The 576716-nt window shown below is 43.4% G+C and overlaps 11 protein-coding genes, 2 long non-coding RNA genes, 4 other non-coding genes and 1 pseudogene across 32 annotated transcripts; 6 read left to right on the top strand and 12 right to left on the bottom strand.

The window, feature by feature from the left end:
• Positions 1-53387: 53387 nt before the first annotated feature.
• On the bottom strand, positions 53388-113102 carry OTOA (otoancorin). Its single transcript, XM_068523804.1, has 28 exons — positions 113012-113102; positions 112636-112664; positions 112514-112544; positions 112371-112398; positions 110774-110861; positions 107815-107946; positions 104630-104865; positions 100924-101027; positions 97049-97149; positions 95049-95188; positions 92630-92753; positions 90309-90524; positions 88519-88686; positions 87627-87767; positions 84805-84863; positions 84512-84629; positions 82247-82320; positions 80020-80155; positions 78854-79044; positions 77173-77266; positions 72103-72232; positions 68830-69017; positions 66955-67110; positions 60843-60985; positions 60492-60628; positions 59504-59601; positions 55987-56182; positions 53388-53458 (listed from the first exon to the last, which is right to left on the bottom strand). Exons 1-28 carry the CDS (start codon positions 113100-113102, stop codon positions 53388-53390), a joined length of 3420 nt encoding a protein of 1139 aa, XP_068379905.1.
• Positions 113103-129241: 16139 nt separating this feature from the next.
• On the bottom strand, positions 129242-174285 carry METTL9 (methyltransferase 9, His-X-His N1(pi)-histidine). 2 transcript variants are annotated; one of them, XM_068524812.1, is made up of 5 exons: positions 173740-174285; positions 162619-162809; positions 157145-157354; positions 151540-151724; positions 129242-131496 (listed from the first exon to the last, which is right to left on the bottom strand). In XM_068524812.1, the coding sequence occupies exons 1-5, from the start codon at positions 174283-174285 to the stop codon at positions 131291-131293; spliced, it is 1338 nt and encodes a 445-aa protein (XP_068380913.1). In that variant the 3' UTR covers positions 129242-131290. The 2 variants fall into 2 exon arrangements, with proteins under 2 accessions (XP_068380913.1, XP_068380914.1); XM_068524813.1 differs by having other exon boundaries at positions 129242-131493; positions 173740-173987.
• On the top strand, positions 133528-142582 carry IGSF6 (immunoglobulin superfamily member 6). Its single transcript, XM_068523834.1, has 6 exons — positions 133528-133594; positions 137321-137677; positions 139723-139829; positions 140494-140541; positions 140900-140980; positions 142526-142582. The coding sequence occupies exons 1-6, from the start codon at positions 133528-133530 to the stop codon at positions 142580-142582; spliced, it is 717 nt and encodes a 238-aa protein (XP_068379935.1).
• Positions 174194-209304, top strand: LOC137750474 (uncharacterized). 11 transcript variants are annotated; one of them, XR_011070446.1, is made up of 6 exons: positions 174194-174413; positions 175020-175114; positions 175767-175857; positions 176590-176671; positions 201641-201752; positions 206085-209304. It is a non-coding gene; the product is annotated as an uncharacterized lncRNA (long non-coding RNA). The 11 variants fall into 11 exon arrangements; XR_011070447.1 differs by lacking the exons at positions 201641-201752; positions 206085-209304 and adding an exon at positions 182446-182916 and having other exon boundaries at positions 174197-174413; XR_011070450.1 differs by lacking the exon at positions 175767-175857 and having other exon boundaries at positions 174198-174413; positions 175020-175130.
• Positions 209305-214399: 5095 nt separating this feature from the next.
• Positions 214400-228261, bottom strand: LOC137750476 (uncharacterized). 2 transcript variants are annotated; one of them, XR_011070456.1, is made up of 6 exons: positions 228143-228261; positions 227221-227433; positions 224887-225037; positions 222574-222657; positions 219194-219316; positions 214400-214524 (listed from the first exon to the last, which is right to left on the bottom strand). It is a non-coding gene; the product is annotated as an uncharacterized lncRNA (long non-coding RNA). The 2 variants fall into 2 exon arrangements; XR_011070457.1 differs by lacking the exons at positions 214400-214524; positions 219194-219316 and adding an exon at positions 221685-221882.
• Positions 228262-237420: 9159 nt separating this feature from the next.
• Positions 237421-263029, top strand: CDR2 (cerebellar degeneration related protein 2). Of its 2 annotated transcripts, XM_068524322.1 has the most exons (5): positions 237421-237786; positions 246493-246605; positions 258982-259130; positions 259388-259552; positions 261099-263029. In XM_068524322.1, exons 1-5 carry the CDS (start codon positions 237708-237710, stop codon positions 261955-261957), a joined length of 1365 nt encoding a protein of 454 aa, XP_068380423.1. In that variant the 5' UTR covers positions 237421-237707; the 3' UTR covers positions 261958-263029. The 2 variants fall into 2 exon arrangements, with proteins under 2 accessions (XP_068380423.1, XP_068380422.1); XM_068524321.1 differs by lacking the exon at positions 246493-246605 and having other exon boundaries at positions 237699-237786.
• A 5582-nt stretch (positions 263030-268611) lies between these two features.
• Positions 268612-299968, bottom strand: POLR3E (RNA polymerase III subunit E). 2 transcript variants are annotated; one of them, XM_068566156.1, is made up of 21 exons: positions 299829-299968; positions 292669-292742; positions 291472-291522; positions 288166-288243; positions 287287-287402; positions 286769-286851; positions 284837-284944; positions 284430-284479; positions 283983-284102; positions 282798-282883; positions 282487-282531; positions 282302-282393; positions 281199-281319; positions 278546-278627; positions 277190-277249; positions 276924-277081; positions 276338-276399; positions 275223-275749; positions 272875-272952; positions 270330-270455; positions 268612-269404 (listed from the first exon to the last, which is right to left on the bottom strand). In XM_068566156.1, the coding sequence occupies exons 2-21, from the start codon at positions 292702-292704 to the stop codon at positions 269348-269350; spliced, it is 2136 nt and encodes a 711-aa protein (XP_068422257.1). In that variant the 5' UTR covers positions 292705-292742; positions 299829-299968; the 3' UTR covers positions 268612-269347. The 2 variants fall into 2 exon arrangements, with proteins under 2 accessions (XP_068422257.1, XP_068422258.1); XM_068566157.1 differs by lacking the exons at positions 288166-288243; positions 291472-291522; positions 292669-292742; positions 299829-299968 and having other exon boundaries at positions 284837-284906; positions 287287-287397.
• A 189-nt stretch (positions 299969-300157) lies between these two features.
• Positions 300158-300239, bottom strand: TRNAL-AAG (transfer RNA leucine (anticodon AAG)). The gene has a single exon. It is a non-coding gene; the product is annotated as a tRNA-Leu (tRNA).
• Positions 300240-313328: 13089 nt separating this feature from the next.
• On the bottom strand, positions 313329-371312 carry EEF2K (eukaryotic elongation factor 2 kinase). Its single transcript, XM_068565515.1, has 18 exons — positions 370958-371312; positions 357476-357788; positions 343275-343375; positions 339856-339916; positions 338470-338507; positions 337919-338090; positions 334465-334614; positions 334101-334233; positions 333715-333842; positions 332799-333000; positions 331160-331227; positions 327457-327534; positions 326529-326591; positions 324947-325081; positions 324625-324813; positions 319864-319988; positions 315778-315956; positions 313329-313703 (listed from the first exon to the last, which is right to left on the bottom strand). Exons 2-18 carry the CDS (start codon positions 357710-357712, stop codon positions 313594-313596), a joined length of 2169 nt encoding a protein of 722 aa, XP_068421616.1. The 5' UTR covers positions 357713-357788; positions 370958-371312; the 3' UTR covers positions 313329-313593.
• A 6311-nt stretch (positions 371313-377623) lies between these two features.
• Positions 377624-378002, bottom strand: LOC137749974 (large ribosomal subunit protein eL22 pseudogene; annotated as a pseudogene).
• A 743-nt stretch (positions 378003-378745) lies between these two features.
• On the top strand, positions 378746-378827 carry TRNAL-UAG (transfer RNA leucine (anticodon UAG)). The gene has a single exon. It is a non-coding gene; the product is annotated as a tRNA-Leu (tRNA).
• A 5530-nt stretch (positions 378828-384357) lies between these two features.
• On the bottom strand, positions 384358-401341 carry SDR42E2 (short chain dehydrogenase/reductase family 42E, member 2). Its single transcript, XM_068524784.1, has 12 exons — positions 401287-401341; positions 400496-400680; positions 399922-400017; positions 398597-398654; positions 397799-397917; positions 397025-397100; positions 393000-393082; positions 391319-391456; positions 390740-390805; positions 389054-389117; positions 387386-387459; positions 384358-384597 (listed from the first exon to the last, which is right to left on the bottom strand). Exons 1-12 carry the CDS (start codon positions 401339-401341, stop codon positions 384358-384360), a joined length of 1254 nt encoding a protein of 417 aa, XP_068380885.1.
• A 9381-nt stretch (positions 401342-410722) lies between these two features.
• On the bottom strand, positions 410723-451983 carry VWA3A (von Willebrand factor A domain containing 3A). Its single transcript, XM_068524529.1, has 28 exons — positions 451922-451983; positions 451477-451600; positions 447496-447623; positions 447322-447399; positions 445445-445499; positions 443375-443473; positions 441874-441980; positions 439656-439781; positions 439236-439344; positions 438959-439024; positions 436797-436922; positions 435007-435142; positions 434794-434897; positions 433044-433124; positions 432511-432605; positions 430936-431055; positions 426539-426613; positions 426197-426341; positions 425563-425758; positions 423046-423116; positions 420176-420328; positions 418205-418295; positions 417422-417532; positions 416773-416870; positions 415813-415950; positions 414752-414860; positions 411783-411927; positions 410723-410981 (listed from the first exon to the last, which is right to left on the bottom strand). Exons 1-28 carry the CDS (start codon positions 451981-451983, stop codon positions 410723-410725), a joined length of 3207 nt encoding a protein of 1068 aa, XP_068380630.1.
• Positions 428005-428110, top strand: LOC137750827 (U6 spliceosomal RNA). Its single transcript, XR_011070609.1, has one exon. It is a non-coding gene; the product is annotated as a U6 spliceosomal RNA (small nuclear RNA).
• TRNAG-CCC (transfer RNA glycine (anticodon CCC)) lies at positions 434041-434113 on the bottom strand. Its single transcript has one exon. It is a non-coding gene; the product is annotated as a tRNA-Gly (tRNA).
• A 15669-nt stretch (positions 451984-467652) lies between the features above and the next one.
• On the bottom strand, positions 467653-523446 carry MOSMO (modulator of smoothened). Its single transcript, XM_068523798.1, has 3 exons — positions 523341-523446; positions 473058-473270; positions 467653-468487 (listed from the first exon to the last, which is right to left on the bottom strand). The coding sequence occupies exons 1-3, from the start codon at positions 523444-523446 to the stop codon at positions 468303-468305; spliced, it is 504 nt and encodes a 167-aa protein (XP_068379899.1). The 3' UTR covers positions 467653-468302.
• Positions 523447-529822: 6376 nt separating this feature from the next.
• On the top strand, positions 529823-543346 carry PDZD9 (PDZ domain containing 9). Of its 2 annotated transcripts, XM_068525173.1 has the most exons (4): positions 529823-529853; positions 531747-531926; positions 538307-538496; positions 542950-543346. In XM_068525173.1, exons 1-4 carry the CDS (start codon positions 529823-529825, stop codon positions 543344-543346), a joined length of 798 nt encoding a protein of 265 aa, XP_068381274.1. The 2 variants fall into 2 exon arrangements, with proteins under 2 accessions (XP_068381274.1, XP_068381275.1); XM_068525174.1 differs by lacking the exon at positions 531747-531926.
• A 1174-nt stretch (positions 543347-544520) lies between these two features.
• UQCRC2 (ubiquinol-cytochrome c reductase core protein 2) lies at positions 544521-576388 on the bottom strand. Its single transcript, XM_068524011.1, has 14 exons — positions 576265-576388; positions 573594-573677; positions 573347-573496; positions 572326-572390; positions 570927-570983; positions 570215-570339; positions 568153-568250; positions 557614-557671; positions 553679-553774; positions 553175-553374; positions 550306-550386; positions 548212-548288; positions 545971-546124; positions 544521-544786 (listed from the first exon to the last, which is right to left on the bottom strand). The coding sequence occupies exons 1-14, from the start codon at positions 576295-576297 to the stop codon at positions 544703-544705; spliced, it is 1362 nt and encodes a 453-aa protein (XP_068380112.1). The 5' UTR covers positions 576298-576388; the 3' UTR covers positions 544521-544702.
• Between the last annotated feature and the right edge of the window lie 328 nt (positions 576389-576716).

Raw genomic sequence — 576716 nt, 5'->3', positions numbered from 1 at the left:
AAAAAGGGCACCTCGACTAATCTATATGATTTTATTTTATTTCTTTTTAAATAAAATGATCTGAAAAACAAAAGTCTGTGCATTCTGGCTGAATCTGACTTGGTCATGGTGAATGATTCTATTAATGTATTATTGAATTCTGTTTGCTATTATTTTATTTATAGTTTTTCGTCTAGTTCCTTGGTCTGCTGTTCGCGCCTTTTTTTCTACTATATTCTTCAAGATTGGATTTCAGGGTTGTTTTATCCTCATAAAATGAATTGGAGAGTTTTCCATGCTTTTTTATAATCTGGAACCATTTGTCAAGTATAGGTAAAATCTGTTACTGGAAAATGTGAAAAAAACACATTAGAAAAATTTCTGTTCAAGGAGGTTATTTTAGAGCTACCATTTAGTAACACTTTAACTTTTTAATTTTTATATGGTTATTTTTCTCTTTGGGCTTATTACTTTTTCATGAGTCAATTTTTGTAATTCATATTTCACAAAAGAATCTGCATCACTGAGATTTTTTTCATTTCTTTACAAAGAGTTGTACATAGTAATATCTTGGTTTCTAAATCTCTCACGTGCCTTCTAGAGTTCCTCATCATTTTAAATTTTATTTGTTTTGGTTTTTTCCCCCTCTTCAGTCAGTTTGCCAGAGGTTTATCCATATTATTGGTTTTCTTCCAAGAGTCACCTCTTGGATGCATTTATCATAGCTTGAGCTTGTGTGTTTTCAAATCCATGGATTTCTGCTTTGTTCTTGAAAAGATTTATTTTTCTTTACTTCCTTAAGATTTTTTGCCAATTTTCATATTCTTGATTTTAAAGCTAACTTTATTCATTTTTATTTTCAACAATAAAAGCAAATTAAGGGCTTTGGTTATATCCTATAAGTTTTCATATGTATTATTCATATTCTCATTAATCTCTAAATGGTCTTTGATTGTACATTTTATTTCTCCTTTGACTCAATAATTACTTAGGAGATTGTTCTTTTTTTCCATATTGCCATATAGTAATAGCTGTTCAGTATTAATGTGAAAAACACAGATCACAAGGCCAGTGACGTGCCTGGCGCAGTGCCTGACATGCCGGGAACATTTGCTAGATGGATGTGCTGACTGATCATGACACAAACATAAATCCCAAAAATAATGTCAACTCCCTAGTTATGTCTCAAAATATTGCTGTTATATTATTATTTCAATAGTAACAATGAAGCGAAAGGGAAAATAAGCAGAGTCAAAAGTCCTCTGCCCTTTAGTCCATTACACAGTTTGAATATTAGGCCTCCATGCATGATCTATAGACAACATTAACCAACAATAGGAGGCTTCACACAACCAAAAGAAACCACAAGGCTCAGACCTAATGAACAACAAAGACCTTTTGGCAACCAGGGCCCAACCTCAGGCTCTAGAGCTCTGCAAGAGAACCTACGAATTGCAGGCATGGCATATATCACATTTGCTGAAATGTAAGATGCAGGCCCCCCATGCATCCAATGTGTCCATTCTTCAGATGGAAGGTCCAGCATGACCAAGGTCAATGGATGACACATCCACAGCCAAGACTGGCCAACTTTCCATGAAAAGACCCTTGACAAGACATGCATACGCCCATATGCCCACCCGAAGATTTAATGCCACTCTGTACCTGTCCTTTGTTGTAATGTGTTTCAGGGACATGGGAACACTTTGTCCTTTTTTGTATATACTTTAATGATTTTTTCAAACTACAATAGTAATATATGCTCACAAGACCCTTCCCTTCAAAGTAACTAATGTCAACTATTTGGTATGTATCTTTCCATATTTTTCCTGAGCTCATGCAAATATTCATACGTAAAAAGTCACTGGAATGGATTTTCTTCTTTTTTTTTTTTTTTCTAAAATGGGATCATACTATACCAATTTGCTGTTTTTACTTAAAAAGAGATTATAGGTGTATCTCCATATACTGTTTTTTAATAGCTGCATAAAACTCCAGAATATGAAATAATATAATTTATTCAATAATTCCCTATTTTGGGATATTCAGATTGCTTCCAGATTTTTGCAAGTATCAGATATGTTGTAATAAACATTTTTCTACTGATCTGGTATTTTTATTTCTGTTTACCCAAGTTAAATGGCTGGGTCAAAGAGTATGTATATTTTAAATTTCAGTAGCTACTTCCAGATTTCTTTTTTGAATGGTTAAAGCAATCTTACTCATTCCAGCAAAGTATGAGAGCCCTTATTTACCCCACACAATCACAAGCCATGGATTATGAATCATAAGCCAAACTGATGAATTTCTAACATGATCTTATTGTCATTTTTATTTACATTTTCCTTCCCCCATAAGAATGAGCATAATTTAGTTTGCTTATTAGCCATCTGCATTTCCTCTTCTGAAAATTGCCTAATCCTATCCTTTGCATATTTCCTTATTGGATGTTAAAAATCTTTTCACCCCATCCTTACAGGAGAAAGTCGGCTTGCGTTCCTGCTGTAACCAAAGCACAGTTCTTCCTCTTACACTGCAGGGTTTTAGAAGAAGCTAAGCCCGATAGCATACCTAGAGCGCTCTTTGGGGGAGGCGGTTGGCTACATGCAGAACTCCGTGCCAAATAAACTTTATTCAAGGAAGGGACAAGTGTGTAAATAAATAAATAAATAAATAAATAAATAAAAAATTTTAAAAAAATAAAAAAGTCATCAAAATTGGTGAATTTTTGTGTAGCCATTTTAATATTGAAGATGAAAGAAAAGAAACATTTTTCACGTATTATGCTTTATTATTTCAAGAAAGGTAAAAACACAAAAAAAGATTTGTGCAGAAGGTGCTGTGACTGATTGAACGTGTCAAAAGTGGTTTGCAAAGTTTCATGCTGGAGATTTCTCACTGGACGATGCTCTACCATCAGGTAGATCAGTTGAAGTTGATAGCAATCAAATAAAGACATTAATTGAGAACAGTCAACGTTATACCATGTGGGAGATAGCTGACATACTCAAAATATCCAAATCAAGCGTTGAAAATCATTTGCACCAGCTTGGTTATATTCATCGCTTTGATGTTTGGTTTCCACATAGGTTAAGCGAAAAAAACCTTTTTGACTGTATTTCCACATGCAATTCTCTACTTAAAAGTAATGAAAATGTTCCATTTTTAAAACAAGTTGTGACAGGCAATGAAAAGTGGATACTGTACAATAATGTGGAAAGGAAGAGATTGTGGAGCAAGTGAAATGAACCACCACCAACCGCACCAAAGGCCGGTCTTCATCCAAAGAAGGTGATGTTGTGTATAGGGTGGGATCGGAAGGGAGTCTTCTATGATGAGCTCCTTCCGGAAAACCAAATGATTAATTCCAAATACTGCTCCCAGTTAGACCAACTGAAAGCAGCACTTGATGAAAAGCGTCCAGAATTAGTCAACAGAAAATGCATAATCTTCCATCAGGATAACACAAGACTGCATGTTTCTTTGATGACCAGGCAAAAACTGTTACAGCCTGGCTGGGAAGTTCTGATTCATCTGCCGTATTCACTGGACATTGCACCTTTGGATTTCCATTTATTTAGGTCTTTATAAAATAGTCTTAATGAAAAAAATTTCAATTCCCTGGAAGACTGTAAAAGGCACCTGGAACAGTTCTTTGCTCAAAATGGTAAAAAGTTTTGGAAAGATGGAATTATGAAGTTGCCTGAGAAATGGCAGAAGGTAGTGGAACAAAAGGGTGAATATGTTGTTCAATAAAGTTCTTGGCGAAAATGAAAAAAAAAAAAAAATCTTTTCAATTTGCAGAAGTTCTTTGTAGATTAGAAAAATTAACCCCAGAGCCCTCCTCAGTACTTTTCGTGGAACTATCGAAAAAGAGGCACAGTATTTTTGCTGGGATCATTGGCATGAGAGAAATGCAAGTCTAGAGGTGCTGATGCCATCCATCTTTGTCACTATGTGAAAGAGTGATGAAAAGAAAATAAATACAGAGAAAGTAAGTCAGAGTGGGGCATGAGAAAGAGATAATGACATCATTTGAACACCCAGATACAGCCATACTTGAAGCTGGAGCATTTGGCCATTGCAATTTCTCAGTGAAGAGAGCCAATAACTTTCCTTTTTGGTTTGTGCTGGGTTTCTGTCACTTGCAGCCAAAACGTTCCTGACTGTAGTGAGTTTGCACACACTGGGACCACAGTCTGATTCTGGAACAAGAACTTACCATCCAAAAGAACTGAACATTCTAAATTCTGGGTCCAGGTAATATTTGAACTGGTCTGATCATTGTTCCCGGGTGTCCCTCAGGTTTCCTACTACGTGGCAACCTATAAAGGTTTTCTGGAACAATAGCATACCAAGCCCATGGGAAGAGTTCACAGTGCATACCTGTTTATTGGTCACCAATGGAATTCAAGTCTCTTGGTTTATATCTGTACATAGATTGGACACACTTAAATGAGACCCAGGCCAGAAAAGGTGCAGAAGAAATCACTAGTTACTCTTAGAACTGCTGGATATTTGTGGAAAAGGAGTCCTTGAATCAACAGATGTGTCAGAAGGCCTATGCAGGCTAGGTCTCCAGCTGCTCATTGAAAACACAGTGCCTCCCTAAATGGGCTGTCATCATAAGGTTGATTTTTTTTTGTCCTTTCTTAAACTATATATTGTGGGATTACTAGATAGTGATGTAGGGAGAAGAGGAAGTAAATAGGACCGTGCCTGATAAGGCTTTCTCTACTCTGGAAACCATTTTAACAGAGGGGAATCAAGGGTGTCTGATGTGGGAATTCTGATTAGGTGGGAGGGCAACATACCAAAATGCTAATAGTTTAAATAAACTTTGAACATACTATCACAGTATCACAAATGGGGTCATTTAGGCATAATATATAGGCATCCCCAATTATAACAACAATAATAGCAAGCAGTGGGAAGCAACTGCATAGCACAGGGAGATCAGCTTGGTGCTTTGTGTCCCCCTAGAGGGGTGGGATAGGGAGGGTGGGAGGGAGACACAAGAAGGAGGGGATATGGGGGTATATGTATACATATAGCTGATTCACTTTGTTATATAGCAGAAACTAACACACCATTGTAAAGCAATTATACTCCAATAAAGATGTTAAAAAAAATAATAGCAAGCACTAACATTTTTTAAGTACCTGCTGTGTGCCAGACATTGAGTGAAACACTTTTTGTGAATTACTCCATTTTTTTCCCCATATAACAACCCAATGAGGTAGGCACCAAAGCTTAGAAGAAATCAAAGCTTAGAGAGGGTCTATCGGGCATGTTCGGCTAAAGCAACGAAACTCATTCTCAGTGGTTTAACAAAATGAAAGTTTACTTATTGCTCCTGCTACATAACCAACGCAGGTTGGCAGGGAGGACCCTGCCCATCTTAGGCTGGTGGATGCTCTATCTGAACCATGTTTCCATGATTACTGCAGCAGGAGGCAGAAACCATGGCGAATTGTGTGCTACCTCTTACACGGAACAGATACCCGTCACTTCTCTTGCATTTCATTGACCAAACAAGTCTCACGCCCTTATCCAAGGTGGAGGGAGAGGTGGAGTGCAACGCTACCTGTGCTCAGAAAGAAGAGAACTTGAAACATACTGCTTTGAACTGGTCTCACCGAATGCAACCACAGAGCACAGCTGGTCTGGCCTCTTCCAGGAGCAGAGATGTTTCAATAACTGTGATGCCTTCTCCTTTTTTCTCTCTCTGCGACTGCTCCAGGTTAACACTGTAAAGCTGAAAGTCTCTACCTCGATCACACACACCTGACTACATCTCTATTGCTTTTGTTGTTCTCATAGCTAATGGCCCTTAGATAAATCTACATCCAGCCAGAGTTTCAGAAGGAAAATGTTTTGATGTGTTCCCACCAAGTATAATCATTCTGCCAGTGCAGGTCCTTTGCATCTACTTGGGGAGGGGTTTTGTAGAACTCATGGTTAGGGGTGGGAGAATGGATTATGCTTTAGATTGCCTGGTGTCTGAAGGACCCCTGGAGCTACAGCAAAATGTCTATTAGTAACAAAATGTTGCGATACATGTGGCTATGTGTTCACATATTTTCTAAAAGTGTGAAAATAGAAAATGCAAGTTTCTTGAAACTCCTCCCGGATGTCAGCTTTATTCACAATTTGGGCTACCTCTCTTTCCCCTCACTACTCCCATTTTCTGTCTATAACACCTTTCTACGGGAATTCTCATCCTTTCACTTTATTTTAATAGAACTCTTAGCCTCTTGGGCATAAAACTCTTTAAAGTGCATATTTGATTCAGCAGGGTTGTGGGATTTTTCTTCCAAAGGAAGTTTAAAAACCTTCATTTTGTATTCACGAATAAATGAGAAGTGGTGTTATTTATAATTGGCTCCCTCTAATTCAGACTAAATGTAGATTAATCCTAATTGATAACACATAAAATTTAATTAAACCTTAATAAAGAACCTGGGAAAGAGTTCTCAATAGATGATATCAATGGTAATGTTGCACGTCGCTGCAGTCCTTGAGATAAAAACACAATTTGTAGAAGTATTTTCGGGACTTTGTGCAAGTCCAGATACAGGTCATTATTCAAACATGACATTCATTAAAGCTGTTGATAAATCTGAGAGATGGAGTACTCCCTACAGCTCACTGTTAAGAAATTTGGACCACGAGAGCTCCCAGCGACCTCTTCAACCCTCCTTCCTCTCCCCAGCGTGTTGATCAGATGGCTGCCCAGTTCCCTGACCATGAAGCAACCCCAAGTCATTGCCAGGAGCTGCTGTCACAAGCCCCATTTCATCAGATAGACCCCAACAAACAGAACATCTTACTGTAGAAATCCAATTAACAATGCTACATAAACATCACCCTTTTGATCGATGCTCCCAGCACAGTAACAGTTTTATTTCATGTCCTCACGATATCTTTTTAAAGATTTATTATTTATTTATTTTTGGCTGCGTTGGGTCTTAGCTGCGGCATGCGGGATCTTCATTGAGGCATGCGAGATCATTGGTTGCGGTGCGCAGGCTTCTCTCTAGTTGTGGCGAGCAGGTTTTCTCTTCTCTAGTTATGGTGCACAGGTTCCAGGGCACGTGGGCTCTGTAGTTTGCAGCACGCGGGCTCTAGTTGAGGTGCGCGAGCTCAGTAGTTGTGGCACGCGGGTTTAGTTCCCCCACCGCATGTGGAATCTTAGTTTCCTGACCAGGGATCGAACCCGCATCCCCTGCATTGTAAGGTGGATTCTTTACCACTGGACCACCAGGGAAGTCCCTTCATGAATATTTTATGTGTTCAGGAGTGATTGAGAACTTGATCCAAGTGTTTAACAATTGAGGCTGTTAAGTCTGACCACACATCACTGCGACCGAATGTGGGCTTTTTCAAGGGCGAAGATAGAAGTCTTAACCACAGTGTAACTTACAGTTTCCTTAAAAAAAAAAAAAAAAAGTAAACCTGGCAGCTATGGAATACACTATGTGCATTTATAATAGCTATTTTATATATTGTAGTGTCAACATTTTTAAACTAAATGTTTTACATTCACATGTGGTAGGGAGTCTTGTCATTAAGGTGTGTGTGGTATAGGGTCTGGTTGGTTTTCTCCTAACTAGACTGCACTTGTTTTTCATACGTAGTAAAATGCTTTGTGCATTATACCTTGCATAAATCCTTATTCTACCACATGTTAACTAACCCTCTAGCTGATAATGCAGACACTTAACGGGGGGATTTATTTATAAGGGCTCTAGAATATAATACAAGTTATACACACCAGCATCATCTGTTACGAATATAGTAGTTAGTGCAGCTTTTCTTTGTGTTGTGGTTGGTCTCATAACTAGGTTGAGTTTTTCTCTACCAAGAGGGAACAATACCGAACTTCTTTTCCTTGTGGAGTTTGTATTATAATAACCCTTAGGGTAAATTTGCTATGGGGGAGGGACACACAGCTTCAGCTCATGGAACCTCTGACAGTTAAAATGGTGTCATTTGGTATAAGGTCCTGGGAAAAATCACTTCATAGAGATAGCTTTCCAAGTGGTTTTAAAATTTATCCTTCTATTGAAGTTTTTAGGTCAATTATGTATGTTGACTAAATTTACAAATAAACTTGTTTATCCAACTAAGTGTCAAAAACCTAAAAAAAAAAAAAAAAAAAAAGCATAAGACATAGTCTTTGCACTTAGGGGGTGGGACTCCGCTGGGAAGATGATCGGTTACTCATGGTCAGTTAATGCCATTATGTCTCAGGATGTGCATTCCTTCAGCAGGCAGTCTCCCTTCCTCTACCCACTCCCCCGTGTGCAGGGGGCTCACTCCATGCCACACTCTTACTAGACACTGAGGATAGAAAAATGGACCAGAGGAAGCTCCTACAAAATCATCCATGGGCAATTAAGAATTTTTGAGGTATCTGCATTTCTGTAAATGATTTGCAAGGCTTATTTAAATGCATCATAACTGCCACTGAGCCGACTGTCTATTCCCGGTTCTTTTCCTTAAATGTTAAAGTCGAAAGACAGCACTCACCATCTGCTGTAGCTCGAGATCTCCTCCTTCTCCCAAGGTCTCCTGACATGGCAGGCCCTGCCTGGCAGCCCCATCTGACACAGCCTACCAGCAACATCTAGAAGCAGTCAGAACATCTGCTGGCCTTTCCTTTGCAATATGCAGCTGTTGTAGACTTGTCACTCTCGCCTCTTAGGTCACTTCAGCCTGTGGACAATCAGGATCCTGGGTCCTAAGACATTCAGCTCAGTTTTCATCCAGTCTGGGTCCTTTTCCTCCTGGTTGTTTATTCAGATGTTTACTAAGCATCTGCCATGTGCCAGGTGTGGTTATGGTGATACCATGGAGAACAAGAAAGATGCAGCTTCTTCCCTGTGAAATAAAATCTATAAGGGAAACAAACTTTTAGTAAGTTCACTGGATATTGGGAAGATGTACAGAGTACTCCGGGAACATAAAATAGGTAGAGCCACTCCCTTCACTTACAGCGTGGAACCCAAACAGCGCAATCTTGAATTTAAAGTTTCCTACCCACCATCTGACTCCTGGGTGAGAGGCCACAAAACTGGCTTATGGAGGGAGAGGGGCAGGAGATCCAGAAGGATCTTTCCAACATTGACAGGGTACTGAGGAAAGAACACTAGGACAAGGAAAGTGTGAAGGGAGAGAAAAGTACAAGAAACTGACTAAGAAATTACAACACAAAATGGATCCTTCCAAAGACTAAAGTTCACTTAGGAGGTCAAGATAAGAGTGAGCCCTGCAGGGTATGGAATAAGAGAGACTAGAAAAACAACTGGGGAAGATAATGGGGGGGAAAGTAGCTGCGGGAGGGGACCCTTGCTATGGCTTCCAGCAACAGCGCACAAAGAACAACGCACACATAAAATGCTGCATGAGTGTGAGGCTGCAGCTTGGGAGGGTCTCAAAACACTTCAAGAATGGTATTGATTTAGGTCTGCAACTTCTCATCAGGAGATAAAGAAAAAGCAAGAACATAGGTCATTGTGATTACCTATGTGATCACACAGCATAATGCTCACGATACAGTCTTTTTTTTTTTAGTTTATTTATTTTATTATTTATTTTTATTTTTGGGTGCGTTGGATCTTTGTTGCTGCATGCAGGTTTTTCTCTAGTTGCGGCCAGCAGGGGCTACTCTTCAGTGCGGTGCACGGGCTTCTCATTGTGGCGGCTTCTCTTGTTGTGGAGCACGGGCTCCAGTAGTTGTGGCACACAGGCTCAGTAGTTGTGGCTCGCGGGCGCTAGAGTGCAGGCTCAGTAGTTGTGGCGCACGGGCTCAGCCGCTCCACAGCATGTGGGATCTTCCCGGACCAGGGCTCAAACCCGTGTCCCCTGCATTGGCAGGTGGATTCCCAACCACTGTGCCACCAGGGAAGCCCTATATTCTTTTTTTGAGAGGGGAGAAAAGAACAGCTTGTGGTACAGAATTCATAGTATGATGTTGCTTGTGTGTGCACAGAAAACTTTTTAAGTCTGGAAGGATATACCCTAAATTGTTAGCGGTAGTCATCTCTGAGAGGTGGGAACAGAGTGAGATTCCTTGTCAGCAGTGTTTTCATTTTTTATAATGATTCTATATTGGGTTGATGTTTGTCCAGTATGCATAGGTGCAACTGTGAGGATTGTTAAAACAATAAAATACTTCCATATTGGTTAAAAAAAGCCACTCTCCCAAGCACTCCCTCCCCCAGGAATCTTCCTCAATCTACCAATGATCCAGCAGGTGAAAAGTTAATACCACATATCGTTTGGAGCTTCCAGGTCCCCTCTAAGGCCCATGTCCATTCTGAATGGTCAGTTCGCAAGCTGGGCACATTGTTAATTTTTTAAATATCTAGTTTACCAAAAAATTTATATTCCTTTTTTTTAAAGCATGGCTTTGGCTCCAATCAGAATTGCATAACGACTATCCTGCAGGAAGAATATTAGGACACTGGTTTGCAGTTTTTATTGTGGTCACTACTCACATGTCAAATGACATTTAATAAAGGACTCACTTTTATAGGCTTACCCAAATTCTAAAAATTATTTTTAAAAGTTTAAAGCAAATGGTGCTTCAGAGACCTTGTTCATTCTTATTTGCATTTCACCCAGATGTAAGCTGCCAAAATGAGATTCCCACCCAGGACCCTCTGCCTGATGCTATGTCACACGCCCAAGTGTGGTCACTTCCTCCTGAAGGCCTGTGTCAGCTCCCCTCTTACCACTAATTTTATACTTGGCCTTTGTTCCCTAATATTTCTTATTATTATGTTCTGTCAGCCTAACTGCTTTGTAAGCACTCTGAAGACATAAAATTTGGCAGATTTTTTTTTTTTTTGTCCTCACTCTACCTAACCTACTGCCTAGTTTGCGGAGACTTTCAAGGATATTTATTGCTATTGGTACTGAAACGTGTTATTTGCAAAGTGATCCTCTTCCCTGGTTACTGCCAGAACTGTCTCTGCAGGGTTAGTGCAGTGGAAGATACAAAGCCTATCATCAGAGGTTTAAAACAGGATGAGGGTAGGAAATATTTTTCCATCTTAAGGGGCAAAAATCTTTCATCTGCCTGCCTGTCCCACAGGGTATCACTTTTACAGTCTTCTTTCATCCTTAATATCTTTTTCTATTCATACCATTATCTGGTAACAAATATTCTCTTTTCTCTTAGAATGGTTGTCACAGAATAAAAATTCTTTACTGATCCCAGATGTTCCATGCTGGACATTAGAAGGAGTCATTGCTCTTATCAGCATTCCGGTGTCAGGAGGTCAAAGTGCCTTAAACTAGATGAAGGTCTTCAGCACCCTGCTGATCAGTATAGTTAATGAGCAAACCTCAAACTCCAGTAGTTCAGCATACTGAGAACTTACTTCTCATTCACATAAAAGCCCAGTGATGGTATTTCTAGTCAGCAGGTGACTTTCTTCCATGCAGTGATTCAGGGATCGAGCCTCTTTCCATATTATGATTCCATTTCCCCCCAAGACTTTGGAATTATCTGCACCCTGTTGGTAGAGAAAGAGAAATGGAAAAGGTGCCCACTTCTTTTTAAAAAAAAAAAAGTGACACACATCACTTCTGCTCATATCCATTGGTCAGGACTAAACAGAGGACCGCACACTGATGCACAGGGCACTGCGTCATGTGGTCCCTGGATGGGAAGTTGCCTCCCAGTAAAACTTCATGCTACAGAAAGGGGATCATGAGGTTTAGGTGGATAGCCGGCCATCTGCCATAACAAATGAATTTCAAAGGCTTAGAAGATCATCTAATGAGACTCTTAAAGAAAACCATCTCCAAATGGAGGCAAAGGAAACATTTTCAGGTTTATTTTTCCCAAGACTTTTAATAACACTCCTGCTACTTGTCACAGGATGTGGGTTTTTATAGTAATGGGGAAAGGTTTTGAATTGGGAGGGGATTACACAATGTGACAAGGGTACCAGCCACATAAACCCTCAAATGAGGCTTACAGCATTGCATGGCTACTTCCATAAAGCTTGCGGGTGTCAGGAACTCAATAAAACATCCTGTAATTCTTTGAGCCAAATTGGTCTCCATTCTCTATATTACCACTGCCTGCCAGGGCATCCTGGTGCTGGACCCATCCACACTTCCTGTCCTCGAGGCAAGAATCAAGCTTGTGAGGAAAACCTGAAGTAAACTCACAAAACATGTGTCTAATAAAGCTATTTCTTTTAAAAATATAAGCAACTGCTACTGGTCCATATGAATATTTTTATTTTTAAAGTATTTTCGTTCAGAGGGAAGAAATGTAATTCATTCTTTTCCCCAAAATAATCAAGAAAATTGCTACTGGGAACAGTTTGGCGTTTGAAACCTAGTGGGAGATTTCACCAGCAGATGGTTTAGTGGCAAAAAGCTTTTAAGAATTTCTGACTGCTAGAAAAAAAATATACGAGAGAGACACAGAGAGAGAGATTGACTTAATGTGATAAAGAAAAGGTGCATCCAAAGAAAGCAATCCTTATTCAAGGTCTGATGACTCAAATGATCCATTCGACTAGATCACAGATTCCAGTATCTGGCTGTGCATCAGAATAGCAAGGAAAGCTTGTTTAAAATACCTATGAAATCAGAATATCTGTGGGTGGTGACCAGACATGCTTATTTTTCAGAGCTCCATAGATGATTCTGTTGAAACCCAGCGGCCTGATTATTTTTTCAATTCTGTAGTAGTTATGGAGCTAGGCAGTATTATTAGCTTAGCAAATATTCTGCATTCTTGGCCACTTGGCTATCATTTGCTACACACTCAAGTCTGCCAGCAGCCAGCTTTTCACCAGGCCCCTCATCTCTCCACACAAAGCATTTGGATGATGTCCTTGAGAACCCCACAGGCAAAGCTGCCAGTGCATCTGATTATTTTATTTGGAAGCAAGGCAGGCAGAGTTCACAGCCAAGCCACCCAGCACTATCTGCAGAGAATCAGAGCTATGTCACAGCCAGTGGCTCTGTCGAATACCATTGGCCACATCCTCTGGGAAGGCAGGGTGGTATCCTGAGAGCAGCACATGCTTTGGCAGATGAGCTTTAACTCCCAGCACGGCCACCTGCCAGCTGGGAGCCCAGGACAAGTCCCTCCAACTCAGTTTGCTTTTTTGTAAAATAAGAATTCATAATCCTGACCTCATATTGTTATGCATTGCAAATGGGGACAAGGGGGGGAAAGCATCTGGAAAAGAACCTGCCATAGAAAAGGAGCTTGATTGATGGTACTTTCCTTACCACATTTCTTTTAACCTCCTTCCCCCTGGAAAAATGATCGGAGGCCAGCAGAATGCATTCATGTTTTCCCAGTACTCTGTGAATTGTCTACAGGCGGGTTATCCAAGATAGAATTACAGAGGGTTATCCAGGATAGAATGATAGAGGGTTATTCAGGATAGGATCGTAGAGGATTATTCAGGATAGAATTTGCAGACAGGTGTCCCTCTCTGTTTAAGTGAGGTGGCTACCATTGAACCGGACTCTTACCCCTAGTCGCAGGTGTCACACCAACCAGAAATCATCTCCGAGTACCTGAGGCCAATAGCAGGAAATCCCAGATATGGTTTTTGCAGCTGTAACTTGGGTTATGGGCATGATCTCTGTGAGTCCCACATGGTCAAGTACTAAACTACATGAGATTCAAATTAATCACACTGTCGTAAAACACCAGACTCTAACTATTATTTACCCAGCACCAAGCAGATGTTTGCTTCCAAAGCTACAATCTCCTCTAATTGGCTGACGCTGTGCTGCATAAACTCCAACGCAAGCTTATGTTCTATAATGAATGACAAATGCCTAGAAGAATTCTCTGCGAACTGGCAGCCTCCCCCTCTAGCATGCAAATTACGTCGAAATTCCATCCGCAGACGCAGATAAGCTCATCTGCATGATTGGCAGATGAGTGGATAAACACACCCATGAATTCATTGTCCAAATTCAATTTTGTTGGTTCGTCTCTGTTTTTAGTGATCACTTATCTGTCAATTTATTCATTCAGCCAACTTTTATTGAGCAACTATTCCACAACAGACACTGTCTTAGGCTTCAGGAATAAAAGATGAATGAAGATGTGGTCCCATCTTTCAAGAAGTCCACCACGAAGGAAGGGAGACAAGATTGGGAAAGAAAAAAAAATGAACAATGTGAGAAGTGCAAAAATAGAGATGTGGGCAAGTGTCCAAGAGAGGGAATAATCAACTCTACCACAGGGGTTTATAGCTTCACAGATTTTCAAGTCAAAACTTAGAGGAAGATTTTAGAGTCAGCTAGACTGACAAGGTGTAGAAAGGGAGGTTCCAACAAAGAGAATAGTAAGGACACATGACAAAACATGTCGTGCTCTGGGAACTGCTGGAGCTTAAGGTACAAGCAAGCGTCTGCTCGGTTTTGGCTCCTTAAAAAGGGGCCCAGGTGGACGTGCAAACTGCACAGCCCCTTTAAAGGGCAACATGGCTACATCTATTGACACTTAAAATGTGCATGTCTTGTTGCAGTCACAAAAGAAAGGAAAAAAGTGAGCCTCTATAAGGGACAAGTTAAATAAACTAGGGTACATCAATGGAGAGAAATACTACACAGACCAAATGCTATATTAAAAAGGCATGAGTACACTTTCTATACACTGATATGAGAAGATTTACAGTTATGGGAAGATCTCTAGAATATATTGTCAAGTGAAAAAATAGTGAAATAAAGAAGAATATATATAGTATGCTACCTTTTGGGTAAGAAAGAAGAGAAAATAGAAATACATATTCTTCTTTGCTTTGTTTTCATAAAGAAACCCTAAAAGGATGTATAAGAAACTAATACCTATAAGGGTGGCAGATGGTGAAATAGATTAGGAAAGAGGGAGAGGTGAGGCTTTGCAATGTATATCTTGTATATCATTTTTAATTTTTGAATCACGTAAATACACAGCCTATTCAAAAAGTAGGACTAAATTTAGAAATGTATCTGCATCATGGCCCAGCAATCCCAGTATTAATCACAGAGAATCGCTCAAACACATGTGTAAGGAGGTGTATATAGGTATTTGTTGTAGCATTGTTTATCGTGGAAAAAACTGGAAACAACCAGAATGTCCATTAATAAAATCATGGAATAAATCCTGGTATGTTCATACTTTGGAACATTATGCAGCAGTTAAGATAATGAACTATGTCTACCAACGTGGACAAATCGCCAAGGCTTATTGTTGCCTGAAAAAGAAGGTACAGAAAGAGGTGATACCATGACTGTAACACACACACACACACATACCCCAAATAATACAGTGCTATATAAGCAGAAAGAATTCACACCAACTGGTAATAGAGCTTATTTCTGGACATGGTCTAGAGCAGTGGTCAGCAGTATTGCTTTGTAAAGGCCGGACAGTTAATATTTTAGGCCTAGGAGGTCTTACTAGTCAGCTCTTCTTATGGAGTACAAATGCAGACAATATGTAAATGAATGAGCTGTGTTCCAATAAAACTTTCTTTCAAAAACAGATAGAGAGCCAGATTGGGCCTGTGGGCCATAGTTAGCAACTCCTGGTCTAGGGAATCAAGATGGGAGGTGTTGGTTAAAGACTCTTTAATGTTTAATTTTTTTTACATGGAGAGTGGAAGTATGCCTTACTTATAGAACTAAAATTAATTAAAACAATATGGGTACATTAGTCTGCTGAGCCTCCATAACAAAATACCCTAGACTGTGGGGCTTAAACAACAGACATTTATTTTCTCATGGTTCTGGAGGTTAGAAGTCCAAGACCAAGGTGCCAGCGTCGGTTTCTGGGGAGGACTCTCTTCCTGGCTTGCAGACAGCTGCCTCTTGCTCTGTTCTCACATGGCCCTTCCTCCATGGGCATGGAGAGAGAGAGAGAGAGTTCACTGGTGTCACATTTGAAGGGAAAATGAGGGAAAACTACCATTTATATTTTCTGGTACATGTGTACCTCTAGAAGGAGTCATAAGAGACCAGCAATGATCTCCGATGAAGGAAGGAACTAGGCAGATGCAAGACCAAGAAGGAAGGAAGGATTTATACTGACTGTTTATACTGTCTCGGTTTTAACTACGAAAATGTAGAACCTGGTCATAAAGACTGTAAAGAACTGAGAAGGGAAGAACAAGTGCCGGGCACCTGGGAAGGTACAGTTTGGAATTAATCAGCACGCAACCAGCCACAAGTCAAAGCCACGAAGAAGATGAGGCTGTCCAGGCAGGTGTGGAGAGAAGGAAATGGTGTGGAAGACAGACCCGGGGAACAGGGTGGGCAAAGGGGAGGGGGTGCAGTGCAGTCAGGAAGAGAACAGGCAAGGCCAGTGGCCTCAGAGGGTATATACAGTCTTCCCCACTTGTCTGAAGTTTCACTGTCTGCAGTTTCAGTTACCAGCAATCAACCACAGTCCAAAAATATTAAATGGAAAATTCCAGAAATAAACAATTCATACATTTTAAATTGTGGGCTGAGTAGCATGATGAAATCTCACGCCTTCCGGCTCCATCCCAAGAAACATCCCTTTGCCCAGCGTATCCTGCCCGTTAACCACCTGGAAGCGCTCTTGGTTATCAGATTGCCTGTCTTGGTATCTCAGTGCTTGCGTTCCCGTAACCCTTATTTTACTTAATAATAGCCCCAAAGCACAAGGGTAGTGATGCTGGCAATTCGGATATGCCAAAGGGAACCCGTAAAGTGCTCCCTTTAAGTGAAAAGGTGAAAGTTCTTGACTTAACAAGGAAAAAAAATCATATACTAAGTTAGCTTATGGTAAGAACAAATCTTCTATCCATGAAACTGTGAGAAAGAAAAAGAAATCCACGCTGGTTTTGCTATTGCACCTCAAACTGCAAAAGGTACAGCCACAAATAATGATACGTGCTTAGTTTAAAAAGGCATTAAATTTGTACAGTAAGATATTTTGAGAGAGACCACATTCACATAACTTTTATTATGGTATATTGTTACAATTGTGTTTTATTATTAGTTATTATTGTTAATCTCTTACTGTGCCTAATTTATAAATTAAAATTTATCCTAATACCTATGTATGTATGTATGTACAGGAAAAAACAGTATATAGGGTTGGGTACTATCCACAGTTTCAGGCATCCACGGTGGGTCTTGGAACATATCCCCTGTGGCTAAGGGGGGACCGCTTTAATGATCTCTCAGCAAGAAATACAAAGTGCAGACTTAAGCTTTCGGCAGTTGGATCGTTTCTGGGATGATATATTTAACCAGATAGTCTGTATTGTGTTTGCACTTTCTGTAGGAAATATATCATGTAGTTAACGTTTCTTCCCTGGAATTCCTTTCGCTCCTTGTCAGTGCAACCTGATTTGAGGTGTAAATAAACAGCAGAGATCATGCCCGGATCTCGGAAGTCTCCAGTTCTGCCACCAGCCCCGGATGAGAGCCATGATGGATGGTATGAGGACCGCTGCATAATCGCTTCTGTTTTCATGCTCATTATCGTGCCCCTCATCTTCCCACAACCGAGACTCAACACATTAAAATCTCTTTGTTCCTTCCACAATGCTTGTATCTCCACTGCATCTTCAACCTCCTTTCATATTGTTCATTATTGACAAGAACACAGAAAACCAATTACCCAGGTGGCAGCAGGAGGTCATGTGCCCACCCAGCCACACTGAGAGCCTGATTCCCTGTTGAGATAAACAAGAATCCCCACCAACAGCCAAGCCCCTCACCTGTCCTTGGGCTCCTGGGAGCCACCCGACACAGCCATGGGGCTTTCCACATGTTCAGCTAATTCAGGGTGTGTTTGTTTTCGCCAGATGCTGCAGGTGAGCTGAGTGTCTGAAGTGCCAGGTCGGGCATGTCTGCAGGCAAAGCAGTTGTTGACACAGTGATTCAGGGCACAGCCTCCCAGAATATCTGAGTTCAAATCCTGGCTCCGCTAATGAAGCTGTGTGACCTTGGATAGATTCTTAACCTCTCAGTACCTTGGACCCCCATATTGTGAAATGGAAATAATAATAGTACCTACCTGTTGTGGGTTGAATTGTATCCCCCAAAGTTGAAGTCCTAACCCCCCAGGGTCTGTGAATGTGACCTTTTTTGGAAATAAGGTCTTTTCAGATGAGATTAAGATGAGGCCTTCCCAGATTAGGGTGGCCCTAAACGCAATGACTGCTGTCCTTATGAGGAGAGACAGAGAGAGAGCAAGAGATTTGGAGCCACGGAGACAGACTTGCAGGGAGGAGTGCCGTGTGAGGACACAGGCAGAAATTGGAGTGATGCAGCTACTAGCCAAGGCAACTACCAGAAGATGAAAGAGGCAAGGAGGGATTCTCCCCTAGAGCCTTCGGAGGGAACATGGCCCAGCTGACATCTTGATTTCAGACTTCTGGCCTCCAGAGCTATGAGAGAGTAAATTTCTGTTGTTTTAAGCCCCCTAGTTTGCAGCAATTTGTTACGGCAGCCCCAGGAAACTAACACACGCCCTCAAAGCATCGTTATGGGGATTAATTAGATACACAAGCCATGCAAGGTACTCACGAGAGTGTCTAATGTCTAGCAAGTCATACAGAAGTGTAGCATCATTCTCATTACTAATTATTATTATTACGATTATTATCGCTGTGGTTGCTTTTTCCCATAAGCAGGCAGGCATCCCTCACCATATTTGAGTAACAGCTGACAGATGGACAGCCTGGGTACCGCCCATCTTCACAGAACCTGGAGCTTCCGGTTGGTAAGTCCTATGTCCACCTCTGGGGCAGGTGAAGAGACCCAGCTCTCCCGTCCACGTTGCCTGAGTCCCCTTTGCAGGGGGATTGTGAGCAGGAGGACGTCAAGGGCATTTGTGTAAGTTGCCAACTTTCCAAAGACTGGGCTGGTTTCTGTCACACAGAATCATCCCGAGGGGAGGAACCAATTCTTTCATCTAGGTAATTGGGGCCTGGGTAGCATTGTGGTTAAGCACAAGGGTCTTGGAGTCAGACTGTCTGGTTCAAATCCCACTCCCTCCTCTTACCAGCTCTGTGACCTTCAGCAATTCTATAACCTCTCTGAACCTGTTTCCTCCTCTGTAAAATGGGCACAGCCTGGCATAAATTATTATTTTTTTTAAACTTTTTTTAATTGCTCTTTTTTTTTTTCATATATTTATTTAATTTATTTATTTTTGGCTGCGTTGGGACTTCGTTGCTGCACGTGGGCTTTCTCTAGTTGCGGTGAGTGGGGGCTACTCTTCATTGCGGTGCGTGGGCTTCTCATTGCGGTGGCTTCTCTTGTTGCAGAGCACAGGCTGTAGGCGTGCAGGCTTCAGGAGTTGTGCCACGCCAGCTCTGGAGCACAGGCTCAGTAGTTGTGGCACACGGGCTTAGCTGCTCCGCGGCATGTGGGATCTTCCTGGACTAGGGCTTGAACCCGTGTCTCCTGCATTGGCAGGCAGATTCTTAACCACAGCGCCACCAGGGAAACCCTGGCATAAATTGTTGAATAATGTATGAGGGAATAGTCTGGGGAAGATGAGAAAGGGCAGTTTTTTCGGACCAACACAGCCCCTCTTCTTCCTCCTAAACACACACACACACACACACACACACACGCACACCCCTAGTGGCACTTCTGAGGTCACTCTCACAGCCTACTGTAACTATCTGTCCTTTTGTCTGTCTTTCTGTGTAGATTAAGCTCTTTAAAGAGAGGGGATGTGTGTCCCCAGCATTCTGAATGGACAGAGTAGTTGTGAAAAAGAACACATATTGAACAAAGTGACAGCTTAAACCAAAGTGTCTCAGTCTTAAGGCATTTACATTCCAGCTTTATGATTTCTACTGTATCTACTTACTCCCTGAATTCTTGTTTTCATAAAAATTTTCTTCCAATCAGGGGTCAGCAAACAAAGCCTACAGGCCACACCCATTCGTGTACATAATGTCTGTCAGCGGCTGCTTTCAAGCTACAACAGCAGAAATGAGTAGCTGCAATGGAGATATTTGCCTGCAAAACTGAAAATATTTACTATTTGGCCCTTTACAGAAAAAGTGTGTTGACCTCTGCTTTCAATCAACTCATTTTTAATCTAAATGCATTTTAAAACAGGAAACTTCATATAACTAATGTAACTGGAAACCAATATTCCTTGCCATAGATGGATGCCAACAATCAAATAAATATGTAACTATTAAAACAAACCACATAGTACCTAAAAATATCTACCACGCCTCAGGAAGCCAGGTTGTAATGGAGAGAACAGAAGACTAGGTCCAGGTGGAGGTGAAGGATGGTGGAAACTTGGTAGCCGAATTCTCTACAGTAAAAAATGTAGAGAGATTAAAGCAGAAGGGTTAGTACTGAATCTCGAAGGATACCCATGTAATCCTGTGGAAGGAAGAAGAATACGCCAGTAAATGAGTCAAAGCAGACACACTCTGGGCAGAAGGAGAACTGGGATTTATAAGAGCAGAGACTCAGAGGGAACACGGGCAAAGAGACCACCGAGAAACGTAGGGGAATCTCCTCACGAATGAACAGAATAAATTAAAGGCATAAAGGAAAAAGGACACTGGGAACCAAAAAAATTCTTCTTTTCAACACCTCAAAGTAATGAGCATAACTTATAAACTAGATTAGAAAACATCTTAGCACTTTTATAATGAAAACAGCTGATGTTAATGAGAATGATAGCATTTAAATAGAAATCTGTTTACCTGTGGGAAATTCATGCATAACTTCAATGATGTACTGATTGATATAAGGACCACGGACCCGACTGATTAACCTTCCTGGTTTGTTTTTAAAGGGTAGCTTGGCTGGGGCGCAAAGGCGTGTTGAGAACTCAACAGCCTGACCAATGATTGGGAGTAATTGAAACCAGGTGGAACAGAGGCCAGAGCACACAACCTGGCCGTATGCTACAGTGCTTTCCTTTCTGAGCATCACAGACTTCTTGGAAAAGCTGAAGAAAGCTATGCCCCTCCTTCCCAGAAAAATGCACAGAAATACATACACCAAAACTTTTGCATTTAAATTTTTTCTGCATTGGAAATGTATTCCTGCACGTGAAGAGAAGTTAAAAGCAACCTTTAAAAAAAAAAGTCTTGGTCTCTTTTTTTTATAACTTATTTTAAGATTCAAGGTCTATTTGAGTGGTAGAGGGAATAGATCTAAAATTGCACATAAAACAGAAATTTTCAATTCTTCTCCAAATCACGTGTATGAGATTGCTGTGGTTTCTTGGCTTGAATAACAAGTTGGAATTGTGGAGTGATCTTTGGTATCTATACCAAATCAATTCCAATTTTTCATTTAAGTGGCACCTGAATGATCAAAAATCCTGAAACCAAAAAATCCATAAGAAACGAAAAGATTAGGGACTTCCCTGGTGGTCCAGTGGTAAAGAATCCGCCTTACAATGCAAGGGACTCTGGTTCGATCCCTGGTCAGGGAGCTAAGATTCCACATGCCGCGGGGCAACTAAGCCCACGCCCCACAACTACTGAGCTCGCCCGCCTCAACTAGAGCCCGCGTGCCGCAGATTACAGAGCCCACGCACTCTGGAACCCCTGCGCCACAAGTAGAGAGAGAAAACCCACGCGCCACGACTAAAGAGAAGCCCGCGTGCCTCAACAAAGATCCCGCGTGCCGCAACTAAGACCCAATGTCGCCAAAAATAAAAAATATATATATAAATAAATAAAAAATAAATCTAAAAAAAAAGAAAAGATTAACATTTCTAAATGTTTCTCTGAGTTTTGTGAGCCGCTCCAGCAAATTAATCCAACCCAAGGAGGGGGTCGTGGGAACCTCTGATTTATATCCAGTCAGTTAGAAGCCTGGTGACAACCTGGACTTGCCACTGGCGTCTGCAGTGACTGGGTGGGGAGCAGTCTTGTAGGACCGAGCCCTTACCCGGTGGAATCTGATACTGTCTCCAGGTGGATAGTGTCAGAATTGAGTTAATTGTAGGACACCCAGCTGGTGTCTGGAGAATTGCGTTTTGATGTGGGGAACACCCCCTCCACATTGGAATTGGTACCAGCGTGTATTTAGTTCCTCCACGTCTTCAGGTTTTAACACACCAAGAAATGGATGAGGCTCTATCGTTCTCAACTCCAGTCTGCAGAAGCTCTTTCTTTCAACTTTGTTAAGTTTGGAGAGTTGTCCACCTGCAGGGTAACTGACCAAAGAGCTCAGGGTTTTTCTGCAACATCCATCATGGCAGGACCTTGAATGGAAACATCTGCTTCATTCAGATGGCTAATAAGTTCCTCCAAGCAAGCCCAGTGGTGAAAGACTTTGCTGCCAAATTATTTTGCAAGGGGGCTTTTCCTTCCCTTTTAAAAATGAAAATTCTGTCCAGTGTTCAAGCAAGAGCTTGGGGATTTGTTTTCTGGAAAGGCCACACATTTGTGTTTAAATAAAAACGTAATATTATGCATCCATATTGTGACAAAAACTCCTTCAAAGACCAGCTTCTATGCCACTGGACAAGACTCCTTTAAACATTTTGTTGGAGTCTTTGATGTCCACGTAGACAGCAATGAAGCATGCAGCATGTCCACCCAAGCAAGGAAGCCATGGGTTGTCAAGCATGCCAGATGCTCCCTTCCATGCCCAGATGTTTTTTCCAGTTAAAGTCGTGCCAGAAAAAAATAGTTTTCAGCCATTAATGTTTCCAAAGGGACCCATTAAAAGAAAACCTTTCTTCTGATTACACTGGTATACACATAATGAAAGAAGAATCACAGATCCACACTGAAAAGTACAGGCAGTGTCGATCAATTGCAGGCTGAAGGGAAGAGGCATAATTGTAATGCCTGCTGTAAGACATCAGGAAGTAGTGTTCATCTCTTAGAGTAGGTGAGGTTATTTGATAGAGGCATTTGATTGGCATCTCTGCTCCAAGTCATAATGCAGCCTGGTCATTGCTAGGGCACAGGTCTTCTCTAAGACATCCCTTATTGCACAGATACTCTGTTGTGTGGCAATGTGGGAGATAAAGTTGTGGGGTGTTCCAAGATACAACTTCAGGGCAGAGGCAAAGGCACATACAGGTGAAGTTCCATCCTTTCCAAATCTAACCTTCTCCTCAGGAAACACACCTGTACTGCAGGATGCTATGTGGGGACGCTGGGCTGGAAGGTGCTCCTTCAGCGTTGTGTGTTTTATGGGCCCCTTGACAAGAAATTCACATTCCAAGACACATTGTGGCTTTGGTGACCCGTTATGTTCAGTAATGAAAGTGAAACCGAGGTATGCATAAATTTCTCTGTGCTTTTATTTCTCAAAACTTCCCAAACTAGCTAAGCTGAAGATTTCCTTAAGCATTATAACAAGGTGTACCTTCTTTAATTTCTATCAATGAGAAATTAATCCAGGCATTGACATGTAACAAACATAAACTTTGTATATTGTCTTAGGAAGCAAGCATCCCATTCCACAGCACAATTGTTTGGAATGAAACAGCAACTAAATTCGACAGCAAATTTTTTTTCAGAGGTGTCTTCTATTACTTCAAAGTAACAGAAAGAAAGCTGGGAGAAAAGCATTGTGTGCATATGTGCGTGCGTGCGTGCGTGCGTGTGTGTGTATGCGTGTGTGTCTCATTCATAGAACAATTGACACTCATCCACTGGCCCCATATCTGTCCCCCTTCCCCACACCAAGTTAAGAAGCTCTGCAGTTAACATTGACTAATCCACTTAGGCTTGTACAGTCTATGGGGACATGCCCTTCAAGTGGGGATAATCAAATGGAATTGCGGTGAGCAGTCCTGGGCAACCAGACTGAGGGACGGACATCTACAGTCGACATATACTTCAAGCCCAAATTGGCCCATATTTCCCACCATTTTATACTCTAGTATTGTCCAACTCCCTATTTATAGGTTTCTCCACTGATAACTGAGATTCCCTTTGTGATACTGAGGTTGTTAGAGCTGGGACTCTTCCCTTTCCTCCTAGAGGCAGTGTTGCCTCATGGTCAAGTGAACAGGTTTGGAAGTCAGATGGGCTTGGGTTTGACTCCCATTTCCACTATTTATTTTATTTCTTTAATAGTTATATGGCCTATTTAGTTCTTCTAAGGCTGTTACCTCATCTGTAAAATGGGAATTAAAGGAGACAATATATCTGTAATGAAGAGTCTGACACCATTTTTTATTTTTGACTGCAAACAGCTTTCAAGCCCCACTCCTTCCTCCCTCCCTTCGGGCCCACAGCTGAGCAAGCTGATATGAAAGTCTGGCTGTTCTTTCTTTTGGTGATGGTTATAAGTCGAAACCACGCCAGCCCTGACATATGGACAGGAACACTTAGCCCAGCCCTACCCTCAAACTACCATAAAAGCCAAAGCAGTCTCCTTTCCTCGCTGTCAAGGATCTCTTTGGGAAGGCTGCCCCTCTCCCCAGAAAGCCTCATCATGTGAGTAATAAAACTTGTCAGACCTCTTGGGGTGTGTGTGGCATGTGAACCAAATTTGGGGTGGTGGAGCTCATCCCACTTCTTCAGGGTGACACAGGATGTCTAGGCAATGACCACCATGGCAGACACCACCAAAGCAGGGTCTACCTTCACCTGCTTTGGCTTGCTCACTGGCTTGGCTGCCTGCCGGAAGGCATGCTTTATGAACTGCTCCTGGCTAGCATGCTCCTGAGTTGTGCTGCTGCCTACCGGCTAGCTCGTACTTGGAGCTGAGCTGCTTTGTGCCTCTTTGCTGAGTTCTTTCAAGCCTCTGTTATATTTAACTAACCTACATCAGAAATTTCATTGGCATTTAGGAACAGGAGTATGGGCTTGGGGCCCTTCCTAAAGCAGCCCTGGGTCATGTATCTTGGCCTGGACCCATCTGCGTGTCTCTGAATTGTGTGTCCCAATCCCAGCATAAAACATGACTGCCACTAGGCTGCAAGGAATGGCTCTTACCCTGTGACCGTTGTGTATGTCTCCACCAGGCTTTAGTTCCCATTTAATGGAGGGCTCAGGGGAAAGATTGATACCCTATGCAATGTGTATGCTCGTAGGGTGATCACTCATATGGAGTTACGGTCATACTCCTAAAAGTAAACAGCCCACTAGGACCCTCAAAATGCCTTTGCTGCCGTCTATGCCTTCACCATAACGAAAATTTTTATCCTCATGGTTATAGGAAAAGACACTCATGGCTCCCCATGCCACAGCCAAAGGGTTAATTCAAACATGACTTAAGCCATAGACCCTAAAACCCAATAAAGCAACCATTTCCATGGGGGAGAACCTTAAACCTGATGATACTAATTTGAGATTCTCTTGAGGAAGAAATTTCTAAATATGAGCAGGGTAGAGAGGACCCCCTCCCCAAAGTAGATCTAGTAACCACCACCAAATAGTAATAACAACAACACCTGGAGAGGAGGAAACAAAGAAACTGAAACAGAGATCCACAATTTGGCTCAATTGGAATTCCAAAATTCACTACAAGAATTTGTACAATGAAAAGATAAACATGGGCAGATTGGCTTTTGCAGCCCTACAGCATAGGTTCTGAATTAACTATAACACCTACTGAGATGCGCCGGTCAGCAAACCTTCATGACCTTAATCGATACTGAGACTCAAATTATAGTTATACCTGGGAATCCCACTTAATTTAAACAAGGTACTCCCTATAATCTTAGGGTAGTTACTGAACATAAAATAGAAGACAAAAAGGTGTGCCTCTCCTTAACCATCAGAAACACTGCCTTGCCTAATTTCCTAATAAGCAAAGTGCCATCGCCCTAAAATATCCCATAGTGGACATGGACGCTCTGACTCAGTGTGTGATAAAGTTAAACTAAGTCTTAAGCATACAATCAGCTTAACAAAAATGGGACCCCACGGACCTCTCTGCACCTGGATAAAATATTTAATAAGACCCAATATATATCAAAACAGGACATTTGAGATTGAAACCCATTGTACAAGACCTATTTAGAGAAGAGGGTGATTATCCCCACTACTGCTCCATTTAATAGCTCAGTTTGGCTTTTTCTTAACCCGGGAAGGAATGAGTGGCACCTCACCACGGATGCTGCAATCTTAATGCCATGATCCCACCCATTGAGGCCCCTACACCCAGTATTATTTCAATTACTGACGTCGTCCAATCAGCAGCTGGTAAATACTTTGCAGTCATAGATTTGGCTAAATCTCTTCTATTCAGTGCCTGTTTCAACAGCCTCTCAGTCACAGTTTGTCAGCACCATCAAAGGAACACAATACAGCTTTACCTGTCTACACATGGGGTATCACAAAGCCCTGTCATTGTGCACAATCTTTGCAGGCAAGGTCATAATCACATGTGTGATGGAACATGCTAGAAAGCTGCTGGTCTCCATCCCTAACCGGGATATCCCTGAAAAAGGATGGGACCCAAGGGTCAGTACAACTGGTTGAACTTCAGCACTGGAAGTCCCATCTACACACTTCTACAGACTCGTGGACCACTGCCAATGGTCTGGCCATCTGGTCTTCCCGATGGCAGAAACAACGATTCCTTATCCATATTTGCCCCCTTTGGGGTAAAAAAAATTCCATGAATCTCTTGCCTCACAGATCCCCAAAATATAAGTCCCATATGTCTGTGTACCTACTAAAGCCAGAGTACAAGGCCTCATCAAGAAACTTATTTCCTTCAGAAATTGACCAAAACTCTCATTTCACTTCTCAACATACACAATGCTGGGCTCTTTAATGAGTCATTCAATGGAAGTTTCTCATCTCCCTTACTGATCTCAAGATACAGGCTCATAGACAACCACAATCGCTGAATTAAACAAGTTCAAATTCAATTAAATGAAATTTAACACATTTCAGTCATTAGTCAAACATCAAGGATGAACTGTAATAAAGAATCTGCCTCCATTTTTGATGTTTGATGGCTGACGTCTTCCCAACCCACCCTTCCTTCTTCCCCTTCTGCCCCATATCTGAGCAGTCTGATAAGGAAGCCTAGATGCTCTCTCCTTTGGAGCCAGCACATCGTTCGCAGCCTCAGCCCTCACCCAAGATCCCTCGCTCCAGTCCCACCCCTGAACCACCATAAACACTGTCAGTCTCCTTTCCTCGCTCTCAAGCCATTTTTGAACCTGCTTGGGAGTCTGCCCTGCTCTCCCTAGAAAGCCTCATTCTGTGTGAGCAATAAACCTTTTCCATCAGTCTTGATATCTGAACTAAATTGGGGGGTGGGGGGGAGTCCCTGTCCTCTTTACAGAGTGACCACAATAGTACGTGGCACATTATGTGTTTAGTAAATGGAAATTAGTGTTACTTTTATTCCCCCATTTCAATTGATGAATATATGCAAACCTGATAGTTATCATATTTATGCTTGGATACAAGAGAGGCAGTGTATTAATCTAAGTGTTATCCTTGATGCCAAAGATGTTAGAGACTTCCCGTGCCAATGGCAGACACTTCATGTCACGGGATCCTGAGAACCCACAATAAAAAACACTGAATGAAAACTTAAAGGATAAACATCTCCAGATTGAGGGAAAAGGCTGCACCTATTGGGTGTTCAATAAACATTTGTTGAATGAATGGATGGCCCCAGTATGTGGGATTTGAGAACTGATTAGACATAAGGCAGAGAAAAGGAACAAGTCAAAAATATTTCAGAAATCAGGAATGAGAAAGTTACCCTGATGTGCTTTGTCCCTGCACTTGGCAAACTTTAGTGATTAAGAGAACAATGCTTTTTTAAAAAGTTTTGGTAGTGAGACATTCAGGAAAACCTATCAATAAATAGCAAGCCTGATCCTTTTTAAGACACTGTGTCTTAAAATGTGTAGAAATAATTCCAAAAAGATTAAAAGCAGTGCAGAAACCAAGGAACCATTTTTTTCTGTATCTTATTGATCATTGCAAGTGGAACTCTTAGCTATCTTAGAAAAATTGTGGTTCTGAATTGCTTTAGTCTCTAACTCTGGACCTCTACTCCTAAAGGATTGTTTCCTAAAGGAAAACATTCAACCAGAATATTTTAGCACATCAGAATCTCTCTAAAGATTAAGAAGTCTCTGGAAAGTACTGAATGTCTAAATTGAAAAGTTTTTGCTGTCACATTCGGGTATAAGTGAAATAGTTATTCATATCCCTTTCCTTTTCTGTCTGTAGTTCACCTATGACAACTTTTCTCTCAGAAGTGAAATAAAATTAAAGTCCATGACACTGAGTGTCAGTCATGAAGGGACATGTGCCCAAGTCTGCCTTTGCTGAAGTGTTTCCAGAGACACCTGTCTGACGTCAAGCCTCCACTGCGCTTCTTTTCTACTCACTTTCACATAATCCAAAAGTCACATTTCAGATACACAGTTTCCACTGCGGTGACCTCATTAGGCCTAGCCACCTCCGTAATTCATTGAGAAGTCTCTTATTTAAAGGTTTATTCCCCCTCTCCAGACTGTGTGGGTTGAGTTTCTCCCCATCTGGGTTGCTTGGAACAAAAATAACTACCTCAACTCCTTGTCACTGAAGCAAGAGGAGATGGCATCAATTTCTCGGAACAGGATGTCATTCCCTTGTTAGCTACAGGTAGGACATTGGAGCGGCCCTCCTTCTGCTGACCTTGCTACACAGTGTTTCCACGTCTGGCATTTGACCTCCAGGATGCCAACAGAAAAGGTACTCTGAGTCCAGCAACTCCATGATGCTAGAACACAGGAATCTGAGGCCCCAGCTTAAATGATTCCATTGGTTTGTTTACTGCAGGTCTGCTTCCACATAACCAAGGGACGGCCTTTCAAACTGGCAGCCAAACTTCTCAATCACTGGTTGATCTGAATATGTACACCTCATCCTCTAGATCCAACAAAAAGTCACCTGTTGGCTGTACTTCAAGGGAAAGGTCAGGTTTGGCTGCTACCATTGGAACCCAGCACACATGGGACTGTCAAGAGATGCAGGAAATCTGACTTTATGGCTTTTCTAACCTTCCCTCTATCTTGATTCTTCTTTGGCACCAAGGTAATTTTCCTGCTTAAAGAGTTATTTTATTAGGGCAATGGGCAAGGTGCACATGCCTTGACTCAGTGCTTTCAAACTTCCATTAAACCACCTTCACTATTTTGACTATGTATCATTTATTCTATTATTTTCTTAGCCTTGTTCCTTAAGTCATTTGTAACTTATATTTTTAATCTTAAGCAATAATATCTAAGAGCTAATGAGTTTGGTGTGTTATATATTTCTTTTCCTCATATACAGTATACTAAATACCCATTCAAATATTTTTTGAATGTTCAACTTCGTACCATTTAAGATAATCTTACATACCATATGTAACAGTCAAGATTCAGGCAGGACAACAAAAACTGAACAAGATTATTTTATCAGAATTTTTTAAGCAGAGAACTAAAAATGCAAAAAGGGAACACTTGAGTTAACACAGAAATAGTAACTGCATGAAGCAGCTACCATCCCGAAGGAACAGAGGGAAGTGTATGTGGTTATTAGTACCTAGAAGCTTGAGGGACTTCCCTGGTGGTCCAGTGGCTAAGACTCTGCACTCCCAATGCAGGGAGCCTGGGTTCCATCCCTAGTCAAGGAACTAGATCCCACATGCCACAACTAAGAGTTCTCATGCTGCAACTAAAAGATCCTGCATGCCGCAACTAAGACGTGGCGCAGCCAAATAAATTAATTAATTAAAAAAAAAAAAAAAAAGAAAGAAAGAACCTAGAAGCTTGGGAGCAGAGACCCTGGGAGCTGAGAAGGAGTTGATGCCCAGACAGTGCTGGTGTCTGTGAAGGGCCTCCCGAGGCTGGTTCTGGGAGTGTGGGTGACAAAACTGGAAACTGGAACACCTGCTAGTGTAATCAACTGCCACTGCCAAGGTATAGAATCATTACTGGAGTGATACTGGCAGGAAAAGAAAACAAATAAGAAAGAAGGCATCCCTTCTCCTTCCTCCTTCCTCCTTCTTTCCAGTTTCCCTATTCACAGAGCATCCAGCTGGCAAAGGAGAAATGTGGTTCCCAGATCCCCAGCCCCAGAATCGCTGAGTAGAGTCTAGAAGGAAGGGTTAATTGAGAGACAATAGCTTCACAACGAGCACACCACACTTGGCAAAATAAAATACTTCCATAACAAATGCTCAGAAGATAAATGTCTGTTTGGGCAAATATGCTTGTGTGTTGTGAGAGAGAGAAATTGGAACACGCTTTCCAGACCCCTTCAAGGCCCAACAAACAAATTAAAATTTAGACAAGTCTGGGATTCTTCGCAGCTCAGCTTGTGGTGAGGGAATTAGCTTTGCAACTCCAAACAAGCTAAGCTGTCTCTACAAAACCCCCTCGGCAGCACCTCGCCAGAAAGCCTGGAGGTGCTGAGAACACAAAGCTTTTTATTCCTGTTTCCAGCCACAGGGGTTGAGCTGGCAGATGGGCGCTGTGTCCAGCCCTGGGAAAGGATACCACAGACCTTGCCTCCAAAGAGCCCACCACCAATATGGTGAGGCAAGACAAACTCTCAAAATTTCCACAGTGCAGCACAAATCACCTTGGCCATGTGCCCTGTTATTGCTAGCTCCTGCTTTGAAATCTCCTGTGCCTTCCAATCACACAAATTCCTTACTTGGTTGCAAATATGCCCTTAATTGTGCACCCCACCCTGTATCCCACCCTTTACAGTGTGGCTTTGCAGCTCCTCCCATCAAGAGTTGATTTCCTCAGCCCTTGTTTGGGATGGCTGTGTGACTTGCTTTGGTCAATAGAATGTGGCAGAAATGATGGAGTGCCAGTTCTGAACATGGGTCTCAAGAGGTCTTGCATGCTTCCACTTTCTCTTAGAACCCTGCCACCATGTGAACAAGCCTGCCCAAGCTAGCCTAGTGCAAGATGAGAGACCAGATGGAGGAAAGCCCAGGTGTCCCAGGCAACAGCCAACCTACCCCTAGAAGCAGAGGCACCTACTGATACACAGCTGACCGCAGATGCAAAAGGGGCCTCAGCCTAGATCACAAAAACTACCCAGCTGAGTCCAGCCTAAATTTCCAAGCTGCTGAATCATGAACCACAAATTACTGCCATTTCAAGCCACTATATTTTGGAGTAGTTTGATATGCAGCATACGGCTACACATGGCCAAGAAAGCTGTAGGAGAACTTTCTCTGCTCTCTCTCCAGCCACATATTTCATTTCTCTCCCCCTCATTCACTATTCTAATCCCTCTACCTGATCACTCTTTCCCCTCCCTCATCCACCAGCCAACTCTAACACAACTATTTTTAGATCTCAGCTTAAATACTCCTTCTGCCAAGACCTCCCTCAATCTCTAATATAAATTAGATCCATATCTTATACTCTTGCACAGAATATTCTACTTTTTCCTTCAAGGAATGCATCATAATTTGTAATTATACATCTACCTGTGGGATTCTTTGTTTAATGTCTACATCCTCCAGTCTCCAGGAAGCTCCATGAGGACCTCTCTGTACCCAGCACCTAGGCAATGCCTGGCACATAGCAGGTGCTCCATTAATTATCTGATGAATGACTGACGGCCTCCAAGTTAGACAACTGGGCATCCTTAATACCAGATCCTTAAGGAAAGAAATAAAAGCCTATTTGACGGTTCAAAGAAGAAAGCGGTGCCTCCTCTTCTTCCTTACTATTTTACCCATTCCTGGCACCAGTTCAGGATGCTTGGAATGGATGTGACTGATGACAGATACAGAATTATTGCCTTTCCTGGACCATGATTCTGCCAGGCTCTGAACCCATGTAGCAGAGGAAGCTAATTGTCCACAAACATCTATCCCTCCTTCTTCCTTTTATATTCCCCCATGGGGTTTTAACAGGGTACATGGCCACCCTATTGGAATCTCACTTCTCAGCAACTGGGTATGATCACATGACTAAATTCTCACCAAGGAAATGTGAGTGCAAATGATGTACCAGCATCTTCATCACTTTCCTTAAAAGGAAATTACTGGTCCTCAATTTCCTCTCACATTTCCTATGAGCTGCAACTAGGATGCGGTGCTGGTGAGTCAACTTTAATCACATGGATAAAGGTGAACCCCCAGGGGTTGCAGAGCAATAAGACAGAAGGAACTTGAGACCCTGGATGAGTTCATGGAACCAAGCTGCCTACTCAACCCTGGACCAACCTCGACCTGAACATGGAAAACAAATAAGCTTTAATCATGTTTTTGAGGCATTGTATTTTAGGGCTTCTTTGTTACAGCAGCTCAGCCTGTGGTCTAACCAATACACCTCACCAAGTCTCCTGTTCCTGGGGGAGTCAGGAAAGAGAAATGGATATAGAACATCAACTCCACCAGTCTTGGTCAGTGACCAGAGCACAGAATCTTACAATGTTCCTTCTCCACATCCCCCCGCCTAGTTCCTGTCATCAGACAACAAATTTCCAGTGGTTCTTTTCCCTCGCAGCTTTTACATTAGAATGAGAGCTTAGCCTTTACTGCCCTGGGTCCTCCTAAGACTCACTCAGGAAAGTAGGACACATAATCATTTTTGGTATAACCCTTTATCTTGCTGAGGCTGACAGAGTTTAACAGTGGTAGGAATTAGAACATTCTAATCACCACCTCATGACGACTCATACCAAAAAAATATTTAACTCATTATACATTTTAAATTGAAACATACTTAATGTTGTAACCCAAACAGAGTCTGTACCTGGGAGATTCCTTACACAGGTGGACAGCTGGTCTCCTGAACTTTAAGAAAATCTCTTTTTACACCAACGTGCAGGATTTCTCAAACTTTTCTATCACAGTTTCCTTAACTGGGCAGGAAAGAAAATTTGTACCCAAAGATGTTTAGGGATTTAACACAAAGTAGCCCTCCACAAGCAGGGCATTTCTTTAAAGTGTTATATTTTGTCTGTAAAATTCCAATGCAAATTGTTTACATACTCTGCTTGTTTTAATATGAAATAATGTTTTCATTTGTTTGCCATAATTTTTAAGCCATTAAAATATGTTCGACCTCACTCATAAGAAGAAGAAAAGCAAATTAAAACTACGATGACATAATATTTTTCACCTATAAAATTGGGAACATTTTTAAACGTGATCCTACACTCTGTTGACAAGGGTGTGAGAAAACAATTCTCTCCTCCCCGCCTGGTGGGAGTGTAAGCTGGCACAGCCTGGTGGGAGGAGAGGGTGTTTAGACGATAGGTATCGAAAGTTTAAATGCAAAATTTAAATTCAACCTCTGGGAATTCGTTCTCCAGATATTCCTGGACATGCGTACAAAGACACGTGTGCAAGGATTGCATTCAGTGCTACCTGTAATAGCAAATGACTGGAAGCAGCCTCTGTGTCAATCAATAGAAGACCACATACATGAGATGCAGTGGGTGGGTATGTGGTGGTAGGTTCTGGGTGGGTTCTCTGAGAAGCAGATGCCAGGCAGAGTGTAAAAGGTTTATTGGGGAGTAACAGTTATGAAGCAAAAGGAAAGGAAATAGGACTGAGCGTGTGGGTGAGGGAAGGGTGCCATTAGAGCCCAATTTAGAGCTAACAAGGTCCCCACCAGCCCAGAGGGAAGCCAAGATTGCCTGTTAGAGAAAGAGCCAGGCCCTTATGCCACCACCTTGCTCAGTCCTGGGTAGGAGGCTGCCCCAAGAAGAGTGTGACCCCAACTTAACGCTAAGGGGGGACCCTGAAAAAGGTCCAGCTTAAGGCTGTCAGCTCCCCACTCCTTGCAGCTGGGCAGCCAGCCATTTCTCAAAGGCAGGTCTGGTGCAAGAGTCACCTATATAATAAAGAAGAAAGAGAGAAACTTGCACTTCCTAGTATGGAACAGTCTCCGGGATGTATTGTTAAGTGAGAAAAAATAAAGAGCGAAAGAGAACACAATGTTTTGGAACTAGACAGAGGCCTTGGTTGCACACCAATGTTGTCACTGAATTGTATACTTTAAAATGGTTAATTCTGTTATGTGAATTTCACCTCAATGTTTTTTTTAAAAAGAGAGAGAACACAGTGTGCTACTATTGTGTTAATAAAAAGGGAAATGCATTTATGTGCACAGGTAAGTGTGGACAATCTCTGGAAGGAGCCGCAAAACACTGGTGCTGAGAAGAGAGACTGAATTTTCACTGAACATCCTTGATACTGCTTAAATTTTTTGCCATATGCGTGTAATTACACCCCCTCTAAAAAGAACAGCATTAAAGGGGTTGTTTGATTGTTCTGATGAATGAATAAATTACTTGCCATCAGGAAAAACCAATAAAAAATTCCCCACAAGATTATTATTAGCAAGACACCATTACACTGATCTTTCCATTTCAGAAACTGCAGCCTCTGTCCAGATGCAGGGCCATCACAGGTTCAGTGCTGTCCTTTCTCTCGGGGTCAGAGGACTCCAGGAACACAGACACAGTACATTTCTGAACCACATGGCAAGTATCGATACTTGCTAGAAAAGGAGAAAAATTATATCTTGATGAAAAGTGTTCACCAGCTGCTATCCCACTCAGCCTGAGCAAATTAGCATGTCGTCATGGACTTCATTATTTTAAAGATGGTGAAACGGCCGAGCCACTGACATTTCCCCTTTAATCACCATGTAAAGGACTGGCTGCCCCTGGGTCTCTCCACCAATTGCCCGAGTATGTCTTTTGAACCCATTTGATGGTGTCACTCAATAAGGGCACTTTCTTCATCTTGGCTGCCTCTTTTTGACCCAAAATAATTTCAACCATTTCTACAGCTCCAGGCTCCACTGGGTTTTCTATTATTACATGTACCTTTCACAGCGATTCTAAACTGACCTTGAATGAAGAGACAATTTTTTTATCTGTTTGTTTGATTGTACTCCTCATTGTACTGCTCCAAGCCAAGACTTTTCTTTTCAGTTACAGAAAACACGAGTGCTTGCTTTGCCTCCAAAGTCACACACGTGGTTTTTCAATGTCTCTGCTAGCGTTTTGTTTCATGCAATCAGTTCTCAGACTTTTCCCGATGGAGACATGTGGTTTGGGCCCATTTTAGCAGCTCCACATTATAGCCAATTATAAAAATAAGCATCTAAGAATATCTCATGTTTCTAAGATTGACACCAGCGCTCACTACTCGATTGCTGATTGTGGCTGGCGGTGCACTCAGCGTCTTTGTGGTCAAGTTCACTAGCAAACTCAGAAGCAAAGTCATATCCCAGGTCAGAAACAAACTTTGGGTTGTGTGGACATCCATCCTTCCATGTTACAAGTCACTGATTTTGAGATTTTGCTTCAAATTCTTATACCTTCTAGCTGAAAGTATAACATTAAAATATTGCTGTTTAAGAAAGTAAATTAAAAATGATACTGAAATCCAAAAACTAGAATTGTCAGCAATCCTACCTATCTTTGTTCATTCATTCATTTATTCAACAAATATTTATTGAGTGCCTCTTTACGTGCCAGGCACTGCCTGGGGCCCTGGAAATAAAATCAATGCTGGGCAATAAGAACAAGGCCCTGATCCTATGGAGCTTATGATCTAAGAGGGAGATACAGATGTTAAACAAATCATCACAAAAAAACAAATAATTACATATTGTGAAAAGTGTTCTGAGAAAAATATACCACTCTTACGTGAGAATAGGAGGCCTGCTTTAATTTGGAAAGTTAGAGAAGTGATATTTTAAGATGAGAGTGAGACCATGTCTTAGTCTGTTTGGGTTGATAAAATACCAGACATTGGCTTATAAACAACAGAAATTTATTTCTCATAGTTCTGGAGGCTGGAAATCCAAGATCAGGGTACCAGCACGGTTGAGTTCTCATGAGGGTCCTCTTCTGGGTTATGGATGGCTGACTTCTCGTTGTGTCCTCACACGGCAGAGAGCAGGGAGAGAGAGCAAGCTCTCTTGTGACACTTATAGGGGCACTAGTGCCATTCAAGAGGACTCCACCCTCCTGACCTCATCTAATTCTAGTTACCTCCCAAAGGCCCCACCTCCTTATATCCTCACATTAGAGGGTAAGGTCTCATATGAATTTGGGGGAGACACAGACATTTAGTCCACAACAGACCTGAAAGATAAGTCATTTCACTGGTCCAAAGTGGAAGGAAAAGTGTTGAAGCAGAAGGAAACACTTTTGGAAACACATGGTTGGCAGGGACCAGACCATGCTGGGCTTTACACGCCACAATTAGAGTCTGGGATTTTACGGTAATGTTAAGGGAGCCTTTGATGGTTAAAATGAAGGGAATCACTTTAGCAGATATGTATTTGTTTGAGGTTTCTCTGGCTTTTGTTGAAAGAACAGCCCAGGCAGGAGACAAAATAGAAAGTGGAGGGATCAGGTGAGAGGCTGCTGCCATGGACAGTTGAGACATGATGGTAGCCTGAAGTGATGACAGAGGAGACAGAAAGAAGTGGGTGAATTAAAGGTAGGTTTTGAAGGGACAATAGACAATACTTGGAAAGACAGCATCTGTTCAGAAGCAGAGGAGTGAGAGAGGCAGAGTGTCGTGAACGACAGCAGAGCATATGACGCATCCCCTTTGGAAACCAGTCTTCCCGACCCTCTCCAACAGCATATCCAAGCCTCAGTTTCCTCCTCTGTGAAACGAGGACACCACTACTTACCTCTTCAGGTGGTCATGCTGATTGAAGAGGATAATGCATGGAGAGCATCAATGGGCAATGCTCGAAAATGGTCTTCTTATGATAATCCCCTTTTTGCCCCATATCGTCAACTTTGCCCTTTGTAATATTGTTATTCTTCAAGTGAGCTAGATTTTGTCCTCTCTTTGCCCATCCACTCACCTCCAACCAAACCTCCTCTCTCTATTCCATTTGCGCAATAATGAGGTTACCCCTTCTCGGTCCATAAGTGCCCCCATCATCAACGTCCACATCCAAGGCAATTTCTTCTGGGATGCTGAGCAAAGAGCTGGGTTCTCCTCTACCATCAGCAGGTCCTTTAGGTTCTACGATCTATTTAACAGTCCCTCATCTTTCATTATTTTTTATGGCAAGTGGGTCAGCTAGACTTGTCCCCATCATGGTTGCTAGAGCATTTACTCAAGAAAATGAAGAATAAAATATCCCCCAACAAGGTATTCTGGATATGCTCATGGCCCACACAAAGTTCTCAAGGAAGAGTCCTCTCTGCCTCTTGATGAGGAAAATCATATCGGCTCCCTCACGACAAGGGGATGTCATCACGGAAATTTCTAACATGTAAGTTGTTAGCTGTTCTCATAGAGCTTAATTGCAACTCCTTGGGCCAGGAGTTACAGAGTTTGTGGTAGCTGCTTCTGGATAATACCCCAATTAAGTCAGTTAAGTAATTAATAAATAAATAAAGCTTAAAATCAATTGGAATAGTATTATGCCAACATCAATTTCTTGTTTTTGACAATGTAATCGGATTACATAAGTATCATTGGGGAAGCTGGGTGATGAGTATTCAGAACATCTGTAACTCTTGTACATCTTACATTATTTTAAAAGAAGAGGTTATAATTTTAAAAATCAAATGCAACTTAAAAAATTAATTATGGCAATCTGGTTTTGAAACACTCTGCCATTGTACTTCTGCATGCTCTGAGGAGGAACAAAATGCGTCACAGATCATCAAAGCTGCAAAAGCAGAATGGAAAGTCACATAAAAAATCAGGCAGACACAAGGCAACAAAAATACCTCATTGACAGAGTCTGAGTATCAAGCCGATTATCACAGAAGCCTGAGTGGTAGCAGCGGTCCCCAGGTCTCGTGGCAAAGTTTATCTCCTATCCTGGGGCTCTCAGGACCCCAACACAAGAGCCCTCCACCAAGGCAGCCAGCCCCAGGGCCGTCCCCAGCTTCCTCAGCCTAAATCCTGAGAAGTTCACTGGGCTGAAAGGTCCACCACAAATTCGTTCTCCCATAACCCTTGGTACAAATGTCCCCAAATATGCCCGGTAAACTCACATGCGGGACTGAGAATAACAACAGTAGCTAACGCTGGGCACATCCATCATCTTAATTCCCATAACACAACCAAGAGTTAGATAAAAGAATCCACCGTTAAACCAGCAATCCTAAACCAGTGGCTCTTCCACATGGTTTCCAACTCCCTTGGTAATTAGGGCCTGTCTCCCCACCCCACCTTCATTTCTAACCCTTCTGGAAAACTTTGCCTCCTCCTCTGAGGTCAGAGAACTTATAAGTAAAAAGGCCCCATCTTTTGAGATGTGGAGGGAGGGGAACAATCACTCTTGCCTTAAACCAAGATTATGAAAAATAAATTCGAGAGAAATTTTAAATGCCTTTGAAAAGATCTGTAAATTAAATAGCATTTGTCCATCTCTCTGCTCTTTAACATTATCACGCATGCACCTGAAGTTTAAGCAAAGAAATCCACTAAACAAACAAGCCCAAAATCATACAACACAGATTTAGAGGTGTATCCCTTCACTCTAATGAATGTCCAGTTCAGAAAACCATTTTGTCTTCAAAGAGCCCTGAAGGTTCTTATCTTTGCTATCTTTCTGTATTGTTAGCAGAAATATTACATCTTTGAAAAGAAGAAAAACATTATTCCCAGAGCTAAAACAGAAAAGGCTTTGAACTATTTAGGGATAAATCAACTCATAGTTACCAATAAGCTGAAAAGAATGAAAGAGACTATTTCAAACCAAGTAGGCCCCTCTTACATATACAGTATTCAAGTGTTAATTTCCAAATCAGCCTTAGAATATGCACATATACATTTAAATTCTGCTGAAATGTCACACAAGCCCTGGTTCAATCAGATAAACAATTTTATTCTTTCTCTAAGGAAGGAAAACTCAAGTAAATCTTCTAGACCCTGATTCAGGTAGATATTACCGGTCCCATCTAACCTCGTTCACCATAAGGATGGCATTCCTTACAACTTATACACAAATTTACCTTAACTTCATTTAAATTTTAAAATGCTTCTCTCAGCTGAGTGGCTGAGTTTTGTCATGAGGAGGAATAGAAGGTACCCGCCAGGCCTTCAAGCACAGTTGGACTGTGTGTGCACTTCACAAAGGCACCTGACCAAGGTGATGAATGAGGTCAGAAATCAAGTCCTCCCTCGGATCACTTGTTAAGCCATCTGGCCTGGTCCAAAGAGTTTCAGCCAAAGGAAGGGATGCCTTTTGGTAACTGGTCCACTATACCCAGAGGAGGAACTTCTTTTAATTCACTTGTACAGAAGTGGCACCTCTCTGTAATTCACCTAAAGAACCATAGGTGCCAGCTGTGGCCCTGGACCCCACACACCTGTAGTCTGCCACCCCCAGGGGATGCACATTCTACTGTAGGGAGAACCAGTCTTTTGTCCACAGCCCTCCCCAGATCCAGCCCTTCCCTGCTACTGTCTCTCAGCCTTCACCCTTATTTTAAACTTTGAACTTCCAGGTTCCATGTATTACAAGACCCATTCTTTCTGATTCTTATTTTACCTAGAAATTCAAGTACAGCTTTTTCCTGGAATACTCAGCCCTTGACATGTACAGACACATACAGTAAAGCGCACCATACAATTATTTCAGAGATGAAGAAAATGTCACATTACAGATGAACACACAGAGTAGTCTGGTGCCCAGATGAACACCAAAGAACCTCAGTATCTGGAATTTAAGATTAAGTTTCTGTCTTCTAGGATCATATGAAAATAGCTGGACAGATTGCCAGCAAAGTTAGGGGCTATGTTTGTGATAGGTTCGATTTAAAATGTAGGACACAGGGCACATGGGGAATTCACCTCAGGGGCTGCTGGAGAATCTCAAAGAGATAGATTGTTATGCTCTAGAGTTTTATGACAGGCCTCTCTGATCAGGAGACACATGCATATACATCAAGATGCTGTCAGTACAGAAAATGAGCAGGGTTTCAAATAGAAGCCCCAATCTGTTGACTCGTCAGCCACTCTGTTTTTTTTCCTTTTTTTTTGTAAAACTTTTTTCCAGCTTTATTAGGGTATAAATGGCAAATAAAAATTGTATGTATTTAAGGTGTACAACGCGATGTTTTCATAGATGTATACAGTGTGAAATGGTTACCACGATCAAGCTACTTAACATATCCAGCTCCCCATACAGTCAACTTTTTTGTAGTGAAAACACTCAAGATCTACTCTCAGCAAATTTCAAATATACAATACAGTATTATTAACTGCAGCCACCATGCTGTCCATTAGATCCCCAGGACTTACTCATCGTACATAACTGAAACTTTGAACCCTTTGACTAACATCTCCCCATTTTTCCCAACCCTTAGCCTCTGGAAACCACATTTCTACTCTCTGGTTCTGTGAGTTCAACTTTTTCAGATTCCACAGATGTGAGATCATACAGTATTTGTCTTGCTGTGTTTGGTTTACTTCACTTAGCATAATACCCTCCAGGTTCATCCATGTTGTTGCAAACAGCAGGATTTCCTTAATTTTTTAAATTGAATAATATACCGTTGTATGTATATACCATATTTTCTTTTTCTAAATTTATTTATTTTTGGCTACGTTGGGTCTTCGTTGCGTTGTGCGGGCTTCTCATTGTGGTGGCTTCTCTTGTCGTGGAGGACGGGCTCTAGACACATGGGCTTCAGTAGTCGTGGCGTGCGGGCTCAGTAGTTGTGGCTCTAGAGCGCAGGCTCAGTAGCTGTGGCGCACGGGCTTAGTTGCTCCACGGCATGTGAGATCTTCCCAGACCAGGGCTCGAACCCGTGCCCCCTGCATTGGCAGGCGGATTCTTAACCACTGCGCCACCAGGGAAGCCCTGTATATACCATATTTTCTTTATCCATTCATCCATCAGTGGACACTTAGCTTGTTTCCATATCTTGCCTCTTGCAAATAATGCTGCAATGAACATGGGAGTGCAGATCTCTTCAAGATACTGATTTCATTTCCTTTGGATATATATATACCCAGAAGTGGGATTGTTGGATCATATGGTCGTTCTATTTTTAATCTTTTGAGAAATATCCATACTGTTTTCCGTAGTAGCTGAACCAATTTCCATTCCCACCAACGGTGAACTAGGGTTCCCTTTTCTCCACAGTCTCACCAGCATTTGTTATCTCTTGTCTTTTTGATAATAGCCATTCTGACAGGTGTGAGCTGATATTTCACTGTGGTTTTGATCTGCATTTCCCTGATGATCAGTGATGTTGAGCACCTTTTCATGTACCTGTTGGTCATTTGTGTCTCCTTTTGAGAAATGTCTTTCCAGGTCCTTAGGGTAGCCACTCTTAATTGCAGGTGCTGATTTGGGATTTAGCTGCTTCTCACATGGGCAACTATTCCTGGGAGAAGAACAGCAAAGATTCACTTCTTAAATGATATCTAATGATTCTCCAGGCAATTGCCTGAGAGGTAGAGTGGAAAATAAGGGGACTTGGAAGCAACCTAAATGTCCATCAACAGAGGAATGGATAAAGAAGATGTGGTACATATATACAATGGAATATTAGCCATAAAAAAGAACAAAATAATGCCATTTGCAGCAATATGGATGGACCTAGAGATTGTCATACTGAGTGAAGTAAGTCAGACAGAGGAGGACAAATATCATATGGTATCACTTATATGTGGAATCTAAAAAAAGGGTACAAATGAACTTACCTGCAAAACAGAAATGGAGTTACAGGTGTAGAAAACAAACTTATGGTTACCAAGGGGGAAAGCAGGGGAGGGATAAATTGGGAGATTGGGACTGACATATACACACTACTATATATAAAATAGACAACTAATAAGAACCTACTGTATAACACAGGAAACTATTCAATACTCTGTAATGACCTATATTGGAAAAGAATCTAAAAAAGAGTGGATATATGTAACTGTATAAGTGATTCACTTTGCTGTACAGCAGAAACTAACACAACATGGTAAATCAACTATACTCCAATAAAAATTTTTAAATAACTGAATAAATAATTTTTTTAAAAAAATAAAATACAAAAAGAATTTTTTTAATTTTTTTAAAAAAAGAAAGAAAAATAAGGAGAAATTGTACAAATCAGGGGATGTTTGCCTTTATATGTGTAAGTTACCCTCAAGAGTCTGCAGTTTTAAAAGAACACTTTAACCAATTCAGCAACTTGTGTGGCATCTCCCTGTACTCTTTGTAGGATGCTGGGGTCTCCTTACCAGCTGCTATTTTCCTATGAACATACAATGAGTTCTTGAACACATGGTAGCATTTCATTCCTTCATTCAACAAAATTTATTAAGAACCTACTACATGCCACACTCTGTTTAATGTCCTGAGGATACTGCAGTTAGCAAAACAGACCAAAAAAATCCCTGCCTGGGGGAATTCCCTGGCTGCCTAGTGGTTAGGACTCCGTGCTTCCACTGCATGGGGCACAGGTTTGATTTCTGGTAGGGAACTAAGATTCCGCATGCCACGTGGAGTGGCAAAAAAAAAAAAAAAAAAAAAAAAAAATCCCTGTCCCATAGAGCTTAGATTCTGGAGTAGGCATGGGGAGACAGACAGCAAACCCACACACGAGTAAACGTGTAATAGGTCAGATGTGCTACAGAGAAGAATGAAGCACGGAAGAGACACTGAAAATGTCAGCAGTGTGCTTTTATATGGGCTGGTCACAGAGGTGGCCAAGCGGTGACGTTTAAGCAAGTGAACAAGCATAGAGGCAGTGGTGTAAGCCCCTTGCTGGTAGGAGAACAGCCAGTACAAAGCCTTGAGGCAGGAGCGGGTCTGGGAATTGGAGAGACCAACAGGAAGCTGGAGTGGCAAAAGGAGGGACGGGGAGCTCAGACAAGTCAGGGGTGGGAGACCGCCCTGTGCCTTGTAGACAATATTAAGAACTTTAGTTTTGCCTTACCTGGAAAGACATTGGAAGGTTTTGAGCAGAGGAATGTCTTGATCTGACTTACTTTTTTTTTCATACCTCCCTGAAACAACATCCTTTTGACCCTATTAGGCTCTCTGTCTTTGGAAAGGCTATGATGCATTGCTGGGTGTTGAGAGTTGTTTATTCTTCAATGTACAGTCGCCAAACTGAATTTATTCTTACTCAAGACTGGACAGGGCCAGGCTAATTAAGGGCTCTCCAAAATTCAAGTTTTTCATACATGTCTTCTTTTTTCAACAACTGTCATTGAGATGTAATTCATATACGAGTTCTTTTTTTGTGATATCTTTTTTCTGGTTTTGGTATCAGGATGATGGTGGCTTCGTAGAATGAATTTGGGACTGTTCCTCCCTCTGCAATTTTTTGGAAGAGTTTGAGAAGGACGGGTAAGGATGGGTATATCATCTATAACCCGCACTGCTCCCCAAGAAAGACGGGCTGTGTTGACAGAGAGGACTTTGTTCTGCTGGACACCTGGAGGAGTTTGTCAACGAGTTTGGGAGTAGACATTAGTAAGAACTAAAAGTCTCTACAAAGTGGACAGAGAAAGAATTGAAAACCCTAAGGAAGATAATAGTCAATGAAGCGGGACACTGCCAAGTCGAAGAGTGCTATCAAGAGAGAGCAAGACAGAGGATTCCGCAGCACTGATGGGCCTGAGGATGCAGAGAAATGCCTGCTGGACAGGTTAGTTAGTCATTCATTGCGAGATGTGCAATACAAATCCGACTTTGGTCTCTCCATTGCAATCAGCAGTAAAGTTTAGATTGCTGTATTAGCTACATATCGCTGCATAACAAATCACCCCAAGACTTAATAGCTTAAGACAACACATCTTTATTATCTCAGTTTCTGTGGGTCAGGAATTTGAGCCTGGCTTAACGGGGCCCTCCGCTTCAGGGTCTCTCACATGTTGCAATAAAGGTGTCAGCCAGGTTTCATCTTAAGGCTACACTGGGGGACACGTTGTTGGCTGAATGCAGCTTCTCATGAGCTGTTGGCAGAGGCTGCCCTCAGATCCTTGCCGTGTGGCCTCTCCCTAGGGCCACTTAAAACATGGCGGCTGGATGTATCAGAGTGAGCAAGAGAGAGCATGTCAGAAAGAAGGAAGTCCCAGTCTTTTGTAACTTTATCTCAGGGACAACATCTTGATACATTCTACTGATTAAAAACAAGTCACTGGACCCAGCCCACACTCAGGGAAGGGTGTTACACAAGGGTATGAATACCAGGAGGCAGGGATCATTGAGGGCCACCCTAGAAGCTGCCCACCACATTTACCCACTAGTGCTTTTGTGTGAATGGGTTATTTGAGATGATTCACATCTGGGCCAATGAAGTGCATAAATAGTATACAATTAGGAGGATCCCAGAGGCAGTGATTCACCAGGAATTCACAGAAACCCAGGTGGGGCTTTGGTTTTTCCTTGGTCATGAAATTGGGGGGCTCCTATAGCTGATTCATGTTGTTATAAAGCAGAAACTAACACACCATTGTAAAGCAATTATACTCCAATAAAGATGTTTAAAAAAACAATTTAAACCAAAAAAAAAAAAAGGAACTGGGGGGCTCCTCACAGGCTAGATAGGTTCAGCTGACCCTAGATTAATTTGAGAATTATATCCAGGGTCATTAACTACAGGTGCAGTGCCCAGCTAGCTATTCCTGAGCCAGAAGTAAAAGGAATGCATCTTCATGACATCAATAACAAACTTGATCAGATAAAATAGGGCAGCATTAGTTGACCTGATTCATCCATGCTGGAGGTGGACAACCACCCCAAATCAGAGGGACATTGGAGAAACTTCTTTGGGACTCTCTTTGCAGCCTTTGGAGAGTGCATTCTTTGGCACTGGATGTTCTCAATGGATCAGTCTGGTCCTGGCAGGAAAAGGATGGCACACTCAAATGAGGTATTTGAAGAGAGTTTAATGAAAAGAGTATTGCAGAGGTACAGGCAGGGTTAAGAGAAAATAAGGAATGCAAATTACCCTGGAATGGTCAGCAGTGGCAAGGCCTTACCCCCAGGCTAAAAGAGAAAGGGATAGAGAGGCTTCTGGAACCCAGAGAGCATTGTAGCTGTCAGAAAGAGCCGCCCAAAGGAACTGTGGCCTTCACGGAGGACGTGACCCGCAGGCTGGCAGAAAGGGAGTCAGGACCCTCCAGTCTCCTGCTTGGCCCCATTGCCCAATCCCAGCTGCAAGCCAGAGGCAATGATACGAGTGGAGAGTGGATCTGGAAGTACACACAGAAAAATATCCAAACATAAACAAAACACCTGGCAGCTTGATCTGAGCTTCTAAAAAGTGCAGAAGTCATAGCAATTCTCCTAGGAAAGAGCAGACATCGGTAAGCTCTCCAAAGCTGCCATTCCAACCAGCATGAAGAAACACAAAATAGCTTTTAAAATAAAGCTACGACTGCCCAGGACTAGGGGCTTTATTGGGAAGTGTGATACAGGTTTTTGAGCCTGCCTCGGGGTGCTGTAAGCGTGTCAGTCCTTGGGGAGTGTGGGAAGTGAGGAACCATAATATCGTATTCACAGAGATCCAGGCAGCATTCTATCAAGCTCCGTTCTTTCATTGCTTTAGCCAAGTACTTGACAAGACTGGTATGGGTGTTTGACTATGGGAACAGTCATGAACTATACACAACAAAGAGAAAAGCCTCCCACCCCATCTGTGCAAAGACTAGAGAGGCCTTTACCAGAAGTCATACGACAAGATGCTGCTGGCTGCCGGTTAGAAAATCGGACTTGCTAAGAGCAGGCTGCTGGGCCAGCAGAGCCAGGCTGTACAGGAGAACTAAAGGCCCCCGCCCTGCACCCCAGAATGCGTGCCCTGCATGATGCTAAATCAGGAGGGAAAAAAGCAGGAGATGGTATTGGCTGCCCTGGGGGGACAGGAGGCACCACCCCATTGGACAAGCAGATCCAAACTTGAGTACTTGGAGTCAGCCGGATATGACTCAGCCACCTGAGGCCAAATTCCCAACTAGGAAGGCCCCCGGAGGGTGACAGGAGCAAATCTCCCACCTCCGATGAGTGTCATCTCCAGAATAAGCCTAGGGCTCAAGGCAAAAACCTTGACCATTAAATAGCTATTTCATCATCTATGTAAAGATAGTTTTTAAAACCAGGGTCCCTGTAACCCATCAGGCAAAAACAGTGTTGTTAGGGGCCCTGGGAAGCCAAGATATCCATAAACTATTTGTTATTGAGAAAATGACACTTTGTGATCAGCTGCACCCACAATAAAAAACAATCTGCAGACATCCAAAAATTAAGAAAAAGGAAGGCAAGAGAAGCCATTCCAACCAGTTGTAAGCATCAGAAAATCCAACCCAATTTTGTTCATGAAACTGAATGATCCACAGGCAGGTATGGTTTGATCCAGGCTCCAAAAACTATTACCAGAACCTGGGTTTTCTCATGTCATCCCTTAACTCCATTCTTCTCATTCTATTTCTTAATTCCATTCCTTCATACAACTTCTCACAATTTCAAGATGGCTGAACAGTTCAAGTTCAGAAGGAAAGAGAATCTCTCTCTCTCTCTCTCTCTCTCTGGCTCTCATTGGCCCATCCCTGATCAATCACTGTGGACTGGGGAATGAGAAATGCTGACTGGTTTCAGTGAATCAGAGCCCAGCACTGGAGCTGAAGGTGGGATTGATCCCACCTAATCCACGTGAGCAAAAGTCCCAGAGGAATGTTCCCAAAGGAAATTCACAGTATTGTGGGGAAGGAGGAACTGATGCTAAGTCACTATAAATGACAAATGCAAAAGATAAATAAACATAGAAAGCCTCCCTCCTGCCAAGAAGCAAAAGATCCTAGAGGGAGAGACAGAAAAGGAGTAGGATGCCCACCCAAGGAGACTTTGGTGGGGTGGAGGGAGGCGGCAGGGCATGCTCATGCTCATGGACACGTTTCCAGGCTAAGCTTAAATTCCAGAGCGGGTCTATGTCAACCAAAAATGGCCACCCAGCTCTCAGCTCCTTGTACACCTCAGTCACTGACTCCCCTGCACTTGTTTCCCCTTATTCTGTGTCTTAGTTTTCTATTGCTGCATAACAAATGGACAGAAACGTAGCAGCTTAAATAACACATTTATTATCTCACAGTTCTGTAGGTCAGAAGGCTCAGCATGGCTCAACTGGGTTCTCTGCTCAGAATCTCACTGGGCTGAAATCATGGTGTCACTGGAGCTGGGGGTCTCATCCGGGGCTGGGGTCTTCCTCCAGGATGGCTGGTTGTTTGCAGACTTCAGTTCCTTCTGATTGCATGGCCGAGGTCTCTGTTTTCTTGCTGGCCATCAGCCAGGGACCTTCCTCTCCTCCTAAAGTCCACCCTGGGTCCTTGCCATGTGGTCCCCCCGTAGGCTGTCACATTCTGAACAATTCTGTCATCAGGAAGGTCCTGGCTCCTTTTAAGGGTGCACATGATCAAGTCAGGCCCACCCAGACAATTGCCCTTTTGATTAACTCCAAGTCAACTCATTAGTAACCCATTCATGGCAGTGACATCCCCTCACATGCACAGGTTCTGCCTGCCCGTGGGGGGAAGAGGTTACACGGGCCGTGCACACCAGGGAGTTTGGGGCCAGCTTAGAATTCTGTCTACACGGTTTGGTAATTGAACTCTTCTGGAATCAGCCCTTTCCTGTTCAGTCAGTGTGATTTGGGGTAGGATTTGGGGTAATCTCCTAACCTAGCCTCAGCCAACTGGTGTACTCCACCATCCCAGCCACAGTGGTCAGTTCAGAGATGTCACCTGCCCCCAAGCAGGCCCAATCAAAGTGAATCCAGGGACTTTTGCTGACATGACCAGGAAGGACCAAGTTCTCTCTCTCTCTCAATAATGCTAAAATGTTAGGCTATGAGTCTAAAGCTGATGGTGGCCACCATGAAAGTAGAGTCTGCCTAGGAAAGAAGCCAAATCTAAAGTCAGAGTCAAAAGACAGCAAGAGGGAAGCCAACTCCTGGGGATGTTGTTGGAGCTCCTGGATCCAGCTAGGCCTGAATCCAGACCCTTTCCCAGCTCTCAGCAGGGATATAAGTCAAGAGGTTCCAGATACACCACCTACAGGTGACGTGGAGGGGCTCCTGCTAGGCTGACTGCTCACCCAGCTGTGTGGGGAGGAGGAGATGCCATCAGGAATCAGCAGCATGGAGGTGAGGGTAAGGTCTCCCCCCATGTCTGGGATACAGGGAGGGGCCTGGAAACAAAATCCTAAGTTAAATCTTCTAAGATAATGTTCACCAAACTGAACTGGTACAAAGACCCCTTTTCAAGGAAGCAGCAGGATGGAAACCAAGGGAAGCCCAACAATATGTGGAGGATGCAAGACGGGACCCAGAGGAGTTCTGGGAGCAAGAGCCACTTTTTCAAAGTGGCCCTGGCGTCACGGGAAGAGGGCAAAGGTCCGTGGGGTTCCACCTCCCGCCACTTTCGTTTCATTCAAAGCCACGAGACCAAGCCCTGTGATGCCTGCGAGGCCCTGCCTGCTCTGGCCCATGACCTCTCCAACCTCATCTCCTGCCTCTCCCCAGACGCCACCCCTGCGTCACCTTGCTGGTCCTCAGACAACTGGAGCTTCAGGCCTGCCTCTGGGACTTTGCACTTGCTCAGCCTCGTTATCCTGTCTGGATGTAGATATAGATGTTGATGTAGATGTAGATGTAGACGTAAGTATAGGCATAGGTGTAGGTGTATGCATGCTGCCCCATACCTCCTTCAAGTCTTTGCTCTGTCACCATCTTCCCCATGAGGTTTCCCCTGACCACCCGGTTTCTACCTAAAGCTTGTTCTCTGCCCCCACTCCCACCACCACCCGGAGTTCCCAATTCTTCCTCCAGATTTACTTCTCCCCATAGTATTTATCACTATCTGATTCGTGCGTGTGTGTTTATTATGTGCCTCTCCCAGCTCCCGGCAGAACGTGAGCTGCACAAGAACCGGCTTGTGTGTACTCTGCGCCTGTGGTGCCCAGCATGGGGGCTGGCAAAAAGTGGGTTCTCAATAAGTTTTTGTTAAATGAGTATATTCTTATCATATCTCCCCAGCTCCCCTGGAGCTGAAGTTTCCCAACATTTGCCTGATCAAAGGTACTACTGAGTTCAGTTTGGTGCGAGGAGGAAAATGAAACATTTACTTATTCAACAAATATGTCATGAACACCAGCTATGACCCAGCCCACTGGGGACTGCTGAACAGGAGGAATATGGCAGTTAACAAGACGGTCAAGGTTTCTGCCCACGGGGGCTAAATGCTGGTGAGTTATCATGCCCATTCCTCCAATCCCAAATCCTTCCTGGTGTGAGAGGTCCTGGAGCTGACTGGACACTAATGGGAACCCGCCAGCCCGCCCATCAGTCTCAGCTTCCCTGACCTAAGATGTCATGGTGGAGAGTGGGGTCTCAATGGGCCTGACATGACAAGGAGCAGATGAAGGTGATGGGGGAGATCCGCAAGGGAGGGTAGCTCAAGACCAGACTTGTTGACCTCGGCCACTTCAAAGTGTCTTCCAGCTTCCGGTGTGAATGGAGGAGATGACACACACCTGGGGGAGAGCCAGATGGCTTCTTCAACTGGGGCATTCTCCCCTGAGGATGGGCCAATGCACCTATGCCATGTGCTATTACTTGACCTGAAAATCCTTCTGGGAGACTCCAGCTTACAGAGTCTTGACAGTACCAGGGAGTGTAGCTAAGCTGTAGGTTGGAGGGAATGATGTTGGATCAGTGAGTGCTCAAGGGGAAATAGTTCAATAAGTCATTAGACATGAAAGCTGCATGGCAGAGCAGGTAGAACAACCATGTTATGGGCATAAGCTCTGACCCCTGAGCATCTGGGACCTGATTTCTATGACCCCTGATCTTGAAAATGGGAAATAAGTGGAAGTTAGGGGCCATGACGATGTATCAAGTAGCACAGCACTTGACAAAGAGCTTCACAAATGGGCATGGGTACATGGTAAATGATGGGAATGTGAAGAAAGGGACAGAGTGCATCCCCTTCCTATCCCCAGCATGGGACCAGCACTGTGCAAGGAAGGCATGTTGAAGACATGGAGTATAAGTCAGCTTTGGCTGCAGTAACAAATAACCCCCAAACCTCAATGGCTTCCCTTAACAAATATTTATTTCTTGCATATGAGTATTCAGGTTGGCTGTGGCTCTCCTGGGCTTGGCTGAGCTCACCTGGGTTCTGCTGATCTCAGCTTGGCTCCAAGCTGTGGGTTGGGCTCAGGTCTGCTCCTCATGTCTCCTCACCCACAGGTCTCCTCACATGAGGAAGCAATTGCCAAGAGGTCAAGCCAAATCATGCAAGCACGGGTAAGACTGCTGCTGGTGGACTGTGTCATGTCTGGTCAACGGCCAAAGCCCAAAGTTAGCAGGTAGGGAATTAGACTCTACCTATTGAATTGCATGACAAAGCCACACAGCAAAGGCTTGGATGTTCCCTCCTAACAGAGGGAGTGAGCAGCAGATTTGAGAACAATCGTCCAGTCCTCCCACCCACCCACCCCGCAGCCAACAGGAGTGTTCCGGAGGGTCTCAGAGACTGGAAGGAATTCCTCAGGGCCAGACTTCTCCTGGGAAAGGACAGCCCCTCCCTCCAGATTTCATCAGCATGTATCTGATCTGGCTCATAAAAAGCCAGGATGAAAGTGAAGGCAAACAAGGTAGGTTGCAGATGTCTCCAAGGATCAGACAAGCTATGTCCCTTTCTGAAACAATCAGTACCTGGGGCAGTGGAGGCCGAGAAGTGTAAAATGACCCTCCTGTGGTGGCTGAGAATCCCAAGAATCGCTGCACGTCCTGGATGGATTTGCAGAGAGGACACTCACTTCTAGAAGGCTTCAAGACATGCACTTTGTAGACATCCCACTTAGACACTGTGTGGTCTGGAATTCTGCCGGGCTTAACTGTTTATTACATACATGTTTTATAGGGAGGCAATATAGATGTTTTAAAGGACCTCAGGAGGCATGGGTGGGCAAAGAAACTTTAAGGACAAATAAATACGGAATATTTAATATTAAGTTGTTTACTGTCTCTTCCATGACAGCATTTCTTCAGTAAAGCCAGGTAAACACACACACACACACACACACATTTGCACACGCACTCACACACACAGCCACCTCTCCTTGGCAGTGGAGCCCATCCCAGCAGCTGTGGCTGAAGCCCTGGGTTCCAGGACTAGAGAGAATAGCTTAATTCTAAGCCCCACTGGATGGTAGGCTGAAGTTGCAGAAAGACTCCCACTCCCGTCAAGCCTAAAGGTGGGGTTCTGTAAAAGGATATAGCTGAGAGATATTCAAACATTTTAATAACCAGTATAGCACAGGTCCTGACCGATCAGAGCCATGGCCAGCACACTGTGACCTGCATGCCACTGTCCGTGATCTCTGCAAACAGCTGGGAGAAGTTGCAGAAGGTGGAGGCCGGGAATCCAATGGTACGGCTGACATTGAAAGGTGAACGGGAGTGGCACCTGCGCTGTGACCCGCTGCTTTCCTGTGTGCAGAGGACTGAGCATTTCAACCGCAGACCCCAGGGGTCCTGCAGGGCATAAGCTGGATTTGTCTTCCTGCCTGAGGCAACCACCAATTATATGTGCTGTGAGGCAAGCTGGCCTCCCGCCAGAGGAGGAGAGGACGGGATCTACAGAAGCTCTCTCTGATCTAACTCATTAGAGAAGTTCAAGAATACCCATCCAGGAGGCAGCACAGGGCAAGGTAAAAAGTCAGGATTTAAATCCTCACTACCTGAGAGGCCTCAGACAAGGGTTTCTTACCTCTCTCGGGCTCTGTCCCCTCATCTGGAAAAAGGGAACCAACAGCATCCAACTGGCAGGATCGTGATGACGATGACATGAGCTAACGACACAGCTAAAGCCCTCAGATGCAGACTTAGCCTCCAAAACAGGAGCTGTTATTGACATCCACGATGGGAGGAACAATCCAGGAATTAAACCAAAAACAAATGATCAGAAGGGAAAGTGAGACGCAAAGACTACATGATATTGGCAGTGTGAAGTCTGACTCAAAGGAGATTGTTGTGATTGTTCCTGCCCAGGATAATCCAAGGCTGGAAGAAAGTGGGAATACTGAGCGAGGTCCAAGACCCCTCTGATGGGAATCTGTGCAGACACATATCTCACCCAGCGTCCCTCTCCAAGCAGCTGGTCCAGCCCAGCTAAACTGGGGCTCGAGTTTGTAACAAGACAAACGACCTGTGCTAGAGAAGCAGCATTAGTTGCCACTTCCGTGCCAGGATGAAAGAAAACCAGATGAGACCCCAAGTAACACCCGCAGGGCCACACTCTCCACACCCCAGTCTTTTAATTTTCTGTAATAATCACATGTGACATCTGAAAACACACCAGCCTCTATAACATCTACTTATGATGCTGTTTAAGACCCACCCACCTCTGATGGAACACCAGAGATTTTTGGAAACTCAAGCAGGCTCTTCTTGTCTCCAGATGAGACGTCTACTGTGGATGTGACGGGGAAAAGGGGCCAGAACGTGCTGGTGGCAGCACAGAAGTACTCAGGATGCCTAAATTGCTACCTAAGTGATGTGGTGTGAAACTACTTTGTTGGCTGAATTTGAGAAGGCATAACACCTGGGAGGCAGCAAAGCACCCCTTCCTGAGCTCTGCCTTCCTGAGCCAAAGGCCGAGAGCATCCTGCGAATTTCCAGAGGTAACTCCATCCCAGCCTCCAAAAGGACTGGGCCAGTGGGTGCGTTTGTTTTGCTGTGCCATAACCACAGGAGTGACTGGCTTGCACAGTTTATTTTCTTTTATTTCAACCCATCCCCAAAGCCCAGAGCAACTTAAAACAAGAAGAGCCACCACCTCCATCAAGAAAGGAGTATTTTGAAAGTTTAACTGATAATTCCACAGCCATTCATTCAGCTGCCTCCCAAGGAAATGGAAGGCATCTGGAAAATGTATTTAAAAATTGATTTAACATTGAGCCATGTTAACTGTTTTAATTCCCAAACAATGCAATGCCCACAAAAATATCAATTAGCAATCAGGCAGGAATATTGGCGTCTGCTGCGGGATTCATTTATTTCAGCTCTGCGAAGTATCTAAGAAAGAGAAATCCAATGTGCCCCGTAGCTCCAAGGAAGGGAAATTAAGCCAGAATTGAGGCCGAATCAGGGCCTGGCGAAAACGGCGCCTTTGCCTGCACCCACTCCTCTCCGGCGTCTCCCTCTGGAGGGAGGGCAGTAACTTGTACTAAGGTCTTCATGCTTTGACAGGAAACACCCCTCCCTCCCCAGCTTCTCTGTCTCCAAGCTGGAAAACTAGGGAGACTGAAATGAGGCTGAGAATGCCTCCCTGCTGAGGACACAAGCCAGGTTAAGAACGTGCGAGATCATTTTCAACAATTATTCTTCCTTTTAGCGCCTCTTCAATTCCAAGGCCCCGGGGTCTCCCTGCCCCCACTGAGGCTCTGAGTCGGGTTGCGGGACTCCCACCGTCTGCAGCGCCCTCGGTCTCCACGTGCCCTGGGCAGCTGCCTGGGCCCCAGGGCAATGCGCAAATGCCGCTCACCACACGAGCCTGGGCATCAGGACCAGCAGAGGGCAGCCCAGCCCAAGACTCTGGGAGACCCAGGCTCCTAAAAGGAAACAAGACAAGACAAGAGTGCAGAGGAGGTCTCAGCAGCCCGCGGAGGGTGGACGCACCACGCCAGCTCCCCGCGCCTCTCCCTGAACCACTCACTAGATCTCTCCCAACCTTGGTTTGCTCAACTCCTAAACGGGAATAATGACCCCAAACTGCAAGGGATGGAAAGGCGAATTAAATGAGATTGTGTGAATCAGCGACTACCAGAGCTGCCTTAATCATAAGAGTCACCTGGGGAGAATGCTAAAAATGCAAATTCTGATTCAGCAAGTCTGGTACCAGGCCCAGGAATTTGGATTTTTAAGTATCACTCCCAGATGATTCGGATAATGAAGCAAATTTACGAAACAAGAGATTAAGTGCCTGGCCCACAGGAAGGGTTCACCCAGCTGCCAGCACCAGCTCAGGCCTGTGGGGTGAACGGAAGGAGAAGGAATCTAGGCTTCTCCTGCCTGGCTGAGTATCCATCAAAAATTACAAATGCACAAACCCTCTGACCCAGCAATGCCACTTGGAAGAGTTTACCCTGCAGGTACACTTGAACGGATGCAAAGTATATAAGGTCATCCGCCGCAGCATCGTTCATAACAATATAAAAATAGAAACAACTGAATTGTCGTCTACAGAGACCTAGTTAAATAGTTATGCCGTAGCCAGAAAAACAACAATCGCACGGCTCCTAGGTACGGATATGGAACTACGTCCGAGGTATACTGTCAGGTGAAAAATGCAAGGCACAGAACAAAGTGTATAACAAGTTTTGTAAAAGTGCAGGGATAAACTATGGATATGCATAGAGTATCTCTGGACAGATACACAAGCTGGTGACACTGGCTGCCTCTGGGGAGGGGAATTGGGCGACGAAGGAACGGGGGATGGGGGAGATGGTTCACTGCACACCTTTTCCGACCTTTCGTACTTTAAACCAGGTGCGTTGCCTACTGTGTGCATTATATAACACACAAAACACTGTAACATTTTAAAATAACTTTTAAATGTATGCGTATTATATTTCAATGAAAAGGCTTTAAGATAATAGTAAGTCAAAGGGCGTGGCTCCGGTTTGCAGCTGCCATGTCGGGCCACTTGTGGCTGCAGAAATTGGGAATCCCCCAGTTTGCTATTCCCCAAGGGAGGCTGGGGCGGACCTGGAGACAGCGAAGCACCAAGCTTCGCTCTCTGGGTTTTTGCACTCGCTCTTCCCTCTACCTGGGACACTCTCCACCTGGCTGGGTCCATCTTCTCTTCTCTTGGTCTGCAGCTTAGGAATCACTGTCTTCTGGAGGCTTCCAAGGCCGCTCCCCACTCTCCCAAGCCTAGGTAGCTGCCTCTCCCGAGCATTCCCTGGGGGCCTGTGTCCCCCCTCACAGCACCCCTCGTACTGCCTCATGGTCGCCAGGGTGCAGCAGTTTCCCTCACCCCCATGCTGGACTGGGAATTCAGAGAGGACAGAGGACACGCCTGGCTCGTTCACAGTTGCCTCCGCAGAGCCCAGCACCGGCTTAGTCCAAAGACGGTGCTCACTAAAGACACAAGGAGGCACAAAGAAGTGGGAGAGTGAGGGGAGGGGGAGAGTAAGACAGGCAGGGAGGAAAGACAGGAAGGAAAGCCACACCCATGGCTCCTCTGTCTCAGCTCAGCCCTTAGTCACCACCACCATCCTCTGCTGCTTTCCTCCCCTGGTCTTACCAGATTTGAAATCTTCTTTATTTACGAGAGAGCCTTACCTGCCTTACTCACCTCTGTATTCCCTGCTCCTACCGCAGGCTTGGCACATAGTATTAATAGGTGCCCAGTATACGTCAATTGAATTTATTAATTAATACTGGACGGTGAGGAGGGAGGAGCAAAGGAACCACTGACAGGACTTAAGTCCTAAGAAATTCTGATTCAGTGGGTTCTGGGTGGGGTCCACGGGACTGGCAGTTTTTAAAAGCTCCCCGGCGGGGCTTCCCTGGTGGCACAGTGGTTAAGAATCTGCCTGCCAATGCAGGGGACACGGGTTCGAGCCCTGGTCCAGGAAGATCCCACAGGCAGCGGAGCAACTAAGCCCGAGCGCCACAACTACTGAAGCCCGCGCTGTAGAGCCCTCAAGCCACAACTACTGAGCCCACGTGCCACAACTACTGAAGTCCGCGCGCCTGGAGCCCGTGCCCCGCAACAAGAGAACCCACCGCAATGAGAAGCCCGCGCACTGCAACAAAGAGTAGCCCCGCTCGCCGCAACTAGAGAAAGCCCATGCCCAACAACGAAGACCCAACGCAGCCAAATATAAATAAATTAAAAAAAAAAAAAAGTCCCCCCCACCCCGTGACTTTAAAGTGCTCTGGAGTTGAGAATCATTTACATGTGCTCGGTAGGGACTTCGGATTTTTCTGGGAATGCAGGATCTCCAAGGACTGTCAGAGAGCCCACCCTGAATTTTAGGAACCTTCCCGCTGCCCCAGGTCTGGCAGGGCGGACCAAGAGACTAGGAAAGGGATTAGGAGTGGGGGACCGGGCTGGGTCTGTCCGGCTCACCTGGAGGAGAAACAGAGGAGGGTGTCCGGGTGGGGCTGGCGCTTGGAGGCTCGTCCAGCCAGGAGCGAGTTTTGGCGCCATCTAGCGCCCGCTGGAGGCTCTGCAGCTGCAACATGCTGAGCTGCCGGCGCTGGGCTGGGGTCACGGCCGCGGCGTTTTCCGGGCCCAGGGAGGCGATCTGCTCCGCGGACAGCTCCTGCAGGGGAGAGGGGCCAGCGCCCTCAGAGGCGCCCCTCCGCGGCTTTCCCAAACCTCGGCCATCCGCCCAGGACCCGCACACCTTCGTCGTACCCATGTACCGTTTGTGCTCCTCTTTAGGATTTTTACTTAAAATCAGATCACTCTTTCACTACTAAAATAAACTTATTTTAAAATGAAAAGAATTTAATGGAAATATCCAAAAATGGAAAATTGGAATGACTCGCAATAAGTACTCATTTAAAATATGCCATAATATGGGCTTCCCTGGTGGCACAGTGGTTGAGAATCTCCCTGCCAATGCAGGGGACACAGGTTCGAGCCCTGGTCCGGGAAGGTCCCACATGCCGCGAAGCAACTAGGCCCGTGAGCCACAACTACTGAGCCTGCGCGTCTGGAGCCTGTGCCCCGCAACAAGAGAGGCCACGATAGTGAGAGGCCCGCGCACCGCAATGAAGAGTGGCCCCCGCTTGCCGCAACTAGAGAAAGCCCTAGCACAGAAACGAAGACCCAACATAGCAATCAATCAATAAATCTTTAAAAAAATATATTCCATAATAAATAAAACGACACTGTTGAATTGTAGCTATATGTGTTGGCCAACAATGTCTGAACCTGAAGCCTCTTTAAAAACAGAAAAAGGAGGGGATTTTAAGTGTTATAGAGGTGTTAAATACATTTTAGCTCCAAATCGAGACTTCCTCCTTCAAGTAATCAGTAGTAAAGGAGAGGTGAAAAGGTGACAATGTTGTTTAATGCAGTGCAAGGTACCACCCCACCCCACCCCCAATGCTTCAAGTCCCCCACCTGAGAAACACTGATGTGGAGGAGAAAACACACACCTAAAAGGCAAAGACCTGAATCTGTGTCCCAGCTCTGTCACATAATAGCTGTGTGACCTTGGGCAAGTTTCATAGCCTCTCTGGGCTTTTGGACTAGATGTGGAATGGCACAGATAACTCGTCTCCTAAGTGATTCTCACCCTTGCTGGTGAGTCCTGTGAGGGCTCAGCGAAGGGGAAGTACAGTAATCTATTAGTGATGTCTGCCATGGACACCGGAAATGGGAAATTCTGCCGAGAGCAGAAGTCCTTTGAGGGCCCTGAACAAGATGTTTTCTGAAGTCGCTTCCATCCTAGAGAGGACTTGGTGACTAGTTCCAGTGGGTGTGGAATGAGATGGGATGGCAGGGGCCTCTAAAGTCATCCTGCTTATTTTCTAAGGGCCCCAAAGATTCTGAGAAAGGGGGTTCTGCTCCTTCACCCCATCTTCTTCTCTCCTTCACCTTCTTTCCCATCCAGGTTGATGCTTCTCTGGAATCATGTCATTCCCCTGCTTAGAACCCTTCCCTGCCACCTCTCCAGGCCATAGCTCAAGCTCCTGAACATGGTAATGAGGGCTCTGGGTCCTGCCCACCTCTCCAGCGTCCTCTGCGCTGGCACACTTCACTCCTGGAGAATGGAGGTCCATATCTGCAGCCCCCAGAAGGCAGCACATCCTTCTGCCTGGAACACTGTTCCTCCCTCTCCACCTAGCTAACCTGTCCTGCAAAATTCAGCATCATCTCCCCCCTCTCACCACAAACACACACACACACGCAAACACACACACACACACACACACAGAGGACATGTTCTTCTGGCTTACACCTTACATCTACCATTAATATAGAGTCTGCATTATAAAAATTATCTATTTTTCCAATGTTGCTGCTTGCAACCCACAGGCCAGATTGAATCTCTAGGCCTACTGCACTGTGTTTTAAAATATAGATTCAAAGTGGTTGCCAACGTTTAATTATCAGGAGATTTCATATGAAAATGAGATTTCTGGATTCTTAAAAAAAAAGGAAGATCCAGCAATACTTGGCCCACATTGTCACACTGCATCAATGTGCCAGAGATGAGAAGCAGCTTCCCCAGATTTAGACAGGGCTCTCCAGTTCACTTCAGTCCCTACCCAGGCGACTGCACTCCCTTATGTTACTTTTCAAGCCCCTGAAGGCACTGTGTTATACCCCTCCACCAGCGCATCCCCAGTGCACCAGCCTGGAGCCTACATCCTAGCGCCTAGGCTGGAGTCTACCACAATGTAAGTGGCCACTAGGAATTTTTGGAGTAGGTAAGCTACAGACTGCATTCCAGACAAGACCCGGAGAAAGTGCTCAGCAACATGCCAGCATTAAGAACCAAGCTGCCTACCCCATGCAGAGCCCCCAGAGGAGAAGCTCAATGGTGTTAAGGACTATGACTTACTTATTTCCCCTAAACAGCTACCACACCTCTTCTGTGCTGGGAACTGTCCTGGGTGCTGAAGTGGTTCAAGGTCCGCTCTCTTTCTTAAAATGAACCAATGATGTTGCATCATGGGAGTTTGTCTAGCCTCCTGTGTGTGCCTTATCCAGTTTTTATGGACAGAATGTGTTTCCAAGTTACGCAGCAGGCAAGAACACCAGCGTCACTCCTCATCAGAGCAGACTGTCCCCACCAAACCCTCTCCTAATCTTGTACATGACAGGAAGGAAGGACCTCTCTCACTGGATACCCTGCTTCCCTAACCTCAGTTGATCCAATTCAACCCTCTCAATTTTTTCCATAGCTGTTTGTCACCTGTCCTACTGTGGCTTCCTTAACAGTTTTCTTAAAATCAATTAAAATATTTTACTTAAATTTATTTTAAAAGGAAATGTTATACAGGAAATGTTATCCCTCATCTGCAATTCTGAAGTCCAAAAAAATCAGAAAACAAAGTTTTTTCCAAAGTTTAAGACAAACTTATTTGCCAGCAAAATCTGACCTAAATTGATGTGAGACCATTTATAGTCTCTATTTATTCCAATTAGTGTGATTTGTCACAGATTTCTTCACGGAAATATTAATGCATTTGCTTACAAGGTGCTTCCCCAGACACTGCTGAAGGTATTAAGTTACCATACTATAGATTCACAGAGTGATCTTCCTAAAATCTGGAAAATTCCAAATTCTGAAATATATATATGCCCCCAAGGGTTTTGGATACGGGAATATGCACCTGTCATACCATCATAAATAGAAAATCAGTACCAGTGGCGATGAAGAGAAGGAAACCGTAAAAATAGATACAATTAAAAGATAAATTTAAATTGAAGAAAAAAATACTTAAAAAACAAAAACACCTAAAATTATCCTGTGATCCATCCGCTGTTGGCACACAGCTCTCCTCTGGCCCTATTAGCAGAAGGCTGGTTGCAGGTCCCTATAATCCAAGGCCCACCATCTGCCTCCCTGTGTGATTTGAAATAGGGTCAAGCTCCCATTCTCCTTGAGGAACTGAGTACCTACTTTGAATATCTCATCAGGAAGGCATTTGATTGCTGATGGCTGGAAATATGGCATCAAATCCTTGTCAAGCATTCGGAGCTCTTCCTTACTTAATCCAGCTGGGGTGAAAAAGGAATCATGAGGGTTTAGTTCAAGCCATCAGAACTCCATTTGTTTTATTAATGGTGCTGCATAATGTACAGATCTGCGTGTTCTAGGCAAACATCTTTCCTTACAAAAGTCCCTGAAAATCACACCGGGGAATTAGGTTCCTTAATCAACTCAGGGAAAAAAATGTGGGTCACATTAACCCTGATTGGTCTCCTACAAGGAAATGTATGCCCAGAAGGAGCTTCACTTTATACAAATTTCAAATTGTGTATAAATCTATTTTGGAGCCAATTAAATAACATTCTAAACCACTTTAGCTACACAAAAATTACCAAGAGAGCTTGTTTAAAAAGCAGACTTGCAGACCCCACCCTCTGCAACTTCAAGTCATGAAATCTAGGTTCAACCATAACTCTATAGATAGTAACTACACGTGGTCAAGGATTCTTCTTTTTTTTTCAACACTATATTATTTAACCTTTATTTTTTTAACATCTTTATTAGAGTATAATTGCTTTACAACGGTGTGTTAGTTTCTGCTGTATAACAAAGTGAATCAGCTATACATATACATATATCCCCATATCCCATCCCTCTTGCATCTCCCTCCCACCATCCCCATCCCACTCCTCTAGGTGGTCACAAAGCACCGAGCTGATCTCCCTGTGCTATGCAGCTGCTTCCCACTAGCTATCTATTTTACATTTGGTAGTGTATGTATGTCCATGCCACTCTCTCATTTCGTCCCAGCTTACCCTTCCCCCTTCCCGTGTCCTCAAGTCCATTCTCTACGTCTGCATCTTTATTTCTGTCCTGATTCTTTCATTATTTTGTTTGTTTTTGTCCCCAGATTTAAGGTTGGAAAGGGAGAGAAAGGCATGCTCAAGGTATCTCTTACCTGCAATGGTCCCAAGCTCCTGCAGGACAGAGCTGGACCACTCGGTGGGCCCTCCAAACACAACTTCTGCCTTCCTCTTAAACTCTGCCAAGACGTGGGTGCTGCAGAGCAGGGTCCCAATTCTGGCCACCACCACCCTGGTTATGAGGGAGGATGTAGTGTGAGCCTGGGAGACGCTCCGGCCAAAAAAAGATATGCAGAAGGTTTCAGCACCAAAAAAGGATCCAGCTAATCTCACTCCCTATTTTAGCCCAGAAAGGTTGCAAAGCTCAGCAGAGAACATCTTGCTGAATGAATGAATGAACGAACCAATCAATCATTTGCTACTTTGCACACTAGTGTTTTGGTTACCTGAATTCTGAGATCTTTATAAGTGAGATTTCGGTGATGTTCATGGCACACAGGGTTGCACCAAGTCCTACTAAGTGGAAGCTCTTCAGATCCTGGACACTATAGCCTGAATCCTCCAGGAACCCTTGCAGAATGGATTTAGCCTATAAAAATGCGGGAAGATAGGAAATGAACTATCCAGGGATGATCAAGACCCCAAGGTCTGAGGGGATACTGGAGCCAGCCTCCTGACTGATCGCCCACCCTGCTCCTCTGAACATACTGCCCACCCCAAATCATCCCAGCCACTCATCCAGGTTAACCTCCTGAAGGTGCTGCTTCTACGGAGTATGTCCCCTGATCTATGGAGGCATCTTTAGGCCGTGAAGCTCTTGTATCCTTCACCAATATTAAAGACACCTATGGGCTTCCCTGGTGGCGCAGTGGTTGAGAATCTGCATGCCAGTGCAGGGGACACGGGTTCGAGCCCTGGTCTGGGAAGATCCCACATGCCGCGGAGCAACTCGGCCCGTGCGCCACAACTACTGAGCCTGCGCGTCTGGAGCCTGTGCTCCGCAACAAGAGAGGCCGCGACAGTGAGAGGCCCGCGCACCGCGATTAAGAGTGGCCCCCGTTCGCCACAACTAGAGAAAGCCCTCGCACAGAAACGAAGACCCAACACAGCCAAAAATAAATAAATAAATAAATAAATAAATAAATAAATAAATAAATGAATGAATGAATGAATGAATGAAAAAATAAAAAAGACACCTATACCTTGTGTCTGTGTCTGCTGGCTTATTCCCTTCATCACTCATGACCTTCACATAGTTTGGTCATTTAAGTTCTTCTGCATCAGGATCCAGACTTTTCCAGCAACTGTTTTCACAACTTTCTGACAAAACCTTGTAATTTTCTGCCTTTGCACCTTTACTCAAGTCAGTGCCTCCATCTGAAATGCCCTTCCTGCATTCCCAACTGTTAAAATCCGACCATCCTTTTATTTGGGAGTTCAAGTCAAATGTTACCTTTGTGAAATCTACCCTGAAATAGGTTTGCCTCTCACTCTTCAATTCCAGGGAGTAGTACGTTAAATCCTTTGGCATTAAAAAACCACACAGGAATCTCTTCAATGAGCTTTGATTTAGGGGCTGATGTGTAGTGTAGTGTCCCTGTAATTTTAGTATAGTGACCATTCATTATTCATGACTTTCCCTGGAGAGCCAGACCTCCTACACTCTCACTTCATGTGGTTCAATTGGAGCTAACTGCATTCTGAGTTCCAGAGGTGATGCTATGGCCTAGTCCTGGCCAGTCAGTTTGTCTCTTAGCCTGGCTGCAGTGACTGGTTCTAGATTAGGCATGTGATCCAGTCAAAACCAACCAGGACTTTGGTTGGAGCAATTAGAAGAGAAGAGCTTTCTTTACTGTGGACTGGACCTTGGAAGGACAAACACCTCAATCTGCTAGAACTCAACACGTGGAAAGAAACTGCCTCTGGGGACTTCCCTGGTGGCTCAGTGGTTAAGAATCTGCCTGCCAATGCAGGGGACAGGGGTTCAATCCCTGGTCTGGGAAGATCCCACATGCCGCGGAGCAACTAAGCCTGTGCGCCACAACTACTGAGCCCACGTGCCACAACTACTGAAGCCCGTGCGCCTAGAGCCCGTGCTCCGCAAGAAGAGAAGCCACCACAATGAGAAGCCCGTGCACCACAACAAAGAGCAGCCCCCGCTCAATGCAACTAGAGAAAGCCCACGCGCAGCAACGAAGACCCAACACAGCCAAAAATAAAATAAATAAATAAATTTATTTGAAAGAAAGAAAGAAAGAAACTGCTTCTGAACAAAGCCCACACAAAGGAAAGCAGGGTCAAAAACTGGTGAGAGATGGATTCCTGACAATAGTGTTGAAGCCCCTGGATCCAGCCATACCTTAATTCCACCCTTGACCTTCTCAGTTATGCGAGTCAATTCCATTCTTGTTCAAGCCACTTTGAGTTGGGTTTTCTGTCACTTGTAACTGGATTAACCCTGATTAATTTGATCCAGATATGTTGGACCTGAGGAAGGACCCAAGCCAATCTCTTGAAGATGAGCCGTATAATTGTCTGGCTCCTCAGGGCTCATGGAGGCAGATGCAGAAGATTACAAAAGGGCCAGAGCTCACAAGGCAAAGATAGGGAGGAGACCTCCAAGGACGAACATCTCCTGAATGGAAGTGAGGGTCACAGGGATACAGTGAATCTTCCCATCGCACTTTAATGTCAGTCCATCCCATCACACACTATAGATCACTCCAGTGTTAAGAAAAAGTATTGGCAAAGATTGTGAAACGCTGCAATAGGATTCCACTTTTCACATGGCTGTTGTCTTTCTGTCCCTCAGGTCTGTTTAAATGCTACCTGCTCAGAGAAGACTTCCTGGATTCCCCCGTCCCAAGTAGCTTCCCTCCCCACTATTTCCATGAGCACCTTGTCCATTTTCTGCTTATCACTTATCAAAATTTATTAAACGTTTCACCTTGATCACTCAACTTTTTGTCTGTATCACCCAGTAGAATCTCCAAAGACAAAGACCATATCCAGCTAGTTCACTTCTGCATCCCTATACCTGATAAAATGCCTGGCCCATATTAGGGTACTTTCGGAATAATAAGTACTTTTTGAATGAATGAATGAACATCTGAGTGAGCGAGCTATAGAAGTTGTAGGCAATATATACTCCTTTGAAATGGCATCAGATTATTGCCGTCATGTGATGGATTGGCTTCAGAGAGACTTCCCACGTCTCTGCAAATTGGACTGGTCAGTGTCTTCATGAAGTTTCCCCTCAATGATTACAAAGCTCACAGGTACTGTAAGTGAATTTCAGTAACACAATGTTTAGATTTAAATGTCTCTGAATGGCAATGTGCATCCAAAATAATAATAGCTAATATTTATTGAATGCTTACTGTATGCCAACACTGTTTTGACCATTTACACATACTATCTCATCTAATCGTCACAACAACCCTAGGAAGTAAATATTAATATTATCTCTATTTCACAGATGAGGAAACTGAGGCACAGAGAGGTTAGGTAACTAGGCCAAGGTTACACAGCTAGTAGATAATGGTTCTAGGATTACAACCTGGGCAGTCTGACTTCAGAGCCAGTGAAGATGTTTGGGGATGAAGGAAAGATGGAGATTCAAGTTAGCTTTTGAACTTTTCTTTTTAAGTCTTCATAATCAGGTTTCACTCATTGACTCATAGCAATCTGTGCCCCCCAACCATCAGGCATGCCCATTTTAAAATGAAAGTGCAAAAATACAATTCAAATAAAATTATTTTGAAGATGTGATATTAAATTGTCCTTGCCACTGGAACCTGGAAAATGCAAGCTCAGCCTGCAAGGTGATAAACCAAAATATATTTCCTTGAGTGACTGGAGCACTGTATCTGTAATGATTCCAAGACAATTAATACCAACACTTTTAGGCAATATTAACCACTGGAAAGTGACTAGCTGTAAGATTTCAATCTCTCTGTTCATCCCTCTGGCTTCTATAATAGTTTTTTTTCCTTTATATTGGTTTTTAAGCTGAACTATCTGTTAATGTAGTTTCACCAGGTCTGACTATTAATCTAGAAACATGCATTTAAGCGTTTGATTGGGAGCTAAAGTTGAGGAAATGACTGCAAATGACATATGCAAATGTTGGTTTTCATGTCCTCTTCAAACATATTGATAAATCTCACTGTCATCCATGGGAATTGAAAATTGATAAAAAGGGAAAGAGATACTCTAGTTTCTAAGTTGGATATATTTTTCTGTTTTCTCCCAGACTGCGAATAGAATGATTTTAATATTGAAAGTGTGATGTGGCACTTCTCAAACCAGTCAAAACCAGTTTCAGTGTCACGGAACCCCAGGATTGCAGAATGTCAGAGTGGAAGGAACTGCGGACTTGGGGGTCCAACCCCCTCACCTTGCAAATGAGGAAGGTGTTAAACTGCCAAAGAGAAGAAGTGTGAGGATGACAATATGCTGATGACAACAGTGAAGACAACTAATTTTTGTTGACTACTATGTCGCAGGTGTTGTTCACCATATTTAACATGTATTAACTCACTTAATCCTTATGGCCAGGACCTCCATGTTACCTAACTCCAGGGGGGCACAATTCACACCATGTTCTATTTGAATGGTGCCACCCAGAGTCATGTGACATGGCAATCCTGATTACAAAAAGCTCATGAGAGTAGGGGACATGCCTTGGTTTTGCTTGCCCAGCATCCATTCTCCCTTTGATAATACCATGCTTTTCCTTTGGTGAACCACCTGTGCTCATTTCCTCTTGCTGCTGTAACAAATTACCACAAACTCAGTGGCCTGAAACAATACGGATATATTCTTTTACAGTTCTGGGGGTCTTAAGTCCTAAAATGGGTCAGCAAGATGTGTTCGTTCTGGAGGCTCTAGAGAGAATGCATTTCCCCGTCTGCTTTAGCTTCTAGAGGCTGCCTGAATTCCTTGACTCGGAGTCCCATCTTCCATCTTCAAAACCAGCAGCACTGCATCTTCAGATCTCTCAGTGTGTCCCTTGTCCCTCTGCTTCCACTGTCCCTCTGCTTCTGCCTTCTGTATCTGTGGTCCTTTCTAAGGACCCTTGTGATTATGTTGGGCCCACCAGGATAACCTCCCATCTCAAGATCCTTAACCTAATCACATCTGCAAAGTCCCTTTTGCCACATAAGGTAACATAGTCACAGGTTCCAGGGATGAGGATGTGGACATCTTTGGGGATCGTTACGACACACGAGTTCCCCATCCTCAGTTCATATGGCCCTGGTGAGATGGATTCCACTCCCTGGTGCATGCCAGGCCAACCCACATATTCTAATCCTGACCAGATAGTTTAGGGCCGGGCAATTGCATGATTGGAGTCAATGCTGGGAGTGTTTCAAAAATTAATGGGAAAGGGGCACTTTTTTCTGGGGTTGCTAATTACATGATACATAAGCCTAGTGCTGAAAACAACAGCTGAGGGAGGGCTGCCTGAGAATGAAGTTAACACAGAGCAGCTAAGACTCCCCTTTCTAGCAATACAGTGGATTAACTTCCCTCCCAATTGAAACAATTAAATTCTGGACGGAACTTCTTCTTTAGCCTGTGAAGAATTAACTGACACAGGAATCACCCTCTCACCACAAAGTGAACAAAGTATATGAAACAACTGTATTTAGACACCGGACAACAGGGAGCACAGGCCTATAATCCTGGAAGAAGGAAAACAAATCAGGTGAGCCCCCACAATTGCCCTTGCTCTCTGCCCAGAGGCAGTTTCCAGGCTATGGAGCAAGAAAGGGAACCCAAAAAAACCCAGCGGTCAGGCTGAGTTGAGGATACAGAGATCCAAGTTCAGAGAGGCCAGGGATCCTATAATTTGTTGGGCAAAGTACTGGAGAGGAAGAAACTGCACGGAGAGAGAGAGAGAGCTCCAGAAATCTGCAAAGAGGTCTTCTCAAGTCTGGCTGAGTGCTGATCACATGCAAGGAATGAAACTCCACATAAATATCAAAAAAGGCATCAGAAAGCGGTAGGCTGAACAATTCTCAGAGCTCACATGGAGCTGGAAAGAGTTCACATTCCCACCAGCCAGAGAGAAGAGGTCTTGAAATACACAGAGCATTGGATAGAGTCCTCAGAAGAATCATGTCTCAGTGATGGGGATAAATTAACCACAGAATAAAGCTCAGTCTAGACTCACCCTTATAATGCTCAAAGGGAAACCTCAAAATGATCATACTGATCTAAAAGTAATTTAAGTGTATGCCAGAACAAAGCCCAATACTCTTTAAAGGAGTACCACTAAATTGGGTGGGTGCTCAAAGATGTAAAATTTACAATGCCCATCAGCCCGTCAAAATTACTAGACTTGCAAATAAGAAAATATGACCCATAACTACGGGAAAAATTAGCTAACAGAAAGAGTCTCAGACATGACAATTATGATGGAATTAGCAGGAAAGGTTTTTAAAGCTACTATTATAAATACTATTAAGTATGTTCTAGGATGTAAAGGAAAATATACACAAAATTAAGACAGAAGTAGAATATTTGAAAGATCCAGCAACATCTACTTACCTGCTCTGGGGTCCACTCTGTCTGCTGGCTGAGGGAAGCCACAGTGTCGATGGAGCTGAGATCCAGCTGTTCAAGCTCACTCTCAGTAAGAGCCAGAACAATGCGCCCCAGGGAGGCGAGATGGTACTCTCTCCAGTAAGAAGGCGTGTCCCAAACCTTCAGGTGAAAAAAAAAAGCCAGATTCGACAAGCCAGATTAGACTGCCCATTAACTGACAGCATTTGAAACAGACACAGGGAAAATTTCTTTAATATATAAACTTCTCTTATAAATCAAGAAGAAAACGATGACTACATCTATTATTTCTTTAATAGACAAAAGACATGAACAGGAAATTCACAAAAGAAGAAATAAACATACAGGAAAAGTTCAGTCTCAGTCATAATTAAAGAAATGTATGTTAACAACAATCAAAGAATACTAAATTGGCTGAGCATATGGACGAGGAGTAAAAAGAATTGGAAAGATATGGGGTACAGGATACCCTCATTTGTTGGTGTTGAGAATGTAAATCGGTACATGCTTTTTAGAAGGGAATCTGGCTACATGCATCTAAAGCTTTTAAAATATTTATACTCTTTGACTCAGAAATTCCATCTCTGGGAATTTAGCCTAAGTAAATAATAAGACAAGTGGCCAAAGAAATATGTATAAATATGCACCTTGAGGCCTTAAAAAAATAAACAATCTAAAAGTCTACCAACTGGTTAAATAAATAAAAACCAGCCATAAAGTGAAATATTATATAGCTATTTAAAATACTGATATAGATTTATATTTCTGATATATAAAAATACGCACTATACACTGTTGGTGTGGACAGCACGCTATTGAATAGTATGTGACCGTGATGCTATATTTTGTAGCATATATACGTATCTATGAAATACATGTATGAAATATATAAATATATTTTACACACATACACAGAAGTCTGGGAAGCTTCAGATGAACATACCAAAACATTAGCAAGTGCTCACCTCTGGGTAAAAGATTATGACTGATTTTCTTCTTTATTATTTTCTGACTTTTCTACAATAAACTTGGATTACTCATATAAAAAATAGAGTTATGGGCTTCCCTGGTGGCGCAGCGGTTGAGAATCTGCCTGCCAATGCAGGGGACACGGGTTCGAGCCCTGGTCTGGGAGGATCACACATGCCGCGGAGCAACTAGGCCCGTGAGCCACAACTACTGAGCCCGCGCGTCTGGAGCCTGTGCCCCGCAACAAGAGAGGCCGTGACAGTGAGAGGCCCGCGCACCGCGATGAAGAGTGGCCCCCGCTCGCCGCAACTAGAGAAAGCCCTCGCACAGAAACGAAGACCCAACACAGCCAAAAAATTAATTAATTAATTAATTAATTTTTTTAAAAAATAGGGTTATCATTTTAAGGAATTTAATGTCTTAACCCCACAAGGGTAACTATATAGTCCACAACCATCCTAATAGCTGAAACAAGCCACTCAAAGTGATCTTTATAAAGATGGCAAATTACTTCTAGTCCTCTTTTTATTACTTTCTGCTCTGTTTTCAGGTGAATTTGCAACAGATTCTGAGAAAACCTCCTGCAAGCAGCAGTGGGGTTCTCCGAGTGGAGAAAGAAAAGGCACAATTCCTGGAAACCACCTCAGTCAGAGGCACCAGAGCACCCACGGAATTTGATTTACTGAGCGTACCTTAGATGCCGACACCACATCTCATTCCCTGAGAGGGAGGAGCTAGAAGTCTCTCCGGTGCGGAGATCACAACTATGGCTCTGAACTGATGCAGTGAGATTTCAACAAGATGACCCAAGTGAAAGTGAAAGAGAGGGGTCTGTGCACGGCAGGGCTGGGTTTCCCTCTGTGAGTGCTTCCTCCCTGAGATGGGCTTCACCTGTACTGCCTTCTCCTTCAGGGTCCTCAGCTGAGCTGGGCTGAAGCTCCTGACGGCGCCCAGCAGCTCCACGCTCCTGAGGAACACATCCTCCCCAAGGCAGAGCAGGCCCTCGGGGGCCCAGCAGGCGTTGGCTTCGGCCAGCTTGATGATGTCATTGGAGGAGGGAGCCGAGACTCCATGGCAACCTGAGGAATGGGCGACATGGGGAAGGAACAGAGGAAAGAGAATTTCAGGAAATGTGAGTCTGTTTCTTTATTGAAATGAGTAATGTTGTTCTCCAATCAGATTTATCCATGAGAAATAGTGTAGGGTAGAAACTGAGCTCAGGGACTCAGGGACCAGTTTGAAGCCCACTTGTGCCATTTCTTCCTAACGAAATCATGGAAATGCCAACTTTTTGCAAAGCCACAAGCACACACACAGTAGGAGCTTTGCATCATTATGACTGGACTGCTAATTGCCTTGAGGGCAATAGGAGGTGGTGGTGAACAGTTCTGGCTTTAGATTCAAATCCAAAGCTATTTAACCCCTCTGTGCCTCAGATTCCTAGTCTATAAAATGAGTATAAAATTACCTCATAGAATTTTTGCGAGGACTAAATGTGTTATTATTTATAAAGCACTTAGAACAGTGCCAGGTATACAGTAAGTACTCAATATGTGTTAGCCATTTTTATTATGCTACCTGCCATAGCCACCCCATGCATTTGAGTTTGCAACCCAGAGTTAAGGCTTCCAAAATTATAAGGAAGGGGCGCGCCCATCTAAGTGTGGAAAGGGAAGATGATTTGCCCTCCATAAAAATCTTGGTGGAGGCTATGGCCTTCCCATCCCAGGACAGAGGAGAAATGGGTCTGTTACATTTTCCTTGGCAACAGGAGAAACCCATCCATATCAGTCCTGAGTAAGCTGAACCATACCTAGTCAAACCACTTTCTCAGCAACACACAAATGAGATATTGTCTTTGCTGGCCCAGATGTGCCCAAACTGAGAGAAAACCTTCGCCTTAAGAGCAATCCTGGGTTTCTTATCTTAGGAGCTGATGACCCCTGATGCTGACAGACTCACCAGCGCCACCCGGGGCTGGGCATTTCCCAGGCCTTGTGGCCACGGCCCTTTCACTGCATCTTAAATGGAAATTCACTGGACTCTAATCAAGAGGCAAAACTGGACCAGGTCAAGGGTACATGTCTGGTCCTCAAACATCTTTATCACAACCCACTTGGAGGAGACAAAAGACCCATCTCTCCTAGACTCCCTTTGCCCCACTTTCCAATGAAAGCAGGATTCAGTGAAAGTACAGAATTAGAGAACAGAATGGTTTAAAAGTACAGCAGGGACTTGGTCTTATCACTCTGTATTCCTGGGGCTTAGAATAGGGCCTGACACATAGTAGGTGTTCAGGAAATATTCGTTGAATGAATCAACACACACAAAAATTAACTAAAATGGAACCAAGTAGTAATTCTGCTAATCCATTAATGACTATAAGCACAGCAGTAATTAATACCCAGAACCAACTAAAGAAAACTCCAATTAAGCACTGGAGCTAAGCACACCCTCCCCCAAGGGCGGAAAGTCTTACTTTCACGTAACCACAGGCACAGAATAGGAGCAGAGCGATACGACAACCGGACCGCTAGGCAGCGAGGACGGTACGGCTAGTGGTGAACATCACCTGCTTTGGGTTCAATTCCAAGAGCTGCCATTGGCTAACTCTGAGACTTTGGCCAAATCTCTCAATCCCTCTAAACCTCATTCTCCTTTGTTAAATGGGAGAAAGCATACTGCCCACCCCATAGACAGAGGTGAGGACGAGACAATGCACGGAGAGGCGACGACCCAAGGTGAACATCAGTCCGATCATGACATTTCCGTGCTCGATGCCGCCATGAAACCCCACCTTAGGGTCTCCTTTACAAGGAGATAAGACCCCACTCCAGCCACACTGCGCCTCATTCCTCCTTCCTCCCCCACTCCTGTCACACTCCTTCTGCCCAGAAGACTCTAACTCCAGGCACCCACTGGGCCCACTGCCACACTGCCTTGGGTCTTTCCTCAAACGTCACCTTAGTGAGCCCTTCCTTAACCGTGTTCTCCTTTCAGATTACAGCCCCACATCCCACACTCCCTGACTCCTGTCCTTTGCTTTATTTTCCTTCTTGATACTCATCACACAACATACTACGTACTTCACTTATGTCTGTAATTTATTGTCTGGCTACCCCCAACCCCATCTGAAAGTAAGCTCTATGAGGGCAGGGGTTTTTGTTTTGTTCACACCGTCAGTGCTCAAAAATTATTTGTTGCAGGAAAGAAAGTAAGCACAGATTACTTTTATTATTACAATTATTCTTGGGTCTGGTTAACTTTGTCCCCTCCAGCCTGGCACAAGTCTGCACTCAGTAGGTGCACAATAAAACTTGTAATCATATCGAATACTTACTGAGCATTTCCTACGTGCCAGGCACTGTTGTGCACATGTTTATAGGTTTAAAACCCACCAACCTTCACGATAATCTAATGAGGTAGGGATTTTCATTATCCCCATTTTACAGAGGATAAAACCCAAGGCACAGAGAGGTTAAAGAGCTTACCCAAAGTCACACAGCCCATGAGTGGCAGCCCTGGGATCCAAATCCAGTCACCCTGGCCCCAGCACGGCAATTCATAGCCACACAGCCATCTTGGTCCTTAAATCAATTGTTTTGAAATGTTTGTTGCACATGTTCACCCATTAAACCTACTGGCCTGGGTAAGGAGTGCAAGATGTGATTCCAAATCACTTTACAAAGATGTAATTCTGGGCTTCCCTGGTGGCTCAGTGGTTAAGAATCTGCCTGCCAATGCAGGGGACACGGGTTCGAGCCCCGGTCCGGGAAGATCCCACATGCCCCCCGGAGCAACTAAGCCCGTGCGCCACAACTACTGAGCCTGTGCTCTGGAGCCCGTGCTCTGCAGCCAGAGAAGCCACGACAATGAGAAGCCCGCGCACCGCAAGAACAGTAGCCCCTGCTTGCCTCAACTAGAGAAAGCCCAGGCGCGGCAATGAAGACCTAACACAGCCAAAAAAAAAAAAAAAAGAATAAATAAATTTATTTAAAAAAAAAAAAAAAAAAGATGTAATGTTATGCCCTGTGGATTTTTGCTACTCTACTGCTTTGCAAACATTGCATCCAGTCCCCTGGACAAGGAATCCTCTTGAAGCCAGGGACTTAGCCAAAACACTGCTGCCACGACACGGGCTCAGATACCCCCAGAAACACTCACCAGGGCTGCGGTCAGAGCTGGGGCTCTCCTCACTGCTGTTCCGAACAGATTCAAAGACAGCCTGGAGGAATTCTTTGGGGGGCAAAGTCCCAGCCATCTTGGAAGCTGTTTGTTGAAGGATGTCAGGAAACTGTGCAGGGCAGTGAAGATGAAAGAGGAGGAATGAATAATAATTAAAGCATATGAAACACAGACTTAGAGTGTAAACTGGAACACTGCTTCACTGCCTCCATTGCTTTTTTTTCTTTATACAGGCATACGTCGTTTCATTGCACTTCGCTTTACTGCACTTGCAGATACTGCATTTTTTATATATTGAAGGTTTGTGGCGACTCTGTGTTAAGCAAATCTATTGGCACCATTTTGCCAACAACGTTTGCTCATTTCATGTCTCTGTGTCACATTTTGGTAATGCTCACAATATTTCAAACTTTTTCATTATTACTATATTTGTTATGGTGATCTGTGATCTGTGATCCTTGATCCTTGACATGACTATCGTAATTGGGGCACCACAAACCGTGCCCATATAAGACAGTGAACTTGATCAATAAATGTAGTGTGTGTTCTGACTGCTCTGCCAATAGGCTGTTCCCATCTCTCTCCCTCTCCTCATGGCTCACTATTCCGAGACACAACTATATTAAAATTAGGTCCATTAATAACCCTACAATGGCCTTTAAGTGTTCAAGTGAAAGGAAGAGTCACAAGGCTCCCACTTTAAATTAAAATTAAAATGATTAGGCTTAGTGAGGAAAGCTTGTCAAAAGCTGAGACAGGCTGAAAGCTAGGCCTCTTGCACCAAACAGTTAGCCAAACTGTGCATGCAAATGAAAAGTTCTTGAAGGAAATTAAAAGTGCTACTCCAGTGAACACACAAATGATAAGAAAGCGAAACAGCCTTATTGATGATATGGAGAAAGTTTTAGTGGTCTGGATAGAAGATCAAACCAGTCACAACCTTCCCTTAAGCCAAAGCCTAATCCAGAGCAAAAACCAACTCTCTGCAATTCTATGAAGGCTGAGAGAGATGAGAAAGCTGCAGGAAAAAAGTTTGAAGCTAGCAGAAGTTGTTTCGTGAGGCTTAAGAAAAGAAGCCATCTCTATAACATAAAAGTTCAAGATGAAGCAGCAAGTGCTGATGTAAAAGTTGCAGCAAGTTATCCAGAAGATATAATTCAGATAATTAACAAAGATGGCTACACTAAACAGCCTTATATTGGAAAAAGATACCATCTAGGACTTTCATAGCTAGAGAGGAGAAGTCAATGCCTGGCTTCAAAGCTTCAAAGGACTGGTTGATTCTCTCATTAGGGGCTAATTCAGTTGGTGACTTTAAGTTGAAGCCAATGCTCATTTACCATCCCAAAAATCCTAGGGCCCTTAAGAATTATGCTAAATCTACTCTGCCTGTGCTCTATAACTGGAACAGTAAAGCCTGGATGACAGCACATCTGTTTACAACATGGTTTACTGAATATTTTAAGCCCACTATTGAGACCTACTGCTCAGACAAAAAAGATTCTTTTCAAAATATTACTGCTCATTGACAATGCACCTGGTCACCCAAGAGCTCTGATGGAGACGTCCAATGAGATTGATGTTGTTTTCACGCCTTCTAATGCAATATCCATTCTGTAGCCCATGGATCAAGGAATAATTTTCACTTTCGAGTCTTATTATTTAAGAAATACATTTCTCAAGACGATAGCTGCCACAGATAATGATTCCTCTGATGGATCTGGGCAAAGTAAATTGAAAACCTCTTGGGAAGGATTAACCATTCTAGATGCCATTAAGAACATCTGTGATTCATGGGAAGCAGTCAAAACATCAATATTAACAGAGGTTTGGAAGAAGTTGATTTCAACCCCCGTGGATGACTTTGAGGGGTTCAAGACATCAGTGGAGGAAGTAACTGCAGATGTGGTAGAAAGAGCAAGAGAACTAGAAACAGAAGTGAAGCCTAAAGATGTGACTGAATTTCTGCAATCTCATAAAACTTTAATGGGTAAGGAGTTGCTTCTTATGGATGAGCAAAGAAAGTGGTTTCTTGAGATGGAACTACTCCTGGTGAAGATGGTTGAAATGAGAACAAATGATTTAGAATATTACATAATCATAACTTAGTTGATAAAGCAGCAGCAGGGTTTGAGAGGACTGACTCCAGTTGTGAAAGCAGTTCTTCTGTGGGTAAAATGCTATCAAACAGCATTGCATGCTGCAGAGGAATCATTAGTGAAGTTGCACTTCACTGTGCATCAAACTTCACTGTCCTATCTTAGGAAATTGACACAGCCACCCCAGCAAGCACCACCCTGATCAGACAGCAGCCATCAACATCGAGACAAGAGCCTCCACTGGCAAAAGATTATACCTCACTGAAGGCTCAGATGATGGTTAGCATTTTTTTAGTAATAAAGTATTTATTAATTAATGTATTTACATTGTTTTTTTAGACATAATGCTATTGCACACTAATAGACTACAGTATAGTGTAAACATAACTTTCATATGCACTTGGAAACCAAAAAAACTCATGTGACTTGATTTATTGCAATATTCACTTTATTGTGGTGGTCGGTAGCCCAACCCATAATCTCTCCGAGGTATGCTTGTAGCAGCTTCTCATATAAATTTAATCCCTAGCCCAACTAGTCTCTACAAAGAATCATATAAAATAATACCCAATCTCAGTGCTAATCCAATACGTGTTCAATAACATAAGTATATATTGTTTTTCACCCATCAGATTGTCAATAATAAAATAAAGTGATAATACCTAATGCTGGCCAAGATGTAGGAAATATGCATACTTATTTCTCTGTGGGACTGTTAGGTGGTGCATCATTACCATCTGATAATATCTATAAAATGTATGTATGCCTATGTCTTTTGGGGTTGGTACTGTTTGTTAATTTTTGTTAAAATTTATATGTATAAAAGGAGGAGGAAAGAGTTATCTCTGAGTTCTAGGTGAAGACTAGCAACGAGGGGGCTTCCGATTGCCCTGGAGAAGGTGCCATTTCTCATCTAGAGCAGATGCACTTTGTCAAGCTCAGGATATTATTGGTAATCTGTCCAAGAGTCTAGAGAATTCATCAAACGCTTCCCTATAGCTGTGTGTCTTTGTGTCCCAGTCACCAAAAGACTGTGCCCCAAAAGTCTCTGGGTTTTATAGTTCCTCCTTCTATTCTAATCTTCAGAATCAAAGTCACAGTCTAAGCCAGTAGTTCCCAGCCCAGGCTGTAGATGAGAAGCACCTGGGAAATCCACAGACACCCGGGCCCTGCCCGAGAGATTCTGAGACCATTGGTCTGGGGTGGGGTCCATGTGTCTGTCCCTTTTAGAATTTCCCCGGTGATTCCCACGTGCGGCTAAGGTCACGAGCAAAACTGCTCTAAGATAAATAGTTAACTTCTAAAGAGCAAATTGCACAGCAGAGTATTTTCCATTTTGTATTTTTAAAGGGAGAACATGTAAAGGCAGGAGGAAGATTTTCCAGAAAGGATGCAGAAGAATCTGGGAACAGCAACTGCTGCTGAGGAGAGAAGCTAGGAACCTAGAAATGTGGGGCGAGAAACTTCTCATACTATAGCCTTTGGTATAGTTGGGATTTTCTAACCAGGAGCATGTATTACTTGTTCTATTAAACACTTCAGGCATTAAAACAAAAAGTAGAGAGAACAATACAACAAAGCACCCATGTGCCCAGAACCCAGCTTAAGAAATAAAACATCACGAATATAATTGATAGCTCCCTCCCTCACCCTTGGCCTCCCTCCTTCCCCAGAAGTAACTGTCACCCTGAATTTGATATTTGATAATTAACCATTCTCATGTACTTTTAAAGTTCTCTTACATATGGCATTGTTTTGCATGTGTTTAAAATTAACTAGTATTTATTTATTTACTTCGTATCCTACTGTACATATTTTTTTGCAACTTCTGTACACTGTGTTTCTGAGATTTACCCATGTTGATACAAGACTTTTTCGATTTCAAAAGCTGATTTTTTAAAAAAGATTAGATAAGCATTTAAGATATATGCAGCTGCTGCTTATGACTCTAGGTTTGGACACCCCAGGAGATGATTTTACCATGACCAGACACTGGAATGTTGCTCTGCACGTGTGAACCTGGGTGACGTGCCAGGTGTTCAGGCCCCCTGAGCGTGTATGACAACATACATCTTGCGTGTGTGAGTACAGGGGTGAGGGTGTATGGATGTGCTTTGTGGTTGATCTAACTCTTTTTCAGCAAACATCCCCTCCTACCCCACCCTCCGCCTGCATGGAGGAGACTTCCTGCCCCACTGAGGTGGGCTTGCTCATGTGACTTGCTTTGGCCGATAGAAAGTGACAGCCGGCCATTTTCCAGCCCAGGCCTTAAGGAGAACTGCACTTTGCACTCCCTTTTCTAGAGTTTCAGACTTTCACTGTGAGAAGAATAAGCTCCAGGTAGCCTAGCCCTAGAGGCAAACTCAGTGTCCCAGATCCACAGACCAGTCAGCAAGAAATAAATGCTTCTTGTTGCATGCCGGTGAGATTGTGTAGCTTTGTTACACAGCAGAAGCTGACTAGTACGTGCTCATCTGGCATGCCTCTTGGCCTTGTCTAACTCTTGGACAGTTACTCCAAGTACAGTGTTACACCCAAAGGCAGTGCTCAATAAAGATTTGGTTTTGGATTAAATATGTTTGCCCATGTGATTGCACACACTGGACACACATATGCATATGCATATGGTGCTGGTGGGTGTAAGCCCTCGAACAGGCGTGCATGTGGGAAGCACACAGATAGCAGAGTGGCAGCTAAATGACAGCTCCCAGCCTGTGCACATCTGCCTGGAGGCCAAGTGAAAGACCCTGAGCTCGTTTAGCAGCTGCCTCACTCCCTTTCCCTGAACCTTGGGCATCCTGGAGTGGAGCTGGAAACACCTGAGCTCTTTGAGGCAGGGAGGAAGTTTCCAGAAAAACAAACTGGCGGCAAACCCAAGGGAATATAACTAACCACACTTTCTCTCCCCTTCAAACTCCCTCAGCCTTCTAAAGATAGAACACAGAGGTACCTTTGTGGCAACAGAGCTTAATTCATCTCCTGAGAAAAGTACTAGAAAGGGTCCCAAATCCTTTGTAGTCTCAGCTGTCCAGTTCTGGGGGAGTCTAAGGAGAGATAATAAGCAGTAAATGGAAACATCACGCTCTTGTCCTTGTCCCCCAGCATCTTTTTCTTTTAGGAAAAGATTATCTTTATACCTGGAGAGGCTGTCAATCCCTTGGTCCCACGTCCCTAACCAAGAAAACAGACATGTGATGCAAGCTGACCAATCAGAGTCATCCCTGGCAATTGTGATGGAACTACTAGAGAAGCTCTCTCTTTCTTCTGGCATCTCTAGCAGTAAAAAGGATATTGGAGGTCATTCCTCTCACCAAATGGAGAAAATAAAGGCCACACCCAAGAATACAGAGCTGAGAGATGGGAGGAACATATTCCTGATGACATCATTTGAGCCCCTGGATCCAGCCATGCCTGAAGTCCCATCCATTTCTAAACTCAATAAACTCCCATGTTTTAGTGTGAATTGAGCTACTGAATTTCTGTCATTTGCATCAGAGTGTTTCCTTCCTCCCTTTTCTCAACAGAACAGTAATGATATATTTGCTCCTTTTAAATTACCATAATGGTCTCCTCCTATAGCAAGATGAAATTTCCTCTCGAGCCTGGCAGAATAATAACAGCACTGACCCAGGATCCAGTGTTGTTCTTATGGCGACCTCAAATGTCTACAGGGAAGTGCCTCACACTAGGATATCTCTAAAGGAGATCTGCCCAATTAGCAATGATAACCCTTCTCCTAGGACCAAGGCAAACCACCCCTGGCCAAAAAGCCTCCCCTTAACTCTTTGATTAACAATATTATCCTAATAGACTGTAAGTTCCATGAGGGCAGGAGCCACACTTAATAATAACTACTGTATCTTCATTCCTAGTCATAATGCTGTTGTCACATACTCAGTACTACATGCCAGGCACTGTTGTAAGTGCTTTAACACTTAATGCATTAACTCAGCTAATCATCACAACAGCCCTATGGGGACTCTCACTGTTCCCATCCTACAGATGCAAAAATAAAGTGCAAAAGACTGAGTATCTTTTCCCAGATCACACAGACAGTAGACGGTAGAAAAATTTAACCCAAGGAGTCAAGCTCCCAAGTCCCAGCTCTTAAACTCTATATAATAGTAAGTGTCTGGGACACAGTAATTACTCCAAAAACATTTGTTGTCTAACCGTTGACCGATATCTAGGCCCTACTCAAATATCTGACCTAACTTCAGAAAACTCTGCATGGGAAAGAACAGCTCTGTTTTCCCCCGGGGAATTCTCACTCACCCAGAGCTGACAGTGCCTCGATTATTTGCATTATTATTATCGGTGGTGTTGTTTCACAGCAAAAATAATAATAACACCTCCATGCATTTGTAAAGTGCCATCTTTTTGAAACTCTTTCCCTTTCCACAAGCCAAGATGTATTGGTGACAACCACATGAGGCCTGTAGAACAGCTATCATTCTCACTTACAGGGAATCTGAGGCCAAAAGAAAAAAGGTCATGTTTCCAGAATAAATCTAAGTGTCTAACCTTGTCCTAAGTTAGAGACTCTGCTCGGAGGCAGGAGAGCCAGGGCTGGGTGCCCCTTCGCCGGCACCCCTACCCCAGCCCTGGAGCCGAGCCCGGGCCCTCCTCACCCGTGCTGCTCCAAGAGCCTGAGCCTCACGGCCACCTTCTGCTGGGGGCTGAGGTCCAGGCAGTCTCTGAGGCTGTGCAGGGCAGTGGCCCAGGCCCTGGGGGACACCCCACGGTGGATGACGGCCGCTGGCAAGTGACACAGCAAGTTTCCCAGGATGTCCACGGTGTACTCATCAGCAACGGAGTCATTCTGAAACCAACAAGTGGAGCTGGTGGAAAGGTCCAGTGGGGCTCAAGATCGTGATCCCATAAAACACTTCCTGACCCCAAACCTCATAAAGGTTCCAGGATCTGAATCGCCTACCTTGCCATGGACTTGGAGAGAAGGCACGGGGCCTAATTTTACCCCAGGGGGTGCCGGCCTCAGAAGTCTGGGGGACCCCACGGGGTGCGGGTGTGGGTGGAAGACTTGTACATCGTGAGCATTCACTCAGTGAGGCTGTGGTCGGCGTCACTGTGATTGCTCTGAGGATACCTCAGGGTTCAGTAACCACTATAATGATAGTACTGCAATAATCAAAACAGCACTTCAAAGTTCGTACGGCCCTTGAAAGCCTCCAGAGCTCTTCCTCAAAGTGACAAAAATAGCTAACATTTAACGAGTGCTTACTATGTGCCAGGCACTGTTCTGAGTGTTTCCATGCCTTAATCCATTCATCTTCAAAGTAACCTTAAGAGGTAAGTACTAATATCATCCACTTTTTCAAGATAAAGAAGCTGTCACCTCTGCCCTTTGGGCCTTTGCATTAAACAATATATTACCTGTTTCATGCCCTCAATACTCCATGAATAGAGTGCTATTGCACCCATCTTACAGATGAGGAGACTGAGGCTCGGGAAGGGGAAGTGACCTGTCCAAAGCCACATAACCAAGCGCTGGCAGAGGTGAGTCTGGAACCTAGACTCTGTGTACTGTGCTCCTTCCAGTCCTCCAGAGCGGCCTCCCAACATTCAGGCCCCAGAATGGCAGTCCCCAGAACCAGTAGCCAAGAGGGTTCCACCCAGTGGTTTCAGAGCCAGCTTTAAGACCCACAAGTCGGACTTCTGGCCATCACGTCAGACTTGAGAGCCCAGCCAGATCCCCTGAGGGCTCACCAGGATGGCCACAGATACCTGGAGGGGAAGGGACACCAGTGAAAGTGTCACCCAGGAAGAGTTTCCTTACCAGGCACTGCTGTACTTTCTTGAGGACTGAATTCTTTTTGTGGGAATCTAAAACCAAGGAGTCCAACTGACTCTTCCCCAGGCTGATCAGAAAGGGCACACACTGGGAGGCTGGGACAGAAGCCAGGTAGCGAGCCCTGGAGAGAGATGGAGAGAATGAGGGAAGGAAAACAGTGGCTGCTCTGTATTTGCCCCTGAAATCAGGGTCTGTATGCCCAAGAGCTTATCACAGGGATGTTCCTTAAATGCTGGTTCTCCCCGGAGATGTTCCGTCTCCTTTGGGCAGGTAGCAAGCCTCCCACCCATCATTTTCCTAATTTGTGGGTGGGAAACAAACTTCGCATAATGCTCTTCTCCTACAGGTGGGAAACAAGCTTCCCATCATGCTCTTCTTCCATGACCCAGCAGCACTGATCAGAGAATAGGATCTCCATAGACAGAGGCTGGCTGGTGGACTGGTTGAGGGGAGATGAGGAGAAAGGAAATGAAAAAGTAGAAGAAGAAGGAGACAAAGAGAAGAGAGAATAAAACAGAAAGTGGAGGGGGAAAGACGAGAAGGAGAGAGTGGAGAAAGTAAGAGAAATGACTGCCAGTTCTGTCAACCTCAGTCCAGAACTCTCCTCCAAGCTCTTGACCGTATATTCTCAACAGGAGCGATATCACCCCCGTGGGGAGAAACTGGTTCAGGGAGAGGGAGGGATGGGGGCAGGGAATCTTAGTTATTACAATGATTTGTGATCCGCCAAAGCTCAACCCTACTCAACAAAATCTTACTCCTTGTAACTTCTCTCATTAGGGAGAGATTAAGTTTTTCTCCTTTGGGAGGCAATAATGAAATAAAAGTTGAGAAAGACTGCTCTGGACCCATGTGGCATCATGGCCACCTGACTGTTCCCAAAGCAAATTCAACCTCCTCCCCCAAACATGTTCTGCCTCCTCTCTGCCATCCCAGACCCCTTTGTCTCTTTATCCCCAAATCTGTCCTTGCTAGCATCTTAATATTACTCAAATCTGTCCTCGCCTCTCTAGTCCTAGTAACACCATCTTATTTATTTCTTCATTCATTCATTCGGCAGATATATACAGAGCATCTGCTGCATGCCAACCACTGTGCTGGGCACCAGCTACCACCATGAACAAGCCATGAGGGGAAGGTCCCTACCTTTGGGATGCTGTAGGGGGAAGAAACACAGAAACCAGTTAATAAAACAGATCATTTCAGCTAGTGATGAATGTAAGGAAGAAAATTAAATGGCTCTGTAATGGAGAACGATATGGGAACAGCCAGGAGAGCCCCTTTGAAGGCAGTACTATTTGAGCTGAGACATGGATGTGTGGAAGAAGACAGCCATGCCAAGGTCAAGTTTACAGAAATAAGCTTCCACTGTCTCTCTCCTTCCAGCCAGGACCCCTGCACTCCATCCTCTATATGGACAGTGGTGATGATCTCTCCCAGAATACAAGTAAAACACCCCAAGGCGTCACACAAGCGCTCCCTGACCTTTCTGCCCTTCTCATTTGAGCCCCTGGATCCAGCCATGCCTGAAGTCCATCCCTGGACTTTCCTGAATCCAAAATTACCTTTTATTGCCTAAACCAGTTTGAGTCAAGGTTCTGTCACTTTCAACCAAATATCAACTTGATATTACAATTGGCTTCATGCTTGTCTGTTTTTCCTCCATGAGATTGTAAGCTCTTATAAGGGGAAAATTTACTTATCTCTGAGAGCTTAGTATGTAGTAAGCACTCAACAAATATTTTTAATTCAATGAAGACAATGGCAGCAAGAGAAGGGAGAGGGAAATAAAGAGAAAAAGAGAGAAACAGTGTCCAGACCATATTTAAAAAGCAGGGCTGCCCCCCATGCCTGAACACCCACACATACCAGGAGAAATCCCCACTGCTCCCATCAGCCCTGATTCCCCTGGAGCCTGGACACACCTGTGAGGCCAGCCCAGATGTGACCTGCTTCACTGGCACTCACTCATTCAGGCTCGGGTTGCTTTGGCTTTGGTTTTTAAATAACAAGAAAAAGCAAGAGAGTCTGTCTAAAATATCAACATAAGGCTCAGAATTTAAATCCTGATTCTCAAGGACTTAACTGTCGAAGGCACTGTCCACTTGCCCCTGTTTCCTCACCAACACCCAGGGAGAGAGAATCACTTTGGCTTTGGTGACACCTGCCAATCTTATTGCTGAGCCAGAAAGGGAGACTGATGTTCACTTACGGGAGTGTAGCCAAGAGGAAGGGTGGCATAGAGGACCTGGAAACTTCCCAGTATTTCCACGCCAAACAATTAATCTAAAAGATTAAAGCAGTTCCAGGAATTTAGTCCGAATTTACTCCAATGATAACAAGGGCAAACACAGATTGTGCTTTCGGTGTGTCAGACACTGTTCTAAGTGCTTTACATACGTTCACTTATTAAACAGAACACCCTACAGTGTAGGTAACACTACTGTACCCAAGTTATGGATGAGGAAACTGAGGCAATAACAAGATGCACACAAAAATTTAAGTCTGAGAATGCTCACCACAGTTTTATTTATAACTGCAAGTGAGATGTAACCTTAATATACATCAGTGGGGGACTGGTTAAGTAAATTATGGTATAGCCATACAATGGAATACTATGCAACTACTTTGTTTCCATACGGTAGATTTATGTGTGGGCGTGTGTGTGTGTGTGCAGGCGCGTGTTATATACATTTAAACAGAACATTGTGTATGGTATGAGCTCATTTGCGTGTCTTAAATTACATGTAGATATGTTCTATATATACAAAAAATTCTCCAAGTCAATAGCAAACTTTCTCTGTAGTTACTTCTGGAGCAGGGATTCTCAGCCTCAGCACTACTGACATTTTGGACAGGATAACTGTGTTGCAGGAGCAGTCCTCTGCATTATGGGATGTTAAGTAGCATCCCTGGCCTCTACCTGCCAGGTGCCAGTACCATCTCCCCCAGGTGTGACAACCAAAGGTGTCTCCAGATATGGCCAAATGCTCCCCTGCTGAAAACCATGCTCTAGGAGAAACTTTACTTTCTCTCTATTGTTTTGTTTTATAATAATGTGCTTTCAGCAAAAAGATAAACAATAAAGGCAAATTTTCTGATTAACTGGTATTTGAAGGTTCTGAGAACTGGGCAAAATCAGGTAAGGAGCTTTATTGGGACAACTCTTCCTGTTTGAACATGTAGGTCTTCCTCAAAGCTGGACTGAACTCCATCCATTGCATCAGTTTGATGAGTGGAAGGAGACAGCCATGCCAAGGTCCAGGTTTCAGAAATAACCTGCTTCCTACCCTACCTGGGCAAGGCTTTTAATATAGTTCAGTGGTTCTCACCAGGGAACCATTAGAAATGAAAAGTATCAGGCTTCACCCCAGATACCCCAGGGAAACTCTTCAAGTGGGGCTCTGCAATCTCTGTTTTTTTAACAGTTTTATTGAGGGATAATCAATATACAAAGAATTGCACATATTTAATGCGTACACTTTGATGAGCTGGGCATATGCAAACATCAATCAAGGTAACAGGCATGGCCAACAGCTCCCAAAGTGTCCTCCTGTCCCTTTGTTTTGGTTTTTGTGGACAGAGCACATAACTTGAGAGCAATCCTCTTAGCGAATTGTGAAATGCAGATACCATATTGTTAACTGCAGGTGTTGTGTTGTACAGCACATCTCCACAACTTATTCATCCGCCAAAACTGAAACGTTATACCCAGTGGACAAGCCTTCCAGACAATGCTGATGCAAGCTCGAGTTTGATAACCACTGACAGAGTGAACAATCTGAGGGAAATGACAGGCTTCGTTAAAAATTTGCATGTTCCTCTAATGATCTCAAAGGATTATACACCCGGCTTTTCCCTTCCTGGCTCTCGGGAAGAAAAGTCCTTGTTTGGAAACTTTTCATTCAGATCTGAAATGCACCAGGCCACCTGCTCACCCTCTCAGACTCTGTACAGCCGACCGTTTGCACTCCAAGTCCAAAAGCTGCCCCCCAAGGCCCGCTTTTACTTACTTAGATACAGTGAAAGTCAGTCACTGCCTCTGGACTCCCCAAAGGGTTAAAGAGTCTCCTTAACTATTTGGAAAATGAAGTTTTAAATGAAAAATTAAATTCTCCTAGAGTACTGTTTCCATTCTAGGCTACCTCTGGAAAGGGTATGAAAGTTAGATGAGGGTATGACCTGCAGGCCCAGGAAAGCATAATTGTGAACATGCAAAACGGTATCCCTTCCAACTGAATTTTGGGGTTCAAATCTGGGTATAGAATACCCAATCTGCTGAAACTCTGCCTGTAGAGACATAGGTATGTGGAGCTTTTAAAAAAGAAATTGGAGAAAACCTGGCTCAGTATTTGGCCCCATATCATCACTTGCATCAGTATGATCCTGGCACAAGTATCTTAAGACGCCACAGTTAATCCACCCAGCGACCGGGTAGGGAGAGAGAATTAGAAACAAGGAAGTGCTTCGAGGGTACCTGATATGGTGAAAGCAGAGAGAAGTTGTTCTCAAAATACTGGAAATGAGCCAGAAAGGAGTCCACGCTCATGGCCTCAATGTAGGAGCACATCACACCTTTGACCAGCTGCCCTGCGCTACAGAACAAAACAGGGACACAGGAGAAAAGGGGAGTAGGGAAGAGGAAAGAAGGAGCAAGCAAAGGCAGATCTGATCTGACACCAGCTGCAGGCAGGACTGTCCAACTCTCCCTCCTGGGAAATAGGCTCCTCGGGAGGGAGACTCCAGAGGGCTCGTCAGCCCCAGGCTTACCTCAAGAGCTCCTCGGGCCTCCTGGTTGTCTTTGACAGAAGCTCAAACAGGAACAAGGCCTGAGGGAAGAGAATGATTGCCACGGGGATGGAGCACTCACCTACCGTGACGAGTCCTATGCTCCCATTTTACAGATGGGAAAATGGAGGCTTTGTTACTTACCCAGAACCACACAACTGCTAAGGGGCAGAGCTGGGACTTGAGCTGGTGTCAGGTAATTGCAGAGTCCATGCTCTCACACCCTAGGTGATCCGGTGCTCCAGGAGGTGAATGAGGAGCAAAGCCAGGGCAGCAAGCCTGGAAGTTTACTTCATGTCTTCTAAGAAGCTGCTGCCCAGTTGAGGACCCCCTAGAGCCCCTACTTTCATGCCCACCTGCTGTTTCTGAACACATGGCATCCCAGGAAACAAAATGGATGGATGAATAGACCAGGATGGGCTAGAAAGTTCCATCAGTAAAGTAAGTCCTGCTCATAACAGCGCTCCCCTCAAGCCCTCCCAGGTGGGCCCCCAGGAGAGCAAGGCCTAGTAGGCAGGGGGGTCATTTGTTTCAAGGAACATAATTTTACAGAACACCTAACGTGCATGTACGATCAAATACGACATTCACCTATTTTATAGACTCTGAAACTTTGAACATAATTCCCTAAACAGAATAAATTATGAGCTGGCATTAGGCGGAGGCATCGGTGACATGACAGCTGAGCCCAGGAGAAAGGAGCAGCAGGGGAGGTAAGTTCCAGGCACTCTGTGTGTGGCCCCAGAGATTTCCTCAGGCACAGGATCAAGTTCCAGGTTCCCCCCATCATGTCCGCCATCTCAGGAAATGGCACCTCCATCAACTCAGTTGCTGAGACAAAAATATCTTGAAAGCATACGTGGCAGGACATATTTTTCAAAGTGATCACATATTTTCTGCCTAATATGCTCTTCTAGAAGCTTCCGGAACCACTCCCCCATCAAGAGATGGAGTCTGCTTGTAGCTGGAGGTGGGTGGCATGGTGGGGGGCTTTGCAACAGCCTCAACAGACAGAGCGCAGCAGAAGTGATGCTATTTGACTTCCAAGGTCGCCAAAGATGACAGCTTCTCACAGCTCTCTCTCGGGACACACACCTTGGGAGCCCTGAATCACCCCTATAAAGCCAGCTGCCCAAAGCCAGCATTCTGGACAGTATTCGACACCTAGAAAGGCTGTAACAAATTACCACAAACCTGGTGGCCTAAAACAATAGAAATTTATTCTCTGGAGGCCAGAGGTCCAAAATCAAGGTGTTGGCAGACTAGGTTTCTTCTGAAGGCTCTTGGGGAGAATCTTCCCCCACCTCCTCCAGCTTCTGCTGGCTTCTGCTTGGCTTGTGGTTGCACACCTCCCGTCTCTGACTCCGTCTTCACGCGGCCTTCTCCTCTGTGTGTTTCAAGTCTGTCTTCTCTTCCGCTGTCTGCGTTTTCCGCTCTTATAAGGACACTTGTCATTGGATTTAGGGCCCATTCAGATAATCAAGGAGGATCTCATCTTGAGACCTTAATTAAATCTTCAAAGACCCTTTTCTCCAAATAAGGTCACATTCCCACCCACAGGTTTTGGGTGGACATAACTTTTGGGGGGTACCGTTCAACCCACTACATGGAGAGACCACACCCAAACAGACAGAGACACCCCCAGCTGTTTGAGTCTCCCCAGCCCAGATGTCAGACACATGAATGAGACGCCAGGCCCAGCCACCAGCTGAATCCAACTTTGTGAAGAACCCTAAGCAAGAGCCTTGGGAACCATGGGAGTAAATAATAATATAATTGCTACCCCACTGAACCTGGAGCTGGTGGGTAACCAGCAACAGATCATGGGCACATAAGGCCTGATGCCTCCCCTCTGTCACACCCGCATCCAATCTGACAGCCAATTCTGTCACTGTTGACTTTCAAAATGTATCCAGAATCTGACCATTGGTCACCACCTGCATTGCTACCACCTGGTCCAGGCCACTGTACACAGTAGCCTCTTAACTGGCCCCTTTGCTTCCTCCCTGCTCTCCTCAACTCAGTCCCCAAGCAGCAGCCAGAGTGATTCTTCGAAAACCAAAGTCAGATCCTGTCCCTTCTTAGACGCCCCTCAGCTCCCTTTCTTGCCCTGGGTAGAAGGCGGTCCTCACAGCGGCCACTCCACAACCTCTCTGAGCTCAGCGAGGTCACCTGTCTAAACAGCTCACTCCCCACCCCCTAAAAGGCCTGGCCCTCCCCCTGGTTTACTTCCTCCTTAGCACTCATCAGCATCATCTACCACCTAACAGGGCACACGTTTAATTGCTGACCTTCCGCACTGTCTCCCTCGCTAGGATGGAAGCCCCCTGAGGGCAGGGATTTCCCTCTGTTTTGTTCGCTTCTGTGTCCCCAGCACCACACACAGTGCCTGGCACCCGGGGGGGCAGGGGCTCCACAAACACTGATGAGTGAGGGAATGAAAAGCAAGTCAGGGGAAGTTCCGAGGCCACAAGTCGGCCTCCACAGCACAACCCTCCCCAGGAGGCCCCAGTAACAACTGCTCTTATGTACAGTGCACTGCCCAGCATGATTCTCATGAGAAATGATCCCCGTTTTGCACATGAGCAAACTGAGGCCGCGGGAGGAGAAGCAGTGACCCCAAAGTTAATAAACAGCAGCCCCGGAATTCACACTCGGGTCTCGTCTAACTTAACGCTATGCTATTCTATCTCCTGAGTTTAATCACAAGAAATAAGTTTCTTTTACCAACTTAACCTTAGAACAGACCCTTCCCACAAGACCGTCAGAAACCCAGGCACCACCTCTGGGAGTCACAGTCGTACCTGACTCCGCCGGAGCTCCTTCTCTTTCAGGACTGTGGGGTTGAATCCAGGTTCCCTCCATAAATCAAAGAGAGACACTTCCTTAAAGAAAGCCCCTTGTATTTCCACAATGCCCGAGGCGGTATCTCCTGCTTCCATCACCTGTCAAAAGTGAGAAGAAACATAATAACGACCTTGTAGAAGGTACATGGAGCATTGGGTGAGGGCCAGGCACTCTGTCTAGTGCTTCACTGGCAATAAAATCCATCAGGTCTGCTCAGCAACCCAATGAGGTGGAGACGATACTTATCCCCATTCTACAGGTAAGAAAACCGAGGCTTAACGAGTAAGGCTGAAAAGTCGATACATGAGATTTAAGCCCAAGTCTGTCTTATTCCAAAACCCACACTCTTTAATTTAACCATAGGCGTGACAGCTATCTGCAAGGTGTTGGTTAAAATTAGGCTGAACCCTTTGGGTTGGTTTCTTAACAGATTGTAGAATTGGACCTGGCAGGTCTGATAGAATAGGATGCCCAGAAGACCCACTGCACGTGAGAAAGAGGAATATGGACGTGGCTTCAGAGCATGAAAGGAGGGGCGTTCAGAAGCACTAGGGGGATTCAGGATTCATTTTCACATTTGAAAACCAAACTCCTAAAACATTATTACAGCAAGAAATCTAACTGAAGAAAAGTCTTCCAGATTCGACTGGCTGGGGAGAGCACCAGGGTCTGGAGAGAATAAGGCACAACCCCCAGAGGCTCCTTCTGGAAAGGAGAGAAGGTGGGCATCAGGAGAAGGCATTCTCCAGGTTCAGAACAATCCCACCTAAAGGCACAGCCCACTCACAAAGCCCCAAAACCACACGCTCTGTGAGCCCCGGGGCTGCGGACCAGACATTTCCCTCTCACCTTGCTCAAGACACCGTGCTGCTGGGCAGGTGACAAGTCGGACACGTGCAGGGAGACGGCGCTTCTCAGGAGCTGCACGAGGTCCCTGCGGTCCATGGCATGGAAGGCCTGGGTGCCCACCCCAGCCAGGAGCACGCCCATCTGGCTGACGTTGTAGAAGGACAGCACCTGGGGGCACCGGCCAGCGAGGATGAGGCCCAGCTCCGGGTCTCCACCCCTCGGACGTTTACTAGGCCCTACTGCAGGCCAAGTATCCGGATGGGTGCTGGGGCACCACCGTGACCAAGACACAAGCTGCCCTCCCAGATCCTCCTTCCTTCCATCAGGAAAGAGAGTTAAGTATCAAAACACAAGACACCAGTAACTGTACCACTGGAGGAATTACTATGCCACCTGAGGCCACAGCACAACTAGCAATGTGCCATCCATGTGCCACAGCTGACCAGGCAATGGACTTTTCTGTGTGTAATCTGAACTAGCTGACAAGATTTAAATATTGGAGGAATCTTATAAAATTCCATATTAGAGTTTCTGCTTTATAAAAAAAAAATCTGAACATCAGGCGATACTGGGCCCACGTTGGCAACAATGGGCAAGAACCTTCGGGTAGGTCGTGGGACTCTCAGTTTACCCAGCCCACCCCCTCTCATGGGACCTTGAGAAAGCCCACTGGCCTCAGTATTGGCCTCAATATGTCACCGGCAGGCATCTGACACGGCAAAGCCCCACGCTCATCTACCTTCACGTGGAAGCTTTGAGTTGAAGTGAAGAAGTGTTTCAGGACATGAGTCTGATATTTTATGACAAATACAACTATAGCTGGCCACTCTAACAGGAATCATGCTTGGTTTTTCCCCCTCTCCTTTGGAGTGAAGACGCTAGATGTAATATAATCAGAGACATTCCTTGGTTCTGCAAAAAACCGTTGAGTGGTTTCCTGTAGTTATTCCCTGTAGAATGGACAGTCTCTTACTGTTCCCAAAGAAGGCAAGACCTTTTGAGCTCTTGGCTTCTTAGCAAAAGTCACCTCACCCCTCCGTAGGAAGAGCTGGACACAGGAATGAGACAGGCCTCTTGGTCCAGGGCTGTGAGGAACAAGACAGTCTCCCTCAGCTCCCTAAAAACAGATTCACAAAGTGGACCCACGTGGCCCCAGTCAAAACAGAAGGTCTGCAAAGCCTTCAAACGAAAGTCACCAGAAGTCCTGAAGGGACAAGATGAATGGTCTATCCTTGGTCTTGAGTTAGAAAGTAAGAATGGGTGGGCATTGGTCATGGCGCCATGATGGAAGTAGTTAGCATGGGAGTGAAGCAAGCAGGCTCTGAAGCCAGATGCCCTGGGTTCAGTCCCAGCTCTGTCCCTTTCATGTGGCCTTGGCAATTCCCTTTTACACTCTGTGCCTCGTATGAATGACCTGGAAAATGGAGGTTATAACACTACTGACCTCAGACGGTTGTTGGGAAGCTTAAATGATTAACCCAGAGATAGCTAACACTCATTGAGCGCATACTCTAGGTCACGTGTTGTTCTAATCTCTTCCTGTGCGCTGACTCACATAATCCTATGGAACAGGTGCTATTGTATCCCCGTCTTACAAACTGGGACACTGAGGCCAAGAGAAGTTAAGCCAACTCTCCAGTGTCACACAGCTAATAAGTGGCAGACCAAGGATTCGAACCCAGGTAGTCTCCCTTGGCACCATCTTCTCACTGATTGGCTGCCCCTGTTGTGTGTGTATAACTGGCCCTTGGGTCTCAGGGCATTAAAATAGAGTTCAAGCTCCAACTGACCTTCTCATGGGCCAGGTATTTGGCAGACAAGATGACGACCTGGCTCTTGGCCCAGCCTGAGACCTGGTTGAGGGTCGAGATGGCACCGTGCACAGCCTCAGGGCAGAGGGATTCCAGCTGACTGTGGGTCAAGCCCACGACTGCATCCGACAAAGAGCCCAGGGTCTCGTTGAGGGTCTGGTTCTCTGTGGCAATTTCCAGGAGGTCGGCTTTCAGCTAGAAGGGGAGTAAGCTGGGATGAGGGTCGATAGCAAGCAAGATGGTGGTTCCTTCTGACTACACCCCGGGATGCACCCTCGACCCACCCTGCCCTGTCAAGAGGAGAGGGACTCCTGCTAAGCCCAGACCGTGAGTCGCTCCACTGAGAACACCACCTCCTCTGGCCTTGACTTTCGTATGCTACAAATTCACTTTATGCTTCATTTAAATATTAATTTGTTATTAAATCAGCCTTAAAGCATGGCAGAAGGAACTTTTGTTCACTTCACCCGTAACTCAGCCGCACTCCCGTAGCAACTATTTTATTTTTATGACCTTGAACTCTATATCTTGTCTATATGGCTGCTTTTCTTTCATGAAATAGCTGGGGGGGGGGTTCATAATAATATATAATCTATGTAAAAATAATTCTCAACAGTAACGAGAAAGTGAAAGTCTCCTGAAAATCTGACCTCAAAAAAAATTACTATGATTAGCAATTGGGTGTATATGTTTCCAAAACCTCTTATGCCTTTATAAATAAACTGTGGCATGTAGTCTTTACATAGTTGTAACAGGAACACAAGTGCAATTTTCTGCTCTATATTTTTCATTTAAAATCATGTGTTACAGGTTTTCATATTTCTGTGATCCACTTCATTATTTTTTGTAACATGCCTGTCTAGTTATAGTCAAGTGTGTTTCCCAACTGCTTCCAGTACAGAAGGTGATAAACTCATCTATTGCAACGTGACCTCTGTACAAAAAAATGGGAACGTTTCACGTTTTAACACCTGAACTTGCATGAACCATATATTCATGTCAGACGAATGTACGCAAGTGTTCTAGATGGCCACTTGGAGGCAGCAGAGTAAAGTGAAAGAAACAGCTGTCACAGTTCTTGGCTTTCTCCAAATTCAGCAGCTCCCCTTCCCTAAAGCTCAGCTCCCACATCTGCAAAAGGCCTAAGGCAGTGGTTCTCAAAGTGTGGTCCTTGAACAGCAGTATGAGCATCACCTGGGAAGTTGTTAGAAATGCAGGTTCTCAGGCTCCGCCCCAGACCTCCTGAATCAGAGGCTCTGGATGTGGGTATGTTTTCAAGCTGTTTTTAACAAGCCCTCCAGGTGATTCTGATGCATCCTCAGGTTTGAGAACTACTGACCTAGATGATCCAAAGGGTTCTCTCATATCTCATTGTACCTGACTTTCTTCTTGGTCACAGCTACCCCTGTGACCTTAAAATACATTTATTTTCTTATTTTTGCTCAAGCTTGCTTGGGAAGGATGCTTTTCCTGGAAAACAAAAACATGCACTGACCAAGACAATGCCTACTATGTAAAATTCCAAGTGCGACTGAGGGCTTTGTGATGTGTGAGAAACTGCTATGGAATTATTGACGATGTTATCAAATTTTCTTGAATACCGCTCTCATGTCATCTTTTCAATTAAAACAATGAGAAAGACAAAAAGAAGTGAGAGCAGCCAGGCAGAATTAAGACTTTAAGGGAAGAAAGGAAAGAGAGATGGAGTGAGGAGGGAAGTGAGACAGTCCCCATGTGCCTATTGGTCCAAAACCTTGGTCTAGGAGCTCAGTAAATACATTCCATTCCAGTGCTCTCCACCCTGGCTGCACTGGAATCATCTGAGGCCACAGCCCAGACCAATGACACGAGAATCTCTGGGGGGCAGAGCCCGGGGGAGGGGCGTGTCACTAACATAGAACCAGGTTCGAGAACCGCTGCTGTATCTCCTCGCTATGCCGCTCATGGTCACCAGCCCAGCAGCTTCAGCTTCGCCTGGAAGCTTGTTAGAAATGCAGAGCCTCGGGTCCCACCCAGACCTTAAATCTGCATTTAAGATCCCCAAGCAACCTTATGCACATTTAAGGTTGAAGTGGCCGCTCTGATTGAATTTTGATCTATTCAAGCTTTTCCTACCGTTTTTTGTTGTTTCTTCCCATTTTAAGCTCATCCCAGCGTTTGAGATACCACCTGCGAGCCTGGACCTAGATCTTGATAAACCCTACATGTTTTCTCCCAAAGGCCAGGCAAGACTGTTCTTCCCATTTCTCTGGCTAGTGAAACTAATGCTGAGGCTCCAGGGCCCTGTAGCCCTTCTGCACCTTCTGAACACCAGCCTGGAAGCCCCTCAGGTGGCTGCACTTGATCATCTGGTGAAGGAGGACTTGGGCCACAGCGGCGTCCAGCAGCTCCAGGTCATCGTAGAAACAAACCAGCAGCCCCAGCCTGTGTGAGAAGATAAGGGATGCTGGTGGAGGGCGCAGAGCGGGGGGCCGCAGCCCCAGCCCCACCCCAGTTAGAACCAAGAGGCCACGATCATAGCAGCTGCCGCGTACCAGGTACTGTGCTGAGCCCTCTACCTGGATTATCTCATCACAACCCTGCAGGGTAGGTGCTCTCATTAGCCCCATTTCACAGAAGGGTTAAATGAGACTCAGAGAGATCAAGTGACTTGCCCAAGGCAAGTAGTGGTGCTGGGCCTTAAATCTAGATCCATCCAACTCTGCCATCTCTCCTCCTGAGGCAATAAGGGGCACAAGGAAAGCATGTGCTCAATTAGCCACAGAAAAACCCCAATTTTCCACTCAGAGATAAGGGGTTTGTCCACCCTGAGGGATTCTCTGAGGCAGAGGTTTATTTCCAGGGTGCTTTATAACCAACACCACCAGATGATGGTGACTTCAAAAGGGAAAAAACACAAGAGGCACTTTGTTATAAAGCAGAAACTAACACACCACTGTAAAGCAATTATAGTCCAATAAAAATGTTTAAAAAAATTTTTTTTGATAAATAAACTTCTTAATGAAAAAAAATCTATTGAATTGAATAAAATAATTTAATGTTTAAAAAAAACACACAAGAGGCAGAACAACGTAGGAGCAGAGATGGGATCTGAATCCTGGTCTAACGGGGAGCACTGCATCTAGTGGTTAAGAACATAGCTTCAGGCCAACTGGAGTTTGAAGCCCAGCTCTACGAGACGTCTGACCTGTAGCAAGTTGCTTAACTTCTCTGAAAGCCTGCAGCACATGGTTGTGCAGTGCATACTCTGTACTACTGTACAGGGTAGCCCTGCCTCTCTAAGCTTTTAATGGGGAGGTTTCCTTAAATACGATGAATGAAGGAATGAGGAATACTGTGAGAGTTAAATGAGAAAAGGCATACCAACTAATTAGCATACTTCCTGGTGGATACTAAGCACTTCATTAGTGGATGCTCTTAGCATTAGTATGAAATCTACTTAACTTAGCATGGCTGGACCACCTGCATGATCATAATCAGACACTGACACTCTCAGACATGTCCACCGGAAAGCAACCTGGCCAGGGAAAGGATCTGAAAGTGTATCTGATGAAAAAAGAAGACTCAGAAGAAGTGAAGACCGAATATTAATAACCATGTTAAGGATAACTAATATTTCTTGACCACTTACTATTTGCAGATGTTCTTTATTTTTTTAACATCTTTATTGGCGTATAATTGCTTTACGATAGTGTGTTAGTTTCTGCTGTATAACAAAGTGAATCAGCTATACATATACATATATCCCCATATTGTGCAGATGTTCTTAATCTTTACAAGGGCCTTAATGAGGTAGGCAGCTTAGTAGCTCCCATTTTACAGATGGGAAAATGGAGGCACAGAGAGGTGCAGTAACATGGCCAAGATCACACAACTTGTAAGTGGCAGAGCCAGGATTAAACCCAGGAAGTCTGGTTCCAGGTCCCATATTCTTAATCGCTAAGCTATTCTTGGTGTAACTATAAAAAAAAAAATGGGAGCCATGCTAATGGTGAAAATTACTAAGGATAGTGCAAGAAGGTGTAAGAGTTTTATATGAGAACATTCTCTGCAAGTGCTTTGAAAAACGTAAGGTCATGTGGTAATGTCAGAGGAAGCACTGTGACAGTAAGGCCCTGGGAGATGGACAGAAGATGGGTGAACAGTGCCCGTCACCCCTCCCCACTGCACACACGCCCCCAACATGCAAACCCTTTCCGGGGTCACCAGGTGTACAGCTCCTGGTCCTCCCCTGCTGGAAATGGTTCTGGGGGATCATGTTACAATCACTAAATTCTAGAGGTGATCTCATCCCAGGGCTCCCCACCTGAGAGTCTGGATAACAAGGGGTTCACAAATATGGGGACCCATGAGCTATTTCCAATACTCAACCCAACCTCTTGGAAATTACACATTTACCTTGGAATGGATGGAGTACTATTTAAAATGTTCCATTTTCGTGCCCAGAGCTGGAATCTTAGCACTTGATAAGGTTGTATAAAATGTCTGGCACATAGGAGATGCTTAAAAAGCATTTGTTTTCTTCCTCACTTCACAACCTCTTGAAAGGGGTCTCTTTGGGGAAACACCTCCCTCACATGCACAAAGACATGGAACTATCCAAAGACATGGACCAGCCACCTCCCTTTCCTCCCCGGGTCTTTTGCTGCTCAGAGGAAGCTGATGCTTAGATGGCATCTTGGGAAACAGCTCCAAGGGCCCAGCGCCCACGCCCCTTGCCTGTGGATGGTAGAGGTATTCCTCACATCAAAGTTGGAGGAGCTGATTCTCTCCAGAAATGCCTGGGCCAGTTCAGGTGTGATGTCATAAACCGTGTCCAGCTGCTTGGTGGCGTTGTCATAGCTGATAAACAGCCCAATCTGGGGGACAAGGACAGGAGGATCAGCGAGGTGGGATGCAGGGGCCCCGTGCAGCCCCGCCCTGGTGGTCCGTGCTGTGCCCTACTCTTGGCACTTGGAGGTGCCCATTTCTCATTTTCATTGATTTCTCTTTTTCCCTATAATAGTTTATTACAAGACATTGAATACAGTTCCCTGTGCTATACAGTAGGACCTTGTGGTTTATCTATTTTACATATAGTAACTTGTATCTGCTAATCCCAAATTCCTAATTTATGCCTCCCACCCCCTCTCCCCTTTGGTAACCATAAGTGTCATTGATTTCTTAATGGTCTGTCACTGCTGCTTTAGTTTCCTCTTCAACCCAACTGTTATTTAGGAAAGTTTTTTGTTTGTTTGTTTGTTTGTTTGTTTTTACTATCTGAGCAGTTGAACTTTTTTAAAGCTAATACTTGCACATTTATTTCTAGATTTGCTTTATTGAGGTCAGAGAATATGGTCCATAAATTGTTTGCTTTGGGGAATCGGAATTTGTTTAATAGATGAGTCAGTTTATAAATGACCCTCAGGTGATAAAAAAAGAGTGTGTGTTCTCTTTGTAAGATACAAAGTTGAATATATGTATATAATATATATGTAAATGTATGTTTACATAATATATAACACACCTATATTACGCAAATATATATAATATATTCAACTTTATTAAATATACTATTCAGATTCTTTCTATTCTTGTTCACTTTTTCGCATTGAAGTCTCCTATATTTCAACGCATGGTTATTCTGCGCTTAAAGGTCTCACAAAGCTGTCTCTCCCTCAAGAATTGTACTCTTCGTCCACATGAAATTCCCTCTTAGCGTTGGCACTCTGTGGCTTCATCTCCCTTCTCTACATTTTTAGAAGATGAAGAAATGGTGCAAATGGCATCTGGATCTCAGAAATTCCCCGCTAGGGGCCCAGTTTCCTAAGAATTTAACCTCTATTGACTTCCTGAAATTCACTCAACTTCTTTTGGAGAGTAAAATGGAAGTTTAATCCATTTTATAACTGGGAATTATAAAATTGAGAGACATTTGAAATATTTCCAGCCTCCCAGGTAAAAAGAGGAACCTCGTTCTGCCTCTGGTTTCACAATAACCAGATATTGCTGGGTCAGTCGGTCCTTGAACAAGCCAGTCATCTGATGCAAACACTTCTCTCACTGGCCAGCAGGAAGTCAGGGCACACAGGATAAAAGCTGGTGGCAAGCCCCAAACTGCTTACAAATGCCTCCCTGTGGGCAGCATTCTTTGGAGGCTGCATTCTAAAATCATGCTGCCCCAGGGATTTTAGTGTCATCGGGCCAACATCAGAAGGAGAAAGACACCTGACCGGTGAGTTAAGTAACCTCGAATATGTGTATTTCTCCACTGTAAACTCTAGAGTTAAAATCCAATCATCACACACGCTGAAGTAGCTATCAATAGAAGTAACCACAAATAGAAGTAGCTATTAATCCACATCGCTTTTCATTTGCGTTCGTGCTTCCAAGGACCGGAAACTCTACAGCTATTGTCCTTGGCCTTTCTTGAGTACAAAAATACCCTTAAATGATTTTTGGTGCGTAGCCAACATTTATAGATCATGTTTTTTCACATCAGAGCTATCTTAATTGTCCACAATTCTTTTTCTTTTCTTAGCTTTTCTACACTAGAACACAATCCAGTGGCTGACTGCTTGAGGTCTTATTCCAGGAATTTTCTTTAGAGGCTCACCCATAACTTGGGTGTTCATTTCCCAGGGCACCTTGACTGGCTGGCTGAACGTGAGAGGTTTAGAATACACCTTACCCCAGAAGTATTAGTGATGGGAACATGTAAATGCACTTTTCCAACTTACTTCTATAGGACTAATTTTCATAATTTCTTCAAAGGACAGGTGAACCATATATCTGCCCAAAATCCATAAGTTTTCTGCACTGACCCATGAAACAGAGTCATCTGCAAAAAATAAATAAGTGGACAAATAAGTAAAAATTAATAAAAGACTGTGCACTGGTATATGATAGTCAAAAGATCTTTGATGTCAGGACCTCCTTTTTGCATTTATTAATTCATTCCACAACCATCTTTTGAGAGCCCCCTACTTAGGAGATGCTACACTACACACAGGCAATGACAGAGTCCACCACCTCGTTACTCAATAGAGTGGCCCTTGAACCAGCAGCCTCAGTATCACCTGGGAACTTGTTAGAAATGCAGATTATTTTTTTAATACTTAAGACCACAAAATACAGTTTTATTTTTAGTTAGTTACTAACTTGAAATATATTTGACTCTTTTATTACTACCAGTAACAATCCTTATCTTCCTTATTGATTATCACCATGTACGTGAGCCAAACCTTCCTCATATGCACCCCAAATGGTCTCCAAATCTCTACTCTCTTGGGCCCTTCTCATCAGCTAGAATGCCTTTCCCCTAACGCTTCAGCTTCCAAACCCAAACCCTACCTTAGAAAACAAGCTCAAGTGTTTCCTTTCTTAAAGCCTTCTCTCATCTACTCAGCCAGCAGCAGTGTTCTCCCTTCTCTGAATTCCCAGAGGACTCGATCATTCCATTCAGGCATTTGAAATTCCCCATCAGCAAATGTCAGTGGGGCCTTAAGAACAATCGTGGCCAGGATCCAACTTCAAGTTTCAGTGAACTGGAATTGGCTGTCATTGCCCCTAATCCTCCAGTAAAAGATTTACACAGAACACCATTGCATTGGTAGCATTTTGGGGAAAAGAAAAAAGCAGAGGAGCCGTTATAGGGTGCAGTGAATCAGTCACCAAGAGCTGCTGCAGCAAGCCGTGGGCAATGGCTGATGCCCAGAGGAGACGGTGAAGTCAGCTGATGCCTGGGCCAAGTCACAAAGACAAGAGGGTGCCCTCCCCCAGCCCAGGAATCAGAGCTGTTGTGGTGAGCACAGGTAAACACCTGTGATCCTTTCGATGGGGACTCTGGACACTTGACTTGGTTATTAGAAGAAAGGGTGGCCCTGGAAGGCTAGAGAATTCTGGGGGGAAACCACTAAATTCACCAAGAACCAAGCTGAGTTGTTCATTTCTAATTAATTTTTTTTTTTTTTTTTTTGGCTGTGTTGGGTCTTCGTTGCCGCAGGCGGGCTTTCTCTAGTTGCAGCGAGCGGGGGCTACTCTTTGTTGCGGTGCACAGGTTTCTCATTGCGGTGGCTTCTCTTGTTGCAGAGTACAGGCTCTAGGCGCATGGGCTTCAGTAGTTGTGGCTCGTGGGCTCAGTAGTTGCGGCACGCAGGCTCAATAGCTCCGCGGCACGGGGGATCTTCCCGGACCGGGGCTCGAACCCACGTCCCCTGCACTGGCAGGCGGATTCTTAACCACTGTGCCACCAGGGAAGTCCCTCTAATTAATTATTAAGCATGAACTGTATTTCTGCAGACCAATGATCCCCAAACTTGGGAGAGTTTTGACACCCAAAGTATTTCCAGTTACCTCAAGGAACTTCATGAAAAAAAAAGTTTAAAGTCCAAATAGAATTCATTTCAATTCACTTAGTTTAATAATGAAAGATATCACATAGGAATTTTAGGAGAGTCTGTCTCCAACTAAATTCTGGCAACAAGGACTTAAGGGAAGTCTAGAGTCTGGAGGATGAGTTGAGTGAATTTCTCAGGGTCACTTAGTGTGAGATTCAGTTTTCTGGAGGCCACCACTATGCATCAGGCAGAGGGAATTCTGCTGCGCATGGAAGACATTGATTATTCCATTGTTTAATGCTTCTTATATACAAATTTCAGAGCTGAATTCCAGGAAAAGGATTGATTGGCACTTCCTACACTTCACCGCCACCGGCTTTCTCTGTTTCCCACACATATGCAGCTCATTCCCACCTCGGGGCCTTTGTATTTGCTGCTTCCCCTGCCTGGAATGCTCTTCCTCCAGAGCCTCGCATGTCTGATCCCATTTCTCATTTTGGTCTCAATCCAAATGTCACCTGCCCAGAGAGCTCTGCTCTGCCTCCTTAGTCCAGCAGTCAGAAACTACAGCCCATGGACCAAACCCAGCCCAACACCTGATTTTGCACAGCCTTCGAGCTTGGTTTTCCCTTTTTTTTTTTTAATATTTATTGTATTTATTTATTTGGCTGTGCCGGGTCTTAGTTGCGGCTCGTGGGCTCCTTAGTTGAGGCTCGCCAGCTCCTCAGTTGCAGCATTCGAACTCCTAGCTGCGGCATGCATGTGGGATCCAGTTCCCCGATCAGGGATCGAACCCGGGCCCCCTGCATAGGGAGCGCAGAGTCCCAGCCACTGCACCACCAGGGAAGTTCCCGGTTTTTACATTTTTCAATGATTGAGGGAAAATCAAAAGAAGACGAATATTTTCTGACACATGAAAATCACATGAAATTCAAATGTCAGTGTCCATAAATAAGGTTTTCTTGGGACACAGCCATGCCTATTTATCTACTGTCTAGAGCTGCTTTTGTGCTACAACATCAGAGTCGGATAGTTGAGACAGAGACTGTAGGGCCACAAAGCCTATAAATTTACTCTGGCCCTTTACAGAAAACACTTACCAAGCCCTGTTCTAGGCTAAAGCAGTAACCCTTTCCATGGCATTGATCCCTTTTATTTTCTGCAGAGCAGTTACCGGTATTTGTGTCCTCTCTCTCTCTCTCTTTATTTACTTGCTTACAAGTTTTCTCCACCTACTCTCCCACAATAAAATTATAGCTCCTTGAGAACAAAGACTTGGTCTTCTTTTCCTTTGTATCTCCAGTGGCTGACACATAGTAGGCTCTTTCTAGGTGTTTAAAAAGTTTATTCTCTTTACATCACCAACATTAAAGATTCAACAAGTTGAAGCTACCTGTGAAATTGTTTGCGTTACTAATCTACATAGCCATTCTCTCTCCTTTTTTTCCAATTGTAGTAAAATACACGTAACATAAAATTTACCATCTTAACCACTTTTAAGTGTACAGTTCGGTGGCATTAAGTACATTCACTTTGCTGTGCAACCAGCACCACCATCCATTTCCAGAACTTTGCAAAACTGGAATTCTGTACTCATTAAATAGTAATTCCCCACTCCTTCCTCCCTCTGGCCCCTGGCAACCACCACTCTACTTTCTGTCTCTATGAATTTCACTACTTTAGAAAATAGGTTTTTAACAAACATCTGCCAAATAAATTACTCCTGGCCTATTGCTCCTTCGGTTGCAGGAAGCTTAGCACTAGATTTCTGTGCTTTATTGCCTATATTTACTTTTAAAAAAACTATTTTGTCCCACTTTGATACAGATTTTTAACACAGATTTTGAACTTGTAACCTTATTCTAGAAGTTTTCATTGAGGGACTTCCCTGGCAGTCCAGTGGTTAAGACTCCTCGCTTCCACTACAGGGTTCGATCCCTGAGAACTAAGATCCCGCATGCTGCGCAGTGCAGCAAGTTTTCATGGAATCTAAGGTGCCATCATTATTTACATTCCACTAAGAAACTAAACTTGGACACGGCGTTGATTGTAAGATACAGACGATGCTGACTTCAGAGACTTCAGCGTGTGAAAAATGCACTGATGAAATGGGGTATGTGGTTTTTCCATAAACCACATCAAACACTTTTTGGAAGCTGAGGGAGCTAAAAATCTTAAGTGACAATGAAATCAAATCCCTATCTTCAGAGATGAAGCATCACTTATAAGGATGGACTCCCCCTAAAAAGTGTTCCCACCTCAAAGCCTGGGCTCACCAGTGCCATTGGAGGACATCTGCAAAATCCCAGTCATCCAGGAGTAGAGAGCCCTCTGGGAATGGGCCGAGGTTTGGTCGTAGAGATCTTTGAACACCACAGACCTACATGACATAAACATGGGTGTCAATTAAGGAACAAATATGAAGGCCTTCAGGCAGGGTCCAAACAACAAAAGTATACAAAGCTATCTTTGGTTAAAAGCCCTTCCCACTCCCTTGCTATATGTAGCTATTTTCCTGTTTCTCCTCTTCCCATCACAGTTAAATACCTTCCAAAGACTGGTCTCCACTTCCTCACCACCAGGTCCTTTTTCTTTTTGGTAACAGTTTTATTCAGATATAACTTATACCATACAAAGTATACAACTCAATGATTTCAGTATATTCACAGACTTGTACAACCATCACCACAATCAATTTTAGAACCCTTTAAGTACCTCAAAAAGAAACCTCCTACCTTTTAGCTATCACCCCAGAACTTCTAGTCATCCCAACTCCTAGAAACCACTAATCTACTTTCTATCTTTATAGATATACATCTTCTGGATATTTCGGATAAATGCAATCATATAATATGTCACTTTTGTATCTGGCCTCTTTCACTTGGCATGATGTTTTCAAGGTTCATGCACGTTGGAGCATGTATCAGTAATTCATTTTTTATGGCCAAATTCTATTCCGTTGTACAAATATACCACATTTTGTTTATCTGTTCATCAGTTGATGGACACTTGGGTTGTTTCCCCCTTTTGTCTATTATAAATAATGCTGCTGTAAACATTCATGTATAAGTGTTTGTGTGACACATTTCATTTTTATTGGGAATAGACCCAGGAGTGGAATTGCTGGGTTAAATGGCAAATCTATGCTTAGACTTTTGAGGAACTCCAGACTGTTTTCCAAAGTAGCTGTACCACTTTACTTTCTCACCAACAGTGTCTGAGGGTTCTGATTTCTCCACGTCATTGTCAACATTTGTTATTATCGGACATTTTGATTACAGAGATCCTGATGGGTGTAAAGTGTCTTGGTCACTTTTTAAGCCACTGACATCTGGTTTCTTCATCACCACACCTCCTTGTGGCCCAAGTCCTGAATGACCTCCTTGTCACCATACCCAGCAGTCCCATTTGGTACACATATGACTTGACCTTTCACAGCATTTGGCACTGATCACCCCTCCAGTTCATACCTGCAAAATAGCTGAGTCTCCTCATCCTGGAAGACTTCCCTCACCTCCACCCACCACCACTGAAAATCAATTCACCAAATGACCAATCTGCCCTTTTCTAAGCTTAAAGTTTATCCTCACCACTCTCCCAGTCATTTCATATGTGAAGAGGCAAACTTTCCCTTAAATCTATCTTAATATCTTCTTGCTGTATCTTTCTTTTCTTCTTCTTCTCCTCTTCCTTTCTCCTCTTTCTCCTTCTTCTCGGTTGTTTTTTTTTTTTTTTCCTCTTTCTCCTCTTCTTCTGGTTCTTATTCTTCCTCTTCTTCTTTCTCTTTCTCTCTATCTTTTTTGGGTTGTTGTTTTGTTTTTCAGAACGGCACAGTACGTGAAAGGGACAGGAGATAGAAAAAACGATGTTTACATTATTTAAGGGAAAGCTTGTCCATTTGTAAAAATGCTGGCTCTATCATTCCCTAGCAGTCTGACCTAGGGCAAGTTATGCAATCTCTCTGTGCCTCAGTTTCCTCATTTGAAGAATGGGGGGTGGGCTTAATGACATCATCCTCACAAGGAGAAGGGGACGGGAGGGTAGAGTAGGAAAAGGTCAAAACTGAGGTTCAGAAGAACTGGCTTGAGTTCAAATTAAGTCAAGCCCCAGGGGGTCACTTCAAGGGATGCTGTCCCCTCTTTGGGCTTCAGTTTCTTCATCTGCGAAAGAAGAGGTTGGATTAAATGATGCTCATCAGGAAACGGGAAATGGGGCCATATTGTGGACTCCCACCTCATAATGAGAATCTGGTGTCGGGCAATGTTATCTCTGTATTGATCTGTTGCCTTTCTCTCTGTAAGGCTTGTAACCTTCTCCCAGGCTCTTGTCAGGGTTTACATAAAGTTTTGTGCTGGTCAGCTGTGAGTTTTGACTGTCAAGTGTCCACTCCTCCCTCTTGTCATAATACCGCCTCAGTTTTTCTTGGGGAAATGACATTTCTCCCCCTCTTGATCCATGTCGTTTGGGTGGGACTGTGACCCGCATCTAAGCCATTCAGCATATAAGGTCCCATTGACCACAGTGACTGGCTCAAGAATGGGCACATGGGGACTTCGCTGGTGGCCCAGTGGTTGGGACTCCACGCTTCCACTGCAGGGGGCGTGGGTTCGATCCCTCCTGGTTGAGGAACTAAGATCCCACGTGCTGAGTGACGCAGCCAAAAAAAAAAAAAAAAAAAGAATGGGCACATGACCCAGTGTGGACCAATGAGAATCAGGTCTAGGACTCTACTTGGAACTGTTGGAAAAGTCCTCTGGACCAAGCACTCTGAGGAGGGGACCTGGAACTGCCCATGCTCCCTCATGGAGAGAGCCCGCCTGGGAGTGAGGCCAACACAGAGGAGGGCAGAGCTGAGAGATAAAAAGCCAGAGATGTTCCTGATGATGTAATTTGAGCTTCTGGATCCAACTGTGTTCTGTCAGCCCTGCTGACTCTCAAGGTGGAAGTCTCACTTTAGTGCTAGAGAGTCTTCAACACACACTCAACTCCTTTTTTAACCAAGGGAACAGGTCCTAGGCTCAGAATAACATATCTAGCTAGGATTTAATGACACTGGTTTGTTTTTTTTTATTGTATTTATTTTTATGATTACTTAAGACAAATGATACTGGCTTCCCATTTACAGTAATTATACCATATTTACTTTTTAAAATTTATTTACTTATTTTTTATGAAGTATAGTTGATTTACAATGTTGTGTTAGTTTCAGGTGTACAGCAAAGTGATTCAGTTATACATACATATGTACCTATTTTTTTCAGATTCTTTTCCCTTATAGGTTGTTACAAAATATTGAGTATAGTACCCTCTGCTATACAGTAAGTCCTTGTTGGTTATCTTTTTTATATGCAGTAGTGTGTATCATATTTAGTTTTTTTTAAATAAATTCATTTATTTATTTTTGGCTGCATTGGGTCTTCGTTACTGTGTGTGGGCTTTCTCTAGTTGCAGCGAGCAGGGGCTACTCCTTGCTGCGGTGCACAGGATTCTCATTGCAGTGGCTTCTCTTGTTGCAGAGCACAGGCTCTAGGCACGTGGGCTTCAGTAGTTGCGGCATGTGGGCTCAGTAGTTGTGGCTCGCGGGCTCTAGAGCGCAGGCCCAGTAGTTGTGGGACACAGGCTTAGCTGCTCCGCGCCATGTGGGATCTTCCCGGACCAGGGATCGGACCCATGTCCCCTGTATTGGCAGGCGGATTCTTAACCACTGCGCCACTAGGGAAGTCCCATATTTACTTTTAAAATAGATATTTTTAAGTAAATAGAATGAATCTATTTTTTAAAAACACAAACTAAATAATAATACAGGTGGTATATAGGTATGGAAAAATTGTGAGGATGATACCAGAATGACTAAAATTTGGGAGACTCTGTTTTAATCAAACCATCTCTAAATTAACCTGTCCCCACCTGCCTTCTCCCCTCCCTCATGCGTTACCTCCTTGACTTCTCAGGACAGACTCTGAGGGGCAGGGGGACACTCACAGGTTCTTGAAGGCGTCTTCACGCAGGTCCCGGGGGAGCCTCTCCGTGATATCCGGCTGGAGAAAGTGGCCTGAGGAGCCCCTTAGCACCCTGCCCAGGATCTCCACACACTCCAGGGGGTTCAGCACCTGGAAACACCTCTCCAGTGTGATGAGAAACAGGCTGCGGTTCACGCCCGGGCTCTGCAAGGCTTGTTTCCGAATCTCTCCCAAGTCAACAGTGATGTCATCCAGCTCCTACAGGAATGATAGAAGTTAGGCTTGTCTTGAGAGCTGCCTCTTGATTTGGAAACCCTGGGAGAGACCACACTTAGCAGCAGTGGTGAAATTCAGGACCACTATTAAACACCATGCTGCTATGTCAAATCTTCTAGACCTTTCCATCACCTAAAGAACAAAGTCAAGGCCTTCACCTGCTTCACCCACACTAGGCACCTTGTCATTCTCCAGATACACCATGACTGTCACACCTCAGGCCCTTGCTCTAACTGGCATACCCTCTCCACCTCCTTCTCCCAGAGAAATCCAGCTGATCCTTTAAGGCCAAGCTCAGTTGTCATTTCATTGGTGAAGTCTTCTCTGATGTCCTACTTAAATCAAATCTCCCTTCACTCTGGGCTCCCAACAGCATCTTAAACCAAACTCCATGATGCATTAGAGATGCTTATGGGCCTATCTTTCCTCCAAGCCAGTGGATCTCAATCTTAGCTGCACATCAGAATCACTAGGGAGGTGATCACCAGCACCACTATATAGAGTCTGGTTTAACCGGTCTCTGGTGGAGCCCTGGCATCTGATTCCAGTGTGTATCTGAGGTTGAGCCAGGAAAGTGCTGGGGCCCAAGCCATGTGCCTAGTGGGATGCCTGGTACCTAGAAGACATTGAGAAATAGCCCGTTAGAATGAACGAATGAATGAATCTTTTGAACCACAGACCCCAGGAATGCTGACAGGGTGTAGGTACAATCAGACTGGACACGACTCTGTCCTTCACCCAACACACCCTCCAAAAATAACAACCACAATTTACTGAGTATGGACTACACTTCAGGCACTGTGTCAAGCACGGAGGCAAGCGTACATCACCTCCTGTAATTCTCACAACAGTCCTACAGGTTAAGCCCCATAGGTCTGCGGGTCAGACATTCCTAGGTTCAAATGCCAGGCCCTCCACTTACATGTGTGTGTCCTTGAGCAAATCACTTATCTTTTTAAGTCTCAGTTTCTTCCTCTTGAATGAAGATAAAATCAGTGCCTACCTCCTAGATTTATATAAGAATTGAAGGAGATAATGAATGGAGAGTGCCCGGTACCTAGTGAACACTCAGCAAACATTACATGCTATAATTAACTCAGTATTACAGGTGACAAGAACAAAAGAGAGACTAGTTAACCAGGCCAAACCTGCACGAAGCTGGGATCTGAAACAAGTGTACTGAGTCCCAGCCCACACCTCTCACCATGCCCATGTGTTTCCTAACTTCCGTCACTCCCGGCTGGGGCCAAACGGTGCAGCGGCTAAGAGTGTAACTTAGGGGTTATTGGGCAAGGGTCTGTGGATAGTATTAGGGCGTCTGTGAACACTGGGGGGAAACTGCATTCTCCTTTTCACTGCCATGGAATTGGTCCCTGGCATCTCCTTCAGGGCTGAACGTAGGCAGCAAGCCAGCAAGGTGGCAGGAGAACCTTTGATGCGTCGTCACTAGAGATCACAAACACTTTCATAACTCACTACCATTGTTGCAAATGTCTTGAAATCTCGCTTACACTCAACACTTCCTCAGAATTACAGAAACGATTAGACCCGCCACTAAATCTTGTTATTGGATGTGTTAAAGAAGCACATAAATTACTGTACCCTTAACTTTGTCTTATGTATTTTGATAAATGTATTTCAACAGAATCGGCTTCCTTTGTCATCCATTGTATTTCAGTTTATACATTTTAACACATCATTCTGAGATGGAGCCCACCAGCTTCACCAAATGCCAGAGGGCTCACAGCTAGAGTCAGGAGCCCAGGTTCCCACCTCAGATTTACCACTTTCAAGCTGTGTAACCCGAGGTTACTTACTCAACCTCTCCAAGCCTGTTTCCTCATCTGAATATTGACATGGTAAGAGTCTATTTATCCTTATTTCAGGAGGTCCTGGAGACAATTCAACAGTTCCAGGTTTGTTAAACCCTTAGAACGGTGCTGGCAAATATGGCCCACAGGTCAAATCTGACCCACTGCCTGTTTTTGCAAATAAAGTTTAATTGGAACACATCCACACCCATGCATTGACCTGCCTGCCATCTACGGCTGCTTTGATGCTACAACGGCAGAGTTGAGTAGTTGTGACAGAGATTGTATGGCCTGCAAAGCCTAAAATATTTACTGTCGGGCCCTTTACAGAAACAGCTTGCTGACCATTCCCTCAGAATAATACCCGACACACAGTAAACATTGATCAGCATCATTTTCAAAGACCACCATCCTCATTTTTGCCATATCTTTTGCATTGCCTTTACTATTATTTAGTTCATATTTTTACTTTAAACTGACTCTTTTTAAAACTTAAATTCATTTCAAAAGGAAACACTACATCTCCACCAAACTCACAGTTTTGATGTGTATTTTAATAACAGACATTAAAATAAGTTTATGATTATTAAAATGTTTAAATGGTTCAATTCCCTTTGGAAAACACTGCCCCACACTCAACTGTCTCTGAAAAAAAAAACACCTCTACACCTCACCTTTCTGATTCCAAGGGTTCTCTGGGTCTCGGAGGCCCTTTCTTTGCTCTTACATCACCAACCTCATTTTGTGGAAATTTTCTGTTCCCGTTTTTTGTCTCCCTGGACCATAAGCTCCTTGAGGACAGAGACAGTCTTTCATCTCTGAATCCAGTGTCCCCTGGTGCACAGTAATCATTCATGGATGTTGATGAAGCCAAACTACTGGGACTCCTCAGTACACTCCATTTCTTAGTACTCATAAGAATATGACTTATAAGGCTCTTCATTTGAACTTTGGAGAAAGTAAGAGAGGAAACCTAGGTCCCAGGGAGTTTGCAGAAGGAGAAGCAGGGAGGAAGAGATAAAGAAGGGCCCAGGCCTGAGTGAGGCTCAATTCCATTCAACTCGACAAACACCAGCTGGCCCTGGTTTCCTCTGCTCCCAGGATGCCAAGAGAGCCTCACCAAGCGGTCCTTCTTGTCTTCTAAGAGACATTTCATGGCAGTGCGGAATTGCTGAGCATCAGTCCCCCTCAGGTCCTCCAGCAGTTTCCAGGGCTGGTACAAACATTGTTCCAGGTGGTTTTCCATGGCTGCCTGGATATGGAACGTTGGGAGAGTCAGTAAGGACAGGACAGGAGCACATGGTCAGCACCACGGCCAGCAGCCCAGCCAGGCCACCTAATTCCCCGCAGAGACCGCAAGCTGTCAGCCTGCACACGTTTGGTTGAGTTGGCTCCGAAATTTTTTATGAGCTGCTAACATTTAAAATTCAGGGAATGCCTCACAAAAATCCAAATTTCCAGCTTCTCTTGGAAACCACAAAGATGTGGCAACGCTGGGTACACACCTCCTTCTGTGTAATAATCAACAGGCAGAGGGACAGCCGCTCACTGTAATCACCCTTCCTGCTCACCACCCTCTAGGTAGCTGATTCCCCCATGGCCTGCCTGGTCCCTGCAGGTGACTGAGGTTTCAAGTCCAGGGCAGCTGGCCTCTACCCGGAAAGTTTACTACTTCCAGATGCACACTGCTCAAACCCTCTCCCATGCTCCAAGCCCCCAGCACAGGAGCAAAATTCAGGCAGCATGAACTCCCCGTGGCACCCCCTCCAGGGTGAGAAGCAGAGGTCAACAGCCTCTCCTGAAAGAGATTTCCTCTGCTATCTGGGGAATTCTTTTCTAAATCTTCCTTAAATAGAGGTGCTCTAGAAAGGCAGCATAGTGTGACATCATGGACCAAAGGTGAGCTCTAGCACCAGATAACCTGTGTGCAAATCCCCACCTTGCCACTTACTAGTTGTACGGCCTCGGGCAAGTTCCTTAACTAAGACTGTTAGATAAAATACAAGATGCCCAGTTAGATTTGACTTGCAGGTAAACGAATAATTTTTTAGCATAAGTATATCCCAAATATTGCATGGGACATACTTACACTAAAAAATGTATTTGTTGATCATCTGCAAGTCAAATTTAACTGGGAAACCTGTATTTTTATTTGATAAATGGGCAACAGTATCTCTGGGTCTCAGTTTTCTCAGCTGAAAGGTAGGGACAATAGTCAAACTTACTACGTAAGTAAGAATTAATCCTAGGTCATGAGGAGTAAACGATTATGTAAAGTGTTCTCAATAAGTGCCAGCCATTATTCTCTTCCCTGAATGAGTTGAATAATTGTTTACTCAATGTCTCTCCCCTTAGAATGAAAGGCCCACGTGGGTAGTAATGTGACTGCCTGTTCTCCTGAGTCTCCAGTGTCTAGAACTGTGCCTGGCAGAGAATAGAGGCTGGATAAGTAGATACTAAATGAATATACAAATAGGAAGAGAGGTAGTATAGCTCCTAATCAGGTTAAATTATACACATTTTATGAGAAACCCTACTGCTAGAGAGAAAGAGGCAGGCATCACTTCTCTTTAGATTGCACAAATGAACAGGGCGAAGAAAGCAGATGCCATGAGGCCACAAGCCACCTCCACCTAGTGGGTGTCCTGGTAAATGGATAACAACCAGGCTTCTGAGTGTCATTCTCACATGAATGTTGGTTGACACTATCATCTTCATTATAAAGTAAAAACCGAAACAACAAAGACGTATGTCAGAATTTCATTCGTCAATGACATGACTTCTTTGACTTCTTTGCTGAATCAAATAATAGTCTTTGAAATCTGAAAGAATGTTGTCTCAATTTTCTGTGCTATTCACAGTGTATTGGTAAAGGCAAGACAAAATGCCCTGGGCTACTGATTATGCTAATGAGGCACATGCTGGCCAATTCACCGCAGTCCCCACCATGCCCTATTGTTCCCCAAGGCAAATATCCACTGCCATCCATTTACATGTTTGTGCTACTGTTTTTCTTCCAGTAGAGTTAAAAGGGAAGAAAAATATTTCTTGGACCCATGATTGAGAGACTGATAATTATACCCAAAGGTCCACTCTCTTGTAATTATTTTAGGAACAGAATCCCACAAGTTTTAGCTGGGTACATGGTCTCTCATCTTGCTCCTCTGCAGTAAGATGGACTGTGGACTGTGAGCCAATGAAACGTGAGCAGGAAGAAGTGTGCAACTTGCAGGTCACATCCTTAAAGAGAAGCTGTTCAGCCTTCACTTCCTCTTTCCCACCACACCCTCCCTGGGTTGGAGAATGGATGTGCTATTTCAATCATGTGGGCAACCACTCCCTAGATGATGACAAAGTAACAAGACAGAAGGAACCCAGGCCCCTCGATGGCCTTTTGAAGTAGAGCTGTCTCTCCTCTCTGGACCTCCCACCTAGCCCTGGACTATTATATGAGATAGAAATAAACTAAACTGTTTGAGCTGCTGTAATCTATGGTCTCTTTGTTAGAGTAGCTCAGCCTATACTCTAATACCAGTCCGTGACCTTGGACCACTACCGGTCTGTGGCCTGACAGGAACCAGGCCGCACAGCAGGAGGTGAGCGGCGGGCAAGCATGCAAAGCTTCATCTGTATTTACAGCCGCTCTCCATCACTCGCATTACCGCCTGAGCTCCGCCTCCTACCAGCATTATGGTGAGTTCTATACTTATTTCATTATATATTACAATGTAATAATAACAGAAATAAAGTGCACGATAAATGTAATGCACTTGAATCATCCCGAAATCATCCCCCCGTTCCCACTCCATGGAAAAACTGTCTTCCATGAAACCGGTCCCTGGTGCCAAAAAGGCTGGAGACCGCCGCTCTAATACGCCATGTCTCCATCAAAAGTGGAAAAATGAAAGAGAGACAAAGGAGCTTATATCATGTTTCAGAAAACACTGGACAGAACACGTTTCTTTGTGGAAGTGAAGACTAGCTCTCCACCTAGCCCCCTTCTCTGACTTACCTGGCCCCTGAGTTTGCAACCCTTGAGCACTGAGAGGGGAACATAGGGACGGGTCTCAGATACACACCTGCAGGCTGGGGATGGTGAAGGCAACGTTCCGTGAATTCAGATACGCCAGGACTCTGCGGGACAGGTCTGCCGTCCACACGTGGGAGCTTCAGTCGAAGACAGACGGGAGAAGGTCATGGTGACAGGCCCGCCTAGGATGAGCAGTCCCCCTACTGGCTGAGTGCTCAGGGGACCGAGGTTCAGAAAGGACAATGAACATGGGCCGGGATGCTAGGCACTCTGTGCTTAGAGGTAGGAGATGTGATTCCTTGGCACAGTGAGGGGCAGTTTCCAATTCTAGGAATCAGCCTGCATACCAGTCTCTCAAAGACAATGATCAATTTGGAGCTGTGTGCTATACTCTAAATCCCATAACAATCCACTCAGATTAATAATCCAAACAGACTGACTTGAAAAGGTGTCCTGACTATATTAAGTTTAACAAACAGATGCTTTGTATACCATGAGAGGCTGGAATAACACAGTTAGGACTGTAGGCTCAAAACCTGGGTTTGAATCCTGGCTCTACCACTGAACAGTATGGTCTTAGGCAGTTTGCTGAATTTTCCTGTGCCTCGGTTTCCCTTTCTATGTAATACAGCTAACAACTGTGAGAATTAAATTTGTTCACACATGTAAAGCACTTAAAACATTGCCCAACACATAGAGAATGCACAACTTCATTCATAACAGCCAAAAATTGGAAACAACTCAAATATCCAACAACAGGTGAAATGTTAAACAGATGGTATATCCATTCAATGGAATGCCACTCATCCAGACAAAGGGAATGAGTTGGACTTTTGCTTTCAGCTGTGATGGAATAATTGGCAGTAGATAAATCTTCCTGCCTTAAACAATTAGAAGGCCTTTTATAATCACATTTTTTATAGCTACATAGATAGATGGATAGACAGATAGATAGATAAAAAATTTTAGCCTGAAAGAATATATCCAAAACTATCAACTGGAGTTACCTTAGGGAAAAGACTGTTTATGGGGATCTTTTACTTTAATATAATTGAGTGCCCCTGTCATGGGGCCCCAAGGCTCCCATTTCTCCTTCATAGTACTTGTTATATTAGAATTATCTGTTAATATTTGTCTTCCCACAAGACTATCTAGTGCCCTGCTCCACATCCCTGGTATCTAACACCAGCCTGTACACAGAATATAAAGTGACAGTGAGAGCAAAGTAACAGTGAGCCCTGGAGCCAGGCTGTTGGATACTCACCCCAGCTCCACCATTTCCCAGCTCTGTGACCTTAAATCACCTCCCTGGGCCTCAGTTTCATTATTCTGTCCACTGGGGTAACAATAGGGCCTACTTGGGTGGGAGGAGGGGGAGGCTTGGGAAGATTACATGTGTTTCTATGCATAAAAGCACTTAGAATAGTACCTGCTACATAGTAAGCAGTCAGTAAATGTTAGCTCTTGTGCTAGAGCAGAGGGGGCCAAAATTGTGTTGAACAAATGTATCTATTCTAAAACACTTGTGCATTGGGTGATATTTTTTGTAATGAGTACATTTTACTTTTTATAGTTAAGAGACTTCCATTAAGAATTTTTATTAAAAATCTATTCCATCCCTTCCCCTCCCCTTTAGGATGAGTTACCTTTGAAACTGTATGAGATCCAGCAATGCTACAATGGAAATAAAATGAAAAGACAACTTAAAAAGGAATCATTCCAGAGAGATCATAGGCACATTCTGTTTGAAATTCTTAGAAGCAACAAGCAGGGACAGTGGGGACATTACCATTCAGGTAGCTTCCGTCTATTATTTCTTCCTAAAAGGCAAAGAGATAACGTCGAGTATAACATCCGAAAGTTGGCAGCTCCAGTACAGAGGATGTTGTTTAAAATAAAATAGATACTCACCGCCATTTTTTGCAACAATGGAGGCAAATCTGCAACAAAGCCATTGAACGTATAAATAGAATTGAACTGGATGACCCTCAAAAATACAAATGTCTATTAAGAAAAGAGCCCCCAAAAAGGTTACTCGTGAAGGAAATTTTTAGTGAATTTTAATTATACTTGTGCCCGTATGTGCCAGTGTGAAAAAACCTTGGTTTGAAAAACCCTTTCAGAATGTTCCTGAAAATTCTACACTTACGTGGGTATACACACACACACAGGCACGCACACATCCCAAAACACTTTGCGGCATCATGTACCTAAATTGATCTAACCCCACTCCGTTCCCTAAGATGTCATGGAAACCATGACAGATGATTCCTCCCTCAGGACTTACCCTGCCGGGAATCTGGAACTCCATGACTTGCCACTCCATGGCTCAGAAAAAGGAACAGCAAAAGAGAGTATGTCCTAGGTTCCTGAGACATTCTCCTGTAGTTAATTCAAGCATAGAAAAATTCAGGTTTGATTCAGGTTGTATCTGTAAATATATTTAGGAACATTCAGAAGACAAAAGGGGAAAAAATAGACCCAGAATTCCTTGAGGTGTTTGTTTTTTTTTTATTTTAAATTCCATCCACTTTGCTTCATCTAAACCCTATGCTAGTAAAGACACAATCATCTCTCTCCTCAATCTACAATGGCCTGTTTATATTCTGACATCTACCTCTCATTCCCCTCAATCAAACAAAGAGCAGCAGTTAAAAGCATGGATTCTGTTATATCTGACAAAGGACTTATATCTAGAATATGAAAAGAACTCTAACAATTCAGTAAGCAGAAGATAAACAAGGCAATAGGGAAAAAATATAAACTTAAACTTCATTTAAAAAAAAATACATTTATGGCCAATAAGCACATAAAAGCTTATCAACATCATTAGTTACCAGGAACGTGCAAACTGAACACTTATGAGATACTGTAACTGAGCCGGACCGTATGGAGCCTTCCCAAAACAGACCCACACTCCCCTCCGCCTGCCTCTTGGCTGTAGAAAGACTTTAGCCTCCTAGGCCTTCCCCAAGTTCCAAAGAATAAATTTAACCAGGGAAGTGAGAAAACGCATAAAAAGGAAAACAGTCAAGCAAGACAAAATAATAATACTTTAGCCATTAAAGTCAAGGACCTTTAGCTCCTCCTCTAGGACTGTGGATAATATTCTGAGCCACGTCCTTTGAGCTGCTTTGCAGATACTGAAACCCCCACCAGGTGGAAAAAGTAAACTTATGCTGCCCACAAGCACGTAGGCCACAGACCAGTTATAACCAGAAGGTTAATGATGTTGACTCCCAGTTACCACCAACCAATCAGAAGAATGTCCATGAGCTGATCACACACCCCCAAACCCCCCTCCTTCACCCTGTCTTGAAAAACCTTTCCCTGAAAGACTTTGGGGATTGGGGGGCCTTTTGAGCACTAGCTCCCTGGACTCCTTGCTTGGTGCCCTGCAATAAATGCTGCACTTTCCTTCACCAAAACCCAGGGTCAATAGATTGGCTTTACTGCATGCAGGCAAGCGGACCCCAGTTTGACGTGGTAACAAATTCACTACATACACACTAGAATGGCTAAAAGTTAAAAAGACTAACAACACCAAGTGTTGACGATGATGGGGGCAGCAGGAACTCTTATACATTGCTGATACGGCCACTCTGGAAAACCATTTGGCCGCGTCTTATAAAGTTAAGTATACAATACTCTATGATCCAGGAATTCTGCCCCTAGGTATTTACCTAAGAGAAATTAAAACATACATCCATACAAAGATTTGTAGAGTTCCATTCCAAAAATTGGAAACAACTCAAATGTTCAACAACAGATGAAAAGTTAAACAAACACGGTATATCCATTCAATGGAATACCACTCATCAATAAATAAGGAATGAGTTGGACTTCTGCTTCCAGCTATGACGGAGTAATTGGCAGTAGATAAACTCTCTTGCCTTAAACAATTAGAAAACAAACAAAACATGAAACAAAGGTTTTCAGACATTGGACAACAGGTAGGACAAGACTGAGATCCCTGAGAGAAGGGAAACTGTGAGATAATAGAAAATATATATTGGTTTCTGCCCCCAGTTCCTGGAACAGGGCCCCTAAGTCCCTTGTCATTTCCTAAATGATAAGAGCGCTAGGAGGATCTCTTGTTCTAATATTTGGTTTTTGACTCATCCCTGACACAGGGCTCCTAAACCCTTGTAAATTCTTAAGCGATAAGAGTACTAGGAGCGGTACAGCCACTCTGAAGAACAGTATGGAGCTTCCTTAAAAAACTAAAAATAGAGCTAGTATATGATCCAGCAATCCCACTCCTGGGCATATATCCGGAGAAAACCATAATTTGAAAATATACATGCACCCCAATGTTCCTAGCAGCACTCTTCACAAGAGCCAAGACATGGACGCAACCTAAATGTCCATCAACAGAGAAATGGATAAAGAAGATGTGGTACATACATACAATGGAATATTACTCAGCCATAAAAAAGAACGAAATAATGCCATTTGGAGCAACATGGATGGACCTAGAGATTGTCATACTGAGTGAAGTAAGTCAGAGAGAGAAAGACAAATTTCATATGATATCGCTTATATGTGGGCTCTAAAAAAAAAAGGCTACAAATGAACTTATCTACAAAACAGAAATAGAGGGACTTCCCTGGTGGTGCAGTGGTTAAGAATCTGCCTGCCAACGCAGGGGACACGGGTTCGAGCCCTGGTCCAGGAAGATCCCACATGCCGCAGAGCAACTAAGCCCGTGAGCCACAACTACTGAGCCCACGTGCCACAACTACTGAAGCAAGCGCACCTAGAGCCTGTGCTCCACAGTGAAAGAAGTCACCGCGATAAAAAGCCCGTACACCACAACAAAGAGTAGCCCCCGCTTGCCACAACTAGAGAAAGCCCGCACGCAGCAACGAAGACCCAACGCAGCCAAAAATGAATAAAATAAACAAATTAAAAAAAAAACAAAACAGAAATAGCGTTACAGATGTAGAACATAAACTTATGGTTACCAGGGGATAAGGTGAGGGAGGGATAAATTGGAAGACTGGGACTGACAGGTACACACTACTATATATAAAATAGATAACTAATAAGGACCTACTGTATAGCACAGGGAGTTCCACTCAATACTCTGTAATGGCCTACATGGGAAAAGAATCTAAAAAAGAGTGGATACATGTATATGTATAACAGATTCACTTTGCTATACACCTGAAACTAACACAACATTATAAATCAACTATACCCCAATAAAAAATTTTTAAAAAAAGAGCACTAGGAGTATCTCTTGTTCTAATGAGGCAACTCTGGGTGGGTTCTTGGATGGAGACCGGTCACCAGAGAGACCAAGCCATGATTAGAAGCTTGGGATTTTCGGCCCCACCCTCCCATCTTCCAGAGAGGGGAGAGGGCTGAAAATGGAGTTAATAACTAATTATGCCTATGTGAGGAAGCCTCCAATAATAGGGGTTTCAGAGAGCTTCCAGGTTGACGAACACATTCACCTCAGGGGGGTGACACACCCCAACTCCTTGGGGACAGACACTCCTGCACCTGAGGCCCTCCCAGACCTCATCTTAGTGTCTCCTCATCTGGCTATTCATCTGCATCTTTTGTCATATCCTTTAATAAACTGGTAAATGTAAGTAAGTGTTTCCCTGAGTTCTGTGAGCTGCTCTAGCAAATTACTTGAACCTGAGGAGGTGGTCATGGGAACCTCTGATTTGTAGCCAAATCAGACAGAAGTTGTGGGTAACTTGGAGACCTGCTACCTGAGATTGGTGTCTGAAGTGGGATGGGAGAAGTCTTGAGGGACTGAGCCCTTAACCTGTGGGACCTGAGGCTACCTCCAGGTAGACAGTGTCAGAGTTAAGTTGAATTGTAGGACACCCAGCTGGTGTCACAGAATCACTCGGTGTAAGGAAAATCCTCCACATGTTTGGTGACCAGGAGGGTCAGAAGTGATGTGTTCTGTGTTGAGTGTCTTGAGTGAGTAGTAAAGGAGACACACAGGTAAAAGGCTTATAGGAAGAGAACAAAGAAGGAGGGGGAGAACTGGGGTTTTCCTTACTTAGGAGGGAAAGCTGAGCTTTTTCTGTAAGTGCCCCTGCTCGCTGCCTGGGGTCTCTAGACCACAGCACCAGAAGGAGAATCCCAACAGAGCTGAGGAGACAGAGTAGGAGTTTAGGGAAATCAAGGCAACTAGAATCCACAGGGAAGATTACTTGAGGAGGGAGTTGCACAAAGAGAAAGTTCTAGAGATTTGAACAAGGGTCCCTTGAGTCTTAGGCTGAATATTGGTCTGTCTATGCCTATACATGTAAGAAACCACCTGAAGCTGAAGAAAGAGCCACCAGTAATAAGCAGAGCAATCCCTGGAGTTCACACAGGGTGGAGAATAATTCCCAACTACCAGTGGAAAACCTCCAAATACATGGCGCATTAAGGACAGTTCTCAGTGAAGTATTGCCTCAGTAATGGGCTGAATTAGCCCTAAAGTCTGCCCTGGACCTACCCTAACAAAGCTTAAAAGCAAGCCTTGAAAGAATCAAGTTGATTCTAAATAACTAGACTGCATCCTAGAACAAAACCCAACAATATTTAAAGGAGTGTCACAAAATCCAGAAATGTAAATCCAAAATGTCCAGCATCCAATTAAAAATTGAATATATGGCTGGTTACCATAGAAAAAAACCCAGTCCACAGAAAGAGATCCAGAAATGACACAGAAGATCAAATTAGTAGACCGGATGACTATTATAAATATATTCTGTAAGTTCAAGAAGGTAGAGAAAAGCATAAATATGTAAAAGAGAGACATGGAAGATAAAAAAAAAAACTCAGGAAAAGGAATAAACTGATTTATGCAACAACATGGATGAACCTCAAAAACATTATGTCAAACAAAAGAAGCCAATCACAAAAGAGTACATATTGTATGATTTCACATATATGAAACTCCATGATAGGCAAAATAATCTACAGTGACAGAAAACAACTAAGTTGCCTGGGACTCTGCTGGGTGCAGCGGGAGGAATTTATTGCAAAAGAACACAAGGGAACTTTGGGGGCGACATTTCTATACCTTGATTTTGGTGGTTGTTACACAGGTACATACGTTTATTGAATCTCATCAAACTCTACACTTTAAATGGTTGCATTTTATTGTAATATAAATTATACCTCACAGAAGTTGATTTCAAAAGAGAAAGGAACAGCATGGACTGTGGAGCAGGACTGCCTGGATTGAATCTCATCTCTGCTACTTAGTAGCTGTGTGATGTTGGACAAGTTACTGAATCTCTCTGTGCTTCCATTTCCTCATCTGTAAGATGCGGTTAATAAATGGTACCTACCTCACAGTGTCATATGAGGATAAAATGAGTTAATGAAGTAAATCATTTAGGACAATGCTTGGCATGAAGAAAGCTCTACATATGGGTCTATTAAATAAACAAATAAGCCAGACTGATGTTTTCAAAATTCAACTCATGGGAGAGTCTGGAGAAAGAATGTTCCAGAAAAAGGGAATCAGAAGTGCAAAGGCCTTGACATTAAGAATGCAATTTACATGTGCAATAAATCACATGAGGATGAGAGCAGTAGATGAGGTTAGGTCATCATTAGCAACTTGACTTTTACTTGGAGGGAGATGGGAGCCACTGAAGAGATATTAATTAGCACAAGAGTAAGAGCCGTGCTCTGACTTTTAAAAAACTGGCTCCATAACACCAATTGCTGTGTTGAGAATAACCTGCAGGGGGACAACGGCTAAAGCAGAGAGAGCAGTAAGAGATGATAATGATGACTTAGTCACTGATGGCAATGAGGGTGGTGACATGTGGTTGGGGGTATTTTGAAGGTGCAGCCAATAGACCGAATGTGAGGAATAAAAGAAAGAGAAGTCACAGACACCTCCCAGGATTTGGGCCTGAGCATCTAGAGAGGTGGGAAATGGGGAAAACCATAGGAGTTGCAGGTTTGGGGGAGAGGCCCTGGAGCTCAGATGTGGACAAGCTAAGCTTGAGAAGACTATTAATTGTCCGAGTGGAGAAAGCAAGTAGGCAGTTTGGTGTTTGAGCCTGCAGTTAGCGGAGAGCTCCAGACTGGAGCTATCTATGCAGAGCAGTCAGCATATACTTGAACCCAGGACACTGGATAAGATCACCAAGAAAGTGAGCGTAGGGAGACGTGGGTAAGTTTTAAGGACTGAGACCCAAGCATTCCTTTGTTAAAATGTTAGGTAGACCAGGTGCAATCAGCAAACTCAAGACTGTAGGAAACTCCCCAGAATAAACAACCTAGTTTCTTCAGCAAATATACTGCAAAGAGACAGACAGAAATAGACACAGACACACACACACAGAGGAAGGAACTACTAACTTAAAAAACTTAAGAGATATAACAATTACTTGTAGCATACAGACTTTATTTGGATCCTGATTCAAGCAAACTGTAAAAAACAAAGACTGTGGGACAACTGGGGAAATTTGCACCTCGACTGGTTATCTGAAGATTTTAAAGAAATACTGTTGATAACAGAAATGTGGTTATATTTTTAAAGGAGTACTTATCTTTTAAAGGAGGGATGTTGGTTCACAAACTGGCCCCCATACCGGGAGGGTAAGGGGAGACTGAGGCAGATTGGTAGGGGTCAGGTGTAATAAGCAAGGAAACTTACTTACAATGCCTGTCTTTGTTGTTGTCAGTTACATATTTTAATGAGGGATTTTTTTGTTTTGTTTTGTTAATTTAATTTTTATTTTATATTGTAGAGTTGATTTACAATGTTGTGTTAGTTTCAGGTGTACAGCAAAGTGATTCAGTTATACATACACATATATCCACTCTTTTTCAGATTCTTTTCTCATAAAGGTTATTACAGAATACTGAGTAGAGTTCCCTGTGCTATACAGTAAACTTGTCTTGAGGGGCCGCAAGATCTCCACCCCCGCCCCCCAGAATCTAGAACGTTTATAGAGGCCTTAATGGAGCTCAGTCATGTATACTGTCCAGACGGTCTCAACAACACACTGCTCTCTCAAGGCTGTGTCCTTGAAAACGCTCCCACTGTGGGAATAGTGGGCAGAATGTACATTCCAAGGATGGGGGAGGGGTGAGGAGGCTCTGATTCCCAAGTCCAGCTCCAGGGTCAACAGGCGGTCACGCCCTCTCGATGACCTCCTACAAGGGGCTAGCAAACTACAACCCAAGGGCCAAATTCAAAGGTACCTGGTTTTGTGTGGCTTGTGAGCTAAAAATGGTTTTTACATTTTTAAACAGTTTCGAAAAATCAAAAGAACGGTATTTCTTGACACGTGAAAATTTCATGTTTGAAATTTAAACATTAGTGTCCATAAATACAGTTTTATTGGACTACAGCCATTTCATTCATTTAAGTATCGTCTATGGCTGCTTGCACACTACAATGGCAGAGCTGGGAAGTTGCAACAGAGGCTGCGTGGCCCACAAAGCCGAAAATATGGGGCTTCCCTGGTGGCGCAGTGGTTGAGAATCTGCCTGCCAATGCAGGGGACACGGGTTCGAGTCCTGGTCTGGGAAGATCCCACGTGCCGCGGAGCGGCTGGGCCCGTGAGCCACAATTGCTGAGCCTGCGCGTCTGGAGCCTGTGCTCCGCAACAGGAGAGGCCGCGATAGTGAGAGGCCCGCGCACCGCGATGAAGAGTGGCCCCCCACTTGCCGCAACTGGAGAAAGCCCTCGCACAGAAACGAAGACCCAACTCAGCCATAAATAAATAAATAAATAAAATTAAAAAAAAAAAAAAAGCCGAAAATATTTACTCTCTGTTCCTTTACTGAATAAGTTTGCCAAGCCCACTTTTAGAGCTACACTCTTATATATTTACAGAAGAAATGGGATGTTTGAGATGGCTTCAAAATAATACAGGAGGGAGGAAATAAGGATGGATGAAACAAGTTGACAACTGAACCTGGGCGATGGGTATATGAGGCCCCTTATATTCCTGTGTCTACCTTTGTATGGGTTTGAAATTTTCCACATAAATGACTTTTTAAAAGAAAAAGCAAAACAAAAAAGACTGTGTTTTTTTGGGCTTCCCTGGTGGTGCAGTGGTTAAGAATCCACCTGCCAATGCCAGGGACACGGGTTTGAGCCCTGGTCCGGGAAGATCCCACATGCGGCGGAGCAACTAAGCCCACGCACAACTACTGAGCCTGTGCTCTAGAACCCGCGAGCCACAACTACTGAGCCCAAGTGCTGCAACTACTGAAGCCTGTGTGCCTACAGCCCGTGCTCCGCAACAAGAGAAGCCACCGCAGTGAGAAGCCCGCGCACCACAACGAAGAGTAACCCCCGCTCGCCGCAACTAGAGAAAAGCCCGCGCACATCAACAAAGACCCAACACAACCAAAAATAAATAAATAAATAAATTTTAAAAATTAAAAAAAAGAGAGAGACACTGTTTTTTCATAAAAGAAAGTGGAGAGATAAGGAGGAACTGGGAAAGGGGTGAGAGGAGTGGCCAGAGGACTGGTAGGAAAACAGGTGAGGATGGTGCCTGAGTCCCAGGCTCACTTCAGTCACAGGATGCCACCCTCTTGGGAACTTGAAGGGAACACCATAATGCACACCCATGGTTTCTTGAGATTATAGGCGCCCCAGGACCCTCTAATACAGATTCCCCTGCTATTGCCTGGCTTGTTATGCAAATAGATTCTTTATCCCCCAAGGGGACTTCCCAACCAGCTTTGGAAACAAGTATGCTCATTTGACCGCCCAGGGCAAAAACAAACTGAAACTTTTGAAACCTCCAGACACCAAAAGCAGCGCATTCTAACAGGTTTTGAGCGAACCTGATCCCAAAGCACTTTGTAGACACATTCTGCTCCCTCCATCCCACCCCGCAGGCTGGTATGTTCAACTCTCATAATAACTCTTACTGGTTTGGGGGCTTTGGGGAACCTTTGGCCCTTTTTTCTCCCTTCCCTTTGGTCAGCTGCCCTGGGGCATTGGCCTCATTCAAAATTCTCCAGTTTCCCAGACAATGAGGCTTCTTGTGCTTATTGCTACAGTCTCCCTATTAACTATACAAGGGGTTTACAATTACTGAAACAGATGCCCCACTTTCTGCTGCACATGAAGTCTTCGTTCCAACGAAACCCCAGCCCATCGCCAGGATGGGATTTGGTTTTAATTAAAAGCCCTTCGGGTCACTCTCTTTCAGGAGCTCAGCCAAGAGGATTAAAAGGACTGAGCTGGGCAATGGCGATTTGGGGATCGATAGTTTTCTCCACGCACCCCGCCCCTCTTCCCACCTAAAGGCCCTCTCCCAGCAGATGGGTGAAAATCAGGCAAGCAAGGACTGCTTTGAAGGAACTCAGAATGAAACCAGCAACAATAACCACAAACCTGAAATGAACATGGTTTCCTAAAAAACTTCGCGCCTTTGGATGAGCAGGGAGGATTCAGCTTTAAGAGCCAGAAAGGTGCAGGCAATACAGGATGAGCTGGTCACCCAAGGGATGAGAGACATTTCATCTTCCATGAAACTTGCAAAGATGCTGGGATGTTCCCCCAATGCTGGGGCATCCCATCCCAGACACAAACCAACAATTCAAAAGTACATGAAGTTTTACTGTCTGCAAAGCAGCTCCATTTAAGGTCTGTATCATGGATACATACATACGGACCTACAGATACTAACTTGGAGATTTTCTCCCAAAAACAAAAATCAAAAAAACCACAAGACTATTTTCATTACTATGAATGCAAAGTGGGCTAACTTGTCTGGTTTGTAGAATACCAGGCTATTTGAACTGGATTTGGATTTTATTTCAAACCATGGTGTTAGAACTGCCCGGCTCACAAGGGTTGTAGAACTCAAGGGAATAGGAGCTCTCTGGACTGGAGGCATCAGGCCTAAGTGCCAGTCCCAGCTCTGTCCCTGATAGCGAGACTAGGGACAGTCATTCCCCTTCCTCTCTTTCAGTCTCAGGAGAGCAAAATGGAAGGCTTGGGATTCTGTGATAAAAGAAGAGACAGGAGGATGCTGGTCTCACTGGGCATCTTCCATCTGCCGGACCAATTCATTTACTCAATCCACCAGCCCTGAAGGTTTACTTCACTTGGTCTCGCAGATGAGTTCCGTGGACATGCAGAGGTCACAGAGCAAGCAAGTGGCAGGACTCCCTAGTAATCATAATTGTAGCAACCGCTGAATGAGACAGAACAAAGCACGTGCCCCTCTATGCACATTGCCTCTCTTAGTCCTTGCAGAATCTTTGAGGCAAATATTACTGTTATTTCTATTTCACAGATGAGGAAACGGGTTCTAAAAGGTCCAGTGACCTGCCCGAGGTCACACAGCTAGTAGGTGGCAGGGCCAGGTCCCAAACCCAGAGCTAAATGATTCCAAACACATACAAGCTGTGCTCTCCAGCCTCTGCTCGGTAACCCTGAACCTAAAACTCCAGGTGGTAGGTGCCACCTCAGGGATAGAAGCCCCTGTTTTCATTTAAACCACCCATTACTAGCTGTGTGCTCTTCAACAAATTCCTTGACCTCTCTGAGCTTGCATTTCCTCCTCTGTCCCATGGGGATGGCAATAGTACCTCCCTCCGAAAGACTGTTAAAAACATTTTTAAAGTTCATCAATTTTTGCAATGCAGAGTGGTACTATGCTCTACCTGAATACTCTCATTTCTTGCTCGCAACAGCCATGAGATAAAATATGTGAACGATGCAAAGAACTTTCCTTATATGTAAAATATGTAAAAACAACTGAGCCCAGCGTGGGACATATAAACACTCGATGAATAGTAGCTATTATTATTACTGATGCTATTGTTGTTGCTCCTGGTATTATCATGACAAACTTGTTGCCGTCACTGCTGTACTTTTTTTCTTCTTCCTCTTACTATTATTAAGCGGCTTCGGATCCCTTTCTTGGAAATTTCCTCCCCACCCCCTCCCATGACGCCCTCGCCCCCGCGAGCCCTTAAAGCCGCTGAATCCGCCATTTGTCCCCTCTCCTTTGTCTGTCACCCGCCGCCCCACGCACACCTTGTGCCCCTTCCCTGCACCGGCCCCGCGGCGACCTCCTGGCCCCCGCGCGACCCCAGCGCCTGAGCTGCGCCCGCCCGCGTCCCTGCGCCTGGCCCCGCGGGGTCCTCCCCGGCCGCCTGCGCCTCACCTGCGGTGCCCGGCTTGGCTGCTCTGAGTCCAGCGCGCGGGCGGTGGGAACCGCGCCCACCTCCCGGCGGCGGCGGCCCGAGCGGAAACCCGGGCACCGAGCGCCGCGGGGGTCACAATCCCGAAGCGTGCAAGACGCAGGCGAAAACGCGCTCTCCCTCGCCCCTCTCCAAGACAGCAGCTAGGAAAGAGACTGAAGGGCTCTCCAAACACATCCACCAATTACAATGTAGCGACTTTATTTGGATCTGAATTCAAACAAACTATTTTAAAAATGATAGGACAACTGGAGCAATGTAGTCGCTGGGTTTAATGGTTAGGTTTTTTAGGTGTGACAATTGCAGTATGGCTCTTCTTAAAGAGTCCTTATCTTTTGCAGATGTATATTTGCAAACCTGAAATATGATGTCTGGGATTTACGTGGAAATAACGGGGACCAAGGAGTGGCAGGAATCTGGGTGAAACAAACCGGTCATGTGTTGATACTTGCTGCAGCCTGAGCAGGGGTTATTATTATCTGTTTTCTTCTTTTTCGTGAGCTTGGAATTTTCTGTAATAAAAAGGTTTTTAAAAGCAGAAGATGAAAAGGAAGAAGAGGAAGGGAAAGGGGAAGAAGAACTGTAAAGATACTCAGACCCCTAGGTCAGTAAACGTGGCCAAATTTATATAAGGAGAAAAAAATCCTCAGAAGTAAAAAAGTTTGTGCACCAAAGTATTTACTGCAGCAGCATTACATATAAATACAGAAAGAAGGGGGGGGGGGTTGGCGGTAGGAAAAGATCCAACTTGAGTTCACCATTAAGGAAATGGTTACATGAACTATGCTACATCAATTTCGTGGGTTATACAGCTATTTAAATGGGTATTAATAAAGACTGTACAACAGAAACACAAGGAAATCATTTTATATCCAAAAATAGCCAAACATGAAGTAATATATGTATATGCACTTGTATTAAAACAGAAAGGAAATACATTGAAGTGTTAGGTTTTCATGGTGAAATTATGAATAACTGTCTTTTCTAATGAAAATATAATTGTGAACTCTAGAGATTTCCTTGCAATCCTTTACATTTAATGAAATACATCTCAATGCCTGAAATTCTTTTTTAAAATAACTTTTTTTTTAAATGTGTAATGCAAAATTACTTTGTGTAATGCAGAATTACTTTGTCAGTGGCAAAATTAGACATTCTCTTCAGAAATGGCCAACTGTACTGCTCTGTTGCTCATCTGATGGTTTTAATATAATATTTATATTATTTATAAATATTTGTGGGACTTCCCTGGTGGCGCCGTGATTAAGAATCTGCCTGCTGGGCTTCCCTGGTGGCGCAGTGGTTAAGAATCCGCCTGCCAATGCAAGGGACATGGGTTCGAGCCCTGGTTTGGGAGGATCCCACATGCCGCGGAGCAACTAGGCCCGTGCGCCACAACTACTGAGCCTGCGCGTCTGCAGCCTGTGCTCCACAACGGGAGAGGCCGCAACAGTGAGAGGCCCGCGCACCGCGATGAAGAGTGGCCCCCGCTCGCCGCAACTGGAGAAAGCCCTCGCACAGAAACAAAGACCCAACACAGCCAAAAATAAATAAATAAATAAATTTTTTTAAAAAAAGAATCTGCCTGCCAATGCAGGGGACACAGGTTCAATCCCTGATCGGGGAAGATCCCACATGCCATGGAGCAACTAAGCCCGTGCGCCACAACTCCTGAGCCTGCGCTCTAGAGCCAGAGAGCCACAACTACTGAAGCCTGCGTGCCTAGAGCCCGTGCCCCGCAGCAAGAGAAGCCACCGCCATGAGAAGCCTGCACACCGCGTCGAAGAGTAGACCCCGCTTGCCGCAACTAGAGAAAGCCCGCGCACAGCAACGGAGACTCAAGGCAGCCAAAAATGATAAAATAAATAAATGTATTTAAAAAATAGTCATAATATTTATCAGCACCCTCAAAAACATCCTTTCGTCCCCAGGCTCCTGGTTTAATCCTTTAAACAAGAAGCTTACTCTCAAGCACTAAATGATAGAAAATGTCTTCCATCCTTTGTCAATTTTTGATTTAGAAAATAGGTGTCTATGAGTTTCACATGATTTATCTTGGAAGAATAAAAGTATCTTTTTATTGTCAAAAATTTTAATGTTAATTTGTAAATGTGTATGTGTGGGTACATATATGGATGTAAAAAAGTCTAGAAGGGCATATACCAAAATGTTAATAGTGGTGCTCTAAGATTATGATACAGGTAAAACCTACTTGCATTTTCTTCTTTACACCTGTCTGTATTTTCTACTTTTTCTATAACAAACATGCCAAAACCAGTAGGGCTTTATGATCAGTCACAGCCACCTTATAAATAATAAATAATAAAAACAAGGTGGCAAAATCAAGTGCAGGGAAAACTTTTTTGGTCTGCTGAGTATAAAAAGGACTGCCAATGTATTCTCAAATACCTCAACTCTACCATTTGAAAAGTGTTGAGGGTTCAAAGGCATTTAAAACCCATATTCTGTGTTGACTCCTGAACAGGATATAAGAAAACAGCATTTGGGCATTCTACCTGTTCTTAATTATTTTCCAGAATTTAAGAAATGCAGGTCTGTAAGACATTCCAATTTCACATGGTCATTTATTTGGGGGTGGAGAAAGGGGATCTTTACTTTTCATTGTACACTTATTGAAAGTAATTTTTAAATGGCTTTGCATCAAAAATACACTAGTATTTAATTCATGTGAATACAGCATATTGCCTCTAAAATCCAGAGGGAAATCTTAAGTTCTAGTTATGCAATAATATTCTCCTAATTTTCCAAAAGTATGAAATTTCATAACTAAAAAGAAGTACTTTGGTATCAGTGGACACTGATTCCAATTCATTGATATCAATATAGATAGCAAGCTACAAAGTGCAAGTTACTAGTAAATGAAACCCAATGCTGTACAAATTGTACTATAAAAACAAATCAAAAAAAACCCCAAATCATCAAGGAAATGCAAAACCACTAGATACCACCTCATATCCATTGAACGGCTACTATCAAGACCAATACAAAATAACAAGTGTTAGGGAGGATATGGAGAAATTGGAACCCTTGTGCACTGTTGGTGGGAATGTAAAATGGTGCAGCCACTGTGGAAAACAATATGGCAATTCCTCAAAAAATTAAACATAGAATTACCATCTGATCCAGCAATTCCACTTCTGGGTATATACCTGAAAGAAGTGAAAACAGTGACTCAGATTATTTGTACACCCATGTTCATAGCAGCATTTTGTTATTAGTCTCAATAACAAAAAGGTGGAAGTAACCCAGGTGTCCATTGACAGATGAATGGATAAGCAAAATACATACAATGGAATATTATTCAACTTTAAAAAGGGAAGAGGGACTTCCCTGGTGGTCCAGCAATTAAGACTCCATGCTTCCACTGCAGGCGCTGTGGGTTCGATCCCTGGTCAGGGAACTAAGATCCCACATGCTGCGCAGCACAGCCAAAAAAAAAAAAAAGGGAAGAAATTCTGACACATGCTACAATATGGATGAACCTTGAGATCATTGTGCTAAGTGAAATAAGCCAGTCACGAAAGGACAAATATTGTATGATTCTACTTAACCTGAATTACCTAGCCAAATTCATAGAAAGTAGAACAGTGATTGTCAGGGGCTGGGGGCGAAGAGGGAATGGGGAGTTAGTGTTTAATGGGTACAGAGTTTCAGTTTTGCAGAATGAAAAGAGTAAAAATGGATAGTGGTGATGGTTGCACAATATGAATGTACGGAATACCACTGAACTGAACACCTAAAAATGGTTAAGATGGTAAATTTCATGTGATTTTTTTTTTTTTTTTTTTTTTTGCTGCCCCGTGCAGCATGTGGGATCCTAGTTCCCTGACCAGGGGTCGAACAAGCGCCCCCTGCACTGGAAGCGCAGTGTGGTAACCACTGGACCGCCAGTCCCCTCATGTGATTTTTACAATAAAAAATTGGAAGGAAAAGATAAATAATGGTACTGTGTCAGTAAACACTAACAATTTAAAAAGTAAGCAACTAAATGGGATGTGGTATGCTGAATTGTCTCCTAGAACAGAAAAAAGGTCATTAATGGAAAAATGGGCAAAATTGCAATAGTCAGTAGCTTACTTAATAGTAGTGTACTGATGTTAATTTCTTAGTTTAGACAAACATACCATGGCTGCTATGCAAGATAACGTTAGGGGGTTAGGGGTATACAGGAACTCTCTGTACTATCTTTGCAAGGTTTCTCCAAATCTAACATTATTCCAAAATAAAAGTTCATTTTAAAATAAAATTTTAAAAAGCAAGTGACAACTAAAATGAAGTTAGAATCAACTCCTACATAGAAGACAAAGACAATACAAATATATTAGAATTGATAAAGTAAGCAGCAAAACATATGAACACCTATATAGATAGCTACGGTAGATATGAAATTGTTTTTCTTGTGCTGTTCACTGTTGCCCAGCGATTGTCTCATCATCCACTAATTGCAAAAAGGCAGGCTGTTGAATTTTATATTGCGGTAATATTTCCTTAATGATCCTGGGTGCATTTTTTCACTTAGATCTTAGCATGGATACAGTGTGAACTTCCTTCTGCCAATTCATGATTTTCTATCTTTGGTAAGTTGTGACTTAGTGAGCATCCTGGTCGTTTCGAGTCAATTACGAGCCCAGTGTTGTGCTCAGTGGACTCCTCGGCAGTACAACTCAGCCTGGACAACCCTGGCTCAGTCCACCAGCTTCCAGCTGCAACATGGGTGCACTGGATACAAGCTTATTTGGGGGGGTACTTAGGCATCTGCACAAACATGGTAGGTCACTTTAGCCACTAGAAGCTCCTGTTGAAGGTGCTGTAGCTTTTAGAGAAAAAAGATCATGAAATACTTTTATCAGTAACCAAGCAGCAGGAAGCAATTGATGAAAGCATCTTGCTTCATTATGAGTCTATTTAAATAGTATACTCAGAACTAAGTGAAAACAAAGCTTTACTCAGAAAGACGACTTGAAGCAGCTAAGTTTTACTTTATTTCCCAGCCCAGCTTCTTTTCTGTTAAAGGTCAACCGTGTAAAAACTGATGCGACATTGAGAAGGGTAGAAAATACACTGTCTCTCTTAACAACTCGGCACAAGGGAGAAATGACTAAGGCTATTGTGTCTTCTTCCCTTCCCTTCCCTTCCCTGAAATCAGTAGTCTAAACACTCAAGGGGCTTACAACTGCAGGTGCAAAGAGCTTTGACTCACAGGTGCAGCTTGCATTTCCTTTCTCTGTGACCTTTAAGGTCAACTGGTTAGCTTGCTTTGACCGCAAATAGAGCTCTTCTTAATCCCTCTAGTACAACCTTAACTTGATATGAAGCACTTACACAGGAATGGTGTAGACAAGAAGGCAGTTTATTGTACTTTGGGGAGAAAAAAGAAAAAACATGACTCCATTTAGGGGAAAAAAACAGCCATTGACACTCAGTAAGCAACACTGCCATCTAGTGGAATGGTGACACACCATCAAGACTTTCAAGACAAGGCATGAAATGTGAGCGGATTTGCTGGTTTAAATTTTCACCAAAAAAACCCGCACTTTTGAGAAGCTGGCTTTCAGAGAACCTCAGATTTTAAGGAAGTATTTTTACCTTTGAAATAAATTAATGTATGTGCTTTCTCTGATTTGGGGGCTAAAGAATGAGGTGTGTGTTTTTCAAATAGGCTCTCAAATTAATTCTGGATTTCAAGGTTATGAAACACTTTGGAGCAGCCTGCCTCTCTGAACATCCGTCACTCTTGCACTCTTGTTCGGCAGTCTAAATAGCAACCCCTGATGATGACAGTTTATAAAGAAGCAAAACTCAACTACACAAGAACTACATTAAGTTTACTCATTTCCTCTATTTTTACAATCTAAGGTGCTAAGTATTTGCACTTCACTTATTTGAATTCCTGGAAAAAAGCATTAGAACACACCAATAACACTTTTGCATAAATCACATAACCCAACTCTTATGACTACACAATAACAGTGGAAGATATTGGTGTGAGGGCGTGGGAATGCTGTTCTCAATGAATAATAAAGTCATTCTTCTCAAGGATTTAATTCTCCTTTATACCCAGGTGTTGCAGTAAATGTGTTGATCTCTTAACTTCTATGAGCATATAAATGAGAATATTTAATGAAACACCTGGCTGACAAAAGAAATAAAGTTGTGAGAATAACATACTGTTAATAGCCACGATCTCAAATTGGCATCTCTGTTATTACTGAGATTTTAGATTCCGGGTTAAGTGCTCTGCTCTTTGTAACATGCATAACGGTTATTGATCTTGCTAATGAGTTCCTCATTGCAACATTTCTGGATATATAGTTGGAGGCACTTGCTGATTCTAGAATGCATGAGTCTGACATGGTTTCCTCAAACCATACTCTTGGCAAACTCTAAACTCAGTTAAGGATTTCGATAAACTCAGTTAAGGATTTCGAAAGAGCCGAGTTCTGGGAAAGAGGTATACAAGTACAGAGTAAGAAGCTGAATTAAAACATTTTTAGGTTGCATTTTTGTCAGAAGACAAAACTGAATGTTTCAATGCTGAGAACCTGAGACTGTCCAGAAAAAACAAAATTCTGAATGTAGGACACAAGCTACCACAAAGTCAGAATCCAGTGTTCCGTATTTCCGAAAACAACATGAGTTAGGGAGTGAGAGTGGTCCCCGAAGTACTGTATCTGAATGAGGTTGTTCTTCTGTGGGTTCGTCTGGATGCCTGTGTTCACCACACCTTGCAGTAACCACCCCACCCCCGTCTCAAGCCTTCCTTCACCACACACTCAAGTCGACTGCATCCTTCACATACTGCTACTATTTGGGTAGCCCTGAAGCCAAAGCAATGAAAGATGCTAGGGAAGCCTTATATTAACTCAAACATGATGCCAAAGTCATCTCCAAAAAAGTTTATTAGCATGATTAAAAACATTTTCTTGAATAATGATAGAATTTCTAAACATGAAAGAGTATCAGTGGCTATATCCTATAACCAATATTTGCAACTGGATGGACAGTTTTATTGCCAGTCTTCATTTTATTAAAAACAATCCATATTTATGGGTTCCGTGTGAAGTCATGACTATTGCTTTGCCTGGGAATGAGTCCCTACTGCAATTAAGTATAAAAAATATCTTCCATAATCGGAGTGTGACCTGCATTACTGAGTAAAGAGTTAATAAAAATCCTCAAAGAGTTGGGTTTTTGTTTTTTAAAAACATTCCTTTTACACACTACAAAGAAATAATTAGTATTTTGGCTTTTTAAATTCCTACATGATATTTAGAATGGCAGTCCCCAAAGGTCCTCCCTTCACGTAACTGAGAACGCAGACCCTCTTCCGGAGCATACATTCCTGGGGTGGACTGGGAAGACTTCAACCTCCGCGTGTTTATACTGGTTTGAGAACAAAGACAGCGTCATCCAGAACGTAGTAGTCATTGTACATGTCACCTTCACACAGGTATGGCAGTCTAGTGAAAGCTTCGATAACAAAACCAGCTTTTCTGAAAACTTCAGGCAGACTATTCACTTGTTCTTCCCAATTCTGTCCCTTGATTTCCAAAATTTCTGATGGTTTATCCCACTTGCCACCTACTAGAACAAATGAAAACATTAAGTTAAATTCTTGAACAAACAAGTTATTTAAAGAGGGAAGAGGGGAAGAACAATATTTGCTAAGGGCTTGGTATTTGCCAAGCACTGGGTGCTTTGATGAATTATCTCCCAGGTGACCCAGCAGGAGGACAAAGAGAGGAAGTACAGACTTAGGAGAACTGAAGAACATGCCCCAGCCTACAAGGTTAATGAACACTGGGGCAGAAACGTAATCCCTGGTTTAACTGGACCCAAAGCCCACACTACTAGTTTCTCTGACAGTTTTGGACATCACCCTCCCTCAGACTGACTGGTGTGTAATGGTTAATAGGTTTGGAAAACTGCTGATTAAATACTGGAATATTGAAGCAGAGAGTAACACGTAAAATTTGAAAGACGGTTTTGGATAAATGCTAGAAAATGCCACTAGTGTAGTAAAATTATGCAACATATTAACTAGAGAGGTTTATCAGGCTGAAAATAAAAATAGGCTAATGAAGGGTTTTAATTTATAAACACAGATCATTCAGTATGTTTTTCAAGGGAGGTCAATCCACTCTCTAACTTTTCAGAACAATTTCATAAAAGTTAAGCTCCAGAACCAGAGAGAGGTTAACACACTAGAATGGATGAATCAATCCAGCACTTCTTGGAATAGTGACTGAAGTCTATGTTATGTTAGTCATTTCCAAACCCATGAGCATCAGATGCCCAGGTACTGGGGGGCTAGAAAAGGTCTTCAAGTTCACACACATACCAAGCACTGACTACAGACATACAAACACACACACACAAAAGTATATATAAATTTGGGGGTGCTTTTAGATGCTATGATGATGGAAAAAATACACAATAATACTAGAAGTGTTACTAAATTCAGATTGAGAATAACTTTCCGTAAATGACAAAATATAATCAACAGGTGCCAAGAGTACAAACAGTACAGTGGGAAGATTTTTCACTCTTTTCGGTGGCCCAGCACCCTCTTCCTGGTAGAAGACAAAGCCTGGGGAAGCAGCTTTCCCTGCCTTTCTTGCAGCTAAGGCACTGGCACATGACCTAAGCTCAGAAACACTCGCCTGAGACCTGGAAGGAGGAGCTAGTGACCCAGAGAAGTGGGGACTTGAGGCTCGTTCTCTGGGGAGGCGGAGCAGTGGCGTGAGACCAAGCAGCTGGGGCAGCGTTGAGCGGTACCACCGACAGGCTTTGGTCCAGCTGCAGCATCTAGTGCTTGGCGGCAGCAGTGTGCTCTTTGGATCAGTTTTATACTATGTTTTAGGGCATGTGTCTTGTGTGTAGACCCCCATACACGATTCTCCAGTCCTCCCAGGGACTCGCTGAGCTACCCCAAATCCTTTCAATAAATTATCCTTTGCTTAAGTCAGCCCAAGTCATTTTCCGTTGCTTACAAAGAACCTGACTGACAAGCCCCCAAGGGGCTGGGGATGAGAGAGATTCCACACATTTGTTTCACAGCACAATAAAAGGGGTCACACAAAACTGGGGCACAACTAGTTAAGGGTACACAACTTATTTCTTTGTTGTACTCTGATGTACTGTTCACTAATTCTGCTCTTGTCTCTACGTGAAGACACTTCCTTCTGCTTCTCCTCCATTTCCAGAAGTTACTGGCCCAGCACTAAGCACAAATTAGATGCCCCAAGACCAGCGACTGAACTGCTCTAGAAATTTAAAGTACGAATTATCCGTCAAAGAATACATCCTGGGAATATGCACCACATGTAAATCAAAATCTCACTCAAAATATCTAACACTTTCGAGGATTTGTAAAATCCAAGAAAAATGTGAACATATGAACATTTAGAAATGTGCTCTAGGCTAAAATCTCAACTTTAAATGGTGAAACTGGATTACAAACAATCTTTACATAATCTCAAAAAGTTCCCGATTATGGTTCCTTAATAAGAGTTCCTCTCTTTGGTTCTTCCTTTCTTTAAAAAAAAAAAAAAAAAAAAGCCAACTCTCTTCAAATACACAATCCCACCAACCACCTCACACATACACACAGAAATGGAGACTGTGAACAGAGGCAAAATCATTCTCGGTCTGGAACTCAATCTGATTCTATTTCATGTCGGTAAGGTTCTTTTATTTTTCCCTCCATTTTATTTAAATCAATTGCTACTTCTCACCTAATTCATTTATATTTTAAACCCCTACAGATTAATTTTTAAATGTATAACATTATAGAAATTGTCTAAGGTGATAAATTTCCTTTTTTCTCAGAGAAACAGGTAATAAAAGAATAGCTGAGAAAAAATTTCATATTAACACTGAAAATTTCCTTTGCTATTATGCAGCTTTAGAGAAGAGCACCTCACCAAACAAAGGCTTGAAAATAATTCATAAAATCACGTTAGTAATCAACAATTCAGTTCCCATACAGGCGAACTCACTCTGCACTAAACAACACTTGAATATTTTTAAAGAAAAGCTGAATTTCTATAAATTAAAGTACTTGTCATTTAAAAAAACAACTGCAATGGCTCCTTCCTTGAAGAATCATCATCTCATAATATATGGATGCCTATACCTGTTTTTTTCCTCTATGAAAGAGTTTCCTACATCACAGTTCTAATAATCTCACCATAGTTCTAATAAATCTAATAATCTCAGATTTGCCCACAAAGTTTGGGTCATAGGGCAGGAAAGGGAGCAAAAGCTCTTAAAATTATTTTTTTTCTCATCTGTCAAGAAATATATTAAAATGTTAACAGTGATTTTGGTGGGGGTGGTGAAAGGACTATGGGTGATTTTTTTGCTTCTACTTTCAGTAATAGTCTTTTTTTCCCTAATATGTATATATTACTTTTTTTTTTTTAAATACTGTATATCAAGTGCTTGTGGAATGAGTCTTTATTCATTTTTTTTTAAATCTTTTTTTATTTATTTATGGCTGTGTTGGGTCTTCGTTTCTGTGCGAGGGCTTTCTCCAGTTGTGGCAAGCGGGGGCCACTCTTCATCGCGGTGCGCGGGCCTCTCACTATCACGGCCTCTTTTCTTGCGGAGCACAGGCTCCAGACGCGCAGGCTCAGTAGTTGTGGCTCACGGGCCCAGTTGCTCCGCGGCATGCGGGATCCTCTCAGACCAGGGCTCAAACCCGTGTCCCCTGCATTGGCAGGCAGACTCTCAACCACTGCGCCACCAGGGAAGCCCTATATTACTTTTAATATATTTTAATTAGTATTATTTTAAAGAAGAATTCTTATATTTTAAAGATATATTCTGAAAGATGTGCAGATAAAATATCTGGAATTTGCCCTAAAATAACACAGGAGTGAAGGAACAAGTAGGGAGAAGAGCTGGAACAACACTGGGTTGAAGTCAGGTGATGGCACAGAAGTCACTGTGCTGGTCAACTACTTCTGCATATGTTCGAAATTTTCCAAAAAGGCTTTTTTTAGAAAGTGTCAAAAAATTAATTTTCTATGTATTTTCTAGCTTGGTCTTCAAAAATGGTAATCTTTTTTTATTCCCTCCACTAAGAAGATAAACTTTCAACCTTTTCAGAGGGTTCTGTATTTTTAAAAAAAAATCCTACAGCATGTGGGAGTTCTTAAAGAGAAATTTTTCACAGGAGTGGGCTGCGGTGTGACATATCATTCAAACTTCCCTGTTTCACTAAGATGTTGCTTCACAGGCATGGGGGAGGGGGCAAGCAGTGTCCTCACAGCCTGCGCTCTCACAGGAAACCACTGCAACTGGTTTTCTCCCTTCTCAGGCAGTAGTCGGAAAGGAGCGGAGATATGAAACTCCAAAGTTGCAAATATTTATTTTACCCTGGAGCACTAGCTCTCCAAGAGAAATGTTAAAAGGCAGCTTCCCTGTTAAAAACTCTATGTGACAGAGGACCTGACACTGGGACACTGCTGGTTAACTTTGTGGCTCTGGTAGGCCCACTTCCATTTCAAGTTTCCATACATAATGATCACTGTACCTTGTAAAGCGTTTCTTTACTTCTAAGGTGACTGAGTCTGGGTAGGAGACCTGTGCTTATAGTTATCAGACTTAGGAGTGAAGCTAAGTCCCTCAGCTGAAGAAGTAGGAAGCCTGGTCTTCTCCAAGTGACTTTACCCTCTCATCTGGTTTACATTTATCAGGTTGCTAAAAAGCTCCCAGCTCATCTTCAATTGTACAAATACTAAAATTAAAACATGGTGAGAACAGATTTGCATCACAGATACAATGATTCTAGTTTTAATTCTTCTGTTCTGGGTCAGGACCTATAACAAAAATGTTAAGTGACAAAAAGCTCGTCTGAAACTTACATCAGACCACTTGGATTACTTTTCAATTTTGTTTACAGTAGCAAAGGACAAAGTCAGACAAATAAGGCCACATGGAAACATATAACCAGGCAAAGTCAGACTAAAAACATGCAGAAATTCCAATTTGTCTCTACCAATACTATTTCACATAGAGCCTCCCCCTTGATCCCAAAAGGGTTGAGGGGAGGTCTTCCCATTTATAAACACCTGAGCAGCTTTCCAGCTTCACATGCCTGGGATTAGATAGAAGGCCAAAGTAGGGACCCAACCTCTATGACATGAAAGCAGCAGGACGTGGTGGAGAGAGCACTGGAGTGGGTATCGAATCCCAGCCCTGCTAACACGTTGCTGAGATGTCCACAATTATCTCTAAAATGGGCATATGACACTGCCCATTAATGGAATCATGGTGGCAGCAGAAATAGCTACCTTTTATTAAATACTTACTAAGACTTAGGTAAGTAAATACTCCTTATGCACCGATGGCCTCTCTTAAACTTCCCGCTAAACTCATGAGGTGCACAGTACTATCCCCATTTTGCTAATGAGGAAACAGACCAGAGAACTAGGAACTGGCAGAGCTAGGATCCCAGCTAAAGTGTGTGCTCCATGAGCTATACTCTCATCAAATAGACGAAAGCTACGAGAGACCACAAAGCAATGTACAAGTGCCAGGAAAAAATCCAATTTGCTGGGCTGTGGCACGGCCAGCTCATTAGGCCTCCGCTCAGTAATCAAAGACACTGTAGGCTAAGCCAGGGCTACATTTTGCCCGATGTACATCTTGCCTTTTATAATGTTTCCCACTGGGACAACTAGACTCATAAAAGAACAACTGTAAATTGTCATGAATTCCTAGCAATCACAACTGCCACAAGGCCCCCCTCCAAAATCCCTACTGCCCATGTGCTCAATCAGTGGGCGTGACATTTGCATGAAGGGCTTTGATACCTATTACCACATTGAATACAACACTCCTGTGAGGCCAGGGGGTACAGATGAGGAAACAGGCCCCAAGAGAGTAAGTGATCTGCATAGGGAGATCAGAGGAAAGCTTGTATGTACACCACGAGTGTACATGTGGACCCCGAACTTCTAACTCTGGATCTGCTGTCACCTCTGCTCATGAAAATGCAGATTCCTGGGACCTCTCTGGGGCTGCCCTCAAGTACCAGACATCACTGCACAACAGCAGGCTGAGGTTAGGAAACTCGGAGAGTTAGGAAAAGTGAGGAATACCAGTGTCTACTTTTTTTTTTAGTCTCATATTTTTTTAATTGAAGTAAAGTTGATGTGCAATGTTATATAAGTTACAGGTGTACAACCTCACAATTTTTAAAGGTTATACCCCATTTATAGTTATTATAAAATATTGGCACCAATGTCTACTTTTACAGTCTTGTCTGTGCTGGGAGTGAGGGAAGAAAAAGAAAGCAATGGCTTTCAATGATTCTTCACCCCAAAATGTCAATAAAACGGAAGCACAAAGGGAGGTGAGAGGCCCACTAAACAGGCTCGCCTGCTTCCTCCTGCAGGTGCCGCGGGCAACTGCACCGTCTCGGTGGTTCAACCACCTTCCCTTGAAGTGGACTACACTCAAAAAGCTGTGACCATGCACTGCTCCTTCTCCACAGCGGGGTGCCCTGCAGAGCAACCAACAAGCCTGTGGTTTCGCTACGGCGCTCTCCAGCCCGAGAACCTGTGCTTGGATGGATGCAGAAATGAGACAGACAAATTCACACTTGTGAATCTGGCACAAAACCAAGTTTCCCTCACTGTAAACAGGCTGACTTTCAATGACAGTGCAATCTACATCTGTGGAATAGCCTTTCCCAGTTCGAAGGAACCGAGAGCTAAGCGGACGGGAGGAGGGACTGTGCTGGTGGTAAGAGGTTAGTCAAGACTTTATTCCCAACTACTGTGTTCTGCTCTGCCCCCTAAATGCATCAAAATACTTATATGCAGAGAGTATGAGGTAAATTTGGTAACTTAGTACCCGAGCCGGTGAAGAGTGTGACCTGCACACAAGCTAACATGAAGTTTGGATTCAAGAACTCCTCCGACACCATCTCCCAGCCTCCGCAGACACAGAGTCAGGGTTATGTGGGTGCTATATTCTCTTTCCATGTCCAGACTTTACTGGCAAAGGCTGACCAACTATGTCCTCCTTTTGTATGTTACACTGATTGAAATGTGACGATTAACTGACAGCCTTGTCAGGATCTAGTCTGGTATTGCACCATCTAGAACAAAACACTGGAGAAGCGTAAGCGATCAATAAATTGGACCCAGAAAAAAAATATGCATTATGGAGAATAAACACAAATTTTAGGTGAAGTCACTGGGGGATCCCTGACCCTACCGCTTCTGCATAGATAATGAACAGAAAGAAGGTCGGTGTGGCTCTGGCTTCTTGAGATTTACTAAAATCCATGACAATTTCCTCATGCAAGTGAGGACACTGAGCCTAGCTAAGTTCTATAAATTAAGAAATTTCAGAGGAAAAGCTTCACATGATTCTGGGGGAAGGAAGAGAAGGGCAGTAACTCCGTGCTTTTTTTCAGACCTCTCGCCTTTAAAGAAACTCTGGTATGATGAGCGCTGAGATCATTAAAACGAAAACCCAAATTAACCAGCCTTTTGGTGTTAAAACAGGACTTTGAGGAGCCCAGATTGTCCTGTATTTTAATCCCTGCTTTGGTGCTCTAATGGACTTTTGATATTCCACTGTCATTTAACCTTAGTTTATTCTCACCTGTAAGGTAAATTATAAATGCGTTAATGCACATAAAGCACTTTTAATGGTGCCTGGCTCATAGCAAGTGCTCAATAAATGTTAGCTATAGATATTAAAACAAACACACAACAGCTTTGGAGATTTGTGTATCTCACTGCATGCATTCGTCTTCTATAAAAAATATTAGACAGAAGAAAAATGGTTTGTAAAGAGATGAAGGTTTCAAACCTGCAAGCTTATGTGAAGAAACATTCTTCTTGAGGAGCAGGAAAGAAAGTACCACTAAGATAGACATGGCAATTTCCTTTTCTACAGAGCTCCTAATTTCACACTTGAAACTTTTTTTTTTTAAGTTTTACAGATATGGTTGATTTGTTAGTTTCACAAGAAAAATGTACGTTGTATAAACTGAGTTCACAGGATAAGCATCTATGGGATATTTAGTTGAAAAGTACAAGTTATTCAGATAACAATTATAAATCTAAATGGATTTTGTAATTCAAATACTCAGGTACTTGAAGACATGGTGTGTTTCTTCATCACTACCTACAGCACAGGACACTTCCTGCAAGGAGGGAGAAATTCAGAATGTGCAAATGGATTCAGTAATTCCACTTCCAGAACTTTATTAGAAATAAGGGGCACATATAACAATGCCTGTCTTTTAAGCATGCCGTGAGCACTAAAATCTCAATGTACGGCCTTCTCAGGTTCTTAGAGAACTGCATTGTTCAGCTATGTGTACTAAACAGTTCAAGGTTATAAATACACGTGGGAAAGTATCTTAACTCCATAAACAGACTCTTGGTGACACCTGTACATCATATCTACTAAAAGAAACTTTAAACACCCTTGAACAAACCCTTAATGTTTATCTAACTTTAAGCAAAACTTTATATAAAAAGTGATTCTTAGCATTATGACAAGTAATTAATTGAATTTTTAAAAATTTCAAGTTTTAAAAATGAATAACATGTTGGGCATAATACATTTAAAGAACTAATGAACTGGCTTTAACTATATCATATACTTGAGTACTTTCTGAATCCAGACCCTGAATAAATTTTTATACGAATAGCCAAAGAGAATAAGTTCATGTTTCACCTCTAACATGTAGTTTCGATTATACTTTATACATATATTTGCAATAATATGCTTCAATAGTGACTGTGGTTCTTTCTGTATCTGTAATTAACAAAGAGACAAAGGTTCTCAGCAAGGAACTGCAGAGTCTCCTGACGGCCCTCTTATCACTGCTCTCTATGTACGTTACTGGTGTATTCGTGTTCTTCATCGTCCTCACCAAAGTAAGTCAAATTTCTTGCATTAGATGTCCCTATGGCCTTGAATATTATCATAAGGAAATAATTTCCATCTCTCCACATGCTGGGAGCCTCAGAAATAGCTCATCTAATTAATATCTTCCTTTGCATTTGCAGGAAATACCACCTGCAGAAGAGGTCTGTAGAAGAAAGCAAAAATTTTCATCACTGAAATTATTAACCAGAGTACACAATTTACAGGGTTTTCTTTTTAAAACCCAGTAATATGGGAATAAGAGACCCTTCTTTATAACCATCATACACATGCTACTTTCCGCCGGTGGGGGAGGTATGAAAGGGCTAAGAACAATCTTTAAGAGCAAAAAAAAGGTTAAAAGAGATTAGAAGCTGCCTTTAAATATCTTTAAAAGGCCTAAAGATTTTGAGAAAGACTATCTTCTGGTTGTTCACATGCTACAAGAGGGGGTATGAATATGTTATATTAGGATTACTATAAATCCTACAATCAATATCAGTTTGAGCTACTTTATTAATAAAGCATCTCAGAAATGACATGAAAATTATTAACTCTTACTGCATTACCATTTAAACATTAAGTTAGTTTAACCTTATTATGGTATGAGATCTCTGCCACAACTGTTTTGAGTATATAAAATGTCTTATAAGACTCTCCTTTTCTTCTTGACAGTCAAAATCTAACACTCTAAGAAAGAAAGAAACAGAAGATTCACAAAAGGTACAGACCAATGCTTGTAAAATATCTTTCGAATCGTGGTTGTAACTACTTCAAATCCAAAATAATTTAAGAAACTCAGAACTTCATCACAGAACAACTTTCAACCACAGATACTGTTTCCTATTGTTGAGAAAAATGATGATCTCAAGTGGTAACATATGTGGTAAATTGATAGTTCTCAATCATAAATTCTACTTACTATACTCAAAATACAAGAGTTAACTGTAGGTACAGATGTGTTGGGTGGGGTAGTTTCTGAGACTTGTGGCAATAAAGAAAGAAAAGGCTCAGATGATGTGCAATAATCATTGCTTTTAGTCCTGAGAGAGATATATTTTTTTCTTATTTGTATTTATAGAAAAAGAGTGCTCGGCGTATTTTCCAGGAAATTGCTCAAGAACTATATAATAAGAGACACATGGAAACAAGCCAACAACCTGTAAGTGTAAAATATCAAAAAAGATATAAAGCACGTTTAACTAAAAAAGACTAAGCTGCCAACAACCTATCGATAATCAAGTTTTCCTTTACAAACGTCTGAAAGAGGACTTTCACAAAACGCATTTTTTTATAGAACTTGTTTTGATAAATACATAACAAAGGTCATCTGATGCAATATTCAATAGACACCAGGCTGGCATCTTAGTGACATGAAATCTTTCAGAAACACATTGGATACAAGCAATGTTTTCAGTACAGACAAGGATGCTTTTGTGGGTTGAAAGCTACTTTGTACTGTATCTTGCATGCAGTAGTGAGCATTAAGTAGATGTTGCAAACATTTGTGGATCAAATTATATAGAAAACTTACTCGTTCACATTAAAAAAGACACAGCTAATAAAGATAAGAAATGAGTATTTCTTCAGTCTTTGGGGTTGTAGTCACAGGAAGAATACATCTATATTGACTACAATACATTCTGATAGTTTTTCTTTAAAGTCCTATATAAACAGGTTTTTCAAACAAGACATTTTAGAGCCAGTAGAGCAGATCGTTTCCATGATGCATGATCAAACTGCTCAGATTTAAATTAAAATGTATACAAAATAATGAACTTATATACTAGTAAAGATATTTTCCTCTTAAACAGCAGCCACGAGGTCAAATGAAACAGAATTCTGATATGAGGTGCGGGGTTTTTTTGCTTTGTTTTGTTTTTAATTAATTTATTTATTTATTTATTTTTGGCTGCACGGGGTCTTTGTTGCTGCGCACGGGCGTTCTCTAGCTGCGGCGAGCGGGGGCTACTCTTCGTGGCGATGCCCAGGCTTCTCATTGGGTGGCTTCTCCTGTTGCGGAGCACGGGCTCTAGGCACACAGGCTTCAGTAGTTGCGGCACGCAGGCTCAGTAGTTGTGGTTCGTGGGCTCTAGAGTGCAGGCTCAGTAGTTACGGCGCACGGGCTTAGTTGCTCCGTGACATGTGGGATCCTCCCAGACCAAGGCTCGAACCCGTGTCCCCCGCATTGGCAGGCGGATTCTTGACCACTGCGCCACCAGGGAAACCCCCTGAGGTGTGTTTTATAAAATCCGATTTCTGAAAAAGGTTTTCATCCAGGAAAGAATATCATCTATGTAGTCACTTCATCCTTCAATGTATATACAAATACATAAAGAAGTGGTCTAATTACCTAAGATGTCACTCTGAATAATTATAAATGCCTGTTCATACTCTTTTCTTATTGATGCTGGGGCATCTTTTTCAGCAAAGAGACCAAGTTAAATGGCCTGAAGACAGGCCTGGAAGTAGGAATTTTAAAGCTCTAAGCCAGGGCTTTGACAATGGCATCTGAACAAGAAAATTATTCTTCAGTTCCCACATCTTACTCCAAATAAAGGGAAAATGGTAACTGGACCTTTAAGGTTACTGGAAGGGTATTTAGGACCCAGAATGCAAGATGGCACTGTAGTTTATATGTTGCTTGTAGTGTGGCGTTATTGGTTACATAACTTAAAATATGGCTTATTATTTACTATTGCAGCAGGAGAAAGACAACACTTATGAAAATAGAAGAGCACTTCCTAACTATGAAAGACCATAGAAATCTTCTGATTTTCAATTAAGTCACTGAAAATCCAACTCCAGAAGTTATGGAAGTGTTAATGGACATACACTGATCAGGGTTTTTTAAAAACCAATTTAAAGTAAACGGAAAAGTCAAATGGCTACAAGAAGGATGCCAGAGTATAAGGAAACTATTACTAAGAGTAATTATCACAATACTAAAACCCAACAAAATGCAACTGAAAAATACTTTCCTAATTTGCTAGGAGAATTCTAAGCAGTCAAACATCTTCAAAAACTTTCAATTATAGCATATATCCTATATTTGTTTCATTCAACATATGAGGTGCACCACATGATGACTGTTACCCTGAAGAAGATTTGAAGACACACCATGTGCCTCAGTCTTGCGTGGAAGAATTGTCTTTACGGTGTGTAGAAGTGATGGGCCAATTAGACTAAGTTGGCAGGGAAGGAGGATGGAGGGAGGAAGGAGAGTGGCAAAATTTGAGTTAGAAAAAATCATCTTGAAAAGTATTTTGTAGCAAAAATTATTTCCTCTGGTATTGCAATGGGGCAATGGTATAGTGCACGTTTTCCTACCAGGGTATGCAAAATAACTTACATCATGCTACCAACAAAAAGTGAGACTAGAATAGAATATAAAGTAAGAATACAATAACTAAAATACAGAAAATCCAAAGCAGAAGGTTCAACCAGAAAAAAACCTCAGAACAAATAAGCCACATCTGACTCTAGATGTCAGTCTCGTGCCAAACAACAGCACCAGGGAAGGATTTGGCAATGCACTGTTCCTGACAATGCCCTTGCAATACTGATTTTTTTTTCTCTTTTAATAAGTCATTGTATTACACACACACACACACAAATATACATATGTGCACACGCATACACACTTATACAAACCTACACTTTACACATAGTTGGGATCAAACTAAGTATATAGTTTTGTATTGTACATTGCAATGTTGATTTTTAACCAACTTAGGAGGGAAATGTTAGGTAAGGGACTGGGTATACAGCAAGGATGTTCATGGCACTCATTACCATCTCACTAAGAAAACATGTTATGAATTGTTCTCTGAAAGTTACTTCTGTGTAAAAAAAATCTATTTAAAGTACCTACAAGTATATGTTCATTACTAAACATGAATTACAACCTATTATGTTTATTTCATTAAAGTGCTTCTCTTAAGCTGGTATAAAATGAGATGTATTCTTATTTTTAAAACCCAAATCAAATTTTAGAATATTTTAAGATCCCTTGAAAGCGTTTTGTACTAATGGTTTAAATCAGTAATCTCTAACCTTTCTAATCACATGTGCCAGGAAAAATAGGAAGGGGAGAGAGGGGAGCACATAACCTCATTTTATTTGTGTGTAGGATGTATATATGTGTGAGTGCATGTGTGTGATTTATATAGTGTATGCATATACACTTATGCGTGTATATGTGTATACACAAAAATAGAAATTAAACAATGGGCATTAAAAGTAATATAAATAAAAATGTTAATATTTTCTTCCTATATCCCAAAATAAATTGTCTTGTGTACTCCCTCCACTTTGAGACCACTGGCCTGGCTGAAATAAATGAACTTCTAAACCAGATGGCAAAAAAGGTAACCACTAACACCATCTAGGTGAATAGAAGAAGTGTTGGATTCGATCATTTCCTTTTCATTTCTGAGAGTCATTACTTGGTACTTTCAGGGCTGAAAATATACTGTTCTTTGTGTAACTAACAAGGAAACAAAATCCCTAAGACAAATTCATATTTGATTCAGATTAAATCTTTGCCAATACAACCAAAGACTGTGTTTCAAAGATTGATTTTTAAGCTAAAATTTGGAATACACTTTCCCAAGTAGTTATATTCCCTGAGGTCATATATGAGTGCCTGATGTATATATAATATTCATTCTTTTATCCATCCATGCAGCCAACAATATTTATTGAGTGCTATACTTATTATGCAACCAAAGGCCTCTTTTGCATGCTATCCTTGGGTCTCACTGAACTTGTCCTCGCCTGTGAACCCCACCTTGTTCACATCTTCATGCTTTTGCACATGCCATTCCCTCTGCCTGGTAAAATGTTCCACAGATACAAACAGGTCAAATGTCACCTACATGAAAACTTCCCTAGCAGTTAATGGATCTTTCCTTCTCTAAACCGATAGTACTTCGTCATGTTTCTTATCAGACTATCCTGCCATTGTCTGTTTACATCTTCTGAACTATTCTGTAAGTATTTTAAAACTAGAAGCACATGTCTCATTTCTTTTTATTTCTACTGCCTAGCACTGCCTGGTACATAGTAGGCTCTTAAATGCCTTTATATGAATGCAATTGAACGATGTTTCTATAGGAAAATATTTTTTCAGCATTTCACCTGAGATAGGAAGCACACTTCGCTCCCTAGCCATTGATCCTCACCCCCTTCATAAGGACTGTTCACTGAATCCCTAACATTAATTTTCCTGCTATCTGAGCATCCAGAATTTTCACTGGAAAGGATTAAGCTATAGCTTTCTGTTTAGATTTATATTTCCCAAGACAATGAAAAGAAAATAATATTAAAACAACTTGAAGACGAAAATGGACAGACATGGTTCTAGTGTCTATACACCCTACCCTCTAGACAAGAGCACTTAAACCCACATACCAAAAGGTGTAAACGAGATTTTCAGAATAAGTCATTTCTTTCTCTCTGCTATATAAGACCTGAGAGAGTTTGAAGCCCTGGGCTAATAGGCATATAGTTAAGTGTCTGTGGAGTCGAGTCACATAAACCAATGGAAAAGGTACAGATTCTAAGACCAAGTTAAAATGCAAAAACATTGACAAATACTTCAAAGTGAAGAACTGTGAACAAATCTGATCAATGAAGCTACAAATAAAAGCAAAGTAACAGAATAGGATGGAATGAAAAAATCTAACATGTATCAAATACCAATACTGAGATAGACAAGGTTGGGCACTATCCTTTAAATTACGTTATTTAATCTTCACAACAAACCTCAAGGTAGGTATTAGCCCCATTTTTACAGATGAAACACTAAGCTTAATGAGAGGCTCAGGTAATAGGGGCTGACCCCTATTTCAAAACAGGTCAGCCCTCAAAGCCCATGCTCTTTCAACAAAGCAGTCCGGCCAGAGTCTTGCTTATTTCTATTTAGACTGATGGGAACTTTAAGACTTAACATGTCTAATTTAATCTGAACAATGACCCTGAAAGAATGTGAGAAAGTTGCCAATGGCTACCTCTCAAAACCCACAGGCTTAGCTGTTTTCACAGGAGAATTCTACCAAATTTCCAAAAGCGGATAACCATAATGCCATTTAAACTGTTCCAGAGCATTAGAAAGAACTTAGAAATTATTTTTTACAAAACCAGCAGAACATTGATACCAAAACATGACAAAGATAACATCCTCCAAATAAAAGATCAGATCAGACCAACTATCATTTTTCAATAATATTAATGCTAATATTTTTATTTAGAGTTTTTGTAAATACAATCTAGTGGTGCATACAAGACTATTCTGCCTAAGCCCAGAGATGCAAGAGTGGATATGTATTAGAAAAGTACTATTAATTTAATAAGCCAATGGAGAAAAAACCCTATCTCTATAGATGTTGAAAACACAGGTGGCAAATTCAACATTGATTCCTGATTTTTTTTAAGCTCTTAATAAAACAGGATTTTTTAAAAATATGTATCTCAAGCCAAACAGCAATCTCAAGCCAAAAGACAGAATCATATTTAAAGTATTTTTTCATTAAAGTAAAAAACAAAGCAAAAATTTCCACCATGTTTTTCTTTAACATTTTCTGGAAATAACTACAAATTCACTTGCACCAAAAAAAAAAAGTCTAAAAATGAGAAGGAAGTATTAAAACCATCTGCAGATGCTATAACTGTATTAAAAAACCCCAAGAGAATCAATGCTGAAAACTATTGGACACACTAAAATAACCCAATAAGGTAAATGGTTACAAAACTGGTACACAGACACAGACACACACACACACACACAAAACAACTGCTTGTCTGTGTATGCATAATATCCACTCTATGATGGGAGAGCCATTTGAGACAACATGGATGAACCTGTAGAACATTATGCTAAGTGAAATAAACTAGACACAGAAGGACAAATACTATATGATCTCACTTATATGTGGAACTGAAACAAGTCAAACTTGCAGAACCAGATAAGAGAATGTTGGTTGCCAGGAGCTGGTGGGTGGGGGAAATAAGAAGATGTTGGTCAGAGGATACAAACTTTCAGTTATAAGATGAATAAGTTCTGGGGATCTAATGTACGGCCTGGTGACCACAGTTAATAATACTGAACTGTATACTTTAAATTTGCTAAAAGAATAGATCTTAAGCGTTCTCATCTCACACACACACACACACACACACACACACACACAAAAGGTAACTATGTGAGGTAATGGATGTGCTAATTAACTTGATTGCAGTAATCATTTCACAGTGTATACGTACACTAAATCATCATGTTGAACACCTTAAATACAAAAAATGTTTGTCAACTATATAAAGCTGGGAAAATTTTTTATTTTTTTAACCATGAAGGAAGAAAAATTCCTATTTATTATATCTCACACACACACCATTAGAATAAATCTAACAAAACTTGTGCAGGACCTTTATGAAGGAAATTTTGTTACTAATGAACATAACTGAATAAATTGAAAGACATCCTATTATTAGCTAAGAAGACTCAATACTCCCTAAATGAACCGATAAATTTAATATAGGGGAACTAGGCAAGTTAGTGCTAAAGTTGATCTGTTAAATAAATAAGCCAAGAAAAATCTAAGAGAAACTGATTAAGAAAGACTAGTGCTATGATACTAACAAGTATGATAAAGCTACAGTAATTAAAGTAGTTTGGTATTGGCACACATATAGAAGGATAAATCTTAAGAGAACAGAACCAAACACATTATAGGACTTTAGTCTATGATTTAGGTGGCATTTCAAAGCATTGGGGAAAAGATGATTACTCAATAAATGGTGTTAGGATCACAGTGTAGCTATTTGGAAAACTCACTCTTTAACAAGCAGTTCCACTCCTAGAAATGTATCATCCAGATAACCATAAACCTTACTTCCTTCAGCCTTTTCCCTACATCACCCTCTAAGAGAGGCCCTTCCCTGAGCACCCTCTTTAAAATTATAGCGCCCAAGCCCAGCCCCCAATTCCAAGAAGCCCCTGTTTTGCTTTTATTGTTTATTTTTCTCCATAACTTTTATCACCAACAACATGCCATTTGTTTACGGTCTGTCTTCCTCATTAGAACATAAGCTCCATGAGGACAAGGATATTTGTATGTTTTTTGCTCATTTATCTCCAGCATCACTCAGTAAACACTTTTTAAATGATAAAGATATTCTGTGGCATAAGAGTATCCCTTCCACCTTCACTGCAAGCTCAGTCTCACAGTGTAAATATGCTCAGGGCAGACTCCCTCCCCAGACCTGCATCACAATCGTCCTGACCTGCCTGCCAGTTGCTGGTTGGGCAGGGCATGTGCCCCCATCCTTGCCGATGGGAAAAAGTGAGATGTGCCAGGGAGATTTCTGGAAAAGTTTTCCATCACTTTAGAAAAAAAAAAAAGTATGGGAGAAAATGCCTCTTTCTTTCCAAGACTCTGTCACGCCTACACATGATGCTTGGCGCTGCATCAGCCATTTTGTAATTGCGAGGGGAATGTCAACACACTGAAGATGAAGAAATGAAAGCAAGTTCTGAACTTCAGTGGACACTTCCATCACTGAATTAACCAACCTTGGAATCACTTTTCTAAAATAAACTCTTAATTTTTAAAAGCTACTTTTAGTTGTTCCTTCTGTTTCTTGAAGCAGAAGACATCCTGATACCTACTTACACGTGTGCAAAAGACTTGCCTAAGAATGTTCATTTCACTTGTAAATATTTATAAAGCAAACTGCTGGTATCTAAAAGTAATAAGTCAACAGAGGCCTCCTCTAGTAAAGTTACCAAATGCCCAGCAGTGTGCTGGTAAAGGTTTACCAATCAGCTAGAAGAAGGGAGAGACTATTTGTAGAGTTTGCCAATTTCCATGGTGTAAGTACTCCCATTGAGGTCAATTTCAATAATGGCCCAGTTTAACAACCAGTTCACTAAATTCCTGCCAAGATAACAATCAGCTCTCCTGAGCCAGTAAAACCAGCTCCAGCACACCACTGCTTACACGTAGTCAAGGATGTAGATACTTACGTGCTAGTAAGGAATAATTTCCTAGACATACTTAAGTGGAAAAGGGCAATGAAACTATTTATAATGGGCTTTAATTATACAATCAATTTTTTCATGTTCACACATATTTGCATAGACTATCTTTAGAAAAATATTCAAGAAACCTGAACAAGATTGTGTAACGAGTGGATGAGAAACCTCATTTTATACTCTCTTGCAAGCTGCTTGAACTCTTTTTTACCATGAATTACCTTTTCATAAAAATTACAATTTTGAAAAATTAAACATCACTAAATTTTCATTTTTGCAAAATAAGTCTCCTTTTCTTGATTACATACTTTGCCCCTTTTTGATGCTTAAAACAATTCTCACTAGATTTAATAACCCCCAACCAGAACTGGGTCAGTAAACCAAACAAACTGAAATTAGAAAGATACATTTTGCATTTTTTTCCCTAAATTAACCTAAGCAACAAAATTGCTGTGGTTCAACTTCAAGACAAATCAAAAAAATTACACAAGTAATCATTTCATCTACAACCGCTTTTGTTAAAAAATAAATTGAGCCAAGTGTGAAAAGTACACTCACATATCCTTAAACCAGCCCCATATACATGAACTCACAGCAAGATCACTTTGCACCTCCTGGGTCTTCACACAGTGTCACATGGAAATCATCAGGATCTAATTAGTGACTTAGAGAAAGGAAGCAATAATAGAGTGCCACAAGCAGTCTACAAAACTTATAGGTCACTAAAGGTCACCCACAGCAACAAGGCTCCGCCTCTCAGGTTTGCTATGTGTCACACACCAGACTCCTTGGATTCAACAGGCAACTGTGCAACCACAATCAAGGAGCTTGTTTTCAGTCCTTACTAGAGACTGCCCTCTTGTCCAGTTTAACTTCTTTTCAATTTTTAGTGTCAGAAACACAAGGAAATAAAATTCATGGTGAGATTGATGTTTTTTCCCTTGCTCTTCCACCTTCTGCTATGCCAGGAAGTAGCATTAAAGTTCCATCGTGTGGTTGCCCAACAGGACACAGGAAGCCTGGACCTTACAACCTGATGACTAGTGATTGCAATGCAGTGAGATGGAGCTGAGGTTTAGTTACACAGGGAACAGCACTGAAACAAGGTCAGGCTGCTAAATAATCAAGGACAACATTTACCAGGTTTTCCCCTATACAATACATATATGCGCTATATGGGCACTCACACATTAAAGCAGTTTTTTTCTTTACCATGACAAAAGGATTCAACACAGGAATGTAAAAATGGAGAAGTTAGATGGGGGAGGGGACATCTATTCTATCTATTCTCCTTCCCACCCTCCTATGTCTAAAGAATTCTCCAGGGCTTCCCTGGTGGCGCAGTGGTTGAGAATCTGCCTGCCAATGCAGGGGACACGGGTTCGAGCCCTGGTCTGGGAGGATCCTGCGTGCCGCGGAGCAGCTGGGCCCGTGAGCCACAACTGCTGAGCCTGCGTGTCTGAAGCCTGTGCTCCGCAACGGGAGAGGCCGCGATGAGGAGTGGCTCCCGCTTGCCGCAACTGGAGAGGGCCCTTGCACAGAGGCAAAGACCCAACACAGCCAAAAATAATTAATTAATTAATTTTTTAAAAAAAACAACTCAATTCGTAAAAAAAAAAAAAAAAAAAAGAATTCTCCATTTTCCCCACCATCAACACAAACCTAAAACCATTTGGCAAACGTTAAGACAAGCATTAAATCAGAAGGGACTAAGACCTGAGGGAGAAAAAATAAGAACAAGAAGAAAAGAAGGAGCAAGTGAATGGCAACACAAATCCACAGTTATAAGCAAACTTCAGTGTTATTCCTTAAGACACAGATTTTCACAGGTATTTGATAACTACGATGCTTACAAAATACTAATGGATTTCTTAAAAATGTCTACAAGCTCTTAGACTTTTTGAACCCAGAGCTGAACAAGGCAGTAAAAGAGAAAAAGTAAAGATTTAAAAATATTAACATGTATTACTTATATAATAAATAATTTTTACATTACTGTACAATTAACTTATGAAAATTCAAAAGAGGTTTAAAGTCATAACTTTCAACATGATCTAAAATGCAAACCACATAAGCTAAAACCAAGTATGAATTAATGTCTCTGGCCAAAAGTAAATATGAAGCAATATGAAATCAAACCATTTCTTCTGAGATATTCTTCATTCAGTATTGCTGAAGAGCAAGACCATGCAATCAAAAAACCAAAGGTCAAAGAAATGATACATGCTGGGACACAAATGGTCTTCAAAAGGAAAAAACGGATAACAACAGCATTTATCATTATTAGAGTCTGGGACAAGAGATGTAAAATATGAAACAGCTGTAACATTTGGCAGGTATATTCAGGTAGATTAAAAGGCATCATTTATTGCTTGACTCAGCTCATAAGCTAATAAATTAGTGGTGAAGGCTCCATTTAAAAGCATTTTAGGCTTTCAATCTTGAGCAGGCAGATCCATCTATTAATTCTTACCACTGCAAAGGGAGTACTAGAGTTCTATAAAATCCACATTAAGACGAACATTAACCAAGGTGGTATTTTACATGGGTTAACTGTACTCTGTTAAATTCCAGGCTATTCTGAGAAATACCAGTCCATGTCTAATTGTGCACAGCACAGAATCACAAATACCAATAAACACCAATTCTGGATAACAGGCTGGTAAGTGGGTGACCACACTTACCGTTTTCCACATAGGGATGAAAAGGTAAGACCAGAGCAAGGATGACCCTGCCTCTAGTTGGCTCCAAGACACTTCTGATATCTTTTAACAAAGTCAGGGGCTGATCACAGCGGTCCAGCAAATTCAAGCAGCTGATGACATCATACTGGAACCCTGTATTCTGCCATTCATTTATACCAAGCACTCTGCAAAAATCAGAAAGATACAAACCCTCTTAAAGACATCTTTAAAAATACTTAGATGCCAGTAAAGACTTTAATTTTGTTTTCTAAATCAAAGTAAGTTCAAAAATCTTCATTTATAATTTATATTTGCAATAATAAAATGGCCATACAAAAGTAAACAACCATATTTCTTTAAATTTAGCAATTCTCCTATTTCCAAATCTCAAAACATGCAAAATTTCCTTTATAAGAACTAGTATGTTTAATAAGTATGAAGATATAAGATGATAAAAATGGTTATGAAACTAGGGCATCCAATTCTTGAACATCAGTTAATGAACAAAGAATCCTACTTTTACATTCACTGGAATGTAATCGTAGAATACATCATATATTCATGTTTTCTATTCCTAAGGTCCCTCCTATTTTTAAGAATGGCTAGGAGTGGTATAAGATAATTTCCATTTACGTCTTTTGAGCACATCTCTATTCCCAGGAGAGAGATACTATTTCATACTCTAGAATCTTCATATCTAAATAACTATATAGAAAAAGATAAAGCACAGGACATCCTATTAAAATGGTAAGTGAAGAACATAGTTAACACACCACTCTCAGCCCTCAGTATCTCATGAACACACAATCAGTCTCTCCCTCCCTCTCTCTCATCCCTGTCTTCTCTCACCCTAAAAACATTTCTAGTCCTTTACAATGTTTTACTCACAGAGAGGAGGAGTCCTTATATCAAGAGGCTTTGTTAGCCACACCATTAAGGCAATTCTATAAATTACTCACTCCTGCTTGGTTATATACCAATCAGAATGTGGTAGGTGAGGCATGTTATGATAGAGACAGGAGGAAAAGGAAACAGGAAAAAGGACCTTTGGTAAACAAGTCTTTGATCACGCTCAGCAGACAGAGATATCTTAAGAAAATTCTAGAAGCATAATGAGGACTGTTTAGGAAAACTCATAGTATAATGACATTTTAGAGCATTTTTGTATAGCAGAATAAAAAGAAACACTAACTACTCAGGTGCATCTTCTTTTCAATCTAGATTTTTTTAAAAACTAAAGCCTCCTCCCAAACAAAACTGACAAACTTCAAGGAGCTAGGCAGATTTCTTTGTTACTTGGAATTAGGGCATTAGAGCTCCAAAATCACTTTGTTGTACCGAAATTGTGACTGCAATGATGATTTTAGGAGCTGTATTTAGCTCATTTAAACTAGAGAGAAGACTCTACTTTCAGGATAAAAATGTCATCAATTCCCATTTTAAAAGCTGAAATGAACAATTAAAAAGAAAGACTTTATATATTAATACCTTAGCCAAACAGCCAATTTAAATTCATAAACTTGCAAAAGACAAATTATATATTTGATTTAAAAAACCAAAAAAAAAATTTAGGCCTGATCTAAAACGAAGCAGAACCCAACATCATCAGCATGTTTTAACCTAGAATAATCTGGGCTTCCCTTGTGGTGCAGTGGTTAAGAATCCGCCTGCCAATGCAGGGCACATGGGTTCAAGCCCTGGTCTAGGAAGATCCCACATGCCGCGGAGCAACTGGGCCCGTGCGTCACAGCTGCTGGACCTGCGCTCTGGAGTCGGCGAGGCACAACTACTGAAGCCCGTGCGCCTAGAGCTCGTGCTCTGCAACAGGAGAAACCACCGCAATGAGAGGTCAGCGCACCACAATGAGGAGGGGCCCCTGCTCGCCACAACTGGAGAAAGCCGCACGCATCAGCGAAGACCCAATGCAGCCAAAAATAAATAATAAATAAATAAATAAATAAAATTTTTTAAAAAATCTAGAATAATCTCACTAAATCCATCTCAGAATTATTTGAGGATAGGTAGTTTCCATGTTGGTAATTTTGAAAGACAGAAACACATGCTCATAACAGAAAATTATAGGCTTAATATCGGGACAGTTAAAACTATACCTATAGAAGTCCAACTTCATCTTTACTTCTGTTTTGTGATTTCTACTTGTAAACTCAGTTCCACTGATGAAGACAAATTTATCAGCCCCACTCAAACTGCATATTAACCCAGGAATCCTAACAAGTTGTTAGAATTTTCCTCTTCTTATGAGAAAAATGAAAGAAGTGACTTGTCCAAGGTCACACTGTAAATCTCTAGCAGAGTAGAAATTACAACTTGCAAACTCTCCTAGTATGTTATTCAGGTCAATGAACCTGCTCTCTCCATATAAGGTGAGAAAGAACCTAACAATCAGTCCTTGAATAAATGCTTCCAGGGTGGTGGGTTTAGAGTGAATGGCCATCCCTTCAGTCTCCAGTATCTTTTTGTTAAAAAAAGAAAATAAAGAGGATATGAACACGAGAAATAGAATTAACCACAATATTTTCTTTTCCTTTCAAGAAAGATCCCTAACCTATAGATAATGGATTAAAGTCAAGCATCTTTCAAATTTACATTAAAGATCTTTGTTCTCTGGTGTCAAAAATGTATACACAACTCCTTCTGAACTACCCACACGTGAACTGCCCATGCGGACTTAATTCCAAACCCGTCCACATTACCAGTCCGCAACTTGCCACACACTTGTTTCCTCCAACATCTACAAACCACCATTCAGATCATGTCAACAAATTTTCACATTAACTTTTGGTAAAGCAGACTGAGGAAGGTAACCATGCTGCCAAAATTTCCTTCCTGCCAAACAACGGTTTTTATTTATTGTCATTTGAATTGTGGAATTGTTCATTAGTACACACAATCAAAAAGTAATTGTATAATCCCTTCCTAAGTGTCTATGGCTCTTCCAAAACAGCATTTCTAACCCTAGAAGAAAGGCGTCTGTTCAGGGGGTTATTATTTTCAAGAAAGTGAGTTAAGTAATAGTTTACCTTCTGGGGGATTTAAAATACATTTTCCTTAGAGAAGTAACAAAGCAATCAGTATTTTGATAAATCCTAAATAAAAACCACCAGCAATGTAGAGAAAAGTTATTGTTTTGTTTTAAAAATCAAAGCCACATCCTTAAATTTTACAATCAGGTTTTCTGGCATAAACAATAATATCTTGGCAAAACAGAGGGAAAACCTGGCCATTTTCTGTTTTATGGTTTTATTTCAAAAATGACATCAAGAACCTTTATTAAAAAGCCAGTTTTTCATGAGCCCAGATATTGAAGAGAAACAAAAAACAGCTACCTCCCAAAAAGAAGCCAAAAAAAACCATGGAAGCTAAAAGTCTGCCCTGCCATCATGGATTACGCGAACCCTAAACTTAGTAAGATACCACTTGCCCGTTAAAATGTCAAACTGTACCAAAAGTTGCCACTTTTGTGAATACGCTTCTATTTCATACTAATAATATTATGAAGGGAGTGTCAACCAGTATAAATTCCCTATCTAAGTCAAACTGCAAACAGATTTTTACATATGAACTATTTATTAGGGAAAAAAAAATAAGTTGTTTTGTTTTGTTTTGGCTGCTCCACGCAGCTTGCAGAATCTTAGTTCCCCAACCAGGGATTGAACCTGGGCCACAGCAGTGAAAGTGCCGAGTCCTAAGCATTGGACTGCCAGGGAATTCCCAATAACTAAGTATTTTTTATATGGTGTACAAGTTTATCAGGTAACATAACATGTAAACTCTACATATATTGAATCACTAATTCAAACATCTGAAGTCTCACTGAAAATTCCTTTTGGGCACTTAGTCTCAGAAGGGTTTGAATGTCAGGCAAACAAGCAAGGCCATGGCCCAGGGTAGGTGGGCCTCCTTCCATATAAATCCCTTTAAATACCTGTTTACAGTAATCTTCCCTTCCCCTCCTTCCTACTTGGTCTTCTCTTCCCCAGGCTAAAAACGTCCATGTTTTGCCAAAGTTTAAATCTAATCCTGCTCCAAGAGCTATGCTAATGCTCTGTCTCTAGGGTTAGTCTGTTCCTAAGATAGTCTCCTACTTAGGAACTTAGGTGGGTAGGAAAGTGAGGGAGTACATAATTCTCTCTTTTCTTTCTAAGCCTAAGCCCAGCTTCAAAAATATCAGAGAAGGAGGCAGGCTCTACCTCCACCTCCCCCATTCTATACTCAGCACCGTCTTCTCCCATTCAATAGAATCCGTACTGAATAAAGAATAACCTTCTTCCTAAGTCTCTCAAGCAGCAGATGGTCTAAAAGCCAAGATTTGACACTTCACATCCATTTGGATGGATATTATCAAAAAAACAGAAAACAACAAGTATTGGTGAAGATGTAGAGAAACTGGAACACTTGTGCATTGCAAGTGGTATGTAAAATGGTGCAGCTGCTGTGGAAAAGGTATGGCAATGCATCAAAAAATTAAACACAGACTTACCATTTGATCCAGCAATTCCACTTCCGGGTATATACCCAAAAGAAGGGAAAGCAGTGACTCAAACAGATATCTGTACACCCATGTTCATAGCAGCATTATTCACAATAGCTAAAAGGTAGAAGCAACCCAAGTGTCCATCGACAAATGAATGGATAAACAAAATGTGGCATATACATACAATGGAATATTATTCAGCCTTAAAAATAAAGGAGATTTTGGCACATGCTACCACATGGATGAACCTTAAAGACATTATGCTAAATGAAATAAGCCCAACACGAAAGGACAAATATTGTACAATTCCTCTTATTCGAGGTTCCTAGAATAGTCAAATTCACAAAGACAGCAAGTGGAATGGTGGCTGCCAGGAGCCAGGGGGACAGAGGACTGGGGAATCAGTGTTTAACGGGTACAAAGTTTTAGTTGGGAAAGATAAAAAGGTTCTGGAGATGAATGGTGATGATGGTTACACCACAACACAAACATATTTATTACTACTGAACTGTATGCTTAAAAACGGTTAACGTGGTAAATTTTATGTTATGTATTTTTACCACAATTTTTTTAAAGTTTTTTTAATTAAAAAAAAATAAACAAACAAAAAACAAGATTTGAGAATGCCAGATTCAAATTAGGGAGCAAGTCCCTACATCTGATCTCTCTTCTCCAAGCTGTCTCTCACCCACCCTTTTCCTTCCTACAGTGCCAAAACCTCTAGATCAGAATAATACTGCCAAGGAAAGATGATTTCTCTCTCAATTTCCACTTACTTGTACAGCTGACCCTTGAACAATGCAGGTTTGAACTGCCTGGGTCCACTTATACACTGCCCATATTTTTCAAAGGTAAATACTACAATACTACACGGTCCATGGTTGGTTAAATCCGCAGATGTGCAGGAACTGCAGATACAGAGGGCTGACTATAATTATACGTGAATTAACCCCTGCATTGTTCAAGGGTCAACTGTAATATGGAAAGATTTTTTTTTAATTCCTCATCATGGAAATTGTTTCTGATTTATATTCTTTAAATAATATAATCTCAAGAAGAAATACATCTAAAACCAAGAAATATACTCTAAACCATGTCTAAAAATTATACCTGTATTTCTTCTTCTGAAGTTGCCATATCATAGTTTCAGACAGCTCAGTGGCATAAATTTCTTCAAAATGAGGGCTCATTATTTTTGTGACTTCTCCATCTCCAGCACCTAAATCAAGAAGTCTATGCGTTTTCCAGTCTGGATTAATTTTAAGCAGTCTCTGAAACTGATCTGGTGAAAAGACAAACATTGAGCCTCTTCCTAGCAACCTGGAAAAGAAAAAAGGACAAAAATGCATGACTCTATACAAAATAAGCACTTCCACCCAACATCCACACAAAGTAGTGACTCAACACCAACAGCCTTTTGAACTTACAAAATGTTTATTTTATAAGATTATATGATTAAAATATATATCTTTTATATGATTTATGATTAAAAAGCAAAGTTAATAAAATAAGAAAACACCTCTAGATATCATTGTCTGTCTTTGAGGCTGCAAACAATACACCAAAAAGAGTGGGGAAAGGAGAGGAATAAAAGGTGGGAAGGGAAGAAGAAATATATAAGAAATTAAAAGATGAATGTGAAGAATTTAAGTCAAAATAGGAAGGAAAGATGGAAGGAGTAATAGAAAACATGTATATCGGTTTAAAAAAATGACAGGCCAACAGGATCAGGCCACAACACTAGCCAATAACACTAAGCAGAAAAAGCAAATAGGGGAAAAGAGCCATTTAGAATATGAAACTGAACAATGAGTATAAAAAATAGCTCTAGATATTAGATTTTTAAGAGACACTAGAGAAAAGAGGAAGAGTGGTCTTTGTGGTATCAGTTAATTTGCATTTAAAAAGTAGATTCATACTTGTGTCAGTTTGTATGTTATACAATTGGCTGGGTCCTATTATTTCTAAAAATCCTAAAAAACATCTAAAACATAGTAATGCCTTTGAAAAAAGAGGAGTTAAAATGGAGATCAAAGAGAGCTCTCATAGGGCTTCCCTGGTGGCGCAGTGGTTGAGAATCTGCCTGCTAATGCAGGGGACACGGGTTCGAGCCCTGGTCTGGGAAGATCCCACATGCCGCGGAGCGACTAAGCCCGTTAGCCACAATTACTGAGCTTGCGCGTCTGGAGCCTGTGCTCCGCAACAAGAGAGGCCACGATAGTGAGAGGCCCGCGCACCGTGATGAAGAGTGGCCCCCGCTTGCCGCAACTAGAGAAAGCCCTAGCACAGAAACGAAGACCCAACATAGCAATCAATCAATCAATTAATCAATAAAATAAATAAATCTTTAAAAAAAAAAAAAAAAGAGAGCTCTCATAAAAGCAGCTACAGATCAAACCAAGTCTTGAGGAAGCATCATCTTGGGAAATAAAATGCACTCCCTATTTAGAACTTGCTTTCTAGCTCTCAAATCCCAGTCTGTCTAGGGCAGGGATTCTCAAACTTCCTTTGAGCAGCAGAATCCTTTCTTTAAATGAAGCAGACGTTACTCATGGACAATGTAAAATGTAACAGGAGAACTGCTGCTGAAATGAGGTTGAGAGCCTCAGCGCTGCTGCCAGCCCACTTCTAGGCCTTTCTCTGCAGCCTGAAGCAGCTCCTGAGGCGCTTCCCCTTCAGACCCTGGAAAAGTCTGAAAACCACTGGTCTAGGAAATGGCAGGGAAATCTGTACCATCCTGCTGCTTTCTGGAAATAATCCTAAGGTGCAATATGTTTGTTACACAGTGACTGGAAGGACGTGTGCAACTGGGTGTTCCTGGTAAAACCAGTTTCAGGAAAAAATTAAAATTATGGAGCTCATATAACAAACTCCTCCTCCCCTTTCCCTTAGAAGAGGTCAACCAAATCTAACTATATTTGCAGTAAATCCTCTGCCCTATAGAAATGCTAAAAAATGGGAGGGGGGGGACCCTCAGAGACTTGCACCCAATACAACTAGCTCCCAGACAAAACATCTCCTAAAAGACAAGTTGTTTTTAATCCTCAATTGTTCCTAACATCTCCTAAAAGACAAGTTGTTTTTAATCCTCAATTGTTCCTATCTTCTAATGGGAAAACAGGCTGAAAAAGAAGTCTGAGAAAAGGAGCTGAACTTACTGAAATAGCTATACAAAATTTCACACGGGAGCCAGAGTCAGAACAAGAGCTAAGAGAGGTCACAGGCTTGGGGGTACATGTTTCAAATGCTGGTGCTAACTTGCCATAGGACCAAAAGTAAGTTGCAAAATAGTTACATGGCTTAAACTTTCCCAATTTTAAAATAACATGCTTCCCTAGCCATCTCTTTGGAATCTAAGGACCCTTAACATGATAATCATAAAATTCTAGAGCTAGAGGTCATCTGAGGTCAGAGCTCAGGTTGAAAGGCACCGGAGAGAGAAGCACTGTCCTATTTCCAAAGATCATGAGCAACAGAGGCTACACAAAAAGATTTAAACTGCCAAAAGAAAAAAAAAAAATCTAAATTCATCGAGCCCAGATGAATTTTGGCCTCTAGGGAGCACTGAGAGTAGGTGGGAAGAGTTTGGGGTGGTCACAATTACTTGAGGGTGCTACTGTCACTTAGAGGGCAAGGTCAGAAAAGTCAGACTTCCTGCAATGTGTGGGACAGTCCCACACAATGAAGAATTATCCCACTTAAAATACCAAGACACTGACTTTGCTCAATACAAGGTTTCCAGCAAACACATACCACGGAGAGGTATGGCTCTCCAATTTGTCTTTAACTCCCAAAGTTAGTGACGTCGATGTATTTTTTTGGTGTGTGTGTGTGTGTGTGTGTGTGTGTAAAAACCATCCTACGTTCTCTGGCCTAAGTTCTCTCTAGATTTAGAGTCTACAGAGGAGATATACCTCCTTACAAATATCTTCCTTATAAAATAAACTCTGAAAACAGCTATCAAGTCTCTCCTTACTTGGTCTTACCCTTCCCAATAAAGGACGTCCGATAAGTACCTTATCTTTTTAATTCAAGAAGGTTACCATAGGGACTTCCCCGGTGGTCCAGTGGTAAAGAATCTGCCTTCCAATGCAGGGGACACGGCTCGATCCCTGGTCGGGGAACTAAGATCTCACATGTCACGGGGCAACTAAGCCCACGAGACACAACTACTGAGCTCGCACGCCTTAACGAGAGAGCCTGGGTGCCACAAACTACAGTGCCCACGGCCTCTGGAGCCCACGTGCCACGGCCAGAGAGAGAAGACCCGCACACCACAACTACAGAGAAGCCCGCAAGCCTCAACAAAGAGCCCACGTGCTGCATGGAAAAGATCTCGCATTCCGCAACAAAGATCCCGCATGCCGCAACTAAGACCCAACACAGCCAAAAAAAAAACACAAAATAAATAAAATAAATAAATAAATAAAATATTTTTAAAATGGTTACCATAGTAATTATTTCTATAAGAGACAGCCACTCGTGGTAATAAGCTCCCATTGCCATAGATGGAAATTCCCAATGGGCTCAAAGTTAAGCTTCCAGCTGAGAATAGGACACAGGGCAAGAGATGTTTTTGTTTTTCTGGGGGAGAGGGGTGCCAAGGGGGGATGGAGGGGTGGGGATGAGGGTTATTTAAAAAAGAAAAGCAGGGGGCTTCCCTGGCTTCCCTGGTGGCGCAGTGGTTGAGAATCTGTCTGCCAATGCAGGGGACGCGGGTTCGAGCCCTGGTCTGGGAAGATCCCACATGCCGCGGAGCAACTAGGCCCGTGAGCCACAACTACTGAGCCTGCACGTCTGGAGCCTGTGGTCCGCAACAAGAGAGTCCGCGACGGTGAGAGGCCCGCGCACTGCGATGACGAGTGGCCCCCGCTTGCCGCAACTAGAGAAAGCCCTCGCACAGAAACGAAGACCCAACACAGCCATAAATGAATGAATAAATAAATAAATAAGTAAACAAATAAATAAATAAATAAGAGTTAACTGTCCTGGAAAGATATCTACATCCCCATGTTCATTGCAATCTTATAAAAAAAAAAAAGAAAGAAAGAAAAGAAAAGCAGAAGAGCCGTGGATAAGATAAGCCAAAACGGATTTATTAATCTTATTGCCCCTTTGACCAAATTGTGAAATCCCAGAGCAGAGAATTTTAACCAGGGGCAAACAGGGTAGAGGTAGCGGGAAGCGGTTTACAGTTTGAAATCTTCCTAAATTATATGCAAAATGCTGAATGTAAGGACTATTTGAAGAGAGAATTTCTACTTTATATCACTTTCAAAGAGGTACAGGGCCCCAAAAAGGTTAAAAATCACTGCTGCAGTGACTTGTCTGCTTTCCCAACGAAAAAATAAATGGTACAGAACAGAAATTCAATGCCGTGAATTTTAGAAACAAAATGTCAGACCAAGTTGTTTACACTCAACTACCAATACAAAAATAACAACTGTTTGCTAAAGCAAACTTAAGGCAATTTCATATAAACAATGAAGAAAATCAAGTAAGAAATCTTGAGAAATGGCTCATGGTTCCTGAAAACATATTTAAGGACCAGATGATAGACTGGGGATCCAGACATTCAGTAGAAGCTGGCTCCAAACCTCAAGGGAAGAAAAAGTGGGCCCAGCCAGTGGCTTCAAGTGGTCCAACAAGCTTTTCAAGCACTGAGCCCTGCTGCTTTTCTCTTTGGAGTTCTGGATTCTTAGGCTTTGCAGTGTCTGAAAATTTGGCCAAGAAATGATAAAAATATTCCTAAAGCTTTTTCCATAGATTTATATGAGAGAACCACTCTAGCGATAGAGAATTCCACAATGTTTACAAAATTCTGGTGAGTCTAAACATTATGCAAGAATAGATGGAGGGACTTCCCTGGTGGCGCAATGGTTAAGACTCCACACTCCCAATGCAGGGGGCCTGGGTTCGATCCCTGGTCAGGGAACTAGATCCCACACGCATGCCGCAACTAAGAGCCCACATGCTACAACTAAGAAGCTCACGTGCCACAACTAAGGAGCCCGCCTGCCACAACTAAGACCCAGCACAACCAAATAAATAAATAAATATTTTAAAAAAGAAAGAAAGAAAGAACAGATGGAGAACCCTTCACTCGAACAAGCCACCATCCACTGCTTGGCTGAATTAGATCCTTCTCAAAAAAACTTGTTCCTGGGAAGTGTGCTTAAGGCAAAGATCTTACTTTTCAGCCTACGTTAAGGGCCTGGTTCCAACCATCTTGCTCCTCTCTAATAGATCAGCATAGACATCACCTGGAACATGTTAAAAATGCAGAATCTCTGGTCCCACCCCAGACCTACTGACTCAGAATCTGCATTTTAACCAGATACCCAGGTGATTCCTGTGCACATCAAAGTTGGGAAGCACTGTGATTCCCATCACAGAAATACAGACCAATGAGTTACAGTGAATTTTAAAAGCATAATTGCAGAGGCTGAGACACTGGGCCAAGGATTCTGACTAGAAGTGTTGTAGCTGTAGAGGTGGTCAACATCTCAACAAGGTAACTTTTCTTTTTCCTTTTCTTTTCTTATACCTAAGGATAAAGAAAAAAGTATCCAAGATTCACTTACCCATTGATAGATGTTCTAGACATAAACAGGCTAAAAACAGATGACACAAAAGAGTGATATAATTGGATAAATAGCCAGCCCGATTTCTCAATGCTGTTGTTTAAGAAGATCTGTGTTCCTTGATCAAGGTAACTCTGAACAAAGACAGCCTGGAGTGATTCGCATAATTTCTCTCTGTTGCACGCGTACCACTAAAAAGAAAGAAGAAAAAAAATGAAAACATACAACTGAAGTGTCATCTAAGAAGTCCAAAAACAAAAAATAGAAGACTAAATTAAATCTAAGATTTCCAAATGTTATAATCTCATGGCACTTTAAGAATAATCATCATCTCTTATATGACCTATAAGGTATAAAGTATTTCCTCATACATAATTTCTGGTTTAGTTCTCATTACCTTCAGGGTACGTAGAGAGAGTGGGGGAAGGGTGAAGAGGCTTCTGAGTCATGCAGCTCAGTAAGTGACAGAGCCAGGCCACGGTCCAAGTGCTCTGACTCCTGGCCCAACAACTTCTGTCACTATACCCCCCTGTACCCCAAGATTAGGAAAACTCTGTTGGCCTCTCCTTCACTGAGATTCAACATAAGGCAATAACTACCAACATTAACCTTGTTTTTAGGTAAGAAAACAGTCACTCAATGCAATGATTTAACTCGAAACCACGAGACAAATCAAGTAAGCAGAGTAAGCAGCAGAATTTAACATTCCAGTGACCAGATGAAGCTGCCCTTCTTCTTGTGGGCTAAATAGGGACGTTTAGAAATACTGACGTGTGCTTTACCAGGTCATATAACATTCTAAGAGACAGGAGCCAAGTATGCTTGAGAAAGATTAAGAAGTTACTTAAGGTCACATGCAACCAATGAGAAGACAAAGTAATGACATGCTAAGAACCAGATTTCTAGGAACAGGCTCTAACCAGAACACACTTTTAGAACAAAATTCAAGAACCTCAACTGTGGATGAAATGTAATCTTCCGTAATAAATGTGTCCCATTTTCATTTAGGGTTAGTATACCAGAGAAGGGGGTAAGCAGCCTGCAGGGCGCAGCAGCTTTAGAGTGAGCCCATCATCAAGTCCTGGCTCAGCCATTCCTGTGTACGAGCTCACACAAGTCACTTAATCTCTGAGCCTCTGTAAATTCATCTGTAGACTAGAGACGTCACTGGTTTCTATCTATCCTGGTAGGTTATTTAGAGGATTAAGCAAGTTAATGCAGGCCAATCCTCAATATAGGACCAGACACATGAGACTACTGTAATAATAATAGCAATGAGATAAAGTCCTCTGACATGGCCTGATAAATAAAAGTAAGTCCATTAAGTACCATGATGAAACTGCAGAGTAGACCAGTTACTATTAATCTGTTATCCACTAAGAAACAATCAATTTCTCCCAATGAGTAGCCAAAAGTAACCTGCTTCCCCCGACAAATACGACCATTCATCAGCAGTAGGTGTCCCGTAACTGCTTGCACAATTGATGGACCAATTTTACAGTCATCCTAAGCTTGCTAAATACTGAATGAAATCTTGGGTAATATTCCCGACACTAACATTGAAAGGAACCAGTTATAAACCAATACAAAGAAGCAGACAGGCACATTAAGATTTCAAAGATAACTAATCTTTTTACAAACTCTGTGCCCTGACTTGATAAACCAAATCTTTCGAATTGTTGACTGATGTGTGTTAATTTACCATTAAACACTTTTACCAAAACTGCTTCAGCTTGATACTATTTTTATTTTTCCCACTCTACGTGACAAGCTATGAAGCTTCTTACATTCACTGCCTACACTTTTTTCCTTGGTCTGAAAATGTTCATGCTTAATCAGTAACTAATTCTTAATACTCATTGTGCCTGAAGTTATGCCCCAGTGCAGGTCATAAACCATTTTTTATTATATGCCTGACCTCCTGGTTCACATTCTGAACTCTGTAATACTGAGGCCATTCTAACTTTTATTTTCTCTTAATTCTCTGAAATGACTAATCAAGACGAAAGCCATCACCTTGGTAATAGGCAATCAGGTACATTCTATTAACGTGAACAAGAAGTCATTCAAGCGGAACAGAGGAGCTAAGAATTCTTCGGCATCCACTTGTAAACGGAAAACCAGAACAATAACAGACTCTGACTTCCAGAACTAGGCAAGAACTGGCACCATTAACTGCAAATAATGCTTTCAAGTGCCCCAAAACACTCAAGTTCTTAACAGCATTTCTCTCAATTCATCAACACTAACACATTAACACATGTGGTTGAACCTTTACTGCCATACAAATCTTTCAGAAAAGAAAATGCTTACTGAAAAGAATGTGCTACAGAATAAAAAGGACTAATGCCCTTCTCTTTAAAGATGAAGGTTGAATTCCACGTTCCTCCTGACCATTTGTATGATACTAATGTCAACTCCATAGCAGCATTATTCATAACTACCAAAAAAGTGGAAACAACCCCAATGTCCATCAACTGATGAATGGATAAACAACATGTGATTGATCCATACAACAGAATATTATTTCAGCCATAAAAAGGAATGAGGTACTGATTCATGAGACAACATGAACTATGAATATTATGCTAAGTGAAATAAGCCAGTCACCAAAGGCCACAAATTACATGACATGAATTGTCCAGAATAGGCAGGTCCAGGGACAGAAAGTAGAAAGTAGATCACGGTTACCAAGGGTCTGGGGAGAGGAGGCAATGGGGAGTGTCTGCTAATGAATATGGGGTTTCTTTATCGAGTGATGAAAATGTTCTAAAATTAGAGAGTGGGGGAAAAAAAAAAAAAAATTAGAGAGTGGGGATGGTTGTACACCTTTGTGAATATACTAATAACCACTGAATTGTACACTTTAAAAAGATGAATTTTATGGTCATGAATTATATCTGGACAAAGCTGTTATTCAAAAAAAAAAAAAAAAATACACACACATCTAAATGTAGGTGGCATTTTGATCTTCCAGAAACTAAAAATGGTTTGAAAACTTAAGCGGTCAAGCATATCTCTTTAAAAATGCAAATTTTAAATGCAAATCTAATCATGTCAACACCCTGCTTCAGAGAAGTCTTAAGATAATATCCAAAATACTTAATATGGCTTCCAAGGCCCTACAGGATTTGTCCATTCTGTGTCCACAGCCTCGTCTCACAACACTCCCTACCGATCCATAACACCCAGCCACTCACTATGTCACAACACTGTACCAGTCTTTCTTGTTCTGGAAGGCTCCTTTCCCAAGGCTGTGTCGCATGGTATTTGCTGTCTCCTACATTTCCCACCACCCCAACTGACCTAAGCCTAAATATTTCTTCAAGTAAGTTTCCCTTGAACTTCCAGACTAGGATGGATCCCCTGTTCTAATACTCTCTCATATCTCCCAAGTCTCCTCAGTAACACTTATAACCACTGAACTGAACACCTGTATATAATTGCATGTTCAGTGTCTATCTTCCCAGGTAGACAGAAAGCTCCATAAAAGGTCAAGGGCAATGACTGACTTCAGTGACTGGCACAGATACAGATGAACAATAAATGTTCATCTGTTTAACGATCATTGTTAAAAATCACAGGCAGTCCAACAGATAAAATTTAGAGTTTCTAGTAAAATCCTGGAGAGAACACAAGGATAACCATGGAGACAGGTGTCACTGGGTTTCATCAATTTCTAAAACTTCAAGGTTTTTGCAAGGCCTTGCTGAAACCCAATTCTGCAAGTAGTGGTTAAGCTACCCACCCACCACAAAACTGCATTAGCAGAGCAAGCCATGAAGGAACACACTGAGTGCCTACCTTGTACCAGGCACCTGGCAAAGCACTTCACCTTTCATTTCCCACCTTATAGCTCCTGAATAAATAGGAAGCCTGAGGTTTCTGAGCACTCCCAGCTGATTCAAGCTCCTGTTCTAGGTGCATGTGGTTTTTTTATGAGTTTCTTTCAAAGAAGCTTCTCTTTGCTTCAGTCTACCCAGTGTATCTGTCTGAGAAAGCAGAACTATTCTGCCCAGTTAGACTGACTAAATGTGTCTAAAGATAATCTGATCTAGATAGCAACTAAATTACACCAGGCCAGGGTTTCTCAACCTCAGCACTACTGACATTTGGAGCTGGACAATCCTTGTTATGGGGGCTGCCTTGTGCACTGTAGCATGTTTGCAGCATCCTTAGCCAGTACCCATCAAATGCCAGTAGCACCCTCCAGTCATGACAACCCAAAATGTCCCAGACATTGCCAAGTGTCCCTGAAGGTACAAAATCACCACTGCTTAAGAACCCCTAAATGGGCTTACCCAGAAAATCTCATTAGCATTTCCTAACCATCCCAGCTCAAAAGTGGTCTAGGGAAAATTAAAGACGGACTCACTGGCCTCCAGGAACTTACATTCCAGAGTAGGGAAAAAATCAGAAACCCAGAGAAACAAGTAATGTCATCGTGATCTTGGCCAGGACCTTCAGGCCTTAAATACGTAGTCACCTTGCCCTTAAGATGTTGACAGAAAGTCAGTGCAGGAGCCCATGCAACCATGTGGCAGTCCCCCTGGAGTTACCTCTCTCCAGACAACCCAGCTTAAATGAAAAGCTGTAATGAGCTCTCACTAAGTGGCCTGTCTGTAGGCTTCTGCACATGTTCAAGCAGGTGAGTTCTTTGAATGTGTGCTCCTCAAAGACTACAGAGACAAATGTGCACAGGCAAGAACAAAGTATCATGCCCGTTAAAGGTTCACATTGGAAGGACTGTGTGCCAGCCCTACTGTAGGGCTGTACTCCTCAGCTGGAGAACACAGCGTCTGAAAAAGCATCTTATGAGCTAGCATCTTCCTTTAAAGTTTGCTTGAATTTTGTTCAATGGAAATAAGTAAGGAAATCTTTGAAATAACAAAGTCTAATCAAGCCAGAGTTATGCCATGCAGTCATCTGCTGATGCCAAGTGTGAAATAGGATGTGATAAATAAACATAACGTCTTCTAAAAGAGGTTACAGTAAATAGCAATGTCCTCCCTACTAGCAACAAGACTGTAGAGATACTAATAATTAGCCAAACAAGAAATAGCCAAATCAGGTAGACATGACAAAGTACCAGCTAATCAACATAATGAAGTATTAAGTCATGTCTTAAAGATTTCATTAAGGCCATGGAAATCTCCTCATCTTTATATAACCTTGTTTGATGAATCATTCCTTTAAAGTAGAAACGCAATTTTCCTATAAAATTATATTTGCTTATCAGACTGAGGGATACAGTTAAAAGTTTTTCTGAAATTATTTTTTTGAGTTCCTCAACTAGTCAAACACGTGGTATATGATATAATAGTCTTTTCTTCCAAAATACAAAGGACTTGAGCACATTAGTAAAATTAGAAAGTTATTTTAAAAAACCAACTTCCTGATTTTAATAAAAAATAAATATTTGGTCTTTATCGCCAGTTCCCAGCACAGAGCTCCTAGAAACCTTAGAGAAACTCAGGAGTGATAAAACACCTTTTGTGTGCTCATGAGATGACCAGGAGGGCAGGGTGGAACTTTCAGCCCCACCACTAACATCCAGGGAGGGGAGAGAAGCTAGAGATGGAGTTCAATCACCAAAGGCCAAAGATTTCATCAGTCATGCCTTGGTAATGAAACCTCCATAAAACTCCTAAAAGACAGGGTTCTGGGTGCTTCCAGGTGGCTGAACACATTGATCTGCTGGGACGGTGGCTCACCTGGACGAGGCACTGAGGCTCTGTGTCACCCTCTCCACCCCTAACCCCTTGCCCTATGCATCTGTTCCACTTGGCTGTTCCTGAGTTGTATCCTCTATAATAAACCTTAAGCAGAAGTAAAGTGTTTTCCTAAGCCCTGTGAGTCATTCCAGCAAGTTATCTAACCTGATGGGGGTTGTGGAAACCACAGAGTTTATAAACAAGTCGGACAGAAGCATGGGTAGACTGTGGACCCTCAACTTGTAGCTGGCATGTGAAGTGAGGGCAGTCTTGCAGGAGGGAGCCCTTAAGTCTCTGGGCTGTTAACTCTGAGTAGTGTCAAACAGGAGTGAATTGTAGAACACCTAGTTAGTGTCAGAGAATTGGCTGGTGTCACAAGAAAGACACCACATGTAAGATTTTTTTTTTTTCAATGTTAAACTTGACCTAAGCATGCACAAACTGGATGAAAGCCATAACTTCAAGCACCTGTCCCATCTTTATCTAACTCACAAACTGCAAGAACAACTTGTGTTTTTGCACACAGCTACATAATTTCAATGTCTACACAGACGTCCACTAGAATGGGGACAGTCTGCCATTAAGAGGGCAATCTACTTTCACAGCCCCTCAGACAACAAGGATTCCTAGGAGAGACACCATGAAACAGTGGGAAAAGCCTGGGCCTTGAAACCAGACAGAGCGGGGTTTCAAAATCCAACTCTGCCATCTATTAACTGTGCTCTTGGGCAAGTTTCATTGCTCAGCCTCAATCTTCTGTCTGTAAAATGGGGATGTACCACATCCAAGAGTTGTTATGAGGATTAGAGAGGACAATATATTTAAAGTACCTGACACTTAATAGAAGCACAATAACTTGATTTTTTCCCTTCCTGTCCAAGGTCCACAAAAACCAGTCAGAGAACTGAAGTTCAAGGGAATGCCCAAAAACCACACTGTAGGTCTGGGCACCCAGCCATTCTCAAAAGAAATGAGTAACCAAAGACCTGAGATATTCAGTACCACTAAAAACAACCAGAAAGGCTCCACTGATGGGGTCCAGCAGAATCTTTTCTACTACAGCAGGTGGCAAGACCAAGCCTGACGACATTGACCTTGACAGCTAAGGATTCAAAAATCACATTCTAAGTACTACAATGCAATCACATCAGTCCAGACATTTAATCATTGACACCTTGTGTATAAGTACAGCTTAGGAGTAGATATTCAAATCATTCATTCTTTTTCTACAAATGATACAAACCTAAACCAACAACCTCTTTATGCGAGATTTCAAAGTGCAGAGTAACAAGGCACCTTCACGTCCATGGAGGGAAACAACTTATACAGATTAGATTAAATTGCTTCAGCTCTGATTTAATGAATAAATTACTGGCAATCTTTATTTCAAATACTCACTCACTGTTTGTATTTTACAATCCTAAGATTTTAACAACGCTTCAGAGGGTCTAAAAAACTCTTTTACTGGAAGTACCAGGGTCCCCTAGGGCACCTTCAGAGGGGAACATAAAGGCCTCTGGTATATCCAGAAGAACAGAGCATCCCCGTGTTCTGTAAAACTGAAGCAAACACTTGTTTAGGGTTTCAACACAGGTTATAAGGAAGGAAAGAAACCCTTTTCAAAATCTCTTTGGTATTCGGCTGCAAAGGCCTCCAGACTTTCAAAGGCAGTTCAGAGGAGGACACGAACCTATCCATCAGTGTCTGTCTGGCCAGCTGACTGACCCCTCTGAGCACTGATAACTCATGCCTGACTTGGGTCCACCTCCATAAGGTAACTGGGGAGGGAGGGGCAGCAGACAGAATCTGTCCTTTAGCATAACCTTTGATCTTTGGCTGTGATGTCCAAGTATTTTTTCATTTGGAAAAAAATCCAAATCATTTCAATTCTATCTTAAATCCACCACTGCTTATGGCAAAGCACAGTTCAAGTTTATATAAGAAGGTGAAAAAAGAAAATGTCAGATATACACATATTTGCAATTTTAAGTTACACCTTCTTAACTCCAGATAATGTTATCTGTGCTTTTTAAAAAACCTTGCAGTATGTCACCTGCAGAAATAGTCCTGGCCTGGTTCCAGGGAGTTTGATGAAAATTCTTTTTTCACTCCATCAATTGAGAAGCTGCTGAATAACTGTTAGTATCAAGAACCTAGTTAGTGGGGCCTAAGAGTCCTTTAAGAGTTTCAATAGCTCTTTAATAGTTGCATTAACTTTAAGTACTAGGTGCCATGCCTCAAAAAGACTAGATCCAAAGTTTTTGTTGTTGTCATCTTCTTTGTAAGTTCCGGGTCAGCCAATATTGAAAAGTCACATATCTAGTTTCTCACTGTCTGCCTCAATTTCTTCCCAGTAAGTCAAACTACCCACCTTGCAATCTGTGATTAAGAATGTGCTGCTTAAAAAAAAAAAAAAAAAAAAAAAAGAATGTGCTGCTGATTAAGGAAGCTGGAAATTTTCTCTGGAGGAAACTCTTTTTTCTGTAAAGGGCCAGAGAGTAAATATTCTAGGCTTGCAGGGCATAAAGTAGCAACCGTGCAACTGCGCCATTGTATCTGGAAGCTCTCACACATGACAGGTAAACAAATTTGGTGGCTCTGTTCTAACACAACTTTATTTGTGGATACTGAAATTTGAATTTCATGTAAGAAGACTTTCACATATTACAAAAGATTATATATTTTTTGCAACCATTTAAAAGTATAAAACTACTCTTACTTCACAGTCTGTACAAAAAAAGTCAGTGAGCCCAATTTGGCATGCAAGCCATATCCATCCCTTCTCTGAGAGAAGCCCTCCCTTGCTTCTCGATTTCCCAGAGTGAAACATAAATCCCAGTTTCGAAGCTAGCACACCAAACCGAGTTATTAAAATGGTGCTGCGACTATAGTTTTAGAGCTGCTTTAGCTCAAAGGAGTCTTGCCTCTCAAGGCTATAGTAACTAAATAGCTATTTTTAAAGAACAAACATTGCCCAAGGTCTCTCTTAAACACAGAATCTACCACCATAACTTCTTAATCAAAATAACCATAAGGAAAACTTGTGCTAAGTATGGTTCAATCAAATCCATAACCCCACTTTCATGCAACTGCAAAAGAACCAGATGTGGCTGGCTATGGAAGCCACATACCCAAATGAACACCAGAAGACCCAGTATGAACTATTAATTTGAAGGGTGGAAAAGCGTTTAGGGTTAAGTTACTTCACAAGCAACTAAGTTTATAAGGCAAACCCAGGATCCTGGAATATAAAGCAGATAACAAATCATCAACTCAGCCACGTTGCAGAGAGAACAGTCTCCTATTTCACTGTGGTTTCTATACATGTTTCTTTTGTTCATTTTAACCTTTATTCATGGACAATATTTTCATAATGTGAATGTATCAACTCAAAATAATGTCTGGATTGATTGTTCTAAGGAAAAGAGCCAATCTCCCCCTGCCCACCTAATATTCAGAAACCACCAGATTAGTCTTCACTTCAGAGAAATTAGCTGCCAAGCTGTCAGGTGCAACTGATTAGAACACACACATGTACACATGTACACACATACTTTAGTATCTCAGAAGCCTAATGAAGTAAATGAGGTATTACTTTTCCTTAGAACCTGGCAAATTCAACTTGATAAAGGTACACAATTAGAAGACATTCAGAGATATCTTGTTAGGGCATATTCTGAGGCTATGTCTACAGTTATAATTCTACCTAGGCCCCATTAAAAATCAAGTTACTTAGACAGTTTTTCAGTTTTATAATATGTCTATTTCTTTTATGAGCACTGAAAACATCAAGTGTACTGCAGTAGAGGTAATCACAAGTGTTGTAATAAACACCTACAGCCAAGAGACTCTACCATAATTCCATGTCAATGGAAATAAGCCTCCTTTTTATCCTACCCAGAAACTTATTTCTACCAACTGTTAAAAATGACATTTCTATTCATTGTTTTACACCATTATCCATGTCCCTTACGGATATATGACATTTTGGTAACTACATTATCACTACAGTACAACTCTAAAAATGACTGATCAATCGGTAGCAAACAATGTGGTTTTACAAGTTAAGATCACCTACTAACTTTATGTGCACTCCTAACAATATCATAGGAGTGATTACCTAACAGTACAACAGCTGTGGGATTATAAATTTAAAAATTTTTATGGAAATTTATGATTTCCTTTAAAAATAGAAAAAGGCCACTATAAATATTTTTTAAATAAAAACTAAATACTACTTCTCTGAATGAATAGCTTTATCTCCTTAGATAATTCTTTAGTTTCATTAGAACACATGAAATCAACTTCGGTGTAAACTCTGAACACCTGGCATAACAAGAAAAATAACATAGGAAAATGAGAACACTATGAAAATTATGAGACACAAGATGGGGAGTAATTAGCTACTGCTCTCTGGGAAGGCAAAATGTACTATAAATGCTAGCTATTATAAACGAACACTCTGGCAGAGTTCAAAAGCCTCCTTGCAATGAATGTCACGTTAACCGCCAACTACATTATGGTCAAATATGAAATATCTCACTCTTAATTCTACAAATGCACATATTTAAGTGGCACAATACTAAGCTAATGAAAAGACTACCCAACGTGCCACACCGCCATCGTTCACAGTGCACAACTACAACTTTTTAAAGAATTCACTCCTGCCCAGTTCTAATAACCCTTCCAGTAGAAGCTTGCATCATCTTTCTTATTATCACATCTCTGCGGTCAGATACCAAAATCAAAGTTTAAAGGCGATCTCTCTTTAGTAGCAGGGGAAGGTTCGATAGGATGAGAGTGACGACCTGTCAAACACATTTTTAAGTGCTTAGGGAAAATGTCACCGGAACGAGCCCAGAGAGTTAAATGGCTCACGAAGCACGGTTAAATTTCTTTATGACCTTTTGTACGTTCAGAAATTCAACCACGCAAAAAGAGGCACCGGCTTTTCGGTGTGATTCTCGGAGCTGATGAAGGTTGTCCGGGGTAATGGGTTTGGTCCGGTCATCTAGCTCTCAGGCCCCGGTGTCAGATGGGTCTCCGTCGCCACGCGCCGACCCTAAAGTTCCTCCGTCCCGCCGCCGGGAGCGGACGCCGAGGTGGCCGAGCGCCTGCAATCACCGCCGGGGACCCAGGAACAATGCGGGGCTCCGGGCCGCCCACGCCGGGGCCGGGGAGGGATAGGGGAGGCCGTCCTCCGCCCGCGCCGCGGAACAAAAGGAGTCGCCGGGCCGGGACCGAGCGCCCGGCCGGGAAGACGGGGGGAAACTTTGCGAGGGGCCGGGGCGGCGGGGCGAGGCCCGGGGGGGCCTCTCGCCGCGACGCCCCGCACAATAGCCAGGCTGAGCGCGGGAAGGTCGGCCGCCACGGCCCCGCCCCGCCGGGCCCGGGTTCGGCCCAGTACCTGGTGGTTCTCCTTCCTGCCGCCCGCGGCGGCCGCCGTCGGCCCGCCGGGGCCGCTCGTCATGTTCACGTACAGGGAGCGGGTGAGCGGGCTCCGCAGGGTCCACATCCTCCGCGCCAGCCACACGGACGCCAGGCTCAGACACAGCCAGCCCGCGAGCAGTCTCATCGGGGGCCGCGGCCACTCGCTCGGATCACCGCCGGCGCCGGGGCAAGAAGGAGGACGCGCCACCGCCTCCAGCCGCCGCCGCCGCCGCCGCCGCCGCCGCCGCCGCCGCCGCCGCCGCCGCCGCCGCCGCCCAGGATCGAGCCATCGCGCCCAACTCGCCCATCCAGCCCCTTCAGGGCCGAGGCGGGGGGTGGGGAGGAGCGGGCGGCGCGCAGCCTTCCCGCCTCCCCCCTCCTCTCCGCCCCCGGAACGCCGCCGCCGCCGGCTCCAGTTTCCACCCGGAGCACATACGCACGGCTGCGGCGCGTTCTCTCCGAAGCGCGCTCCCTCCTCCCAATGAGCGGGCCGGCCAGGAGGTGGGACAAAGGGAGCGCGCATCCGCGTGGCGCGCGTCCCCGCCTCCTGTTTGGTCGCGGCTCCTTATAATGGCGGAAACGATTTTAAGACTTTTGGGCCAGTGGAGATAATTTCCAAGGCGGTACCTGAAGCTTCCCCGTCCCTCCAAGGTAGTGTCCGCGGTTCTTCTGGTCTTTCCTCGCCTTAGTCTTTGCCTCTGGGCCCCTCATTCACCCTCCCGGAGTGCGTTTCACCAGGTTGTGCAGATTGACCCGGGGGTGACCCTCATCCCTTTCGTACTTTCGGACACTTGGGCCAAGTCCTTGCCAGAGATGGAGACTGCCATTTCTTAACTGTTACTTGCTGAGCTGCGTGGCTTCCTATTTACATTTAGAGCCGACCAGCCAGACCCCCACCCCAAGGACCTCCAGCCTGCTTCACAGGAGCTGCAAAGCGGACAGGAATCTAGGGGGCAAAAGTTACCACCAACCCCTCCCCACCTCCCCTCCCAGTTCCCCAAGCCTGGCAGGTTGCTGGCTCCCTGTTTCTAAGAGGCATCGGTGAAAGCTCTGCCTTTGTTGGAAGTTGCTGCAGCTGGGGCACCTGCAAGTAATGTTTTGGTGTGTTGATGACCCTGTCCAAAAATGAGACCCCAAATTAGAGTCCCTGGCTGCTTGTTTCCTTGAACTAACAAACGGAAGTTGGACCCAGCACTCTTAAAGCCAACTAAGGTTTGGGAGCAGTATTTACCCAAATGTTTCTTTGATCATTTATAGAACGGGAAGACCTAGCAGCGTTTCAAAACTGAAAGGTTACACTGTGTTCCTGTGTCTGAAGTTCTTCCTGCTGCCACCAAAGCTACAGCTAAGGAGTAACATGTTTCATGGGTCCTCTAGCTTCACACCTTCCTAGGCTTGTTTAGAAAATGCTTTTAACTTCACTAGAAATAATGTAATACATTGTATTTTAGTTCAAAACAAAAGAAACCTTTCCGTTAACTCCATTAGTGCACTTCAGAGACTTATTTAATAGTGTCGTGGTGATCCACTGCTGAGGAACAAAACCGTTGCTTATCCACAAACATTTTTATTAGCTTCTAAGACTCTCAGCTTGGCACCTTTCGCTAACAGGGGCATCTTGTTGCCTAATGTAACACAGGCTATAACAAACAAACAAACAAAAAGGCAGGGAGGGGAAAGGGGAAGGGTACTTTGTGTTCTCTTTCCAGTATATTCCCTGACTGCTTCCTGCCAAACCCCAAAGAGCCTGCACCTTACTAAATCTAGTTCAAACCTCTAGTGGTCCTGACCCAAATCATCAAAAAGGAACTATAGTAACAAGCTCAGATAATTCAGTTTGTTTGCCATGTCACCTCTCTCCACTGTCTCTTGGGATCAGTGTCACAGATAAAGCAGCTCTGTGCCAAAGAAAGCCTTCATCTTTTTAGAGGGGGTGAGTGGGGTGGGGGAGTGTAAAAGCAGCATGAACATATAAAATTACGTATTTCATTTCTGCAAACAAAGGAGACCAAAAGATAAGCCCGGCAACTATAGAGTAAGCCTGATGAGCTGAGAAGAAGCAACTAGGTGGCTGCTGTCGTCTAAAGGATTTGGGGTCAGTTGAGCACCATGAAGCCTAGCATCTCAAAGGAGCAGATTTTCACTTTAGACCTGAGCAGGCAGCCTGGAAAAATAAATCACTCACGCATTTAAAATACTCTATAATCATCACAAAATATTCAAGTACATGTTATTTACTCTTAGCAAGCACAGGAAGAAACCAAAGCACAGCATGAACAAATGATGTGCCTAAAGGTAGCAGAACAAATTCAATAGCAGACCTTTTCATAGAACCCGGTATCCCAGCTTGTCGTCCTTTGATCCATCTAAGAAGCCTTGCTGTCTCTCTCTTCTCAGAGAGCCTCCTGAATTACAAATGAGGAGGAAGGAAAACAGCAAGAGTAAATATACTAAGCAGAAGTTCAGATTGCCCTTGGGGACTGCCCCCTTCCTTCATCTACTAGAATGTCACTACTGTATATTAAAACCTCAGTTATCCATCACGGAGAGGGGAAGAGGCACAGATAACACAAAAAGCCAAACAGCAGCCAGTATTCTTTCTAATGTGGCTTTGAAATGCAGTGATATTCAAAAGCTGGGCTCTGCTCAGTGCCCTCCTGACCAAGGCTCAGGTGTGTAGCTTGGGTCACAGCTCTGTGCACAGGCCCAAAATCTTGACTGGATGGATCACTTTCCTATCTAGAACTCTAGGCAGGGCACTTTTTGTTGTAATTGTTCTTATCAGCTACAAATTATGACACTGTCGTGTTCTCTTTTCAATTACAAGGAGAACCTATGGGGAGAGAGCTGGATCTGTAGAGGACACAGAATGTGCCATCACTGTTGATCATTGTCATCTCTTTGAAGAGGTAATGGACTAAAAAGAACTCATATAATCACATATTTTCACGGACTTAGATTCTTTTTATGCTTCTTAATATTTTGTAGAGTGTCAGAGAAAGGTGCAAGTTTTCACCAATGTAGTCAATAGATGTTCCTTGTGGTTATTAAGCAATGAGCACCTCTAAAAAATAAAATTAGTAAATATATTCAACAATTATTTTTAATTAGTAAATGTAAGGGATTTTTATCTGAACTTGGTTGATATAATCTCAGGCATGTGTAATGACATCACTATGGTCTCTGATAAAGTCTAAGCTAAGGTGAAACTACAAACAGGTTTAAAAAAAAAATGGCAGCATAAAGTAGCAGAATTGAACCAAGGGTCTGAAGACCTGGTTAGCAAATACAAATAACACAATGTACTCTACTGGAAATCTCCTAATGCTACTCATTAGCATAGTGGTTTATCCTCTGAGCTCTGAAAGAGACCCCCTGGGTTTGAAGCCTGGCTCTACATTTCCTTTTTTTTTTTTTTTTTTTTTAGAATAATTAGGTAAATCCCAATAACTTACTTTTATTTTATTTATTTATTTATTTATTTTTAACATCTTTATTGGAGTATAATTGCTTTACAATGGTGTGTTAGTTTCTGCTTTATAACAGAGTGAATCAGTTATACATATACATATGTTCCCATATCTCTTCCCTCTTGCATCTCCCTCCCTCCCACCCTCCCTATCCCACCCTTCTAGGTGGTCACAAAGCACCGAGCTGATCTCCCTGTGCTATGCGGTTGCTTCCCACTAGCTATCTATTTTACATTTGGTAGTGTATATATGTCCATGCCACTCTCTCACTTTGTCACAGCTTACCCTTTCCCCTCCCCGTGTCCTCAAGTCCATTCCCTAGTAGGTCTGTGTCTTTATTCCTGTCTTGCCCCTAGGTTCTTCATGACCTTTTTTTTTTTTTTTTTTTTGAGGCAAACAACTTGACCTCTCTAGGTCTTGGTCTCCTCATCTGTAAAACGGAGGTAATAATAATGGTTACGTATCACATCATGCGGATGTGGTGAGGATTAAGTTGTGTATTCTAAATATAGAGGGCTTAGCATAGTGCCTCAACACATAGTAAGTTCTCAAAAAATGTTAATTTGCTCTTGCTTTCATGATAACTTGGATAACTCAACCTCTTCTGAACCTCCCTTTTCTCATCTATAAACTGTGGGCCATGATTCTGAGTCGCTTAGTTCACAGTATGTCTGTGAGAATCAGATGATCTGAAAGCTTCATAAACTGTAAAAACTCAACCAAGATTATCATAACAATGCTCATTCCTAATGCGACTGGTCTCTGCAAAGCTAACCTCCATAAAACATTCCCTTAGAGCCCACGATTATAGCTCCTCCTCATAATGTGTCTGTCTATTCCCACACCCCTTCCTGAGACTTTGAACTAGGAAGTGAGAATGAAAGTGGCTAAAAGGAACATGAAACACAAAACTATTTACATAACATTCAAACCTAGAATCACAAAATCAAGCAGCAAACTCAAGTTTATGTACCTGTCAGAGATGCCTGTCTTCTTAGGAGGAAAACCTTTCCCTCTCTGATGTATGAAACTCTTCCTGGCTGGCTCATTTGCATACCTCTGGGCCAGCCACAGCATTTCACCCGCTTAGAACCTTCTGAAACCCACAGCTTCCCTCCCATGGCAATCTCATACCTGTTTCAATTTATGTCAGGAATAATATTGGAAAGACAAAGAACTACCACTTTCACGTAGGCAATAAAGATTTATTGAGTACATGCAAGACACCAGGCACTGGACTAAATGGAGAGGAAAGCACAATGACTTACCCTGATAGAGCTTACTGTTTAGTAGGGAGGCAGACCTGTCCAAGTAATCACAAAATGAATAGTTAATTACAGTTTGCTGAGTGCTAGAAAAGAAGTGTACATTGTTAGGAGAACTTACAGCAGAGACCTGACCTCAGTGGGGGGGTGGGGGCAGGGGGAGGGGTTCAGGAAAAGCTGTCCTGAGGAAGTGTTGCTTTGTGGGCCTCATTTTGACACCTCTTTCCTAAGCTTGAGAGCTTCCAAGTTGCCCAAGTTCCTCTGGACTACAGGTGCACCCAGTAATTATGGGAGAAAATATGGGGTACCCCTGAGAGCCTTCTGGGCTGTGAAGAATCACGGTGGGCCACCTATGGACTTATGTTGTCCATGTACGCAACTGCTTCTAGGATCTCTAAAAGAAATTTGCACATATAATAGTTTGATCCACTTAAAGGAATATATGGTTTTTTAATGTATATTTCTATACGTATATTCTATATTTCAAGGTCTTCCTAGTAGCAGGTCTGAGTCAGAGCTCTGATAAAAGAGAAGGCTGTTGTTTTCATTCACTTTCTAGGGCATTTTCAAAGGTCCAAGATCTTCTTTCATCTTGTTTTAAGTATATTTTCAAAACATCCCTATCCTTGGCCCCTTAATTGCTGTCTCCTGCATGTATGTGGGTTTGGTCCTGTGAATGGCTGCTTCCTCTCCACCCCAGCTCACCATGTAACTTCATGGCACTGTGTTTTCATATACTTATTTTGAAACTATAAAGCCTTCTTATTTTGTGACTCTACAACTTTCAAACGTATGGTTTATGTGAAGTACATGAAAAAAATTGCATGGTGCGATGAGAAAGCTTTTAACACTTAAAATCTAAATATTTTATGGTAGACAAAGCATGTATGTGTGTACATAAACATAAGTATCTTAAATAGTTTGTATAACATACCACAGAACCACATCTCTGCTGGCATGAGAGAAGACCACTATTTTATCTTTGCACAACCACAAACTGGTCTGAAAATGAGGAAGAATACTTTTATGAAAGAGAATACTTGAGCAATCAATCAACCTGAAAATCAGACAGAATTAACTCCCTTCTCTGCTGAAAACTGTGATCGATTTTTTAATAGCCACAACTAATGTGAGTTTGTTTTGCAACTTAGCCTGGGATCTTCCTTAAACTTACTGTGTGTGTGAATCATTAAATCCAGGAGAAATGCATTTGGTTATTAGATAAAACCAAAACCTTAGATTGTGAGAACCCTGCAGTTGTTCCATACAGTTTCCTGAAATTGACAAAGTAAATACTGAAATCAGCTATTAAACCCTTTTACAATAGAAGCTTTATTTCCAAGTTCATTAGATTTCTATGCTCAAGTCTTTCCAAAAAAGTTTTAGATGTGATGGGGCAGGCATCAGAGGCCAGAAGCCTTTCCTCCACCGCAGAGACTTTTGTTCTTAGCCAACAGAACTCAGATCCCACCTTCCCCTCATGCCTCCCACTCCAGCCCTGGGGGCGTGGGTCAGGGAAGCCAGCTTTGCTCAGGAACCTCACTAAAGTGAAGTTTGGTATTTGTGAATGTAAAACAGGCTGTTTTCCCTCCAGGAATGGTCCATTTTATAACCAGAACTATAAATGATATTGGAGCCAAATTTGATCCTTTTCAGATATCTTACAATTTAAACAAATTGTCTTAGGTTAGTTATATGCACTTTTTTTGCTTTCATAAGGAGACATATTTACAGATCATTTTCACCACATCTACAATGCTCATCATGATTATTCAATAGAATAAGTCTCAGGAAAATAAACCTAAGTTACTCCTGTAGGGTTTGATAGTACAATGGATTCATTTTTAGAACCTTCAAACCCCTGTTTGATTCATGGATTGGAATTTCTCCACTATTGTCTATAAATAGCAGCCCATGTCTATAAATACATGGGCGTATTTTCATCTTGACACATGGTAACACATCATATTTGAGGATATCTAACATTTGTTAGCTCTTCTATCCAGTTTGGAACTTATGTCTGTTTGGACACAAGCATCAGGAATAAATTATATTTTTGACATATATGTTTAAGGATGTTTCAAGAAAAAAACTTTGTCAGGTTTTTTTGACATGGTAGGTGGTACATAGAGTCAATCATAAAATTGCCTTCAAAAAAATTCTGGAACTAGGGAAATAAAATTGCTGAGAATCACACTTTTTGAAGCATGCACATAATGGATTAGAGCAAGAGATGAAAATTCATCTTTAAAATAAGGCAGGTCCCCAAGCCAAGACTTGACTACAAATTGACTGAAGGAAGGTAATAACATATTTTAGAATTAACAGCTCGTTGTGAGTGGAGGGTGGGGAGGATTGGGTCAGCCTTAGGAAATGGAAAGGCAGACTGATTTCACAGTGGACCTCCACCACGAGCCCAGGAGACCAAAGCCTGGTCCATTTTGCTCAATGCAGCAGGAGCCTCTCTGTGTGGATGGAGACGGGTGCATCCATTTTATCAACTGCCATGACATCATCCATTAACGTTATCCTGAATCGCCATGTCCCTCATTCTATGCCCACCATATCCCTTATATAGGATAAGGGATGGGGGGAACACAACCATTCATCCCCTGGATAGTTTAGTGTCTCAGTATAGATTAAGATAGATTTGGCGCTTTTTTTTTTTTTTTTGCATTGGTCTGTGAGTTTGATCCATGCTACTGTGCCTGTGAGAGATGATTCCATTCTCAATGTACCAACATATTGTTTCTGTACCAAAAAAACCTCAGACTGTGATTAATGTACCTACATTATACTCCCTATGGGAACGGTTATGACCAGCCAGCCTTCCCTCATCCAACAGGTATCAGACTGAAACATGCAATGTATAGGAATGAGGCTTTCTCATATGCCTGTGGTTCTTATTCAAGGTCTCTTCTGTCCCACCACACACTCCCAGTCCCTGGTCCCCATATCAGTTTATCCAGCCCTCATCTCTATCATCCAAAACAGGGTGAACATTTACACCAGGAGGCAGGAAACTCAAATTCTAGTTACAATCCTGATATTTGCCATGTGACCTTGGAAATCACATAACCTTAATCATTTTGTCTGCAAAAATGGAAATTAATAAAGACCACCTGTACATAAAGTCATGGACCTGGATCAGAGACTCTTAAAGTCTCTTCCAGTTACAGGGTCTGTTCCGTTACCTGCTTACTTTCTTTTGTGAATTATAAATTCTGTGGATTTTTCCCAAAGGCTAATATAAACATATCTGTACTTACATAGTATACAAGAGAAGTGGTATAATTTTCTGTGTTTTCCCGCACACTTTAAAAACAAATCTCATAAATTCAGAGTTCATAACACTCCATAAGATAAATGGGAAATGATTTACTGCAAAATAGTACATACCTGCAACAAAGTGTATAAGTGGAGACATTGTTTTGAGAGTTATGTGCTTGACAAACTGTCAGCTCCTTATGACCTGAAACCAAAATCCTTGCATTTCTTACTCACCCGGCCCATATTCATCACCCTCTCCTTTACCTTCCCCTGCTATTTCATTGTGTGAGGCTTGCCTAGTCCCCTGAGAAATACCTGGAGGAAAAGTACTCTAAAAATGAAAATAGGTGTATTTCTACCACATGAAGTTCTCAATCTGGACCACAGCTTCACTCTTCAAGAAAAAGAGCCTTCCATGAGGGAAGAATTATCAGTATGTCAACCAAATGAAGATATTTCTGAAACGTGATACTAAAGTTCAAAGGATAAAACCAAAAAAAAAAAAAAAAAGAAAGAAAGAAAAATAGCTTCCTACAACAGCACTGCAAGAGTATCACACATGCCACTAACAACAAGGACAGCATGTACTAGGTGCCAGACATTGTGCTAACACAGTTACTCCTCACTACAATCTAACAACGTTCATAATATTGTTATCAATTTTTTTTTTTTTTACAGAGAAAGAATCTAAGGCACAGAAAGCTTCCACTGCACAGCAGATGAGTGGTTGAAGCATGACTTTAGTCCAGGCAGTCTGATTTCAGAACCCATATTCTTCACACAAAGCTCTACTGCCTCCTGGTGTTTATTAACAGTCCTTGGACCACAAGCATTAGAATCCCCAGTAATGTTGGTTAAATGCAGTTCCTTGGGCCATCCCATGTGGGCTGATTCAGAATCCTGCTGTAAAAGGGAGTTTTCAACATGGCTCACCAGGGAGAAGACAGAGACAAGGTCCTTAGCAGAAGCAATATGTACTTTAATTAAAAGCATTCAAAAGTCATGAAATTATGTTTTAATGAAGCAATTAGTTTTTAAGTGTGCAGATAACCTAAAAGAAGAAAATGACATTTCTAAATAGCAAGTCAAATGGCATTTGTATAATCACTTCAGGACAGCCTTCCAAAAATAAAATGAAAGCAAATTCTATGGTCTGTAAATTTTTTCAAGTCAGGTAATTCACAGTACGTAGTGTACAATTTATGAGTTTTGACAAATGCATACAACTATGTAACCACCACTACAATGAAAATACAGAGTATTTCCATTACCTAAAAAAAAATCCCTTTGTCCCCATACAGACTGAAAGTGAGGGGATGGAAAAAGATATTCCATGCAAATGGAAATCAAAAGAAAGCTGGAGTAGCAATACTCATATCAGATAAAATAGACTTTAAAATAAAGAATGTTACAAGAGACAAGGACGGACACTACATAGTGATCAAGGGATCAATCCAAGAAGAAGATATAACAATTATAAATATATATGCACTCAACATAGGAGCACCTCAATACATAAGGCAAATGCTAACAGCTATAAAAGAGGAAATTGACAGTAACGCAATAATAGTGGGGGACGTTAACACCTCTTTTACACCAATGGACAGACCATCCAGACAGAAAATTAATAACGAGGCACAAGCTTTCAATGACACAATAGACCAGATAGATTTAATTGATATTTATAGGACATTCCATCCAAAAACAGCAGATTACACTTTCTTCTCAAGTGCACATGGAACATTCTCCAGGATAGATCACATCTTGGGTCACAAATCCAGCCTCAGTAAATTTACAAAAACTGAAATCATATCAAGCATCTTTTCCGACCACAACACTATGAGATTAGAAATCAATTACAGGGAAAAAAACATAAAAAACACAAACACGTGGAGGCTAAATGATACATTACTAAATAACCAAGAGATCACTGAAAAAAATCAAAGAGGAAATCAAAAAATACCTAGAGACAAATGACAACAAAAACACCACAATCCAAAACCTTTGGTATGCAGCAAAAGCAGTTCTAAGAAGGGAAGTTTATAGCAATACAATCCTACCTCAAGACACAAGAAAAATCCCAAATAAATAATCTAACCTTACACCTAAAGGAACTAGAGAAAGAAGAGCAAGCAAAACCCGAAGTTAGTAGAAGGAAAGAAATCATAAAGATCAGAGCAGAAGTAAATGAAATAGAAACAAAGAAAACAATAGCAAAGATCAATAAAACTAAAAGCTGGTTCTTTGAGAAGATAAACAAAGTTGATAAACCTTTAGCCAGATTCATCAAGAAAAAGAGGGAGAGGACTCAATAAAATTAGAAATGAAAAAGGAGAAGTTACAATGGACACCGCAGAAATACAAAGCATCCTAAGAGACTACTACAAGCAACTCTATGCCAATAAAATGGACAACCTGGAAGAAAGAGACAAATTCTTAGAAAGGTGTAAGCTTCCAAGACTGAACCAGGAAGAAATAGAAAATATGAACAGACCAATCACAAGTAATGAAATTGAAACTGTGATTAAAAATCTTCCAACAAACAAAATCCAGGACCAGATGGCTTCACGGGTGAATTCTATCAAACATTTAGAGAAGAGCTAACACCCATCCTTCTCAAACTCTTCCAAAAAACTGCAGAGGAAGGAACACTCCCAAACTCATTCTATGAGACCACCATCACCCTGATACCAAAACCAGACAGAGATAATACAAAAAAAGAAAATTACAGACCAATCTCACTGATGAACATAGATGCAAAAATCCTCAACAAAACGCTAGCAAACAGAATCCAACAGCACATTAAAAGGATCATACACCATGATCAAGTGAGATTTATCCCAGGGATGCAAGGATTTGTCAGTATATGCAAATCAATCAATGTGATACACCATATTAACAATTTAAGGAATAAAAATCATATGATCATCTCAATAGATGCAGAAAAAGCTTTTGACAAAATTCAACACCCATTTATGATAAAAACTCTCCAGAAAATGGGCATAGAGGGAACCTACCTCAACATAATAAAGGCCATATGCAACAAACCCACAGCAAACATCATTCTCAATGGTGAAAAACTGATAGCATTTCCACTAAGATCAGGAACAAGACAAGGATGTCCACTCTCGCCACTCTTATTCAACATAGTTTTGGAAGTCCTAACCATGGCAATCAGAGAAGAAAAAGAAATAAAAGGAATACAAATTGGAAAAGAAGAAGTAAAACTGTCACTGTTTACAGAGGACATAATACTATACATAGATAATCCTAAAGATGCCAGCAGAAAACTACTACAGCTAATCAATGAATTTGGTAAAGTTGCAGGATACAAAATTAATGCACAGAAATCTCTTGCATTCCTATACACTAACAACGAAAGAACAGAAGGAGAAATTAAGGAAACAATCCCATTCACCACTGCAACAAAAAGTATAAAATACCTAGGAATAAACCTATCTAAGGAGGTAAAAGACCTGTACTTAGAAAACTATAAGACACTGTTGAAAGAAATCAAAGATGACACAAACAGATGGAGAGATATACCATGTTCATGGATTGAAGAATCAATATTGTGAAAATGACTATACTACCCAAAGCAATCTACAGATTCAATGCAATCCCTATCAAATTACCAATGGCATTTTTTACAGAACTAGAACAAAAAAATCTTAAAATTTGTATGGAGACACAAAAGACCCCAAATAGCCAAAGCAATCTTGAGGGGAGAAAACGGAGCTGGAAGAATCAGACTCCCTGACTTCAGACTATACTACAAAGCTACAGGAATCAAGACAATATGGTACTGGCACAAAAACAGAAATATAGATCAATGGAACAGGAGGAAAGCCCAGAGATAAACCCACGCACATATGGTCCACTAATCTATGACAAAGGAGACAAGGAGATACAATGGAGAAAAGACAGTCTCTTGAATAAGTGGTGCTGGGAAAACTGGACAGCTACATGTAAAAGAATGAAATTAGACCACTCCCTAACACCATACACAAAAATAAACTCAAAATGGATTAAAGACCTAAATGTAAGACCAGACACTATAAAACTCTTAGAGGAAAACTTAGGAAGAACACCCTTTGACAAAAGTCACAGCAAGATCTTTTTTGACCCACCTCCTAGAGTAATGGAAATAAAAACAAAAATAAATAAATGGGACCTAATAAAACTTAAAAGCTTTTGCACAGCAAAGGAAACTATAAACAAGACGAAAAGACAACCCTTAGAATGGGAGAAAATATTTACAAACAAATCAAAGGACAAAGGAGTAATCTCCAAAATATGTAAACATCTCATGCAGCTCAATATTAAAAAGACAAGCAACACAATCAAAAAATGGGCAGAAGACCTAAATAGACATTTCTCCAAAGAAGACATACAGATGGCCAAGAGGCACATGAAAAGTTGCTCAACATCACTAATTATTAGAGAAATGCAAATCAAAACTACAATGAGGTATCACCTCACACAGGTCAGAATGCCCATCATCAAAAAAATCTACAAACAATAAATGCTGGAGAGGGTGTGGAGAAAAGGGAACCCTCTTGCACTGTTGGTGGAAATGTAAATTGATACAGCCACTGTGGAGAACAGTATGGAGGTTCCTTAAAAAACTAAAAATAGAATTGCCATATGACCCAGCAATCCCACTACTGGGCATATACCCAGAGAAAACCATAATTCAAAAAAACACATGCACCCCAATGTTCATGCAACAGTATTTACGATAGCCAGGTCATGGAAGCAACCTAAATGCCCATCAACAGACGAATGGATAAAGAAGATGTGGTACATATATACAATGGAATATTACTCAGCCATAAAAAGGAATGAAATTGGGTCATTTGTAGAGACGTGGATGGACCTAGAGACTGTCATACAGAGTGAAGTAAGTCAGAAAGAGAAAAACAAATAGTGTATATTAACGCATATATGTGGAATCTAGAAAAATGGTACTGATGAACTGGTTTGCAAGGCGGAAATAGAGACACAGATGTAGAGAACAAACGTACGGACACCAAGGGGGGATAGCGGGGTGGGTGTGGTGGTGGTGGGATGAACTGGGAGATTGGTATTGACATGTATACACTAATATGTATAAAATAGATAACTAATAAGAACCTGCTGTATAAAAATAAATTAATTAATTTAATTAAATTTAAAAAAAAATCCCTGTGTCCCTTTGTAGTCAACCCGTCTTCCCAACCTTCAGGCCCTGGCAACCACTATTGTGTTTGCTGCCCTGATAGTTTTGCCTTTTCCAGAATATCAGATAAATGGAATCATGCAGTAGATAATCTTTGTCTGGCTTCTTTCAATTAGCATAATGCATTTGACATTCATTCATGCTGTTGTTGGTATCAGTAGTATCTCTTTTTTACTGACGTGTAGCATTCCACAGTGTAGATGTACCACACTTTGCTTACCAGTTAACCAACTGAAGGACATTTGAGTTGTTTCCAGTTGGGGGAGGGGTAATTATGAATAAAGCCATAATCAAATGTGTACATATTTGGGGTGAACATAGTTTTTGTTTCTCCTGGGCAAACAGCTAGCAGTGGGAATTCTGCATTATATGTCAAGTGTGTATTTAACTTTATAGGAAGCTGCTAAAACTGTTTTCCAAAGCAGCTGTACCATTTTAATTCTTACCAGAAAGGCATGAGTGTTCTGAGTGCTCCACAACCCTGTCAGCATGTGTATAGTATTATTCGCTTTTTTTAAAAAATTCTATTCATTGGCGGGTTTTTTTGGCCACACAACACAGCTTGCAGGATCTTAGTTCCTTGGAACCCTGGGCCCACAGCAATGAAAGGGTGGAGTCCTAACCACTGGACTGCCAGGGAATTCCTGTATTATTAGGTTTTATTTTAGCCATTCTAATGGTTATGTAGTGATATCTCATTGGTTTTTTTTTTTTAAGATTTATTTTTTCTTTATTTTCTTTATTTTTGGCTGCCTTGGGTCTTAGTTGCAGCGCACGGGATCTTTGTTGTGGTGCACGGGCTTCTCTCTAGTTGTGGCACGCAGGCTCCAGGGCCTGTAGTTTGTGGTACGCGGGCTCTCTAGTTGAGACACGTGAGCTCAGTAGTTGTGGCGCGTGCGCTTAGTTGCCCCACGGCATGTGAGATCTTAGTTCCTTGACCAGGGATCAAACCCGCATCCCCTGAATTGGAAGGCGGATTCTTTACCACTGGACCACCAGGGAAGTCCCTATCTCATTGGTTTTTTTTTTTTTTTTTTAAACATCTTTATTGAAGTATAATTGCTTCACAATGGTGTGTTAGTTTCTGCTTTATAACAAAGCGAATCAGCTACACATATACACACATTCCCATATCTCCTCCCTCCCGCCATTGGTTTTTAATTTGGATTTTCCTAATGACCAAAAATGTTAAACATCTTTTCATGTACTTATATACCATCTCTATATCTTCTTTGGTGGAATGTCCAAGTATTTGTCCATTTTTTTTATTAGGTTGCTTGTTATCTTTTCATTAGTTGTGAGAGTTCTTTATTATTCTACCTGCAAGTCCTTTATCAAAGATGAATTTTGAAAATAATTTTTTCCCAGTCTGTGGCCTTACCTTTTCGTTTTCTTAACAGTGTCTTTCAATGATAAGAAGTTTTCATTTTTTTTTTCAGATTTGTTGAGGTGTGATGAACAAGTAAAAATTGTATATATTTTGGGTTGTACAATGTGATTTTTAAAAGTATACAATGAGATGATTTAATATACACATACCTTGTGAAATAATTACCATAATCAAGTTAAATAACACATCCGTCACCTCACATTGTTACCAATACAGTATTATTAACTACAGTCACCATGCTGTACATTAGATCCCCAGAACTTATTCATCTTATAATTGAACGTTTGTACCCAACTCTCCCCACCCCTATCCTCTGGCAACCACTGTTCCAACCTCTGGTTTATGAGTTCAACTTCTTTAGATTCCACATACAGTTGAGATCATAGAGTGTTTGTCTTTCCATTTCTGGCTTACTTCACTTAGTATAATGTCCTCCAGGTTCATCTGTGTTGCCACAAATGGCAGGATTTCCTTCTTTTTTATAGCTGAATAATATTCCTGTGTGTGTGTGTGCATGCGTGTAAAATCACATTTTCTTTTTTTCTTCCCATTTTATTGTGATATAATTGACATACAGCATTGTATAAGTTTAAGGTGTACAGCATAATGATTTGACTTACATACATCATGAAATGATGACCACAGTAAGTTTAGTGAACATCCGTCATCTCATATAGATACAAAGTTAAAGAAATGGAAAAAATTTTTTCCTTGTGATGAGAACTCTTACCGTTTACTCTCAACCTTCATATATAATGTACAGGAGTGTTACGTTTATCATGTTATACATTACATCCCTTGTACTTATTTATCTTACAACTAGAAGTTTGTACCTTTTGACCACCTTCATCCAATTCCTCCTCCCCCCACACCCCACCTCTGATAACCACAAATTTGATCACATTTTCCCTGAGGGTGTTTGTTGTTTTTGAAGTATACTTGATATACAACACTATGTTAGTTCCTGGTACACAACATAGTGATTTGATATTTCTATACATTTCAAAATGATCACCATGATAAGTCTAGTTACCATCTGTCACTCTACAAAGATGTTACATAATTATTGACTTACATTCCAAACACTGTACATTTCCCACTCATGACTCATTTATTTTGTAACTGAAAGTTTATACCTTTTAATCTCTTTCACCTATTTCTCTCCTCTCCCACCCCCACAAACTGTGTATTCTCTCTATCTATGACTCTGTTTTTGTTTAGTTATGTTTATTTGTTTTTTTTAGATTCCACATCTAAGTTAAGTCATACAGTATTTGTCTTTCTCTGTCTGACTTATTTCACTTCGCCTAATAACCCTCTAGGTCCATTCATGTTGTCACAAATGGCAAGATTTCATTCCTTCTATGGCTTATTAATATTCCATTAGACACACACACATACACACGCACACACCACATCTTCTTTATCCATTCATCTATTTATGGGCTCTTAGGGTGCTTCCATATCATAGCTATTGTAAATAATGCTGCAATGAACATAGGGGTGCATATATCTTTACTAATTCGTGTTTTAGTTTTCTTTAGACAAATACCCAGGAGTGAACTTGCTGGATCATATGGTAGTCCATTTTTAATTTTTTGAGGAACCTCCATACCATTTTCCATAGTGGCTGCACCAGTTTACATTCCCTCCAACAGTGCACAAGTGTTCCCTTTTCTCCGCATCCTTGCCAACACTTGTTATTTATCTTCTTTTTTTCTTGTCCCCAAACAAGATTCCAAGTGGAATGTACAAGGTGAAGGTGGCCCCAAAGCCATCTGGTCTGAAGAGCTAAGATGGAGTTGACAGAGCAAGAGGACACCACAGCTGATGGGCCAAGGGCACATCTTCCTCTGCAGAAGTGCTCAGAACTTGTTTTGAGCTAGAAACACCTGTGGAAAACTGGGCATGTAACTGAGGAGGACCCTATGAAGCCTGCCCAGAATAGACCCCCCACCCATGTCCTCTGCCTGCCTTTTGTCTGTAGAAAAACTTTAGTCAAAGAATAAATTTAATCAGAGAAATGAGAAAAAAAATTGAGAAACAGTCAAGCAAGGCAAAATAATAATACTTTAGCCAGTAAACAAAGTCAAGGACCTTTAGTTCCTCCTCAAGGACTGTAGATAATATTCTGAGCCATGTCCTTTGAGCTGTTTTGCAGATACTGAAACCCCAAACCAGGTGGAAGGAGTTAACTGTATGCTGCCCACAAGCACGTAGATCCCAGACCAGTTGGAACCAGAGGGTTGATCATGCTGACTCTCGCTGACCTCACCACCAACCAATCAAAAGAATGTGCACGAGCAGATCACGCCCTGCTCCTTGAGCACTATAAGACTCCTCACTACCCCCTCCAGGGTGGGACGCACAGTTTGGAAGGCATTAGCTCACTGTGGCCCCTTTGCCTGGCCAAGCAGTGAAGCTATTTTTTTCTACTTCACCCAGAACTCTGTCTCCGCGTTTCTATTCTGCACTGGTGAAAAGAGGCAGAGTTCTGGCAACAGATAGAGGGCTTGATGTGGGAGAAACATCTGGGAAGCTAAGTAAGGGAATATCTCATGTCCCAGTGTGCACTGGGACTCTCAGGAAGTATAAGGAGGTGGGAAGGTATAAACTGCTATAACAGGCACATTTTAAGCATGAGACTTTGTTTTCAAGGTTGCCTCATGGTCACAAGACAGCCATTGTACTCCAGCCATCACATCTCCTTCCATCAGGAAGGAGGACCCAGCCACAAGTAGCCAAACCTTTTAGAAGCTTGTACAAATGTTTCTACAAATAGGATTTCACTTGATCTTTGATGTGAAGGAGGCAGGAAAGCAAGGAAAGAGGCTCATAGGGGCTAAGGGACTTGACAAATGTCACACAACTAGTAAGGAGCAGAATCAGGATTTGGACCTCAGCCTTAGTGAAGGCTACCTGCCACTCCTTACTCCAACTAGAGTAGCCCCCCGGGAGGAGAAGCTCACATAACTCTACTTCACCCACCGACCACACTCTGGGTTGGAGAGAGGCAGAGCTGGAGGTTTACTGCCCCGGCAAGCCTTTGCCTGGACACCTTCTATGTGCACGGCGCTCGGCTGGTTGTGGTGGAGTGAAGACATACCCCCATCTTCGTGGAGTTGAGGTTCCAGTGGGTGATAAGACAAACAGACCAATGCCTCCAAGCAGACTGTGGACCGGGTCAAGGGGAAGAGGTTGCAGAAGTCCAGGTGAAGAAGTTAGGAAAGGCCCTCAGAGAGTAGCATTTGAACTGGGGCTCAAAGGAAGAGCTGGCTTTTGATATAAAGGTGTAGAAGGAGGAGGAGGAAGGTGTGAGCATTCTGGGAAGAGCATGTAGTCCAGTTTGGTTTTCATTTCTCACATATATTCCATCGTCACTTCCTGTCTGTCCATTGCAAATCCAGGTCTGCCTTTATCTATCCCTGCCACACCCTCACCTAAGCCGCCAACACCTCTCGCCTGGATGATGGAAATATCTTCCTAACTGGTCTCCTGGCTGCCTCCTTTGTCTCCTTCCAGTTTGTCCCGCACGCTGTTATAGGCTTCCAGCTTAAGTGACTAGGTCCAGTAGCATCACCAAGTGAGACTGGGAATATGAGAGAAGAACAGATTTGGGGGTAAGGGGAAGTATTAGGTTTGGATGTCCAGTATGAAGCGATTGTGAGACATCCAGGAGAGGACTTCCTATAGGCAGCTAGGGGACTCACAGTCTATACCTTAGCTGGGAGCTACAGAGTTGGGTGTCTTCAACAGAGATGAAGTGATCAAGGCCACGAAAAAGAAGAGGGCACACAGGATAGTCAGGACAGAACCTGAAGACAGAGGGGACAGGGAGAAGACGAAAAAAGACATCCACAGAGTAAAACATAAAGACAAGTTTTAATAAGAGAGCAGATCAACAGTGGATGTGGCTGAGAGGACACAAAATGACTGTCCACTGGGCCTGCAGTTGGGATGTCTTGGGGTTTTGCCAAAGTGGGTTCAGTGGAGGTGGGGGCAGGGGCCAGAGGCAGGGGCTTGTGAGGGAATAGAGCAGAGAACATCAGGTACAAGTTGTCATCAAATAGTAAATAGGAAAGAGAAAGCAATAAATAGCTAAAAATTAGATTCACAGGGCCATTCTTAAAAGTCCATATGAATGTAGTGTTTCTACATTATCAGTTAGGTAATGTAGTTTCTTATCAGTTTCTAGCCTTAAAAGGAAAAAACTAGAATGCACAAGGACACACAGACAAGGATATTCACCACAGCACTGTTTTTCCTTATAAATTGGAAACATCCTAAATGATATTCAGTAGGAGAAGGGCCGAACCTCTATACATCGTATGGCATTACATACAACAATTAAACAAGAAATGATTTATGCACCAAGATGAGAGGTTCATTCAAAATACACGGGCAAGTGACAATGTGATAGTCATTATGCAAATAAGTTATAATCAATACTTTTTAGGGATACATACTTATGTGGATGCATAGATGTATCTGGAAGTGTATACCCTGTATGGATGATGGTAGATACCTCTGGGGAAGGAGAGTGGATATTGGTGGAAGTCAGAGAGGACTTTACAGCCTTATGAATGCATTCTTTAGAATGAAAAGTGTACACAAGTAAGCCTTCAAGGCCAGAAAAGGATGGAAGAGGCAGAGCATGTTTATTGGCCAAGAGAAAGGCACCAGTAACAGAGAAATTAAAGACGGGAGAGAGAAGCTCTAGGTGGGGATAAGATCTCAGAGATAGAAGGATGCATCTTCCTGGGTCCACGGATGGAGGGGAAACTCCTAGAGACTCCAACAGGTAGAAAGGAGATAAGGGTAGGTGTAAAGTAAGGGAAGGGGACACAGACCCAGATCCCTCCAGATGGCTTCAATTTCTAACTAAGTAGGTGACCAAGTTGTCACTAAATATGATAACTATTTAGATGCATGCAGAAAAAAAAAAAAAGAGAGGAAGCTGGTTGGGAAGGAAGAGAACTAATGAGCAAGGCTTGGGTTGGAATGAACCACTTACCCCACTAGTTACTTATAACACTGTTGGGGTGGATCTGCCCTGGGTGTGAGGACAGAAAGGTCAGGTGGGGGTAACACCAATCCAGGACCGGGTTTGGGTGCAGGTCCAGCACATGCAGACTGTGTTAAAACGACGAGGTTCAGCTGGAGTAGGGAGAGACCAGGAAGAGAATCTGAGGGATAGGAGAGAAGATGGGATTCAAAAGCCTGGAGGCAACATGACAACAGAGGAGGACTAGGAAGGGAAGGCTGATGGTTAAGGAGGAGCTGGGTTTAATTTCAGAGGCGGGGCAACAAGGACCTACTGCATAGCACAGGGAACTATACTCAACATTTTGTAATAACCTACAAGGGAGAAGAATCTGTAAAAGAGAAGATATATATGTATGTACAACTGAATCACTGTGCTGTACACCTGAAACTTACACAACATTGTAAATCAACTATACTTCAATAAAAAAGAAAATATAAATATTTTAGCTAAAAAAAGAATTTCAGAGGTGGGCAGGTGGGGGAATAACCAACCAAGTCCAGAGTGGACATGGCACTGGGTGGGGCTGAAGCAGAGCACAAGAGGCAAGGGTCAGAGTTGAGGTCAAGAAGGCTAAGATGTTGACCCGGTCATCGCATGGACATTAGTGAGCCTCCCAGGAGAGCAGGAGGGTGGGGGAAGGCCGGCCCGAGCCAGCTGCCACCTCAGTGAAGGGAAAGGAACTGATGCGCGTAGAAGCCAGTGCCTTGAAGGAGGGTGAGTGCCGACTTTCCGGTAGAAAAGGAACATTTTGGTGGCATTGGGCTCTGAGGAAGGGAAGGCCCGGCCCTCCTGGCCTGGAGCACGTGAGGTCTGAGAATGAGCTGCTGTGAGCTGGGGCTGCCGGGGAAGCAGAGGTTAAAGAGGCAGCGATGAGGAAAGCTCTCTCTCCACCCTAGGGAGTGTTTAAATGCTGGTGCCCGACCACCCACCATGGCTTCCCCCAAGAGAGGGATTTAGTTTGTCTAAGGTAGAACCTGGATATGGGTGATTTTTAACTTGTGACAATTTGAGACTTCCATAAAATTTGCAAGAATAGTACAAAGAATTCCCCTACACCCTTCTCTCAGATTCCTTAAGGGTTAACATCCAAATCACTCTTCATTACTATCTCCACACACATTTTCCCCAAAGTGTCTGCATTTAAGTGGACGGGAATGCCTCAAACCTCCTGGGTCACGCGCTTAATGCTTCCAGGATCAAGAAGCACTGCTTAGTAGAGGAACCCGGAGTGAACAGTATAAAATGGCAAGGAGGTAAAGGTAAAGAAATGTTACAGAAATGAAGGTGGGGTGCCCCCTCACTCAGGCCCAGGGTCTGAGGGCAACATGGACGAGCCCCTGGTTGGCACTGCAGGTCTGCAATGACTTCCTGTAGAATGACCACGGGCATCTGAGCCTGGGCCTCATCTGGTCCACCACTGCTGTCACTGCCCATCAATGTCTGGCACTTTCCAGCACCTCCCCTGGGTACAGGGGGATGGGGTCCTGGGTCAGCCAGATCTCTAAGTCCGTGTGGTGGAGCCGTACTTGTCCTGTGACATTGAAGAGCATGGAGCCCTGGGCATCCCGGAACACTGGGTTGCCACTGTACAGTAATGGCATGGGGGAACAGTCACTGTGCATGTGGACAAACAGGACCCTCTCATTTTTCTGCCAGATGTAAGTCTTTGGCCCAATCTCCACACAGGACACATTGCTGTTCTGGTCCAGCACATCATGGATGTAGTGGTATGGCTGGATGTGATGATGGACTCTTCAGTTGCCACGGTGACTCATCCAGAAGTGTGGCTGGCTGCAGCAGACTCATCAGATCAGGAAACTCCTTCACCCAGCCCTAGGGATCAGTTCCTGGCAGGACAGGGCCTATTTGTTGTCTTTTTTGATTATAGCCATTCTAAAAGGTGCGAGGTGATATGTGAGGTGGTTTCGACTCACATTTCCCTGATGATTAGTGATGTTGAGCCTCTCTTCATGTGCCTGTTGGCCATCTGTGTGTCTTCTTTGAAAAAATGTCCATTCAGTTCCTCTGCCTATTTTTTAACTGGGTTGTTTGTTTTTTTGATGTTGAGTTGTATGAGTTCTTTGTATATTTTAGATATTAGCCCCTTATTGGATATATCATTTGCAAGTATTTTCTCCCATTCAGTAGGCAGCCTTTTCATTTGTTGATAGTTTCCTTCACTGTGCAAAAGCTTTTTAGTTTGTTGTAGTTCCATTTGTTTATATTTGCTTTTGTTTCCCTTGCCTAGGGAAAGGAAACAAAATATATATTTTTATATATATATTATATATATAAATATATAATAGTTATATATATATTATATATATAAATATATAATAGTTATATATATTATATATATATTGATATATATATTATAGCAATATATATCCAAAAATATATATTGCTAAGACTGATGTCAAAGAGCCTTCTGCCTATGTTTTCTTCTGGAATTTTTATGGTTTCAGGTCTTACATTTAAGTCTTTAATCCAATTTGAGTTTATTTTTGCATCTGGCATGAGAAAGTAGTCCAGTTTGAATCTTTTGCATGTAGCTGCCTGGTTTTCCCAACACCGTTTATTGAAGAGGCTGTTTTTTCCCCATTGTATATTCTTTACACCTTTGTCAAAGATTAATTGCCCATATAAGTGTGGTTCATTTCTGGGCTCTCTATTCTGTTCCATTGATCTATGTGTCCATTTTTGTGCCAGTACCATACTGTTTGATTACTGTAACTTTGTAGTATAGTCTGAAGTCAGGGAGCATGATACCTCCAGTCTTGTTCTTCTTTCTTAAGATTGTTTTGACTATTCGGGGTCTTTTGTGTTTCCATAAATATTTTAGAATTATTTGTTCTAATTCTGTGAAAAATACCATTGGTATTTTGATAGGGATTGCATTGATCTGTAAATTGCCTTGGGTAGTATGGTCACTTTAACAATATTAATTCTTCTAATCTATGAGCAGGGTATATCTTTCCATCTGTTTGTGTCATCTTCAATTTCTTTCATCAGTGTTTTATAGTTTTGCTAGTACAGTATAGTTTTACTCCTTAGATTTATTCCCAGGTGTTTTATTCTTTTTGATGCAATGGTAAATGGGATTGTTTTCTCAATTTCTCTTTCTGATAGCTCATTGTTAGTATATAGAAACTCAACATATTTTTGTATATTAATTTTGTATCCTGCAACTTTACCAAATTCATTGATATGTTTTAGCAATTTTTTGGTGGAGTCTTTAGGATTTTCTGTGTACAGTATCATGTCATCTATAGTGACAGTTTTACTTCTTCCTTTCCAATTTGGATTCCTTTTATTTCTTTTTCTTACCTGATCGCTGTGGCCAGGACTTCCAATACTATGTTGAATAAAAGTGGCCGGAGTGGACATCTTTGTCTTGTTCCTGATATTAGAGGAAATGAAGATAATTTCAGCTTTTCACTGTGGAATATGATGTTAGCTCTGGACTTTTCATTTATGACCTTTATTATGTTGAGGTATGTTCCCTCTACACCTGCTTTGTTGAGAGTTTTGATCATAAATGGATGTTGAATTTTGTCAAAAAGCTTTCTCTGCATCTACTGAGGTAATCATATGATTTTTATTCTTCAATTTGTTAATGTGGTGTATCACATTGATTTGCAGATATTGAACTATCCTTGCATTTCTGGGATAAATCCTACTTGATCATGGGTGTACAATCTTTTTAATATATTATTGAATTTGGTTTGCTAATATGTTGTTGAGGATATTTGCATCTATGTTCATCAAGTGAGATTGGCTTATTTTTCTTTTTTTGTGTGATATCTTTGGTTTTGGTATCAGGGTGATGCTGGCCTCTTAGAATGAGTTCAAAAGTGTTCCTTCCTCTGCAATTTTTTGGAATAGTTTGAGAAGGGTAAGTGTAAACTCTTCTCTAAATGTTTGATAGAATTCACCTGTGAAGCTGTCTGGTCCTGCATTCTTTTGTTTGCTGGGAGTTTTTAAATTTTCTGATTCAATTTCATTACTGGTAATTGGTCTATTCACATTTTTTATTTCTTCGTGATTCAGTCTTGGGAGATTGTACATTTCTAGGATTTTGTCCATTTTTTTCTCTTGTCCATTATATTGGCATATAGTTGCTCATAGTAAATCTTATGATCCTTTGTATTTCTGTGGTGTCAGTTTTAATTTTTCCTTTTTCATTTCTGATTTTATTGATTTGTGTCCTCTTTTTTTCTTGATTAGTCTGGCTAAAGGTTTATCTTTTCAAAGAACCAGCTCTTAGTTTCATTGATATTTTCTATTGTTTTTATCTCTATTTCATTTATTTCTGCTCTGATCTTTAAGATGTCTTTCCTTCTACTAACTTTGAGATTTGTTTGTTCTTTTTCCAGTTCCTTTAGGTGTAATGTTAGGTTGTTTATTTGACATTTTTCTTGTTTCCTACATAGGCTTGTAACACTATAAGCTTTTTTCTTAGAACTGCTTTTGTTGTACCCATAGATTTTGGATCATTGTGATTTTGTTTTCATTTCAGGTATTTTTAATTTCCTCTTTGATTTCTTCAGTGACCCATTGGTTGTTTAGGAGCATACTGCAGAGCCTCCACGTGTTTGTGTTTTTTGCAGTTTTTTTTTCTTGGAGTTGATTTCTAGTCTTATAGCATTGTGGTTGGAAAAGATGCTTTTACATGTGTTGTTGTTTCTTTTATTGCCCAGAAGTGGAATTGGTGGATCATATGGTAATCTTTTTTTGAGTTTCTTGAGGAAACTCCATAATGTTTTCCATAGTGGCTGTACCACTTTACATTCCCACCAGCAGTGAACTAGGGTTTCCTCTCCACATCCTCACCAGCATTTGTTATCTCTTGTCTTCTTGATGAGGTCCATTCTAACAGGCATCTGTTTTCAATTTTATTGGTTTCTGATCTTTATTGTTTCCTTCTTCTATTTAATTTGGATTTAATTTGCTCTTCTTTTTCTAGTTTCTTAAGGTAGAAGCATAGATTATTGATTTTAGACCTTTCTTCTTTTACAATATAAGCATTTAATGCCATAGATTTCCTTCTATGCACTGCTTTTGTTGCACTCCACAAAATTTAATGTTGTGTTTTCATCTTTGTTCAATTCAAAATATTTTCTAATTTCCCTTGTGACTTCCTCTTTGTCCCATGAGTTATTTAAAAGTGTGTTCTTAACTTCTAGATATTTGGGATTTCCCAGGTATGTATCTTATTGTTGTCTAATTTAATACCATTGTGATCAGAAGATACTTTATATGATTTCTATTCTTTTACATATTTTTTGTTTCTTTTATTGCCCAGAAGATTTTCTTTCTTGACAAATGTTCCATGTGCACTTGAAATGAATGTGTATTCTGCTGTTGTTGGGCAGTGTTCTGTAAGTGTCAACTGGGTCAAGTGTCTTGATAGTATTGCTCACTTTTTCTATAGCCTTCTTGATTTTCTACTTGTCCTATTGATCTAAGAGAGAAGTTAAGTCTTCACCTATAATTCTGGATTTGTGTGTTTCTCCATTCACTCCTATCAGTTTTTGCTTCATGCACTTTGAAGCTCTGTTGTTAGGTGCATACACATTTAGGACTGTTATATCTTGTTGGTAAAATGACTCATTTATCATTATTTGATCTCCCTCTTTATTCCTCATAATATTCCTGCTCTTGAAGCCAACCTTGAAATTAATATAGCCACTCCAACTTTCCTTCAACTAATGTTTGAATGTTACTCTTTTTTATCCTTTTTCTTTTAACATGTTTATGCCTTTACATTTAAAATGGGGTTTTGGTATATATCATGTAGTTGGATCTTACTTTTTTATCCAATATAACAATTTATGTCTTTTAATTAATGTGTTTAGACCATTTGTATTTAATGTAATATTTATATAATTGAATTTAAATCTACCATCCGGCTAGTTGCTTTCTATCTGTTCCATTTTTGGTGCATTTTCCTCTTTTTCTGCCTGCTTTTGGATTGAATAATTCTTATTATTTTATTTTATCTCCACTATTGGCTTATTATTTGTGCCTTATTTTAAAGACATATATTTGATGGTTGCCCTAGAGTTTACAACTTAATTTTTTTTTTTTTTTTTTGGCTGCATCTTAGTTGTAGCATGCAGGATCTTTTGTTGTGCGGTGTGCGGTCTCTTTGTTGCAGCACGTGGGCTTCTCTCTAGTTGTGGCATGCAGGTTTTCTCATTCTAGTTGTGGCGCACGGGCTCCAGAGTGTGTGGGCTCTGTAGTTGTGGCACACGGGCTCCAGAACGCATGGGCTCTGTAGTTTGCGGCATGCAGGCTCTCTAGTTGAGGTGCGTGGGTTCAGTAGTTGTGGCACACGGGCTTAGTTGCCCCACAGCATGTGGGATCTTAGTTCCCTGACCAGGGATCGAACCTGCTTCCCCTGCATTGGGAGGTAGATTCTTTACAACTGGACCACCAGGGAAGTCCCTAAAATTTAATCTTTAATTAATCACATTTTACCTTAAAATATTATACTTCCTCCTACCTAACATAAGAATCTTACAACAGTATACACCCAATTCCTCCCTCCCAGCTTTTAGGCTATTGTTGTTCTACATTTTATTTTTGCATATTCTGTAATTCTACAATAGGTTGCTGCTATTTTTACTTTGGATGATCAATCATCTTTTATTGAAAATTTTATTGAGATACTTGTAGATTCACATGCTGTGGTAAGAAGTAATACAGAGAGATTCATGTAATTTTAATCCAGTTTACCCTAACTGTAACATCTTGCAAACTATAGTGCAATATCACAACCAGAATCGAAACTGCTACAATCTACTGGTCTTATTCAGATTTCCAGTTTTATTTGTATGTCTGTGTGTCTGTGTTTAGTTCTATACAGTTTTGTTACATGTATGTTCATGTGTTCACTGCCACGGTCAAGATACAGAGCAGTTCCATCACCACAAGGATTGCTCATTTTATAACCACACCTATTCCTATACCTTCCCATCCCCATCCCTAACCCCTGGCAACCATAAATCTGTTCTTCATTTCTAAAATTTTGTTATTTAAAAAACTTTCATATAAATTAAGTCACACAGTATGCAAACTTTTGTGACTGGATTTTTTCACTCCACATAATTCCCTGGTCATACAAGTTGTTGTGTGTATCAATAGTTTGTTCATTTTTACTGCTGAATAGTATTCCATGGTTTATATGTTTCACAGTTTATTTAACCATTTACCTGTTGGAGGACATCACAGCTTTTCAGTTTAGGGCTATTGTGAATAAAGCTGCTATGAATAGTCATTTACAGGTTTTTGTCCAAACGTAAGTTTTTTGTTTCTCTGGGATAAATGCCCAAGAGTGCAATTGCTGGTGTGCATGGTAATTGCATGTTTAGTTTTATAAGAAACTGCAAAACTGTATTCCAGACTGGCAGTACCACCTTACATTCCTACCAGAAATGTGTGAGGGATCCTCAATTATCTTTTGAAGTGATTGAAAATAAGAAAAAATAAGTCTTTTATACTTATCTTCATTTTAATCATTGTCAGAGATCTTCATTTCTTGGTAGAGATCCAAGTTTCTATCTGGTAACTTCCTTGAACACCTCACGTAATGCAGTTCTGTTGGTACTCTCAGCTTTTGTTTGTCTGAAAGGTCAGGCACACTCCGGAGACCTGGTCAGAGGACTCCAGCCTCAGGCTACAACTACTGCCTCAGGAATGGACATGTGACTCATGCAAAGCCTTTCAAGGTCCACCTGTGAACTTTTGCTGTGCTACTGGGACAAATGTACATGTTTCCTCTAGGATCTGAGGCTGTTAGGCCCATGTAAACCTGGAGTTATCTTGCTGCCATGTGGTAAAAGTTTGCACTCAACACAGAGGGCAAGTCAGAGATAACAGGTTCCTGGCATCATCTGAGTACTAGCTACCTAGATCCAGCTCTGCCTGACTTTTCAGTTTTATGAGCTGGTAAGTTCCTTTTTTATTTGCGCTAGCCTGCGTTGGGTTTCTGTCACTTGCAGCCAAAGTGGCCTGAATGGTGTAACTTTACCATTGGCACTCATGTCCATATTACCATAACTTGGCTGCCTCTGACCACTATAGGGAAAGGATTCAGTGATATCTAATTGGCCATTACTAACAAGGACACAGGAGGTTTGAAACAGCTGAGCACAGATTTCAAGAATGAGAAGACAAGGTCATGACTATACTTTTGAACTTGATGCTGTAGGTGTGCAGAAGCATGATGCTTCTCTCCCCACCTTTGACTGTTCACTGATTGGAACCACAAGACAGTCCAGATGGGAGGACTGGACCAATAATGGGTGCAAGATGCCAACAAGGTAAGGGAAACCCAAATCCCACTTGCAGCAGCCTAAATCACACGTTTCTTAAACACAAAAAAAGAAAGGAAGCAGCCTAATCAAGACCTTTAAAGGAGAAAAAAACCACAGAGCCATGACCATGAGCTGCTAGTCAAGGAATTAGGACAGTATGTGCTCAAAGCCCAGTGTTTTATGAAAAGACTGGTTTCTGCTTGGCTAGGCACCTGTGTGCTTTTTATCTGAGTGTTTAACAGCAGGAGCCCATTATCCTTCGGCATTCTCTAGTTATAGCAGATTCCAATTTCAGAAACAACAAGAAATTGGATTCCAGCTGCCAGGGGTTCTCTCTGGGAGATTTTCTATCTCTAAGACAGAATTGCCTTTTTCTCTTTTTTTCATGGTGAGAGGAGGCATGCGGAACACCTCTGATTATCTGCAGAGGCAAAGCCTCATGTGAGCGTGCTGACAACGCTACAGGGAGAAAGCCTTAGGCTGGAAGCTCAAGGGAAGGCAGGGGAATGAACGTTTAAATGATTAAGGCAGTTTGATAACTATCATGTTGCGGTCTAACCCCCAATGCTTTCAGGCTGATGCCGTTATTACTGAAGCTGCAACAATTTTCATTACCCTACTACTTCACTGAATCACTTGATGCTCTTCAAAAATTTCCTTGATCTTTCTGCTCCTTTCTTAAGATTGCCTCTTTCTTTTAAGATGTTATTCTAATCTGAGAGATATGCCCATGATTTAGAGAATTTCTTTTCCTCTCTCACATTACATCCCCTCTACTGGGATGTGGATGAACCTAGTGACCAGTTGGCCTTTTATGCTTTCAGAATGTCAATTTCATCCTTAACAACATTTTAAAATGAATCTCTGGTAGAAAAATAATACCTAAGCTCTGCTTATAATTTAGTTCACTCAAATATTTATTGCACACTTACTGTTTTAGGTGCTTACAATACAGAGTAAATAAATCAACAATGATCCTTACCCTCAACAAAGTTTACATTCTAGTGGAGGCAAAGAGACAATAAATATATTTAATTGCATCTTATAATAAGAACCTCTGGGCTTCCCTGGTGGTGCAGTGGTTAAGAATCTGCCTGCCAATGCAGGGGACACAGGTTCGAGCCCTGGTCCAGGAAGATCCCACATGCCGCAGAGCAACTAAGCCCGTGCGCCACAACTACTGCGCCTGCGCTCTAGAGCCCAGGAGCCACAACTAGTGAGCCTGCGTGCCACAACTACTGAAGCCCGCACGCCTAGAGGCCGTGCTCTGCGACAAGAGAAACCACGACAATGAGAAGCCTGCGCACCGCAACGAAGAGTAGCCCCTGGCTTGCCGCAACTAGAGAAAGTCCATGCGCAGCAATGAAGACGGAACACAGCCATAAATAAATAAATAAATAAATAAATAAATAAATAAATAAATAAATAAATAAATAAATAAATAAATAAATGTATGTATGTATGTAAGTAAGTATGTAAAGAACCTCTGCTTATGGAAAAAATTTGCACCCAATTTTCTCTCACAGTGCTCTACTTTTAAAAGAAAAATATCTACCTGCAGGTTATTACATTCTGAAATATTACTGTCTGATATCTTTGCCCTCATTTTCTTAGTTTAGCTTACTTACTTGTCTTAGCTTAGCTTTCCTTGCTAAACCATTTGTAAATTCAGCTCTGTGAGGTAAAGGGGGCCATATAAATCACTATCCTCTCACCTCCAATCCTATCATACTGGGGCTCTTCCACATCTCAACACTAAAGCAAAGTCTGCCTCCTTTCCACTCTCCTTTTCTGCTGTCAAAATAAGCTCAAAAACATATAAAATTAATAAAGTTGCTTCCTGATGGGATTGGTGAAATATGTTTACAGTCATTAGTATAAAAATAGACAAATCCTGTCAAAGAAGTTGCTGCCAAAATCGGTATCAGTGAGAAAGAGGAGCCCAGGATGGAAAGGGCCAAAGAAACCTAAATATGGTTTCTGTGGCCATACAGTCTCCTTTGAATTAGGGTCTGGGAAACCTGAGTCCACATAAGCTGTTGCTGCCTCAAGAAGAAATTTCTCCTTTCTAGGGTCAGCCTAATGAGCCCCTTGTAAGAACAATGATGGCATAACATGTAGGGCAGCCTTCCTATGTGCCTTGCCCTGTTTGACACTTTTCTGTCCTTGCTACTGATTTTCACAATAACCCTGAAGAAGACACTAAGGCTTAGCCAGGTTAATTAAATCACCCAGCGTTCCACAGCTAGTAAGTATGGAGCTGAGATTTTTACCTAGATCTAAACTAAAAAATCTCTCCAAGAAAAAAACGGTATTTATAATATAAATTTATCAGAAGGAAAAAAACCCTCATTTTCAAAGGAGAAGTCATATGCTCTCTACAGAAATGAATTCAGAAACTCTCAAAGAAAGGCAATTGTCTACAACAAATATCAAGAACAAGAAGAGCTTGATAGATCCCATTGCTGAAGTCGAAATGTAAGGATTTAACTTCTGGTATACCTGTTTTTCTGTGCCAGAGGTTGGGAGCTATTGTTAATGTTACCAACTATAAAGACTAAATGGAAAAAAGTAAGATCATAATATTTCTCCAAAAAAAAATATCCCTAATGTTGATTATCTCCTTCTTTGGACGTAATCTTGTCCTCAGGCGGTCCCTTTGCAATGAAACATTATGACCCTTATTTACAGAGGAAGAGAAGTGAGCTATAGGGAAGAAATCAACACATCATTGATAATTCTGTGGCAAAACACAGGGTCTATATTATCGCGGTCCTATGAAATTCCAGATAGAATTTCCTACACAAAATTTCACATCACAGCTCCATTTCTGACACTATTAATAAACTGATTTAGCTTCAGGCAGAATATCTGGGGCCAAATATTCTTTTTTTTTTTAAATTTATTTATTTATTTATTTTTGGCTGTGTTGGGTCTTCGTTTCTGTGCGAGGCCTTTCTTTAGTTGCGGCAAGCGGGGGCCACTCTTCATCGCGGTGCGCGGGCCTCTCCCTATCGCGGCCTCTCTTGTTGCGGAGCACAGGCTCCAGACGCGCAGGCTCAGTAGTTGTGGCACACGGGCTTAGTTGCTCCGCGGCATGTGGGATCTTCCCAGACCAGGGCTCGAACCCGTGTCCCCTGCATTGGCAGGCAGATTCTCAACCACTGCGCCACCAGGGAAGCCCCCAAATATTCTTAATAATTTAGAATGCTACAAGTGCTCATGTTCATCATAGTTGGCAAATGGACTTATTATAGAATCTTGAAACAGGGATTAACCAATTATCCCAATATTCATTCTAGCAACCCCAATGAATGTATATGCTTATATGTACACAGTTCATATACACAGCTGTAAGATTTTTTATTTGTTTTTAATTCTTCATCCCCAAATAGACAGTGATGGAGAAGGGGAAAGTCATGTCTCACCAAAGTACAAAATTTGAGGCTCTGAATATGTGGGAGTGCTCTAACTGCTGACTATCTCTAGCTCTCCTAGTGATCCTATAGTAGGATACATGAGCTCCTCAGAGGAGGGGCTTTTTTTGTTTTTCCTTTTCAAGCCTCTATGCTTCATCAGTCGCCTCATAAAGCAAGAATATGTAAAATATTAATAAAGAAATTCACAATAAGCATTTCATAACTACAGCAGAATCAACAGTATGATATAGAATGGATACTTTGAAAGAACAAAATCCACCAGCACCAAGTATAATACATAAGACTTCCTCGTTTCTAGTCTAGGTAACTTAATCTTTAACACTGAGTAAAACCACTGATTTCATCCTAATATGAAACAGAAGTCATTAAAAAAAGCAGGAGAGATGCTTGCCTAAGGATTTCCAAGGTGTTGTTATAGTAAATCTCTATGGAAAGTACTTGTTTTCAAAAAACAGTTTTAAAATTGATTTTAATGATTAACTACATGTAGTTAAATACCAAGATTGTTTTCATTATTTAAAAGACAAAGGCCTGAGGTTATTTTTTGTCAATTATTCACCCTGAAGCAACTCACTTTGGATCTGCTTCTTTGCTGGAGTTAAAGACAGTATTGTTTACTCTGTTATTAAGAGAAAAGTCATTTCCTAAACTTTCGTTGCAAGTATAATTTGGAAAGTATCTATTGTGAGGCTTCCAGACAAAAGACAAGAAAAAGGAAAGCTGCATATATAGTATTTAACAACACTTACATATAGAGCAGATTGATCTAGAAGACTATTGTGTGTGTGTGTGATGGATTTTACTTAGGTTTCCTGCAAAGTCTTTACGGATGACACTGTAATTCAACAAATAAATTGGCAGACTTGGACCACTGGGAAAATGTATCTTTCTATTGCAGAATGTGCAGCAAGCAGCAGGGATTTGGCCAGGGCTGAAAGACAGCACTACCACGTCAGTGCAGTGCCAAGCCGCCGAGGGTCAAGTCTGTGCTCCTCCTGCACTATGTGCTCATCACAGCCCTGGACTTGGCTCATTGCACTGGACTTTGCCGCCTGCCTCAACCACTAGCACCACGTGAGCTCCCAAAGGCAAAAAGGTAGCATGTCTTATGACTGTTTTACCTCATCTCCCAGCGCAGTGCTCACACCCAGTAGATACTCAACAAATGTTTGCTGATGAAAGCATGCAAGCATGCTTAATTGACCAAGTGGACAGAGTAGCCCTTTATCTAAAATATACTAGAATTTCATCTTCATTGTTTGTTTTGTGTGAAAAGTATGGACTTTGTTGCATTTTTTGATAGAAGCTACATGTATAAACTAGTTAGGTAATCAATTTCTAATATTACGACATGAAATGCCTTATCCCCTATAATTAGAAGAGATTACACGTTGGTTTTCTTGCCCAAGTACCTCCGTTATGAATCTCCATTAGCAATAAGTTTAACAATTACATTTACAGGCTGCCGAATAGATCTATTAAACTTAGAAAAATAGGGGCTTCCCTGGTGGCGCAGTGGTTGAGAATCTGCCTGCCAATGCAGGGGACACGGGTTCGAGCCCTGGTCTGGGAAGATCCCACATGCCGCGGAGCGACTAGGCCCGTGAGCCACAACTACTGAGCCTGCGCGTCTGGAGCCTGTGCTCCGCAACAAGAGAGGCCGCGATAGTGAGAGGCCCACGCACCGCGATGAAGAGTGGCCCCCGCTCGCCACAACTAGAGAAAGCCCTCGCACAGAAACGAAGACCTAACACAGCCCAAAATAAATAAAAAAAATAAAAAAATAAAAAACTTAGAAAAATAATCTACCCTGCAGAACAAACATTTCTCTAACTATATCAAGGAACCACAGACCATCTTTCAAAAATCACAGGGGGGGGAGAATAATACCCCTGAACCATACAGCTCTGTATATTGTAATAGTAAAATATTAATCAGATATTAGGAAACTCATTTGCAAGTATGAAATTTATTTCAAATAGACATTTTTGCTAAATTTGTCATACTGTTGACTCTCAAAGCACTCTCTGATCATCAAACCATATCCTGCTAAGTATACAGTTAGCCTCTGGACTTCAGTCAGACACTTTCAGATTGGCATTAGCTATATGAGGCCACAAGATGCCAAACGTTAAATTATCAAAGATAAGTGATACTTGAGTGCCCTGAATAAGTTTATAACTCTAAAAATGCTTACAGCAGCACGAGATTACACAGCCAGCGTGTCTGGTTGTCAACATATCTATGCCTGAGTCAACAAGAATTAGTCTCCAGAGCCTCTTATTTCCAAGGAAGTAAATCTCCAGGTTCTCCACATCAGCTGCACACTAGAACAAGCTAGGGAACTTTAAAAAATACTGATGCCTGGATCTCACCCGAGAGATTCTGATTTAACTGGCCGAGGGTGTGGCCTGAATATCAGGACTTTTTCAAGCTCCAAGTGATTCCAATGTGCAACATGGTTGAGAACCATTACTTTAGAGCTTCTGTTTCTCAAAGAAAATTTGGAGGAGCACAAGCTAAGCACACCGTTTCTTCCTCCATTGCTCTCACATCTACCAGCAAACGAACTTCGAGTCAGTTCTACTCCAGAGTCTCTTCCTCTCCCCCTTCTGCCACCGTGATTTTCTTCTACAACATTGCTTGAGGCATTTAACGCTACTTGGATTTCGAGCAACTTCCCTAATGCAGGTGGAAAACGTTCACTTTGTGGATGGAGAAGCTAAGACTGAGAAAGAGTTTCTTAAAGTTCTACAGAAAAATGTGTTCCAGAACAGTCCACATTCACTTCTCTCACACATTCAACTCACTTTTCAACACACAGTTACCCAATTATCAGTCGCCTCCAAATCCAAGTGTCACTAAATTCTAATGATTCTAATGCCCTAATCTCTCTTGTGTCAATCTCCTCTTGACCTTCCATGTTACATTGCTTTAGCTCAGGCCCCCACCAGCGTTTCTCATATAAAACCAACTCTGGCCTTCAAACTGTTCTTTCTCTGTGATTTGGCTAACCTCCCTTCAAACCATTCTCTACACTGCAGGGTGATGTATTCAAAGTTGAGTATGATATTATTACCCCTTGGTTTAACAACAATAATATTCCATTCCTTTCAGGATCAAATCCATACTTCTCAAACTCTGCTAAACCATGCACAGTTCCTCCAAGCATGTCACATGATCTCATGCCTCTCTGTACTTGCACAGACTCCTACTGCATTTTCACAATTCATCTGAGAGATCATTTCTTTGCTACCGAGTCTGAATTATATGCTCAGACAGTATATACTTCCATAGCATCCCACACTTACATCAATAACACCTAACACATAGCACTATGATTTTCACTATAATTGACTGTGAGCTTATTCAGAGTTGGGACTGCATCTCTTGTCTCTTTGTTCTCTGGACTCAGCACAGGAGCTGGTATATAGTTAAGTGTTCAGTAAATATTTGTTGAATGAATGCCCCATCATTTCACATGTCCACGCTTTGCGATACTGTTTCTCTTCCCCAGGTACCTCCAATCTTCATTCATGCCTCCACTGAAATGACTAAAGTATTAATGCCTCCACTGAAATGACTAAAGCATCTTTTCCTGTGTACAGCCTTCCTGCACTTGGTTTCTGAGGCAGTGTCTATCATGCCCACCTTTTAGCCTCTGTTACATATTGCATATACTTCTAGTCATAGCACCTACCATTCTATGCTGCAATTACCTGTCCTAATGTCTGTCACCCTTACTAGACTGTAGGCTCCTTACTGGCAGCAAACTATTTTATCTATCTTTGTATTCTGAGCACTTTTTCTACAGTAGGCGACTAGTAACTAGGCTTTAATTCCGCCCCCCGCCCCCAATCCTTGTTTTATACCACTGCCAGAATACTCTAAAACAAAATTCAGGTTATGTCTTTCCCAAGTTTAAAAATCTTCAGTGGGGGGTGGAGTCAAGATGGCAGAGTGGGAGGATGTGGAGTTCAGGTCTCCCAACAACTAGGGCACCTACCAGATGCTGGTGGGGGACCTTGGCACCCAAGGGGATGGGAGGAACCCCCGAGTGACCAGGTAGGATGTCAGGGGACTGAGGGTGTGGAGAAGTGGAGGCCGGATGGCACTGGCGCCCCTGAGGGTTGGCTGGGGGAGGGGAGGGGTTCCCACGCCTGGCGGGACCCTCGGGGGTTTGGAGGATCAGCGGGGGAATGCGGCTAGGGTTTCCCCTGCCCAATCAGGCCCCGGGAAGCCTGCTGGGGTACCAGGCCGGGTCCTCCGCCCTCCGGGGCTCCCTCTGGCCGCGTGGATCCTGGGGGGTGTGCGAGGGAGGTGGGAGGAAGGGGAGGGGAGGGGAGGGAAGAAGAGGACAGGCGAACTGGGAGGGGCGCTCGGGACCGGGGAGGGAATGCAGCTTGCATTTCCCCTGCACACACAGGCCCCAGGAAGCCTGCTGGGCTCCCAGGCCTGGTCCTCCACCTTCTGGGGTCCCCTCTGGCCACATGGGTCCTAGGGGTATAGGGGTAGGGGGAAGAAGAGGAGAGGCAGACAGGGAGGGACCCTCTGGGATCAGAGGACCCTGGGGAATGCACCTAGGGTTTCCCCTGCCCACTTGGGTCTGGTGAGCCTGCTGGGGTCCCAGGCCTGGTCTTGCACCCTCAGAGGTCCCATCCAGTCACGTGGGTCCTAGGGGCGTGGTGGGGGAAAGAAGAGAAGAGGCGAATGGGGAGGGACCCTCTGGGATCAGAGGATTGGGGGGGAAGCATGGCTAGCGTTTCCCCCACCCACTTGGGCCCAGGGAGCCTGCTGAGGACCTATGCCTGATCATCCACACTCCAAGGCCAGAGGCACTCCAGGGCCCCTCCGGCCCTGCTGAGCCTAGACCCCACCTCTGCCTAAACCCCGCCCCTGCCTAAGCCCCGCCCCCCACAGCCAAGGCCTCTGCTGGCCTTTTTTTTTTCCTTTTTTCCTATTGTGGTTCTGTTTTACCTTCCGGTTGTTGTTTCATCTATATTTTTATTTTTCTAACATATCTGTTAGTTTTCTAATCTTATTTTATTTTTTACCTTTTGTTCTTGCTCTGCTCCTTTTTTTTCTTTTCTTTCTTTTTGGCCACCCCACGTGGCTTGCGGGATCTTGGTTCATGGGCCAGGGGTCAGGCCTGATCTGTGATGGGAGCTCCAAGTCCAAACAACTGGACTAACAGAGAACCTCAGACCCCAGGGAATATTAATCAGAGTGAGGTCTCCCGGACGTCCTCATCTCAGCACCAGGACCCGGCTCTACCCAACAGCCTACAAACTCCAGTGCGGGAAGCCTCAGGCTGAACAACCACTAAGACAAGGAACACAGTCCCATGCATCAAAAAAAAAAAAAAAAAAGAGATGACAAAAAAATATGTTACAGATGAAGGAGCAAGGTAAAAACCTACAAGACCAAATAAATGAAGAGGAAATAGGCAACCTACCTGAAAAAGAATTCAGAGTGGGGCTTCCCTGGTGGTGCAGTGGTTAAGAATCCACCTGCCAATGCAGGGGACATGGGTTCGAGCCTGGGTCCGGGAAGATCCCACATGCTGCAGAGCAACTAAGCCCGTGCGCCACAACTACTAAGCCTGTGCTCTAGAGCCCATAATCCACAACTACTGAGCCCATGTGCCACAACTACTGAAGCCCGTGTGCCTAGAGCCCATGTTCTGTGACAAGAGAAGCCACCGCAATGAGAAGCCTGCGCACTGCAATGAAATAGTAGCCCCCACTTGCTGCAACTATAGAAAGCCCACGCATAGCAACGAAGACCCAACACAGCCAAAAATAAATAAATAAACAAACAAACAAATAAATAATTTTTTAAAAATTCAGAGTAATGATAGTAAAGATGATCCAAAATCTTGGAAATAGAATGGAGGCACAAATCAAGAAAATACAAGAAACGTTTAACAAAGACCTAGAAGAACTAAAGAACAAACAGAGATGAACAACACAATAACTGAAGTGAAAAACGCACTAGAAGGAATCAATAGCAGAATAACTGAGGTAGAAGAATGAATAAGTGAACTGGAAGAGACAATGGTGGAAAAAAGAATAAATCCTAACACTAATCCTAAAAATCTTCCAACAAACAAAAAGTCCAGGACCAGATGGCTTCACGGGGGAATTCTATCAAACATTTAGAGAAGAGCTAACATCTATCTTCTCAAACTCTTCCAAAAAGTTGCAGAGGGAGTAACACTCCCAAATTCATTCTGCAAGGCCACCATCACCCTGATACCAAAACCAGACAAAGATATCACAAAAAAAGAAAATTACAGACCAAGATCACTGATGAACATAGATGCAAAAATCCTCAACCATATACTAGCAAACAGAATCCAACAACACATTAAAAGGATCATACACCATTATCAAGTAGGATTTGTCCCAGGAATGCAAAGATACTTCAATATACGCAAATCAATCAATGTGATACACCATATTAACAAATTAAGGAATAAAAACTATATGATCATCTCAATAGATGCAGAAAAAGATTTTGACAAAATTCAACACCGATTTATGATAAAAACTCTCCAGAAAATGGGCAAAAAGGGGACCTACCTCAACATAATAAAGGCCATATATGACAAATCCACAGCAAACATCATTCTCAATGGTGAAAAACTGAAAGCATTTCCACTAAGATCAGGAACAAGACAAGGATGTCCACTCTCACCACTCTTATTCAACATAGTTTTGGAAGTCCTAGCCACAGCAATCAGAGAAGAAAGAAAAATAAAAGGAATACGAATTGGAAAAGAAGAAGTAAAACTGTCACTGTTTGCAGATGACCCGATGCTATACATAGAAAATCCTAAAGATGCCACCAGAAAACTACTAGAACTAATCAAGGCATTTGGTAAGGTTGCAGGATACAAAATTAATGCACAGAAATCTCTTGCATTCCTATACACTAACAACAAAAGATCAGAAAGAGAAATTAAAGAAACAATCCCATTTACCATTGCAATATAAAGAATAAAATACCAAGGAATAAACTTACCTAAGAAGGCAAAAGACCTGTACTCAGAAAACTATAAAACACTGATGAAAGAAGTCAAAGATGAAATAAACAGACGGAGAAATATACCATGTTCTTGGATTGGAAGAATCAATATTGTGAAAATGAGTATACTACCCAAAGCAATCTACAGATTCAATGCAATCCCTATCAAATTACCAATGGCATTCTTCACAGAATTAGAACAAAAAATTTTACAATTTGTATGGAAACAGAAAAGACCCCAAATAGTCAAAGGAATCTTGAGAAAGAAAAATGGAGCTGGAGGAATCAGGCTCCCAGACTTCAGACTATACTACAAAGCTAAAGTAATCAAGACAGTATGGTACTGGCACAAAAACAGAAATATAGATCAATGGTACAGGATAGAAAGCCCAGAGATAAACCCACGCACATATGGTCACCTAATTAATGACAGAGGAGGCAAGAACATACAATGCAGAAAAGAAAGCCTCTTGAATAAGTGGTGCTGAGAAAACTGGACAGCTACATGTAAAAGAATGAAATTAGAACACTCCCTAACACCATACACAAAAATTAACTCAAAATGGATTAAAGACCTAAATGTAAGGCCGGACACTATAAAACTCTTAGAGGAAAGCATAGGAAAAACATTCTTTGACATAAACCACAGCAAGATCTTTTTTGACCCACCTCCTAGAGTAATGAAAATGAAAACAAAAATAAACAAATAGGACCTAAAAAAAGCTTTTGCACAGCAAAGGAAACCATAAACAAGATGAAAAGACAATCCTCAGAATGGGAGAAAATATTTGCAAACAAAGCAACAGACAAAGGATTAATCTCTAGAATATACAAACAGCTCATGGAGCTCAATATCAAAAAACAAACAACCCAACCAAAAAATGGGCAGAAGACCTAAACAGACATTTCTCCAAAGAAGACAAGATGGCCAAGGGGCACATGAAAAGCTGCTCAACATCACTAATTATTAGAGAAATGCAAATCAAAAGTACAATGAGGTATCACCTCACAACGGTCAGAATGGCCATCATCAAAAAAATCTACAAACAATAAGTGCTGGAGAGGGTGTGGAGAAAAGGGAACCCTCTTCCACTGTTGGTGGGAATATAAACTGACACAGCCACTGTGGAGAACAGTATGGAGGTTCCTTAAAAAACTAAGAATAGAACCACTGTCTGACGCAGCAATCCCACTACTGGGCATATACCCTGAGAAAACCATAATTCAAAAGGACACATGTACCCCGATGTTCACCACAGCACTATTTACAATAGCCAGGACATGGAAACAACCTAAATGTCCAATGACAGATGAATGGATAAAGAAGATGTGGTACATGTGCATATATACAATGGAATATTACCCAGCCATAAAAAGGAACAAAATTGGGTCATTTGTAGAGATGTGGATGGACCTAGAGTCTGTCATACAGAGTGAAGTAAGCCAGAAAGAGAAAAAGAAATATCGTATATTAATGCATATATGTGGAATCTAGAAAAATGGTACAGATGTACCTATTTGCAGGGCAGGAATAGAGATGTAGACGTAGAGAATGAACATTTGGACACAGAGGTGGGAAGGGGAGGGTGGGACAAATTGGGAGATTAGGATTGCCATATATACACTACCATGCGTAAAACAGATAGCTAGTGGGAACATGCTATAAAGCACAGGAAGCTTAGCTCAGTGCTCTGTGATGACCTAGATGGGTGAGATGGGGTGGGTGGGAGGGAGGTCCAAGAGGGAGGAGATATAGGTATGCATATCGCTGACTCACTTCATCGTACAGCAGAAACTAACACAACATTGTAAAGCAATTATACTCCAATAAAAAAAAATCTTCAATGACTTCCTTTACCTACAGTAGTTTTACCCAAAGTACAGCGTCTGTACTCCTGGTAGTACATGTGATGATTTTCAGATGATACACAATAGTTCTTGTTATTTTAATGGTTAACTATTTTAATTGTGTTAGAAAAAGTGAAACCCACCAAATGAATGTTTTCATGTATACTTTTTATTATTTTTTAGTTTTTAAAAAATTTATTTATTTTTGGCTGCATTGGGTCTTTGTTGCTGTGCACCAGCTTTCTCTAGTTGTGGTGAGCAGGGGCTATTCTTCATTGTGGTGCACGGGCTTCTCATTGCGGTGGCTTCTCTTGTTGGCCGGGCTTCAGTAGTTGTGGCATGCGGGCTCAGTAGTTGTGGCTTGCAGGCTTCAGAGCTCAGGCTCAGTAGTTGTGGTGCACGGGCTTAGTTGTTCCGCGGCATGTGGGAGCTTCCCGTACCAGGGCTCGAACCCGTGTCCCCTGCATTGGCAGGCAGATGCTTAACCACTGCACCAACAGGGAAGCCCTACTTTTTAAATAATTTAATTTAATTTAATTTTGTTTCTTTTTTTGGCTGCGCTGGGCAGCATGCAGGGATCTTAGTTCCCTGACCAGGGGTCAAACCCATGCCCTCTGCAGTGGAAGTACGAAGTCTTACCACTGGACCACCAGAGAAGTCCCAATTTAAATTTATTGAAGTATAGTTGATTTACAATGTAGTGTTAGTTTCAGGTGTACAGCAAAGTGATTCAGTTATACATATATATCACGGATACTTTTGCTTATGACCAGATTTTTTTAAGTTTGTGATTTAAAATAAATTTAAAGAAAAATATTAAGTAAATAATAGTACAGAGAGAACTCATATAACAAAAGTTAAAAAGTCATCACATTTGGGACACCCTGATGTATAGGATTAAGAAAATTTAAATGCAGCATCAGCCCCTGACCTTTCCAGCTTCACCTCCCTCCAGCTACCATCAAGCACAATATACCATATGTTACTAAACTACAGGTTTCCCATGTCTTAACTCCCCTCATTCATCTATTCTCTCACAGCAGCCAGAGGGATGCTGTTAAAAGATAAGTCAAATCATGTCATTACTGTGCTCAAACTCTTCAGTCAGAATGCTTTTATTTCTAGGAGATGTAAGCTAAACTATAAGGTGTACATAAGCTATAAGATGTATGACATGCTACTATATCTGCAACTTAACCTTAAAATGGTTCAGAGGACAAAATACATACATACACATAAATACAGATAAAGCTAATATGGCACAATGTTAAAACTGTTAAATCTAAGAAATGGGTGCATGGATTTTCTCTGTATTTTTCTTTCAATATCTTTTGTGTTTAAAATTTTTCATAATAAAAAGAAGTTGTGAGGAAAAACAAAATGACTTGATATATAGATAGAGGGATGGATACCTTGATCAATATGTGCTAAAACCAATATAGTAAGATATAAATAGTTGAATATAGGTGGTGAATATATGTCTTCACTGTATAACTTTTCCAAATTTTTTGTATATTTGAAAATATTTATAATAGAAATATGCAGGGAGTTGTGAGAAAAACTTTAAAAAATAAATTCTTGTCTATGTAGAAAATCCAAAAGAACCAACAACAGAAAAGCAACAAAACAATTCCTAGAACTAACAAGCATTTATAGCAAGGTTATAGGATACAAGGTTAATATACAAAAATTAATTGCTTTCCTATATATCAGCAATGGAACTTGAAACTAAAAGTATTATACCATTTACATTAGGACCCCCCAAAGTGAAATAGTTAGGCATAAATCTAACAAAATATGAAAGAAATCAAAGATAAACTAAATAAATGGAGAGATATTCCAAGTTCATGGATAGGAAGACTCAATATTGTCAAGATTTTAGTTCTTCCTAACTTGATCTATAGATTCAACACAAGCCCTAACAAAATCCCAGAAGACTATTTTGTGGTTATCAAAAAACTGATCCTAAATTTTACATGGAAAGGAAAAAGATCAAAAACAGCCAATACAACACTGAAAAAAACCAAAGTCAATGGACTGATATTACCTGACATGAGACTTACTATAAAGCTACAGTAATAAGACACTGTGTTGTATCTATATGAGATGATGGATGTTTATGAAACTTACTGTGATAATCATTTCATGTGGTATGTAAGTCAAATCATTATGCTCTGCACCTTAAACTTATACAGCGCTGTATGTCAATTATATCGCAATAAAACTGGAAGAGAGGGACTTCCCTCGTGGTCCAGTGGCTAAGACTCTGCGGTCCCAATGCAGGGGGCCCAGGTTAGATCCCTGGTCAGGGAACTAGATCTCACATGCCGCAACTAAGAGTTCGTATGACGCAACTAAGAGCCCACATGCCACAACTAAAAGATCCCACGTGCCGCAACGAAGATCCTGCATGCTCAACTAAGACCCGGCACAGCCAAATAAATAAATATTAAAAAAAAAAAAACTGGAAGAGAAGAAATACATTGTGATTTTGGCAAAAGAATAGACAATTAGATCAATGGAGCACAATGGAGAGGCCAGAAATAGTCGCACATAAATACAGTCAACTGATCTTTGACCAAGGAGCAAAGGCAATAAAATGTCTTTTCAACAAATGATGTTAGAACAACTAGACATCTACATGCCAGAAAATGAATCTAGACACAGACCTTGTACTCTTTACAAAAATTAACTCAGAATGGATCACAGAACTAAATGTAAAATGCAAAACTATAAAATTTCTAGAAGATAGACTAGGAGAAAATCTAGGTGTCAGGGACTTTTTAGATATAACATGAAAGGTACAATACATGAAAAAAATCATTGATAAGCTAGACTTCATTAAAATTAAAAACTTCTGCTTTGCCAAAGACACTGTCAAGAGAATGACAAATCACCAATTGGGAGAAAATATTTGCAAAAAGTATATCTAACAAAGGACTGATATCCAAAATACACAAAGAAATCTTAAAACTCAAGAATAAGAAAACTAAGGACCTGATTTAAATATGGGCAAAAGACCTGAAGAGACACCTCACCAAAGACATACAGATGGCAAATAAGCATATGAAAAGATGTTCCAAATCATATGCCATTAGGGAATTCCAAATTAAAACAAGATACCACTATACACCTATTGGAATGGCCAAAATCCAGAACAATGACAACACCAAATGCTGATGACGATGTGGAGAAACAAGAACTCCCATTTCTTTTCTGGTGAGATTTCAAAATGGTATAGTTACTTTGGAAGACAGGTTGGCAGTTTCTTAGAAAATGAAACATACTTTTATAATATGATCCAGCAATTGTGTTCCTTGGTCTTTACCCAAAGGAGTTGAAAACTTATGTTCACACAAAAACCTGCACATGATGTTTATAGCAGCTTTATTCATAATTGTCAAAACTTGGAAGCAACCAAGATGTCCTTCAGTAGGTGAATGAATAAACAAACTGTAGCACATCCAGACAATGGAATATTATTCAGTGCTAAAAAGAAATGAGCTATCAAGCCATGAAAAGAAATGGAGGGATCTTAAATGCATATTACTAAGTGAAAGAAGCCAATCTGAAAAGGTATGATTCCAACTATATGACAGTCTGGAAAAGGCAAAACTATGGAGACAGTAAAAAAAAATCAGTAGTTGTCAGGGTTGGTGGGAAGGAGGGATGAATAGGCAGAACACAGAGGATTTTTAGGGCTGTGAAGACACACATCATTATACATTTATCAAAACCCACAGAATGTGTAACACCAAGCACGAACCCTAGTGTAAACCATGGACTTTGGTGATAAGGATGTAGGTTCATGGATTATAACATTTGTACCACTCTGGTGTGGGATGCTGATAGTGGAGGAAGCAGTTCGTGTGGGAAGGCAGAGAATTTACAGGAACTCTGTGTACTTTCGGCCCAGTGTTGTTGTGACCCTACAACTGCTTTAAAAAATAATGTCAAATAAACAAATGAATGAATCCTCCACTGCCTCACCACCACCATTTACCTCATAGTGAAACCAAGGTAACAACAGAGGGCTGCAAGGACCTGTGGGATTTGGTCTCCTCCTGCTCTCACTCTGCTCCAGTCACGCTGGCAGCCTCCTCGGCAGACCTAGTGCCAGGCATGCTGCACTCAGTGCTTCTGCACTCATTGTGCTTTCTGCCGGGAACACTCTTCCCTAAGAGCACCCTGGTTCCCTCCCACCTTCCTTCAGGTCTTTGTTCAAATGTCATCTCCTTGGTGGTGAGGGCTTCCCATCACCTTATTTAAAAATGCAGCTTTCCCCAAGCCTTCCTGTTCTTCTTGTTCTATTTTTCTCCAGAGGACTTCTCACCAACTAACATACTACGTATTTTACTTAGCTAATTTCTTGTCTGCCTGCCTCCCTCCCACTAGAATGTAAGCTGTGTGAGGGCAGAGGCTTCTGTGGTTTTGTTCCCTGTTGTTCATTGCCTTATCACTGAGCCTAGGATGTGGTAGGCTCTCAACAACGTTTGTTGAGTGAATAAATGAATACCTTAGTGAGAGTTCTCTCATGCTTCTGGATATCTGCCATGCTGTATTCTCTGCCTGGAATGACATTCCTCTATGTTCAGGAGAGAAAAATCCCACTCAGCCTCCAAAATTCAGCTCAAGAAACCCTTGTTTTGCAAAGGGCTCCCTGACTTTAGGCAGACGGAGGCAGGAACCTCTTCCCTGCATTACCACAGTGCCCGTTATCACCAAAGGCTGGTGGGGCCTTACACAGTGCTTCACAATCTGTGGGGCTTTGGAGTCTCCTTATTCATCTTGTATGCCCAGAACCTTTGAACCTAGCAGATAATAGCAGGCCCTCAGAAACATTTGTGGAATGAAATAATAAATGAGTGAATGACTTAGAAAAGCAATCAGTATGTAGCTTAGTGTGAATTACATAGACATTTGTAGCATACATAATTTAAAGAATACCCTTAAAGATATTCCTATTGAGGTTCCTTTGACATGAATACTTTTTATTGTAGTTTACTCAAGATCTATAAATTAATGACTAATAATGCCCAAAGTCTAAGATACTGCCTAGTAATCAATGTAAAAGGCTGAGTTTGCTTTCATATTTCTATTACATTATTTCAAAGCATTTTTTTTCTCTACCTTTTGTTTGGGTTTCCATATCCATACTGGTTTAGCCTAGAGAGTATCTTCATGGGAGCTAAAGACTGAGCAGGTTTGGTAAATAAAGCATTGATGCCAAAGACCATTGAGGAAAGGGGTGACCTGTAACAGAAAAAAGTAGCATGTGTCTACATCACACACAAATTACATGTGTGTATATACGTACGTGTATATACACATATATGTATACAAGTATCAAGGACCTTTTGGCTACTAAGTCCTCCTTGAGCCTAAACAGACAATAATAGAAATAGTTTAAAAAATGCTAGCCATCATCTGATAATGCAGGGTTGCCACAAACATGCATCGAGCAAGTCTATTGGCGCCATTTTTCCAATGGAATTTGCTCACTTTGTGTCTCTGTGTCACATTTTGGTAATTCTTGCAATATATCAAATGTTATCATTATTATTACAGTAAGTCCCCTACATACAAACGAGTTCTGTTCCAAGAGCGCGTTCGTAAGTCTAATTTGTTCATAAGTCCAACAAAGTTAGCCTAGGCACCCAACTAACACAATCAGCTATATACCGCTGCCTTTACACTTGCTTCTGGACGTCCTGGGCTTGAAATAAAGATACTGTACTACTGTACTCTATAGAGTACTGTACAGTAAAGTACACAAAAGCACAACCACTTGTAGTGGATGTACGCACATGACAACGTATGCCAGACACGTGAACTAACTTATGTGCTTGCACATGCAAATGCAAGTTCGCATCTTTGAAAGTTCACAACTTGAAGGTTCATTTGTAGGGGACTTACTGTATATTTGTTACGGTGACCTGTGATCAGTGATCTTTGATGTTACTATTGTAGTTGTTTGGACATTTCATTTTTTAGCAATAAAGTATTTTTAAATTAATGTATGTACATTTTTTAGACATAATGCTATTGCACACTTAATATACTACACTATTGTATGAACATAACTTTTATATGCACTGGAAAACCAAGAAATCTGTGACTTGCTTTATTGCAATATTTGCTTTATTGCAGTGGTCTGGAACTGAACACACAATATCTCCAGTACCAATATGTATTATTTCATTTAAGCTCCACAACAATCCCATGAGGAAGATATTATCACTCCTATTTTAGGGATGGGAGGACAGACTAACTTGTCCATAGTCACACAGCTAGCAACTAGTAGAACTGGGATTCATACTTAAGTCTTTCTGCCCAAATTTTATAAAGGATTACTTTAACATGTTCTCTGTAAGAATCCTGCCATATCATTTTTTGATAACTTAGTTATGTCACATAAAATAAATCAAGTGCATTGACTGAGTAATCTGAAATTTTGTCATATTTCAACTAATGATGGAAACCTTGCAACTAAGGAAGAAGAGAAGAAAAAGGGGAGGTGAAGAAAGGGAAGAAAAAAAGAAAAGGAAAGGAAAGAAGGGAAAAGATGAGGCCAGAGAATTGGAAGAAGCTTGCTTTGATGGTAAGAGCTTGAGATTCATTCCCAGTTCTTCAATCTGCTGGTTACATTACCTTGGGAAAGTTAACCCCTCAAGAGTTTTAGTTTCCTGAAAATGGGGATAATTATGATTTCATGATAATATAATAATACAACTGCTGTCTGTATCCTCCACTAGACCGTCAGTGCCATAAAGGCAAGAGTTACATCTGCTCTGGCTCCCTGCATTAAGTTCTTATCTGACGTGATCAGGACGACAGTTGACTGAAGCCAAAAAATCATTTTCAGAAGACAAGACATTGACCATTCTATTTCAACTTAACTATACTCATTCACCAATCTTTTCTTTAAGTACAGGTCCACTGATGAAAGTGCTGTGCCATCTTTCTGGCATGTATAGTATCCATAGGACATGATCTATGGTTTCTACTATCAGTTATAGAGAGAACCTAAAGTTGTTCACAAGGCAATCTAAGAACAGAATACCTTTAGATTTTTATGACTTTTCCCCAAAACATTTACAGTTCTCATCACATCAGATTTGATAGTAATTTTTTTACACTTAGTCTTTATCAAGTCTTTCTAAAGCATTCAACTTAGTTTTCATAGAAATAACTTTCATTTCATACTTACATTACCTAAGTTTATAAAATATAAGTGTAATTAAGTGTTTAATTATAATAACAATTGCATCTGACATTAACCAATTTGGAACAGAAAGTACTGACTCTTGGTAAGGATATAACTTATGGGAGCAGAAAAGCACATGTGTCTTCAAGAGTAGCCATTCAGTCAGAAGCATACCGCATGTGCATAGAAGAGTATGTTTTAGAAAGGACCTGTTACAAGACCTGCTGTATTGTATCCCCAGCATTGACCACAGTGCCTGACATATAGGAGGCAATCAATAAATATTTGTTGAGTCAATAATTCTACCACACATGGCTGGTGTGTGACTTGAATGAGCAAAAGCCATACAGCGCTTACACACATTGGCATTTGATAAATGTCAGTGCCCTTCCCTTTCCAACTGTTTGAGGCATTTTATTCATTTGTACCCAGGCTCATTCAACAAGAATTTGACGGTTATAAGATGTTTACTGACGTTTCTTCTTGTTAACTTATTCATTTTTTTAAAAGTGATTTCAGCCGGTCATTTTTCTAGGCACTAGGGACACGGTCCTGAACCTTAAGGAGCTCACCACCTTGCTCATCACTCCAAATATGACTTAGCAACAAACCCTGAAACAGGAAAGAAATTATATAAAGAAGAAATCACCAAGCTGGATTGGCAAAGCTTCCCTCAATTTAAGTTGCATTAAAAAAAAAAAGCCATGCAGTTTCTACAAAGCTAATAAAGACTATGCCAGTCTTAAAATAATACAGTCCTCTCTAATCCATAGAATAGGGCACATATCACAAAATATTTGCCCATCAAGTGAATTTTATAGCTGATCTAAAGCGTTTATAATAACCATACCAAGGAACAAAACCTCTCATCATCAGCTTACACTTTTTCAAGTAAAAGAGGATAAGATGGACTTTGATCTTCAATTTTAATTCTTGTGATGTCACAGGGCGAAGGTCATTTTGCCTGATCATCCAGTGTAATAATGCATATTGCAATATAATAACATAAAGCTATCTGAGGTTTCACTTTGGTTTCTGAGATTTAACCTTGTTGTAGCACTGGCTGTGTGAAGCTGAGGGATAAAAAATTATGATGTCCTTTCAAAAGCAGGGAAAACTTGCCCAGGGTGAACAATTATGAATATCCTATTATGTTCTGCTCTCTGATTCCCAATGATGCCGCTTATGATCATCTTTCAGTTGTGTGATTTGTAATGGCAATGTAACTGAGATATGGAGACTCTGATAGGTCCTGCCTCCGTGTGATATTTTTATAGCTAATATTTGAAAAAATATTACTTACTGCCAGTTGAACTTCAGTAAATCTGCATCGACCATGTCAGCTAGTGGCAGATTAAATGAGCAAAAAGAAGCTTGCACAATCACCCTAGAAACAATTTTAAATACACAAATGAAAATTCTATAACTAGGAGGCACAGATTTGTTTAAAAACCAAACATCAAATAAAAGTAGACATTCGGTTTGCAAAAAGGAAAAATGAAGTAATATACTATAAAAGCAAAGATATATTAGGCACACACTTCTATCCTCCCAAAATATATCTATGAATATATAATTCTCCTTTAAAAATAAAATAACTACATTTTGAAAAATTTACTATGCTTTTTCCTCATTCCCAGATGACTGCTCGTTAAATCTGCTTAAATTACGGATAGGTTCTAAAGAACAAAACATGCCATGGAAATTCATCAGACATTTTTTCTCTTTATTTTTCCTTTTTTTCCCTATAGTTGATCACTGCCTTAATTAAAATGAACTTTCTAGCTTTATGAGCACGGTAATAATGGCATGGTGTTTTTTTGGTTTATATTTTAAACAGCATAAATATTTTGTAAACTGCACAATAAAACAGAAGAAATGAGAATCCATTATCTCTCATTCACACAAACATATAATTTTTAAAATTATCTTTGATAACAGAAGGCAAGTATAGCAGATATTTTAAATTTTTTTTCAGTTTAAATTTATAATCTACTACTTATGTTTGCTAATTCTTTACCATAAGCTAAGGGAAGGTAGATTATCTTCTTATATTTCTTTTGCACAATCTTTATCCCATGCAAAAAAAAATGAGCTAAGTAAAATATTATATATAAGTAGTAAGTATTTAATAATATAAATTCCAATGTATTTTAACTGGAGAAGCATTTAGAAATCTTCTAGTTCAACACCACATCCAATACAGAAATCTCTTGATATCAAGATAGGAAAGTTAAGAACTATAAAAGGACATATAACATTTTAATTATGATAGAAGAATAAAAACGGGGGGTGGTTTAAGTAAAAAAAAAAGCAAACAAAATTTTTCATTCTAAAAATCTCTATCAAGATGTCCTTTTAAATATGACATAGCCAGGGTCACCACTGTAGATTTATAGAATAGCTATCTATGTGGGGTTCTAGTATCTTGAAGTTTCACAGAGATTCAATCCTTTGGGTTAATTAGTATACTCTCCGTTACCAATGTATCCAAAATGCAAGTAAGTCTTCATGAAAATTTTCTCAAATTGTTCCAGCAGGGACCTGGAGTAGGATTTATTAATTCATTCACCCAAAACACATTTTCTAAGAACCAACTATTTGTAGGAACTATAGTAGATAATGGGGCCAGAGTAGTAAGAAACTAGACCTTATTCATAATAAGCTCAGTCCAGTGGGAGCCACAGACAGTCACAGACAGGGGGTTAAATGCTACAGCAGAGATAAGCACAGGGCATTGGGGTCATGTAGGAGGGACAACCAATCCAGATGAGGAAATAGAGGAAGGCTTTCCAGAAAACACATCCCTGAGCTGCAGCCTAAAGAAACACTAGGAGAGAGCCATATAAGAAACAGTGAAAGCTTTCCAGGCACAGAATGCTGCATGTTAGACATGGAGGTGTTGAATCAGGCACTGCAAAATGTTTCTCTATGGCAGGGAGTTCATTCTAAGTGGAGGACTAACAAGAAATGAGGATAAAGAGGTAAACAGGGCCTGCATAACGAAGGACCTCATATGTCATCATTTGCGTTATATCCTGCAAGCGATGAGAAGCCACTTAAGATTGTTAAGCAATGGAATGACACGTTACTCTAGAAGCAATATGGAAGAAGGGGTTGGAGGCAAGGGGACCATGTGGGAGGCTATATGGAAATCCAGGTAAGAAATGATGGAAACAGAGAAGGGATGGATTCAGGACGCATTAGGGAGCTAAAACTACTAATAATTGGTAGCTTATTGGATGTAGGAGACAAGAAAGAGATGGCAAAGACAACTTCTCAGTCTCTGACTTGGGCAATTAGAAAGATGGTAGAGCCATTTCCCAAGATGGCAAAGGCAAAGAGCATCTTTTGGGGACAAGATTATTATTTGGCAGCAGCATTTACTGAATGATGCACTTTAATAGGCTACAAAGAGGAACTTAACTTTACCACAAATTTTAGCATTAGAAGTCTCTGCAAAAAAGAAGGAGTTCACATTCAATTTGACAGAAAGGTATAATGACTCTGCCTAGAAATGAATACTAAACACATTTCAGATCAAAGATGTTTCACTGCTTGAAAGGAAATGGTAAGACCTACTGTAATTTTGGGATTGGCACTGGCATTTACTTACATGATAATAGTGAGATAAAGAGACAAAAAATACTAGTATTGCTGTCCAAGAAGTAACATGACAATGGAGGCTGTTCCTTCTAGGTAGAATGAAAATAAGATACATAGTAACCAAACTTCCTCAGCGGGGACTGGCTGATAAGTACAAGGCACTGAAATGGAAGCAGATTGGCATCGTGTTAAGATGGAATTCCATGAATCATGCTTATTCTTCCTGACAACGAAATACACGTTCTCAGCCAAAGATAAATTTGCTTCTGAATTATAACATCAGTTGAAACACACAACTAATACTATCTATCATGGTTAGAAAGGTTATTATCCATTTATATCCATAAAAGTTGACCAATATTCTATAAATAACAAAGAAACAGCTATTATTTCCTATAAAATGAACAAAGTGAGAAACGGTTTCATACATTTTTATTTTCACACTAACATGAGGAGGTTTTACTAAAACCAACTATGAAAGAACCATCACTTAGAAACAACAAGCATTGCTTTATTGTAATGTGAAAAGGCCAACTCAAATCTAAAATAAATTCAGATTTTAAAATTTGGGATTAAAGCCCAGAATTCACCTAGCACACAGTAGTAAATAGTTAAATGAATATCTTACTATTCTTCTTGCTGTAATATGTCTGAAATGTACTTTTTTAATCCTAAAATCAAGCACCAGAGATAAACAATAGTTCATGATTCTATCTACATTTCTTCTGGTTGTGTTTCCTGCCTAGTCTTATGTATTTTCATAATTCTACTAGATTCATGTTGAGAGCTCAATCACATTTTTTTACTGCATTTCTTGCTACCAATGAAAAAGTTCATTGTTCTAGACCAAAAAGTTAGTGCTAAATATACATATGTACATTAACAAAGATTAGAAGATCCTCTTTGTTTTCAGTTTTAAAAAGTATATCGTTTAGCCCTGAACTGTTTTCACTAACCAAATGTGCGTACATTACAATTAGAGGAGAATTTTTAATGATATAAGTATAATACCAATATTCTTTAATAAACATAAGGGGTTTTCCCCCTGACTGATTTTTTTGGTTTAATTCTGTACTTTCAAGGAACAAGAGTGCTTTTTTTTTTTCAATATTAAAACAATGGCTCAGTGATTGATGGGATCCAAGGCATTTCTTAGAGTTCTATAAGGTAAAGTATGTAAAACACCCCAGCAAGCCCCCTTATATTCCTATATACCATAATAATATTGTAAATTTACACAGTTCCACATATTGAAATGAAGCTTGTTTTCAATCTCCAATACATAAATACTATACAAAATATAAGAAAGTAATGTAAGAAATATGTGGCAAAGTGGAAAGAGAAAGATTTTGAAATCAGAAGTCCCTAGGTTTGAATTCCAGCTTTGCCACTTTTACCAGCTGTTCATTCATAGACAAGTTACTTTACCTAAGAGGCATTTTGTCCCACTAGCACTCCCTCCCCCTCTCTGTCTCTGTCTCTCTCATCATATAAAGTACTTAATAATTGTTCCTTATTACTTTTCTGTCCAATGTAAAAAGATATGAGCCAGGGACTTTCCTGGTGGCACAGTGGTTAAGAATCCGCCGGCCAATGCAGGGGACATAGGTTCGATTCCCTGGTCTGGGAAGATCCCACATGCCGCGGAGCAACTAAGCCCGTGCGCCACAACTACTGAGCCTGCGCTCTAGAGCCCGCAAGCCACAACTGCTAAGCCCGTGCACCACAACTACTGAAGCCCGCGTGCCTAGAGCCCGTGCTCCGCAACAAGAGAAGGCACCGCAATGAGATGCTCGTGCACCGCAACGAAGAGTAGCCCTCGCTGGACGCAGCTAGAGAAAGCCCGTGCGCAGCAACAAATACCCAATGCAACCAAAAATAAATAAATAAAATAAAATAAAAAACCATTATCTTAATAAAAAAGATATGAGCCAATGATGAGTAATATAACGACAAAGAAAGAGACTGCTTTTTCTTTTACTAAAGTAAAGCCTTCTACAAACTGAGGGTTTTGGCTCTCCATTCATGTGTTTATTGAGTAGAAGCTTGTGAATAATGTGTCCCAGAATAAGTGTTGGCAAACAGATGCCAAAGAAGCCTAAATCAAAAGAGAGATAAAGGCAATGCTGTGTTTACAGTGAAAGTTTAATAAATATTTGCTGCACTGAGATTCAATAATAAAAGCTAACATTTCTAGAGTGTTTATTTTGTGCCAGGAACCATTTTAAGTACTTTGTATGTCTTAATTCATTTAATCCTCATAATAATTCCAATCCGTAGGTACCATTTTTATTCTCATTTTACAGAGAAGGAAACTGAGACACAGAGAGCTTCAGTAACTTACCCAGGGTCAGACAGCTAATAAGTGGGGAGGCAGACTTCTCCCTGGCAGACTTCATGCTCCTAACCCGTTTACTGTTCTGCCTCTTGGAGGGGAGTGGGATGTGGAAGAGTCACAGACCGATTAAAACAGTTATTAGAGAGAAAAAGCACTTGCTCATTCTTTTCTCCTTTCATTTATTCAATTCCTCAAAAAGAAAGCCACTGGGAAGACAGCCTGAGAAAATGAAAATACACTGCTTAGCCTTTGTTACCAAAACCAACAGATAGAGTGTTAAAGTGACTTAGCCAAATAAATAACAACAAATTCCAACAAGCTGTCATTTTTCTTACCCCAATAATTTATACGTGTCACTTCTTTAGAAATTAAGAATAAAATTTAAGGCAACTTTGGATTTCCACTTTATAATGATTTTTTTATTGAGATCAACAGAAATTCATATGTTAGTGTGAAGGCTTGAGAAAAAGGATCGTTGAAATCTTTTGGCCATACTTCTCTTAAAATTTAATAGCCAAGAGAGACTGGGAGAAAATATTGCTGAACATATATCCAACAAAGCACCTTTACTGAGAATACATAATATATTGAATATATAAAGTACTCTTACAATTCAACAATATACAATTCAATTAAAAAATAATTAAAGATTTAAACAAATAATTCACCAAAAAGATATATGGGTGGCAAGTAAGCGCATTAAAAGATGCTCAACATCATTAGCAGTCATTAGGAAAATGCAAATCAAAACCACAATAAGATACTGCTACACACCTACTAGTATAGCCAAAACTAAAAAGCCTGATATAATATTGATGAGAATGTGGAGGAACTGGGAAACTTATACATGATTGGGAGGAATGTAAAGTGGTACAACCACTTTGGAAAACAGTTTGGCAGTGTCTTTAAAAGTTAAACATATACCTACCATGCAGTTCAGCCATTCTTCTCCTAGGGGTTTACCCAAGAGAAAGGAAAGCATATGTCCATACAAAGGTTGACATGTATACACTGGTGTGTATAAAATTGATGACTAATAAGAACCTGCTGTATACAAAAATAAATAAAAATTAAATTAAAATTTATCTAAAAAAAAAAAAAGACACAAATGTTCACAGCAGCTTTATTTGTAATAGCCAAAAACTGGAAACAACCAAATGCCCATTAAAAAGTGAATAGGTAAACAAACTGTGGTATAGCCACACAATGGAATATTATTTGGCAATAAAAAGGAATGAAATATTGATACCACAACAACATGACTGAAGAATCCAGACAAAAAAATAGTACATATTGTATTATTCCATTTATATAAAAATCTAGAAAATGCAAACTAAGGGAGAATTAGAGGGAGGGATTACAAGGACAGTTTGGAGAGCGATGCGTATGTCTACTATTTTGATTGTGGTGATGGTTTCATGGTACATACATAGGTCAAAATGTACCAAGTCGTACAGTTTAAATATATGTAGTTTATTGAGAGTCAATCATACCTCAATAAAACCGTAACCAAAAAACTACCTTATTTCAACTCATTTTTTGTTTTTTTGAGATTATGAAATGTTCTAAAATTGACTGTGGTGGGAGTTCCCTTGTGGCCTAGTGGTTAGGATTCCAGGCTTTCACTGCTTCGGCCCAGATTCAATCCCCGTTCGGGGAACTGAGATTCTGCAAGCCACGTGGCACGGCCAAAAAATTTAAAAATAAACAAAAATAAAATTGACTGTGGTGATGGTTGCACATATCTGCGAATATACTAAAAACCACTGAATTGTATGCTTTAAATGGGTGAATTAATTGTATGGTATGTGAGTTACATCTCAATTAAACTGCTTAAAAACATCTATCTATTGGGAATTCCCTGGTGGTCCAGTGGTTAGGACTCTGTGCTTCCACTCCAGGGGGCACGGGTTCGATCCCTGGTCGGGGAACTAAGATGCCACATGCCACCGGGTGTGGCCAAAAAAATAAAAATATCTACCTACTTTTTTTTTTTTTTAATTTATGTAAGAGTTTAACAAACTTTTTTTTTTTACCTGGAGGAGATACTATAGGCAAGTACATGATTAAAAGTGGGAATGTATATATAGCCTAGAATCTGACAATAACAAGTAGAAACAAGAACTCAAACAGCTCCCCATTCTGGGTCAGCAAACAGCTTGAAAAACCTCAAACTGCCATGAAGGGAGAGCATCATCTTACTGTGCACACGTAGTACCTGGGACTATACTGATAAGCCAAAAATGCTACTCTATTTGGTAAACTCTGCTAAACAGACCACATAAACACAGTACACTTTAGAGAGAGAATCTTAAAGTGCACGACTCTAAAGGCCTCTGAGCCTCCCTCTTCTCATTTGGCAGGATGGGTCTTTCTCTCAAAGGTAGTCGTCAGGATTACATGAGAGAATGTACACAATGTACTTGGCATAGTCCATTGCACACGGTAAGCACTCAGAAAATGTGAGTTATCAATATTATGGTATATACAGTAACCAAACTATGATAAAGGCCTTGAGCTAATGGCAGAAAGGCAAATTCTATCCCTTATACTTTGCTTAAGAAAGTGTGGCAACATTTAGAACATTTCAGAACTACTTCTACCCCACATGGTTTAAATCTTTTGGAAAGTTAGTAAACAGTAAAAACTTGTCTATCTAGAATAACTTATTCTCTGAAGAGTATAGGTAACAGATTTTAATTGTGAAAACAGGAAAAACCCATATCATAGGCTAGGTTAAGTCATATTTTTAGAGGATATATTTAGGTTAAGGGAAGCAATTTTATTCATCAACTCTCCAAATCGTGTAATAAACAACAGGCTGGTATATTTTTTGGAGGATACACCCTCTACAATGATGGTCATGGCCATGGAATTTTACTAACGCTCTGGAATTCTAGGACTCCAGTCTTTCAGCCAAGTGATTTTGAAACCTGGCTTCAGGAATCCATGATCAAGTAACTCTTCTTCCTTGTAACAGTCACAGGAATCTTAAACGTCAGGATAAGGCAAAATGACATGCTCACAGGAAGCCATGTATTTTCCTCCATGGTTCTGCGGAGGTTTAAATGAGGAAGCTCAGGAGAACAAAATTGAAAAGCTCAATGTTTAAAATATTACATTGCTCAGCTTTCATTGGGTTCTCCTTCCTTTTTTCCTTGCATCTCTTGTTTCCATTATATTTCTACAGAATCTTGTATAATTTCTGGGACTCTGAATCTTTGGGTCTCTTAATAAATGTGAATCATTTTTTCCAACTACTGATATAATCAGGTTTTTAATTCCTCAGCCAGGTAAGAGTTATATCTTTAATCCCTGTAGGTAGATACATGAAGAATCATCACATCCCTGTGGGCAGATAAAGCCTGCCCCATACATGATGCTCCTTATGGAAGAAGGAAGAACATCCTTAGGAATGAGATTACCAACAAAGATCATCATGAAGTTATTGAAGAAGGTTAAATGGAAGACTTGGAAGAAATTCATTATCAGAAAAAGGCGAAAGTTTTTCTGGATCAAGATTTGTCTCATCACTGAGATGACGGAGGTCCAGGGGAGATCCTATTCAGTTTCTGAGAAAGGGTTTTCCTCAGGGCTTCTTTTAGGTTCTAAGTGACTCACGTGGCGCATGCCAGTGTAAAGGCTGGCAGTAGCAAGAACAGCATGACAACAGTGATGGCCTGAAAACTGAGCAAAATTTCCATGTCATCAGAGATGAGACCACAGAAAAGGATACTGGTAGATCCTACCAGTGATGCCACTTGGTTGATTTTAATAAGCTGAAGCCGACTAGTGAAATTAGTGAAAATAATTTAAATAATTAGCCGACTAGTGAAATATCTAGTGAAAATTTCTGCAAACAGTACACACTGGGCTTGCTGAACAAAGGTAAGCGTGCTATCAAAAGCACATAATGATACCACCAGGTGAAGCCCACTAAGCCAGTCACCTTCATGATAGTACTTCCAAGGGAGCCAAGGAAGCAGGAAGGCTATTGCATATAAAGGGCCACCATACAAAACAGAACTATGACGATTGGAACAGCAGTCAGCCTTACAGTTGTTGTGAAAATACCCAGTCATGTCATTAAGAGCATTCCAAATCATTAAAATCATCTAGGAGAACAACACCAAAAATAAAACAGGATTATTTTAGTATAGTTTATACTGATGAAAATGACCCCTGAATTTTTAATTAATGTGAAGTAACCAAAGTTGATCAGTTGAAAAAAAAAAAAAAAAGCTCATTGCTTCCAGTATCTGTAGGGGGTATACATACTGAAATATTAATAATAATAATAACAGCTAATACTACCTCTCAAAAACAGTGTACATTCACTTTGTGTTTAGGCAAACAAGTTTTTACATGAATTATTTCATTAAATCCTTACAACAACCCTATGAAGCAGGTACTATTATTATCCCTGCTTTACAAGGAAACTGAGGGCCAGATATGTTAAGCAACTTGCCTGGCTAATAAATGACAAAGCCAGGGTTTGAGCCAAGGCAGATGACCCCAGAGTCTGTGCTTTCAATCATTATGCTACAGTGTCTCCCCACAAGGCACACAGCCATGCCTCTGCAAAGAGTGATGGCCTATTTACAGACCATGGCACAGTTTTACATAATTTCATTAGGAAAGGTTAAAATATTAGTGTTTGCCATCTCAAAATGGCAAAAACACTTATTAGATCAAGGATGTTGTTGTTGGTAATAAACAAGTAACATTATAAACCATATGGGTTTTAAGTAACATTATAAACCATACGGGTTTTTAAGACCATGAACTCTATCCATCCTGACCATCTAATTGGTAATGAGTTACAATAAAATTTATGAAACCATGGGTCATTTCAAAACATAGAATATCTTAATAATTCTAATTTTTCCACATAAGGGAATTTTCCAGATAACCAAAAACTTACCCTTTAAACTCTAAAGCTGTTGTGTTTTAAGTGACAATCTTTCAAAAGTCTCTTTGCCCTTAAACAGAGGATCTTGGACATGGATAACCTCTTCTTGGTAACTCTTTCAGCTCATGAGGAATCAGCTCTTTGGAAAATCACAGCAAGGCACAACTATGAGGAAGGAGAAACTCTGTCCTAAGGAGAAAGGACAACAAGGGCTCCATCTCACCTGTGCTTGGTAAAAGGCCACTTCTGAAATCTTGTACAGGTGTAAAAAAACCTTTACATAGTAGAAATTGAAGATAGAATTTAGCATTTCAGTCCCTAATGTTATCCTAGAAAATGCCCAAGCAATGGGTTTGATATTTAAAAATGCCATTTTCCACACAGTGGAATTCTTCTTCCTTTAGTTTAAGAAAAAAAGAAATGGTTAAAATTCACTGCTTGCATACAATAACTGATGGGTGGCAAAATTCCACTGGACACTAGTTAATTTAAGTTAAATAAAAGTCCAAAACCACTAGCTGTGAATATGCAACCAGATTTAATACTTTACTTTCTTATCCACTCACCCAACAATTTGTGAGATATTGCCAGGAACCCTAATTTGCATAGAGTGTGGCTTTACTTGAATATATTTTTAATATCTCTTCTAACTTATAAAAGTGAAATATGTTCAAGAGTTTAGACATGTTTAACTAGTGGTTAGGGAGATGTGTTTATGGCAGTATTATCCTCCCTACTTGGGAGGGTACAACAGAAAAGAAACAATGAAGTGACATCCTTTAGCAAGTGTCAAAGAGAAGGAATAGAAGCAAGCCCTTCATCTTAGCATAAAGTTGTCCATTCAGTAGTATGGACTTGCACTGGGAGATTTATTTTTGATCTTCTCCTGACATCCTATGTAACTTTGGCCCAAAGGACATAGCTAAGATGGATATAGAAAGAACACATTTTGGTCCTTGCTCTGATGTAAATATTCCTCTTAAATCTGGCCTATTGTCTTACCCTTTCAGGGACTTGATTTATCCAACTGGAAAACAGGAAAAGGTTAACCAAGCAAGAGGTAGGTATAGACCCATCTTGGTTTTTTAATCTTGACTATAGTTTTAAGATAACACCATGGGGGGGACTTCCCTGGTGGCGCAGTGGTTAGGGGTCTGCCTGCCAATGCAGGGGACACGGATTCGAGCTCTGGTCCGGGGGGATCCCACATGCCACGGAGCAACTGGGCCCGTGTGCCACAACTGCTGAGCCTGCGCTCTGGAGCCCGCAAGCCACAACTACTGAGCCCGCGTGCCACAAGTACTGAAGCTCATGTGCCTGGACCCCGTGCTCCGCAACGGGAGGGGCCACCGCAATGAGAGGCCTGCTCACTGCAATGAAGAGTGGCCCCTACTTGCCGCAACTAGAGAAAGCCTGCGTGCAGCAACAAGGACCCGACGCAGCCATAAATAAATAAATAAATAAATAAATAAATAAGGGAAAAAAAAGAAAAAAAAGATAACACCATGGGGGCTTCCCTGGTGGTGCAGTGGTTAAGAATCCACCTGCCAATGCAGGGGACACGTGTTCAAGTCCTGGTCTGGGAAGATCCCACATGCCACAGAGCAACTAAGCCTGTGTGCCACAACTACTGAGCCTGTGCTCTGGAGCCCACGAGCCACAACTACTGAGCCCACGCGCCTAGAGCCCGTGCTCCGCAACAAGAGAAGCCACCGCAATAAGCAGCCCGTGCACTGCAACGAAGAGTAGCGCCCACTCACCACAACTAGAAAAAGCCCGTGTGCAGCAACGAAGACCCAATGCAGCCAAAAATAAATAAATAAAATTAAAAAAAAAAAAGATAACACCATGATTTTCCTGTTTTATAATGGGCAGGTCTCCAAAATCTTACTGAAGCAGAAAACAAAAATATTCAGATAATTAGATGTTACCTGCTTAAACAATTCTTGGGAATTAAGCAGGAACCTCAGTCTATATTACCCAATTTCTTAGAGAAGGGGAGAACAAGTTAGAAGTGGGAAGTGGGCATCTGGCTCAAATGATCAAATCAACTAAGTCCCTGAGTTTCATTTTGCATCGGGTAGATACAAAAATGATTTTAATTCTATGGGAAGTAGAGCCCTAGAATTATCAAAAAGGGTTATGAAACCCATATGCAGACCAAGCATTGTCTGTAAACAGAATAAAGAATATTTTGCCCATTTGTGTACTAGCTTTCTTAAAATGTTTGTAGATTCTGCTGTAATGATACAATACAAATACTTGAACTTTGTTATCATTATGCATTCTCAAACTCTTGAAAAATACAAGTACTATTATGTGGAGGTCAGCCAACATTTTTGGCTTTAAAGGTAATTCTCAGGTTTGAAAACGCTGGGAACTACTGTTGAAGACCTCACTCTAGGGACTTACTTTTTGGCGTAAGTGAGAATGAAGATTGAAGCTGAGGCCACAGGGTTACTAAGAGAGCCAAAAACAAGGGAGTCAGTAGAACCAAAGCCAAGATACAAATTTAGCCCACCAAAATCTAGGCACTCTTTCTTAGTTTTATTTCAGGCATGCTAAAACAAGAAGCATGCCACACCCTCGGAACTGATCTATCATTAAGTCACAAGGCAGGTATTTATAAACTCAGAATTTTGCAGATCATAAGCTTGTTTAGTTGAGTTCAAATTTTTTAAAAAGATTTTGAGTTGAGCACCCATCCTGTCTGAAACATAAGGTTTATGTGACAGATATACATGTATATATATGGTGAATATAAGGTTTTAATAACATTACAAAAAACTCCATAGCCTAAACTTCTGTTTATATATATTGAGAGGAGGAAGTAAAAATCTTCTTTATTCTATCCGCAAAAGGAACTATCAATATTTTGCTTTAGATTATTTTCATCGTAATAAACACTTATTTCAGTAGGTATCAAACTGAAAATCACCACTTAACAATCTTTTTAAAGCCAACACTACTATCTAAAAACTCTCCTTACCTGATTTTACTATAGCCACAAAACACCAAAGAACAAGAATGCTGTATCTTTACAACCAGGAATAAAGGATTTCTGAAACTGGTTCTTATGTAACACAAAATGTTTTATACAGAAGAGTTTAAAAGTAGCAAAATGGTGTAATGATTAGGGTGGGCAGGTGCACAAAATACTGGTGAATTATTAAGTGAAACCCAAAACCCTCCTTTTAGAATCAGCTTGGGTTGTTATTCACTAACCTATTACTAAACCAAATAATAATGTTGCTGAAGAGGCTGCTTATGATTGCTTCTCAGCTATGACTACATAGACTCTAAAAGAATGATGGAAACCCCTCCAAAGCAGGGTTTTTAGCACTGGAAGCTAACTTGTCTTTTTCAGTGCAATTTTTGTTCAAGCTTTTGCAGGGGGAAAAAAAGCTTCCCCAAATAGTGTCCTTAAAAAGAACACACTAATACTAAAAGGCATAAAGTCTGGTATGTGGGGTTTTGTGTGTGTGTTGGGGGGGGCGGTTGCCATTTAAAATCATCAATAGGCTTCCCTGGTGGCGCAGTGGTTGAGAATCTGCCTGCCAATGCAGGGGACACGGGTTCGAGCCCTGGTCTGGGAAGATCCCACATGCTGCGGAGCAACTGGGCCCATGAGCCACAACTACTGAGCCTGCGCGTCTGGAGCCTGTGCTCCGCAACAAGAGAGGCCTCGATAGTGAGAGGCCCGCGCACCGCGATGAAGAGTGGCCCCCACTTGCCGCAACTAGAGAAAGCCCTCGCACAGAAACGAAGACCCAACACAGCCATAAATAAATAAATAAATAAATAAATAAATAAATAAATAAATAAATAAATAAAAAATTAAAAAAATCATCAATAACTTTAATTCTCCAGATCGTTCTTTTTCGTTGTTGTTTTGTGTTTGTTTTTTGAAGAATGTTAAAGAGCATTTCAATACAGTTTCCCATTTGACCCGGAGTCAAAAGGAGTTTTGCCATGGAGAAAAAGCACTTTCAATCTTGCAGATTAGTGACTGTGAAAGATGAGTCTCTTGAAGGTCAGAGGCATGATTCCAGCCCTTCAGCTTCCACAAATCACCATCAGCAAATCCTAAATCCAATCATCTCTCTTTCCAAAGAGCTTTCTCTGTAGTGACTTACTTGTAAATTAAGATAGTTGGTTTTAGTTATATTCTTTTGGCTCTGGACTAACAATATCTCTACCAGAATATTGACAACCAGGGCAGTACAGGCTACACAGGGGACCTAGCTTCTTTCTTAACCTAGCAATAAAAAGTAGATCAGTTACATTTTACCTTTTAGTATACCTGGATTCAGAAGAAAAGGATTTGTGAGTTTACCATTCCTCTTTTATTATCTCTTCCACGTTTATTGGCTGGCATTCTACTCTAAGCTGTCTTCTGTCAGCCGTACCTTTACCATTACATCAAGGCTGAGAACACTGACCTTCTGGTCTGTCACCCTACTTTAGAATTTCTGTGTTTTGTCTGCACGATGATGGTAAAAGCCACAACCCATGAGCCGTATTTATTTTGTTACTGTCTGTGGAGAACAGCGTTCACTGCCCTGCTGGCCATCAAGTGCTCGGGCTGCATTCTCTTTCCAGGTGTAACGTCATGACTTCAGATGCTTAACTGTGCACTTAGCTTCAACTGCCCCCAGATGCTCAGGTAGGTCTGAGGCCCACCATTTCAGGGGGAGTGAGAACAAATTCTCAGCGGGTTAGAGGCTCACATATCAAGGAAAAAACAGCTAACTGCTCTAAACTTCCGACCGACCCTCAATTTCCCCGCACTAAGCAGAGCAAATCTGGGAGCCAAAAGACCAGTAGGGGCCGACGGGGCAGCAGACCTCGGTGTCCCGGCACTCCTCGCGCCTCCCGCCCGCAACCGCCCACTGCTCGGAGGCCGGACTCCTGCCCCTCACGCCCACGCAGCCCGTCCATCGGCCGGACACCCATCACAGGGGCCGCGGAGGCCGCCACCTCTACACCCCAGCAACCCGAACGCACGCCCAGAAGCGACTCAAAGCAGAGGAGAGGGCGGGGCCTTCGGCCGCACCCCTTCGCCTTTTCCCGCCTCCTTTGTTTCCTTCGGAGTCGCCATTGGCTGCTTGCCCTTGAGCCCGGGCGAACCGCGGGCCTGCGGTGAGAAGCGATTGGACGACGTCGCCGCCGCTCGGCCGGCGGCCCGCTCACGATTGGCCGAGGCGCCGCCGGGGGTTTGAATCGCAGCCCCGGTCTGGGAGGGTTCTGCCGAAGTGCCACGTTGGGCCCGGCTGCGGCGTGAGGAGCCGGCTTGGAACGCCGGCTGGTGCGCTCGCGCCGGGGCGCTGGCCGTTGGGGTCGTTGGGCAGCGCGGGGCGAGTCGGGAAGCTGGTCCGCGGCGTGCGCTGCGGGCCGCCCCGCTGCGGCAGCGGCGGCGGGTGGCTGTGGTCGGGCGGCGCGGCGGAACTTGGGCGGCGGCGGCGGGTCCCGCCAGAGGGCGGCTCTGGCTGAGTGCGGAGGGGCCGGCGGAGAGCCCGGGGCAGCGGCTGAGGCGGGCCGGCGGCGGCGGGGGCCGCTGCCCCTGGAAGAGCCGGCCGAGATGCTGGCGGAAAACCTGGTGGAGGAGTTTGAGATGAAAGAGGACGAGCCGTGGTACGACCACCAGGACCTCCAGCAAGGTGAGGGCGCGATCGCCAGGCGGGGCCTGGTCGGGGCGGCTGCCGGCTCGAGGCTACTCCTCCCGGCCGCGAAATTCTTAAAAAGTTGCTTTTGCTCGGGGCCCGCCGATGCCAGGGGCGGGGTAGGTCTGGTGCTCACCTGGCGTTGGGACTGTCGCGCCTGCCCGTCCCACCCGGGAGGACTCCGCTTTGCGGGGCCCAGGCTTCTGCGCGGTAATCAGCGTCAGCATCATTAGCATCATCACCTCCACTACTGCGTGTGCAGTGCTAACCGGGCGCCAGGCACCGTTTGAAGCGCTCTCCCCGGATTAATTGATTTAATCCCCACGGCGTTCCTCGGAGCAGAGAGGGGAGGCCCCTTACCGGGCTCGTGCCCCGCTTCCCCTCCGCTTCCGGGGGGAACCACAGCCGGGGCTACCAGCGAATGTGAGCTGATGCAGGTGTTAAGTACCCGGGTGGCAGTGCTGTGTGGCAGGAACCGTGCCGAGCCCTTTGCACACATTTGATAGACACAATAACTCCGTGAGAGAGTAATTCGTGTTATCCCCATTTTCCAGATGGGGAAAGCGGAGGCTAAAGCGGCCAAATGACTTCCCTCAAGTTATGTGTGGGAGCAAGTATTTTTTTTAATTAATTTTTATTGGAGTATAGTTGATTTACAATGTTGTGTTAGTTTCTGCTGTACAGCAGTGTTTTTGAACCCACACACTCAGAATGAGGAGTCATCATAGTCACTGCCCAAACCCTGTCTCTTCTTCACCACCTGGTTTACAGCTTTTTCAGTTGGTGTTAGACTGTTGGGGGCGAAAAAAAACTGCTTATGCAGAGTAGTTTACCGGATGCCAAGTGAGATGACTTGAGGGCACTTCTACCTCTGCCACTTCCTTCACTTTGCACCCTAGCTTTTTAGTTAAAAACAGGCATTCCTGTCTTGGCCTGTCTTGGATTTCTTGTCTCCAGAGAAAACTTTAGAGTGGCCCTCAGTTTGGAGCCAGTGCCACCCAGCTTTTTGCCTATTAATAGCAGGGACTTGCAGTTGGGAAACAGCGTCTGTGTGCCAGACACTGACGCGCCCTTCACACAGGTGCTCGTTTAATCCAACAAAGTTTCAGAGGTAGAAGTAGATACTGTTATTGGGGGAGCTAGGATTCCTCTCCAAACTCCAGAGCAAACTTTCTCAACCACTATACTGAATCCTGAATAATCCTCAGGAATTTTTTTCAGGCATCTTGTTTCAGCTCTTCTGTGTAAATCAACTTTTTCGCTCTAACTTGCACAAAAAATTAACATCTCATTTAGTTGAATAGTAAATGGCCATGGTGTTTGTTCCTGCTAACCATTGAATTTGGGGGGAAGAAAGAATGTAGGCTTGAATGACTCGTACTTAGAAAAGAAACATAAGGAATTCTTCTGGGGGAAGGTGATTTTTTTTTTGTAATTATTAGCACCTTTAATTATTATTTATTTATTTATTTTTTGGCTGTGTTGGGTCTTTGTTTCTGTGCTAGGGCTTCCTCTAGTTGCGGCAAGCGGGGGCCACTCTTCGTTGCGTTGTGCGGGCCTCTCACTGTCGCGGCCTCTCTTGTTGCAGAGCACAGGCTCCAGACGCGCAGGCTCAGTAGTTGTGGCTCACGGGCCTAGTTGCTCCGCGGCATGTGTGATCCTCCCAGACCAGGCGTGTCCCTGCATTGGACAGGCAGAACCCGTGTCCCCTGCATTGGCAGGCAGATTCTCAACCACTGCGCCACCAGGGAAGCCCTGGAAGGTGATTTCTTAAATCAATATGTTGTGGCCTGTCACTTAAACCAAAGTAGTTCACCATTACGCTTATATAGTCTAAGCTATTCAGTGGCTGCAGGGCAGTATCTGCCATCATGTTCACAGCATCCACAAGGCAAATTTGTCTTACATTTTAACCTGTTTTCAGAATTCCCCCTAAGGATTGATGGCCTAGTTTGAAACTTTCTCCAGGATTTATGAGGCAGCCATTGTGCACTTGCAACATTTCCCTATAATAAATTAAGCAGGTTGTCCTATAATCAAAGCTAAATGGTTTTCTTTACTGTATTTAGAAAGTGTAGATCTGTGTAGGCTCTTTTTTTTTTTTTTTAATCTAGCACAATATTTAGCACGTAATAGAAGCTCGATTTTAACATTTGTTGAACTGAACTGAGGCACTCACACAGGATTGTTGTTTTCATGGCTCTCTTCCATCAGGTGCCTTAGTTCACACTGCACTTTCCCCCTGCGGGAGGTTGTTAGGAACAACTGGTTGTAATATTTCAATCTACTGAGGAGCAAATGCAACATATTGGGGTTAGATGTGGAACTCTTTAACCTCTGATCGAAATGAAGTCATCAGGTGTTCAAGTTTAATGAAACCTTAAAGAGCACAGGTCCAAACCTCCTTAATGCCAATTTGCATTTGGAATTTGTTCTGTGCTTTTCAAAAGACTTTTACATCTGTTATCACGATGGACTTTGACATAACCCTGTGTGTCATAACTTAGTTTAAGTGTGTAGTGTAGGAATAGATGTGAAATTCCAACAATCATAACTGTGAGTATGGCCTGTAAAAGAATGAAGGCTATAGTGTGAATAGAAGGGTATCTTTGTCCCAGTTTCATTAAATTATATGTTAAAGAACTCCTAAACTTCTAAAGGATTTTTTTAATTTGTTAATTTCTCAAAATTTTTATTTATTCTGTGCCAGCTGTTCATCCAGGCACTGGGGCCACAGTGCCTGTCCACAAGATAGGATAGGCGGGATCCTACTTATTGATGGTCTAGGAACCTGTTGACTGGAGGAGACGCCACCTCCTGGTGTGTGCCTACTACATGTAGTGCCTGGCACAGGGAGAGCCCTCACTAGATAATTTTGCTGCTGCATAACGTTTGGGAGCAGGTCTGTCCTCTTAGATTGATAAGCAGATCTAGTGGGATTTTATCAAGTGCAGACATATGTCTGTTCATTTTTTAACATCCTCACTATTAATTTTACTGAGAGAGCCTTGTTTGGAGAGAGCTGCTAAAACAACTAAGATCCTGTTCTCAAAGTCATAGAACTACAGATTTTTTTCCTTTAGCAATAGAAGCATTATTTAAGTAGACTGAATCTCTGTACCAAAGTTTGCTTGGGGCATTCTTTTTAAAAATTAAAATTGCTGAAAGTTTCTAAGCTCGGAAGGCTCTGGACTACCATTCATACTTTGTTAGAAACACGTAAAGCTGTGTGCAGGCAGAAGGAGAAAACCCTTTGCTTTTATAAAACACTTTGATGAAGAGACTGTCTTTTGTCAGAGGGCTGAGTTGGCACAGTGAGGACACTGACAGTGGTCTCTGGGGGTGAGATCCTTTCTGGGACAGCAGGAGCCTCCTGTGCAGGTAATGATGGTGCTAGCTCTGAAATGTGCCCCTGAGAACAAGGTGAAAAGACTTAAGAGACTGGGTTTTCTTTTAGACCAGCTGCTATTATAATTGTCATTTGGTGAGCTGTGCAAGCTTAGAGTAAGGATTCGGGTTTCTACTATATGGTTCAGCAAATGAAATCTTAGTTTAAAGGAATCCTAAGATTTCTACTTCTTTTTAAGAGGAGTACATTTTCCATGTGAGCAACTAATTTGCTGAATCATTGGTCCTTAAAACTGACACCATCATTTTTGTTGATGTTTATGTTCAGGTTTTTTGCTTTCCCAATTATAGTTACGTTGGCAACAGGGGTTGCACAGAAGCATCACCAAATGACGCATTTGGTTTAGCAATAGGGAAAGCTTTCAGCCTTAATGTTATTGAATTACTGCTAGAGACTACAGCTAACATGGGAATATGTCATCCTTGTGTTTTTTTAAAAACTGAAGTAAAATAAGAATCCCACTGTAATAGCTGTAATAGCTATTAGAATAGCTGTAAGAATCCCACTGTAATAGCAGTGGGATTTAAAGATTTCAGAATTCTGGAAGGAAGGTCTTTTTTAAAAAAATCACTTGACTGCTAGAGCTAATTTTTTGCCTAGAGCATAGGGCTGAGTAGAATATCTGTTTACAGCTAACAGTTTACACTGTTAAAATAGATTATTATCACTTGCAAAGACTGACTAGTGGAAGAATATTAAACATGAAGGTATTGAAAAGTTGCGGTTCTCAAGCCTGCAGTTAATCTGTGGTATTTTTAGTGGCTGCCTATGCCAGTTCAGTAGGATTTAGAAAAGGCAACCTCTTAATGAAAATCCTTATTGTAAGGTGAGATGAACAGGTGCATAAGGCTTCAAAACTATATTGTTTCCTTTTCTTTTATGTGTTAATTAAAAATAAAGGACATTTATTCTCCCATTCCCCCCACTAATTTGTTAGAAAACCTTCTTGGGCTCACTGCCAGCTTTTGGCTCCTTTTGGTTATGGAAGCCAGATGCTACACAACAGGAAATAAACTTTTTTTTTTTTTCTTAAGACCAAAAAAGACTCTTGTCTTTAAACTAACAGATGAAGTAATATCCTGTTATACAGTGTGACTTCACAGACACTTTCTTGTAGTTGAGACTTGTTTTGCCAGAATTCTGTCCTAAACATCCCATGAAATATTTAGGAGACTGAGACTTCAGGTTACTGAGCCAGGCTGGGGCTTTGTTTAACTAGAAATAAGGATTGCGATAAGGACAAGTCTCAAATTCTTCTCTGTTTGCTATTTACTGGAAGAGTGCTATACTTGGCATCTCTTTCTGCAGCAGCAGGAAAAGGAAAGCTGCTCCTGGCTGGTACTAAGTAGCATAGGTAGTTTCCTGACTGAGGAAAATAGCTGAAGTGGTCTCAAGTTAGTCTTTATTCTGGAAGAGGTTTTGGCTCCGGTTTTGATTGCTAGATAAGAATATCTTTGGTGAGTCTCGCGTCCCTCCCAGTGAGGAATTACTCACTCCTTTACAGCAGGCCAGGAGAGACTTAAGTAATGTCTAGGTAATGTTTATATGCTTTGTCCTTAATAATTCAGCGTGGTGGTTCCTATGTGGGGCTATGTATACACATTGCATACCCTCTGAGTACAAAATAATTATTTCTGGAACGTCTCAGCTGTACTTAGTTCCTTTTTCACTTAATGAAAACAAGATATTAACTTGCCTGGGGTTGTATATGCTTTCACTGGCAGCGCAGGCAGTAAAAGCCAAAGAGCTCAACTCTAGTTTCTCATTGCCATCCAGGAAAACAAGTGAAAAGATTAAGTACCTCAACTAGGAAGATTTGTACTCTCTACCTTAAACAAAGAAGTATATGGACATCTCTGTCAATAGACTTTAAATTGTGTGGATATGGATAATAGAGAATTGTGATGAAAGTTAGAATTGACAGTGGTTTATCTTTTGCTTGTGACTCACCACGTGGATTTGGTCAGGTTGCCTAGCATCTTTGTGCTTCTCATTTGAAAATCTCGGCTAACTACCTTGAAAAGATATAAAACATTAATGTCTCTTAAATGCTTTGAATGGTTTGTAAAGGGTTTTATGTCTTGTGAATACAAGATGTTATTTCATAGACTTGGTATCTGAAGTCTTAAGTACATTAATAGACATTGTTAATATTTAAATCACAAGAGAATGTATTTTAACACCTATCTAACAAAAGTATAAGGTTTTATTTTAAATGGGTGTAAAATGTTTTAAAATAGTGGTGTTTGGCGGGTTTTGCTGCTTTGTTTTTTCCTAAGGAGGGAAAACTAACCAAGCACAATGCTAATTATGCACTCAGACGGACAGTACCAGGTAACAAAAGTTGTTGCTTTTCTTTTACCACTTATTCTAGGTTACGTTTTAATATTGGTGTAATGAATAAATATTAAACCTTATTTGTCAACCTCTAAAAATTGTTTTAAAATCATATGTGGCGAGGTTCACTCTTTTCATAATGAGTAATAATATTTTTCGACACTAAGTGAAATGACTTTCCATCATACTTAGAATAAAATCTAAACTTTCTTTCCCATGGCCAATAAAATTTTGTGTGATCTGATCCCTGCGTACTCCTCCAACTCCCATACCACTCTCCCGCAGCGTGCTTCCGTCACACTGGCTTTATGTTGGGCTGTGCAGTGTGCCAAGTTCTTTCCCGTCTTAGGGCCTCTGCCTGGCGTTTACATGGTGAGATCCTCCTCCTTCAAGCTTTAGCTAAAACATCTCCTAAGAAAGACTTTCCTTGTGACCTCCCTTTCTGAAGTAGATCCTTTGTACGTTATCACCACACCCAGAGGTTTTTTCCTTTTTCTCTCTTGCATACCACATGCAATTGATTAACAAATCCTTTTAGCTCTACATTCAAAACATATCCAGAATCCTACACCTCTATTCATCTCCATCTCTGCCACTGTAGCCTAAGCCACCACCTTCTCTCACCCAGATGATTGCAATATCCCTGTCACCCTCCCTCCACCTTCGTCCCTTTCCATCTATTTACACAACAGCCAGAGAGAGTGATCCTGTGAAAAGCCTTCACTGGGTTCCATGGAGCCCCTCTTTGTCTCCTACTGCCACACACACACACACACACACACACACCCCTCTTTGTCTCCTACTGACACGCACACACACACACACACACCCCTCTTTGTCTCCTACTGACACGCACACACACACACACCCCTCTTTGTCTCCTACTGACACACACACACACACACCCCTCTTTGTCTCCTACTGACACACACACACACACACACACACACACACACACACACACACACACACACACACACACACACACACACACACACACACACACACACACACACACACACACACACACACACACACACACCCTTACCCCTCAAGCCTCATTGGCCTCCTTATTAGCCCCAGTCATGTTTGCCAGGTGTGCCTCTGCCTGGAATGCCGGTCCCCTAAGTAGATCTACGTGGGTCACGTATTCAGTTCCTTCACATCTTGAGTCTTATGTCACCCTTGTCGCCTGTTCTTTTTTTTTTTTTTTTATAAATTTATTTTTGGCTGCGTTGGGTCTTCACTGCTGCATGCGGGCTTTCTCTAGTTGTGGTGAGCGGGGGCTACTCTTGGTTGCGGTGCGCGGGCTTCTCATTGCAGTGGCTTCTCTTGTTGAGGAGCACGGGCTCTAGGCGCACGGGCTTCAGTAGTTGTGGTGCACGGGCTTAGTTGCTCCGCGGCATGTGGGATCTTCCTGGACCAGAGATCGAACCCGTGTCCCCTGCATTGGCAGGCGGATTCTTAACCACTGCGCCACCAGGGAAGCCCTTGTCGCCTGTTCTTAAATTTCAACCTCCCACATCCATACTCTTCCTGCCCCCTTCCTTCCTTTTTTGTTTTTTCTTTAGCACTTTTTGCTATCTAGTATATATTTTTTTCATGCTGTTTCTCCCAATAGAGTATAAGCTCCATGAAGGCAGGGAATTTTTTAGCTGAGTTTATTCCTATATCCCCAGAACAGTGTCTGCTATTATTGAATTATGCATACACGTATGGATGAACAGTGTTTATCACAGTTTGCAAGTTTATTTACTTACTTGCTGTCTGCCTTCCCCCATTAATCTGAGAGTGTCAGGAAAGCAGGAAATTCAACCATTTATTCACCATTCTAGCCAAATCTTAGCATGGTGCCTAGCAACAAAATCATTCATTTGTGAATCAATGAATACTAATAATAACTTTGCCTGTGTATTGCAGCTTAGTTTGTAAAGTACTTCCTTATGTATTATTTCATTTGATTTTCAGAATCATATTGACAGGACAGTCATCTCTCTACACAAAATACTAAATGTAGGGACTATATTGAAAGTGTTAACCTGGTAAATGGCAATCAGAACTGGACCCCAGACCTTCCTACTCAGTTCAGTGCGTTTCCCACTATATCAAAGGACCTCTCAAAGAAATTTACTATGCAGATAAGTGTTTCAGTCACCTGTGTTAGAACTATTGTCCTTTTTTGTATCACTAAATTTTTATTTCTGGGATTTATAACAAACAAATCCTGTCTTACGTGCATATATGCCTAAGAGGAGAGAGCTTTGAAAAATGAGGTTTAAAATAGAAATATGGTTCTTTGCTAAATGAAAGTATGAGCTATGACTGAGTTACCACACAAACTGTACTGCTGCTTTGCTTATCTGGTTTGCTTATCTTGAGGAAGGACATGAAGAGAAACAGATAAAAATGAGAGAGACCTGCGGCAATGTTCTTATCACTGATGTATCAATAGTTTTCTTTTTTGTGACTTAATTTTTAGTCCACTTAGGAGGTCAGGATCTGTAACAACACACTTTGCTTTGACAGTTGCATTCACAGCAGCCAGATTCCTGGGAACTTTAGAGACTATTGAAAGGTTTGCCTGTACTTTGGCTTAACAGTCCATCCAGAAAAGTAGACAATCAGGATATGATTAAGTCCAGTCCATTAGCAAGTAATTATGATCTTAGATGTCACAGTGCTGAATGATCATTCCTAAAGAAGTGAATATCACTATTCTTCACGTCTTACAAGTAAGGGTACATCAAGAGTACATTACCTGGTAAAAGGCTCTAATACAACTGAATTTTAAGTAGAATCCAGGTTTCCTTCTGTGCCATTCCACCTTCCACTGGGATCTGACTTAAACTTTATATGTTGGGTTGGGTCTTGTTTCATTCTTAAAATAAAGGACTGGGTTATATAAAATGTTAAAGTGAGATCATTTGCACTGTTCTAAGATTTACTTGTTGTGCTAGATCTCCAACTTGCTGCTGAGCTTGGGAAGACATTACTGGATCGGAACACAGAGCTGGAGGATTCTCTTCAGCAGATGTACACAACCAATCAGGAACAGTTACAGGAAATTGAGGTAATTTACTCAGCGGGAGAGCTACCTTTGAGGTGTGGTCTGTCGCTGCTCTGGCGCCAATCGTATTAAACTAAAATAACACTTGGAATTAAAAGCAGGGTTTAATTTCTAATATACACTTTTTTTAGAATAAAGAACCATTGGGAAGTGTGTGGAGGTTGACTTTTACTTTCTTTAAGCTTTCCCAACATGTAAGTCTGCTATGATGAAAGAAATTTCTCTCTTCACCCTTGGTGAAGTGTACTAGAAGTAAATGGTCCAGTATTTACAAGTATGTGAAGCAAAATAAAGCTGTGAATATTATACTTAGTTTTTCACTTTTTTCTTTTTAAAATGAATGATGCAGTATTTGAGATCTGCGAAGAGGTACAAGAGAATGATGCAGTGAACACCCGTGTGCCCACCAAGCAGATTAAGAAAGAAAACCATCCACATTGTTCAGACTCCCTCTATAACCCCTCCTTGGCTGCATCCCTTCCCCCTAACCAAACACCATCCTAAATTTGATGAAAAATTTTAAAATTGTAGTACCTCATTTCGTAATATGAAAGATGCTAGATTAAGGCTTTAAAATGGAGGTGCTGTCTTGTAAGTAGTCCCATTAAAGTAGCCCAGTTATGTGTAGGCCAGGTGACTGTAAAGATGCTAGTTATGGATATTAACCAAACAATTGTCCATTAGAACACTTCATGCCCCAAACTACCCTCCCACCCCCAAAAAGCATTGCACTTAAACTACAACTCCTTCTCCTCAAATTGGTACAGTAGGGGCTTCCCTGGTGGCACAGTGGTTAAGAATCTGCCTGCCAATGCAGGGGACACAAGTTCGAGCCCTGGTCTGGGAAGATCCCACATGCCGTGGAGCAACTAAGCCTGTGCACCACAACTACTGAACCTGCGAGCCACAGCTACTGAGCCCACGTGCCACAACTACTGAAGCTCGCAGGCCCCAGAGCCTGGTCTCCACAACAAGAGAAGCCACCGCAATGAGAAGCCCACGCACTGCAATGAAGAGTGGCCCCCGCTCGCCACAACTAGCGAAAGCCTGCACACAGCAACGAAGACCCAATGTAGCCAAAAATAAATAAATAAAAAAGAAAAAAGAAAAAAAAATTGGTACAGTAGAACCAGGACTCTTATGTCTATGTGCAGAAAAATATAAAAGACCTTAGAACACAGAAGCCATTCATCATGATCAGAACTTACTGAGTTTTGATTATATATTGAACCAGGTGCTAGAAATGCAAAGACGTGGAATAACATTGTCCTTGACTTCAATCAAAATTACACAGATTTCAGTTTTTGAATACAAATAAGCCTATCATCAAAACTAAGACAAATTTATTTTCAGTATCCATAATTTTACATAGTAGCCATAATTAAGATGCATACAATAGATTCCCCTCCCCCCTTCATCAGGATTTATGAATTTAGCCAACGATGTGACTGAAATAGACCTTTATAATTCTCGGAAGGTGTATCTTGTAATGATATTGAGGTCACCAGCTATCATTTTTGGTATATTCTATATCAGAAGAGCATAGAACATGCCATACCCAAAACTGAATAGAATTGGGCAGAAACCTAAAAATGCAGGAAAACCAGGCATTTTAAAACTATTAAAGTAGCCAAATGTCATACATGATCAAGGAACTCATTCCTGTTTTGCTTCAGAGACGTTGTTTTTCAACTCATTGGAAAATTTCATAGAGTGGTCCTAGGGCATATAAATGGAGATTACCGTATACCGTGAGGTACATTTATTTGTATTTGGGTAGAAACATAGTCTTAATACATTGTATTGATGTTTTCCATGAAAGCACCTATAAATCACTATAACTGAATACTATAATGCTTATTTTAGCACATTTTCCAAATATAGATGAAAAAAGTCCAAATATTTGTATAATTAGAGAATGATGCCTATTTGTTACTATAGGAGATGACAAACACAGTTACTTTATGATCTAAGTTACCTGTCTTTCTACCTTTATTTTCTTTTCTGTGGTATTGAAGATGATTAAACAGTTGAAACAGATCATTGACATTCTGAAAAAAATCCAAAGATCTTTGAAGAGTCTCCAAATCTACAAATAACACTCCACTATCTAAAGTCTTCTGTAAGATTTTTTTTTCCTTAAAAAATGTTTGTAATCAAGTTTTTACACGGATGTGGTTCCTTGGCCCCTGCAGTCACCTCTCCCGAACCCCCAATTCTTATAAGATGTTGAAAAGCATAATAGAAATGAAGTATCCAGGTCAGACCTTAATGATTAAATAAATATACAATTAAATATATGTATAAAGCTAATTAAATAAATTTAGCCTGGATTACTTCCAGAAACATTTCCATGGATCTCTTGTTTCTGTAATAGAGCACGTGGTCCACTGGTTCATAGATCCAAGCATTGTAGCCTTCAACATTTCACTCTTTATCCAAAGCTATTTTTGACTAAGAACAACACTGTCTTAGATTTCTTCTCTGCCATTATGGTTGGCTTTCTTCTTTCTTTCTTTTTATAAATCACTTCCTGAAAGTCAATAGGAATGGGATGAAACAGGGAGATGAAATGGCAGTTCTGACTAAGCCCGCTTACCAGCCAGAGGCCTCCCACAGACCAGCCTTACTGCCTGTTTGGTTCACACCTGGGCCCAGGCAGACTTGCAGATCACAACAGACTTCCAAGGTCTCCCTCCAGTAGTCTACAACAAGGAAAGCCTGACGCTCTTGTAAAAGTAACCAGGCAGCTGAAGAACCTAATTCTGTACTAAAAGATGACCCTTGCAATAGGTATAGTGCCTCTTATCATTATATCCTTTCGGAGCCCCCTAAACTTTATAAGGACTCTTTCCTTAATTCAAACCTTATGTCTTTTTTTTCTCTTTAAAGTAAACTTTTTTTTTTTTTGGAAATATACATACAGAAAAAGGCACAAATGCTAAGTATATAGTTCAGAGAATTTTCATAAACATACCCATGCAGCCAATACCCAGATAAGAAATGAGAACATTATCAGCTCTTCCAGTCACCACCCCCCCTAAACAGCATTCTAACACCCTAGATTAGTTTAGCCTGTCTTTGAACTTTACACAAATGGAATCACTTGTACAAGTTTTAAACTGACTGTTTAGAATGTTTATTGGGAGTTTTCCTGATTCAAAAAGTAATACATGATCATTTTTTAAATTTAGCAAAATATAGTTGAAAACCAAAAAGTAAGCTCTTATCCTACCAACCCAGAGAAATTTTAAATCAGCCAGAAAATGGTCCTGGAACAAGCTACTCAGAGTAGATGAAGAATGTGCAGAACTGGTGAAAACGCTAGGATAAAATCCCCAAAACTATACAAAATTAATGCACAGAAATCTCTTGCATTTCTATACACTAATGATGAGAAATCTGAAAGAGAAATTAAGGAAACAATCCCATTTACCAATGCAACAAAAAGAATAAAGTACCTAGGAATAAACCTACCTAAGGAGGTAAAAGACCTGTATTCAGAAAACTATAAGACACTGATGAAAGAAATTAAAGATGATACAATCAGATGGAGAGCTATACCGTGTCCTTGGATTGGAAGAATCAATATTGTGAAAATGACTATACTACCCAAAGCAATCTACAGATTCAATGCGATCCCTATCAAACTACCAATGGCATTTTTCACAGAACTAGAACAAAAAATTTCACAATTTGTATGGAAACACGAAAGACCCCGAATAGCCAAAGCAATCTTGAGGAAGAAAAATGGAGCTGGAGGAATCAGGCTCCCTGACTTCAGACTATACTACAAAGCTACAGTAATCAAGACAGTATGGTACTGGAACAAAAACAGAAATATAGATCAGTGGAACAGTATAGAAAGCCCAGAGATAAACCCATGCACATATGATCACCTTATCTTTGATAAAGGAGGCAAGAATATACAATGGAGAAAAGACAGCCTCTTGAATAAGTGGTGCTGGGAAAACTGGACAGCTACATGTAAAAGAATGAAATTAGAACACTCCCTAACACCATACACAAAAATAAACTCAAAATGGATTACAGACCTAAATGTAAGGCCAGACACTATAAAACGCTTAGAGGAAAACCTAGGCAGAACACTCTGTGGCATAAATCACAGCAAGATCCTTTTTGACCCAGCTCCTAGAGAAATGGAAATAAAAACAAAAATAAACAAATGGGAACTAATGAAACCTAAAAGCTTTTGCACAGCACAGGAAACCATAAACAAGACAAAAAGACAACCCTCGGAATGGGAGAAAATATTTGCAAACGAAGCAGCTGACAAAGGATTAATCTCCGAAATATACAAGCAGCTCATGCAGCTCAATATCAAAAAAAAATCCAATCCAAAAATGGGCAGAAGACCTAAATAGACATTTCTCCAAAGAAGATATACAGATTGCCAACAGACACATGAAAGGATGCTCAACATCACTAATCATTATAGAAATGCAAATCAAAAGTACAATGAGGTATCACCTCACACTAGTCAGAATGGCCATCGTCAAAATATCTACAAACGGTAAATGCTGGAGAGGGTGTGGAGAAAAGGGAACCCTCCTGAACTGTTGGTGAGAATGTAAATTGATACAGCCACTGTGGAGAACAGGATGGAGGTTCCTTAAAAAACTAAAAATAGAACTACCATACGACCCAGCATAATCCCACTACTGGGCATATACCCTGAGAAAACCATAATTCAAAAAGAGTCATGAACCGCCATGTTCATTGCAGCACTATTTACAATAGCCAGGACCTGGAAGCAACCTAAGTGTCCGTCAACAGATGGATGGATACAGAAAATGTGGCACATATATACAATGGAATATTACTCAGCCATAAAAAGAAACGAAATTGAGTTATTTGTAGTGAGGTGGATGGACCTAGGGTCGGTCACACAGAGTGAAGTAAGTCAGAAACAGATAAACAAATACCGTATGCTAATGTATGTATATGGAATCTTTAAAAAAATGGTTCTTATGGACCTAGGGGCAGGACAGGAATAAAGGCGTAGATGTAGAGAATGGACTTGAGGACACGGGGAGGGGGGAGGGTAAGCTGGGACGAAGTGAGAGAGTGGCATGGACATATATATACTACCAAATGTAAAATAGATAGTAAGTGGGAAGCAGCCGCATAGCACAGGGAGATCAGCTCGGTGCCTTGTGACCACCTAGAGGGGTGGGATAGGGAGGGTGGGAGGGAGGGGATATGGGGATGTATGTATACGTATAGCTGATTTACTTTGTTATACAGCAGAAACTAACACACAGTTGTAAAGCAATTATACTCCAATAAAGATGTTAAAAAAAAAAAAATCCCCAAAACTGTGACTCATTATGGAAATAGACAACTAGGAAACTGTGAAAGGATATTTTCTCAGTAGAACTACAAGTATGCTTTCAAAGACTGTTAACGGGTTTCAAACAGTCCTCATAAAAATTAGTATTTTGTTAGGCATTGTTTTTAATGTAAAAAAAATGATTAAATAAACGTTGAAAGTAATGATTGGCTTCAAAGATGCCTATAGCCTGTGTGGCTTTTACTCAGCATCTAATTTTTCAGGATTCCAGAGCAAGTTTTTCTCTCCTGAATGAGGGGGTGGAGAGAAGCTTTGGAGAGTAATGAGATCTGACACATCAGACACAATCGGATTCTCGTAAAGTTTTCTACAATTGTGTGAGCAGCCCACAGCCTTGTGTTTCTGTTGCTTCTCTGCTTGGAAACCTGCATTATCCCCACAGGAGTCAAAGAAGTCTGGCCTTAGAGGTGTCCCTTCTTTCAAAAGCTCATGTCTTCCTTGGAAATTTTAAAGCATTTTGTGCTTCCCCTATGACATTTATCGATATTCTACTATATATTACACTTATGTCTTGATTTGTTTTATTCTCTTTCTCTCCCCCTGCCACCTCCCCATTTTCCGTTGCAACATTGAAGGCTGTTGTTGTGTTTATTCATGGTCTTTGGAACATAGTAGGTAATCACTGAATACTTGTTCAAATCAGTATCTTAACAGAGGACAGGTAAGCAGTTTACGAAGCACTTCCAATAATTCCTAAACTGTGGGTTTCCACCTCTGGAGATTTTGAAAGGAGGTGGAAGGAGCTCTGGCCTCAGTGTTAGAATGTTCCGACTTAAGCCCTTAATTCTATAGCAAATAGCTGGACTTTAAGCCTGTGAATTACCTCTCAGATCCTGTTTGCTCCACTGTGTAATTGTGGTAAGAATGCTTGCATGACATTGGTACAGAGTTGTTCTGAGGTGATGAGATTATGTGTGTGTATATATTTTGGACAGTATAAGTGGTTGCACAGTTTATCCGTGTTTTAAGAATTTTAGTAATGAAAATCTTAATTCTGAAAAAAATAAATCCTTTTCAATTATTGGAAAATAGATCTTAAGAACAAGCCAAGCTTTTAATAGTGAGATTATAGGTGGTTTTTATTTTCATATTCATACTTTTTAATTTTTTCCTAAATTTCCTTCAGGGGAAATATAATATTTTAATCAGGGGAAAGAAGTTTTTCAAAGGTAATGGGAAATATTTCTTCAGTATTATGGAAGGTCATTTCGATACTAAATTCAGAGGATTTGGGCTGTAATCCTTAATATAAGGATAATCCCAACACTGCATAAAAGCTGAATTTCCATTCCATTCCTTATGAGTTTTTAGTTTGGTTGTGTCTGTCTTTTCCAGCATTCCAGGTCAGGGTTCTACAGTTGCAAACAGGTGTTAATATAATCCTGCTGGCCTTTTTCAAAAGTTTGCCTCAATTGTAAAGGTGGCCTATTTATAGCTTTTTCACATAACCTGAACCTTTTACTCCTAGTTGAGGTGACATTCTGTACCAATTCTAAGACAAGTGGGAGATAACCCACGGAACTTAAACTTTGACACTCTTGCCTATAAGTTGACATTTTTGCCTGTGTTTTTGCTACCCCCATGTTCCCCTCCCTCCACTGTTTAGCTTAAATATCCCCTCATCACCCACCCCTGTTTAATATGACAAATACTTTTGTACTCGATCTCTTTTTGGCACTTGAATTTTGGGATCTTGGCAATCCAGACAGGTTCATTTGAGGCTATGATCAAAGATTCTGAATTGAGAAAACCAGAACATGAGAAGCATAGCCATACCTTTAAATGAAGGGTAGAAAATAAGCTAACCCATTTCCTTGCAGAATCAGAAAAAATTTGATTAAATACTAATTTGAAGTTTTGGAGGCCAAGCCTTAAAGCAGTGTCTGACTACATGGATTCTGATTCTCTGGCCTCACATCAGTACTTGCTGAGAGAGCTAAAAATTTTTCTTTTAAGTTGCTGACCAATTTAGTCAGATTCCTTTGTTAGGTAACCTATCACAGGTTCGTGGAGAAGTGAAGGGCTTTTCTGATTAGTTTTGATTTAATCATAATAAGATTAAACTCCTACCACGTGAAAACCAGCTTCCTGCCATTCTTTAGATTGTCCTTAAAACCAAGTCCTCTAAGACCAAAATATCACAAGTTCTTCCTAAATGGTTTCATTGTGTTTTTTTCCCCCTACAGGTTTTTATATATCAAATGAGGGGGACCTACTGCAGTTTTCTAAACAGCCTCTTTGTACTTATTTACATATTGACTTATTTCCTTTATGTCGGCCACGACTCTTAATTTGAATATTATATCTTTAAAAAGGGACATATCTTGGGGCCCATGTAAGAGAGACTGGTAAAAAATGTCTCTTTTAGATTGCTGAGGCATACCTGTGCCATGGGAATAAACACAGAGAAATTGTCCATAAATGGAGCAAGAGGGGAAAGAATTAGTATCTAATAGGGCCTTTTCCCAAAAGGGCTATAGCCAAAGCCATTCTCAAACTCTCTGAAAGAAGGCTCTCGACATTCCAGCAGTCTGAGTTGTGGTACCAAGCATGAGCTGTTGTGAAGAGAGGTCTAGAAATGGCCATTAGCCAATATTTGTTTAGTCCCTACTGTGTATCAAGAATTGTGCTAAATGGACTAGATGTGTAAGAGCCTTCCCTTCTTCAAGGAGGGTTAGGAAGACTGTGACGTTAACAAGTGAGCAATTTGGTTGTTTATTATTAAGTGTGAAGTGTTTTGAGGGAAATTAATAGAGTGCCTGGGGAGTGGTGTTGCTTTAGACGGGCTGGTCTAGAAAGGCTTCTGAAGCCTTTATGTTTGCATGGAGGCCTAAAGGATAATCTTGAGTTTTTTGGCCACCTTTGTGCTGTGGATCCCTTTGGCTATCTCGTGACTCTAAGATGAACCTCTTAAAATACATGAAATACATAAAATTACAGAGGGAATCGGTTATATTGAAATGACTATCAAAATATTGAAAAAATAAATTTGTGATATATTAATAGAAGTGTTTATTAATTCATTAAATACCAAGATCTAATAGCAATCTAAAAACTGTCATTTCAAATAGTGATGAGATAAATCAAGATTTCTGCAGCCACTATCATGTGCTATGGAAACATCTGTGATTCCTGTAAGTGATGAGGTCCTAAGTACTCCTCATACTACTGGTGGTTTGTTGCCTCCATTCATAATTGAAGAAAATGCTAAATTTCAATTAGAAGTTAGTGAAAATGAAGGTGTAACTTTTCTCCCATCCAAGTTCGTGGACCCTGTCAATTCAACCCGTGGACCTCAGGTCAAGAGCTGCTGGATTAGATGGAGCCAGCCAGGAAAGGCGAGGCCCCTGGGAGAGGGGAGATTGGGTAATAAAGTCCCTAAAGGAAGGGGGAGCTTGCCTTAAAGGGAGGCAACTCCGCAATTTCAAGATGAAGGTACCCCCTGAGGGTGAAATAAGGACTACATATGAAGCTGGAAAAACCATTTAAGAGATGGGAAAATGTTAACACTGAAACATATTAAGGAATTGTTGGGGTTTTTAAAAGTGTGATTGGAATTGTGGTTAAAATGAGGTCTTACCGCTTAGAAATATATAAATATGTATACTTAAATTAAGATGTCTTGGATTTGCTTTAAATTGATTGGGGATGAGGGGAGTGGAAAAGTAGAGATGAAACAAGATTGACTGTGTATTGATAATTGTGAAACTGGATGATGGATAGATGAGGGTTCATTAAACCATTTTTCTGCATTTATATATGTTTGAAATTATCCATTTTAACAAGTTTTTTAAATGCAGTAGATAAGATTAGCCATCTGTAGAGAATCAGTATTTGTGTGGGCTGAGAATTTAGGAAGGAGCACTCAATTATATAAGTAGTAAATACCTTCAGGGAATTATGATTGTAGGAACATGTCAAAATATAACATGATAAAGAATGCTGTTGTGATACAGTTAAAATATAGCCTAATTTTTGTGAATAACTGCAACTAAATTAAGTCCTAAGAAGGGAAATGGTGTACATTAAGCGTAAGAATCATTGTCGATCCAAGTGAATGTTTATGTCTCCTGGACCCAAGAGAAAGAGACATTGGGTTGGGGGAAGGGAGGCTTCCAGCATTTTCCATGTCCAAGATCAACATTTCTCTAATAAGTGTGATCCATGGACCACTTGTACTAACATCACCTGGGGTTTTTACTTAAAATGCAGAATCCTGGCTCTACCACAGTCTCATTGACTCAGAATTTTAGGGGAAAGGGGCCCAGATTCCTATACTTGAATAAATCCCCCAGTTGAATTTTAGCACATGTAAAGTTTGAAAACGCGTAACTGTAGATAAGGATGAAATAGCTACTCTTATCGAGCAATTTTACCATTTGCGAGATACCATGCTGAACCCTTCCCTCATATTAACCTCACAGCAACCTTGTGAGGTAGGTGATGAGGAAATCTCACCTTAGAAAAACTAAGTTACTCACAGGAGGTCACCCAGTTAGCAATGGCAAAGTAGGACTTCAAACCAAATTCCAACCCCACAGCCTGTGCTCTTAGCTTCTGTACTGCTGCCTCCCATCAGGCCATCTCTCTTCTCTGATCCTGTGCCCACCAAGGCTTGCATGGGAATTGGCCTCCCACCTGCCCTCTGTGGGGCAGATGTATCCTACGGAGGATGCGACTATTCCAATCACTAGGCAGACCCAGCTCCTGTGGTAACTTAATAATTAAGTGTCTGGTCTGTGCATTAGACTTTTTTTAGGTTGTTGTGAATCAGTCCCAAAGAATACTTGAGATCCTATACTTGACATAAAGTAGCTTGCAAAATTTCTGCAGCTATTATATACATTCCTATGTTCTAAACCTTTTTCTACTCCAGTATTCCAAAGAGATTGAAAACATTCCCTACCAGTGACAGGAATCTACCAGGACATTGCCAGCCAGAGGGCAGGATTACAGGCACACTTCTAGGAGAAACTGGTGGGGATTGAGGGAGTGAAGAATAAACACAGGCTTTTACAGGGGCTATGCTGTGTGCTCACTCCACCTCATTTAATACTTTCAATCCTACAGGGTAGGTACTAACGGATCCACAATTTATTTTCAATTCTGAACCCAAAAAGCTCTATAAAAACAAGATTTTTTTCTTAAGTAGGCAACAAATTCATTTGACAGCAAACCCTGACCTGAACTCATGTGAGGCTGTTTATAATCTTTATTTATACTTTTGATGAGAATATTAATGCTTGATAACAGGTTGCTACCCAACCCTCACTGGGATGTTATAAAGTGTTTGTCGTCTTCCTAAAATTTAAAGAATTTTCCAAAACACTCTTGGCCAAGAGTTTCAGATGAGAAGGTATGAGAATTAGGTGTTTTCTCAACACATTGCTACCGAGCTATGTAACTAGTTTGAAAAAAGGCCTCATATACTTTTTTCAACTCTGCCACACCACTGCCATTTAAAGAGCCCATTGAAAGTCATATAGCCCTTTCTTTGAAAGAAGTCTGTGAAAGAAGTCTGTTAGCTTTGCAAATACTTGTATAGGTATATAAGAGAAGCCTCAAGAAAAGTATTTTTAAAGTCATGTCTGGTCTATTACCATTTGGTCATTGGTAATGCTTCAGACCTACCTTTTTCCTCTTTCTGGTTGTGCCCCAGAGAAATATTGTGACTATTTCATTTGGAATATATACTGTCTTTCGTCGTCTTCAGGTGGAGTTGAGTCGGAGGGGAAACAAGGAAACGTAACATTGAGGCATTAAGGTTGTGACTATTCCCCTTTATCCTTGGCCATTTAGAAAGCAGTCTTAGCAGTACCAAAATAAATAATCTGGCAAGTTTCTCACAAATAAGGAGGATTATGGTGACAACATTCTCACAGAATTAAAAATATCTTTGAATAATACTAAGTTAAAATATCTTTTTCTGGTTAAATCAATATTTTTTCCCTGTTCTTTGTCCAGGATCTCTCACCCAGAGGAAAAAAAATTAAATTTTTTTCAAGCGAAAATCATCTAAAATCCTCCTCTTTAGGCTTTTCTTATGTCTATAAAACATATTTTTGTTTAAACATTGATCATGTATTCCATGCTTTTTCTCTTGTGGGATTATCGTGTCTCACTTAGATTTTCCTGTCAGATATTAATTTTATGTGTGTTTTGTGCTTTGTAAGAGTAGAACAGCCTTATGATACACGAGATGTTGGTGAGCTTTAGGGAAACTAAGCGTATAAAGGATGGCTTGTACTCAGTTCTTATTAAGGAAAGTAGTTTAATTGAGATTTAAAGTTCTTCTTTTCATAAAATAAACCTGTGGTATTGTGGTATAATGAAAATCATATATTTGACCTTTGTCCCCATGTCCTGGTGTAGCGCTCCTAAATCCCTTGGAATTTCCTGAATGATAGGATGGAGACTGGCTGCCAGAGGGACCAACCACATGATTAGAGGGTTAGAACTTTCAGCCCAATCCTCAGCCTCTGGAGAGGGGTCAGGGACTGGAGATGGAGTTCACTCACCAGTGGCCAGTGATTGAATGGATCGTGTCTGTGCAGTGAAGCTGGGTTTCCGGGTTGGTGAACACGTGGACGTGCTGGGAGGGTGGTGCATCTGGAGAGGGCAAGAAAGCCCCGCACTGCTCTCCACCCCCATCCCTGCCCTGTGCATCTCTTCCCTTTGGCTGTTCCTTAGTTGTATTCTTTATAATAAAGCAGTAAGTGTAAGTAAATCCCTTTCCTGAGTTCTGTGAGTTGTTTTAGCGAATTACTGAACCTGAGGGGAGGTCATGGGAACCCCCAAATTTACAGCTGGTTGTTTGAATGTACGGGTGGTGCCTGGGACTTGCCAACAGCACCTGAACTGGGGGCAGTTTTGTGGGACTGAGCCCTTACAACTCCAGGCAGTTAGTGTCAGAATTGAATTGAATTGTGGGATACAGTTGGTGCTGGAATGCTGCAGGTATCTTATCTGTTTAACGTGTGAACTAGTCACAATCATCTCTTCCAGTATCTGACCAAGCAGGTGGAGCTTCTGCGGCAGATGAATGAACAGCACGCAAAGGTTTATGAGCAATTAGATGTCACAGCAAGGGAACTGGAAGAAACAAATCAAAAGCTCGTTGCTGACAGCAAGGCCTCACAGCAGAAGATTCTGAGGTAAAGTTTTTAGAATCCATTGAAGAAGCCCTAGGAGAAGTCATGTAGTATAAACTAGAATAGAACATGGCTGTAGTGGGTTTGGGTCAATATGGGGTAAGGTTTAATTTAATTCTCTGTGGAGAATAGAGATTAAATAGAAGTCTTTTCCAATTATGGAAGCCCAGTTTGAGTGGCTGGCAGCTAATCTCTCCTCACTGCTTATGCCCTTAATTTAATATGACAAGCAGCAATTGGCTTCTGTCTGTTCCTCACAGTCTGACTGAAACAATTGAATGCCTACAAACCAACATTGATCACCTCCAGAGCCAAGTGGAGGAGCTGAAGTCATCTGGCCAAGGGAGAAGGAGCCAGGGGAAGCATGACCGGGAGAAATCGGCACCCAGCTTCTCGTCTCTGAAAGAGCTGTATGACCTCCGCCAGTAAGAGCCTGCCTTTCCGTGGCATTTGCAAGCAGGAGAGCATCTCGTGTCACTGACACATTCTGGATTCCAGTAGATTAAAAGTACCCTTTTAGGAAATGCCACTTGACTATTAGACCACCGTTGGTTTGAACAAAACCACTTAATTTAAACATACAAATGATTGAGTTATTGGGTATTAGTAATTCTGTGAACACTTATTTTTGAAAGTCTCGTGAGTATTTATTTTAGTGCTTTTAATGTGTTAAATCTTATTTTAAAATAAGGTGCAGTACTTCTGATAGACTACAGATTTTGGGGTTGTATTTCACATTCCAGTGAAGAAAAAAATTGAAAATTCAGTAAAACAAAAATCCAGGCAAACAGAAGGTTTTTTTGCTTGCAGAAATGCCTTTACAATACAGAGTTCTGAGGTTGAATCTTTATTTAAGAACTATTTCTTTTTTTTAAAAAATTATTTATTTATTTATTTATTTTATTTATGGCTGTGTTAGGTCTTCGTTTCTGTGCGAGGGCTTTCTCTAGTTGCGGCAAGTGGGGACCACTCTTCTTCGCGGTGTGCAGGCCTTTCACTGTCGCGGCCTCTCTTGTTGGGGAGCACAGGCTCCAGATGCGCAGGCTCAGTAATTGTGGCTCACGGGCCTAGTTGCTCCGCGGCATGTGGGATCTTCCCAGACCAGGGCTCGAACCCGTATCCCCTGCATTAGCAGGCAGATTCTCAACCACTGCGCCACCAGGGAAGCCCTAAGAACTATTTCTTGAGCACCTGTTGTAAGGCAGGTGCTAATGCCAGATGTCAGGAGTGGTGAGCAAAACAAAGTTCCTGCCCTCGTGGAGGTTTCAGTCTCATGAAGAGGCAGATAAGCAAATAATCACACAAATAAGTACAGTTACAAGTTGCCTAGGAGTCTGAAGAGGCGAGAGACCAGCCCGTGCGTTTGGTGGTCCTCAGCGTCGACCGTTCACCAGGTCACCTGTGCGGCTTTTCACTGCCAAACCAGCGACGCCCTCAGGCCTAATCAGAATCTCTAGGTGTGAGGAAAAGGCTGCCCAGGTGTTTCTGATATGTGTTTGTGGTTTAAAAATCACTGCAGCAGTGGTTCTGTCTTAGCTGTATATTATGAATCACATGAAGAGCTTTTTAAAAAAAAAAAAAAAAACTCAAGTCCAGATGGCAGACCGGCTAGGTCCGAATCTATGTGGGCGGGACCCAGGCTTCAGTATTTTTTAAGACTGCCCAGGTGATTCTAATCTGCAGCCAAGACTGAGCACCACTGGCTGTTCTGATTTCCTCGAACAGTATCAGTTGTACAGCTGGTCTTTGGGAATGGATGTTCTGTAGTATTTTTAATGTTCAAAAAAAGTTAGTCACAGAACGTGTGTTTTCTCACATGTGTTCACTTTAGCCACTGCTCTGGTGCAGAGCAGGCAAAACATCAGTCAACGTCACGGCTCCTCAAAAATAGGTAGTTGCAAAAAATCATCAGTCTCCCTCTTTGCATTCTCAGTCGACCTGTGTAATAGATTCTTTCGACATTTTCCCCAGGCACTTCGTGTACGATCATGTGTTTGCCGAGAAGATCACTTCCTTACAAAGTCAGCAAAGCCCTGATGAAGAAGAAAACGAGCACTTGAAGAAAACAGTGACAATGTTGCAGGCGCAGCTGAGCCTGGAGCGGCAGAAGCGGGCGGCCGTGGAGGAGGAGTGTGGGCTGGTGCTGAAGGAGAACAGCGAGCTGGAGCGGCAGCTGGGGGCCGCGGACGCCTGCAGAGCCCGCGCGCTGGAGCTGGAGGCCGAGGTGGCGGGCATGCGGCAGATGTTGCAGTCGGAGCATCCTTTTGTGAATGGGGTTGAGAAGCTGGTGCCGGACTCTCTGTTTGTCCCTGTCAAGGAGCCCAGCCAGAGCCTGCTGGACGAGATGCTCCTGACCGTGCCCGAAGCGCACAGAAAGCCTCTCAAGCGCAGCAGCAGTGAGACGGTGCTGAGCAGCCTGGCGGGCAGCGACATTGTGAAGGGCCACGAGGAGACCTGCATCCGGAGGGCCAAGGCCGTGAAGCAGAGGGGCGTCTCCCTCCTGCACGAGGTGGACACGCAGTACAGTGCCCTCAAGGTGAAGTACGAGGAGCTGCTGAAGAAGTGCCAGCAGGAGGAGGACTCCCTGTCCCACAAGGCTGTGCAGACCTCCAGGGCCAAGGACCCGGCTGCAGTGAGCGCCCAGCCTGAGCCTGGCACCCTTGGCTGGGAACCGGCCTCTGTCACCCCAGAGCCCATCAGTTCCCCCACCACCTCGACGCCACCAGAATACAAAGTGCTTTTTAAGGAGATCTTTAGCTGCATCAAGAAAACTAAACAGGAAATAGACGAACAGAGAACAAAATACCGATCTCTCTCTTCTCATTCCTAAGTGAACCGCCAGCTCCACTACTAATTGGCCTGTTTCCTATCACCTCTCTCTCCCACTCACACAAGTGTGTGTAGACCCCAAAGCCTGATGCTGCTCATGACGTTTGCCTCATTGCTTCGCTTATTTAGCAAATGCATACAGCGAGGGAGGAAGGTGGCTACCGGTGGCAGTTGTATAATCGAGTTCCATTTAAGCTCCTCAGTAAATCCCATGACAAACTGGCCTCTGGCTGGCGTGTTAATTAGGTTGTGATTCCTTGAAAAACCCCAGAACCAGTGGAGGGAAAATACGTGCTCCTGGAGAAGTAGGCCTGGAGTAACTGTAGTATATAGTGTGTGTGTATATATATATATATATATATACGTAGTGTATATTATATAGGGGAAAGGGCAGAGCTGAAACAAAGCTAAGGCAATTCCTACTGCCTCCTTGCTTAACTTCTCAAAACTATGTAGAAGTCAGATGGCTGCCAAGTGAAAATATCTTTTGCAAACACTGTTGGATACTGTGAATTCATTAAGAAGAATGTTCAGGAGAAAGCAGGGGCCTAATCCAAAATACATGGCATTAACAACTACTCCAAGCCTTTGAGTTTGTTACATGGGCTACCAGTTGAACTGTGACTGACAGGTAATCCTAATACATTTTAGTCTAACTGAATACCAAACTAAAAGGGCAGGCTCTGGTTGGCCCAGTTAGCTTGTTAGAGCCCTGGAGGGCCTCTTCCCCACATTCAAATGTTTCTACTCAAAGCTGTAGTGGTTAGGATAGGCAAATCATTCTTTTCTTAAATTCAGACTAAAGGGGCGAGATGAAACCCGTACCCGCACTGTGCTGTCTGAGCTGGCTAGCCTGCCAGCCTCAGGCCGCTCCTACTCACTTCTTACCATTCCCGTAAATGTTTGTGACTTGCCGCAGGAATTCCTGTCTGCCACTTTATTAAACAGTGTTGCTGTCCTGACTGTGGAAATAACGCTCATCCTCTCACTTGCATACTTTTAATTTAAAACTATTTAAGAGAACTGAGGTTCCATTTATTGTGTATATTTTTCTAAAAATCAAATAAAACTACCTATGAAAATGAACAAATGGATCAATTGCTTGTTATTTTAAGCTTAAGCCATTTCACTGTTATTACCAACTTTTCTTCTTCCAACAAATCTCTCTGGGAAGAACTGATTTTTTTTTCCATTTCCATTTTTTCCCATTCCTTGGAATTGTGTAATAGCACAAATTCTGTTCATACTGATACATGTTCATTAAAATTACTATGTGATTGAAAAACATTTTCAAATTTATATGCTGTATACAATTTTCACTATTTTAGAAATGTCAGACCTGGTTCTGAATTAATAGCATTTGACTAGGTAATTCTCAAAACATTTGATCATTCAGTCATAGGAAAGACATTTTACAGTATTCAGATGTTAAAATGAGCACTGAATCTAATTTTGCTCAATGGCAAAATTGGATTAATGGGTAAAACATTATTTTTTCAAACAGTACAAAGAGTTTGTAAAGTAAGTTGTCTCATCTTCCCTGACCTCCCAACCTTTCTCCCCAGAATCAACTAGTTACCGGTTTGTTGGTATATCCTTACAAGTGTGCTCATTATCATCCCTTTTTTTTTTTGGCTGCGTTGGGTCTTCGTTGCTGCGCATGGGCTTTTCTCTAGTTGTGGCGAGCAGGAGCAGGGGCTACTCTTCGTTGTGGTGGCTTCTCTTGTGGAGCATGGGCTCTAGGCATGCAGGCTCAGTAGTTGTGGCTCGGGCTCTACAGCTCAGGCTCAGTAGTTGTGGTGCACAAGCTTAGCTGCTCTGCGGCATGTGGGATCTTCCCAGACCAGGACTTGAACACGTGTCCCCTGCATTGGCGGGCGGATTCTTAACCACTGCGCCACCAGGTAAGTCCCACCGCATATTTTTAAATAGGAGTATACTATATCTTCCATTTTTACTGAACCATGTATCTTTTTTTTTGAACCATGTATGTATGTATGTATTTATTTATTTATTTATGGATGGATGGCTGTGTTGGGTCTTCGTTTCTGTGCGAGGGCTTTCTCTAGTTGCGGCGAGCGGGGGCCACTCTTCATCGCGGTGCGCGGGCCTCTCACCGTCACGGCCTCTCTTGTTGCGGAGCACAGGCTCCAGACGTGCAGGCTCAGCAGTTGTGGCTCACGGGCCTAGTTGCTCCGCGGCATGTGGGATCTTCCCAGACCAGGGCTCGAACCCGGGTCCCCTGCATTGGCAGGCGGATTCTTAACCACTGCGCCACCAGGGAAGCCCTGAACCATGTACTTTTTTTTAACATTTTATTAAAGTATAGTTGATTTACAATGTTGTGTTAGCTTCTGGTGTACAGCAAAGTGATTCAGTTGTACCTGTATATTATTTTTCATATTCTTTTCCATTATGGGTTATCACAGGATATTGAATATAGTTCCCTGTGCTATACAATAGGACCTTGTTGTTTATCCATTCTATATATAATAGTTTGCATCTGCTAATCCCAAACTCCCAATCCATTCTCCCCCACCCCCTTTCTCCTTGGCAACCACAAGTCTGTTCTCTATGTCTGTGAATCTGTTTCGTAGATAAGTTCATTTGTGTCATATTTTAAATTCCAATATAAGTGATATCAAATGGTATTTTGTCTTTTTGTGACTTACTTCATTTAGTATGATAATCTCTAGGTCCATCCATGTTGCTGCAAATGGCACAATTTCATTCTTTTTTATGGCTGAGTAGTATTCTATTATATATATATATATATACCACATCTTCTTTATCCATTCATTTCTTGATGGACATTTAGGTTGTTTCCACGTCTTGGCTGTCGTAAATAGTGCTGCTGTGAACATAGGGGTACATGTATCTTTTTGAATTAGTTTGCTCCGGATACTTGCCCAGGAATGGGACTGCTGGATCATATGGCAACTCTTAGTTTTTTGAGGAACCTCCATACTGTTCTCCATAGTGACTGCACCACTTTACTTTCCCACCAACAGTATAGGAGGGTTCCCTTTTCTCCACACCCTCTCCAGCATTTATTTGTAGGCTTTTTAATTATGGCCATTCAGACTGGTGTGAGGTGGTTCCTCATTGTAGTTTAGATTTGCATTTCTCTAATAATTACCAACGTTGAGCATCTTTTCATGTGCCTGTTGCCATGCCAATAAATTTTATGACCATTGCCAAACTAATAGAAGAAAAATGGTGTTTCCTTTTAATTTTGCATTTCTTTTATTAATAAGGTTGAATAGCTTTTAATCTGTTAAAAGCCATTTTTGTATTGTCCTTTGCCTCCTACTTTTCTTATTTAAGAGCTCTAGTATTTAGGAAATTCACTTTTGCAATTAGAAATTACAAATACTCTATTTATCTTAATTTTTACCTTGTTACTGGCATTTTGCCAAGCAATAATTTTATGGTTATATTAATCTTTAAAAAACACTTTCTTTTTGTGCTTGACGATTGTTTGAGCCATCTGAACTTAAAGTTTTTTGGTTTTGTTTTTATTGTGGTAGAAATGCACAATTACCATCTGGACCATTTTTAAGTGTACAGTTCAGAGGTATTAAATACATTCATGTTGTTGTGCAACCATCACCACCACCATCCATCCCGATAACTCTTCCTCTTTAAAACTGAAACTCTATACCCATTAAACGATAACTCTGGGAGGCGGGATCAAGATGGTGGAGTAGGACCCTGGGCTCACCTCCCACCACAAACACATCAAAACTACAACCACATACAGTTCTCGTTGAGAGCCATCTGAAGACTAGCACTGTGGCTCTTCTACAACCAAGGCTGTAAAAAAAAAAAAACGAACCACACAGAGTCTGATAGGGAGAAGTGATGTAGTCCAGGCCTACACCCATAGCAGGTGACCCAGAAGAGGGGATATCACAGGGCAGGCTCAGGGCTCTGCCCTGGGGAGTGAGGTGTTCAAGCCACATATTAGGCACCCCAGCCCTGGGGTCTGACACTGAGATGAGCCCCATTAGCTGGCTTGAAAACCAGTGGGTCTTACCAGACGGCTGTAAGTAACCAGGATTCTGCTCTTGAACAGCATGCACACTTGCTTGCTCCCAGTCCCAGTGTGGAGGCTATAGATTGAAGACCACCTAGTGCTGTGGCTGGCCTGCCAGGACCACCTCAGGGCACCCCCGGCTTGTACCAGGCTCCTGCTCCAGCACCTCCTGCTTTGAATAAATGTCTGCTCAAGTCCTTTGCCCATTTTTGAATTGGGTTATCTTGTTGAGTTCTAGTTCTCTATATAATCTGGATATTAATCCCTCATTAGATGATATGATTTGCAAGTGTTTTCTCCCATTCTGTGGGTTGCCTTTTTCCTCTGTTGAGTCTTTTGATGCATAAAATTTTTAAATTTTCACCAAGTCCAATTTGTCTATTTTTTGTTACCTGTGCCTTTGGTGTCATAGCAAGAAATGATTGCCAAATCCGGTGTAGTAACGCTTTAGTTGTTTTCTTCTAAAAGTTTTGTTTTAGATCTTCCATCAAGGTCCTTGATCCATTTTGAGTTACCTGTTTCTATGATGTTAGGTCAGGGTCCAAACTTACTCTTTAGCATGTGGATGTCTAGTTTTCCCAGCACCATTTGTTGAAGACTGCCCTTTCCCATTTGACAGTATATATGAGGGCTTATTTCAGGGCTCTCTATTCCATTGGTCTATTTGCCTTTATGATCACTGTAGCTTTGTAGTAAGTTTTGAAATCAGGAAGTGTGAGTCCTCCAGTTTTGTTCTTTTTCAAGACTGTTTTGACTATTCGGTGTCCCTTGAGATTCCATATGAATATTAGGATGGGTTTTTCTATTCCTGCAAAAAACATCATTGGGATTTTGATAGGGATTGCATTGAAACTGTAGACATTTTAACAATATTGACTCTTCCAATCCATGAACATGTGTTTCCATTTGTCCTCTTTAATTTCTTCCAGCAATGTTCTGTAGTTCTCATTATACAAATCTTCTACCTCCTTGGTCAATTACTAAATATTTTATTTTTTTGATGCCATTGTAAATGGAATTGTTTTTGTAATTTCCTTTTTAGAGTGTTCCTTGTTAGTGTGTAGAAATGCAACTGATTTTTGTGTTGACTTTGTTTCCTGCTACTTTGCTGAACTCATCGGAACAGACTTTTTGTGAAATCTTTAGTTTTCTACATATAAGATCATACCATCTGCAAACATGATTTTACTTCTTCTTTTCCAATTTTTTTCTTCTTCTTGCCTAATTGCTCTAGCTAGGACTTCCAACACTATGTTAAACAGAAGTAGTTATGGTAGGCATCCTTGCCTTGTTCCTGATCTTAGAGGAAATGCCCGGATATCACCCTTGTATAGACATTTTATGGTTGACTCACTTACTTACTTCTTTAACATGCCATTGGAATCCACTGCTTAGGATTTTTATTCATATCATGCTATCTTTGTCAGGTTTTTAAATTAATCCTTTGATAAGAATTTGGGGGCCTATTACATGCTGAAGTTTAACCCTTGTGTTACCTCATAAAGATTTGATATAATTCAACTATGATAATCCCTGGCCCTTTTCTTCTCTAATAATTGCTCTGTTGCAATTTCTTTCCAACCACTTTTAATAATTTATATTTTCCTTATAAATCATCTAACTCACTCTTCTAACTTTTCCCATCTCACTATCTATACAAGCTTGTGCCATTTTTCTTCACTGGTAACTACTGATCTATCTTACTTTACATTCATTTTTTACCTCATTTTGTTTTTAAACTTTTCCTATGTTCTTTATCATTTTCCTAGCTATTTGAATTCAATGTTTAACTCATCTCTCTTTATTATTAGTGTTTAAGGCTTTGACTCCCCACTGAGCCTGACCTCCCCCCCCCCCAACCCCTGCCAGTTCTGCTCTGCTCAGTCTCTGCTGTACCACAAGGGGCCTCCCCTTGGTAGTATTATATGATAGCTGGACACACTCCAGAAAAATTCTGGAAGTTTTTTTTACTCTTTTCAGACTCATATATGTTAACAATTAGAACCAAGAACATACTATACAATCAGCCTGCTAAACTACATTACCAAATATTAGATGTTTCTCTTTTCTTTCTTTCTTTCTTTTTTTTTGGGGGGGGGGAGGGGTACATACACATAGACCATCATCTAAACCTTCAGATAGTAGTGGCTCTATTGCCCAAAATAGACCATGGCAAACGTCTTACTGTAGCAAAATTTCACATCTAGCCCAATCCAGCTTACTCTTATTTTTTCATAATCCTCTAAGGGCTGCACTGTCCAGTAGTCACTACGAGCCACATGTGCCAAGTACTTAAACTGTAGCTAGTCCAGTTGTGAGTGTTGTAAGTATAAGATGCCAGATCTTGAAAACTTTGTACCATGAAAATATTAATATTTTGTTTTACATGTTGATGTTTTAGCTATATTAGGCTAAATCAAATACATTAAAATTTAACCAGTTTCTTTTTACTATCTTAATGTGTCTACCAGAAACTTTTACAATTACATATGTGACTGCACAGCACTACCGGGCAGTGCCGCTGGCTCTCTTCCCTCTGGTGTACACACAAGGCTTTGAAACCACAGAGAGCACTGCCTTGTAACCATCTGAAGACGACAGCACCACGATGCCACGTTAGTGTCAGCATTTATTTTAAAAATACACAAAATATAAATTCTTTACATCAAAGTGTGATGACCTCACTTATACATTGTTCCATACTTACCTGGTTTTGCTTGCATCCTTATGCAAACATTAAGAATAAATGGATTTGATTCTGATTTTTTGCTATGGTTCATGTAAACAGTTGAGACTGCTACATAAAGTAGGTTGTTTTAAAAGGTAAAATGGCCACAGGAAACCAACAGTAAAACAATTCAATTTGGTTTGTTTAACGAAATTGGCAGAAGTCTTAGCAGATAGATAATTGAAGACAATATTGGCTTCTAGGCATTTTAAATATTAAAGACCTTGAGGTTTTCTTGTAAACATAACTTAGACCTTGTTGGCATTAAGTCTGAAAGTAAAATATTAAACCATGATTTTCATCATCCTGCCCATGTCAGTATACACTCTCTTTATTATGAGAATGAAACCAAATAATAAACAAAATACATCAGGAATTTCAAACTGTACTGCAGAGAAGGTCCCAGCTGGTCTCTCCTGGGGGCGGTCTAACTTAAGCTGACCCTGCCACTGGCTGGGTGTGATCCCCTCTGTCCACTGGACAGTGCAACGCCACAGGCCACGAGATGGTCAGTTCCTCTTGCTCCAAGTCTTCGGAAGCAATTGAGACTCTACTTCCACCTCTGCTGGCTCTGCCGTCCTTCCTTGGGCTTGAATTCACTGGGTTAGTGGTTTGCAACTATTGTCAAGACTGTACTGTCCCTTTAAGGTACCACATGCCACCATAGCTTACACAGCAGTCCTATGAATAGAGAAACATGTCAAGGGCGGACTTCAGCAGGAAAAGGAGCTACTTACATTCTGTGCAGAATATCAAAACTTGATTCATGATTAATGGAGAGAACACAAATGGGAGATCAAAATCTGCCTGACCACGACACTGTGGTCACCGCCCAGCCTCCTCCATGTGTGGGCCTCAAGCCCCTCCTCTCCTCAGGGGTATCTTAAGAGTGAGGGACTATAAATGAATGTGCTCTAGAAACACAAAATACAAAAACTGAATAAGCTGACCAGAACAAAAGTGCTTCACAAATAGCATCAGCACCTATGGACCTGGAATATAAGAATACTAGAATATAGGGAATTTGTCATCAGCTTTCAGTGTTCCAATGCTTCTGCAAGTATGATATTTGTACCACACAGTCAATTCATAAAGGCATTATAGGTAATGCTTAACAGGAATTAAGTATTTTCATATACTAGACAAATGATATATTCCTTTTTAAACTAAATTTTATTTTAAAATTGTTCTACTAAAAGCAAGTAGCACAAGAGTTAGTATGTGGCTATGGCAAAAACCATGAAAGTGGTACACTATTCAAAGGAGTGGGGTAAGGATTCTAATCTAGGCCCTGTCACTGTAAAGGATGACTATATTTTTTTTAAGATGGAGCTTACATCTTATTCAATTTAGTCCTTTTGCATATACCAACCACACCGATGCCAACTATCTGTTGCTGAAGACCCGACTGGCTGGGGAGGAGTCCAAGAGGAAGCCTGATTTATAAACACAGCAGTAGGAAAGGCACGAGACTAGGTCCCTTTCCACACACTGTCAGCCTCTATCTAAGACAGGGAGGAGCCAGTCGTGGGCGCCCTGGTTCTTAAGCTCACAGTCAGCAAAAGCCTGGAGCCTCCGGACATTATTATACGCAAAATGGATGTACCTTTAGCACTTTATCCAACTCCTGTTTACTCAGATCTTCTCCACACTCTTGAGTCAGCCGAGACTGGATCATGTTCCGGCGTACCCGGTAATTTTTGGAAAAAATTTCAAGCAAAACCTGTCGATGCTTTAGTAGCAAAAACATGTTATTATGGGAAACAATCACCTAAAAGAGAAACATCCCCAAACAAGAAACCCAAAGGCTATGGACCTAACTCCATGCTGCAGTCTTTGATCAAAGTCCTTGCTCAGGACTTCTGGTTAAAGACAAACACGTTTGGCCAATTTGTCACCTCTTAAGACCCCAATAAAATGAAGAAATAAAGGTATATGTCCACAAGAACAACCCAGTGAAGCATCGGCAGAGGATGAGTGATTCAGACATACTTTTTCATGATTAAAAACCAGGAGTGGTAACTGATTCAGCAGGCAGGTGAAGCCACCATCTAAACTGCGTGAAGACAGAGAACAGGATGAGGAGTGAGTGGCTTAAAGTCCTGACACACAAACAAGACAGGATGCCATGAAAAGCATTACGTCCCAAAGAAAAACTAAACAGGAAGGATAAAGGATAGTCAAAATCCCCACCCCCTGCAAAGTACAAAAGGTGTTAAATGAGAGAAAAAAGATTTGATCCACTAGGTCCAACATATGACCTAAGAATTCCGGAAGAACAGAAAAAAACAGGTACAGGAATTACGAATCTATCACAGAACTTCGTAAGAATGACTCAACTGCCCAGTACAGTAATAATCCACAGCAGGGTGCATCTGGAGTTGCACTGATGTGCTATACGCGGAGTGAGGAAAACCGTAAGTTTGGTTTAAAGGAAGGGTGTGGATCAAACTGAAAAGACCAAGGAACAGAGCGTCAGTGCACGACAACTCTGAAAGCTTGAATACAGTGGAAAACGATCTTAAATTCAGAGGAAGATGATCTGCCCTCCAAAATCCTAGTCCCAGACAAATAATAAAACCTGAGGACAAAAGAAAGCCATTTGAAGACATGGAAGAATGCAGACAACTCCTCTGTGCCCTTAGAAGCTAAAATTAAGCAACAAGGAAGACCAAACGTTGCAAGCCAGCAAGAGACATGGAGCCGGTCCCGCTGGGGAGGCATCCGGGGAGTCAGACTCAAGAACGGTACTACCGTTGGTATCCATGTGTTCAGAAAACCATGCAAGTGAAAATAGGAAGCAGTATAAAGAAGAAATGATGTCAATTATATTTCAATAAAGCTGGAAAAAAGTGAAAAAAAAAATAAGAAGAAGAAATGTAATCGTAGATACTACTGGTATTTGGCTCTACGATGAACAAATTTCCAGTCATGATGCTATAAGCATTGATACATGATTTAACAAAAAAACTTGTCGTAACACATCCCACACCTGTCTACATTCTCCCATAGCTGAGAACTAAATCCTCATCCACCACAACAGGAAGCCCATTGATAACATCAAGTTGAGACATCAGAGAGCAGTATAAGCATATTTCGCATATACATAATAATTTTTAAGAATGGAGGAACTCTTCTGGTGGTTATCTTGTAGTTAAGAAGTGATTGCCTCTGAGGAGTGGGAATCAGGTCAGGCAAGGCAGGAGACGGTTTCCCATATAGCTTCAGTCTTACTTATTTTTAAGAACATGCACTTATACTTTTTTCCTTTTAATTATTGGAGTACTTCAGGAGTAGGAAACCCAGATGCCACCTATTCTGGCCAAAAGCACACAGAGACTGTTCCAGTTTGCTCTCCATCTACGGCACCATCACAGAAGGCCCCGCCCTTTTGGTATTCTCAGCCTGCCTGTCAGTCCCCTTCTAAGAGGTAAAAGGGGACACAGAACTCAGTGGGGGCCTTTGCTCACTACCCTTCTCCCCACACCTGAGGGATAGGACCTGGAAAAGGACAGAGCGACTGGAGTTTAGCAATTAAATCTTAATCTTTAAAACTCAGGCAAGCTCATGATTTAAGGAAAACTTCTGGACCTCAGGTGCTGCTGGCTGCATTCATACTCTGTTCACTGGACACCCGTGACCCTTCCTGTCTGGGTGTGACTAGAGGCAAAACGACCAATTTCTCTAACCTGAGGTCTGATCCAGCACCTGAGATCTGATAAGGAATCCTTTTAATTCCTGCCGCCATCAGCCACCTGAAAAATGTGGTCCATTACAGGTTCACAAGCCTGCCTGGGCATCAGAATCATCTAGAAAGCTTTGTAGAAACTTAAATACCTAGGACCCTACCCCATTCCTATGGAACTGAACTGAATCTCTGGGGTCAGTCCTGGGAATCTCTGTAGTTTTTAAAAGGCGATTTTGATGCCGATGGTCCAGACTGGCATCTGGAAACCACTGGTTTTGGCTCACACTACTGGCACATCCAGCATGTCTGAAGTACACAGAGACACAGAGCCAGAATACTTAAAATTGGGAGTGGCTGGAAAATCTGAAGTGGACACAGCCGCACTCTGGGCCTCCCCAAAGGTCTGACCCTCTGCGGAACACCGACCTGCTCCCGGGGAGGACGGCAGCAAAGGTCACCTCACCTGGTCACTCATGTCTCCAGACTCCCAGAGGGCGAACACCTTCTGCTCATCCGGGGAAGCAGCCGTCTGTGGGGGAAACTAACCGAGGCCCAGGTGTGAGCTGGCCGATCGTGTTCGCCACCTGGGTCCTCCCTCCCCCGGGGCCCTCACAGTCTGCACCCGCCCAGCTCCTGCCGCTCACCAGCTGCGGGCTGTGGGCGGCCGCACGCCTGCATCTGCGTCCTCCTCCCCACCGGCCACACCCGCGCGGAGAGGGCTCCCGCGAGCAGCAGCACGCGCCCGGCCCGCGGCCTGCGCACCTGCTCGGTGAGGCGGGGAGGCGGCTGCTTCCGTTTTCCCCATCGGCCTGGCGTGAGCTCTCCTCTCTGCTTTAACATCCAGCGTCCTCCCACCCTAATATCAACCCTCCGCTGTGTCCTGAGGAGCACTCCCGGCCCCGTAACTCCTTAGGAACGTCCTGGGGATTCCTTTCAATCCCCCCAACAAGGGCCGTGCCCGTACGGCTTAGAGGCCCTGCCCGACCCTAAGCGGCCCGTGCCTCACAGTTCAGCAGCGTCCGAAGGTGGGCCGAGGAAAGGGTGGCCTGGGCTCCTGGTTCCCGCAGGAGCAGGAAGGGGCGCCTGGTGGAGTGGCACCACAACACAAGCAATAGCAACAGTTCCTACCACGTAAAGTCCCAGGTGGGGCTCTAAACATACAGTCTCGTTTGCTACCAGAGAGGAAGCGAGGTGTTGCTGCCTCCACTCTCCATGAGAAAAGCCCGGTTCAGAGAGGTTCACTCAATGTCTGTGGTCACACAGCTAACAAGTGGCAGAACCAGGAGTTAAACTCAAGTCTTTGCGAGTGTACTTGCTCTCCCTGGGCCTCAGCTCCCTTGTATAAAGAAAAACAAGGCTGGACAGGTCTGAGGAACATTCCACCTTGGACATGACTATGACGCAGGATCCCGGGTCCCGAGGGTGGCCCACTCCACGCCCCTTGCCCTCTATCCACTCCAACAGCACAAGATGGCCTGGCTAACATCAGGCAGGCGCCTCTCCCTTGCCTGGCTCAGTCAGTCAGCCAAAGGCAAGCCTGCAGATAACCGGACCCGTTTGCTACGTGGACAAGGGTGGCTCCAAACAGGGCAGGGCCCCCCCAAACCCCAGTACCTTCTGTAGAGAGCTCACCAAGGAGGCTCCCTGCCACGAGGGCCAGATCCCCCGGGACACCCCAGCCAGCCTGGGACCCAGGGCCTCTTGTCCTAGTTTCTGCTCCTCACGTACACAGGGATGGGCCTTTGCCTCACATCACCCAAGGCTGCAGGTGCTTCTGACCTTAGACTGCAGACGTCAGCGCTCCCTTGTTAAGAGGCAGACACAGCCCCACCTCACCCCACGTGCCGCCAGGTCTGGACAGAGCCTGGGAGAGAGAACGACCAGCACAGCCTCCCTGGGGCCACAGCCTGGCACGCTTCACCCTCAGCGCAGGGAGGTGGTCTCCAAGGGTCCCTCTGCTCTTGCACTTCCTCCCCTCTAGGGCCCCTTCCAATGACGGGACAAGAAGCCCAGAAGCCGGGGGGTGTGGGGGTGGCCCGCCCTGAACCTGCAGGCTTGGCACCAGAAATGCTAATGGAAAGGCCACAGAGCCACGCTAGTCAGCCAGCCTCCAGGGCAGGGAGGCCCACCGGCAGGAGCCCAGGCACAGCTGGGGGCTCTGGTGAGAGGGCCAGCTCGTCTCAGCTGAAGCAGAAACGATTTAAGACTTGGTTGGGGCCACTGTACAGAGGTTCAACTTCCAGCTCTATCACTTCCTGGGTATGTGACCTTTAAACAAGTTCATTCTACTTCTTTGAAACTCGGGCTTCTTCATCTACCGTTGCAAGAAGATCAAATGATACTAGAAGCGAAATCATCTTGAAAAACGGCAAAGCTGACAGGAATGAGGGAGGTGCCGGCACAGGAGGGGGCTAGACCCCGGGACGGGGAGCCGGCGTGACCAAGGAAGGCCCTGCTGTGTGCCAAGCCAACGTGTGACGGCCTTCAGACTCCCACTCAGCCCTCACCAAAGCCCCGTGACACAAAAACTAACATTCACCCACTTGAGATGAGGGTGCAGAGCCGAGAGGCTGACCCGGCCCAAGGTCACACCCAGCAACCACGTGGGAGCCAAGAGTCACACCAAAGCCAACAGTCTCCCGAGTGCCCCTGCCCCGTGCACCCTGCAAACAGCTGTTTCCCCAAAGCCGGCAGGGCTCAGGCCACTCTGGTACCAGCTTCTCTCCACAGCCACTTTCAGCCAGGAAAGATGCTGCCTACCCAGGAGCCCTCCGAGGGGCGTGTGCCGCCCGTCCAGCAGGCGCTACTTACAGGCACCAGTATCTGCTTGCAGCCAGCGGCCAGCACCGTGTCCTGCAGCATGCGGTCCGAGATGCCGCTGAAGAGCATGTGGCCGGGGGGCAGGCTGGCCAAGTGCAGGTTGAAGAGGCGCTTGAGTTCGCTCAGCGTGAGCACAAACTGTCTCTGAAAGGTGGCCTCCACGAAGGCCCTCAGTTCCCGGGCCACGGGGGTGCCGGCAGAGCCTGAGGGCGGGTGCCCGTTGAAGCCGTCCCCGCCTGCCGCCCGCCCAGCAGGCAGCCCGTTGGCCAGCCTGCCGTGGAGGCCACTGCTGGGCGAGGTGTCCATGGGCTCCTCGGCCTCCTCTGCGCCCCGCTCCTCCTCCTCCTCCCCCTCCTCGCTCACGGGCTCCTCCTTGATCCGCACACCAGGCAGGACCGAGGCCGCCCGCAGCTGCTCCTTCCTCCGCTGCAGCTCCCGCTCCAGCAGCGCGTGGTTCTGCTGGGCCTGTCTTTTGGCGACTTGGACCCGCTGGTCCCCAGAGACCAGCCCGGCAGGCCCTGCGGAGAGACACAGGGCTGCTCAGGACAGTAGGGACGGTGCAGGGAAGGGCCTGAGATGAAGTCCCACGGCCCCTCTGCCCCACAGACGTTCCCTTCCATCCTGATGGGGACACCCTGCTGACCACAGGAAGGGGACAGGGAAAATGCAAGCCAGCTGGCACTTGAAGCAAGTGGCCCAGCCTGCCTTTCGCCCCCATCTTACCCAGAAGGAATGTGGCTACCCCAACAATGAGGGAAGAAACAGAACCAGGAAAAGCAGATTCCCGCATTCAGAGACCCAAGCCAGGGTGGGTTACTGCTGAGTCCCTGCCACCAGCATCCCTGCCAACCCAAGCGGGCGAGAAATCTCAGCAGCCTGGAACCCAGACACAGCCCTGGAACCCAGAAGCCTCGGTCCCTGAGGCCAAGGCTCTGCCACTGGACAAGCCTCCAGCTGAGGGAAGAGGGCACAGAAGGGCAGCCAACAATGAGCCACAACCCCTCATATCCCCCCACAGGCTGAGAGCCCTGACAAGTTCCAGAAAAGTAGCCCTTCTGGAGCCAGTGTCAGGGTTAGGGGCCCACCCAGCCGACACCCCTCCACACCTGATTGTCCATCCGGCTTCTTTGGCATGGTTTCCTTCACAAGATTATAAACTTTTTCTAATCTGAAAAGAAGAGTGAACCCTCTTAACTTTAAACCATGTCCCCTCACGTCACCTGCCTCCCAGCAGAAACACCCCCTTAAGCCCTGGACATCCTAGTCCCTAAGACGTCGCACGCCTGGAACTTCGACGGTCTCTCCCCGCAGCTCGGAGCCCCACGGCGGGGGTGGGGAGTGGTGGGCCACCCTCCCTTCCCCAGTGGGTCTCCCGCCAGCCTGCCTCGGGCCACACAAGCCCCCGCTCCTGCTCCTGAGTGCTTTCTCCCTCCTTCCCGACCCCCCAGAACAGACACGGGTCAGTTCGAGTCAGCTCGGATCAGCAGGCGTGTCTGTGCCAGGTCTCTGCCGGGGGGATTCTGGGATCGAGCAGCAAGGTCCACCTGAGTGGAGGAGGGGTGCACACAGCCCCAAATTTGCATTCCCGCCCCAGATGCAGCCAGGCTGCACTCCCCGCTGGAAGCAGGTGGCTGGGGACAAGCTGGTGTTCCTCTGCCTGGCTCCCCCTCATCCCGCCCAGCAAGCTCTTACTTGGCCTGGATGCCCGTCCACAGCATGTGCTGCCGCTGGACCACATCTGGATGCTTCTTGATGAACTCCCCGTCATAAGGCAGTATGAACTCCCAGCCCTTGTTGATCCTCACTACGGCCATGTGCTCCAGAAAGTCCTTCACGTCTTCCGCGCAGAGCTGGGGAGAGGGGGCCAAAGGTGAGGCACGCCCAGCCCAAAAGCCCCACCCAGCCCCCGTTCCTCCAGTAGTGGGGCCGGGCCTCGGATCAAGAAGAACTTCACTTACTTTAGTCACCGCTGCCACCTCTTTCCTTACCACCCACCGGCTCTGCGTGAACTTCCACATCTAAGGGAGAGAAAGAAGCTTGTTTCCAGGAGGCAGGGATCCTACTAGGACTGTCCCCAAAACCCCTGCTGTTGTCCTGGGAGCCTGGGATGCGGGCACAAAGTGGCGGCTCTGAGCCGGCCTGGGTGTCAGGCAGACTGGGTCTGGGTCTGGGTCCTGGCTGAGGGCAGTCACTTCAACTCTGAGCCTCCATCTCCTCCTCTGCAAAGGACCTCCTGGGCCACCTCTTCCAGGAGGGCAGCTGGACCCACTCCACACCACAGAAGCTCCCTGGGGTGGTGGACACCTTGCCCGTATGTCACCTACAACAACTCAGATTTGACTAGACCCTCTCTCCCAGACCCCCAGATGTGACGGTGTCTCACGGACAGAGGAGGGCTGACAGGCAGCTGAGGGTGAGTGGCACACGTGTGGAAGGCGAGCCTGGGAGTCGATGCCACTGCACCCTGACCCCCAGAGACGAAAATAAACCACACAGGCATCTAGACGCTAAGTACCCACAGGAGCTGGGACACCCAGCTGGGAAAAGAAAAAACGGAGGCACTCTCTGAAACAGCTTAAGGGCTGCCTGGTGTGATTAGGTCTGCGCATGAGCTCACCAAGGTCACCACGGACAGCTCCAAGGAGACAGACTGCAGCAAACGCAAAGCACGCTGCCAAGGTCAAGGGAGGCAGCGCAGGTCCCAGCAGCTCAGGGGTCAAGCCTTTGGGAGGGATGCCTTGGCTGGGACTTAAGCTCTGGATAAGGGCGGCGGGGCAGATAGGGTGACGGGGTGGAGGCATGAGCCAGCTCAGGAGCTGCAAAAAGCCCACAGCAACAGTGCAGGAAACACGCATGAGGAAAGCAGTTGTGAACTGGGGAGCGTCAGCCCCACTCAAAGAGGGTGCTGTTTGGGGGTGCGGGTCCAATGGTACCAGACTGTCCAATTATTCATGACAAGACAGAAATCTAGTTTGAATCATGACTGTGATTTGTAAAAATAGACAACTAAGTCAACATTTTAAAAACACCACTCAGGTCAAATGGCTCCTTGGCCAGAATCTACCTATGGGACTCCAGTTTGCAACCTCCAGGCTAGGAACTCAAAGGTTCTTATGAAGCTGAAGACTCCAGGGTCTGAGAGGAAGGAGAAGAAAGGCCAGAGTCCAGAGCCCTCCACTCCCCCCAGCCCCACCCTGGCCACACATACCTGCCCTTTGCCCGCTGCCTGGGCGAAGGTCCGGGATACTCTGTGCTGCCCCAGTCCTCCTCCCATGATGCCCCAACCCGGGAGGCCAGAGAGCCTGGGCACTTACAACAAAGTCTCGGCCCCTGCAGAGCACCTCAGCAGGCACGCCGCTGTGAGGGCTAGAAGAGTCCTTGGGGTACAGGATGTCACTGCCAATGAGACAGGGTGGCAGGTCAGTCCCTGTCCTCAGCACCTCTGCCCCCCACTCCCTCAGGCTCCGGGTGGAAGCTCAGGCCTCTTTCCAACATGGGAGGGTGCCGGCCTGGGCCCCAACCGCTCCCCTCAGACCCTCCCCTTTTCCCTGGGAGCCTGGCTCCAAGAGTTCTTTCTCCTACCCCTTTCCCAACGCCCCCCTCGCACACCTGCCCAGCCCCAAGGCCCCTGACATAGTCGGAGGGGCCCGGGGCTCAGAGACAGACAAGGTGAGCCCAGGACGCTGGCAGACAGCAAGTCCCGCCTGTAAAGCAACACACAAGGCCTTACCGCTGGCTGAAACGGAAGGGGGGGAGCAGTGTGAGCTGAGGCAGGAGGGGTCAGGGACTGGGATGCAGACAGACCCGAAGCACGGGTGAGGCTGAAGCCTTTGGAGAGAATGGGACCAGCACTCAAGGCTCAGGGACCTTCAAGGGCAAATGAGCAGGCACCAAGGCCTAAAAGCATCTCCTGACCCCAAGTCCAGACGCAGACCCTGTTGCCCAGGAAAATACACACGTCCCCGGCCATCCATGCCCGGGGTGCCTTTGCTCTCCCTGCCCCACTCGCCTCCTCAATCCCACCTGGCAGCCAACTACTACTTTCCTTCAAGGTTGAGCTCTGCGTCCACCCCTCCTGTAAAGCTCTACGGGACAGGGCCCTGGCCCCATCTCTGCCACACGGAGAGGAGGTACCCACTAAGTACACAGTGTGGTCCGTGCACTGGGCTGTAACGGTGCCTGCCCCACCCCCATCCCCCCGGCCCCCTTTCCTGAGGACAGGGACAGCACTGAATGAGAGCACAGTGCAGGGCACAGAACAAGCCGTCCAGACACATTTACTCAACAGATGGGAGCATCCTGTATCACCTCCTCACAGGAACACACAGGGACAGGGCATGGAAGGACCACTACCCACGGGTGTGGCAGAACACACAGGGCCCAGGAGGGCCTGCCTTCAAGTCACAGGGACAGGCAGACCATAAGCTAGCTGAACGGGGCAGGAGCACCAGGGCATGCGCGGTGCTGGGGGAGCTCAAACCCCAGCTCTGTGGCTGCCCGGCTGCCAGACATGTGGCAAGTCTCCGTGCCTCCTCTGGGCGAGCAGCCTCAGGGGGCTAATGGGATGGTCCCTCCTGGATTTCATCCATCTGCAGCGTAAATACACATAAGTGTCCCGTTTAACAAGTGATGTGCCATCACGAAGGTCCTCGTAATTAAACACTTGTGTCACATAAGACAATAGCTGCAAGGACCCACAAGGCATGTTGGGCATCGTTTCCCAGGGAAAGGCCGTCACCACGTGGCAGTGACATGACTTTGCAGTTTACCTGGCCAACCAACTGTGAAATGATGGACTTTTTGCAATGAATAACTTTTTTAAAAATTTGGGACAATTTACATTTTGACAGATTGTTCACTTTACATCACACTTTCTAAAAAGTGAGTATTCAAGTATTTTATATTATACAATTTAGAAGTAATATAATTCAAGTGTGCATTAAACCTAGCCACACTGTATTTACCAAGGGTCTACCATTTGCCAGGCATTATACTGAGTACCAGGGATAAAGGGAGAGTCAAAACAGACAGTCCCTACCCCTAAAAACTGACAGTCTAGGGAGGAGGCAGGGTCTAGAGGAGGAATCACAGGAGGAGAGAAACTACTGAAGGACAGCAAGCCACAGATTCAGGACCTATGAACCCCAACAGGATACACAGAAAGAAATTCCCACTGAGGCCTATCTTAACGAGCGCTGGGAAGCCAAAGCAAGAGAAAATCTTAAATGCAGCCAGAGGGAAACAAAGGAACATGTATTAGACAGACAATAAAAACAATGGAAGTCAAACTGCAATGAAATTACATCAGTGTGTGGAAAGAAAATAATCAACCTAGAATTCTATACTCAGTAAAAAAATCCTTAACACAATATTGTAAATCAGCCATACTTCAATAAAATTAAAAACAAACAAAAATATCCTTCAAGAACAAAGGTGAAATAGACATTTCCAGGTAAAGAAAAACCAAAGAAATTCATCACCTGCAGACCTTCACTTTAGCAAAAGGAAATTATCACAGTTAGGAACTCAGAGATGCAGAAAGGAATGATGAGCAAAATAAAAAGGCAAATACGTGAGTAGATCTAAAAAATATTGACTGGATAATATAATGTCGTATGGGGTTTAAAATAGAATTAAAATATATAAATACAATGACACATGAGTTGAGAGGAAGATAAATATAAAATATTCTAAAGGTCGTTGAATCGTCATGGATGAGGGTAAAAAGCGGCAACTAATAATATTAAACTGTGAAATCTGCAGGGTAATCGCTAAGTCAAGAAAGGATAACTTCCAAGTTAGTGGGGAAAACGGAATAACAAGAAAAGAAGGTAAAAATGAATATAAAATGCAATGTAAGCTGGACAAATAAAAAGCACTAAGGTAGACTTAAACCCAAAACATCAGTACTTACATTCAATTTAAATGGATTAAGAGCTCCCAACTAAGGGACTAAAATGAACTTACCTCTTCACCACCCAGTTTCCTTGGACTAACATCGCCACCTTCTGGATGCCACGCAGAACAGCCACAGAGTCGATGGAGGGGCCCAGGAGGCTCATCAAGTTGGCAAAAGGCATGACCTTCACTGAGGAGGGCACAGGAGACATCAGACAAGGCAAGAGGGGCCTGGGCTCACATAACAATCCCAGCACGACAGTGCTAACAGTAACAGCTGCCATTCACTGGCTGCTTACTCTGGGCAGGCACCCGCCTCTCACTGAGCCCTGGAGGAAACACCCACTGGAAGACCAAGGCGTGCCTCATGAGGAAGACTCAGCCCAGGAAGGTTTCAAACTTCACCCATGATCACTCGGCTAGTAAGTGGCACGGCCAAGACTTGAACCCAGGCCATCTGGGTCCAAAGTTCATGCACTTCATCACCGTGCTCTGCTCTCCCCCACCCGAGCCCCGAGCCCCTAGCCCAAGAGAGAAGGGGCAGGGCCTGGGGCGGCCCCGTGTCTTCTGCAGCAAGGCCAGTGGCCTGGCTCCCCCCGGGAGCCCCCCTCTCCACTCAGACCCCGGAGGCCCTGGTGCTGGCACCTCAGAAGAGCCCAGGGCCTGGGACTCTGCTCTGAGGTTCAAGGCTCACGTGCACTCTAAAGGTTCTGGCCTTCAGCGTCCCCACGGTGAGGAGCCTGGCGAGGGCGCCACAAAGTAGTGCAAGTGAACGCGCTTCGCTGTGAAAATGAACGTAGCTCACGTTCACACGCAAGGCTCTGTACAGTCCCTTTAGAGGCCTCACCTCTGAATCCTCACCTCAGCCCCATGAGCTATCTTAGTCCCTTTTTATAGATTAACAATCTAAGGCTCAGGAAGGCCAGTGGCCTGCCCAGGCTCACACAGCAGGGGAGTGGCAAAGGTGGCAGGGACCCGCAGCCCATCTGAGGTAGCCTGCCACCAGCTCTAGTGCGCCTTCCAGACAAGGCCAGAGCTGTAAAGTTGGGCGGGCTCTGGGTAGTGGGGCCTCTGGTCTCGCCCCTTGGTCCTTAAGTCTGTCCGAACTCCACTTCCCCAGGAGGTGGCAGGGCTGGGGCCCCCCAGAGGGCAGGGCAGGGCTGCCCACCCACCATTCTTCATCAGGATCTTGATCTGATCAGCTAGGGGCAGGGTGCGCAGCTGGGCCATGGACAGGACATTGCTGGGGGCCACGGGTTTGTCTCTGTTGAAAACAAACGCAAAGGGTTAGGAGGCCAGGGGCGCGTTAGGGGTGGGAAGGGGAAGCGGGGTGAAGGCGCTCAGCCCCTCTACTCACTTCTCCTCCTCCTGGCTGGGAGGCATCAGCATCATGAGGTACTCACTGTGGCAGGAGAGAACGGGGTCAGCAGCTCCCAGGGCTCTGTCCTCGCCCCACCCAGCCCCCAACCAGGCTGTACCCAAGACCCCCCCCCCCAAACTCCCACACCCCCTCCTGGCCCTCTCCAGAGGATGATGGGCTCCTCCACATCCCTCCCCCATGTTACAGAAGGGGCCAGAGTCCCAAGGGAGGACCCACAACAGAGGGACCCTCCTGGGGCGAGTGTCGGGCTCAGTAGCCCTCAGCAGCCCTGGGCTGGCCAGTCTCACCTGGGTGATTTGACAAGCTCTGTGTTTTCAACCCCGCTGGAGCCCTGGCACAGCAGGTACTGGCGCTCATGCTCAGAGCGGCTGTCCTGTTGGGGAGGAACAGGGTGTGAGAGGAACCTCAGCCAACATTCCAGGCCTCCCTCTGTGATCCAGTTCTCACCCCTGCATCACCTTCTGCTCCAGCCACCCACTGTCCTGCTCTGAGGCCAGCCACAGGATCAATCCAACCTCCTGAGCACGGCACTCAAGGCCTCTGCGACGTGGCCTCAACCAACTACCCTCCTGCCTTTATGACTACACAGCCCCAGCACCCACGCCTCAGTGCCCTGTCTGATACAGGAACACTGAAAGCAATGATAAAAATAACAACTAACATTCACTGAGCATCTACTATGTGTCAGGCTCTGTTCCAATGGCTGTATACATACTCTAACTCATCTCATCCCCAAAATAACTATGAAATCAGGTACTGTTATTATTATTCCCATTTTACAGATAAGGAAACTGAGGCTCAGAGAGATTAAGTAATTTGCCTAAAGTTACACACTAGGAAACAGCAGAGCTTCTGGAAGTCTGACTGACCCAAAGTGTAAGGCTCTGTCAACACAAATCTCTTTCAGGAAGGTTTCAGAATAATCAGGGGTTGCTCCTCCCCCAGAAAAACGCTGGGGAGCCCTTGTCTATGGTGTCTTTGTGAGCTAATATTCAATTGCTTCCCTTACTCAACACACAGTTTCGAGGACTGCGCTCTAAGTCAAGTACAGTAGAAATCACCCTTGGCAGGTGCACAGTGAACTCAGCCATCGGACAGATTCTCCACGGAGCAGCCGATGAAGCGTCTAGCCTTCATTCAGGGCCCACGATACTTAAAAGTACGTAACCAAACACAGCCTCACTGAGCCCGGCAAGATGCTCACACTCAGGGAGTGCCCGGGGGGCCACAACCCCCACCAGTGACGTGGCAGACTCACTCCCTTGGGGCACACACTAGGTGGGAAGGGAGGACAAACTGCTCACAGGGCTTAACCTCTCTCCCTGTGGCACTACCAAGTGGCTACAACTGAATCTGAAAGAAGTTAGATGTGAGACAATGAGGCCACCAGGTAACACTTCCCAGGCACTGGGGCTTTTCTCCCAGGACCCCACCCTGGCCTGTGTCAGCACCGCCCAGGGACCCCAGCTCACCCTCAGGCCGTAGTAGTGCAGGTGGACCCAGGGCTCCTCAGCATGCTTCTTCTGCAGGAACTCATAGGACTGCACGCGGCGCTGGCGGGCCTGCTCCGACTCAGGCCGGGAGAACCGCACCTGGTTGGGGGGCGGGGAGGGGCGGGTCCACAACCTCAGGCCTGGGGCGTTTCCAGGCTGCTGCCCCAGCACCCACCACGAGGCCAGAGAACCTCACATCTGGGGCATTTCTCACTGCCACCCAATTCAGGCTGGGCAGAGGTTAGATTATCCCTCCAGGTAGCCCAGCAAGGAGGCTCTAAGGCATGGACTCTGTTTCTGTATGTTTCACCCCAGAGCCCACGTTCTGTGCAGACCCTCCCACCCCTTGCTGCTTCCAGGAAGCTGAGCTACAAAGCTGGCCCTGCTGCCTCCCAGGCTGCACTCTCTCTCGGGGCCAGAGCTCACCGTGATCTGCTTCACATCTTCTTCTGCCTCGTCCTGTGAAGAGTCTCCCGCTGCAAAAGAAAAAGCCTTGCTTGCAGCCTCTGTTGGAGGCTCCTCCACCCCACCCACCAGGCAGGTCTCAAGCAACGGAGCCTGTGAATTCTCCTTCTGGACCGAGGTAGCTGCGTAAGTCAGTGGTTTTCAATTAGGGGCAATTTTGCCCCCCAGGAGACATTTGGAAATTCAGAGACATTTTTGGTTGTCAAAATTGTGGGGGTGGGTGCTACTGGCATCCAGTGGGTAGCAGCCAGGGATGCCGCTAAGGATCCTGTAATCCATCCCTTTAATACTTCTTCCCATGACCAACCTCTCCTGCTAACATATACAGACAGACAGACAGACAGCAGGGCTGGGGGTACAGAGCTCACCCTCGTTGGCTGCCTCCCTCTCACGGTGCTTGGCATCTGCCTTATCCAGGTAGGAGAAGCTGGGCCGCAGCTGCAGGATGCCATGTAAAGGTGTCAGGTGGAGCTCACCTGGCAGAGGAAGAAGGGCTTGGACCTGACTCTAGGAGCTGAGGCTGACCCACACAGCTTGGCTCAAGGGAGCTACCAAGGGCCCCAGACTCCCCTAAAGGCCTCGGCTCACTGCCAAACCGCCTCCCACCTCTGCTCTAGCCCCCAGTCCTAGAGCCTTGGGACCACCAGGCCGATGGCCATTCCCAGCCCGATCTGGCTGTGCCGGACACAGGAAGCACACAAACCAGATGAAGACATGAACGCAGACCCTTCCTTTACTCAAAGTCACTTCCTTAAGGCTTGCCTGCAAAGCCTCCTCCTCCAGCATTCAAGGGCCTCCCAACCCCGGTCCCCCCTGCCCTCCCGCACTTGCTTGTTCCAGCCACGCTGGGCCACTCATCCACACCAAACATGCCCTGCTCTTTCCCCCGCCAGGCCTCTGCCAGACCACCCTCACCGCCTCCCTAACCCCACACACACCCAGATCTCTTCTCCTCCTCATCCTCCCACCTCTTCCTGTCAAAATCCCACCCGTCCTGTTAAGAAGTTGGCTAGTGCAAACGGGGCTGGAGAGGAGGCCTGGCGGAGCCCGGTGGAGGAGTGTCTACGCCGTCTCTGGCAAAGATCGTGACTTTCTCTTGTGAATCAGACCTGTGCACTGGGAGGCAGTGCAAAGGTAATCAATTTCAATCAAGCCAATGTAGCCTTGAAAGAAAAGAAATCAGACAGACACTAAGGCTCTGTGGAAGCTCTCTGGGACTCCAGAGGGAGCAGAATGCTTGAGACGAGAAGTAAGTAAGTGACTAGGCCTGGCTACAAGGAATGTGGCTTTAAAGAACTATATCCTTGAGACTTGGGTTCAAAATAGAAGAGTATAGTTATTTGACATTACTTTTATTCTATCACAGTTTATTTCCTAAGTGCTCAAATTTCATTTATTGCTTTATAAACTCTAAATACTTATAGAAACCTTGTACTTTCTAATAGGTTTACTGAGATATAATTCACATACCATATAATTTACCCATTTCAAGCATACAATTCAATGTATTTTAACATATTCACAAACTAGTAAACCAGCACCACAACCAACTTTAGAACATTTTCATCACCCCAGAAAGAAACCCTGTACCCATCATCAGCAGTCACTCCCCATTCTACTCTCCTCCCAGCCTCTGGAACCAATAATCTACTTTCTGTCTCTATGGGTTTGCCTATTCTGGACATTTCATGTGAATGGAATCATGTAACATGTGGTCCTTTGTGTCTGGCTTCTTTCATTTAGCCTAATGTTTTCAAGGCTCACCCATGTTGGAGTGCCTATCAGTACTTCTTTCCTTATTACGGCTAAATAATATTCTAATGTATGGTTATACCATATTTTGTTATCCGTGCATCAGCTGATGGAATTTGGATCATTTCCACTTTCCACTACCATGAATAATGCTGCTATGAACACCTACATACAAGTTTTTGTGTGGAGACGTGTTTTCATTTCTCTTGCGTAGATGCTTTCTAGGAATGGAATTACTGGGTCCTAAGTACCCTGTATTTAAGACAAAAGTCTACCCTGTCCAAAAGGTTATGCTGTGTGTGTCTGTGTCCCAGGAGGACAATGACCTTGGACCTCCACCCCATCAGGTAAGGTAGTGTCAAGCTAAAAGTCCCTTGAGGTGGCCAAATTCCATTCCCCTGACAATCTGTCATTTCTACAACCTGTCTGGCCTCTGTGGGTATCTAGCATTCGGGGTGTCCTCTTCCTGTCCCAGCCCCCATTCTGCTTCCCTCCCACCCACTCAGCCCTCACAAGCCATGGCAGCCAGGGATGTCCAGCATGGGTACCTTGCCTGTAGAGCGCGGCAGCATAACGGGACGTGTTACTGGTGGTCTGGGAAGAGCAGAACGTCTGCTTGTCCATCAGCTTCCTACAAGCACAGGGAGGACAGACGTCAAGGGGAAGGAAGCTCCAGGCCTGGGCCTGTAGGCAGAGCCCGCTCCACCCCAGACATCTGAAATCCAACTGCCAGAGACCAAGGCCACAGGACAGGCCACAGGTGCCGCAGGAGGGGAGCTGGGGATGAGGAAACCTCATGTGCAGCCCAAGAAACAAGCAGTGGGTGGGAGCTCCCGCTCCCGTCGAGGGGCCAGCTTGCCTCTCAGCCCAGGAAGAACTTGGTCAGAGGAGCCATCTCGGGAGGGAAGACGCTTCCCACGGGGACGAGTCTGCGGCAGGCCCAGCCATGCAAAGATGGGACGCTGGCGGGGAGCCTGGCTGTAGAGCACAAGGCCTAGGCATCTCTGAGGGCTCTGGAAGGCTCCTATTTGAAGAACGTGAAGCTCGGAGGGCTCGGGGAACTCACGAGGAGTAAGTGCCGGTCTCGTCAGCGCAGGCCCCGTCCACGTTCAGCGCGATCTGCTCCCCTTTGCTGCGGCAATAGTTGGGATTCAGCGTGTCGATGGCCATCTCAAGCTCCACCTGGAGGCACCAAACACCCCCACCAGCTATGAGGACCCCGAGGCACAGCCCTCAGGGGATCCCCTCAAACCCACCATGCCCACCTCCCGAACCCCAGTCCCTGCCCAGAAGCAGGACTGACACCATCCCTCTCCGAGGGCCCTTAGGCTTCAGTCCACACAAAAGCCACAAACCCAAATTCCAATAGAAGAGCCAGAGTGCTTTTTTTTGGAGGGGGTTCATGTAGTTTTGCTTGCCCGCACCCACAATTCCACTCCCCAAAATCTAAATTAGGTGCCAACATTTAAAAATCAAGAGCTTTTCTCTTTTTCCTTATTTCCAACTTCTTTTGAAAAGTCAGCAGAATTGGCAATACTGGTACAGCTTTTTACATGGCAACAGGGCCTAGAGCTGCAGGTGCCCGAGGGAAGGCATGTCTCCTGTTCCCTGTCACCCTAGCCCTGAGAGGCACTAGATTCCCCATGTCGTGCCCTCTTCGCATTGGCCCTGCCCTGTCCTGTGAACGTGGGTCCACCCCACCCCATGTTCTAATTCATCCCAAGCCTCACTCCTCCCTGGCCTCTCTGGAGCTGCCCACCCCCCTTCTTTCTGGAAGTTTTTCCTCCTGCAGCTTTCAAGGCCCTGCAAGCTGCTGGTTTTCTTCCTAACTCTCCAATCACTCCTCTGGGCTTCCACCCCCAAAAGGCCTGTCTCCTGGATTCTTTCAGCTCCCACCCTATCACCCCTCCCCTCCCTCTACCTCCATCCAAGAGGGTAGCCCCACCTTCTGCTGCTTGGGCTTGATCCTGGCTGAGAGGTGCGGAATGTCATCATAGGTCATCGAGACTGGACGCACAGGGTACTGGGGAAGGGAAGGGAGCCATCAGTCCACGCTGCCCAGCCCCAGTGAGAGCTGAGCTTCAGAGGTGCCGGCCAAGAATGAATAGCCACCCTCCACGCCCACCCCAGACCAGAGGCCCTCGCTGGTCTCTGCCTGCATCCCTGCATCCCATTCTCACTGGCTCCACCTAGCCTCCTTCCAAAGAGCACTTTTCAAATGTCCAAGGGACATGCCTAAGCATCAGACAGGCCCCAGCATGCATGGCCCCATGGGCCCTAGGAAGTCAAGCGCACTGCCATGGGAGTCAAGAGTAAGGGTCCGAAGTCTAACTGCTAGTTTACAGGCCAACCAGGTGGAGAAGGACAAGGGAAATGAGACCACAGGAAGCAAAGAGGGAAAACAAAACTGGCGAACACTGCTCACTGCTAAAGCCTGATGATGGATCTGTGGACAAAGGATGTCACCTGCCACAAAGGATGCTGTGGCCTTCAAACCCTCTGCCATTGCAGCCACTCCCCCTACAGCGCACGCTAAGGGGACTCAGGAAGGAGAAAACAGGAGACCGGCTCTAGATAGTTAAGGTGCATAACAAAGGAATGATTTCAATTAGCCCAGACTCTTGCCACTTCCCATACATAGAAAAGTGCTAAATTCTTTAACTCCAGAGTCTGGTTTTCTTTAACAAACAGTAATCTTCTGATGTTCTGACTCCCTGGGGTTTTGCTGTTGTTTTGCAAAAACTCCTGTAAGTCCTGACTCCTCTCTTACCTCTTCAGAATAGTTCCTCAGAGCTACCTGAGAGGCTATCTCCCGGACTTAAGTCCTCAGTACGCCCGCCGAATAAAACATAATTCTCAACTGTTAGGTTGTGCTTTTTTTTTTTTCAGTCGACAGATCTATGGGAATCACTATCCCATTCTCTCTCCTTTTGCTGATGTGTGGACTTTTCCATAATAAAAAGTTGATGACAGAGAAGGGAGCTGGTCTGCCACTGACCTGCTCAGAGAGCTCTCTCTGGGCCCCAGTGTCATCAGGTGTGAAGTTATGTCGCATCTGAGCGTACTGCTCTGAAATCCCTTCTTTTCTCTGAACAAAGAAGGATGTAGAGACATCCTTCCCCACAGAAGCACTCTTCCTCTCTTTCTCCCGTGCTTTACGTATGCCACTGGGTGGATGGATGAGTCATGGTTTGGACTCACTCACAAAAGGCCGTGGCCATCGCTATGAAGGAGCCTGGTGGAGGTGTGGCAGTGCATAAAGTAACCCTCCTTTGGAGGCCATTTGAGATCAGCTGCATTCTAGCCCAAGGAAATGGCTGTTTCCTAAAAGCTCACTTAAACAGCAATACAGTGACTCCTCCCTGCTTCCTGGGCTGAAGCTTGGGGCAGGAGCTTGGAGCTCAGGTCCAGGAACGGCCTGGAGCACAGCTGGTCTGGGCTGAGCCCTGAGCTGGGACAGGCTAGCCCACGACAGCCCGGGAGGCCCCTGGTCTGCCAAGGTCCAGGGCAGCTCTGTGATCTCCTGATCGCTGGGAAGGGTGGTGGGGAAGGGTGCCAGTTCTAGAATCAGACGGTCCTAACTCTGCCACTTGCTCCTTGTGTACTCAGGCAAGCTCCTCGCCTCCCAGGACCATTAGGAGCAGGGAATGAGGCAAATGGAGCTGACACCCGGCACAGGGCCTGGCACACCATGAACACACATAGGTCACTGTCACCACCATCCGTTCCATCACTCTGCAGTCAGTCAAGGAAGCAGGTGCAGACAACAGCCCCCAGCGCCACGGCCTGTAAAGGCAGATGCCAGGGGCCCAACACCAGGCCTCTTCCCAGCACATGCTTGGAGGGTGCTGCCACCCTGTTCCAGGCCCCTTGTGCAAGTTACTAGCCTCCCTGGGTCTCTTTTTCTTATATGCAACGTGGGGACAAAAATGCTTAACAACCTTACTGCTGGGAATGTAAAGTGGTTCAAAACAGTCTGTCATTTCCTCAAAATACTAAACATAGTTTCTATAGGACCCAGCAATTCCACTCCCAGGTATATACTCAAGAGCAATGAAAAACTCTCCACACAAACACTCGGACAGGATTGTTCACAGCAGCATTATGCATAATAGCCAAAACATGGCAACAACCTAAATACCCATCAACTGATGCATGGAGAAATAAAATGTGGCATATAGGTCCATACAGTGGAGTATATTTACCCATAGAAAGAAATGAGGTACTGATACATGCTATAACATGGAAAAGCCTTGAAAACATCACGTTAAACAAAAGAGCCAGACACAAAAGGTCACATATTACATGACTCCATTTATATGAAATGTCCAGAACAGGCAAATCCATGGACAGAAAATAGGTTAACGGTTGCCTAGGACTGCAGGGAGTGAGGGCAGAGCAGCAGCAGCAAACACTTCCTAAAATAGACTGCCGCTGGCTGCACAACCCTGTGGACAGACTAAAATCCACTGCATTTACACTTAAACAGGGAAGCTGCATGGGCGTGAATTAGATCTCAATAAAGCTGTTATAAATTACAATAGTAACCACCACAGGGATATTGTGGCAGGAGATGAGTTAACATATGGAAAATGCTTTGAATGGTGCCTGCAGACAGCCTAGGGTTAACACCTGTGAGTGACTATGATTAAACTACCAGCCCAGCTAAGAGGGGAGGGGGCAGGGATAACAAGTGGGGGGACTCACAGCTAGCAGGACAGAGGCGCACCAATGCTGCCTGGAGCTGCCCCAGAAGGCCGCTCCCTGAGTCTCGGTTACAGCGGTGGCAATCATTCGCGGCCCTAACTCTACACCAGGCAGGTGGTGTTCTAAGCACTTTAATATGGACTCACCTGATCCCCGTGGGGACCCTATCAGGCAGGTATTATTACTATCACCACTTGACAAATAAAGAAACTGAGGCACAGAGAGATTTTTTTTTTTTTTTAAGGAACTTGCCCAAGGACTCACAGCCAAGCCTCAAGGCCAGGAGACTGTCCCCAGGGCCCAAGCTTTATCCACTACACTGTTCTGCCTCTTAGGGTTGCCTTGGTTTTCCCATCTTCAAAATGAGAGATTACTATTGACCTGCCCATAAAAGCAAAGAGACTGTCTTACCAAACATCCTCTGTGCCAAGAATTCTAAGCAACGTGGAGGTTTCAAATTGTTCCTGGCCTACCACTTACTGTGTCTCCACCACCCACCAACACTTGCTTTTTTTCCCCCTTTACCTTTATGTCCTATAATTACCTGAAACAGATAGAGCTTCTCTGCCAGACTTTTGGCCAAGTACACGTCGATCTGGGAACAAAGGAAGAAGACTTAACCAGGAGACAGAACCCAATGCCCAACCTGCCCCGGGCACAAGCATGCTCCTCAGATTTCAGGGATAATGGTTCTGAGGCCATTTGGGGAAGAGGAAATAGCTCAGCTGATGCTAAAAATAAAGGGAACCAAATCTCCAACCTGGATATGTCCAGAACCCCCTGCCCAGGTTCAATGTAACCCAGTAAAAATGTATTCCGAGGTTGCCCAGATCAGGATGCATCCCAGAGGGCCCGATTAAGCGCGTTTCTGATGAGGATGGGGCAGGGGAGGGCTTCCTCCCTGTGCCCTCCATCACCTGTCCTGGATTGGCCTGTCTTCAGGTGATGTGACCTGGCTTTCTTCTCAACCCTCACCGCCCCGCCCCACCTTGCAGTTTACCTTCCTGCTTCCTAGCTCTTCCTGTGAACCATGTTCTCTCCCACCTCCAGGCCTTAAGGATGAGTGAAGGCTCAGCAGGCCCAGGGGAGGTGTATGTGAGGGAAGCAGCATGTGCAAAGGCCCAGAGCCTCTAGGATATGTCTTGGTCTGGGCTGACTCTGGAACCACCGCCTGCATCTTGAGACCCCTTCCTTGTCAGTCTCGCCTCACAGATCCTAAGCTTCCCAAGGGCAGAACACCGCCAGGCTCCCTGCTGTCACAGCCCCCAGCACATCAGGGATTCAGCGAACAACGGCTGAATGACCGAATCTGCATAAGCCCATGAAGAAGAGGGAGCTGTCAAACCCATTCATTCATTCAACAAATAGTCACTGAGTACCTATTAATTGCCAGGCACTGGACTTGGCTTTGCAGACACAGTGGTGAACAGGACAAAATCCCTGCCCTCATGAGGCTTACACTTTAGTGGAAGGAAACTTATGTGTAGGGGCTGAGAGGTGTTGTGGCCAAACTCAAGGTATGGCCAAGGTAAGGGGCTAGGGAGGGTGTGCAGGAGAACGTCACGTGAGGCAGGAGGGTCAGGGAATCCTCTCTGACAAGGTGATGCTGGATCAGACACCTGAAGGAAGTGAGGGGTCAGCCAGGCAGGTATGAGGAAGAGAGGACGCCAACAGGTCCCAGGCTGGCCTGAGGATGGAGGAAGGGACCCCGCCCCGGCAGAGGGTGGGGAACAGCAGTTACCTCCTGTATGACTGGGTCATCCTCTTCATTGGCCATACTAGGGGGGAGCCAGCCGCGCGGTCCTTGGACTCGATCTGCAAGGAGAGCAAGAGGCCTGGACCGTCAGTCAGTTATTCAACCAACACACCTAGGTACCCATTCTGCAAGCAGCTCTGCTCTGGGAGGCAGGAGCCTGAAGCAAACAGAAACTGATCTTATTTCTACATCTATCATAGAGTCAAAAATGGACAGCGTATTATACACCCCATCGGCCAAAAACCAAAAAAAGCAGGCAGAAACCACCAAGCAATGGGTGTAAACAGGTGGACCCAAGTCACCACATGTCAGCTACACCCATGGGAAAGAATAAATGACCAGTTTTAGGGGTTTTCTGACCACTCACAAAGAATTCACCACCAGGCAGGAGGATGGAGGGTGACTGGTCCACAGCCATGATGAAAACACTCGAGAAGTAATCGGGGGCCATGGGGAATCTTTAGAGGATAGCCTGATGCACAACAGGAAGAGCAGACAGTCCCAGGACTTGAATTCCAGGGTGACTCCGTCTCTGATATTTGATTTTCAAGCTGACTTTAAACCCAACCCCGAGTGAGATGACCTCCTTTCTGTGGTTTTCTCTGTGTGCGTGTGTGCGTGCACATGTCTAAAAATGACCCTCTTCACATACATACTCTTCTCTTAATTGTCCCCATTTTATAACGAGGAGACTGGAACTCAGAGACGCTTTTATGTGTTTTACCCAAAGCCACACAGGAAGCAAGGGGACCCACTGGACCTCAATGCCAGGCTATCCAACTTCAGGTCGCAGTTATAGGTAGGGGAGTTCAGAGGAAGGAAGGGCCTTCCTGCTGGGGGAAGGGGCATTTGGGCTGGGCCTTGAAGGACAGAAGGATTTGGACAAGCCAGGATAGCAGAGGGGAAGAGGGTCTCCAGGCAACAGGAAGCACTTCAAGTACCCGAAGGAGGGAAGGCGGCAGGTCGCCATGGTGGAGGGTGAGTACACTGTCCCTCAGGATCAGTGGGGAAGGGGGGGATTGCTTCCAGGACCCTCAAGGATACCAAAATCTGTGGATGCTCAAGTCCCTTACATAAGATGGCACAGTATTTGCATATAACCTAAGCACATCAATAATATACTTTATTTACAATAATATACTTTATATTTTCAATAAAAAAATTTTTTTTATTGGAGTATAATTGCTTTACAATGTTGAGTTAGTTTCTGCTGTACAATGAAGTGAATCAGCTATATGTATACCTATATCACCCCCCTCTTGGACCTCCCTCCCACCCGACCCCCCCCATCCCACCCATCTAGGTCATCACAGAGCACCGAGCTGAGCTTCCTGTGCTTTATTTACAGCATGTTCCCGCTAGTTATCTATTTTATGCATGGTAGTGTGTATATGTCAATCCTGATCTCCCAATTTGTCCCACCCTTCCCTTCCCCCCGCCACACGTCCACACGTCCGTTCTCTACGTCTACGTCTCTATTCCTGCCCTGCAAATAGGTTCATCTGTACCATTTTTCTAGATTCCACGTATATGCGTTAATATACGATATTTGTTTTTCTCTTTCTGGCTTACTTCACTCTGTATGACAGACTCTAGGTCCATCCACATCTCTACAAATGACCCAATTTCATTCCTTTTTTTAAAAAAATTGGTGTGTAGTTGTTTTACAATGTTGTGTTAGTTTCTACTGTACAGCGAAGTGGAGTTCCCTGTGCTATACAGCAAGTTCTCATTAGTTATCTATTTTATACATATTAGCGTATATATGTTAGTCCCAATCTCCTAATTCATCCCACTCCCCCTTACCCCCTTGGTGTCCATACGTTTGTTCTCTACATCTGTGTCTCTATTTCTGCCTTGCAAACCAGTTCATCTGTACCATTTTTCTAGATTCCACAGATGTACGTTAATACACAATATTTGTTTTTCTCTTTTTGACTTACTTCACTGTATGATAGTCTCTAGGTCCATCCACCTCTCTACAAATGACCCAATTCCGATCCTTTTTATGGCTGAGTAATATTCCATTGTATATATGTACCACATTTTCTGTATCCATTCATCTGTCGTCGGACGTTAGGTTGTTTCCACGTCCTGACTATTGTAAATAGTGCTGCAGTGCACATTGGGGTACATGTGTCCTTTGAGTTATGGTTTTCTCAGGGTATATGCCCAGTAGTGGGATCGCTGGGTCATATGGTAGTTCTACTTTTAGCTTTTTAACAAACCTCCATACTGTTCTCCACAGTGGCTGTATCAATTTACATTCCCATCAACAGTACAATTTTCTCCACACCCTCTCCAGCATTTATTGTTTGTAGATTTTTTGATGATGGCCATTCCAAAGCAATCTACAGATTCAATGCAATCCCTATCAAATTACCAATGGCATTCTTCACAGAATTAGAACAAAAAATTTTACAATTTGTATGGAAACACAAAAGACCCCGAATAGCCAAAGCAATCTTGAGAAAGAAAAACGGAGCTGGAGGAATCAGGCTCCCAAAATTTAAACTATACTACAAAGCTACAGTAATCAAGACGGTATGGTATTGTCACAAAAACAGAAATATAGATCAATGGTACAGGATAGAAAGCCCAGAGATAAACCCACGCACATATGGTCACCTAATTTATGACAAAGGAGGAAAGAACATACAATGGAGAAAAGACAGCCTCTTCAATAAGTGGTGCTGGGAAAACTGGACAGCTACCTATAAAAGAATGAAATTAGAGCACATGGTATACTTTAAATCATCTCTAAGTTAATTATAATACCTAATACAATGTAAATAGTTGCCAGGCGCAGGGCAAATTTAGTTTCTGAAGTTAGTTGAATCCATGAATGTGGAGGGCTGACTGTAATTCAGCTGGGATGACCCTTCATATTCCCAAAGGGAGGGGATGGGCACAGTTAAAGGCACCTGGGCACCCTCGAATCTCAGCAGTTCCCAGACCTCTACTTTTAGGTAAGACCAGCTCGATTTTTGTCTTATCTACCTAACATTTGAGTTGTTTAATATTTAAAAGAACATAAATATTTTCACCATGGGATTCAATGGCATCTAAGCCCCCTGCCCCGGCCACCAAGCGGAGTCATCTCGCTTATTCCAGATATACATTCCAGACGCTGAGAATGCTCAGGCCAAAACAATGGCATCATCCTCAGTGCTTCTCTTCCTCTCGCCCCACACCAGCAAATCCTGTCAGCTGTGCCTTCTAAGTATGTCGGGAATCTGCCCACCCCCTCTGCCACCTCCATCTCCTGCCCGCCTTAGAGCAGCAGCCTCCGAACTGGTCTCCCTGCCTCCACCTTTGCCTCCTACGGTCTTTGCTCACCCCACAGCCAGCAATCACATCACTCCTCTGCCTTCAAAGTCTTCCCATCTCACTCAAAAATAAAAGCCAAACTCTTTTTCATCCCATGTGAGGCCCTAGACAACACCCTCCCTGACCCTTTTCCTTTCAGACCTCATCTCCCACAGGCCTCCTTCCATCCCCCGACCCTCACCTCTGGGCTTTTGTATCTGCTCTACCGGCCCCCATAACCTCATGGCTTCCTCCTTCACCTCTTTCAGGTTTTTGCTCAGATTCCACCTCACAGCTAAGACTTTCCCTGTCCACCCAGTTCAAAATCGCAACACCCCGCCCCGCCAGCTCCTTCCCTGCTCTGGTCTTCTCCATAGCATGTATCACCATGTGACAGTTTATAGCTCTGTATTTATTATCCATCCTCACCCCCACTGCCAGTAAGTGGTAAACTACATGAAGGCAGAGATTTTAGTTTATTTTGTCCCTTGCTGTCCCCCAGTGCCTAGCACATAGCAGGCACTCAATATGTACGTGTTGTCTGAATAAGTAAACCACAGGAATGCCATTTAATAGGGAGCTACCATAGGACTCTGAGCAGAGGAAGAGAGTAGAGGGAAGCAGGCTACCTCAACAGTTCGGGATTAGAAGACTAGATGAAAATCATAACCCCCAAATGCCTGTTACCGCCCAGACAGAGGGCAATGCATGGGAGAGCCCGAGACCCCACCTCACCTGCCAAGGATCATCAACGTATGCGAAGCACCTACCTTCTCTCCAGCTGGCTCTGTGGACAACTGAGAGACTGGGGACTTCTGGGTGAACCAGGGAACAGACGCAGGTACTGAGAGGGTATGGCCTGGGAGGACCCCAAGACAGGCTTTCTCAGCTATTTCTCTACTCGCCTCTCCCCAGTCACGAAGGAGCTCGGGGAGGATGGTGCTCCTCCCTCCAGATAGAATACACGATTGGGTTGACGCAGGGATTATCACCTCCCTTCATCCTCCCAGGCAACATCATCCAACTCAGGGGCTTTCAAATTTTTCAGCCTAAGGCCCACAGTAAGAAATCCATTTCATATAAATGACCCGGAATATACATACAATTACCTAACTAAAACAAGGTTTCACATAGCCATTAATTGTCCCTACTATATCTGATGCAGTGATGTTTTTTATCCTCACTCATTAAAATTAAAAATACTGGTTACAACCCCCCTAAGCTGATTTCACATCCCACTAATAAATCTTGATCTGCAATTTGAAAAGTACTGCTTCAACAAGTCTTTCCTACCTCCAATCCTCCCAGAAACACCCAGAGCTGTCCTTGCAGAAAAACAGATCACATCATTCCGCTGCTCAAAACCCTTCAACTGTCACATAGAATAAAATCTAAATTCCTTTCCATGGCCCCAGGGTCCCATACGATCTCGCTGGGCCTACAACAAGCTAAGCCCCAGCCTGTCTCAGGACCTTTGCACACCACCTATTTTCCCCAGGTCTTTTCAAGGCTGGCTGCTTTGCACTAGTATCACCACGCCCACCCTCTCCAGGAACAGACAGGTTCCCAAACTATCCACCTTCAAGAGCCCCGCACCCATTTCCAGTCACTACCACATCCGCATTTTATTTCCTTCATGGTTCTTATCACAATCTGGAACTACCTGGTCTATTTGCTTATGTGTCTTCTGCACTAGAATGTAAGCTCCATGAAAGCCTCTCAGTGCTTCAACCATAAAATGGAGATGATTATATTTACTTCATCAAGTTGATATGGGGATTATTATCTTTTTAAAAAATTCATGTTGTTCTCCCGATATCTAGAACAATGCCTGGCATGGAGTAAACACTCAGTATAGTACAAAGAATAACTGAGTGAATGAGTGCATGAAATCAGGCAGTTACAGACCCTTTACCCAGTGAGCCTAACTCAGCCCCATCCAGAGACTAGTGGCCTCATGGTTTGGGCCTTGTGGACACTTGAGGACAGAGGTGTGGCCTATCCTCTCAGGCCACAAGGCAAGCTTCCCCAGCAGCAGTGACCACCTTGGCCTCAACAGGGTGTCCTGTGGCCACAAGGGTACTCCATGGCAGTGGCTCCACGGCACTGAGCACAGAAAACATCCCCTGCCAGGGGGCTGCTCAACAAACGGAAAGGGGACAAGAACACCAGGTGAATCTAAGGAGGGGTCCAGAGCAGAGGAGGTGCCTGAAAGCCACAGCTGGGTGCATCAGTGCTGCACCCAGCAATCTAACCTGTCCGCCAATCAGAAAAGCAGAGGCAACTCCAAATAATCTCCAGCTACTGGAGGGAGTGAGACAAGGTGAGGACAATATACAATGTGAATTAAGAGGAAAGGGGCCCAGGGCAAATAGTCTCAAGGTCTGGATTCTTATTGGCTGTATGCGCCCCGGCACAAGGCATCTCCCTCTTTGGGTCACCTCAGTTTCCACCCCTGTTAAAAGGAGAGATGGCCTAGGGGCGGGAAGAATGAACTCAACTGAGTCGGACCCTCCCTTCTCTAAGGACTTAATATTCAATCTCATTTAATCTGCTCAAGAGCCCTATAAATCAAGCTGTACCATCCCCAATTAAGAAAGGAGGAAACTAAAGTTCAGAGAGTAAGTAACCTACCCAAGGTTACAGTGCTGGAGAATGGCGGAGTGAGGACACAAACCTGAGTCTAGCTGATGTCAAAGAGCCTTATTCTCATTCTTAACGACTATGCTGAAAGCTTTCTTACTAGAAGGCAGGATGGTGTAGTGGGTAAGAGCCCGGACTCTGGAGCGGAACTGTGTAAGTTCAAATCCCAGGTCTGCTGTTTGCTACCCGTGGCCCACCCGGAGTCGTTTGTACTTAGTACTACTCACTATTTTTATCCCTAAAATGGGGATAACAAAAGTACCGACCTCAGAGGACTGTGGTGAGGATTAAAAGTAAGGTATAAATAACCCATGGGAAGGTTTGTTACTACGTGGCCCAATGTTTTCTTCCAATATAAAAGAGCAGGAAACACAGCCACGAAACTAACTGCAACCTGGGACTTCTTCCGTCTTACCCTATTGGGCCCTCACCACAAACCTATGAGGTGGGTAATTCTATTATCCCCACTTCACAGATGAAGAAACTGTGGCGATTGCTAAGATCTCCTCTTTCTGCCCCCAAGCCCAATGATTCTAAAGGTAACACAACAGAACGACCTTTTTTATTTATTGGTTTATGTGCTTACTGACACCTCCTCTGATCAAATGATCAGGGCCCTATCCGCCGCACGTAGTTGGCTCCCAGTTAGCCCTGAATGGTGGCCGGAATAAATGAATGAAGAATTCCGGGCCTAGCCGGACGGAAGCTAATCTGGGGCGAGGAGGGGGCCCGGTCACCCTCCCCCTGCCCATCAGGGCGGGCCGCCGGCCCCGAGCCACACTGTCCAATGGGTTTCGCCTCCCTCGCGGGTGGTCAGGCCCCCTTCTCACGCCCACCACGCAGCCATTGCCACGAGCCGCCACGCCGGCAGGACATCGGCTGCCTTCGGACAGGTGCTCCCGTAGGAGGCCCGCCTGAGCCGGGCGGAGCAAGGTGGCTGGACCCTGAGTCACCGCCGGCAGCCTCGGCCGCGGCCTCACCGACTGCCGGGCCGAGGCGAGGTCGGAGCCCGCGGCCAGCCCGGGTCTACTGGGCCAGGCTGCCCGTCCTTCCCGCCCGAGTCCCGGGAGGCCGCCGGCTCCTTGGCACCGGGCGGCGCGGGCCTCCCGGCCTACGCGGCAGCCCCGCCCAGGCCCACCTCGAGAGTGCGGCCCGGCTCCAGCCCGGGCGGGCGCTGCCACATCGGCACTCACCTCTCCGACGGGCCCGCGCGCGGGCGGCGGCAACGGCCCAGGTACCCGCGGGCTACACAGGCGGCGGCGGCCCGGCTCTCCTCTCAGGCAGCGGCCATGTTGCTTGTGGAGAAACTCGGCGGACACGTGGGGGGAGCGAGTGGGGAGGGCCCTCGCGCTTCCTTTTACCCACAATGCCCCGCCCAGGCGCGCGCGGGCCCGCCCCCTCCGCCGCTCCATTCATGCGGGCAGGCAGCCGCGTCTGGCAGCAGGGGGCGTTGTTGCAGCCGCGGGACCGAGATGAATACAGAACCAGGCACAGAGGCAGCAGCAACAAAAAAACCTCGCCTTGGCAGCGGTGGGATTCGAACCCACGCCCCCGAAGAGACTGGAGCCTTAATCCAGCGCCTTAGACCGCTCGGCCACGCTACCCAACTGTGACCAGGTTCTTCTAGGGAACTACTTAATACATTTATACGCAATTGCAGCTCATTTCTGTGGGAGTTTCTTTGTTTCATATGTGCTTTACCTTATCCCTATAGAACTATTTTAGAACATGCCAGGTACTAAAAAGAAAAATATTTGCTCAAATATTTAGACCCACACGTCTGAACAGGTCTTAGAATGAAAAGCACTTTAGGAATCTGTATTCTGAGTAGGACGTTTAACTCGGAGACCTCAAGTTAACTCACATGGGAGAAATGATGGATTTCAGCAGTAACCCGCACCAGGGGCTTCAGAAGCCAAACCACGGGAACTGGTGTGGGCAGTTTTCTCTAAAAAATTATGTGTTTTAATTTTTAGTTACACAAATGCTATGTGAATTGTTGCAAATATGAAAACTTTGCAGATACAATACAAATGTTCTTTTACCTTTGGCATCTATCGTTAAGTCCGCAGAGGTAACCATTATACAGCTTAGCATACTGTATATCCTTCTGGATCTTCTACTGTGAATTTATATGGATATATATGGATATATTCATAATAGATATATCCATAGAAAATAGATGTTTTGTTTTTATTGTTATGGGTTTTTACATAAATATAAATATTATCATGCTGTTAGTATTTATCTGCAACTGTTTTTTCACCCGACTGTGTTTTTTAAATATCTATTCATGTTGATATATAGATATTTAAAAATACAGAAAAAGTACAAAGAAAAAATAACCATCCATATTCCCACTACCTAATATTGGTGGCATTTCACTTCCAATTCTTTTCCTATGTATATGCTTTTTATTAAAAGTCTGAATACGTTGTCCTTTTAAAAATCTATTAAAAAATATTAGACAATTACAAACAAAAAGAATTAGACTATTACAAATGAAAATAAAACCCCTTCCCAAACATCCTCCCTTTGCTATAACTATTATGAATTTGACGTGTATCCTTCCAATTCATTCTTATACTTTCATATCTATCTATCTATCCGTGTGTGTGTGTATACACCCATGAACAATACCTAGTATGATCTTCTTTTTTTGCTTGCTTTTCATTTACATAAACCTTACTACGTTGTACCAGTATCATTCTGCAACTTGCTTTTCTCCTCCAACATTATGTTTTTGATTTATTGTGACACATTTAGATCTAATTTATTCCATACTGTGAATATGGACATTTAAGTTGTTTATATTAAGTTGTTATATTCAAGTTTCTGGTTAATATCCAGTTGGCAGACACCTTGATATTTGGGCATTCCATATTCCTCCTCTTCAGTTCCTCCTTAACCCATTTTTTTTCTCCAGCTACCTTTAAAATAAGTATTGATATGCAAAGACTTCATTGTACTGGGAGAGTTTGTTACTTTTAAAGAAATCGTTAAGAAATACAGAAGCAGCCATCTCTCTAGGCCAGGCATTGTTGGGGGATCTATAGTCCTTGAGATCAATAGAAGCATTGATCTACTCATGGTGTTTCAGTACCAAGAGGCATTGTGTTTGTGAATTATGTGGTGGGTTTTCCAAAAGGAAATATCCCTATGATGGAGAATAATTGCTGGAATCTCTGCCTAATCCCACTTTTCTAGGAATTGCCTGACCAGCCCAGAGGGTGGGTCCACCCTCTGGGTAGCCACCTTCCCCAAACCATGGCCGGTGGGCTCTATAGTAAACATAGGACAGAGGTTGGACCAATCAGATTCTCTTTTGAGAATCTGAACTGAGACATGGTGAGTTCCTGATTTGTTATTTTCACTGTGTTAAGTGTTGGAGTTAGTCTCTGAGATTGACTGACTGGAACTAGGGAGAAAGTGGGATTTGGGGTGGCCATATTCTGTGAGATGGACTGGAGAAGTAGAGAAAAATAATGATAAAATGAGAAGAAGAGCAGAAAGTCATAGAGAAATTCTGATGGTTTTGTGGCTCCCAGCTCAAGACTCTTCCCGGGGCCCAGTGGAATTCACATTCTTGGAGATATCCCTTTATCATTGTAATAAATTCCTCTTTTCTGCTAAAGATAGGGTTACCTGATAGCTGTAACAAATGAACTATCCTTGCGTGGTAAGAGCTCAGAGCTAAAGATATTTCTGCCAGAACATTCTGCAGCAATTCAGGTCTGTCCCTACCAGAATGCTTAACAGGGATGCAGGCTGATCCTGGAAGACAGAGCCCAGGGCCTCCTTTTGGGCATTTCTTGCAGACCTGCAGTCCCGTTACACAGCTGTCTTATGACAATCAGATGTGAAACTAATAAGCAGGAGAAGCAGAATGTTGCACCAGAACTCCTGGACTCACTGGTTCCCAGCAGCTTTATGTAAAAGGAGAGAGGGAAGGGTTGAAACCCTGACTGTCCCTTGGCATGTCTGCTCTGTCCCTTGAGGTGGAGGGGGGAAGGGCAAGCACCACAGATCAAACACTGCCCCTGTCACCCACCCTCAATCTGGAGGCTGTCAGGTGAAGGGTGTCTGTCTCCAGATCATAACCCCTCAGCTGTGGGCAGTGGGGATGGACATGGGGGCTCTGTCCTGGATCCCCTCCAATCTTCACTCCCTTGCCCCTGCAAAAGGAATATCATCCCAAACCTGGTCTGAGACCAAACCGCACTGCGTGACTCTCCCTCTGGGAAGAAATTAACATTCCTGATAAAATGCTTAACCATTTTTCTTATGAAATTTACTAGCATTAAGATTTATGCCGGGAAACTAGTTTTCTACCCATCAACCAGCTGACTGTTGTTTGTCAGTCAAGAAAATAGTGAACTTTAATGGAACGTTTCCTCTGTCTCTCTCTCTCTCCCTCATCTAACAATGATGATTTAATCATTCTCTCGTCCTATAAAATGTCTCTACCAAAATAGAGGTCAGAAGAATGGTCACCCTTGTTGGGGGTGGGGAGGGGGGCCGAGGGAGCTTTCTAGAGTTCTGCAAATGTTCTAAAATTCAGCAAGCTCTACACTTAAGATTGTACAGTTTACTCTATGTAGGTGATACTGTAATAAAAGGTAATTTTTTTAAAATGTCCCTACCAAGTGTGGATCTTTGAACTAGCCTCCCTGAGGAGTTACACTGGCACGAAGACTGACTGTAATAAAATTTTGGCATAGGCTTGCAAAAAAACCATTTGAAAAGTTTTCCTTAACACTTCCCTCTAATCTTCAGGGCCCTTTTCCTCTTCCTCCCCAAAGGGAATACTCTCTGAGTGGGAATCTGTTGTTTTTGTCTTCCCAGAATCCTTCCCCCACTTTTCTGGTTCCAATGCTGATTTTCCTTTGAGGAAACACTCCTCCCTGCCGTCTTTTTTTTTTCATTTTTATTGGAGTATAGTTGGTTTTCAATGTTGTGTTAGCTTCTGCTGTACAGCAAAGTGAATCAGTTATACATATACATATATCCACTCTTTTTTAGATTCTTTTCCTATATAGGTCATTACAGAGTATTGAGTAGAGTTCCCTGTGCTATACAGTACGTTCTTATTAGTTATCTATTTTATGTATAGCAGTGTGTATGTGTCAGTCCCAGTCTCCCAGTTTATCCCTCCCCACCCCACCACAACCTCCCTGTGGTCTTCAAGGAACTGTCAATCAAAGTACAAAGTGGGCAGGCACAAGATCCAAATTAGGCCATTCGGAGGCTTTATCCTGGAAATCTGAATCTGGATAGCAGATACAAGGATTTAGCTCACTAGTGGGGCTGGGAAGGAAACTTCCAGACTGTTACCTTCTGCTAGATCCCCACATTTGCCCTGAGACCTCCCTTTCTGAGGCCTGATTATTTCCCTTTTACCTTCCAGTATATAAGCTACCTCCTTCTCAAAAAAATTGCTTCTTCGCTAATGTTGGCTAGCGTTAATTTCTGTTACCTGCAACCAAGGAACCCCCCTGATCACCTAGGCCTCCCCAAAAGGAACCTTGTTTTTGCAGAAGAGACAGTTTAGTTGCTTTTGCAGAGCGCACACCCTCAGCAAGGTGACCAGGGCACTTCTGTCAGAAACAAATGCTTAATTAGAAGGAGAACTGGGACCCTGGAGTGAACTAGGACTCTCCCTGGTGGATCACATGCAGTCATCTTACACCTTGGCCACTTAAAAGTCCACCCAAATTGACAGACCCGAGTGAGATTTCCTGTGTTGAGTCAAGTTAAGCTGAAGGCTCCACTACTGCTGGCACCCTTCCTTCAATACCTTTAAGTTTCAGCTGTTCAAACACACTCCTGTGTCCTGTGCTGGTAGATCATGGGAATAATGCAGCAGCAGCCACAGTTGGCATCATTTATGTTGAAACTATGATGGTGTTTGAGCTTCAAACCTCCACCTTTCCTTCTTGATGAATGAAAACATTCTTATCAAATACTTTCGCTATGGGATACCTTTAAGCCTCATTTTTCTCATCTGTAAAATGGTCACAATAATACTGAGGTTTGTTGCAGGGTTAGAAGGTGACTGTGTATGTCCAGCCCGATGTCTGGCATGCCATGTATCATTATTTCTAAGACATTTTTTTTTCACATTTTAATATCTCTAAAATTGACCTGCATCTTATGATCGATGGCATACAGTTTATTTTCAGTGGTTTTTTTTCTTATTAATACAGAAAATAATGGTGTATCTTAAGATCAGCGGTGTCTTAGATTCAACAAAGCATAGTAGTAGATGCTCAATATATGAATTACCATAATGAATTTTTAACTTAGCAAATTTAATTTAGTATTTTTAGCTTAGTAAACATTTAAAATTCTTACTTTGAGCTCTGCAAGCTATCAATCTCTAGAGAGGAAACAGGGCCTCCTGCAAATTTGCCCCCTGCAAATTTCTCTTGCGGTTTCTTCTCTAGCTGGACATACCGGGAAGGGAATTCTTGAAAATGCGGTTCAGCTTAGCCAAGTTGACATCTAGAACCACCACAGGCTATCACTGAAAGCCTAGTGAATGCTGGCACTAGCCTATGGAATCAGGCTTTATGAGATGGCGGTCAAGATAACTGAGAGATTATACCAATTTTCTAAGAGCCTGGCAAGAAGAGGAACAGACATAAAATGTAACAGGAAGCTGTGTTACTCCAAAAATATCGCAGGATCGGATGATGTGAAAACCTCCACGGAACGTTGGACCATGACACCATTCGCATCGGGATGAGCTGCAATGAAGGAAACATCAAATCTACTAAAGGAAAGACAGTTTGCTTGACTCTATGTACGACTCAAAGTACTATAAAACATGGCCCTTCTCATTATTGATCTTACCATCTCACGGAGGAGCTAAGACATACGCAAGTGAAAAATTAAATGCTGAAAACTAAACATGTGTATACAAAGTAATAATAAATAAAATTCTTACTTTGATAATTTTATCAAAGTTCTTCATGTGTATAATATCAATTCTACAAGGCTTGTTATCAAAATAAACAGTATGCCTACTCCTTCCACGCCAGGGAACCACTTTCAACTTTTAGCTGATTCTTTTTGTGTTTCTCTCCATATGTCTAAACAACATATTGCTGCTTTTTTTGTTTCCTCCCTCCCTCCCTCCCTCTCACCGCCTCTCTCCCTCTCTCTCTCTCTCTCTCTCTCTTTCAGCTTTAGGCGTTTCCTATTGACTTCCTGCTAAGGAAGATAAGAATTTAACCTTAATCATCCCACCTCTGCCATCACAAACACCTCAACCCTCCTAAAAGTGTTGTCTCGTAATTTCATTTGAACAATAATTAGTAAATGCTACTCACTAAGCTTGAGCTTAGCTATGTACTCAACTATGATTATTTTTCCTTTTCTGGAAAATATTGTTTACCTTATTCTTTACTTAATAATTACCTTTAAAAAAATGTACCTACTTTCTATGAATTCATCCCTAATTCAACTTCAAACTGTCCATCCTTGCCACACAGACACATGAGGTGTTCTATCGCTTCAACTTTTTGAAGACATGTCTCCCACAGCATCCTGACAGGGGCCCTAAACTCTAGGTTTATGGTAAGGCCACCATGTTGAGATGGCCCTTCACCCTCACCTGGGCACTGACTTTGTCTCACTCTTATGCTGGACCTCACACATTTCTTGTTATTCCCCCCACACTGGCCCTCTTTTGATAGAGCAACTCTTCCAGTGGCTTCTGGAGGAACAGTATTTGAGAGGTTACTTTCTTGAGAATTTACATGTCTGAAATTGTCTTTATTTCACGCTTATGCTTCATTAATAGTTTGGGCATATGATTCTAGGTTAAAGTGTATTTTCCCCAGAATTCAGAAGCCATCAGCTTCCAACTTCCAGTGTTACTGTTGAGTTGTCTGATGTTATTCTGATTCTCAGTCATTTGTATGAAACTTGTTCTTTCCCTCTGAAAGTTTCCAGGATCTTTTCCCTGTCCTCAGTGTTCTGAAATTTCATGAAGATGAATCTTGGCATAGGTCTAATTTTATCAATTGTGCTAGATACTTAATGGGCCCTATTGTTCTGGAGACACACATCCTTCAGTCCAAGAAATGTTCTCAACATTTTTTAAAGACTCTCTTGGGGACTTCCCTGGTGGTCCAGTGGTTAAGACTCTGCGCTTCCATTGCAGGGGGCATGGGTTTGATCCCTGCTAGGAGAACTAAGACCCCTGCATGCTGCACAAAAAAAAAAAAAAAAAAAAGATTCTCTCCCCTCTGCTTTCTCTAATTCTGTTTTAAGTTAGGCTCCTAGACTTATAAAAAAAATTTTTTTTTCTTTTATTTTAGTTAAGACTACTACATTTATTTTTTTCCAGTAGATACTACTTAGTATTAAGAGCTCTAATTCTTTGGAACTAATTTCCTTTATAATTGGAAAAACTAAAATTGTGCATGAAGTCAGAAAGAAATATATGTAGGAAGAAAAACAAATGGATACCTCAAATGGCTCATAAAAGGAAAAAAAAACAAACTCAGTCCTAACCAGACTTATGAATTCCTTTTGGTGATCTTAAATACTGATAAGTATATCAAGGTAGGAGAAAAGAAAGCAAACCTTTTTGGAACCTTCATTGTATTACAATGAAAGCATTTGCTTACTTCTAAATGATTTGCATACTGGTAGGACTGAGTTACACTTCTTTACATTTTAATCTATATGCTAAATATAATTCAGTAAAAATATCTATATCTACATGTACGCTTAATTTCTAGTAGAAGGCTATATGAAAATTTTGACTTTGAAACTAGGATCGTAGAATTCTGGTCCTAAATTTTAAAAAGCCAAGGAAAGACCATTAAAAACTACACATACATAATCTTAGGCTCTTCTTAGCTAATTTCTCCACAAAGCAAAAATGGTAACAATTATAATGGTTCCATCGGGGAACAGTTGTACAGCCCAGAGTGCGTGCTCCTCTAGCTCCTAGAATTTCCTCTCCTATTCTTTAGCTTTTTTTGTTCTTTTGTTCCACTTCCTGGGAGATTTCCTCAACTTCATTTTCCAACCCTTCTAATAAGTTACTCATTTTTGTAAGGGTATATTCGATTTACAAGAGTTCTCTGCTGTGTGAATTCTTTTTTTTTTAAACATCTTTATTGGAGTATAATTGCTTTACAATGGTGTGTTAGTTTCTGCCGTATAACAAAGTGAATCAGCTATACCTATACATATATCCCCATATCCCCTCCCTCTTGCGTCTCCCTCCCACCCTCCCTAATCCACCCCTCTAGGGGGAACACAAAGCACCGAACTGATCTCCCTGTGCTATGTGGCTGCTTCCCACTAGCTATTTTACATTTGGTAGTGTATATATGTCCATGCCACTCTCTCACTTTGTCCCAGCTTACCCTTCCCCCTCCCTGTGTCCTCAAGTCCATTCTCTCTGTCTGTGTCTTTATTCCTGTCCTGCCTCTAGGTTCATCAGAACCCTTTTTTTTTAGATTCCATATATGTGCGTTAGCATACGGTATTTGTTTTCTCTTTCTGACTTACTTCACTCTGTATGACAGACTCTAGCAAGACCTGTATGCAAAAAACTATAAGACACCGATGAAAGAAATTAAAGACAATACAAACAGGTGGAGAGATATACCATGTTCTTGGATTGGAAGAATCAACATTGTGAAAATGACTATACTACCCAAAGCAATCTACAGATTCAATGCAATCCCTATCAAATTACCAATAGCATTTTTTTACAGAACTAGAACAAACAATTTTACAATGTGTATGGAAACACAAAAAGACCCTGAATAGCCAAAGTAATCTTGAGAAAGAAAAATAGAGCTGGAGGAATCAGGCTCCCTGACCTCAGACTATACTACAAAGCTACAGTAATCAAGACAGTATGGTACTGGCACAAAAACAGAAACATAAATCAATGGAACAGGATAGAAAGCCCAGAGATGAACCCATGCACATATGGTCACCTTATCTTTGATAAAGGAGTTAAGAATATACAATGGAGAAAAGACAGCCTCTTCAATAAGTGGTGCTGGGAAAACTGTGTGAATTCTTAGAATCACATCTTGATCCTTTTTTCATGGACACAACATTTTACCTAAGGATATTGATAGTTTTTTATTACTTGAAGTTTTCTTCTCCAGGCATATTGTTTCCTCCAAGATGCTGTCTGCTCTTGGTTCTATTTGTCTGTTATATGAAATGCCTTCCTTACATATGGATCTTTGGGTGGCTGTTCAAGTTTAACAACAGGGCTCTAATATGTTATCTGGGAATTTCTGTAGGTGTGGGCGGGACTTGGTGGGTGAGGCTTTTTTTGTGAGGTGCTCTGGCCAGCCTGTTTCATTAGGGGGAAGTACCTTAAGTCTTTTATCTTTGGCTAGTCAGATTCCCAAGAAATTTCTTCAATTGTCTACCTTCCCCCAGGAGGGACAAAGTCAGCTGCCAGTGTCTGGCAGCACAGGGGGAAAGAAGGCTGGTGGACACTCTACAGCCAATACAGAAACTTCCACCAACCCTCCTTTCAGTAGAGTAGCCTCACTCTCTACTGTGCCTGGTGTCCTAGGCTTCTGCAGGGTGATGGAGTGGCAGCTGGCTGGCTACACAGGGGAGCTGAGTGGGTCTAGAGGTCTGATGCTTTGTCTTTCAACTGAACCTACAGTTTTAGCCCCATTTCACTCCCCCTTCCAGAGGTTCCTGGTGCCAATTCTTCAGCCTTTTGGGGGGGGGGGGTCTTCAATGATGAAAACTGGGTTCTTAGATTTTCCTACTGCTGACCTAGGATCCAGCCTTCTTGGGTCTGCTAACTCAATCACAGTCTATCTGCTTTCCAGCATCCAAAATTTTGTTACTGTTGATGCCTCTTCCTTTTCACCCTCATGGGCTTATGCCATTAAGAAAATCTCTTTCCTGTCATTTTAGTGGAGACTTAGGAGCAAATGGACCTAAATATGTGTTCAATATACCATGTAGAGTTATGGTATATTGTTCAAATTTCTTAAAATTCTGAAAATTTTTAAAGAAATTCTCATACCAGTAACGAAGATTTTCTTAAGTTTTAGATCACAAAGCATCTTTAACATTCATTTTCTTTGAAACTGATGACAACTATGTAATGATAAAGATTATTGTTTTATAGATGAGAAAAACCAAGAAAAACGAAGAGGTACACATCCTTTATTTACAGCAAACAGAAAATGTATGTGCCAAATCTAGAAGTTTTTGTTTTATAAGAATTTATTAGAAATGTTAAAAATCAAGAAACCTTGCATAAAAAAATCCAATTTTCAGCAGCTTGAAAAATTGGAAAATGGGGCAACACTGGGCCCACACTCCCCATGGGGACAACCATTCGGAGCTGAATCTGGACTGCCTCTTTCAGGTGGGGCTGAGCCCTCCAATTCACCCCACCTCCACCCAGCTACTTCACTTATGTGTTACCAGGAGACATTTGAATTTGAGACCAGAAAGAAAGAAACCAAGAAAGAAAGGCAAAATGGAACTTAATATATATTCAAAAATAAATCTATAATGCAAGCCACTTCTCCGGGTCTACCCAGTGTCCACCTTGTCTAGGTTAAAGGGGTACCGCAGAGATTAGAAAAGTGAGTAACAGGCACAAATGCAGAGAATATGCATATTTTATCTCCGTTCCCCCACACAAGCTGCATATACTTGTGTAAACATTTGTTGATTTGTAAAACACGTCTAGTACTGCAGACAAATGTGCTGGGACGAAAGGAAATGAAGTCACTAAAACAGCAACAACACTAATTTACCTGGCTTGGTTCATCAAGGTTGCATTTGATGATAAATTCCCACAGGGCCTCAGGTGAGGAGGAGGGGATAAGGATATCCAGGTGCACAGGGGTTAGGGATTTTTTCCTACTTACATCCATAAAGCCTGCTTTTTTTCTTTCTCAACCTGCAGCAAAACTGAAAGAGACATTACACTCCAGTTTAACTTTAAATTTTATTCCCAGGATCCTCTAAATAAAAGCAGCTCTCAAATCCTAGCTCCAGCTTAGCCTCTAACCAGCAGGGTACTTGGAAAGAGCCTACCTTTCAGAACCTTGGATTCTCCATCTGTGATTGAAGATGCAAATTACATCTCCAACCTTCCAACCTCCAATCTCCTGGACCTTCCCCTGTTTCTTGCACCTGAAAAGAGTTTCTGATGTCTCCCCAGTTGGGCTGGAATGTCCTGGGGTTTTTTTGCTTTTTGCTTTTTTTTTTTTTTGGCATGTCTAGCATTTGTGGAAAAAGATGCCCTAACCAGCTTTAGAAGGCACAGAACTAGCTTTTGAAAGTGGAATAAGTTCTGCTGGCTCAGAAGGATCTCAGTATTTTGCAGATCATTTTGCTCTCAATGGTCCTTAAAGAAGCATTTGCCTAGCTATCCCAGCCTCCTGCAGGAGAAGGGAACTGCCCTGACATTAAGGCCATGTGAGTGGGTGGAATTACAGGGGTGACCGTTCAAGCCAATCCAGACAAGGAATCATTAACCGGTTGGAGGAACCAGAGCCACAAAGAGTGAGTGCTGTGACTAGGGCTGGATCTCCATTGTTCATGAATTTACTGAGTGCCTACTCTGTGCTAAGGCACTGTTTTTAAGCACTGGAGACCAAAATAAAAATTGAGATGACTTTTGCCCTCAGGGTTTAATATAGTGGCTCTTAAGTCAGGATTAGAGCAGGGGTTGGCAAACTATAGCCCAGGCAGGCCGTTTTGTCAATAAAGTTTTATTGGAACGCCAGCCATGCTCATTCGTTTAGGTATCAGTCACCGATGTTTCTGCACTACAACAGCAGGGCTAAGTACTTGCAACAGAGACCATATGGCCCGCAAAGCCTAAAATATTTACTATCTGGCCCTTTACAAAAAAGTTGTCGATCCCTGTGTTAGAGGAAAGCACTGACATATAACTAAGAAATGAGACAGGTAGCCAGGGAACATAAATGATTTGCATAATAAAATCTCAAAGAGCAAGGAGGCTGGTTGAACTAACAAAAGCATGAATTTTATGAGGCTTGACACCTTTGAAGAGATAAGTCAAAATAAAGTTGCTCCTAACTTACATTTAACAAATGCAAATTAACTATATGGACTGGTTTAAAACACGCAAACAACTTAAGACAAGCCAACTACTTGATCTGTGCAAACAGAAAAAGGGTGATCAGTTCCAACTTCTAAAGGAAACTGGTTGTGATGAGTCCAAATACAAAAACAGGGATACTGTCATTTACAGGTGCTCTAAAGGATTTTTCAAGGGTAATTTCGACTCTGCTTGATTTTTCCTTTAGGGCACACACTGAACTTTGGAACCTAATGCATGCACAGGGTCATGACTTCACAGTACTTAACACTAACATGCTAAAGGACCTGTCTCAATGAACAGGTAAGAATGGTTTGTATGGAAATTCCCTGGAGGTCCAGTGGTTAGGACCCTGAGCTTCCACTGCAGGAGGAACCGGATTCAATCCCTGGTTGGGGAACTAAGTTCCCACAAGCCGAGTGGTGCGGCCAAAAAAAAAAAAAAGAATGGTTTGTATGTTACACTCTGTTTTTTTTATGTTTTCATTTTTAAACAAAGGAAGAGAGGCTGCTTTAGCACTTGGGGTTGATCAAAGCAGTCTGTTTTCTTTGCTATTTGAAACACCAACTAAAATCAAACTGGTGTTAAATCTGAATTCCTTCTAAAGAGAATGCTCATTAAATACAGATAGCCATAGCCTGGTCCTGGGGAAACCACTGGAATTAATGAGTGTTTACAGTTCTTGCCCTTTCATTCTCCAACAGCTTAGACAAATCTCAAGGGACTGCTGCTGAAAGCATCCTGCTGCAAATAACAAGAAAATCACCAAGCTTCAAGCAGAAAATGCCAAGGACAGGGGTTGGGGAGCAGATTCTTCATAAGAACACCAGGTGCTAAGAAAATACGGAGGAATACGGTACCAAGAGTACTTCAGTATATTGTGGATGCTGCCATTGAGATGCAGGGTACATGTCCGCTTGGAGGACAGGCTCCAACTTTCCAAGCCACTGTCCTTACATGTAAAAGCTCTGAGGTGCGCCCAAAAAGGTGCATAGTAGCTGATGGAGGAGTTAGAGGTAGTAAAAGTGTGCATATAGAAATCAAACCTGTTTTGTAAAGCCCACTGTAGACAGCATGCTTCAGAATGGAATTTGGCTGTATTCCAGAAAATAAGCTGCATTTCAGGAAGGACATTAAACTAAAAGATTAGAAAACATGGGAATTCCCTGGTGGGCCTGTGGTTAGGACACAGCACTTTCACTGCTGAGGGCCCGGGTTCAATTCCTGGTTGGGGAACTAAGATCCCCCCAAAAAAGAAAAGAGTGTGCGGGTCCTCCCCCATGACAGAAGGGGGCCTGGGTGATGTACAGTCTCACATCCACCAAAAAATGCCAGCACACTTCCAAATGCTCTGAGAAAGAAGGCTTTGCACAAAGTCATGACACTACACACCCCATGGAAAGTTAATGTGCAGCTCTACTGTACCCCATCGCATCCTGACTCAGGAAACACAGGCTCTGTGGGCCTGAGATTTCAGCCCAGCCTGAAAAGGCTGATGAGAAAAGCCTTAGTATTTTCCATCCAGGGGAGAAAAGATACATTTTCTTACATCTCATGACAAAAAACAACAACAACAAAACACAGAAGAAGAATCTCAAAGAGATATGTTGGTTCATTAGGCTGCTTTTTCAATCCCCCTCCCCCAAAATGCTGCCCTAGGGGACAGCTGCAGTGTCTCCACTGGTAGCAAAGACATTTTCAAGAGTCAACAATAAAATACAAAAGTAGATTTACAACACACTAAAAATATTTGCCTCCTCCGGCCCCAAAACAACCCTAAATAAGCAAAGAAGTCTTTTTCTTTCCCCCACTCCTAGCCCTTTAGCTTGGGACTGGCTGGCAGTGGTTTTTCCAGCAAGTTATTCCTCCATCTGTGCCCAGGCCCCCTCGGCTTTCTCGTAGTACTGGTTGGCCAGCCGGCCCTTCATGGCTTCCATTGCTGCCTCGGCTGCCTTGGTGTACAAGTCGCCTGAAAGAAAGTAAAGTGGGACACAAAGAGGTGAAGCACCTGTTATTTTTGCCACCCAGTGTCCCCGACCCCCTCTCTAGAAGATCACCCTGAGGTTACCCTTTCTTGCCTCTCCTTCCACATAACCTGGGTGGGGCTCTGGGTGGGCATGTGATTCAAGCCTGGACAATCAAAGCACTTCCCCATTCCCCACCAGGCCACAGGGACTGGTCCACATTTAGGCACAGCCAATCAGAGTAAGCCATCTCAATAAGCACAGTGATTGGTTTAGGGATGGGTAGGTGATTCCAACTGAGCCAATGAGAATCAGGCTGAGGGCTTTTACAGGGCAAATTGGGAATATATGAACGTAGAAAAGATAAAGTATAAGAAATAAAAATTACGAACAACCTCATGTCAGTTCTGGACAGGTTTTGCCACCAAACGAATTTGTGCAAAACATATAAAAACACTTGGTTTTCAGAGCTTTTTGGATTTAGAAGTTTCAAATAAAGGATTGTAGAGTTGCAGTATTATTTGCTTGATTTTGTTACACCACCTTAAAGAAAAACTTTTAAACTTAGCCTCATCCTATACCTGTGAAATCAGGAGTTCAGTATGTCTATCATGTTATTTAAAAAAATACATATAGGGACTTCCCTGGTGGTGCAGTGGTTAAGAATCCACCTGCCAATGCAGGGAACACGGGTTCGATCCCTGGTCCGGGGAGATCCCACATGCCGCGGAGCAACTAAGCCCATGCACAACTACCGAGCCAGCATTCTAGAGCCCGCGAGCCACAACTACTGAGCCTGCACACCACAACTACTGAAGTCCACGCACCCTAGAGCTCGCACACCACAACTACTGAGCCCGCGTGCTGCAACTACTGAAGCCTGCGTCAACAGAGCCTGTGCTCTGCAACAAGAGAAGCCACCGCAATGAGAAGCCCACACGCTGCAAGGAAGAGTAGCCCCCACTCATCGCAACTAGAGAAAGCCCGCATGCAGCAACGAAGACCCAATGCAGCCCCAAAATAAAAAAAATAAAAAAATAAATACACATATATATATATATATTTCATATATATATAAAAGTGTGAATCAACTGATGAATGTATAAACAAAATGTAGTATCTATACAATAGAATATTATTCAGCAATAAAAAGGAATAAAGGACTGATACATGCTACAACATGAATGAACCTTGAAAGAAGCCAAGACACAAAAGGTCACCTATTATACGATCCCATTTATATGAAATGACCAGAATAAGTAAATCTATAAAGATGAAAAGTAGGTTAGTGGTTGCCAGGGAGGGAGGGAGGGGGAAATAGGGAGTCGCTGCTAACAGGTACCAGGTTTCATTCTGGTGTGAGGGAAATGTTCTGGAATTAGGTAGTGCTGATGATGGCATAATACTGTGAATATACTAAAAACCACTGAACTTTACACTTTAAAATGTTGAATTTTGGGCTTCCCTGGTGGCGCAGTGGTTAAGAATCTGCCTGCCAATGCAGGGGACACGGGTTCGAGCCCTGGTCTGGGAAGATCCCACATGCCGCGGAGCAACTGGGCCCGTGAGCCACAACTACTGAGCCTGAGCGTCTGGAGCCTCTGCTCCGCAACAAGAGAGGCTGCGATAGTGAGAGGCCCGCGCACCGCGATGAAGAGTGGCCCCCACTCGCCGCAACTGGAGAAAGCCCTCGCACAGAAACGAAGACCCAACACAGCCAAAAATAAAAATAATAAATAAATAATAAATTAAAAAATTTAAAAAAAAATGTTGAATTTTATGTTATGAAAATGTCAGCTCAATTTGCGAATTACAAACAAACCTCCCAAACTCCTAATATTTGACTATTAAAATAAAAATGTTCGTCTGCATACCAACTGCATGAAGCCCCCTTCTAAGCCAGCATCATATGGGTATCCAGCCTGGCAAAAATACAGGGCCAGTACAAATCTTTCTCCCAACCAGAACTGAAAGAAGAGACTCAGTCTTGCATGTTGTTGTAATTCCCAGCGAGACAGGAATTATGTCTCTCACTGTCTAGCACTGTCCCACCCCAGGGGCAGGTCTACCAGGCCCTACCTGATCTCTGCGGGTTCTTCTCCAGCCCGCAGCCGCCTGTGAACAGCATCTCTGCCTCCCTGGCCAGAAGCAGATACCGGGGCTCATCTTGCATCCCATCATACTCCCCACCTTCATCACAGTCAGTTGTCTCCAGGGCAGTGTTGTACCAGAGTAGAGCCTCTGGCCAGCTTTGGGACCTTGCCAAGAGATACAGAGGAAAAGAGGGAAGTTACCATAGCAACAGGGCAGGAAGGAGGAGGACCATCAGCAAGAAGGGTAAGTCAGGAATCCCAATGGGGCCACCACCTATGATTCAGGACGCATAGTACCCAATGCCACCACATCTAAAGGGTGTCACTCACATTGTAGATTTACATACTTATGACAATAGTGGTCAAGCATTTTCCCTAAAAAAAATTGGTATAGTACAACAATTTTCCAACAGATGGAAGTAGAGCATCTTGAGGAAGGGGAACACTTTCCTCATTTGCACAAAATCACCCTATGGGAATTCCCTGGTGGTGCAGTGATTAGGACTCAGCGCTTTCACTGCTGTGGCCCGGGTTCAGTCTCTGGTCATGGAACTAAGGTCCTGAAAGCCGCACGGTGAGGCAAAAAAAAAAAAAAAAAAAAAAAAATCACCGTATGGGTGATTTTTGCATTAGCAGTGGCTGGTATCCCAGCCAATTTGCCCTATGACTCACACAGGAGAGAAGGTGGGTGGGGGACTCTTTGTCGAGGCCTCCAGAGCCTTCTCACAGCAGTCATTCAGCCCCATCTTTTGCTCTGCCTCTTCTGGCCAGCTCTGGTTCTACTCCAGCAAATGCAGAGTTTACCCGGAATAGCTGACTTCCCCCTTCTGGCTCTGCCCTCTACCCTCAACTCTTTCTCCTACTGCAGCACATGAATGGCCAAACCACCAAGGGCGTATGCTGAATTCAAGTTCCAGCTGAATCTGAACAATACAAAATAAAGAGCAAACAGGGCAGTGGGCTCTTTTCCTTGGGGTGTACTAATGTATATTACCAAACATGTGAGTAACTATTTAGAGTACATCAGGAACAAGCAAAGAGAGACACAGATAAGAAGGTCTATGGGCCTCATGAAATGTTCCAGGAGCAACAGCTATATATTTATGGACCTGGCTCTACCCTCCAGTCTTAGCTCCTGTCAACCTCCTCCCATGCCAGGCTCGCTGGGTCACGTTCTCCTCCCCGAACGTGCCAGCTCCTGTCTGCTCCTTGGCTTTTGTACCTGTTGCTCCCTCTGCTTAGAACGTCCTTCCTTCAACTCTTCCCATACCTGGCTCCTCATCTCTCCAACCTCAGCTCAACTTCTTCAGAAATGCTGTCCCCAAACACCCTATTTCTTATAATCACCTCAATCTGTAATTCTCCTGTTTACTTATTTACTTGCTTATTATGGTTTCCCTGACTAGAACATAAGCCCCAAAAAGGTCAGGACCTTGTCTGTTCTATTCACTGCTGCATTCCCAGGGCCTGGCAAACAGCACAGCCTCTCTAAATGTCTGTTGAAGTGTCTGGCTAGGATGGTGTCAGGAGATAACTTCCCTTTTTTATAAAATAAAATGGAGTCCAGGTTATTTGAAAGTTACTGGTGACACACCCAAAAAACCAGGGTTTTAACAGTGGATTGGAAGCCACTAAACTAGATGATCTCACTTCTTTCAGCTTTGACCCTCCCCAGCCTTGAAGGGCAAGGCAGAATCCCCCCAACACATTAAATGTAGATGAAGGGAAAGGGCCTACTCTCTCCCCACCCACCCCTACCCAACTCTGCACCCAGCGGTTAGCATGTCTACCCTGCCTTGGAATTTCCAATGACTTTTCCTTGTCCTATGAGATGGTAACTTCTAACGGGGTCAAAACCCCTTAAAATGCAAATAGCTGACCCTCAATTAATGCTCCCTGAATGGAAGAGGCTGGAGCTGGTTGGAATGAGGAAGAAGAGTAAGAAAAAGACTATAGCAGAAGCTATAGAAGAAAATCTTGATAGATTTAACTACAAAATATTAAAAACCAGCATGTCCCCAGACCCAATAAACAATGGTCATTGTGTGGCACATGTGCCATCCCCTGCCCCCCCAAATCTATGATAGCCATCTCTCTTTTTTTTTGGCCACACCTTGTGGCATGCAGAACTTCCCACACCAAGGATCGAACCCATGCTCCCTGCAGTGGAAGTGCGGAGTCTTAACCAAAGGACCACCAGGGAAGCCTTTTTTTTTTTTTTAATTTAACACTACCTTTTTTTTTTGGGTAGCCATCTCAGAAAATTTTTTTAAAGCCAACTCATATACCAGAGTTAACAGTCTTAACATATTAAAATTTTTTACACGGAATTCCCTGGTGGTCCAGTGGTTAGGACTCCACGCTTCCACAGCAGGGGGGCATGGGTTCAATCCCTGGTTGGGGAACTAAGATCCTGCATGCCACACGGTGGGGAAGGGGGGTAATATATATATATATATATATATATAATATATATATAATTCTTACAAATCAAAAACAAAAAACCTATTGTCTCAAATTAAAAAGAGAAAGTAGACAGAGGACATAAGGAGAAAACACATACAGCAAAGATTTTTTTTAAGGGCCTCAGATACAGATATTCAATGCCCAGCTCCAGCTCCCCACACCCATGCGGTGGTGCTTCCCCACTGCACTCAATGGGCACCACAGATGTTGGCATTTGATCGGACACAATTGTGTCGTGTCTGTTTTGTTTACCTCCCCTCCATGCCAGTGTAATTCTGAGTCCCCTAAGAAGCAGGCTAATGTACAGTCCACTGGAGGAGAGGTGAAAAGACCTAAGTTTTGGCTCCACTACTTACTGGCTACTTGACTATGGACAAGCCCCTTCACTTCTCAGAACTACAGTTTACTCATCCATAAAATAAGCCCCCAAATGCCTGCCCTGTCTGTGTCAAAGAGATGTGTTGGTTCATTCATTCAAACAACTACTGAGCCAGGCCCCGCACTAAGCACTGGGACTGAAGAGATGCAGGAGACCCAATTCTAGTTCTCAGTGAAATAAAATCACAGATATGAAAGTGCATCCAAATATAGGGGAGCATTACTGTTACAACGCAGTAGGTAGCTGACAAATGTTTGCATGACATGTAATTCAGGCAGGATGTCATGTAACCAGACGTTTTAGACTCTGAGAGCTTGATACGACAGACCCACAGCCCTGACTTTCCTTCTAAACCCAGTGAGAGGGACATGAACACTTGACCCACAGAGGAGGGAATTGCCAAACTGCCCCAGTCCTGGAGGTTTAGACAATGAATGAGCCCACCCTGCTCCCTGCGCCTGAGGACAACAGGGGGAAGCAGAGATCCACTGGGAGCCACAGAGGGTGAGCAATGGGTCCCACTAAGAGTTCAATTCCCCCAACCGTCCTCTGCTCCTGGATTTCTGGGACCTCCCACTGGCCAAGCCAAAGAGCCGAGATGAAGCTGCCATTCTCCCGTCTTCCCACCGCAGAACCCAGTCCTGGCATCTCTGCCAGAGGGATAACCGAAAAGCTGTTGACACCTGCAGGGTTGTAGCCATCAGGAGTCTTAAAACCACTCTGGAAAACTCACACCAGGCTTGAACTCCCCTGGAGCTTGCTTCCTTCCCTCCCCTCCCTCTCAGAAGTGAAAAATAGTAAGAATAGAAACAAAAGTAGGAAGAGTCAATTAAAATCACCCCTAATTCTAACATCTAAGGACAACCGCTCTGGACCTGATGCTACGTATCCTTTCACACTCTTTCTCAGGCACATCTTTACGTAAAATGGCTAAGATGCCATTTACCTCTCACCTTATGTGCCAGGCACAGTGAGGATTACAGGCAGCATCTCATTTAACCCTCATACAATGACACACAACCACCCTAGGATGCAGGTTCTATAATAGCTTCCATTTTACACAGTGAAGAAACTGAGGCCAGGGAGGTAAAACTACTTGCCCACGGTCACTGGGCTGGTACTCAGGGGAGCCACATCTGGAACCCAGGTCTGTCCTAACACCGGAGGGGAAGCTCCCACCTGCAGCCCAGGTTCCCACCAGTGTCACCTGAGCCATGGCCACAGTACCTGTCTGGGCTGAGGTTCTGGCCAGTGTCAAAGGCTCGTGCCACCAGGATCATGGACTGTCTGTCGCCAGCTTCAGCTGCCTTCAGTAAGTAATCAAATCCTTTGGTTTTATTCTCTTCTGTCTCCTGTTAACACAAACCAAAGACGGGGAGAGAAAAGGAAATGAGGCTTACACGGGAGGGGCTGCCAGAATCTCACTCATCAATCTTTTCCCTGTTTCTTGAATTGTTTTGAGAACTCCAGGCTGGGGCTGTGGTAGAATTGCACATCGTGAGAAAGAGAACAGGGCTTCCCCTGCTGCAAAGAGCTCCTGGGGGTTCCCATCAGGCAGGGAGAAATGGAAGCTTAGCTCACTCCCGCTCGCTCTCCTCTATCTGCTCTGATTCCTCCAGAGACCACATCATCTCTCGCCTCCAGCAGGGGCTCCCTGCTTCCAATTCTTTTTACGTTTTTTAGCACCTTTATTGAGATATAATTCACATAACATACAACTCACTCATTTAAAGTGTACAACTCAATAGTTCTTAGTATAATCAGATTGTGCAACCAGCACCATAATCAATTTCAGGATATCTTCATCACGCTGAGAAGGATTCAAAACACCATACCCTCTAACCATTACCTCCCAATTGTTCCATCCCACCCAGCCCTAGGCAACCTCTAATCTACATTCTGTTTCTAGAGATTTCCCTATTCTGGATATTTTATATAAATGTAATCATATAACATGTGGTCTATGGACTTCCCTGGCGGTCCAGGGGTTAAGAATCTGCGCTTCCCTTGCAAGGGGCGCGGGTCCGATCCCTGGTCAGGGAACTAGGATCTCGCATGCCGCTTGGCTCAGCCAAAAAACAAAACAAAACAAAAAACATGTGGTTTAGCGTGACTGGCTTTTCTCACTTGGCGTAAATTTTTTTTTAAATAAATTTATTTAATTTATCTATTTATTTTTGGCTGCATTGGGTCTTCGTTGCTGCGCGCGGTCTTCCTCTAATTGCAGCAGGCAGGGGCTACTCTTTGTTGCGGTGCGTGGGCTTCTCATTGCAGGGCTTCTCTTGTTGCAGAGCACACGCTGTAGGCACACGGGCTTCAGTAGTTGTGGCTCGCGGGCTCTAGAGCACAGGCTCAGTAGTTGTGGCGCACGGGCTTAGTTGCTCCATGGCATGTGGGATCTTCCCGGACCAGGGCTCGAACCCGTGTCCCCTGCACTGGCAGGCAGACTCTTAACCCCTGCACCACCAAGGAAGCCCGTATCCAGTCCCTCCTGATCTCATTCCCTGTCACAATTTCCCCCCAGCACTTAAGAACAATGCTTGGCACAGGCAGTGCTCAATAAAGGTCAGTTATTTTTACTTCTGTTGGAAATATTTTCATTTGTTAATTATTATCTGTATTACAACCTTATCTGCCTGAAAAGTTTGCTGTTGTGAATAAGAAGCTAGGACGGTGCCCAGAGTGTAGGAGATACTCAAAAAGCATGTGCTGGATAAATGAATGTCTTAGCAAGACAACAGGAAAAGGCCCTAAGAATGGGGGCTTTGGGGAAAGCGGGAGATGGGCCAGCAGCCTTTCAGGGCATGTGGCCATGGTTTTCTTTGCTGCCAGATTCTGTCCTGGAGAGAAAGGCCTTTGGGACACCTGCAGATGAGAAAACTGAAATAGCTTCTACATCCCTTTACAAAGGTGCTCGGGTGCAGTTGGTGTAAACAGCCTGAGATCACAGGGAGAGTTACCAGGGAGTCTCAGCGAGAGTGGTCTCCCCAGTCCTGGCCCCTAACCACTCATCCTGGACCCTGGCATTCCTTTATTCAGGCCTCAAACCCTTCTGAGTGTCCTCTCTGTGCCAGATGCTGGGAGAACAGGCCAAACGCAGTGGGTACACTGGAGCCGGCTCTGCAGGCTTGTGAGAACCGATGTGAAAGCAAGCCAGTCATAAAACACAGCCATTATTAAAAATTAAATTATGTACACTTACAATTAAATGAAAGGTAACAAATACCCAAAGGTCATCACTTCCTAATTATTTTACTATATTTTACTGTTGTCTGTCCTCTTGAGGTTATTTATCTCTATTGCAGGGCTTCTCAACCTTGGCACTACTGGCATTTTAGATGACATAATTCTGTGTTACAGGGACTGTCCTGTGCATTGTAGATGTTGGGAAGCATCCCTGCCCTCTACCCACTAGATGCCAGTTGCACTCCCAGAGTTGTGACAACCAAAGATGTCTCCAGACACTGCCAAGTGTCCCCTGGAGAAGGAGGAGGCAAAATGACTGGTCGAGAACCACCAGCCTGTGGAATCTTCATGGTGGACATGCTATATAATGGTGTGCTGTTGTGCGTTTCCTCCAACTCCATGCTCAGTGATGTCATCTTAGTGCTTGCACATTGGCCGTGGTAGAAGCAGTTATACCACGAGATGGCAAAAAATATTAATAATGCAGATTAGTTTGAAAGTGTGCCGTGTCTGTAGCCATTACATTGTGACTAGCACAAGAAACTGGAGAAACATTCTTCAGTATTTAAAACTATCGTCTGATTCAGCAAAGAAGTTGCTCGTATCAGCAGCAAATAAATGAAGTTCCAACTCTGCCAAAGGACTTGCTTATTTCACTTTCATCTTACTCACTAAAGTAAGTGAAAGTATCAACCAGTATCTAATGTCAGAACTTCATGCCTCCATCAACTGCAACCAAAGGTGGGCTACAGACATGAGTTCCACAAAAATGAGCGAAGGAATTCTGTAAGGATCAATTGACTATATAGAATTCACAACAGAGTATTTTTATGATTTGTAAACTGTATGCTCCACATTCCTTATATCTGTAAATGTATAATAAACTTACAAGTAGATGTATAATAAATGTACATACATATATGTGCAAACATTCCCTCCCCACCTGCAAGAGCCAGTTGTTAAGCATTTATCAGCACACCACTGGCTAAATGAGATATATTCAGTCCACTCCTCAGATACATTCATGCTCCACTCCTCAGGGAGCATGGAGACGAGAGAAAGAGGAACAAATCAACCGCCTGTCAAAACCCCCTCCCCCAACCAAGCCTGCCCTTCACCATCTAAAACAGGAAATAAAAATGGTTGTAAGTTACCCCTGACCGCATGCCAAAGGATGTATTTGACTGAACCATATGAAACTGCCAATATTCTACCTTCATGACCTACAAAAATGGTTCAACTTAGTATGTCCAAGTCTGGTCACTGCAGCAATTTTTGAGATATCATAAGAATGGAACCAACCCAAGTGTCCATCAACAGGGCACAGGTTAAATAAAGTACCTGTACAATGGAATGTTACTCAGCTGTCAAAAAGAATGCGGAAGCTGTCTCTACAGCACTGAGGGAAAAAGTCTGCAGGACACTGCAGAAATAGGGTCTTTCCAAACAGACAGATGTAACTAGTTAAGATGAGGGCAGACTGGAGTAGGGTGGGCCCTAAACTCCATAGGACGGGTGTCTTCGTAAAAAAAGAGACACAGAGGCACAGAGACACACACACAGAGAAAAGGCCATGTGAAGATGGAAACAGAGATTGGAGTGAAGTACCTACAGACCAAGGAACACCCAAGATTGCCTCCAGTCACTAGAAGCTAGAAAATCATGGCCTGTCAACACACTGATTTTGGACTTCTGGCCTCTAGAACCGTGAGAGAATGAATTTCTGTTGTTTTAAGCCCCCCAGTTTGTGGTTATTAGTTATGGCAGCCCTAGGAAATGAATACCCTCTTGGAATTACATGTGAGAAACTAATAACGATGGTTACCTGTTATCAGGAGAATGAGAAGATGGAGGAAAAGGTGGGAGGGAGATTTTTCACTGTAAACCTTTTCACATTAAAAAAACTTTTCGTCACATGAATGTATTAACTATTTTAAAAGTTAAATAAATCAAGGACTTTTGGGTGTCTTCCCACACCCTCTTCCAGTCTGAGACCCCCAACCTGCTGGGCCATGGCGAGGCCCACAGAGGAGAGCTGGTGCCCTGTGCCCACACCAAGCCCAGCCTTGTCCGGCTGCAAGCCTGGCCCACGTGACAGAGAGCTGGAGACATTTACGCTGGGAGCACGTGCACACCAAGGGCCTCTCAACTTCTCTAAGGAAAGGATCACACTCCCTAGGCCACGTCAGGTCCTGTCCACTTGCCCATAGACCAGGGGAGTGATGAGGGAGCAGACACCCTCACAGATTCCCATCACACCCATCCTGCCCGGGCCCCTCTCCAGCCTCATCTCCTGCACCTTCTCACGCTCCACACTCCAGCTGCACTGATCGCCTCCTGTCCTCTCACCCCAACCCTGTCTCCCCAGGACCTGGGCCCGCGCTGTCCCCTCTGCCCACGCTCCCCCTCCCACACTCTGCCTGGCTGACTCCACTGGGCCTGCAGGTCTACCTTAGGGATCACTTTATTCATTCGTTCCACAGACGAATGCTGATTATCTAGTGTGTGCCAGGTCTGTTCTAGCCACTAGGGACAGAGCTGGAACTGCCAATCAAGAAACCCCAGCTACGGCCCTTCCTCATTTATTTGCAGTAGCATCTTCTGCTTCTCCCACCGCACCACGTCACAACTGCCTGGGAATGTGACTGTCACCTTCCACTCAGTCCCCAAGGCCAGAGACCAATTCTATCAGCGTCAACTAACTTAGAAGTGCCTGGTCCCAAACTGATGCTCGGGAAATTTCTGAGGCATAAACCCAGGGAGGGAAGGGTGATGGGTTGACTGAGCCCCCGCTCCCCTCACCTTCAGAGAGACGTCCGCCAGGATGTGGTGGGGCAGCTGCGAGTACATGAGTCCCAGGCCCACGATGGCCTCCAGCTCGCCCAGGTCGGCCGCGTGCTCCAGGTGGAAGATCGCCGACTCCCGGTCCCACTCCTCGTCCTTCTCGCAGAAGCGCCCGCCCTCATGGTAGCGCACCATGGCCAGATGGACCTGCCACACAGACGGCAGGTGGGCCTGGCTGCCTGGAGGCCGCAGCCCCAGCCAAGGGCCTCCCAGCCAGCCTGGGGGAGGAAGCGATTCTTGGGGGAGGCGCCGGGTTAATGCAGAGAGGGTATCACCATACCTTCCCCAAAATAGACTTCCCGATTCTCTTCTCAAGGTCCAGAGCGTTGAGCCTCTGCACTTCCAGGGCCACGGCTGAAGGCCTCGGCAGGTGGAGACGAGAGGAGTTGAGGAGATTCCACTTCTCCACACAGACCTGAAGGGAGGACCGGGCATTTACAGGCCAGAGAAGCGAGGGGCTGGGGATAGACGCACCCTCCCAGCTGCGAAAGTCGGCCTGGCAAGTTAAGGGGTGCGGACCTGCGTGGTGACAAGTTTTCTTGGACAAACCCGGCTCCATTTCCAGTCACTTGAATTATGCCAGCTTGTGGGCACTGAGGGAATGTTGTAGCAACAAGACACAAAGGCTAGCACACTGCACTGCAGCAGTTCAAAGAAGTGTCTCCTCACTTATCCATCTGACTTAGGTCGGGGAGTTTCGACCCTGAGCTGCTCCTCTGCCAGCTCCCCACACAAGGCACCAGAAGAGCCTGACTTCAGACCAGGCAGCAAATCCACTGTGCTTTCCCTGTGCATCCACAGGGACCTTCAGGAGATGGGCTTAGAAAACACATCATGTCTCCCAGCTAAAAACACCCCTGTCCAAAGTTCTCGCAGGACAGAGCCAGGCTGCTGTGTGTGTGTGTCTGTGTGTACACACACTAAACATCCTACAACGCACAGGGCATCCTCCACCAAAAAGAATGACCCAGCCCAGAATGTCAGTGGTGCTGGGATCGAACGACCCTGCCTCCGCACCACGCTGTGGCCTTGACCCGATTGAGAAATACCTTGTGGTAAGGAAATACTGCGTGATAAATAATCTGTGTTCTGGAAGCAGCAAGAGTCAAGCCTGCCCCGGGGATCAGGGAAGGCTCCTGGAGAAGGTGCCACTGGGGTCCAGCCTGGGAGAGCAGACAGGCTTGAGGAGATATGACCACAGGGGAGGAAGGACCTTGCAGGCAGGAGAGAGACTCGCCTTAGCAAAGGCTGGAGGGTGAGAGGTTCAAAATGTGGTTCAGAGTCAGCTAGAGAAGAGCGTTTCGGAGGCTGGTCTTTCCCACACCGGCCTGATGATAATCACCTGAGATACTTCTTCCAACTATTAGCCGGGTAACCTGGGGAGAGTCGCTTAAGACCCCCTTTTTCTCATACATCAAAAGAGGATGAATAACATTAGCCTGTCTCAGTGGGTGGCTGCAAGAATTAAATTTTTGGGGGCTGCACCACGCAGCTTGTGCGAACTTCCCCAACCAGGGACTGAACCCGGGCCACGGCAATGAAAGCCCGCAATTCTAACCGCTAGGCCACCAGGGAACTCCCTAGACATAAATTAATGTATACTGGAAGGCGTTGTGAGCTGTGGCCTCCAGGACAGGCCATCCTGATCTTCTCTAATTCTCCCCGCTGATCCCGCAGCGTCACACCCAGGAGCTCAAAAAGTATTTGCCGAGGGGACTGGCTCCTTTGCAAAGTCGTCCTTTAGGAGACATGCGAAGCACCTGGGCAGGCAGAAGCGACATGATGTGAGGGGGAAGAAACAGAAACAGAGTCTGAAAAAGGCAAGCACGCAGCCACGACGAGGATTCCTGGGGGCACATTACCCGTCCGGAGCTGCCCGGGCTGTCTTCGTCCGACTCGTACCTCCGGTTACCGTCTGAGTGGCCCTGATGGAGACACAGACTAGAGTGATCCAAAGAGCAGCCTGCCTCCCAAGAACCTCCTTCAGGGGAACCAGTCCAGCCCTCCCCGGGGATCCTCCTCAGGGAACTGGCTCGGCCCCCCAGGAAGCTGGCACCCTCATCTGCCAAGCAGAGAGGCTGCTGGGTAACAGGCAGGACTGATGTGCTGGGGCAGCCGCAGCCTCCCTCTCGCTCTCACCAGGTGCATGGACGGAACCGACTCAGAGGCACAGGATCCCAGCAGACAGGCACCAAGAAAACTGGGCCACGTGCTTCACTCAGCCAAAGCTCCCATCGCCTGTCTATATATATTCGCAGTAACAAAGGCGAGACCAGGGGCTCCCGGCAAGACCGCCCGCAGTGCTCATGCTCCATTCTGGCACCTGGAAAAACCTCTAACTGGCTGACACTGCCTAAGACCACCCTCACCAGGATGCTGCTGAAAAGATACCGTAGGGCGTCTTTCATCCTCTGGAGCGGAGCCTTCCCGAGGGACTGCTGGAATCCCATGCCTTTGAGCTGGGCCCTCCCACCTACCAGCACCATGCTGGCCCCCTGCCCAGCATCCTCTCTGCTTAGCAACCAGAGGTCCAGCTTCACTGTAAGATGTGTCCGCCATGTTCAACCTTGTGTCTAATCCCCCATGCTTGTCCCCTTACTAAAACTTACTAGTCCACATTACCCGGTTTTATCTTCTGCCCTGCAGTTATCTTTATCCGAAATGACTTATTTATTAATTTACTTTATGCTCTTACCACCCATTCACATTCCCCCCTCCGCCCCAGCTCTCTATTCTCCTGGACAACTAGGCAACAGGGGACTCTGTTCTCATTTCCTTGGGGTTCCTTACATGTTCTCGGGGCTCTGGGTCGTCCAGCTCACCCCGCTTCTCACTGGGGTATCCGCTGTCTCCACTGTTCTCAGAGTCCTGCGGAGAAAAGACGGCCCTAGGGTCTCAGTGGTCCTCCGAGTACCTGGTGGTGGTGATATCTGGAATCCCAGCCATTTGCTTTCTCTCCTTTGTCCCATCACCCCACAACATTCTCTTCCTCCTACCCTTGCTGGTTGGGTGACAAGGGAGCGGTAAAAAAATAGTGGCGAAGAATGTGGGCTCTGGAGCCAGACTGCCTAGGCTCAAATCCGAGCTTTGTAACTCACCAGCTATGACTCTGGATAGCTGCTCAGCCTCTCTGAGCTTCGGCTTCCCTAGCTATGGGGATTCATTATAGCTACCTACATCAAGCGGCTGTGAGGATGAAATGAGATGTCACGCTCAGAGTGTGGATCGTAGTAAGTGCCATTGTTAAGACTGACTCACCCATTTCACAGGCAGAAAAACAAAGCCTGGTTTAAAGGATATGACCCATGGATAAAAATGCAGCATTGGAGACGCAGACCTACTAGAGAATGGACTTGAGGATACGGGGAGGGGGAAGGGTACGCTGGGACAAAGTGACAGAGTGGCATGGACATATATACACTACCAAAAGTAAAACCGATAGCTAGTGGGAAGCAGCCGCATAGCACAGGGAGATCAGCTCGGTGCTTTGTGACCACCTAGAGGCGTGGGAAAAGGAGGGTGGGAGGGAGACACAAGAGGGAAGAGATATGGGGATATATGTATATGTATAGCTGATTCACTTTGTTATAAAGCAGAAACTAACACACCATTGTAAAGCAATTAAACTCCAATAAAGATGTTTAAAAAAAAATGCAGCACTGGGAACAATTATTTACTACAACTAAGCCCTCTGCCAAAACCGCACACATCACCTGGGCATATGTTTTATTCTTCTAGATCTGAGTTCTGTTGTGAAAAGGAACCTGGTATAATTTAGAATCTCTAAAACTTCAGTCATTTGTCTACCAACGTTAAGTTCTGGCCATATCCGCATGTCACCTGCATCACTGTTCAACTAAAACTTTTATTTTTTTCCTCCTTCATTCCACTGAGAAACATTTCAAACACACGAATAAGAACAGAGAATCCTAAAATGAACTCCTGTGCACCTGTTGCCAAGTTTTGTCAACTCTTAACACTAGGCCTTAGTTACTTTAGATCTTTTATTTCTAAAAGGAATTAACACATTGCTGTTAAAATTCAGACCTCTTATGAGTCCCCTCCGCATCCCATTCTCTTCCTCCTCCAGATAAAACTCTTCTCATGAATTCATACTTCTGTTTTATTATTTTTCTTTTTTTTTTTAAAGGGATTTTCAATTTTACTCATTTTTTTAAAAATTAATTCATTTATTTTTGGCTGTGTTGGGTCTTCGTTTCTGTGCGAGGGCTTTCTCTAGTTGCGGCAAGCGGGGGCCACTCTTCATCGCGGTGCGCGGGCCTCTCACTATCGCGGCCTCTCTTGTTGCGGAGCACAGGCTCCAGACGCGCAGGCTCAGCAGTTGTGCCTCACGGGCCTAGCTGCCCCGCGGCATGTGGGATCTTCCCAGACCAGGGCTCGAACCCGTGTCCCCTGCATTAGCAGGCAGATTCTCAACCACTGTGCCACCAGGGAAGCCCTTATTATTTTTCTTTAAATAAACCATTTTGTTTTACTTAAGTCAATATATTTTTAAAAGAAGCTTGGTATCACTACCATAAATGTAAAACCTGGATCAGTCTCCTAGACAGATGGGCGCCATGGAACATACACAGTGGAATCCTTGGTCTCTGGTCTGGCCAGGATCCACTCCACCCGAAGGAGCTGCGTTATTCTAAAAAGGCCCCTGCCCTGGTTTCTAGCAGCACCACAGGCTTCCTACCGCCCTCCCCCAGGTCTTTGTTCTGTGTGAGCCAAATAGCTGTTCTTTTTTTTTTGTTGTTTTTTTAAATTGTGGTATAATTTACAGACAACCAAACTGAAGTGTTCAGTGTGCTGAGTGAAAGGCTTTTTTTGAAACTGAATACACAGGCTATACCTAAAAGCTCCAGGCAGTCCCCTCCTCGCACCCACTCTGCATGACCTTGGGCCCCGCGTCCCACCCTTGGGAACCACTCCCAAGCCGGGCAACAGAGAGCCTCACTCAAACCCCAGCTCTGAACTCCCCAGGTCAGACCCTGGGCAAGGCAGCTAACCTCTCCAAACCTCAGCGTCCTCATCTGAGAAATGGTGGAGAATAAAAGCAAAGGGGGGTGGTGCAGTGGTTAAGAATCCGCCTGACAATGCAGGGGACACGGGTTTGAGCCCTGGTCTGGGAAGATCCCACATGCTGTGGAGCAACTAAGCCCGTGCGCTACAACTACTGAGCCTGTGCTCTAGAGCCCACGAGCCACAACTACTGAGCCCGTGTGCCACAACTACTGAAACCCGCGCGCCTAGAGCCCATGCTCCACAACAAGAGAAGCCACCACGATGAGAAGCCCGTGCACCGCAACGAAGAGTAGCCCCTGCTCGCTACAACTAGAGAAAGCCTGCGCACAGCAAAGAAGACCCGATGCAGCCAAAATAAATAAGTAAATAAACAAATACATTTATATATAAAAAAAAAAAAAGCAAAGGGCAGCAGTATAGAGGGTGGGTTCGAGGCCAGATGGCCTGGGTTTGAACGCTGGCTCCATCATTGAGTGACCGTGAGCAAGTGGCTTACCTTTCTGTGCCTCAGTTTCCCCGTCTCTAAATCAGGGATAATGAGGGCACTGTCTAAGCAGCTGCTAACGCTGGGGATAAGCAGGTGGCTGAGGGGACAGGTGGGAGGGAGACTTTTCACCTTTTCATTTTCTGAATCTCTTCCTTTTCAACCTACTCTGAAATTCTAAAACTCACCCTAGCTCTAGAGTAAAACATAAAACCTATTCTAAAAGGAATAAAAACTATCATCTACTTATCTCTTAAGTTGTTGTGAGGATTAAATGAGAATTGTCTACCAAGCTCTTAAAACAGTGTCTGCCCATAGTGATGATTCCGTATGTGTCAGCTATTCCTATTTTTTGTTCCCACTCAAGAACTCTGAAAAGCCATCAGGAGCGAAGTTGAACCTTTGGAGCTAAGAGTGCAGCTTAAGATGCTGTGGCCTGTGCAAGTGTGACGTTTCTGTGAAGTCTGTTTAAAACATTCTCATGAATTTTTAATTTGACACCATAATATATGTTTGTCTGAATGCAAATATGTCATCTACAGCTTCTTACTGCTAGTCACGCAGAGGCTGCAGGAAACCTGTTCTGCTTATCCAAGCTGTAAGCATCACAGCTACCTGTGCTATAAGTTACACATCGGAGACCCAACGTAGCCCCCTGTCCCCCAAGATAGCTTGGCCACACAACGTGCAGCCAAACCAAACCCAGGGCCAAGCCCAGCATGTACCAGAAGGTTGCATTATTGCTGATTTGGATTCTCTCTGCTTTAACCACCTCCAGGAACTGGAATAGACCCAGCTCTTCCCAGACAAAATGCTGCCCTGGGCAGGAGGCTGGGATTGCCCCCATGCACCTGTATCCTCCTGCCAGTGCCCGGAGCAGACCTGGGTTACCCACCTCTGAACCTGAGGTCTCATCCTCAGTTCCCGGGGGAGGGGGTCCACTCCTCCCCGCCCTGCTCCTCCACCCTCTCTACTCACCCTGTGGTTGTCCAGAGGGTCGTGGTCTCGGGGTGCCACGTTATCGAGGTCGCTGAACACAGGCCAATCTGAGCAGGGAGAAAATGGAGTAAGGCACCAGGCTCCATCGCTGGAACAGTTCACAAGACCCATCTACAGCGTACAGCTGCCACCAAGCCTTTTTTATTTTAAATTTATAAAGTACAAAAATGGGTGAAGAATGTATGTTGTCAGCACCGGGGGGGCCACAATTCTTCCTCGAGAACTTACCCAGAGTCTCTACTCGCCAGCTGTGGGGTCCTGAGCAAGCAGCTTAATAGGTGTGCCTCCTTGGGGTTGTCATAATTAATGCAAATACAATTGTGTCATGTTATTGATAAGCACCATGTGCTTGACCTATGGTCAAACCTCAGTGAGGTGCAGTTGTGAAGGAAGGAAAGCCATTTGTATATTTGGGGCCCAATGAGTAGCTACAAATGGGAGAAGCCTTAGATGGCTTAAAAACCAACCACCCCAGTCTTTATCTCCTGTCCTAAGCTGCCACCAGCCAAATCTGGCTTGTCGCCTATTCTCATGTGGTTTTTAAGAATGCTTTTTACAATTTTAGATGGTTGAAAAAAGTCAAAAGGAGATTAATATTTTGTGATATGTGAAAATTATATGAAATTTAAAATTCAGTGTCCATAGAGTTTTACTGGAACACAGACGCACCTATTTGTTTTAAGTATTGTCAATGGCTGCGTTTATGCTGCAAATGCAGAGACCACATGGCCTACAAAGTCTAAAATATTTATTACTCTCTGGCCTTTTAAGAAAAGGTTTGTCAACTCTTGCTTCAGACTATTCCCCAGGCCTTTCAGTGGTGATTTACAGGCTCCTTTAATATCTGACATTAAAATCCTCCTCTCCTGCTTCCCTGGGGCCTCCTCCAGCCGAATAAATGGCCCCATCATCCTGCCAGTTCTTCAGATCAAAACCTTGGAGTCAGCCTTGCCTCCCCTCTTTCCTGCAGACCCCACATCCATATCATGAGCAAACTCTGTCACTTCAACTTCGGAAATAATGATGCCCATTTTTCTCCTTTGACCTGTTCATATGATGTTAATTGGTTTCTGAACACTGAACAACTTTCAGATTCCTGCAGAAACCCTATTTGGCTGTGACAGACTATTCTTTTAAGGTACTAGTCTTTTTTTTTTTCCCGCCCCCACCCCCCCCCGATCAGGGATTGAACCCACGCCCCCTACAGTGGAAGTGAGGAGTCCTAACCACTGGATCGCCAGGGAATCCCCTAAGATACTAGTTTTTATTTGTTAATACTTTATTTAGAATTTTTGCCTTGTATATTTATAACTGAGGTTGGGATATAGTTTTCTTTTTTGGTGTTTTGTCAAATTTTGGTATAAAAGTTTTTGCTAATTTCATAAAACACTCTGAAAAATGTTACCTTGTTTTCTACAACAAAGGCTGTTTTTACAGCATTTGGATGACTGCATCTTGAAAGTTTCTTAAAAAGAACTCACCCATAAAACCATCTGGGCCATCAACCTTTTTGGTTGGCATGTCTGATTTTCTAACATAAGTGAAAGCCAGTTTAGCCCTGTTTTACCTGTGCTCGTCCCCTCCAATCACAATGCCCAGGGGCCAAACCATCACTCACGAAGGTGGTCCAGTTTCTGGCTGTGTGGCGTGGCAGAAGATGGCGAGGAAGGGAGAGAGTCAAAGGTTATGTCACTCATGTTCTCATCTCCAGAGTTCTCTGAGAGGCGAAGGAGCAGGGGGGGCCGGCTCCCCGAGAGGGTCCTCACGCGGGGGCTCCCGCACTTTTCCTCTGTCCCCCTCAAGGTGGTCTGGGCCGATTGCTGGAGAATTAACAGGGACATGCACGTCACACAGGCACCCTCTGGGAAAGAGGGGCTCTTCCTGTTGCCTGTTGTTCCCTCAAAACCTGAGGCCCTTCCAGCCACAGCACCCACCTGTGCCTATTAAGGGACTGGCAGAAAACCTAAAACGAATCAGTGGGGGATTAACCCAAAGGCCTCTAAGAAGGGGCATCCGGAACAGGAGCTCAGAGGGCCAGCAGTCCCAGAAGCGCTGCCCACGCTTTACAGCCCTGAGCTGGGGTATACATTCCAGAATCCCAAGCTGGCCTTTGCCAATATTGTCTTATATCTGGTCCATGCAGTGGGGGTGGGGATGGGGGCACATTCTGGACACGGCGAGGTACTCAGTGAGCCAGGTCCAAGTCTGGTCCAGCCATTTGTCAACACATCACACAAACCACATTCCACACACCCCACTCGCTATCTGTACACACCTGGTCCCCTCACTCTGGGCAAAAATGCGCCCAAATCAAGCAGACCCCAGTTCCTCTATTAGTGGGGATACTCAGGAGGGCTGTGTGCATTGGCTCAAGAGGGACGAGGGACACAGACAGGACTAAGAGTCTTCCGGCCCCAGTACTCTTCAATTAAGCATTGCAGGGCCTGAGCCACCAGCACACAGGAAACACAGTTTGCAGGTCCTGGCAGCAGAAGGGCCCTGCCAGTCCGAGCAGGTTCACACTGGGTACCCACCAGTAGCTTGGTGTTCTGAGTCACCGCATCCCTCTCTCTTGGGGAGAGGTCGAAAGGAGCGAGGCCCATGCTCTTGCAAATCCGGTTGCAGGCATGAGAGTGGAAGAAGAGAGCCATCCCACGGACACCTGCAGACACAACACAGCAGGGGTCTGGAGCATTGCTCTGCTTTGGGACGGGGACAGGACGGTACTGAGCACCCTAAATGTGGCAGGGGCAGGTGTAAAACATGCTAAACTGGCAGGAGCCAGAGGCCCCAGGATCCCGTCTCCACAATCTTGGGGCGCCCCATATATCACCTCGGCCTGCTTTCTTGGGTGAACAAAGAGCCCGGAGATTTTGTGGGGAGTGTGGTCTCCATGGACACGCTGGCTTTCCCTGCCTACCTAGGTTGCCATCTCCAAAGTCAGTGCCCCTCTCGGTGTGGATCTGTGGGTCGGTGTAGAGGTCACCCACACCCTGGACGTCCACCACAATCAGCTGGTGGCCGGAACGCTCAAAAGTGAAGTGGCTGAAGGCCTGTGGGGTGACATGAAAGAAAAGGTGACCGCAAGAGACCAGGCTGTGGGCTGCACAAACGCTGGCAGGCACTGCTCTGAGAGGTTTCAACACCCCACCTCTGCCCATGCTGGGAGCCTTTATCTGCAGGGAGGAGTTGTACAGAGGCAAAGACAAAGGAAGGAGCCCTGCTTAATTCGGAGGGACCCGAGGTCTGCTGAGACGGGGCACGGGCCTCTGCAGGGGCCTCACCTGCGGTGTCAGGCGCATGTTGTCATCGCGAACGAAGCCTGAGTTGGAGTTGTACTTGATGTACTTGCCCTCGATGTAGTGCTCTAGGTGGAAGAGAGGCCGGCCCAGCCTTTCCTTCAGCTCTATGACGCACATCTGCATGATGTCCACCTGGCGGGAAGGTGGGAGGGGGGGTCAGAGGGAGGACCCAGGCAGAACCCTCCTCTGATAAGAGGCTGGAGCAGAAAGGCTGAAACTGCTAATTGTCCCCAGAATCCATTCCCCTTTTCCTTTGAGAATGAAAACCCCTGCTACGGCCTGAATGTATCCCCCCAAATTTCAGAGCTTGAAATCTCAACCCTCAAAGGTGATGGTATTAGGAGGTGGGGCCTTTGGGAGGTGATAAGGTCATGAGAGAGAAGCCCTCATGAATGGGATTAGTGCCCTTATAAAAGAGACCCCATAGAGCTCCCTCACTCTGTCCACCATGTGAGGACACAGCAGGAAGATGCCAGCTATGAACCAGGAAGAGGGCCCTCACCAGAACGTGACCATGCTGGCACCTTGACCTTGGACTTAACAAATTTCTGTGGTTTTTGAGTTACCCGTTCTGTGGTATTTTGTTACAGCAGCCCAAATGGACTAAGACAAACCCCCATCCCTGAGCTTTAACAGGATGCACAGCCATTCGGTAGGGATGGATGGCATCGCTTGGCTTCCCCTGGATGCTAAGTGTGGCCATGTGACTAAGCCTGGCCAGTAGGAAGCAAGCAGCCGTGATGATGCAACTCAGCCTGCCCTCTCCTTCCCTGGCCTTCCTGAGGCTGTAAGGTGGACATCTGCCAGTGAGCCAGATCTGACCATGTAGTCCAGGGCAACTCCCGGCAGGTGGCAGAGCAACAAGACAGAAGGAACCAGGCCTCTGGATGACTTAAGGAGGCGAAGCCCCAGCCCACCCTGAGACCCCACCAAAGCGGGATTGTTAGGTGAGACAAAAGGAAACCATTTCGAGTTAGCACACAACTGTGGGTCTGTCTGTTAAGCAACTCAACCTGTGCCTTATGCTAATACAGTGAATTTGCGCAAGTAATTTCACCAATCTGTGCCTGAGTTTCCTCACCTGAGGAATGGGTAAGAGGATGAAATCTGTTGGCACAGGAAAGAGCCGGTCAACGTTTGCTGATGTCATTATTATCAGCAGACACAATTCTAGAGTGATACATACCAAACCGTAAGAGTGGTTCTTTCCCTGCAAAGGGGAATTACAGGGGACTCAGACATTCCTTGCTAAATTTTGCACCAAGTATATGTTTAACTTTGTACTCAGAAGAAAACATGTAAGTACTGTGTATGTTTGTAGAGTAGAGCAGGGAAAACCTGAAACTCTAACTTGTGATCTGTTACACAAGATCATACCCACGGCACCCTGTTCCCTTGACGCCACCCACAACAGGAGCCAGGTCTGGGTTTCCCAAGGAAATGACCACCCAGGAAACTGCTTGGCTGAGTCACTAGACAGGCAGACAACAACTGCAGAGGCCAAAGGGGCCCAGAGCTGAGAGGTGAGAACCTCCCCAAATGTGGCCTCAGTTCTGAGAACCAGCCAGGGGGGAAGGAGTGGCTGGTTCCCAGAGGGCTCCTGTCCCCAAAGTTGGCTCCATTCCTACCAGGAAGTCTGCTGCAGGGCCACCTGCTTGAGCAGAAGGCCACTGGGTGAGGGTCAGTGGCAAGGACACATCCGCAAGGGGACAGCCAGGTCCTCCGCAAACAACCACATTCCTCTCCCTTCATCAATTCAACCACGTTAGTATTCACCGAGCACCTAGGCACTCGGACACAGTTGAACAAGACAGATAAAATCCCTGCCCTCGGGGGAGAGAAGCAACTGAAATATTAACTACATGAATAAGACCCTTTCAGACGATGCCAATTGCTCTGAAAAAAAAAAGAAACCAAAACAAACAAAGTGACAGGACAGAGGGTGCAGCGGTGGGTTACTTCCTTTAGGACGGTCTAGCACAGCCTAGCTGAGGAGGTGACATGAGCTGAGACCTGAACTGTGAGCAGGATTGAGGAGATGCAGTGATGCAGCCTGGCAGGAACAGTCAGTGCAAAGGTCCTGAGGCAGAAACAAGCTTAGGGAGGAAGGAAAAAGTGGCCAGGCCTGAGTGTACTGAATTACTAAGGAGGTCACAACCCCCGAGGGTGGGAATGTGGCTTTTTGTATCCACACCAAGGACACTTAATCAAGGGCTCTGCAAACAGTAGGCACTCAATAAATTCTGCTGGCTGCCTGGAAGTGTGGCTCTCCTAGGCACTCAGAAGATGGTACCTTATAGCTAGCAGGTGCACAAACAGTAGGAGAGCAGAGGTGTGAATTTAAGCAGGGCAGAGGCCTGGGGTGCTATTTCCTCAAATGCCTGCAGGCAACAGGAAGTTCTGCTTGGTTCAGGTCACCAATACCCTGGGGGCTCAAGTGAAGAAGCCAAGAGCAGGGGCTTGGAAAGCCTGGATTTGAGCCCTGGCTCCATCCCTGCCCATTTGGGCAAGACACTTAACCCCTTTGTGCCCTAGGTTCCCCGGGGGCAGATAAGGAAGGAATCCATTCCCCACTCCCTCTCCTGCTTTTCCTCGGGAGCCACCAATCTCAGTCCACCTAGTCTGGGTGGAAGAACCCATATTGCTGGTGGGTACAAGGCTCAGGCCTGCCTAATCTGCATATTCCCACACCCTGGCCGTCGTGATTGGCTCAGTGATAGGCACCTGACCTAATCAAGCCAATGAAACCCATGGGACTTCCCTGACAGTCCAGTGGTTAAGACTCCGTGCTTCCAACAAAGGAGACGCGGGTTTGATCCCTGGTTGGGGAACTAAGATCCCACACGCCACGCGATACGGCCAAAAAAAAAAAAAAAAAGAAACCCAGTTTTGAGACTTTCATTGAAACTCGTGGGAAAACATGTCATTCCATCAAGGTTGCCGAGAAACGGAAAGGGAGCCTGCAGCTACTGGGACCAACAGGTCACTACAAGTTGAAAAGCCGCCTGAGAGTGATGCCAACACAGAACACTGAGGCTAGAGCTGGAGGAAGATTCCCAACAACTTCAGTTTGGTCCTGGATCCAGCTACGCCTGTAGCCAGCACTATTTCTCAGTTATAGGAAGCAATAAATTCCCTTTCTGGATTAAGCCCGTTTGAGTGGGTTTCTGTCATTTGCAAGCAAAAATCCTGACTAATAGATCCCATCTGTAAGTGGAATAAAAACATTCCAACCTCAAACAACCTCAGACCTCTGTTTTCAGAAAGAAATAACTCTTGGCATGTAGAGTACTTGACATATCAGGCCCAATACATGATGGTTGTTATTAGCTGCTGCTGAGACGGTGAAGAAGGAAGCCTGTGACAGGCACCTCCATCGCCCTCATCTCCAGATACGTCCTGGTGTCGGAGGGCGGCAGAGTGGGGTGCCACACACCTGCTTAGGGGGCTTGTGCCGATTATACTCCTCTCCCCAGAGCTTGGCTTCCATCTGCAGACGCACGTCCTCAAAGTACACGTCCCTGTCCACGGACTCGATGTAGCGCTTTGCCACGTAGTTGGAGGCCCCCTTCCACTGCTGAGTATGCAGGAAGTTGGAGAGCTTCTTCCTGAGGGGAGAGGCACCAGGGGGCCCGTCTGGGTGCTCTGGATCCCAGCCCTAGTCCTCAGGACGGGAAGACCCTGCCTGACCCGGCTGGCTAGAGCCAGGAACAAAATGCAAGAGGTGGGAGGGGCTTCCCCACCCCACAGCATCCTTCAAAGGGCTGCGAAGGGGGCTTAAGGGACATACTTCCTGTTCTCCTCCAGCCCATCCCCACGGCCGGTCCCAACGTATGGTCCAAGGGAGACCAGATGGAGAGGAGCTTGGGCTACAAGAAGAGAAGCCACTGTCTCCATTTCTTGACTGGAAATGTCACAGTGTCCCTGCTCTCAGGAGCCTGAGGGAGTCTGGGCAGGGCCCCCCGAGAGGCAGGCTGAGTCACTTACGTCCTGAAGCACTCCCTCATTGCTCCCCGGCCGAAGGGCTGAAAGACATCACACAGCGGGTTATCAGTCCCCACACCCCACCCAGAGGCTACCCTGAGCCAGGAGGAGATTTCCCCTTGGATGTCACCCACCAAATCGATGTCCTGGACCTCATCTCAACCCTAAAATCCTTGGGCCCTCCTTCCTTTACTGCAGCACCAAGGCCTCATAGAACTTCCAGCCTGGAGGCTGCAGGACTGATGAGACCACCCTATTCCCCGCCCTAGCTGAGCAGAAGACCCCCCAGGGGGTGAAGATATTATGGGGGTGATGGGGTGGGGTTAGAGACAGTACATGTCAAAGGATGTTTTTTGTAGCCCTGTCTGTAACAGAAAAAAAGCAAAACCACCCAAATGTCCATCGACAGTATAATGGATCAGTCAATCAGGTCTATTTGCTTGACAAAATATTATACAGCAATGAGAATGAACAAATTACAGTTCTAGAAAAAACATGTACAAACCTCATGGACAAAATGTTGAGCTATACATATACTGTATGGTTCCATTTATACGGAGTACAAAAATAGGCAAAACCAATCTCGGGTGATAGAATTCAGGGTAGTGCTTACCCTTGGGGGTAAAGGAGTAGTAACTGGAGCTGAGAGCGGCTTCTGGGGGTGCCGGTGATATTCTGTGTCTTGATCTGGGTGCTAGTTATACACATGTTCACTTGGTGAAACTCATCAAGCTATACACTTTTCTGAGTGTGTGATACACTACAAAATGTTTCACAAATATATCCTGCCCCTTACTATGCAGGAAGTTCTCTATTTTCTAGTTGATTCCTTTTTCTTGCAACCCACTGAGTTCACCTTGTTAGATGAAAAGTAATAGGTGGTGACCTGCAAGTTTTGAAAACTGATATACACATGCACGGTTCACTGATTTTCAATAAGAGTGTCAAGAAAAATCTTTTGATATATATGATCAATACATGAAATGCCCAGAATAGGTCAATATACAGAGACAGAAGATAAATTAGTGGTTGCCCATGGCTGGGGCAGATGAGGGAATTGGAGACTGACTGCTAATGGGTAGGTACGGGGTTTCTTCTAGAGATGGTGAAAATGTTCTGGGACTGATCGTCGTGATGGTTGCGTAACTCTGTGACTATACTAAAATCCACTGAACTGTACACTTTAAATGGGTATGGGGTATGGTGTGTGAATTACATCTCAATAAAGCTGTTGTAAAAAATAAAATAAATATACAGTACTATAAAGAATTCCCCAAAGTTAAAAAAATAAAATAAAGTGGGTGTGGAGGAGAGGAAGCAAGCCCTGACGTTGGCTCAAGAGAAATCCCCACTCAGCCCTGACTACGCTGGGCTCAAGGCTCTGCTCACCTGAGACGCCATCTTGATCACAATTTCATCCTCCAGCCACTCCCCGGTGACAGCGTTGTACCTGCAGAGACCAGAACCCACCCCAGGGCGCAGCGTCCATTACCTGATCCTGTCACTCACTAGCTAAAGGCAGAAGACTTTTCTGGGCTGCCCACTGCCCTCGGGATCAAATCTGCTCTCTACCCACAGGCCCAGCCGACCTCCTGGGTTGGGTCTGTGGACACTCCCCCTCCCTCCCAGGTCCCCACCACACTGGCCTCCTTCCCCTTCGTCAAAGGCAGCTATTCCCTCTCCACCATGTCCCCCAGCGCTTACTGTTGTGCAGTGGGCGGGCTCGCTCCCTACCTATCTGGCTCCCCCACTGGAGTGTAACTCCACAAAGACAGGCCAGTGAACAGGACCTGGTACAGGGGAGGCTTAATAAGCACATGTTGGATGAACAGTTGAATAAGTAAATATCCTTATTGTAACTGGCCTAGATAACGAATGGCGTGTCCCAGGATGGGAGGCGGCTGCATCCTCGGTCTTGCCAGTGTGAGGCCCAGCCCAGGTCCCGGTGCAGGCAGGGCTGGGGGACGGTCCTGCCTCTGAGTCCAACCAGGAAAGGGGCTGCTGGATACACACCCAAGGCAGAGAGGGATGGAGAGGGTTCCAGGACATTTTCATCTCTCTTTTCCCAGGGATCCTCTTTCCCAGAGCAAATCTGGCCCTAGGCCTGGCTGGGCCTTAACAGGTTTGCCTGGGAGGAAGCTCCTTGGCCCCGTAAATCCCTAAAATCTAAAACCTCCCCCAGGGCTGAGGTGTGTTCTTAGCTCCAGCAGATGCCTCCCTGGCCCTCCCTCAGGGGCGACAGACTCCAGAACCTCCCAGCTCGTGGGAACAGCCTTCTCAGAGCCTGAAAAACAAGCAGAGGCCTGGCAGTTAACCCACCCCAGGCCCAGGGTGGGGAGGAAGGCTTGTCAGAGCCACACACCTGCTGGCACCAGCCCTCGGCAAGTACTGTGCTCAATAAATAACAGCAATCATTGTTATTACTACTATGTAGAGGCCAAGGTAAAGGAAGTAGTCTTCCCTCACTTCCAAACAGACTGAAAGCTGAGAGGCGCCCAGAAGTTGGGGGAGGGCAGAGACATGCAACAATGGAAGGATCTTAACTGTCCTTCACAATCACTAACCTTACAGAGGACAGAGCTGCTCTAAGTTCACTGAGCATTCACTGTATGCTGAGCGCTTACACGGAACTCCTCCATCAACCATCACTCAGCCCTGTGAGATCCGTACAAATATTGTGCCCACTTTCCAGATGGGGAAACCAAGGTTCAGAGAGGTGAAAAAAACCTTCCTGAGAGCCAAGATTCAAACCCAGGTCGGTTTCAAACAGAACCTTGCTCTTAACCAGCCTGGGTACAACCCACGTGAACAGGACATCTGTCCCAATAAAGGGCTGGCTTGCAGCAGAGCTCTTTAAAAACCAGGAATAGAGGTGGAAGCCTCCAATTTAGAAATCTCTGGACATTCTGGCCATCAGTGCCTGACCTCCCTCTGCTGGCAGCCAGGGCAGGTGAAATCAGCTACTATGGTTAAGAAATAAACACAATTTGGCGCGGCCCCTGGTCTCTGGTCCCCAAGGAGCTCAGGGACACACAGAACCAGCCCAGCATGTGAGTCCTGCTTTTCCAAGGGCCTCCCTGGTGGCCTGGTGGCCTCAGCCTGGAGGCCAGATGTCACCGACCAGACACCACGCTCCGTTTGCAGGCAGGAAGGAACAGAAGTCCACAACCTGGCCTTCTGGGGCCCTGACGATGCTGACCTCAGCTGCCGGCACAGACCCCAGAGCCCACTAGGAGGTCAGCCTCCGAAATGCGGAAAGGTGCACGCCAGGCTCTAAGCCATCTCCTCACAAGGTGGGAGCAGGAACACATTGCAGAAAGGTGGAGAGGGCTCCACAGTTTCTGCCTGCCTAGGAACTGCTCCCCTTTCTTCTGGTAACAGCACCCCAATTTTCCTTTGGAAAACCACCATCCTCCATTCTCAGAACATATGGACTGGGTGAAGTTGATCCCCCAGCACCTTCTGGCTTGTGGCACGTGACCTAGACCTGGCCAGTGAGAGCAAAGCTCCTGGCACAATGACTGGTTCAGTAACCGGCCTATAACCAAAGCCAGGCCAATGAGATTCAAATGTGGAACTTTTGTTTTAAAAAAAATTGAGAAAGAAAGATCCTTTCCCATTGAGTGAGATGATATGGGGGGCTCCTAGGGGCCATCTGTGCCACTGACGTAAGACAGTCTGTCTGGGGTCAGAGCCAAAAGCATCCTTGGAGCATCTGGGACTAGCCATACGTGAAGCCCATGTAGATGAGCCCACCATTCCTTTCTATGCTTAAGCCGCTGCGAATTGGGTTTCTGTCACTTGCACTTGAAACAGAGTCCTGACTAATTCAAAGACACTGGTCTGAGTCAGAAAGTTATCTTATTAACTACCTGGGTGACCCTGTTCAAACCTCTCTCTCCACTGGGGCAACTGAGGGAACTCACAGGGTTGACCTGGATGAGTCAGAGCTGGAGGGGTCTACACAGAGGTCACAGGACACAGGACAGGCCCCAGGGCAGATCCATGAGTCTTCTAAAATTATGAGTAAAATTAGACATATGCGTGCAACTTTCTGAGATGGCTTCATCAGATTCTCACAGGAGTCCCGAATGCTTGACACAACTACTCCAGACTTTTTTTGATGAGTAAATACATATAGAGTGCTTAAACAGTGCCTAGCAGATGGAAAATTCAGTAAATAAGGACCCTCATCATCATCATCATCGTCCTCCTTACTATTATGTTGGTGGTAGTGTTTTGTTGTTTTTCATTTTTCTTCCTGAAACCCCCTGAAAACACTCTTCTTTCCTTCTGCCTTTTCAAATAGGAAATCTAGACCCTCCCAGCTCTGTCCTGTGAATCTTCCTGGGGCCAAGGCACTGAACAGCTGGTCTGCTCTCTTCCCCTTTGATAGTAATTGTGGGGTCATGTGTTGAGATGATGGAGCCACAAGACACAAGTAGCCTGGATCCCTGAGCTGCCCTGAAGAGTTACTCAAGTCTCACCCAACTTCATATGAGCAAGAAATGCACCTTTGTTGCATTAAGCCCTTGGGGTATTTGTACTTGCAGCACAGCTCAGCCTAGCCTATAGAATACACACCTTACAGGATTAAATACACACTGTAAGGGTTAAATGAGATCATGCACAATGCCTTAAGCATGCGTAAATACTCAAACTTTGGCTGATAGTATTATTATTATATTCCCTTTTCCTTGATCTCCAAGGGTACTTAAGCCTCACTGATTTTAAGCAGAAGGAGGACCCAAACCCCAAGGACTCCTCGTGGACTGGGGTCATATAGCGTCTGCAGACAAGGCGCTGACCTGTGACGCGTGGCGCATTCCGTGGCAATGTCCTCCAGGTGGAACTCGGCCCAGGGGTCAGGCATGTGCTTGGCCTTCTCGATTGCATGCTTCCAAGCTTCCTGCAGAAGCAAAGGGGAGTGTTAGGTCCAGACCAGGGGCTTCTGGGACAGTGCAGGGCAGCTCCTCTCATCCTGTGATTTCCCAGTGTCTCCAACCTCTGGGGAGGCAGACAGCATCAGTCAGAGAGAATCGCTCCCATCTACATCTATTATCCCTGTAGGAACATAGTTCCCAAAAGACCTCACACGGGCACAGCTCACATGGGCCCAGCTTTCCCACCGCCAGAAGTGACCTGTCTTAACTACAAAACCGAAGAAGAAACATAATATGTATAGAAAACACATACTGCTTCACTTGTTATCAAAAAGTTGAAAATGAAAATAAGATGATATTCCCCCATCCCGCCTTGTTCAGACTGGCAAACATTTTAACAGCTGGTAATGACGAGTCTGACCAGGATGTGGGGAAACAGGTGTTCTCACGTACTGTCAGTGGGTATAAACCGCTTCTAAAGGCAATCTGGCAATGTACTAAAATGGAAAAAGTGTATCCCTTTATTTTGACCCAGCAATTCTACATCTAGGAATGTATCCCCTAGAAATACAAACATAGGTGTGCAAACATACGTGTACAAGAGGTATCACTGGGATTGCGCAAAACTGAATTCATCCCAAACGTCTGTGGGGAGTGGTTAATACACTTTGATTCTATTCATTTAAAATGCTAAACCGCCTTATGGTGGGAATTCTGGACCCTATCAGGCCCAGTGTCACCTTTTCATAAATACTGTATAAATCATAAATACACCCCCATTTTACTGCCCTAAATGAAATTCATAGACAATTCAACCTTCTTAAACCCAAGAGTATATCAAACTATGCAAAAGATATGTTGCCTTTACATTAACAAAGTGCTAAGTTCTCAGTTAATTATGAACAGATTCCCATGAGACGTTCCAAGGTCCTGGGGGTGCAGGACAATTCCCTGTGCAGATCTGCTCTGCCCATTGCAGGGTTCAGCATCCCTGCCCTCCACCCATTCGGTGCCTCAGTGCCTTCCATTGTTGTGCTGCCTGAAAACATGTCCCCAAACGTTCAAACCCTGTTAAGAACAGGGCTTCAAGCGTACCAACTGGGAAAGACGACCAAGGCACGTTATGGAGAGAACATGCTGATTCTCAACAGCGTCATAGTACGACCCCATTTTTTTGTTTTAAGAAGCTCATTTGGGACTTCCCTGGTGGTCCAGTGGCTAAGACTCCACGCTCCCAATGCAGGAGGCCCAGGTTCGATCCCTGGTCAGGGAACTAGATCCCACATGCCACAACTAAGAGTTCACATGCCGCAACAAAGATCCCGAGTGCCGCAACGAAGATCCGCACAGCCAAATACATAAATTAAAAAAAAAAAAAAAAAAAAGCTCATTTTACTGCTTTTATAATCCCAAGGTGGACTCCTTTCTTGTCCCCTCCAAACAAACACTCCGACTCTCACACTGGGTAGCAATACCCTCTCCATCTTTTCCTGTAGAGCTTGAACCTTTGCCCGACAGCCTCTACAGAATCAGTGAGACCAAAACTCCCTTCCAGGCCACAGGCCTGAGCCACAGGGAGGGTCTGGATGGTGGGCTGGCCACTGTCTGGGCCTGGCAGATTCCAGACCTCCCCACCCCCCAATGGCATCCCTCAGCCTCCTGGACCAGCTCTTAGGAGCTCTTCCACGGACTTGGGTCCAAACAGGACAGCTACCAGCGCATGCCCCCGGCCTAAGCTCCATCACTGGGAGCCTGCTCAGAGGAGATGAGGCGCACACACACATGCACGCACACGGCCCAGGGCTCCTTTACTGGGGCTTTCTAATCTCTGCAAAGTCTAAAAATGAAGCCCGTAATTTTTTCCTTCCTATTTGGAGCTAATTCATGCTTAATGAAAACACTTGGAAAATACAGAAGACAAAGAAAATTCAAATCTGCCACATGCCGTCCACCAGAGCAACTATCATCAATGTTTTGGACTAGTTCTTTTCCAGATCCCTTACGTGCAGTTTTAAATAAAATTGGAATCACACTGCAAATATAACTTACAGCCTTTCAGGAGAGTGGGTCAATGGGACTTGGTTCTTCATTTAGTGATCTTGATGTTTTTCCCTGATTCCAAATGTTTGATCTGCTTATTACAAAAAAGTACAAGTACTACAGAATTCTGAATTAGAAAGCAGCAGTCCTTTCTAACCTCTATTCCTCTGCAAACCTCAGCTGACAGTTGATTTAGATATTCTGCAGGTTTCCTCCTATGCATTTGTTAACACACACATGAATTTAAGAGCACTGGCACAGTATTCTGTTCTGCATCTTACGTTTCTCCACTTAACACAGGATCCTGGACCCAGCCTTTCCATGTCAAACGTACAGACAGGCTGGGTCGACCTCGTTTCCCTTCCATGGTTGTAGGATATACAATTGTATAAATGTACCTTAAGCTGTTTCTCAGACCTCAGTTGATGGCTATTTAGATTCTCTCTAATAATCCCTCGTATAAACAGTGCTGAAGGGACCATCCTCGTATCTAAATCTCTGTGCACTTGTGCAAGAGCTCAGTAGGACATACTTCTTGGAAGTGTAATCACTGGATCACATTTAAAGTTTAGAAATTTGCAGTTCTCCTCCATAAAGATTCTCCTAGGTTACACTCCAAGAAGCAAAGAACAAATCACTCAGATTTTTTGACACAAACATCACAACATGAATTTACAAGTTAGCTGTAACAGCTGTGTTAACAATCCACTGGGGCTTCCCTGGTGGCGCAGTGGTTGAGAATCTGCCTGCCAATGCAGGGGACACGGGTTCGAGCCCTGGTCTGGGAAGATCCCACATGCCGCGGAGCAACTGGGCCCGTGAGCCACAACTACTGAGCCTGAGCGTCTGGAGCCTCTGCTCCGCAACAAGAGAGGCCGCGATAGTGAGAGGCCCGCGCACCGCCATGAAGAGTGGCCCCCACTCGCCACAACTGGAGAAAGCCCTCGCACAGAAACGAAGACCTAACACAGCCAAAAATAAACATAATAAATAAATAATAAATAAAAGTTAAAAAAAAAAAAAAAAACAATCCACCGCATGGGTTTATCATTATTGACTTAACTGTTCACCTGTGTTTCTCCACAGTGAGACTCTGAGCTTGTCACTGCCTTTTCCCGGTTATACATAACCCTGCAGCAGACATGTTTACGACTAAAGCAGCTGCTGGATTTCTGTACTTTAAAAAAGTGCCACAGTCCCCTCTTGTATTCCAGCTGCTGTGAGTGGCAGGGATGGCCTTCTGACCCCGACCTGTCAAGGAGCCTGCTGAGTTCTGAGTAGTCAGCAGGCCGCCCTTCTGAGCATGTCTGTACAAGCGCCCTGTTCTCTGCCTGAGACACACGACTTTCTCAATGTACCTCTCTCAACCGGTGACTAAGACGCGCCCTAAGCAACCAAAGATAGGGCCCCCCATTCAATGAGGATTATCGACAGAAATTACCTGCTGGCTGGATGCTATGGCAGCAACCAAAAAAAACAGTCAAGGAAAAAAGTATTTCAGAATTAGAGGGCGTGTTATTTCACAGGCTCAGAATTACCTTTTTGTTACAAACCCAGAAAAAAAATCAAGCCACGCCTTACTGGCAATAGGTGGGTTTAATGCAACTGACTTTTTTTTAAAGCACAATATAAAAAGTCCTGTACTAAGATTCAGTTCCCTCAGCTCTGGTTCCGGCCCACTGCTGACCAACTGGGGGAACCTCTATTTCCTCATTTACAAAAGACAATGAAGAATATTTTGACTACTGGTGGTCAGCTTCTTTCCTGTCCCCACCCGTGGGGTAGACAGGCTCCCACCAGAAATAGTGGCTGACTGAGCATGCAGTGCTCATTACAGGTGAACAACCTCAGCTAAGCTGAAATCACTGGTACTATTTTACCCATCAGGTTAGGAAAAACAGGTGGTTACGGAGGACTGGGAAGTGAGCGCTCTCAGACACTGTGAGGAGAGTGGAAGCAGGTACTGCCACCTTTGAGGGCCATCTGGTTATGCCAGATGGTTGGCCAGCAGTTATTAACCTTCTTCACTGACTTCTGACCCAGCCATGCTGATCACCTACCCAGGTGTGCCCAGGTAAGCCAGCCCAAAGACGGTCGGTGCTCATGACGCTATGTAACAGGCAAGCATTACAAACAACCTGCCAGCCCACAGGGGGATGATTAGGTACACTTGGCATACTTGTATGCAGCCGTTAAAAAGATGATGGTACTGATATGGGCAATCTCTAAGGCCTACTGTTTGGGGGTAAAAAGCAAGGTGCTGAATAAAGCAAACAGCATGACACCATTTACTGGTGGAGGAAACCCACAAATCAGTACTATAGATTTCTTAGACTCACAGACAGATATCAGACCTGTGGTTGCCAAAGGGGATGGGGGGGTAGAGGGATGGAATGGGAGATTGGGGTTGGTAGATGCAAACTATTACATTTAGAATGGATAAACAACAAGGTCCTACTGTATAGCACAGGGAACTATATCCAGTCTCCTGGGATAAACCATAATGGAAAAGAATATAAAAAGAATGTCTATATGTGTGTAACTGAGTCACTTTCCTGTACAGCAGACATTGGCACAGCATTGTAAATCAACTCTACTTCAATAAATATATATATGAAAAAAATACCATAGATTTCTAAGGATATGTGTGTCTGTAGATATATGCATAAATGTACATTTATATATAAATGCATCTTAAAAGGTCTGAAAATTTTACAGCACAGGAAATATAGCCAATATTTATAATGACTTTATTTTTTTACATTTATTTATTTATTTATTTATTTATTTATTTATTTATTTTTGGCTGCGTTGGATCTTCGTTGCTGTGCGTGGGCTTTCTCTAGTTGCAGTGAGCGGGGGCTACTCTTTGTTGCGGTGCACGGGCTTCTCATTGCGGTGTCTTCTCCTGTTGCAGAGCATGGGCTCTAGGTGCACGGGCTTCAGTAGTTGTGGCTCATGGGCTCTAGAGCGCAGGCTCAGTAGTTGTGGCGCCTGGGCTTAGTTGCTCCGTGGCATGTGGGATCTTCCCAGACCAGGGCTCGAACCTGTGTCCCCTGCATTGCAGGCGGATTCCTAACCACTGCTCGACCAGAGAAGCCCCATGATGATTTTAAATGGAGTATAATCTATAAAAATACTGAATCACTATGTTCTACACCTGAAACTAATATAATGTTGTAAGTCAGCTATACTTCAATAAAAATTAAAGATAAAAATAAATTTAAAAGGTCTGAAAAGTGATTATTCAAAACTGACACAATGGTTATCTCTGGGAATAGAAGAGGATAAGAGGCTGATCAAGGTGACTTCAGCTTCATCTACACTGTCTTCATTTTTTTACTATGAGAATGTCTTCAGGCATTGCATGTGTAAGTCAACGCTATTAAAAAAGATCACTGGGTTAGATGACCTTAAGGCCCTGACAGCTCTAACATTCTCTAGTTTCAAAGAGCCTAAAACTCAGGTGAGTGGACTAATTATTCTTACATAAAACAGGGGCCTAGGGGGTTTCACAAAGAGGAAAACATAATCCTGGGATGAGAACAGAATGGCTTTGGTTCCTCAGAGCCTGAGAGTATAAAATAAAACTAAATAAATAATTAATTAATAATAATAGTAAATTTCCTGAAATATGCCAGGAGTGAGACCAGATGTGTGGCTAATGTGTTTGCAATCTCTTTGGCACATATGATGTTATCAGCTACTGCTGCCGTTTTAATATCACTATTCTTATTACTACTATCACAGCAATCAAAGCATCCAGATCTTACATGAAGAAGCATCCAGTAGCTCCTTGAAGCTTCCTTTTTTTTTTAAATTAATTTATTTTATTTATTTTTATTTTTGGCTGCGTTGGGTCTTCATTGCTGCGCGCAGGCTTTCTCTGGTTGCGGCGAGCGGGGCCTACTCTTCGTTGAGGTGCGCGGGCTTCTCATTGCAGTGGCTTCTCTTATTGCGGAGCACGGGCTCTAGGCGCGCAGGCTTCAGTAGTTGTGGCACGCAGGCTCAGTAGCTGTGGCATGTGGGCTCTAGAGCGCAGGCTCAGTAGTTGCGGCACACGGGCTTAGTTGCTCCGTGGCACGTGGGATCTTCCCGGGCTAGGGCTCGAACCCGTGTCCCCTGCATTGGCAGGCGGATTCTTAACCACTGCGCCACCAGGGAAGCCCGAAGCTTCCTTCTTGAAACATCAACTGTTACATTCAGTAAGCAGATGTTATAAAATATGTTTTCCCCATCATCACTTCTGTAGATTTTAAGAACTATAGCCCTAAGTCAGCCTTACTTACCCCTCCTGACCGACAGTAAAGGGCTTAAACCACAGCCAAGGACAAGTAAAAGAAGTGGGAAGAAGTGGGGATGCACAGTCACGCTCTGGGATGGAAAGAGGCCACATCACTGTGTGGCTGCCCCACTCTGGGCCACACGCATTTAGAGGTTTCGTGTAATTTCCATGGAACCCAGCACTGAATATAATAGCAAAAACCTGGAAACTTCCTAAGGATCCCACAAAAGAAAATACTTAAAGAAACTGTGGCATATCTATACAACGGGCTGCCATGGGGCCACTAAAAAAATGATGGACTAGATCCACATTTACTGATGCGGAAAGATATGCACCATTTCTCGATTGCTGAGGAAAAACTGGTTATTAAAGAGCATATATAGCAAAATCCTGTTATTGTAAGGAAAAGTCCCTGTTTATTTAGTTGTGTCTGTATTTATACGGAAATACACACTAAGACCTTAACAGCAATTGTATCTGCACTTTCAAAGTTGTCTTCTGCAAGGAGCATACATTACTTCTATAAGCAATAAAACAAATAATTATAAAGGAAACAAAGTTAAGAATCCTCAAGAAATCTCCCTCTGTTGAAAACAGTAGCTGCAGCTCATCTTCCCTGACCAGGGGGATTCAGAGTCATGGCTAGAGAGGACGGGAAGAGAAGGATGGGAACAAAAAGCAGCAAAGCAATAGCATTCCCTAGGATGACAAAGCGCCCTGTCTCCTGGAAGTCTTTCCTCAGACAGCATCCTGGCCGGCACCTCACGGTAACCTGGCCAAGGACGGACAGGCAGGTAGGATAGTTCCCAGTCCACTGACGAGGTACCCAAGGCTCAGAGAGTGAGGAGGTGATTTGCCTTCAGACCTACAGCAACCATGAAATGGAAGACCCAGGACTCAAGAATGTGGACCAGGGCTTCCCTGGTGGTGCAGTGGTTGAGAATCTGCCTGCCAATACAGGGGACACGGGTTCGAGCCCTGGTCTGGGAAGATCCCACATGCCGCGGAGCAACTGGGCCCGTGAGCCACAATTGCTGAGCCTGCGCGTCTGGAGCCTGTGCTCCGCAACGGGAGGGGCCACAATAGTGAGAGGCCCGCGCACCGCGGTGAAGAGTGGCCCCCACTTGCCGCAACTAGAGAAAGCCGTCACACAGAAACGAAGACCCAACACAGCCATAAATAAATAAATAAATAAATAAATAAATAAATAAAAAAAAGAATGTGGACCAAACACAGAGTTACCATATGACCCAGCAATTCCACTCCCAAGTACCTACCTAACAGAAAGGAAAACATGGTCACACAAAGATTTGTGTAGCATTATTCAAAACAGCCAAAAGGGAGAAACAACCCAAATGTGCATCAACTGATGGATAAACAAAATTGGTATATCCATCATCAATAGAAAGGAATGAAGTACTGACACATCAACATGGATGTGCCTTGAAAACACTATGCTAAGTGAAAGAAGCCAGACACAAAAGGCCACATATTGTATAATTCTATTTACATGAACTGTCTGGAGGAGGCAAATCCATAGAGACTGAAAATAACGTTAGTGGGTACTAGGGTCTGGGTGGGATGGGGATACTGGGGGGTGATGGCTAAGAGGTACGGGGCTTCTTTTAGGGTAATGAAAATGAGCTAAACTTGGCTGTGGTGATGTGGATGCATAATTTTATGAATACACTAAAAGCTATTGAATTGTACATTTTAAATGGCTAAATTGTATGGTATGTAAATTATATTTCAATAAAGCTGCTCAAAATTTACAAAATAAAATTAAAGAAGGGGGACCCCTGTTAATGAATATCCAGCATATTCCATAAAGGACCACATGCTTCATAAAGATGAGTCCCTCCAGCCGGGCTTGACTCTCTTCAGCCTCCTCCTGTTTTCCAGACACCAGGTCACTGATGGCTTCCTGCCCAATGCCAGAGGCAACGTCTTTTTCCTTCATCTGTCCAGCAGGCCCTTATTTTGCTGGAGGTCCAAAGCTTTTTGGACCCAGGACACCTAAGCTTCTCTTTCCCATTCTGCATTCCCAGAGCACTGGGCAAAGTACCAAAATGGTCACCACCTCTGCGTATGCACAGAGTTTCCTGTGGTCAGTGGGCAGGGGCAGAAGCCCAAAGCTGCCAGGCTGGGGTTTCCCCGGGCTCGGGTGGGCAGGGATGGCTCTTTTCCCAGTGAGTCATCAGACGCTCATCCACTTCATTCTGGGGTGACTGCTGGACTTTGACCAAGCTGTTAGAGCCACACTGGGCGGGTTGAAAGTATCAGTTTAATCACCAAAGTCTACCAAGAAGGGCGTGGGAAGCAGGCGTGCCCATGCATCACGGGAGCACCAATGCCAGTGCAACCTCTTTGAAGGGCAATGGGCAATGCTCAGCCAAGTTTTGAACCCACAAACATTTTGCTCCAGCCATTCTACCTCTGGGGATTTACCTGGCAGTCACACCCCCGAGTGGGCACCAGGACACACGCACATGTAAGAGACACACATAAGACATGCTTACGGAAGCGGTTTGTGGTAGCAAAAGACTGGAAACGACCTTCACACCCACCCATGAGGGACTGGCTAAATATATTACAGTGCTTCCAGATAATGCCATGATATTCGGCCATTAGAAAAACAAAACAAAATAAGCAAGACAACATACTGCACTCATGAAGCATCAAGCAATTAAGATCTCAGAGCCTCAGTTTTACTGTCTGTCAAAACATCAATCCTCATAGGACTGCTGTGCAGATTCAATGAGTTGATATGAGTAAAACATGTAGAGCGGGCCTGCCTGATCCACAGTGCCAGTTCTATAAGTTCTAGCTGATGTCAGTTCATATGTGCCAATATGGGAAGACAGCACAGGAGTGCAAAACAGGTTTGCGGTAAACTAACATTTCTGCGAAAAAGAAAAGGAAGAGAGTCACATACGTACATATGCTTATACTCACAAGGAACATCTGTGGAAGGACATCCCCCAGGGGATCAGGGATCAGGGGTGGGAGGGTTACTTTTCACTGTTTACCATTTGTACAGGTTGAATTCTTTCTACCGTGTAGGTATATTACTTACATATTATAAAATACATGTATTTTCAAGTTTGTTTAGATATGTGTATAGATTTATTACAGCACTGTTTGTAACAGGAAAAAAAGGAAACAACCCAAGTGTCCCTCAAGAGGGGGAACTGGTTAGGGACTTCCCTGGTGGTCCAGCGGTTAAGACTCCACGCTCCCAAAGCAAGCAGCCCAGGTTCGATCCCCGGGCAGGGAACTAGATCCCACATGCCGCAACAAAGATCCCAGGTGCTGCAACTAAGACTCAGTACAGCCAAATAAAGAAATTTTTTTTTTTTTTAAAAGAGGGGGACTGGTTAGAGAAACCCATGTACATCTTGTGATGGAATACAACTTAATTCACTTAAAGAACAGGTGATCTATATGTGCTAATAGGAATGATCCCCAAGATATTCTCAGACCAGGAAAACAATTCTTTTAAATAAAATTTTCCACTTTATTAAAAAATTGAAAACATATGCTTATTCTAGAAAATGTAGACATGGCACAGAAGTAGAAAAAAAATGATCCTATCCAAAGACAATCTCTGCTGGCGTGTTGATGTACTTCCTTTTAGGGTTTTGTTTTTTTTTTGTGTGTGTGTGTGTGTGTGTGTGCACGTGTGTGTATTTACAGAGCTAAAATCATACTCTAAATTCTGCTCTTTAAAATTAACTCCAGAGCAGAAGCACTTTCCCACGTTATGATAAACTGTATAAACATCCTCTGGTTGGCTGCCTGATATTCTACCCAGGGGGTGGCCCCCTGCACGATTCTGCCACCATCCCCCTGGGAACTCAGGCAAAACGCCCTGGCCTTGACAGTGACAAACTCAACAGTTCACAATACACGCCTGGTACCTGCCAGGGTGGCGGTGCCACCTTGGAGGAATGCCAGGTAGCCATTTTGGTTAAACAACTCAGTTGCCATGTCGACAGTAAATGAAAAAACACGTTCAGTTTGTTGAGTGCCAGGGAGAGTGAGGTCTGGAAAACTGAGCTGCCATCTCCCTCTGAAGTCACCACTGGCAACAAGAACCCCATAGAGCCTCCCTTCGATCACCTAGGACAGTGGGCAGCCAAGAGCTACATCTCGTCCTTCAACAGCCCTTCCTCTGAGTACAGGGGATGAAGTGCGATGGGACACAGCCCCTAGCCTTGAGGTCAGTGGCTGACTTGTAAACAGAATGACATTCAAGAATGACAGATGCACAGAAAGGTCTGCTATGAGCCCCAAGGAATGCCAAGGCAATAGCCAGGGCAGGGCGTCTAGGGAGGCTGAACAATCATTTTAACAGACCCAACTCAAAGAGGTTTCAGGAAGAGGCGTGAAAAGAGAAGCCTGCTGCAGGAGCGGGGAGAGGTGCGGGGCCCCTGCGGACCATGAGCTACCATCGTCAGTGAAGATTTTGAACTTTCTCTTGCAGAATCGATGAGTTTTAAAGACAGCCAATTATTTTATAAATTTATTTATTTATTTGTTTATTTTTGGCTGTGTTGGGTCTTCATCGCAGTGCGCGGGCTTCTCATTGCGGCACCTTCTCTTGTTGCAGAGCACTGGCTCTAGGCGTGTGGGCTTCAGTAGTTGTGGCTCGTTGGCTCTAGAGCACAGGCTCAGTAGTTGTGGCGCACGGGCTCAGCTGCTCCGCAGCATGTGGGATCCTCCCGGACCAAGGCTCGAACCCGTGTCCCCTGCATTGGCAGGCGGAGTCCCAACCATTGCGCCACCAGGCAAGCCCAAGGACAGCAAATTACTGATGTTTGTTTAGGGGAGGGGCGGTTACCTGGCTGTGCTGCTTTATTTTTCTTCTTCTAAAAACATCCTTTTGCACACAGAAGGAATACATACGTGTAGTTTTAAAAGTTCCAATGTTTAAAAATATACACCATGTAGATAATCAAAGTCCCCCTTAACGCCACCCTCTCCCCCAGAGAGAATCACCATTAACTGTTGGATGCAAATTCCTTCTTTTTCTTGTTAGTAATTTTTAAATTGTTTTATAACATTCTATGAGTTTTTGCTATGCAAATACTAATACATGTATATCTATGTTTTTTGATACAAGTGGGATCATATTTCAACTTGCTTTTTTACTTCACAGCACATAAAAATAAAAATAGCTAACTTTTGTTTGTCCTTATTATGGACCAGCACTATCCCAAGAGCTTTTCATGGATTTTGTTTTCTCCCCACAAAAAATATATCTTGTGTATATCTTGGCACTGTTTTGAAGTCAATTCACATAGAAACATTTTTGTTTTAATGTAAATACAGCATTCTGTTAGGACCATGGTCTATAATTAAACAGGTCCCTCTCAATGGAACTTTTGAGCTGTTTCCATTTTTTCTTTATTACAAACAATACTGCAAAGCACATCTTTGAATATGTAAATCTGAACACTTGTACAAATGTTTTGTTACTTGTTCTCAACTGAGGGCAGTACCCCCTCATGCGAGCTTTGCAAATATACAATGGGGAACATTTTGGGTTGTCATAATGAATAGGGGAGAATATGGCATTTAGTGAGCAGGGGTCAGACATGCTGAATGTCCTACAATATAAGGGACAGTTCCACCAAATAAAGAATTGTCCCCACCTGAAACTAATGTAATAGTCTATGTTAATTATAACTGAGGTATAAGTATTTTTTACTTTAATAACTATTGTCAAATGGTCCACAGTGGTTTCTGTTTTATGTAAATACCGACTATCTGTCCGTATCTGTCCTTTAGCAAGATAGCACCCAATGAAGTGAGCTCAGCACTCATCCCTCTCCTCACTGATTCCAAATAAAGCACCTGCTGTGTGCACGGCACTGGGGATGAATGTTGAGCAGGCCACAGGGTCCTGCCCTCATGAAGCTCACGTCCTAAGCCAGACCTACAGACAAACTTCCCTTTGCTGGATCACTCCATCCGTGTTTCCTTTAAAGGATTTACCATACTGAGTTTTGTGGTCAGAGACTGTGTCCATCCCTCCCTGTCTGAGACCCTCCAGCTCTGGGACCCACTCGATGTTTGCCAAAAGGCCAAACCAGGCTCATGGCTCCTCTGAACAGGCAGCTGTGGGTGGAGCCCTTCTGAGGGGTCTGCCCCACTAGGAGGCCTCCAGGATCCTCCTTCTCTGGAAGCAGCCCCCGTTCTGTGATCCCCGGCGCCCCACCATGCCGTGCCCTGGCCAGAGGTGACTGGACCAGAGACAGAGGACGTCTGACTCAGGCTGGGCCAAACAGATAGATTTTCTCCTCTTAACAGCTGGGATGGAAGAAGGTCAGATCTGTCTTTGCATGTGGCTCCGTCTGTAATGAGGGGACCCTGGGGCTGGGGGGGTCCATTTTCCCACTGTGTAGACTGAGGTGCAGAGAAGAGTAAAGAATAGGCAAAGAGAGTTGAGGAATGAGACAGAGAGAGACAGTCCTGTGGCCTTCCAGCTTCCTGGATCTGTCCCCTGAGAGGCCAGACATTGTTTCTGCCCCTGGGTCTCAAGAAACACTTCTTGACTGCTAGAATAAATTTCCTTTTTTTTTTCACTTGAGCTAGCATGAGTTGGTTTGGGTTTCACAAGCTCTGACCCCTCCAGCCCCCTCTGGCACCTGGATCCCCTCACATGTGGTACACGAGGCTGCAGGGATAAGTGTTTCCGCGAGCCTTCCTGACTTACTGGAACAGACAGGAGCGCCGGGCTGCTCCCCTGTCTTCCCACGCTGCCCTCTGCGGGGCAGAGTGTGTGTTTCAGAAGCCGCCTTAGGACAAGATAGCAGGGCAACTCGCAACCTGACCCTTCAGGGGCGCCCCAACCTCAGAGGGGACCCACAGGCCTATTTTTGGAGCTGCCTGCCCGAGAGACCTAAGCTAGAACTCTGACTTGAAAGGAAAAATATACAACTGTCTGAGAACTACAATTATTAATTTTCTAAAAACAGACTAATTCTGCAGTTAGAGAAGAATGACTTCAATTTCAAATCCCAAAGTGGTACTAGGCATTTTGGTCACAGTACAAACTGATACTTACTGTTTGTGAGGATTAAATTAAATAAGGATAACAGTACTGCATTAAAAAAATTTTTTCACCACCAGTTATTACACAAAAGTCCAATAACGTTCACCTTTCTCCCTCTTCTCTATACCAGCTTTGCCATGGTATGAACACAAATTCCTAACAAAATAAGTCCCCTCTTCCTCAATCCAGAAGAAGGATGCCCAACTCTAAGCAGTGGCTCTTTTGACCACAACCAACATGAAAAACTACATTTTACATCCTTTCTCTAGACCCGCATACACACAAATGCAGGGATGAAATAAAAATACTTCACAACCGCTATGTCGGAGAACCTGGTCATCAACAACCGATTTGGTCACTGCGTGTGAGTGTGTAAACGTGTGTGTATGTGTCCCTAAAATATCTTTACAACTGTCAGTGCTCTCTGATATTTTTTCCCCCTCCCTCCTCCCTCTCCAATATTTTCTAGTCTATTCTTTTCTGTTCTGGGTCTTAAAAAATTGGCCAAGGTTTCCACAACCCACTAGTGGGTCCAGAGCAGCTATTTGTAAAACACTGCTCTAAAGTAATGAAACTTATATTAAAACAACCAAATCTTCCCAGCTTAACAGGCATAGCCTCAGATCCAGAATTTACGCACTGGCGAGAGTTTGGAAACAACCTCAACCAGCGACCCCAACCTCCCATCCCTACGGCAGGTGAGCTGGGCAGGGGGGAGGGGGGAAGGGGGGAACCACTCACCTTGAAATGGAAGGAGATGGCCGGGGACCCGCTGGAGCCGTAGCTCTCGCTTTTGGCTAGGTTGCTGTAGTAGTTATTAACCTTGGAATTAACATTCTGGTGTGCCCCCGGGTCCTCAGTGATGGGGCAGATGAAGTAACCGTCCTCACCATCGCTGTCTGCATCTGAATCACCAGCCCGGGAGGTCGGGCCGCCATCCACGCCTTCCAGGCGGAAGATGAGGTCTTCCTCTGCCATGTTCCCGGGACGCCCGTCTTACCCAAGGGCTGGACGGCACAGCCAGAGTTACCGGGCAAATGCAGCAGTGAGGGTCCTGCAAGGAAGCAAGAGAATGGGTGCTGGGGTCCAGGGGCTGAGAGCTTGCAGGGCACCTCACCCCGAATGCCCCTGGCACAGAAGGAGTGGGCACCCTCAGAGTGAAAACTACTGCTACCTTTAGGGGAGACACGGGCAGGCAGTGTCTAGGAACATTTTAAATGTACAAACCCCTCCACCCGGTAATTCCACTTTGAAGAACTCAGCACTTGAAACAGAAAATAAATGCTTCTTAAGCCACAAGGCTGATCTTTTTAGAACATAAATTAGATCAAATCATTTCTCTGCTTGACACCCTCCAGCAGCTTCTCTTCACATTCTTAACAAAATCCAAACGCCTTTTAAGGCTACCAGGCCTGTGTTAGTCTGGCCCCTGTCCACCTCTCCTCCGGCCTTGGCAGCTCTCCAGGCCCATGGGCTTTCTTTGTGTTCTGTGAACACTGGGGGCCCATTTTCCACCTCGGGGCCTTTGTACTTGTTGTGTTCCCTGTGCCTGGAACAACCTTCCCAATCTCCCAACAGTGGGTCTTTCTCATCATTTGGATCCCAGCTCAAAAGTCACCTCTCCAGAGAAATCTTCTCTGATTCAATTCAAAGAACCCCTGTCAAACATACACCCAGTCACTCCCTAGCACATCACCCTGTTTTATTTTCTTCAAAGAGATTTTCCCAAGCCAAAATCATCTCATTTAACTTCTTTATCATCTGTAGCCCTGTTGCCTTAAGAGTGCCTGGCATAGAGCAGGCCCTCAACACACGTCCCCGGAATGGATGAGTGGCCTGAAGAGCGTTCTCTGTAGCACAATCAGTAACAGTAAAAAGAGGGAAGAGCCCACAATGACCATCAATGGAGGCCTGTTATATAACCTACAGTTTTTCTACATCATGAAATACTGTGTGACTGTTACAAAGAAAAAGGAAGCTCTAGATACACAAAGACGTGCAAAGATAGTCAAGAAAGAGTTCAGCAACATTGTAGGATACAAAAATCAATAATATTTCCATATACTAGCAATGAAAAAATCCAAAAATGAAATTAAGAAAACAATTTTATCTATAACAGCATCAAAAAGAATAAAAAACTTGGCTAGGGAATTCCATGGAGGTCCAGTGGTTAGGACTCCACGCTTCCATGGCAGGGGACACGGGTTCAATCCCTGATCGGAGAACTAAGATCCCACAAATCATGCGGCCAAAAAAAAATAAATAAAACATCTTGGCTAACAAAAGAAGTGCTTGACTTGTACAGTGAGAAACAAAACGTGTCAGAAGAAATGAAAGAAGACCGAAATAAGTGTAAAGATATCCCGTGTTCATAGATCAGAAAATTTAACATAGCTAAGGTGGCAATACTCCCAAAACTGATCTACAAATTCAACCCAATCACTATCAGAATCCCAGTGGCTTCACTGAATAAATTAACAAACTGGTCCTAAAGTTCACATGGAAATTCAAGGGACCCAGAATAGCTGAAAGAATCTTGTAAAAGTTACAAGAATCACACTTCCTGAATTCAAAACTTACTACAAAGCTAAAGTAATTAAGACAGTTGATAGTGGCATGAGGATAGACACAGAACTGAGAGTCCAAAAATGAACCCTCACATTTACAGCCAATTGATTTCTGAAAGGGGTACCAAGACAATTCAATGCGGAAAGAATACTCTTTTCAATAAATGGTGCCAGGACAAGTGAATATACACATGCAAAAGGATGAAGTTGAACACCTTCCTACATTATATACAAAGATTAACTCAAAATGGGGACTTCCCTGGAGGTCTGGTGGTTAAGAATCTGTGCTTCCACTGCAGGGGTCATGGGTTTGATCCCTGGTTGTGGAACTAAGATCCCCAAGCTGCGCAGTGTGGCCAAAAAAATTAACTCAAAATGGATCAAAGGTTTAAATATAAGAGTAAAACTCTAACACTCTCAGAAGAAAATATAAGAGAAAATCTTTGTGACACTGAATTAGGCAAAGCCTTAGATAGGACACCAAAAACACAAGCAACAAAAGAATAGATACACTGGACATCATCAAAATTAAAAACTTTTGTGCTTCAAAGGACACCACCATGAGAGTGGAGAGATAGCTCACAGAATGGGAGAAAATTTTTGCAAATCATGTCTGATAAGGGACTATGTAAAGGACTCATACTACTTAACAATAAAAAGACAAATAACCCAAATAAAAAATGGGCAAAGGGGGACTTCCCTGGCAGTCCAGTGGTTAAGACTCCACGCTTCCACTGCAGGGGCACGGGTTTGATCCCTGGTCAGGGATCTAACACCCCACATGCCACACAGCACAGCCAAAAAAAAAAAAAAAAAAAAAAAGGCAAAGGATTTGAACAGACGTTTCTCTAAAGAAGATACACATGGCCAGTGAACACATGAAAAGATACTCAACATCATCAGCCATTAGGGAAATACAAATCAAAGCCACACCCACTAGGATAGATAGAATTTTAAAAGTGGAAAATGACAAGTGTTGGTGAGGATGGGGAGAAATTGGACACCCTCATACACTATTAATGGAAATGTTAAATGGTGCAGTCACTTTGGAAAACAGCCTGGCAGTTTCTCAAAAAGTTAAACACAGAATTACTATATGATCCAGCAACTATACTCTTAGGTATACACCCAAACATGTCCACAACAAAAACTTGTAACATATGGTTCATAGTAGTATTATACGCATTAGCCAAAAGGGGAAACAATCCAAACATCCATTAACTGATGAATGGATAAGCAAAATGTGGTCTATATATACAACGGAATGCTCTTCAGCCACAAAAAGGAATGAAGTACTGATGCTAAGTGAAAGAAGACAGTTCAAAAAAGACCATATATTGAATGATTCCATTTATATGAAAAGTCCAGAGAAGGCAAATCTATAAGAAAGTACGTGAGTGGTTGCCTAGGGATGGGAGAGGGGGAGAGTTGGGGGGAAATGGGGAACGATCACTAAAGGGTTTCTTCTGAATGGATGAAAATGTTCTAAAACCGATTGTGTTGGTTGCATGACTCTGTTAATACATTAAAAAACCACTGACTATATTAAATCCACTTTAAATAAGTGGATTGGTAGGTTTGTGAATAATAATTGGTAGGTTTGTGAATAATACTTCAATAATCTAATGTTTAAAAAAAGAAAAGACATGGGACTTCCCTGGTGGCACAGTGGTTAAGAATCCACTTGACAATGCAAGGGACATGGGTTCGATCACTGGTCTGGGAAGATCCCACCTGTGGCGGAGCAGCTAAGCCCGCGAGCCACAACTACTGAGCCCGCCTGCCACAACAACTGTGAAGCCCGCACACCTAGAGCCCGTGCTCCGCAACAAGAGAAGCCACCACAATGAGAAGCCCGTGCGCCACAATGAAGAGTAGCCCCGGCTCGCTGCAACTAGAGAAAGCCCGAGTGCAGCAACAGAGACCCAACACAGCCAAAAATAAAATAAATAAATGTTTTTTAAAAAGATTAAAAATAATAATAAAAAAAGAAAAAAAGAAAAGACAAGAAAAACCGTTACATTTAAAAAGCAAGTTGCACAAGAGCAGTTACATTATGGTGATCCTATCTGTGCTAAAAGAAAAGGTATGTCCCGGAAGGGCCCACAAGAGCGCTACCAGCACTGGGGTGGGCAGTGGGCAGTGGGATTGGGAGCTGGGGGGGTGCGGGGAAGTTTTTAACATTCTGTACACTTCTATACTGTTTTAAGTTTTTACAAAGCTGGTTGCTTTCAATATAAAAAAATTAAAAAGTGAAAAAACTTAAAATTTTTTAAAATCAACTAATTCCAATTATTCTTAACAGCTGTTTCCATCGGGAGGCAGTTTTCTAGACCTGAGGCTTCAGCACTTTCTTGACAGTCATCCGAGCAAGAAATATATTTATATCCTAACCCAGTACCCACCTACAAAATGTAAGTTAAAATTTCAGGAAACTGTACTTAGCCTTACTTTGTACAATGCCCTCTGCTATTTTCTATCCTACTTGTTTTTCTTTCTTTTTTATTCTTTATCTTTAATGCACCACCCACAGTGATTACTCAACTCCGTTTGAAAATTGCTGCTCTGGGTGTCAACCTCCGAGTTTGTTTCTGACCCTCTGGGCACGACAGTCACCGCCTGGATCCGATGCCAGAGCCACCTGATCCTGCTTGTTACCAAAATCGTCCCGGGGCCCTGTGCCCACTTCTCCCCACCCTCGGCCGCTCCCAGCCCCAATGCCTACTCTGCCCTGGTCAGCCCTTGGCCAGAGTCCGTGCTGACCAAGAGACACGGTTGCCTGGAGCTGCCAGCAGCCCAGCCACGTTACTGGCCTCTGGGGCTGCGCTGGGGCCAGGGGAGGGGCCGGAGCCACAGCCTCAGCTATGGACCTCCAGGCGGTGTTGCCCAGCCGTTAAGAGCCTGGGCTCAGGAGCCAGGCTGCCAAAGGGTGCAAATCCTAGCCGTGCTGCTGGTGACCTTGACTCGATTAGTTCATCTCGCCAACTTCCCCATTTGTGAGGGGAGCTGAGCGGGAAAGTGGCCTGACTGAGGCTCCACAGGAGTTCACGGGGGAATTGGGACCAGAACCCCAGCCCTTGGCCACGTCCCACCACAGACCTGACATTTTCCTCGGCCCTGGGAAACAACATGAGCTGCAGACAAGCAGCTGTGACCCTAGTTGGCACAGTGCCTTGTACTCGGCAGGCACTTGATAATGGATTCCAGAACTGAGTGAGGGGGATCTGTTTCACGGCTTTTCAGCTGTCACACGTTTGCTTTTAAAAGGCAGCTGTGGCAACGCCTGCTAACTGTCGCTAACTGTCGCCCGACAGCTATTCTCTCCTTATTAATAACAGAACCACTGCTTTTTAGCTAAGCATGCGGCCACTCATAATAAGGTCTCTGTTTCCCAGATTACTTTGCAATTAGGCGTGACCATGTGACCAAGTTCTGGCCAAGGGGATATGAGCAGAAGGGTTGTATGCAACTTTAGGGTTTTTTTTTTTTTTTAATTTATTTTATTCAAGTGTAGTTGATTTACAATGTTGTGTTAATTTCTCCTGTACAGCAAAGTGATTCAGTTATACATATACATACATTCTTTTTCATATTCTTTTCCATTACGGCTTATCACAGGATATTGAATATAGTTCCCTGTGCTATACAGTAGGACCTTGTTGTTTATCTCAGGAATGGTTTTTAAAAAGAGGGAGTGTACCCTTCTGCTCTCTCTCCTTCCTGCTGGCTGGAATGCAGGTGTGATCGCTGGAGCTCAAGCAGCTAAATTTATTCATGAGAAGGAAGCCATGTGCCGAGGATGGCAGAGCCATGAAACAGAGAGAGCCTGGGGCAGCATAATCTTACATCATGGGGCACCATAATTATCCTGGACTCACAATCTTCAGAGTTTGCTATCTAAACTTATATAATATACTATAATTTTCTTTTTTTCCTACTACTTGCTAATTCTATCTGGTCCAGTGCCCCTTCTCTCCCATGTCATAAAAAGTCACATCATATCTCTTATGACAAGTTGATGCCTGGGCAGGTCAGCCTGGGAAAACTGTGGTCTCAATCCAGAGTCCTAACTTGGTAGCTGCTTCCACATCTGCCCATGAAGACTGGCCACCTGGAGGATGTTGGATTCCCCTAGACAGGCAAGGAGCCCTCACTGGCCCATAACTCAGCCCCATGATGCCTGTTCCAACACCAGCCTCTTAGGAATCTCCATCTAACCTGGGCTTTGCTCGGCCCACAAAGGGCCTCTCTGTGAGCAGAGAGACTGAGACCAGGAGCAGAACCCCAGTTCCCAAGACATCAGGATTCTCTAGAAGCTTTCCTCTGCCCTCACTCAGGCATCCACATCTTCCCCTCCCAATCCCTGACACATCCTGGGAAAATATTTCTATGGAAAGGCAGCTGAGCAGAGTTCTGAGTCAGACCCGAGTTCAAGCCCCAACTCTGCCACTTACTAGGTGTGTGACTTTACCTCTTGGCCTCGGGTTCCTCATTATAACCTGGGATGCAGAGCTGTACCCACCCCACTAACTTGACAGTGCTAGCAAAGAACAAGCACGAAGACTATAATTATCATCACCATTTTAAGTACCATCAATAAAGGGGGCTGAATCCTGGGTCCCAGCCAGGCTGGTGACCTGGACGCCTGGTTAGCAGCCAAGCCAAGCTTCTTCAGGGGTCCTCAGGGAACAGGCTATCTTAGGCTCTGGCCACTGAACCACTGCTCTCACTGCGTCTTGCTGTAAAGGGCTTCTCTGGCAGCCCCTGGGGCAGGAAATGATGACAGCAATGCCTAGGTCAAGGCCTGTGGGCCAAGCCACAGTGACCACCGGCCCTCCTTGGGGCTCCCCTCACCCCCAGGAGCTGCCTTCCTGATGTAGAAATGATCTGGAATCTCCCACCCACCACTCCTGGGAGCCAGCACCCCAGAGCCAACACGGGCTGTGCTGAGCCACCAGTACACACACTAGTATATGGCCAGCACGGCAGAACTCAATGGTCCTCACCTTCAACCACAATGGACCGGGTGACTTATGGACCACCTCACGTCACGCACCTGTTTCTGTTTGGGGATCTGCTTCTCCCCCACTCTCCAGTCATGGGATTGGGGTTGGGGATCCACCCCCAGGTAACGGGGTGTGTCACATGACCCCATCACAGCACTGGGCACCTGGCCATAGCGATTGGCTCAGAGATGGGCATGTGACTCAAGTCAACCCACTACGGCCGGGGCTTCCCTGGTGGCGCAGTGGTTGAGAATCTGCCTGCCAATGCAGGGCACACAGGTTCGAGCCCTGGTCTGGGAAGATCCCACATGCCGCGGAGCAACTGGGCTCGTGAGCCACAATTACTGAGCCTACGCGTCTGGAGCCTGTGCTCCGCAACAAGAGAGGCTGCGATAGTGAGAGGCCCGCGCACCGCGATGAAGAGTGGCCCACGCTCGCCACAACTAGAGAAAGCCCTCGCGCAGAAACAAAGACCCAACACAGCCAGAAATAAATAAATAAATAAATAAATAAAACTTTAAAATGACTAATACTCCCTAAAAAAAAAAAAAAAAAAAAAAACCACTATGGCCTAATCTCAGGTAAGCCTGGGGCTTTAGCTTGAGCAACTGGAAGAGAAGGTCAGTCCTTTCCTGCAGGATGTTAATCTGAGACAGGGGCTGAGGCCACCAGAGAACACAGCTGACTTTTGGTGAAGAGCAGAACAAGAGATGAAGAGAAAAATGAACAGTGATGACATCATTTGAGATTCTGAATCCAGACATGCCTGGGACTCACAGATACAGAAACCAAAGTCGTGGGGACAGGGATAAAGGGAGGGGCAAGTTAAGATATATGAGCTACTATGTATAAAATAAATAAGCAACAAGGATATATTTATAGCACAGGGAATTACAGCCATTATCTTGTAATAACTTTTAATAGCGTATAATCTGTAAAAACACTGAATCACTATGCTGTACACCTGAACCTACTATAATATTGTAAATCAGCTATACGTCAATTAAAAAAAAAGTTGGTGAAAATAAAAGAAACAAAAACCAAAGCTCAGTGTAGTGCCCAAGACACGGTGTTCTGCGGTCCCAGGGCCCAGTTTGAATCCTGGCTCCCCAACTAGAAGCCTGAAACCACAGACTCCATGGGGCAGGCTGGGACTTCCTTGAGTCTTTACCTGCACAGTGCCTGGCACTGAGCAGGGCTCATAAAGTGCTAATCAAATACCTTTCCAGGCTGAGTTTCATTAATTTGCTGCCGGTGGGAAGGGTAACAAAGTGCGACATCAGGAGCTACTAAGTCAAGCCTCCAGCTAAGAGTTCAGGTCAGTGACTTATTAACATATATACCCCCAGGATGTGGTGGGTGCTCATGAATAAACATTTGTTAAAACTATTTCAAGAAATAATACAGTTCATGTCAGAGAAAAAGGACTGATTTACAGATGTCCCCACCCAAGAACCAGTCCCCATTCACGACCAAGTTCTCACTTCCCTGCCCCTGCACCCTAAGGACACTCTTTCTGGAATGCCTCTCCCACCTGCTGCCAAACCCCTGTTCCCTTCAAATTCCAGCTCAAATTTTTACCCCCCCGGAAAGCCTTCTCTGGGTGGTTTCCTGTCTGTAAAACAGGGGACAGCTAACCCCTGGAGTTGTTAGTGAGATCAGGCCCATGGTGCCTGACAGAGAATTGTCCTCAAAAGCACCAGCTGCTATTATGCTCTGACCATACCACACTCCCCAATTCCTAAGTCACTTCCCTCCTCCCAGGCCCTCCATAAGCATTTCCGTCATACCCAGAGACCCAACAGTCTATGTCGTGGGCAGAATAATGCCCCTCCAAAGATGCCCACATCATAGTTCCCAAAGCCTGTGAATATGTTCCCTTATGTGGCAAAAGCGACTTTGCAGGTGTGATTAAGGATCTTGAAATGGGACAGTATCCTGGATTATCCAGTGAGTCCTTATAAAAAGGAGGCAGGAGGGTCAGAGTCAGAGGAAGAGATGGGACGATGGAAGCAGGGGTCATAGAGAAATTTTGAAGACGCTATGCAGCTGGCCTTGAAGACGGAGGAAGGGGCCACAAGTCAAGGAATGCAGGTGGCCTACAGAAACTGGAAAAGCATGGCAACAGATTTTCCCTACAGCCTTCAGAAAGAACATGGCCCTGCTGACACCTTGGCTTTTGAACTTCTCATCTCCAGAACCATAAGAAAAGAAGTTTGTGTTGTTTTAAGCCACTAAGTCTGTGGTAATTTGTTACAGTGGCCATAGGAAACACGTATAGTCTAGAACAGTGGGGTAATTTTGCCCCCTCAGGGGACACTTGGCAATGTCTGGAGACACCTTTGGTTGTCACATCTCTGGGAGTGCAACCGGCATCTAGTGGGTAGAGGCCAGGGACGCTGCCAAACATCCTACAATGCACAGCACAGCCCCCACAACAAAGAACTGTCCAGCCAAACTGTCAATAGTGCTGAGGCTGAGAAACCCTGTTCGAGAACGACTCTGGTGGATTCCAAGGAGACTTCCCCCAATCCACCCTCCCTCATCTCCTCTTTAAAAACACATCTCCACGCATACCAGAGACAGAGAAATTAGCTTACTCACTGATGAGAACAGCAACCCGCAGCTGGACCCAGAGAGACAAGTCAACATTCACTCTGCTAAAGCTCATCGTTGCAATTCACTGTCCTTCATTCATATAAAACTGTTAAGGTGCAAAGGCTACTTTACTGTTTTAAAAATCAGAAAAATACATTTTAGAATACAAAGCACAATAATATAGTTACAGCTTCAATTAACAAAATGCACAAGAGGGCTTGAATTTTAATTTTTAATCGTTTGCACCCTTCTCATGTTCCCAGGATACTCTGTCCTCCTGATGGGTCAGATCAGAGAGACAAGTGTGTCTCACTTCTCAGGGCAACTCTGTGTTTACACAGCCTCTCGGTGGCCAGACCACGTGAGTGTCTGGAACAAAAGGGGCCGTGTCTTAGTCCTTCTAGCTACCAGCCCAGAGCACAATGCCTGGCACACACTAGGTTCCCTGTAAATGCAGGCTGCATGAATGAATGAGTAACTGAACAAAAGTGGGCAATTTCTGCGGGTATAATGAGCATTGTAGGCATGGAGGAATGGAGGGGCTATCGGGTTAGAACTACAAGGCATCTGGGGGTTACTTAGCCCAGAGACGCAGCTGAGATCCCGAGTGGGAATGCCTGGGTCATGGGGAGGCCCTCAAAAAGCAGCCAAGACCAGGATCGGGCCCAACAAGTCTTTTGGGATGAACAGATCTGTGTTCAAGTCCCGGCTCTGCCACTAGCTGAGTGACGTTGGGCAAATTACCTAACCTCTCTGAACCTCAGCTTCCTCATCTATAAAATTCACTCATCCACCAAAGTGGGGCAGAGGGAGCAAGGTGAAGAAGAGGTGAGAGAACTGGTCTGTGGCATAGAAGCCAGCTGTCCACTATGGATTTGTTCTCCCCTGCCCAAATCCTTTTCCATCTAAGTGGGGCCATGTGACTACATTTGAGCCAATGGGATGTGGACAGAAGTAACCTGCACTGCTTTCAGGCCCTCCCATCCCCAAGGCCCATTTCCCATGACTTGGTCAGCCTCCCCTCCACTGCAATCCCACCCTGAGACATGTAGCCCAGAACAGATTCATAGCATTTCAGCACCACTTATAAAGCTCTTGCTCCATCACTCCTCTCGGCTCCTTGGAGGACAAGCGTTGCCCCCTCCCTTGGCTCGCCCACACTGTGCCGTCTGCTTGGCCATGCTCTAGCCTGCTCTCCCTACCTGTCCCCTGGCCAACTCTGCTCATCCCTCAGGTCTCAGGTTAGATAGATGTCACCTCCTCCAGGAAGCCTCCCCTGAACCCCAGGAGGTACGCACCATTGGCTCCATCCTACAGGTGAGGAAACTGAGGAACAGAGAAGTTAAGTGACTTGCCCCAAATCACACGGCTAGAAGGTGGGGGAGGTGGGTCTGAAGCCAGTGCAGGTCTATCCAGGGCTTCACTCAGCCATCACTTGCTAAACCACTTTTAAAGTGTGATCCTGGGACCACTAGCAGCAGGAGCAGCCTCACGTGAAAACTTGTCACATGTGCAAATTCTGGGGCCCCACTCCAGTCCTGCTAAAGAAAACTCTGGGGGTGGGCCCAGCAAGCCATGTTTAAACAAGCCCTCCAGGTGATACCAATGTTCACTAAAGTTCAAGGACCACTGGCGGAGAGAATGTTCTGCAGCTGAGCCTCCTGCCTTTCAGCCACTCCCTGTGGGGTCCTTGCCAGGTCTAGAAAGCATCACAGCTGGAGAACGGAACAATGACCACCCTCTGACTTTCCAGCCCTCTGAAATGCTTCTCTGGGTGTTCCACAGCCCTGGGACTTTGGGGACCCAGAGAATGTCATCTTCTACTTCATCATCAGCCTGTTAGTGACTCACTCCTTCCTTCGTTTGAAGCCTTCTTCTTGTGCCCATCAGCCTTGCCTGCAAGAGTTTAATCCAAGCTACTTTTATCCTGTGGTGGTCACTATAACCACTTTCTTCTAGAACATTCTCAGTTCACGGGGGTTAAGTCTGCAACTTCTTGGTCAGCAAAACTGATCTCCCCAACGCAAAAATGTTTATTTTTGAATCAGTCCAGCCAGCCACTATTACTTTGAATGCAATCCTGATCATCAACTTTTCCTGTATCAGCTTTAGGAATAGGACCAGAAAGAGTAAATCCTAGAGAATGAGTTTGAACAAATCCAAGTTTCTGCTGGTGACCCTCAGCTTTCTTCCACACTGCTCTCAGTGTCCTGGCACCTGGATGCCAATCCTGCCAAAGACTGGACAAGACTTCTTTGGGGAATCTGACCAGTGTGAGAAAAAAGGCCTAAAGATACCCTTCCCCTGTGGAACAGCCCAGTTAGATCACCCTGAGGGGAAGGCCACAGCCAACAAGCCTCTCTCGTGTCCAAAGACCTTCCAAAGAGCTTCCTGGAGCCCCATACTCTTCAGTGGACAGCCACAGACCACCAGAGAGGGGGAAAGGAGAGGCTCTGCTCCACAGTCATTCAGAGGCCCAGGCTCCTTCCAGCTTGTGGCTCTGTCCTTCTCCAGGCCCTCAGAGTCCTCTCAACTCTGCTGGTAAATGAGGAAAGTGGGGAGGTTTTTAGGGTCCAAGCTTGAGGGGGGCACACACTATTTCTGCTCACATTCCATCAGCCAAAACTCAGTCATGTGGCCCACCAAACTGTAAGGGAGCCTAGGAAATACATCCAGGTGATACCGCAAGAAGCAGAGGACATGGGTGATCAATAGCCATCTCTGCCACATAATTCATTAAAAATGTTTTAAAATCATATCAGTTATATATCCTTAGTAGTCAGCCAGAAAGTACTGTTCTGTCACCAAAAGCACACACACACACACACAAAAAACCCACTGCAAATCACAGAACGTACACAAGTGATCATATGTAAACTGAAACCATTTCAAGGGATGGTCAGGCCCTGACTTCCTGCTTCCCCACCCCCTGCAAAAGATAAGAACTTGGGACCCCAGCCGACACCCCCTCTTTAAGAAGAACAGGAGAGGAGGGAGGATGGCAATCTCAACCATGTTACATCTAATTTCCCATCATCAAGCAGCTTTATTGTATTTGCTGAATAAATGCATTGACCAAACAATGACTGTAAGGTGCTGTGGAGGCCACAGAGAAGGAAGACGCCTGCCAAACTCTATCTCCTAAACCCTACCTCCTACCACTGGCATCCTTTCCATCACCTCCTCCAGGAAGCCTTCTCCAATAACCCTTCCCTCCCCCCCACCCCCCCGAGTGGGCATTATCAGCTCCCACCTGCTTGCTCTGTATTCCCAAACTTAGTCCATCTTGCTTATTAGTATCTGCCGTTAGACCACTCTGGACCTGTCTCCTCTGTAAAATCAGAGGGGTAGACAATTTCCTGGCTGAGCGGCCCCAAGGCAGGCAGCTTCCAGGGCCGAGGACCCAGAAGTCAGGCTCCCATAGAGCGTCCCCACAAGGCAGACTGAGCAGCGCCCCCCTGCCAGCAGCCCATCTGTCTCACGTGGGGCGCAGCTGGGCCGGTTTCCCGCAATCCCCCAGGCGTGTGCGGCGAATCTAGGCCGGGACTCACCCGGGAGGCCCCCGCCCCGCCACACGCATATTAACGCCCGGCCCCTTGGCGCACAGGTCCACGGAGCCTGCCAACACCCGAACTCCTGCAGTCAACAATGCAGCAAGGGCGCGTCTACACGGTCCTCGAGGTTCCCGGAACTTGGGCCTCTCGTTCAGGGGCCGGGGTGGGGGATGCGGGCCCTGCAGGGGAAGAAAGGCAGCGCTGCCCCCACCCTCTACGGGCCTCCAGGCGCCGCGGGCGGAGGCGCCCAAGCTGCCTCTCCCCGACCGTCACGTGCCAAGTATTTTACCAATAGACACTGCCGATAATCTGCACGACTCCCCCATTTTACAGAAGCAAACACGGAAACCCGAAGAGCTTAACCCCCACGCTCTCCTTCCGCCTGGGGCCCCACTTCTAAGCCCCAGACCCTCCGCGCTCCGGGCGGCGGCTGCACCGGGGAGCATAGGCTTGCAGCGCCGGATCCCGGCCCCCCAGGCCAACCGCCGCCCCACCTACCTGCCTCGGGCGGAGAGGCACGGCAGCCGCTACCTACGGCCGCGAGGATCCAGAGGAGCTGGCAGAGGCTCGAGGCCCGGTGCTCCAGGGTGCAGGGCGGGCGGGCCCCCCGAGAGTGCCGGGGAGCGGCGAGCGGGGCGCGCGGGCTGGCGCTCCGGGGAGGCAGCGGCGGCCGCCGGAACGTTCCCGGGGCGCGAGGGGCGCGCGGAGCCGCTGGAACGATCCCGGGGCGCTGGGGGCGCGTTCCAAGGGCAAGGGCGCCGGCGACCGTCGGCTGGGCTGGGGCAGCTGCAGCGCGCGGCGTTCGGCAGCGGATCCGGACACTCGCCGAGCTGGGGCTGTGGCTGGGGCAGGAGACTGCGGGCAGGGGCGGGGCCGCGGGCGGGCGGGCGGGCGTAAGCTCGGCGCGGCGCTCACGTGGCCGCGGGCAATGACCATCACCGCTCCTGCAGCCGCCGCGTGGATCTCCTGGCCCTGCGTCTGCGGCTCCCGAGCCTGCTGAATACACAGCGTCCGGATCTAACGCGTGGGGCCGGCCTGGCACCTACCAGCGAAGGGGGCGCCCTCCCAGCGGGTAATTTGAGAGGGGGCAGCTAACCCCTCCCTCGCCCACCGCACCTTCCCATTCTCCATCCTATGCCCGCCTAGTTCCTGTATTTGAGTCCTTTCCAAAATCAGTAGTGATCGGATCTCATTGTACGTCTCTATGCATAACCTTGCAATATTTTTATAAGAAATTGCTTTTTTTTTTTCTGATTTCTGCTTTGTGAAAACAGGCACTTATGACTGTGGCAATTATTTGTGTAATTATTTGTCTAATACGTTGCTGTATTCCTAACTCAGCGCACAGCCTGGCACATAGTTAAGTGCTTTAATAAATACCTGTAAAATAAATGACTAAATATGGAAGGTATAAAGAAGAAAAGGAAATAAAACTAATGATAAGTACTGTGAACATGTTCATATTATATTCTTCCAGATATTTTTTTCTAGTGAAATTTTAGAAATTTCACAACTCTTATTTTAGAAATAAAAGTAAGGGACTTAACCTGGCAGTCAGTGCGGTGTGGCCAAAAAAAATAAAAATAAAAGATATAAGTGATAACAGTAATATTTATCAAGCGATTTATCTCATTCCATCTTCACACCAACGCTAGTAGCTCTACTTCACAGATCATAACACTGAGGCTTATAGAGATACACTTGCGCAGAAGGTTTCCAAGGTGGCTCCTTCCTCTTGGCAAAGGGCATCTATATTACAGGGCTCCTGCTGGTTTGGGGTCTGCTGAGTTACTCTGTGTAGTAAAAAAGGGGAGAGGAATTTGAAGGACCCCCACAGGTGAGAGGAGCGGAGGAGCCAGGCAGGAGCTGCCAGGGGCCGTGGGAAGGATGAGGACGGGAAAGGCTTCCAGTAGGGCGATGTCTAGCGGGGGCTGTTTAAATAGTTCGTGGTGGGGTTTGTGACCTAACCACTTACCTATGCCCCAAAGAGTTCTTCAGTGAAAGCCTCCTTGGACTGGAATGGTGTACGTGACCAAGTTCTCCCATGGAACTGGAGGGAGGGCCGAGTGTCCAGGTGAGCCCCAGGCAAACACAGAGAAACAGGTGTGTGCAGGCAGGCCAGAGACAGACACAGTTATCTGGGTATGCATATGGGAATATATACATTTTTCCTAACAAGAGTGGACTCATCTATTTCTCCTTTCTGCTCAACACTAGGTTGTAAACATGTTTCTGTGGTCAAGGGCCACCTGTCATTTGTAATGCCTTCTTTGGTGAGCCTTTTTGGGGTTGTGGTAAAAGCTGATATTTACAGGGCATTTTTTTTGTGTCAGGTACTGTGGTAACTGCTTTACAGACATTATCTCTTTTAATTCTCATCACAACCCTCTTACTGTCCTCACTTCATACACAGAAAGACTGAGGCCGGTTAAGTGACTCTCCCAAATTTACATAGTAAGTTGCAGAATTTGACCCAGGTCTAGGTATATACTGACCCCTTTAATGTCCTGTCTGTAAGCCTTGCCTCTTCAGTTTTTGTGGCCCCTAAAAATTCAGATCCCGTTGGGAGAGTGAAGTCCTTCAGCTTACCAGCTGCAATGGCCCCTGCAGGGAGAAGGTTCAAGTTTATGAGGCTTGGGTAGTGGGTGACATTAAGGCGGCATCTCATAAGGTGGTGAGGGGAATGAAAAAAAAGAAATGGTCCTGAAACCCATCATTGAGTGTTTTAACTTTTTGGCCTCTGTACTACAAGTTTCAGAAAATATCAATACAAGATCTAGAAGATATAATCATCTTGGTTTGAAGTATTGGCTCCTTTAGTCACCTTGAGAAAACTCCTCTGGCTTTTGGCAAAAAACAAAATTGCACCTGAAATTTTGACCGTGGGAAAGTTGGGCAAGGACAAAGAGTCTGAGCTAGTCTGTCCAAGCCCAAAGCCAGACCAAAAAAAAAAAGACTGTTCTACTTATAGCTCTGTGACCCTGCGCAAGTTATTTAGCTTCTCTTTTCCTCTTTAATCTCTTCTGTGCATGAGCATCTTGATTTGTCTTCAAGGAACCAGTCCACCCTATTCTCAGTTCATGAAAACTGCCCTCCCCACTCTCCTGGCTCTAAGATTGGACATATGATTAGACCTGGCCAATCAGCATATTCCATCCCTTTTGCCCCATTCATTGGTTCTGGGATGAGTATGTAACCCAAGCCAAGCCAATGAGATACTAATCTGGGTCTTTTATAGAAACCATTTAAAAAGAGAATCTCTTGGAAGCAACCTAAATGTCTATCAGCAGATGAATGGATAAAGAAGATGTGGTATACATATATACATATATGTGTGTGTGTGTGTGTACATATATATATAATGGAATATTACTCAGCCATAAAAAAGAATGAAATAACACCATTTGCAGCAACATGGATGGACCTAGAGATTATAGTACTAAGTGAAGTCAGACAGAGAAAGACAAACATCATATGATATCACTTATATGTGGAATCTAAAAAAAAATGATAGAAATGAACTTATTTACAAAACAGAAATATACTCACAGACATAGAAAACAAACTTAAGGTTACCAAAGGGGAAAGGGGGGAAGGGAAAAATTAGGAATTTGGGATTAAAAGATACACACTACTATATATAAAATAGATAAACAACAAGGACCTACTGTATAGCACACAGAACTATATTCAGCATCTTGTAATAACCTATAATGGAAAAGAATCAGAAAAATAATGTATATGTATATGTGTAACTGAATCACTTTGTGTGCACTTTCTGTAACAGTTGTGTTAGTTTCAGGTGTGCAGCAAAGGTATATATATATATATATATATTTTTTTTTTTCTTTCTCACATTCTTTTCCATTATAATATTTACAAAATATAGAGAGCTCTTATAACTCAAATAATAAAAAGATAACTCAATTTCAAAATGGGCTAAAGATTTGAACAGACAGGTCTCCAAAGAAGATATATAAATGGCCAATAAGCACATGAAAAAGATACTCAGCATTATTAGTCATTAGAAAAATGCAAATCAAAACTACATCCACTAGGATGGCTATGATCAAAAGTCAGATAATAACAAGTATTGGCAAGGGTGTGGAGAAATTGGAACACTCATACACTGCCAGCAGGAATGGAAAATGGAAAACAGTTTGGTGGTTTCTCAAAAAATTAAACATGGGGTTACCATACAACCTAGCAATCCCACTCCCAGGTATATATCCAAGAGAAATGAACACATGTCTGCACAAAAACATATGCACAAATGTTCATAGCAGCATTATTCATAATAGGCAAAAGGTGAAAAAAACCCAAATATCCATCAACTGATAAACGGATAATTAAAATGTGTTATACCCATACAATGGAATATTACTCAGCAATAAAAAGGAATGAAGCACTGATAAATGCTAAAACATGGATAAACCCTAAAAACAGTATGCTAAGTGAAAGGAGCCAGACACAAAAGGCAACAGATTATCTGATTTCATTTATATGAAATGTCCAGAATAGGGAAATCCTTAGAGACAGAAAGTAGATTAGTGGTGGCCCACAGCTAGGAAGGGAGTCTGGGGGGAATGGAGAGTGACTACTAAAGGTACGGTATTCCTTTTTGGGGGGATGAAGATATTCTAAAATTGATTGTGAGGAGGGCTGCACAATTCTGTGAATATACTAAAAAACAATGAACTATACACTTTAAAGGGGTGTCTTGTATGGTACGTGGATTAAATCACGATAAAGCTTTTACCCTCAGAAAAAGGCTCCTGGCATCCTCACGGTACTTCAGGGTGTGGCAGCAGAAGAGAGGTCACCAGGAATGGTGCTCTAGCCCAATCTAGGTATGTGGCTTCTCCCAACTTCCAGGGATGGGTGTAATCCTGCCACGGGCTCAGGGAGGGTTGGAGAACTGCTCTAGACACACATGCCAAGGGAATGAAATGCTTCCCAAGCGCTAGCTGCTCGGATTCCCTGTCCACAGGAGGCCGTGTCTGTGGGAGTTTCAGGCAGTTTTAGGTTCACAGCAGAATTGAGTGGAAGGTTTGGAGATTTCCCATATCCTTCCTGCCTCCACACAAGAATAGCCTCCCCCATGATCAACATCTCACACCAGAGTAGTGCATGTGTTACAATTAATAACGAACCTACACTGACACATCATAATCACCTAGAGTCCACAGTTTATATTAAAGTTCACTCTTGGTGGTGTACATTCTGTGGGTTTGGCCTAATTTATAATAATATGCATCAACTGTTACAGTAACATACACAGCAGTTCCACTACCCTAAAAATCCTGTGTTTCACCTGTTCATCCCCTGCATCCCCCTCCATCCCTGGGAACCACAGTGGGATGTTTTTAAGCAGAAGCTTTAAAAAAAGTCCTTGAAAGTCCTCCTTGGCTCCTTGGCTCAGGAGGTCCAGGGCCTACTGGGCACAAAGCCAACACAGGGCCATTCAATGACCCACCTGTAGCTACAGAAAGACTCACAGAAGCAATGAAATGACCACTCTTCTGTCTTTTGGATAGTGTCTTTCTTCCTTTCTCTTGCACAAGGCAAACCCCAGGATTAGGGTGGGGCATGTGTGGGCCTCTAGTTGCCCCTACGTCTGCATAGGGAAAGATCTGGAAGGATACAGCTAAACTGTTACTCATTATAATGAGTTGTGGGATTCAGCTGTGAAGGAGGAAGGTGGTGAAGAAGAGTACTCCCTTTAACTTTATACAGAAGATTTGACATTTGAAAAAAAATTTACAAAGAGCATGCATTACATTATATTTCAAATCTAAAAAGACAAAAAAGCACCTTCCTTTACCAAAGTGTTGACAGAGCTTAACTGGGAGGAGAAATTAAAGGTGATTTTATTCTCTTATTTGTGCTTTTCTTTCTTAGCTTGGAGTTTCAACAAGGAACATGTATTTATTATTTTAGCAAAAGTTATTTTTAACTGTTACTTAAAAAAAAAAGAAGAGAAAAGAACAAAAACTAAACAGAGCCCAGTTGCCCTGGTTTCTGTAGCCTCCCCACCCTTGCCTGCCTGGGCCTAGGTTTTGCATAGGAACTGCCCTCCCAGCCTCAACCTTAAGGCATAAATCACTAGGAAAGTCAGCACTACTGCAGAAGTCTGCAGGGAGACAGGCCTGCCCGCTGGAGCAGATGAGCTATGGCCTTGCTTCCACTGGATTTTTGTCCTGGTGAAGCACCTCTGTCATGCAAGTTCTGAGCAGCTCTGCTTCTCCCAAAAGACCTGATTTTTGCCTGATCTGGCCTAGTAGGTGTTGGATAAATGTTTACTTGAATTAAATTATTAGAGACAGAGAGAGTTGGGAGGGGAAGGGTCACATTACAGAGTCCAAACTCATACTACTCGTCGCACGACAGGCCAATAAATTGAGAGACGAGGTATTGGGGCAAGGAATAGCAACTTTATTTGGAAAGCCAGCAGACTGAGAAGGTGGTGGACTGGTGTCCCAGAGAACCATCTTCCCCAAGTTAGAATTCAGGCTTTTATATTAAAAGGGGAGGGGGTGTGGTTAGTTGTTGTAAACTTCTTGGTGCTGGAATACTTTGTTCTCTCAGCTGTTGACGTAGGTCAGGTCACAATGTTCCTGTAAACCTCCAACAAGACAAATGTTCTTTTCTGTTCTGCAACTTTTTCTCTCTATATGAATGGAAAAGTGTTAAGTTTAAAGGTCAGAGCCTTGAGAAGGGAGTATCCTGTATGTTTCAGACTACAGGCAACAATCTTTCACAAAAGGTGCAGTGCCAGCATGACTAAGCACAGGCAACAGAGCACAAAGGTTAGAGCTAAAGGAATAGATTCAATATGGAGTCACGTTTGTTTTTCTCTGTTACAGTTGCTGCTAGCAAATGGTGCAACTACTGGAGAATGCTTTGAGTCATTTGTTGGGGGGATGACTCAAAGAGATCTCTGCTTCCTTCTTGTGGCCGCAGGGGGTGATCTTTCAGAAGAGCTGAATACAATTAATTTTCGGTGGCAGGAAATGGAAGTTTGTTATGTATTTATTGATATGTACTTGCTCTGAATTTACTGCATTTTGTTTCTATTTTATTTTTTTTTAACAAGGAAAACCACCATTTTGGTTCCCAAGTTTTATTCAAGAACTCACACAAAATATTCCAGATAACTGAGTTTTAATCATCTTCCTCCTCTTCTTCATCTTGATTAATCTGGAAGTAACGCAATTCGTAACTCTCTTTGCTGTTAGCAACTACGCGTAACCAATCAAGTAGATTATTCTTCAAATATTTTTTGGTGAGGTATTTCTAATACCTTTTGGAAAAAGGCACCTCAGAGGTTACAGTAGTCTTGCTTTTGCTTCTTTCCGTTGTTACAACCCCTCCACCAGGATTCCCAGCTTTTCCGTTCACTTTGATTCTCTCCTGAAGAAACTGCTCAAAATTGGCAGCATCTATGATTCCATCTTCTATAGGGTGGGTACAGTCAAGGGTAAACTTCGGGACCTGCTTTTATTTTGCTCCCCTTCGCCACAAACTTTTTCACGGGCGCCATGGAGGCAGCGAAGGCAGAAAGGGCTACTGCATTTTAAAACACACTGAAATAGTCTACACAGAAGAACACTGGGTTTTGGGAGGCTAGGGTATGCTGGCTCTGCCTGGGGGTAGCTAACACAAGTTACTTTGCCAATCTGAGCCTCAGTTTCCCCCTCTGTAAAAAGTAGATAAGAGTGATGATTGACGGAGCCTACACAAGGCAAGGATCTTTAAAAACGTTCAATGATTTTCCTTCCTGGACCCATGATTTTTACATCGCGGTGGCAGGGGCCGGCCATGGGGCCACCCGAAGCTGCAGAGGTTCTCTGAAGTAGGGCTAGAGAGTCCAAACAGGATGGGGACTCGGCCGGCTCCGCGCAAACCCGGGTTCCCGGCGGAACCCGCAGCCCAGCCAGGAGCAAGCGGCAGCGCGACACTGCCCCCACGTGGCCGTAGGCAGTATGCCACGCTCGCGAAAAATCAAATGCAAACATACATGACGATTGAATATTAATATTAACAATTGGGAACTTTGTTTTCCTTCTCAATGCTGCGTCCCGACTGAACTTACTACTGCCGATTACAAGAGCACTTTGACTCCAAAGCCCAGGAGGAAGCCAGGGGTTAATATGCTGTTAACTGGCGCGGTAAGCGTCAGGCTGATATCGGGCATGCGTAAACAGATGAGGGCGGGGCTTAGAGAACGTGAGGCGCCGCGTCACTAGACTAATATAGTAAGAATGGAACAGTTTGCGAGCGGGCGGTAGCGTGGCCGAGTGGTCTAAGGCGCTGGATTTAGGCTCCAGTCATTTCGATGGCGTGGGTTCGAATCCCACCGCTGCCACACCTTACGGGGTCTCACTTTTCCATTCCTTAACTTATATATCCTCTCCCAATTACTCTTCACTTTTTCTGCCTTCTGACGTTTTTTTTCCCCCACAGTAGAAAATCCCCAGAGGGATCCTTCATTTCATTCACTTTCTCCTTATACAGGAATTTCAACCTGTAAAAGTTATTTCTTCCAGTTCAGCCTTTTTTTTTTTTAATGGAATGGGGAAGGGAGGGGAAAAGGAAACTGCAGGACAAGCCACCTCACTCCCTAGCCTAGTACACAAACCCACCAATCCCGCTACCTTAAAAAACGAAAACAAAAACGTCTCCCTATTTCCATGGGAAAGCATCCTGAGATACCTTGAAAAGCTCTCAACAGTCTGTCTGCGCCTTTAATTTAATGCTTCAAGGCCTGAGGCCACCGGGAGTGGGCCCCTTTACCTCCCAAGGACAAAGATTAGGTGGAGGTGATTTTAATCAAGACGTCAGTTAGGAAGAGTCCCTTTCTGGCCTGCTCTGTGTCAGCGGAGAGCCCAGGCTGACTCCATAAATCCCTGTTGGTAGAAACTGTGTCAGGTGACTTTATGGGGGGTCTGGGGTATCAGGAGCCCTGCCCCGCCCAGGTGTATCAGCCTTGAGGTCCCAGCTTCATTGATCCACTTCCTACTTGGTTTTGGTGCTTGTTTATTTACTCATTCAACAACCATTTATGAAGGGCCTACTATGTGCCAGAAATCAAGATCAACCTGAGGCTACAGAGCAAAACAGCAGACATGTCTTGGCCCTCATAGAGTTCACAGCCACTGTAATTTCTTTAATTATACCTGTGAGGAGTGTCATGCAGAATGCGGAAGCTCACCCAGGGACAACGGAAAAAGTGACGTTTAGCTTGGACTTGAAATTGAGAGATTAGCTAGTGAAGGTGGGAGAGGGGAGTTCCAGGAAGAGGGAACAGCATGTGGAAAATCCTAGAGGCAAAGGAGAGCCTGGCGAGTCTGAGATGCTGGGAAGGTAATTCAGGGCAGCTGGACAGAGAGCAGCTGGTCAAATGGCTAGAGATGAGACTGAAGTGTTAGGCAAGGAGGGCCATGAATGCCAAGTTAAGGCTTTGAACTTGGCCCTGAGGGCATGGGAAACCATCAAAAGGTTTTAAGCCGGAGGGTGGCATGTTCCAATTTTGGATGTTCCCTCTGGCAGTAGGAATAGGAGGTTCCATTCAAAGCCTACTGTAGTTGTCTAGGAGAAAGGAGAGTGGCTTGTACCATGGTTGTGATAGTGTGTTGGACAGGGAGACGTTTTGGAGGTGGATCTGACAGAACTCAATGACGAAGACATGAAAAAGAAGAACGCATCGAAAGTGATGACCAGGTTTTGGGCTTGAGCCACTGGATGGCTGGCGGTGCCTCTCGTCTCCCTAGGAGGGAACACAGGACGAAGAGGACGTTTGTGGAAAAGATGATTTCAGTTTGATCCACACTGAGTTTGAGATTTAGGACATGGGGTTGAGTAGACTGGACATAGAAGTCTGGAGGCCAAGAGAACACTCTGAGCAATTGATACAGATTTGGGAGGCACTGGAGATTGAGGTCATGGGAATGGATGAACTTGCCCAGGAAAAGCATGCAGAGGAAGTAGAGGGACCAAGATGGAGTCCTGAGGACCATCATCCTAAAGGGAATGCAATGGAAGAGAAGCCAGTGAAGGAGATAAAGAAGGACTGGTCAGAGACTCAAGTGGAAGACAGGTGTGTTGTCATATAGATTGTTGTCAAGAAGATTATGGCAAGAAGGAGTGAGTAGCCAACTATGTTGAAGAGACTTGGCAAAATAAAGACTGAAAAATATTCTTTGGTTTTATGATTTATGGACAAGGTCACTGATGACCTTGATTAAAACCATTTTGGTGTGAGTTGAAGAGAAGAAATGGAAACATAAGTGTGGACATCTCATCATGAAATTTGATGAGTGATGGTAGCAGTAGCGGGAGGGGGAATGGGGAGTCAAGAGAAATATTTTTAAGATGAGAGACCGGATGGTGTTTTAGACGCCTGGCACTGGGTCTAAAAAGGGGAATAGCTTCATCACGCATAATGGAAAGTTTATGAATTCGCCTAACTGGTCCATTCTGACTGGCTATTTCACCTTGAGCTGCCCACAGTAATGACTCTGTTTTCTGCATTTATAATGCTTCTGCTTAGTGTCTCCAAGAAAGCTAGGACCTCTTCCTACTTGCTGTCTCAAAATTAGAACACTCCCTAACACTATACACAAAAATAAACTCAAAACAGATTAAAGACCTAAATGTAAGGCCGCATACTATAAAACCCTTAGCGGAAAACATAGGCAGAACACTCTCTGACATAAATTGCAGCAAGATCTTTTTAAATTCACCTCCTAGAGTAATGAAAATAAAAATAAACAAATGGGAACTAATTAAACTTAAAAGCCCTTGCACAGCAAAGGAAACCATAAACAAGACAAAAAGACAACCTACAGAATGGGAGAAAATAGTTGCAAACAAAACAACTGACAAGGGATTAATCTCCAAAATATAAAAACAGCTCACACAGCTCAATATCAAAAAAACAAACAACCCAATCAAAAAATGGGCAGAATATCTAAATAGACATTTCTCCAAAGAAGACATACAGATGGCCAAAAAGCACATGAAGAGATGCTTAACATCACTAATTATTAGAGAAATGCAAATCACAACTACAATGAGCTATCACCTCACACCAGTCAGAATGGCCATCATCAAAAAATCTACAAACAATGAATGCTGGAGAGGGTGTGGAGAAAAGGGAACTCTCCTGCACTGTTGGTGGGAATGTAAATTGGTACAGCCACTATGGACAACAGTATGGAGGTTCCTTAAAAAACTAAAAATAGAGCTACCATATGATCCAGCAATCCCACTCCTGGGCATATATCTGGAGAAAACCATAATTTGAAAAGATACATGCACCCCAATGTTCATTGCAGCACAATTTACAATAGCCAGGACATGGAAGCAACCTAAATGTCCATAGACAGAGGAATGGATAAAGAAGATACGGTACATATATGCAATGGAATATTACTCAGTCATAAAAAAGAACGAAAGAATGCCATTTGCAGCAACATGGATAGACCTAGAGATTGTCATACTGAGTGAAGTAAGTCAGAGAAAGACAAATATCATATGCTATCACTAATATGTGGAATCTAAAAAATGTACACATGAACTTATTTACAAAACAGAAACAGAGTCACGAATGTAGAAAACAAACTTATGGTTACCAGGAGGGAAAGGGCGGGGATAAATTGGGAGATTGGGATTGACATATACACACTACTATATATAAAATAGATAACTAATAAGGACCTATGCATAGCACAGGCAACTCTACTCAATACTCTGTAATGACCTATATAGGAAAGGAACCTAAAAAAGCATGGATATATGTATATGTATAACTGATTCACTTTGCTGTACACCTGAAACTAACTCAACACTGTAAATCAACTATTTCCAATAAAAATTTAAAATAAAATATCTATGAGAAGGTATACAAGAAAAAAAAAAAGAACCTCACGGAGGGTGGGTTATCTGGGCAGCCTCTAAAACCCTCATGGGCACTTGGTTCCTCTGTTGAGTGAAAGTGCCACCTCCTTTCCCACTGGGTAAAGACACTTGAGGGGAAGGAAGCTTTCTGGCATAGTGACCCATGCTGCCCCCATGCCCAGGGTTTAGACAGTCTACTTTCAGGGGAAGAGGTGACTTAGAGAAATCCAGAGAAGAAAGAAATTGATTTTGCTTTTGGGTTTCACAAGCTGAGGTTCGGCAGTAGACAAAAGATCTAGAAGATTATGTGAACAGTGAAAACCTGTTTTCCCTGCCCTAAGAACAGATTTCTCAGGATTGGTAGAGAAAGTCAGAGGAGAAGGTGAGTTTACATGCAAGCATGTTACTGAGAAGAAAGAAAGCCCCAAATGGCCTGAGGTTTGTGGATCTGAGACTGAGAAAGATCCCAGAGCTCAACCCAAGCACTGACGTGGCTAAGGTGCAGAAAAACAGAAATAACCATGTGTCATGTTTAGGCCAGTGGGCCTTGGGCAGGTCCTCCAAATTACCCCGCCTGTAGAGAAGTGACCCCCACCCTCCTCTACTCTTTGAAGTTAGGCAATCCCAGTTTCTTCATTTATAAAATAAGAATAATAAGCCCTATGTAAGGGTGGGCCTGAGAATTAAGTAAGAGCACACAGATGAAAGCTCTTTCAAACTGTCAAGCATTAAACATAAAGGATAAAGCATAAACAAAGCATAAAGATTATTGAGCTTTTAAAAATTATATACACACATGCAAATTCAACATAGCAAACAGGAGCACACATTTTTGAACTGCTTCACGAACTTTCTTAATTGTTCAGCAGAGGACATACTGCTAATGCCCACGCCGGGAGATGGACATGTTGGCCCTAACTAACACATTTGCTCCTCCCCGTCACAGATTTCTTTAGGCTTGTGACGGTGTTCTTCTCTGCTAGGATCCATAGTTTTATCAGCCAATTCCACGTGTGCATATTATGATATATACACAGACGTATTTACCCACGAATATTTTGGTATTCACAATTGATACCAAGATGATAAGGAGGCGCTGTTTCTGTGGAGAGCAGCGCTGGATTAAGAAATTTTGTGATTTAAACATTAAAGATTACGGTGATCACTACTGGCCCCCTCATTAACAAATTGAAGCAATAGTAAAACAAAAAATATGACCAACTAATTTCTAATAATTCCCATTATTACTATATTGGTACTTTTTAGAGAGATCCAATTCTTTAAAAAGGGTTTTTTTTTTTTTGAGATTTGAGACGATCTCAGGACAAGCACAGAGAAGCTCGGGCAGCGAGGAGGGTCCGTGTCCCTAGAGAGGTAGCAGCAGCCAGCGAAAACTTGCAAACGTCAGCCCAGCCTGCACGAGCGGCTGCAGCTAGGCCCCTAGGAGGTGTGACTGGAGGGAGGGGAGCCAGACGGGAGGGGATGGGGCTAAGGCTGAATCACAAACAGGAGAGGAGAGGGACCGACCAAGAGAGATGAGCAAGTCTAGTTACCAACGGAGAAACCAAGGCAAGGGCTCAGGCGTTCGGCTAGAGCCAGAAACGGGGCGGACCAGAGCAGGGGAGAACGCGGCGGCGGGCCAGGCCTGGGCAGGGTTCGGGGAGAAGGCCTGGAAGGCGGAGCAGGCTGCGAAGATACGACCTTCTCGTAGGCATCCCGGCCAGGTCAGAGGGAGACCAAGGCCGGAGGGAGGGGCAGGGGCGTGGCCAGGGCTCAAGAGGCGGGGCAGGGGCACGTCGAAACCCAGAGGGCGGGACAGGGGCGGGGTTAGAACGCCGGAATATCCAAGCGGAAGACCTGCTGGGCAGATCCAAGCCCAGAGGGTGGGGCAGGGACAAGCCCAGGACTCAAGCAAGCGCCCAAGTCCGGAGGGCGGAGCAGGGTCTGGTCCAAGTCCTGAAGGCGAAGCAGGGGCAGGGACAGGCCGGCGACGATGGTCAGACGACGAACGGCCGCGGGGCTAGGAAGTGCAGGGCCAGCACGAGCAGGCCAAGGAGCAGCAGCAGCCCGAGCAGCAGCCGCAGGAGCGTCCGCGCTGTGGAGCCGCGGGTTCCCCGGCCCGTCGACTGCACGTATCGCTCCACGGCGTCCGCGAAGCTGAACTTGTCGGGCACGTAGCCAAGCTGAGCGCGGGCCTTAGCGATCTGGAAGGTGTGCGTCACGGCCACGCTGCGCACCTGCGGGGAGAGGCGGGGCAGCCGAGGGACGGGACTAGTGGGCGTGGGGAGCAACCTCTACCATGTTTCACTCGGATGAGAGAAGGTAGGGATTTCCCTTCCGTCGCACAAAGATTTAAAAGAACCTCTATGCCGGATCTTGCGTCTGCGACGCCCTCATCGGGGAAGACTTCCTGTCTCTCTTCCACCTCCATTTTCCTCGAGGGGGCCGCCTCCAGGATACACTTTCTGCATCTCCCCACCCTACTGAACTCCTCAGTCCCCCAAAAGTAAAGGCCCCACCTCTGCACTCCCCTTCCCCGGCCCTAGCACGATGCCGGGGCTCAGGAGGCCCTTGATACATTCCGCCTGTGGCCTGAGTGCAGCTATCCGGAAAACTGTCTCCAGGAAACATCCTTGACTTTTCAGCCCACAGTCCCAGATGGAGTCTGGGCAGGCAGGCTCCAGAGTGCAGGCTTCACGCCCTGGCTGATTAACTGAGCTCCCCTAAGAGACGAATTCAATTATGCATAAGTGATTACTCTCTCCAGGGTTTGAAGCTGCGTTTCCTGATGCCAGATGGCCTGGGTCCCACAGGCTTCAAAGGTAGTGCTGACAACAACAATTACTGAATAAGTACTCTGTGCCTGTCATGGGCTAAATTCTTTCTAGGCCATATCTCATTTAATCTTCTGAAGTGGTAATACCACCATCTCCTCTTTTGAAAATTGAAGATCAGAGAGGTTAAGTGACTTGCCCAGGGTCACACAGAGGAGCCAAACTCTAGCCCATGCCCTTCCCTGCTATGCTAGGATTGAGAAGATACCCTCCCACCTGACTCATTTCTTCACCTTTTGTTCCTCAGCTGGACACTGGGAAGGAGTCCACTAGCTGCTGGATTCTGCTGTGGCCCTGAAACAGCCCTTGGGGTCAAGCCCCTGGTCTTGGATGCTTGAGTGAGGAGAGAGGCAGAGGGGCCAGTTCTTGTCCTTTTTTGCCTCAGCTAGTAAGTTCAGGGCTTTGGCGGGTACAGCTGTGAACTAGATAGGCAGGGTCCTGGGACACAGCATTCTCAGATCTCAGGCTTAGATGTCACCTCCTTTGGGAAGCCTCCCTAACTTCCTCAGAATTGGCTTAGGTGCCCCTTCTGTGTACTCTGAAGTGCCTCATTATTTCCCCCAGTATAGCCCTTGCTGGGCTGTCTTCCCCTTTGGGCTGTGAGCTCACCGTTAAATGAGATCATAATCTTTTTGCCCTTCCTAACTTAGCAAAGCATCAGAGACAATCGAATGAGAGACTGGACTGGAAGGATTTTGCAAATAACACCAAACACCACGTGTTGCTTTACTCTTTACAATCTGCATTAAAACATCCTCTCTTTTAAACTGTATGTGCGAATAGAAAGCAAGGACTGTCTTGCCTCCACTCCTCAGCACAGTGCCTGGCATACATTAGGTGCTCAATACATGTCAAATGAATGAAAAAAGGCTATGAAGTCAAACTAGAGGGCTAGTTGGTGTGTCATAGACTGACCAGAAGAGGGCGCCCGAGCTACAGTGCCCAGAAACTTCCCAGCTAACTAGGGATCCTTCGCCCCCCCGAGTTGAACAAGGAGACCCACAAGTGAGTGGAGAGAGAGGGGAGCCAGCTCCCTACCCGACCACAACTCAGCAGCACTTTGGCAGCTATTTTACGTGACTATGATTCCTGACATTTCACAAGCTAGTGGTTAAGCTTGAAATCATTTAGGTCTCCTCTGGGTTCAAATCTCGGTACTGCTACATAAGGGAATGGTCATGAGCAGGTTATTTCACCCCTCCCCCTCTCCCCGCTGAGTGTTTCATTTCCTTCTCTGTACATGGAGGTGATAACAGAATCCACAGTGTATAGTAGTTGTGAAGATTAAATGAGATAAACACAGTGCCTGGCATTTCACACTCAATAGATGGTCCCTATTTTCATTATTCTCTTTCCTCTGCTAGTCCAGACGGTTCAAAGGAGAGACCATAGGGAACCGCTTCTTTCTGTGGCCCGTTCTCGATTCTCTGAGGTGGAGAGCACTGAGCTTGGAATGTGAAGCCAATTCCAGAATGGTGGGACCCTGGACAAATCACTTATTTCTCTAGTGCTCAGTTTCTCACCATTAAATGAGATCATAATCTTTTCGCCCCTCCTAACTTAACAGAGCATCAGGGACAATCCAAAGAGAGAGTGGACTAGAAGAATTTTGCAAATAACACCAAACACCACGTGTTGCTTTACTGTTTACAACCTGCATTAAAACACCCTCTCTTTTAAACTGTATATGCAAATAGAAAACTGCATCATCATTATTTGAGAACGTTGTTCTTAACACAGTAGGTACTTAATATATACTTATTATTCAGTGAGCAGGAACTGTGAGCCTCGAATCAACAGGCTGTGTGTGTGTGTGTGTGTGTGTGTGTGTGTATTGATGGTTATTGGGAGTAGTGACATTCCAAAAAGTGAATTTCATGGAACCTGCCTTTGGGAGCCTCCAGTCTGGCTGGGAAGTCAAACTGCTTATGAATGAAATGACAGTGATAAAGGATGGGCTTGGAGCTGTTGCCCTTCAGACCAAGAGAGCACAGCCTCAGCAAAAGCTCAGAGGTTGGGATGTTATACAGGATCTGGCCCTAGATTTGAGCCCACATGGGAGGTTCTGAGACCTCAGACAAGCATCCAGTTACGGTGTCAAAAGGTGAGGGTTTGTGGCAGTGGAGAAGGGGCAGGAAGGCAAGTGAGGGGCACCAGGGCACAGGGGCTCCCCTCACAGCAGCCCACTTACCTCACTCCGGGTGAGCAGCGGGGGGAGGCTGCAGATGGGCTTCAGGGCCAGGTGCAAATACTCCATCACTGTGGCTGTGTGGGGAGAGAGGGACCAGTGACCAGGGGGCCTGCTCTAGGCAAGCTCCAGGGAGGTTCTCAGGGACAAGTCAGTTGGGGGCATTATTTGCTTTGCTAGGGGGAATCTTCACTTTGCCAACTTTTCCTGTCCTTGGATTCCTTTAAATCAGCAGTTCTCCGCACACCCTGGGGTGCCTTGTTTGGCTGTGAAATATGTCACAAGTAAGTTATTATTAATATTCAAAGACTGACATTTTAAAATAAATCTGAGCAGATTCAAAGTGATCTCTACAATCATGTCTCTCTCACTCACTTCTATCCCGATATGCTCTCTTGAGTCAGGGAGAAAGAAGTTGGAACAGTGGTTCAACTCAACCTGGGTTGCACTTCGGACCACTTTTTAAAATGTTCCTTCTTCCCCCACCCCCTTGCTTCCTGCGGATGATGAGGTAATGGGTCTGGGGGTGTGGCTGAGGCATTTCTACATTTTAAATGATTCCCAGGTGATTCTACTGTGCAGCCAAAGTTAAGAAGCACTGAGTTTACAGTCAGCTCACTGGCAATTGGGAATTTATAGACAGTCCTCCAAAACTGCCAGAACCTGCGGTTGAACTTTTCTCAGCTGGGGGCCAAGGAGTGTCAATCTTGGTGGTAATGCTGTGCAGGGGAAGTCATCCTGTGTGGGCGCCCTGGGGGACAAAAATTTGCAAACCCCTGCTTTAAACGGCAGGCATCCCAATGCCTTATTTTTTATTTTTATTTTTTGGCTGTGCTGTGCAGCACGTGGGATCTTAGTTCCCAGACCAGGGATCGAACCCACATCCTCTGCATTGGAAATGCGGAGTCTTAACCACCGGACCACCAGGGAAGTCCCCCCATGCATTTAAAGTGCAAGAGATCCAGCTGAGGTTTTCCAGGAACACAGTTATCTGTGACTTGAGGGCCACCTGCCCCCTCGGGCTGATCACTCCAAGCCTGAAGCCCGTGCAGCATTCCAGCTGGAAGGAGGCCAGCGTAGGGAAGCTGGTGCGTGAGAGTAGAGACTGACCTTCAGGGTGAGGAGGAGAATCTAGGGTCAAACAGAACCCTCACGTGTCCAAAAGCAGCCTTAACTCCCGGGCGACCTTGGGGGATGGGGCAGCCCCAGGGCTCCCCCTCCTCCGCCTGGCATAGCGCATTCCAGCACAGGCAGCAGGACTGGGTGTGGGTTGCGGAGTCAGCCGAGCCCCGTGTGAATTCTGCCTCTCCCACCTTCTCACTGGGGCACCGTGGGCAGGTTGCTAACCTCTCAGAGCCTCAGTTGCCTCATCTGTACAATGGGCCTAACCACACCCACCTTGCAAGTGCGATAGGGTTTAAACAGGGCCAGGACTAGGGTGAGGGGAGTGAGGTGCCTCGAGTGCAAAATTTAAGGAGGCACTTGCTCTCAGGGCTGGGTAAGTGCAGATGGGACTTGGAGCATTTGACTCCTGAGAGTGAGGGTTTCCTTAAATTTTGTGCTCTCAGTGCCCCACTCGCCTCAGCCAGGTCCTGGCTCTGGGTTTAAAATGAGGTAATGCATGTACATCTGGCACATGGAGAGTTTTCACATACACACTCCTTTCCTCACCTGACAGGTAAACCCAGGAAGTAGGAACCTGGATCCAGGGCTTGCTGTACCCCAGCTTCTCAAACTGCAAGGAAACATGGCTTGAGGTGAGAACAGATCCTTGGGGGGCTGGTAAAGGCCACATGTTGCCTTTACCCCAAGGCCAGCAGAGCACCTCCTGGCCCCTCCTCAGCTGCCCACCAAAGGGGGTAGACCCCACAGCCAGCCCCAAGTTTACACCAGTCTTTAAATGAAGCCCACACTGTGACCTGGAAAACTAAGTAGGAACTGACTGCATGGGGTGCAGTCCCATCATTTAGTTATTTTTTACATCTGCGTACACCCAAAGACACTCTAAGGCACTTATATAGAATCTGATTATTCTCTAGAATCTACTTTTCTGCTATTAAATTAAAAAAAAAAAGCATACGTATGGAGGGTGGTGGGAGAAGCATGAAGAGATGGGCTGGAAAAGGATGAACTGAGGTCTTCACTTGCATGAAAACTCTCCGGGTCAAAAAGACAGATAATAACAAGTGTTGACAGGATGTGGAGAAACTGGAACCCTCTTACACTGCTGGTGGGAATGTAAAATAGTGCAGCCGTTTTGGAAAACAGTCTGGCAGTAACTCAGAAGGTTAAACATAGAGTTACTGTATGATCCAGCAATTCCACTCCTAGGTATATACCCAACAGAAATGAGAAAGTATGTCCACACAACTATTTACACACGAATGTTCATACAGCATTACTGATAACAGCCCCAAAACGGAAAACCCAAACTTCTATCAATTGATGAATGGATTAACAAAATGTGGCACAGCCATTGAATGAAATATCTTTTTGGCAATAAAAAAGAATGAAGTACTGATATGACACATCCGCAACATGGATGAACATTGAAAACATGCTAAATGAAAGAAACTTAACACAAAGCCCATATACTGTATGATTCCATTCATAGGAAATGTCCAGAACAGGCAAATCTACAGAAGCAGGAAGTAGCTTAGTGGTTGCCTATGGCTAGGGGTGGGGTGTGGTGAGAGGTAAATAAAAGTGACAGCTAAAAGGTATGGTTTGGGGAGGTTCTTTTCTGGGAAGGTGATGAAATGTTCTAAAATGTGTTTTGGTGATGGTTGCACAACTCATACTAAAAACCATCGACGTGTATGCTTTCAATAGGTGAACTGTACAGTCTGTAAATTATATCTCAATAAAGCTGTTAAAAGTTGACATGCAAAGGGCCTGAATGCCCCCAGGACGTATCCTCCAGCACGGGGTTTCTGGTCTACCCCTTCCAGGAGTCTGTAGGCTGCTGGGAGAGGAGGCCAGGACTCTCAGAGGGGCTGCAGCGTAGGGGCCCGAGGGCCAACACCTCCCTTTGTGCTTTGCCTACCTTCTACTTACCTCTTTCAGGGCCTCACCACATAGTACGGGGACCACAAGCAAAATCCCACAGGGCAGGACATCGACATAAACCAGGAAGCAGGCTGGGAGGGACTATGGCAAACTGGGGGAGCCCACAGCCCCCCAAAGGGGCAGCCGCCACCCAGCTCCAGCCAGTTCCAATGTTGCCCAGTGGACACTGTTGCCAGAGCTGGTCTTTAATGTGAAATCCTCTGATTGTTTTGGAAAAGGTGACAGGGAAAGAAGACGTGGGGATCCCTGAATTCTCACTTGGGATGGGGGCGGTGTCCAGGCACCTACCAGTGGGGCCATCCACTCGAAGAGGTTGACGCTCTCCCCATCATTGATGTAGTACGCCTGCCCACTCTGAGGGGGACACGCGGGGAGGGGGACGGTCAGGCACACGCCCGCCGCCTGACCCCACCCTCTCCGATGGCTCCCAGCAGCTGCCCCAACTCCCCACTTCTCCTGAGCAGGCCTGGAGACGGACCTGAACAAGTCCCTTTGAGTTCTGGGGCTGCCAACTGACTAGCTGTATGACCTCAGTGGAGTCACTGAACCTCTCTGTACCTCAGTTTCTTCATCTGAGAAATGGGAGCATAATAATGGCATCTCCCCCTTGGGCTGTTGTAAAGGTGCAGGTGACAATATATGTAAAACGCTTAGCATTCGGTGACTGTAATTCCGGGCTCAACAACACCTACCTCACAGGGTCATTTCAAGGAGCTAACGATGCTCTAAAAGGCCACTTTTCCCCCCACCCCATCAGGCAGCTTGAATCGGGGAGCTATGTTGTGTGTGAGCCAGGAATCCCCGAGGGATGGGGGACACGCCTGCAGCCCGAGGGGTAAGGTCGGGGGAGCACTGCAGGAGACTCACGGCCACGTAGCCCTTGGCGGCGGTGAGGGCCTCAGCTGCTAGCACGTGTGCCTGCACCAGATTGCACACGTGGACCCAGTTCATCCTCGTCCTGCGGTCCCCAAATCGGAACATGAACAGTCTCTTCTTGATGTGGCCCTGGTGGTGAGGGGAGAGGTCGAGAAACACAGACCAAGCCTGGAGTGGCTTTAAAATCCATCTACACGCAGAAGGCTCCCAGGCCAGACTCCTCTGTCCCAGCACCACATGCCTTCCAGAAGTCTCCACCTGGCTGCCAGATAGATAAGGCAGACTTGTCCTGTCCTGTGAGCGCCTGATCCCCATTTGGCTGTCCCCTCCCCTCACTCTCCACACCCAACCCGTCTGCAAACCCAGTCGTCTCAGCCATTACAATCTGTCCAGAATTCGGCCACTCCTCACAGTACTGACTTCCGCCCTCATCTCTCGCCTGGACGCTGAAACAGCCTCCTAACTGGTCCCCTGCTTCCACCCCCGGCCGCTGTGGCCTGTTCTCCATGCAGCTGGGGGATCCTTTTGAATCCTAAGTCAGATCGTGTCTCTTCTGCTCAGAAACTTCCGGGCGCCCATCCCACCAGGTCAGGTGGCAGAGGAGGCCCTTCTGCTCTGGCCCCAGCTACTCTCTGACGTGTCTCCCACCGACCCTTTTGCTCACTCTGCACGAGCTACTCGGCCTCCTCCCTGGAACGTGCCAGCAGGTCCCCACCTCAGGGCCGTTCTAGCCGGAACTAGCCGTTCCCTCTGTCTGGAAGGCTCTTCCTCCAGATAGCTGTGTGATGCACCTGGTCACCTCCTTCAAGTTGCTCAATATCCCTGCTTGAAGAGGCTCCCCGACTGCCGGCACCCCCGGCTTCCCCCAACCCCACTCCACTTTTCCTCTTTCTCCATAGTCCCTGGCACCTTCAGACATTCCTTGTATTGTATCATGTTTATTCTCTCTCTCTCCTCCTGTGAGAATATAAACCCCACAGGGGCGGGAATCATCTGTTTTGTTCACTGACCTGTGCCCAAACCTGGAACAGTTTTTCAATCCCAGCTTTGTGCCCAACCTGTCTCCTCTATTTGGACCACTTTCTCTCTACCACCCCATTTCCTTGGTTAGCTCCTTCTGTATCCAAACAGCACAGCCATCACTTCCTCCAGGAAGCCCTCCTGGACCTCCCCTGCCAGGCCCTCTCTGCTGTGCTCCCATCTTCTCCCTCTCACCTCTACACAGCCCTTACCACCCTGAATCTGTGACTATGGAGTCTGTCTCCCTGACGAGGCTGTGAGAAATTTGAGGACAGGATCTAGAGCCCCTTGTAGCTATATCCCTGGCAACCAGCCTTCTCTGGAGACAGGTTTTCTGCGTGAAAAGCCTGGTGCTGGCAGCATGAGATGAGCCATCTGGCCCTCAAGGGGCTCACGTCTGAGCAGGGCAATAGTTTCCTCTGCCTCTTCGGGGTCATAGCTCCATGTCTCCTCTACCGGTACCCAGGCCTGGCTGGCGCACCCCGAGAGCTCTGTTCCTGGTGGGCCTAATGGGGGCAGGACTTCTCCCAGAACTGAGGGTCCCCCACTCGGGACACTGTCCCAAGACTGACGCAGTGACCGTGGGTCCCCATTCGCACACATATCAGCCAGGCTCCTCCTGTGCCTCCGGCCTGGGGCTGGGACAACATACCGCCACGCGGGGCAGGTGCCTTTGCTCTTCGGGGCCGTAGATCCCTGGGGGCCGGAGCACACATGTCCGCAGAGCGCCTCCTCCTACAACACAGGGGAGGGCAGTCAGGGGCCTGGGGAGGGGTGGATGAGCAGGGAGAGGGACAGAAAGGCTGTCCGCATCTCCTGGTTCTTACCCGGAAAGGTTAGTGGGGAAGGCAGGGCCTTGGGGTTTCCTCATTCAATTAATTATTCTCTCAGTCGATCAGTCAGTCATTCAACAAACACTGTTCAGAATCATCCCCCACCCCTAGCCCCCTCAGCACTGGGCCCTGGGATGGATGCTGTGAAGAATCCAAGGATGACCAAGAAATGGTCCCTGCCCTCACAGTGCTCTCAGGCCAGTAACAGAGGCCAGACCTACATGCAGGTATCTGCATGGCCCGTGAGAGTTTAACCAGCACTTGACAGACATGATCTCCTTCGACTCCGAAAGTCCTACTGTGTCCATTTTACAGATGCGCACGGACCCACACGTCCTCATGCCAATAGCTATAGTTCTTTCCTTTTTCTGGTCATCAGTTAGATAAGGACCATGATGGCTCTCAGAGAGGTCCTACTATGTGGCTGGTGCTCTGGTAAGCCTGGAATTTTTCCCTCAAAGCAACCCTATGAGGTGGGAGCTGTTACTATTCCTGTTTTATGGATAAAAGAACCAAGGCTCAGAGAAGGGATGTGATTTGCCTAAGGGCACACAGCTCAGCCTCGAGGAGCTGAGACGGGGACCAAAGTCCAGGCACTTTCCACTAATACCTCTGGTGATACAGTACTAATAAATAGGCCCTCAGCTCTCTCAGCCTGGGTCTCCTCACCTGGAAAATGGGTGCTTTGTAACTGGTGGTAGCAGTCATACTTTCCAGACAACCAATGGAAAAATGAAAAGACTAGAGCCATCAGCATGAGAGCTGGGGGCCTGTTCCCCTAACTCTCACTGCTCTGTGCCAGCAGAGTCCCCAGACCAAGACACAGCTTGGTCCAGGGCTTCCCAAATTCTCTGCTGAGGGGCCCCCACTGGTGGAAGTGGGAGCATGTCTCCCCAGGGGAAGTCTGGGGGTACAGCCTGAAGGGCTGCTCCAAACATATTCCTTTTAAGTCTTAAGAAAGCCTACAAATTTTTCAATTTATTCTCATAATTCATTTGTGTTTAAGATTAAAATTTTTAAAAATTACTATTTGTAAATTATTTGATCCCCAACCCCAACTCCTTAACTGAGATGGAGCCTCCTGGAAGATGTTCCACTCCTCCAAGGCTCAGGTTTCCCTAGCGGCTGTGCCTCCAGTTTGGGGAGCCTAGTGTATGCCATCCTCTGGGACCGGAAGCCCACCTTCCTTTGGGGGTCCCTTCCGCTTTGCACCAGGTCTAGCGGGGGACTGTCAGTCTAGATGCACCTCTCTGCCCTGAGATGGCAGCCAGGGGACCCAGGCTGGGCCAATGCCATGTTCTCACCCAGGAATGTGACTCTGTGCATCACTGACACGGGATCGAAAATCATAGGAGTGGGTTCACCCTGAGAGACTGATCACCAGCTCCTGCCTCCCAGGTCCCTGGAACTGCCCCGACCCTGTCCGTTCTAAGCCCTGGTGGTCATTTTTCTGGAATATATTTTCCAGAAGCTATCCCACATCCTTCCAGTATAAATTCCATTTTCCCCATAAATTAGCCAGGGTCAGTGTCTCCGGGTCATAGCCAAACACCCTGACTGCTCCCCCTCCAAAACCCTCACTTTACAATGAGGCCCAGTGTATTGGGTTGAACAGAGGCCCCCCAAAAGATATGTCAGTGTCCTGGAACCCGTGGATGCTACTTTATTTGGAAAAGGGGTCTTTGAGGATATAATTAAGGACCTAAAAATGAGATGATCCTGGATTATCCGGGTGAGCCCTAAATCCAAGGTCAGGTATCCTTATAAGAGACTCACAGAGAAGAGACAGATGGAGAAGAGGAGAGGCCATGTGAAGACAGAGGAGGAGACTGGAGCGACGCAGCCACACACCAAAGAAGGACCCCCAAGCTTCTGGGGCCACCAGAAGCCGGAAGAGTCAAGGAAAGATTCTCCCCTCGCACTTTTGGAGGGAATGCAGCCCAAATGACACTTTGATTTCACACATCTGACTGTGAACTGTGGGAACTGCGAGAGAAGAAATTTCTGTTGTTTTAAGCCACCAGGTTTGTGGTAATTTGTGCCCGCGGCCCGAGGACACTAATACACCCAGAGACAGGAGGACACAGCACATTCACGTGGAGCTGGGGTCTGCAGGCCTCAGGACTCTGCTACAGGGACCAGGGTGCTCCATGCCAGGTTAGAGGCAGAGTCTCAGGGACCAGCTTGGGTAGTAGGGACTGGAAATCACCCAGGGTGACCGTGGCTGGACTCCTGCAAGGCAGGTATCAGGTGAGCTTTTCTGTAAACAGCCTGCAGCTAATTTTAAACTCTGGGTCACCTGGGCATGGTGGGGGGAGGTTGGCTGGGCTACAGCTGACACTGGCCAGTGGGGCACTGGGTGGCCACGTCACAGAGGGACTGCGCCCAGGGTATCCATGACTCTCCTGCCCATGGAAAGCTGGGGATGCTTGTATAAATAATTCTCAGCCAGAGGATTAGGTGTCTGGCTTGTAGGCTGCTGGTCCAGCCAGGGGAGGCCCTGGTAGAGAAGAGAATTCAACTGCAGAGGGTCAAACTCCTGGGAAACACAGATGGATGTTCCCACTGGGATAAGGGGTTGAGGCTTGACAGGCCCAGGGTGAGAGGGTGGGGTAGGGAGGATTTTAGGGAAAAGAGTTCATGCTCAGAGACCTACTCAGCCATAGCTACAGTGGAGCACAGTGGTTAAGCCCCAGGCTCTGGTTTTAGACTCCCTTAGGGGGAGAGGGGGTTTTCAAATCCCACCTCTGCCACCTAAGAGCTATGTGACCTTGAGCTAAGTCAGTTAACATCTTAGCCTCAGTTTTCTCTCCTGTAAAATTGGGGATTATAATTTGAAACAACCTTTGCTCTCCAAATCCACTTGGCTCCTGAGTTTAGACAGTGAGGGAAACCAGGTTTTCTGTTTCTTTTTAGTTTCTGAATTTCAGAAAGCAAATAATGATAATTTAGATAGCAGGAATTTATCTGAATCTATTGATATTTGACTCCTGAGTTTGGAAAGCAAGGGGTAGCTAAGGTTCTTACCTCATACGGATGCTATGAAGAGTTATTGAGGCTTTTGCAGGTAAAATCAGCATGTAAAATAGGGCTTGGCATGTAGTAAGCACTCAATAAACACAAAATGTCCATGTTGGTGTTTTGTTTTGTTTTTTTTTTAACAGTGCCCATCATTATTTTATTCTCACTCAAGCTCTTTGAGGTAAATTCCACTATCCATTTTTTCATAGGTGAGGAATCTGAGGCTGGGAGAGGGTAAGTGCATTGCCCAAGATCACATAGCTGAGAGGCGGTGGAGCTTGGATTTGAACTCAGTTCAGTCTGATGCCAGTACGTGGGTGCTTAGCCACTGTGCCATGCTGCCACCTGTCCTTAATCTACTATTATTTCTCTATCACAATACAGTAAGAAGAGGCAATCCAGTAAGGCAGCCGAGGCCAATTTTTCTGGGAGTTACTGAAGGGCCCCTCACTTGCACAGCCCTTCCAAAGCGCTATACTTCATGCATATTCATAAGTTTGTACTCTTATAAAGAGGGTCCCCCAAACTGGATCCCCTCCTATGTGGCAGAAAAGAGAGCTAGACGTGGACTAGCTCAAGTGTCTCCCCACCAGGCCATGAGCAATGTGAGGGCACAGACTGGGCCTGACGTTTTCCAGGCTGTATCCCTGGTGCAGTGTGGGTGCTCAGAATTTGTTGGACGATGAATGTCCAAGGCCCTGGGGAAGGGTTCTTTGGAAGGAAGCTGGGAACATACCAGCTAAAAGCTAGAATCGCACATGTGCTTCAGGGAGGGAGCAGTGGGCATGCACGTTGGCTGTGAGCAGGGCCCCCCAGTACTCACCTGCGAGAGGCGTCCCGTTGGCCATGAGGATCAACTGGTCGGCAATGGCTTTGGTTCGGGAGTAGTGGTCCATGTGCTATCAGAGGACAGGAGCACAGAGCCACTGAACGGGGGTCAGAGACACTGCTGGCCACACCTGCCCGGCCCACCCAGCCCTCCCGGCCCCAGGGCTGTACCTCTGCTTCAGACCACATGGGGGTTCACTTCTGGGACCCCCACTGGGAAATGGCCAGGCCCTGAGCCCCACTGCCCCTCCTCTCCCTCTGGGTGGGAGCCACAGGAACAGAGGAGAGAGTTCAGAGCAGTAAAAATGACCAGGGGCTCTTTGATTCAGGGAGGCTCCCGCAAGCCACAGTGCCTGCTCTGGGATGTGAACGCTGGACGTGAGTTGATGGATTGTTCACATGGAGTCCTTTAGTGCTCACGGGGCATTTTCACATACATCATCTCACTTCCTGGTCTCCACGTCCCCATAGGGTGGTGCTGTCACACCCAGATGAAGAAGGAGAGCCTCCAAGTGAAGTTGTTTGCTCAGGGTTCCACAGTAGAAAGTGGCTTTGCTGGTTCAAGGCCAGGTCTATGTGATTTCAAAGCTCCTACTGGCACGACCAGCCAAAACAGGAGAAGGCTTTTGTGCCACGCCGTTTTGGGGACCCTTTCTTCCTGCGTCTTACCCTGAGTTGTGAAATTGACCCCGGCTCCGCCCATCCCTACCCTTTGGACTGTGGGTTCCAAGTCCATGGGCCCCGCCCACCTCTCCTGGAAGCCAGGTACCTTCTCCAGTGGGAAATATGGCACAGAGTCCTCATCGCCCTGTTCTATGGGCTTCCCGCCGAATGCGACATTGACGGTGCTGGTGTAGACAAGCCTGGGAACCCGCCGGTGGACACAAACTACAGCAACAGGTCACACAGCAACACACACACACACACACACACACAGCTGATGTGAGCAGGGAGTTGGCTGAGGAGGTACCCGTGGGGACCTCCTTGGGTGAATCCTCCACCCAGCCTCCTGCACACATCCTGGCTCGGGAGGGAAGAGCCGCCTTCCCTTAACTTGGGGAGGGGTCAAGTCCCCGCTCCCTGGGCCCCTGGGGGCCGGGCCGGCTCATTCTTCCTTCTCAGTGTGGCTGCGGCCCCTTAGCTACCTTGCCAGGGACAGGTCAGAAGAAAGCCTCACTCAGTGGGGACATAGGGAAAACACACTCTAGAATCAGAGAGAAAAACGGGATGCAGGACAAGGCAGGACATGCCCAGAGAGCCCAGATGTGAGTTTTCTAATTTGGTGCTTCAGCAACTTTTCTTGCTCCCAACCCCTAACCCCTCTGTGCAAACTCCACTCCCCGTGTCCCCAGACACACTGAGGCCACGCTGAGCCCCATGCCAGGGCCTGGGCAGGCCTGCAGAACAGGAAGGATGTGCTGCCCACTGGCCCTCTACTGGGGAGGGTGGGGGTGGGGGGAGGTTCCCACCTCTGTCCCCCTGCCCTGTCCCCCAGAGCCGGGCCTGCGCAGGGGTGGGGAGAGAAGCACAAACACACAGCAGGTCACACTCTGCTCTGAGCGCCTACCATCAATCACTAGTTTGGTGCCTCCAACATTTATAGACTCAATCTGCTCTTTTTGCAGCTAAAAGACAAGATGGAGGTGGGAGAGTCGGGGTGCTGTCTCATGCCTTGTAGCTGAGGCCGTGAGGCTGGGCTTGGGTGGCAGGGCGGGGGGCTACAGCTCAGAGGCAGGGATCCCGAGGGGCCCATGGGCAGTGCGGGGGCCCTGGGCTCTAGTGCCCCTTTCTGCCACCATATGCCTGGGCCACAGGGGAAGTTCTACCCCGCTCTGGACATCAGCTCCCTCATCTATGAAGTGAGGGAAGACCCCCTTGGGTGGTCAGCAGGATTTAATAAGCCCCATGAGAGGACATGGTACAGGGCTTGACACAGAAAAGAGCCTCATATGTGTTGGATTGTTTCCTGGCTCTAGAAGTCTCAGCTTCCTTATCCATAAGACAGACAAGTAATACTGTCCCTACCCAAGTGAGAGGGCTGGGCTTTGAAAAATAAAAACAACTGGGCTACAGTGAGAGCTGCTTGTGCGCCAGGGATGGGGCGAAGCCTTTACGTCTCATTTAATCCCTACAACCACACGGGAGGTGGGTTCCCTATTGATTTTCAAACTGTATTTATTCTTGTTGCGGTTGTTTTCAATAGGTAATACAATCACAAGGTTAAAAATAACTCAAACAGTAAAACAAGAATGCAATGAGGAGGAAATTTCCCTCCCACTCCTGATTCCAAGTCTCCCTTTTCCCTCCCCAGACTGTTACCAGTCTCTGTATTTCTAGAGATAATCGACACATCAATATCAGCGCACACAATGTGTGAGTACATAGCTTTTTTTTTTTAAAAAAAAACAGTGTCAAACACTGTTTTCATACCTTGGAAATTGTTCTGTTATCAGTACATATTGAGTTACCTCATTCTTTTGAATGGCTGCCTAGAATTTCATCGTTTAGCTATATCACAATTTATTTAAATAATCTCCCACAGATGGGCATTTCAGTTGTTTCCTGTTTTGTTATTAAAAACAATGCTACAAATACATAAGTAAGTGTAGTTTCTGAGTCAAAGGGTATTGCATGCTTTGATAGATACTGTTATACTGCTCTCTGCGGAGGTCGTGACATAAGTACTAGTAGTGTCCTCACTCTACAGGTGAAGAAACAGAGGCTCAGAGAGGTTAACTTTCCAAGCCATACAGCTAGAAAATGGCAGAACTGGCATTTGGTCCCATGCGTGTAGCCCAAATCCTCCCTGGAGTAGGTGACGAGCATGATGAACACCGGGCACGAAGGGGGCGGGCAGAGCCGGGACCTAAGCCTTGCGCGTGAGGCACTCACCTGCTCGGCACCAGACATTCCGCAGGAGGCCATGTGGAAGACGCAGTCCACCCCTTCGAAGGCGCGGTGCAGGGCTTCTGCATCGCGGACATCAGCCTGAAACAGAGAAGGAATACACGGAGGTAGGAGGTCTGGGTCCAAGGCAATCAGAGGTGACAGCTGTGCCAGGTCCCGGAGCCAGCCCCCTGACCCGACCCGGGCCCAGCACCTGCAGGGCCCAGACAGGCTGTGGGGCAGGATTTACTAGATGATCCCACTGGGCATCTTCATCATCATCGGCCCCATTTCTGGAGCTAAGCCACAGAGGCTGTGCTCAGTGTTTTACATGCACTGTCTTCTCAACTCCCCACGAGACCCTTGCGAAGCAGATATTGTTAGTGTCCCCTTTCTGTGGATGAAGACGTGAGGCTCACAGGTGCGGGACCCTGTGGCCAAGGCTGCCCAGCTGGGAGCTGGAGTTGGAGCTTAAACAGTTTGACTCCGAAGCCTGTGCTCTTCAACGCCAGGCACTGGTTACACATCAGACACCATCCCCTGACCTCCACCACCAGCCTGCCCCCCGCCATCACTGCACCTGGATGAACTCGGTCCCCGGGCACAGCACCCACTGGGGTCTGCGGAGGTCGAGCAGGATCACAGAAGTGCCGCTCCTGGCCAGGCTGGAACCCAGGCTAAAGCCCAGGTAGCCTCCTCCTCCAGTCACCAGAACCTTCTGCTTAGAGGCCTGCACAGGTGTGGCCTGAGTCTTCTGCTGCAGCGCTGGCGTTGGGGCTGTCACGGGCTCACTGGGTTTCTGCCCAGCCCCGGATTCCCGTCTGGGCCCAGGCCCTACCGCTGACCCAGATAAAGGTGCAGCTCCTGAAGCAGGTACTGACCCAGCTCCTGGCCCAGGCCCCAGAGCTGGTCCAGGCGCTGAAGCAACGCCAGGCCCTGGTCCAGGCCCCAACACTGCGCCAGGCCCTTGTCTGGGTCCCAGAACAGCACTAGGCTCCTTCCCAGGCCCTGACACTGCCCCAGTCCCTGGCCCAGCTCCTGAAGCAGCACTAGGCCTTGATCCAGGTTCAAGAACCACACCAGGCCCCAGCCCAGGCCTCGGAACAGTACCAGGCCCCAGCCCAGGCCCCGGAACAGCACCGGGACTCGGCCCAGGCCCCGGAACAGTACCAGGCCCAGGTCCAGGTCCTGACACAGCACCAGGCCCCAGCCCAGATCTGGACACAGCAGCAGGCCCTGGTCCAGGTTCTAGAACCACACCAGGCCCCGGCCCAGGTCTGGACACAGCACCAGGCCCCGGCCCAGGCCCTGACTCAGACCCCAGGCTTGAGACCCCACCCCAGGCCTGGCAGACAGGGCAGCTCTGCTCGCCCTGCCCTGCAGCTTTGCAGGCCTCTGGGGAGGAGCCTGCCAGGTTGGGCTTCATCTTCTACTGAGCCATGTGGACCCGGGATCTGTCCACCTGTAGGAAAAAATAGAAGAACGTATGTTCTAGAGTTGTCTCAACTCATGTAGATTATCGGACCCCTGGGGGCTTAGGGGACCTCCTGGTGGGAATTAGAGACCGTCTGAGTTCCCAAACCTGTCCCTTTCAGAATCTTGAGAACTTCCAAGGTGGCTGCTGCCTTCCTCAGAGAGAGTCAGAGACAAAGCAGCCAGGCCTTGGGTTTCACAGCTCAGGAAACCAAGGCCCAACGTCACACTGCGTGGCTGAGATTTACACCAAGAATTCCTGGCTTCTCTACCAGTTCCTTAAAATCCCGGTTCCCATGTAGTACCAGAGGGAGACAGATCAAATCGTGCCAAGGGGAACCCCACCTGACTGGGGGGGTGACTGCTTTCTGATGAGGAAATGGGGAGGGCTTTCTGGAGGAGGAGAGAAGGGAGGAATCCACATAGGATCCAAAGGGCCTTGGAAACTTGCACAAGTGCTGCACCGCCTCTGCCCTGGCAACTGCTGCCTCTGCTTCTCCCAGGTCCCCCAGCAGTGCAGATGGCTGGCACCACAAGGCCTACCAAGCCCCCGGTGGGCTTCAGGATCAGGTCTGTGGGTCTCGGGGGCCAGCACTGAGGATCTCGTCCTCCTCACTCTAGACTTAAGGTGAGCCAGGCTGTCAGTCACTGTTACCATCGTCTCACCCCCAGCCCCCCACCTCCTGCTCCACCTGAGGATAAGGCTGGCCCAGAGGCCGGATCACCATTATCATCATTAATAACAGCAGCAACTGTGTACTGTCAGCCTGCCGTGCGCCAGGCCCCGTGGATACAGAGAGAGGTAAACTCTGCCCTGCGTGGCACACAGTGGCTGTAAAAAAAGAACAGGTGCAACTGGGTGACTGAATGACTGAGTAATGAGCCCCACAGGTGTTGCGGGTGGTGGTCACGGGGCAGGGACCGGGGCAGGGACCGGGACAGCTATACAGCATCTTCTAGTCTCCTCTGTCACTGCCCTGCTCTCCGAAGTTCTGAGCGAGGGATATAGTCATGCCGCATACAAGCACTGACCCTCATGGGTGTAACAGGGAGGGGAGACACCCCAGATGTTAGTCGTCACAGGGGATGAGTCTAATTCCTCCACTGGGAGGGGGGAATACAGCCACAGAGTGGAGCCCTCCTCTACCCAGGCCCAGGGGACTCTGTCCTGGGGAAGGGTTTGCGGCACCAGAACCGTCCTTCTATCCTATAAGGCTGCTTCCAGCGACAAAGGCTGGGACCCTGCCTCAGGTCCCATTTGCTGCGTGTGCCCTTGGGGAAGGTCCTTATAACCTCACTGCACCTCAGTATCCACGTCTGTCAAATGAACCCCCGTAACTCTCACAGACGGCAGAGTCCTCACAGACCACTGGCATGCACGCTCCAAGAAGGCTTGGATCACTATAGTGTCCATGGCACCCAGTCCTGTGCCTGGCACAAAGCAGGCCGTCAGTAAACAGCCGCTGAGTGAATGAAACCACTCAGGACTGTTCTGCATGAGGGAGCCTAGGGCCAAGCACCCGGCTGACCCCCGGCACTGCCGCATTTAATCCTCCTGGCGGTCCTCTGCAGCGGGGGCTACTGTTCCCATCATCTGGGGAGGGAAACTGAGGCTCAGAGAACATTTGCGAACTCTGATGGAGTCTCAGCGAATGGCTGGCCCTGGATCCAGGTCGCTGGGGACCCAAAGCGGGGTTGGATGAAAGGAATCGGTGGAAGATGGTCAGGGACCCCTCCGGGCAGGCGCGCCCGCCTCGATGGGGTGGCAGGAGCAGGCCCCCAAGCTGAGAGCGGCAGCCTGGCAGCTCGGGGGCGGGTCCTCCCTGCTGCCGCGTGCGCCCGCCGCCCCGCGTCCCCAGCCTCGCGCCCTGGCTCCGCTCACCCGGCCCGGCTCCCGCGGCGCTGCGTGATCCCGGCTGCAACCCCGCGTCAGTCAGTCTCCGCGCAGAGCCCGGCGCTAAGGGGCTGCCCCCTCCTCGGGGCGGGGCCGGCCTGGGCTCCGGGGACCGCCCCGCGCCCGCCCCACGCCCGCCCCGCGCCGGTTTCCTGCGTACCGGCTGCACCCACTACCCCCTCCGCCGCAACCGTCGTCTCTAAGGCGGCGACACGCACGCTCTCCCAGAGGGGAAAGTGAGGGCGGTCGAAGGGTGAAATGGGCCACGATGCTAGTGGGGAAAGGGCGCGAAGGTTCTGCATGCTGGTCCGGGTCCTGCCCGCATAGACGGCCTAGAAGCCCAAGAAACGGTGTTTCTTTCTCCACCCATCTACCCATCCATGTCCTCTCCCACGTGGTCCCGTCTGTTCAGCCTGCCTCTTGCCTTCTTTCCTCCTGCCCTCCTTCCCTCCCTCCTTCCTCTCTTTCATCTATTCATTATCCCACCTATTCTTCCATCCATCTCTGTCTATTCATCCATCCTTCCACCAATTTTAAACTATTTTTTTGTCCATTCATCCATTCATCTATTCACCCGTTATTCTGTCTTTCCACCTATCTATCCATCAAGCCTTCCACCCATCCAGTTCATTTCATATCTTTCTTTCCTGCCTTCCACCCATCCATCTACCCTTCCTTTCTTACATCCTTCCACCCGCCTCTGGGTTAGCCATTCTCCAATGCCATCGTTCCACATTTAATAGGTGATTCTTCAGTGCTGTCCTTTCCCTTGCACTGGGGACCCAGATGGATCGCACCATCCCTGGAAAATTCATTTGCAAGTGCCAGTGGCAGAGGGCAGGCATGTGCCCAACAGTGGACACAGCTGCAGAGCACCAAGGGCTGGTTACTTTGGTTTGAAGAGGGCTACTGGAAAGGCTTCACCTAAATGAAACTCCTCTGTGGACATAGGTGGGTGTGGGGAAGAGAAAAACCTCAGCCAGCACATGCGATGTGCCAGGTGGTAAGGTATCTTGCTTAATCCTCACAACTCTGTTTTAGCCCAATTTTAGAGACAGTGAAGCAGGTTCAGAGAGATAAAAAGGGGCTCAGAGTGTAGTGGGAAAAGGCCATGGGGTCAGCCCTGGGTTTAAATCTTGGTCCTGCTACTTTTTTGTTGTGTGTGTTTGGGCAGCTACAAGGCTTGGTTTCCTCAACCGTTAACAGAAGCTGGTGTGTACTTTATAGTTGTGATGTTGCAAGCCTTGTGGCTCACAAGGTACCATACGCAGAATGCTGAGTACTGTGCCTGCCCAGTTGGTGCTCAACCAACGGTAGCTGTTTTCATCATTATATGAGAGGAGGTTGGGATTCAAACCCAGTACCTGTGATTCGCTGCTTTGCAAACCATGTCTCTGGTCTGTCCTTCCATTCACAAAGACCAGCCTCTTCCTCTCCCACCAGCAGGACTGGAGAACTCTTGTTCCCCAGGCCCAAGTGTCATCTGGCTGGTGTCATCTCATTAGGAGAAGCATAGTTTACAACACAAGTGTTATAGCTGAATTGTGCCCCCCTCAAGTTCATATGTTGAAGTCCTAAGCCCCAGTACCTTAGCATGCGACCTTAGCTGGGAATAGAGTCGTTGCAGATGTAATTAAAGATAAGGTCATACTAGAGTACGGTCCTAATCCAGTATGACTGGCATCCTTATAAAAAGGGGAAATTTGGACACAGACATGTGCACAAGGAGAGCATCATGGGAAGATTGGAGTTAGGCTGCCAGAAGCAAGGAACTGCTAGAAGCCAGGAGAGAGGCCTGGAACAGACCTTTCCCCGTGCCTTCAGAGGGAGCATGGGCCTGTCTGTACCTAGATCTCGGACTTCCAGCCTCCAGAGCTGGAGACAATACACTTGTGTTATTTCGGCCACTCAGTCTGTGGTACTTTGTTATGACAGCCTGAGGGACATACTACAGCGACCACAGGCGTGGATAGAGATGATGCAGAGGGCAGCTGTCCAAGACAATGACCAGACTGAGACCCACTGTGGAAGGGACTGTGATCACTGCTGTCTCCCTGGGCCAGTACAGAGCCTGGCCAAAGCCATGGCTTGTCAAGTCTCAGTAAACTGTGTTTTTAAACAATCTGATGAATTTTTACTTATGTATATATCAATGTAACCACCGCCAGATCAAGGTATAGCCCCGTTGTGGCCCCAACACACAAGGTAATCACTATTCTGACTTCTGTCACCAACAATAGTTTTGCCTATTCTTGAACTTCATATAAATGGAATTACACTGTCTGTACTCTTTTGTGTCTGGTTTCTTCTGCCCAATATTGCTCATAAAATTGATGCAGCTTGTTGAATATACCTGTAGTTCATTCTTTTAAATTGATGTGTAGTATTCCACTGCACAGATGTATCACAATTTATTTGTCCATTCTACCATTGACGGGCATTTAAGTAGTTTCCATTTTCTGACTCTTACGAATAAAGTTGCTGTGAACATTCTTGTGTATGTCTTTTGTTGAACGTGGGCACTCATTTCTCTTGGAGTGGAAGTGCTGGTAGAGAGAAGGCACGCGTTCTACTCTGGTGAAAATGGCCAGACAGTTTTCCAGCGCGGTTGCACCAAGTTACACCGCTCCACCAACACGTGAGGGTTCCGACTGCTCCCTGTCTTCAACTTGCCGGTCTTTATTTTTAGCCACTCTGGTGGGTGTGTAGTGGTTCTCACTGTAGTTTTAATTAGCATTTCACTGATGGGTAAGGCAGTTGAGCACCTATTTTCATATACCTCTTGTTCATTTATACCTGTCTGAGCCTTTTGTCCATTTTTTAAAAATCGGATGTTTATCATTTTCTTATTTATCATCTTTTTTTTTTTTTTAAATTACACTTACACTATACTAGGTGTGCTTTATTTATTTATGGCTGTGTTGGATCTTCGTTTCTGTGCGAGGGCTTTCTCTAGTTGTGGCAAGCGGGGCCCACTCTTCATCGCGGTGTGCGGGCCTCTCACTATCGCGGCCTCTCTTGTTGCGGAGCACAGGCTCCAGACGCGCAGGCTCAGTAATTGTGGCTCACGGGCCCATTTGCTCCGCGGCATGTGGGATCTTCCCAGACCAGGGCTCGAACCCGTGTCTCCTGCATTGACAGGTAGATTCTCAACCACTGCGCCATCAGGGAAGCCCTATCATCTTTCTTATTCGGAGTTCTTCATATATCTAGATACGAGTCTTTTAATAAAGTTTTATCACACCAAAAATTTACAGAGAGACACAGACACACACACCAATGATCACATCCATTTAAAAGTAACTTTGATCCTATTAATTAAATTAAAGCAATTTTTCCTGTCTTAGAAATGACCCCAGCTGACATAACACATGACACAGTCGTTTCATATGTACACAGTGGGGCTGGCCCAGCAGGTCCAGCCCGATTTTCACATGCTTGAGCTGAGCATTTGCTCTGGACTGGGCTCCAGAGCAGACTTCAGTTCAGTTCAGACGAGCAGGGGTGGTGCGTGGCGGTGAGACTCACTTGTTTCTTCTTCCTCCAAGATGGGCTGACGGTGAGTCTGCATCGCACCCGTGGATCAGGGTGGTGGGGAAACACAGAGCAAGAGGACCGGGACAGAAACAATCCCATCTGGCTGGTCTCCAGAGCTGGGCTCTCACAACTAAGCTTCATGCTCACTGTTTACTATGTGTCTGCCACGTGGCAGATTCTTGGGACCCAGAGATGGTTAGGACACCAGCCTCATCCTGAGGGAGCTCACGGTCAAGGAGAAGAGACAAGGGAGCAAGGAAGCATGATGTGGAGTGCTAAGTGTAGTTAAGTGTCACCTCTATAAAGAGGGATGTGTGGTCAGGATGCTATGGGGGGAAGACTGGCATCTCCCAGCTCTTGATGGGTCCCAGGGGCATCTCCACAGTGGAGCTGATGCCACTTGCACTGTGCCTTCATGGACGAGAAGGAGTCGCCAGGCAGAGGGTGGCAGAAGGATGTTCCAAGCAGGGGCCTCAGTGCAGGACTTCCAGCAAGTGACAGTCTTGTGACTGAAGTGTAGGGTGTGTTGGGGACAAGGCGGGAACATTAGGGTGGACCCAGGGATAGAGAGCTTTCCTCTCTCAGCTTCCAGGGAGTCCTGGTGCCTGGAATCATGCTGATCTGTGGGTTACAGCTTTCTAGGGCACCTTTCCCTCTGGGCCAACACACTTGCTGAGTGGTTCTTCGTAGGATGGCCTTTCTATTTAGAGGAATCATTGTTTCTGATCCCTCCCCAGAGTCACTGCTGTCCACAAAACAGAGCATGCTGCCTGGCCCTTGACGGGCACTCAAAAGTTGATGAGTTCATCCCCTCCCCTTACCTGAGAACACTTTTCTAAAAAGGAGCGACCTTCGGTTCTGTGTTGTTTTTCTTCTGGAGTTGGGACCTAGTGAACAGGAGATGAAGAAAGATGGACCCTCGATGCCCAAATTTCTGGGCCTAGCAGGGAGAAGCAGGGCAGGAGCTCTTGGAGCAAGGGTGTCATGACCGAGTGGGCACTGTCCTGACGGGGGCCCAGGGTCTGGGTGGGCTGGAGCCACGAGGCAGGTGGGAGGGGCTGCTTGAAGGGCATACCTGAAGGACTGGGCCTGCCAGAGGAAGCTTCTGGCCTTGGTGATCTCCTGGGCCAATCTCCTTAAATCATCTCCTTCAAATAGCGGCAGCATGGGGTCCTTGAAAAGGGGAAATGAGTATGAAGTTAGATCCGTTAAATGACTGGGTGGGACTTGAAAATCCAAAATCTCAGGAGAAAAGTTTTAGAGTGAACTCAAAGCAGCCTTCCTCCCAGTGCAGGAAATCTTGTGGGCCTCAGCTTGCATGTTTCCCGGGACAGAGAGCTCACCACCTGTCAAGGCAGTCATTCTGCAAAGAGGACACTTTGCAGTGAGATGTCTGAGAGTCAGTGTAGGGAGGGGATGGTGGAAACTAAGAGGGTCTCTGGACTTCACTGAAGTCAGCACAGCTCTGCCCAGTAGAACAGAAGTAGTATATACACCTTATCTCACTGTTAATCAGTAAAACCTATACAGCCCCTTCTCTATTTCTTCTAGTAAAACAGCTCCACAGACGTGCCTTTTTCTTATGTCAACTAATGAAATTCTAGAGCCTAGCCTTAAAAGTACAAGTTCTCACAATTAGCAAGAGAATCTAAGAAAGAGATGAAACTGTTCCTTCTCCCTGGGAGCAGTAGTGGCAAAGGTCCCACTCTGCACCCAGAAACTATTCAAAGAATCTGATTTGATAGGTATGAAACAGAGAACCTTCCCAATATCGTTGTTTGTTTTCCTGTGTAATAAGGATATGGGTGAATATTCATTACTTTTACTTATTCTGATCTCTGTATTATTTGTAATATTTGCCCCTAAAACAGTTACTCAAAGAAATCATGCAAAGCATTGACTTCAAAAATTATGCAATGTTCTGTAAACTTTAATTCCCCCCCCACCAAAAAAAAAAAAACATCTGGTATTCTGGTTGGTTGTCTTACTGGATGATTTGTTGGCCTGGAAATGTTGTAATTCACAGCAGCACATTCCTAGAAGGTATGAATATGTACATAATTTTTCTATCAGATTGTAAGATCTTATCCTGCATGCATTATAAAACCTATGACTTTACTGTATTTATTTTTTAACAGATCATTTGAATATCTGTGCTTCAATGAATTTAAGGCGGGAAGACAGAAATATCCAAGAATTAAAGCACAGAACTTAGGAGCATGGGTGTCTGGGCTCCGGCCTTACCATTTACTCCGACTTTAGGTGTATTCCGAAACCTGACTGACCCTGTTCATTCATCTGTTAAATGGGTATAATAATGGCTGGAAGGCTTAAAAGAGGTAATTTACATAATGCAACAAACCTGTAGCATGCAGGAAGTGCTCAGTGAATGTGAACTGTTCTACTATTAAATAATGCCCCTAACCCTGCTTCTTTCCCAGCCTCTAGGGGAGGCAGCCTAAAAGGAGAGCAGCAGGGAAACACAACCTTTTTGAGTCAATACTTTGTTTTACAAGAGAAGCAGAGATCTTATCAATCAGGAGGAAAAAGCCACGCCTGTTGACATTTTATTGAGCTGTTTCAACAGAACTCACCGAGGAGCTCCACAACCTACCCTTTGGTCGATGAAGCCCCTGGTCAGCAGGCCCTGTATTTTGAAGAGCGAGTCCTCACTGACAGGGCAGTGATAGCGGCCCCCAGTAAGAGAGGCCAGATCTCTCAAGAAGTTAACCGCTGTCCTGCGGGGAGGAACAGAGGGCTGGGGCCAGGCCCACCGAGGTCTCTGTGAGCCCCCAGCCCCTGGGGAAGTCACATGAGTGGGGTAAGGGGTCTTGGACCTTGAGGTCTGTGCCACTGAGACTATGTCAGCATCACCAAGCCCACTCTCCCAGCTGGTATTTGGGTGGCAGTGGCTACTGCTGTGTGAAGTGGATTCACCGTATGAGGGTCACCCTCAAAGCACGGGGCCCCATTCCTTAACTGGACATCTATCCAGTGCCTACTATGTGTCTGGCCTGGCAGGGACACAGTGTGACCTTTACGAAGCTCACGGTTTAGACAGAGAGATTAAATATGAATGTTCTGAAGGAGCTGAATCTCTCCTGTCTAACACATGTTCTTCTATAAAAATAACCATAGCTACTTTAAACTTTTCCCCCGTAAATATTCACAAATGTGCCCCCAAGGAAGACGAAATGGGAGAACACAGCATGTGACTGTGGGAATTGGTGCAAATCCATTTCCACGCTGGAGAAAGTCAGGATGCTGATGGGTGGGCAGGGGCACAGAGGGGCTCTCTCCGGTGCAATGCCTGCCCAGGGCCTCCTAACTGCTCACACACAGGACTTGGGCCCAGGAGAGCTCAGCGTCTAACGTGAGTCCCTGGATTAGGTGAGGATCAGCCTTGCCCCTCAGACACGTGGCCGTGGGGAAGGGATACAACTCGGCCGCCTCCTCACCGCCCACCTGTCTGAGCGGTTCAGGGAAACGGTGTGCACTTTCACGTCTCTCTTCTCCTTGAGTCTCTGGACTTCACTGAGGATAAGGCTGCAGCTTGTGTCTGGCTTCCCGTCGGTCAGGAGGTACAGTCCTTCCACATCAGGAAAACTGAAAGCTTTCTGAAAGAGCATGTAGGTTGTCTGGCTCAAAAGAGGGGCCAACCAGGACTCAGAAACCACTGGCCTGCTGTCCCCAAGTCTGGTTGGATCTCACCGACTTGTCATTAAGACTGAGAGCCTCCTCTTTCAGCCTGTGACAGACCAGGAAGCTGCTGAGGTTTAGGAGAAAGAGCTCAGCCCACTTCCTAGCAAGTCACTTAACTTCTCTGGGCCTCTGTCTCTTCATCTATAAAGTGAGAACAGCGAGAATCTCATCCTCACTGGGTTGCTGGGAAGATGAAATGATTTAACAGTAAATTCTAAAGTGCTCTTTGTAAACTGCAAAGCATGGTGCAATGTCAGGATAGGGGTGATGGTATTTCTGCTTTGCCACTGGGTCGGGCTTGGTGGTGGAACTTGCCAGCAATGCTTGCAAGACTGAGGTGCTCCCCTGAGCATGCAGGTTGGTCACCCACTGCATAGCCTCGTGACAGGCTGCGTCTGTGGTCCCCACCAGAGTGTCCTGCCACGGCTGTAGGCCCTCTGCAAAGCTGAGCAGGTTAAAACTGTGGAGAGCAGAGAAGATGTGGGGGGCGGAGAGGAGGTGAAAGAGATTGGTTAGAACACACCAGTCTATATTGACCTCAGGATTGGTTAGAACACACCAGTCTATATTGACCTCAGGGGAAGTAACCTCCATGAGGACTCACACCTATCCCTGAAGACCCTACAGCAAGCCCTGTGCCCCCTGTGGACCACCTGAGAATGAGAACATACACAGTGAAAATTCTGGATGCAGACAGAAATAGATTTAAATCCCACTTCAGCCACTTACTGGTTATGCAATCTTGGGCAAATGATTTAACCTCTCTAAGCTCCTGTTTCCTTTGCTGAAGAATGGGGATAATAATAGGATCGTTGTGCAAACTGAATGACATCACGCATGTAAAGCGCTTGGCACAAGGAAAGTGTTCTATAAGTGTCTGCTCTTTTTAATATTAAGGCAAGAAGGAGTCCCAGCCTAGGACCAGAGTCTCCCGCTATCCCCTCAGGGTCAACCCTTCTGGGTAGAGAGAACAAACCACCCCAAACCCCCTCTCTTAAAACATCAAGTTCAGCTGAAATCCACAATTCAAGGCCACCTGGTGGGTCCTCTGATCTGCTTGCAATTGTCCCTGCGCCTGAGATGGATTTGTAAAACCCACTTTGCTTCAGAAGGCAGTGTTCTTCCCTGCTCTTCAGAAGAGCACTTCAGAAGCCTCCAGGCCCTTTGGAACTGTGAGGAGGGAGTGACCTTGGCCAGGGGAGCCGCAGGAACTATCCCTTGGATCTCCTGACCCCCGCGCCCCAGCACCCCTGCCTCTTACCTGTCACAGTGCTTCCACAGCTGTTCCCAGATCAGCAGAGCGAGCTCTGTCTTCACCTGCTGCAGGCAGGGGCCCATGGATCCCGACGTGTCCAGCAGGATGCACACTTTGCTCTCCAAAATGGCACCAAAGAGTCGGCGGCTCCCTGCTCCGAGGCGGGTGGAGGCAGAGGCAGGGGAGGAGTGAGGGTGGTTTTCCTCACTGCAGCTATCAAATCCAAGGTCTTGCCACACCCACTGCCTGAGTGATCATGGATCAGATGTGAACCTACTGGGAGACGGCCTTTGTGGTGTTGCTAGGGGGGTCATTGTCCAAGGGCAGAGCCGGTGTGAGGACTGGGCTTCGGGAGGTCAAGGTTTCAGCCGTGGCTTTGCCTGGGATGACTTGCCCAAGTGATTATAACTTCCCTGGGCTTGAGTCTCCTCACCCCTAAAGTTAAGTGATTGGGTTAAGCGGTGTCACAGTATTGTTTGGGGCTGGAAATGATGTTACAGAGCATGGAGTCTGTAGATTGGTTGACAGAAGTCAAGTGAGCATGCACTGTGTGCCTGGCACTGAGCAAAGTGCAGTGGAGATGAGAGAGTGTCCCTGCCCTCACGGAGCTGCCAGTCAGGCAAGGAAGACGGATGTTATACCAACAGCTACCACTCTGCTGAGGGTTATGACAAAAAGTTAAGGAGTACATACCTGGGAGAATCTGAATTTGATGGATGTGGGGTGGGGAGCAGACAAGCTATGCCTGAAGGATGAGAGGGCGTGTGTGTGGAGAGAACAGACTGTGAAAGGCTCTGAGTGGGAGAGAGGAGTATGTCATGCTTGAGGGACAGAGAGAAAGCTGGAGAGGTTGTTAAAGGATTTGGGATTTATCCCAAGGGGAAACAGAGAGGGCCAGCAACTTGCCCAGGGTCACACAGCCTGGCAGCGAAGCCGAGATTCACATCCAGGTCCTCTGATCCATGCTTTAAGGCAACCGCTAACCCCAGCCCTTCTGGTGCCCCAAGGCTAAACAGAGGTAACACAGGGGAAGCCAAAGAGCAGAAGATGGCATGTCCAGCATTCCCGAGTCACACCTCAGACCTCACTGGAGGCAGGAGCAGAAAAAATGGAAAACTGCTGCAAAAAGGGCCCACTGGTCTCCAGGAAAAGATGGCCTGAGCTGGCTGGACCCACTGCCCAGGAATCTTCCAGGACTCATCTGGGCTGTTCTCTGGCAGTGCTCATGGCAACATGAGGACATGAGGGGAGCCATCCTGAGGCGTGTGGGACGTTCCGCGGGGACCGCCAGCCAGCTGGCCGAGGGGCCTCCCACCACAGAAGGCCAGCTGATCCATCCTGGGAACCAGACAGCGGAAACACCCCGCAAGCCACCGAGCCCCGCCGTTATCGCCTCCCTAATCTAACTCTGCTTTCTTTGTCCGTCTCCATCATCCCTACCCTTCCCAGCTATCCTAATCTTTCCCCTGGATTCCTACTAGGTTCCCCTGATTGCACTCCGTCCCCTCAGCAATTTATACTCCATGCAGCAACCAGAGGGATTGTTGCCGATGCTAACTTCATCACTTTCCCCTTATTTAAAACCTTTTAGTGGCTTCCCATTGCTCTTAGGATAAAGTCTGGGCCATGGCCTCATCTCCCTGGAATGGTGGCACCCTTTAATCTCAGCCACCCTGCTTCCTTCAGTCTTTGTACTCAGCCTCCTCCCCCGCTTAGCACCTCAGTCATGCCCTGAGAGTCTTCCCTCTCTTTCCTCAGGTGATGTCTATTCATTCTTCAGATCTCAGCTCAAATGTCACCTCCTCGGGGAAGCCCTCCATGATCTCTCTGTGCAGGCCCCCTGCCCCTCTCTCACTGCACCATGCCTGTCTCCTCCCTACACTTGTCACCATTGCTCTCTGGGTAACAACTGTCTCCCCTAGACCATATGTTCCATGAGCTCAGGGAACCTGTGAAGTGTTTCCCCTACCACCTCCCCAGCACGGAGCGGGAGAACATCACTTATTTGTTGAATAATGAATGAGTGGCTCAGTACAGCATCCCCTGGGTACGTTCGGAGGCATTAGATGGTGTTGGGTGTGTAGCTGTATGTGAGGTGGGGGAGCGACTTGTACTACACAAGGAGCGGTTGCACGGCTGGCCTTCACACTCTCCCCAGCGGGAAGTGTGCGTTGGGAATGGGGAACGCACACAACCTCGTGGCCCCGCCTCAGCCTCTGACCTGACAGCTGCACCCGAGCTTGCCGCCCGCTCCAGAGGCTTTGGAAAGCAGCAGTCAGCCCAAGGACTGTTTATACCAGGTTCTACTGCAGAGGACTGGACCTAATGAATTTGCGCAGGAGCCTGAGCGGCCCACCCTGGGATCCTTCCTCTATCGTCCCAGGAACCCTCCAGGCCCCAAAGCCTGAACTGAGCCTCCGGTTCAGTTCTAGCTGTCTGCCCGGCCTTTTGGACTTGATGCTTCAGACCATCTCCTAATCCCCAGCCCAGCCTCCTCTGGGATGTGAGCCTGGCTCTCCTCCGCCAGCCCTGCCATTCGCCTCTCCCAGAGGGGCCTTGGTGCTCTCTGTAAAGAAGAACAGGGCCGTCTTCTCTGTCCGGAGCCCCTCCCATCTCTACCTCCACGGACTGGTTCTACGGGGCCCAATCGATACTAAATTGAGGCTCCTGAGGGGCAGCAGCCCTTCAGTCACACCCAGGAGGCGAGGTGTGGGAGGCGAGGTGTGGGAGGCGAGGTGTGGGAGACGACCTGGCAGAGCGGCCTGAACAGGCCTGGTTCTCCCTGGTGCTCTGGCTCGTGCTCTACCTCCCTGTCATCCGGCACCTTGCCTGACCTCTGAACCCAGAAGTCACGTTGCCCCTGGCTGACAGTCTGTGAGTGCCTAGCCTGGGAAGGACTGACCCTGGGGTCCTTGGGGTTGCCCTCCCGCTGCCCATCACGCTCCTCCGCCCTCCAGGATAGCAGGCAGGCTCACCAGACAGCAGCCACTGCAGCCTTTGGACATAGCACCGCATCACCTTCTCCAGGTGTGTGATGTACGCTTCAATTTCCCTGGGTGTACACTGAATGTGTCTCACCATCCCCTGGATTAAGGCAAGCAAAGGAAATTTCCACCCACCCCCCACCCCGTCAGCTATTTCTTCACCTCCCCATTACCCCCTAAAATAGTTTAGTCTACTGTGGTTCACAATTTTCAAAATATTGTTAAGCATACATTTTTGTCTGTTTGTTTAAAAGCTTTTTTCTTTTATTAAACTACCAAATGCATAGTTCTCGGAAGGTGTGTGGGAATTGGGATGACGATTTTTGTGGCGGATGTGGTCACTGTAATAAGAAAAAACATAGTATCTCTAAATTTTAAATAGAAAACCCTTAATGGTAGGATGGGAGGTCGATAAATTTCAAACTAAAAGATGACCTCCGATGGAGGAGGGGGGCAGCATGATTAAACTCCCATAAAATTTTTCTGGTGGATAATTTTGAATTTGGTGGCTATTTTTAGCTTTATAGCTGACAATGTCATATCAAAGGGCAAGGAGAGAAAATGGGGTCTCTTTTTTAAAAGCACGATTAGATTTTCATTTTCTACTAAATTTACCTGTTCCAGTGTCAAAGCAATAAAAAAAATTACCTCAAAACTAGAAAATAGAGAACCCCCTCACCTCCTGTCATAAGCGCTGTTCCCAGCCATCCTGATGGGACCATCATCAGTATCAGGGTACAGAGTTCTTATTAGTGAGTATTCCAGCCACTGCCTTACGTTCTCGGCAGCTGTTTCTAATTCTCACTCCAATGAGCCCCTCTAACCCTAGAGCATGGTCTCAGGCACTCTGAGGGGCTGACGTTTCTTCCAACAGGATTCTGCATCTCCTATTCCTTGAGGGCAGTCCCCCTTTGGGGGGTGGGGTTCTTAGAAGCAGGAATTGAAGCCAGGGGCACACATTCATGTGGAGTTTTCCCCAACACACCCAGCCGTTTGTGCCTGAGAAGAGACAGGAGCTGGGAGAAAAAAAACCAACACCAATCTTGACTTACATTGATCTCTATGCTGGGGAAGATACTGCAGTATTTGGCTGATGCCGACGTCTGTATTGACTTTTGATGAGTGCAGTTGGGACCGAGGTATCTGGAGATCTCCATCTTCAGTTTTTTTAGTCCATAATTTGCTACCCACTTTGGAATAAAGGAAAGAACTATTATCTTGGGTAATTCAGGCTTAATGGAATGATTGACTCATCTTTTAAAACCTCATGTTTGAAATATGTCTTGTATTTGAAATGTGGGGTTCCCAGGTCCTCACTGAGCCTGCATCACATTCAGATTCCTGCCCCTGTGCTGGGGAGAGATGCACAAGAAATACAGGGAACAGGGAACAAAATTTATTGAGCACTTACTACTCCCTAGTCTGGTGGATACTGTTGTCTCCCCAGTTTCCATTTCAACCCTCTCCCATGAAATTTGAATGGAAACCCTGATTGTTCTAAAGTTTAGACTCTAAACCAATGAGGATAGTCTCAGGCTCCTTGTCACAATGAGAGATACAAGAATGGCTCGGTTTAAAGCAATCAGAGCATGGCATCCAGGGTCAGAACCGAGCTCAGACTTTTATTGACCAGTTGTGGGAAGAAAAGATGTTCTATCTTCTGGATATGTACAAGAAGGGGGATTTCTGCTGCTTGCATCCAAAAGGATCTGACGCCACTAAGTACTTTACGCAAAATATATTTCAATTAATCAGCAATCCTATCAGGTACAATTGTTTTCATTTTATAAAGGAAGACATTGAGACTGAGTGACTTGCCCAAGGTCACCCAGCTAGGAAGTGGCAGACCCAGGTTCCCACGTAGTTCTATTGAATCCTTATCCTGACACTTTAAACAGTCATTCTAAGCAGGTTTGGCCTCAATTCCAAGTATACCCACACCCTCTTAGAAATAATGGTTGGTGGAAGGAATTATTGCGTGGGGGCATGTGCTGGTGCAGACAGCATAATACCTCTCGGCTGGAGCAGACTGTATCCTTTCTGGGCAACTCAATAGAAGAGCTAGTCCTTCTTAGGCCTCTTCCTTGAGGGTACTTCCTGTACACAAAGCCTGGGAGAAACAGAGCAGGGTTACTTTGTGCAATTCTCTTACCCTAGCCTCCCTTTCCCATGTCAATTTCTCTGTCAATCAAGTCAGCTGTAACATTCCTTAGGTGCAATTTGCTGAGAGGTAGGAGGGAGGCTGTTGTGCTGACCTGGGGAAGCATGCTGGGATCTCCCTTCTCTACATGTCAATGAGTTGCTACGGGGACCTGTGCCATTTCACAGCAATCAATCCGGCTGGCTTGGGAGACTCATCTCCACTCCCTTCCCATCAGTCTGAGGACCCTGCCCCTCGTGCACGGAGCAGGAGAGCCGTGCCCAGGGACCTGGGGAGATGCCGACATCAATTCTTCCCATTCTCCTGCCTGTGTCAAGACTTTGCAAGCTCATTTCCCTGGGCTGGGAGATGTGAGTGGTTTGAGGATAGGCCTGCTTGGGGTGCACTGCTGCCCATGTCCCGGGACTGCGGGAGATTTCTCCTTTCCTTGGGGCCTGACCACCTTCCAGGTCCCACGGGGAAAGGGGGCTGTCCAGACATCTGTGCAGCCTCCGACTTACCCACGTTATTCCCTGTCTCTGTATAGAACAACGAGAGAGAGGTCTCTGCGTCCCTTGATTTGGTCTTCCTCCTCCGATCTGCAGTCCCTTCTTTCACTGGCTGGGCTGTAACTAGAGGACATTTGGCCTGTCGGCTGGAGCAGCCTTGAGGGTTTATGTGGCGAAGCTGTGCAGCTTGGCTTAGAGACTAGTCAACTTCAGCTACGCTCTGCCCTTGAACTGGGGCTCCCACGTGGATTTGAGGTCCTTTGGGACTACCAGGGTCCTCTGGCCTCCCCTGGATCAGTAAAGCCAGAGCTGCTGATATTTACCAGGCTTGGTGCGAAGTGCTTCCCGTAGCCTGTCTTGTTTTATCCTCATGGTACCCCAGTTTACAGATGAGGTAAGTGGGACTCAGAGTCAGTAAGAAGCAGAGTAAAGATTCCATCCAGGTCTTGCTGACTCCAGAGCTCTGCTCTGAGCCGCTCTGCTATGTGTCTGACATTAGAAGACACATGGTCTTAGGTTCTATGAGCTGAGTACTTTCATAAAAATACTGGTGCCCTGTCATGACCGGCTGACACTGGACATTCTCCTTAGCCCCTCTGAGCCTGAATTTCTTCATCAGTAAAATGGAGGAACTAATAGATTCCCTGCCATACAGGACGGATTGCTATAAGCTTTAAATGGGCCGATCTTAGCAGAAGGGCTGGCACACGACTGCTGACCACTTTAGTTACTGTCGTCACGAATCCATGCCTCAGCCGTGCTTGCCCACCCTCCACCCCCGTGGCCGTGCCTTACCTGGGGGGACGCCCGCTTTGCCACTGAGTGGACTCCACAGCAGAGCTTTCAAGGGGGGACTCTTCTCTCTGGCAGGGTCATCTTTAATGCTCTAGAAAACAGCAGTCTTTTCCATCAGAGGTCTGTTCTCGGTGGGGGGCAGTACCCCAGTCCTCCCAGCCTCAATCTGTCAAGTAGGTACCTTTGCGTGGAGAGGCCTCAGGAAGTAGACTTCTCACACGCTCGCCCCATCTCCTGCTGCACATTCAGAGAGGACTCTGGGGTTTGAGGTGAAAAAGGGTGTGTGTGTGTGTGTGTGTGTGTGTGTGTGTGTGTGTGAGTGTGTGTGAGTGTGCGACTCAGTGTGTTTGCGTGTGTGTGCGAGTGTGTGAGACTGTGTGTGTGCATGTGCATGTGTATGTGTGACAGTGTGCGTGTGTGAGTGTGTGTTGTGTGTTTGCGTGAGTGTGTGAGTGTGCGTGTGTGTACGCGTGTGTGCGTGCATGTGTGCATGTGAGTGTATATGTGTGCATGGGTGTGCGTTATGTGTGTGCATGAGTGTGTGTGAGTGTGTATGCGTGTGTGGAGAGTGTGTGTGCATGTGTGCACGCGTGTGTGAGTGTGCGTGCATGTGTGCGTGTGCGTGTATGTGTGTGAGTGTGTGTGCATGGGTGTGCATTATGTGTGAGTGTGTGCATGAGTGTGTGAGTGTGAGAGTGTGCGTGCATGCGTGTGTGTGTGTGAGAGTGTGAGTGTGTGTGTTATGCGAGAGGGCCTGCTAGGATAACTGTGGGGATTTGCCTGAACTTTCTTCACCAGTTACCTGCCCCTTTTCCTACTGGACTGGGATTTCTGGGCCTCCAGCATGACAAGCAACCACTCCGGTAACTTCTGTGCCCTATTGGGCACCTCGGTTTTAAGGAAGGGGTTCCTTCATTACCGGGCACAACCAGAACGTGGTGATGGTTAAACAAAGTCACCCAGGGCCTGGACCAGCGGAGGAGACCTCTGGGTGGCGGCTGTGAAAAACGCCCAGAGCTGCCATCCCAGAGAGCCACCCGCCAGCAACCCAGCTTCCCATACCTGCATGTCAGGAGGCCTGCTAGAGGCCCTGGTGCAGCCCAAGCCCCCTCGTAACTGAACCAGCTTGGGAACCACTGAAGGCCCAAGAGGCGGACTCCAAGACCGTGGGGTTTCACCTCAGAATTTGGGAAGACGGGAAGGCGTGATGTCTCTGGGCCGGCTCCCAAAACCTGGTGGAGTTCTGTGCACGAGGGCAGTGCCCGTGTGGACAGAATCTCTCGGAAGTGCTGACCCCGGGAAGGGAGCTAGCTGCACACTGTTTGGGTGGATTTCTTCATCCTGAAAATGTGCTGTGTTCACAAGGGCCTGTCAGTCGGTGAAATGCTGAAGCGCTCGCAGATCTCACTGCCCTTCTGCTCACAAGTGCTGTGGAGTCTGGGGTCTCCCCCCAGACACACCTCTAGAGGCCCCTTCTGATTGCCGAGGTGAGTATTTTATGCGGGACAGATTTGACAGGCTGTGAACGGGGATCAGCCCCCGGGCAGGCCCAGGTCCACCCTCAGGCTCCTATCAGGCCCCCGAAAGCCTCAGGCAGCAGCAGAAAGAACCCATTAGACGCCCCAAGCCCCTAATTCCTTTGCCCCAAGAGACCCTCCCGGACAAGCCCTCTCGCCTTACAACCAGCACGTGTAACGGAGGGTGCCAAGACCATGGAGCCCTTGGTACCGCAAAGCTGGGACAGCCAGGCAAAGCCAAAGGTGGGGTGGAGGGGTGGCCGGAGCTGAGAAGCAGGCCCCCGGGGGTCCCCTCCCCCTGCAGGCCAGGACACTGACCACTGAGGACCCTGCTCCCACCTCCGCTGGCCCTGGGGTCTGGGGCCCTGGCCCAGGCCGCTTCAAGATCTAGGAAAGACCAGGAGACAAGGCAGAAACAAAATCCCCCGTGTGTTATTAGGGAGGGGAGTCAAACCATTCTGGCCACAGAGGGTGCTGTGGGCTTGGAGGGACCGAACTTCCCGGGCTGACTTCTCAGCTTGAGCATCTTCGGCTTTTCTCTCCGGAGGGCTGTACTTTCCTGTTCTTTTCCAGACTGGTTCTTCAGAGAGGACACGAGTAAGGCACACTGCAGGGGGATTGGGAGCGTCAGCGGCACCCGAGCCAGCATGTCTCCGTGCAGGGCACGCGCGCGCGCGCGCGCACACACACACACACAGCAGGAGGCGCTGGGGCCCCTGGGGCCCCTGTACTCCTCTTTCTGTCCCTAGAGTGCTGCCTGGGGCCAAGAGCACTGTGGATCAGGCCTATTAATAATAAGTACCATGGGACTTCCCTGGTGGCGCAGTGGTTGGGAGTCTGCCTGCCAATTCAGGGGACACGGGTTCGAGGCCTGGTCCGGGAAGATCCCACATGCCACGGAGCAACTGGGCCCGTGCGCCACAGCTGCTGAGCCCGCGGGCCACAACTGCTGAGCCCGCGGGCCACAACTGCTGAGGCCTGCGTGCCTGGAGCCCGGGCTCTGCAACAAGAGAAACCACCGCAATGAGAAGCCTGCGCACTGCAACGAAGAGTAGACCCCGCTCGCTGCAACTATAGAAAGCCTGCGTGCAGCAGCGAAGACCCAACGCAGCCAAAAATAATAATAATAATAATAATAATAAGTACCATGTTTGAAGGGCCTGGGATGCATCAGGCACCGGGCTAGTTACTGCCTGGGGGTCTCAAACCTCCTTGCCAACAAGACATGCAACTACAGTGGCAGGGCAAGTGCTATCTTATCCCCATTTTACAGGTGAGGAAACCAAAGCTTATGAATTTAAAGGACTTGTCCAAGGCCATACTATGAGTAAGTAGAGGATCTTCCAGTCAATCCCAGGCAGGTCTTGTTCCAAAGCCAGTGTTCTCTCCATATGTGGACCCAGCATCCACATATGGTGGTCAGCTCACCATGTGCCCAGGGCCGACCCTGGATGCTGGCAGAATAGTGGTGTGATACTTGGTTCCTTTGCCTATATATTTCTCAACTGCCTGAAAGATTCTTCAATAATTATTCTCAATCAAGGCCCTAGAAGACACCACTCAAATGTAACTAACATCATAAGAAGGGTGGATTAAACCATTAGTGCCCATTAACACCTTGTGAATGAGTTTATCAGCTGAGGGGACAGGACTAATGTGCACCTGAGAAGCAGTTTAATAAAGCACCAAAGAGGGGCCCTTTCTGGGAGGACAGCTCAGGCACGGCTAGGGGAGCCACGGGTTTGCCAATCTATGGCCCTGCTCTCCCAAGAGCTCACCATGTAGCTGGGGAGACGGGCAGTCCTGACAATGGTTGTATTTGAAATGTGAGTCACGTCCACCTACGTGTTCTCTGTCCATCCCCATGGCTTGAACTGCCCCACACCTCTAGGTCCAGCCCTCAGCTTTATCCACCTGCCTGAAGGATGCCCCCACTGTTTATCTCACAGGCCCTGCAAACTCACCTTTGTTCTAGGCCCACCCACCCTCCCTGAATCCCCACCTGTGTTTTCTCTCTCTGGGTCAATGGCACCACTGTCTACCAGGTCCCGCAGCAAGGAACTTGGGAGTCATCCTGGGATTTCTTCTTCTTCCTCACCCCATTCATTCAATCAGCCACAAGTTTGGTCAATTCTTCCTTAAAGACATGTTCTCATATTTGTTTCCTTATTTCCATTCTCATTGTTCCCGATGCGATCTGGTCCCGCTCTCATCTCACCCTGAACTGCTCAACTCCCTCTCTGAGGAGGTAACATTTTAGTGAAACTTGAATCATAAGGAGCAACCCATGGATGACCTGGGAGGGGAACAGTTGGTGAAGGAAGTGGCAGGTACAAAGGCCTTGAGTTTAGGAATGAGATTGATGTGTTCAAGAATGTACAGGCCAGGATGTAGAGCACACGGACCTGAAACCAGTGACTTACAGGAAACTCTCACATTTCATTGGAAGCTTTTGGTGTCTGTGGATCAGCACAAAGGTGGAAAGCTGATGTGGGATGAGTCGTGTCCCCCAGAAAGACATGTTGAAGTTCCCCGGTACCCATAAACATGACCTTACTTGGAAGCAGGGCCTTTGAGGATGTAGTTAAGATGTAAGTTAATGAGGTTGTACTGGGAGGGTGGGCCCTTAATCCAATACAATTGGTGTCCTTATAAGAGGAGAAGAGACACAGACACACACACAGAGGGAGGAGAGCCATGTGGAGATGGAAGCTGAGATTGGGGTTGTGCTGCCTCAAGCCAAGGAAAGGCAAGGATTGCTGGTGCCAAGGACTCCCTCCTTGACCAAACTTTAGTCATGTTCCTCTGAGCCCTCTTCTTGACCGGGCTTTGACTTTGGCCTGCTGAACCCAGTTTTAGCAAAGAATCCCGTTGAGCCTGTTTAGCAAGAATCCCCCTGCCCTCGATATCTAGTCAACTTCATCTTAGTAATTTTCCATCCACTGACCCTCTCACTCTGCTTATTGGCTATAAATGCCCAGCTATCTTTGCTGTATAATCGGAGTTGAGTTCAATCTCTCTCCCCGATTACAGTCGTCTTGAATAATGTCTTCCTTGCCATTTTTAACAAGCGTCCAGTGTAATTTCATTTCTTTAACAGCAACCATCACCAGAAACTAGGAAGAGGTAAAGAGGGATTCTACCCAGAGCCTTCGGTGGGGACATGGCCCTTTTGATACCTTGATTTCAGACTCTAGCCTCTGGGATTGTGAGGGAAGAAATGTCTGTTGTTTTAAGCCACCCAGTTTGTGGTACTTTATATGGCAGCCCCAGGACCCTAATACAGAAGCCAGCGCAGTCATTTGCCCCACACCTAAGGCATACCTTTTGGGAGTAGTTGAGAGCCTTTTCCATCTCAGACGTGATGGCACTGATATCATCGCTTTCATAAATACCTGGAAACAAAGCACATCATGATTGACCGTGGGGAAGGGATGGAGATTCTGGCAAGTGTCCACATCTGTAAACATGTGGGCCATGTGGAGGTGACCTCAGTCCAAGGGGCAGGGTGGGGTCTTAATGGGCTTAGCTGACTAGCTCCCCCCCATACTTTCTGGTGGTAAAGGGGATGGACAGGTACAGTGAGGATACCAAGAGCGGGGCTGGCCTTGGGACCCAGCACCCCGGCATCCAGCCAAGAGCTCTCACCCACAGGAAGCGTAGGTCAGGGGAAAGGTCCTGCTCCTCCAGTGAATAAAAAGATCCACCTTGGGGTTAATTAAAGTAGCTAATGTCTGTAGTGAATAATGTCTGTAATAATATCTCAAATGTGACTCATTTGAGAGGGACTAGAGTGTAATGACTAACAAGACAGACTCTGGGTTCAAATCCTGGTTCTACTACTTACTACATCTATGCTTTGGGTTCTGTGTCTCAGCTTCCCTGTCTGTAAAATGGGGATAATAATAATAACACACTTCATAGGGTTATTGTGAGGAATGAATCACAACATATGTAAAACACTTAAAACCGTGTCTGGCATATAATAGCTATTCTATAAATGTTTGCTATTATTAATAATAATCAACAGTAATAACTTAAATGTATATGCCTAGCACTTTTCATGAGTTCCACCCCTGGCTATGCCACTAATTTTGTAACCACAGGCACCTCATGTTCTTGGGAGTCATTTCTTCATCTATAAATCAGAGAGGTCAGAATGCACTAGCATGTCCCAAGCTTCAGTCCCTCCTGAATCACGTCACAATTTTGCCTTGTCTGCATATCACCTAAACCATAATTTACTTAACATATATTTTTAATCAATTCACTTTCATTTACTTAAAAGTACACACATATATAAAATTGAGATATAATTGACATATAACATTATATTACTTTCAGGTGTACAACATAATGATTTGATATTTGTATATACTGTGAAATGATCACCATAAAAGTCTAATTAACATCCTTTAAAAGCATATTTTAGGGCTTCCCTGGTGGCGCAGTGGTTAAGAATCCGCCTGCCAATGCAGGGGACACGGGTTCGAGCCCTGGTCCCGGAAGATTCCACATGCCGCGGAGCAGCTGGGCCCGTGAGCCACAATTACTGAGCCTGCGTGTCTGGAGCCTGTGCTCCCCGGCAAGAGAGGCCGTGATAGTGAGAGGCCCGTGCGCCGCGATGAAGAGTGGCCCCCACTTGCCACAACTGGAGAAAGCCCTCGCACAGAAACGAAGACCCAACACAGCCATAAATAAATAAATAAATTAATTAATTAAAAAAAAAAAAAGCATATTTTAAAGAGAAAATTTATGTCACTGCTGACAATGAATGCTAGCATTTTTTAAATGAAATATTACAACAATCATATAACCATTTAGGGGAGGGAAAAAAATTTTCCTCTACCCTCCTAGATTCTCCAGCTGGGGCCTTGGAAATCAAACTGACAAAAGACAGATTAACAAGAGAAAAATAGAGTTTATTAATGCATGCGGTGTGCATACATGGGGGAGAAACTCAGCGATGAGTTAATCAGAGGGAGTGGTTGGAACTTGGGGCTTCTGTAGCATCTTACCGAAGAACAATAGAAATGACAAGACAAAGAGAAATGACAAGACAAAGGAAATGGGGTTTGGCTTTGAGGGCCGGCAAACTGTGGGAAGGTAAATATTTGGGGGGAACTAATGGAAGACAAGGGTTTTTTAGGTGAGGGTTGTTACGTAGATTCCTCTTGGTGCTGTGAAGAGCCCAGAGCTGCCAACCAGAGCTTAAGAGTCTAAGAGTCATCCTTCATCTCCTGGCACAGAAGCAGGACATAGAAATTTATGTCCTGCTTTTAGGCAAATGGGGGAAGGGGAAGCAGAGAGGTTTTTTGGCATCTGCTGTTTCTTAATTGTCTTCAACTCAAAATAATCCTTATGCCAAAGTGGCATATATTGAGGTGGCATATTCTGACCTCCTACAGCTATGACAAAAAATTGTCGCTTTGTGTTCCATGTACAACTATCTTGCCAGCCACCTGCTGCGAACATATCACCTTTTGGGAAATGCTAAACTAAGGGACCTTTAGGGCCCCTTCCAGCCCTGACATTCTAAAATATTTTTAAGTAGTTTTACTTTTTTTCTTTTTCACTTTAAAACAATTATGGGAAGATATACATAACATAAAATGTACCATTGTAACCATTTTTAAGTGTACAGTTCAGCAGCATTAAGTACATTTACACTGCCGTGCAGCCATCACCACCATCCATCTCCAGAACAGTAATTTTACATTTGCAAATGTGATTTTCACAGGCCGCTTTCCTGGAATATGGCTATAGCATAGGGAGCTATGTTGGCACTGAGACAACTGTCTGGGAAGAAAGATGCGGAGAGTCCAGCCAACTCTTACACACCTGTGTCTCCAAACCAGTGGAAGCGGCCCCCAGCAGCCCGGGTGACCTCCCGGTACGCGGCGGCCGTGTCACTGCGGCTGGCATAGCAGGCAGGGGGCGTGGTGTCCATCTGTGACTCGCCCACATAGAAGAGACACACGTTCAGCTGGAAATCACAGCCCACACGGGCCTCGGCCATGTAGGCGCTGAGCATAGCCTGTGGGGAGACAGGGAGGAGGGGCCCACAGCTGAGGGCTCTCCAAGCCGCTGATCTTGGGTCAGTTCAGCCTAATTGCTTTCCTGAGGACCTACTGTGTACCTGGTCTAGTATGTGGCACTGAGGATGGAAAGGTGAAAGAGCCTGGGTCACCATTTCTCTCACTATCTTAATAGGGCCTGGCCGGGGAGCGGGGTCTGAGATCCTAGACCAGCATGCTTGACATCCCGTGGAAGCTTGTTAGAGATGCAGACTCTCAGGCCCCTTTGGAACCAGGTCTAACAACATCTGCATTTGAACAACATCTCCAGGTGATTCTTTGGCACGATAAAGTCCAGACTGGAAAATCATGCTGGAGAAACCAGTTGCTAGGCGTCCACCTAGCAGAAGATGTGGGGTCACGAAGGATAAGGGATGCCCAGGACGTGGCCTACCCACCACGTCCTGGTCAGGGATGCCCCCGGTGAAGAGGTAGATGCCCTGTGATTGCTGTTTGTCTTTGTCCTTGAAGTCCACTTCCACAGCCTTCCGCAGGGCGCTGAGGACATTCCTGCTGCCTTGACACTGCAGGCTCAGGACCCACCTGGGGGGCAGGGAGGGCCATGCTGAGAGGGAGGGCCAGGCTGAGGGGGAGGGCGGGGAATGGAAGGCGGTTGTTTCCTGATTCATGCCTGAGTCCGTCGGAGGGCAAAGATTCTAGAGAGAGCTACTTTCTAGGGGAGGGGGGCCAGAAAATAATAGCACAGGGGAGGCTGACGTCAGACCCAGCAGGTCACCTACCGCCAGGCGCTTTGTAAGTTGCTATGGCTCGCGGCAACCATCTCGGGCCTCCAGCTTTCAATGGTGCTTCCAAACCTTGGAAAAAAGGAAAGAGGGCTTGTTCTTAGGGGGGAAATACGTGCCCCAGCTCTTTGGGCTCCCCAGGATTTTAAGGGGGCAAGATTTGGATTACACCGCCAAAATGTTAGGATGCCACTGTCCTGGGCCAGCCACAAGATCTCCTTGCTGGTCATGACATGTCTCAGCACATTCACGGTGGGAGCAGTGCTGTGCCCTCAGTGGAGACACAGCCAACACCAGTTTGGCCAGACTTCCCTCCTGAAGAAGGGTCACTCCCTTCTCTGTGTGGACTTCCTTACCCCCAGGGAAGGAGTCGTTTCTCCCTTTTTAGCTCTGATTCATCCTCACAACACATTTTTCACTCTCCATCTGCACTATAGCTTTTCTTTTGTATATGTATCAGCTCATTTTCCCTATGAGACAGAACTTAAATCTTTGAGAAGAGGATTTATCCCCTTTATCAAGGAAAAGATGTCCCCTCTCTGGCTCAAGAGCAATTCCTCCACCTGGGCTCTTGACTTCACCACCACCAATCTCTTCTGAGACCTTGCCCACAGTGACCTCTCTCCCACACACATGCCCAGCGTCTACTTCCGTCTTCCCCATCGCCTCTCTTAAATATAACTTCTTCGTCTACCAGCTACTTCTCTCTCTTTCCTCTTCCCCCTCACAGACGTGCTCCCTAGAAAAACGGTGTTACCACCTCCTCCTCATCTTCTACTTCTCAACCCACTGCAGTCAAGCTTCTTCCCCGGTTCTCTGATAAATATTAACAAGGACCTCCTTTCCCCCTCCCATGGAAATATCTCTCTTATAGTTGGATAAAAATTCTAACAATATACAAAGAGTGAAAATTCCTCCAATTTTATCCCCCCCCCCCAATTTCTGTTAACTCTTTGTTCTATATTCTTTTGGATTAAAAAAATAAATAAATGTGTAGGACTTCCCTGGTGGTCCAGCGGTTAAGACTCCATGCTCCCAATGCAGGGGGCCCGGTTTCGATCCCTGGTCAGGGAACTAGATCCTGCGTGCCACAACTAAAAGATCCCACGGGCTGCAACTAAGAGCCAGCGCAGCCAAATAAATAAATACATATATATTTTAAAATGTGTAGGTAAATATATATTCACAGAAATGGAATTACATAACCTATACTATTTGTTTCCTTTCATTTGGACTTACTGAGGACTTTTTCTGAATGCGTTCACATAAATCTCCCACATTCTTTTGAATAGTTGCATAGAATATGCATAGTTGCATATTCTATTCTATTCAATAGAATAGAATTCTACTGTCAGGATTATTTTACCAATTTCCTCTTGCTTTTTTCCAGGTTTACCAATCATTAGAACTCTGCACTGAAAGGCTTAATCAAAGGAACAAAGAACATACACTTAAAAGATTTAGTGCTTGCTTCAACAGCACATATACTAAAATTGGAACGATACCAAGAAGATTAGCATGGTCCCTGCGCAAGGTTGACATGCAATAAATTAGGAGTTTGAGATTAACAGATACACACTACTATATATAAAATAGATAATCAACAAGGACCTACTGTCTAGCATGGGGAACTATACTCAATATTTTGTAATAACCTATAAGGGAAAAGAATCTGAAAAAAGAATATATATACATATGAAACTGAATCACTTTGCTCTACACCTGAGACTAACACAACATTGTAAATCAACTATACTTGAATAAAGAAATTTAATACAAGGGCTATACCAAATTACACTTCCACCAATACTTTCCAAGAGTGCCCTTTTCACCAAATTATCATCAGCACTGGGTATTATCAATCTATTAAATACTTGCCAAAATGAATTGCAAAAAACATTATATCTCATTGTTTTCCTATCAGGGAGTGCTACTGCCAGATTCAGTGGATTCCTGCATTCTTCCCCTTCCTTTTTTGCTTCTGCAGGCTCTGTTTTTTTTCCCTTGGGAAAGGGTAAACACCTTTCTCTCCTGGTTTTCCTCCTGCCTTTCTGGCTGTTCCTCTCATTTCTTTGGTGGTTCCCTTTCTCTGCCCACACTCCAAATGGCAGTTCTTCCCAAGTTCTGTCCTTGGTTGTCATCTCTCCACCTTCCCGTCTCCACAGGTGCAATTCATGCCCTCTCATGTCTTCAACCAAAATGCTGATGGCTCACAAACCCGTATTTCTTGGCTAGAGCTCCTAACAGGAGAATCCCCAGACTCCTGAGGATCTCAAACTCTATATGTTTACCTTCCAAGCCCTGCTCCACCTGGCACATCCTCTCCTCACCATTCCCTCATCCCCTACAGCCAAACAGTGACTACATTCTGTAGATTCTAACTCCCCAGCACCCGTCACAGGCCTCGCTGTCTTTCATTCCCACTGCCTTGTCTCAAGCCCCCTCTACCCCAGCAGTGGTCTAACTGGTCTCCCCTCCAGTATCGTATCCCTTCAGTCCATCCTTCCCCTTGTAGCTCGAGCGTTTCAAGATTATTACTCTTGCTTAAAATCCTTCAATACCTATACGTCCTATAGTATAAAAACTCCTCTATAAAGCCTCCATCACCTGGTGTCTTATTTTGTTTTTTGCTCATGTACAGTCTCTCCCTCTCACCCCTTATTCACACGGGACTATTCACACTGACAGCTCCCCAGGGTTCTGTAGTCCGTCACACCTCTGTGCCTCTGCTCATGCTTCTCCCTGTACCTGGAATGCCCTTTCTCCCCATTTCCCCCATCACTCCCATGTGCTGGGCAAACACGTACTCATTTGTCAAGACTCAGCTAAAGGGTCACTTCCTCTGTGAAGATTTCCTGACCTCACTCTACCCAGGTGGAATAGACTGACCCTGGCTTTGAGCCCTCACAGTCCCATATCCTCCCTTTTACTTATTTCTTCAGAAAACATTTAATAGCACTTATAGTTTGACATGCCTGTCTCCTACTACTAGGCCATAAATTCCTTGAGGATAGGTATTGTGTGTTTTAACTTCTGTATCCCTAATGCGTGGCATAGTGACGGTGCATGGCAGGCTTTCAATAAAAGTTCGTTGAATGAATGAATGGATGGATGGATGAATGAAAATATTGTCCAAAATGCTTCTCTAAGCATTTTTTCTGTAGAATTTATTAGGGAAAGATTAGACTCTGGTACAGTTTAATATATAATATTAACTGCTGACCTATTAGGTTTAGAACACTCCCTATTTCATGTGAAATTGCATAAAAAAAAATATATAGGGCTTCCCTGGTGGCGCAGTGGTTAAGAATCTGCCTGCCAATGCAGGGGCACGGGAAGATCCCACATGCCAAGGAGCAACTAAGCCCGTGTGCCACAGCTACTGAGCCTGCACTCTAGAGCCCGCCAGCCACAACTGCTGAAGCCCACGCACCTAGAGCCCGTGCTCTGCAACAAGAGAAGTCACAACAATGAGAAGCCCGTGCACCTCAACGAAGAGTAGCCCCCGCTCGCCACAACTAGAGAAAGCCCACACGCCACAACTAAAGAAAGCCTGCACGCAGCAATGAAGACCCAATGCAGCCAAAAATAAAATAAATTAATTTGAAATATATATATAACTATACATATATTTAAATTATATATAATTATAGATTAAAAATATAAGTAACTATGTAGACAGAACTATAACTTAAATATATATAGTATTATATATAGTGATATATAATTTAAATGTATATGTAGTTAAATACTTGTTATATATGGAATATTTACATTTTAAATTTAAGTTTATTTATATTTAAAATTTATATATAAAATATATAATTTAAATATATAGTTATATAGTTTTAATTTATATTATATATAATTTAAATATACAGTTTTATATATAATTAAATCATACAGTTTTATATATAACTGTATAATTTAATTCTATATAGCTATATATAATATACAACATATAACTATATACAAAAATTATATTGATATATCTATGTATAATTAAAATTTATAATTGGAATTCTGAGTGTTTGAAATACTGTGGCTTGCTAGAACTGAGCTAGGAACCAAGCCTGGGGGCCCTTCTTTTTCTCTTTTGTGTTTATCAGCTTGGTAGCCAAATGGGGCAATGGGCTGAGTTACTTTATCCTGGCTGATCAAGCAATGTGTTTTGGGGCCGCTTATCACCTTCGCCCCAGTGGGACTGTCCTGCAACCATTTAATTATTCAATGCCCCAAACAAGATCCTTCAAATCAGATAAACTGACGGCCCTCCTAGGATGCTGGGTGCCCATACATCTGTTGTCCTGCCAGAAGCCTCAGCCCAGCGATGGCATCTGAGTGCACACGCCCTCCCCACCACGGGAAGCGGGAAGCAGGAAGCGGGAGCGTACGCGATGATGTTGAAGCAGTCCTTGTTGGACAGCTGCTCCTCCAGCAGAAGTCTCAGGGAGTGCTGGATATGAATAATGTACATGGAATTGGTCACAGAGATATCGAGCAGTATAACCACCCTAAAAAGAAACACAAGCTTTAAGAGGAGAACCGAACCTCTCAGATAATGTTTATTTTGTTCCATTTTACTATTTAACGTTTTTTCCAGGGGAGTTCTGCATGCCAAATTCATAGCTGGCCAAATCTCCATGGTCTGAAGTCAACACAGGCGGGTTTACAACAGTAGAACCTTCTCTCCAGGAGGGTCTATCATGGTATAAAGCCTCGTTGTGGAGATGGTTTAAGGGCAGGGCTGCATATAATGATTTCGTACATTTCCTTGTTTTAAATTACTAGCATTCAATATTATTATAGGTTGGGGTCTATGAAGGGAAAACAGAAACAAGCTAAGCAAGTTAGATGGGGAATTAGGCATAACTGGGGCCTCTGGGGAAATGTATCTTATTATTTTCTCTCTCTGTTTTAAGATCTCTAGTGCTATTCAGCCTTCTCCTTTTATTACTTCAAATCTTATAGTCCCATCTCCTCCCCTCGATTCTCATTTTGAGGCAGCTATGGATAGCAAAAGAAAATCCACTGGATAGAGAGTCAGAAGGCCTTGGTTCAAGTCCCACTTCCTGTGTGGCCTTAGGCAAGTCACAATACCTCTCTGGTCCTTGGCATATTTAACTATAAACTATTTATAATGAGACTCTTCATAGGGTTGCTTTGAGAATTAAATGATATAATAGATGAATAGTATTACAAAGCATAATACTCGGTAAGTGGTAAGGCATCAAGTAAGGTGTGGAAGTGATAATGATATTTTGGATACCTATTGTTTCTCCCTACTCAGCATCCATTACCACTTCTCACAGCAGCATCTTGATTTTTGGGGGGCGAGGAGGGGTAATACCTCTGTCTCTAACAGTCCATTTGAGTTGGGTAGAGCTGACGCCAGCCCAAGCTTTAAGAGTGGACATTTGACCCCAGGCAATCAGAACATCAAACCCTCTTGGCCCTAGTGAATAGCTCAAGGATGGACCCTTTCCCCAAGCCCTGGGAGTGCTAAACTGGAAGGAAGAAAGTTGGGAGCTATGGGTGGCTATCTTGCTACCTGGAGGGGCAAGCCAGCCTGAAAACAAAGCGAACAGAGAGGAAAACAGAGCTGAGGGGTGGAGAGAGATTCCTGACATGCATGAACCTCTGGATCAAGCCATGCCTGAAGACAGCTATCAAATCTAGTCTAGAATTTTCAGTTACCTTAACCAGACTTCCTTAATTTGTTTAAGTCAATTTGCACTTAGTTTCTGTTGCTTTTTAACAGAAAGATTCCTGAGTGACATTGTTGATACTGAGTGATGCTATTGTTGATGTTGGGGATGATGGTGGTGACTTTTCCCTCCAGGGGTTCTGCTGAGTGATTACTGATCCTTAATCTGAATGATGCTACCAACAGGGAATTCATGAGTTGGTTGAGTGCTGTGTCACACATGACACCCACGAAGGACAAGAACACTACTGGGGGAAGGTACCTTTTTTCGCAGACGGTGCCCCAGATTCTTCTGCTGGCCAAGGAGAGCCACTCGATCCGTCTCTCATACATCCGCGTAGCTCTGCTGAGCTGTTTCTGCAAACTCATGCGCCACACACAGTGAGCGACTGTGCAGAGCATGGCCGATTAAGGGGTCTGGGGGAAGGGGGTGTACCCCACTTGGTTTCTGGGAATGCTGTGTCAAGGCCATGGGTATCCAGGCAGTACAAACATTCCGCTAAAGCATGGACGAGTCTGCCACAAGATCAGGAAGGGAAGAGTCAAAGTATTTCATTGCCTCAAATGGGGAGGAGGTAAATATTGACCCAAAGGATCAGAGACTTTTGATCCAGGTCCCTGCTTGGCATCCAGGTCCCTGCCTGGGGAGGAGGTGGAGAAAGCTCCAGAGGGGCTTGTGGGTGGAGCACAGCCTCTGTTTATAAGAGGGAGTTCAGTCAGGGGCTTGGTGCCTCCACAGTCCACCCATCTCCCTCCCCGCACCCCATATTCTGACTGATGGGACCCACCACTGACCTGGTACTCATACAGGAAGGGCAGGTCCACGTGAATATTCTTCATTGTCCCATCATGCCATTCAAATTGTACCATTGTCTTCTGCACTCAGGTGTGGCCAGGAGGGGAGCAGGTGAACAGAAGCACAGGTGGGGAAGGATTTTAAGTTTAAATTGGCCACTGGGCTCTCCAAGTGAGATGCAAGAGAGGGAAATGGGCTCTTAACACATCTGGGGTTGGATTATGCCCCTCTTCCCCACACACCAGGCCATTGCCTTGTCTGGAGCTGGCAGCAGAGGGCCTTCAGGATACAGTCCCCTGAATGAACTGTGCCTGACAGCAAGCCAGCTCCCTTCTCAGGAGGCTCTTCTGAACATCAGAGTCTTTACTACAAGATATGGTTGAAGGTTTGGTAATAGCAGAATTGCAGACCTTAAAACATACTAGCCATGAGTTCTTAGGTTTGGGAACCCAGATGGGCCTTCATGGACACTTTGAAAATCAAATTTGTTCATTTTGTTCTTTCATCCTCCACCAAGCTGTCATATCTCTAACTATCACTCCTTCCATCTAGTCATCCATCCATGGGCTGCCAGAATGCTACATCCCCACACTCTCTCTTTCCTTTCATTCTTCTGCCTTTCCACTGATCTTTCTTTTCCTTCCTTTTCTTTTTCTTTCTTTTTTTTTTCGACCGCACGGTGCGGCATGTGGGATCCTAGTTCTCCAACCAGGGATCAAACCCATGCCCCCTGCAGTGGGAGCACAGAGTCTCAACCACTGGACCACCAGGGAAGTCCCTCCACTGATCTTTCTATTCACTCATTACCATTATACCGTCCTTCCATTTTTCCATCTTTCCACCCTTCCTTTAATCTTTCATTCTTTCGTCTTTTTAAAAAAATATTTATTTAATTAATTAATATATTTATTTGGCTGTGCCCGGGTCTTAGTTGCAGCACATGGGACCTTCGTTTCCACGTGCGGGATCTTGGTTGCAGCATGCAGGATCTAGTTGTTCCCTGACCAGGGATCGAACCTGGGCCCCCTGCATTGGGAGTGCAGAGTCTTAACCACTGGACTATCAGGGAAGTCCCCATCCTTTCATCTTTTTTATTTTATCCTGTCATCCATCCTTCCATTTTCCCTCCCATCCTTCCATCTGTTCACTTTTCCATCCATCCATTGATCTAACCATCCATCCATTCTTTTACCTATTCATTCATCATTTCCATCCATCCGCTCGTTCATCCTTTTCATTCTTCTTTCCATCCTTCCTTCCACCCACTCAGCCACCATTCACTGAGTGCTTACTTGTACTAGATATCGGGGATAGAGGGTTGGAGAAGAGCTTTTTCTTTTAAAGGGCTCATACTTCGGTGGGGATTAGACATGTAACAAATACACACATTAGCGCATTACAGGAGCGATAGTAGAAGTCTGTACAAGGTACAGCGAGGACACAAAGAGAGTGTGTTCTGAATGGGGAGGAGGAAAACCTCCGTGGAGGAGGCGACCGTGGTGCCCAATATACTCCCTCTTACCCCAATCTCCCAAGTTTCATTTTCGTATCTTTGAAAAACAGCAGTTAGAGTAGATTTGATGAGAGTTCTAGAGTCCTGGGTGGAACGCCTCCACCCCACTCCAGGCCCTCAGGCCCTTGCTCCTTGGGCTCTGTCTTATAACTTCTATTTCCTGAACATTTCAGAAAGGAAATACCACACAGGAGCTCCCCTGCAAAGGACTGGACAGAACTCTGAATCTGAGTTACCTCATAGATAGTTGATGAAACTGTCTTCTGGAGAATAGGCACAAATTCCTCCACGGGAGAGAATGCATTGGGTGCCAGAACCTGATAAAGGCTTAGCTTCTTGGCTGTAAAAATAAATGGTGGGGTTTGAGGCACTACTCATGAAGCCCCAAAGGGTTCATTCCTTTCAGTTAGTCACCTGAGTCCTGGGTTCTTCCCTCTTTGGGTATTTACCTTTCAGGCTATTGGTCTTTAGCCATTCTGCAGAAGTCTTGTCCAAGTTTGGGAACTCAATTGTGAGGGGATCCTCATGCTTTGGGGGTTTAGGCAAGAGACTCGTGAGTGGCCTCTTTGCAATCTCTGTGGAAATCTAATTGAAATGAAAAATCATCCTTACATAATCATATTTTACAGCTGGAAAGTCCACAGTCTCCCCCACCCATCCAAGGGAGCATCTTAAAACATTACCTGGTAAACTAAAGGCAGTTCTGCCTTCCCCTCCCACTATCCCCATCTGCTTCTCAGGAAATTTCTGGAATTTCCAGGAGAAGAGAGAGATGTACCCAGAAACTCACTTCCTCTTTCATTTGTCCGTCCTCCTCACCCCTTCCCACCATTACCATTAAGATAATCACCTCGGACTCCAAGATGACAGGTGGCCCTGCCGAGGGCTCAAAACATGAGGCTCCAGGGAACTGAAAAGTAACTCCTGTACCAAATCATTTAGGGAGCCGTGATCTAGCCCAGCCTCCCTCGCCCACATTTACAACCAAAAACCTGAGGTTCTAAGAGGTTAAATCACAAAGCTCGTGTATGAGGAAAACACAGAACAGCAATTCCCAAACTTCAGACATTCGAGCACCTCCTTCGTGAACTTTGCTATGAGTACCACTGTACTGTTATTTACTTAATATTTTAAAAATCAAACATATAACATTAAATCTTTTTAATTATTAATTTTAATAATATTAATTGAAATTAATGTTAATTTCAATTTTAATTTTTGACTTCCTTTTTTGTACTTAAATAATTTTAGAAAGATCTATTTCTGCCATAATGAGCTAGTTTTAAATGCATAACATTGAAAAGAATATTAATCTATGTATCACCTTATAATCATCTTGCAAACTACAAGTAGTACATGTGTTTCATTTTGGGAAACATCTGGCAAGGTTTTGGCATCAAACAGACCTGGGTTCAACTGAGACTAATCAGCTTCCCTCTGTGATCTCAGGCAAATTATTTAAACTCCTAACTTCAGTTTTCTCATCTGTAAAATGGGGGTAATAACATACCTGCCGCAGACTGTTGTTGTAAAGATAAAATAAGGCATTTAAAGAATTAAGCATTGTGCCCATCTTATAGTGAGCACTCAGCAAATGAAAACTATTATAATACTAATAATTATTGTTATTGTTTTAGATAATCAGTAGAAGAGCTGAAACTAAAATTTAAAATCCCAGTCTAGGTGCTGTGTTTCTTTCACTACATCCAGCCAGGTCAAAACGTCTGGGACCCCAAATCCATACATTCATTCTGTGAAGCTATAAACGCATTCCCAGTTCTCTTCGGTACGCAGCTTTAACGGTGATTGTGTCCATAAGCTTTCTGAGTTACTCTGCTGATGTTAAGTTAAGCGTCCCCAAGCAGGGCCTTTGCCCTGAGTGAGATACTGGTGGGAAGACCGTCTTCAAGACAGCCTACCCTGTGTGGTTGAGGTTTTCATCGTTCTCCAACCTGGGGGAAAGGGAGGGGCAGTGGTAGGGGGAAGGGGTGGCAGGAGCCTGCTGGCCTTTCTCTGAAATAAATCTTTCAGTTAGAAAATCCACCAGGATCCTTCCAGCGGAGGCCTGGGCAGCTCACAGCTGTTGGGACAGCGGGGGGCGGGGCCTCGCTTTGTTCCATTTTCGGGCCGCGGGAGGCCTGGCAGCCGCGCCCTTGCGTGACAGGTGAGACAGGAGAGCACGGTGAGGCCAGCTACGCGCCTCCGCGAAAGGTCTGAGCTTGGGGCTCTCACCGCCTACCTCGTGCATCAAGCCGGTCGGCTCCTCCCAGGGGGCGCTCTGGTGCAGGGCTTGGACGTGGCCCCGGAGGCTCTGGGCCTTCTGGATTTCTGCCAGGAGCTCATCCACCTCCCGGCTGCTGTAGATCTGGGGGTGGTGAGGGCAATCAGTCAGGCAGAAGTCACCTGGCTACCGGCAGTGGCCAAGGCGGGAAAGGACAGGCAGCCACGTGAATCCCTAAGGCGGAGCGGCAGGCTCTTTAAAGCGGATGTTATAAACCGGGGTCCATGTGCAGGACACAGCCTGCGAAAGTCAGTGTTCCACTTGTACAGCATTGGCTTGCAGTGTTTTTAAACAATTGAAGGGCTGTCTAGCCTTAAAAATGTGAAGAAACACTTTACACCCTCTAGGGTGACAATAATAATAATAATAATAGGAGGAGGAGGGGGGAGGAGGAGGAGGAGGAATTGGAACTGTGGGATGAGGGTGGAACTGTAAAATGGTGCAGCTGCTGTGGAGAACTGTTTGGTGGCTCCTCAAGAAATTAAACAGAATTACTACCTGACCCAGCATTTCTACTCCTAGCTTTATACCTACAGTAATTGAAAACAGGGACTCAGATACTTGTACACCAATAATCACACCAGTTCACAACAGCTCAAATGTCCATTGACTGATGAATGGATAAACAAAGTGTAGTATATCCAGAAAATGGAATATTATTCAACCCAAAAGGAACAAAGTTCTGATACAGGCTACAACATAGATGAACCTTGAAAACATGATGCTCAGTGAAAGAAGATGGACATGAAAGGTGTATGATTCCATTTATATGAAATATCCACAACAGGTAAATCCCTAGAGACAGAAAGCAGATTGGTGGTTACCTGGGGCTGCAGGGGAGGGGGAACAGGGAGTCACTGCTTTAATAGGTACAGAGTTTCCTTTTGGGGGGATGGAAATGTTTTGGAGCTAAATAAAGGTGGTGATTGCACAACATTGTGAATGTACTAACTGCCCTTGATTGTTCACTTTATGTTATGAGAATTTCACCGCAATTTTTTAAAAATGTAAAGAAATCACACACATACAAAAATCCAGGTTTCTGGCTCTTGTTGAAAAATCAGAAGACCTGGCAACACTGGTGGTCACACTCCTACAGAACACCCGACTGGGGCTGCGCGGAGGTGACTCTTTAGCTGTGGCAAGTGCTGTTTCGTTCACCACACTCCTTACCACTCACTGTTGTGTCCCCATCAGAATCAGTTGTCATTTTTTGTCACCTTTGCACTGTTGTTTTGCCCATAATAACAAAGACAATGAAATTTGTTTTAACCATACCTCTACCAAGAGTGGAAAAACAACAGATAAGCCAAGAGGTTCACAGGTTTTAACAGAAAATATTTCTTAAACCAGCCAGTTTCATTCACTCACTGTACTTTCCTAGCCACTGGAATCTGTGACTCCTCTAGAGTCTGGGAAATGAGGTAACAAGAAGGGGTTCTGCCCAAGGAAAATGTTGCCTGACCTTGGCTCCCTCGTGGGAAATGTCTGACTTTTCGACCCTTGAACATACTTGTGAGATGCAAATATTCATGTGCTCACGGTGATTAGGTTAGCAGGCAAGGCACAGCCTATTAGCTGAGCAGACAGCTGGATTCTCAATCTGCCAAGTGGATCTACACACACATTTGTTAACTGTCACCTCCACTGTGGACACGGAGTACGCGATTTTATTATTAACCGGGACAAGGATACTAATGGATGGATTGCTACAGAATTACTTGCTCATTCAGAATTGATTGCTGTGCGTCTCCTGCAGTAGGTGGGGTCCATCTAGGAGAGAGAACTGAAGCAACTGCTTCAGACTCAGAGCGCTGGTGGGAGCAGAGGTGGGCCGGGGCCCATGTTGATGGCAACTGGATAGGGATTCAGGGTTCTACCAGCGTGTAATCAACTCATCATACACACCGACAAAAGGATCTCTTGTGACTTCATGTTGTTTCTGTTCTTCCCACATATTCATTTTAACCTGATTTTACCTTTGTAAACCCACTGAGTTGGGGTGGGGGGGAAAGCAAGCACACACACAGCATGGTCTGTCTGGCCCAGATTCCCCAGGCACAACCTTGGAGGCAGGCAGGGATGGGAGGAGGGGGCAGTGTGTTGGTCCAAGGGCTTACCTCTGTCTCTGGGTTGTAGCAGTGGTAGTAGCCCCCAAGAGCTTCTGCAAGGTTCTTCAGAACAGCCTGCGGGGATGGTGACAGGGTGAGCCGTCACTAGGGCCATGCCGGTACCCTAACAAACTTTCTCCTCGTCTGAGCCTCCCAACTGAGCTTACCAACAGGAGAACTAGGTATAAGGAGAGTTGTGTTCTGGTCTGCAGCTTGGGGGCCTCAAAGGCTGGCCCAGCTCTCTATAGCCAATCCAAGGGAAGCCTTGGAGAATCTCGATACTTACAGGGGGCACCTGATCATCGCATTTGTAGGTGACGATGTGGGTGATGAGGTCCCTTCCCACGGTGGACTGTTGGATGTACTCGGACAGGATTTCAGAAGGCTGATCTGGGCTGTGGAGAAGACGGAAGAAGAGAAGGGGACACCTCAGCCTGAGGACGTTCCCCAGCAAAATGGTAATTCCCAAGGAACATCTACCAAATCTAATCAACCACCTGTGTCCCGGGTCACCTGTATAAGATGCAGGGCTGAGCGGGCCACAGGCCTGGCCACCCTGGCTGCCCTGCCCCAGCATCTGTGGACAAATGGCCTGGAAACACAATCCTTCTCTCAAGCGTACGTGAAGAGTCTTGATGGTCTTTTCTCTAACAATGGTTTGGTTCTCCAACCCCTTCATGTTATCAGCTTAGGAAAGGAGACCTACCAGCTTCCCATTATGGTCACCAGAGAATTCAGCCCCTTCAGAGCGAAGATTTTCTTCAGAGCTTGCAGCAGATTGCTGCCTCTGTCAGGCTGCAGTTTCTTTACCCAGAGCTTGAGTTCCTGGAGGCTGGGGGAGAGGATAACAACCTAATAACTCTTACTAGGGGCCAGGCCCAGGACAGGTTCGAGCTGGTATAAATCTAACAATCATTCTTTGAGGTGGATACCTTTATTCCCATTTTATAGATGAGGAAACTGAGTCTCAGAGTTAGGACTTGCCCAAGGTGATACTGTAAGCAGCTGGCAACGCTGAGATTTCAAACCAGGTGTGACTCTAGGGCCTGAGCTTCTAGCAACTCTGCTACATGGGGGTCTGGGGCTAAGCTCCTTTCCCCTCCAACTCTCCTGGGAGGCAGACCTCAGCCTGAAGCACAGAGTTAATCCCTTAACCCTAAGAGGGCTTGAAGAGAAGGCACTGAGGCTGTGGCTACATTCCACGTGGGTTGGGATGCACACCACTCGCGACGGGGAAAATGACATAACACAGAGCTTTCTTGGTTAAATGCCTCATGTGGCACTAGTGAGACAGCCCTTCTCTTTCCATTTCTCTTTCAGTCTGACCTCCCCCTGCAAAAAAGACCCCTCAGCTCGTTGCCAGTAAGTCTGTCTTTCATTATTATAACTGTTTGAATCTCCCTTTTAAACAAAGAGAACAAATCCCAGGCCTGGCGCCCTCTCTAGCCAATAGGTTTCAAGCTGGAATTTAATAACATTGTTTTGTCTGCTTTCATTCTATTTATTTTTATAGCAACTTTCTAATTATGGCAAGTGATACGGGCTTCTCAGTTATGGTATTGATAGTTGCCTTCAAAGTAAATATAGCGTTGATATTTTTAAAAATCAGTAATAGTACAAGAGGCACAGAGTAAATAATAGTTCAGGTGGCAGGGATATGACAAAAATCACAAGGGAGGACCAGGAATAATTGCAGTTGAGGAACTCTTGGCTAGATGGTCTCAAGGTGACTTCCAGGTCTGACATTCCAGAGCTCGGGGGTTGAACAAGAGTGGAAATCACAGTAAAAAACACTCTTACCCACTGAGTACCTGCCCCATGCCAAGTACTCATTTTTCACTCATCTTCACAACAACTCTGTGAGAAACAGTTGTCCTTGCCTCATTCTGCTAATAAGGGAGTTAAAGGACCTGTCAAGATCCCTCAGTAACTGTCAGAGCCAGGATTCAAAGCCTGCGCTGCCTGAACCGGCACTTCTCTACCCGGAAGGGCTCCTCTTTACACTAGTGCTGGGCAAGGGGGCCTCCATCCCAGAAACCCAAGCATGTGGTTTTCCCTGGGATCCGCTCTGGGCTTTGGAATCCAATCCTGACTCTGCCATTTTGGAAAAGCTCCCTAACCTGAGTCCAGTCTCCTCATCTGCAAAACAGGGATAGTAATCCTATCCCATGTGTTGGCTATAAATATTAAGTAAGAGAGTACATGTGAAGTGCCAAGCATGGCACCTAACACATGGTGGATGATCAAGGCTATTCCCTTCATGGAAAAGAGATATCTATTTACTGGCATAAGTAAGTAGAAATTCTTACCTTCCCCCTCTCCCCACCTGCAAAAAACCCTCCTAACCAGAAACTCCCAAAGGACTAGCTCAATAAATTACAGTATATCTACACAGTGGAATACTATGCAGCCATTAAAAAGGATGAGGTTGATCTCTGTGTACTGAGAGAAAATGACAGTCAAGATTAGGTGCAAAGCCAAGATGCAAAACAGTGTAATGTGCTCCTGATTATGTTTAAATAAGAGAGGATAAACACACAGATACATGTATGTGCAAAGACTGTGGAAGTTGATAGAAGAAACTGTTATTGGGAGGTGAGGGAGAACTAGGTAAGAGGGAGACTCATCTGCTATTATTTATCCTTTTATTCTGTTCCAATTTTTGAAAATGAGCATGTATTATTTTCATAATAATAAAACTACCTTGCTAGTTTTCTGGGTAAAAATGGTGTCTCGTCTTTTCATTTTGTGGTGCTTGTGGGGTGACTTTTCCAAAAGTTATTGGCTCCCTGTGTTTCTGCGTTTGTGAATTGTCTCACTTATCTGTTGGGGGTCTTGCACTTTAATCATGCAGTAAAGACACTAACACTTAGAGAGGAAGATGACCAGGTAAACATCAGGGCTAAGGCTGGGCAGTCACTCACCTGGAGGTGCCGACTTCCACTGGGCTGGGCCACAAGGTGCCGGTGGTGGTACCGAAGGACAGGACGTACAGCTTCTCCTTGTGGCTCAGCTGCTCATCAATGAGGCTCTGGTGGGCAAAAGGACATCGCTGGCTGCCAGAGCCACGGGCCACATGGAGCCTGGCTCCACCTCTCACGCCGTGGCTGGGCCCTCCGGGCTGGGGTGTGAGCCGCGCTGAAACAGGGTCGCTTAAGGCCCAGCTTAGTAGCCCCACGTTGACATTCGCTTGCTGCCCATCCCAGCCTGCTCCTGGCTGTGCGTGGCGGGTATGGGGCCTGGGTGGTCAGCCCGCAGCTTGACGGGCCAGTCCTAGAGCTGGGCTCTCACTCCCGCTGACCGCAGACCATGTGCTCTTCTGCCGCAGCTGCTGTGCACTTGAGTCACGGGTGCAGTGAGATGAGGACCCACCTCAGCGTGTGCTGTGGTTGGACCCTCAGCACTTCACTGTGGCACCCAGGGAGGAGAACGGAGGTCGGGGGCAGCGGTTTCTGTCCCGGGCGTGTGAGTTGGGGATAGAGCGATGGGTGTGGGGCCAACCCATTGCATGCTCTCAGGCTCAACCTGGTGAGTATCCAACAATAAGATAACTCATCCCTCTTCTTCCCGGCCAGCTACAAACTTCACCTGTTACTGCCAACACGAGCCTTGCCCTGGATAAGACTGGACCAGCCCAGCTGGGGGATCTTTGGAAACCGGGCCCTGGGACCTGTCAGGAAGGGAGGCCTGCACTGACACCTGTTCCCTGACACCTGCTGAGACCAGGAACAAGGGACAAGTCTGGAAACTGGCCCATGTTGATCCCTCTAAAGGGTCCTGGGACCAGCTGTTGCTGCTAAGGTCTCATTCAAAGCTCTTAGAGGTTCCTCTAGGAAAACAGACCCTCCATATCACTTCACAGAGACTACAGAGGCTTTTTTCGATGCCAGACTCTGTACTGAGCACTTAATTTGCATGAACTCCTTTTGTCCTCTGGTGACCCCGTGAGGCGGCGACTGTCATCATCCCTGTTTTATAGATGAGGTAACACGGTCACACAGCCGAGAAGTGGTGGAGGTGCCTGGGGTTTGACCCTAGAGTTCTTAGCTTCTGAGTTAGGGCCAAAGGAAGCAGGATAGCTCCTTGTCTGGAAGAGGCCGGAAGCCTGTGCTGTGCTGAAGTCAGTCCAACTGATTACCGCCTGCGTGCCCTCTTTCCGGGCTCTTGAGACAAAATCAGGTTAGTAGGGACTGCTGTGGTGTGAATACTAGAAGCTCACACTGCAGCTGAGAAGGCTCTGAGGCTGGGTTTTGCAGAACTCAACATATATTTTTTTTAACTGTAGGTGCTAATTAAGTGTGAACTGTTCTTTGCAAAACACTCCACTTTGCACTTGCTATAAACAAAGCCCATTAGCAAGCTCACAAGGGGAGGGTGGGGTGGAGGTGCCAGTTCCAGGTCCTTCTCTGTGCCAGAGAGACTTACCACGAGGTCATTTTGGAACTCCTCCTTCTGAGGGCCACTGCTGACAGCTGACACATCAATGAGGATGCCGACTCTGGCCCCCTTGATGAGGCCAAATGCCTAAAACCAAAGAGGGCGTGCGGAAACAACCAGCACAGCTCTGTGCTTCTACAAACCTTTTACTGGGCAGCTCTGCGTAGCAGACGTTCAAGCGCTCCCCGACCTCAACAAGAAGCTGCAGAAGGAAGACCCGTTTTATAGAAGAATGCTGCAACTACTGAAGCCCTTGCGCTTAGAGCCCGTGCTCTGCAACAAGAGAAGCCGCCGCAGTGAGAAGCCCGCACGCCGCAACGAAGAGTAGCCCCTGCTCGCCTCAACTAGAGAAAGCCCGCGTGCAGCAACAAAGACCCAACGCAGCCAAAAATAAAATAAATAAATTTAAAACAAACAAACATGCATTCCCTTAAACCTAGCCATTGAAATTCTAGAAACTCATCCCACAGAAATAACTGGAAAAGTAAATAAGAGGGAATTGGAGCCCAGTGATGCCAGATAGTCCCAGTTTTTCAAGAGAAGACTGAAAGCAGACATAAAAGTGAAATATCAGGATTTTAAAATCTTGACAACTAATTCAAAAAATAAAACTATGGAGGCCAAGAAAAACATGGTCGTAGGGCCAGATCTGCCTGCGTGCCACTGGTTAATAACCCCTGCTTTTATCCTCTGCAGATATGGAAACGGACGCCCAGAGAAGTGAGGCCTTGCTGACAGCAGAGTCGGGAACTGGGCCCAGTGATGGACTATGCATCACCCCAGGTGCCCCAGCACCCAGAAGACTCATGAGCTGGTTTACAGGTGATTGCTTCCCTGGAATCCAATCGGGGCTTGTTTCCTGGCTCCTAGGTAACTCCATCAGAAAGGGGTAAGGGGAAGAAGGACCCAACCAGCAATCCCTGCCCCCTTTGTCAAAAGTGCCAGGACAGGTGTGATGTGGGTAGGCAGGTGAGAGCAACATTCTCTGAATGGATGTTTGTGGAGTAGGTGAGGATTTCACCCCTCTCAGTTCTCTCTGCCTGTGTTACCACGTGCAACCAGAGGGGGCATGCCACAGCTGGAGATGTGCATTTGCTGACCTGTCTAAGCAACTGAAGATGGTTCTGGATCTGAGATGTAGACTACACCCTGGAATCGGCCTGGATAGTAGAGGTGGGGCTTGGGGGTGGGGAGCATGGATTTCAGCATCTTGCCTGTTCCAGGGTTTAAGAAAAGAGTTGAGGATTGCCTAAGGTGAAAGCAAATGGTGGGCCAGAAAAGCATCAGCGGAAGAATATAGGCTAAAACAAATAAGAAAGCAAAATAAAGGTTAATTTGCCCATGATCACTCTTCTACTCTTTGGGTCTGAGGAAAACATTTAATCAAACTTTCAAAAGTTATGTCCAGATGATCAGCCTTAATCATAAATCTCATTAGGGGTCTGAGGTTAAACGGTCCAGGGGATTTCTGCTGTTCTCACCCAGGATCTGTTTCCTCTTCTGGTAACAGCATTCTGGCTTTCCATGTGCAGCCATCTGTCTCCCTTTTCTCAGTCCATGAGGTTTGGGGGGGACTCACCCAGTCTCCCCCAACTTCCCTCGCCCCCTGTCTTTCCCCAGGAGTGAGCACTTGTTCCAGGCCCAATCAGTTAGTGCATCTCATCCTCTTGGCTATGATGACTGGTCTAAATTGGTACAGAGAGTGTCAATCCCAGGACTTGGGAGGGTGTACTGGGAAAGCAAGGTGAGATCCTTTTTGACATGTCACTTTAGCTGGTGACATGTAAGCTTAGAGCTGCTGGTGACCATCTTCCCAAGACTGGGGAGAGCCTTCCCGAGAGTAAAACCAACCCAGGGGAAAGCAGAGCTCAGAGACAAAGAATGACATCATTTGAACCCCCGGATACAGCTGTGTTTGAGTTTTTCATTTCTGTAGGTCTGGAAATTCCCTTTTTAGCTTTGGCTAATGTAAATTGGAGGTCTAGCACTTGCATCTGAAAGGGTTCTAACAAGTACGGGTGGAATGAGTGAAAGGGGGCGAAGAATGAAATCTATTACCTTCTTGCTGTTTTCTGTGAGCCACTGAATTCTCTGTTGATAGAGTTCAATAGCTCTGTCAAAACACCAGGAAGACTTGTCACCCAAGGTCAGCTTCATCACTGAGCAAAACAGCCACTTACATACATGGAAGGAAAGTGCAGATGGGACTTTCTTTCTTTTAATGTGTCTAAGGTATTGGGAGAATATAAGGCAAAATCTAGCAAAGAGAAAACTGAAGGTCTTTGTTTTCTGGGATAAAGGATGGAGGGGATTGTGAAAGGGATCAAGTGTGTGTGGGGTCCTTTTGCTGATGCAATGTTCATTATAAACGGCTGTGGTCTGGTGGAACTAGGTGGGCTTCGAGGGAGGGCCAGTCTATGGAGGATGGGGGGGCGTTCTCATGAGGAAGGTGGAAGAACATTCTTGCTCTTCTCAAATCTGTCTTCTCAGGTGAGACTTCCTAGTCACCTGGACACGATCATAAATGCACAAGTGAGGCAACTCAGCAGCAGTTTCTCAGTGGATTGATGAACAAAACTTAGTTTTTGAATAGTAAGTGGCCAGGGGAATTTCTTGAGTTTCCCTTATTGCAAACTATTCCAGTGGCTGTTTGGAGACCAGCCTGTAACAGGCACTCAAGTTAAGGACTCAGCCACGTGAATTTAACTGAATTGCCCTCACTGAGGCAGGTGGGATTTGGGGGCCCAGAGAAGGGCAGGGAAGGCCTTTGGATATAAACTCATGGGCATGGGGCAGTGGGCAGAGTCATAAGGCATGCATGAGTGTGGGTGCAGGTAAGGGCATGGGCAGGTCATGAGACAATGAGACGAGCTTGTCTTTGAGACCCAGCTCTGCTGTTTACTAGCTGTGTGACCTTGGACAAGTGTGGTAAACTCTACAGCTTCATCAGCTCCAGCATGAAGATAAGAAGACTTTATCCAAGTCAATTTGCCAAAAGTTAGTTTACTGAAAACCAATTCTCTGAAAATCAATTTGCCAAATGACCAATTAACTGAAGAGACCTGAAACATTCCTTAAATTGCTGGATTCACAATTTAAACCAATCAACCAAAATATTGCAGAAATCTTTAAAATCTGTTTAACCTTCCAACCCAATAAAATTTGCTATAAAAGTTACAGTTACAATGATTTGATAAATATGGCAAATAGGTTATTTAGTAATTAACTTTTGGTTAACAGTCTTGAGAGTAACACTATATTTTGAGTTGTTGTGAGGATTAAATAAGATAATGTGTGCAGCCCTTAGCAGAATTCCTGACACATTAAGAAATGTTGGCTATTAATTATTATTCTAACCTTTTAAGAAACCTCAGGCAAGCAGTAATCATGGCCCATAAATTGCTACACCGGGGATGGATGGTGCTGTCAAAAATCCGGTTTGGGGGAATTCCCTGGCGGTCCAGTAGTCAGGACCCCTGGCTTTCACTGCCAAGGGCCCAGGTTCGATCCCTGGTCGGGGAACTTGGATCCCACAAGCCTCTTGGTGTGGCCAAATAAATAAATAAATAAACCAAAGAGAAGCTTTAAAAAAAAATCTGGTCTGGAAGTGGGGAGCCTGAATATTTTTGACATACATCTGTAAAAGTATGAACCCAATCAATCTGTCATCGAAAGTGGTCACTCTTACCCATCAGACGAGGCTGTGAGGTTTTATGTGTTCACCCAAAGGGAACATGGATTTTAAAAGGCTGAGAAAAACTGATACGGTCCAACCTCGTTATTTGCAAAAACAGGAAATTGGAGCTAAAAGCGGGAAGAAGCCTGCCCAAGGTCTCACAGAGACTGTCGTTTGAACAAAGTCATTTTCAGGCTGCTCAAACCAGGTACTTCTTGAGCTCTTGGGTTGTTGGGAAGACACTGAAAAACATACTTACTCAGAAAGCTTGGATTCGAATTGGTGGATGGTCTGGGTGGAGATGTGCATTTTCCTCGTGACATTGCTACCCTCCTTCCTGAAGAAGAAAAGTCTTATGAAAGGGTCTCTTGGGCTCAGGGGGATGGACGTGTCTTGCAGGCTTGGGGGGAGAGGGGAATGGCTTCAGACTCACAGCATGGCTGTGCCCTGGCTTATCAGGTCAGCCAAGGTGAGTTTCATTGACTTTAAATTGTGCGTTAAAAGCCAATCTTCTGAATCCTCCCAGGCTGAAGGCAGCTGGGTCTCATCGCCCTGCAGCCTCTGCAAGACAGAAGCCAGAGTCAGCCAGAAACCAGTGGAAAGAGAGGGTGAAGCTGAGGGTGGTTTAGGTTCCCTGCACGTGGACCCCTAAGGGGTGCCAGCCTGACCGGTCTCACCCGAGAGCAGTCTGTTCAAGAACTCGCCTTGCTGAGGCAACAGGCAAACGCGGAGGCCTGTGCTCGGGGCCAGTTGCCCGGAAATACCCGTTCCCATCCCTCACCTCATCCCCAGTATGTGTCTAGAGGAGTCCAGCGCCACTCGCCACATCCTGCCTTGGGAGAGACTGAATACACAAACCCGCGGTGGCTAGACCCTGTATGGCAGCAGAACTCCGGCCCACAAGTGTAGCAAGCAGTCCAGGGAGTCAGACCACAACCTCTGCAGCAACTGGACCGGGAAGTCAGGACACTGGCAGTGACTGCCAGCTTGCCTACTTTTCATCCCCTTTTCAGCTCAGGACCAACCAGAGAAAGCCAAACATGCCCCCAAATCAGTCACAGGAGACGCCGGCTTCTAGTTAGCCTGCCTCTGGCTTCCTTCAGGGGACACCTGAAGCTTTCCCTTTTTTTCACCATAAAGCTTTCCTTCTCCCCTGCCAACCTTTGAGTCTCTGTCAAACACAAGTGGTGGTGGCGTCTTTGTTTACTCCTGTATTTGCATTCCCTGCATCTTTTCAGGTATATGAGTTCTGCCTCCCTCTCAGTCTGAGGGATCCTCCACAAACATTTGTTGACTGATGGAAGAGGGAATGGGTTTCCCTGTCCATTCCAGAGGCCAGAAACAGGAGCAGTGGGTAAAAGTTTTAGAGGAAGAATTTCCGAGCCATCACAGGAGTCTGGCCAGGAAATGAACAAGCCCCCTTGCTTGTGCTGAGTGACACCAGTGTCACTTACATAGTACTAAGCTCAGGACGTGGGTGGTGGCCTTGGTGATGGAGCTGAAGTCGTTCACAGCAAGCATTCAACATTGGTGATACATTCTGAGAGCCAGAAGGTGGAGAGAGCTGACCTAAGACTCTGAGCCGACTTTGCCTTGTTCTGAGCCCTGCTTTGAACTAGGCACTGTCCCTGGTCCTAGGGCTACTGTGTGAACAAGATAGAAATGTTCTCGCTTTCTCAGAGCTCACATTCTAGTGTGGATAGATGGTCAGTAAAGAAAAGCAAAATCAATGATGTCCATAATTTCAGCAAGGAACAACTGTATTAAGAGAGCGGGGCAGGGCAGTGTGATAGAAAATGACTAGGGTGGAGACGGGGAGGTCACTTTAGCTGAGGTGGGGGGTCAGAGGAGGCCCCTCTGAGCTGTGATCTGAAGGTTCAGAAGGAGCCAGCCCTGTGTGTCTCTGGGCACGCACAGTCCAGGCAGAGGTGGGCTTGGGGGCAGGGGCAGAGTGCTGGAAGAACGGAAGGGCGGCCACGGTGGTTGGAGTGTAGTGAATGCAGGGTAAGCGTGACGTGAGAAGAGGCTGGAAAGGTGTGTAAGGCCTGGAGCAGACAGGGATGCTGCAAGAGCTTCCGGCACGGCCGCCATTGTCTGTGTGAATCCATGGGCCTTACATGTCGCCAGGGTTGGCTGTGACTCAGGGTGTGGGACATGGCCTCACAAGGGGAGAGGCTGGCTCAGTCCCACGGTGAGAGAAACCGCCCTGCAGCGTCCAGTGACTGTGGAAAGGGCCTGCGCGCTGCTTAGCCCACCGTGGCCCCCGACTACACCCAAAGATGGCTTTGCCTGTCTCCTGTGCGCCTGCTTGAACCCTGGGTGGGTACTGCTTGGGCTTGTCTTTGTCAGGCTCTCCCTGTAGACAGTGAGGTGATAGACAAAGGGTTGAAATTATCTGCCGTGGCTGACCGAGCTGCGTTAGACAGGATTAGATCGGACAGAGGATTCGGAAGGAGGAAAGGGCAGAGGAAGAGAGGGAGGGGAGAAGGGAGTGCAGTCCTGGGCCCCCCACTTACTAGCATTGGGATGCTGGGCAAGCCCCGTGTCTCTTTCTCTACCTGTAAGATGGGCGTGTGATGCTAAGATCTTGAACATGGCCTCGAGTGCTGCTGCATAAACGGTTCTTAACAGTGATTCTTGTTTCCCCTCAGGTTGGGTCATAAATAGAAGGTAACAAACCAACAAAAGCAATGAAAAAAAACTGCTGCTATCATATTCCAGCTAGATAGTATTGGATGCCGTAAGTTCTGTGCCTGAGACCGTCTCACCCTCTGTTTCAAAAGGAAATTAGCAAGTGTTAAAGAAGTGTGAAAACACAAATAATTAGAGCAAACTCTTAAGAGTGCTTATTATGTGACAAGCACTTTCCGTATATTAACTTATTTACGTCTACAAAATAGGTTCCATCGTTATTAACCTCATTTTACTGACAAGGGTACTGAAGTATTGAGAATTAAGTAATTTGTCCGGTCACACAGCCAGTTAGTGGTGGAGCTGGGATTTAAACCCAAGCAGTATAGCTTGAGCCATGCTCATAATCACGATACTATATTGCCTTTACATTACCACAAAACTGTGACTATCTTTGTGAAGGATCGAGAGAGAACTGACTGAAAAGACACCTTCCTCAGTATGTGATTCTCTGCTAATTAATGTCCTGCCCCAGAACAGCACCGCCTGTAATCTTAGCCCCAGCTGCACACTTAGGAAAATGCTGCTCTGCAGCATATAAACACTAGGTGTCACTCTTCTCATCTTTCGGGACAACCACCTCCCTTTGGTAACACTGAACCTGGTAGACTTCTAATTCACCTCTCTTCCATTTTACTTGCATTTGAAATGATCCATCACGTTTTAGGACATGGATTTTGTATTATTAATATTTGAAGAGCCACCATTAAACACATGATAGATTTTGACTGTAGGACATACTGATTATATACTGAAGGATGTGCTTTACATACAGAAGAATAAGATCTTTGTGCTGGGGCAATCCTTTCCCTCTTTCCCACTGCTATTCATTTGTGAAGTAAAGGAGGCCCCAATTGTGGCTGATAAATAAGAGTGGTCCTTGTACACCTGGAAAGTCGTGTATTTGATAAGAAATTAGGTGAAATAAAGACTCATAGTATCAACATCTAAAGTCATTGAAAGAAGCCTTCAGAATTTCCAGACTCTATTTCCATGACATTTGCTCATTTCCTTTTAATTAAACTTGCTTTCCCATAAGTGCCAATACTGGAGAAAAGTGAAACACAACTATTTTCCTGATTTTTAATTGCTAGCATTAAAACTGTATTGTTTTTGACTGATTATCATTTCAAAGGACCATTGTTAAACTCTAGTGTAGAATAGGTAGACGGTTATGGGCCAGACTTGCACGGACAACCCCTGATGACAGCAGTTTCTATGGTAGAGTGAATTGCGAGTTCTAGACAATCCACTCACCACCACGGGAAGAGAGCTCATCAACACATTGAGGGTCAGCCTAAGACCACAGTTCTGGTTATTCTAGAGGTTAATTCTCCTGCCATAACGTTCTCACTCCAATGGCACTTCCTGAAACTGATTTTTGGATCTAGATTTTAGGGAATCCTACAAGAAAAACAAATCTCAGGGACGGGAATCTTAGAATTAAATTCCTTAGTCTTCAAGCTTTGATAACAAGGACAGTGATTTCACAACCGCCTGAATATTTAATGATATGGCCAAGAAGGCTATATAATTTCTATAAACAGCATAGAGATTCTTCAGTCACTTCTAAAGGCAGGGGATCAGAGATGAGTGCATAATTAATCCTTTTCAGTCCTGAGATCCTACGTGAAGAAAGAAATACCCAGAGTTTAACACATTCTGCATTCCCAGACTATGATTTGTAAGCAATGCCACTCAGTTAAAGCAATATGGTTTTTACCAGTAAGTCCTGTGTCTGGTTAATATGTGTAACCAGTAGTCCATTGTCTAGCTTTTGGCCATGTTCATTGGTATTCTTCTGGTTCAATTGCTTCTTTGGATCTCTGTCATTGTTTCTCCTCATGCTAAAAAACACAAAGTAATTTGATCAATGCCCCAGCACCAGACGTTGACTCCACGTTGTCAGGGCCTCCAGGAACATTTTATTTCTGTGTAGTAACTGGGAAAGTTTCCTGTGTAGATCCCGATAAAATGTGGACTCCAGGTTCATAAGACATTTTATTCTATTGTTTTGGTAGTTAGGTAACTGAAGCCCTCAGGTATAAGATGATGCATCGACCATTTACCCAGTCTCACTTAAAGGCAGGTATTTCCCCCTCAACTTCCGTGAACAAAATATTGTTGTTGTTGTTGTTTTCATTTGGAAAGTCAGAGAAGATGCTTACCAATGATTTTCCAGAAACTTATTATCTTGACCATGGAAGATATGACTAGTTTGTGTGGCCATTATAAAAACACCCAATGCTTTTTTTCCTAAGGAGGAAAAGAATACCAGAAAAGAAAAGGGTAAGTGCAGCATATAGACAACAGCTCAACTGTTCTTTCATTCATTCATTCAATAAATACTTATTGAACACCTACTAGGTATCAGGCTTTGTGCTAGATGCTGAGGATACAACAGTGAACAAGGTAACAAAGGTTTCTCGACTTCAGCACTTTCGACATTTTGGACGAGCTACTGCTCTGTCGTGAGGCTCTCCTGTGCACTGAAGGATGCTTAGCAGGACGCCTGGCCTCTACCTACCAGATGCCAGTAACATCCCTGCCCCCCTGCAAGTTGTAACAACCAAAGATGTCTCTAAACATTGCCTAATGCCTCCTGGGGAGCACAATTGTCCCCAGTTGACAATCACTGAGCTAGACGTTGTCCTTGTCCTCCCAGAAGGGGAGAGTGATGTAAATATAGTAATAACAAATTGTGGGAAGTACTGTGAAGGAAGTAAACAGGATGATATGATAGTAATCAGGAAAGGAATCTGCTTTGCATAGGTCAGGTGATCAGTGAAGGTGTCTTTTGAGCTTAGACCTTCTTTTTTTTAATAAAGCATTTTATTTTATTGTTTTTATTTTATTTTTATTAATTATTTTTTTTGGCTGCGTTGGGTCTTTGTTGCTGTGCGCAGGATTCCTCTAGTTGCAGCAAGCGAAGACCCAACGCAGCCAAAAATAAATAAATAAACACCACCCCCCACCCCCCCCCAAATCCAGGGAATTCCCTGGCAGTCCAGTGGTTAGGACTCCACGCTCTCACTGCTGAGGGTCATGTTCAATCCCTGGTTGGGGAACTAATATCCCACAAGCTGCACCATGCGGCCAAAACCCCCCACAAATCCAAGGTCACACCCCCTCTTCTCCCTCCTGCTTAAAGCTGTTCAAAGGCTTCCCTTTATTTCTAGGATAAAGACTAAGATCCTTAAGATGGCATCTGAGGCTCGCAAGCTCTGGCTGCTGCCCACCTACCTCTCCAGCTTTCCCACTCCACCACTGCTCGCTGCTTCAGTGTTCGACAACCCGGTCCCCTTCAGTTCCTAGAATGCTGTCCAGCTCCTTTAATCGCAGGGCCTTTTCATGCGCTGGCTTTGCTCTGGAACATTCTCCTCCCCTCCCCCCAACCACTCATCCTTGACTCATCCATTTCAGCTCAAATGTTACTTCCTCTAGGAAATCTTCCCTACCATCCCACTCTATTCCAGGTTCCTTTGTGTTATGTAAACTGTCATAGAACTGTGCTCCTTTCTTTAAAAGTAATTACCTTAATTGAGAATAATACATTTATTAGTTTGATTTTTAAGAATTGGCATCTTTCTCCCATTAGACTGTAAGTTATGCGAGAGCAGGGACTGGCAGACGGTAAATATTCTGAGGAGGGGAGGTAAACCTCCGTTCTTGAAGAACTGACTTCGCTTTCTGCTCTTGGGTTCCATGAGATACTTGTTCCTTCTAATTCCCTTCTGTTTTGCTTAAGCAACCTCATTTATTTATTTATTATAAATGTATGTATGTATGTATTTATTTATTTTTGGCTGCGTTGGGTCTTCGTTGCTGCACGGGCTTTCTCTAGTTGCAGCGAGCGGGGGCTACTCTTCGTTGTGGTGTGTGGGTTTCTCATTGCAGCGGCTTCTGTTGTTGCAGAGCGCGGGCTCTAGGCACACGGGCTTCAGTAGTTGTGGCACATGGGCTCAGTAGTTGTGGCTCGTGGGCTCTAGAGTGCAGGCTCAGTAGCTGTGGCACACGGGCTTAGTTGCTCCGCGGCATGTGGGATCTTTCCGGACCAGGGCTCGAATCTGTGTCCCCTGCATTGGCAGGCGGATTCTAAACCACTGCGCCACCTGGGAAGCCCAAGTGGCCTCACTTGTATTTCTTGTTACTTGCAACAAAAAATATATTGTCTAAAACACCGCAAGTGAGAAACTCCAGATAGAGTTGCAGCTTCAACATTGGAGCGTGCGTTCTTATGAAACCATTAAATTAAATAGCCTAATGATGGTTCGGCAACTTGCTTTTCTCTTTGAGGTCTTTAATCTTTTATTCAGAGGAATTTTCTTTTGAGAAGCACCAAGATAATGTGGCAATGTCTCAAAAAAAGAAAAAGCGGTTTTACTTCAGTATGCTTTGCTGGGAGACTCTTGTGGCAGAGACTGCTGGAATAGAAATACCTCATCAACACTGGATGCCCCGCAGTCTCAGTTCCCTCTTTTCAGTGAGTGATTAACAACCTAATGAATTCAGAGGCTTGCACGACTGGATTCTGGGATGACTTGTGTTGGCCAGTGGAGGGGTGTTTGGGTTGCATAAAACTAGCAAAACAATGTGGTGTGCTAGAAGGAGCACAGGACCATTGGTTTCTTCATCTGCAGAATGGCATGGGGATAATAGTAACTGCCCCGCCTACTTCAACTCCATCATCAGGAGGATCAAATGCAATTGAGAATGTACAAGAGCTTTGTAAAATACAAAGGGCTATAGGAATGCAGAATACCATTTCAAAATCTGCTGCATCTTCAAGCACTTCAGCATATGACACAAGCACTCGTTCATTCCGCGCACACTTATAGAGTGCATGCTAGGTGCCAGAGAGAGCTGGTACTGGGGAGGCAGAGCTGGACAGCCCTTACCCTCAGGCCTTTGCTCAAATGAAACCTTATCAGAGAGGTCTTCTTTGATTACCCCATCTCAGACAGAAACTCCCTGCCCCTGTTTTGTTTTCTCTGAGGCATGTTTCATCATCTGATGTTCTATATATTTACTTATTATCTGTCTCTGCCCCACTCTCATCCATCAATCCACTAGAAGTAAGATCCATGAGGGCAGGGACTTAGTTATGTTCACTGTTAGAACCGTTTTATGTAAACATTGCCTAGAAAATAGTAGTTGCTAAAAAAACATTTGTTGAATAAATGTACTCAGGGCAGGTCCAGAGTTTAGAGAAAGGTGGGCCACATTACCTTGGGAGACTGGTCACAGGAGGGGAAGAGAACATGCAAGCCGGTCCTTAGGAGATGGCATCTTGTCAAAGGGAGAGAGGTAGCCCTGATTAGTGGATAAAAGAAAATCTTCAGCTAACTTCCTGATTTGCTAACAGCTGGATCTAGGATTCTCTTAAATATCCAGGATAAAGCCACCCCCAGGGTTTGTATTTTTAACTGCCTAATAACCTCTAGTCTTTTCCCCCATCCAATCCATTTTACAATCTGCTGCCAGAATGATTTTTCTGATATGCAGAATTGTTCATGTTACTACTTGTTTAGAACCCTGCCATGGCTTCTCAGTACCGTGGACAAGCAAGTCAAACCTTCACAAGGCTTTTCATTCCATTCGGATCTATTCTTTGCTTACCTCTCTACCTCATCCTGCATCCTTCTACACACCCTGGTAACCCCTACCTACACACACCTTGCTAATTCATACTCGTCTTTGTTCAAGTTGGACCTACTTCTAGAATTGCCCTTTGCCCTTTTTCTTTGACAAGAAAACCCAGGAAGTCTTTCCTGAACCCCATTTGCTGCCCCCCAACCCCCAAGGAGGAAACCATTCCCTCCTATTGCTGCCTCCTGGCTGTCTCTTACCAAGTTGTCACAGCCCTTCTCAGGAGCAGCCCCATTACTTCCTTGTCTACTGTTGTACCCCCAGCACGTAGCACAATGTCTGGCAGGTAGGGAGCAGGTGCTTAAGACCCAGGCTCCCTAAATCTTTCTCACTTAGTCCAGAGCTTAGAGTCTGGGCCTCCCCCCGCCCACTCTTTTACCACCCTGTCAACCCTTGTGACTCTCAACCTCACCTGCATTTCTCCATTTATTTCTCCATCTTTGGGAGAAGGGCCCCTGGTCATCCCAGGACTCTTTTCGCTGGTTCCCACTTCTAGTTCCTCCAAGCTCCTCCAAGCAACTCAACAGTGAAGGTTGCCCTGTCGGGAAGTGTTTGCTGGTCTCCAAGGTAACAGACTGCACCATTGCAGCTTGAGGCAGGGACAGGGAAAAATCTTCCTCACCCCTGGGAAAAAATTACCACTTTGTTGTTCATAACAACCTCTCCCTGGGCACTCTGCTTTTCTCTACCCCCGCAAAGGCTGGGGAGCAGGATTTGGACCTCTTTTCTATTTTTAGAACCTTTGGGTCAGCAGAAAACTGTGGTTTAGACCAGTGGAGCCCTGGTGCCTGCTGCCTTCCTGTGGTAGGAACTAAAGAAAGAAAGCAGAGAACCTGCGACATGCGTGAAAGGTGGTAACCTTCTCTTCCTCCTCAGAGCCCCCCAGACACACTCCTTGGGAGAGGTCCGGCAGTCCCTCACCCCTGCCAGGTCCATCTCCACCCAAACCGGCCTAATACAGCAGCAGACTCAGTGACCTCTTAGCATAAGAAGAGATCATCTACTGCAGTGGTTCCCAAACCCAGGTGCCCATCAGAATGATCTGGGTTGTTTGCTAAGAAAACATACGTACATTCCCATCTGGGAGATTGATACAGAACTGTAGCAAAGTGTAGGAACATGAATATTTAACAATGGCCCCAGGTGATTATGATGTAACCAGCCCTTAGCCCACAGTTGGGGACCTTTCCAACTCCTTCTATGGAAATCAGGAGAGATGAAGTGATGTGCTCAATGTCAACTAGCTTGTAGTGGCTAAGGGAACTGCATTTAGTTTTTCTTATCCAGGTCATTTCTCAAATCACGACCTTCACTTTCTGAATCTTTAATTTATAATTTAGAACATGTGCTACTTGTGGTAGTCACTGTATGGTAGAGAACCACTTCAGATGTTGACCCCAGTGCCTCCTATAGGCCAGATCAGAAACAACAAAACCCTTCAAAATAGACACAGCTTACCTACCACCAGTCGCTCTGGGCAGAAGAGTCATGGGGTGTAAATCGTGGCATTTGGTCAACACCAACAAGGCAGGAGAGGAGGGAGATCAGAAAGAGGTAAGGAAGTCAGAAGAGGGAAGAGTCACAAGAGGCTGAGAGCAACCAACCAAAGGCTACTCTGTGAGCCAGAGGTAAGTGTCCTTGTGTCCACCTTACTGGAAATCCTGGGTAGAGGGGCTGGCTAACTTTGAGACACCATTTTTGGAGACACAGGGGCTCAAGATAGATGGCTTATCACCCTCACAACGTCCTTTGCTCCTGGATACATGGGTTTTCAACATTTTACAAGAAGTAAAACCCAACATTGAAAAGTTCTTTGTTACTGCTTTTTTTCTACTTGAGTTTACACGACACATGTTCTGGATGTATTTGTGCCAGATGGATAAAGCAGAGTAAGATTTTCAGGCTGTATGACCAGCCAAGGAGAAAGCTCTGTGCTGGTACCATCTTTCTCAGTTCTCCTCAGGCTGTATATAGCTCATGATTGGCCCCATGTAAGGAATTAGAGCACAGTAGGAATTTCTTTTCCTCTTACCTTAGGTTCTTGGGACCTGATGGGTCACCTTACCTCTGGTCTTTATTTAGGAGCTCTAAACTGTTCCCATTACTCAAAATATATTTGCTATGATCTGAATGTTTGTGTCCCCGCCCCGCAATTCATATGTTAAAAACCTAACCCCTAATGTGATGGTATTAGGAGTTGGGGTCTTCAGGAGGTGATTAGGTCATGAGGGCAGAGCCCTCATGAATGGGATTAGCACCTTTATACAAGAGAGCTGACAGAGCTCCCTAGCCCCCTTCCACCATGTGAGGATATGAGAAGTCTGCAACCCAGAAGAGGGCCCTTGCCTGACTGTGCTGGCACCCTGATCTCGAACTTCCAGCCTCCAGAACTGTGAGAAATAAATTTTTAAAAAGTGATGTTGCAGTGAATATTGTTTTGTATCTTAGGTTCACAGCATGCTCACTTCATGGCAAAGCCTGACTTGAACTGGCATGAGGCTAGTTACAGTCTTTATTTGTTCCCTTTAATGTGAATATTTAGATGTTTTGTGATTACGGAATACTGCTTCATTCTCTGATGGGGATGTTACATAATATATAGTGTAGACACCTCATTGATTTTTTTAAGTCTGAAAAAAATTGAATTCCAAAGATCTTTTAGCTTTTTGATAAATACCGTAGTGATGTGTCATATTTAGTCCCTATTATCTTCAGGTGTTAAAATGAGCAGATAATGGTGACTTTGATGGTTTTGTTTTCAGCATCTAAAATTCCTCTTTTTTGGGAGTTCCTTGGTGGTCCAGTGCTTAGGACTCTGCACTCTCATTGCCAAGGGCCCAGGTTCGACCCCTGGTTGTGGAACTAAGATCCCATAAGCTGCTCATGCCACGGCCAAAAAAAATCCTCTTTCCCTTTTTTTTTTAAATTGAGGTATAATTGACATATAACATTACATTAGTTTCAGGTGTACAACATAATATGTATATATTGGGAAATGATCACCACAATAAATCTAGTTAACATCTAGTTAAATTTGTTTTTTATAAGCCACCTAAGTCTGTGGTGTTATAGTAGTCCAAACAGGCTAAGACAATATTATTGTGTGATATATTTCTTTAGGTATTAATTTGTAATTTGCTCTATTTCTTTCCTCCATTTCAAGCAGTTGCAGGTGCTTTTTAAGAGGCGGCTTGAAGTCAACAGTTTTTCCTGTCTTTTGTAAAAGCCTAAGCTACCTGAAAGATTATAAAGTGACATGCCAAAGCACAGGAGGTGAGGGATGTGTTTAGTGTCAAGAGGAAAGTGGGAAGGTATATAAAGATTCTTTTAGTTAAAAGAGACAGAAACCCAGTTCAAACTGGCTTAAGGGAAAAAGGGAATTTATGTGATCAGATAAAAGAAAAATCCAGGGATAGTTCTGGCTTCAGGCATGGCTTGATCCAAAGGCTAAAATGTTAACAGAAATCTGTCTCCACTTCTCAGCTTCTTTTCTTCTGTGATGGCTTTATTCTTAGGTAGACTCTTTAGGAGTGGTTGGTAAACTTGGGACATGAGCACTAAGCTTTCCCCTCCATAGCTTTTAGCACCTTAAAGGAAGGAGAACAACTCTTTTCCAGGAGTTCCAGCGAAGTCCCAGGCTTCGCTTGGTCACAGGACATGCTCAATCTTGAACCAATCACTGTGACTCTGATTGGCCAGACCTGGTTTCTGCACCTAGTCCTGGAGCCAGAGGGTGAAGTCAGCCCCATGAAAAGAGCTGTTTTTGTAGTTTTATTTGTTTTGTTTTGTTTAACCAAAGAAGGGGACACTAGGCAAACAAGACTGAGGAAAGCCAAAGGGGAGAGAACAGTCCCCAGATAAACAGAGGTCAAGAAATCAGATCTGAAAAATCAGAGGGAGGAGGGACCTGCCCCGTGTTTGGTACCAACAGTGGTGAGATGGCAAGACCTGAGAGGAAATGGGCCCTCAGTACATACAGGAAGAAAGTCCAGAGGCATAGGGGCTCACAGCTCACCAAAGGTTACCATGCCCCAAGCGTGGGATTGGGTACTGTAGAACTACTGCACCATTCGGCCTGGAACAGTTGATGTTTCAGCAGCAGTGGGTATAGGCAAATGACAAACGACCAGAGAGGACTTTCTAAAGTTTCAGCCATGGATCTCTGCACAACCCTAGGGTATCCCCAATGGCCAATAGATTTCCTACCAACAAGGAAGAAGGGATCTAGTTGATTTTTTAAAGTGCTACAGGGAGAATAGGAGATAGCTTCTTTGGGAAAATTTCCCTGGGTGCTCAATTCTCAAAAGGGTTCCGATAAAACCAATGGATAACATGGTATAATTCACCAGTCAAGGAAGTAAGCCCTATAAAATACCACTGAGCAATGATTGCAGAAATCTTGACAATGAGCAGGGAATGATGGCAGATTAAACACAACTTAATGATAACTTACATAATTTTTTTCTTTCAACAAAATATGTAATATTCACAAGTAGAGACTACTTTTTATGGTTGTTTGCATTCCACATCCAGAAGAAGCAAACCATAGATTTAGCTGCTCATGTCTGAGCCAAGGAATCATGCAACTGGGACAAGCTATTTTTATTTCGTTTAGACTAGCCAAACTGGCAATGTGGGACAGCAGAAGCAGTCCTAGATTTGAAGTCAGGGAACCTAGGTTTGAAACCCAGATTCCCTAATAGAACTTTGGGTAAATTGCTCACCCTTCTGATCCTTAGTGTTTTCTAGTCTATACAATACTATCTCCTACTTCATAGGAGGAGTATTAATTAAGATGACATATGGAAAAACACAACATGAATTTAATGTTAGTTTCTTTCTCTAAACTCTAATGAATGCCACTATTTTTTAACCACAGTTTTTCAAAAAATATGAATTGCCTTAATAGAGTAGTTGATATGCTTCAGTTAGAATGTCAGATTATTATGATATTTGGGAAGTTTCTGTCATCTAAGGGCTAAGTTCAGAGCAGCATTATTTGTAATAGCAAAGACTTGGAAACAACTTAAATGTACAACAACAGGGGAAGAGAAATATATCTGTATCTCTACAGTGTGTAATAGAGGTATCTATCTATACTATACAGCCATTAAAAATGAGGAAGATCTATATTTACTGACACTGAAAGATATTCATCATAAATTAAGTTAAAAAAGAAAGTAGTGGTAGTTATGTATAATATGATCTTGCTTTTGTTAAAACAATTGAACAGGACACACCCATCTCACACACACACACATATAAACACACCATACACACACACATATAAACACACCATACACACACACACACACACACACACACACTGTAAAGAAAGCAAAATGTCTGAAAGAATACCTAATAAACTGTCAACAGTGGTACTCTCTGGAAGGTGGATTGTGTGGGAGGGAACTTTTAATTTCCTATATTCATTAAAAAAAATTTACAGACAGGTGTTACTGTAAAAAAAAAATTCTTTTGTCCCAGTTTAGGGTCATGTTAACTTCCTTCTCCATAGTAGCACTTAGGACAAGAGAAAAAGTTACTGGGATTTCCCTGGTGGCACAGTGGTTAAGAATCCACCTGCCAATGCAGGGGACACAGGTTTGATCCCTGGGCCAGGAAGATCCCATGTGTCACGGAGCAACTAAGCCCGTGCGCCACAACTACTGAGCCTGCGCTCTAGAGCTTGCGAGCCACAACTACTGAGCCTGCGAGCCACAACTACTGAAGCCCGCACGCCTAGAGCCCGTGCTCCGCAACAAGAGAAGCCACCGCAATGAGAAGCCAGCGCACCTCAACGAAGATTAGCCCCTGCTCGCCGCAACTAGAGAAGGCCCCCAGCACAGACAAAAAAAAAAAGTTACCAATGACCCAGAAAGCAGAAATGAGGTAAAGTATTTGAGTGGTGTGTGTGTGAGTGGGACTGCAACACACAAGTCCATTTTGCTCTCACTAATTAATTAGCAAAATACGTAGAAGATGAGGTAGTAAAAAACTTTCTTAGATATGTGAATTATTTTTTTTCCCCTAGAGTGGATAGTGGAACAGGTTTTTTTTTGGTGGTTCTTCAACTGCATTTGTATTTTGCCATAGAAAACAAAGCAATGTAAAAGAAAGGGTTTTTATTTTTTTTTATTAAAGAAAATACTTGAATTGTCTTATACAACTAAATTAAGTATTTAAACAACATGAAAAGAGTGCCAGAGTCAGGACACGGTATTTATTTTACTGACTTGCCCCAACAGATAATAAATAGAGATTGATTTAATGGTGACCAAACACATTGAAAGTATCTACTAAAATGTGCCATAAGATGGCCAGTTGGGGATAACCACATCTAAAATGAGATCAAATCCTTGAGTCCGTTCCTTTTAGCAGAAATAATTAAAACCATCTTGGCAGAACCAAGTCTCTGCAAAACATACCAAATGTATGGATGGCTTCAAGAGAACGGAGAACCCACAAGCTTGAAGAAGGCTCCAGAGAGTTCTCTTCAGGATCGACAGGGTACTTGCATCATCCTGGTCCTCTGTATAAGTATCAATATTAGAGCACTGTGAATTTAGTAGTAAAGGGTCTTGAGTCCAGAGAAATCCTAAGGAGGTCAGCAAGACTGGCATATTATACAGTCAAATACTTACCAGTAAAATAACCACACTTACTTATAAAGGCTGATGATCTATGCAAGCTTCTGCTTTCAGGAAGAATTTCACTGAAACAATCCTGGAAGACAGGTGACTGGGCCTTTCGCATCTCCAGGAAATATAGTTTCATAATTTTCCTTTATAACCTAGCCCCAAATTTAATCAAGATAATTCATGTGTAAAGCACTGTGTCAGGTCTCTGGACTACGAGAAAGCCACATTCCTTGAGTTCAAGAGTTTATGATCTAGTTATAGAGAAGTATTTAATAACATCAGCAGCTAACACTTGAAGGCTTACTATGTACCAAGAACTTTCCACACTTTATCTCATTTAAACCAACAGTAAGCCTATAAGGTAGGTACTATCAGGCCCGGTCTACAGATGAGAAAACCAAGGTGCACAGAGGTTAAGTGATTTATTAAGTGATTTATTGTGGAACTGAGACTTGAATCCAGGCAGTTGATTCCCCTCTAGTAAGTTCTGTTACAGAGGTACAAGCAAAAGAGAAGCAAAGCACAAAAAATTAGATTATTTCAAATATAGGAGAGATTAAAGAAACTGCAAGGGGGAGGTCATACAGGCACAGCTGAGACAGAGAGCAAGGTGTAGTAAAAGAATGGAGAATAGGCTGGTTTATCAGTAAAAAGCGAAAAGAGAGAATGATGGCAAATAAGGCTGAGGAGAAAGCTTGAAGCCAGCTCATTAAGGGTTTTCAGTATTATGCTAAAGAAGTTTGGATTTCATTCTGTAGACTGCTGACGTGACAGGAACTCGAATAAAGAAGTGAAAAAGTTTCTTTTGTGTTAAGATTATTTTGGCAGAAATGATCTGGATGAATTGAAGTAGATGGAGATTAGTTGAAGAAAGATTTGTTTAAGTGGCTATAGAATTTGAACAACTGTCCTAGGCCAAACTGTCCAAGGCCTATTTGTCAAAGACATTCTTTTCTACATTGAGTGTTCTGAGACCTAGTTATGTGACTCTGGGAAAGTCAATAAGCCTTTGAGTCCTTGATTTCTTCATCTGGAAAATAGAAACACTGAACATGCTTTTAGATTTCACCCAGCTCTGAAATGTTACAAGTCTCATGAAAAATTTCTTCTTGAAATTTAATCTTGGGTGGTCTTAGTCTTTGGAACTGGGGCTTCTTTGTAGAAACCTTGAATGTGCTTCAAAATACATCCCAGCATTTTTTTTTCCCTGCTGGGAAAAGAACCAAAATTCTAAAAAAATAATACAGCATTATGCTTTCTATCTTTAATACAATTTATAAATAACTACTTTTATTTTGTTGCTGGGTAACTGTGACCCAGAAGAGTTGACTTTGCATAAAAGGAACCCACAGTCCACTAGTCTTGGTGTTTTTCCTATAATCTTCTCATACAGTGGTTAGAAGAGAGTTGATGGAAGAGTAACTCAAAATAATTTTTTCACCCATGTTATTGTTTTTAAAGACAGTCTGTTGCCTTTTCCTACAGTATTACCAAAGAGAAGAAAAGTGTTTCCTTCCCCTCTCTTAGAAGTTCAGTATTTAGTCAACCATTACAATTTCCAGTTGACCTATTTATTCATTAATGTTTATAGAAAAGAACTCTTCAAATACCTCTAATCTGTGTCATAAATCAGGGTAAGATTTGAATGGTGGAAAGGTAGGGTGACCAACTCATCCCTGTTTGCCTGGAACTTTCTCAATTATAGCACTGAAAGTCTCATGTCCCAGAAAAGCCCTGTCTCAGGCAAACCAGGATGGTTGGTCACCCTAAGAAGATGACGTTAAGGTCCAGAAGCCAAGAACACCCAAATCCTACCTTGTCTTAAACTCCCGACTCCGCATGAGGCTCCTGCAGAGGCCATGTAAAGGAGAGACAGCAGCAACGGGTAAATATAGTGTTTCATTTGATTACTAGTTATTATTAGGCTAGGTCACTCCTGATACTCCTAGAGAGAGTTACAGTAAAGCTGTGATGGAGCACACAGATAAGCCTAGAGACCAAAGGATTCTATATTGCTCCTTCAACCCAAACTTTAAAATCTTACAAGCTAAGAGGACTTTGGCCTGAAATAAAGTACAAACAGAAGAATGAAGCAAAGATGAAAGGGCTTAGGTCGATGTGCAAGGAAAAAAGGAAAGAAAAAGGAGAGCCTTGGCTCAGTATCTCTCTCCTAGTCCATGGAAACATGATGTAGAAGAGAGTGCCACATGTGTGTGGTCTTTTATTGCTGAGTGCCTCTTCTTATTGGTAAACATAGCCTAATCCATGTTCTGGAACATTAATAGCATCTCCCCCCGAAGGGGGAGCTAGGAGTGAGAGTGGAAGAAGAGAGGGGAGACATTCCCCTGGCACAATGCTAACAACAGAACTAAACCAAGAGGCGTGGAAGTGTCACTGTGTGAATATGTGAAACCTCTACAAGAAATTCATTTCTGAAATAAATTTTTAAATTCAAAGCTTATTTCAAAGTAATAGAAGCCTTTTTAGTTTCTTTAGTAGACAATTTATTTTGATAAACTTGCTCAATAACAAAAATACAAGTGAAGAAAATTATGTTCATTTTATACAGTTTGTATTAACAATTTGTTTTGAAACTATTAATCGAAAAATGTTATAACCAATTAGAAAACAATTCTTAATAAAGTTTGGGGCAATATACAGGCCTTGATGACAAACTTTAAAATCTCTTGAGGTGATATAACTAATAAGTCCTATGTAGGGAAGCCAACCTACACAGGTCACTTTTTTCCTTCATATATTTTTATCCTTCAAAAATTAGTTCTGAAAGACAGCTTACTGCTTTGAATTGTGAATGTAAATTTAATATTTTAAAGAAGATCAAAGTGGGTTGATAAAACAGTTACTACAATCAGAGTAACTGTGGCTAGTAGTCTTTTAATAAAGACAAAATAAATGCAACATGTTCCTCCCATGAAGCCCACGATGCAAAATAATAGCTAAGAGTAGTATATTCAAAGTTAGTTTCCAATACTTTTTCAGGGTCTTTCCTCTAAATCAATAGGTTGTATGTCACCAGGACTGTTCATTGTTTTACTTAAGAGATTAAACAGTGAATTCACAGAACATCAAGTGGGGATATCAAAGATTTAGGCAAAAGGGTAAAAACCAATGAAGTGTTTTGGTCATCTAGAACATTAAGAAGAAAAAAAAAAAGAGCCGTCCTTCAAAAACAAAACAAATGAAACGGAAAATAGGCTTATAAGAAGTAGAAGAGTCAGAAAAATTACATACACACATTAACAACATAGAACATGGATTACCTTTGGAAAGAATCATACTGAAATGTTTGCTTTTAATGAATTGAAGATTTTTCATGTTTACAGATGTTTAGGCATGTTCAATAGGAGCTTCCAAAACTTTCAAACTAATTAAGTCTTGTGCAAATAAAACCTATAAATATTTTTCAGCAGATTTTACAGTGATATTCTTAGGTATGAGAAGAATGCACACACTCTAAAAACAATGTAACAGACAAAAATTTGACAAATGATTGCACCATTTAACAGTGTTTTATATACAGTTTACAAGATATGATTTCCTGCTATAAATTAATACTGTACTATATAGTACTTATTATAGTGACCTTTTTAAAAGCAACTGCTGACAGTTGTCTATCTTTTCACTTACAGGATTTATAGAATTTTATCTGAATGAGTCCATTTCAATGTTTGGTCTGGAAGAGTACAAAGATCTGACTTCACATACTACTTGATGGGATGGTTTTAATCCTGGGTTAGAGTGCTGACTGGTTAGAGGGAGCTTTCCCCTATCAGCCCTTTGTGCACTGGACCTCCAAGACAATGATGAAATTAAAGACAATTTAATGGTTTGTGTAATAGATACAAATAAAACCGTAAATTCTGCAATCTTATATGCAATACCACTGTAAGTGAAAGACGTAAACAGTGGGGAAATTCTTAGCAGCTGAGAAACATTCTCTCCCCATGCTCATGATCCAGTTAAAAATATTTTGAGAAACTATTTACAATAAAATTCATCTTTTGGAAGAGAAAAGCTCTTGGTCATATCATAAGTTAATTTGAGCCATACTTTGCTAACCCTTTATTTCAGTGATATAATGGTGACAACCAAAGCTTTCCTTCAAAGTGATCCATTTGACTGAGGTCCAATCAGATCGCAATGGGAACTGCCGTCCCAAATGTCCATAGCACATGTCCAGTGGTATTCTTAGAGCTGACCAGACATCATAATACTTGGGGAAAATTAATCTCCCTCAGGCATTTCCTAGAGGTTTCTTTGGACTCTGGGAAGGAAATGTGTGACATGCCCCCAGCACACTCAAGGAACTCACCCCAGTGGTGGTCTACCTCTTACCTGACTCCTGAGTGAGCTGAAACACTGGGGTTTTCTTCCACAATAAAATACTGCTGAATTAGCAGTAAGATATGTGAATGTTAAACAAGCCAGTGTGAAACACATCAGGCTCCTCCATTTCATACCTTGAATATCTGAGGAGGCAGCCCCTTAAATGAAGTAATCATTTAAAAAACAACAACAGTGCATTCATTTCAGTTTGTGTGAAACAAGGGACCCTAACTCTTCTGATAGGGACGTTTCGGTTGCCGTTGCCATGAAAGACTCCATTGCCATGAAAAACCCTCCTGCCCCACATTTCAAACAGGAGATTATCTATTGTGTTCACCTGGAAAAACAACTAAGCACTGACATGAAGACATGGAGATGTGGAGAAGAGAAATACTATATTTTAAAACTATCTGTGGGCTCAAGGGTTAGCTGCAATGCTTCTTTCTGGAAGAAATGTAAAGCTGTGGGTTTAGTACAGCCCTTTAAAGTAAATGCAAAAATGTTAGCTTTTAGCAAACAAAGGCATATAGCATTTAAAGAAAATACTGTATTGCTCGGGTTTTTGGTAAAGGAGATTATTAATAATGCTTAGATGGAAAGAAACATAAATTTAATTTTTATGGCAGAGTGAAGTTAGTGTTATAAATAGCCAAAATATTGTAAATTGATATTACTAGTGAATTTTGTATTTATGTAAAGTTGTGTGCTTAAACATATAAAATGCTTTATTAATGTAACAGAACGAGCCAGTAGAAAAAGAGAACCTCTGTACAACAGACAACAGTTGCCAATAATTTAAATAGTGTCAGAATCCCCAAATTATACGGTTTGACATGATCTTACCTTTTACTATCATAAACAAATAAATTAACCCTACAAAGAATTTTAGCTTAACTTAAAATTGCACCTAGAAAGGTATGGGATTATTTGTACCTATTACAAAAACCTGTTAAAATCAAGGGCTGCTACAAAGAATGAGGTAAACTGAAGACTCTCTCCACTATGCAGCCTTCAGATAAATGGCTTTTTTTCTATTGAGTTCTAGGTTTGCACACCACAGTGTTTTGCTAGCAAAGCATTCAGAGTTCTCTTCCAGGAACTGTTTGCATGTGTGTGTATATAAATTTACACACACACATACACACACACACATATATACACACTGTATACTGCATCAGCAAAATATATATATTATATATATATTTATATAAATATAAGGAAAATTTCCCCCACCCAACCCCCCCGCCCCCCAACGACATGTTTCTTAGTGTTTGATTTTTTTTTTTTTTTTTTTTTTTGTACACAGAGAATAGGGAATTTCAGAATTTTTACATACATTTTAGCAAACGAGTTTTGATCTATTGGCTTCTTGGTGTGGTAATGCAATGGCAATCCATTCTGATGCCAAAGGCTCATACCATTACAAGGAAGCTGTGAACTCTAATTTCTTAGGAGGTGAGGCCAGCCCCACATGAACTTCTCTTGCATCCCTCTGGTCCGCCATGATTCATAAATACTTAGACTTATTTTTTCCTCCCTCAAATGAATCATTAGACGTTAAAAATGGAACAACAGAGTCACAAAGGGCCACATGCTTTTCAGTATAAAGCATTCTCCTTCACTAGGTTGCTATCACAGTGCAGACCTGACTGCCTGAATATGCTCAGGAGATTTAGGCAATATTGTCTGTATTTGGTTATGGAAAAGGCTCTCCTTATTTTTTGTTTTTAAATCCAAAGTGCATAGTGAGAACAAATCAAAGCATTTTTTTTTCTTTTCAGCATCAGTGTCATCTAAGCATCTTCCTATGCGAGGACTACTCAGATGCCTTGCCTTTGTCCTCCCCACCCTCCAAAAATAAAAAAATAAAATAAAATTAAAAATAATAAGAGTCAAGCAATTCAGACATTCATCAGCCTGGTAAACAAACTTTGCCGGCAAATAGAAGTCCTACTATTGTAAAGAAAATTGATAAGACAAAAAGTACATATGATGACCCAACTACTGTGTTGTTGGGTAATTTATATGGTTGACCTCCGACTTCATTGATGTAAAATCCTATTGGAAATATTAGGGCAGCCATACAGAAAAGGATCACTGTAAAACAAACCAGAACACAACATTAGTAACATGGTTTGGTGATTAAGAAAACAATGAAAATTTGGCACAAAGGAAGTTTATAAGAAGGGTTGTGGATTGATGACATGGTCAAATCTGTTACAACATGGGTCACTTATCAAAAGATTTGTGTATACTACAGATCCCCAAAGCCTAACAATTAAATACAGTAAAAGTTAGCTTAGCCTTTTACATAGTTTTGAATATCAGCATTAAGGAAGGCCTCCAAACCTACTAAGTACTCGTATATACAATTCCTGACCATTTAAAGTAGTGACTAAGGGCTCTGGCTAGTGTCAGACAGGGGCTAAGTTCTGGCTCTACTACTTACTAATGGTGTAATCTTAGGCTTCTGAAATTCTGAAAATGGGTAAGTATATAGTACAAGGATAAACAAAACAATGTCAAGTCCTCCGCACAGTGACAGGCTGATAGTAAGTGCTGAATAAATGCTGTATATTATTATTATCCTAGCATTATTTTGCCAATTCTCTGCTCTCTCAGTTGGTACTAGCTATAAGGAATTGAGAAAAGGTGCATACAAATATAAATACTATTTATCTTACTCTGATTTAAAATCAGCTAGTGGAAAGAACCACGGACTTCTGGGATGAGGAGCAAATTGTCAAATTGGTTATCTCTCATCATGGACAACGTTCCAAAAAAAAAAAAAAATCTCCCAGGTTTCTGACTACAGAGTTTAAAGTGGGGGAGAGTGGGGAAATCTTTTGAGTTTTGTATGCAAACACAATGAGATATATTATTTGCTAAAATGCTTCTAGAAAGATATCAGAAAACCCAGTGTCTGGGCAGAAGTAATTCCACAGTTGGCTGTTTTAGGAAACCATGTGCTCCCCTGTGCTACCAAAGAAACACTCGTCTTAGGGAACACAAATTACCTACAGATAGGCTGGCGTTTCCAAGAAAATATTTTATGCTTTTTGAAAGCATGTTGGTCAAATGTTCATAGTCTTTCAAATTTCTTTGAAGGCAGAAACATTTCTTCAGTGTGATGTCATTCTATAGTCATTCCCAATATTAACTGAATGAGAAAACTTTTCTCAGTTAAACCCATCCCTAGCAATACGGACAGAGTCCTGGATAAATATACCAGCTGACACTTGTCCTAAATTATTTTTGTGTTACTCAATCTACAAAATTTAATAGGAGAGTCCTGAAAAAGCCAGTTAGGAATATTTCCTGGAAGGAAGCTCCAGAAATGCTGTAAAAAGTAACATTTTCTTAAGTAATACACCAGCTTAAGAAACACACCAGCACTCTCGTTTGCTTTGCACCATTTAGGTGGATTATTTTATATTAAGCAGACATAGAATCTGTTTCATTTTGGGCATATGACCACACCAAATAATGTTACATAAGCAGATTTAGATTCTTTTGGATACCTACTACAGAACAAATGAAAAATTCACGTATTCAGTATTACATATTTTGGCCTTTCTGTTGTATAGTTAGCAATAAATAACTTTATTACTGCTGCCAGTGCCCCCTGATCTGTGGTATCTGTCACCAATCTCTAATGGTTCTTATGCCTTAATATGGTTTGGTAAGCAAAATGAAACCACAATCTAAATAGCTATAGACAATCTAATAAAAACAATGGGAAAACATTATTGTCTTAAAAACAATTTGTTCTTTAATGTGGATTAATCTCTAACCTCAAGAAACACTAAAATAATTTAGAAGTCCTTAAAAGATATGCAGATATTACTGTTGTTCATTCTGTTAATTGATGTGCCAACTTAATTCCTATCCTTTCCTATTTTCTACTGTAAAATAAAAATCTATCTTTTATAATGGAGTAATCATTTAATGACTATATTTAAAGCAGGGTTTAATATTTTACAAGTGTTAAATATTTTCCAAATTGGTTAGGAAAAGCTTAATCAAATTTTAAGGAAGCAATGAACTTCTAATTCTATCCAATATTTGTTTTTAATCCAAGGAATCTAGTTCTCTATCCTGGGGAGATTTAATGTTGGTGGGTGAGGTTTTTTTGTTTTTGTTTTCCTGTTTTTTGTGGGTTTTTTTTAGCTATTGAGACCTGTGAAGTTACTTTAGATCTTAAAATACTGTTATTGGTGAAAATACATATCAACTTTTGACAATTAAGTTCTGGGTCCTAAATAAATAAGTCTGTAAAGACATAACTTCATATCCTGTATAGCATAGATTTCTTGGTGGTGAAAGTCAATCAGGTGTACTGGTAGACAAGTAAATTAGGGTGGCAAAAGCAAGGGCAAGAGTCAGACTTGAAGAAAAAGGCACAGCTTTGTCACCCTTGCCCCCATAGGTGAGCCCCCTCATGTGTGGCTCTCCTTTGAGCATTTCCACCGTGTAAATCCATCAGAAAATGTTAGCTTGTATTCTTACCAAACTATAGCTTAACTGGAATAGAAGTGCATAAAATAGAGATGAAGTACATTGTCAAAGGCTGAATGGAAACACTAGGGGGAGCCCAATCCCTCTTATGACTACCACCCCAGTAAACTAGCTCTGGGAATGCAGCTCTATGCTTCCTTAGATGACATCAACACCAAGATATATTGTTGAACGAAAAAACCAAGGTACAGAATAGTATAAATAGAATAAATATGTATTTATAGAACACTCACACATATACATATATGTTTCTATGCATAGAACACCACTGGTAGGAAACCCCAGAAACTGGTGAGAATGGTTGCTTCCAGGAAAGGAGTATCGGACGACTGGGAGACAGGGCCACAAATGAGACTTACTTTTCACTTGGTGACCCTTTCATAGGCTTTGAATTATGTATCATGCACATATTATTTTAAAAAGTTAAATTATTTAAAATGGAAAATAAAGGAAAAACATTCTGCATTTCAAGGTAGCTATATATTAAATATGTACTTAAATATTTTCTCTTGAAGAGAAATGAAAAACAAGATAATCAAGTTCTTTCCCTTTATTGGGTCATAAGAACCAATGGCTCATGTGAGCACCTTAATGCTTTTCTCTAACTCATATTACTTTGCTAAATAATATTTCAGATTTTTGGTATTCAGAGCACATGCACTCCCAAATTTCAACTAAATCCAGAAACTAAATCCTTCTTCTTTGATTTTATTTTACTCCTAAAGAGTGAATTCTAAAGAGTGGATAAGTAACTCTATCTGTGAGTAAAGATTCTCTTTAAATTCCTCATCAATACCCTTTAATTTAGTAGCACTGTCTCTATAGCTGCCTCTAGACCCTACTATTTAGAAAAGAACTGTCTCAGGAGGTCTGTTTGACCTCAAAAAAGATCAACTTGTTTCACATTTCTTAACAAGGATGGAGAAGCCTTTTTATGTCAACTGCAACTTGATCTAACTTTTAAAGTTAAGGGAGAAATAGAGACAAAAATAAAACAACAGATCCAGAAACATATACATTCTCTAAAGAGAGTTTCACAGAGAGATAGGGAGAAACAGAGACTCATGAACTGATATCCCTATCCTATGATCTTTAAGAATAAACTGAGTTTTAACATTAATAGGGATACATGGGATTATGCCTTAGCCCTGTGATATAAGTTCTACACGACAATATCAGGTGAAAGTAAGCTGTGTTATAATATTCATTTTTTGAAAACTTAAGAAAACCTGAGATGATTATAAGACACTGAATTAGAAATTAAATCCCATAGTATTTGGCACAGGGATAGTTATCCTGTTCTTTAGAGCAGGGTTTCTCAACAGGGCCCTATTGCCATTTGGGGCCAGATGAGTCTTTGTTGTGGAGGCTGTTCTGTGCATTTGCACGCTGTTTGGCAGCATCCCTGGACTCCACTCACTACACGCCAGGAGCATCCCCTTAGTTGTGACAATCAAAAATGTTTCCAGGCTTTGACAAATGTTCCCTGGGGGACAAACCTGCTTTAGAAAGAAGCAAGCAGAATTACAGAAATCTTTCCTTTGAGCATTTTTGTTGCTTTTAGCTTGGGAAAAGCCTGCGTTGTGTTCTGAAATTAAACCAGTTTTGCAAAGTACAAGAGAATGTGTAATATATGAATATTATCACACCCTTGGGCATAGCTTAAATGGCATAAGAAATGTTGAGAAACGATTATTAAATAACCAAATGTGTTGATTTTTCAATGGTCACACCACGACTTACGGTAGAAACTCAAATCAATGATATTAAAAAGCAAATCACCACCTTAAACTAATTTGTATTTCTGTATATTTTCTTCTAGATTTATCTTTATTTGACAGAAGATACCAATACCTTTAAGAAGAGGAAGACTCAGGTTAGTGGTAGCTCTGAGTCACAGACCTGGAACACTTATGTCACAATGTGAGCAAAAATAAAATTCATTAAAATAGCACATTATACAAAGCAATTAAGGTTTGGATGTCCTGGTCTTATGGTGAGAATTCTGAAGAGCTGATGGGACCGCGTAGAGTCTATCTGATGGCCGTATGCAAGTGGTGCCCTTTGATGATTAGAGAGTCCTTATTACTGAGTCTTGATTCCAGGGTGAGGGCCTTCTAGACAAATTTAGTTAGCACAGGTTACTTACTTCCAGTGAATGCTATCCATCGAGCATATTTTGTGGCTTCTCTTCGCCAGTGGGAAGCCACCAGCAAACCACATGTGACAGTCAATGAAATGATTCCCATGATGATAAAAAACAGTGTGGTGACCCACTCTGGGGGAAGCCGAGGTGGGATGCATGTCCGGTCTCGTCCATGGATTGTTTGACACTGTCGCACAAGGCCCACAGTGAGTGCTCCTGGAGAGATGCAAAACGTGGGAGTAGTTTAGTGGGTTTGGCACACCCAGGGAATTGTCCCTACCAACACCCCTTTAGTCCTTTTCTCTCTGAGTGGGTCATTCAAGCACTGAATTCCACTGAGTCCTATTCTTCAGCATCCTGCTGTAGTCCACTATGTAGTAATACTTTGTTTAAGGTACAAAGTGAACTTAAAAAAAAAAAAAAAAACCTCACAAGTCATAGAAGGCAATTCATTCAGTCATTTATTAAATACTTTTCTGGGTACTTGTGTCTGGCACTGTTCTAGGCTCCAGGAAAATAACAGTGAACAAGAGAAATGAGGTTCCTGCTCTTGCTGAGATTACCATACTAGCAAAAAGAATTGGAACTTTTCTATTCCCAGATCCAAGACTCAAATGTATATGATGTTATTTTGGCTGAGGAGAAACACACGTTTTAAAAATCTGAAGGCAATCTTGAAATATGTCTAAGTGTAATACATAAATAAAATTAAATAATGGATTAAATACTGGAACAAATATATTTTATTAAACTTAAAAGGTCTAAGAAAATTACAATATAAGTACTTTTCCACTAAATTCAAGAAAATGCTGGAAAAACTAGTAGGTTCACCCCATTTGGTAAGTTCAACAATTTCTGTACGATGTACAAATGCTCACAGTGCCAAATCATTACTAGTATGCTTCAGCAGAAAAGCATAAAGGCATCGGTGCTAATTTTTAAAGTGCCCCCTCTTCCATTTAAATAAATGAAAGTGGTTTTTGTAAAACATCAAGTGCTATTTTTAAACAAACATGTTCTCATGTCAAACCCAAGGAACCTCTCTATCAAATTTGGGGTGAATTAATTTACAGAAACCTAGATAAGGAAGATGAAAGAATTGTTATTTTATCCTTTTCCCCAGTATGAAGAACAATTAAAATGTTACTTTTGAGTAAAAGTTGCTTGCTTCCCCCTTTAAAGGCAACTGCAAATGGGAAAACAGTTGCCAAAAATACAAGAAAAGAAATTTCTGGAGCCACTGAAAACAACAGATTTCTGCATCTTTTATTGGTCTTATTTTCTCATTATGAACAACAACAACTACAACAAAAAGACATTAACCTCAAAATCATAGCACCTGCCATGAACAAGTGCCTTTTTTGAGGACAGTCAGTAAAATTCCCAGAGGCATTTTGGGAAGCTGCCCTTGGTGGGAGAAGACAGACCAGGGCTGGACCTGTACATACAGATGTATATGTGGGCAGGTGCGGCTGTTGGAGGGAGGGGGCTTTCCCGCAACATGCCTTTGCCATTCATACATTTGTAGAAATAAGCAATGTGTTCAAAGAAAATGAAGAGAAAAGTCAGTTCTGCTCTCAGAATTGAGTTGTGGTCTTTTTTCCTCTAATGCTAACTCTGACTATAACTTTTCAAAAGAGTGGAAGACGATAACGCAAACAAGTTGTACCTTTTTCTCTCAAATCATCTAATAATTAGGCCCTTCTTGTGACCTCCGCATAGGTGCAAACAGCATTATAATTACAGGATCATCGCCAGCAAGATGGAGGCAGATGAGTGGCAGGAGAGGGATAGAAAGTGAGCAAACTGTTCACAGTAAGTAATGCCACACTATCCCTCCTCCTAGCTGCTGTTTGGAGTGGAGTGATTCCACAGGCCAGAGAAGTAAATCAGTTCTCAAAGTTTTTGACAGTCACTAACACTTTTAGTATCATGGTAATTGCTTGAAACCAGAAAAGGGGCGACAATAGGGGTGAGTAGGTACCAGGGAGTTGCATAATTGTTCTTAAAATGAAACATTAAAAAGTTTCCTTGAAAAGAAAACTTGAGGGAGAGGGCGCGCCTTATTATGATAAGGCATTTTATGGTAATTTTGGAAATAAAGAAGGCATTCACAGCAGTGCTCAAGCTCTTCTAACAGGAAACCACTCCTGATCACTCAGCAAAAGTCTTCTAACAAATTACCCTCTGTAGTCACTATCTCATTTATAAAAGCTATCAGTACTGTGAGAATAGACAACAGGCAATGAAAGACCCTCTGGCAAAATTCAATATTATGGGTTCTGATTATAGTAACAATTCTCTTCACAAATTTAAAATACAAAGAAACTTTCATTGGTAACTCTATAAATAGCTAGGGGACTGAGATTTACTTTTTTTTTTTTTTTTAATAGATTTATTTATTTATTTTTGGCTGCGTTGGGTCTTCGTTGCTGCACGCAGGCTTTCTCTAGTTGCGGAGAGCCGGGGTTACTCTTTGTTGCGGTGCGCGGGCTTCTCATTGCGGTGGCTTCTCTTGTTGTGGAGCACGGACTCTAGGCGCGCGGGCTCAGTAGTTGTGGCTCGCGGGCTCTAGAGCACAGGCTCAGTAGTTGTGGCGCACGAGCTTAGTTGCTCCGCGGCATGTGGGATCTTCCAGGACCAGGGCTTGAACTCGTGTGCCCTGCACTGGCAGGCAGATTCTTAACTACTGCGCCACCAGGGAAGTCCTGAGATTTACATTTGAGAATTATTTTTTGCTGGCAAATATTTGAAGTTGTAGGTTCAATAAACCATAACTAAAACATTTCTCCTTCAAAATATTTTTGAGTATCCTTATGTTGCCTCGTTTACTTTCCATTTATGGACATGGCAAGGAGGGCTCAAATTTAACTTCCTGTGCCTATAGGTTGTTAAGCTTTCTGAGTAGGATTGCTTTTTCCTCCTCTCCTGGCTGGCACACCACACCAAGTGAATACAAAGAGAACAAGTAAGAAAATGAAAATTATACCTATACTTTCTACAAATCAATGGAAATAACCTGACAGATGTTCCGCTGTAAAAGAAGAGTTACACGTCTGTATTTACGAAAGTCCTTATCACCACAAATCAAGACCAAATATTCAACAGCTACATTCTGGAAGAAAAGAAAGCTAATGCTAACTAACAAGAAGGTGTACTGTATATAAGAAAATCAATTCATAAATATTTTATTGAGTGTCTCTTATGTGCTCACATTTTTGTAGTGGTCTGAGATTATAAAACTAATACTGTCACACTTTCAGTGAAAATAGAGTTTTCTTAAATTATGCAAAGGCTAGTGCAAACAGTGGTTGGTCAACACTGTCGCTAAAATCCATTTTCTTAAGATTCTACGGCAATATAATTTATATCAGAGTTACATATTTTCCATAAGCTGTCTGGGTGTAGGGATCTGCAAGGGTAACTGTGCTGCTACCATTGAATCTTGTAAATTCAGGTAACTGTTAGTACCCAAACTTTCACCAGGTCTTTAAATTTCATCTTTTACCTCAAAGAATTATCTCCTGCCTGTAGATTCAAATCTATCACTCACATTGACTAGCCAAGATCCTTTACATCCTCCAAATTCTCTGAACACATTTAGACTGTATCACATAATCGTGCACTTGATTTTAAGGTAACTTCTTTTAACCCCAAACAGAAAATGAGCTTTTCAGGAGGGAACTGAACCTTCTGCTTCATTGGAAACCCTTAGAATGGCCTGCAGCAGTGGGCACAAAGCAGGAATTAATAAACATTTGGTGAACTTAAATGAATTAAAAACAAGCTAAATTTAAAAATCATGCTGCATTAACTAGGTTCTCCTATAGAACTGTCTCAGTTTGATTTGTTGAAGCACACTAAATTAAGCATAAATTCAGCCATTCACTAATTTTTATTTTATCCAACAGGTCTTTTGCCTCTTGAAGGGGCCTGTAATTCCATTTTCCAAATAGCCAATCCATCTTTACCCTGCAGCTATTTCCTAGGTAACCAGTCTAGCCAAATAAAAACTTGCACACAATAGGAAAAAGGAAAACCAACTAGGAACTATAGCATCACACATGCCTCTTAGTATCTCACCTGTGTATCAAAACACAGAAAAGGAAGTCATAATGAATCTTACCCTGTTAAGTGGGGAATCTTAACTAAAGAGGCTTTTGACACCCATCATCTACAGATCCAGACACTGCTGAAATGATTTAACACAGTCTGAGCCTGTCTGTTGCCACAATGAGGATGATTACAAGGCATGTCATCACTACACGTAAAAGCTGTGTCACGGAAAATCTGAAACACAGTAATTGTAATGCAGAAAGGCACACATTCCCGCCAGTCTGTCAGAGCACATCATATGCAGTAACTGCTCACTAAACTGACCACGGAGAGGGTTTTCCAATATAGGGCTGAATTTGAACAAAATCGTGAAGTTAACATTTGCTATTGCCCTCTCCCATCTCTCCCTTGAGTTTTCTTCCTCCTCATGTTCTCTTCCTCTCAGGGGGCTCTCTTCGTTAGCTGTAGGTATTGTGAACTGGCCCACCCAATCCCTACAACTGATGTGGATCTCCTAGTCTACTTTCTCCCTGGGGATATAAAAATCTAATCTTGGCAAGCTATCCTACTGGTAACACAAACCAAACACGTTACCACAGAAGTCTTAATGACTGATAAAGGCTTAACATATTGCCCTTTCCAAGAGCATCTGTAGTTAAGTAAGGGACAATATTCCAACTTAACTGAATTATAGAGTTTCAGGTTTCAGTGACAGGTTGGCTGAGGAAATTTAGGAGAACCTGGAGGCAGGTGAGAAGGGGCCTGGTAGGGGGCCCCAGTGTAGGCAGTGACACATACCTTCCGGTGTAAGTCATACCCTGGCAGCTCACACTTTAAATGAGTAGAAGAACAAGCACAGAAAATAATAGTCTATAGGTAACTTAAAGACTTCACATATTTAATTTTTTTCCTCCAGAAGCACTGCTAGTGATGATTATTATTTTTTTAAAAACATCTTTATTGAAGTATAATTGCCTTACAATGGTGTGTTAGCTTCTGCTTTATAACCAAGTGAATCAGTTATACGTATACAATATGTTCCCATATCTCTTCCCTCTTGCATCTCCCTCCCTCCCACCCTCCCCATCCCACCCCTCTAGGTGGTCACAAAGCACCGAGCTGGTCTCCCTGTGCTATGCGGCTGCTTCCCACTAGCTATCTATTTTACATTTGGTAGTGTATATATGTCCATGACACTCTCTCACCCTGTCACTTCTCACCCCTCCCCCTCCCCATATCCTCAAGTCCATTCTCTAGTAGGTCTGTGTCTTTATTCCCGTCTTGCCACTAGGTTCTTCATGGCCTTTTTTTTTTTTTTCCTTAGATTCCGTATATATGTGTTAGCATACTGTATTTGTTTTTCTCTTTCTGACTTACTTCACTCTGTATGACAGACTCTAACTCCATCCACCTCATTACAAATACCTCCATTTCATTTCTTTTTATGGCTGAGTAATATTCCATTGTATATATGTGCCACATCTTCTTTATCCATTCATCCGATGATGGACACTTAGGTTGCTTCCATGTCCTGGCTATTGTAAATAGAGCTGCAATGAACATTTTGGTACATGACTCTTTTTGAACTATGGTTTTCTCAGGGTATATATATGCCCAGCAGTGGGATTGCTGGGTCGTATGGTAGTTCTATTTGTAGTTTTTTAAGGAACCTCCATAGATGATTATTTTTTTTATCAGCTGTGATTTCTGGGTTCTACCTTAAGATGAGGGTGCTTATAAATAGTGAACTGGCCAAAAAGAGTCAACACGTAAAACGAGGAAACTTAATGAACCATACATAGGCAATGTCTGAAAACCCGAGTAACATAATAGGTTTATTAGGCCAGTCACTAGTGTCCACTATAGTAACAGTGTCCATTCCTGTTACTTCCACCTGTTCTTATACCTCCCTGGCACTTCCTGGCACTGGCCGCTATTTTCTCCCCATCCATCACTTTCCTATTGTCTTCACTTCTTTCCTTAACCAGCGTAGAGCCCTTGATCCATCATATTACCACCTAACTTCTATCCTTTCGCTGCACCCACCTGGCAAAAACCATAACCCTGATTCAATATAAGTTTTGCCCCTCCTGCACTTACCTCCAGTATGCTGAATGCTGATGAAGAAAATCATACTTCAGAGCAGAGGCGTGCCACTAGAAATTCCTAAGTTTCTATCTCATGACCATCACCACTACCCAGAAGCTAATTAGATTTCCCTAATTCAGCGCTTCCCCATTCTCTACTGTGGCCATTCCAAGTCTGCTGCACTCTCCCTCAATATGAGAACCATTCACCACCCCTATCACTTAAGTAGGTGCCTGTGTCTGTTACTTTTCAGAAAAGATAGAGGCCATCAGACAGCAACCCCTCAACTGTCCACCATCAAAACTTATGAATTTATCTGCACACACTTGTTCTTTCATCCTATTGATCTCTCTCCCTTTGTTTTGGATCCCATTCCCTCTCACTTTCTTTGGGAGCTTGCCCAACTTATTATTTTCTTTCTCTTCTGGATTGCAAAATTGTTTGAATAAGCTTAAGTCTTCCCTATTTTTTTTAAACTGTTTTTTATTTTATTTTATTTTTTGGCTGCACCGCGCGGCGTGTGGGATCCTAGCTCCCTGACCAGGGATAGAACCTGCGCCCCTTGCGTTAGATGCGTGGAGTCTTAACCACTGGATTGCCAGAGAAGTCCCCTAAGTCTCCCTTATCATAAAACAAAACTATCCCATCACGTCAAGCCATCCTCTGGTATCGACATGTTTGTGTTTCTGTCCGCTCCGCCTAGTATCCTTTGTCCCCTACCCTGTCAAGAGTCCCTGTCCCCACTTCCCAGAGTCTTGTTCACTCTTTAATCTACTGCAGCTTGGCTTTTACCCCAACCGCCCCACTGACACAGCTCTTGCCAGGCTCACTCATTCCATACTGCTGACTCTAATGGGCATTTCTAAGTCCTTTCCTTAATATTTTAGCAGCATCTGCTACAGCTTCTTCAAACACATTTCCTTTGGTTTTGGTGACTCCATGTTCTATTTATTTTCCTCATGACTCTTTAGTTTTTCTTTCTCTGTCTTTTTTCACAGACACCTTTTTCTCTGCTATGCGTTAAAATTTGGCATTCTTTAGGGGGTCTTTGTTGGATCTGGTTTTTCTTCTACACACTCTCTCTCCTCTAAGTCCAAATGGCCTACAAAGGTCTGGATGATATTGCTTTTTTTTCTTTTTTTACATTTGATGCTCAAATTCTTAAATTAACTCTTAAATCATCTCTAACACACACACACACACACCCAGGCCTTTGTATATGCCGTTCCCTCTGCCTAAACTACTCTTCCAAACTTCTTCTGCTGGTTTCTACCTATGATTCAGAACTCCAGTCACAGCTTAGAAGTCACTTCTGGGAAGTCTTCCTCGACAAGCTTACGCTCCCATTCTGGGCTGACTGCTTCTCTATGCCTCCATGGCCCGGATCAAAGCATTATAACTGTCCCTCTATTGAACTAGAGGGGGTGGTGGGAAATCCCAAATTTGTAGCCAGTAGGTCAGAAGTGCCCCGCCCCCCAAACTTGTGGCAGTGTCTGAATTAGAGGCAACCTTGTGGAGGACAGAGCCCTTAATTTGTGGGATCTGTGATAACTCTAGGTGGCCAGTGTCAGAATTGAAGTGTATAGCAGTGTACTCAGTTGGAGTTAGAATACATACATTTATACAAAAACTTGTACATGAATGTTCATAGCATTATTCATAATAGCAAGAAAAGGGTAAACAACCCAAATGGCCATCAACCGATAAACAAAATCCATACAATAGAATACCATTCAGAAAAATTTTTTTAAGTACTGATACAAGCTGCAATATGGATGAACCCTATGTTAAGTGAAAAAAGCCAGACACAAAAGGCTACATATTGTATTATTCCATTTATATGAAATATACAGAATAGGTAAATCCACAGAGACAGAGACATTAGTGGATGCCAGGGGATGCGGGAGGAGGAATTAGGAAGTTTGGGGTTTCTTTTTCCTGGGGTGATGCAAATACTCTGGAATTAGATATTGGCAATGGCCACATACCACTGTGAATATACTAAAAATCACTGAATTGTACAGTTTAAAATGGTGGATTTTATCTCAAATGAAACCCAACAGCTTAGATTTACCAACTTAATTTCAACAGTGTATCAAAATTTTTGCCCCAATATCCCTCTATTCTCTCCCCTTCTTTTGTAAAATTACATCTTTATACATTATAAGCCCATCAACACAATTTTATAATTACTGCTTTATTTTAAAGAGAAAAGAATTACTAGCAAAAAGATATTTACACTGACTTTTTTTTTAAACATCTTTATTGGAGTATAATTGCTTTACAATGGTGTGTTAGTTTCTGCTGTATAACAAAGTGAATCAGCTATACGTATACATATATCCCCATATCTCCTCCCTCTTGCGTCTCCCTCCCACCCTCCCTATCCCACCCCTCTAGGTGGACACAAAGCACTGAGCTGATCTCCCTGTGCTATGTGGCTGCTTCCCACTAGCCATCTATTTTACTTTTGGTAGTGTATATACGTCTATGCCACCCTCTCACTTTGTCCCAGATTACCCTTCCCCCTCCCCGTGTCCTTAAGTCCATTCTCTATGTCTGTGTCTTTACTCCTGTCCTGCCCCTCGGTTCTTCAGAACCAATTTTTTTTTTTTTTTTTTAGATTCCACATATATGTGTTAGCATACAGTATTTGTTTTTCCTCTTTCTGACTCACTTCAATCTGTATGACAGTCTCTAGGTCCAGCTACCTCACTACAAATAACTCAATTTCGTTTCTTTTTATGGCTGAGTAATATTCCATTGTATATATGTGTGACATCTTCTTTATCCATTCATCTGTCGATGGACACTTAGGTTGCTTCCATGTCCTGGCTACTGTAAATGGAGCGTCAATGAACATTGTGGTACCTGACTCTTTTTGAATTATGGTTTTCTCAGTGTATATGCCCAGTAGTGGGACTGCTGGGTCAAATGGTAGTTCTATTTTTAGTTTTTTGAGGAACCTCCATACTGTTCTCCATAGTGGCTGTATCAATTTACATCCCCACCAACAGTGCAAGAGGGTTCCCTTTTCTCCACACCCTCTCCAGGATTTATTGTTTATAGATTTTTTGATGATGGCCATTCTGACCGGTGTGAGGTGATACCTCATTGTAGTTTTGATTTGCATTTCTCTAATGATTAGTGATGTTGAGCATCCTTTCATGTATTTGCTGACAATCTGTATATCTTCTTTGGAGAAATGTCTATTTAGGTCTTCTGCCCATTTTTGGATTGGGTTGTTTGTTTTTTGATATTGAGCTGCGTGAGCTGCTTGTATATTTTGGAGATTAATCCTTTGTCACTTGGTTCATTTGCAAATATTTTCTCGCATTCTGAGGGTTGTCTTTTCATCTTGTTTATGGTTTCCTTTGCTGTGCAAAAGCTTTTAAGTTTCATTAGGCCCCATTTGTTTATTTTTGTTTTCATTTCCATTTCTCAAGGAGGTGGGTCAAAAAGGATCTTGCTGTTATTTATGTCATGGAGTGTTCTGCCTATGTTTTCCTCTAAGAGTTTTATAGTGTCTGGCCTTACATTTAGGTCTTTAATCCATTTTGAGTTTATTTTTGTGTATGGTGTTAGGGAGTGTTCTAATTTCATTCTTTTACATGTAGCTGTCCAGTTTTCCCAGCACCACTTATTGAAGAGGCTGTCTTTTCTCCATTGTATATTCTTGCCTCCTTTATCAAAGATAAGGTGATCATATGTGCATGGGTTTATCTCTGGGCTTTCTATCCTGTTCCACTGATCTATATGTTTTTGTGCCAGTACCATGCTGTCTTGATTACTTGCTTTGTAGTATAGTCTGAAGTCAGGGAGCCTGATTCCTCCAGCTCCGTTTTTCTTCCTCAAGATTGCTTTGGCTATTCGGGGTCTTCTGTGTTTCCATACAAATTGTGAAATTTTTTGTCCTAGTTCTGTGAAAAATGCCATTGGTAGTTTGATAGGGATTGCATTGAATCTGTAGGTTGCTTTGGGTCATATAGTCATTTTCACAATGTTGATTCTTCCAATCCAAGAACATGGTATATCTTTCCATCTGTTTGTATCATCTTTAATTTCTTTCATCAGTGTCTTATAGTTTTCTGCATACAGCTCTTTTGTCTTCTTAGGTAGGTTTATTCCTAGGTATTTTATTCTTTTTGTTGCAGTGTTAAATGGGAGTGTTTCCTTAATTTCTCTTTCAGATTTTTCATCATTAAAATATAGGAATGCAAGAGATTTCTGTGCATTTTGTATCCTGCTACTTTACCAAATTCATTGATTAGCTCTAGTAGTTTTCTGGTAGCATCTTTAGGATTCTCTATGCATAGTGTCATGTCATCTACAAACAGTGACAGTTTTACGTCTTGTTTTCTGATTTGGATTCCTTTTATTTCTTTTTCTTCTCTGATTGCTGTGGCTAAAACTTCCAAAACTATGTTGAATAATAGTGGTGAGAGTGGGCAACCTTGTCTTGCTCCTGATCTTAGTGGAAATGGTTTCAGTTTTTCACCATTGAGGACGATGTTGGCTGTGGATTTGTCATATATGGCCTTTATTATGTTGAGATAAGTTCCCTCTATGCCTACTTTCTGGAGGGTTTTTATCATAAATGGGTGTTGAATTTTGTCAAAAGTTTTTCTGCATCTATTGAGATGATCATATGGTTTTTCTCCTTCAGTTTGTTAATGTGGTTTATCACATTGATTGCTTTGCGTATATTGAAGAATCCTCACATTCCTGGGATAAACCCCACTTGATCATGGTGTATGATCCTTTTAATGTGCTGTTGGATTCTGTTTGCTAGTATTTTGTTGAGGATTTTTGCATCTATGTTCATCAGTGATATTGGCCTGTAGTTTTCTTTTTTTGTGGCATCTTTGTCTGGTTTTGGTACCAGGGTGATGGTGGCCTCATAGAATGAGTTTGGGGGTGTTCCTCCCTCTGCTATATTTTGGAAGAGTTTGAGAAGGATTGGTGTTAGCTCTTCTCTAAATGTTTGATAGAATTCACCTGTGAAGCCATCTGGTCCTGGGCTTTTGTTTGTTGGAAGATTTTTAATCACAGTTTCAATTTCAGTGCTTGTGATTGGTCTGTTTATATTTTCTATTTCTTCCTGGTTCAGTCTCGGAAGGTTGTGCTTTTCTAAGAATTTGTCCATTTCTTCCAGGTGGTCCATTTTATTGGCATATAGTTGCTTGTAGTAATCTCTCATGATCCTTTGTATTTCTGAAGTGTCAGTTGTTACTTCTCCTTTTTCATTTATAATTCTATTAATTTGAGTCTTCTCCCTTTTTTTCTTGATAAGTCTGGCTAATGGTTTGTCAATTTTATCTTCTCAAAGAACCAGCTTTTAGTTTTATTGATCTTTGCTATTGTTTCCTTCATTTCTTTTTCATTTATTTCTGATCTGATCTTTATGATTTCTTTCCTTCTGCTAACTTTGGGGTTTTTTTGTTTTTCTTTCTCTAATTGCTTTAGGTGTAAGGTTAGGTTGTTTATTTGAGATGTTTCTTGTTTCTTGAGGTAGGATTGTATTGCTATAAACTTCCCTCTTAGAACTGCTTTCGCTGCATCCCATAGGTTTTGGGTCGTCATGTTTTCATTGTCATTTGTTTCTAGGTATTTTTTGATTTCCTCTTTGAATCCTTCAGTGATCTCATGGTTATTTAGTAGTGTATTGTTTAGCCTCCATGTGTATTTTTTGCAGATTTTTTTCCTGTAATTGATACCTAGTCTCATAGCATTGTGGTCAGAAAAGACACTTGATATGATTTCAATTTTCTTAAATTTACCAAGGCTTGATTTGTGACCCAAGATATGATCTATCCTGGAGAATGTTCCATGAGCACTTGAGAAAAATGTGTAATCTGTTTTTGGATGGAATGTCCTATAAATATCAGCTAAGTCCATCTTGTTTAATGTATCGTTTAAAGTTTGTGTTTCCTTATTTATTTTCATTTTGGATGATCTATATACTGACTTTTATATCCACCCTTGTAGTTACCTTTATTGTGCCCTATTTCTTTGTGTGGATTCAAAACACTGCCTAGTGCCCTTTTCTTTCAGTTTGAAGACTCCTTTCAGTATTTCTTGTAGGACAGGTCTGTTAGTGGTGGATTTTCTCAGTTTTTGTTTATCTTAGAATATCTTGATTTCTCCTTTGTTTCTGAGGGATAGTTTTGCAGAATTTTTAGGTGACAGTCTGTTTCTTGCAGCATTTTGAATATGTCATCCCACTGCTCTCTGGTCTCTTGGTTTCTGATGAGAAGTCAATTGTTAATCCTATTGAGGACCCCTTGTACATGAGGATTCACTTTTTTCCTGCTGTTTTCAAGATTCTCTTTATGTCTTTGGCTTTTGACTGTTTGACTACGACGTGTCTAGGTGTGAATTATTTTGAGTCTATCTTACTTGGAATTTGTTGACATTCTTCAATGTGCAGATTAAGTTTTTCATTAAACCTGGAGAGACTTTGGCTATTATTTATTCACATATCCTTTATGTCCCTTCTCTCTTCCCCTTCTGAGACTCCCATTATGCGTAGGCTGGAATACAGTATTCCCCTCTTATCCACAGTTTTGCTTTATGCAGTTTGTACCTGCAGTCAACCGCAGTCCAAAAATATTAAATGGAAAATTCCAGAAATAAACAATTCAGTAGTTTTAAATTGCAAGCTATTTTGAGTAGCATGATGAAATCTTGCACCATCTGGCTCCAGCCCACCTGGGGCGTGAATCATTCCATTGTCCAGTGCATCCACACTGTATGGGCTACCTACCACCTGTTAATCACTTATTGGTCATCTAAGTTATCCAATGGACTGTTGCAGCATTGCAATGCTTGTGTTCAAGGAACCCTTACTTTACTTAATAATGGCCCCAAAGTACAAGACTAGTGATGCTGGCAGTTAGGATATGCCAAAGCAAAACCATAAAGTGCTTCTTTTATGTGAAAGGTGAGAGTTCTCAATTTAATAAGAAAAAAATTTGTATGCTGAGATTGCTAAGATCTACAGTAAAAATGAATCTTCTTTCTGTGAAATTGTGAAGATGGAAAAAGAAATTCATGCCAGTCTTGCTGTTGTACCTCAAACTGCAAAAGTTACGGCCACAGTGTGTGATAAGTGCTTAGCTAAGATGGAAAAGGCATTAAATCTGTGGGTGGAAGACATGCTGATTGATGGCAATGTGTTAAGCCAGAAAGCACTGAGCCTATAAGAAAACTTCAGCAAAGGATCCCGTGAAACAAGAGATACCAAGCCACTTACTGCAAGTAAAGTATGACTACACAGCTTCAGGAATAGGTTTGGACAAAAAATATAAAAACTACTAAAGAAACTGTATCTGCCAGTGAAGAAGCTGCTGCCACATTTCTGGCAGAGTTGAAGCTAAAGAGAGAGATCACATTCACATAACTTTTATTCAATATATTGTTATAATTGTTCTTTTTATTTTAGTTATTGTTTTTAAGCTCTTACTGTGCCTAATTTGTAAATTAAACTTTATCACAGGTATGTATGTATAGGAAAAAACATAGTATATAGGGTTGGGTCCTATCTGCAGTTTTAGGCATCCACTGGGGGTCTTGGAACATATCCCCTTGCAGTGGGGGGGATAAGGCAGGCACAACTGCATTTCCCTTATTGAAGTAAAAGAGCTCTTTAAATATTAAAGAAATTAACTACTTGTCTGTGATTTGAGCTACTGATATTTTATCCCAGATATTTTGAGAACTCCTGCTCTAGAGATAGGTTTACCTTCAATACTTGCTTCTAGTCATAGAGATGATCAGACCTAAAGAGTAACATCCAATTACATTTGGCAAGAAAGGTGTTTCTTAAACAATGGAATTATTTTTTTTGGAGTTTAATATTTTAAATCACCAAGTAAATTTTCTGGTGCTAGAGATATAATGAAGTATGCTCTTTAAAGACCACAAGGCAGAATGTTGATAGAGGAACACAAGCAGAACCCAAGTCAATTCACTTCACTTACTGTAGCTTAAGAGGGGTTTTCCTTTTAACTTCCAAAATTAAACTGTTTGAAAATACTTCCACAGAGTGCTTTCTTTCCAAGGTAAACTCTCTAGCCACAAAATAGATACATCAATCAATAAAACAGAATCAAATACACCTCAACAGGCCAAATATATATATGATGGCATTAGAAATCAATGGAAATAATGGACTATTTAGTAAACTGTTTTGGATAATTGGTTTACCATTTAGAAAAGAATTAAGATAGATTCCTACTTAATACCATGCATCAAAATAAGATGGCAGAAATATAAAAATGAAAATCATAAAATAAAAAGGAAAATAGTCTAGTTGACTGTGTGGTCTTAGGAATGGGGAAGACCTTTCACCTATATATACAGTCAGATTCTATAAAGAAAAAGACCATGACTGTAATTTAAAAGTAAACAATAACCATCGTGCAATACACATGAAGGGGTAATATTCTTTATATATAGTGAGTCCTTTCAAATCAATGTGAAATCAAACACCAAAATTGAAAAATGGACAAAGGATATGAATAAGCAATTCATATAAGATGGCATACAGGATATCAAAAGGATATATATTTTTTAAAGTTCATGCTTTCCAGTAATCAAAGAAATGCAGACCAAAACAACAAACGTTTAAAAATATCTGTATCTTCCAATCTAATACATATAGGAATTTAGAATACGGTAAAGGTGGCATTTCAAAACATCAGGGAAAAAATGTGCTAGTCAATGAATAGCACTGGGGCAATTGCCTATAGTTGGGGGAAAAAATAAAAGCTAATTATTTAAAATTATGGATAAAAATAAAATGCTACATACAGCTAAATGTAAAACAAAACAAAACAAAACAAAAAACTATAAACTTGAAAGGACTTTCAAAAGAAAAGAAAAAAAAAGACACAAAACCCTAAACCCATGAAGAAAAAAAAAAGATAATCAAAACTTTAAACTTCTTTACGACAAAAGAAACCAAAAACAATATTGAAAAATAAATTTGAAAACCAATGTGAGGCTGGGAGAAAGTATTACAACTATATAACAGTTTAATATCTGGAATATATGAATAGGTACTAGAAATCAATGAGAAAAAATTAAAAACTTCAAGTATACAAACAGAAGAGTGGTCAATAAGATGAAAAGATGTTCAGGGAATCCCCTGGCAGTCCAGTGGTTGGAACTCCGTGCTTTCACTGCCAAGGGCCCGGGTTTGATCCCTGGTAAGGGAACTAAGCTCCCACATGCTGTGGGATGAAGCCCCCCCCCCAAAAAAAAGTTCAACTTCATAATAAAGAAATAGAAATTAAGACAAAATACCATGTTTTGGTCATTAAATTGGCAAAAACTAAGATTTATATTAGCCAGTACCAGAAGAGTTATAGAGAAATGACTATTATTTTACACATTGTTGGGATGGTGGGAAGAAAACTGGTACAGTATTTTGGGAGAGCAATTTGAAATAATAATAATAGCAACAGTATCAGTTAATGCTTATGTAGTACATGTCCCAGGTAGTATTCTAATTGCTTAAGATAAACTAGCTCATTTCATCTCTTTACAATACTATGAGGTAGGTACTATTATTTCTCCAGCTTATAGATGAAAAAACTGAGCCACAGAGATGTTGAGTAAAATCATACACAAAGATGTTGAACCTAGGAAGTTTGGCTCTAGACTCTGCTATTATCCACTATGCTATATTATTCTGCAGTGGCAGCCCTGGAAATACACTGCTCAGATCTCCCTGGAAGACACCTCAAAGTTTAACTCCAAAGTGCAATTAGCCTACAGCTGTTAGTGCCTTTAAGATTCACCTAATTTTTCAAGATGGAGCCACTTTTTTCTCAGACAGCCTCTGGTCAATAACTGAGCATGAAGGAGTTCTAGGGCCTAGCCATTTCTTCCCAACACAGTACTACTCCTCTAAGAAGTAGTCTTTACTTCAGAGTGTCCTGCTGAGTTGGCTGAGACTCTGATAGATCTGTATCATGATCTGACCACTTTCCCTCTCGTTCAGCTTCTGCCCCTCGTCATTCACAGGCATTAACCCTTGAATACTATTTGCAGTTCTAACTCCATCTCAGTGTCAGCTTCCCAGAGGATCCAACTAACTCAATTGCCTTTCTAACAAAATTTTAAGTGCATATACCCTTCTATCCAGCAATTTCATTTTTACATATGTAATCCAGAGAAAACCCTGCACATATGGATAAAGAAACAGGTACAAAGATATTCACTGCAGAACTGATGAGGATGATTATAATTTTTGTGACTTTCTGTTTGAATAAAAATAAAAAACAATATGTTCACTGCAGTATTACTTATAATAGTGAAAAAAAACTAAACACTGATCAATAGGGGAATGGTTAATTAAATTGTGGTACATACACACCACAGAATACTGAAAAAATGAGATAATTCTGTGCACACTGATGTGAAAAGATTTAAGACATCATGAGAAAAAAATAAACCATAGAACAGTATGTATCATGAGATCCACTTATTTAAAAATATTTATTTCTGTAAGTACACATATATGTAGATGCATAGGAAACTGAGTAACCACTGTTACTTCTGGAAAGGAAAGATGGAGCTGGGGGTAGGAAAGTTAGAGATGGGCAAGAAAACCCTATATTTTCCCTTTTTTTTGGCTGCACCTCACGGTTTGTGGGATCTTAGTTCCTGGACCAGGGATTGAACCCGGGCCCCGCAGTGAAAGTGCCGAGTCCCAACTACTGGACCATGAGGGAATTCCCTCATTTTTCATTTCAAAATTTAGAATGCATTCATATACAGTTGATCCTCATTATTTACAGATTCCATACCTGCAAATACGTCCACTCATTAAAATTTATTTGTAACCCTGAAATCAATAGTTGTGGCACTTTAGTGGTCATCCAAAGACACAGCACATGTGCGGATGGCAAAAAAACTGAGTCAGCTGACACACACACTTTCATTTGAAGTCAAACCAGGTGATGCTCTGCCTTGTTTCAGCTCTCATACAGAAAACAAGGGTCCTTTCCATGGTCTCTTTAGACCGTGTTTTTTACATTTTTGTGCTTTTTCTTGGGGATTTTGCTGTTTAAAATGGGCCCCAAGTGTAATGCTGAAGTGCTGCCTAGTGTTCGTAAGCGCAGGAAGGCTGTGACGTGCCTTTCAGAGAAAACATATGTATTAGATATGCTTCATTCAGACACGAGTTATGGTGCTGTTGGCACGATGTTATTATATATTATTAGTAGTATATAATATATAATATTATATATTAATATATAGTTGATTCATTGAATCCTTAAGGTGTCTTTAAACAGAAACACTCACAAAACTAGGTTACGTATTGATAAGTTGATGAAATGTGACCATAGGCTCGCAACAACCTAACCCCTGGGGACAATAATCCACTATTTACTAATCCAGCGTTCACAGTGACTTTATAGAACATAACTACCACATGAGAATCAAGTGTGTTATTAAAGTTAAAAAAAAAAAAAAGCACAAGAGCTATGTTAACCAGAGTCCTTTAAAAACAGAGCAATAAAATCATCAATAGGGGTCAAGTGTCCTTTTAGTTCTCCTGTGCACTCAAATTCCACACCCCTGAGCTGCCTGCTTTTTACACGGTGATGATACAGCTGTTTGGACTTTTATTAACTCAAATATTTCTTCACAAGGCCCCACAAAAGAATTAAAGAAATCAGAACAAATTACTATTGACACCCTGGGTTCATCCAAAGAGACTTAAGATCTTACTACATAAATGACCCCTTGGTCAGCTTGGACCTAAACTAATATGATAGCCACTAGCCACATGTGGCTATTAAGAACTTGAAATATATCTATCATAAAAATTTTTTAAAAACACTAATTAAAGTCTTTTTAAATTTAAGAAATGCAACGAGCAGACAAATTTTTATTTTCAGGATCCAATAACTACTCATTTTTATCAGTTTCCAAATATTTTACTACCCACCAATGCCCACAGCCAACATTAGAGAATTCAATACATTTTATTTAAAAAGATCATGGAGATCTATTCCAAATACCGCTCTTCTGGGAATTCCCTGGTGGTCCAGTGGTTAGGACTCGGCACTTTCACTGCCGTGGCCTGGGTTCAATCCTTGGTCGGGGAACTAAGATCCCTCAAGCTGCGCGGCGTGGCCGGAAAAACCAAAAGAAAATGAACACTGCTCTTCTTATGCCTTTCCCACTCTGGTAAAGTGTCACGAGAAAACATGTTGCATTCTTCTCAAATACCCAAACTTCACACTATGAATTAACTACAGATGTTAGAATCTTGACTGTGTATAAGAGATTATAGTGAAGACCTGATTCTTTCTTTTCACTTAGTTATATTATTGCTATTAAACATAAGGTCATCAGATGATGCAGAATAACTTGCTAAGCTGTTTGAAAAGTTATCCTTATTTAACATGAGGGCCAGTGAAAGGCAGCACAGAATACTGGCTAAGAGCATAGTAAGCTGGAGAGCGAGTCTGTCTGGGGCTCTGTCACTTACTAGCTCTGTAGCTTTGGGCAAGTTATCCTCTCTCACTTTCTTCATCTGTAAAATGGGGATGATAAATAGTACCTACCTTATAGGGTTACTGAAGATTAAATGAGTTTAATCTTACAAAAAGCTTAGAACAATACCTGGCACACAGAAGGGCTTAATAAATTAGTTACTATTATTAATATTGAGAAGGTGTTTCAACAATACAAACAAAACACTTCTGGCTACCTAACTTGGGGAACAGGTAACTAAACAATCGTGTATTCCTTCAATGGGTTGCATTCTTTACAACTATTTTCTATACTATTTTCAGACAACTGATATTTCAGAATTTCTCAAACCTATCTCAACTGATCATATATTTGAGGCAATCTAGGCATCTTAGCCTGTTTCCTTATTTGTAAATAGAGATATTCTATTATCTATTATACAGGTTGTTGAAAGTATTTAGTAAGATAAGTATAGTATAAACAGTATAGTGCCTAGGTGTTCCTCCCCACTTAGTTCCAACTGATTCCTATTTATCCAAATCTACAGAAAGCTAAGCAGGTTGGTTTCCTTTGCCCTGAGGCAGGGCCCTACATTCACTTGGTAACTCCTGGTGCTCAGGTGAAAATATACACCTTCCACAGAGCTGGCCTTAGAAACACCAATCTGTAAAATGACAGCAAGCATCATATGAATTGTAATCAAAGTCCATAAAAACTTGAAGAGTATGGAGAAAATGAATGTAATTATGTTTTAGCAAATCACAGGAACTACCTTTTGAGTTGAAAGTCAGGTAAATTTTAAATACTTATAAAGTAAAATACCCTGTATATGAAGTTCATTATTCCATGAAGTGAGACAGGGTAAAATCGTCAAAAAAGGTGTAAGTAAATCTACAGATGGCAGAGTCATGACGAATTACCAAGAGAAGAAACATGTTTTTAGGACTATTCCTTACTTTGAAAACTGTCAGGTAACTGCTGACTGGGTCTGCCAGTCATGCCACCTAACTTAACCGAAGCCTAATGCTGCTCAGTGGGGCTTAAGTTCCTCCTTGGTGACTCTGTTGCATCTCCCACAGCAGCTGTTTTGGACCTTTCCACTCTCCTCAAATTCTCTCTTGCCTGCCCAGAGTAGATAACCTTTCTTCCCACTTAAAGGAAAAAATCAAGGTCATGCTAATGAAGCAAACTTATTTGCCCTCCTCTCCACCTGAAAACATCTTTGAAGCTCAGGGTACAATCTCAGAATTTCTCTGTACCACCTCTTCCGGTTTTTGTTTTTTGAGAGCTTAATAGTAACTTTCACAGTGATTCCTTTTTTTTTTTTTAATTGACGTATAGTTGATGTATTTCCTGTTTCTTTTAAAGGAGATGAACTCCTTCTCCTTCCCAAAGCTTAACCCTTAACTAATTCCCTTCCCACCCTTTCTTTTGACTTCAATTACTCCCTGGACCAGTGTTGGTCAGAGTGTGGTCTTAGTATTTAAACATATCAGAATCTCCTAAATGCGTACGTGTGCCTGTGTGTGTCTTGGGGGGGTGGGCGTGGGAGTTACTTGTTTTAAAATGCTGATATCTGGTACCCAGACCTACTGAATCGGGTTCCCCTTATACGGTGCCAACAACCTGCATTTTAAACAAAACCCTCTTTTTTTTTTTGGCTGCATGGCATGTGGGATCTTGGTTCCCCGACCAGGGATTGAACCCACACCCCCTGCAGTGGAAGCACAGTCTTAACCACTGGACCACCAGGCAAGTCCAGGCAAAAGCTTCTTGTTATTCTTGTGCACACTAAAATTTGACAACTGTCTTAGACTATTGATCTTTCTTCTGTCTACAAGATGTTTATGTCTTTATATAAAAAATAAAACAAACTATACTTCCTTTAAATGATTATCTCAGATTGCCACATTGCCTCTCTTCCTTTAGCTCTGTGGGGGAAATTTACCTCATTATCCACTCATTCCTCACACCCTTTGTAATGTGATTTTCACTTCATTGCTCTATGTAGGTTGGTCTTTCCAAGATCACTCTTGTCTTCTCCAGTCCTCATTTTCTTCAGCTTTTCCGAAGCATGCAACACTGGTAGCTCCTTCTTCCAGGCTCTGTCTTTTTTATCTTGAAACCATACTCCTGTTTTTCTCCCATCTCAGGGGCTGCCTCTTCTGTTTAGTTGGTTCTTTCCCCTTAAAGGCTGTAAATCCCAAGGCTCTTAATTCTTTACAGAATTTTAGCCTCATCTTCTACCTGCTTGGGTGTCCTATTGTTACTTCAAACACACAATGCATATAAGATGTAACCTTCTGATTTCCCATTTTCCTTCCTTCATTCAAATATTTACTGCCCATCACTATATGCTAGGCACTGTTATAAGTATTAGACATAAAATGTTGTAAAAGGAGACGGAGGCAGACGCTTTCGATAATGAAACTGTCTCTGCTTCAATCACCCAGTTTGGAAATCATGGAACCATCTTGTTGCTTCCTCATTCTGTCCCTTCTAATATATTAAAAATCATTCTTTCTTTGTAATTTTTATTTGTTCCTTCCATTTCCACTGCTATCATCCCTATCTAGATCTTCATACCCTAATGTTGAAATTATTCTAATAATTTCTTTTTTTTTAATGTCACCTTTTAAAAAAATTTTTATTTATTTATTTTTTATTTATTTTTGGCTGCGTTGGGTCTTCGTTGCTGGACGCGGGCTTTCTCTAGTTGTGGTGAGAGGGGGCTACTCTTCGTTGCGGTGTGCAGGTTTCTCATTGTGATGGCTTCTCTTGTTGTGGAACACGGGCTCTAGGTGCATGGGCTTCAGTAGTTGTAGCACGCGGGCTCAGTAGTTGTGGCTCACGGGCTCTAGAGCGCAGGCTCAGTAGTTGTGGCACACAGGCTTAGCTGCTCTGCGGCATGTGGGATCTTCCCAGACCAGGGCTCAAACCCATGTCCCCTGCATTGGCAGGCGGATTCTTAACCACTGCGCCACCAGAGAAGCCCTCTAATAATTTCTTAACTAGTCTCTCTCCTTCTAGTCCCTTCTTATATTTCATTCATTCAACACATATTTACTGAATGGCTTCTATGTGCTAGGCACTCTTCTGGGTAATGGGATACAGCAGTAAGGCCAACAGCATCCCTTTTCTCATGAAGCATATATCTTAGCGGAGGGAGACAGGAAAAAAATAAACAAATAAACAAGGTAATTGTAGATAGTTACAAATGTTACTATGACATTGGAAAATGATATAGGGTAAGGGGTTAAAGAGGAGGAGGAAGCAAATCTTAGATTCTCAGGGTGGATATGGAAGGCATCTCTGAAACGGTGGTATCTGGCTTAGATTATAAATCCTATCACACTATTGTTAAATTAATATTCTCAAAACACCACTTTCATGTTATCTCTCTGCTAATTAACTTTTAAAGGCTATCTATTGATTATAAAACAAAGGCCAAAATTCCCACCTAACTTTCCAATTTAATTTTCTAAAAAATCTCCTACAGATTCTGCTTCAACTCAAAGTTACTAAGTGGTGAAAAGGATATGCCTGGCATAGTGCTCTTTTTTTTTTTAAATGTATTTATTTTATTTATTTTTGGCTGCGTTGGGTCTTCGTTGCTGCACGCAGGCTTTCTCTAGTTGCAGTGAGAGGGGGCTACTCTTCATTGCGGTGCGCAGGCTTCTCATTGTGGTGGCTTCTCTTGTTGTGGAGCATGGGCTCTAGGGTGTGCGGGCTTCAGCAGTTGTGGCTCATGGGCTCTAGGGCACATCGGCTTAGGTGCTCCGAGGCATGTGGGATCTTCCCGGACCAGGGCTTGAACCCCTGTCCCCTGCATTGGCAGGCAGATTCTTAACCACTGCACCACCAGGGAAGCCTTGGCATAGTGCTTTTTTCCCTTCAAGATACCCAAATGAATACATACTCCCAACAAGTATTATAATGTCCCTTTTACAAATAAAAAGGAAAGAAACTTGCCTAAAATCATTCAGCTAATAAGGGACAGGACTGGGCCACAAATAACAATAAAAGCTGCTATTTATTAACGTTTATGTGCCAAACTATGTGTTAAGGGACTTACTTGTTTGTCTCATTTATTCTTCATCACTGAAAGAGATAGGTATTATTATGGCTAGGAAACTGATATGGTTAGGTGTGGTTTGATTATTAGGAAACTGAAGCTTAGAGAAGCTTAAGTAATCTTCCTAAATCACTAAGTGGTCAAAATAGGATTAAAACTGAGACCCGGCTGATTTAAAAGTCTATTAGACAACTATGCTTAATCAACTCAATGTTATGTGGAACAAACTCCAACCCTGGATCAACACAATGATCTTTTCCCATATCTCCACTTAGTCTGCTGAACTCTACTGGAAAAAAATATATAACCAGAAGACTGGGATCATTAAAAAAAATTTATGCCCCATAGGCCCAGCTAGGCCCTCATTATGACCTAGAAATCTTCCTACTTTTCTAGCCAGCTCTCTCTCTCCCATTCTCTATAGCAGCTGTCTCAACCTTTTCCACTCTCCTCAAACTTCCTACCTTATCATCCCCTTTTCACTCGTAACAAATGACCCCTTCTGTTATACCACAGAGAAAATATAAGCCATCAGAAGTAAACTCCCTCAACTTTCTACCATCAGATATAGAAACTAACTTAATCTACTTGCCCCTTACTTCCTTTCCTCTTGTCACAAAGGAAAACATACCTTGTCTCCTGAAGTCTATCCCTCTGCTATGCTCTGTCTACCACTCTGCTTTGTATCGTTAGGATCCTTACTCAATCAAGAATTCCTTCTCTTTGGTGCATTATCAACCCCTCTCTTTCTACTGACTCCTTATTACCATCAAGATAAGCCCAACTCCTCTCAAGCTAAAATTGACACACCCTGGACCCCACATTCTTTTCTATTTAACTAACCTCCCTCTCCCCTCCACTGGCAAAATTCCATCTCCATTTGCTATCTTACTTCACCTAGTCACTTCTCAACCCACTGTGAATGAGGCTCCTACTCTACCACTTCACTGAAACTTCTTTCATCAAGGTTATTAAAAATCTTTTAAAAACCAATTTCATTTTACTTTGGTAACACTGCTGACCATTTCTTTCTTCTTGAAGGCACTTTCTCCCCATAGTTTCCACAATATCAAATTTTCTTTTGGTTTTCCTCTTAAGTCTAGCTCTTTCTCAGCCTCCTAAAAATGTTGGTAATCTTCAGAGGTCTGTCCCAGGTTCTGTTCTCTTTTTTTCCCCCCTCACTCCCTGTACTCTCCCTGGGAAATACCATCCCTACACAGAGCTTCTAAAATAAATCATATACTAATGACTATTCTTCATCTTCACTCCAAGTCTGATTTATCAGTTTCAGGTTCACCTATATACCTGCCCAGCAGGCATATTCTCCAGTTTGACAAGCTCTTCAAATTCGAAATATTAAAATTGGGATTAATATTAAAATGGCCCCCTAATGCCCTGACAATCAAGTCCAAGTTCTTCACATAGTTTAAAGGGTTCTTCAGAAAACATGTTTGCAGTTTCTTAAAAAAACTAATCATGCAACTACTATATGACCCAGCAATTGCACTCCTGGGCATTTGTCTCAGAGAAATGAAAACCTAGGTTCATACAAAAACCTGTACATGAATGTTCATAGCAGCTTTATTTGTAATAGCCCCAAACTGGAATTAGCCCAGATGCACTTCAGCAGGTAAATGATTAAACAAACTATAAAAAGAAATTAACTATTGACACACACAACTTGGGATGTCTGATCCTGACTGTGGTGGTGGACACATGAAACTACCCAAGTGATAAAACTGGGTAGCACTTATTAATACATAAACACAAGTGAGTACAAGTAAAAGTAAGTAAATCTGGATAAGATCTGTGAAATACATCGATGTCAATAACCTAGTTGTGAAATTATACTATAGGTTTGCAAAAATGTAGGTATAGAATAGGAATAGGCTAGGAATAGAAATGAACTTCCTCAACCTGATAAATATCATATATATATAACATATTATAACAGTGGGATGTATGTATATATCCCACCATTAACATACTTAATGGAGAAAGACTGAATGCTTTCCCCCTAAGATCAGGAATAAGGCAAGGATATCTACTCTTGCCGCCTCTATTCAACACTGTTCTAAAGGTTCTAGCTAAGGCAACTGGGCAAGAAAAATAAATTCATGGAAACACTATTAGAATAAATGACTTTAAAAAGATTGCAGGATATAAGATCAATACATAAAAATTAATTGTGTTTCCATATACTAGTAATGAGCAATCTGAAAATTAAGAAGGTAATGAGGGACTTCTCTAGTGGCGCAGTGTATAAGATTCCACGCTCCTAATGCAGGGGGCCTGGGTTTGATCCCTGGTCAGGGAACTACATCCCACATACATGCCACAACTAAGAGTTCGTATGCCACAACTAAGGAGCTCTGGAGCTGCAACTAAGAAGCCCACGAGCCACAACTAAGGAGCCTGTCTGCCGCAACTAAGACTCCATGCAACTAAATAAATAAACAAATAAAAAGTTTTTAAAAAGAAGGTAATGATTGCATTTACAATAACAGCAAAAAGAACAAAATACTCAGGAATAAATTTAACAAAATAAGTGGTAACTTCTGGTTTCTAGACCAGTATGTAAGGAGCTTTGAAGCTGTCATTCTTGCCCACAGAACAAGAAAAGTGATGAACAAATTGAATATCAACAACTCTTCTTAGATCCATCAGAGAACTGAGGACACAGGGCAAACCACTACCTCCAAAATTAGAGAAACAAACAGGCAGACATAGAGAATTACAACCTACTGGAGCAGAAACCTTGAAATTTCCATGGGGACTGATACCAGGGTAGGAAAATCTAAACTGTAACTTATGAATTCTTGGAGGCTCAGTGTGATCAAGTTTAAGAGTTAAAAATTCCAGGAGTGTCTAGTTTTAGAAGGTCTCCCACACTTTTGTGAGCTTTACCTCTGGGAGCTCTACAAGGTTCTCACAGTGGAGATAAGAGAAAAATTTCCTTTTGCATCCAGCATGTAAAAGGAGAAAACAGCTATTTTAAAATAAACCCAGAACATTCTATTCTTAACGAGGCTTGGCCTCAAAAGAAACCATTTCACCAAAGCCTAACAGACTGGGGTTTTTACCAGAGCCTAATGGAGCTGGAGAAAGAGAAAGAGCCAACTCCAGCCTTTTTTAGCCTTAATGTCTCACCTAAGGAGGGTAGGGGGACTGAGAAATACTTGCAAAGGTCACAGCCCAGGGGCACAGGCTCACTAGAAGACTCACTAAAAGACCTGACCACAGAACTGTAAAATGCTCTCCCTCCCTACATACCTTGACATCACCCAAATAGGGTTCCTGTATAATAGCAGAGGAATACAACTCAAATAACTGCATGTATCAGATCTTATTTAAGAAGTCTCTAGAGAACCTCCAGAAAACACTGAAGACAAAAGACGAAAAAAAAAAAAAAAGACAAGACACCAAAGGAAATTTTAGCCACCAACACTACAGCTACAGTAAATACAGCCAAGCCCCTAGCCAGATAAACATAAAACCTCACACTAAAAGGTCTATTTATCTTAGTTTCCTTTTACCCAATATATCATGTGCAGCTTTCAACAAAAAATTACAAGACATACTAAAAAGATAAACACAGTTTGAAGAGAAAGAGTGAACAAGCATCAGAAGTAGACTCAGATAAGAAAGACACTGGAATTGTCAGACTGGAAATTTAAAATAACTATGATTAATACGCTAAAGACATATCTAATGGAAAAAGTGGACATCATGCAGAAATAGATGGGCAATGTAAGCAGAGAGACAGAAACTCTAAGAAAGAAAATGCTAGAAATCAAAAACCCTGTAACAGAAATGAAGACTGCCTTTGATGGGTTCATCAATACACTAGACACAGCTGAAAAAAGGATCAGCAAGCTTGAAGAAATGTCAATAGAAACTTCCGAAACTGAAATGCAAGGAGAAAAAAGAAAGAAAAAGACAAAACAGAATATCCAAGAACTGTGGGACAATTACAAAAGGTAAAACGTAGTGTTGCAGGAATACCAGAAGGAGAAGAAAGAGAAAAAGGAACAAAAGAAATATTTGAAGCAATGACCAAGAATTTTCCAAAATTAATGACAGGTACCAACCACAGATCCAGGAAACTCAGAACATCAAGCAGGATAAATACCAAAAAACATACAAGTATATATATTATATTCAAACTGAAGAAAATCAAAGAGAAAACCTTGAAAGAAGCCACAGCAAAAAACACCTTACCTATAGAGGAGCAAGGGTAAGAGTTATATCAGGCACCATGCAAGAAGACAGTGGGGTGAAATATTTAAAGTTTGAAAGAAAAAGCCCCATCAATCCAGAATTCTGCATCCAGTGAAATTATCCTTCAAAAGTAAAGGAGAGAGGGACTTCCCTGGTGGCGCAGTGGTTAAGAATCCACCTGCCAGTGCAGGGGACACAGGTTTGAGCCCTGGTCTGGAAGATCCCACATGCTGTGGAGCAACTAAGCCCGTGCACCACAACTACTGAGCCTGCGCGCCACAACTACTGATGCCCATGCACTCTAGGGCCTGTGTGCCACAGCTACTGAGCCCATGTGCTGCAACTACTGAAGCCCACTTGCCTAGAGCCCATGCTCAACAAGAGAAGCCACCACAATGAGAAGCCCACGCGCTGCAACGAAGAGTAGCCCCACTCGCTGCAACCAGAGAAAGCCCGCACGCAGCAAAGAAGATCCAATGCAGCCAAAAAAAAAGTAAATAAAGGATAGTCTTAAAAAAAAAGTAAAGGAGAAACAAAGACTTTCTCATACAAACAAAATTGAAAGAATTTTCCACCAGTAGACCTGCTTGCAAGAAATATTAAAAAATTCTTCAGAAAGAAGGAAAATTACATAGATCAGAAATTTGAATCTACAAAAAGAAAGGAAGAGCATGAAGGAATAAATGAAGGTAAAATAAAATCTTTTATTTTTCTTATTCATGATTGATCTAACAGAATACAGTCTGCTCAAAGTAATAATAGCAACGATGTATTCAGTGAAGTGAATGACAGCAATGTTACAAGGAGGAACTGGGAATTGAATAATACTTTATAATAAGGTAGCTGCACTACCTCTGAAGTGGTATAGTGTTATGTGAAAGAGGACTTGGATTAGCTATAAATACATACTGCAAACTTAAGGTCAGTCACTAAAAAAAAATTTTTTTTTAAGTATAACTCTTTTACACTGAACACTACAAAATGTTGCTGAAATTAATGAAGTTTTAAATAAATGGTAAGATATCCCATACCCATGGATTGGAAGATAATACTCCCCAAATTGATTTATAGATTCAGTGTGATCCTTATCAAAATCCTTGCTGGGTTTTTTGTTTTGTTTTGTTTTGTTACTGTTGCAGCAATCGACAAGATGACCCTAAAATTTATATGGAAATGCAAGGGACTTAGAATAGCCACAAAAATCTTGAAAAAGAACAAAGCTGGAAGACACACTTCTTGACTTCAAACCTACTATAAAACTACAAGTAATCAAAATGGTGTAGCAATGGCATAAGGACAGACATATAGATCAATGGAGTAGAATTAAGAGTCCCAAAATAAACCCTCACATTCATGGCCAATTGATTTTTAACAAGGATGCCAAGACTATTCAATGAAGAAAGAATAGTCTTTTCAACAAGGGGTGATGGGACACATGTGAAAGAATAAATGTAGACCCCTGCTTCACACCATATACAAAAATTAACTCAAAACTGAAGAGAAATCTAAATGTAAGAGCTAAACCTTCTAGAAGAAAACTTAGGAAAAGACCTTCATGACAGTGGATTAGGCAATAGTTTCTTAGATATGACACCAAAAGCACAAGCAATAAAAGAAACAATAGATAAAAGGGACTTCAAAATTAAAAGTGTCTGTGCATCAAAGGATACCATAAAGAAAGAGAAAAGATAACCTACAGGACAGGAGAAAATATTTGCAAGTCATATGTCTAACAATGAGTTATCTTTTATAACTCAATAATAAAAAGACAATTCAACATAAAAATGAGCAGAGGATCAAACAGACATTTTTCCAAAGACATAAGAGAAATGGCCAAAAGCATATGAAAAATGCTTACCATTATTAGTCATCAGGGAAATGCAAATCAAAACCACAATGAGAACTACTTCATATCCACTAGGATGGCTATAATCAAAAACACAAATAACAAGTATTGGTGAGACATTGAGAAACTGGAATCCTCACACATTGTTGGTGGGAATGTAAAATGGTGCAACCACTTTGGAAAACAGTCTGTCAGTTCCACATAAAGTTAAAGATACAATCCAGCAATTTCACTCCTAGGAAAGCAAGAGAAATGAAAAGATATGTCCACATAAAAATGTGTACATGAACGTTCATAGTAGCATTACTCATAATAGCTACAAAAGGTAGAAACAACCCAAATGTTCATCAACTGATGAATTGCTGAACAATATGTAGCTTATCTATACAATGGAACATTATTTGGCCATAAAAAGAAGTGAAGTACTGATACATGCTATGACATGGATAAACCTTGAAAACATTATACTGAGTGAAAGAAGCCAGTCACAAAAGACTACATATTATATGATTCCATTTATATAAAATCTGCAGAATAGGTAAATATATAGAGATAGAAGGTAGATTAGTAGTTGCTTAGGGCTGGGATAGTTGGTGGGGGGGTTAATAGCTGAAGGGTATAGGGTTTCTTTCTGAGGTGATGAAAATGTTCTAAAATTGACTGTGGTGATGGTTGTACAACCCTGTTAATATTCTAAAAACTGTACACTTTAAAGGGATGCACTATGTGGCATGTAAATTATATACCTCAATAAATCTGTTTTTTTAAAAAAAGGAGGAAGAGAGATGGAAAAAATAAGCTCTTCATGATCTAGTCCCCATTTCCCCACCATCATCTGATACCACTCCTCCCTTCAAACTATTGTTATCAGGCACACTGAGCTTTCAGGTTCCCTACGTATAACTTTTTTTTTTTAAAACCTCTGAGGCTTTAAACTTGCTTTTCCTTCTACATGGAACATTCTTACATTCTTCCCTTCTTTGGCCAATTTATTCCTTAGATCTCAGGTTGGATGTCATTATTCCATGTAGCTAGCCATTTCTAACATTCCAAGTCTGAATTAGAGGCACCCCAATGTGCTCCCACAGCAATATGCATTTACTACTATTTCAGCACTCTTCTTACTGAATTCCAATTAACTGTTTAATTGTTTGTAGTTCTCACTAAAACTGGGTCTTATTTATTGCATCGTGCTCTAGAGTAGGTAAAAAACTTTGCAAAGAATGGAATAAATTAACCATAAGCCAGAATCACTTTTGTGATCATTAGTCAGCTCAATAGAATACTTAAAAAAAAAGTCCTGAACTACTGGAAATATTTAATTGTAAAGAGAAAAGCACTGGCGCACAATTTGTCTAGAAATATGCATTAAACACAATGTTCCGAAACTCTAAGTTTTCAAATGGAGAAACACTGACCTGCCTTACCTGGTTAAGCTTTATACAGACATACACGTTTAACCTGACTGTTTGGAAAATACAGTTTTGATTTTCACATACTTTTTTTTTTTTTTTAATGATTTTCACATACTTTGACTGTATTTGAATCTTTTCCTGTGGTGATGCATGATAGGTTCTGAATCCCAGTGAGTATCTATCTACAGGTAAGTCTGCAAAATAAAAGACCCAAGAGAATACTAAGGCTCAGAGTACTCTTATCAATTCTGAGTCTGGGTCAAGTTTGAATAGATAGTATAGATTCCATATATATGGAAGATTATATATAACAGTTCCTAAAAGAAAGAGGTTCAGTAGAGTAAAAGGTAATTAAAAAAGGAAAGTCACGGATATAGAAAAACTAGTGGTTACCAAAGGGAAGAGGGGCAAATGAAGGGTATGGGATTAAGAAATGTAAGTCTAAAACAACGTGGTGTTGTCCTTTGTATAGATTTCTTCTAACTTAAGAATGGACTTCAGAAGCAATTTTGCTAGGAAACGTTCTGAATCTGGGGGGTTGGGTAGAGAAACATGGGTTTATGGGGAAGGAATCTGAGAAAATGGTCTTTTTAGCCAAACATTTATGTTTTGTGTGAAGTTGTTTAGCAATCCTGTAATTTAGAAATTTCTGTGAGAGGTCCAAATAACTGCTGAAAAGCCTTTAAGAACACAACAGCATTTTCTGTCCAGAAGATTTAATTGTCTGAAGTTCCAAGTCAATTGATTGCCAAACTACGTTTTGGTGATACAATGAAAGGAGAGGTAAAAGCTTTAAAACTGGAAAGGAGATTGAAGAAAGGAGAATTTTCTCAAACCATAAGATCTATGATAATGACATAGATTTAAAGTATGTTAGATTTTTTTTTTCCCTAGGCAGATGATAAGGCTAGAAGACTATAAATGTCAACTCAATTAAGAAAGAAAAACAGGCAACCCTGTTTCATGTTATGAATCATACATGTATCTAACAGCCTTGAGAAAGAGTACTTTTGAACTTGGAAGTATTTAAAATGCTAGGAATGTACATTAAACAATCTGCCTTTTATAACTTTTAAAAACATGAACATTGCAGAAAGTGTAAAGGAAACAATGCTCTGATCATATGCACTCATTCACATATACGATAGTGAGGGAATGCTAAGCAGAATGTAAATGTAGAACACGAAATATATAATTTATGGCCTTTGGGAAAATAAGGTTTTAGAAAAGGAAAAATTAAAGGAAATATGACTGAGAAGATTATATATAACAATTCCTAAAAGAAAGAGGTTCAGTATAGTAAAAGGTAATTAAAAAAGGAAAGAGTCACAGATATAGAAAAACTAGTGGTTACCAAAGGGGAGAGGGGCAAATGAAGGGTATGGGATTAAGAAATATAAGCTGCTATGTATAAAATAGATAAACAACAAGGATATGTTATATAGCACAGGGAATTATAACCATTATCTTATAATAAATTTTAATGGAATATAATCTGTAAAATACTGAATCAATATGCTGCATACCTGAAACTAATATAATATAATCAACTATACTTCAATTTTAAAAAAGTTGAAGACACCCTTCTGATATTTACAAAGTATTAATTATGTGCTTCTGATGTTAGGATCCTCTCTTTTATTTGGCCATGCTGTGCGGCATGTGGGATCCTAGTTCCCTGACCAGGGATCCGATCCGCACCTCCTGCATTGGAAGCATGGAGTCTTAACCACTGGAACTCCAGGGAAGTCCCGGATCCTCTCTCTTTAAAGTCCAGGGACCAGCAGCTTATCCATGACATTGCTGAAATGATTATAATCAAACAAATATCATAACTTCTACTACTTAAAGCAATTGAGTAATCACAATAAAGGAAAATTACATTTGTATGTATGGGTATATATGTATATGCATGTATGTGTTTGGTGTAATGCTTATATTCTGAAACTGAGATAAGAAGGGAAAACTCCAGTAGTTTAATTTATAATAATAATTTTTATTGATAGTCAACTACAGTCTTTGTATTTTCTGCATAAAAGATATACAGCTCTTAAAATGGATGGGCACAACCTAGGAAAAGAACTGAAATCAATAATTTAGAACTACAGAAACTTAATGACATAAAATATGATAGACTTTAAAAGCTGAAACTGCATCCAGATGTTCTTCCAGAAAGTTATGGTTAGCTAGCCATACTAAAACTCCTGGAGACTGTTCTTTGTTGTTTCAGTCAGACAAGAATCTCCAAACGAATACAGAAATTTTCATATTGAGACAAAGGAATTGAAGGCAAGGGCTTGAGGCAGGAAACAAATTAGAAATTCAATCTTCTTGCCACTGCACAAGTAGAGTAGATATTTGGCGTCTGTCTTTCTCATTTCCCAAACAGAATCTCAAGTGTTTGGGTTCAGAAAAATCTGGTTTTGTCCTAATCTCTCCTTTAAAACCTTGACATTAGAATAAAGGGTGCTCAAAATAAATTGTGTTTCCCTATCACTCATAAATCTGGAGGAGGAAAAAGGATAAATAATAATAGCTGTCACTATATTCTGGGCACTTATTTAGTGCCATTCATGGCATTATTAAGTGCTTTACATATGCTCATTTAATTCTCAAAACAATACAAATGAAGGAACTGAATAACAGGCTAAATGAATAGGTACCAGCTTGAAAAAGGTCTGATTCGACACTGTGCTCAAAGTTTACTATTTAGTAATATTTTGGTAGAACAGTTTAATTTTTTTTGTATGTTTGTCCAGAGAGTTAAAACCTTAGAAACGGGCTTCCCTGGTGGCGCAGTGGTTGAGAATCTGCCTGCCAATGCAGGGGACACGGGTTCGAGCCCTGGTCTGGGAAGATCCCACATGCCGCGGAGCAACTAGGCCCGTGAGCCACAATTACTGAGCCTGCGCGTCTGGAGCCTGTGCTCCGCAACAAGAGAGACCGCGATAATAAGAGGCCGGTGCACCGCGATGAAGAGTGGCCCCCACTTGCCGCAACTAGAGAAAGCCCTCGCACAGAAACGAAGACCCAACACAGCCATAAGTAAATAAATTAAAAAAAAAAAACTTTAGAAACATCAACAAAGAGGTCTCATAAACCCTGTTTCCACAGACAATGGCACATTCTCCACAAACAACTTTGCACAGGAAATACTAAATTAATTTTCTCCAGGTGTTTAGAAACTCAGTTAATCCAATAAAAGACTGTAACACTATTTTACTTTCTTAATCCTAATAAAAAGAAATTTTTAAAAATTAATCTGATTGCCAACCTTACTTCCTTTTAAAATTATATTGAAATTCTGGGCCTAGATCTTCTGGACAATTTCTCTGGTATATTATTTAAAATTACATTTTAAAGCCATGCACTTTAAAGATAGTAATTCATGAGTGATTAAAAAATAGACTGAATTCCATTTTGATTCTGCTAATTCAAGAAGTTCTTTAAATTCTGTAATTTATTTAAAAAGTAAGTTTGGAGATTTACGACACGAAGTACTTTAAGCAAGATCCAACTAAATTCTTGTACGGTTTAATTCTTCCTATCATTTTTACTCTGCAAAATCTCAAATAGCAGCTTGTGTACTGCAGTTATTTACATATTTTCTCCCTTAATCATTCGCTTTTCAAAGGACAGAGTTCATTTAACAACCAGTTATTATGTCTTTGTTTCGTTGCTATTTTTATTTGCCTTCTTTAATGAATGAATCATTTCAAAATCACAATTTATAAAGTGATACATGTTTCTACTACCTCTCATGGAAAAAATGCAGGTCCAACAATTGCATTCTTTATCACTCTCCCCGCTACATGTCTCACCACCAAATCTCCAAAAGATATGTTAAATTACAAATAGATAAATGTCTTTAAGAAGGCAGGTCTCTCATTTACAACTTTCAGGCTCAGTTATCAATAGACTATGCCCGTAAGTAATCATGACTTTGACACTAGCTATAATTCAGCAGGAAACTAATTATTGGTGAAGTAGGAGGAATGAGAATCAAGAGAAAGATCTGTCAGGCCACCTTAATTCATAAAGAAAAGGATGGGAAGTGTCACATACCCTTTAATTTAGGAAGGCAGATTTCAAAAAGGTAGGCATGATTGCACGGAATGAAATTCTTGAAGGAAAAGAGATGCGAGAGGTTAGGAAGCTCGTGAAAATGGGGTTCTGACTAATATTACAGATGATGCCAAGAAAAGGGAGGTACTAAAGAAACCAGGGACTCACCTGAACAGCACACTATAAAAATAAAAAAAGTAGTGCGGTATGAAGAACAGAGCATGGGCTTTTAAATCCAGTTCTACCACCTAATTAAATGATGCCAAGCAAATCCTTCTCTAAATATGCTTCTTTGTCAGCAAAATGGGAATAACATTTCTTGTGAAGAGCTACTATAGGGGGTTTGCTAAGTTCAATATTTCTTTGCTGGTCTCTTTGCCCTTAGGCTATACACTATTAAGAAAGCACTACGTTCAAAAGTTACTTAATTCTTTTTTCCTTGATAGTTACATTATCAATTTGACATATAGTCAGGCTCACTGGTTTCAATTTGTATTCAATACTAGGATTTACTTTCTTGCTATCATTTTTAATTTATTTTTTTGAATATGTGACACACATACGCAGTTCAAGCAAATCTTCCTCTTTGCCCTTCATTACAGTAGTGGTACTATTCTTTACATAGGATAAAAATTTGACCATTTGTCCACGGGCTAGAATCTATATTCTAGTATGGTGACATTTATATCTACAACCTAAAACTACATAGCATTTATGATCAATTTTAAGATAACTGCCTATGGCTACTGAAAAGATTATAGCAAAGAATCTTCAAAAGTTAGTCCCATTAATTTTAGTTGACACACAGTGCTATGTGCCAAGCACTGTTTTATATACATGAATGTTTTAACCTTCAAAGAGACCTCTGAAGTATGTCGGCCAAGATCATGCTGCTAGCAAGTGGTACAGGTAGAATTTGAATCCAGACTCGAGTCTGTGTTATTAGCCACTTAACTATAATGTCTCCTGCATCCTAACCAATCACACAGATGTTCTTGCCATATGGGGACTACAGAATTTAAACCTTTTCTGGCTTACCTTAAAAAAAAAGTGTGACTTAGGAAAATTACTGTATCACAACTTTTCCCATTATTAATAAAAATTTAAAAGATAAGCAAATATGGACTAAATCTCTTTTGATTTCTCTCATTCAATTAACATTTATTAAACACCTTTGGGAGATAAAGTGAATCAATTTGCTCTCCTTCCTTCTCCAAATCCCACTGAAATGACCCAAGCAATATATATGTAGAAAAATTCTACAACAGCATGGGAAAATGTCAACAACAAAGCAGAATCATTAAAGAATTTCTGGAATGTAGAAGAGAATAAGTTCACAGAAAAGGAGTAAGTGCCTATGTTGCTTATAATAATACAGTTAAAAGACAGTCCTCTTCCTCAGAGAAGTGGATGGATTTTCCTTTTTAGTTTTTTAACTCAGAAAAACCCCAAGCTCAGAAGATTGGAGCCCTCAACCACAGTAGAGGGCTTTGGGTGATATCTAAGGGGAAACAAGAAGTCAGTGGGAACTGCACCAGTGTCCGGACCATTTGGGATGGCTGATGACATTTGCAAGCCAGACTTTTTCACCTGGGTGTGAACTGCTTGAAGTCAAGTTGGGGATTTGCCACATCAAGTTCCTAAAGAGGGAGGGCAGAGGGCAGTAGGAGGCGATATATGAGGGATAAAGTATTTTTGTTAACTCTAGGCTAACAAAGAGAACAAAAGCACCGGCCAACAATTTACAGAGGTAAAAATTAAAAATAAAAAAAATAAAAGAAATAGCACAGTAGGGAAAATCCATAATGCACCCAACCCCCCTGATAACTCTGAAGACATTCACAATAACATTAATTAAAATCTTAAGGGGGGAGGGATAAATTGGGAGATTGGGATTGACATATATACACTACTATATGTAAAATAGATAACTAATAAGGACCTACTGTATAGCACAGGGAACTCTACTCAATACTCTGTAATGACCTATATGGGAAAAGAATCTAAACAAAGAGTAGATATATGTGTATGTATAACTGATTCACTTTGCTGTACAGCAGAAACTAACACAACATTGTAAATCAACTATACTCCAATAAAAATTTTAAAATAAAATAAAACTTGAAAGTCAAAACAATAAAATAAAATGAAATCTTAAATACAGGGTGGTCCACTTAAAGCAGACATCTTACCGGCTACTGGTGTGATTGTAAATGGTTGATGGATGATAGCTACCTACTGGATGGTTAGTAGGCAGATACTAGAAATAGTCCTCTAAAGCTCTGGGGGTTAGTCCTATATCAGCGACACTTCAACATACATGAGTTTGTCTTCTGATCCTAACACATTAAATGTTACTGAGAGTGGGAATCCTAAAGGTGATCTAACATGACTGTCTACATCTGTTTTAAATAAGATTCATTGCTATGGTTTTTTAAGTGATTCAATTAATGATTTTAAAACTTTAAACTCTCAAAGTAATTATTTTATCTACAGGATAAGAAAATACAAAGAGTTTCTCATTTTATGCTCATAATAAGCAAATGAATAGGACTGTAACAAATTATCTTATAGGCTACCTGTGATTATCAATCACCCTTTACTTTTAGAACCCTTTTACTTGGTTACTGACTTCAACAAATGAGGTCAGGGTCACGACTTATATACTTAGCTGGTTAGGGAGAAATCTACTTTAGGACGGCAGACTACATCCATAACCCACTTAGCAAATGTTAGCTAGAGTAAGAAGGCTCACAGAATATTAATGGTTTAGTATAATATGTCATCATTACTGGAAAATCCCCAAATACATGTTACCTTTGATATGCAGAACAGAACTTGTATATAAACATTTAAATAGGCTGCCTGGTACTTTTTTCTCTTCGTGCACTAAGGTGGAAGGAAGAAGGCAGCAATCCAGGTTAAGCATCAGGGGCATCGTACAGCGTGTATGGTAAAAATGATAGGGTCAACCAGGTCTAACACAGTGATATATCCTAGTTTAAAAAAAAATCAGGACTTCCGTGGTGGCACAGTGGTTAAGAATCTACCTGCCAATGCAGGGGACACGGGTTCGAGCCCTGGTCCGGGAAGATCCCACGTGCCACCGAGCAACTAAGCTCATGTGTCACAACTACTGAGCCTGTGCACTAGAGCCCGCGAGCCACAACCACTGAAGCCTGCACACCCAGAGCCCGCGCTCCGCAACAAGAGAAGCCAGCACGATGAGAAGCCTGCGCACCACAACGAAGAGTAGCCCCCGCCCGCCGCAACTAGAGAAAGCCCGCGTGCAGCAACGAAGACCCAATGCAGCCAAAAATGAATAAATAAATATTTTTTTAAAAATACAAAAAAAATCAGATTGCTTTTGGTGACTATATGATGGGCAAATAGCCAACTGCAACATTATATTTTATGTATCACAATGTGATAACAGATTAATCCATTTAGTTGCTTAACAACAACAGCTATCTATCATAGGTGCCGGTACTGTGGTAGGTGTTTCAGGTATATTAACTTTGATTCGTACAGCCACTTTGCAAGGTAAGAGGTATTATCCCCATTTATAGATGAGGAAATTAAAGCTCAGAGGCCAAACAACAAGTCCAAAGCCACATAGCTGGGAAATGGCAGAGCCAGAATTTGAACTGAATTCTGGCTTCACCCCCATACTCCTTTCACTATAACTTTCTTAATAAAATAATTTTCTAAGAATTCAATATATCATATATACCCACTTTTAAATCAAGAGATGGGATTCATGAGGGTGAAGGAGGAACACAACTATTTTTTGGTTGGGGAAAATAAAGAATAAACATTTAGGTAATTTTTCAGGCACAAACAAAACATCTACAGCAAAGCCTAAACTAGAAGCCAAGTTTCAATAGAGGTACTCCTCAAGTTAAAAATACTTAATTTGTACCATTTTGTACCCCAACTGGCATATAAAATACTGTTTTCCTCCTCCTTCCATCCATTCACAGGGCCCCTCAACAAACAGTAACCATACTAGCCAGGACTAACGACCCCTCCCATGGGGGTTGAATGAGGAGCATTGGATCTAGCCTATTTTGTATCACTTTGCTTCCCCATGGAGACATCATTTATCCATTACAAGTTCCTTATCTTCCCCATGTCCACTCACCACCATCATGCACCATACATATCACATGCACATTCATGCACTCATACCAATCTTCCTCATCTCCACTGAGTTAATTCTATCTCAGGTTATTCCAATTCAGGAAATCTCTTAAACATACATTTTCTGCGAGTCCTTTTTCTTCCTTTGACAGGGCAATGTGTAAGTAAAAAAATGACCCAAAATATTGTTGACAAATGTAAGAAGACTCTCAGTGAAGCACCTATATCACACAGAAGAAATGTCATGTTTTAAAGTCAAATTGACAAATTAAAGGATCAGAGAAATAAGCCACCATTTCTTATTCCTTTTTAATATTTAAAAGCTATTTATTAGTAATACAACTGTATTGCTTTCTTTTTTTTTTTTTTTTGATGCAGAAGTAAATGTTTCAGTTATAACATGGCCTTACAGACTAGCTTAGGAATCTAATTTCTGTATTGATCCAGAGAATCAACTAATTAACCTACAAATTAACTTTCATCTTATAATATCTTTTCAAAGTTGGGAATAACTAGATGGTTGCTGGACCTTACTTTCCAAAATAAAAACCAACTGATAATCTGTCAAAAAAATTAAGAATGAATTTTGTGGACATGCAGTTATTGAACAAAAATTTGGCATATGTAACAATGTAAGTATCGTGTTTATGAAAATGAGATAAGACAACTAGGAATGCCAAATAGTCATCTTTCCTGACTAGCTCCTTTCTGCTTTGATATTCGAATTCTACTCTCACTTCAAACATAACGTCTAAACCAAAATCATCACTTTTGCCCTTAAAGCAGCTCACTCTCCAAAGTTCCCAGTTCTATTCCCTACTCCAGGTTCAAAATCTTAGTGTCAACCATAACACTTCCTCTTTCCTGCCACGTGCAAGCTTGGTGTGAGTGCTACCTAAGGTATGGAGACCAATAAATTTTATACCCTGTTCTTAAGGAACTTTAAAAATCTACACTAGAGGGACTTCCCTGGTGGCGCAGTGGTTAGGAATCCGCTTGCCAATGCAGGGGACACGGGTTCGAGCCCTGGTCAAGGAAGACCCCACATACCATGGAGCAACTAAGCCCGTGCGCCACAACTACTGAAGCCCACGCCTAAAGCCCATACTCCACAACAAGAAAAGCCACCACAATAAGAAGCCCCCACTCTCTGCAACTAGAAAAAGCCTGTGCGCAGCAACAAAGACCCAATGTGGCCGAAAATAAATAAATTTATTTTAAAAAAAAATCTACACTAGAAAACAGGGCAAGTAACACACATATAACCATGATATGGATATGCTACCATGAAAAACATGCAAGAGGGAAAAATCACTTTAGGTAGGGGATCAAAAAAGGTTTTTATGAAGACAGCAGTTGACACACACTTGGAAGATGGGTAGGACGCTGATACAACAGGAACTGCGAAGAGTGAGAGGGCATTTCAGACTGAGAATAAACAACATAAGCAAAGATTTAGAGATGAGACTATAGATTGTATTTAGGAAACATAAAGTAATACAGAGGGGCTGGAATGTAGATCCACATAGGGAAAATGTAGGATCTAAGGTTGGAAAGGTAAGTAAGAGCCATATTGTGAAGATCCTTGAGTGCCTTCTGTGCTATGGCAGATGAAGAGTCACTGAAGGTTTCTGGTTCAAGCATATGCAGTGGTTAAGAGCCAGGACTCTGGAGCTAGAGTTCCTGGATTCAAATCTCAGCTCTTCCACTTACCAGCTATGTGACCTTGGGCAAGGTACTTAATTTCTCTGTATCTGTGTGGGGCTAATAACAGCACTTAGGGATGCTGCGAGGATTAAATTAGTTCATACATGTAAAGTGCCTAGAAAAGTATCTGTCATAAAGTAAATGCTATATAAGTGTTTGCAATTATTACTATCCTTATCCTTTAGAAAGATAAATTTAGCAGCGATGTATAGAAATGAATTGAAATGGAAATTTCCTTGTCTTCTATATACGTTTACTCATGCCATTCCACTTTCAAGCACTGCCCAAGTCTTCCTAATTATTTAAATACCATCATTGGTACTTCCCTGACGGTCCAGTGGTTAAGACTCTGTACTCTCAATGCAGCGGGCATGCGTTCGATCCCTGCTCGGGGCACTAAGATCCCACATGCCGCATGACGCGGCCAAAAAAAAAAAGAAAGAATTGAGTTTCATAAATACTCATCATTAAATGTATAATCTATTAAGCTCAAATTCTACCTCCTCCTCAACCACCTGGGCAGAAAGTAGTTTCAACACCTATGACACTTATTTCATATGTATATAACTTTATCTTCCCAAACACAGTACAGGTTCCTCAAGGATAAAATACTTTTTCATTTGCTTAAATGCAATCCCTCAGAATATTTAGTACAGTTCCTTCCAGACCACGCATACCTTAATAAGCATCTGTTGTGAGACGGTCTGGAATAAAGTTCAGTGGTATACGAAATATCTACGGGAAGATTTACGGAATACTCATAGTAAATTAAATATTTATTTTATTAAAATGGATGGTACTTTATAAATGAAAAGGTCATATAAATGAAATGGCTTTGGAAATCTCTGCCTTAATCTGAACATGTCCCATCTATTTTTGAAAACAATTTCTATTATTATAGCTGAAAGTAGACCCAATAATGTTCCATGTGAATAACTTACTGTGAATAGACCACAAGTGGGGAGACCTAGTGAAATTCTCCTCTCCCATTTTCTTACTTGACCCAACCAACTGTATTTTCTTTACTCTTTTTAAATCTCTAACGATAGCAGTATATGGTCGCTGGTTGAACAGATCTATATTAAAAGTCAGCAGCTGCCTTTTTGCTCAATATACACAACAGCAAGTGTCAAAATACCAAATGTGACCTTTTATTTATAGCAAAGCTAGTATAAAGAGACACATAAAAAGTGCAGTCTTTTCCTCCCAATTAAAAAAAAAAATTCAGCAATTCAAAGAAATGTTTGCTTCAAAACTGAAGTCATATACTGAAACTTCACGTAAGCAAATTATACTTGCTGGTTTTATATACTCATAAATACATGTAAGTATCATTTATAGAAACACCCAAATCTTTATTTTGTCAACTCTAAGGCAATAAATCCCAAAGGACTACTGCGTTCTACTTGCCCATGTCATATTCAGTAAGGATATGTAATTTAGCTGTAATTTACAGCTAATGAGAGAATACATAGTAAAGTTTACAGAGGTATATTATTGAAAAGTGATTTTGATCCAGATACTTACTTTTAGGTACCTTGATTTTTAAGGATCCTTAGGTTGCCTCATGCTCTTATCTAGCCTCTCTAGTATTTCAACAATAGGTTTGCTAAATATTACTTTTTCATCAGTCTACAGTCAATAAAGAATAAAATAGTGTTGCCACTACCCCCAATCTGTTGTTACCAGTGGACCAGGTTTTGTAAGTATCAAACTTTTCAGCAGCTAGCTGCAAGTTGGGCAAAGAATTCTAAAAAGTACTTAGAAAAAATGTGTAATTTCAGAGCTTGAAAATAAAACATTCTGATAACCAAAAAGATATGAATGTCATGTTTACATAAATCATCATAAACAAAGTTGTAAATATGAAATTTATACCTATACATTGTCATTGCTGTCACTGTACAACCTAATTTCTTGCGTTACTTAGAAGATATAAAACAAGGTCACTATGTAAACAATTATCCATTCAGGTTGCATGATTAAGCTCTTATTTATAATTCAATAATAACAAGTTCATAAACAGTAATACTTTACTACACATCTAAATTTCCCCTATAAGATTATGTAATATGGCCCACTGCTTAAGTATGCATTGAAATGGGGTATGAAAAAATTCAAAGACTCACAGTTGCATAGAGGAAGCTACTGACAACTAGAAGAAATTTTATTCCATAAACAAAAACTAAATTTTCAGTTGTACTATTTGCTATTATACAGTTGTACTATTTGCTATTCAGTTGTACTATTCTATTAAGAAACAACTATCTCATATATTTCAAACTTATTTTCAGCCTTTGAGGTGAGACTAATTGACTCTCTATACTCCAACTGTAAAGCTTTACAGACCACTATATTCCTTTAAAAATAACTTCCGAGACTTCCCTGGTGGTCCAGTGGTTAAGAATACGCCTGTCAATGCAGGGGACATGGGTTCGATCCCTGGTCTGGGAAGATCCCATATGCCACGGGGCAACTAAGCCCATGTGCCACAACTACTGAGCCCATGCGCCTAGAGCCTGTACTCTGCAACAAGAGAAGCCACCGCAATGAGAAGCCCGTGCACCGCAACTAAGAGTAGCCCCCGCTCAGCACAAGGAGAGAAAGCCCGCACGCAGCAACGAAGACCCAGCACAGCCAAAAAAAAAAACAAAAAAAACTTCCGAAATAAATGATTTTCACAGTGCGCTGCAGATATTACTCTAATCTACAGAAGAACAGAAAGTTGGGGTCTGAACCTGCATAACAATTGGAAGTGCTGCAAGAGGTATTAAGCACATCTGAATGATATAATTTTTATTAATAAAAAACCCTCAACGACAACTTGTCTAAGATCAATTACATGGCTAGCAAATAGTGGGACTGGGATTTGACTACATGTTGATTTAGCCCCAAAACCTGTGAGCCCTTTCCACTATGCCAGGCTGCCTTTCACTTAGAAAACCAATTTAGTCTGTTCCAGAAACATATAAACCCAATGCATTCCTTGGTTTTGGTACTTACGTGTATCCCATTAAGCTTATATCACCACTACAACTGACCTCAAAGTCTGTCTTCCCAGAGACCTCCCCTCCCCAAGTAGGACTTCAGAAATATTCAATACAGACACATCGTGTTGCCTTAAATCTTTTTTAGAACAGGCAAGATATAAGTAAATAAATAACACAAATAATACAAAAGGGAAATATTTTTAAATTCAGATGTTTTGATCTTTCATATAATAATAACATTTGAGCATTTGCTATCTATTAGACCATGTGCTAATTCTTCATATGCCAAATTTTATTTTCTCACAAGCATCCTTTGAGATAAATATATCATCCCCATTTTACAGCTGAGAAATCAAATTACATGCCTCAAATCATAAAACTCATAAAAAGGGAATCCAAGAATCAAATCTAGATATGTCTGACTCAAATCCCATAGAACCATTTTACTACACTGCAACTCCAATACAAACTCAATATTTATGAGGAAAGGGGTTAAACAACAACATTATTTTAAGACACACTAAGCTGAACAGTGGAGGACTGACGTATATGACTCTTACTATGCCAGCTTTGAAAGGGGCTCAGGCAGCCGAGTGAGGAAAAATTCAACAAGTCTGGTTGCGTCTAATAAATGCAACGGCAGTCATCACTCCATAATATCTTTTTCGGAATTTCCTTCCTCTTAGATTTTTCCATTCTCTCATGGCTTCTGTCCATGTTCTTGGTCCCAAATTCCCCTTCTCCAAAACTTTTAGGCCAACTAGCTTACACCCTTCATCCTGAAGTAGCTACATCTCTGTTGATAATGGTAAAAACAGAGGCTTTCTGGAACTAAGGTTGTAAAGGGAATAAATGCTTTGTTCAGGAAATATAATCTCATATTGGAAAATCTGGCCTATGCTGTGAAATTCACAGTACTATAAGTGATTTCAAGTTTCAAGTATGACCTATGAACACTGTAAAAAGACTGGTCTTTGATTCTGGGGGCTCTTTTTGGCTGTATTGGGTCTTAGTTGCGGCACGTGGGACCTTTCTTGAGGCATGCAGGATCCTTCGTTGTGGTGCGTGGTCTGTTCATTGCAGTGCAAGGGCTTCTCTCTAGTTGTGGCGTGCAGGTTTTCTTTCTCTAGCTGTGAGGTCTTTGAATTTTTATTCAAAGTTCTTATTTGATATGTTGAAATAAATAATACTGATAATGTTACTTTTTTAAAAACCAAGGAGGACTTCCCTGGTGGCGCAGTGGTTAAGAATCCACCTGCCAATGCAGGGGACATGGGCCCGAGCCCTGGTCGGGGAAGATCCCACATGCCGCAGAGCAACTAAGCCCGTGCGCCACAACTACTGAGCCTGTGAACCACAACTACTGAGCCCGTATGCCACAACTACTGAAGCCCACACGCCTAGAGCCTGTGCTCTGCAACAAGAGAAGCCACGGCAATGAGAAGCCTGCGCACCGCAATGAAGAGTAGCCCCGCACAGCAACAAAGACCCAATGCAGCCAAAAAAAAAAAAAAGTCCATTAAAAAAAAAAAAAAAACAAGGAAAAACTTTTATACCGCTTTACCATTATAAAGAAATGTTATTCTTGGAAGGGAAAGAAATTTACTGGCCCAAATTTCCATCAACTGATGAATGGATAAATAAACGGGGATATACCACACTATTTGGCAATAAGAAGAAATGAACTGCTGATACTTGCTATAATATGGATAAACCTTGAAAATGTTATGCTAAGTGAAAGAAGCCAATCACAAAAGACCACATATTGTATGACTCCATTTATATGAAATGTCCAGAATAGGCAAATCTACCAAGATAGAAAGTAGACTGCCTAAGAACCAGGAAGGTGGAGGGTGATGGCTAAGGCATCTGGGGTTTCTTTTTGGAGTACTGAGAATATTCTAAAATTGACTGTGGTGATGGTGGCACAGCTTTATGAATATACTAAAAGCCACTGCATTGTACACTTTAAATAGGTGAATTTTATGGTTATGTGAATTATATCTCAATAAAGCTGTTTTTAAAAAAGAAATTTACTGGAAAAAGACTCAAAAGGCCATTGAAAAAGTTTTGTTAATGCTTTTTAAATTAAAGAAAAGCACAATCTCAAGATTTTTGCCCTCTTAGGTAACCCAATTCTGTCCTTCTCTGTAAGTCATGTCCAAGATGATTAACAAGACAAAGTTCTAGATAGGTTTGTTTGTTTAACAACTGATGTTACAGAGCTCCTTCACACCAAACCAACTTTGTGATTATTGAAGTTGTCATAGTGCAGGAGAAAGGGCTTATTATTTAATAATTTTCCAGTATTTAATAAACGGGTCTGCTTGGGAAGCTTGTAATTTTAATGTTTTAAACCAAATGACTCCCAACTTGTAGGCTAGGATCTACCTAAAGATCTTGAACTCTTATGTGATAGATGTCAAGCCCACAGTCCCCTATCTGAGGTTTACCAGGATTTCCTGTGGAGAGAGGAGTGGGTAACAGAATGGGAAATGAAACCCTCCCCACAAAGTCTTTTATTTCCCCAAGCATCTGCCAGTCTTTGTACTCGAGGAAAAAGAAAATTCTTCCTTGCAAAATGCCAGCCATATCCTGGGTTTCAACCAGGTAATGCTTTTTTCCCATTTCTGATGTTTCTATCCATGAGGGGCGGGGTAGAGGTGTGGCTGTTAGAATATCTTAGTTTATCTGTGTCCCCTCACTCAATCCTTCTCAGATCAGGAGGAATGACTTCACCTGACTGACAGTTCAGGAGAAAAGACTGGGCATAAGTGGTCCAACTTTTTGCCCTTGGGAGCTAGTTGCCTAAAGGGAGCATTCATCTCTTCTGTTCTTTCATGCTGGAAGTCTTATAGGGCAGGTCCCAAGTCCTGCCTGGGATTGGACAGTTAAGTCTGTTCAATTTTGAAGCCCAGTAAGAGGAAGCGCCTTGTCCAAGGATATAAGCCACATTCTCCAATATCCTCTTTATAAATAATAAATAATATTTTGGCTCCTAATTATCTTATTCTTTTTTTTTCTCAATTAGTTCAGAACATAAGTAGGGAAGAGGGTGTTATTGAGACTCCTTAAACACCCTAACATCCAATCTAAGCAATTTTAAAAAGAACAAGAATGAAAATAAAAAAATAAATAAATAAGGTGGCAGTCATTATATCTTTAAAAGTTTGTGCATAATCCGCAAGCTATTAGAACAAACTCAGGAAATGCTATCACACACAGATGAAAATTAAAGGAACATGCTTTCTCTGTATTTGGGCCAATACTATAAAAACTGCCGGTATGAAGCACGGTCCATAATCTTATGGTAATATAGTTTATTAGTTGGGATTTTAGGAAGTTCTTCTACTCAGCTTTTTGTTTTGGGATATTTCATTTCCTTTAGTGGTAGTTCAAGTAGAAGCTGAGGAGTAGAGACACTAGAATATGGAGATGAGAGACTGAAAGAGGAGAAACAGTGATGGAGAAGTCCAAAGCCAAGAGGGAAGACAAATTTATTTGACTTAAACTAAGCCTGGCTATATTATTTTTGATGTTTCTTCATTTCCAAGAACATCTAATAAAGAAACTGTGTCAGTTCTCACAGTAATAAGTTCTGAGCTTTAGTCTCAAAATTGGGATTCTGACACCTGTTATAAACTAGAACAGCAATATAACAATATCTAACTTTTACTGAGCACTTCCTATGTGTCAGGCACTGTACTAAATGTTTTACATGGATTAACTCAATCATCACAACAACCCATTGAGATGGGTACTATTATTACCCTTATTTTACAGAAGGGGAACTATAAGGAGAGAGGCTAGGTAACTTTTCCAAAGTAACAGAGTAGTAAGTGATAAAGTTTGGATCTGAATCCTAAACTTTCCCTTACTAGTTTACTGCAGTGGTTTTCAAACTACATTCTACAGAACCTTTCAGCTCCAGGAGTTCTATTTTCAAAATATATTTTGTTCATTTAAAAAACTGCAGTAAAAACATCACAATCAAGACTTTTGTACAATGTATAATGCACCAAAGGGAATCAACACATTAACTTTTTGCTACCAGGTGAAGTCACTTTTATGCAGATCTTAGCATAAAGCTAGTCCTGTCACCTCTGAGATCTTAACTGAACTTCCTGTAAATGTTTCATTGATTTGGAAAGTATAACTCTGCACTGATTTTTTTTTTTTTTTTTAAACTCAAGACTGGATCTGTCCAGGTAAAAGTGTACAGTGAGTATACAAGCTCAAACACTAGGCAAAGTTCAGGTGCATCTTATCACAATGCAAAAGCACAAGAGTGAACAAAGGAACATACCACCTCATTCATTTTACATTTTGGGGGCTTATTGTCTGACATATTTAGCCGTAAGAAATACGGGTTAGGGAATTCCCTGGCAGTACAGTGGTTAGGCCAAAAAAAAAAAAAAAAAAAGGGTTAGATACGATTTTGAAAAATTTCCCCCTGTTCTTACTATCTCCTCCTATTCCTCTTTCTAGCCACAGAATATTTAACTGAAGGGTATCTCGAGATGGCAGGGGAAACTGTTAAAAAAAAAAAATCACCTCCTCCACCCCACTTCAGCCACACACCACCACTGTCACACTCTGGACCTTGTGCCCACAATGCCCTGCCCTTCCATTCTGCTGTATCAATCACTCCCAGTCAAGTCTTCAGCTCCATTGGGACCAGGTCAACTATTCCACTGACCATATACCAACTGTTATTCAATGACCAATATACCGGCTTTTTCCTTTTTCACTTTTACTCTTTATCCAGCTAAGATTTCATGAGCCATCATTACAATATTTTGACTAACACCCTAAACACCTTTGCTCCTCTGTCATTCTGTTGCATGTATCTGGCAAATCCCAACCCTGAATGAAGCCTTCTATTGGCTTTCACCACACACTGGTGACAAAGTAGCTGAGCACTACCAGAGACAGTCAACAAAGCAGATCCGTTATCACACTGTATGTTCATGACCACTGACTTCAATGAAGTTTCCACACTGCTAGATAATCCTACTGTCTCTGGTTGGCATGCTTTCTCTCACAACTATTTATTTATTTCAAACATTTTCTACTTCTTTCAAACCTTGGACTTCTGTCCCTCCCATCTCCAAGGCAACTCACAGCGGATGACTTTGCCTAATTTGAAGGAGTTGTATTCATCCTATTCTTGCTTTCTTTCAAATATAATAGAGCATAACATCTTCTCAGAAATGTTATGCTATTACTTATCTCTCTCTTCCCTCTCTCAACTCCATATTTCCCATGGACATTTAGTCTATTTTATACATTGGGATTCCACTTGAAACTTCTTTACAAGAAAAGATCTGCTAGAACAGTGAACCTCTTTGCCCCTAAGTATGTTAAGTCTCAAAGAAAGTCTCATAAAAGGAGTCATTGCACACATAATCAGGATAAAAACAACAACAGGTCATGAACTGGACATCACACATATAACTACAAACTAGTACTAACACTGACATCACCAGCATTTTCAGAAACAAAGCCCATAGTTTCACCAAATTCTAAATCACTGATATTTTCTTTATATGCTTTACAGTTTAAAAAATTGAGATATAATTAACATATAACATTGTGTATGTTTAAGGTGCACAAAGTGTTTGATACATTTATATATTGCAATATGACCACTGTAGCATTAGCTAACACCTCTGTAGGGTCACATAACAATCATATATGCTTTACAATTAAGAGCTCTGCTAAGACTATATAGGCAAGAAAAGGAGCAGAAATTTTTAGAGTGTTATTTTAATAACCAGCAAATCTGATGGCATGATTTTGTGTTACTAGGTCTAGATGGGGGAGAGAACGGAGGAGGAAGCAACAAATGTCCCAGCCACAGCTTTTTTTAAGGGCTAAAAATATTGCAGGATAAATACAGAACCATAAGTAATACTTAAGAAGTAAGTTTGACAGCATAGTGATACATTCTTACAACAAATTATTCATGGAGGGAGTCTGACATTCCCACCCCCCATTATTCCCTTCATCTGCACTGAACAAGCAGTTAGAAAACAAGCTCATTCCTTTATTCCCATCAGCTCTCCTGGCAGCTGTTACAGTAATTAAAGGTTTGGTCTCACAGGTCTGGGTGAGTGTGAGTGAGGGAGTGTGTGTGTGTGGGAGGGTGGAGGGTGGCCCAAGCTGAGAAAAATCGTGCAAGGGCATTCACCTAGAATACCCTTCAGAAAGATGCCTGCCTCTTTCCTGAGGGCACCACCTTGTCTCTGCTGCCCACAGCTCCGTGGTGTTACAGCAGGCACTGCGACTGGGCTGCCTGCAACTCGAATGTGTTATTTAATCTTGAAACTACGATTAGGATCGCTAAAGCGTTTTGTGATGCGCTGGAACGAAAGATGCTCCATAAAATGAAGTTTATTATTAAGGTTATTACAGCTCTGGGGCCTAAAATAAAGCAGAATTATAACCACACAGACGTCAAAGGGAAACTCGGAAGCCACATGCATCTCAAACACTGCCAAGTGGGCAGGGGCTGGGCGGGAGCGGGGGCGCGGGCTGGGGGCTCTCATCCGGCGCCCTCCACCGGCACCACCGCTCCCGGCACCATGAACCCGGCCCCGCCCGGACCTCTCCCCCGGACGTCGCTTCCTGGGGAGGGGTGGGGGGACGTCAGCGGTCGGACCCGACTCCTCTTGGTCTCTCATCGACCGTCAGCTCTCGGGTGACTCTCACACTCCATAGGCTGCCTCGCTCCCGGCCCCAGCCTCCCCGGCGGGTTTCTAATTCCTTCACAGGCGCCTCAGTTTCCTCCCGTCTCCCACCTTGACTTTTGTTTAAGTCCAGGACGAAGCTCGTTCTTCCACGGTCCCCCAGGTCGCCGGCTGTCTCCCCTCACTCTCCCTCCCCGGTCCAGGACCGCCAGCCCTGCCCAGGTCTCCTCGCCCCTCCGCCACTTTGCACTCAGCCTGGGGCGCAGCTCCCCTCCGTCTGGGGATCCCGCTAACGACCCGCGCGTCCCCCTCGCCATCCCCTCTGCCCCTCGGCCGCCCGGCCCGGCAGCCCGGATCGCCTCTCCGCCCCCTTCTCCTCAGGCCGGCCCCCGCCTCGCACCCTCAAGCCCGGTCTTCTCCTCAGCCGGGTCTCCCTTCCCCTCCCTTCGCCCTCAGCCAGTCCTCCATCCGGCCCCGCGCGCCCGCCGCTCACCGGCGGACTCCCCGGTGTTGATCCAGTCCGGGTTGGCGATGCTGGCGATGGCGAAGATATCGGCGGCCAGAAAGAGACATCCTGAGATGATGGTCAGTTTATCCATCTCCCCGCCCCGCTCCCCCCACCCCCCGAGCCCCGGGCAGGCCGCGGCCTCACGCCTCCCGCCCCATGGGCCGCCGCCGGGGCCAGGAGACCCCGCGCCGCCGCCTCGCGCCCCCTCGGCCCCCGCGCGCCGCTCGCGCCCTCCGCGCGCCCGGGACCAGCAGCCGCGGCGCGGCCCGCACAGCCGGAACCGCCGCCCGCCCCGGAACTGCTCGGCCCGCCCGCCCCTCACCCGGAAGCGAAGCCGCGGCGCTGGCGAGGCTGGCTTCGGCTCCCGGCCGGCGACGACCCTGGTCCGACCTATCGGTCCTGCCCTGGCACGCGGCCCCGACCCTCCGGCCCGCCCGCCTGGGGCCCCGCTCCGCCCGACTTCTCCTCGGCCGCCCGCCTCGCTGTCCTGGACAGGACAGAAGCCGCCTGTCTTCATCAGGAGGCGGCCGCGAGCCCGCGGAGGGAGTCGGTGACAATGCCTTGTCACCTTGTGTTAGCATTGCCTCTGCCCTGTCAGCCCCGGGACTGCCCCTTTTAGGAAATGGCTATGGACACCTGCTGTGCGTCAGGCACTGTAGGTGTAGGTGCTGGGGCTGCTGGAGTGGACCTGAGAAAGTTTTCGTTCTCAGGAAGCTTACCTCCTGGTGGGGAAGAAACGGAAACTTAAAAACTGATCTTTAAAATAAAGATAATGTTAGGTATTGATCTATTAAGTTGGGGGTCGGTCTGATGGGGGGTTTAGGGGGCGGCGGTGGTACATAGGATGGTCAGGGAAGGAAGGTTGCACGGAGAACAGCAGGTTCATAAAAACCTGATCTATGAAGATCTGGGCAAGACTGTTCCAGACAGAGGGAAAAGGAAGTGCAAAGGACATTAGGGGAGCGGGCAAGGAAGAGGTTGGCCTGTTCAAGGAACCGCAATATATCCTGTGTGGCTGGAGAGTGGTAAGAAAAGACAGAGGTGGGCAGAGACCAGAGGTAGGACTTTAAGAGCCATGATAAAGAGTTTGGATTTTGTTCTAAATGCAACGGGAAGGCACCGGAGGGTTTAGAACAGGGGAGTGACAAGGGCTTATTTAATCTGTAAAGAGAGTGTCGATTGTAGGGGGGAGGGGCAAGAATGAAAGCAGGGATAGCAGTTAAGAAGCACAGTAGTCCAGGAGAGAGAGAAATGTAGCTTTAGGTAGGATGAGAGTAGTAAAGATAGGGGATGATGGGCAGATTGGATGTTTTGTAGGCAGAGGGAAGGACTTGCTGATAAACGGGGGAGGGGTTGAAAGAAAGAGAGGACTCAGGGAATGACTCCTAAATTTTTTGGCCTGAGTAATGGGGTGTTTGATGACACTATTTATTGAGGTGGGATGTGGGGAGGGGCTTAGCTTGGATGGAGAAACAGAAAATAAACAAGACATTGGCATAATTTATTAGCAATACAAGTGGTCTACCACATACAGTTTTGCTATCTAGTGGAGATTTCCTTTTCTTCCATGGCTCATGGACTAAATCACCATTAACCCTGACTTTGAGTCCAGCTCTTTCTTTCCCAGTTAGTTCCCCATGAGACGCTCATTTTCTCCATAAACGCCACCTAGGTCACCTCTAGAAAGACCTAGAAGAGTGACATCTGTCTCTATTTTTGGAATGCCTACATGTCCACAGAACTCAGCAAGTTTCAAATTCCACCAATCCAACAGCCTTGCAGAAGTGCACAGAGTTATCAGTATCACCACATAGATTGGGTGAGGAAGTTTGATTGCTAGCCTGTAGACTTTCCTGTCCAAACATTGGTCTCTTGTGGGGGGGGGGGTAGTTTTTTTTTTATTATTATTAAACCATTCATTTTTCCTCTGCCACAGAAACTGACACAAGCTGATTTATATGTTCCAGGGACTTAGACATAATGCGTATCACATTACTGCAGGAGGTTTCACCGTTTATTGTTGTTTAAACACTGGAGAAGTTTGATGGAGTCATACTCTTGGCTTCTTTTTGGTGTTTCTGTTGCCAAGTAATAGAAGAAACTCCAGCTATACAGTTCTGAATTCTCAAATAATGTCCACTGATGTTCACTACTGGGCAGTTGATGAGAATCCTAGGGTGAAATGTTGGAACATTTGCCTATTCTAACTCCAGCTAAGTGGAACGATGACTTGATTCTTGTGTTTAAACAATACAAGTATAAATCCCTCCTTCTACCCAGGCATCCCTTCCTGGTCCCTCCAGCCTTTGCCCCTCCACAAAATGTTCTAGATCTAAGATTAAAGCATAAAAACAACCAGTACACAGTTAAAAGAATTTAAAACATTTTTTTACCAGGTTAATAGCTGCATATCACTACAGACAATAGTCACCTATCCCATTCCTTACCAACCAGGATGTGGGGTGGGTGGCATGGGCAGGACCAAATACTCTGTTTACAGATTTCCCATTAATCACATTAATTTGGGGCTGTTTTTAGCCCCAAATCTCATTCTTGCTTGCCAGTGTACCTAGTGTTTCAAAGTCTCAAGGCTCTCAGGACAGGACAGATCAATTCTGTTCTCCTATGTATCTCAATCTAGATTTTAGAAGAGGCAAACCCTAGGAGTTAGGGACAGGTGGTGTGACGGAGTAAAAAGAATACAGAACCATATTTTAGTCCCGCCTGTGCTACTGACTTGAACTTGGGAAAGTCATGTCACCTCTCTGGGCCTCTTTCCCCTATCTGACCAACAGACTCCCAGAGTCAGGCACTCTGCTTCAGTGATAGAACTTCCCCAACTTCTCACCCCTAAGCAAAGCAGCTAGGGCTTTTCTATTCAGAGAGAGGATGACCATGAGGCTACTGAAGGCAGAAAATCCTTGAGGACCCGGAAGAACATAGAAGGCCCCCAGGAGGGAGCTATGCTGGCAGCCTGAAGTCATAAATAGTCATTCTGTGGTTGTTAAAGGGCCGTGAACACAGCGTGCTTTATCGTGATGGATGGTAGGCTTCAGCCCAGCAGAGGCTGAATCCAAATGTGACCTCAGGGAAAGCTGTGGAGGGGAGTGTGCAATCACTCTTCTCTTTAAGGAGGATCTTTGACCTGACAGGATAGAGAACACACTACCTCCCTGGAGGTTAAGTTTACCATCCAGGCCAAGAATGTGGATGCACCACATGTGTTCACCTGGGGTTTCTGGGACTAGACGAAACAAAAGAGCTGAATCCAGAGGTTAATAGTTTGTGCCTTGAGCTCAAGTCTCATTTAGTCTCATGGATTGGGTTCTGTTGGAGCTGACTTGGAGACAAGAGATTATTGTCTACTGTGCAGGAAGTTTATTAGGGTGTGCTCTTAGGATCGATTCCTGTGGGGGAAGGGAAGGAAGCAGGACTGGACAGAGGGAACAGTTTGACTGTGGTGCAGTCACAGGAGGCTTTGGCAGAGCTCAGAGGGAGTCTGAAGCTGGGATGGCTGTTCTGAGATGTTCTGAGTTGGAACATCTCTGTAAAGGGGCCATCCGAGCCTTTGTATCTCTGCATGGACCAGTCATTGGATGTCAGTCATGGGGCATGACCTTGGGTAAGGCGGCTCTCCAGCCAAGGACAATTCCTTGAGAGAGCTGACAGCTGAGAGCAGTCAACCTACAACCTCCCCAAGAGCTGGGGCCTAGGTTCTCCTGTCCTGAAAGGGGACTAGGCATGACAGTGCAGCATTTGCAACAGTACACACATTGTGATGCACAGATCCACTTGCTTCTTTTTCAGTTCTGAAAGCAGCACCTTTAGGACCCTGGTGGACATCTTTTCCTGTGGGAAACTTATAAGAGGAAAGTTAGTGGGACAAAGTATAGCTCTTGCTGCTGCTGCTGCTTTAGCTCACCTTAAGGTGTAACTGACATAACATACCCTCCTCTCCTATCCGTCCTAGATTCCTGTCACCCTCTGCTAGCACCTCTAGGTGGCTTATGGTGGGGTGGCCCAGACCTCCATCCCTGAGGGGGCTGAGCCACTGGTTGCCATATACTTCTCAGGCTGTGGCTACTGTTTTTGTCCATTTACTGTAAAATAGGCCAAAGGAGAACTAAGAGACACCCAGGTGGATCATGTGGGTGCCACATCATTCCATTTTACTACCGGTGGAAAACTGAACAATCTTAGTGCTTCCCTGTGCTGAAGGCTACGTATCCTTCTCCTCTACTGGGGATGGGGTCCTCATTATTACGTGGGCAGCGGGTCCAGCTCCAAAATCCCATCTTAGCATCTACTCTTTCCTGTTGTCCCTGGCACCAAGCTGTTGCAGGTTGGGTTCTCTAGGAAATACTCTTGAGTTGCAGGACATTTATTGAGGAGTGCTCGTGGGACCCACATCTGTGGAGGGAGAGAAGGAAGCAGGATCTGGCAGAGGGAGAAGTCGGGTTGCAGTGCAGCCATAGGAGGACCTCAGCAGACCCTTTAGGGAGCTCTGAAGCTGGGATGTCCCTCTAGAGTTGTTCAAGTTGGGCTGAGGGAGCCAGGTTTTGTACCCTGCATTGCTCAGTCACTGGAAGCTAGCTGCCCTGGGTAGGTGTGATCTTGGGCAAGGGGCTCTCTTCAGCTAGTGGCAGGGTTGGGGTGGAGGGAAAGGAATAGGTCCTTCAGTCCTGAAGGGGGAATCTGGGCAGCACAGCATCCATAACGGTTTGTATACTTCAGCTCCACCAATCAGTCTGATCTTGGCATTCACAATAAAGAGTTTTCAGTCTGGGATGGAGGGAAGGTGGATGGACCCTGTGCCCCAGGCACTGATATGCTCCCCTCACAGGACCTTAAATGCTGATGTGCTTTATTCCTTCAAACTCTCACCATTCTCTACCGATAGGAAAATGGAGGAAAAGGATGCATTTTATAATAGAATTAATTTGGTGTCTGGACAGAAGCCTTGCCAGACTGGAGGAGGAAACAGGCGATGTATCACAAGGCGCTACCTGCAGGAGATGCGTTGAGGCTGAGAGTAACAGGGAATGGGATGACTCTTTGCATTTCCTCTGTCTCAGCCACTACAACACAAGATTTATCCAACCGGAAATCTGCCCTGGTTTACTGTCTGGGTAGAGCCACAGAAACAGCTGAATAAGCTGGGACCTCCCAGTTTACCATGGAAATCTATGCACACTAATAGGTGCTTGTTTACTATTTGCTGAAGGCACGAACGCAAACGCAAGAGGCTTTGCCTTTCGGTTTCATCAGAGTGGGGATGACAATAGGACCTACTACATTACATTGTTTTCTATTTCTTTTAGAATTTATTTTTGATACTTTATACTTTCCTAAAATTGTCCACTCCATCTGCTTTTTAAATCTAAGTTCCAAGAGGATAGAGCCCTTACTTGTTTTGTCTACTGTTGTGTCCCCAGCATCAGCAAAAACCACAGAGCGGGCTTCCAGTAAATATTTGCTCTATGAGTAAACGTGTCTGGGGGAGGAAGTATTATTTTGGAAAATAAAAGAAGGAAGAATTAATTCCTCTCCTAATCGTGACTCATTTTTTTCAGGCCACCCTTGGCCTTTTCTTATTCAAAACATCCGTGAAAAAAGTGCAGTTCCAAAGCAGTTGGCGCGGTTGATATAACAGTATTTGAAAACACCATTATCGGGAGCGCAGCAGGGCATCTGTGCTCTTGTATGAACTAGCTATGATCTTCCTCCGTAGCCCGTTCACATCTTTGAGACACCCGCCTCTGGGCTTCCTCCACCGTCTCCATTTCAGTTTCCCAAGAATGGGTGAGGGGGCTTCCCTGGTGGCGCAGTGGTTGAGAATCTGCCTGCCAGTGTAGGTAACACGGGTTCGAGCCCTGGTCTGGGAAGATCCCACATGCCGTGGAGCAACTAGGCCCCGTGAGCCACAACTACTGAGCCTGCGTGTCTGGAGCCTGTGCTCCGCAACGGGAGAGGCCGGATAGTGAGAGGCCCGCACACCGCGATGAAGAGTGGCCCCCGCTTGCCGCAACTGGAGAAAGCCCTCGTGCAGAAACGAAGACCCAACACAAACAAAAAAAAAAAAAAAAAAAATCTAGTGGTTCTCAAAGTGTGGTCCTGGACCAGCACCTGGGAATCATAAATTCTTTAAAAAAAAAAAAAAAGAATCGGTGAGGAACCCACTGTGAGCCAGGCACTGTGCTAGTCCGCAGAAGTTTTGTTTTTCTGCACCCAAATTTTCACATACTGCATTTTCCAGGGTCACTGGGGACCTTGTGGTGACCGCACTGCAGCGCAACGTCTGGGCGGCGTTGTCGCAGCGTCCCCTGGGGGCCAGCCCGAGATCTCCTCGCCGCCCGCGGTCGGCCCGCAGTGCGCCGGCTCCCGGAGGGTTCGAAACAGTTGGGAGTTGGACTGACTCCAGCTTCGGTTCCGGGAGACCCTCCTGATCGGCCTGCCGTCCCGGGGCCATGAAGAAGGCCGTCCACAAAAGCGTTCAAGGTAGCTGGGTGATGTCCTGGGGACCAAGACTTCTTCACTTTTCCTCCTCTGTAAAATGGGAAATTCACACTCTTGGGCCTCTCACCATCATTTGTTTACCAAACTAAAATTTACATACAGGAAGAGTCCCCCCTCCCCCTTTTTAGTGTACAGCTTTGTGAGTTTTGTACCCACGTTTAACCACCACCACAATCAAGATGTGGAGGTCTCACCACCCCCAAAATTACCTTGTGATGAAGCCCTGTTGCTGCCAATGCCTTTCACCACCCCAGCTCCTGACACTCCTGATCTGTTTTCTATAGTTTTGCCCTTTCCATGGAGAATGTCACAAAAATGTCCATCCTATGATATGGAGTCTTTTGAATCTGGCTTCTTTCACTTAACGCTGCTGTCTTTTGAGACTGGGCTTCGTAGTAGATTATATCATGAGCACTTTAATTTGCAAGCTGAGGTTGGAACTCAGACCCTGTCTATGATGCCAGTTCTCTGTTTGCTCAGGAGCCAGAGGCTCGAGGAGGGGCTGACCTGTAATCCTGAAAAGTCTTGAAGATGGTACCTTCTTTATACTAGGTTACTTTGTTTTCCAGACAGAGAGCATCTGTGGTTTGGGGGAGGGTGAGGTTGGAGATAGGCAAGGACACTTGCTTGGAGTTGAAAGGGCCATGAAACCGCCCAGCTCCCTGCAGCTGGAGATGTGGGAGCATGGGAAGCCCCTTCCCCAGCAGTGGGGGGGGACTCCTGGGCCCCCCCAGACACCACAGTCACATGGATTTGGCAAAGGTTTGGCAAGGTAGCAGTTTGTCACTTCTCCTTAAGGAAAAGTGTTGTGTGTGTGAAATGCTGGGAGAGTGTGCTGAAAACAAGTTTCGCCAGAAGCTTCCTGTAGGTTGAAAATGAGTCTTCTCAGAAGCTTCCTCTTGGGAAAATAACTTGTTTTAAATCACTCCTCCATCTTCGAAACTTTTCTTATGAGGTTTAGTTTTGTAGAAAACATACTTCAACACCTCCCTGCCCATTTTTCCTGGATTTTCCTCCCAAATGCTTTTTTTCTACTGTCCATTTCCACTGACATTGCTTGGGTGACATGCTCTGGGTGAACGCAGTAACCCTTTCGTTTCTCACTTCCACTCTGGACCCCACAATCCATATAACAGCCAGAGGTTTTTGTTTGTGTGTTTCTCTGAATGCAGACCTTAGCTTGTCCTGCTGAAATTGCTTCTAATCTTTTCCAGTGAGGTAGACCTGCCAAGCAGCCTGTCTGCTCTGCCTTTGCTCCTCCTGCCTGCCCCCTACTGGTCTCCTTTATGTTCTTTCCTGTCTCAGAATCTTGATCTAATTTGCTCTCTCCCATCCTACTTTGCTTAAAGCTTTCCTGTTGGTCTTTTCGACCTCAATTCAGATTTTACCTCCTCTGTGAAGCCTTGACCCACCTTCCTCACAGGAGACGTTAGCCTCCTGTTGGTCACCCTCAGAGCTCTCTGAACTTTTCCTTCATAGCATGTGTCACAGTTTGTTGTTCAAAATATGTTTACATGATTCATTGATATTTGTCTCAGCCACTAGGCTGGAAGATCCATGAGGGCAAGAAACACTTACGTTTCCTAGCACACTGCCCGTATCAATAACTACTTGTTAAGTGAATGGATAATAGTAACTAACATTAATTAAATATTCACAATGTGCTAGGCACTGTGCAAAAGCCCTTTAACTGTCTCCTTTAATTTTCCTAACAACCCTCTGAGTGGGCATTTTTATTATCATCACTTTACTGATGAGGAAACTAAGGAAGAGAGAGGTTGAGTAACTGTCCCAAGGGTCTGGCTTTAGAACCCCAGTTACTACTGTCATGCTGATGTCTAGGTGAAGGACTAAAACAAATCTCTCCTTTTTTAGAAAGACAAATCGGCCTCAAGGTCAAGCCATCTATACACAACTTGAGCAAAACTCAGCAGACCAAACTCACTGTGGGCAGCCTGGGATTAGGCCTGGTCATCATCCAGCATGGGCCCTACCTTCAGATCACGCACCTCATTAAGAAGGGCTCTGCAGCCAGGGATGGAAAACTCCAGCCAGGTGACTGTGCTTTCCCCATGCCTCCCAAACACTCCACCTCTTTCTCCCTCCCATCTGCCTTCAGGGAGACTCAGGTTTCACTGTAACAATGATAATGATGACATTGTTTGAGAGCTTTCAATGGGCAGGCCAGTTGGTATTACTTGTATAACCTTCGCTGTTGGGCGTTTTTATTCATTGAATTCTTACAGTAACCCTCTAGGTAGGAACTATTATCATCCCCCTTTTACAGGTGAGGAAACTGAGGCTCAGTGAGACTGAGTTCCTTGTCGAGGTTCACCCCCATCTAGCAGGTGGGATTCATATACAGGCACAGCGTCACTCCAGCGTTTATGGCTCTCTGTGGATAAAGCTTTCTTCTTTTGTAGGCAGTATTAATCATCTTTAACATTTAGAAGCATGATCTTATTTCACCTTCCTGGCAATCCCTGAGGTAGATTCTACATTAAAAAAAAATTTTTTTTAATTCTTTAATAGACCTTTATTAGAGTATAATTGCTTCACAATACTGTGTTCGTTTCTGTTGCACAGCAAAGTGAATCAGCCATATGCACACACATGTCCCCATATCCACTCTCTCTTGAGCCTCCCTCCCATCCTCCCTTTCCCACCCCTCTAGGTCATTGCAAAGCAATGAGCGGGTCTCCCCGTGCTATGCTGCTGCTTCCCACCAGCTAACTACTTTACATTCGGTAGTGTATATATGTTGATGCTACTCTCACTTCGCCTCAGCTTCGCCCTCCCACCCCATGTCCTCAAGTCCATTTTCTATGTCTATCTCTTTATTCCTGCCCTGCAACTAGGTTCATCAGTACCATTTTTTTTTTTTTTTTTAGATTCTATATATATGCGTTAGCATATGGTATTTGTTTTTCTCTTTCTGACTTACTTCACTCTGTATGACAGACTCTAGGTCCATCCACCTCACTGCAAATAACTCAGTTTTGTTTCTTTTTATGGCTGAATAATACTCCACCGCATATATGTGCCACATCTTCTTTATGCATTCATCTGTTGATGGACATTTAGGCTGGTTCCATGTCCTGGCTATTGTAAATAGTGCTGCAATGAACATTGTGGTACATGTCTCTTCTTGAATTATGGTTTTCTCAGGGTATATGCCCCGTAGTGGGATTGCTCGGTCATATGGTAGTTCTCTTTTTAGTTTTCTAAGGAACCTCCATACTGTTTTCCATAGTGGTTGTATCAATTTACATTCCCACCAACAGTGCAAGGGGCTTCCCTTTTCACCACACCCTTTCCAGCATTTATTGTTTCTAGATTTTTTGATAATGGCCATTCTGACCGGCATGAGGTGATACCTCATCGTAGTTTTGATTTGCATTTTTCTAATGATTAGTGATGTTGAGCATCTTTTCATGTGCCTCTTGGCCATCTGTATGTCTTCCTTGGTGAAATGTCTATTTAGGTCTTCTGCCCATTTTTTAACTGGATTGTTTGTTTCTTTGCTATTGAGCTCCATGAGCTGTTTGTATATTTTGGAGATTAATCCTTTGTCTGTTGTTTCAGTTGCAAATATTTTCTCCCATTCTGAGGGTTGTCTTTTTGCCTTGCTTATGGTTTCCTTTGCTGTGCAAAAGCTTTTAATTAAGTCCCATTTGTTTATTTTTGTTTTTATTTCCATTACTCTGGGAGGTGGGTCAAAAAAGATCTTGCTGTGGTTTATGTCAAAGAGTGTTTTTCCTATGTTTTCCTCTAAGAGTTTTATAGTGTCTGGTCTTACATTTAAGTCTTTAATCCATTTGGAGTTTATTTTTGTGTATGGTGTTAGGTAGTGTTCTAATTTTATTCTTTTACATGTAGCTGTCCAGTTTCCCCAGCACCACTTATTGAAGAGGCTGTCTTTTCTCCATTGTATATTCTTGCCCTCTTTGTCATAAATTAGGTGCCCATATGTGCATGGGTTTATCTCTGGGCATTCTATCTTGTACCATTGATCTAGATTTCTGTTTTTGTGCCAGTACCATACTGTCTTGATTACTGTAGCTTTGTGGTATAGTTTGAAGTCAGGGAGCCTGATTCCTCCAACTCCGTTTTTCTTTCTCAAGATTGCTTTGGCTGTTCGGGGTCTTTTGTGTTTCCATACGAATTGTAAAATTTTTGGTTCTAATTCTGTGAAGAACGCCATTGGTAGTTTGATAGGGATTGCATTGAATCTGTAGATTGCTTTGGGTAGTATAGTTATTTTCACAATATTGATTCTTCCAATCCAAGAACATGGTATATTTCTCCATCTGTTTATGTCATCTTTGATTTGTTTCATGATTGTCTTATAGTTTTCTGAGTACAGGTCTTTTGCCTCCTTAGGTAGGTTTATTCCTAGGTATTTTATTCTTTTTGTTGCAGTGGTAAATGGGAGTGTTTCCTTAATTTCTCTTTCTGATTTTTCATTGTTGGTGTACAGGAATGCCAGAGATTTCTGTGCATTAATTTTGTATCCTGCAACCTTACCAAATTCCTTGATTAGATTCTACATTAAACCACCTTACAGAGAAGGAATCAGATATTTAGTAACTTGTACCTTGTCACACCAAGGAGTGGGGATTTGAACCCTCTGTTACACTCTTTGTCAGTACTGCCCTGCTTCTCTTGGCTTTGGGTGAATGAATTTTCCATCCAATTCAAGACGTTTTCCCAGCGCCTACTCTGGGCCTGGTGCTGTGCTCAGGAGTCAGGGACGCACAATGGGATGGTAAGGTGGTGGGAAGGAAAGACCATTCAGTGGGAGCTGGCCTGAATTCAGGCCCAGGCTCTGCCACTTTCTAGTTCTGTCACCTTGGACAAAGCCCCTTAACTTTCCTGGCCTTAGTCACCTCATCTCTAAATTGGGATAATACCACCTTTGTCAGGAGTTGCTAGGATTTGATGAGATAATCTTTATGAAAATGCTTTGAGAACTACAGTGCTATGGAAATGCTGGCAATCATTTCTCTTAGGCTGTTCTTACTTAGAGATTCTTTAGACTGGTATCTTTTTTGTTGTTGTTGTTAACCAAAAATGATTGTGGTACAGGAGCCCCCAGTGGATTAAACCACTGGTTTGCAACTCTGGTTACCTATTAGAATCACCTGGAGACCTTTTAAAACAAAAATGCCTTGGCCCCATGTCCCCAGAGGTTCTGATTCAATTGGTTTGGCTTTGGGGATAGGGCAGTTCATGGTTTAAAAGCTCCTCAGGTGATTCTAATTGCAGCTAGGGTTAGAAGCAGTGGATTAAAGAATTAAGTAGACCAATGATGCTATTACAAAAGTTTACCTCACCTTAAAATCCAAAGCATTTTCTCCACATAGAAAATGGTGCTGGGGAACAATCTGACAGAAAGAGAGTTCTGGACTTTCCAGACCAAAAGAACTCTAGGCCAGGTCCCATGGGCCTTTTCTGCTTGTTCTCCTTAGCTTCTCTGGGGTCAGGGGACAGATGCTCGTTGATAACCAGAGTGCACACTCACTAGAGTGGGACAGGAGTATGCTTTCATGCACATGAAACAGAATCTCCTGGTGGGGCTACAGTTAGTGGGCTCCTGGAGGTCAGAGGCAGTCTTGAATTCACCTTTTAAATCCACGACTTACCTACAGCACTGGCACATTTATTATGTCTGTGCTTGATAAATGAATAGCAAGTGAGTATTTGTCCTAGGCATTTTGCAAGGTGTTTCCACATCTATTATCTCATTTAATCTCTGCAACACTCCTGGAAGGTAGATAACAAAACATAGACCCTTAGAGAGATGAAGTAATTTGTTCAATACAGAGCTAAGTGGGTGGTCAGAGCTGAGACTTGAAACCGTATCTGCTTAGAAAGCCCATACCTTTGACTAGAAAAGAGATTTCAATAGAGAGTAAGTCCAGGGCCCCAAATCTCTTCATGACAAGTCAGCCACTTCTCTTCAAGGTCTAGGTTTCAAAGACTCTGTAACTCAGTCCTTTTGACAATGATTATGAAATTTTGAGAGGTGATGGTCTCAGAAACCTGATGTATATTTGACCCCATTACCTCCCCGCCCCATTATTTCTCATTCATATGCTTTGAATTTCTCTCTTTTTGGTGTTTCATAATAGGGCTTCATCTCGATTTCCTGATTAGTTTATTCTGGCTAAACTTTAAAATCCTTTTGGCCAGTATAGCTTTAGCAAACTCTGATATCCAGAGTCTTAAGAAATTAATATAGCTTTTTTTTCCTTTTCTCGGAGAAATTAATATAGCTTTGAAGGTAAATACAAGTCATGTACTGGTCACCACCCTTACTAGGCCACATTCATTCAATAAGCATTTCCTGAATGCCTGCTCTGTGTAGGCATCCTGCTAGGCACTGTGGTATAATGATGAGCCAGACATACATGGTCTCTAACCACACAGAGCTTATGGAATTTACAGCCTAGTTTGTAGAGATGGTAGTGGCTTGGCTGCTGCAAAGTTGATTAAATATAGGTAATCGAGACAGTTTATATAATGTGGTTCCTATAGCCCATTAAAACAGAAAGAAAATGTATAATGTTGATATTCATAAATACCAAATTGGTGTTTCTTTATGAAAGGCAATGTTAATGTCTATTGCCAGAGTACTCACATTCACACAATGATATGTCTGGTTTACAGCCAGGACGGTCAGGGAATTAAGCTGTTTATTTTCTGCCCTCTTGATAAAAGTCACCCTTTAACAACATAATTAAGCAGAATGACAAGCCATAAACACTCCTTTTAAGATTAGGCAAGTAAGCTCATCCAGTGAGGTCTTCTTCCTCCCCCCCCCCCATTTTAATTAACCTCCATGGGGTGAACAGTTTTAGATCCCACAATCTGCAGGTCGCTGGGAGAAACCCTGTTTCATTCTGAAGTTAGCCCCAGCTATTTTTAAAGACCAAAGTAGAAGGTTTTCTTCACCCTTCTAAGTATTCATTTTCTTTAATACTGTGAACTTTTGTTTCTGATAGGATCTAGCACTATGGAAATTTGTCCTTGGCATTCCTTGGAGGCTTCCTTTGGGATCAGCATAATTCCCAATTATAGCACAGTGGGGAGTAGTATCAGAGAATGTACTTCATCTTGACTCTTTTTTCTCCTCTGAGGTTAGGCTTCAGCTGTCTTTCAGGTTGATTGAGGGGTCTCTAGCTTCCCATGCACAGAGAGGTGAACATATCCTTTGGGACTCATTGGGGTCACTTTATCCGATGTTAGCTATAAAGTATCCATGACCATTTGGCAGGATGTTAGTACTAGTAAGAGCTGATGACTAAGATTTTACCCAATGTATCTGTCTGTCCTTAAAAAGCAATTTCCCTGTATTCCTTCCTCTCTTGCTGAATGCCCTTGTAGTAGTCAGAGGTCTTCAATGCAAGCAATAGAAAAGTTCTGTTAAGGCATTGGATTTAGAACAATGAGTCTGACAGAATTGCCAGAAAGCCTGGAGAACCAGGTTTGGAAAATGGTGAGAGAACAAAGGGCCATGGAAACTGGGTGCTCCTGTCACCTCTCTGCATCTCCTGCTCCACGTTCAGTGACCCAGGGAGACTGACAAATAACTGGACCTAGTTTACATGTTCATGCCCTAGCTGCTGGGTACAAGTGAATAATTGGTCTTTTTAACATCCAGTTTGGAGGTCCACGGGCTTGCTGTCAAGATGTGGTTCTCTTCCTATCTGCTGGGGGCTCAGGAGCTCCATGGTTGGCCATCACCCTTCCCTGCCTGTTCAGCACCGTGCTATGGTAGGGGACCTAGCTGTCTAATCCCTTTGAGCTGACATACTCTCTGTATACATAGCTTAAACTTAATTAAAGCATGCTAATTGTCCAGTGTTGCATGTAGAATTACTTGCTCAACGAATACTATGTAAGGGCAAACATTAAACTAAAAGGCTTGATGTTTAATATGGTCTGCTTACTGTGGAGAGCATTGGAAATGGCCAGGCAGGTATAATAGAAAGTAGGTCATTTATTCACTTAGTGTAAGTGGTTTTTTCTTTAATAGTAATAGCCATTTATTTTACTTGAAGCAAACACATTTTTAGAATCCTAAAGGATGATTCAGATTATAAATGGTTTTTAGCCTCTGTCACACCAAGGACTTTAGAAATGTTGTAAAAACATGCTACAATATCTACCACCACACTGACTATTAAGAAACATCTTGCATGTATTCTTCATTATTCAAAGGATACTTACGTCACTGAGAGGGTCATTTTTATTAAATAAAGGCTGAAGCCTGGCTTTGGTTCAAAATGAACCAACAATATGAACCCATAAAATGAAATACCTCACCCCTCCCCCCAAAAAAGAAAGAAAAATATCGCACAATAAAGCCAGAAATGGTATGATCCTTTTAAACCATTATCTTAATTTTACTGATTTTTTTCCTTTTTCAGGTGATGTTTTGATTAGTGTTGGCTATGCCAATGTGTTAGGATATACTCTTCGAGAATTTTTAAAGCTTTTGCAACATATCACCATAGGAACAGTGCTACAAATCAAGGTTTACCGAGATTTTATTGACATACCCCAAGAATGGCAAGAAATATATGATTTAATCCCTGAGACCAAATTCCCAATTACACGGTAAGTAGTTAAGTTTAGGAATCTTTGTTATACTACAGAGTTCCCCAGGGTCTAGGAAGTAGAGTCTTAGTTTAATGTGAGAACTATCAGTTGGACCATGTAGGAGGGATTGATGACACTGCCACAATTTAGTGGGTTTCTAAGTCCTTTTGGAAAGTACAATCTGTAGGACCTAATATGAGGCAGAATGATAAAGGCAAGAGCCTTGGACATGGAGTTTAAAAAAAGACCAAACTATCCAATGGCAACTCCACCTCCAAACCTACATGCGTGACTCTGCCTTTTCCAAAGTTAGCCCTTAAACATGCGCTGTGAATCCCATTTCCTCATTTGTCTCCGGCATATTCAACTTCTCTCTCTGGATCCTTCCCAATAACATTTAAGCCCCTTTAAAACCTCTACCATCTTAGCAAACCCCACCTAATTCCACTCTCCTCTTTCCCTTCCGGCCACTGCCCTGTCCCTTGACTCCAAACCCATTGAAAGAGCTGTATTAGACTTTGCCATTTCCTCAGGAGACACCATTTCCCCCCTCAGTGCAGGCCTTGGCTGAGAGTCCTTTTTCCCAGGGTCACTTACAACCTTCATACTGCTGATTTCAGTGGACTCTTCTCAGTCTTTATTTTGCTTGGCTTCTGAGCAGCATTAGACACTGTACACTCAACTCTGGTTGAAACATCATTTTCCCCAGACTTCTGGGATACCATACTCCCATGATTTTCCTATTTCCTCTAGTCACTTCCTCTTGATCTCCTTTTACCCAACCTTGGAGTTCCTCAAGGTTTAATCTTTGGCTTTCTTCTCTCAATCTCCTAAGCAAACTCCTTGATTTCTCTAAAAACAGAACTACCATATGACCCAGCAATCCCACTACTGGGCATACACCCTGAGAAAACCATAATTCAAAAAGAGACATGTACCACAATGTTCATTGCAGCTCTATTTACAATAGCCAGGACATGGAAGCAACCTAAGTGTCCATCGACAGATGAATGGATAGAGAAGATGTGGCACATGTATACAATGGAATATTACTCAGCCATAAAATGAAACGAAATTGAGTTATTTGTAGTGAGGTGGCTGGACCTAGAGACTGTCATACAGTGAATAAGTCAGAAAGAGGAAAACAAATACCGTATGCTAACACATATATATGGAATCTAAAAAAAAAATGGTTCTGAAGAACCTAGGGGCAGGACAGGAATAAAGATGCAGATGTAGAGAATGGACTTGAGGACACGGGGAGGGGGAAGGGTAAGCTGGAATGAAGTGAGAGAGTGGCATGAACATATATACACTACCAAATGTAAAACAGATAGCTAGTGGGAAGCAGCCGCATGGCATAGGGAGATCAGCTCGGTGCTTTGTGACCACCTAGAGGGGTGGGATAGGGAGGATGGAAGGGAGACACAAGAGGAAGGAGATATGGGGATATATGTATAGCTGATTCACTTTGTTATAAAGCAGAAACTAACACATCATTGTAAAGCAATTATACTCCAATAAAGATGTTAAAAAAAAACTCCTTGATTTCTGTGGTTTCTATTAGTATCCATAAATTAATAATTTTCAAATTGTATTATCTCCAAACTTGTATAAACACCCACTTGATATCTGCATTTGTATGTATCATAAACCCCTCAAACTCATTACGCCTAAAATCAAAAGCCAGCTTGCCACCGTCCTAGTGGAAGAACACTCACATAGTCAAACAAGTCAGAAATTTACGGGTTGTGCTTGATTTCTCCATCTCCCTTTTCTTTAAGTGACAAATTCAGTGCTCTGTTGCAAGAGTGGTCCTTATTAATTCTGACCAGATTCCTGACCACTAGTTGCTACAGCTGTGCACCTTTGCTTATTGGGATGGGCTCAAAGAAATATGGCTAGGGACTTTACTAAAGACTAAAAAATGGCCCATATTCCATAGACATTACTTTGGAGTCCAACTTGTGGCCCTAGGAACTGATATGGCTAGCAGATGTGCTTTGCTTGTCTCCCTCAGTGTTTTAAACACTGTAGAGAGAAAGGAGGATACATAGGGGGTGCTCTTCCAGGGGGCAGTAATACGCTATTTCTTGACCTGCGCAGTAGCTACCAAGGTATTTATAATTTTTTTCATTCAACTTTTTTGCATTTTTCTGTGTATTTCAAAAAAAATTTTTAATGAAAAAATATTTGAGTCGCTAAATTTACAAATCTAAGATTTCATGCAAAGAGTCTTTATCTCTGGTTTCTCCTGAAGAAACTAGAAGATGGGCTTGCATTCCCACATGGTGACAGTGGACTAGAGCTGGGCAGTTGTCCCCTTCAGATGAGGTACAGATTGGGGAAAAAATTCCCAGTAACTAAACCAATCCTGATTTGATTAAAAATCATTAATGATAATAGTGATAACTGCTTACTATGTGGTGAGCACTGCTTTACAAGCATTATACCATTTAATCCTCATGCCAATTCTTTTTATTTATCCTCGTTTTATAGGTAAGAAAACTGAAGCCAATGGAGTGTATAAACTTGCCAGAGGCCACAGGGCTAAGTGGTATATGTCTGTCTCCAGAGCAGCAATGTCCAATAAGAACTTTCTGTGATAGTGGAAATGTTCTGTATCTGTGTTATCCCATGTGGTAGCCACTAGCCACAGGTGGCTACTAACCCCTGAAATGTGAAGATTTGTAACGGAGGAATTTTAAATTTTATTCAAGTTTAACCAGTTTAAATTTAGCAGCCACACGTAGCTGGTGGACCTTGTATTGGGGAGTTCAGCTCCCGAACCTGAGCTCTTAATCATTTGCTTATAGAACAACTACGTTCTAAGCACAGAGTTCAGAATATTAAAAATCTAAGGATGGCAGATTGACCATTCAAAAGCAAACACAGAACAGCACAACTTAAGTATGAGGCTAAAATCCACAAACTTAGGAACAATATCAATCATGTTCTGAATCCCTTTCTTAATTAAGCAAAGTGCTTATAGCTAAGGCATTTTAGCATCTTATGTGGAAGGGGGCGGGGAAGGGGCAGAAGTGGAAGGAAAAGGCTTATTTGGTATGACTTCCTTCAGGAGCAAAGAGCACTGTGTGCACAACGGAAATACTCCATAGGATGCTCTGGGCAGGCCTAGTCGTATAAAAACTGTTTCCAGCTAACCCTGACCTCTGCTGGCTTGTGGCGTTACTATCTAATGCAGTTCAATAAGAACCTGGCTCTGCCGCCTGTCCTTGACGGTTATCTAATACAGTTACAAAGGATGTCCTTTGCACTCTGAAGGCAAACTGTTCTAGTCCTGAGATCTGAATCTCCTTGCACAGCACTAAATTAAGGATTAAAAGAAAATAGTACAATTAAGACTAGCGGCCCTTAGTAAAATTGACTCCATACCAAATGTCATTTCCAAAAGAGATAAACTTTAGGAAAAGCTTCAAAAGCTTAGGAGCAAATAAAACAGGCAGGCCTCCAAGGATGTTAGTGAAAACACCAGTAAGTCTGATAGCTTGGAGGGACTGGGGTAGGGAAGAAATCTATTTCCTATTAGCAGGACAGAAAGTAACAGAGAAAGTAACCGAGGTTCATAATTACAAAGGTCTGGTTTTGGATCTGCTGGCAAATCCAGCACCAGAATGAGGGGTAGCAGGTAACAGACAGTATTTGTTCAGGAAAATAATAGCAGGTGCATGTGCGGCAGACGTGAGAAAAGTTCAAGAAACCTGTTGTTGGCAAATTACAAAAAAAAAAGTCTGTACAAGTTTTTGGATGGCAACAGCGAGGTGGAATAGTGAATGATGAGACATCTGGATAGAAGGGTGTTCTACAGATCCACATATGTAAACCCAAATGAGAAGCAAAGAATGATGCTCAGGGGAGGAAAAAAAAACTCAGATTAGCATGTTGAAGATCTCTGAGGGCCATTATTTCTGGATGCCCCCTTGGAAATCAGTAATATTCTGTTATTGCTGACCCCATGTGACCCATGAAAACTGAGTTCTGTGGAGGAGATGGCCACACTGACCTGTCATTCTGTGTGAAGTGAAATTAACCCACCGTTAAGGCCTGCTAATATTCTGGTCAATAGTCTGGCTTAAGTCTGTGCAAAGCTTTTAAAAGTAATGTGAAATAATTTAGGGCAGAATTTGATTTCCATTTAGGAATGGAAACAAATTTAAAGGTAATTTTTTTTTTGGCCGCATCTCGCAGCTTGTGGGACCTTAGTTCCCCTACCAGGGATTGAACCTGTGCCCTCGGCAGGGAAAGCTACAGCCCTAACCACTGGACTGCCAGGGAATTCCCTAAAGGTAATTTTAAAAAGAGAAAATTTTCAATAACACAGAAAGGTAGTGTTAAAGCTAAATTGTATTCTTTCTTTTACGAACCAAAGCAGGTTGTAAGACATCTCTTAGGTGATAATGAATGTTCAGACATTAAGAATCCATTTCATTCACTATTCTTTTCATTTCAGCACAACAAAGAAAACTGAGGAGGCACAAGATGACTCTTTCACAAGCAGTGATGACGATGAAGATGCAGTTTTAGATAAAAGACTTAAGTACTATAAATATCCACGGTCCACTGGGCATTACCCTGCAAGGAGACCAATGTCTATCTCCACAGAATGGCATGGATATAAAAAGAAGAACTGTACTATTAGTGTAGGAAAAGACATTAACTGTGACGTGATGATTCACAGAGAGCACAAGAAAGAAGTGAGAGCCCCTTCTCCATACTGGACAATGGTGAAGCAAGACAATGAAAGCTCCTCCTCCTCCTCGGCCTCCTCTACCTCAGATGCATTTTGGCTCGAAGACTATGCCCATGTTGAAAAGGGCAAGAGTGAACCTGTATCAAAAGTTGGTTAGGCAGCAGTTTGCAAATCTGTGACCACAGGAGCATTTGTCTTGAAAACACCCATTTTTTGTGCACTGCCATGTATACGTTTGCTATACTTACAGGAATATGTGCAGACTTAACATTTCTCTTTCACGAGTGTGTTGTAAAGCCTTTAGAGACCTTCTTCAATGTGATATCCAAAGACTTCCTTGGGGTTTCATAGGCCTCACAATTATTCAGATCCTTAAGACCTTCCTTTCTGAGAAGAATGTCTCATATTTTAGAAAATGCAGCAGAGGAACCCAATACCAGAATGTGTAAACACAGTAGAGAATTTTACTCTTTAAGGTAAGTATCACATTTTACTTTATTTAGTTTCTCGTTTGTAAACTTCAAGTGCCCTACTTAAAAGAAATGAGAGATTTTTGCCTAGTTGTTCACATTAGTTTTTTCCCCCTTTTCAGCCCCACTTTTATTATTATTTTTTTAATATTTATTTATTTGGCTGCACTGGGTCTTAGTTCTGGCATGCGGGATCTTAGTAGCGGCATGCGGCATCTTTCGCTGTGGCGTGCAGGCTCAGTAGTTGCGGCACAAGGGCTCTCTAGTTGTGGCGCATGGGCCCTAGAGCACTCGGGCTTAGTTGCCCCGCAGCATGTGGGATCTTAGTTCCCCGACCAGGGATCAAACCCGTGTCCCCTGCATTGGAAGGTGGATTCTTAACCACTGGACCACCAGGGAAGTCCCCCTACTGTTACTTTGGATGTTGGGTTGATAGTTAATTACTTGAAAGAGATAGGATAGAAACAGATGAGGGAGAAGATGAGGAAAATAAACCACAAAATTCTGCCACAGTGAAGATAAACATAAAATGAAGCAGTGCAAATACAGGATATGACTGGCAGGGAATTTATATTTTTCACAAATAACTCTTTCGCAAAAAAGGCAAAAAAGGGGGTAAAACCCAGACCATTTAATTATTCTTACCCAAGAAGACAGACTTTTAACTGTGTTTATCTTGAAAAGCCACCAATAATAATCTGGAAATAGTTACTCTGATAGCCACTTAGCCTTAATTTTTAATAGTTTCTCATGCTTCTGTACTTTATTATTATATTCCTGTTCTCCTTTAAAGCATCTAAAACAAAAACTCAGCATATAACAAATACTTGTTGATTAGCTGATCAGGAAAAACGCAAGAAAAACATTTAAACAGAATGTTTTATTGACTTTAGGTCAGCTGGGAACAATTACCTGCATTTATGCTTTATGATATTTCATCTCATTGGAAAAAAAGATAAATGTTAGAGACTTCTCACTTTCATATACTTGCTGCTCTGGGTTGAGAAAAGGTTCAGCTCTTTCCTGCAATATGTGTTTCAGTACTACAACTCATCAACGAAAGGTGTATGCCCCAAATTTCCACTTGCTGCCATTGACTTCCGGCCAGAAACAAACTTCTTTGCAGCCTTTAAGTAAACAAACAAAAAAAGACAGAAAGTTAACAGAAATAAGCAAGTAGATAAACTTCTGTTCCTTTGAGTATTTCATCCTATGTGTGACTGAGCAAGTGTGGTGCTCTAAATATGAGAGTAGCTGTTAAAGAGGGAAAAGGAAAACCCTTCTGACGTTGCAAAATAGGGCAGAGTCTCCTTGAGCAGAGCTGTACTTCCCTGCTTTGGTATTGCGATGGCAAATAGTCTGAGTCAATAAAAATACACTGATTGTTAACTTAAAAGTTACACTTTATATCCTAGTATTCTTTATGCCGCTACTTTGAGTCCAAAGGCTGGTTGTTTAGGTTAAGTGCAATACCAGGAGGAGCAGTCCCACATTATCTCAGGTCAGCTTTTTTAATAAAGAGACAGTGTTGCAGGCAGCTGGGTTGGACTCACATGATAGTATGGTATATAAGATGAGGACAGCCATTTGGAAGAGTATGTAATGATGAACTTACGGGCCAAGTGAAATCAAGTCAGGGTTGCTATCTTAAAATAGCCTGCTTCTTTTTTTCTATCCCCAAGGGGAGACCCCTTGGTGAGAAGATGGTTAAGACCTTGACCATGGAAGGGGAGTTGGCATTTTTAATAGACAAAGGACTGATTTTGGGTTCGTTCTGTAGTTCACGTACTTGTTAGGCATAGCAGGGAATACAAAGAGGTATAAGACATAGTCCTTGCCCTCAAGACAACTCAATTTTATAGGAAACAATATATGTGAAAATAAAACAAAATAGAGCAGGGGCAGGAGAAGGTCTTAGGTTGAGAAGACTAAAGAAAATCTTGAGATGGTAGATCATGAAAGATTGGCAGGATAGAGAGTTTATTTCTTAGGAGTGAGGAGGAAAATACCAAACTCGACAATTAGGTTGAATCGTATGAAACTGCCAATATTTGACTCTTCTTGACCTTTAAGAATTTTAAATGGTTTAACCTAATGGTAATTTAGTTGCATGAGGAAGATACATCACCCTGAGTTGACAAGGAAGCTATCTGCAGATATGGGGATGAGCCCTTCTGCCTCCATACCAGGTACATAGGCACCAAACACCACGAGAACAGCATATACAGCCCAAGGAAGCTTACACATTCCTTCTGAAACTGGATCATTAAGGACAAGTTATTTGATGTTAAATAAATTTTCATTTGCTTACATTTATGACATCAGCGTCAGCTACCGAGTCAATCTGCTGAAGGACTGTGGATGGCGGCACATATGAACCAGCAACTAGAGCCTGGGACCCAACTTCATCCAGGAAACCCTCAGAAGACTCCACTGACATTAGGTACCCAGCTTTCAGCTTGTTCCTGTCCAATAAAAGGTGTGTAACTAAGGCAGACGCCAGTTTTATAGAGCAAGGCAAAGTATGTTCCCAAACCCTTAAACATGTTTGGGTAAATACGCAAACTAACAGCTTTGAAATCTTACAGTGCTAAAGGTCTCCATTCTATTTCTTCAATTCACCAACTATTTTAGATACATTTTTGGTCATGGTTTTAGGCATCTCTATTAAAGAACATCCCTATGGGGGCTCTTCTCACTGTCCCTTTAGCAGAATGCTGTGTGCTGATAATATAACTTCCCTTAACCCCACCCCCAGCCCATTTGTGTGCTGGGATTTGTCTCACTGAGGGTAGGGCAAGTGGGGAAGGACAGTATAGGTCTTATAAGTCCCTGTAGCTTAAATATGGGCACAAAAACATCAATTTGAAATAAAACAAAATCCAATTCATAATTATCCCAGAAAGAAATTGATGTTCAATAAGGCACTTGAGTTATTTAGCTCAAACTAATCTCCTTGGCACTCTGTAGCAAGACTTCCATTTAAACATAATTACAATTTAATGTAGCAATTTTACCACACTGTCCACTTAACTGAAAAAAGATTTTACCTGCAATAAACTTTACCAAGTGATTATTAGTTTGTCCCTTCAGCAATGACACCTTACTTTCTCTCTTTCACTATAGGAGGACTAAGAACCTTACAAAAAAAGTATCAACTCCATCAAAATGGCAGAAAATAAATATATCTTGACATTAATAACCAAAATTCCATTTTCTAAATGTTGCTGTACCTGGTAAGAACTGTGCTACACTTATTAAGAAAACACATTTTCTTAAATAAATTAGCTTTGAAACAGATTTCTCCTAAGCTTATCCATTGTTTCAATTTATTATAAGGTTTGTTTCTGATGCAATCATACAGAGCTCCATCCTATCGATCCTTGGTTCCATGTATACAATATTTAATAAATTGTGTTGCACTTATTTGAGAGATGCACTTCTTAGTGTGTTCAGTATAACAAAAGTAATAATACTAATGAGAACAGAAATGGTAAAAGATTGTTCCCTCCTGGGTTGTAATTCACCCTGTCATATTTCCTTTGTGGGCAATACTAAACGATCGTGAAGACCTCTGGAGTTTTAGGATTCACATTCTGAATTGTCCTAAATGGATGGAGTCAAATTTAAATGTTTTAAACTCCTGTATGAAAATGCAAGCTGATTTCCAACTCTGTCCAAAGTCTGTCTCTTTTAGAGAAACTCCCAGAGCTACTGAGTTAAGAGGTGTTGTTAGCACTTTCAATGAGGACAGTGGGAATTTAAAAATCACCAAATAGGAGACAGATATTGCAATCTTTTAATCAGATATATTTTTTGGTCTATCAAATCAGTAAAGAGGAAAAAGTTGCCAATGGTTATGGTAGAACAGGCACTCTCATATATACTGACGATGTGCTTATCAACTGGTAAAACCTTTCAACATTGTGACTCCAAAATATAAAAATAAAAATATTACATAAACACAAACATATATTTTAATGCACAGCCTTTCATTATAATGTTTATAACTCTTGGCCCAGTTGCGAATCTATACCAAGAAAGTAATATGAAATACAAAAATGTTTTAAAACCCAAAGATATCCTTTATAGTTTATAATTTTCAACTGCCAACTTGTTGAAAATGTCCAACAAGTACATTTTGACACACCAATTAAAATTGTTTATGACAAATTTTTAGTAATAAAAATAAATGGAATAAATGCAAACAGCATTATAATGTTAAAAAAAGAGAAGAATCATTGGTAGGGAATGAAAAATAATTTTTGTCTTTCTTTGTGTTTGTAACTTTCAATTTCTACAATAAACACTAATAAGTATTATTTATTAACAAGTATATAGACAATATTAACAATTATGTTTAAAAATGGTCAAGAAAATAATCAAAATGTTAACAATTATATCTCTAGGGGGTAGGAGTATATTTCCCTTTCCTTTTAAATACTTTTCTGTACCTTTCAATCCTTTTGTGTATTTATTACAATAGTGTTGTAACTAGAAAAAATACAACTTTCAAATAATTGAAACATGAAACATTAATATTGAAACTTACTTGGCAACTTGGACATCTGTATTAGAAAGGTTTCCTTGAGCAACTGTTTTTACCTGGTTATAGGCAGCCTTGATAACCTAGGATAGACAAGTAAAAGCTGGTCATCTTTGATCAGTGCCAAAGTCTGCTGCAGCATTCAAATGCTCCTCTACTGAGGCAAAAACAAAAGATGGAAGGTTAGTTCCAGAGAAACAGTATAGTGTCCATTTGGAATTCTTAAGTCACTATGTGCTGCTTACTCTTCCAATGTTTCATAAAGCAGCTGTTTGTACAATATCCAAGTGGCCAAGTTTCTTAACAAACATTAAGTGGCAGAGGGCAGAGGATGGCAGTAGGGTTTAGGAAAAGAAAACTCAGGGATTTATAATTGCCTACAAAGAATAAGCACCTCAAAATTTTCCCAAGACTCTCAAAGTATCATGTAATTAATACTGCTATCTCTTACTATTCACTAAGAAAAAAGTAGTAATCCATACACAGCCAATCTGTAAAGCCTGTCCATACCTGGAGTGCTAGAGTCATGAAGGAATCAAGTTCTAGTGATGTGGGTGGGTACTTGGTAAATATATGTTGAATAAATAAATTAATAATAAACCTGGCCCATGATTTTCTCCATCTCAACCCTGGCACCATTCTGGGTCTGCTACTTACTGTTCTTCCTAATCACCTAAACTCTAGGACCTTCATTTCCCCTCCAGGTGAGCTACCCATTTCCATAGCCATACCCCAGACCTGCACATAACCTAGATCTGACCTACCTCTGAAATCCTCAATTCCAAGACCTCTGGCCTAAGTCTTTAATCACGCTATCCTTATCTCCCATTTTATCAACATCTCTAGTTCCTTGATTTGTCCACTTTCAATCTACCAGGTCCCCCTGGCTTCACTTCTAGCCTAAATCCATGAATCATCTCTTCAATCACTCTTGCCAGTGTTTCCAACTTCCTGCCATCTTTTCATACTTCTGACCTGCCTACTTTGCAGGATTCCAGCCTGGGATCAACCCTACTGCCTGCCTCCTCCATTTCTGCATTAGGCTAGACATCTGACTGTACTATGAATTTGTGGTCACTTATCTCAAGGAGACATCTGTACTGCTGTTATGCTCATTCTGTGTGCATCTAGCCACTCATCTGTCCCAAACCTCGTTACTTTCTTTAGACTCTCCTCCCTTCTCTTATTCTCAAAACATGACTTAGCCTCCTACCTCACCAGGGATGCACTTCCTCATCTTCCCGACATCCTCTTCTCCCATCAGCCTTTGTGTCCAAGGCTAAAATGTCCGATTGTACTTTGGATCCTGCTTGCTCTTGCTTTTTCAGACTTGATCCATCTATAATTTATCACCTATATTCGCTCCAATTCTCTTTCCTTTCAGTGTGAATGTCTCTTCCTACTTAATCTCTCAGTGGAAACTCTCCTAAAACTACCACCCACCTCCTTACAAGTCTAAGCTCCACCTGCCTGCACCAACTTTGTATTTCTTTCTTCCCATTCATTCCTTAATATTATAAATTTTAGTTCACTTCCAATACTCTGATAAAAACTGATAGTATCACCAATATTATCCTAGTTTGCTAAAACTACCAGACCTCTCTGTGGTAACTAAAGGGATGTTAATCCAGAGTAGATTGAAACAGTGTTAACCATTCTCTCTTTCCTGGTCTCCAAACATGCCAGTTTCTCTTCTTTCTGTTTTTTTTGGCCATTTTCCTTAGCTCGACCTTCAGTTTTCTTCTCCTCCAACCTTTCACATGTAACCCTGACTTCAACACACTCTTTATAATGAGGACTCCCAGTAAACATCTTGGCTTTGACCTCAACTGAGTTCTCCATTTAGATATCCCAGAGACAACTCAATGCCACATGTCCACACAGAACGAAAATACCAAGGAAACATTTCCTCCCTCTTTTCTGGAAGCATCAGTATATGCGTTTTTCATTTTTAACTTTCCTCCACAGCAGATAACACTTTAATGATATTACACTATACAGAACTCTGATAAACCAAGGCATTCAAACATTCCATGTTCTTACTAAAAATATGTTAATGGGGGAAAAAATCCTGTGAGAATTGATGAGTTTGCAACTTACATCTCCAGCAGCTGCAGCCTGCGAGATAGTGTAAATCCCAAAGAGTCCAGAATCTGAGTAACTGGCATTAAAAGCAGAAACCTGAAAATATAATGAAACTTTACTGTATGTAGGTAAAACAGGGCACAATTTCCCTAAGGCTGTCTAGACAAAAACGTATACCTTCACAGTATAAGCAAAGACATGGATTAATATTTCACTTAAATGGTTCTATTAAGGACTGAGGTGTTCTATATACAGGTTACCTCTTTCACAACTGTAATGTTTTAACTTTTCTCATTTAACTCTTTCTAAAACGACGGCTCACTTTCCTTGGTATTTTCTAACCTTTTGATGATTAAAAGTTAATGCAAACATTAACTTGTGAACATTACTACTGTAGATTCAGTACAGCTGAGTGGTATAAAACATGGGCTTTGGCATTAGACAAACCTGCTTTCTTCCCTCTGCTGTTGGTGGTGACTTCCTTTTCACCAATTCGCTTTCACTTCTCCTATAGACTAAAGTTAAAGGGTTAGGAAACAAATTTCTGCTTAGTATCTATTATTCAGATGTCCAAGGGAGCAAGAAATTTAGCCTCTGGAAAACAGGGGTATTTCTGTCTGCAGTCTGAGTAGAGTGTTAAGTTCCTTAAGGTGGACATGACACCCTAGTAAAGTGCTTTTCAGTGTTTATGTGGACCGTTTACATAAGGATCACTTGAGTTGTTATTAAAAATGTAGACTTTCAGGTTCCTACAACACATCTACTCACTCACATCACTAAAGATGCAGTCTGGGATTCCGAATTTTAAACTAGTGTTCCAGATGAAGTTTGAAAACCATTGGTTCGGCCCATATGAAGCATAAAAAGATATGCACTTCAATCACCTGAAGTTTAATTCTGAGACTAACTAGTCATCTTCCAAATTTCTGGCCAAATTCTGAAGCAGGAATTTCTATTAAATTTTTTTTTTTTTTTGTGGATTTATCTTTTAAATTTATTTATTTATTATTTATTTTTGGCTGCATTGGGTCTTCATTGCTGCGTGCGGGTTTTCTCTAGTTGCGGAGAGCGGGGGCTGCTCTTCCTTGCGGTGCCTGGGCTTCTAATTGCATTGGCTTCTCTTGTTGCAGAGCACGGGCTCTAGGTGCGCAGGCTTCAGTAGTTGTGGTGTGCGGGCTCAGTAGTTGTGGCTTGCAGGCTCTAGAGTGTGGGCTCAGTAGTTGTGGCACTTGGGCCTAGCTGCTCCGCGGCATGTGGGATCTTCCCAGACCAGGGCTTGAACCAGTGTTCCCTGCATTGGCAGGCGGATTCTTAACCACTGCGCCACCAGGGACGTCCCAGGAATTTCTATTAAATTATGTCACTGGATTAGATTAAACTCCAACTACCCAAAGCATCGTTAACATTCAATGGTGAAGAGTAAAGCATGAAGAAAACAGAGTAGACCATGAACCAGGAGAAAGAAAATCTGGAGAAAATCTAATTTAGGACTAGGACTAATTTAAGATAATGGTTTTCGGGAGTTCCCCGGTGGTCCAGTGGGTAAGACTCTGAGCTGCAGGGGGCCTGGGTTCGATCCCTGGTCGGGGAACTAGATCCCATGTGCATGCCGCAACTAAGAAGCCCGCATGCTGCAACTAAAAGATCCCGCATGCTACAACTAAACATGCCGCAATGAAGATCCCACGTGCCACAACTAAGACCCGGTGCAGCCAAAATAAATAAACTTAAAAAAAAAAATAAGATAATGGTTTTCAAACTGTGTTCCAGGGAACTCTAAGGCTCTGTACAGAAGATTCCAAGGGTTTCACTGTCGAGTAAGCCTTCTGAACTTCTTTAAAAGCAAAAACTTTTGTGTTGGGCATTGCAGCTGGGAAATGGCACTGATGAAAAAGGCTCCTCTGCTAAAAAAAAAAAAAGTCTGACACTACCACTAAAGTATTAAACAGAGGAGTAAAAAGAGAAGATGACTGATTTTAATTTTCACCATTAAGTGTCAAATGGCCAAAGACTTACTGAGGCATAAACCTACCTGTGCCATGTACTATTGCTGAAATTATGAATGATACTTAATCCTACAATTTAGTACATTTGTTACTTTTTAAAGATATCATTGAAGGTCACACGGGGCATTACATTGGGCAAACTATCGTCACTCATTAAATATTTTGCCGGTGACATTTTACATTCTCTTGATTTGAGTATCATTATTTTGAAAGCTTTAGCACTTTCCTCACTGTCATAAAAAGGTGTCTTCTAAGGCAACATAACTTTTGGTTATGGTTAAATGTCATTTTTCTCTTTTAACTTAATCTCAAGCTGGAGGAGCAGGTCAGTAAGTAATTTCTTGCTGTATATCTTGTACACTTGGCTGGAAAACATGAAGAGCAGTGAAATTCAGGAAGTAGCCATAAGAATAGAAGGGGACAGAAGAAATCAGAAAAAAAGACTAATTAGAATCTAGGGGAATGTTTAATATCTAAAACTTTATTCTAAAGGGAACTGAAGTGTGAATTTCTGACTTTTTAAGCAATCAATTCTTCTTTTTATATTAGAATAACAGTAAGTTTTTGATAGACCCACTAAGGTACTAAAATTAAGCCTGGCTGTCTCTTCAGTTTTACAAAGATTTTCTTTGTGTTCATCTTAATTTTTTTTTCTTTTGGCCACACCGTGTGGCATGCGGGATCTTAGTTCCCTGACCAGGGATAGAACTCGTGCCACCTGCAGTGGAAGCACGCAGAGTCTTAACCACTGGACCACCAGAGAAGCCCCTCATCTTAAATTTTAAAAGCAGATTAACATTAAGAGCAAGTATCAGGACTACATCGTAAACACTGAGCCTGTGAAAACAAAAGGAGAGATATCAACTGTTCAGACTCACATCAAATGGCTGGTGAATTCCTTTGGCAACAGCTTGGTATAGAGAGCTGGTGGCATTGCTGCCCCTCTTAACATGTGGTCCAGCACCGAGGACATGCTGGAGAACACTAAACGCATTTGCTTCTGCACTTCCTGCAGCAGCACTTTCTGCTACAAGAGCAGCATGGACGAGACTGTCTCCATTCTGTTCTCGAATTTCACCTGGGGCCAGGTAAGGCAAGAGCGAAGAAAGTGGCTTTTGGTTTTATTCTTCAATATTCTCTACAACACAGTATTAACCCATTAAGATTAAGCTTTTCCCTGGCCTGGTGCTCTCCTTGCTATCCTGCCCTTCCCCCAACACATACACAAACATGTTTAATACATAACACTCAAGCAATCTAATTCTTTCTTTCCACATTGATACTATTTGGTAGTAAATAATCAGGCCTATTATACTCCAATATGCTACTGGGGGGAGAGGCGGCATCCTGGTAAATTAACCTTAATGGAACAAAACGCTTACCTCCACGGTACTTGGTCTTTGCACCAGATAAACCAAGCCCACCCCTCATGTTGAGAAACTGTTCAGCAACTTGCTTTAGAACAGGATGACTCACACCTATTTCAAAAGAAACAAAAACAAACTAGAAAGAATTTCTAAAGCACAATTGTAAAACACGATTTTAAAAATATATTATACAATTCAAATATTACAAAAATAAACAGTAAAGAAAATAACAGCCTCCCATAATGCCACTCTTCCAGAAATATGCATTTACAGCTTTACTATATATTCATCTAGAACTTTTTCTATGCAAATATTAATATTATCCTTTTTATTTTTAAAATGGTGTCATTCTATTGATATTGTTTCTAACTTGTCTTTTGTAATTTACATCTAAGTGAATGGACTACACCAAACATTTAATGGTTATAAAGAATTTTATTATATGGATATACCATCATTTATTTAATCAATCCCTTCTTGAGGGACATGAGTATGCTTCTAATAGTTGGCTATTAAAACAATATGGCAATGTGCATCAAAAGACATTTTCAAAAGAGTGAAAAGATAATCCACAAAATGGGAAAAAATCTGGTAAGGATTAGTATCCAGAATATATAAAGAACTCTTATAACTCAACAATTAAAAAAAAAAAACCCAATTAAAAAATGGGCAAGGGACTTGAATAAGCATTTCTCCAAATAAGATATATAGACGGCCAAAAAGCACAAAAAAATACATTCAATGTTATCAATCACTACGGAAATGCATATCAAAACCACAATGAGACACTACTTCACACCCATTAGGATGGCCATAATCAAAGACAGATAATAAGTGTTGATAAGAATGTGGAGAAATTGGAACCCTTGTGCACTGCTGATGGAACGTAAAATGGTTCCACTGCTTTGGAAAACAGTCTGGCAGTTCTTCAAATGGTTAAACAGAGAGATACCCTATCCTGGCAATTCTACTCCTAGGTATACACCCAAAAGAATGAAAAAGATGTTTTGTTTAAAAACTTATATATGAATGTTTATATTCATAAAAGCCAAAACATTCAGGAACAACCCAAATGTCCAGCTAATGAATGAATAACAAAATGTGGTAATGAAATATATTTTTCAGCCAGAAAAGGGAATGGAACATTGGTACATGCTACAATATGGATGGACTTTGAAAACATTATGCTAAGTGACTAAGTGAAAGAAGCCAGTTACAAAGGCTATTATTGTATAATTCCCTTTATATGAAATGTCCAGAACAGTCAGCTCTATACAGACAGAAAGGAGATTAATGGTTGCCAGAGGCAAGGAGGAGGTGGAACGAGGAGTGACTGCTAATGAGTATGGGGTTTCTTTTGGGGATGGTGAAAATGTTCTGAAATTAGATAGTGACAATAGTTGCACAACTCTGTGAGTACACTAAAAGCCACAAACTGTACACTTTAAAAGGGTGAATTTTATGGCATGTGAATTATTCCTCAATTAAGCTGTTATTTATAAAACAAATGAACAAAAACCCAATACTGCAAATAATATTCTCATGCAACTATTTTGTAAACTTGATCAAATGTTTCTGCAGGGTAAATTCTTAAACGTAAATGCTGGGCCTAAGAGAATAAACAATTACAATTTTAATATATTAAAACAGACCTCCAGGGACTTCCCTGGTAGCACAGTGGTTAAGAATCCACCTGCTGATGCAGGGGACACGGGTTCAATCCCTGGTCCGGGAAGATCCTACATGCTGCAGAGCAACAACTACTAAGCCCGTGCGCCACAACTACTGAGGCTGTGCTCTAGAGCCCGTGAGCCACAACTACTGAGGCCACGTGCTTCAACTACTGAAGCCCGCACGCCTAGAGCCCGTGCTCCGCAACAAGAGAAGCCACTGTAATGAGAAGCCTGCGCACCACAACGAAGAGTAGCCCCCACTCACCACAACTAGAGAAAGCCCGTGTGCAGCAACAAAGACCCAATGCAGCCAAAAAAAAAAAAAAAAGACCTCCAAAAATGTACCATTTTACACTCCCACCAATAATTTTTGAGAGTGCCTATTTCTCCATACCATGGTTAATACTGGGCAGTGTCAATCTTTTAATTTTTGTCAATTTCACAGATTAAAAATTTTTTAGTTATTACATCTTTTACAATAATTGGCCATACACACACACACACACACACACACACACACACACACACACACACACACACTTTCCCCACGTATTGGTTGTTCATGCCCTTTGTCTATTTTTCTACTAAATTGTACTTAAAACGAAGCAAAACAAAAACAAAAGCTCTTTGTAAAAGCTCTTTGCTTAGAGAAATCTGCCCTTTGTCATAGCTTTTGCAAATACTGTAATGAATTTGAAAGCCAGTGCTTTAAAAAGTTAAATGCTGGATTCTGCTTAAAAATAAAAAAGACTAGCTATTTTTTTTTTTCAGAGTTGGGGAGGATTTATTTATATGCTATAAAGCTGTGTTGGGGAAGTTTATTTTTTTTAAATTTTATTGACGTATAGTTGATTTACAATGTTGTGTTAATTTCCGCTATAAAGTGACTCAGTTATACATATATATATTCTTTTCATATTCTTTTCCATTATGGTTTATCACAGGATATTGAATATAGTTCTCTGTGCTATACAGTGGGACCTTGTTGTTTATCCATTCTACATATAATAGTTTGCACCTACTAATCCCAAACTCCCAATCCTTCCCTCCCCCATCCCCCTCCCCCTTGGCAACCATAAGTCTGTTCTCTATATGTGAGTCTGTTTCTATTTCATAGATATGTTCATTTGTGTCGTATTTTAGATTCTATGTATAAGTGATATATGGTATTTGTCTTTCTCTTTCTGACTTACTTCGCTTAGTATGATAATCTCTACGTACATCCATGTTGCTGCAAATGGCATTATTTCATTCTTTTTAATGGCTGAGTAATATTCTATTGTATATATGTACCACATCTTCTTTATCCATTCATCTGTCAATGGACATTTAGGTTGTTTCCATGAAAGACTAGCTATTAAAATCCTATCACATACTGACTTTCTGACATAAACAGAGGATGAGTTCTGAAATTTTGTTCAATCCTGTGTTCACATAATTATAGCTTAAAGGACTACTCTTTTTTTTTTTAATGACTCACATTGAGACAGTGAAACAATACTTTTATTCATAACTGTAAGTGCAACATTTAATAGTAGCACATCTTAGAGTTTCTCTTTTTTCAATTAACCACTTTCTAGAATGAGACATAACAACATAATGGAGAATTGTATAATCAGAATTTAAGAAAATACCCAAGTGAGTATATTATAAATTGAGGCTGGTTACCTATATAGTGACAGAATTACAATGCACTGGAAAGGTGTCCCATCCCCTACCACACCAAATTATAAAGGAAAAGTCAGCAGCCTCAGTGAATTTTCTGACTATCTACCACTTTCTCTGGGAGCCAAGAACCATGGAACTGTAAATTATCTAGATATCGATCTATATATAACTATAAAAGATGTATATATACATAGTCAGTTACATATGATAGTACCTGATTTTACAGAGTTTCAAGGATAATTCTACCTCCTCATTGAATAAGTTAGTCACATGTTTCACGATCTGCCAAGTCATACTTCTTTTTTTGTAACTGAATATTTACAATGTTGTGTTAGTTTCTGGTATACAGCAAAGTGATTCAGTTATAAATATTCTTTTCCATTATGGTTTATTACAGGATATTGAATATAGTTTCCTGTGCTATACAATAGGATCTTGTTGTTTATCCATTCTATATATAACAGCTTATATCTGCTATTCCCAAACTCCCAATCCAACCCTCCCCTGTCCCCCTCCCCGCTGGCAACCAAAAGTCTGTTTTCTATGTCTGTGACTTAAAAAACTACTCTTAAAAGAAGCAAACTGACATGCAGGCAATTCCCAACTTACCAAGTCCAATCAAAGCCATTCTTGCACTTGTAAAATGATTCTGTACATAGTCATGTAACTGAGGAAGTAAAAACATTTATTAGGTTATATTGGTATAAATATAAAAAGCTATAAAAACGTGAAACTGCAGTTCAGCAGAAGATAAATACTCAGGCTTAAAAGCTGCCGTAATGAACTATAAGGGACTACTTAGTACTGAATTAAACTGAGCTTTTAAAAACCATTGCTTAAAAAGAACTAGAACTTAATGTGGTGATAGTTATGTAACTCTGTGAATATAATAAAAACCACTGAATTGTGCATTTTAAATGGGTGAACTGTATGGTATGTGAATTACATCTCAATGAAGCTGTTAATGGAAAAAAAAACAATTAAAAATTAGAGCACATATTGGCTTGAACTTGAAGATATGGGACTAAGTTTATGATTTTTATTATAATGTGATTTAAGTAGTACATCAGGTTTTTTTTGTCTTTATATAGGTAGTAATAAAGCACTGTTATTAACATTCTATAGTAGGGCTAATAGAGTTATATCACTATACCCCTCTTGCGCATCTTTGAAGGTTTTTTTGCTCTGAGTTTACTGTCTATACCAGGGTTTCCAACCTGGATGATTACAGAATTATATGGGGAGCTTAAAAAACAAAAACACTGTCAATGTCTCCCCACCCTATCCTATTCCTGGGCCCACTGTATAGACTGATATAGTAGATTCAATGTGAAATCTTGGAATCTTTATTTAAAACAAACCACCCGGGGACTTCCCTGGTGGCGCAGTGGTTAAGAATCCGCCTGCCAATGCAGGGGACAAGGGTTCGAGCCCCGGTCCGGGAAGATCCCACATGCCGCGGAGCAGCTAAGCTTGTGCGCCACAACTACTGAGCCTGCACTCTAGAGCCCGTGAGCCACAACTACTGAGCCCGCGAGCCACAACTACTGAAGCCCACGCGCCTAGAGCCCGTGCTCGGCAACAAGAGAAGCCACCGCAATGAGAAGCCTACGCACCGCAGTGAAGAGTAGCCCCCGCTCGCCGCAACTAGAGAAAGCCCGTATGCAGCAACAAAGACCCAATGCAGCAAAAAAAAATAAATAAATAAAACAAACCACCCACCCATCTAATCAACCACCCAGGTGATCTGAGGATCAGTGAGATTTGACAATCATTGGTTTATACTATCACTTTAGACCTAATATACAAAAGTAGGGCTAGGGCTTCCCTGGTGGTGCAGTGGTTGAGAATCTGCCTGCCAATGCAGGGGACACGGGTTCGAGCCCTGGTCTGGGAAGATCCCACATGCCGCGGAGCAACTGGGCCCGTGAGCCACAACTACTGAGCCTGCGCGTCTGGAGCCTGTGCTCCGCAACAAGAGAGGTCACGATGGTGAGAGGCCCGTGCACCGCGATGAAGAGTGGCCCCCACTTGCCGCAACTAGAGAAAGCCCTAGCACAGAAACGAAGACCCAACATAGCAATCAATCAATCAATCAATAAATCTTAAAAAAAAAAAAGTAGGGCTAAAACATGCATTCTAAACAGGCACACTACTGCTCCCAAGGGAGTAAAAATTAGTTCTTGAGATTAAGAAAAAAACCTTATTCCTTTATATATAAACTACAAATATACATACAGTACATAAACAGATATACAGTATATCCATGGCATTAAAAATTCATGAGGGGTGGGTATTGGCTAAAAAGGCTCCTTGGCTAATGTTGAGAACTGTGAAGCTAAGGTAATAAAACTAAACTTTTATTCAATTTATCAGAATTTGTGCCCTAAAATGAATGGTGTCTCCATCTATGGAGCCACCTTGGAAAGTCATATTCTTTTTTTTTAATGTTGATGTTTTTCTACTGAATGCTGCCTTTGCTCAAATTATTCTAGCAACCATTTCTTTAGAATTTCATTTAGCCTAGGGATACATTTAAAAAATGCTAATAACTTTGAGATAACCATGGTTAACATCTTGGTATTTGTCTATGATGCACACACCTTATTTTTTAAAAAATGGGACCCCTTGGTACATCCTATTCATAAATTACCTTTCCTTTACTTGACAATAAGCTATGAAAATTTCATTAGCAATTAATATTTTTGAATGGTTGAATAGTGTTCCATTCTACAGATATTTAATATATTATTTAACTAGTTCTCTAATGTTGGATATTTAATTTGTTTCTTCTAATTTTTCACAATTACATACAAGGCCACAATAGACATCCTTGTAGGTAAATGTTTTGTTATGTGCATCCTTTTAGCTACCTCAATAATATATCTTCAACAATATATCTTCACAAGAGTGAATTTGATTTCTGAAAAACTTCAAAAACTTACTAGAGGCCAGTCTTATGAAAAATGTTGGCTGTTCCAAGTTGGATGATATCAGTTATAATTTTTTTAACAGTACCATATGAATGGTAGGCATTAAACTGATAACTGGATAGTTTCCTTAACCAGGAGATAAGTCAAAAGAGGAAAGGGATACAAAATTCAGTTTTATGTAGTGGATAACCAGAAATGAGAATAAAAGCCTAATTTCTGAGTCATATATACTTTGAAAGTGTTGATAATTCCCAGTTTTTCTCTTAATGTCTCTTGGTAAAAAGTTTTTTTGGGGGTGGGTGAGTGGTAGGAGTAGGAAATTAAGATTATATACACATATCTACACTTGCAAATTTAATGCTCAATGTTTCACATTTTGGAAACAAAGTTCTATGATATATACATGGCTGTGACATGTGACAAATTTGTACTTCCAGCAAAGTGAGGCAGGTGTGCTGGAGAAGGTAAATGAGCTGGTGAGCAGGCTAATGACAGAATGGGAGGCAAGAAAGTGGGGTTCATTCTTACCTATGTATTTGGAATGGTTAAAGGAAGACTTTTAGTCACAAGATTATGGTATTTAAACACTTACATACTGTTTAAAAGATAGATATACACAGAAAAGGGTCTAGAAGAAAAATACACCTAGGTGCTAACAATGAGTGCCTTTAGGTGTGTGAGATACCTTTTTTCCCCCTTTATTTTCTGAAATTTCTGTAAGGAACATGTCCATTTTGTAATAAAAACATTTTTTAGCTGAAAGATACACAAAAATCGTTCAGATGGAATTTTAGTTAAAAAGCAAGCTGATGGATGGGAAATTCCCTGGTGGTCCAGTGGTTAGAACTCTGCTCTTCCACTGCAGGGGGCACCGGTTCAATCACTGGTAGGGGAACTAGGACCCCACAAGCTGCATGGCGTGGCCAAAAAAAAAAAAGCAAGGTGATGGAAAAAAAGCAAGCTAGAGAATTTCTTAAATTAGAACATATGAAAAACTAGCAAATGAAACTGAAGTGGTAGATGAACATTCAATTTAATGTGAAAATAAGCACATTTTAAAATGTAATGTGTTGGGGGCTTCCCTGGTGGCGCAGTGGTTGAGAGTCTGCCTGCTAGTGCAGGGGACGCGGGTTCGGGCCCTGGTCTGGGGGGGATCCCACATGCCGCGGAGCGGCTGGGCCCGTGGGCCACAGCTGCTGGGCCTGCGCGTCTGGAGCCTGCGCTCCGCGGCGGGGGAGGCCGCGAAGGTGAAAGGAGTGGCCGTGATGTAAAACTCACTGCGCGCGCTGTGATGAGGAGTGGCCCCCGCTTGCCACAACTGGAGAGGGCCCTCGCACAGAAATGAAGACCCAACACGGCCAAAAATAAATAAATAAATAAAATTAAAAAAAAAAAAAAAAAGTAATGTGTTGGAGCCTGAACCAAGATGGCAGAGTAGAAGGACGTGCTCTCACTCCCTCTTGTGAGAACACCAGAATCACAACTAGCTGCTGGACAATCATCAACAGGAAGACACTGGAACTCACCAAAAAAGATACCCCACATCCAAAGACAAAGGAGAAGCCACAATGAGACGGTAGGAGGGGCACAATCACAGCAAAATCTAATCCCATAACTGCTGGATGGGTTACTCACAGACTGGAGGACACTTATACCATGGAAGTCCACCCACTGGAGTGAAGGTTCTGAGCCCCACATCAGGATTCCCAACCTAGAGGTCTGGCAACGGGAGGAGGAATTCCTAGAGAATCAGACTTTGAAGCCTAGTGGGATTTGACTGCAGGACTTCGACAGGACTGGGGGAAACAGAGACTCCACTCCTGGAGGGCATACACAAAGTAGTGTGCGCACTGGGACCCAGGGGAAGGAGCAGTGACCCCAGGGGAGACTGAACCAGACCTACATGCTAGTGTTGGAGGGTCTCCTGCAGAGGCAGGGTGTGGCTATGGCTCACAGTGGGGACAAGGACACTGGCAGAAGTTCTGGGAAGTACACCTTGGCGTGAGCCCTCCCAGAGTCTGCCATTAGCCCCACCAAAGAGCCAAGGTAGGCTCCAGTGTTGGGTTCCTTCAGGCCAAACAACCAACAGGAAGGGAACCCAGCCCCACCCATCAGCAGTCAAGCGGATTAAAGTTTTACTGAGCTCTGCCCACCAGAGCAACAGTCAGCTCTACCCACCACCAGTCTCTCCCGTCAGGAAACCTACACAAGCCTCTTAGAAAGCCTCATCCACCAGAGGGCAGACAGCACAAGCAAGAAGAACTACAATCCTGCAACCTGTGGAACAAAAACCACATTCACAGAAAGATAGACAAGATGAAAACGCAGAGGGCTATGTACCAGATGAAGGAACAAGATAAAACCCCAGAAAAACAACTAAATGAAGTGCAGATAGGCAACCTTCCAGAAAAAGAATTCAGAATAATGATAGTGAAGATGATCCAGGACCTCGGAAAAAGAATGGAGGCAGGGCTTCCCTGGTGGCGCAGTGGTTGAGAGTCTGCCTGCCAATGCAGGGGACACGGGTTCGAGCCCTGGTCTGGGAGGATCCCACATGCCGCGGGGCAACTGGGCCCGTGAGCCACAATTACTGAGCCTGCGCGTCTGGAGCCTGTGCTCCGCAACGAGAGAGGCCGCGATAGTGAGAGGCCCGCGCACCGCGATGAAGACTGGCCCCCGCTTGCCACAACTAGAGAAAGCCCGGGCACAGAAACGAAGACCCAACACAGCCATAACTAAATAAATAAATACTTTAAAAAAAACTGGTGAAATCAGGATAAGAGCAACAGATTGTATAAAAAAAAAAAAAAGAATGGAGGCAAAGATCGAGAATGCAAGAAATGTTTAACAAAGACCTAGAAGAATTAAAGAACAAACAGAGATGAACAATACAATAACTGAAATGAAAACTACACTAGAAGGAATCAATAGCAGAATAACTGAGGCAGAAGAACGGATAAGTGGCCTGGAAGACAGAATGGTGGAATTCACTGCTGCAGGACAGAATAAAGAAAAAAGAATGAAAAGAAATGAAGACAGCCTAAGAGACCTCTGGGACAACATTAAACACAACAACATTCGCATTATAGGGGTCCCAGAAGGAGAAGAGAGAGAGAAAGGACCCGAGAAAATATTTGAAGAGATTATAGTCGAAAACTTCCCTAACATGGGTAAGGAAATAGCCACCCAAGTCGAGGAAGCGCAGCGAGTCCCATACAGGATAAACCCAAGGAGAAACACGCCGAGACACACAGTAATCAAACTGGCAAAAATTAAAGACAAAGAAAAATTATTGAAAGCAGCAAGGGAAAAATGACAACATACAAGGGAACTCCCATAAGGTTAACAGCTGATTTCTCAGCAGAAACTCTGCAAGCCAGAAGGGAGTGGCATGATATACTTAAAGTGATGAAAGGGAAGAACCTACAACCAAGATTACCCTACCCGGCAAGGATCTCATTCAGATTTGATGGAGAAATCAAAAGCTTTACAGACAAGCAAAAGCTAAGAGAATTCAGCACCACCAAACCAGCTCTACTACAAATGCTAAAGGAACTTCTCTAAGTGGGAAACACAAGAGAAGAAAAGGACCTACAAAAACAAACCCAAAACAATTAAGAAAATGGTCATAGGAACATACATATCGATAATTACCTTAAACGTGGATGGATTAAATGCTCCAACCAAAAGACACAGGCTTGCAGAATGGATACAAAAACAAGACCCATATATATGCTGTCTACAAGAGACCCACATCAGACCTAGGGACACATACAGACTGAAAGTGAGGGGATGGAAAAAGATATTCCATGCAAATGGAAATCAAAAGAAAGCTGGAGTAGCAATACTCATATCAGATAAAATAGACTTTAAAATAAAGAATGTTACAGGAGACAAGGAAGGACACTACATAATGATCAAGGGATCAATCCAAGAAGAAGATAAAACAATTATAAATATATATGCACCCAACATAGGAGCACCTCAATACATAAGGCAACTGCTAAAAGCTGTAAAAGAGGAAATCGACAGTAACACAATAATAGTGGAGGACTTTAACACCTCACTTACACCAATGGACAGATCATCCAAAATGCAAATAAAAAAGGAAACAGAAGCTTTAAATGACACAATAGACCAGATAGATTTAATTAATATTTATAGGACATTCCATCCAAAAACAGCAGATTACACTTTCTTCTCAAGTGCACACGGAACATTCTCCAGGATAGATCACATCTTGGGTCACAAATCAAGCCTCAGTAAATTTAAGAAAATTGAAATCATATCAAGCATCTTTTCTGACCACAACGCTATGAGATTAGAAATGAATTACAGGGAAAGAAACGTAAAAAACACAAACACATGGAGGTTAAACACTACTTTACTAAATAACCAAGAGACCACTGAAGAAATCAAAGAGGAAATCAAAAAATACCTAGAGACAAATGACAATGAAAACACGACAATCCGGTTGGTGGGTGGGGCTGGGTTCCCTCCCTGTTGGTTGTTTTGCCTGAGGCAACCCGGTGCTGGATCCTGCCCGTGCTCTTTGGTGGGGTTGGTGGCGGACTCTGGGAGGGCTCACGCCGGGGAGAGCTTCCCCGGGCCTCTGCTGCCGGTGTCCTTGTCCCCACGGTGAGGCGGAGCCACCGCCCGCCTCTGCGGGAGACCCCCCAACACCAGCAGTGGACACGGATTTGAGCCCTGGTCCGGGAAGATCCCATGTGCTGCGGAGCAACTAAGCCCATGTGCCACAACTACTAAGCCTGTGCTCTAAAGCCCGCAAGCCACAAGCACTGAAGCCCGTGCGCCTAGAGCTTGTATTCCGCAACAAGAGAAGCCACCACAATGAGAAGCCCGCACACCGCAACGAAGAGTAGACCCCACTCGCCACAACAAGAGAAAGCCCACACGCAGCAACGAAGACCCAATGCAGCCAAAAATAAATAAATAAAACAAACAAATTTAAAAAAAAAAAAAAAAAAACCACGACAATCCAAAACCTATGGGATGCAGCAAAAGCAGTTCTAAGAGGGACGTTTATAGCAATACAATCCTACCTCAAGAAACAAGAAAAATCTCAAATAAACAATCTAACCTTACACCTAAAAGAACTAGAGAAAGAAGAACAAACAAAACCCAAAGTTAGCAGAAGGAAAGAAATCATAAAGATCAGAGCAGAAATAAATGAAACAGAAACAAAGAAAACAATAGCAAAGATCAATAAAACTAAAAGCTGGTTCTCTGAGAAGATAAACAAAATTGATAAACCATTAGCCAGACTCATCAAGAAAATGAGGGAGAGGACTCAAATCAATAAATTAGAAATGAAAAAGGAGAAGTTACAACAGACCCAGCAGAAATACAAAGCATCCTAACAGACTACTACAAGCAACTATATGCCAATAAAATGGACAACCTGGAAGAAATGGACAAATTCGTAGAAAGGTATAACCTTCCAAGACTGAACAAGGAAGAAATAAAAATATGAACAGACCAATCACAAGTAATGAAATTGAAACTGTGATTAAAAATCTTCCAACAAACAAAAGTCCAAGACCAGATGGCTTCACAGGTGAATTCTATCAAACATTTAGAGAAGAGCTAACACCCATCCTTCTCAAACTCTTCCAAAAAACTGCAGAGGAAGGAACACTCCCAAACTCATTCTACAAGGCCATCATCACCCTGATACCAAAACCAGACAAAGATACTACAAAAAAAGAAAATTACAGACCAGTATCACTGATGAATATAGATGCAAAAATCCTCAACAAAATACTAGCAAACAGAATCCAACAACACATTAAAAGGATCATACACCACGATCAAGTGGGATTTATCCCAGGGATGCAAGGATTCTTCAATATACGCAAATCAATCAATGTGATACACCATATTAACAAATTGAATAATAAAAACCATATGATCATCTCAACAGATGCAGAAAAAGCTTTTGACAAAATTCAACACCCATTTATGATAAAAACTCTCCAGAAAGTGGGCATAGAGGGAACCTACCTCAACATAATAAAGGCCATATATGACAAACCCACAGCAAACATCATTCTCAATGGTGAAAAACTAAAAGCATTTCCTCTAAGATCAGGAACAAGACAAGGATGTCCACTCTCGCCACTATTATTCAACAGTTTTGGAAGTTCTAGCCATGGCAATCAGAGAAGAAAAAGAAATAAAAGGAATACAAATTGGTAAAGAAGAAAGACAACTGTCACTTTTTGTAGATGACATGATACTATACATAGAGAATCCTAAAGATGTCACCAGAAAACTGCTAGAGCTAATGAATGAATTTAGTAAAGTTGCAGGATGCAAAATTAATGCATAGAAATCTCTTGCAGTCCTATACACTAATGATGAAAAATCTGAAAGAGAAATTAAGGAAACACTCCCATTCACCACTGCAACAAAAAGAATAAAATACCTAGGAATAAACCTAAGGAGGTAAAAGACCTGTACTCAGAAAACTATTAAGACACTGATGAAAGAAATCAAAGATAACACAAACAGATGGAGAGATATACCATGTTTTTGGATTGGAAGAATCAATATTGTGAAAATGACTATACTACCCAAAGCAATCTACAGATTCAATGCAATCCCTATCAAATTACCAATGGCATTTTTTACAGAACTAGAACAAAAAAATCTTAAATTTGAATGGAGACACAAAAGACCCTGAATAGCAAAGGCAATCTTGAGGGAAAAAAACTGAGCTGGAGGAATCAGACTCCCTGACTTCAGACTATACTACAAAGCTACAGCAATCAAGACAATATGGTCCTGACAAAAAACAGAAACATAGATCAATGGAACAGGATAGAAAGCCCAGAGGTAAACCCACGCACCTATGGTCAACTAATCTATGACAAAGGAAGCAAGGATATACAATGGACAAAAGACAGTCTCTTCAATAAGTGGTGCTGGGATAACTGGACAGCTACGTGTAAAAGAATGAAATTAGAACACTCCCTAACACCATACACAAAAATAAACTCAAAATGGATTAGAGACCTAAATGTAAGACCGGACACTATAAAGCTCTTAGAGGAAAACATAGGAAGAACACTCTTTGACATAAATCACAGCAAGATCTTTTTTGACCCACTTCCTAGAGTAATGGAAATAAAAACAAAAATAAACAAATGGGACCTAATGAAATTTAAAAGCTTTTGCACAGCAAAGGAAACCATAAACAAGACGAAAAGACAACCCTCACAATGGGAGAAAATATCTGCAAATGAATGAACGGACAAAGGATTAATCTCCAAAATATACAAACAGCTTATGCAGCTCAATATTAAAAAAACAAACAACAACCCAATCCAAAAATGGGCAGAAGACCTAAATAGACATTTCTCCAAAGAAGACATACAGATGGCCAAGAAGCACATGAAAAGATGCTCAACATCACTAATTATTAGAGAAATGCAAATCAAAACGACAATGAGGTATCATCTCACACCAGTTAGAATGGGCATCATCAGAAAATCTACAAACAACAAATGCTGGAGAGGGTGTGGAGGACAGGGAACCCTCTTACACTGTTGGTGGGAATGTAAACTGATACAGCCACTATGCAGAATAGTATGGAGGATCCTTAAAAATCTAAAAACAGAATTACCATATGATCCAGCAATCCCACTACTGGGCATATACCCAGAGAAAACCACAATTCAAAAAGACACATGGTCCCCAATGTTCACTGCAGCACTATTTACAATAGCCAGGTCATGGAAGCAACCTAAATGCCCATCGACAGAAGAATGGATAAGGAAGTTGTGGTACATATATACAATGGAATATTACTCAGTCATAAAAAGGAACGAAATTGGGTCATTTGTTGAGACGTGGATGGATCTAGAGACTGTCATACAGAGTGAAGTAAGTCAGAAAGAGAAAAACAAATATCGCATATTAACGCATGTATGTGGAACCTAGAAAAATGGTACAGATGAACCAGTTTGCAGGGCAGAAACTGAGACACAGATGTAGAGAACAAACGTATGGACACCAAGGGGGTAAAGCCGCGGGGGGGTGGGGGCGGTGGTGCGCTGAATTGGGCGAATGGGATTGACATGTATACACTGATGTGTATAAAATTGATGACTAATAAGATCCTGCTGTATAAAAAAATAAATTAAATTAAATTAAAACATTAAAAAAAAAATGTAATGTGTTTTATCAGTACCTCGTCTGGTGTCACTTTTCCAATCCTATAATCAGGACAATATAAGGAATTAGCCAAGGCATTTCGGTAAGCTGCAGCATGCAAATTTTCAATGACGTCTGTAAAATAAGTAAAGAAGCAGTCACAGAAGTGTGATTTAAATAAAGACAACACGACGTTTAGAGCCTAGAAAGCAATTAAACTATACAACTTTGGTCATCGAATTCAAGTATTAAGAAGACTGAAAATATACTTTCATTTAACCTCTAGGAACTGTTAAAATTCTGCCACTCGAATGTGCTGAGAAAAATAAGAGTTTCTATGATAGCAGCTTCTAAATGTCAGAGTCCACCTAAACTCTTCTCTAACTTTAATCAACCTGGTATCATCTGGAAACCATATATGGGTTTTAGATTCAGAAGTCTGAATCTAATTACAGTTCTGCCACTGATTTGTCGTGTGACCTTGATTAAGTCATCTAATCTGAATTTTGCTTACTTCTAGATTCCCTCTCGAGGTAACAAGGGAGTCGTCAGGGTAAGAGGAGATATGAAAGTATCAGTGGTAGGTCATATTACTAGCTTACAAGGGTCAAATGCTACTGCCACATTGTACACCTCCCTGGCACTGTTCCTACTTTCCTGGTTCAGTGCCTTTGCTTGAGGTATGTCTCTTTTATTTGCTTATTATTTGGGCGTCCCTCCATGCCAGGCACTGTGCTGGAAATACAGAGACCACTAAGACACATGTGTGCCCTCAAAATGTTGAGAGGGAAAAACTGTAAAATAAAGTATTATGGGTGTGATGTTAGTAGTATATCAAAAGTGCAGCGGGGACACTAGGGAAGGGCAGTGGGAATTGGAAAGGAGTAATAAAAGTAAAATTTGGGATGAGTCTTACAGAATGAGTAGGTGTTTCCCAGGTGAATGATCTGGGAACAGCATTTCAGGCAGAGGACACAGACAAAGGCATAAAGTATGACAACAGTCTGATTCAAAGGGGAATTGCAGCTAGGAGGGAAAGAGAGCAAGAAACAAGGGAGGGAGGCAGGGGCCAGATCATTAGAGTTACCATATATGCTAAGTTAAAGAGTTTGCCTTTAAAGGATTTTCACGTCAGAAGGATCACTGTAATGGCAACCTAAGATGTACATTGCCACTGATGGAAGATGTACACCTAGGGGCAGAGACACAAGCCAGGAGACTACAATAACTGTCCAGGCAGAAAGGATAAGGGCTGCAGCCTCACTGCTACCAGTGGGGAAGAAAGCTACTCTGGACACTGAAATCATCTTTTGTACAATTTTACCATTCTATCTATTTCTTTGGTAGAGGTCTGGAGTAACAAAGTTATCTCCATGAAATAATATGAGCTAACAGGAACCAAGCACTCATTATGTTCCAGACACTTGACAGGAGACCCTCTCTTGACAGGCCTGCATCTGAGAAGTCCATCCCATTCTGAGCCCCTGCAGCTGGTCACCTGCTTACACCTCAGTGGTCTACCTGCACACTTCCGCTCCTACCAGAAGTGCTATGACTTCTGAGAATGTGGTGCTTTTTGTAAAGATTTGTTTTGCCAGATGTGCTTGTCAAGATTAAATAACTAAACATTATATAAACACAAATATGAATACAAAAAAGTTTTTTTTTTTTAAAAATTAAGTTGATTACTTTGGAAAGACACAATAAAAGTGAGTTGGCTAAACAATAATAGCAGCAGCAACAATAAACTGCTGCCAGATTTAGTGTAAGCAAAACAACCACTGAAAAAACACCAGGGGTGGGGTGGGGTGGGCGGTAGGGTGGATGGGTGGGGAGATGGGGGGAGGGGGAGGGGGACGACACAGGCAAAAGGCCTAGGATTCTATAGTCAATTTACTTGCTATCAAAGATGAAAAATAACAATACAAATGTTTAGAAATGAACAATATGTTTTAAAAAGTGGACAAATTTTTGGAGAGGGTATTTTCAAACCCAAGGAGAAAAAGAATTTCAATAGCAATTTTATTCTTCTACAAATTGATCTTCTTAAAAACCCAGTATCTTAGAAACAATGGAATATAATCTGAAAGTGTACTTACGAGCCTGTGGATTCTGAAAAGCCACAGCTTTGTCAATCCTTAGCTGAGGCTGAAGGGCAGCTACCTCCCAGCGACGAAATTCTGGTGCTGTGGTGACGTTGAGCAGGAACTCCATTAGAATATCACTACAGGAGACATGAAGATAAGAGTTACCAGTCAATCAAGATGAAAAAAATGAAAAAAAAAAAAAAAATTAATTACATGGGACTGAGTGAACTGATGAGGATGAGTATAATTTTTGTGACTTTCTGTCTGAATTAAAAAAAAAAAAACCCACAAGGTCTCAGAGGCAAAGAATATACAAATCAATTTTCACTGCAAAGTAAAGGAGCTGTTACAGTGGAGGATTACTGGACTGAATGTCAATATTATGACATAATATGAGTGTGTTTCATGTTTGGTAATTGCAATCATTGTTGCTTTTGTTGTGGTCATCCATGTACAATGCTTGGTGTCAGTCTATTTATCTCTTGTAAAAATAAAATACAGTGTGTGTGTGTGAAAAAAAAAAAAAAAAAGTTACCAGTCAAAAATTTAAAACCAACATCCATTCTACATAACTGTATTGCTCTCATTATTAAACTTTAGGCAGTTTGTAACTAATAATCCGAAACCAACATCAGAGGTCATAATGCCACATTAAAAAAGACTACAACTGAGCAACTTAGTATTTCTTTAAAAGCAGATGTTCTAAACACACAAAGGTACTTACACATCATCCCGCAGGCATTCCACAGTATAAGCCATGTTTTCCCTTGTTGAAATCACACTGAGTCAAAAATAAATTACAGTGAATTATCTAAATCAGAAGAACAAGCTTTCCCTTATATCTTCGTTAAATCAACCACTTCTTTTGGAAAAAATTATTTTGAAGTACATAAAGTATAAATAATAGTATAACAAAAATACACTCAACTAAATTTAAAAAATATTTTTAAAAATCTTAAGAAAACCGCAGATATTTCAATCTTAAAAAAAAGGAAGAAAATCCTGACATGTTACACATGGATAAACCTTGAAGACATTTTGCTAAGTGAAGTAAGTCAGTCATGAAAGGACAACAAATACTGTATGATTCCACTGATACGAGGTACCTAGAGTAGTCAAAATCATAGAAAGAGAACACAGAATGGTGGTTGCCTGGGGCCGGGGGAAGAGGGGAGTGGGGAGTTAGTGTTTAATAGCTACAGAGTTTCAGTTGGGGAAGATGAAAACATTCTGGACATGGGTGGTGGTGATGGTTGCTTAATGACACTTATTGCGATAGAACTATACAATAAAAGATGGTAAATTTTACGTTAAGTATATTTTACCACAACTTAAAAAAAAAGGGCAACTTTAAAGTTGCAGATCTCTTTGTACCATTCCCAGGCTAACTCTTACACTTTCTCCCACTCTAGAGACAAACATAATCATAGGCATTACATATTATTTTGTTAAAAACCTCATACCTTAAAAAAATCTTGAAACTTGTTTTTCCACAAAACATTTTGTTTTTAAGTCTGCTATGTTGAAACAGATTGAGTTCATTCCTTAACTGCTGTGTAGTAGTCCCAGCATATTACTACATCATACTTCACTTATCCATCTCTTTAAAGATAGGCATTTAGATTGTTTCCGGTCTCAATAACGATAAAGAATCCCTTTGTGCATGTGGATTAAAAACTGTTAGGTTGTAGAATATGCTCATTTTCAATATTAATAGATATTCCTTGATTCTTTCCTATGTAGATGTATCAATTTATACTCCCACCAGCAGTACAAAATGGTATCACACTGTTGATTATAAGTAAAGATCATTGTTTCTGGCTTCCTCTTCTGGGAACAGCCTGTTCCTCTCCTCTGCCTGTCCATTTACTCTTTGGTTGTTTTTTCCTAATTTGTAGTTTTTTATTTTTCCAAATAATCCTCTCCATGTTACATATGTTGCAAATATCTATTCCTAGTTACTTGCATAAAGATGTTTTACATTTTATGCAGTCAAATTCATCAGGCTTTTCCTTCTTGTGCCTTAAGAAATTGTTAACCACCTTGATAACAGAGAGAAGTTCCTTTACAATTGATTATCTTCTGGTGTTTTCACTATTTCCGATTACTTATTTTTAACAAACCTTAATTTGCCACCAACTGCTTCAATTCCACGGGTTATCTTGAAAGATGAAGCTCCTTTTGTAGTCTTAGAAATGAAAAAACAATTGTTTTTAGTAGTTTTTTAATGCTAAGCTTGCCAAACATCACTTTATGTCAAAATCTAAAGTCTAATTGTCGTTAAATTCAAAAGGAACGCTAACCAAATAGTGAATCCTTTTTAGTTTAAGAATCATAAAACAAAGTTGACCAAAAAGCACAAGTATAGATTTTTATATAAAGTACATTTAGGTAAAAATTCCATTATCAAATACAAGCTTACTGGATTCATCCATTTATTCTGAAAGAGATCTGCATATGAGAAAGAGTAATTTTCTTTCCGTTTCTGGCACTTCTTTTTTAAAATTAAAAATTTTGTTTTTTACTGATTTCTTATGCTCTAGCACTAACATTTGGATGGACACTAATTTAATGCTTCTCTATGGTAAATATCCTGTGGTTTTTCATGATATATTAGGGGACTGTACTAGGTTGAAAGTGTCCCCCAAATTCATGTCCACCCAGAACCTGCAAATGTGACCTTATTTGGAAATAGCCTTTGCAGACATAAACATTTAAAATGAGGTCATGCTGGATTAGAGTGGGCCCTAAATCTAATATGACTGGAAAAATTCAATAAGAGGGATATTTGGACACAGAGACACAGAGAGGGCCATGTGAGAACAGGGGCAGATACTGGAATGATGCAGCTGCAAGCCAAGGAATGCCAAGGATTGCTGGCAACCACCAGAAGCTAGGAGAGACAAGGCAAGATTCTTCCTAGAGCCTTTAGAGGGAGCACGGCTCTACTGACACCCTGACTTTGACTTCTAGCCTCTAGAACTGTGAGAGGATAAATTCCTGTTGTTTAAGCCACCCTGTTTGCAGTAATTTGTTATGGCAGCTCCAGGAAACTAATATAGGGATGTTGCTTTTAGTTTTTCTTTTCTGTAGGACCAAGGTGCCACAGATTTCTAAACATATTGAGGTAGTAAAGATGCTTACCAAACTGGATGCAAGACGAAGCAAATGAGAGGTTCCTAAATTGTTGGAGTCCTCATATCTGCTGCCTGCTTTAATGAACAAACCAATTCTTGATGCAGGAGCATAGTTTTCGAGAGAAGCAATCACTAAACCATTTGGTAATCTGGTAAACTGTATTTAAAATAAAGTAGGGATGTGATTAATGTCTTTATATTACCAAGGACAGTAAGGCACATATGTGTCCAGTGAGCAACTCAGTGGGACTAACCTCAAGGTCCTGAGGATGTGGAGGCGCTCCTGCAGGGGCAGTTGTGGCTTTAGCTTTGGGAGCAACTTTGAGGGAATAAAATCTCTAAACACAAAAAAGACAGGTTACCACATTTCTCAAAAGAGTAGTGCATTGTATCCAAGTGGGCCCAAGCAATAGAGCGTGTTCAGTGGTAAAAGAACTCCATGGGAGGATTTAGCTGATTAACGTTACTATGAAATTACTACCCACCAGTTTACCCATACCACTCTTAAATCTCTAGTTATTTGTGATTTGTAGAGCCTGAAGGAATACTGAGTTGAACATGTTCATTTCGTACTATGTAAAGAATTACTGTATTTTCTTTTACCTTTTAACTACCTTATTAAAACTTCAAGTGGTCCTTTCTAGCTCTAATGCTTTGGAATTTTTTGAAGAAGTGTGGAATAGCCACATTCATACCCTTTTATAGATTTCAGCATTATTGCTTCCCTTATCCGCCCAAAGAGTCTCATCTTTTTAGTCTATTTTCCAATATGACTTCATTTCCTTAATCAGTTTAGCAATCTTTAAAAAAGACAAAGTATATCAAAGAAAACGTCCTCCAGCCCCCAATATTTCCCATAGTATCTTCACTCTCTTCTGTGCTACATTAAGACTACACAACCAAAGCTTTTATCTTCTTTGACTAATATACCCTGAGATTAACAACACTAATATACCCTGAGATTAACGACACTAATATACCCTGAGATTAACAACAGCTTCATCCATAGTAGATTCTCAGTATATATAATATGCAGCCACTGGAAGGGTAAAGGGGTCCTCTTAAATGTCAGATAATGGATCCAAAATGCATAATTTTATTCAGTTTTTTTTTGGCAAATGATATACAATGCCACAGAATGCATTTTGATTATGTCTAAGGATCTTAAGGTTACTAGTAGAGATGTTGAGAGTTAATCCTTGGTACTCCCAGGATCAAACGAACATGCTGCTAGAGTTTCCCAAGGACCCCCCTCAGAGGCTGCAATGCCCCTACTCCGTGTTGTCCAGGATGGCTGTTTGTTGTGCATTCAGCATCAGTGCTATACTATCGATAAGCTGGTTCCTAGTTTTCATTTGCTGTTAGTGCTTTCAAATTATAAATTCCAATTAGCTTTGCTTTATCATCATCAATTTCATTTCCTGGGTGTGGTATAGTTAACGCTACTATTGATTCTAGCTTTTGATTTTCCAGAAAGTAAAAACTTTAAGATACGTGGGCACAGCAGTTCAAATAATCCATAGTTCCATTGCTAAGGTACATTTAGGTGCTCTCCTCTCAAATGTGCCTGAACAGTGATACTTTGTTGGTTAGGTACTTCCTATAATTTGTCCCATTCAAATCTGTTGCAAAGAATTATCCTAGTAATTGTCCACACAACTACTATTTTATTTAAATAACAAAAGATGTATAAATTTATTCTTATGTAAAATAAGTGTTACAAGTAGAAACAACAATTGCTTTCAAGCTTATTGCAATTTGTTTACATTGGTCTTCTTCAACTCTGTTATCTTTGAGTTCTTTTTTCTACTGGAAGATGGGGATGGATGCAATGGAGGAAGAGCTTTTGGGGCCTTTTGCCAGTCTAACCGGGCTTCTCTCTAAGGGTTATTAATCACTGGTTAGTCTAGGGGTGCTAAGAAGGGTAAGAGAATTACAGCCTAAATTACAGCCATTTGTATAATTCACATTTTATCTATTTAAACATTAAGCACAGGGAAACTCCATTCTCCGGTCTTCTGCACCTCCTTCTAGCAGGTTACTAGGTTACTCAGTAACCCAGGTACTCTTGCCACTTTGGGCTGGAAAATTCTTTTTTGTGGGTGGCTTTGTACACCGTAGGATGTTCAGCAGTAGCACTCCCCCCAAGGCTGTTACAACCAAAAATGTCTCTAGATACATTGCCAACTGTCCCCTGGGGGGCAAAATTGGCCTCGCTGAACTTTTTTAATCTCAGAGACTGAGACTGTCCCCCCTTGACAACCACCGGTTCACACTGATATAACACTGACCCTAGAGGAGTTTTCCCCAAGCGACAGCTGTGTTTCACTCGGGCTTGAAGGAGGAGCCTTAAGAAGCTCTAGAAGGCAAGCCAAGAAACCCTCCTGGATAAACTCTAACAAGAGATCAAGAAAAGCACACTTTATACAGCCAGGACACCACAGTAACAATCAAGTTCCAGGCACAGTGAAAAAAGCTATAAAGGCAATAGCTCATTTCTTCCTTATGATTTTACTCATAAGCCCACTTAACCGTTGGGGAAGCTGATGCTCCGTGATACGCCAAGAAGCAGAGGCCGCAGTTGATAGGTTAGGGATGGGGGACTAGGTCTACGCCGGCCTCCTTCTGCACGCCAAGTGCAGCAGTGACCTTCAAAGGTGTCTCCACCCGAGTCGCTGCACCTCCGCTCTTAAGCCCTCCCCCTCTCTTCAGGTTTTCCAGCATTAAGTCTCCCCTGCTCAGAGCACGAGCTGGCCTTCCAACGCCCGATCCACCCAGCCTGCAGCCCACTTGGCCGGCAGGATTCACCTGAAGGGCAGAACAAAACCCAAGGCCCCGGGATCCCAAACCAGGCACCTCCGGTCCGTATGACCTTGCTGACAATCTGCTCCCCCACCCTCCCCCAAGCCCGCCAGCTGTGCTCACCGAGAGGGATCCGGCTCTGGCTATTAGTTTCATGGCTCAAGATTGCTCTGACCCGCGGTCACGGCCTCCTTAGAGTAAAGCAAGATGGCGGCCGACGGCGGGAGCGGCCCAGACTGCCCCGCGACACTATTTCCCACGCCTCCTACGTGAGGGTACTCTCTATACGACCGACCGCACTCTACTGCTCCTTGGAGGAGGTTGGAACAGTCCAACTCCTCCAAGACGCAGGATAGGGAGACGCATAATTTCGTAACGCAGTTTTCAGAAGATAATTTAAGTTACCGCTTTTGGGGTTCTCTTTCTGGCCCGGATTTCCGCTCTGTAATCCTCTTCTGACTACGTCTGCGACAGCCCATCGCAACCCCCCCCCTCCACTTTGGATTCTTCCGATCCTGTCCAATGAAAGAGCCCCGGTTCGCCGGATTCCACCCGCGGCCTCTGGGCTCCAGCCT

The sequence above is a fragment of the Eschrichtius robustus genome, chromosome 16, assembly GCF_028021215.1.
Source record: "Eschrichtius robustus isolate mEscRob2 chromosome 16, mEscRob2.pri, whole genome shotgun sequence".
NCBI classification, from domain to species: Eukaryota; Metazoa; Chordata; class Mammalia; order Artiodactyla; family Eschrichtiidae; genus Eschrichtius; species Eschrichtius robustus.
This window is presented reverse-complemented; position numbering and strand designations above follow the sequence as displayed.

Coding starts and splice junctions, on each gene's coding strand:
- MOSMO (XM_068523798.1), bottom strand. CDS start 523,446: ATGGATAAACTGACCATCATCTCAGGATGTCTCTTTCTGGCCGCCGAT. Junction 473,271..523,340: donor CAACACCGGGGAGTCCGCCG/GTGAGCGGCGGG, acceptor GCATCTCTCCAG/GAGCACTCACTGTGGGCCTT. Junction 468,488..473,057: donor ATGGATAGCATTCACTGGAA/GTAAGTAACCTG, acceptor TTTGTTTTACAG/TGATCCTTTTCTGTATGGCT.
- CDR2 (XM_068524322.1), top strand. CDS start 237,708: ATGCTGGCGGAAAACCTGGTGGAGGAGTTTGAGATGAAAGAGGACGAG. Junction 246,606..258,981: donor AACAGTTACAGGAAATTGAG/GTAATTTACTCA, acceptor CATCTCTTCCAG/TATCTGACCAAGCAGGTGGA. Junction 259,553..261,098: donor GAGCTGTATGACCTCCGCCA/GTAAGAGCCTGC, acceptor CATTTTCCCCAG/GCACTTCGTGTACGATCATG.
- OTOA (XM_068523804.1), bottom strand. CDS start 113,102: ATGTCTCAGGAACCTAGGACATACTCTCTTTTGCTGTTCCTTTTTCTG. Junction 82,321..84,511: donor CTCTGCTTTCACCATATCAG/GTACCCTCGAAG, acceptor TTAATCTTTTAG/ATTAATTGTTTGGCGTGGAA. Junction 77,267..78,853: donor AGGCTCTTGGAGCAGCACGG/GTGAGGAGGGCC, acceptor ATCTCTCCTTAG/ACTCCCCCAGAACTGGACAG.
- PDZD9 (XM_068525173.1), top strand. CDS start 529,823: ATGAAGAAGGCCGTCCACAAAAGCGTTCAAG. Junction 529,854..531,746: donor CGTCCACAAAAGCGTTCAAG/GTAGCTGGGTGA, acceptor CTCCTTTTTTAG/AAAGACAAATCGGCCTCAAG. Junction 531,927..538,306: donor GGATGGAAAACTCCAGCCAG/GTGACTGTGCTT, acceptor TTCCTTTTTCAG/GTGATGTTTTGATTAGTGTT.
- POLR3E (XM_068566156.1), bottom strand. CDS start 292,704: ATGGCCAATGAAGAGGATGACCCAGTCATACAGGAG. Junction 282,884..283,982: donor TGCACTACTACGGCCTGAGG/GTGAGCTGGGGT, acceptor CCTCCCCAACAG/GACAGCCGCTCTGAGCATGA. Junction 282,532..282,797: donor GAGCTTGTCAAATCACCCAG/GTGAGACTGGCC, acceptor CTCCTGCCACAG/TGAGTACCTCATGATGCTGA.
- METTL9 (XM_068524812.1), bottom strand. CDS start 174,285: ATGCGCGCTCCCTTTGTCCCACCTCCTGGCCGGCCCGCTCATTGGGAG. Junction 151,725..157,144: donor CTTCAGAAGAAGAAATACAG/GTATAATTTTTA, acceptor TGATTTTTGCAG/AGTGCTTGGTATAAATGAAT. Junction 131,497..151,539: donor TCATCCCTATGTGGAAAACG/GTAAGTGTGGTC, acceptor CATTTGTTCTAG/TAGGTGGCAAGTGGGATAAA.
- IGSF6 (XM_068523834.1), top strand. CDS start 133,528: ATGGAGACTGTGAACAGAGGCAAAATCATTCTCGGTCTGGAACTCAAT. Junction 133,595..137,320: donor TCTGATTCTATTTCATGTCG/GTAAGGTTCTTT, acceptor TTCCTCCTGCAG/GTGCCGCGGGCAACTGCACC. Junction 139,830..140,493: donor TCTTCATCGTCCTCACCAAA/GTAAGTCAAATT, acceptor TCTTCTTGACAG/TCAAAATCTAACACTCTAAG.
- SDR42E2 (XM_068524784.1), bottom strand. CDS start 401,341: ATGAAGCCCAACCTGGCAGGCTCCTCCCCAGAGGCCTGCAAAGCTGCA. Junction 393,083..397,024: donor CAACGGGACGCCTCTCGCAG/GTGAGTACTGGG, acceptor CCTGTGTTGTAG/GAGGAGGCGCTCTGCGGACA. Junction 391,457..392,999: donor GGCACCTGCCCCGCGTGGCG/GTATGTTGTCCC, acceptor CCTCACCACCAG/GGCCACATCAAGAAGAGACT.
- VWA3A (XM_068524529.1), bottom strand. CDS start 451,983: ATGGCCACACAAACTAGTCATATCTTCCATGGTCAAGATAATAAGTTT. Junction 445,500..447,321: donor TTCGAATCCAAGCTTTCTGA/GTAAGTATGTTT, acceptor GTGTTTTGACAG/AGCTATTGAACTCTATCAAC. Junction 432,606..433,043: donor CCTTCCTGTATGAGTACCAG/GTCAGTGGTGGG, acceptor ATGAGTTTGCAG/AAACAGCTCAGCAGAGCTAC.
- UQCRC2 (XM_068524011.1), bottom strand. CDS start 576,297: ATGAAACTAATAGCCAGAGCCGGATCCCTCTCG. Junction 573,678..576,264: donor CCAGAGCCGGATCCCTCTCG/GTGAGCACAGCT, acceptor TTTTGTGTTTAG/AGATTTTATTCCCTCAAAGT. Junction 553,775..557,613: donor AATGGCTTTGATTGGACTTG/GTAAGTTGGGAA, acceptor CTTTTGAAATAG/GTGTGAGTCATCCTGTTCTA.
- EEF2K (XM_068565515.1), bottom strand. CDS start 357,712: ATGGCAGAGGAAGACCTCATCTTCCGCCTGGAAGGCGTGGATGGCGGC. Junction 338,508..339,855: donor TGATCAAGATGGCGTCTCAG/GTGAGCAGAGCC, acceptor GATGTCTTTCAG/CCCTTCGGCCGGGGAGCAAT. Junction 331,228..332,798: donor CCAGAAACTGGACCACCTTC/GTGAGTGATGGT, acceptor CTCCCTGCTCAG/ATTGGCCTGTGTTCAGCGAC.